The 576716-nt window shown below is 36.1% G+C and overlaps 2 protein-coding genes, 1 long non-coding RNA gene, 7 other non-coding genes and 5 pseudogenes across 12 annotated transcripts, besides 6 other annotated features; 4 read left to right on the top strand and 11 right to left on the bottom strand.

Annotated features, from left to right (window-relative positions):
- Nucleotides 6354-7335, bottom strand: YAP1P2 (YAP1 pseudogene 2; annotated as a pseudogene).
- On the top strand, nucleotides 11625-12283 carry LOC100419790 (zinc finger protein 670 pseudogene; annotated as a pseudogene).
- Nucleotides 43683-43789, bottom strand: RNU6-648P (RNA, U6 small nuclear 648, pseudogene; annotated as a pseudogene).
- Nucleotides 58600-72234, top strand: IL13RA2 (interleukin 13 receptor subunit alpha 2). The gene is made up of 10 exons (NM_000640.3): nucleotides 58600-58663; nucleotides 58914-59040; nucleotides 60395-60546; nucleotides 61642-61795; nucleotides 62327-62447; nucleotides 65388-65572; nucleotides 66550-66695; nucleotides 68140-68284; nucleotides 70901-71019; nucleotides 72110-72234. The coding sequence occupies exons 2-10, from the start codon at nucleotides 58947-58949 to the stop codon at nucleotides 72134-72136; spliced, it is 1143 nt and encodes a 380-aa protein (NP_000631.1). The 5' UTR covers nucleotides 58600-58663; nucleotides 58914-58946; the 3' UTR covers nucleotides 72137-72234.
- On the bottom strand, nucleotides 166155-492130 carry HTR2C (5-hydroxytryptamine receptor 2C). Of its 3 annotated transcripts, NM_001256760.3 has the most exons (7): nucleotides 491557-492130; nucleotides 462335-462401; nucleotides 358540-358630; nucleotides 349245-349358; nucleotides 344609-344922; nucleotides 228013-228213; nucleotides 166155-169627 (listed from the first exon to the last, which is right to left on the bottom strand). In NM_001256760.3, exons 4-7 carry the CDS (start codon nucleotides 349277-349279, stop codon nucleotides 168801-168803), a joined length of 1377 nt encoding a protein of 458 aa, NP_001243689.2. In that variant the 5' UTR covers nucleotides 349280-349358; nucleotides 358540-358630; nucleotides 462335-462401; nucleotides 491557-492130; the 3' UTR covers nucleotides 166155-168800. The 3 variants fall into 3 exon arrangements, with proteins under 3 accessions (NP_001243689.2, NP_000859.2, NP_001243690.2); NM_000868.4 differs by lacking the exon at nucleotides 358540-358630; NM_001256761.3 differs by lacking the exon at nucleotides 358540-358630 and having other exon boundaries at nucleotides 228108-228213.
- Nucleotides 168654-169853: an enhancer, noted in NCBI's record as "MED14-independent group 3 enhancer chrX:114140926-114142125 (GRCh37/hg19 assembly coordinates)". NCBI's record gives its function as "activates an origin of replication core promoter dependent on BRD2, BRD4, P300/CBP and CDK7 cofactors, and independent of MED14, by STARR-seq in HCT116 cells {active_cell/tissue: HCT116}" and the evidence as "EXISTENCE:reporter gene assay evidence [ECO:0000049][PMID:35650434]".
- Nucleotides 168667-169316: an enhancer, noted in NCBI's record as "OCT4-NANOG-H3K27ac hESC enhancer chrX:114141463-114142112 (GRCh37/hg19 assembly coordinates)". NCBI's record gives its function as "activates a minimal SCP1, AML or CMV promoter by ChIP-STARR-seq in naive and primed H9 embryonic stem cells {active_cell/tissue: H9 hESC(naive and primed)}" and the evidence as "EXISTENCE:reporter gene assay evidence [ECO:0000049][PMID:30033119]".
- Nucleotides 252652-252762, bottom strand: MIR448 (microRNA 448). Its single transcript, NR_029955.1, has one exon. It is a non-coding gene; the product is annotated as a microRNA 448 (primary transcript).
- Nucleotides 262525-358722, top strand: LOC105373313 (uncharacterized). Its single transcript, XR_001755943.2, has 5 exons — nucleotides 262525-262810; nucleotides 265361-265479; nucleotides 286706-286873; nucleotides 345440-345594; nucleotides 358629-358722. It is a non-coding gene; the product is annotated as an uncharacterized LOC105373313 (long non-coding RNA).
- On the top strand, nucleotides 299363-301626 carry HSPA8P7 (heat shock protein family A (Hsp70) member 8 pseudogene 7; annotated as a pseudogene).
- MIR1911 (microRNA 1911) lies at nucleotides 312953-313032 on the bottom strand. Its single transcript, NR_031732.1, has one exon. It is a non-coding gene; the product is annotated as a microRNA 1911 (primary transcript).
- MIR1298 (microRNA 1298) lies at nucleotides 360872-360983 on the bottom strand. The gene has a single exon (NR_031578.1). It is a non-coding gene; the product is annotated as a microRNA 1298 (primary transcript).
- Nucleotides 375190-375691: an enhancer, noted in NCBI's record as "H3K4me1 hESC enhancer chrX:113934941-113935442 (GRCh37/hg19 assembly coordinates)". NCBI's record gives its function as "activates a minimal SCP1, AML or CMV promoter by ChIP-STARR-seq in naive H9 embryonic stem cells {active_cell/tissue: H9 hESC(naive)}" and the evidence as "EXISTENCE:reporter gene assay evidence [ECO:0000049][PMID:30033119]".
- On the bottom strand, nucleotides 423493-423561 carry MIR1264 (microRNA 1264). The gene has a single exon (NR_031563.1). It is a non-coding gene; the product is annotated as a microRNA 1264 (primary transcript).
- MIR1912 (microRNA 1912) lies at nucleotides 424593-424672 on the bottom strand. The gene has a single exon (NR_031733.1). It is a non-coding gene; the product is annotated as a microRNA 1912 (primary transcript).
- Nucleotides 436697-436781, bottom strand: MIR764 (microRNA 764). The gene has a single exon (NR_031581.1). It is a non-coding gene; the product is annotated as a microRNA 764 (primary transcript).
- On the bottom strand, nucleotides 445292-445419 carry SNORA35 (small nucleolar RNA, H/ACA box 35). The gene has a single exon (NR_002993.1). It is a non-coding gene; the product is annotated as a small nucleolar RNA, H/ACA box 35 (small nucleolar RNA).
- Nucleotides 468568-469453: an enhancer, noted in NCBI's record as "OCT4-NANOG-H3K27ac hESC enhancer chrX:113841219-113842104 (GRCh37/hg19 assembly coordinates)". NCBI's record gives its function as "activates a minimal SCP1, AML or CMV promoter by ChIP-STARR-seq in naive H9 embryonic stem cells {active_cell/tissue: H9 hESC(naive)}" and the evidence as "EXISTENCE:reporter gene assay evidence [ECO:0000049][PMID:30033119]".
- Nucleotides 474578-475193: an enhancer, noted in NCBI's record as "OCT4-NANOG-H3K27ac hESC enhancer chrX:113835484-113836099 (GRCh37/hg19 assembly coordinates)". NCBI's record gives its function as "activates a minimal SCP1, AML or CMV promoter by ChIP-STARR-seq in naive and primed H9 embryonic stem cells {active_cell/tissue: H9 hESC(naive and primed)}" and the evidence as "EXISTENCE:reporter gene assay evidence [ECO:0000049][PMID:30033119]".
- RPL36AP53 (ribosomal protein L36a pseudogene 53) lies at nucleotides 486231-486626 on the bottom strand (annotated as a pseudogene).
- Nucleotides 492131-492630: an enhancer, noted in NCBI's record as "H3K4me1 hESC enhancer chrX:113818053-113818558 (GRCh37/hg19 assembly coordinates)". NCBI's record gives its function as "activates a minimal SCP1, AML or CMV promoter by ChIP-STARR-seq in naive and primed H9 embryonic stem cells {active_cell/tissue: H9 hESC(naive and primed)}" and the evidence as "EXISTENCE:reporter gene assay evidence [ECO:0000049][PMID:30033119]".

The following is a 576716-nucleotide window of genomic DNA, read 5'->3' as shown; positions in this document are numbered from 1 at the left end:
TACATATGGTGTAACCAATGGGAAACCTCTAAAGGGTACTTAAAACCGAGAAAATATTGCAACTGGGGATCTTGAGCCACTTGATTGAGCCTGCTCCCACCCTGTGGAGTGTACTTTCACTTCAGTAAACCTGTGCTTTCACTGCTTCATTCTTTCATTGCTTTGTGCATTTTGTTCAATTCTTTGATCAACATGCCAAGAATCTGGACAACTTGTAGTCAAGAACCTCCATCAGTAACAAGAACACTAGCAAAAATTGCCAAAATTAACTTTCTCATGATTCTGGAAATCAACCAAAGGTCTCCAACAATCCAAGGAACATTTATTTAATAAAAATGGCTGAATTCAGTAAGAATGCTGAGAATTATGACATGTTAGCATGCCCTATTCCCATCCTCTCCCCTACTCTGTGATAGCCTTGAAAACCAACAGCCACAGAACCATATGTATCTGTGCATATCTGCAACCTAGCAAATACAGAAGGGGGCAGAATGGGCTTGCAGCTCCCAAAAGAGTCCTAGCTCAATAATTGTCACTATTTGATCATTCTGGCAGTTCCTTGGAAAAGTCTTATTATCAGGACTGGTCTTTATTTGGTTTGATTCATGACTTGCTCAGTGAAGAAAGGCCTATCTCCAGGATATTTTCCATTAAAAAATTAGAAGCAATTATTTGACATCACAGTTTCTTGAGGCATCAGCAACAGTTGGGTTAAACAAACAGTAGGCCCCAAAACATAAAAATTTGGAGAATGAGATGTCCAAAGGTGTCTTTGAAAAGTTCTGATGTATTTCTGGAGATCTAGATGGCCATACACAAGTGGAAGACTGGGTGCATACACAAGAAAGACCTAAGAAGACCCTAGTTTCTTGCCTCTGGCTAACTTTGAAGCTCTGCATAGGCAAGCGATGAAGGATAAGGTGGAGTTCCAAACTGTCAGAGCATTGAAGGCATTCTCCAACAAATAAAAGAGCCCCGAGGGCAGACTTTTTGATTGAAGGTATTTAAGATAATCTCTGTTTAATCATTTGCTGACCACTAAACTATCTGAACAGAGACATCAGTGGCTGCTCACAATGAAGAATACAGACTCTAAAGAATTAGATCAGAGAAATCCTAAGCAAACAGTGATAACAACAAACCCTGGGTGGGTAGTGGCGGGGAGTCTGATTTCCAGAGTTGCCACATTATATAACATATCCAATTCTCAACAAGAAATTTAAAGACACACAAAGAAATGGAAAATATGGTGCATACACAGGAAAAGTAGTCATTAGACCTGAGGAAGCCCACATGTTTGATATACTATGCAAAATTTATAAACAATTATAAATGTTCACAAAACTAAAGGAAACCATGCTTCAAGAATTAAAGGAATTATGAAAATGATGTTTACAAAATAGAGAAGATCAATAAAGAGACAAAATCTATATGACAGAATCAAATAAAAATTTTGCATTCGAAATGTAGTTCATTAGGGTGCGGGGGCATAGCAGAGGGTAGAGCTCAAAAGCAGATTTGAGCTCACAGAAGAACCAGAAATCTTAAAAGTAGGACACTTGAGAGGATCTACTCAGAGGAACAGAAAGAAATGAAGAAAAAGCAGAAACCTGTGGGACACCATCAAGTGTACCAACTTACACATAATGGGACTTCCAATGAAAAAAAAAAGCAGGCCAGTAAGCACATTTTGAAGAAATAATGGCTGAAAACTTTCCAAATTTTATGAAAACCTACATACTAAGAAGTTCAATAAATGAAGTAAAATAAACTCAAATACATCTACACCAAGATAAATGATATTCAAACTTATCAAAAGACAAGAGAAATTTGAAAGATGCAAGAGAAAAATGACTGATCAGGTGCAAGAGATCCTCAATAAAAATACTAATTTCTCATCAGTAAAAAATAGAGGCCATAAGGCAGTGGGATGGCATTGAATGTGCTGAAAGGAAAAGATTCAAATAAGAATTCTGTAACAAGATTATTAAAAAATGAAGGAGAAAAAAAATGACAGAATTCATCCTAGCAGACCCACCATATAAGAAACACTAACAGGTAATCAATCTTTTAACCTGAAATGAAGGAATGATGGGCAGTAACTCGAATCTACACGAAGAGATAAAGAACATCATTATAGGTAAATATAATACTCAATGTAAATACATCTTGTTTGTAACTCTTCTTCTCCTATCTGACTTGAAAGACATCAGCATAAAGCAATATTGAGAAAACTGTTGACCGGTTTATAATGTATAAAGATGTAATGTGTATTGTGGGCGGAAAGCAACCCAGGTGCCGAAGCAAGAGACTGAAGGCACAACCCATTCCAATATAATAAAGAAAATAGTTAGAATAAGAAAAGTTATAATAGAAATAAGATATAGAGATGATCATATATGAATATTATTAATCATTAGCTGTAGTATCAATCTCTGTTTTACTATTATAATAATCTCTGTTTTATTATTATAACCGAGGAAAAACCAGGCCATACGGACTCAGGAGCTGAAGGGACATTGTGAGAAGTGACCAGAAGACAGTGGGCAAATGACATGAATAGACTAGGACTTCTGATCCAGGAATTTTACTTTTAGGTGTCACCCAAGAGAAATAAAAATATATGTCCACACAATTTTGTTCATGGATGTTTATACCAGCATTATTTATAATAGCCCAAAGTGGAAACAACCTAGATGTCCATTAACTGATGAATAAATAAGCAAAACATGGTATATCCACACAATGTAATATTATTAGGCAATGAAAAGGAATGATGAATTGACACATGCTATATCATGGGTCAACCTTGAAAACATGCTAAGAAGCCAGTCACAAAAGACCAACATTATATGATTTCATTTATATGAAATGTCCAGAATAGGTAAATCTATAGAGACAGAACATAGATTGATGGTTGCTTAGGGCTGACAGGGTTGGGGCAGGGCATGGGCTGTGCCTGCGAATGCATATGGGGTTTCTTTTTGTGATGATAAAAACATTCTAAAATTGAGAGTGTTGAAGGTTACACAGCTCTGTATACTAAAAACCATTGAGTTTTATACTTTAAAAGAGTAAATTCTATGATATGTGACTTATATCTCAATAAAACTTTTTAAAAGATTACAAAATATGGAGAAAAGCAAGACAAAAGAACTATGAAAATTGTAGGCAATAAGTGTAAATGGAGCTAAATTTCCAGTTGAAGACAAAGATTGACAGACTGAATTTAAAAATATAAGAGCTTAAAACATCCAAGTATATGCTATTTAAAAGATACACTGAAGGGTTGAATGTAAAATCCCAGTAAAGTTAGCAGATATAGTTCAACAGTAGAGAACTTATGTATTATACTATTATGGGACAAAATAGGCAATAAATATGACACATTCCTAGAAAAAGTTACCATATAATAAAAATTTCAACTCATCACATAGTTATTAAAAAGGCCAAATTTGTATGCATCTAATATCTTTGCCTTAAATAAAGCAAAATTTATAGAAACAAAAGGAAAAATTAACAAATCTATCACAAATATTTTAGCATAATTTTCTCAGTGTTCGAGTCATCAAGCAGACCAAAAAATCAGTAAGGATAAAGAAGATTTTAATAGCACAATTAACGTATATTTAAATATACTTTTAGATAGAACACTTTATCAAGCAAGTGGTAGGCCACATAGCATGGGAGTTAAGGATACTGCCAAGAGAGGGTTGAAGTGATAGACCATGCAACCTAAGTTTGATAGGGAGGTAAAGCAAAGACAAAGGATGGTTCATATGAATGAAGTAAATGGGTCTGTGAGCTATGGTTGAAGAACTGACATCTTGAGATTGATAGAGTGAGATTCCTAAAAATGTTGTCAAATTGTATAGTGGCCAAATTTATTTCAGAGATAATTAGTCATGAGTGATTACAAGGTCCAGAGTGTCACCATGGAAGTGGATTGCTGAAACGGGGTAGAAGTCATGGAAGATAAAGAGATTAAGGTACTGAAAGTTCAGAATGCTGAGTGATTCATTAACTTAGATTTGAAATACCCTAGGACTTCGGCACTGGGAATGGAAAAGAAGACAAATGAAATATATTTAATCTTCATTGAATGGAGGAACATTAGCAGTAATTGGTAGAATCTGCAACCAAAGAAGATGGGGTTAGAGCTAATTGCATGAACTGAGGTTTTCACAAAGTAGATGTGTGTTGTGGAAGCAGTAGTGTAAAATTAAAAGGATACTGATCCTATCACTTGACCCAGAGCTGAATTGAATGTGGAAGAAATAGCAGCCTCCACTTGACGGTATGGCAAGAGATGTGTTATCCAGAGATAACTCTATTTAAATTAAGGTCAGAGAAGAAAGTTAACCATCAGTGAAGGAGCACACTTTGTTAAAATGTAATGGATGTTTTAAAAGGCATGATGGAGAGTTAAGAGATTAAGCCATCAGTGGTAAATTCAGTCAGGGGAAAAGAAATAGTAGTTAAAGGAAGAATAGGCAGCTGAATGAATTTGTATCTTGGAAGGTAATCAAGGATAACAGGATATGTGTATTTAGCTGCTTGACAGTTACTTGAGAATCCTGGCCTTTCCCTGGTGAATGGCAGTGAACAATTGTAGGTGGGTTACACTTCTGAGAGGATTTGAGACATGCTGCATTCACGGGAAGGGATTATTATCTGGCTTGAATTCAAAGGCTCTGGCTGATAGCGCTAAAGATTTAGAGTAGATGTGAGATTCCCATCACCTCATTTTCATTTCATTGAGTCTTTTGAAGAGCCCAGGCCAGATATTCTGTAGAATATCTCACATTCTGGATTTATTTGAATGCTTACTTGTGATTAGCCCCAGGTGAGACTTGTCTAGCAAGATCACAAGGGCAGTGTGTATACTTCCCAAAGTATCACATATAATTTTAAGTAGGCATGTAATTTTAAGCTGTTCCACTGCTAGTGATGTCAACCTTGACCATTTGTTTAATGTGATGACCACGAGATCTGTCCATTGTGAAGCACTGTTTCTCCTTTGGACCAATCAGCTATAGAATGAGGGTTAACAGGGACACTTGATATAGACCATGGTGATACATACTTGGCAGGAATGCGAGAAAACAGGCAATAAGGCAAGACAAGTTTATACATATAACCCACATAAGATATAAATTTGTAAGAGCGATAAGAAAAGTTCTCATAAGAACATACATGAGTGAACAATTATTTCTATGTGCCTAGGGTGTGTGTGTTGGCGGGGGGGGGGCTGTGGAAATGAAGGGAAAGCTGAAGAACAAAGGTGATATTTGAGAGTTGGATCTTTAAGCATGAGTTAATAGTGGCTGAAGGTGATGAGGGCACCCAGATAGACAGAAAAAGCATTAGGAAAAAAAACAGGTCTGAAACTACATAGTTCAGCTAGGAGAAATAAATCCTGGGTACTAGTGGGTACTAGTGTATAAGATGCATGGAAATGAATGACTGCAGATGAGATTGGAAAGGTAGACTAGGTTAGGCTGTGAAAAACCTTGAACTCCATGCTAAGGAATTTAGCTATAATTCTATAAGTAGTGGACGTGAATGAGGGACTGTAAGCAAAGGAATACTCAGATTGGACTTTTAGAGAGATGTGTGGATGGCAGTGTGGCAGACAGATTAAGGGGGGAATATTGGCAAAGAGGAAATCTGAGGGACTAAGAGGTTTTTGTGAGAAATGATGAGAGCAAAGTCTAGGTCAGTGGCAGTGGGGTAAGAGAGGAAGGGACTGATATGAGAGATTTTTTTTGAGGTGAAATAAAGAAAACTTGATAAGTGGCTACATGTGGGCATTGGAGATGTCAAGACTATTCTAGGCTTTAGGACTTGAACCATATTGGTGGTGATGCCATTAGCAATGTAAGTTAGTAGGAGAAGCAGATTTGGAGTAGAGAAGATAAAGTTCTACATATATTGAATTTGAGTTGCCTAAAGGGTATCATTTCCTACTGTTGTTCCATTTGATTTTTTAAATGAAGCTCCTCCCTCTTATTTTCTTTTATATTTCTACTTGGATCACAGAGAGGAAATTGGAGTAATATGAACAACACTCACGTTTCTGGTGGACATGACAGAGAGCAAAATAGTTTAACCTAGAGATAACCAGGAATCAATCAATTATTCCTTGGGCTGCACATTGGCAGTCTTACTTTGGAATATTTGAGCAAACTTGGATTAAAACTCTAGGGAAGATCTGTTCTCAAAGGATTTCTGTACCTACTTTTAAAAAATACTATAAAGCAATGTAATTTTATTTAAATGTGCTTTCCCAAATTCATATACAAAAGATGGTAATAAAAAACATCTAAAAAGGTTTGGAGATGACCCTTTACCAAAACAAGGGTCAAGCCTTGGGTCTTGCCAAGAGATGGTCTTGTTTTCATGGTTTAGATAGTAATTTCTTCATCTTGAGTCATGGCTTGTTCCCCTACAGCAGGAAGAGGACCTGAGGCCAAGTTCATACTCTGCTGCACTGGTGGACTGGTGGGGGCTGTAATGTTCATCTGAGAGGGCATGGCCTTCCTGGGGTCCTGCCATGTTGTCTGATTGATGTGATTTAAGAAGTTTCGCTTGCCAGAAGATGTCTTCCCCATCTCCCAGCTTGCTGGCAGAGGTACATCATCAGGTATCTCCAAAGAGGACTGTTGAAGATGTTGAGCTGTGGGTGTAGCAGCTGGGCCAGACTACTCTAGTGGCAGTCCCAGGAGAAACAGCTCCTAACTGCAGAGAAGCTACAGAGAGCTGGAACATGCTGTGAAGTCAGGGCTCCTGCAGTGCCTTTGTCAGTACTGGCCTGTCCGGAGTGGGAATTGGGCTCCTGTGGCTTGAAGGAGTCAGGCAGCTTCCAGAGCCTCATGGGCATGGTCTGGGGTATGTTGGTCGTCTTAGGGTTCATGACGGCGCTCAAGAGCGCCTCCGAGTCGGTCTCCAAGTCCTCCTGGACGTGCACGATCTGGTGCCTGGTGAAGAATGCCTATGGCGCCGCCTGGGTCGCCAGGGAGGTTGGGGTGCTGGTTGCCTGGGCCTGGACGGCAGACCCTGCCCCTGGGAGGGTTGCGCAGGCAGCTGCCCTTGGCCCTTGAGGGACGGTTGAGATGGTGGCTGCTGCCCAGGATCCATAGCTTCTGCCTTCCCCCACGTGGAACCCTGACCAGGCGAGCGAGGACTCCCCCAGGACGCCCCGGCTCGACGGGCCGAGATGACGAAGGCGGCAAGGGCTTCGGGCCAGGTGGCGCTGGGTGGCTGGAGCGGCCCTCTTCTCTCTCTCAGGGCCGCTGGGTGGGTAGGGGGGTGCGCCTTGGCCCCTCATCCCCCATCCTGCGCCTCTGCCCCACGCTGGTCCCTGGCTCTACTGGTCTGTGTACCTACTTCTGATAAGCTTTATGAAGTCACTGGAGCCATTTAATTTCTCAAACAAGAATAATCACCCCAGAGGTTAACTCTTAAGGAATTGCAACAGTTAATTAGATAAAACGGTTCTTTTTCCTTAGAAGCCAAGGGTTTGTCCCACAAAGATAAATCAAGTATTTTTTTTCTTGAATTTCTTTGTTTTTCTGTCAAGCCATTTTTATTTATTATGTCCAATTCCACTGAACTCTTTAATTTCAATAGATTCTAAAAATAAATCCCCTAGAGGAGAAAAAATAATGAACAAAGAGAGAAAATAAGCCAACACCATGACATGGAGGAGCATGCACAACTGGCTATGCACTAATAAACAACATCCAATAAGACACTGGGTTCTTAAGAACATTTCCTTAATTACGGTCATGATATGTGCCTTCCAAGAATAACAGTATGTGCAGTATTTTAACATTGGTAGTAAGATCTCTATTTTATTAGAGTTTTTCAAGTCATGGCATGTAAACAAAGATGTCTGTCATATATTCCTAGGAAAGTGAAACCTTTCAGCTACAAAGTGTTTATCATTTTGAAAATATTTTAATATAAATGATAGACTTATGAAACTTTAAATGAAACCTCAAGAATTCTAGCATACTCAAAAGTTTCAAGGTATAGGTGTTTCTGTTTTTGTTTCCACTAACCCAAAGCAAGTTCTTTCTTTTGGCAACTCCACCACCAATTTCCTCTTTGTTTAATTTACTTTATTTTGTGGAATGAGCAAAGCTTGTAACTCAATCTTCCCGGATTTTTTTTTTTTTTTTAATGTTCTCTCCTTGGACTATCTCCCAGTTTCCTCTGTTCTAAAACTGGCGTAATGTAATTTTGATGCTGAATGTTATTTGGGGCCAGAAAACAAACTGAGATTGAAACTCTGATGGGAAAAAGAGAAAATGCCATAATACCTATTTGCCTGTACTTCATATTTCTCTTTCTCAAGAGACATTTGCTAGACTTATAACTTGGCTTTCTACTGTTGCATTCTTCCTCTATTTGTGCCCAGAAACTTCACACTGATTCCACATCTTTCAATCTTCTAGATCAACCCTGGATCTGATTTAGTAGTTAAAAAAATAGAGATTTGGAAAAGAAATATAAAATAGCATGAGGAAACTGCAGAAAAAGAAAAAGAGGGAACCAGAAGATCTGAACATGGACCCAATCGAATTTATGAAGCAGATAAACTCTTATCTTGGTGCCTTCTATTCCTATTCAGCCTCCTTTTCCATCCCCACCCTCCTACATTTTCACTTTCCCCCTGTTCATGCCTAGCCTGATTTCCTTCTTATAGGGCCTTGCCATTTGCTGTCTCATCAGCTGTTTCCTCTAGTAGACATATTAGTGGGCACATCTAAAAGTATTATCCCTCCCCCAGGCTTTTGCATTTTACTAAATGTCTATTGAAGACTAGAATGCTTTTGAGGCCCAAAGAATGAATTACTGATGATTTAATGGAATTTGATTCACCATTTCTATAACGGTGTTCTTTGTGTCCCTACTTCCATACCTCTCACTTTCATATCTTCTTCCCCCCAAAAAACTCATTCTGCTAGCTATCTCAGTATGACCAGGTTTTGTACTTGGTCAATTCCCAGAAGATGTTAGTACTCTCACCAGGAAAGTATGTGGTGGATAAGTGTGTGGGGGGTTGCAGGAGGGAGGACAATACCTAAATGTACACACACACACACACACACACACACACACACACACTCAAGAAGGGGCAGATTTGCAAACTTTACTGAGAGCTATAATTCCATTCTCAGAGTGATAAAGACTCTTCCAATCCATCCAAACAACAAACAATAACATAAGAACCTCTCCCACAAGAGACATTTGCTCGACCATTGCATTCAGGGAAAGAGAATTTTTATCTATTTTAGGAAACTCATCTTGTATGTATAATCACCTGATTGCTAGCTTATTCTTGAATTCTTTTACAGTGAAATATGATTATCATATCTGTGATGCAGGCTTAAAAACAAGCTTTTAAAAAGTTATACAGAATCTGTTTGGCAAGTCTCTCTCTCTCTCACGTGCATGCGCGCGCGCGTGTGTGTGTGTATTCTATTTGATTGGTTTTTCTCCATTTTTGCAGGGGAGCAGTATGTACTATAGGGGCAGATACTTCTGCCTTGTTGCTCTAGGGAACTCTAGGAGACAGCCTAGATGGCCTTCAGAAATATGAGAGGAGAGAAGGACTACATAGAGGCTTAACTCTATTTAAGGCCACCTCGGTCTTAAAGATGGACTGGGGAAAGAGAAGGAGAAAGAGGGAGAGAAAATACTAACCTTGCCAGGCCATAAGGAAATCATGTGCTTTAGTATGAAGTTCTTCTATGATCCATTTGAAAAAGAACAGTTTGAATAAATGAAACACAGATAGAGGTATAATAAATAGGATTTGTTATTATTGTCTACCAATATCTATTCTCCCCTTTGTCCTGGGCACACAGCTTAGACTACATTTCCCAGCCTGTCTTGCAGTTAGGTTAGACCATCTGACTAAATTCGCTCCAGTCAAATGGGAGCAGAAGTTACATGTGTTAATTCCAAGACTTGCCCATAGAACCTCCACAGATGCACTTCAGAACTTTATTTGACTCTCCACAGAAAGGAATGGTGAAAACCAAACCAACATTGGAAACCACATGTTGAAAGTAGAAAGGCCACCTAGTGACCTCCATATTCAGCCTGGTTGCTGTACAAACAAGAATTGACCCTCTGTTGCATTTGAACCATTACATATTTGGGTTAATTTATTATAGCAGTTTAGCCTACCCTACTGTGTTCCTTGAGAGCATGATATCCACTACCACATGCAGCACAATGCTCAGCACAGAATGGGTGCTCAATAAATAATTGTTGAATTAATGAGCTACTACACTAGCCCCTTCATGAAAGATCTCCTAAAATGTGTAATTACTATAGAATGCTAAGCTGCAAAATTCCTTCATTCACACATAATTTTATTCATTTTAAATGGTAATTGATATTTAAGTATTGAACACTTGTTTATTACAATCTTTTACAAGAAATCCTGATAAGGTAGACGATATTATCTCCATTTAACACATGAGGAAACTGAAACTCAGAGAGTTAAGGCACTTTTCCAAGGCCACACAGCTCCTACATAGGTAAGCCAGGATTCAAATTCAAACCTGTCTGACTACAAAACTCTTTCCAATACATCATGCTTCCTTAAAGATATGTTTGGTTTAATGCATTACATTTTTTGTTTAGATCTGTAATCTTGAGGATATGATTCAGAGCAAAGTGTAATCACCTGAAACCCAGTAAGTCCCTCAACAAGGTTGTCAAACTTGAGCTATGCAATCTTACTCAATTAATAGAACTATTTTATTAATCTGGTAATCAACTTATGACCTCTTACACTCTTTCTAAGTGATATTTAAATATAGAGTAAATATAGGCTGGATATGGTGGCTCATGCCTGTAATCCCAGTGCTTTGGGAAGCTGAGGTGGGAGGATCACTTGAGCCCAGGAGTTCAAAACCAGCCTGGGCAACATAATAAGGCTCCATCTCTATAAAAATAGAAAAAACCTAGCCAGGTGTAGTGGCACATGCTTGTAGTCTCAGCTACTTGGGAGGCTGAGATGGGAGGATTGCTTGAGCCTGGGAAGTCAAGGCTGCAGTGAGCCATGATGGTGCCACTACATTCCAGCTTGAGTGACAGAGTGAGACTCTGTCTCAAAATAGATAGATGATAGATGATAGATAGATAGATAGATAGATACAAATATAGATAGATAGATATAGGTATAGATATATAGAGAGAGTAAATATAGTAAAAGCTCAGCTAGAAGGCTTGCTGATTGAATTTGAGACAGCATGGTGAGATGATTTCCTGCGGAAGGATCAGAAAGCAATGGAAAATGATTTGTATTTTAGTCCTCACTTTTTTGTGATATCTTTCAAAATTCAGGAATTCGTTTTCTGATCATAGAACAAACTGATGCAATGGTGTCCAAAACTAGAGAAATATACTCTGGGTTTTTTAAATTAGACATTGGAGTTGCAAATAGAAATATAAGCGTGTCTGGGGATTTCATCTCCACTGCTTTATCTTCCCTGCTGCCAGAGGTCCCAAGTGGCTCTGTCATAGCCTCTGTTGCCCTGTGAACTGAAGGTACTGAGAGATCCATAGATAGGACATTGAGAGATACCAGAAGCTAGGAAATGGACTCAGTGGCCTTTTGAAGATGTGGCAGGAAACTCACTCAGGAGAAGTGGGCTTTGCTGGATCCTTCTCAGAAGAATCTCTACAGAGATGTGATGGAGAAAACCTCCAGGAACTTGGCTTCTGTAGGAAACAAGTAGGAAGATCAGAACATTGGAGATCAGTTCAAAAATCCTGGGAGAAATCTAAGAAGTTATATCATGGAGAGACTGTGTGAAAGTAAAGAAGGTAGTCATCATGGGGAAACCTTCAGCCAGATTCCAAATCTTAATATGAACAAGAAAAGTCCTCCCGGAGTAAAACCGTGTGAAGGTAGTATGTGTGGAAAAATTTTCATGTCATTCATCCCCTGACAGGCACATCATATGTCATACTGGACACAAACCATGAGTGTGGGGAATGTGGAGATAAGTCACATAAATGTAAACAATGTGGGAAAGCCTTAATTTCTCTCAAGACTGTTCAAAGAAATAGAGTAACACACACTTTGATTTTCTCAGTTCATTTTGTAAAACATCAGAGAACGCACACAGGAGAGAAAGCTTATAAATGTACACAATGTAGTAAAGCCTTCAGTTTCTTCAGTAGTTGTAGAATACATGAAAGAATTCACACTAGAGAAAAACCCTATGAATGTAAGCAATGTAGGAAAGCATCCCATTGTCCCAGTTTCATTTAATGATATAAAAGGGTTCACCTTCTGCACATGTATTCTGGAACTTAAAGTAAAATTTAAAAAAAAATTAGCAAGAAGACTTTGATATATAAATTTACATTTGTATAGTAACAGTAAACTTTGCCCTAAATATGTTTTGTCTTAAGATATAAGCTAATTATGACACTGCATATATGACACTGCATGTATATAATTTATAAATACAAATACTTCTACTGAGGGGATGTGTTCAAAATAAGTAAGCACAGTGGGGTATATTATCTACAAAGTTTGGAGACCTATCTTTTCTTTTTTCTTTTCTTTTTCTTTTCTTTCTTTTTTCTTGCGACAGGATCTTGCTCTGTCACCCAGGCTGGAGTACAGTGACATGAACTAAGCTCACTGCAGCTTTGATTTCCTGGGCTCAAGAGATCCTTTCACCTCAGCTTTTAGAGTAGGTAGGACTACAGGAGTAAGCCACCTCGTCTGGCTAAATTTTTTTTCTTTTTGTGGAGATGAGCTCTCGTTATGTTGCTCAGGCTAGTCTTGAACTCCTGGCCTTAACTGGTCCTCCCACCTTGACCTACCAAAGTTGTGGGATTACAGTCATGAGGCACTGTGTCTGGCCTGGAGACCTGTCTAAATACAACCCTTTATTTTATTGTATTTGCAATACATATCTATATGTCTCTTTTTTATATTAGATACTAATTTCCTTGAGGGGAGCGGAACCATGTCTTATGTTTGTACCTAAGTTATGTAGCTCTTGGTTTTGCAGTGGTAGGTGCTCAATTAATATCTGCTAAAGGGAAATACAAGTTCACAGCCAGCATTAAGGTGTTTTTACAGAGTGCTGATGGGTGCGTTTACAATCCTTTACCTAGACACAGAGTGCAGATTGGTGCATTTTTACAGAGTGCTGATTGGTGCATTTACAATCCTTTAGCTAGACATAGAGTACTGACTGGTGCGTTTACAATTCTCTACCTAGACACTGAGTGCTGATTGGTGCGTTTTTACAGAGTGCTGATTCGTGCATTTATAATCCTTTAGCTAGACACAGAGTGCTGATTGGTGTGTTTACAATCCGTTAGCTAGACACAGAGCACTGAGTGATGCGTTTTTACAGAGTGCTGACCGGTGCATTTACAATCCTTTAGCTAGACACAGAGTGCTGATTGGTGTGTTTACAATCCGTTAGCTAGACACAGAGCACTGAGTGATGCGTTTTTACAGAGTGCTGACTGGTGCATTTACAATCCTTTAGCTAGACACAGAGCGCTGATTGGTGCATTTTTACAGAGTGCTGATTGGTGTGTTTACAATCCTTTAGCTAGACACAGAATGCTGATTGGTTAGCTAGACACAGAGCACTGATTGGTGCGTTTTTACAGATTGCTGATTGGAGAATTTACAATCTTTAGCTAGACACAGAGCACTGATTGGTGCGTTTTTACGGAGCACTGATTGGTGCATTTACAATCCTTTAGCTAGACACAGAGTGCTGATTGGTGCATATACAATCCGTTAGCTAGAAACAGAGTGCTGATTGATGCGTTTTTACAGAGTGCTGACTGGTGCATTTACAATCCTTTAGCTAGACACAGAGCGCTGATTGGTGTGTTTACAATCCGTTAGCTAGACACAGAGCACTGATTCGTGCAGTTTTACAGAGCACTGATTGGTGCATTTACAATCCTTTAGCTAGACACAGAGCACTGATTGGTGTGTTTTTACAGTGTGCTGATTGGTGCATTTACAATCCTTTAGCTAGAAACAGAGCGCTGATTGGTGCGTTTTTACAGAGTGCTGATTGGTGCATTTACAATCCTTTAGCTAGACACAGAGTGCTGATTGGTACATTTACAATCCTTTAGCTAGACACAGAGTGCTGATTGGTGCATTTTTACAGAGTGTTGATTGGTCCATTTACAATACTTTAGCTAGACACAGAGTGCTGATTGGCACATTTACAATCCTTTAGCTAGACACAGAGCACTGATTGGTGCGTTTTTACAGAGTGCTGATTGGTGCCTTTACAATCCTTTAGCTGGACACAGAACACTGACTGGTGTGCTTTTACAGAGTGCTGATTGGTGCATTTACAATCCTTTAGCTAGACAGAAAAGTTCTCCAAGTCCCCACTAGACCCAGGAAGTCCAGCTGGCTTCACCTCTCAGATGGCCTTATGTAGATGTTGATGGTTGCTTAACTCATCAGGGTGGTGGTTACTGAAGGTTGGAGTGGCTGTGGCAACTTCTTAAAATAAGACAATAATGAAATTTGTCACGTCAATTGGCACTTCCTTTGCTACATTTCTCTGTAGCATGTAATGCTGTTTGATAACATTTTACCTACAGTAGAACTGTTTTCAAAATTGGAGTCAATCTTCTCAAACCCTATCACTGCTTTAGCAAATAAATTTATGTAATATTTTAAATTGTTTGTTGTCATTTCAACAATGTTCACAGCATCTTCACCAGCAGTAGATTCCATCTCAAGAAACCACTTTCTTTGCTCATTCATAAAAAGCAACTCCTCATCAGTTCAAGTTTTATCATGAGATTGCAGCAATGCAGTCATGTCTTTAGATTCCACTTCTTATTCTAGTTCACTTGGTGTTTCCACCACATCCACAGTTACTTCCTCCACTGATGTTTTGAATCCCTCAAAGTCATCCATGACAATTGGAATCAACTTCTTCCAAACTTGTATTAATGTTGATATTTTGACTTCTTCCCATGAATTGCAAATGTTCTTAACAGCATCTAGAATGCTGACTTCTTTCTAAAGGTTTTCAATTTACTTTACCCAGATCCATCAGAGAAATTGCTATCTGTGGCAACTATAGCCTTAGGAAATGTATTTCTTGCAAGTTAATATTACTCCTTGATCCGTGGACTGCAGAATGGATGTTGTGTTATTAGGCATGAAAACAACATTAATCTTGCACAGCTCCAACACAGCTCTTGGGTGACTGGGTACAGTTTAAATGAGCAGTAATATTTTGAGAGGAATCTTTTTTTGATGAGCAGTAGGTCTCAGTAGTGGACCTAAAATATTCAGTACATCATGATGTAAACAGATGTGTTGTCATCCAGGCTTTGTTGTTACATTTATAGGGCACAGGAAGAGAGGAAGAGTAGATTTCACATAATTCTTAAGGGCTCTAGGATTTTCTGCATGGGTACATGAACATTGGCTTCAACTTAGATTCAGCAGCTGCATTAATCCCTAACAAGAGATTCAGCCTGTTCTTTGAAGCTTTGAAGCCAGGCACTGAATTCTATCTGTGAGAGTCCTAGATGTAATTTTCTTCCAATAGAAGGCTGTTTTGTCTACATAAAATCTGTTGTTTAGTGTATCCACCTTCATCAGTTAACTTAGCTTGATCTTCTGCGTAACTTGCTGCAGCTGCTTCATGAGCACTTGGTGCTTCAACTTAGACTTATGTTATAGTGATGATTTCTTTCCTCCAACCTCATAAACTAACCTCTGCCAACTTCCAACTTTTCCTTTGCAGTTTTCTCACCTCTCAGACCTTATAAAATTGTAGAGAGTTAAGAGCCTTGCTCTGCATTAAGCTTTAGCTTAAAAGAATGTTGTGGCTGGATTTACTATTCTATCCAGACCACTAAAACTTTCTTCACATCAGCAATAAGGCTGTTTCTCTTTCTTATCACGTTGTGTTCACTGAAGTAGCACTTTAATTTCCTTCAATTACTTTTCTTTGGCACTCACAACCTGGCTGTTTGTCTCAAGAGGCCTAGCTTTCACCCTATCTTGATGTTCCACAAGCCTTTCTCACCGAACTTAATCATTTTAAGCTTTTGATTTAAAGTGAAAGACATACAACACTTCCTTTCACTTGAACAGTTAGAGGCCACTGTGGGATTATTAATAATAACTAATTTCAATATTACTGTGCCTTAGGGAATAAAGAGACCCAAGGTGAGGGAGATAAACAGGAGAATGGTCAGTTGGTGGAGCAGTCAGAGCACACACATTTATCCATGAAGTTTGCCGTCTTATATGACTATGGCTCATGTCACTCCAATGTAATGATGATCACAGATTAACATAACAGATACAATAATGATGAAAAAGTTTGAAATATGGCAAGAATTACCAAAGTGTGACACAGAGACAAGAAGTGAGCACATCCATTTGGAAAACTGGGGCCAATAGATTTACTTGATGCAGGGTTGCTATAAACCATTAATTTGTAAAAAATGCAATATCCGCGAAGTGCAATAAAGGAAAGTGCAGTAAAACGAGGTATGTCTGTATTGTATTCTTAAAAATTGCGGAGGGTATATTTTATGTGTCCGCACCACAAAAATTGCTATGTATGGGAGGTAGTGCATATGTTAATTAGGTCTATCTAGCCATTCCACAATGTAGAGATATTTCAAAACAACATGATGTACATGATAAGTATATATATATATTTAATTTTTCGATTAAAAAGTTAAATTATAGACTGGATGTGATGGCTCATCCCTGTAATCCCAGCATTTTGGGAGGGTGAGGCAAGAGGATCACTTGAAGTCAAGAGTTTGAGACCAGCCTGTGCAACATAGTGAGACTCTGTCTCCATGAAAATAAAATATTAGCCTGGTGTTGTGGCACACACTTTTACTCCCAGGTATTCAGGAGGCTGAGGTGGGAGAATCACTTGTGCCCAGCAGTTTGAGTTTGCAGTGAGCTATGATTGTGCAACTGCACTCTAGCATGGGTGACAGACCAAGACCCTGTCTCAAAAAACCAAGCAACAACAAAATAATACAAAAAAGAAAGAAATAGTAGGTATGCTGTTGTAGGTGGAGGGGTTGGTGCATGTTGCAATTCTGAATACGATGGCCACGATGTAGGTTTTTATCGATGAGACATTTGAGAACCAAAAGGAGTAAGTCAGGTCCTGAACCCGAATGATCTTTTAGGGCACCTTAAATCTCACTACAAAATGTCCACCTATTCTGCCTATATTTAGAGCTTGTCCCAATTGTAACCCATGTCAGCATTAAATCCAGAAGGCAACATTCCCTTCTCTTGTTGAGAATCTGATTCAGCAACTGCCAACAGAAGCCTTAGAGAGGCATTAGTTCTCATGTTATTGAGTAATATATGAGAAGACAGCTTTTGTATTGGCAATACCTTCATAAATTCCAAAAGTTCAGATTTCAAATATATAACGTATGACAATTAAACCATAAAAGGGCACCTTGAGATGTGCTGTGTAATTATCCAAAGAATATAACTTTACAAGCTAAAGTGGTCTGGAAATGAGGATGAGTATCCAGTGCTCAGCCAAAATATTTCTCTCGTGACGTAAGAATTGAGGAGCCAAGAACTGTAGCACCACTAAAGCTTTCTGGCTTCCCCCCAGGAGTCTAAACATTTATTTCCTGAGAAATACCACTTGAATCATTGGCCTCTGGACAGGATATCACAAAGCTAAAACCACATTGTCCTTATTTTCTTCTGTGAGCTGGAGCCAGGACTTTTTAACTTTTTTACTTGCATTTTTTGCACTGTGTTAATACAGCTATATTTTGGCAAATCTCAGCAGTATTGCTTAATATTATTCCGGGAGATAAAATCTTAGAGAAAGACCAGATTCTCTAGACCCCATCAAAATTCCAAACACCAAGTTTAGAGTGCAAAACATCTGAAGAGAAACTCAAATCCAGGCAGATCTTACCAGAGTCCTGAAGTATGGCATTTACCTAATCACTGGATATAAGAGATGCCCTCTGAGGAGAGTGTTAAAGGAACTGTATTTATTGACCCAGAAGAAAAGATGCGTGAGGGATAATTTAATAATTGTCTTAAAAATGTAGCCATGACTCAGATGCAAAATTAGTCAATAAATATTCTCTTTATACTTAGATGATTAAATAGACTTAAGAAAGGCCATGGGAAATTTTGGTTAGACTTAAGGAGGAATCCTGACCATGAAACCTTGAAAATGGTTTCTGAGGAAAGTTGTGGAATCTTTCCTCCAGAGAGGTTTGTAAATAGGAGAGAATCTGTCTGTCTATGATGGTTTGAGTGCAGCAGCAAGACCTAGGGATCCCAAGGTTTCTTCTGTAGGGCTAGATTTGATACATCAGCCCTTTTGGAATCTTGTTGCCCTTATATAACGCAGGGGTGCACTAGCATTATTTGCATTTAAACAAGTGGTCAAGTGATATATTTGAAAAATATATCCTCTGTAGTAAAATTATAATGTTTAGTTGTCTCCTCTCATCTCCAAACGTGATTTTAATGACAGTTTGAATAATATGCTCAGTATAATCGTTTGCTGTCTCTGTAATTATTATTTCATCAGTGATGATTAGTATTAATATTACTCATTCTTTTTTGAAAGGAGGGAAAATAGTGTGAGCTATGCCATTCCACCCAAGTCCTGTTAGGTTAAGCGTTTTGTAAAATAAAACAGTGTTTATTTGAATAATTTTCTTTTCACAGACTTCATCAGGAAGTTACCAGATTAAAAGTTCTTTTTCTCTAAGTTAATTTCTTTTTAATCCATTTTACTTTCTTTACATAAGATTTGTAGAGACAATTCACAAGAAGTGGCTGAATCTCACATATATTTGAAAAGGTAAGTTTTAATTTTCTTAAAACTTGTAACAAAATTGTATAAGATAAATATATTTGTAATAAAGCCATATATATTTTAAAGTATTTTTGAAGAGTACAGATCCTCCTCAACTTACAATATAGTTATTTCCCAATACATTTATTGTAAGTTGAAAATATCATAAGTTGAAAATGCATTTAAAATACCTAACCTACCAAACACCATAGCTCAGCGTAGCCTATCTTAAACATGCCTAGAACATTTATATTGCCGCAGATGGGCAAAATATTCACAAAGCCTATTGTATTAGGAAGTGTTGAATATGCCATGTAATTTATTGTATACTTACTGAAAATGAAAAACAGAATGATTGTACGGGTACTTGAAGTTTCTACTGAATGGGTACAGTTTCTACTAAATGCATCTCACACACCTTCAAAAAGTTGAAAAATCGTAAGTTGAACCAGTGTAAGTCAGAAACCGTCTGTAATTAGAACTGGATGTGAGTTTATGGTTCATCTGTTGAGAAAACGGAAATCCTGAGAAAAGGAAGAGTGTATACAAGAGAACAGTGGTAGTATTAGGGTACTCTAACTCACAGTCTAGAGCTCTTTACAACACACATCATTACATCTTGCTCTGTTTTGGTGGTTATTTGTCTGATGAGGTAGCATGAGTTTGTGTATGTCTATTAGAGCTAAGAATCTATTGATCCATAGAAGTGTAAGTGAGGGATGATTCAGAAGAGCAAGTCCCTTAGAGAAGAGGAACACAGGAAGGGTACCATGGCAAAGGGAGACTAATAAAGAAGATATTTTTCATGACCTTAGAGACAACATTTTCATGTTGAAACTCTTCTAGAATAAAAGGAGAGGAGGATTAGAAAGTGATATTGGTTTATCATTCATGAAAATACAAATAGTTGGTATCATGGGAATTTGCCTCATATTAAATATCATAGATGATAGTTAAGAAATTAAACGTGGCATATATTAGCCACAACAAAATCCCACCAAACCTTATTAAAAATAATGTTTACAACTATTAAGTTCTTTTCTAAAATGTCCATAGTAAGCAACATTTATGTAGCTTGGAATTAGAGAGCCTTTTTGTGTCATCAAGTATTTGGGCAACATAGCAAACAAAAATTGTCCAGCAGTGTGCAGACTGAAAACCTCATGGTAGTGTGAAAGGCCAATATCACTGATACAGTAAATGAAGGAAAAAGCAGATAACCCATATCTACACACCATTAACTACTTTGTCTTGACGTCTCAAGTTCTGTCTTTGCAAATAACTATAGGTTGCTCTCCTTCCCTTCTAACTCCTCCTCTCTCCCTTCTCTCTGTCATATTTTTCTTCCCTCTAATCCATCTTCTCTAGCCCTACCACATATGCACTGCAAGAACTTATAGATGAATAAAAATACATTTTCTGTCCTCAAGAATCTCATAGTCCAGTACAAGAGATAAAAATGTAGATAGGTAAACTATTATGAGGCAGTCTACTGAATAGACGAAAGCATTTTTCCATATGGGTCAATGGAAACCCAGGCTATGGGTTTCAGAGAGATGATGACGTCTGAGTGGAGTTTTGAATGCTAAATAGGAAGATCTCATTATCTTCTCCTTGGATTATTGAAAGTACTCCCTAACTGGACTTCTTGCCAACATGCTTGCCCTCCCAAATTTTCAGGGAGCTTCCAGTCCAAAGGCAATGAAGCATAAGAAATTCAGGGAATATTTGGAAAAAGGCAAAATGTTTGGTATGACGTTATGAAGGCATGAAGGGATCTAAGTAAAAAAGATGAGCAGAGGCTAAATCATAAGGTGGCTTGTATACCGTGAACCCTGTCTTGTAGAACTAGAAGAGCGGTTGAATGTGTTGGCAATTGGAAGATTTACCCAGTACAGTTTGCATTTTGATCTCGTGACATCTAAGCGAAGATTAGATTGAATTAGAGGAGGGTAACCATGATGTCAGGAAGCGTAGTTAAGAGTCATCATGGAAAAGGTAATGACATCTTCAGCTAGTGCAGTGGTGGGAATAGAGAGCAGTAGACAGACTCCAGAGACATTTAGGAGTTAATATTGACAGGACTTGGTATTGGATTGATTGTGGTAGGTGAGGGAAGAGAGAGAACAAGGATTATCTTATCTGGCTTGAACAACTAGATAGTGGTGCCATTCACTGAAAATATGGGACGCACAAGGAGGAACACTTCTGAGTGGGTGAGGAAGATGATGAGTTCAAGTTTGGACATGTTGAATTTGACTTGCCTATGAGACATCACGGTGGAATTTTCTACTAAGCAATTTGATATAATGGTCTGGAGCTCAGGAGAGCAGCATGTACTCTACCTTCTTTGCTTTTTCTGAATGCTTTTAGAATTCATCTTTGACAACTTAGCCCTTGATTCCATACTGGCTTGTCCCAGTCCTTTATTTTTCTTATTTTCGTGTACTTTTCAGAGGCAGACATTATACATCCATCCATACCTTTTGCGATGCCTAATTCACTTGTGGGCTGAGCGAGGACTTTGCAAAGGCTTCTGAATACTTGCATTTGGCCACCTCACAACTGAGGTCATTCAGGAAAAAGAATGACATTTTAATACTTATTAAAGGGTGCAAAGGACATTTAAATCTTTATAAATACCTCAACAAATATCGCAAATCAGATTCACATGTGTGACCAATTTTACTTGAAAGATTTGTAGGATACTTTCCATTACCCTATTCCCCTAATTTAGGTTTTCAAACTTGTAGGAAAAAGTAGAAATGACACTGCTTTCCTACACAAGCTTTCTTTAAATTCTTTATTCTATCTTGTGGGTTCCTGGGATTCTGCAACTCACTTAGGCATATGAAATCGATAAACTAGGGAAGCAATCTTGTCATTGCTATCTGATCTTTTGAGACTTACAATTAACTCTAGATGTTGTATCCCAATATAATCCCTGCTTTATTTTCTCCAAAGGAAGGACCTCTTATATATCAGCAGTGGACCTTGAAACATTTTTTTTTAATTACACTTTAAGTTTTAGGGTACATGTGCACAACGTACAGGTTAGTTACACATGTATACATGTGCCATGTTGGTGTGCTGCACCCAATAACTCGTCATTTAACATTAGGTATATCTCCAAATGCTATCCCTCCCCCCTTCCCCCACCCCACAACAGGCCCTGGTGTGTGATGTTCCCCTTCCTGTGTCCATGTGTTCTCATTGTTCAATTCCCACCTATGAATGAGAACATGCGGTGTTTGGTTTTTTGTCCTTGCGATAGTTTGCTGAGAATGATGGTTTCCAGCTTCATCCATGTCCCTACAAAGGACATGAACTCATCATTCTGTTAAGTGCTTACTGAAAATAGTTATTTTACTTGAAAAAAGATTCAAGAGGTTTAAGCACAGTTGCCAAGTAAGACAATGAGGTCTTCTTGCTTTCCCGTCTTCCTCTGTTTTGATGTTTTGTCATTATGTTTACCTTCCATTTTCTTAGAATTATTATTTCATTTATGCATGCATCCATGTGTCTATACATTCATTCTTTACACGTTACTAAAATTTTCCAGTCCTAGTCTCTGTGCCTCACAAAATACTCAAGAAAAGAATTAGTCATGTTGTGCAAAAGTGCAAAGGTAAAAGACGAATACATACATGCTTCTTCCCCACATAGCCCTCTTGAGTACTTTATATGAATATCAATGTATTTTTTAGAGAAAGTAATTCCTGCCTTAGGACCCAGGCACAATGGAGTGATACCAATATTGGGACTTGTAACCCCAGTAACATGGAAAGGGGTAAATCCTGGCAAGTTATAGACAGGTGGAGCTTTATTTTATTCACCCCTTGCCCACTCTTCTAATCAAAACTTTCCATCACCTAATTCACATGTAGGCTTACTATGTGCCATGCACATAGTAGGTGCTTTACACGTATTAATTCCTTTAATTCTTACTACAATCCTGTGGATTAAGCCCTATTATTATCCCCATTTAAAGGATGAGGAAACTGAGGCATAGAGAACTTTAGTACATTTTCCAAGGTCATACAGTCAGTAAATGATGGAACTGAGATTCAAACCCAGGCAGACTGGCTCCAGATTTATGTTCTTGGCCAATATACTACGGTATGAAACTTGTTTGATTAATTTAGTGGGTAAATCTGTATTTCTGTCAGCTACTCCGTGTCTTCTTCTAAATGTGGGCTACATCTGTTTGCTAGAGAGCAGCTCAGAACCAGGGAAGATGGTATACATCTTTGCTCTCAACATTTAAATGTAGCACCCAAAGATTAATGGAGAATCCCCCAAAAAGATCTACTGAAACTAGCACCAATAGAAAATTGGTGTAGCAATTTGGTGACACAGGAAAGAAGAAGTATTTCTTTTTTATAAAGGGGTCTTTTGAGTCCTGAGATTATAAAACTTTGAACAGCTCTCTCTTCAGGAAAACCTTTTTATTTTATTTTATTTTGCACTTTTCTATTATTATTTTTTAGAGGTGGAGTCTTGCTATGTTGCCCAGCCTGGCGTGAAACACTTGGGCTCAACCGATACTCCTGCCTCAGCCTCCTGAGTAGCTGGGACTGCATGTGTGCTCCACCATGCCCGGCCTCTTCAGGAAAATCTTCAGTTATTGTTCCATAGTTGTCATGTTAGTGCAAAATTTTAAAGTCAGTCTTCAAATTTGAATTGAAAAGGAAGAAAATGAGATATTTATAGGTAAGAAAATCTCATATTTTGATGTGGTAATGTAATGAGCCAGGCAAGGAAATATTCTAGAAAAGTATAAGAACTTTCAGATAATGAGTCTTATAAAGTGAATGAGACTGTGTAGCTTTTAAAAGCTTGGTTATTACTAATGTAGTGTTAACATTGCTGAAGCTTTGATTGTTTAAAATAGAGTAGGTTAAAAGAAAGAGTGCAGAATTTGTATGACAGGTTACCATGTCAGATAATATACTTTTGTAATTGAGAATAAAGGACAGAAAAGACTATAATCAATGAACATCATTTACTTTACCTAGTGATATTTAATAATTATTCCTATCAATAAATATTCATCTTCAGTAGTGTGTTAATTCTCTAGAAGTCATAATTTTCTAGTTTTAGAAATACCTATGCCTAAGCCTGGTACATAAATGACCACTAGGCAATCTCATTCAGGCTCAGGGCTTTAAAGTAACATTTATATATTACTAACTCCACAATTTTTTATCTCTAGTACTGAATTCCACCCTAAGCTCCAGACTCATGTAACCACTCTCTACTCTGTATCTCTACTTTAAAGTCTAATGAGCAGCTCAAACTTATCATGTCCCAAACTGAATTCTTTATTTTCACAATAAGCCTGCTTCTTCCCCAGTGTGCCTCATTTCAATAAATGTCATCACCCTTTACTTAGTTGCTTAGGCTGGAATCCTTGGCATCATTTTTGATTAACCTCTCTCTCTCATAACCCACATCCAATCCTTTAGAAAATTATACCAGCCCTACGTTCAAAAAGTATTCAGAATATGGCACTTTTTGCCATCATAGTGCAAGTCACCATCATCTCTTGACTAGACAATTTCAGGAGCTTCTTAAATCATCTCCCTGATTCCATTTCGTATCCATCCAACTTATTGTCTCTTCAGCAGCTGAGTGATCTTTAAAAAATTAGTAATACCATTCACCTCTCTGATCAAAACCTTCCAAGGCTCACCATCTCACTTAGATTAAAAGCTGAAATCTTTTAAACGGCCTATAAGGCACCATACAAACTGACCCCTCTACCTCTCTGACCTTTCTTTCTTCTACTTTCCTCCTTGCTTACTCTGCCCCAGCAACACAGGCTTCTTTGCCACAACCCACCAGTTACAGTCCCACTTCAGGACCATTGCATTTGCTATTTCTTCTGTCTGAAGCACTCACTACTCAATTATCTTCATGGGTCCTTCCTCAGCGAGGATGTTCCTGATCATCCTTTCTAAAATAGCCTTGTTCTCTCAGGCCACCAGTCTATCTAGCCTCTTACCTGATTTTTTTTTGATGGTTTATAATTACTTAACATATTTTTGCTTGTTTATTTGTTTATGGTCTCTCTCCACTACTAGAATGTAAACTCAACAAGTGTAGGAATTTGTCTATTTGTTCATTGCTATATCCCAATTACCTAGTACAGAACTCAATTAATTATTAATTCAATTAATAATTATTAATTGAATAAACGACTGACTGAATGAACGAATCACTAAATTGCAGTAACCTAGGGAGATAGTAGGTCTTAGTCTTAGGAAAGAACTAAAACATGTCTTCAAAGATACACTGCCAATCTAAAATAGTTTACAAGATCACCCCAATATTAATGTAAAAATCCAGCTCTTCTCTTTTCTGGGAATACAGCCACTTTAAAGTCAATGTTAATATGTAGTGAATATGATCCATAAAATCTGTAATTTTCTTGTAAATTAAATAAAAGGATTCATAGATGAGGTGCTTTTGAAACTCTGTTTCATAACCTATTCAAGCATTTCAAAACCTACAAGCCACTAATAAAATGACAACTTGAGAAAATTAATATTTATTTTTGGCTGGGCATGATGGCTCACGCCTGTAATCCCAGCACTTTGGGAGGCCGAGGCAGAGGGATCGCTTGAGGTCAGGAGTTAGAGACCAGCCTGGCCAACATGGTGAAACCCCATCTCTACTAAAAATACAAAAATTAGCTGGGCATGGTAGTGGGCGTCTGTAATCCCAGCTACTTGGGAGGCTGAGGCAGGAGAATCGCTTGAACCTGAGAGGTGAAGGTTGCAGTGAGCTGAGATGGCACCACTGCACTCCAGCCTGGGCGACAGAGTGAGTGAGACTCTGTCTCCAAAAAAAAAGAAAAAAAGAAAGAAAACACAAGATATACTGCCAATCTAAAATAGTTTACAAGATCACCCCAGTATTAATGTAAAAGTCTAGCTGTTCTCTTTACTGGCAATACAGCCTAGAGTCAGTGCTAATATGTAGTGAATATGATCCATAAAATCTGTGATTTTCTTCTAAATTAAAAAAAATTCATAGATGAGGTGCTTTTTAAACTCTGTTTAGTAACTTGTTTAAGCATTTTAAAACCCACATGCCACTAATAAAATGACAACTTGAGAAAATTAATATTTATTTTTGATGCTTGTTTTTCTGAAATTATGGTGTATTGTGGCTATTAGGGATTTTCTGTTGCTTGTCTACTCTCCAGCTGGGACTTAACTTCTTAATTTTATTAAGACTCAATCCAAGGACACACATGTGTACCTTCTGGTTTCCTGTTGATAGTTCATTAACAAGTTCATTATGTGTTCGTTCCTGTCTCAGCATTATCAAGAACAAACCAGGAAAGATCATGATTTTATGGCAAAATTTTATATGATTGCTTTTCTGAACTCTTTTGATTGAAGAACTGTTTATTTTATAACACATTTTAGACACTAAGGGGGACAAATAAAAAAGAATTTTTTTGTAATTGCTATTCTTGGAAAAAATACGTAGAAAAAGATATATATTTGGTAATGCTGAAGAATATCCTAGTTTGTTTTCATGCATTTATGGAGAAAGGAGTTTTTACCATGTTACATTAACTATTTTCAAATGATTCAAATAAAGATTATTTATTATTAAATGGTAGTGTGATCTAGTGAAAACTGATTCTATTATTGGCTTTGTCACTAACTAACTAAATAACCCTGATTAGGTCTTCTTTCCTTTTGAGGCCTCGATTTCCTTGTCTGTAAAAGAGGGAGTTAGACTAGAGTTCTTAGATTTGTTTCAGTCATACCAGTTTAAGGTTCTGTGAATTCGATACTTCCTGCCTTTTGAGCGTTGGAGTATCAGTTTTCATGAGAGGATAAATTAATAAATATTTTGTTACCTTGATAATTGTTGAAGCTAGATAAATGTTACATGTGATTTCATTATATTAATTTTATTTTTGTGTATGTTTGAATATTCTTACAATAGCAAATTTAGAAATATAATTGATTATTACATTTTATGATAATTTACTACATTCAAACTGATGTTGCAAAGTCTATTTTGTGTCTATAATGTTCTCTTTCATTGTCCTCTGAAATATTTATACAAAATAGCAGCCCCTTTATGTTCATTCCAGGGCGGTTTTCTTCAGTTTTTGGGTAACCGTGCCAAGGTGCAGACCAGATTGCAAATTTTCCCTGTGTACAGATTTTCAAGGTGAAGGTATTCATTAATCAGGAAACTAGCAAAAGTTTTTCACAAGCATAGTATAATTTTTACTGACTTGGTAACCCACAATGTATAATTTAAGTTGGCTTAATTATCTGTAACTAATTCTTAAATCCAGGATGATTTTTCTCCTTGACATCCTACATATTGCCAGGCCGTTTCTGGAAGAAAGTGGGGCAGACTGTTGTAGCTAAGAAAATGTCTTGATATCAAGCAATCTTGGATTCAAATGCCCGTTTCAGCCACTTCCTAAAAGTGAAATCTTGGGGAAATGATTTAACTTTTCTGAGCCTTAGTTTCCTCTTCCGTAAAATGGAAATGCCAATAGTAGTTTCTACATCATGGGGTTATTGTGAGGACTAAAGAACATGAGTAGTCATTGAACATACTGCCTGACATGCAGTTTAAATCAGCAATATCAGCCCATAACAGTTATTATTATCTTTGTCATTTGGTTATTTGCATTATTCAAATAAAATTATATGTGGAGGAAGTTTTAAAAAGTAAGGGAGGAAATATGGTTACATTTAATAAATATTTATTGAATACATGCTATATTCTAGAAAATGGATTTACAGAGGCAGGTAAGGCACACTTCTTGCCCCTAAGGAAGTCACATGCTAAGGTCAGAAACAGACATGTGAAATATTAGTCAGGACTGAACCTGATGGAGTGGCAGAGTAGGGAATTGCTGTTATGCTAGTATTTAAAGGGAAGTAAAAACAAACCAAGACACAAAAATTTCCAGCCCGTCACTGGATTTGAAACACCATCAGCATATTTTCCCTTTGGATTTTCTACATTCTTTGATTTTTGGAATCCATGAGCAAATATCTTTGGGAAGAGTAAATAATGTCAATTAACACTTTAATGGATATTTGTTTCCGTATTAATTAGGCTACAGGGCAAACTGCTATAATCAAGCAACCTCAAAATATGACAGCTCAAGCAAAAGACAAAAAGATGGGAAGATAGCACTGCTGCAGGAGGTCACTCAAGGCCTAGGGTCCTTCTACCTGGTTGATTTGCCACTTCCTAGTGTATGTTGACATTGTCAATATGGTTAAATATGGCTTCCACTATTACATCTGGGCTACAGCCTGCTGGGGGGAGGGAAAGAAGAGGAGAAATGATTTTCTTGTCAAAACATGATTCAAAGGTTGCACACATCACTTCTTGCATCTCATTGTCTAAATTTCAGTCATATTTTCATACCAAGCTGCAAAGGAATCTGGAAAATGTAGTCTCTAGACTGGAGGCCATGTACACAGCTAAAACTCATGAGTTTCTATCACTATAATAAAAGGAAAATTAGTAGACTTGACACTGGGACATAATTAGTCTCTGCTGAAGTTCATCAACAATTTTATCTTGATTAGCTTCCTAAAAGCCCTAGGCTTTTACAAAAAGGTAGGCTCTGTGAGTTTGATGCAGAAAGTGTTATAAAGAAGTGTCAACCTCAAATAATCAAAAAGGTAAAAATCTAATTTAAAGAGAGTTTATTCAAGTGCAATGTGTGAGGATGGACCTCAGAAACACCAACTCCAAGGGAATGGAGTCAACATTCTGAAGTAGGGAAGGTAAGGTTTCATTTATACAGGCAGAGACAGAGAAGTTTTTAGCAGGATTACAGCATTATTCATACAAGGCTGGTGCTTAGTTATAGCAATTTGATTGGTTATGGTCAGTGTTTCTTTTTGGAAAGGATATATTTAGCATTTTTTACAGAGAGTGTAATCATCATGGGTTTTCTGTCATCTAGTTTGAGCAAAGCAGGACACCAGAGGGGAAGTTAATCTATAACAGAGTCATTGGTTAAGAAGGCAGGAGGTTTTTGTCCCTGACATTGTTTAATTCTCTCTAGTAATTGTACAGAACAAGAACAATAAGAAAGTGAGTCAATGTATAAACTGAGAACAGAAGTTGTATCCATCTGTGACTTGAATCACAGTTACATTTCTCTCAAAGCTTATTTTTTGGGATTCCACAGTTTTCAAATTTTACTTATTTTCACAGACGGTTGACTCGTCTGGGGTATTTTCTGATACCAACAAATTCTCTAAATCTCCGATTCTCTGACAGCAACTGGGCATCCAACAATTCAATTCAATTATGACACTATCTGTAGTTAGCACAGACATGGCAGGTTAAGGGCTCAGTCCCACAAGACTGCCCCACTTCAGATGCCAGTAGCAAGTCCCAATGCTTCAGACTAACTGGCTCTTCAGTTTCAATAATTTGATAGAATGACTCACAGAACTCAGGAAAACACTACTTACTATTATCGATTTATTATAAAAAAAAATACAATTCAAAAGGTATGGGGTAGGGAGTTGTGGACCTTCCATGCACTCTTCAGACATGCCGCCCTTCCAGCACCTCAGTGTGGAAGCTCTTGGAACCCTTTGGTTTAGGTTTGTTTTTTTTAAGTGGAGGTTCCATTGTGTAGGCATGATCGATCAAATCATTGGCCATTGGTGATTGACTCAATCTCTGAAACTTCTACCATCCCTGGAGGTCAGGGGTGGGGCTGAAAGTTCCAACCCTCTAATTGAGTGGTTGGTTCCTCTGGCCACTAGCCCCTATCCTCCAAGAGTCACCTCTTTAGCATAAATTCAGGTGTGGTTGAAAGGGGCTCATTATGAATAACAGAAGGCATTCCTATTACTCGGGAAATTCCAAGGGTTTTAGGCACTCTGTTCAGATAACCCGGGACAAATGTCAAATATATATTTTATTATTCTACAACTTGGTATTATCAGGAGCCAGGGTGGTTCTCCAAACCATCTCTGCTTGAAGATACTCACCATTTTGACAGCACAGGTAGAGTTTGTTGTTCTCTCCTCTGAGCTCCCTTTGCTGCCAATGACCTCTATCATAGTGTACTGTTCTTCTCACACTGTACTGTAAATATTTCATAGTTTCTGGTTTCTATCCCTTTAATTAGAATGTGAGCTACAATGCTTGGCACATTATTGCTCTGTAACTCTTGAATGAGTGAATGCCAAACAGTCTGGCACAGCTAACCTCTGTGGTCTCTGTTCATGACTGGTGTTAATTGTTAATTCCAGTTAAGTTTCTAGGGACTAGACCCTGATATTGCTAACTGTATTTTCCAAATCTTGTGGGTTCCCTGAGAATCTCAGCTCAGGTTTCCTGCTGTTGAATCTGTGGTAGTCTAGAGGGTGAATTCAGAGTTCATAAATTAGTTTTATCAAACTAACTGGATTTGGGGGAAAGCAGGCAATCTTGATGCCCTCTATCTCACGGAGTGTGTTCTTTATAGGACACTGATGTTCTACGCAATATGCCAACTTTACCAAATAACTTTTCAAGTCAGTCTTGTGGGGATGGTTTGATTTTTAAAAAATGCCTTTAGAACCTTAGAAGTGACATTTGCATGAATGTTTAAAAACTGTTACCAAATTCAGGGAATTTTGTTTAAAACCATGTGTGTACATGTACATACACATATAAACTAAATGTCAAAGGGTTGTTTATTCTTCTTGTTTTTCCTATTTAATGCCCTTTAACCTTACCAAGGCCATTAAATACTTGAGACATTAGATACTGCCTTTGCTGATTACCTCATTTGCACAGCAGTTTAGGAATACTCATTTCCTGTTTTGATAATTAACAGAATATTTGGGATTATAAAGCTTTGCAGAATGACTTCTGCCAGTTGACCATTTTAGCTACTGAGGTATCAAACAAAACAAAACAAAACATCCCAGCAGTGGAATGACTCTACAGGAAGAGCATAAGCCTAGGTGTCAAATCTGGGTGACCTAGGTTTGATTTCTTCTGAATTTTTGACTTCTGGAAAGTAACTTAATAGCCATTTGTAAAACTAAAATAATACCCACTTGCTTATCTGAGGGGGATAATAGATAAAATAAAGTAGTATATATGTTCCTGCTGGAGAGGCTATGGAACGTCCTCGTCTAGCCTAGCTCCATTCTAGCTGCACCTATTTGTGTCAGCCTAGGAAGTCTGAGCCCTGACATGGCCCTGGCCCATTGAGAACCATTCTCTGTTAACAGGTAGAAGTCTGGAAATAGCCTAGTGTGTGCTATGCCTCTGGAATTGATTTAGGCCCCTGGGAATCTTTGTAAGCATCAGACTTTAGTTCTCACCTCTTTCTCTACCATCTGATGTTGGCTATTTAATTGACCTCAATCTGGAAGCTCAATTTTTTCCTCTGTCTCTGTTGAAATTGAGGCCCAGGCCTAAATCATTTTTCCTGGTTCTGCTGGCCCTTTTCCAGGCACTGCTGACTGCCTGCATCATTTGTATCATCTTGCTCAGTTCTTTGAAAATAATGACTTAATCTCAACTGTCCTGAAAAACTTCCCCATTCTTAGGCTTTGATGTACCTCTTCACTCCACACCCATTGGGTAACACTTACCCAGGTCTGCATCAAATTTGGTTTTACACCTTCTCTTCAATTTGGTGTAGACCATTTTGCAGCTAGAGAGGGTTTGCCCCAAGTAGTCTTGCCCATCTTCCTTTCTCTGCACCATTCAAGTTTACCCCCAAATCTTCTTTTCTTAGGCCTTGAAACATGCCTTGTATCTGGAGCAGAGATTAATGATTGCTAAGGTACAAGCATACAAGTATCAATGACAAAGAATATATTTATTCAAAGCTAAGAATATATTTATTTGTATTGATGCCAATAGAAAGCATTCAAATAGGACTTTTAGTAGATTAAAATTAATTATCTTTTTAGTGTATTTTTCTTCACACCAAGAAGCAAAGCTTACCTTATGCTTTCACTGATTAAGCTATCAAATCAAGGTGGAAGGGAATATCTAATGGACTTTAACAACCAAGGCATGGTGCATTATCGTTTCCAACTGTATTTGATTAACTAAATTTAACTTGTGGTTTGCATTTCTACAAATAAATGTACTTTACTACTCCAAGATATTATTATGCTTCTATTTCTTTGAATTCTACTTCTCCAATATCATGGTGTATAATAAGAATATCACAAAGCTGGGTTAGTGGCATTGAAAGATAAGTTATAGCATAGTGAAATATTTGCAGGAGCTAGAGGATTCAGGGGAAACAGGAAGCTTGAAGAAAACTTCCTGGAGGTTTTTTTTTTCTTTTCTTTAAATAGAAGAAGACAAATTAGTTAATTGAAAATGCAATCTCAGGAAAAAGAAAGAAGATTTTGAATCTAGATCTTCTTTTTCTTACCATCGTGTCAGCAAATTCTGATTAGAAAATTCCTCCCGTAGGCCTGATAAATAATTTCTGCTAAAAATTATTGTGAGACAGCCAAATCAGCTGACATCCGAAAAGTAAATACCAAACTCCCTAAACAATTCCCAGTTTCTTCCCACCCTCCTAACTTTAATTTAGGGGGAAACATCAGCTATGGAAATGAATAAAAAAGAAAGACATTTAGGGGTAAAAAACATCTTGGGGTAAAACATAATGCTAATAGTGGAGAGAGGATTGCACACATGGCCCACTCTTCATTCACACTCTTGCCTTTTATTTGTTTATTAACATATTTAGTGTAAAACCTATCTTTAGAATCTGAGAGAAATTATCAAGTCTGAACCTGTGTTCCAAAGCAAGGAAGATAATTTGTATCTATTGGATGGTGTAGAGATTGGATACAGCCTTAATCCATTCCCTTTTGGGAATAAATGACTGGCATCTCATCTGCTCCAGAAAAGCATCAAAAGTATTCTGGCTTCTTATGGCTTTGCGTGGTTCCTGGACATGGAGATTAAACCAGGGGCAGACAAAAACTCTTTGGAGACTTGAAGGTAAGGGACAATTTGGTGGTGGCCTGAACTTACTTAATTTTATCTGGGCTGAAATAAACTCTTGTTTGATTGTGTAAAGAATGTTTTGATAAATTTTCAATGGGAAACAAAATGTACACACAACACTTACTGAATTTTAATTGCAACACCAAGAATTTTAGAAATCAAGGGAGCTTTAGACATGACATAGTTCTATTGGCTCACTTTACACATGAAAAACTGACAATTGCTTAGGGAAAGTACAGGGACAATTTTTGTTTGGGAATAGGAGGTTAGACTAGATTACTTCTGAGATCCTATTCAATAAATTTTTGAAACTGAGGGCCAAAGAGGTTAAGGAAATTGCCCAAGGTCACAGAGCTGACTGGGAGGGAAAGCCTAGAGTAGAATCCAGGTTTCTGGATTCCTTATCTATTTATGACTCCTTTCGTACTTAAAGGTATTTGAAACTCAAAATAATAATGCCTTTGGGTAGTACACTTTGAGGAAGCAATCAAATGCTTACCTTTGGATTATCTTTTAATTCCCAAAGTGATGAGTCACATAGCTAAAACAAAAACAACAACAAAAAGAAAACACTGGCATACTAAGATGTTTTATCAGGAACTAATTAAAAGGGGAAAAAACCACTCAGATGAACTTTGTAATTTCCTCTGAATCTTTTGACAAATGTAACCTTAAATGCTGACCTATTTTGAATGCAAATTTTCTAATGACAGTTGGTATTTTTCATGGATAAAGCAAGAGCTCCTCCTACTTTTTAAAAGAAAGGCTTTAGTTCTAAGATCCTTTAAAATCCATTTAAACTAAGGAGCTGTTCATTGAGACAGACTTCAGTGGTATTACAGAATTTGGTTACAACTGGACACATTGTTCATATAGAGTAAGTATGGGACTTTAGGGGAGGAAGTTTGCAGGTAAGAGGTAAATTATTTTGAATATTTGTTTCACTTTCTTCACCTTTTCCTAATGGGATCATGAATCTTTTTTGGGCAAAAATTGATTTGATACAACAATAATCTGGGGAGTCCTGCATTTTTTTCCCACATGAAGCTAGTGGGTGCTGGATCATCAGTATGGATAGCACTATTGCTTTAATTTTTATTGTGGTTTTCTTATTAGCCTTTATTTTCTATAAAATTCATACCTCTTTAAAGCAAACCTGGTTTTTTTGGTGATGGTAAGGTAGTTGCATTTTAGAGTTAGGATGTTCTCTGAGATTAATTTCTATGTGATTTTTTTCTTTAAGTCAAAATCCTTGACTTTGCAGCAACTTTTATCTCAAGCTCACAGATAATCAGAACTTCTCTAAAATGAATGATTTCATTATCTTTGTATGATGTTTTGAATTAAGTTATAGAATATGCATGTCCTTTTATGCATGATATAATTTGTTCATATATTATGGTTTCATTATACAGTAGAGTTATTCATATAAAATTTCCAATTTTCACAGCTTTTGCTCTGAAATGAACTATCATCTTATACTTCTGATGTTTGTTTTCCTCTATAGTTAACACTTAAATAATGAACATCACTTTTACAAACTGCACCCATTTTGGATGCCTCCAGATTAGTTTTCTTCTTTAAATATGTAAGAAGATACATAAAACCAGGACATGAACACCAAGGATTAACCAGCTCTTTAAAAAACAACTTTTTAAAGAGATTGGTTCTCACTCTGTTGCCCAGGCTGGACTTGAATTCCTGGGATCAAGCAATCCTCCCTGTTTAGCCCCTCAAGTAGCTGGTACTACAAGCACACACCAGCTATTTTTGATTGAAATTTTTAAAACTCTGGAATGCTTTAGAGTGGAATTAGAATTCAATCCCAGGTCTTCCTTACTTCAAAATCTGAGCTCTTTCTCCTATTCCACACTGCTTACTAAGGTATTAGACAATAAAAGATTTCAGCTATTTTTGACTGAAATTTTAATAAATTCTATAATGTTTTAGAGAGTTTGTGACTCAAGTAAATTGCACAGAATTATTATTATCATTATTATTACTAAGTGGGGAGAGTACTAAACGAAGGACTAAGAAATCTGGTTTCCAGTTCTAGATCTCCCTTGTATAGCTGTGTGACCTTGGAATGGACACCCCACCCTCCCTATCTTACTTTCCTCATCTGTACAATGAACCAGATGTCCTGACTCTACCTAATGTCATGAAAGGCAATAAAATGTTAGAAATAACTATTTAAACAGTAGGATAAGACAAAGGAGAGGCAGAATGCCTATTTGATTGTTTTTATTTTTTTGGTGCTGAGATCTTACCTGTAAATGATTAGTTGCTGCTTCCAGGGCTTTTTTTTTTTTTTTTTTTTTTTTTTTTTTTTTTTTGAAAATCAAAGTAATGTACCATGTGTATTTTGCTACAACTTGGAGAAGTCAGGGTGGGGTGGGTTGCTTGTTCCTTTTGATATATTTTTAGTGTCTTCAAGGAATCAATAGGAGTTGGCTTCTGGATATGAGGGAAGCACTAGACAGCTAACAATTGAATTACTATGCCCACTGTGCTACAGACATTTTACATACACTATTCCATTTAATCATTTCGTAAGCCTTATGTAGGCTAGTAATATTGCCTTCGTTTTATAGATAAGAAAATTGGGATAGAGATAGCTCAAGTATTGAAACAGAAGAGTTCCCTTATGCCCCTCACAGGTCATGCCACAGGGGTCAGTTCATTGGTGTCAGGCTGCTGAAACCCCTAGGGGGAGCATGCAGACAGGCAGGTGCAGAAGTCATGGGGAGCACTTTTGGCTTCAACCCCATGGCAGCATCTAGGGGTGAGTGTTTATGATTCCTGAAGCCCAAGTGGGTGTGTGTTACAGTGTGCTCTTTCAGCTTTGCTGTCTGCCGATGGCTTGTATTAATCAGCTCAATTAGACCCTCTGCCTTACCGCAAGGACAGAGGGCTTTATTATTATTATTATTATACTTTAAGTTTTAGGGTACATGTGCACAACGTGCAGGTTAGTTACATATGTATACATGTGCCATGTTGGTGTGCTGCACCCATTAACTCGTCATTTAACATTAGCTATATCTCCTAATGCTATCCCTCCCCCCTTTCTGTATCCCGAGTTCTTGCCCAGTGTACCGGAAAAATCAGATCACACGTTGGCTTGGAGGATGAATGCAAGGTTTTATTGAGTGGTGGAGGTGGCTCTCAGTGAGATGGATGAGGAGTCAGAAGGAGGATGTAGTGGGAAGGTGGTCTTCCCCTGGATACTCCCCCAACCGCTCCTGGCCAAACTCCCCTCGGTGTCCACGTTGTTCTGCCATCACTGGTCTGCTGATGTCTGCTGGTGTCTGCTGGTGTGTTCCTCTGCTCTTCTTGATGTCCAACTGCTCGTGTCCATGTCCGCTATGGTCTCAAGTTTTTATGGGCACAGGATGGGGGACATGGTGGGCCAGAGTGGTCTTGGAAAATGCAACATTTGGGTATGAAAACAGGAGTGCCTGTTCTCGCTTAGGTCCATGGGCACAGGCTCCAGGGTGGAGCCCTTGCCAGGGACTCCATCCTTCTCTACCCAGCACTTTCCTGTCCCCCTCCCGTATCACTGTCATGCCAAGATCTATGTGGCTTTTTCCATTACTCCATGCTGCTTCTGTGGTCACTCTGAGACAATTCTGAGAAGATAAGCTCTTTAGAATTGGGTCTTCCATTGTGCCTGTGGGGTAAAAATTTATTCTGGGGAGATGAATAATGTATAGGGTCACATAGAGTAGATTGGTAGGTGCTTCCATGGTGTGATGTGGGAGGCAGTGATAGGTGAATGCCCATAAATGTTATCTTCATTGGCCTGTCATAGTTACTTTTCCTGAGATTTTTACCACTAAAGTAATGCTTTTTTGTTTGTTTAGTTTTCTTTGCCAGTGGGGAGGTTGATGGGAAAGTTTCAATTTCAACTATGCATACCCCTAGAAAGGTTCATGTATGAAAACTTTTATTGTCTAATATCTGAGTAGGCAGTGTGGAATACTAGAAAGGGATCAGAGTTTGGAGTGACGCAGACCTAGGATTGAATTTTGATCCACCACTTACCAGCTGTTTAATTTGCACATGATACTTCATCTCTCAGAGCTTCACTTTCTTCTTGAGTAAAACAAAGATAATAATGCATATGCATTGACCCTTAGCATAATAAACATAATGTGTCAATCATCTGCTGTGGATAGCTGTGGGAGAATGGGAAGAGCACTAGAATGGAAGTCAAGAGACTTGGTGTCCTATGACACCAAATATGAAGCCATATTTGTTTCATTCATTCAGGTAGATACTTATTGAGCTTCTACAATGTGTCATGCACTGTGCTAGGCACCAGGGATACATCAATGAACAATCGGAAGTCCCTGTCTTCTCATATCTTAAATTCCAGTTTCACGCTAACCTAACTATATCCATATCCTGGTCATGTAGAGAGGAATTATAGTTCTCCACATTTTAGAGATGGGAAAATAAGGGTTAAATGATACAATGATGAGCAAGATAAATATGATCCCTGACCTCACAAATATGATTGCAGTCCAATGAAATATAAATTAATCAGATAATCTCACAAATTAATATAAGATTAAAACCATGATAAGTCTCTAAAAGAAAGGTAGCCAGTTCTCTGAAAACATTTAACAGGGACTTCATCTTCTTTGAGCAGGTGACGTCTGAGCTGAGAACTGCAGAATGAATCAGTGCTAACCAGATGATCCTTCTCCATGTCCTTACTCAGATTCTGCTGGAATTCCCTTGGCTCTTTTACATCCTCTTTAGTGGCTATTACAAACTTTTTCCTCTCTTTTTAAGCCTCCAACTCAGCTATTATGCATTTATCTCAGGAGATGGGCTTGCCTGCTATTTCACACACACACACAAAAAGACATCAGGTCTGTTTGAACCACTTATCCACCCACCTTCCTGTTTTTTACACACACATTGAATTGTATCTTCACTCATGCTTTTGTCCTGTCCGAGAGGCAAAACTCGCCCTCTATCAGTCCCAGTTCAATTTGTCTGTGATTTAGAGCCCATGCTGTCCTCTTGCTTTCTCAGGGTCTCTTTTCATAATTATCCTCTTTCTTCTCTGTAGTTTTAACATTTTCCTCCCATTGAGTTCTTTTCACGACAAAAATAAAAATAAAAAGTAAATAAAAGAGACACCTTTTCTTGACCATTCCCTGTATAACCAAGTTCTGTACAACCTATATAACAAGGCTTCAATAAAAAGTGGTCCACACATATAACTGCCTTTACTAAGGTGGCTAATTACTTCTTATTTCCAAATGCAACAGACACATTTCAATTCTTGTCCTACTTTCCCAAGCCCCCAAATTTTTTGACATGTGACACACTTTGCTTTTGAATACTCTCTCTTTGAAATCTTCTGCTTCATTAGTTTCTGTGATACCACTTTCTCCTTTCCTTCCTCCTACTTTTCTGGTCACTCTGTAGTCTCATTTGTGAACTACTCTATTGCAAATTCTACGTGCAAATTCAGTGGTCCAAATATCTCTACAATCTCTCCAGTTCTATTCTCTGTTTTCAACTGATCACTAAAGCCTGTCCATTTTACCTTCTTAATATATGTTATGTGTTCCATCTTTTTTAGAGCATTACTATTTTCGTAGTGTGGGCCTTCATTATCTCTCTCCCGAAGTATTTAAAAGTCTCCTAACTTGTTGCTTCTGTCTCCTTTCTTGTCCCCCTCAGATCTGTTCTTTCAAGGGTGGCAAAAGCCCTATTCTTGCAGTTTATATGTGTTAAACTGAGCTGTCTATTGGATATATCCCTCAGGTTTAGAAATCCTTCAGTACTAACTGATAGCTCTCGGGATTAAGTCCAAAGTCATTTAATGTGGCTCAAAAAGCATGTCTATGTACATCTTATACTGCAGCCAAAGCAAACTATTTGTAGATCCCTGAATTCATTAAACTTTATCAACTCTCTGCATTTATTTAATTACCTGACCACCATTCCCAAGACCAGATTGAGTACCTGTCCTCTGTGCTTCTAAGTGCTTGCCTCTTTCCTGGAACTTACTACATTGTATTATAAGTGACATTAGTATGAATCTAGTCCGCAAATGGATATGCAAGAAAGTTCACATTTTAAAATGTTCTTATGAGCTATCCTGTAGTCAACATTCTGCCAGGAAAGTAAGATACACAATTTTAGTCAATACTCAAGCCTCCTGTTGAGTTATGCAAATATTTTGAAGCCTTAGGCTACACCAAAACACAGATGCTCCTCAAATTATGATGAGGTTATAATAAACCCATTGTATGTTGAAAATATAAGCTGAAAATGCGTTTAATACACCTAACCTACCAACATCATAGCTTAGCCTAGCCTCCCATAAACGTTCTCAGAACCCTTACATTAGCCTACAGTTCAGCAAATCATCTAACGGAAAGCCTATTTTATAATAAAGTGTTGACTATCTCATGTAACTGCATATCATTAGCCTGGGAAATGATCAAAATTCAACATACATCAAAATTGTGATGGTTTTGCACCATCATAAAGTCAAAAAATTGTAAATTGAACCATTGTAAGTTGGAGACCATCCGTATTGGGGAGGCCTTTTTGGCTATTGATCATTAATCTTCTGTCAACTCCCTGATGTACTCTCTGATACCCCATTTTGTCTCCACCTGGAATGGTCCTTTCATGTTTGCTGCTGCTGCTCCTATGCTGTGCTTGGGGGCTTGGGGGACTGGATCACTGCTGAGTTTGGGTCCCCTGTATTTCAGGCTCAGCACACTCATTGAAACTTTTCTGAGCTTTTGCCCCTGTTTTAGGCTGCTGCCATCAAATGTTGAGCTGTTCCCTATATTCCCTGCCACCACCAACTCCTATCAGACTCCTGTCTTCTTTTTGTCTAAAGCCTGTGTTCCTTTTCCATCTCTCAGTGCTCTAAAAGGAATTTCATCTGTTCTCTTGATATCCTCACTGATATGAGAGAGCATAATCTCTCCATGAGTCTGGGTTTTGGAAAAATTAAAGCCAGGAAGGCAAGTGTGGACAAGTGGCAATAGGGGAGGAGGAATTCCCTTGGGTAAGAAACAATAAACAGGCCCATTTATCTTCTAGAAACGGGATGAAAAAGAGAAAAAACAGAGCAAACCACAAATGATTGTCTCAAAATAATGTAGCCACATACTTGTCTGGTTAGAAGACTGTCCTCTTCACTAAATGGTGAGTGCCTTTTAAAATATTGCAGAATTATATTCACTTATATTTTAGCAGAGAGTACAGAGGAGACTCACAGTGCAATCTGGGGGAGAGAATAGAGAAAGCTTATAGAATGAAGTAGTACCTGAGCTAAATCTAAATGACTAGACTAGGTAAAGCAGTATTGATATCAGTGCGAAAAGACTTAGAGATAAAATAAGACGCAACTTTTCAAGACCTATAAGTAGAAGATGAGTCTAAAAGTGGAAAAGTATTGCTTGCCATGCTAAACATTTCGTATGTTGTTTTATACGACAACACAATATAGAGGCTAAAGGCACAAACTCTGAAATGGCATTGCCAGGCTTTGAATTTTGGCTCCATCACTTGATAGCTATGAGACCCCAAGGAAATCATGTAGCTTCTCTGTGTCACAGTTTCTATATTAGTAAAATGTGATAACATCAGTACCTACTTCATAATACCATAGTAAGGACTAAGTGAATTAATACAGTGAAGTGCTTAGAAAAACACTGTCACACCAGAAGCACATTGAATTGTGAGTTATTACAAATTATTCTGCAGAGCACTGGGAAACCAATGAAAAAGTTTGAACTTATTTGACTTTTTAGAAGGTCATACTAGCTACAGTGTGAGAATGACCAGAACCTGACTTATTGTAAGACGGAAAATGCATTAGGAGGTTATTGCTGTTGATTAGGCAAGAGATGGTGATGGCTAGAATCTGTCGTGGCAGTGAAAAAGGAGTGATACAGATGGACTGCAAAGATGCTTAGAATCTTTAGGATATTGTGTATGTGCATAAAATGGTGGTTGAGGATAAATGAGAGAGAGGAATCTAAGAAGACTTGTAGGTTTCTGGCTTGGGAAGTCATCCTAGAATTTGATAAAGGAAATAAAGAAAAGGAAGATCATAAGTTGTGTTGGCCGAGCGTGGTGGCTCACACCTGTAATCCCAGCACTTTGGGAGGTGCTGGCGGATCACCTGACGTCAGGAGTTTGAGACTAGCCTGGCCAACATGGTGAAACCTTGTGTCTACTAAAAATACAAAAACTAGCCAGGCATGGTGGCAGGTGTCTGCAATCCCAGCTACTCGGGAGGCTGAGGCAGGAGAATCGGTTGAACCTGGGAGATGGATGTTGCAGTGAGCCAAGATTGTGCCACTGCACTCCAGCCTCGGTGACAGAGTGAGACTCTGTCTCAAAAAAAAAGTTGTGTTAATGTTTTGGGTATTTGTAATCTTCATGGATTTCGTTTTCTCTGAAACAGAGAAAACTGAATTATATCATCCATCAGTAATTTGAAATCATGTATTGAAGGATTTTCTAGACACTTTAAGATAATCTGACTAAGCAGAAATTTAGTACTGTTCCAAGGAAGATATACTTTCTTCTCCATGCTCTTCTTTGATAAGTTTGTTAATTATATAGCTTAAAAATATTGTTGAGAAAAATCCTTTGGTGACTGATGAGTGATATTTGAGAAATGGACAGGACTTGACTATGGATTGGCTATGGTGGTGCGTAGATGTCTAGGGTAACTCTCTGGCTTCTACTGTTGAATGGATACTGCAAGAACACCTGTTTTCAAGTGGGAGATCATGATTCTGGCATTTGACATTTTGCATTTGACGTATGTTTGAGACTTCCAAGTGAAGATATTTTAAAAGCAATTAGATATACATCCCTGGAGCTAGAAGAATAGTTCACATGGGAGATTGTCTCAGTCTGTTTTGTGTTGCTATAAAGGAATACCTGAGGCTGGGTAGTTTATAGGTAAAAGAGTTTATTTGGTTCATGTTTCTGCAGGCTGTACAAGAAGCATGGTGCTGTCATCAGATTCTGGTAAGGACCTCAAGAAGATTTCAATCATGGTGGAAGGCAAAGTGGGAGCAGGTGTGTCACATGCAAGAGAGGGAAGAAGAGAGAGTGAGGAGGAACGTGCCAGGCTCTTTTTAACAATCAGATCTACATGAACTAATAATAGAGCAAGAACTGACTCATTACCAAGGGGACAGCACCAAGCCATTCATGAGGGATCTGCCAAAGACCTCTCACTAGGCCCCACTTTCAATATTGGGGATCAGATTTCAGCATGAGATTAGGAGAGGACAAATATCCAAAGTATATCAGAGTTATATGTTTGGAAGTCATTGGTATATAGAGGATAATGGAAGCTGTGGGGGCAGATAAAATTACCTAGGGAGAATATAGAATCAGAAGAGGTGAAGGCCTTGGGCCAAACCTCAAAGAACTCTGACATTTACTGTTAGGATAAGTAATGGATAAGCCTGAAAATGAAATGAAAAAGTGACCAGAGAGGTAGAAAGAAAACTGGGAAACAGGTGTCAGAAAAGCCGAGGGAAAGGTGTTTTAAGAAGGATGATGATAAACAGGTGAATGCTGCTGAAATATAAATAAGATTGGGATTAAAATATTAATTAGATTCAGTAACGTGGAGGTCATTATTTATTCTAGTGGCATCTGTTTCAGTAGAGCCATGGATTGGTGGTGAGGTGAAGGAAGAACCCAGAAGAAAATGGAGTGATGAAGAGCTAGAGGGGAAGTTTCTGGAAATTTGGCTGTGAAGAAGATGGGAGTATTGGGGCAGTAGCTGCAGACAAATATGTAGGCAAGGTAATTTGTTTCTATATTTATGGTCAGGGAGAAATGAACAGGTTTAAAAGTGAATGAGATACATTTAGCTGAGATGTGTGTATCCATACATACATCTTATGTATGTGGAAGATATATAAGAGAGATGAAAAAAATGAGTGTAACATTTTTGAAGGTGTGAGCAGTGTTAGAATTCAAAACAGACACGAAGAGCAGGAGGGAAAGGAGAGAATGTGGAAAGATTCTTGTTTCAAATCAGAAAGATGAGGGAATTTCCATCTGATGGTTTCGATTTTGTTTTTCAAAGTAAGAGGCAAGCTCATGTGCTGAGATCAGGGGAGAAGGGATGAGACGATTTAAGAGAATGGAAAAGGTTTGTAATGGTCAGTAATGGAATGAAGTTGAACAGAGACAAGCAATAGGGCTTCTGAGTAGTACTGTGGGCTTATTTAAAATGAAATGTTATGCACTTATCATGGAACTAATCTATAGTGGGACTTCTTTCATGGGCACTCACCTGCTCAGGTACAAGCACAGAAAAAATCTGAGTTTGATTCATCCAGAATTGGGATTTTGTTAGGAAGTTATAATAAAAAGGCAGAGGGACAAGTTTAGTTTGGGGAATGCAAGCCGATCTCGATTTAATAAAGAAGGGGAAAAAGCAAAATCTGGCTGATGGATTTGGTAAAAACAGACAAGTCTGTGAACTGAAATTTTTGCAAAGCTGAAAAATGATCACAGTGGCAATACTTAAATACACAAACTAGAATGAAAGAAGATTGATGGAACATCATTTAACTTCTCTGGCCTCTATTTCTACATCTGTATTTAAGCCATGGTCATAGATAGTGGAAGCCAAGAAAGTGTTTGCATGTGAAAATTTGTACGTATACTTCATTGTCTTCTGGTTGTAAGTATCAAGAAAATAAGGAGGGCTTAGGACCTCCCTAAGAGTTCCCCAACCTTTTTAAAAAATCTTTTTTTTTAATGGAATGCTTCAAGAATTTATGTGTCATCCTTGTCCAAGGGCTATGCTAATCTCATCTGTATCATCCCATTTTTAGTATATGTATTGCTAAAGTGAGAACCCCACCCTTTTCTAAGGAGTAAAGTGGGGCTAGAGGGTAAGAGGTGCTAGTCATTCTAACCCTCCATTGATGCTTTAAAATGGAAGACAAGGCCATGCTCTTTGGAATGATTCTACTCCATATAGTTCTGTTTCCCTGGCATGCTTGACTTTGCTCATCCAGCAGTGATTAATCTCAGGTTATGGAATCAGCTATCTTCTTTAACTAGCACTTTTGCGGGAAGAACAGTGTACACTGTTGATAGAAATAACATGATTCATTGAGAGAAAACTTGAATTTCAGGATATTCTGATAATAACCAAAGCATGTGGAGTGAGCTGCCAGTCATTGGAAAATGTGGAGACAGCAAAAGATTAAAGCCATGTGAGTGCACTGCCAGAACAGCATTCGGAAAACTGTGGCAACAACTCATGATGGTGGAAGAAGTGCTATGGCACCTGTGAGCAGCTCATAGCAGCAGAATCACTAGAAAGCCATAGAGGGTCCTCCAGCACTTATATCCTTTTTTTTTTGTTCTTGAGACAGAGTCTTGCTCTATCTCCCAGGCTGGAGTGCAGTGGTGCAACCTTGGCTCACTGCAACCTCACCTCCTGATTGAAGTAATTCTCCTGCCTCAGCCTCCTGAGTAGTTGGGATTACAGGCACCTGCCTGCAGAGACAGGGTTTCACCATGTTGGCTAGGCTGGTCTCGAACTTCTGACCTCAAGTGATCTGCCCGCCTAGGCCCCCTAAAGTTCTGGGATCACAGGCATGAGCCTCAGTGTCTGGCCCACTTATATCCTCTTATTTACAACATTCAGGACTTTGAAAACCTCAAAGGGGGACATTGAAGTGTTGTCATATTGTATTTTTGTCCCTGTGAAAAATGTCTACTTCAACATTTTGTGGTTGTAATATTTGCAAGTGGGGTGGCTGAGTATGGTTTATTTCCCAGGTACTTGGTCAGAGGCTTTAGCCAAAGGAAATGCTACATAAGCTAAATGTGGCCCTTCATAAGAATGCTGCAGGAGCTTCAGACTCAAAGGTTATGTGGAAAAGAGATTGTAGAAGCACATACTTCTTTGATTACCTGGAAATTTGGGGTTAAAAGGATATGAACTTTTTTTTTTTTTTTTTTGAGACAAGATCTGGCTCTATTACCCAGGCTGGAGTGTAGTGACGTGATCTCAGCTCACTGCAACCTCTGCCTCCCGGGTTCAAGCAATTCTCTCACCTCCCAAGTAGCTGGGACTACAAGCGTTCACCACCACTCCTGGCTAATTTTTGTATTTTTGTAGAGGCAGGGTTTCACCGTGTTGGCCAGGCTGGTCTCAAACTCCTGACCTCAAGTGATCTGCCCGCCTCGGCCTCCCAAAGTGCTGGGATTACAGGTGTGAGCCACTGTGGCTGGCCTAAAAGGATATGAGCTTTTAAAGTGTTTTGATATGCATTTTTCAATACTCCTCTAATTAGTTTTAGATCACAGGTTCTGCTTTAAAAAGACAGTGGTTTATGTTGCCCTCACATGACTGTCTGGTCATAAAGTACGCAGCTTTATTGCATGAGGCCAACAAGGGCCTTGGGCTACTCTCAACTTGTTCTGCCATGCCTAGGGTGTTTCCCTCATTTGTTTGATCAAAGGTGGCTCAATGCCAAGACCACATTCTAACAAGCAGGCTGGAGGAAAGGAAAAACAGGTAAGGGGAGAAAAGGTCTATTCTCTTTAAAGGCCTGACTCGAGGGACTGGAGATAACACTTCCATTTACCTCTCTTAGACCAGAACTTAATCACCTGCCACATATAGCTGAAAGGACACTCAGAACTATAGTATTTGTTTTGTGTGGCCACGTGCCCAGCTACAACTTGGGGGTTCCATTACCACTGAAGGAGGGGACAGTGAATATTAAGAGACAGCTAGTAATCTCAGCCACATCACCTCCAAAAAGGATTGCATCAATTCACATTTCGACCAGTAGTCTGAGAGAAAGCCCACACTTTATGACTATTTTTAATTTTTTTGGTCTGCCCTGTCAATAGACTTGAGGGCAGGAAACACTGTGTCTTGCTTGTTTTCATATCTGCGGCGTTGAGTACAAAATGGATCTCAGGAAATGCCTGTGAAATAAAGATCTGGATGGATGCCTGTGGCCATGTCAGCACCAATATAGCAAGCAAAGGTATAAATTAAGCACAGGTTATAAAAATAGAGACTCTAAGGAACCTTAAAAAACATTGTCTAGCCTAGGCTCAAAAGCAGTTATCAAAACAATGAGAAAGTGGGAGAAGTAAGTAAACCTACCACTTAGGATTATGAGGTGGATTTAGTCTTTAAGCCAACGAGTGTAAGGAACCAGTCGTCTTAAAGCTGGAAATTCATTTCTATGAAGGGCAATCAGTCTGCTGCAAAACAATAAAGCTCTGCCTACAGGCAACTGAACAGTGACTTTTTTTTAAAGTCATAAGCACTTTTAAAAAGTAAGCTTACAAAGTTGCAAGTTTAATCTACAAGTGACATAATGGAAAATATTATTCTGAAGCCAAAAAACTAATGAAAAATGTACTGTGAAGAGAGGATGCCCCAGGATTTTAAAAATAAGGACAGCCAGTGATGCAAAAATATATTAATTTCAACTAATGGAAAAGAGGAACATCAGTAGGAGAGAGGAAAAGAGGGAAAAAAGAAAAAAAGAAAAGTAGAAAGAAGAAAAAAAGAGGAGAGGGCCAGGAGAGAGGAGGGCATGAGGAAGAAGCAGATGGCAAGAGCCTGAAATGATGAACTAGCTGCCCTCCATGTTCTGCATTCCAAATAGCCTGCTTAGCTAAGCCAGAATAAACAGAATTTTGCCTAGAGATATGCACTTACTAAAACTCTTTGGGAATATGCACAGCTATATTGCTTGATCCCTTAGTTTCAAAGTTTTCAAAATACAATAAAGTCTATGTGTTCCTATTCTGCATTTTGAAATTAGGACTAGAACCAAAATTTCTGCCATTCCTTTGTTTTTTTTTTTTTTTTTTGAGACGGAGTCTCGCTCTGTCGCCCAGGCTGGAGTGCAGTGGCGGGATCTCGGCTCACTGCAAGCTCCGCCTCCCGGGATCACGCCATTCTCCTGCCTCAGCCTCCCAAGTAGCTGGGACTACAGGCGCCCGCCACTACGCCCGGCTAATTTTTTGTATTTTTAGTAGAGACGGGGTTTCACCGTTTTAGCCGGGATGGTCTCGATCTCCTGACCTCGTGATCTGCCCGCCTCGGCCTCCCAAAGTGCTGGGATTACAGGCGTGAGCCACCGCGCCCGGCCTCTGCCATTCCTTTGATTCAGATCTTTGGTCTGAATCATATAAGCCAAAGACTAACAACCACAATTTTAAACTGCCTTACAAAAATATATAACAGTAAGGTTTTTTTGTTTCTGATGAGTTTTGCTGCAGAAAGCAAATTTAGAAGAAAACAAATGAAACCTCAGATTGCACACAGAAAGTAGAAATGTTCTATAGTCTGGAGAAAGGGCAGGTTTTAAAAAAATAATATTGTATTAGAAATGCCAGAAGTCGGAGATAGCTTCGCAAAACTTTATGTTTTGAGATGGAGTCTCACCCTGTCACCCAGGTTGGAGTGCAATGGCGGGATCTTGGCTCACTGCAACTTCTGCCTCCCGGGTTCAAGTGATTCTCCTGCCTCAGCCTCCTGAGCACTTGGGATTACAGGCGCATGCCACCACGCCCAGATAATTTTTTTGTATCTTTAGTAGAGACGGGGTTTCACCACGTTGGCCAGGTTGGTCTCAAACTCCTGATGTCGTGATCCGCCCGCCTTGGCCTCCCAAAGTGCTGGGATTAGAGACATGAGCCACCTTGCCAGGCCGCAAAACTATTTTAGCAGATGGAAAGTATTTGTTAATGTAATCATTGGTGAAACTAAACTTTGGTAGTTTCTAAATGCCTCAGAAAAAATGCTCTGCCTTAGTATGGTACCTTTTGATAAGTACTCTGACCTGTATCCATAAAATAAGAACAGCATCATTGCTAAATAGGTGTGACAAGAATCTAAGGAAGGGCAGGATTAAGCCTTCATGTGTGATGTTCCCCATCCATGTTTTAAAGAGGGAAGAAAAGAGATTTCCTCCCAGCTATAGCTCCTTATGTTCCTTCATTTCAAACCTCTCAAAGGAGTTATTGTGAGGTTTGGAAGCCTGCAAACCTGAGTGGCCCCAACCTGGGAGACATTTTCATAGACATGATAATGGACTGGACTAATTAGAGTCATGTGTCATTTAACGACGGGGATAATTTCTGACAAATGTGTCATTAGGCCATTTCATCATTGTGCGAACACCCTAGAGCGTACTTACACAAACCTACATGGTGTAGCCTACTACACACCTAGACTATATGGTATAGCCTATTGCTCCTAGGCTATAAACCTGTACAGCATATGACTGTACTGAATACTTTAGGTAATTATAACACAATGCTAAGTATTTGTGTATCTATATCTAAAAATAGAAAAAATACAGTAAAAATTATGGTATAAAAGATTAAAAAAATGGATCCCTGTATTGGGCACTTGACATGAATGGAAGTTGCAGGACTGGAAGTTGCTGTGGGTGAGTCAGTGAGTGAGAGGTGAGTGAATGTGAAGGCCTAGGACATTACTGTATACTTCTGTGGACTTTAGAAACACTGTCCAGTTAGGCTACATTGCATTTATAAAAAATAAAGTAATTGCACTAGGACATTATGATGGCTGCAATGTCACTAGATGATAAGAATTTTTCAGCTCACCTATAATCTTAGGGGACCATTGTTGTATATGTTGTTCCTTGTTGACCAAAACATCATTATGCAGTGCATGACTGTATTAATGACTGAATGGGACTGAGTGTGCCAGTATCTTTTGATTTATATGATCATTTTGATGTAAAGAATCTGTGTTTGTAAAAGGGGAGGTGGACTGTGTTTTTGTGATTTATAAGATATATGTAGATTTGGTTTTTGGCTAGTTTCCAGGCACATAGCTCCTAAAACTCCTGGAATCTTTTAAGTGGTAAATGTCTTTTTGTATGTTAGTGAGATTACTGTTGGCTGGGGGCTCCTGGTTAGTTTCAGGATGGGGGCTGGTTGCCAGGGGAACCAACCACATGATCTCCTCACCTTCAATCTCCTCACCACCCTCATCCAGGGAAGGGAGAGGGGCTGAATGTTGAGTTGATCACCGATGACCAATGATGTAATCAATTATACCTAAATAATGAAGTCTCCATAAAAACCCAGAAGGACTGGGTTTGGGGAGCTTCTGGAGAGCTAAACATGTGGAGATACCTGGAGAAGGCATGGAAGCTCTGTGCCCTCTCTCTCATGTTTTGCTAATGCATCTCTTCCATCTGGCTGTTCATTTGTATCCTTTGTAATACCATTTACAATAAATGGGTAAAAGTAAGTAAAGTGTTTCCCTGAGTTGTGAGCTATCCTAGCAAATTAATCATACCCAGAAGTCAGAAACACAAGTCAAAACCCAGGGCTTGCTATTGGCATCTGAAATGGGGGCAGTCTTGAGGGACTAAACTCTTAACTTGAGGGATCTGACACTATCTCCTCGTAGATAGCCTTAGAATTGTCTTGAATTAGTGGAGAAGTGATTGGTTGTTGGTGAAGGAGAAATCTCCATACGTTTTGGTGACCAGAGATGAAGAATTTGTTGTATTGCCTGCATGAGAATAGAACAAACATTGTTTTTTTCCTATCCCTAATAGTTATCCACACTCACTGTGTCCAAATTTACCCTTCCATTCTTTCTTGAACTCATTTTAATCTGGGTTTTTCCCCCAACATGCCACTGACTGAATTCCCTTAGCAATATTACCAGTGATTTCCACCTTGCTTAAACCATTAGCCCATTCTCAGGCCTCATTTTACTCCACCTATCAGCAGCTTTTGACATTGTCTATCACTTTATCCTTGAAACATTTTCCCCACTTGATTTTCCTTTCACTTCTGTGGCCTCTCTTTTGTCTCCTTTGTTGGTAGCCCCTCAAAATCTATTTAGCCTTTTATATATCGAAGGTCTCAGTCACTGGCCCTCTTTTCTTTGTCTCATGTACACTCTACCTTAGGTGACGTCAATCAATCACATGGCTCTAAATGCTGTCTATATCCTGATGATTCCCAAATTTATATTTACAGCTCTGGTCTTTCCCCCTATCTCCAGAGTTGAATATCCAACTGCCTACTCATCTCCCCTTGGATATTAGTTAGTCAGCTCAAACTTAACCATCCAAAATTGAACTCTTGACCATCATCCCTAGGCCCCATAAACAATTATCCAGATGGCCATGCCAAAATAAAGCCATCATCTTCTGATACTCCACACTCAATCCACCAGTAAATTCTATCAGCACGGCTATCAACTTGGTCCAAGTCACCATCATCTCTAGGCCGGGTCATTGCTTCTACCTTTCCATTGCATACAATAGCCCTTTAAAATGTAATCTACATCATGTTGAGGTGGGAGAGTTCCCTGGCCCCTTCGCAGAACCTGCGACAGGAGGATATGGCTCTCTGGCAACAGGGGGATGTGGGAGGGGGAGCATGCAGAGGGGCAGGTGCAAGAGCCAGGATGAGTGCTTTGGGCTCTGGACCCATGGCAGTATCTTGGGGTGGGTGTCTGTGACTCTTGAAGCCCAAGTGGGCATGTGTTACAGTGCACTCTTTTAGCCTTGTCATCTGTGGATGGCTTAAGTGTTGAACAGTTCAGTGGACTTGCCTTTTTGCAAGGGCAGAGGGCCAGTGTGACAGCTTTCTGTATCTTGAGCTCTTGTCTAGCATCCAGGAAAAATCAGGTCACACACGAACTTGAAGGATGAATGCGGGGGTCTTATTGAGTGGTGGAGGTGTCTCTCTGTGGGATGGATGTGGAATTGGAAGGGGGGTGGAGTGAGAGGATCATCTTCCCCTGGCATTTGGCCATTCAGCAGCTGAACTCCTCTTTGATTGTCTCCAGCCGAACTCCTCTCGGCATTCAGACGCTCCTTCTCTTCTCTCTGCTGTGCCTTTCTGCCATTCTTCCAAGCTTCTGTTTGTCCCCTCATGGAGGCTAGGGTTTGGGGTTTATACGTGTACAGGATAAGGGGGCATGGTGGGCAAAAAGGCAACATTTTGGACGTGAAAACAGGAATGCCTATTCCCATTTAGGGCCATGGGTTTCCAGGCTTGAGGGTGGGGCCTTTGTCTGGGAAATGCCCTCTTCTACCCAGTATTTCCCTGTCTCCTGTCCATATCAAAGTCACTGCTCACAACTGTCCCGTTGCTTCCCATTTTACTAAAAATAAATAGCAAATTCATCACCATGGCCTACCCTCTCCTATATTTGTGAGATCATCTAACTTTTTCTGTTCCCTATCCTGCTGGTCTTCCTATTCCTGAAACTACTATTTCAGTGAATGTGCTATTCCTTCTACCTGAAACATTCTTTCCCTGTATCTTTACCTGGTTTATTCCCTACATCACTGAAGTCCTTGATGCTACTTTCTCAGAGAGGCATTCCCTGACTACCCTTACCTAAAATGAACCTCCCATTATTCTTTCATGTTATCCTGCTTTATTTTTCTTTATACATCTTGTGGTTATCTGATGTTTATTGTCTGTCTCCCACACCAGAAATGAGGGTAGCTACTTTGTCTTGTTCACTGCTGTATCCCCAGTACCTATAACAGTGCCTAGCATGTAGTAGACTTCCTGAAATAATTGAATAGTTAATATGTAATGTAAATATTAATATTTAATTGTTTATAACATTCTTTTCTATAACTAATAGTCCTGTATATAATATAATACCACATTTCCATGTGTTTACAGTCTATAAATAACATACTGGTAGATTACCTGGAAGGAATATAAAAATTGCTATTGTACATTTTGTATTCTATTTTTACTGAGTATTGAGTGGGTAGAGTATATCCTATTATTTACTTTTAAAGGGGTCACATGACATGAATGTTTTGGGTATTCCCTGCCTGTTTGCAAACAAGTATTTGGGAGCATCTGGGAGTACAGAGAACAGTGTTGAACAAAAGAGATTGTTTCGCTAGTTCCAGAGCAGTAGTGCCTTTCAAGGCAGTGCATTACTCTTCAGTTATGACTTCATTGGAGTAGAATGTAAGGTATATTTAGTAAGAACTATTTGACCTGTTCAAGAAATATTTACTAATTGATGACCTGGGGGATTTTATTTAAAGGGTTGCAAAAAAAAATTTTAGTGGGTTGTTTTCAAAAAGCATGTTGGTGGTTTGTTGGATAGAATTATAAACTAATAAACCTGTGATCTCAGTTCGGGGACAAATTCTGAAATTTGTAAACTGCTTCATGAATTAACACTGTAAACCTAGATGTTGCTATGGTAGCTCCAAACTGAATTGTCTAGCTTTGACAGTGTTGCAGGAAACTTGTTAGCCACATGAACTCAAGATGTCATACAGGAAAAGCATCTAAAAAAACATTATGGGGCCTGGCGCTATGGCTCAGGCCTGTAATCCCAGCACTTTGGTAGGCCGAGACAGGAAGATGACTTGAGCCCAGGAGTTTGAGACCAGCCTGGGCAATATAATGAGACCCCTGTCTCTACAAAATAAATATGAAAATAATTATGGCCTAGAATAACTACCCATGGTTTTACAAGAACTGTAGATTTATTGAACATATTTTATAAATATCAAATAATGTTAGTATGTAATCTTATCAGGGATGCAAATATAATCATGATATATAGAGCTAGATGTTAAAGTGATATTTGTTAAAAATAAGTCCTACATGTATTTCAATTCCATACAATGATTTTCATAATTCAGCATCTTCCTAAGTTCCTTGTGTATATGTATAGGACATGACTGACACAACTTTACTACTGGCAAACATGATGCATCTGTGTGATTCAAAGCCCTTTTGTGTTTCATAGTACAAAGTCATCTTCAGCATTCTTTATAAGCTACTCCACTGCAGGACATGTTATTTACTAGTTATTACCGAAATTAGATTTGATTCACCACCAGGTCATAGGCTGATTGTACTATCATTGAGCCATGTATTAATCTCAGTGTGTTATCAGGCCTCAAAACCTGGCAGGTTCCAGAGATTCTGTTTATGGTGCTGAGTCATGACTATACTCCAGAAGCTATGAACAGGCATTTATACATGTTGGATGGCCTTCCTGAAATAAGATTAGCTATCCAGGAAGCCAGTGCTCTTGAGTCACATCCTGAAACCACGGATGGATACATGGCAGATTAACCATTGAAATAGAGAATTATAGCCTAGGGATAACTTGTGTGAGAGAAAATTGCCTTTCACAGAGTGAGATTACTTGAAAGAGAGTATTATATTTTAAAAGGAGTATGACCTTTAGAATCAGATATTGGCATCTTTTATTGCTTAAATTGTATAACCTTGAGAAACCTGAGCCCCAAATGCCTCATTTGTAATATTGGAATAATAATAATAGTAGTCAGCAAAGTTTGTAAGGCTTAAGTGAGCTAATCCATTTAAGCATCTGGCACGGAGCTTGACACCTAGTAAAGGTAAAATAAACTATAACCTCTATTATTATTATTATTATTATTATTATTATTATTATTATCATTGTTTTCCGAGGTCACCTGGCAAAGCTGGTGAGAGAGCCCAAATCTCCTAGTCAATGCCTTCTCATGTAAGACTATATCAATTTATCATTTCATTTGCAAATGACATTTAAGTCTGCAATCACACTACATTTCCATTTTTCTCTCCTCAGTTTCTATTTCTCGATTTTTCAATTTTCTTTCTCCTCAAGCCCCATTCTAAAAGCTTTGGCCAGTATTTTTAGATAGCTTAAACAATGTGAATAGAAAGTATCAAATTTTATAATTGATTTTTTTTATGCAAAGGCAACAGAAATAACATGCCTATAGTTTTTATGTGTTTTTTTTAAAGAAATCATTTTAGTGACATTGCAAAAATTCCATTTATCATTTTCTAATAAATAATTGTCTTTGCAAATTGGTCACTGCCTTTACAATAAAATAAAACAAAAAACATATGGTCATTTTGGATACTGTAGAAGAATCTTTTTTTCCTTTGTCAACATAGAGAAAGAACATTTCTAAAAGACCATGTTATGTATTATTAGCCTAGCAATGTTTTTCTGTCTCTTCCTTCTTTTTCCTATCCTTTCTGTATAGATTGTATCAGCTGTGGGGCACTGTGCTAGTCATATCACTTCTCTAAGCCCCAGTTTTACTGTTTGTAAACATGCAGTACAAACCTTATACACTTACAGACCTGTTAAAAAATAAACAAATTCTTTACAAACTACAAAAAGCTAAACAAACGAAAGAAATTACTGTTATTATGGCAAAGATCAGTAAAGGCAGCATATTGGATCAACAAGGGTGGTAGAAATTGGAAATTAATAATAAGTGTCTAATTATCTACTATGAACAAGTTTATTTTGCTGAATTAATAAAGGCAAATGTGTAGGATGTGGTAAGTTATTTTCAAGTGTTGCTTAGTGGCAGTGTCCTCAGAAGCAAACCCCTCTCAAGTATATAGAGCAATTTACTATTCTTCTAGCACTTTCACATACATTATCTTATTTAATCTTCAAGACACCCCTGCCAGGCTTGTATCATTACCTCCATTTTATAGATACAAATTGAGATATAATTTACCTCTTATCACAGTGGTTGAGGCAGGAGTGAAATCCAGATTGATACTTACACCGTTGTGTCTTTTATTATAAAAAGCTCCTCGGCTATGTATCTGTTACTTTATCCAAAGAATAGTTGGTCCTGCCAGCTTTTACAGCACCTTGGTATAATTCCAAATTTGCTTTAGATGGCTTTTGGCCTCACCCATAACTTCCCCATCTTGTGGCTTGTAGAATCTGTGTCCTGGCCCTGTGACTGTTTCAGGAATACCTAACTAATATTTTCTACGTGCTTGATTATTAGGCAGGAAAGTATTAGAGATTCTAATTAATGTCTCTAAAGTAGAGAGGAGAACAAAAGAGGACCTGTGATAACTGCTTACGTTAATCTATTTCTTGAGAAACCATATGATTGGTAAGTACCTGGAATTTCTCCAATAATGCAAAGATTGCAGCCAGCTGTTAAAGTGAGAGTATTATGTTGCATGACTTTGAAGCGGTGGAGAAGCGAGGCCGAGAAGAGGCAATCACTTTAGGTTTGCCATTCCAAAGGAGATTCTCAGTGAGAAACTATCTCAAAAGTGTTGTGTAAAACTGAGTGGGTAGAAATAGAAAGCTCCCCTCCACATTGATCTTAGGCATGGAAAATACCTAGTGTAGTGATTACCATCAAGGGCTCTGGTACTAGATTGTCTAGATTTAAATCCAAGTTTCACCATTTATGGTGTGTGACTTGAGGGAAGCCATTTGACTTCTGTATGTCATAGTTTCTGGTCTTTAAAAAGTTAATCTCATAGAGTAGAGAGTAGAATAGAAGTTACCAGAGGCTGGGGAGGGAATAAGGGAGCCGGGATGGGGAAAGGTTGGTGAATGGGTACAATGTTACAGTTAGATAAGAGGAATACATTCTGATTTCTATTGCACAGTAAGGTGAGTATAGCTAACAATAATGAATTGTATTTTTCAAAAGCTAGAAGAAAGGAATTTGAATGTTTTTACCACAAAGAACTGATAAATGTTTGAGGTGATGTATATGCTAATTACCGTGATTTGATCATTACACAACGTTATCCATGTATCAAAACATTACACTGTACCCCACAAATATGTACAATCATTATGTATCAATTAAAAATTAAAGTTAAAAAGAAAATTTAAACAAATAACATAGAACTAAAAATAGTATATATGTCCAAGTCTGATTGTGAGGATTATATGAGATAATGCATATAAATTGCATAGCACAGGGCAGTGCCTGAGATGTTGAATAAATACTAGAAGGTACTATTACTATGACAGATACTATGACTGTTGCCACTTTCACTTTGTGTCTTCTGCAAGATTTAGCTGGGATAGTATCTGGCAAAAAACTTCCAAAGATGCTCAATAAATATTTATTGAATTATTACTCTGTCAGAAATGTCATAATGATAAAACTGTGTGGTGGGCTGGATGGTTTGGGTGGTGACAGTAGGTAGAGGAAGGTTGGGAGTTAGGAAGAGGCTTCTAGTAAAATAGGTGCAGGATAGATTCATTATGATAAGAACATTTATTTGCTAGTTAGTGGAAAGGGTTCAGGAGATATGGTTTTCAATCCCAGCTCTGCCACCAATAAGTTGTGTACACTTGGCTTACTTACCTTCCTCTCTGGCTGTTATTTCCTTATTTTTAAAAATGAGGAGCTAAGACCAGATGAGTGGTTATGAACTGTGGTCTGGGGGTCTGAAATATAGAAAAACAACTTTTTCAAATCTAATATGTCTGCATTTGCTTTTCTAATCTTCCCTTTGTCTTCAGGTCCCCCTGGTCCTTGTGAAAAACTCCGGTGTTCCTGGTAACCACATAGTGTATAAAGCCCCTCATTGCACTAGTGACAATCCTGTAACCCAGAAGCAAAGGAGAGAATTGTCTTTGTGTTCATTTGGGTAAGAAAGTCTTGGTTGGGCCCTAGGTGTAATTCAGCAACTCCTTTTGTGGGTTTATCCATAAGTGATGCTAGAAGCTAGTTATCCCATTTTCCACCTTTGCTTGGGTATATTGATCAGTCTGATCCATGAAATGCTATTTGATAGCCTGAGTCAGATTTCATAGCCTATAAATGGAATAGAAGCAAATGATTTTAAACTCTTTACTTAGCATTTATGCTGTACATGACATAATGCTACGAAATCTTAAAGGACAGATCGATAGGGGAGAGAGAATTTTGTTAGAATCTCTCTGAGAGCATTGTAAGGGCAGCCTGATTGCCCTTAGTCCTTAAAGGTAATATGGAAGGTTTTCTCTTTGTCAGACCTATTGCCCTGATCCCAGTAGTAACCAGTGTGTTCATCTTAATCTCTGAGGGTAGCTCTGTGGAAGATCCATAACCTTCTGTTAGCCAAATCTACCTAGTACTTACAGATGCATTAGTGGGCAGCCATTGGCTGGCAAGTAAAGAGAGAGGAATTGGGGAGAAAGAGAGATTTGTTGGGCCTCAGTGAGAGAAATGACATTCTCTCCTGATTTTATGAGGCGCAGAATTTTTAAAATAACATGGTGTTGATTCAGCTTGGTTTGCTAATTAAAGGAAGATTTAAACACTGGGGTTCCAGAGGAAAAGCGTTCATAATCCTGAGTCATGCCTGTGGGACCCAGCAGAATGGGGTGGAAGTGCACAGGACTGGGCATCATGAGATCTCTGTTCTACTTCCAGCTTTGTTACTAATTTGCTGTGTAATCTTGGGTGGGGCAAGTCTGAGTTTTACTGCCCAATTTATAAAAGAGAATTTGACTAGCCTTGTCTGTAATATACATACTGGTTCTAAAAATTTGATCCTAAGATTCTATAAAGTAGCCATTGAGGCTTACCAAAGTTACAATATTACAGATGGATCAGGTAGGGGGAAGAGGGTGGGGTGGAAGAGAGGGTCTGTCCTATTGAATTAATCTATGCACAAGAAAAGAAGGGCAGTCCCTTCTTTTCTTTTGAGTGACTTTTAATCCTTTACTTTATGTGAAATTGTTGGTTCCAGAATATAGATTCGAAGAGAAGTGTATGGAATTGGGAGTAGTAGTTTTTCCTGAAAAGCAAAGTATTTTTAATTGAGTAGCTATTTGAAGGCATGAATCCTTTAAATTTTGATCATATCCGTCAAGAACCAATATCCAAGAACAGAAAGATGACTAAATTGTATTCTATGGCAATGAAATGCTGTTTTAGTTTAAGAAAGAGATGAAAAGTTCAGATTTGCCCTTTAGAAAGGTCACTCTTGCTGTATATGGTGTGGAAAATGGATCAGAGGCAGGAAAGACTGAATAAGGAGATCCCTGCTAAGATCCTCCATTTAGGAAGTGGTAGTGGTAATGGAGAGATTAGATGGGAGAGGAGTTGAGGAAGACTCCCAGGTTTCTGGTTTGGGCAACTGGAAGGATGGCGATGCCATTTACTAATAAAGGAAACACAGGAAAAAGTGGAACAATAATGAGAGTAGATGGAAATAAAAAATTTTAATTAAAAGAAGTAATTAAAAGAAAAAAGGAGCAAAGAAGAAAGTCAATCGTCCAGCAGGGGGCGAAAGAGCTAAATAAACACTTTTTTTAAACTAAAAAAAGAAATATTTATGAGGAAACAGAGCAAAGTTTTGAACTCTCTGAGGCTTCGGTTTAGGTTCTGAGCTTTCTCAGTGGTCAAATAACTTTCTATTTTATTTTATTTTATTTTATTTATTTATTTAGAGACAGTCTCGCTCTATTGCCCAGGCTGGAGTGCAATGGTGGGATCTTGGCTCACTGCAATCTCCGCCTCCCGGGTTCAAGCCATTCTCCTGCCTCGGCCTTCCGAATAGCTGGGATTACAGGCGCCCGCCACCATGCCTGGCTAATTGTGCATTTTTAGTAGAGAAAGGATTTCACCATGTTGGCCAGGCTGTCTCAAACTCCTGACTTCAGGTGATCCACCCGCCTCAGCCTCCGAAAGTGCTGGGATTACAGGCATGAGCCACCATGCCCGGCCGAAATAACTTTCAAATACTTTTTTCTTTTTCTTTTTTCTTTTTTTCCCCTCAGAAAAGAGTATTTGACTGTGTTTTATGTGTTGCTAGGGGAGACGGTTGCTATGGAGATGGATGATATCATAACTCCATTGTGAACCAGTAAGAACACTCTCGTGAGTCTAACGGTCTTCCGGATGAAGGCTATTTGAAGTCGCCATAACCTGGTCAGAAGTGTGCCTGTCGGCGGGGAGGTGAGGAGCTACAAGGGTTTTTGCTTAGCTTTGTTTTTATTCTTGTAAGCAGGATGAGACTAGAATCCTTTCTTTCCAATTATATTGGTTCCTAACTTGATTATTTCTGTTTCCATGGTCTGAGGTGGACACAGTTTTCCCAGTTCTTGGTAGAGAAGCACACAGAGAGCTTTCCAAAGTATTTTTAATCACGTTTAGTTTGATTATTTGATGTAAGATAAAGTTAAAATGTTATATTTTTCCTTCATAGAGAGGCAATATCAAGGTTTTAAATCTCGGAGAAATGGCTTTCGTTTGCTTGGCTATCGGATGCTTATATACCTTTCTGATAAGCACAACATTTGGCTGTACTTCATCTTCAGACACCGAGATAAAAGGTAAATGGATTTTAATGGAATAGTTTTTAAATTAGGAAAAGTAAAATTAAATGGATTTTAATGGAAAATTAACTGTCTTTTTGACCTGCCTTATGGAAGTGCATAACTAACTAGTAGATGAATTGTTATTGAAACTATTTCAGGAAGTTCATGAAAAAAAGCTATGTTCTTACTAGTCACTTTCTTGTATAAGGTAACTGATGTTGACACACATTTTGTGCGATAAATGCCAAATTAAAAACACTCTCCATACCTTTTTGTATAGTCTTTTTTAACAGATTAAGTATCTGAAACCTCATTGCCTGGTACTAAACTAACTGGAACAGTTCCTTAATTACTATCCTTAGCTACTATCCTTAGCTTTTATGACAATTAGATACATTAAAAAGGTACAGAAATTTAACGTAAAATTTAAAAATAATTAGAATTATTTAATTTTTCAATTATATTATATTATTTAATATAATGTTAATGTTTTATTATTAATTAATTAAAATTATTTATAGTATATTATTATATTATATATTATATTATAATTAATATAATTAAATACATATATTTATATTATAGTGATATGTTAGTTATTATTTGTTATTATTTGTTGTTCTTATTTGTTATTGTTATTGTTAGACAGATTTTTGTAATAAAATGTTCCCATCTTAGACCAAATTCTGGCGTACATGAGCACAGAGATAAAGCCACATTGAATTTTTTGCTTCTCTAAAAATTAATACCTAGTGAGGCAAAGTCACATTTTGCATATGTGATTTCTCAAAGAAGGAACAACTATATAGCAGTAATCTAGATTTTTTTAACAGCCTTACTGAGATATAATTTACACAAAACTAACTCTTTATACAAAACTATATTCTTTAAAACTATACATGTATAGTAAAACTCTTTACTATACGTTGGTTTTTAGTATATTCACAAAGTTGTGCAACAATCACCACTATCAAAGTCCAGAATAGTTGCATCACCCGTAAAACAGCCCCTAAACCCATTAAGCAGTCACCCTGCATTGTTTCTCCCTCCAGCCCCTACCAACCACGAATCTACTTTCTCTCTCTATGAATTTGTCTATTTTGAAATTTCATAGAAATGGAACTATGTCAATATGTGGTCTTTTGTGTCTGGCTTCTTTCAGTTAGTATAATGTTCTCAAGGTTCATCCATGTTGTAGCATGAATCAGTACTTCATGTCTTTTTATGGCTGAATAATATTTGATTGTATGCATGTAGCACATTTTGTTTATCTGTTAATCAATTGGTGCACATTTGGAAGCCATCTAGATTTAGCAATATTTGTCATAAAATACAGAAAAAATAAAAGTGTTTTATTGATTTATTTCAGTTAACCCTCCTCAGGATTTTGAGATAGTGGATCCCGGATACTTAGGTTATCTCTATTTGCAATGGCAACCCCCACTGTCTCTGGATCATTTTAAGGAATGCACAGTGGAATATGAACTAAAATACCGAAACATTGGTAGTGAAACATGGAAGGTAAGTAAAGCATGCATTTGCCGTATCAGAGTGATCATCAGGTGTTACTTTGTGATTCCTGACTTTAGTGTCCGCTCCAATTCCCATATCTCAATAGTTCTAATTAGGATATAAAAAGCTTCCACACCCGCTTCTGTCTCCTATGCATCCTGCTATATCTGTTTTCACCCCATCCAGTGTTAAGATTGCCATTGGAAGAACAAGAAAAAAAACAAAAACAAAAACAAAAAACTCGGTCTCGTGCAATATGAACTTGAAGAGCAGCACTTCACTAGAAGAGCATTTCACTGTATTTTACAATTGCTTATATTCTTGGATGTGGGCCTTATACATGCTACTGACCTGTGACCTTTTCTACTGTAGGAGACAAGGCTTATTTATCTTTGTACCCTTCCCACAGAGGGTCGCAGGATTATGGTTCGTTGTATATATTGTAGTAAGAGCTCAATGAAAATGTTTTGAATTATTAACTACTTATATACTCAACAAGCATGTATATTCAAAGATTTCTGTTGTAGATGACATTCTGTTACCTCTCTAATTCAGCTAGGTAGTTTCAAGAGACAATTCAAATTGAGCATTTATTGATCAACTTTGTGCTGGGCACTCTACTAGGTATCAGGAATATATGAATAAATAATAAATGATTTTTGTCCTCCAGAAGCTCATGATTTGTCTGTATTTTTCTGGTTACTTCCAGGGTTTTAGTTTATGTATTTCTTGAAGGTTTCATATTATATTTTGAAATGTGGCATGATTTGCCAAGTAATGTGCCTATGGTATATGAAAATTATCTATTTGATTCCAAGCAGATATAGCTCAAGTTTCTGCCATAAAGTTTTTTTTCCCTTCCAAAAGTTTTTGTTTTTATTTGGAATTAGATGTTAAGATTCAAATGATCTCATAAAATGATATGACATACAGAGGTGAGCTCTGCTGGAAATGTATCTGTGGCATTGTATCAAATAGTCTCTAGGATTGTCTTAGATATTGGGAACTCTCCAGGGTATTAATGATTTATTAGTCTTATTAATATAGCTCACTATACCATGGAGGTTTCTAAGCTTGACTTTGTCTCATCTTTTTGTCAAACAGACCATCATTACTAAGAATCTACATTACAAAGATGGGTTTGATCTTAACAAGGGCATTGAAGCGAAGATACACACGCTTTTACCATGGCAATGCACAAATGGATCAGAAGTTCAAAGTTCCTGGGCAGAAACTACTTATTGGATATCACCACAAGGTTAAAACAAAGCTCTCTTTTCATATTTAATACTATCAGAACAATTCATTTGGGAATAAGTCCCTTAATCTTATGTACCAGGCTGTAGGCACAATAGATCCTGTGACAGTGTGGCACAAAATAGAATCTTTCTTGTAGTTGGTGATTAGCCTTTTAAAATTCTTTAAATCAGCAAATACCTTTGGCAAAACCTGTATATTATTTTATTGATTTAGTTCCCAGTTTTGGGGTCATATTAGTAAACATTCATGAGTATTTGCTCATCTGCTCAGAGCATCCTAGAATAATCAATTTACTACTTTTGCATATGCTTATACTAATATGAGTAAATGAGCCCTCAAATGTTTTTTGGTTTTGCATGTCCCTCTTATCGTGAAGTGATTCCCAGTAACTTCCTTTTGAAATAATCCTGTTATGTTGATTGCAAAATAAAATGGAGAGGTCATAGGAAATGAAGTAAAATTGAGAAATGATTTCACAAATGATTCATCACCAAGCCTTTCAAACATTCACAGTTGATTTGTTCCTTAGGAATTCCAGAAACTAAAGTTCAGGATATGGATTGCGTATATTACAATTGGCAATATTTACTCTGTTCTTGGAAACCTGGCATAGGTGTACTTCTTGATACCAATTACAACTTGTTTTACTGGTAAGTATTTTTATAATTAGAATTCCATATTAAAAAATGTCTACTCAAGTTAGTCGATAGTATGAGTAAACTATATTTTCACTAAGTTAAATTCATTATACTTGTCAGAGTTGTATTTATGATGATAATTGTTTACAATTATTTGAGGTTTTCAATGGGTGTAAGTGGTTTTAGGATGTAGATACTGGAAGGTATTCTATGGGTGATATAAGGAATGCAATAATTGTTTCTGTACTGGGTTAATTTTGTATCCTTTAGATAGATGAATTTAGAACTTAAACAATTTTGACATATTTTATATTCTTGTTTTTTTAAAAAATCAGTTATCTATTAAACTGAATTTTTTTCTGACTCCCTCCTTTGTTAACTGTCACTGAAGCTTTTAAACTTGGACATTGTGACTCGTGTATCTTCTTAATTTCTTAATTGTTTTAGGGTAACATGATCACCATGTTCTGATGCTCCTTTGCAAGGTTGCACATCTGTTAAGTACCTACCATCTCTACTGTAAGAGCTCTACTTTAGGCTTCCCTCATTCCACACCTGGATGATTGCCATTGCTTCCAAAATGACGGTCGCTCTGCTCCCAATCTCTCCCCTTCCAATCTCTCCCCTTTTTATTCATTCTGCACACTGTAGCCAGCTTTATCTTCCTATATTGCCATTTTCATATACCACTCTCTTGTTCAAAAACCTCCTGTGTCTACTCATTGCCCCAGGATAAAATCTAGGCTGCCATACTGTCTACTATTACCAATGTGAATGCTCCACTCAATTTAGATCCATCTCTACATTTTTTTCTCACCCGTGTTATTGCCTTTTATACCTTTGTTTGCATTACCTTCTGGAATGCCCTCTGGCTCTATCTTTCTTTCACCAATTTTTATCCATCTTTTTCAAGGCTCATCTGCTCCCCAGTTTCATTAACCTTTAACTGATCATGTCAGCTTCTGTTTTGTTTTTCTTGAGCTATTACTTTGTTTTTTTTTTTGTTTGTTTGTTTGAGACAAGAGTCTCCCTCTGTCACACAGGCTGGAGTGCAGTGGTGCCATCTCGGCTCACTGCAGCCTCCACCTCCTGGGTTCAAGCGATTCTCATGCCTCAGCCTCCCGAGCAGCTGGGATTATGGGCGTGTGCCACCACACCTGGCTAACTTTTGCATTTTTAGTAGAGATGGGGTTTCACAATGTTGCCCATGCTGGTCTCAAGCTCCTTACCTCAAGTGATCTGCCCACCTCAGCCTCCGAAAGCGCTGAGATTACAGGCGTGAGCCACTGCGCCTGGCCTTGAACTATTTTTTTTTATAGCCTGTAATTGTTTATTGTCCAGATGGCATTTAAATTTTTTCTCATATATGTGTGCTTTGTCTCCTGTTAAATTTTTAAGGGATTGGTGGGCATGAATTGTTTATTATATTTCTCTTGCCTACCTCCAAAGTACTATACCCGTAGTAGATTAGCACTAAATATTTATTACATAGCTGAAACAAGTGATAGCACTGATAAACTGATAGGTAATTATCCAAACATATGCATTTACTAAATAATGGAAAAATCAAGAGAGGACTAAGCATTACTATTGGTGAGTTCTAGTTCCAAATTATCATGGCATCTTTCTTTAGAAAATAATAATAGATAAATCATAAGCTATAAACTATTAACAATCCTGAGATCTGGGTTCTAATCCCTGCTCTAGCATCATTTAACTTGGCGGCCTTGGGCAAGTAATTTTTTCTTTTAGAATTTTTGTTTCCTCATCTGGAATTGGATAGGTAAATTTCAAAGATCTAAATTATTTGTTCATTAATTCAACAAATATTAAGCATCTTTTAAATGCCAGGCAGTGTTCTAGATAAAAAGGACAAAAGCATGAATAAGAGAAAGTCTCTGCCCTCCTGTACATTGTGGTTCATATTTGATATAATTTGATCCTCATCTTGGTGAAATAGGGAGGAATAAACATTAACATTTTAGAGATTGGAAAATAAAGCCTTCCCTGCTGACATCAAGTAAGTCTGTATGGAGTTAAGCCTGGAACTGAAGTCTCCCAAACTCTAATCAAGTGAACTAACCAAGAGACAACAATTTTGCAAACTCTCCCTAAAGTAAATAGTTGGCATAAGGTTAATTTAGTAGAGTCCAGATATGTGTACAGGCACCTTATCAGCTGCTACATTGGCCTCTTTTCAACAGGGATTTGACTGCTTTTACAGATAATGTCATGGTTTGCATTGCAAGCTATTCTTTAGGAAAATAGCAAGCATTTGTTGCTTTCGAATTTAGTAGGGAATCACTCCTAGTTCCTTTTAGCTTTATTACTGGAATAAGGTTAACTTAAAATGATATGGTAACATTTCTCATTTAATAGATGAGAAAATTAAATATTTACTTGCCAAACAACTCCTTCTTTTTCCTTTTGCCCTCCTACAGTTGGCTTTTCTGAGGTTTATCTCTTGATGTGTATTGTATACTCCAGATTTTCATTCATTTTATTAAACATAATATTTTCTAAGTCTGCTTTAAAATTTGCTTTCTTTTAAAATAACTTCCCCAGTAAAATAACTTAAAAGGCAATATCATGCAGGATTATTTGTACAAATCACAGGTTTTCTTACTAGGAATCTTATTCTTTGATTCACAAACCTTGTTGATGAATCAATATAACCTAAGTACACAAGTAAGAATCCTTGTCTTTGAGATTTTGCGAGGACTCCCAACAAATTGTAAGCTCCATGAAATCGGGGACTATGTCTGCTTTCCCTACTGTTTTTTCCCTATTGCTTATCATAGTGCCTGACATATAGTAGGTGCTTAATAAATATTGTACATTATTAAATGATTTTTAAACTGACATGGTATCCTAATATAATTGAAAATGAAGTGCCTTGATACTGGAAAAGATTGTTATTTAAACACAATTCTCACAACACTCATTTTACAGGTATGAGGGCTTGGATCATGCATTACAGTGTGTTGATTACATCAAGGCTGATGGACAAAATATAGGATGCAGATTTCCCTATTTGGAGGCATCAGACTATAAAGATTTCTATATTTGTGTTAATGGATCATCAGAGAACAAGCCTATCAGATCCAGTTATTTCACTTTTCAGCTTCAAAATATAGGTGATGTAAACCAACAAACAACTTCAAATTCATTGTTTCTAGTTTAGGCCATTTACAACCACTTGAGAGGGTGAGAGAGAGAAAAAGGGGAGGAAGGAGAGAGAGACATAGACAGAGAGAGAGACAGAGACCTATGGAAATGCAAAGACAGAAAAATGAGAGTCAGCAGAGTGTATGAGGTGGCGCTTATTAAATATTTAAGGATGAAAGATAAGAAATTTAATAAAGGTTAAAGTATCATTTTCATTTAGAACTCACAATTTTATTTTCCATCTTCAGTTTGTCTGCTATACAGTACTTTTGTCTAGTGTTAGTGATGGATTAATTATGAAGATACTTCTTCCCAGGCCTCAATAGACAAATGGCTGGATATTTATTGAGTCTATATTTTCAGTTCTAATGGTTATGAGAGTGATGGGTTCTAGAGTCTGCCAGACCTGGGTTTAAATCTTAGATCTACCATTTTTCTAGTCGTGTGACTTTGGGCAAGTTACTCTGTTTCAATTTCCTTAGTAGTAACATGAGGATAACAGAGGACCACCTGATAGGTTTATTGTGAGGCGTGAATGAGATTATTATGTAACATCCTTGGTACTTACAGTGTCTGAAATAGCATAAGCACTAAATAGGGTTATCTATTTGTAAAAGTAGTAGTATTGTTGATTGTGGTTGTTATTTCTAATGCTACAAAATGGAAAATTGTTGTAATGATTTGGGTCTTCGAACTTTTCTCTTGGATTTATATATTTGTCAGTGGGTGACTTGTCAAAAATGAGTTTCCAAAATAACCAAGTTTGTTAATAAACTCATCTTGGTTGGCAAGCAACTTTGATTTTAATACGTATCATAGGGAATATTACTGAGCCACTTGGTTTATCCCTGGAGGTTTCTGTTACCAGATGTCCCTAGCTTTGGATAAAGGCTACTGCTAAACTTCAACAATCTCCGTGTTGAAATGGTTCTCTTTTGCTTTTCAGTTAAACCTTTGCCGCCAGTCTATCTTACTTTTACTCGGGAGAGTTCATGTGAAATTAAGCTGAAATGGAGCATACCTTTGGGACCTATTCCAGCAAGGTGTTTTGATTATGAAATTGAGATCAGAGAAGATGATACTACCTTGGTGGTATGAATATTGCATTTATTTGGGAAAATCATAACTACAGCCTTTTAAATAAAATAGCAAATGTGAGAACCAAAATCAGTTGCATCCACGTGAGGGACAGAACATGACATATATCTTAGTTCAATTTCCAGAAAGCCAAATAAGCTAATGGACAAAAGTATAATGAATGATACCAATTTTAAAGTTACATAGGACCTTAGAGATTATCTAGTCACTTGTTTTCAATTTTGTGTCAATAAATTAAAGTTGGTGAAGGCTTAAGATGGATTGTGGAGAGGCCTCAAGTAAAAGCAAAACAAAATTAAAAAAAAAAACCCACAAAGACCACTTATTGAGGAACAACCATCAGGTCAAAATTACAGTATGGCAGGCTTACAAGAGAATTGCTTGTACCAGGCAAGAAGGGCTGCCTGGGGAATTAGGCAATGGTTGCAAGACTAATTACTGCCACCAGCACCAACAATGTGGTGATGCCTTTAATCACACATTGTTATATATTATTTTTCCTTATTAGTTTCCAGTTTAGAGAGTGGTAGAGAGAAGTTAGTGAGTCAGTAGTTCTAATTCATTCCTTTCATATACAGATAAGAAAACTGGTTGTTGAATTGATGTATAGATCCCAGGTATGTAAATTCACTTACAATCAAATTATGCAGCTAGAACTAGATATCAGATCTGGTTCCCAGTCCACTTAAGTCTACACTACATTATGTTGATTCCTAAGATAAGTTATGCCAAAGGAAAAGCTATTATATTGAATGAGAAAAATTCTTCAGCTCTTTGAAATGCAAAATTGAAATAATTGCTTCAGTGATTTTTTTACTCTGAGATCACCCAGCCTTGAGATAGTCTCATAACTGTAGCAATAGTTTCATACCAAGCCATGAGCACTGTTATACAGGTTTTGTTTCCTTATTCTTATTCCAAGCCCTGAGCATTGTTATGTAGGTTTTCCTTATTCTTATTAACAATCAGAATAAGGAAATAAGCATAAGGAAAAAAGAAAAAGCTATATATTAATATGTGAACTCTATAGTTTCCATAGTAATAACATTCACATGCTGGCTCTGTCTTTTGGTAACTGAGTGTATGTAGCATCTTCCAGTTCATAGAATCTGGGAAATTTGACACTAGTCCACATACTGGGTGTTATAAACACCAAGGCTACCTAGGAATTTTGCTGTCTCACACATGCTGTCCTTCACTGTAAGTGATCCATTATCACTGTAGAAATAAAATATAGATAAAGAAGGGAAGAAACAATGATTTTAAAACCCCCACTATACAGAGAGCTAATTACTGCTGGGATTATGCATCCAGTCTTTTGATGCATAGATTGCATAGATTTTATGTAATAAAACCCACTTTGAAAGGGACAGATATGGAATCTGTCTAGTTGCAACTAGATCAAATAATGGCATCTGATTTTGTCCTTGGCTTTCAGACTGCTACAGTTGAAAATGAAACATACACCTTGAAAACAACAAATGAAACCCGACAATTATGCTTTGTAGTAAGAAGCAAAGTGAATATTTATTGCTCAGATGACGGAATTTGGAGTGAGTGGAGTGATAAACAATGCTGGGAAGGTATGAGCTAAAAGGACAGTAACTAAATAATGAGCTCTTTGCTAGCAAAATTAATTTTCTTTTGGTGTATTTTGTAATTACAGAAGTGAAGGACTTTCCCATATAGTCTATGAACAGAGAGAATAAGTTAGGGAGCACTTCAATTGAATAAAGATTTATTAAAAGTCTAATATTCATTCAGTTAGGACTAGGAATATTGTTATACTTCTATTATCAAAATTCTTGTTTTTCTGTCAATATAGATAATATGCTCATTCTTTTGAGAGATTGGCAGGAACTTATTTTAATCAATATTTTCATATGCTTTCAGTATTCAAGAGAACAGAAATCTTAAAGCAAGTATAGATCAGCATACATTTGTTTCTGGGTGTCTAATACTATTCAAAAGGAATATTTTTCTAATTAAAAGGTCATGAATAGTAAAATACATATTCATTCCATTCACTTCTAACACTGATTTAAAGTGATTTGTGATAAAGTCATTTAAATTACATAGCAATATAAACTAAAAAGCCTAAAGAATGAGGTAAAATGTGATTGTGCTTCACAATGTATTAGCTTTAAGAGTAGAAATTACTAATAAATGTTCAAAATTGAAGGAAATCAACTCAGCATTGCTCTTTCAGGTACATAGATATAGATGCAGCTCTAAATAAATATACTGATGCTGATACAGACAGATACTGCCATATCTATCAATCATTCATCTCCTTTCATGTTGTTCTACTATAGTGGAATCTCTATTATCTCCCTACGAATACAGTGGTATCATTGATCCCTTTCATTCATCAAATATTTATTAAGCACCTACTATGTATCAGACTCTTTTCAAGCATTACAGATATGGCAGTAAAGAAATCTCTACCCTCAGTGAACTTACATTTTATTTCCAATTGGGTAGAGATAGGCAATAAACGAGAAGCCTAATAGATTATATAATCACTAAGGATTATGGAGAAAAAATAGCAAGACAGTGGAAAACTCAACCAAGAGCTATATGGAATCAGAAAGAAGACTTACTAGTTTTATGTTTTTCATTTTTGTTACTGTTTTAAAAAATCAGGAAACTCTAAAGTTATGTCCTGAACTATATCTCGTCATTAGTCAATGCATTGTATAAAGTGGTTATGGTGAGTTTTTAGCCATATCCTCAAAAAATATATTCTTTTCTGTATTTTACATGCAATCTTATCAATGATAGTGATGCCTAAGATTTCTCTTGCTTTGAGGGAAATCTTTTCCTTTTTTTGGTACAGAGTCTTGCTCTATCACCCAGGCTGGAGTGCAGTGGCATGATGTTGGCTCTCTGTCACCTCTGCCTCTTGGGTTCAAGCGATTCTCGTGCCTCAGCCTCCTGAGTAGCTGGGATTACGGGCATGCACCACCACGCCTGGCTAATTTCTGTATTTTTAGTAGAGACAGAGTTTCACCGTGTCGGCTAGGCTGGTCTTGAACTCCTGGCCTCAAGTGATCCGTCCACCTCGGTCTCACAAAGTGTTGAGATTACAGGCATGAGCCACTGTGCCCAGCCCTCTTCATAGAATCTTAATGACTTTGAAATTAGAAACAAGGAATTTCTTGAGTTGCATGTGGTCTCAGTTCTTTAGGACATTTCTTATTGGATGTTTCAAGTTATAGAAAAATAGGACAATAATATTTTTGGAAATAAAAGTATGTCCTCTTCAGGATTGACTCTGTATGGGGAAAGCCAGTAGAACTTCAGCAAAGGAGCTTCCTGCCTTCCCACTGTTAATTTTGCATGACAGATAACTTACATCAGTAATTTCTCTGGATTATATTCTTGTAAATCTTCTCTGAACACGTGAATTTGACTGATAATTTTCTAATAGAAAACAAGATCGTGAGGAAATAGGACAAAGAAAAAGGTGGGATCAAGAGAGCTTTGTAGATGCGTGGCTAAGATTCAAGATCTTTTATATTACTCCAAAACAAGTGAGAGGTACTAGTTTAGGGAGACCAAACTTCGTCTGCTTTTTAAGTTTGCCTAGTGATTGCTCATTTCTTGCTATGCAGAAGAACCATTAAAACTCCATCCCTAAACTAACAAAGCAAAATCAAAAAGAAAAGAAAAACCTTATCCCTCCCTTTGGTCTTTAAAATATGAGACAACTTTAAAAAGGTAACCTTAAAAGATGATTTCCATTACTCACACAGGAATTTTTATTGAAGGATACCTCTTGCTTGGTACAGTATCCTATGATCTAAGTACACGTTTGACTTACTGAGAGTTAAGAGACAGACACACAGGACATGTTTGTTTAATCACTTGGCTAATATTTTGTCATTTTTAAATGGAGAATTCACAAGGTCAAATATAAACAAACTCATATCAGGAAATAAGAATTGTGTTTGGGGAAGTTATTTTTCTAAGTGAAAATAAGACATGTCACAGTTCAGTAAAGTACTTTTCTATATAAAAATTGCACAAATGAAAGGAACGCTATACTCAAACACAATTGTGGTATTTATGCACTGGCAAATATGACAGGGGTTTCCAAGCTCAACTCAGTTCTGAAGTATTTATAAAATAATTCAGTTTCAAAAATAGTGGCAAATGTCTAACACTTCCCCTTTCCGTGTGATTTTTAATCCTAGGTGAAGACCTATCGAAGAAAACTTTGCTACGTTTCTGGCTACCATTTGGTTTCATCTTAATATTAGTTATATTTGTAACCGGTCTGCTTTTGCGTAAGCCAAACACCTACCCAAAAATGGTAAGATGTGTAACATTATGATGTTTAGCCTGAGAATAGGAGATTTTTAAAATGTTCTGCACTTAGAACTGATGGAGATACATTTTATAATTTTGCTTGTTCGCTGTGGGTGTACAATTGATTCCGTATGGATTATGATGTTATCTTCAGAAAATACAGCAATTTTTAAAAATTAAGCTTACAAGACTTCATTTTGAGGTGGATTTACTTTTGTCGAAATCAAACTTTAAACATGAAATACTATTTGGCCCTAGATTAGAGAATGGTATACGGAAAGAGTTACAAGAGAAAAGCAGGATTGGGAGAAATAGAAGAGTGAATTAAAATGATCATAGACTGAAACACATATTACCAGTGTGCCACAGGCACAAGAACACATGCAAATGATAAAGCATGGTGCCTGCCTTTGGAGCACACACTCAAGTTAAGGGAGACAGGATCCATACAAAAAAATATAACCTTTGAGATGATTTTAGATGATTGCCATTTGAGTCGTGCAGATAATGCTATAGAATTTCAGAAAACAATAGGACCACTCTGGGTTGGGGGGCTTTAAGGAGGAGTTGTAACCTGGAGAAAAATATCTTTTTGGGACAGGGTCTCATTCTGTCACTCAGGCTGGAGAGGAGTGGTGCAATCATGGTTCACTGCAGCCTTGGTATCTAGGGCTCAAGCAATCCTCCTGCCTCAGCCTCCTGGGTAGCTGGGACTACAGGCAGGCACCAACATAGCGGGACTCCATCTCTATAAAAAATTTAAACATTAGCCAGACACAATGGCTAATGTTTAGATTTTTTATAGAGATGGAGTCCCGCTATGTTGCCCAGGCTGGTCTCAAACTCCTGGGCTCAAGCAATTCCTCCCACTTTGGCCTCCCAAAGTGCTGGGATTACAGGTGCCAGCAACTGTGCCCAGCTGAGAAAAGATATCTCAATGCCATATCTTTTCAAGATAGAGAGAAAAGTGAATGTGTATAGAATGCTTCACTTTGTTTGCTGAATGCTCTTGTGCTTATTCTCTGAGTTGTTAATCTTCAGTGAAATAGTTTGTGTTATTAGAGATGACTTGTTAATAACAGAGTTCTTTCTAGATTCCAGAATTTTTCTGTGATACATGAAGACTTTCCATATCAAGAGACATGGTATTGACTCAACAGTTTCCAGTCATGGCCAAATGTTCAATATGAGTCTCAATAAACTGAATTTTTCTTGCGAATGTTGAATACGTCTTATTTTTAAATATTGTTGTATTTAAATAGGCTTTTGAGTACTCAAAGCCTCAGCTAGTAGTACATTTTCTGGATTCTATTAACAGTTTCTTTTCTCATAAATTCATAGTGAGAGTGCTGCACGTAGTTCTCCAATCAAGGTATGAGTCAGGTTTTATATTTATGATGTATTAATAAAACAATGTGACTTCACAGATTGCACTAAGCCACAGAGATATTGTCAGATCTTGGAAAATGAGATTCTAGTTTTTGTTGTTGTTTGTTTTAAACTGCACTTGGGATGAAAGTATACAGTATGAATAAAACTGTTTGGCTTTAGGCTGGGCGCAGTGGCTCATGCCTGTAATCCCAGCACTTTGGGAGGCCAAGGCAGGTGGATCACCTGAGGTCAGGAGATCGAGACCAGCCTGGCTAACATGGTGAAACCCCATTTCTACTAAAAATACAAAAAATTAGCCAGGCATGGTGGCGCGTACCTGTAATCCCAGCTACACAGAAGGCTGAGGCAGGAGAATCGCTTGAACCTGGGAGGCGGAGGTTGCAATGAGCCGAGATCATGCCATTGCATTCCAGCTTAGGCAACAAGAGTGAAACTCTGTCTCAAAAAAAAAAAAATCGTTTTGCTTTAAAAGTAACCTGTGAAAAGTATTAGGAAGCAAGAATTTTAAATACATTCATAGTCCTAAGTATATTCTTTGCATTTCATGAAGAAAAATGTGTGAAGAATGCAGTGCTTAAAAAGCTAAAAGTAGTAAGATGATTAGGAATCATATTTGAAAAAATTGGAAGTCACAAACTACACAGTAAAACTTGAGAGTTTCCCTATACTTTCTGATGGTGTGTGTTTTTGGTTCACGGACCAAAAGGTACAAACATCTGAAATTAGTAAGAAGCTTTCTAAAAGGACAATCAACCTTCAGGGTATGTCACAACCTAGGTGTCGATAATTCCTTTAAAACTTAGGGAATAATGGACTCCAATCAGGATTGTAGATTACAATCAAGAGCCAAGCTTCCGTTTGGACTAGTTTCTATTCAATACTATTCATAGTAGAGTGGCCATCACCTGGGAGCTTATTAGAACTGCTCCAACCCCGACCTACTCAGTTAGCAATTTGCATTTTAAGAACATTCCCAGATGATTCATTTGCACTTTCAATTTGAAAAACACTGATTTATAGCAGTATTTTAGAATAAAAAATGCTAAAATAATATAATGCAGAGGAGGTAAGCTCCTGGGAAGGGTAGCCACAGCTGTGCTCATCATTGCCACTGATCATCTCTAAAAGATGAAAAAAGCTAAAACTGAAGTGTAAACCACAATACCATCCTTTACTATCACTTGTAATCAATGGTAGGATGTACTGCCATTTCCCTAAGTAGACTTGTCCTTGTTAAACATTAAAACTCCTGTGATAGTGTAAATTAAGATGCAATGTGATTGGCAATTGCTGTCAAACTAGATCTTGCTAAAGTTGTTCTTAGTGAGTTGAAGGGTGTAGGGAAGGACGGAGGAATGTGATGTGGAGAGGTCAAGGTGAGGTAGAGATATGGTAGGCAACCTCATCCTGGGAGGCTGCATGCATCTTGGCAACCTACTCTTCCAATTCCCTTGTTTAGTGCATGCACAACAAGCCCTACTAATTAAAGGAATTCTGGCCTCTCTACCATAAACCTAGAAGCCCCAATCAGAATTGCCCCAACAAAATGGAATCAAGTAGCACCAAATCCGGATATAGTTGGGCCCTGCACAAAGCAGCCAGGAATGGATTTGGAGAGAGGGGTCAACTCTCACTCCCCCAGTCCACTGTTTTGGACACAACAGAGGTTCTCTGAACTGGGCGCCAGTGCATATGCACTTGAAGAAAGTGCTTTTTGTATTCACATGGTAGCCCCATCCCCACTGAAAAGGAGCCCAAACAACTTGGGCTTGCATGAAGGATGGGGCCCAACTCACCCTCCCTACACAGAATGGCAGTGGCTTGGCAATGGAAGGCAAACAAACCACAAGAGTTGTCAGACTGGAGGAGGAAGCTCTGCCCCAAGCTCATTTTGGTGATAGTGTTACAGTAGGTAGCTAGTCAGGCATGAGAAGGCAAGAGAGGGCTCCCTCTTCACCCCGCCAGAAAAGTCAGGTGACCATCAGCTGATGGTCAGGCAGTTGTTAACTGTCCCTCTAAAATAATAATTGGTCATAGCCAGCACCGGGGAAAGGCAGTCTCGCTATAGATAGGAAACACATGAAGCTGGTGATCAGCCCCTTTTGATAAGATCTTCAGGAGTTGGGCGCGTGGGCTTACACATGCACATTAAAAGCAAAATGGCAGAATTTAACTGGTATATCACGTCCAGGGGTATTCCACCAGAAAAGGATGCAAGACACCAGAAGTAAGCCAGCACAGAAAATCCTAAGTCCAAGGCCAAACAGGGCACTTGACCTCCAAGTTGGCTGCTTGGCCCTCTTCCAAGTGTGCTTTACTTTCCTTTCATTCCTGCTCTAAAGCTTTTTAATAAATGTTCATTCCTGCTCTAAAACTTGCCTCAGTCTCTTCTTCAGCCTTATGCCCTTCAGTCAAATTCTTTCTTCTGAGGAGGCAAGAATTGAGGTTGCTGCAGACCCATATGGGTTCACCACTGGTAACAGTAGCTGCCAGAGGGGTCTATCTGTGCCTCATATCCTTAGGCCAGAAGCCAAAGACAAAGTCTATTCAAACTGAAGATCATGAGCCCTGGAACAGTGGCATGATAGGAAGATCACTTTCCTGCCTGCTCAGGATGAAGAGCTGGTGCACTCCCATCTTCCTGCCCCTAAAACTGAGACCTCAGCACACCCTGACATAATCTCCCTACCACCACCACCTGCCCCACCCCCCATCAGGGCAGGTGTTTCCATTAATTAGCCTACCTGAGGAAAAGCTGGCTCTTACTCTTAAGAGCCACGTACTGGAATGAAGCCTGAAATGCACCACCAAATAACCTGCTTCCAGGAGGGCATAGTGCTAATGCACAAGGTAAGCTTCCTGAGACCTCCACACCATTATCTCCACGCCCTGCAGGAGATAGTGTTTTGGCTCATATGTTCAGTACATGGCTACAAAAAGCAGCACAGGAAAAAGAAAGGGAAGAAAAGAGACAAATTGTTTGGAAAGCTAAGCCTTCCCTCAATTAATGAGTAAAGGTTTTTGCCTTTTTAAAATTTTTTAGTTATTTTGGCTAAATGGGTGACTTACGCTGGTAACCTGGGATTTGATATCTGGCAAACTTTCCAAAATTAAGTAATAAATTATGTCTTTTTCTGACCTAATTAATCTTTTAGACATTAGGTCCCCTAAAGTCCAAAAATAACATCATTTGGTTTATTTGGTATAAAACCCATATGACTTAGTGTATGCTGTCAATGGCTATAATTGTTACGTAAAATTGTTGTATGCCACAGAAGTAACAAAAATTTCCCTGTCAATTGTGGCTTTAATAGTGGCTGTCCTAACTAAAACTGTTTGTCATCCATGGACAATTGTTGTCTTGTTTTGGGCCTCTTTAGAAGGTGGTTTTATCGCCAGCTATACAATTCTAACAGGTGTTCTTGAATGCAGGTTTCTAATCACTTTGGAGATTGTGACATTAGAATAGAGGAAAAAACTGCTGGTGGGAATGTCTCTGAGCATGCTAACGCATTATAATCAGTGTATAATGAGCAGTGAGGATAACCAGACGTTACTTTCGTCGCCATCTTGGTTTTGGCAGGTTTTGGTCAGCTTCTTTATTGCAACCTGTTTTATCCGCAAAGTCTTTGTGACCTGTATCTTGTGCTGGCCTCCTATCTCATCCTGTGACTAAGAATGCCTAACCTCCTTGGAATGCAGCCCAGTAGGTCTCAGCCCTATTTTTCCCAGTCCCTATTCAAGATGGAGTCACTCTGGTTAAAATACCTCTGACATATTTCCCCCTCCCTTTTACAAGGGAAACCTCAATCCTGAGGGTTGTAGAGGGATGAAGATCCCTCGTCTGCAACTTCTTCAGGCTGAGTAGGGGTGATGATATTTCTGCCTAACTATTAGGATCTCTTGTATTTGGGGTAGAGAGGAGCTCAGTCAGAAAGAGTCAGTATGGTGAGGGCCATTCATAAATCTGAGTTCCGACAAAAGGTGATATCTGAAAGATTAATAAGTGTTCAATGTAAGAAAACATTGAGTAAGCTTATCCTGCATTCCTACACAAAGAGTACAACAGCAATATATTTCACAACAATAAAGCAAAATAAGTAAAATTAGCCCAAGTAAAAAGGCTTTCCATGAATTGGGCAATTGTTGGAACCAAGCTGATATGGGATTGCTATCTGATTATAATACATGTCCAGGATTAGAATACTGATCTGGATTTTTACATTATCCATCCCTCTTGTTTCTTCTGAGCTGCAGAGATCACTGATTGGTTCACAAGAATAAATAGTCAAAGTTGCAGAAAAAAAACCTTAAAAACAACTGATAAGAATAGAGTCTAATACCAGGTGTACCATAGTTTTTGAACATAATTTTTTTCTCTCTCCAGTCACTGAATTTTACTAAAGACAAATCGTGATAAGACTGATTTGCTATATTATGCTTGGCCTGATTATTTGTATAAAGTGCAGCAAGAATAATTGTTTTTCATATAGGCTTCAAAAAAAATTTTTTTTGAGGCAGAATTTTGCTCTTTTTACCCAGGCTGAAGTGAAATGGCACAATCTCAGCTCACTGCAACCTCTGCCTTTCAGGTTCAAGCAATTCTCCTGCTTCAGCCTCCCAAGTAGCTGGGATTACAGTCATGTGCCAACATGCCCTGTTAATTTTGTGTTTTTAGTAGAGTCATGGTTTCACCATATTGGCCAGCCTGGTCTCTAACTCCTGACCTCAGGTGATCTGCTCACCTTGACCTCCCAAAGTGCTGGGATTATAGACATGAGCCACCATGCCCAGCCTTCATATAGGCTTTTTAAAATTGACTTTGATGGAACTTTGTTCTGTAAAAGGAATCTCAAATAAGACTTTTTTAAAGCCGAGCCCAGCCATGGGTTTTTATCCTCAAATACTTGTAAGTTGGGTAAATTCCTCTCCTCTTGAGACTGGTGCCACACCTGTGTTTCCTTTGTCCCAAGGGGGACTTTGGTGGGCTGTGCTACTCTCCCTTATGGGTGGCCCCTACCTAAAACTAGATCTCCAGGGGGACCTGCAACTCCTCAGGGAACTGTTGGTCCCCTGTGCTTGCCAGAGTCAGACTGGCTTGTGGGGCATATTTGTAGGCGATCTGGTGGTATGGTGATTCAAGGGCAGAGAATCCCGGGGCAGAGCAGTGGCCCACCATGAGTGCACAGCCAGTATGATACCTTCCATCTCAGTACAGGTCTGAGGGAAGTATGGGCGTGCTTGCATGAGCTGTCCACCCAGTTCTCTGTCTGCAGGAAGTTTCCAAATTGCCACTGACAGTGTTGTCCATGGTCACAAGGGCACAGGGGCTCTCCAACAGTTTGGTGGTCATCAGACTGTCATAGGGGTGAGGGGAGCAGAGAAGCAGCCCCACCTACCCTTTCCACGTGTCTTCAAGTTCTTTGGGGGTTGATCTCTGCCAGACTGTTGTTGCTTTCCTTTTCGGCATCGCAACTTCTTCCCATAGGCTTTCAACAGCTTGTAACACTCTTCCCTCAGCTTTATATTCTGAACTTGCCAATTCACCAGTACCTTTGATCTTCTTTCTGAGAAAAACTGGCATCCAATGCCCCTAGTCAGTCATCTTGAAAAAAAAAATACAACAAAACTAGCAGTATTTTTTAAAAGTGCCTAGGAAAAATCTCTCAGAGGAAACTTGAAAAATAAAAAGAAGTGAGACATGGAAGGAGTAGCAGGAAAAAGGTACTAATCTGAGAGCAGAGCAAATATGAGGTAACTATTGTGGGAAAATGCTGGTACTTTAGAACTAAAAATACATCAGTGTTGTTGGAGTGTTATTCATGGCAGAGAATACTGTCACGTGATTTAAAGGTAGGAATCAGGTATTGGGGGGCCTTGTATTCCATGATGAAATGTTTTAATGTTCTAAGTGGGTGATGGTTAATGCTGAGTGTCAACTTGATTGGATTGAAGGAGGCAACGTGTTGACCATGAGTGTGTCTGTGATCATGTTGCCAAAGGAGATTAACATTTGAATCAGTGAACTGGGAAAGGCAGACCTACTCTTAATCTGGGTGGGCACCATCTAATCAGCTGCCAGCATGGCCAGGATATAAGCAGGCAGGTAAATGTGAAAAAGCTAGACTGGCTTAGCCTCCCAGCCTAAATCTTTTTCCCATACTGGATGCTTCCTGCCCTCAAACATCAGACTTCAAGTTCTTCAGCTTCAGGACTCGGACTGTCTTCCCCTTGCTCCTCAGCTTGCAGATGGCCTACTGTGGGACTTTATAAGATTGTTTGAGTTTAATACTTCTTAACAAACTCCTCTTTACATATGTATATCTATCCTATTAGTTCTGTCCCTCTAGAGACTCTGACTGATACAGATTTTGGTACCAGAACTGGTTCTAGAGGAAGAGAATATTAAGAATGGAGTTCTTTCATTGGTTTTGGGATTTCTGGAGTGGGCTGCTTGACATGATTAGACCCCATAATGCTAAGGGCTCTACTTCTAATAGTATGGGGAACACTGAGAGTCTTTAGCATGAACAGTTTAGAGAGTTATGCAAAATAAGTGCATTTGACATATCTGATTCACTGCTTGTGAGAGGCAAGTTTAATGACTCTATACATAATACCTTTGACCATACGTGGAGAACCAAGGAACATAATGAAGCTGGTTGGTTGCTCCTAAGTTCAGTGGACAAAGTGATGAAAGAAAATAATTAAGTAAGGGATTATAACTCCTGGCTTCAGAAGCAGATACTGAGCCTCAAATATTCTAAGATTGCTCTGAGTGGAGTCTTATCTCCTGTAGAGAAAGAGCTGCAATTGTGGAAAATCAGACATAAACTCTTATCATGCGAGTGGCTGACCTACAATGAAAGGTGCATGCACAGCCTTGCCAGGTGTCTACTGTTAAAGTGAGGGGATTGATTGGAAAAGAATGGGACCCTGCATCTTGGAATGGGGACGTGTGGGAGGACCCTGATGAAGCTGAGGACACTGAGCTTGTAAACTCTGATGAAACTTTTTTTGCCAGAAGAAACAGCTTCCCCATCTCCAGTAGTTGTAGCATCCACTCTCCAACCCATGCTGCCATCAGCCTTTCCACCTTTGTCTGAGGAGATAATCCCTGAGCTGCCTGAGGAAATAGTGATGGCTTCCCCTGAGGCAGTTGCCAGGCAAGATAAAGTTGATTCTTGCCTGCATCAACTTTATCTTGCCCCTGTTTGCTTCTAGACCTATAACTAGACTAAACACCCCTGTTTGCTTCTAGACCTATAACTAGACTAAAGTCCCAGCAGGCCCCTAGAGGTGAGATTCAGAGTGTGACCCATGAGGCGGTGCATTACACTCAAAAATAACTGCTTGAGTTTTCTAATTTATATAAGCAGAAATCTGAAGAACAGGCATGGGAATGAATATTAAGGGTGTGGAATAATAGTGGAAGGAACACAGAGTTGGATCAGGCTGAATTTATTGATTTGGGCTTACTAAGTAAGGATTCTGCATTTAATGTTGCAGCTCGGGGAGTTAAAAAAGGTACTAATAGTTTATTTGCTTGGTTAGCTGAAATAGGGGTTAAAAGATGGCCCATTGTGAGCGAACTGGAAATGCCTGATCTACCTTCATTTAATGTAGAGGAAGGGATCAAAGGCTTATGAAGTTTGGGATGGTGGAGTGGATTAGTTATTTTAGACCTACTCATCCCAGCTGGGAAGGTCCAGAAGATACACCCTTCACCAATGTCTCGTAAAATAGGTTTGTGAGGGCAGCAAGTACATCACTGAAGAGCCCTGTAATTGCTCTTCTCTGTATGTGAGATCTAATAGTAGGAATCACAGTCACTCAACTACAAAATTTAAATACAATGGGAATAATTGGATCCTGATGTGACAGGGGTCAAGTGGTGGCACTCAACTGTCAACGGTAAGGTTGGTGTAGCTACCTTAATGGACAGCAAAGGCAAAGCAGGAATCAGAATAGTCAGACTCATGTAGAGCTCTGGCATTCACTAATTTAACACAGTGTTCGTAGAAGTGAAATTGATAGGCAGCCTACTGCATTCCTACTTAATTTATATAAGCAGAAAACTTCCAGGTTGAATGGACAAAAGAGTAATTTGAGTTATAAAAACAGACAATCATGGCCCCTCAATCAACAGAGTTCAGTCAGTTTACAGACCCAGAATCTCTTGAATGAAGGCATTTGGGAAGGAAGGATCCCGCTACACTACCGACAATTTATGCTATTAATCTTTCTCCCATCTTTCTCTGAGGAGACCTCTGGCCTTTTACCCAGGTAACTGTGCATTAGGAAAGGGAAATGATTAGACATTTCAGGGACTACTGGATACAGGCTCTGAGCTGACATTGATTCCAGGGGACCCAAAACATCACTGTGGTCCTCCAGGTAAAGTACGGGCTTATGGAGGTCAGGTAATTAATGGAGTTTTAGCTCATGTCTGACTTACATTGGGTCCAGTAGGCCCCTGGGCTTATGCTGGATTGATAGAATGGTGGAATGGCCTTTTGAAATAACACTTACAACATGAACTAGATTACAATACTTTGCACACTTAGGGTGAAGTTCTTCAGAAGGCTATGTATGCTATGAATCAGCATCCAATATATGGTACTGTTTCTCTCATAGCCAGGATTCATGGGTCCAGGAATCAAGGGGTGGAAGTAGAAGTGGCACCACCCACCATCACCCTTAGTGATCCACTAGCAAAATCTTTCCTTCCTGTTCCCACGACGTTACGTTCTGCTAGCCTAGAGGTCTTAGTTCCAGAGGGAGGAATGCGCCACAAGGAGATGCAACAATGATTCCATTAAACTGAAAGTTAAGATTGCCACCTTGACACTTTGGGATCCTCCTACCTTTAAGTCAATAGGCTAAGAAGGGAGTTACAGTGTTGGCTTGGGTGATTGACCTGGAGTAGCAAGATGAAATCAGTCTACTACTCTATAACGGAGGTAAGGAAGAGTATGCACGGAATACAGGAGATCCATTAGGGCATCTCTAAGTATTACCATGCCCTGTGATTAAAGTCAATGGGAAACTACAACAGCCCAAACCAGGCAGGACTACAAATGGCCCAGACCATTCAGGAATGAAGATTTGCATCACTCCACCAGGAAATAAACCACAACCTGCAGAGGTGCTTGCTGAAGGCAAAGGGAATACAGAATGGGTAGTAGAAGAAGGTAGTCATCAATACCAGCTATGACCACATGACCATTTTCAGGAATGAGGAATGTAATTATCATGAGTATTTCCCCCTTCTGTTGTTAAAAACATTTTTGTGCATGTATACAGTTGTACTAAAAAAATCTTCATTTTATTTCTTTTTTCCTTTATCATGTGAAATACGATTTTTTGACTTCATATCAGCATTTAAGTATTGTTAACTTTGTGTAATGGCATTTGGGTGGAGATTGATGCATTTCTGGTTGTATGAAGGATAGTTGTATTACGTTAGGCATAATTATGACCTTATTGTTGTCTTTATTTGAAAATTATGTATGATCTCAGGGGATGTGTATGGGTTCAACTTGAGGGTCAACCTGATTGAATTGAGTGCCAACTTGATTGAATTGAAGGATGCAAAGCATTGATCCTGGGTGTGTCTGTGAGCATGTTGCCAAAGGAAATTAATATTTGAGTCCATGAACTGGGAAAGGCAGACCCACCCTTAATTTGGGTGGGCACCATCTAATCAGCTATCAGTGTGGCCAGGATATAAGCAGGCAGAAAGACATGAAAGGCTAGACTGGCTTAACTTCCCAGCCTACATCTTTCTCCCATGCTGGATACCTCCTGCCCTTGAACATCGGACTTCAAGTTCTTCCACTTTGGGACATGGACTCTTTTCCTTGATCCTCAGCTTGCAGACGGCCTATTGTGGGAGTTTCATACTCCTTAGTAAACTCCTATATATATTTATATGATATATATATATATATTTCTATGATATATATGTATTTCTATGATATATATATATTTCTGTCTCTCTATATAGTTCTATATACATATACATATAGTTCTATATTGTTCTATATATATATATATATATACATAGTTCTGTCTCTCTAGACAGCCCTGACTAATACAAAATGCAACTCTTTTTTAAATAAAGATTCACAAAAATTTCCAAAATAATGCAAAAGAGGTCCTGAGCATTCTTCATCCAGTTTCCTCTAATGACAACATCCTGCATAACCATAATATAACAATAAAACAAAAAAACCCAACATTGGTACAGTCTACATAACTTATTTAGATTTCACCGGTACAGGTAATCCCCAACTTACTACAGTTGAAGTTATGATTTTTTGACTTTATGATGGTATGAAAGTGATATGTCTTCAGTATAAACCATACACTGAATTTTGAATTTTGATCTTCTCCTGGGTTAGCAATGTGCAGTATTACATTCTCTCATGATGCTGGGCAGCAGCAGAGAGCTGCAGCTCCCAGTTATCCCAGCCATGCTATCAGAAGGGTAAACAACTAATACTCTACAGGGTACTGTGTTGCCAGATAATTTTGCCCAACTGTTGGCTAATGTAAGTGTCTTGAGCATGTTTAAGGTAGGCTAGGTTAAGATGTTATGGTCGGTGGGTTAGATGCATTTTTGACTTATGATATTTTCAACTTAGGATGGGTGTATGAGGAGGTAACCCCATCATAAAACGAGGAGCATCTACATTGCATGCACTCATGTGTGTGTAATTGTATGCAGTTTTATCACATGCATAGACCACAATCAATATATCAACATATAAAACTGTTCTATCACCACATGGATCCATTGTGCTAGCTATTTATAGCCACACCTCCCCTCTCCTTTTCCCAGCTGAATCCTTATCCCCTGGCAAACCACTAATTTATTCCTCTCTTTATAATTTTATCATTTTGAGAATGTCATATAAATGAATTCACATACTATGTAACTTTTAATGTTGGCTTTTTGCATTCAGCATAATTAACCAGAGGTCCAACTAAGTTGTGTGTGTCAATAGCTTGTTCTTTTTTATTGCTGATAAATGCCATAGTATAGATGTGCTACAGTTGTTTTATCCATTTTCCCCCTAAAGAGCATCTGGACTGATTCTAGTTTTTGGTTATTATGAATAAAGCTGCTATAAATATCCATATATAGGTTTTTCAATGTAGTTTTCATTTCTCTGGGATTAATGTCCAAGAGTGCAATCGCCAGATCATATGGTAATTGCATATGTCGCTTTATAATGAACTGCCAGATTATTTTCCAGAATTCTTATATCATTTTTCATTCCTACCAGCAATGTATGGGTTATGCAGTTTCTTTGTATCCTCTCCAGAATTTGGTGTTATCACTATTTTTTATTTTAGCCATTCAAATAGGTGTGTTGTGACATGTCATTGTGGTTTCTATTTGCATTCCCGTATTGTCTAGTGATGTTGAACATCTTTTCGTGTCCTTATTGGACATCTTTAGATCTTATTTGGTTAAATGTCTTTCATTTCTGGCCTATATTTTAATTTGGTTGTTTTCTTATGGTTGACTGTTGATAGTTTTTTACTCCAGACATCATGCCTTTTTCATGTCTTGAAACTTTTTCAAGGTTTCAGACATGAACCTTTTTCATATCTGAAAAACGGTTTGCAAATATTTTCTCCCAGCATGTAGGGTGTCTTTTCCTCTTCTTCACAGGGCTTTTCATAAAGCAGAACATTTTAATTTTGATGAGGTCTAATCTATCAATTTTTCCTTTTGTAGATTATGTTTATGGTGTCATGTTTGAGAACTCCCAGCCAAGCTCTTGGTGGAGAAGATTTTCTCCTATTTTACCTTCTCAAAGTTTATAGTTTTACATTAAAATTTAAACCTATGACACATTTCGAGTGAAATTTTGCATGAAGTATGAGGTTTATTTTTGAGTTTCATATAGTTTTTTGTATATTTATTGAGGGATGGTTAGTTGGAAGTTGTCTCCTGCTAAACAGGTGGACGTTCTTGGTGCTTCTTATTGTGTAGATTGTATGCAGAACATTCCCAAAAAGGGTAAATTAGCAGAGTCAAATCCAAAAAGATTATACTTTGAGAAGCAGAAAATTTAAACCTTTTTTTCTCATCATAAAGAGAGCTACAGTCTTTTGTAGAATGCCCAAGAATATTCCAGGCTTTGGTCATCTCCATGAGCACTCTATCTTACAGTTAAGTAAAGTAGTTGGAAGAGTGAGCTGTAAGATTTAAACTGTTCTGGGAAACTTATATATAACATAGCAATTGAGGAGGAAGTTGGAAAACAGCAAAATTATGTGACTGGGAGAATTACCTAGTAAGTCAGTATTAGAGGGGACTACAAGCCAGTCCTTTACTTTAGAGCTGTATTCACTATACTATCCTACAGCAAACAAGTAAGGGCTCAGTAAATGTTCCCATAGTGTCCAGAAAGAGTTAAAACCTTTTATCTATAAAGGAAGATGTATAAGCATGAATGAAATGCTTTTCATTGATTTCCTCCACTGGTCAGAAAATTAGGCTATGCTATCTGATCATTTAAGGTACAGATAAAATTCTTGCGGTTTTAACAAAATATCTTACGTTGAACAATTGCCTGAGCTGCTGATTTTGAAGAAACTTGGTCTGCAACTCACGTTCGCTGTGGGTAATTAGAATTTGAAACTAATGAAGCAAAAAAGATGTTTAAGGCAAAATATTGCTCACAATATGATACCAGCTATTTTAGTTCATCCGGGATACTGAATAAAATCCCATGGCCTGGGTGGCTTATAAACAACAAAATTTATTTCTTACAGTTCTGGAAGCTGGGAAGTCCAAGATGAAGGTGCCAACAAGATTCAGTGTCTGGTGAGGACCATTTTCCCGGTTCATAGATGGAGACTTCTTGCTGTGTCCTCACTGGATGGAAAGGGAAAACAGTCTCCCATGGGCCTCTTTTATAAAGGCACTAATCTCATTTGTGTTTAGGCCCTCATGCCCTAACCACCAGATCATAGCACCAGCTAAGAAAGATAGCTGAAGTACACATTTGTACTTTCTCAAGTGCTAAATTAAAAGGTATTTGTAAGGTGTTTTCTGTAGCAAGTACCATTAGTTTGAAAAGTGATTTTCCAGAATCAAAAGTGCTCCACTATGTAATAATAAGTCCATGTTGAAAGAACAGGGGAGGTCACTGAAAAATTTCATGCTGCTGATGTATGTATTATTCTGTCTGAAGTTAGTTCATTCAGCTGTTGAGAACATATAGTGGTTTTTTATTTCTTCAGCTTTTATTTCAAGTTCCAAGGTACCTGTGCAGGATGTGCAGGTTTGTTGCATAGGTGAATGTGTGCTATAATGGTTTGCTGCATGGATCTACCCAACACCTAGGTATTAAGCCCAGCATGCATTAGCTATTCTTCCTGAGGCTCTCCCTTCACCTAAATCCTCCGAGGAAAGGAATTTTTAAAAAATATTTTATTATTTCAACAACTTTTGCGGTACAAGTGGTTTTTGGTTACATGCATGAATTATATAGTGGTGGAATTCTGAGGTTTTAGAGCACCCATCACCTGAGTAGTGTACATTGTACCCAATATGTAGTTTCTTACCCCACACCCTCCTCTCATCCTCCCCGCTTTGAGTCTCCAAAGTCCATTATATCACACTGTATGCCTTTGTGTCCTCATAGCTTAGCTCTCACTTATAAGTGAGAAAAATGGTATTTCGTTTTCCATTCCTCAGTTACTTCACTTAGAATAATGGCTTCTAGCTCTATCCAAGTTGCTGCAAAAGACATAACTTCATTCCTTTTTTATAGCCGAGTAGTAGTCCATGGTGTTTGATGGGCACTTAAGTTGGTTCTGTACCTTTGCAATTGTGAATTGGGCTGCAATAAACATATGTATCCATGTGTCTTTTTCATATAATGACTTTGTTTTCTTTAAGCAGATACCCAGTAGTGGGATTGCTGCATGGAATGGTAGATCTACTTTTAGTTCTTTAAGGAATCTCCATACTGTTTTCCATAGAGGTTGTACTAATTTACATTCCTACCAGCAGTGAAAAAGTCTTCCCTTTTCACCACATCCATGCCAACATCTATTGTTTTTTGACGTTTTAATTATGCCCATTCTTGCAGGAGTAAGGTGGTATCTCATTGTGGTTTTAATTTGCATTTCCCTGATGATTAGTGACGTTGAACATTTTTTTCAAATGTTTGTTGGTTGATTGTCTTCTTTTGATAAATGTCCATTCATGTCCTTTGCCCACTTTTTGATGGGATTATTTGTTTTTTTTTTCTTGCTGATTTGTTTGCGTTCCTCATAGATTCAGATACTGGTCTTTTGTTGAATGCATAGTTTGCAAATATTTTCTCACATTCTGTGGTTTGTCTCTTTACTCAAAATTATTTCTTTTGTTGTGCAGAATCTTTTTAATTTTACGAGATCCCATTTATTTATTTTTGTTTCTGTTGCCTTTGCTTTTGGGGTCTTTTGGGGTCTTAGTCAAGAATTCTTTGTCTAGGACAATGCCCAGAAGAGTTTTTGCTAGACTTTCTTCCAGAATTTGTATGGTTTCAGGTCTTGATCCATCTTGAGTTGATTTCTGTATATGTTGGGAGATAGGGATCCAGTTTCATTCTTCTACATGTGACTGGCCAATTTTCCCAGCACCATTTATTAAATATGGTGTCTTTTCTCCAATTTATGTTTTTGTATGCTTTTTCAAGGGTCAATCGGTTGTACATATTTGTCTTTACTTCTGGGTTCTCTATTCTGTTCCGTTGGTCTATGTGACTACTTTTATACCAGTTCCATCCTGCTTTGGTAATTATAACCTTGTAGTATAACTTGAAATCCAGCAATATGATGCCTCCAGATTTTTTCATTTTGCTTATGATTGCTTTGGCTATTTGGGGAGAGCATAGTGTTAATGAGGCCAAAGGCAAAGGCTGTACTCCAATATGGGCCAGTGACGTTTGCTCTCTTCCATAACAGAAACTTTCCTCCATCCCTCCTCAGTTCTCTGGCCACTATATACCACTGACCATATTATTTAACTGGATGTACCATGTAGCAATTTCCACAAAAATGAGAACAGTTTTAAGTGCAGACTAGTTTCCCCAGTTGTAAGATGGATTTTGTAGTCCATGTTAGAAAGGGGTCTTTGGATTAATAAAATACCTACATGTGCTCTGTAGAACTTTGTTCCTCCAGACATAAGTATTCCATGGAGAAAGGGTTTCTGGGATCGAACAACTTGGGAAATTCTGAGTTAAGTGAAGTTAAATTTTTTATTTTTATATTTTCATATTTATTTTTATTCATTTATTATATTTTATGTTTTTATTTTTTAACTGCAGACTTGTCAGAGCCATTATTATACTAATATGTTGTGTGACTCTCAGATTATAGAATTCAGCATTTCCAAATTTATTTGAACTACTCTTTTAGACCACAGTTAGTTACATCTCTCAAGAGACTATTCCAGGAACAAAACAATATGAGACATATGAATGGCTTGCAAGCCCTGTTCAAATGAGGTTATGTTAACCCTGAGGACTGAATGAGGTTATGTTAACCCTGAGAATATAGGCATTAAGGGGAGGCATTTGTATGTCCTGGGCACATGAAGGCTTAGATTTGTTTACTGCCTGCTTAACCAAAAATCTGTGATTCAATATGAGACTGAATGAAAAACAAGCTGTCCTTCAGATTCCCCAAGCATTAAAAAAGGTGTACAGAAGTGAGACAACAGTCAGTATATGAAACAATACAAAATATACCATTGATGATAGAGTTCATATGCCTACCTCCTCAAGTACTGACAAGCCAACAGCTTGCAGACAGAGAGCTAAATAAATAGATGGGCAGTGTGTTCTCTGCTTACCTGCCTAACAAATCTTCCCTTACCCCTGCTGTTGCTAAGTAGCCAGATCCCAGAGGTCTGTTTTGAACACTACCCCTTCCCTCCTCTCCCTTTCTCTTCATTTATGCTTCCCTTTCTTCATTTATATCCTCATCCATTCTGTTGGCTTTGGGTACCACCTCTCATTTCTGTGTCTTTGACTCAGAGCTGTAACCTGAGTCCAAACTTGCCTCACAGGTACCCCAAATTCATCCACTCCAAAATCTAAGTCCCCTCTCCTTCATACTTAAAACCTGATGCTTCTACTTCTCCTAAGAGCTGTGTGAAAGGGGTGCTTCTGGGCATATGTTGGAATGGATTGGTGCTGAGAACATGGTCTAAGTGAGAGGGTGAAAGCAATCATCTCTAGGCTCCTTTCTTGATGCTGGTTTAAAAAGAGAAGTAGTGAACTGTAAGTCCCTGACCAGGCAAAGCCTAGGGTCAGAGTTCCTGTGACTTCTTGTCTTGTGCGGTAGTTAGTTGGAGAGAAAAGCGATGAAGAATGAGAAATCTGGCTGAGATACAGACATAGTTTTGCTAACAGATGTGCACTCCTGGCAGAGGGGCTTCCGTCACTCAGCCTCTCTATTTTCCATGGATGTAAATAGATAAAGATCAAGGGAGGCAACGTTAATAGCTAGGAAGTTCTTTTATTTATTTTTGACAATACAACAGCTGTGACAAGGTGTCTATGACAAAGCAAAACCTTTGGCAAATGAGGAAAATCCCTTTATAAAGACTTCAGATTTCAAGATGTTTTGAAACACTGTATATACCCTTGAAAAGCTTTTTTTTCTCTTTCTTCTAGTTTGAGATATTTGATCATAGTTGGGATTTTGTGGCTGGTGTGGGTTTGGTGGTGTTTTATCCAAACCAAGGAACAAAATTAGGATTTATTATTATCCTGGAGACTACGATTGCAAATGGGGGAATAATACCACTTACTTCATAGAGTGTTCTTAAGTATTAAATAATCATAGTATTTAGTACTTTACTAATCACAATGTAAGAGCCCAATAAGTATTGTTTCATTTTATTTCTCTCAGAAGATGTAGAATGATGTCCTTTTCCCCAGAACACTAGATAGGGAATGGTGCCTGAGCCACTTTGCTACTTGATTACCACTGAATTGCAAATATTCAGGAAGGAAAGAGGACACAAATGTCCAGGCAAAGTGGACCTCCCTTAAAAATACAGGATCTCATTTGTTGAGTTTGTGTTTTTCTAAAAAAAATTTTATACTAAAACCTTAAGTACTTTCTTTCCACCATACTTTTAAAATTTCTTTTCTAATTTGGTCTTGAGGTCTCTCTCTTGAGAGTGTCACTCCTTAGGAGAGCCCTGATGGTGGTGAAGGAAGGTGTTGGGTTCAGGGGGTTTGTCAATTGAGAGAGAATAAGGAAGTGCAACCAAAATGCACGGCACTGAAGAAATTTATTCTTCACACATCCCAGAAAGATGAGGGGTACCTACAGGAAGCTGACAGGAAGTCCTGAGGCAGCAGTGAGTGCAACTAACGAGTGAGGAGTGAAAGAGAGTGAGAGAGAACCTGTGGGACTGGGCCTTTATTAAGGTCCTTGGGTGTAATCTAGTAGGCTTTGCTGTGGAGGTTGTGGATTGGCAAGTTTAAGGAAAACACTCATGAAAGGAGTAACTTATTTACAAGATTCTGGTGTTGACCATTAAGTCTTATTGTGGTCAACAAGTGTGAGGTATGTTGTTTGGCATTTGTGAGATGAGGAAATATTGGGTTGTATTGCAAACAACCACATGGAGACGGGGAGTTTTAACTAGGCCAAAGGTGACAGGGTACTACCGGGTTTGAAACAACCTACGTCAGGCCTAAAAATGAATGCCAAGGCAGCAACAATATTAAACAAATCTGTGACACATATCATTTTCACTGACACAGGAGAAGTGTGCTCAATGAAAGAGTCCATAAACTAAATAATAATGATCAAAATAATAACCACAGCAACAGGGAACATTTGGTTAACACTTAAATGCCACTGTGCAAATCACTTTAGATTCATTATCACATTTAATCCCACAATAACTCTGTTTAGTAGTTACTCTAATTATCCACATGTGACAGCAAAAATGTTGAGTATTATCTGTTGCTGCCCTTTAATAAACGGACCTACTAATAACTGATAGGTGCTTTGTTTGGTCAGTAGCAAACAAAGTGTGGGTATGAGAGTTTGGAAGACCCTAGACAGAGATACTTCACTCTGCCTAAGAAAGGGATAGAAAGAGAAGAATAATGATGCTGGAAGAGAGAAGTCAAAATTGGGAAGGCTAAGCATAAAAGAAGACCTACTGGCTGTGAGATGTTAGACTTGGAAAAAGACATCTAATGGAGATTTGGGGAGGAAAATGTTTTATTTTGTAAACTTATTCCATCAGGCCTCAAATCTGTGTCCTGCTTTACAGTTGGTACAGGAGAAAAAAGGAATGTTGTACATAGATAGTACCAGTATATGGATTATACCATTTCACACATAGAGAAACTGAGGGTTAGAGAGCTTAAGAAGGTCATTCGGAAAAAAGTGAAGGAGCTAAGATTTAAGATTTAAGCTATGATTTAAGCCCTGTTCTTTTTTAAAAATTTATAAATAAAAGAGGTATAATTAACTCACAGTTCTGCATGGCTGGGGAGGCCTCAGGAAACTTACAATTATGATGGATGTCGAAGGGGGAAGCAAGGTACATTTTACATGGTGGCAGGAGTTGGGGGGACCACCATACACGTTTAAACCATCAGATCTCATGAGAACTCACTCACTGTCATGAAAACAGCATGAGGGAAACTGCCCCCATAATCCAATCACCACCCACCAGGTCCCTTCCTCGACATGCGGAGATTACATTTTTTTTTAAATTTTACTTTACGTTCTGGGATACATGTGCAGAACCTGCAGGTTTGTTACATAGGTATACATGTGCTGTGGCGGTTTGCTGCACCTATCAACCCATACTATCCAAGTACCTATGCTTTTAACCATTAAGATAGATTACCTTTCTGAGTCTGTTGGCTTTAAATGTTTTTTATTAGTTTATAATCTCAGACAGTAGCTTTAATCTGAGGCCCATCATATTTTTCCTGCTCATTGCAGCGCTGCAACACGTTCTCCTTGGTCAGTGTATAGTGGATTCCTTTGTCCTTCCTCCTTTCACAGCAACTTTGGGGAAGGTACCAGAGGGTGACCTTTCATGGAATAGGCTTTGAAAGGTTTCCTTGAAGAGCATGGCTCCTGACATTCAATTGAATAGCTTAACGGGACAAAATGATCATCATAAAATAAATAATACAGTGTAAAAGCAATTTGGCAGGAGGCTAACGTTCAAACATTGTTTCCTCACTTAAAACACTTTTTAAAAAATAATTTCAACTTTTTTTTAGATTCAGGGGGTACACATAGGAGTTTGTTACATGGGTATATTACGTGATGCTGATGTTTGGGGTATGAATGATTCCGTCACCCAGGTGGTGAGCATAGTACCCACCGGTTACTTTTTCAACCCTTGCTCCCTCCCTCCCCAGTTTATTAGTCCCCAATGTCTATTGTTGCCATCTTTATGTCCATGAGTACCTAATGTTAAAACACTTTTTAAATGATTTATTTTCCCTCCTGAACAGAAAAAGTTGGAACACTTCCCACATTTTTTCTCTCCAACGTGGAAAACCATCTTGCCTCCATTCCCCTTTTGCCTCTCTCTTCTGAACTGAAATTTTCAAAGCAACTTTGTAATGACCTCAAGTACTTTAAATTCTCATTTCAGTAGAATTCCTCTCCAGGTGTATTCCGTGGGGTTATTGAGCTAACTGGACCTAGACTTATCAAGAGCTATGTGAGAGCCAATCTATGTCAAGAGTCTCTGGGAGGGAGTATCTGCTGGTGTTGGTGGTAAATCCAGTATCTGAAGATGTAGCACCTTCTGTCTTTCAAATGTTCCCAAATGAGTTACTGGAATTGGTGAGGATATGGACCAGTTAGTAGGTAGTCTGTGAAATATCATTGAGAACTCCAGTAGTTACTAGCGTATAGTTTGTTTGCCATAACACAATTTTGTGGTGAAGTGACCCATACATTCTTTTATGTAAATGAATAATCTTTGCATATTTTTAATTATAAAAGAAGTTTCAGACATTAGCCATTTGTGCCTTAAACACTCTAGTTTCTCTCTATTGGCTTTAAATAGGGTATCAGTTTAGGAGGAGAGCTAATTTTTGATTAAACAAAGGAATTCAGACTTCCCTGTTCTGGCATTTGGCAAATCATCTTAACCAACACAAACTTGTCAACAATTGGCCTTTTGTAATTGCATTCACATGAGGAAAGTGATGGAGAATTAAGTGTTATTTTTCTAATGCCCAGGCTTTATGTGTTTTTCTCTGAGTCTCTGGTACCCTTATAGTTAGCTGGGCCTTCAGGCCAGTGGGTTCAGATCTGCCTATTTGAGGCTGAGCAGGAGAGCTTCTTCCTCTTCTACTATCTCCACAGTGTTCCTCTGCCCTCAGAATGATCCTGGAAGAATAGAAAGGTACGGGGCTTCATGCTTGGTTTCCTCACATTCCAAAGACTCCAGTTGTCTCTACACTGGCCTTCATGGAAAAAAACTCCTGGAAACAGTTTTGAAAATCATTATACTCAGTTAGGATTCATGTTGTTTTCCCAAAAACTTGCTAAGGCTGGAGGACCTTCATGATTAAATGATGAGAAGAAACAATCCAAGGCAAAATAATGGTGATTTTGAGGTCACACAATCCAGTTCTCTACCCCCTTCCCTTTCTGCTCCTTCCCCAGGTCCGGAGCCAGGAGATGTAGACACAGAATGAATGTGACCTTACCTACCTCTCTCTATCACCCTCAGTTGGAATGTAGGTCAGTTATTAAGCTGCTGTCCCCTGGGCTACACTTCTACATTCCTTGTGATGCTAGACATGAAATCTACAAATCACATTTTATCTTTGCTTGCTCTCTATTAGGTTCTGATAAAAGAGAGAACTAGAGAAGGACAGTGAAATGGGACAACAGACTTGCTCCTTTCAGTTTTGCCTGCTGTTCTTGTCAACATTACTCTAGGAATGACCCTTCACTGAAGCAGCAGCAGTGGGTTCCAGTCTTCACCTTCTTTGAGTGCTCCAGAACCAGCCTCCCTGTGTCCCTTAGATGTACTCATTTGGGCAGTGTCCCCTCCTCAGAGTTCTGAGGCCCAGCTCTGCCAATCTTCTGATACCTCTGTGTTCCCCTTTTTGCTTTTTGAATTGTCCACTGCCTGTTTAACCAACTCCTTGTATTAGACTCCATGTCAAAACACCTAAAATGAATTCTATTTTTCCATGGAAGTGACTTTTATTTTTCAGTGTCTTGAAATCAGAAATAAATTGTCTGAATCGGTTAGGTTAATTATTGCATTTTTAACATTTTCAGGATTTTTAGCACTGACCCAAATCCTTGGCAACAAAAAAGGCCAAGAGGAGGCTAAAAAAGCGAGTAAAGGCCGGGTGCGGTGGCTCAGGGCTGTAATCCCAGCACTTTGGGAGGCTGAGGCAGGTGGATCACTTGAGGTCAGGGGTTTGAGACCAGCCTGGCCAACATGGTAAAACCCCATCTCTACTAAAAATACAAAAATTAGCTGGGTGTGGTAGCAGGCGCCTGTTATCCCAGCTACTCAGGAGGCTGAGGCAGGAGAATTGCTTGAACCCGGGAGGCAGAGGTTGCAGTGAGCTGAGATCATGCCACTGCACTCCAGCCTGGGCAACAGAGCGAGACTTTGTTTAAAAAAAAAAAAAAGCCAGAAAAACCTGCAAATCCCCCATTGCCTTTATTTAACTTAATCACCTGAAATTGGTCTCCGAGGAAGGGAAACACATGGAGGTCACTTGTCAGTGTGTTTTGGTCACAGCTTTTTCATCTATGTGTCTGACCTATATATGTATCAGAGGATAACAGGAGGGCTGAGATAGTGATCCCCTCACACACTCCACCCTTTTGGCTATACCCTTTTTGGCTACAAGGAGCCTCATCCATTTATCTCTTTGTGCACAAAAATATTAACAATTACTTCCTTTGTGTGCACTGACAGGAAATGATTGGGAAACACAGGTTTATTGTATTTCATACAGATTCTCATAAAACTTCTAAGTTTAATGTCCTCCAAGGTAGGTTGTGAATATTGGTCTCTCATAATGTTAGCAGGTATTACCAAGGGAAAAATTTTTGGTAGCCAAATAAATTTGGAAAGTCGTTGATTAAACATTAGACTAACCACAGGTCCTAATTTTCCCAGGACATTTCTAGTATGTGCTTATTGCCCCAATGCAATTATTAATAACATCCCCTTTGTCACTCAGAAATGGCCCAGTTTGGACAATGAATTATAGATCACCCTATCTTTGAGTCATATATCTTATGCAGCATTTCCAACACTTGTTCAAGGAACGTTTTTTTCAAGGAGTGACTTATGGGCTCCACAGACTATATTTAGAAAACATTGTCTTTGGATCTATTTGATTTCTATTACTGTAAACATCTTGAGGCAGAGTAAAGAATATTTAGTTTTCATGAGGCTCATCTTCCTGCTCCTGGTTAGGACAGGGAAGATGTAACCTTTTAATCCATAAGATCAGCCTTGGAGAGACTTTCATGACTTGGAGTCTGAAGCTGACTGAGACATTCGCAGGTAGGAAACTTGACATTGCTGCTGTAAGCTTTACAGTGCTTCTCTCTTCTTTCTGTGCTCATGGAATCAGACACTGGAATCACCACAGGAGGAAAGAGAGAAATAAAAGGGATCCTTGTGCTTCATAAAAATCCTCATTCCCTATATTTTCCTGCTGGATTCAGTACCAAGTCTTCATAGCTGCACTGATCTCAGTGTCATTCTGGATTTCCAATTCTTTGGCTCAAGGATGACTGTCAACTAATGTCTGTTAAAGTTTTAGTGGATAGAAACGTGGTTGGGCGCAGTGGCTCATGCCTGTAATCCCAGCACTTTGGGAGACCCAGGCGGGCAGATAATCTGAGGTTGGGAGTTCGAGACCAACCTGATCAACATGGAGAGATGCCATCTCTACTAAAAATACAAAATTAACCGGGTGTGGTGGCACATGCCTGTGATCCCAGCTACTCGGGAGGCTGAGGCAGGAGAATTACTTGAATCCAGGAGGCAGAGGTTGCGGTGAGCCGAGATGGCACCATTGCACTCCAGTCTGGGCAACAAGAGTAAAACTCCATCTCAAACAAAACAAAACAAAACCAAAAAAAAAAAACAAACAAAAAAAAACAAACCATGAAGCAATGGATTGAAAACTTTTTGAAAAAAGAGGAATTTTTTTTCATTTGAAATCTTAAACACTACAATAGAAAACAGATAAACCCCAAGTGGCACCATTATAAGACGAGTGGGAAAGAAGGGCATAATCCCTTCGTCTGTGATTTGGTTTGGCTGTGTCTCCACTCAAATCTCATCTTGAATTGTAGCTCCCATAATCCCTACGTGTCATGTGAGGGACCTGAAGGGAGGTCATTGAATCATAGAGGCAGGTTTTTCCTGTGCTGTTCTCATGATAGTGAATAAGTCTCATGAGATCTGATGGTTTTATAAAAGGCAGTCCCCTATACACACTCTCTTGCCTGCCACCATGTAAGACACAACTTTTCTTCTCCTTTGCCTTCTGCCATGATTGTGAGTCCTCCCCAGCCATCTGGAACTGTAAGTCCATTAAACCTCTTCTTCTTTATAACTTACCCAGTCTCGGATATATCTTTATTAGCAGCATGAGAACTGACTAATACAGTCTCCCTTCTGCAATCCCTGCCAAGCCCTCCCTTTACCATAGTCATGTTGATCCAGGCACGCAGAGCCATGGAGTTCTATAGGGAATAGCTGGAAACTACCAGTGGTTAAGCACAGCATACAGATTTAGAATCAGAGAAATCTAGATCTGAATCCTGCCTCTGCATCTTTCTACTTGTATAACCACTGGCAATTTAAATCTATTTTTTGAGCTTCAGTTTCTTCATCTGTGAAATATGAATAATGTTACCTTTTGGTAGGTCAGTTTGAAGGTTAAATGATGTGCTTATAAATTGACTGCCACAGTTTCAAGCACATACTAGGTGCTGTATAACAACTGTGTGACCATGGGCAATTTACTTAATCTTTCTAAGGGCTCATTTTCTCGTCTGTCAAATTGGAATATTAACGGTATCTAACTCATTTTGTACATGCATGAGATAATGCATGTGGTGTCTAGCACATAGAAAGTACTACATTATTCATAGTATTTTTGTTTCTTGTGTAATTATTATTAGGGATTTTATAGGAACTTGAAGATGACAAAGAATTTAAGGCACCAAAGAATGGTCCTATGACATTGGAGTCATATAGATTCCATGACAATTAAGTGGGACAGGGCCCTAGTACAGTTGGCCGCCTTCATGACAATACTTCCTTGTAAAATGAACATTCTTCAGGTAGATTGGTCATGAGGGTCACTACATTACAGTTATTGCAGGGTCTTCAAAACAGTTGTGATAATGAGCTTCTTCAATGTATGTCTTGAGGTGAAAGAGGTTGAGAAAATTTGGTGGACAATCGATTCTAAGACTGATAAGTTCAAATAAATTATGAGAGAAAATTCAAATTTTTCATTTCTTTCTTTCTTTTCTTTTTTTTTTTTTTTTTTGAGACGGAGTCTCACTCTGTTGCCCAGGCTGGAGTGCAGTGGCATGATCTCGGCTCACTGCAAACTCTGCCTCCCAGGTTCATGCCATTCTCCTGCCTCAGCCTCCCCAGTAGCTGGGACTACAGGTGTCCGCCACCATGCCTGGCTAATTTTTTGTGTTTTTAGTAGAGACGGGATTTCACCGTGTTGGCCAGGATGGTCTCGATCTCCTGACCTCGTGATCTGCCCGCCTCAGCCTCCCAAAGTGCTGGGATTACAGGCGTGAGCCACTGCGCCCGGCCAAAATTTTCATTTCTTTAGTTAGAACATTATTAACTTAAAACAGTTTTGAAACACACTGTCCCAATCTCTTGTCTTATAGAAATAACAAGTGTGAGTTTCTTTGTGAACTATTCCACCTGAAGTACTGACTCGGGTGATTCAAGTTACTACTTATGGGTCAGCTGTGCCATTTTGTTATACTGACTCTTATACCTTAACCCCTGAGTGATTTAGATTGTCATAATTCCTCTTTAGGCCCTGTTAGATTAATCGTCCCACACTCAGAACAGGGGCTACACTGGTTAAGAGAATAGAAATTAAGCCCCAGAAAAATTTGAGCACAATAGAAACTTCCTTCTGTGACAGTGTGGATTTTTCCCCTGAGCAATTTTTCTATAATGCAAATCCAATTATACAACACCCCTGCTTAAATCTTTCCACGTGTTACTATGGCTGTATTGATAAAGATCAATTTCATTGCATGAGATACAAGACGCTTCATGATCTGGCCCCTCATTAGTTCTTCACTGTGTCACTTATCTCTGAGTGCATATGCTTCTCCACCACTTCACTCTCTTGGTTCTCTCTTTCTCTCTTTCTTTACCCCATCTGTCTTTCAGCCACACTGAAATATATATGAAGGGAAGATAACTGAGCCTTATGTAAGGCTTTCTGAAGGAAAGAAAGAACAAACAGTAGTCATCCAGTCAAGTGAAAGCAGGAGTGGTTGAAAGCTCCAGACTTATAAGCTGGTTTAATACCTGAGTTGTAGTCCTGGCTCTGCCACTAAGCAGTTTGGTTGATTTAGGCATTTCACAAATCTTTCTGGGTCTTTACAATGAGAAAATCTAACTAAATTAGTATTTCTTGGAGTATATTTGAGATGCATTAATATTTTGCTAGTTGTTACTAAAAAAAGGGGTGATTGGCTACATGTGTTTGGGATGTCCTAAGTTAAACAATACTTACAGTTTTCTTTCAATCATAAAGATCCTGTAACATGTGAATGTCATCTGGAGGCCTCTAGAGGGGAAGTTAATATGATGTAGGTTTTTACACATACTTTCCATGAAAACCTCCTGATTCAGAATCTCTTGCAGGAATAGTATTCTGTTTAATGCAGCTAGGTTTTATGATCTCTAGGGGGCCTTTCCAACTTTGACATATTTTGATTCTTTCAGTGAAATTGGTTGACACACTCTGCCCCTATGTATTTTTTTTCTCATTTGTTTTTCTTTTATTTATTTATTTATTTATTATTATACTTTAAGTTTTAGGGTACATGTGCACAATGTGCAGGTTAGTTACATATGTATACATGTGCCACGCTGGTGCGCTGCACCTACCAACTCGTCATCTAGCATTAGGTATATCTCCCAATGCTATCCCTCCCCCCTCCCCCCACCCCACAACAGACCCCAGAGTGTGATGTTCCCCTTCCCGTGTCCATGTGTTCCCATTGTTCAATTCCCACCTATGAGTGAGAATATGTGGTGTTTGGTTTTTTGTTCTTGCGATAGTTTACTGAGAATGATGATTTCCAATTTCATCCATGTCCCTACAAAGGACATGAACTCATCATTTTTTATGGCTGCATAGTATTCCATGGTGTATATGTGCCACATTTTCTTAATCCAGTCTATCATTGTTGGACATTTGGGTTGGTTCCAAGTCTTTGCTATTGTGAATAATGATGCAATAAACATACGTGTGCATGTGTCTTTATAGCAGCATGATTTATAGTCCTTTGGGTATATACCCAGTAATGGGATGGCTGGGTCAAATGGTATTTCTAGTTCTAGATCCCTGAGGAATCTCCACACTGACTTCCACAATGGTTGAACTAGTTTACAGTCCCACCAACAGTGTAAAAGTGTTCCTATTTCTCCACATCTCTCCAGCACCTGTTGTTTCCTGACTTTTTAATGATTGCCATTCTAACTGGTGTGAGATGGTATCTCATAGTGGTTTTGATTTGCATTTCTCTGATGGCCAGTGATGGTGAGCATTTTTTCATGTGTTTTTTGGCTGCATAAATGTCTTCTTTTGAGAAGTGTCTGTTCATGTTCTTCGCCCACTTTTTGATGGGGTTGTTTGGTTTTTTCTTGTAAATTTGTTTGAGTTCATTATAGATTCTGGATATTAGCCCTTTGTCAGATGAGTAGGTTGTGAAAATTTTCTCCCATTTTGTAGGTTGCCTGTTCACTCTGATGGTAGTTTCTTTTGCCCCTATGTCTTATTTAGACTTTTTTCCAAAGCAGCCTTAAGTATTCTTCTCTGATTCATTGATAATTCCATTATTGACATACCCTACTTACAAAGTGACTGGTGTACCATTTTCATGATTCAGTTTCTCATGTCTTTTCAAATGACTCAATATTCTTGGAATGCAGATTTTACAGAATGGTGACCAGCTTCTACTAGTAGAGGCTTTGGGGCATTCTGTGTTTGTCATTAGTTATGCAATCTAAGGCGTTATGTTAAAAAACTTTCTGGAGAAAATACTTTGGGAAAACACCTACAGAAATATGGAAATTTTGATAACGCACATGAACTCCTCTTCCCCTAAGGCTGTGTGTTCACTTCTCTAGATTCAGATTAATTAGGTGGGGCAAACCAAAATGGAACAGGTTTCCCTGTGAAACAATGAGCCCCTTGTTACCAGAAGTGTTCTGTTTGAAGGATTACAGCTGAGCAGTTTCACTAAAGATCAAGAATGTGACAGAAGAAATTCTCACATTGGAAGGACAGTTAGACCAGATTATCTCGGGGAGGTCTCTTCCAGATCTAAGACTGGTCTGCAGTCATGTAGTCCTCTCACTCTGAATTGTAATTGCACTTTTATAATCTCTCTTCTGGAGGTTAACCTCAAGAGATCTAATTAGGAAATGAAGAAATAATACTGGGAAAGGTGTCTTATGGATTTTTTCTTTAGTTTTTAATAGAGCTTTATTTTTTTATTTAATTGTTCCCTTTGAAAGCCCAGAAGTTCAGGTCATGAAGGAATGGGATATGGGACTAAGGTTTTACAAATGCGGAAGATGACCAAGAGTGGTCAATGAAAAACATGGCTTGGATGAGGAGGATAGTGTTATAGATATGTGAATGTCACTTCACATATCTAACAAGGAGATAAAATTTGGGTAGCTGTCAGGGAAGGAAAAGCCCTTGAGTGCCAAATCAAGAGAAAAGTAAAATCTACCCCCTGCTTCCTGAAACTCTATCTTCTCTCCTGTCTTCAACTAACACATGCCAGGGTAAGGGAGAAGATAAAATTAAGAGAATATAGTCTCTATTCTCAAGTAATTGACAGTTTAGTGGAGTAAACAATCAAGTAAGCAGTTACAATCCTATGTGAAATTAAATACAATAACATTTTGGAAATAAGGAATAGATGCTTTGGGAATGCTTTCATGCTTGGTCCTTTTGTTGCTTTGTTTAAGAAATCATTCCTTATCCTAAGGTCATATAAGTATTCTTTTACTATTTCCTTCTGGCAGTTTAAAAGTTTTGTCTTTAACATTTAAGTCTTTAATTCATCTTGAATTAAATGTTGGGAATGGTGTAAGATAGGGATCCAATTTTATTTTTTTCTATATCAGTTCTTATTCAGCCATCCCTTCTTTCCCCAGTGATTTACAATGGGCTTTGCCATATATTGTTATCATATATGAATGAAATTGAATCTGGGCTTCCTATTCTGTTCCACTGATCAATTTGTTTACCTCTGCAGCAAAACCACACTGTCTTCATTTCTCTAGCTTTATAATCAGTCTTGAGATCTGGTAGGGCAAGTTTTCATACCATATCTCCCCTTCCTCCTCTTCTTCCTCCTTGTCCTTTTGTTTGTTCTTCTTCAGAAGTGCCTTGGCTATTCTTGGCCCTCTGCTGTTACATATAAATTTTGCAATCAGCTTGTCAAGTTCCTTGGAAAACTGTTGGAATTTTTATTAGAATAACATTAAATCTATATATACATTTTAGTAGAATTGATATATTGTTAATTTCAACACATTTATCCACAAACAAATGTATTTCTCCATTTATTTGGATCTTCTTCTTATTGTAATAAAGTTTTATAATTTTCTATGTAAAGATTTTTCACAACTTCATTAACTGTATTCCAATGCACTTTAATATTTTGTTGCTATTGGAATCATTTTTTAAATTATGTTTTTCTGTTTGTTGCTGGTATGGAAAATTGATTTTTACATATTGATTTTACATTCACCCCTTTGCAAAATGGTTATCATTTCTATTCATTTATATATCCTTTGCATTTTCTCTATAGATAATTCTATCTTCCATGAATGGATTAGTTAAGATAAGAGTTGTTCTTTTGACAGATACACCCATAAATCTCAGTATCTTAACGCAATAGTAGTTTGTCATTAATGTAAAGTCCAATGTGCATGTTCAGGATTTAGCCTTCCATTTGGCAACTCAAGGACAGAGTCACCTTTTGTTTTAAAGCTTTACCATCTCCTAGGCCTTTGGAGTCCTTTGTTTCCAGCTAAAAGAGTGTGCAGGAAGCACACCTACCACCTTGACCAAGATATGACACACATCACCTACATTCACCTTCTATTATTGAGAATTAGTCACGTGGCTCCACCAAATTGTAAGGGGACTGAGAAAATTCTACACTATGGGGAAAAATCATAGATTTTTGTCAGACAGCTAACTGTGTGTCATAGTGAGTACCAGCAGTAGTATTTTTCCTTTATTAACCTCATACATTTTATTTCTTTCTCTTGCTTTACTGCTTTAGCTGGTTCATGCATTACACTATTGAATGGAAGCATCAATAAGGGGTATTATTGTTGTCCTCCTGATTTTGAAGAAGTGCTTCAAACTTTTAACCATTAAGAATAATATTTATTATAGCTTTTTGGCAGATACTCTTTATCAGATTAGCGAAATTCCTATTAGTCCTCATTCGGTAAGGTTTTTATTTTTTTTTTTACTTTGAATTTTTCCAAAAGCTTTATATCTATTGAAATTGTGATATATATTATTTTTCTGTACCATTGGTTTCTGTTTGCTATTTTGTTTTTAGAATTTTTGCATCTATGATCATGGGCAAGATTTATCTATAAGTTCTTACTTATACTGTTTTATTTTAAAATCAGAAGCATAATAACACTGTGTTCCCTTCTCTTCTGGCCTGTGGAAGATTTTGAATAATATTTGAATAACCTATTCCTTGAAAGTGTGATATTACCCACCCAGAAACCATCTAAGGCTAGCATTTACTTTTGTAGGAAGAATTTAAGTTATTGTTTCAAATCTTTAATAGTGATAGGACCATTAGACTTCCTATATCATATTTAGTCAGTTTGGGTAGGTTATATTTTGTAAGTGATTAACCACTCAATGTAGAACATCAGGCTTATTGGATTAAAGTTGTTCATGCTATTGTCTTTTAAGTCTCTGCTGTTTCTATAGATATGCATGTCTTTCATTATTTTAAAACAAATTTTAAATGCTTTTAAATATTTAAACTATACTAAGATATAATTTACATGGGATAAAGATCACTTATTTAAAATGTACAATTCAATGATTTTTAGTGGATTTTCACAGTGTGCAACCATCACATAATCTAATTTTGGAACATTTTCACCACTCCAAACATAAACTTTTACCCATTAGCAATCATTTCCCTTTCTCTCTCTAACTCTTGTTCAGCCCCAGGCAACCATTAATTTATGTTCTATGCCTGTAGATTTGCCTATTATGGACATTTCAAATAAATAGTATCTTCCAGTATGTGGCCTTTTGTGTCTGGCTTCTTTCACTTAGCATAATGTTTTCAAGGTTCATCTCTGTTGTAGCATGAATCAGTACTTTATTCCTTTTTATGGCTACATAATAATCTGGCATATGGATATACTACATGCTGTTTATCCATTCATTGGTTAATGAACATTTGGGTTGTTTCTACTTTTTGTTCATTATGAATAATAATGCTGTGAACATTTATGAACAGGTTTTTGTCTGAATGCCTGTTTTCAGTTCTCTCAGTTACATACCTAAGAGTAGAATTTTTAGGTCAGATGGTAACTATTTTTGGCTTTTTGAGGAACTGCCAAATTCTTTTCCAAAGTGGCTGCACCATTTTATGTTCTCACCAGCAATGAATGAGGGTTTGAATTTCACCACTTCCTTACCAACAATTTTTGCTGTTTTCCTTTTTGATTGTAGCTATCCTAGTGGGTGTGGAGTACTATATAACTGTGTTTTTTATTTGCATTTCCCTAATGCCTAATGACATTGAACATCTCTTCAAGTGCTTGCTGCCCATTTGTATATGTTCTTTGGAGAAATGCCTCTTTGAAACCTTTGCCCATTTTTAATTGAGTTGCATATCATTTTACTGTGAAGTTGTAAGTTTTCTTTATATATTCTACTATATATCCCTAGATATATACCCAAGAGAATTGAAAATAGGTGTTCAAATGAAAATTTATAAGGTATATTATTTGCAAAAATTATCTCCCCTGTCTTTTTATTTTCTTGGTGGTGGCCTTTGAATTACAAACATCTTTAATGTTGATGAAAGCAAACTGTAATCAATCACTTATCGCTTGTAATTTTGGTGTCATATCAAGGTCATGAAGATTCACTCCAATATTTTCTTCTAAGATTTTTATAGATTTAACTCTGATGCTCATATCTATAATTGAATTTGAATTATTTTTGTGTATGTTGGTCCAATTCATCCTTTTGCATGTTGATATTCATTTGTCCTACTATCATTTGCTGACAAGGCTATGTTTTCCTTATTGAATTTTTCTGACTCCTTTGTTGAAATCAGTTGACCTGAAATTTTGTTTCTGTACTCTCAATTCTGTTCCTTGGATCTACATGCCTAACTCTGTACCAGTGCCACATTGTCTTAATTTGTGTAGGTTTGTAGTATGTTTTGAAATCAGAAAGTATGAGTCTTCCAACTTTCTTCTTCAAGTTTGCTGTTTCTTTCTTTTGCTAGCTAAATTCTGCTGTCAAGCCACTTTAATTAATTTTTCATTTCAGTTATTGTACTTTTCAACTCCTTAATTTCTATTTGGGCTTTTTATAATTTTTGTTTCATTATTGATAGTTTATATTTGGTAAAATATAATTCCAATACTTTCCTTTAGTTTTTAAAACATGATTTCCTTTAACTCTTTGATCATATTTATATAGTTGATTTATCATTTTTGTCTAGTATGTCCAATGTCTGGCTTCCTCAGGAATAGTTTCTATGATTTCTTTTTTTCCTGTGTAGAGCTTTATTTTCTTTTTTCTTTGCATGTCTCAAATGTTTTGTTCAAAATTGGACATTTTATTTAATATAATGTGTCTCCTCTAGAAATCAGATTTTTGTCCCTCCTCAGTGTTGGTTTTGTTGTTATTTTTAGTGTTGCTGCTGACTGCTTCTCAGTTACTTTACTGAGCTAAATCTGCGAAATCTATATTCTATGTTGTGCATAGTCACTGAAATCTCTGCTCACTTAGCTAGCTGACTTATAAGTTGATGAATAAAAAGAAATTTCCTTAAATACCTGGAACGAATTAGTCTCTCCATTTTCGCTGAGGGGCTGTGTGTGCATGTAGGGTCAAATTTACAACACTCGGCCAGGTAATTGACAAATCTACGTTAGCCTATACTTGTTGCGTGTGGAAAGTTTCAAGGTCAGCCAGAAAAGATAGCTTAGGGCCTTTTTAGGTCTTTCCTGAGCATGTACACATCTCTGGGTATGCACATAGCCCTGCACATGCCTGTGGTCTTCTGAATTCCCAGGAATATGTCAGAGCTTTTCAAATCTCTTATGGATATCTCATTCTTCAGTTTTTCTGTTTTAGGTTTTTGGTTAGCCTACCATTTACCCCAACTCTTTTCAACTTCCTCAGGCGGCCTCAAATTCAAACTACCTCTAAATGCTTTCATCAAACTTCCCTTGGGAAAAGACTTTTGGTGTTGGGCAAGCTCTGAGTCAGATTCTTTTAAGTTAGGCAGCAATTGGAGTATTCCAGGGAACTAACCGTCATTTAAATTAACAACACTTTTCTGGGACTGAGGCTTTGAAGGACCTCGGATTCTGTTCTTCCCCTCTGGTGGTTGCCAGGTTACTGGTTTTCACCATGATAGCTAGCTGTTAATTTTTAAGGGTATCACAGAGCTTGAGAGAGGGGAATAGGAATTCTGTAAATCAAAATATTTCTAAAGCTCACTGTTCTTATCAAAATTTCACTGTTTTTCTTGAGTAAATCTTCCTGGGATTGCTGTAAGCTTTGGTGAATTTGCAGAGTTTCGAAAATGTTGATGACCATTTTTGCCAGTTTTCTCATTGCTTTTACAGAGGGGAGAACGTTTCATGATACCACCCTGCTGGTTATGTTTATGACTATTTTCCCACATTGTGCTCTTGCATGTTTAGCCTCTTAATTGTGTCTTTGATTAATAGTTTTTTATCTTTCAAAGTATAATCACTTACTCTGAATGTTTCATTGCTGATTTAATAGTATTTAATGTCAGAATTTTATTAGTTACTTTCTATCTTCCTTGGCAGTTTTTTGTTTGGTTTCAAAAATCAACTTTCTTGAAATTTAATTTACGTATAGGAAAATGCACTCATTTCCAGCATACATTTAGATAAGTCTTGTAACTATTTTCACCCATATAAATACTATCATAATTAGGATATAGAATATTTTTATTATCCCCAAAAGTTTTCTTGTGACCCTTTCTACTTAATCTCCTTTCCGCAGTGCTGACCTTTGGCATCCCCTGATCTGTATTCTGTTACTACAGTTATGTCTTTTCCAGTGTGTCACTTTGATGGAATCATTGAGCATGTAGTATTTTGAATCTAGTCTCTTTCACTTTTCTTAGTAGTTTAGAGATTCTTCCATGTTGTTGCATGTATAAATAGTTTGTTCTTTTTTATTTTTAAGTTGTCTTCCGTTATTTAGGTACACAAAAATTTGTTTATTAATTCATTGATTACTGGACACTTGGTTTGTTTCCTGCATTTTGGCTATTATGGCTATTATGGATAAAGCTTCAATGAACATTCATATGCAATTATTTGTATGCAGATATGTTTTCATTTCTCTTAGATAAATATCTTGGAGTGGATTTTTGGGTCACATGGTAAATGTATGTTTAACTTTATAAAAACAGCCAACCTCTTTTTCAAAGTGTTTGTAACATTCAACATTCCTGCCAGCAATGCATGAGAGTTCTAGTTATTCTATATATTCACTCACACTTGGCATTATTGGATTTTTAGATTTTTCTTATTCTGATGGTTTTTTTTAATTGTGTCTCATTGTGTCTTTATTTTGCAGTTCCATTATTAGTAATGTGATTAAGGACTTTTTATGTTTATTGGCCATATTCTTTTGCAAAATACTTGTTAAAGTCTTCTGCTTAATTTTATATTGGTATATCTGTCATTTATTATTTATTGTTATGAGTTTTTTATATTATACCTTATGGATATGAATTCTTTGCTAATTATGCATTGCAAATAAATATCTTTTCTTACTGTGGCTTGCCTTTGTAGTCTCTTTGTTGTGAGCTCAATGAACAGATGTCCTTAATTTTAATGTTGTTTATCAATCATTTCCTTTTTGGTTCGTCTTTTATACGTCCTGTTTAAGAAAGCTTTTCTTACCTCAAGGACACAATATATTCAATGCTACTTCCTCTGTAAGCTTTGTTGTTTTACTATTTATATTTAGATCTACAGTCTACCTAGAATTAACTTTTATCTCCAGTAAAGACAAGGATTTTTCTGTTTCTCATGTTAAATTGATGTAGCACCACTTATTGTTAAAAAAAAAAAAAAAGTCTTCACCCACTTCTCTTCAGTGCCACCATGGGATCTATTTTGGACTTTATTCTGTTCCATTGGTCTATTTTGTTATCTTTTTGCAGTACCACAATGTCTAAATTACTATAGCTTTATGAGTTTTGATATCTGGTTGTATAAATCCTCCAGTTTTGTTCTGTTTCTTACACAAAATTGTCTGAATATTCTTGGCCCTTTGCATTCCCGTATATACTCTAGCACTGGTTTGCCAATTTCCACAAAAAACCCTGCTGATATTTGTATTGGGATTGCACTGAATATATAGATTACTTTGGGGAGGAGTCTCATAATCATAACATTGAGCCTTCCAATTCATTAACATGATATAACAGTCTAGTTATTTAGGTTTTCTTTCATTTCTTTCCCAAATGTTTTATAGGTTTCCATGTAAGATTCTTGCATATTATTCGTTAGACTTACTAGTAAGTATTTGTTAACTTTTAGTGCCATTGCAAATGATATATATTTTATATGTATTTTTTTTTTATTGAGACAGAGTATCACTCTGTCGCCCAGGCTGGAGTGCAGTGGCACTATCATGGCTCACTGTAGCCTCGACCTCCCCAGGCTCAAGTGATTCTCCCACCTCAGGTTCCTGAATAGCTGGGACTACAGACACACAACACACAGCACCATGCCTAGCTTTTTTTTTTTTTTTTTTTGAGTTGGAGTCTCGCTCTGTCTCCCAGGCTGGAGTGCAGTGGCGCGATCTCAACCCACTGCAAGCTCCGCCTCCCGGGTTCACACCATTCTCCTGCCTCTGCCTCTGCCTCTGGAATAGCTGGGACTACAGGCGCCCGCCACCACGCTCGGCTAATTACCGGGCTATTTTTTTAAAGTTTTTTGTAGAGATAGAGTCCCACTATTTTGCCCAGGCTGGTCTCGAATGCCTGGGCTCAAGTGATCAGTTCGCCTCAGCCTCCCCAAATGCTGGGATTACAGGTATGAGCCACCACACCCGGCTGCAAATAACATATATTTTAAAACTTCATCATTTGTTGTTGGCATATAGAAATGCATTGTTAAAATATTGATCTTGTGATCAGCAGTGATGTGAGGCCTAAAATTAAGGCCCCATGTTATGTATGTACTGCCTTGACTTCTGGTAAAAACCAGAAGGGTCTCTACTGGCTTAACTGCAAGTTCTCCTCCCCATTCTGCCCCCATTTTGGATAAGGATAAAGTCCTATGAATTTTTTAATCTGAAAACATCTTTTCTTCTTAACGAATATTTTTGTTATGTATAGAATTATAGTCTGGACATTTTTACTTTTAGTAATTTGAAGTTACGCCACTCTTTTTTGGTTTTCATTTTTAATTTAAGAAGTTACTTGCCATTCTTATTTTTGCTGCTTTGGTAGAAAAGAAGTCTTTTTGTAAATCTAGTTTCTTTTAAGACATTTTCCCCCCATCATTGGTTTTCAGAAGTTTTCCTGTGATGTGCCTAGGAGTCATATGTTATTATTTATCCTTCCTGAAGTTTGCAGGTCTTCTTGAATCAGTAGTTTAATACATCTCTTCAGGTTTGAAAAATTATCTGCCATTATCTCTACAGGTATTACTTTTTTCCCTTATTCTCTATTTTCTCTCCTTTTGAGACTTTAATGACATATGTATGTGATATTTTCACAACACCCCTAGTGGGAATTTAGAATTCAAAGCCACCTGATGCTAAAGTCCTCTGAACTAATTTAAATTGGGAAATGACACAGCCAGATTCTAACACTGAGAATATCACTCTACTGGTTAATGTAGAAGATGGCCAGGAAGCACAAAGTAGAGGCAGGGAATATAGTTATAAAATTGTTACCATAATCCTATTTTTGACCTTATAATGTGTTTAAGGTTTTCCTTTCTTCTCCACTTTTTAAATGTGGGTATTCCCCCAACATTCTATTTTTGGCTTTCTTATCTGTTTTTCTTAACTTTTATAGTTTCAAAAGTCATCTCTGCATAGTTGTCTATGAAATGAATGTCTCAATTCTCACTCCCTCTTCTAAGAACCAATGTTGCATTTCAAGGTGTCCATTGTGTATCTACCTACTCATCAAAACAAGGATTTTCAAAACAATACTTTTTTCTGCTTCTTATTAGTTCTGTCCTTTGATTTCCAGTTTCTGTTAATGACATCATTATACATCCAGCCACTCTAATATTTGACTCTTTCCTCTTTCCTGAGCCCAACATTCACTAAGTTACAAGACCTCTAGCATTTTTTCACACTTTATCTCCCCTACCCTTTCCTACCTTTCTATTACCAAGATCCAGTATTATCTCAGTACTGGGTCATCTCCTGGGCTTATTTTAAAAGTTTTCTAACTGATATTTCTGTATTCAGTTTCTTTCCATTCTAATATACCTAATGAAAATATTTCAGGTTAAGTTTCTTAAAGACTCGTCCTATAATGTTATTTACCTGCTCAAAACGTTCAATGGATTCCCATTACTCACTGAACAAAGTACAAGACCTCAGCCTGCTCTGCAAAGTCCTCCACAATAAGATCACAACCCAGTCTCCATATTTATCTCCCATCATGCTTCAACAGAGACATTTTGCTTCAGGCACACTGGACTAATTTTCATTCTCTATACATGTTCCATGCGTTCCTTTCTTAGTGTCTTTGGGGTTTTCAACCCTCAATCAAAAAAAGCATCTAACAGTAAATTGCATGTTCTGCAGTAGTAGAATAACAACTATTCTTTTTTTGTTCTTTGTTTTGTTTTGTTGTTTTTTGAGATGGAGTCTTGCTCTGTCGCCCAGGTTGGAGTGCGGTGGCATGATCTTGGCTCACTGCAACCTCTGCCTCCTAGGTTCGAGCGATTCTCCTGCCTCAGCCTCCCGAGTGAGTAGCTGGGCTTACAGGCATGTGCCCTATTCTTAAGAAATGCAGAATATTCTAGCCCCAAAGCAGATCACATCATGTACTCTTTTGCTCTCATGAACCAAATTGTTTATTCTTAAGTATGTCATGAATGGTGGTACTTCTTTGAAAGAGAAACCATCTAATAATGACTTGAAATGTGGCAGAGAAGTGTGACAAAGAGGAGGGGCAGTTATGCTTAGAATCACACAAATTTTTTATAATCTCCAAATAAGAAACCTTTATCCTCAGAGTTGAGGATAAAGAACTTGCAGTGAGCATTGGATTATAAGTGAATGTTCAGGCTGGTTAATAGCAAAATTGAACTGTAGCTCTCAGGCAGAATTCCTTTTATTGTGTCTTTGGTTAATAAGCTCTAGAAAAAATTCTTAAAAAGTAGGTCCAATAATGTCTTGAGCAACATGGTCATTGTTGAAATTAGGGTGTGTACTCTTAAGGTGTCTACTTTGAAAACCAGGCCTCTTTTGATTCCAAACCTATCCTGGTTCTGTTGAGCTTTGTCCTTCTCACCTAAGTGTTCTCTTTCCCCAAGCATCAACTCTAATTTATGCCCCTCAGATCTTACCATGCTTATAAGAATAATTATAGTTCCATATATTGAGCAATATGTGCCTAATATATGCAAAGCATTTAAATTATACCATGTAATATTCCCAGCGGTATCCAGAGGTAGATACTCTTATCTTTAAAATTTTTAATATAAGAAGCTCAAATCTTGAAAAATTTAAGTGACCTGCCCATGGTCACACAACATAGTAAGAGGTAGGGTTTTGTTTTAGGTTCCAAAATCTTGATCCCTAAGGCATCAGAAAGACAACACCAAGGAATGTGTTCCTATCAAACATCAGAGCTTCTACTGAAAGTCTAAAACAGAGCTTGTTTGAGCTGTCAACTTTAAATTCCTTTCTCTTGGACCTCTCCCTGATGCTCTTAGTTTTCTCAAGAGCAGGGTCCTTTTAATTGGGAAACAGCCCCAGGCCCATGATATTGCACCAGTTTCCTAAGGTTTTAAGCAAGAATCTTTAGAGAGAAATCCCTAATGAGAAAAATTCAAACGGAAACAGGAGTTTTTAATCTCACTGCTCCTCACACTGAAAATTTCACTCTGTAGCACTACTGAGTGATAATAACCTCAAGCCAATATTCTTTCTTAACTTTGGAAACTTCATGGAGTTTGTAATGTGCAGATAGTGTATCATATATTTGTGTATGCTGCTTATATTTGTCCACATCATGAGCAAACTGATTATGAAAATTGGAAGTCATAAAACAAGTAGAAATGATTTGCTAAATGGTTTGCTCCTCTTAAAAAAATCTTTATAGGGAGATAATAAATTTGTAAATGACATAAGCAGATATTTAAGGACATACAAATTAGGACTGGATGGAAGTAAAATGACATCTGAGATCCTAAGTTAATCTAAAATTATAGTGTAGAAATTCATGACGTCTTCACTAGAGAGAATGTTAGAATTCTTTCACTAACAGAATTAATTGGGGTGTGTGTGTGTGTGTGTGTGTGAGGCAGGGTCTTGCTATGTTGCACAGGCTGGCCTCAAAGCCCTGGACTTGAGCCATACTCTTGCCTCAGCCTCCTGAGGAGCTGGGACTATGGGTGCACACCACCGCACCCTGCTAACTGGTATATTTTTATATGGTGATGTCATGGTACTAGTTACTAACTCGTTGTTCCTTATCATAAGGAAAATATCTTGGGCCCTCCAAATCACTAAGCTAAAAGGAAAAGTCAATCTGGGAACTGCATAGGGCAACCCTGCCTCCCATTCTATTCATAGTCACCCCTCTGCTCACTGCTATAAATGCACATCTGATTGCCTCCTTTGAAAAGGCTAATCAGAAACTCAAAAGAATGCAACCCTTTGCCTCTCACCTACCTGTGACCTGGAAGCCCTCTCCGTGCTTTTAGTTGTCCTGTATTTCCTGACCAAACCAATGTTCATCTTACATAAGTTGATTGATGTCTCATGTTTCCCTTAAATGTATAAAACCAAGCTGTGTTCTGACCACCTTGGGCACAGGTCATCGGGATCTCCTGAGGCTGTCAGGGGTGCATATCCTCAACCTTGGCAAAATAAACTTTCTAAATTAACTGAGACCTGTCTGAAATTTTCAGGGTTCACAATTCTCACCAATCTCTGCTACCTTACAGACAAAGGCCGTCTGCTACTACCTCCTGAGGAGACTGACCTTCTAGTCTTATATTAGCCTTCACTTTCAGCATATTCCTTTTCCATTTTGGTTATGTATCTCCTTCCTAAAAAGGCAAATTCCAAGAATTACTAAATTTTTCCCCATGAAACTCTAATTAACAGGTATGCTACTTAATACATATTACATGAAATAAAAGGATTTATTTTCGGGGAAACTAAGTTTGGGAAATGTTGGATTCAAACCCTAACTCTGCTTCTTACTAATTGTATTACCTGGGTAAAATGACTTAACCTATGTGCATCTTATTTTTCTTCATCAATGAAATGAAGCTAAATATATTATCTATTTCACTGATTTCTTGAACTATTATATGAGATAATGCATGTCAGTCACTTTGTTCAGGGCCTTGCTCGTAGTTAGTATTCAATGCATGACGGCTGCTATTATTAAATTATGATCATTGTTTTATTATAAGCCAGGGCAGAGTCATTGAAGTTGAATTGTGACATTGAATTGTAACCAAGTCTGCAACCTCCTGGTGGAGCATATAGACCAGGTTTTACATGCAGTGGATCCCAAATTCTGCTCTGTGGATGGCTGCTTCAGAATCTTTGCCAACACTTTTTAAAAATATAGATGTTCAAGCTCTGTCCTTGGAGATAGTAATTTAGTACATTTTATAAACTATTTTCCTAAAACCCCATTTTAAAAATAAAACCAATTTGCAGTCAGATTTGGGAACCACTAATTTAGAAAATAATATTCATATTCCCTATCACAGCATTCAACGCTTTACATGATCTAGCTCTATCCTGCCTTTACATTCTCAGCTTTCCACTGGAGTAGTAGAGAAGACTTCTGAAATAGTTTTGTGACCCTACATGATATTTGTAAAAGAGAAGTGTTGTAATTCAAAGACAAAATATCATCCAGATACTACAAAGGGTGTCAGTACTCTGCAGCAGAAGTTTTGAACCCGAATACACACACAAAACAAATCATTTGGGGGCAATTGTTAAATATACATATTCCTGAGCTATACTCCTGGAGTTTCTGGTGGAGCAAATCTGGGATGGAGTGTAGGAATATAAACTTTTTGAAAATCTTTCTAGGTAATTTCAATACGGAGACAGGCTTGAAAGCCACAGTATATTTTTCTCTGTATCTGTATTTGTTGAGAACAGAAAGCAGAGTTTCTTCCTTTTTTATATTGTCCTAAATCAGTAGCCCACTGCTTGCACAAAGTAGGTGCTCATTTATTAATCCAAGTAAGGGAAGAGGATTGGTTGGTTCAAAATGGGAGATAAATTTTTGCTGTGCCCCCATAAAGACTATTTGTATCAGACATATTCTCTTCTGGAATAAAGGAGAAAGAAGGCAACTGACTATTCTATTCCTGACTCCCCTGTAATCATTTACAAACTCACAAGAGATATAGAAGTTTATGCTCTTTGATAGTCTCAAAATCCTAATTTAACCAACTTGGACTAGCATTATTCATTCAAAGCTATTTAACTTTTTCTTTCTGTTGTCTTTTACCTATGAAAGCAAGGCAAACAAACTATTCAGATTCAGGGTTTTAGTATTCTGGTTAACAGTGCAGGCTCTAGATTCACACTCCTTGTGTTCAAATATTTATTGGCCCTTTGCCAATTGTGTAAGCTTAGTCAGGTTACTTAACCTCTGTGTCTCAGTTTTTTCAACCATAATATGGGGGTAATATTAGTTCCTACATTATGCAATTGTTGTGAGAATAGGAGACAATAAATATAATGTACTTAAACAGTTTTTGACAAATCAAATGTTCTGACTATTTATTTGTGTATCTCCTTTTAACTAATGAATAAATTTTTTACATATATATATATACATCACATTTCCATAAAATTCTGATTCCACTATTTAAGATAAACACTTTGGTGAATAAAACAACCTCTCACATAGAAGCCACATTTTCCAAACAGTGACAGAGGGCAAGATTTGACAATGTGTTGTAGAGGAGAGGTTTCCAATGACTAGTACTTGATCATATTTTCACCTGTCTGTGAAGAGTGGCAAATATAAAATGGTATAATTGCCAATTGTCATGTCTTATGAAGCATTGCCCTTTAGATACTGATTATTTTATTCCTGCATTTTTAATATTAAATTATCTGCTTTCAGGGAATGACATAATGGCTTGAAGTATGATTTTTTAAATTCCCATACCTGGAAAAGAATTTTAAAAGTGACAAACCTATGTCAGAACCCTCAAGTTTTTTGAAATTTTACTTGTCAGTGAAATGCAATAGCTTAGGAGCATTCTGAAAATCGATGATGTGGTAAACACTCGATAATCTGGATAACTGACTAGCAGCATTATGATCACCACTATTGCGGCTGGAGTGGAACAAGATCACCTTGGTGTTCCTTGTTTGGAAGATTATTTCCTCTGAATTTCTGGGCTTGGTCTTCCAGTTGGCATTTGTATTAAATGTATTAAAGTTGTATTAAAACAATTTAATGAAAATATTAAATATTTGGTTTCAAAAGGCAAAAAAAAAAAAAAAAAAAAAAAAAAAAGAACCGCTATGCTAGCCCGGCGCGGTGGCTCACGCCTGTAATCCCAGCACTTTGGGAGGCCGAGTTGGGCGGATCACGAAGTCAGAAGATCGAGACCATCCTGGCTAACATGGTGAAACCCCGTCTCTACTAAAAAATACAAAAAATTAGCCAGGCGTGGTGGCAGGCGCCTGTAGTCCCAGCTGCTCGGGAGGGTGAGGCAGGAGAATGGCCTGAACCCAGCAGACGGAGCTTGCAGTGAGCCGAGATCGCACCGAGCCGAGATCGCACCACTGCACTCCAGCCTCGGTGACAGAGCGAGACTCCATCTCAAAAAAGAACCGCTATGCTGAGGCCTACGATCACTATGAGATTCATTTAAAGCTAAAACATCAAAGCAGAAGTTCTCATTTCTTTTGGCTATCTACCAGTGCAAAATACACATTTCTTCCAGCTGTCTTGTGAATGTGGTTTTGATTTTCAGTTGACAAGTTCACCTGAACATTAAATGTAGCAAAATACTTTGCTTGAACCTTTTGCAAGAGGCAAGATTCAGGACAATGGTGTTCGTGATCTCCTGTTGTCATTTTAGGAATTTTTATGTACTTCACCAGCAGCAAAATGATACAGTGCTTTTGGCAGTTAAACAATCAAGACATGAGAATATTAGAGGGGACTGTTGATTCGCTTGTTTAATGCTTGCATATTAATTATATCAAAAAAGGAGAGAACTTCCTGTTTTGTATTATAAGAAAAAGAAGAAACCTTCTTGTGTTATATTGAAGTATTGTATAAGGCATTTAAAATGGTTTGTAAAGATTAAAGCACTAGGAAAATGCAAAATATTATTAGATGGTACTTACATGAAATGAATACAACTTCCTCTACTGTTTGCTTCCCTCATAGTATTTTTTGGTTGTTTTTAAACTTTATTTAAATGGCATCATACAGAATTCACTGTCTTATGTTGGACTAATTTAATTATGTTTGCAAGTTCCATACATATATCTGAATATGGCTGTAGTTCATTTTTATTTTTGTATAGTATCTTATAAAAATATAAAACCTACTTTTTCTTATTTTTCCATTTAAAAATGTTTATTTTTATTTCAACTTTTATTTTAGATAGAGAGGATACATGTACAGATTTCTTATATGGGAATATTATGTGATGCTGAGGTTTGGAGTACAGACTCCATCACCAGCTACTCATAGTTTTAATATTATATGAATATAACTTTTCATGTACTAAAGACATAGGCAATATGTCGGGATACTTCCTCTAAAACACAATTGTTGTAGGGAACCCAGTTTAAAATTGTGTTTAAAATATTGGAGTTGTTGCTTCTTGGTGATAGTTTAATAAACAATATTTTTCTTTGAAATTTCTGGACTTCCCAAAAAATTCTAAGATGACTGTTATGTATATGAAATGTGAAATTATAAATTTAAAGCATAAAATGAAAGTAGATGCAAATAAAGATAGTCTAACCACTAATTTTATAGTTGGAAATGAAAATCATTACATAAACCAAGCTTGCTTTACATCTGATTTCCACTGGGTGTCAGTAATGTATGACTTTTAACACATAATCTCTAAAAGTTGTATGCTAGTTCTAAAGCTTATTTTTTGTTTGCACTTAATATTTGTTTGGAGATTCTTATTATTGAATCAATCTTTAGCTGTCTATTACTAGTCATTTTATTCTCTGGCTGATAATGTATCATAACCACCATAAAATTATAAAATGCATAATAAATGATACTTTTTGTAATTTGATGACATACAAAATTGAAGACCCAAAGAAAGTGAAAAGAATATGTAACTAAGCTGTTAGCTTAAAGGTTTGTGCTTTGTTTTGTTTTTTGTAGATTCAAGCTAACTAAGTGCTACATTAAGCAGGATTGCCTAGAAACAATTAAAGGGAGCCACTCATTGATTCAACTCTACAATTATACACTCAACACACATTGATTGAGCATTTATTGTGTGTTAGGAATTGTTCATGGGACAGTGGATAAAGTGGTGAACAAGATGGTCATTGTCTCTTCTCTCAAATTGTTCAGAATTTAGTTCGGAAGACATATAAGTAAAATCACAATTATAGGAAATGTGATATATGATATGTATTATGTAAAGGGTGGACAGTATAGTATTGGGGCTGAGTTCTCTGGCTCTGGAGTTTGGCTGTCTGTTTGGATTCCCATCCCTGGTTTTATCCATTATACGACATAAGCAAAAATACTTACTCTTTCAGTCTTAGTTTTCTCATATGTACAATGATGATAATAATAGTATCCATCTCATAGGGTTGTTTTGAAAATGCAATGAGATAATCCATTTAAAGCATTGGGCACAAATCACTCAATATATGTTAAAGAATGTTATTAATGGACCCACAGGTTGCTATAAGGGGCAGTAAGGAAAGGACATAGGAGTGAGAGTTGGTAGTCGTAGGGTTGGAACTTCCTTCCAGAGTTGATGGCATTTGCAAAAGTATAAATGCATTTTGAGAACTTAAAATTGTTTAGTATGGTGGACAAACAATCAGTGGTTAGATTTGAACGTGTCGACTTCCAGCTGAGTGTATCCATCCAGTAGACGGTTGAATATGGGTCTGTAATATAGCAGAAAGAGTTGAGCTGAAGTTTTGGAGGTCATAAGCATGTGATGGTTGAAGACATAAGTGTCAATGATGGAGAAGGAATTCATTTAAGGAGTTTCAACTCTAGAATTATATGATTAGTGTTATAGAAACATCACTCTGGTAACAGTGAGGAACATCGATTTGGAATGGGTGATACGGGCACTGCTCTGAGACCAAAGGCAAAAATACAATAGAAGTTGTCAGGTTTACGAGATTTTGACTAACATAATTTCTCTAAATAATAATGCATTGTAACATGAAAAAGTAAAGTAGTATGGGTAATTACGTACATAATCATCCAAAATATATATTAAAGATTTAGTGATATCTGGTTCAAAGTCATCATTTTAGGAAATCACACACTATTATAACCAGCAGAACACTTTTTGATGTATCTTAATATAATTTTTTCTTTGCCTTGCACCAGTCTCCCTCTTATTCTAGAAGATGCATACATGTGTCTGGTAAGATTTAGGATAGTTAGAGCAGAAATTCAAAGATATGATCAGTTAATATATTCATAATGTTCAAGAGGGATTAGAATGAGTCCCTAATGTGAGAGATTTTAGGACTGAACTTGAAGGAAATGTTTTCCTCTTGAAATCCAGGCTTTGTTGAGAGGGAGGGTTTTCTATCCTCTTATCTCTTTTCTGTACTTATTTAATATGGGAGATTTTGTTTTTCAATAGAGTAGAGCAGAGGACTTTTGGATTGTGTACAGGGACTTGACGGAGGATAAAGACAGTGATGATAGAAGGAGATATCATGATATCTGTCCCCTCTCTGGTCAGCCAATGGATTAGATCTAATGTGAGAAATATTGAGATGAAAGTTGAGGGAGCTGTTCTCATGAGACATGGTAAAACTTTATGTCTTGGCTAATGTTTAAAAAAAAAGATGATGAAACATGATGCATTAGAGCCCAGTTATGTTTAATTTAATTTATTTATTTATCCAGTCAGGGTCTTTCTCTGTTGCCCAGGATAGAGTGTAGTGGCATGATCGTGGTTCACTGCAACCTTAAACTCCTGGACTCAAGTGATCCTCTTACCTCACTCAGCCTTCCCAGTAGCTAGGACTATAGGTATATGTCACTGCATCTGGCTTTTTTTGTTTTTAATAGAGACAGGGCCGCACTATGTTGCCCACGCTGATCTCAAACTCCAGGCCTTAAATGATCCTCCCATCTTGGCCTCCCAACATGTTGGGATTACAGGCATGAGCCACTAGCCTAGCCAGAGCCCAAGTATAAGATGAGTGAAAAGAAATTTGAGAAGATTCTGTTTATCAAGGAAGAGAGGCTTTGCCTTTGATCAGTGGACTGTGGAAAATTTAAAAATTTCATCTTGATTATATTTGGACAAACATGCATTTCACTTTATGTACTACAGACCTGACAATTTCTATGAGGAAGTGAGGCAAGCTGGCCAAGTTATCAAGATGGTTTGTGAAATGAAATATTATCGGCCAGGCACGGTGGCTCACGCCTGTAATCCCTGTACTTTGGGAGGCCGAGGTGGGTAGATCACAAGGTCAGGAGTTCAAGACCAGCCTGGCCAAGATGGTGAAACTCTATCTCTACTAAAAATACAAAAATCAGCTGGGTGCAGTGGGAGGCGCCTTTAATCCCAGCCACTTGGGAGGCTGAGGCAAGAGAGAATCACTTCAACCCGGGGGGTGGAGGTTGCAGTGAGCTGAGATCATGCCTCTGCACTCCAGCATGGGCAACAGAATAGAGTGAGACTCTGTCTCAAAAAAAAAAAAAAAAGAAAAAGAAAAAGAAAAAGAAAAGAAATATTATCTAATAGCTTGGCAAATATAAGTATTTGCCAATATATAAGTATTTGCAAATATAAGTATTTGCTAATAGCTTGGCAAATATAAGTATCCCAATTTTCAATTGTCCTCCAGTCCGTGTGTGCTAGCAGTGTTTCAGGGACAGGTCTAACAGGATACACAGCTTGACACCAGCTTTGATTTTCAGAAGTTTAAGCATACCAACCATATCATGATTTGTATTAGTAGCCTTTGGGTTTTGTGGGAACATGAGGAGGGCACACAGCAATCCACTAAAAACTCATATTAGACATTTCATTTTCCAAAGACCCTTCTTGGCCAACCTGCCTATGAGATTCTGTATTCCTTAGTTCTTTACACAGTGGGAAGCTTCTGTCTCCTACCTCTCTTGGATTACATTCACCTATATCACTTTCAAATACTTTTCTCTTTGATCATACCCTAAACATCTTTGCAAAGATGTTTATCCAAAATGCTCAAATTAAAAGGGCCCCACATTTATACGGACCTGCTCGTCTTAGAAGGTCATCTAAGGGACCAATTTTTGCACTTCAGCATACACCTTGAGGATTCACCCCCAACAGCTTATCAACATATTTCTTCCAAGTAGTGAATTCTGATTTACATGTTAAGTGAATAAAATGTTTTGCTTTTATTATATTATCATTTAAATGAATCTATGATTTTAATGTATTTGTTAAAAAAATGAGCTTGAAAACTTCAGAATCAAAATGTGTTATTTCTGTTTTTGAGATGGGGGTCTCGCTCTGTTGCCCAGGCTGGAGTGCAGTGGCCAGATTACAGCTCACAGCAGTCCTGGCATTCCCAGACTCAAGTGATCCTCCCACTTCAGCCTTCTGAGTAACTAGGACTACAGGCACGTGCAACCACCTCTGGCTAATTTTTACATTTTTGTAGAGCTAGGGTTTCGCCACGTTGCTCAGGCTGGTCTTGAACTCCTGAGTTTAAGTGATCCACCAGCCTTGGCCTTCCAAAGTGCTGGGATTACATGCATGAGCCACCACACCTGGCCAAGTGTGTTGTTTAAATTTTGAATATTTAGGGGATTTCTTTTTCAGATATCCTTTTGTTATGGATTTCAAATTTAGTTCTATAGTGGTTAGAGAATATACTCCATTGTATTTCAATCTTAAAAATTAGTTCAGACACATTTTATGGCTGAACATGTAGTCTGTCACTGAAAGTTTCATGTACACTTGAAAAGGATTTAAAGTCCGCTATGGTTGTCTGAATGTTCTACAAATGTCAGTTAGGTAACTCTGGTTGTTAGTGTTGTTTAACTTGTCTATATACATACCGATTTTGTTCTACATTATTATATCAATTATAGAAAGAAAAATATTGTAATCTCCAACTGTAATTATAGATTAGTCTGTTTTTCTTTTCAGTTCTATCAGGTTTTGCTTTTGGTATTTTGAAACGCTGCTGTTAGTTGTGTACACATTTTTTACTGGTGTTCTGTCTTCCTGATAAATTGACTCCTTTATCACTATAAAATGTCTTTTTAAATCTCTGGTAATATTCTGTTTTGATGTTTCCTTTGTCTGATATTAATATAGCCTCTCCCACTTTATTATGATCACTTTTTTCATAATATATGTTTTCCATTTTGTAGCCTATACTTTTATATTTAAAGTGAATTTCTTGTATATATCATGCAGTTGAGTCTGATTTTTTAAATCCAGTTGATTTAGACTGAATGGGATTGTTGTTATGTTGGTTTAAGTCTCCCATATTGTAATTCGCCTTCTGTTTGTCTCATCTCTTTAATTTTCTATTCCTTTTGAATTAATAACTTGTTATGATTACTTTATATCATTTTTACTGGTTCCAGGAATTTAAGAAAAAGTCTGTTCAATAATTAGTTGACCACTAAGCTAGCCAAGCACAGAGTATAATGGCCACAGGTGACAAAGAATATAGACTTAATAGAATAAATTCAGGAAAGGACCTAAACACAATAGCAACAAACATTGGAGGAGAATCTGATTTCCAAACCTGACAATTTGTATTTTTCAAAATGTCCAGTTTTCAACAAAATCTTTATGACATGCACAGAGACAAGAAAGTATGCCCCAAACACAAGATTAATAAGTATTAAATAAAATAAGTCTCAGAGAAAACTCAAACATTGAATATGCTAGACAAATACTGTTTTTTTGTTTGTTTGTTTTTGTTTTTTGAGATGGAATCTCGCTCTGTTGCCCAGGCTGGAGTGCAGTGGCGTGATCTCAGCTCACTGCAAGCTCCGCCTCCCGGGTTCACGCCATTCTCCTGCCTCAGCCTCCCGTGTAGCTGGGACTACAGGTGCCCACCACCACGCCCGGCTAATTTTTTTTTTTTTTTTTTTAGTAGAGATGGGGTTTCACGTGTTAGCCAGCATGGTCTCGATCTCCTGACCTCGTGATCTGCCTGCCTTGGCCTCCCAAAGTGCTGGTATATCAGTTATTTTCTACATGTTCAAAGAACTAACAGAAACCATATCTAAAGAATGACGGAAAAAATGTGGGAGTGATGTATCACCAAATAAAGAATATTGACAAAGGGAAAATATACAAAAAAGAAATTCTGAAGTTGAAAAGTACAGTAAGTGAAATGAAAAAAAAAATACTAGAGGGACTCAACAGCAGATTTTAGGAGACAGAAAAAGTACCAGTGAACTTAAATATAAGCGTCATACATTTGTTTAATATATTTGCTTCTTGGGCATTCATTTTGGGGCCTGACATAAATTATTTGAAAACCAGTCATACTCCATCCCCTTTGCTCTAGTTAAAATTTCCCCTCCTTATGTGATTGTTTGTGATATAGCCTATTCATTCCTCATTTCACTGACACAAAACCCAACACACCCCACAGCAGCTGACCATGATAAAATCTAATGGTTGACACCAGTCATGTCAATAAGTTCCCCCCTTTTTGTGTGCTTTCTTTAAACAAACCAATCCACACTCCCTATGGGAAATCCTAAAGGATAACGCCCATGGACCTTAATAAAGGCATAGTCCCATACGTACTCTTTCTCGCTCTTTCTCCCTACCTGCTGGTTGAACTCCCTGCTGCCTCCAAATTTCCTGTCTCCTCCCACTCCCCATCAGCACCCCCAATCTCTCTGGGATCTGTAAATAATAAAATTTATCTATTTCATGTATTTTGGTTTTACCTCCTAATTCTGTCTCACCTGACTAACACACCTGAACCTAACTTTCTCCCAGTCAGGGATCACTTAGAGAGTGGTTATCTTGGCCTAAGGCCACTCTCAGCAGAGAGACATCAAGACCAAACTAGAAAGAACTACAACAATAAAAAACACATCAATAGGTCAATTGAGAGTGCTGAATCTGAGGAATAGAAAAAATGAAGAAAAATAAACACAATCTTAGAGACCTATGTGACACAATCAAGCATATTAATATATGCATAATAGGAGTCCAGAGGGCAAGGAGAGAAAAAGAGGAAGAAAGCTACTTGAAGAAATAATGGTTGAAATCTCTCCAAATTTGATGACATACAGGTATCTACCTCCTCTTTAATGCTAATAACTCTTAGCTTTGCCCTTTTGAGGCTATTTTCTAGATCTTGTAGGTATGTTTCTTTCTTTTTTATTCTTTATTCTTTTGTCCCCTCTGAGTGCATGTTTTCAAATAGCATGTCTTCAAGTTCACAAATTCTTTCTTCTGCTTGATTAATTCTGCTGCAGAAAATCTCTGATGTATTTTTCAGTTTGTTAATTGAATATTTCAGCTCGAGTTTCAGCTTGATTTTTAAAAATTATTTCTATGTCTGTCTTAAATTTCTGTGATAGGATTCTGACTTTTTTCTCTGTGTTCTCTTGAAGTTTATTGAGCTTCATCAAAACAGCTATTTTGAATTCTCTGTCTGAAAGGTCACACATCTCTGTCATTCCTGGATCAGCTACTGCTGTCTTATTTAGTTTGTTTGGTGAAGTCACATTTTCCTGGATGTTCTTGATGCTCGTAGATGTTCGTCAATGTATGGGCATTGAGGAGTTATATATTTATTCAAATATTCACATCCTGGGCTTGTTTGTACTCATCCTTGTTGAGAAGGCTTTCCAGGTATTCAAAGGGAATTGAGCCTTGTGATCTAAGTTTTTGGTCACTACACTAGAGGGTGCCCCACACTCAGTAACACTACAACTCTTGCAGACTTGTATCACCTTGGTGGGCTTGGGTAAGATCTGGGAGATTTCCCTGGTTTACCAGGCAGAGTCTCTTGTTCTCTCCCCTCATGTTCCACCAAACAGAAGGACTCTTTCTTTGTGTTGGGCTGCCTGGAATTGGGGGAAGGGTGATGCAAGCACCCCCATGGCCACCAGAGCTGTGACGCTCTAGGTCACACCTGAAGCCAGCATAGTATTGGGTCTTGCCCAAGACCCATAGTAACTACTGCCTGGCTACCACTTATGTTTATTCAAGGCCCAAGGCCTCTTTAGATAGCAGGTGGTAAATCCTGCGAGGACTGGATCTTTCTTTTCTGAGCAGCAGGTTCTGTTCTGGCTCAGGGTGGGTCCAGAAGTGCTTTCCAGGAGCTGGGGCTTAGAATTGTGGGCTTTAGGAATCTGCTTTGTGGTGTATTTCACTGTGGCTGAGCTAATACCCAAGTTACAAGACAAAATCCTCTACTTTTCCCTCTCCTTTCCATAAGCAGAAGTCTCTCCTCACCTGCACTGTCAGGAGTTAGGGTAGGAGTGATGCAAGCACTCCCTTGGTTGCCACAACTGGTGTCTAACTGGGTTGTGTGCACTCCAATTCTACTGGCTCCAAGCCCAGCACAGCACCTAGACTAACTTAAAGATTGCAGTCCTGCGGCCTGACTACCTTTCAGATTTACTCAGGACTCCAGGGTACTTTAGTCAGATGGTGGTGGAGCTAGCCAAAACTCAGATTTCTATGGTTCAAGTGGAGGATATCCCTCTAGCCAGGGCTAGTTTAAATGCTCCTTCTGTAGGTGATGGCAGAATTCTGCCTGGTGTTGTGGTCTGCTGTGACAGTGCAACACTGAATTCCAATGCAAAGCCCCACAATCACTTTGCTCTCCCTCTCCCAAGCACATGGATTCTCTCTTCGCGTGGCACTCAGAGGTGATGGGGGAGGGGTGGTGTAGCCAATGCAAGACTTTCTTTCCTACCCTCTTCAGTTCCTCTTTCCTGGATATAATATTCAAACCAGGTACTGTGATCATTCACCTGATTTTTGGTTCTTATTAAGGTGCTTTCTTGTGTAGACAGTTGTTCAATTTGGTGTTCCTGTGGAGGGATGACCACCGGAGGGATCTACTTGGCCATCTTGCTCTGCCTGCCTCCCCCGGTTCTTTTTGAAACAAATTTTCCATGTGGTTATGAGACCACTGATTGTGCACAGGTTTGTAGACAGGCATTTGAGATTCCCTGTTCTGCAGAATTTCATTTTTTTTTTTGTCTCATCTTGATACCTAAATAGCTAGGAGAGGTCTGCCAAACATACAGTTTGCTTATATTGATGTAAGATTCTTGCTGTATATAAGGCAAAACTAGGTAATTCCTTCAACACTTATGAATAGAACCTCCATCAAGCCCTGCATAATGGAATATCTGTCCACTTAGTAAAGAAATAAGTCAGTCTTCCAACTAACATCAGAAAGACACATAGAATTCAGGTCTGGAGTTGTTATAAGTGTTAGACAGAGAACCTTTTTCTGTCATTCAACCATATTATAAAATGGTAGATGAGGCTACAGAAAAAAAATGACTTATGTGGTGAGCAGGCTGTTGTAGCCAAACCAAGAAAAATAAAATACTGTTCAGTCAAGTTCCTAACCAACTTAATGCCTGTCAATAAACACTGATGAGCTATCTATGCAAACTATTCTCCAGACAAAATAAGGTTATGTGTCAAACAGCTTTGGCAAGTACCAACACATTAGGCATGGCAATCCAAATTAAGGCCTCAGGGAACTCCATCTCCAAATCAGTCACAATCATTCTTTCTTGGGAGGTGATGTTAGTCCATATTTGGGAATATAGTAATTTGGGCACCAGAGTAATTCCCCAAAGAATCTAGCCAAGAAAATAAATTCTGTAACGACATGTTATGTTATAATTATTTTTTTTCTGTTCTTTCTTTCATCCTTTTCTTCTTTCCTCAGTTTCAGTTTTTGTGTTAAAAATTCTAATGGCTCTTTATTAATTCATAATTGTTAGGGGAACTTGCCAATATAGGAATGTTGATATTTACTCCGTAGGACACTATTTTCCTGGTATTAAGAATCTCAGAAATCAAATCATTAAGTAGAACACCGATCTATAAACATGAACTAATCTATTTATGGAAAAGTTTGATGAATTCTTCATTCTGCATATTTGGGTACAGCTAGCCATTAATTATAATATTTGCCTTTATCCATGCTTTAGTCGATTGGTATAGAACTTATTTCCTTGTTTTATTCTGTATCAAAACCAGTTGTCTATCCTAGGCATCTTTGCCCTTTCCTTTCTGAGCAGGTTGAATAAATCTGAGGTGCTGGAGTATGAACAGGGAAGAAGACAGAGTACTTCTTCCCATCTCTGTGCTTTCTCTAGTATCTCTAACAATGGCCGATTCTTCTGCCTGGCTTCGTCTGCCACTAATGGTTTCCTCCTCTATGGTCCCATTCCAGCCTTGGTTCTAGGCCCTTGCAGTGGTAGCCCCAGTTTCTGGGCTCTGGTAATAATAGCTCCTTATCCTTTGTCACTCTTCCATAGGGGCAATATGGCTTCCTGTCATTTCTTATCTCTGAAGTTGCCTCACTTTTTTCTATTTGGCTTCTCAGTACATTCATCTTCTGACTAACAAAGGCCAGTATTAAATTCCCTTTGTTTGAAAGACCCAGAGTGGTCTCTTGTTCCTGGTTGGAATATGATATAGTCAGATATTTTGTCTCTTGGTTAATGCTACAAAAAATAACGAAAAATTTTTCTCTCAAGATAATTGTTAATAATGAAAATTCTGCCTAAATGGTTGTGGAAGTCATACAAAATGCCCACAAAAGTTATGATGATACATGTAGAAGTATAAATATTAAATAATTATATTAACAGAAAAATTAATAAACAACTTAAATGCTTATCAGTTGAGAAATGCTTAAATAAATTATGGCTTATTCATACCATGGAATATCGTGAGGACCTTAAAAATAATGGTATTTATTTACGTATACTGATGTGAAGAGCTTTTTACAACTTTGTGAAGAGCAATAAGCAAGAGCAGAGATCTAGCTCTCTTTTGAAACATCTATCTATATATATATGTATATGTGTGTGAATATATGTATATTTGCACATATATGGATGTGTGTGTATGGCTGTATGCATATGTACATGGAAATGTTCAAATCAAATGCCTGGTTCTTTCACTTCCAATCTGCTTCCCCTCTGTGCTCCCCATCTCAGTAAAATGCAGCAGTATTCACTCCATTATTCAAACATTAAACTCCGTTAATCTTCACTCTCTTCTCTCTCATACCTGATATTCAATCTGTCAACAAATTCACCTTGCAAAATATATTCTGAATGCAACCACTTCTCACTTCTCACCATAGTTGGACTATTACAGTGACACTTAACTGGTATCCTTGCTTTAACCTTTACTCCATTGCATTATATTCAACACAGAAACTAGAATCATGTTTTGAAAACAGTTCTTATGACCCCCACATTCAAAACCTGAAAATCCAAAGTCCCCACATGATCTTGCCACTAGTTACTTCTTTGAAATAATTATGTTGTGTGAAAGAAGCCTGAAAGAAAAAAAGAATACACAGTGCATAATTCCATTTATGGAATCATATTAATGACATATGAATGTCATAGCATGATAAAAAGTTCATTATTTTTATTGCTAGCTTTCACTCCACTGTATGGTTATGTCATACTTTGTTCATCCACCCACTTGATATACTTTTGGATTATTTTCAGGTTTTGGCTATGACAAATAAAGCTGCTATAAAAACTTGTGCACAAGTCTTTGTATGGACATATGCTTTCATTTCTCTTGGAGTGGAGTGGCTTGATCATATGGTGGACATATGTTTAACTTTTTGAGAAAATGCCAAACCGTTTTCCATAGTATTTGGATCATTTTGTATACCAATCAATAGTGTATGAGGGTTCCAATTGCTGCACAGCCTTGCCAAAACTCGGTGGGATTAGTCTTTTCAGTTTTATCCATCTGAATAGCTGTCTAGGGTCTATTGTATTGTGGTTTTAACTTTCATTACACTAGTGCCTATTTGCCATGTGTATATCTTCTTAAAATAAGGTCTGTTAAAATATTTTATCTTTTCAAAATGGAGTTATTTTCTTATTGTTAAAGTTTGAGGGTTCTTTATATATTCTGGAAACAAGTCCTCTATCAGATTTGTGATTTGCAAGTATATTTTCCCAGTCTATAGCTGGTCTTTTTTTTTTCTCTTAAGGAATGTCTTTCAAAGTGCATACGTTTTTAATTTTGATGGAGTCCAATTTGTCAGTTTGCCCTACTGCAAAACCCTATTGCAGTTATCTCGACACCCATTGCAATGGTCCTGTATAAAGTCTGCCTTACTGTGCTTTAAAAAGGGTAATCAAATCATTTTTTTCTTTAACCATGTGTCTTTTGTATTGTCTTCTGCATTGATATGGTTTGGGTGTGTCCCCACCAAAATCTCATCTTGAATTCCCATGTGTTGTGGGAGGAAGCTGTTGGGAGGTAATTGAACCATGGGGGCAGGTCTTTCCTAAACTGTTCTTGTGAGATTAAATAAGTCTCACAGGATCTGATGGCTTTATAAGGTGGAGTTTCCCTACACGAGCTCTCTTTTTTTGCCTGCTGCCATCCATGTAAGGTGTGACTTGCTCCTCCTTGTCTTCTGCCATGATTGGAAGGCCTCCCCAGCCATGTGGAACTGAAGTCCCATTAAACCTCTTTCTTTTGTAAATTGCCCAGTCTCACATATGTCTCTATTAGCAGCATGAAAAGGAACTAATATGGTAAACTGGTACCAGAAGAGTGGGCACTGCTGAAAAGATACCCAAAAATGTGGAAGCTACTTTTGAATTGGGTAACAGGCTGAGTTTAGAACAGTTTGGAGGGCTCAGAAGAAGACAGGAAAATGTGGGAAAGTTTGGAACTTCCTAGAGACTTGTTGAATGGCTTTGATCAAAATGCTGATAGTGATATGGACAATGAAATCCAGGCTGAGGTGGTCTCAGATGGAGATGAGGAACCTATCAGGAACTGGAGCAAAGGTGACTCTTGTTATGTGTTAGCAAAGAGACTGGCAGCATTTTGCCCCCACCCTAGGGATTTGTGGAACTTTGAACTTGAGAGAGATGATTTAGGGTTTCTGGTGGAAGAAATTTATAAGCAGCAAAGCATTCAAGAGGTGAGTTGGGTGCTGTTAAAGTCATTCAGTTTTAAAAGGGAAGCAGAGCATAAAAGTTTGGAAAATTTGCAGCCTGAAAATGCAATAGAAAGGAAAATCCTATATTCTGAGGAATCCACGCCAGCTGCAAAAATTTGCATAAGTTAGAGGAGTCGAATGTTAATCCCCAGGACAATGGGGAAAATGTCTCCAGGGCATGTCTTCATGGCAGTCCCTCTCATCAGAGGCCCAGAGGCCTAGGAGGAAAAAGTGGTTTTGTGGGCTGAGCCCAGGAACCCTGTGCTGTGCAGCCTAGGGACTTGGTGCCCTGCTTCCCAACGACTCCAGTTGTGGCTGAAAAGAGCCAATGTAGACCTTGGCTCTATACTGGCTTCAGAGGGTATAAGCATCAAGCCTTGGCAGCTTCCCCCTGGTGTTGAGCCTGCCAGTACACAGAAGTCAAGAACTGGGGTTTGGGAACCTCTGCCTAAATCTCAGAAGATGTATGGAAATGCCTGGAAGTACAGGCAAAAGTTTGCTGCAGGGGCAGGGTTCTCATGAAGAACCTCTGCTAGTGCAGTGCAGAAGGGAAATGTGGAATCAGAGCCCCCACACAGAGTCCCTACTGGGGCACCATCTAGTGGAGCTATGAGAAAGGGGCCAACGTCCTCCAGACCCCAGAATGGTAGTTCCACCGACACCTTGCACTAGGCACCTGAAAAGCTGCAGACATTCAATGCCAGCCTGTGAAAGCAGATGTGAGGGAGGCTATACCCTGTAAAGCCACAGGGGCAGAGCTGCCCAAGACCATGGGAATCCACCTCTTGCATCAGCGTGACCTGGATGTGAGACATGGAGTCAAAGGAGATCATTTTGGAGCTTTAAGATTTGACTGTCCCACAGGATTTTGGACTTGCATAGGGCCTGTAGCCCCTTTGTTTTGGCCAATTTCTCCCATTTGAAATGGCTGTATTTACCCAATGCCTGTACCATATTGTATCTAGGAAGTAACTAACTTGCTTTTGATTTTACAGGCTCATAGGCAGAAGGGACTTGTTTTGTCTCAGATGAGACATTGGACTATGAACTATTGAGTTAATGCTGCAATGAGTTAAGACTTTGGGGGACTGTTGGGAAGGCATGATTGGTTTTGAAATGTAAGGACATGAGATTTGGGAGGGGCCAGGGGTGGAATGATATGGTTTGGCTGTGTCCCCACCCAAATCTCATCCTGAATTCTCACATGTTGTGGGAGACACCAAGTGGGAGGTAATTGAATCATGGGGGCAGGTTTTTCTTGTGCTCTTCTGGTGATAGTGAGTAACTCTCATGAGACATGATGGCTTTATAAGGCAAAGTTTCCCTGCACAAGCTCTCTTTTTTTGACTGCAGCCATCCATGCTTGCTACAGAATTGCATTAGTAAGATACTGGAAAACCCCTAAATTTTCAGCAGAAGAAGACTATTTAAATACATTTAAGCATTTTTCGGCAAATAAGTAAGTAGCCTTGTTACCAGAAAGGGGTCTGGATCCAGACTCCAAGAAAGGGTTTTTGTATCTCTCACAAGAAAGAATTCTGGGCGAGTCCATAGAGTAAAGTGAAAACAAGTTTATTAAGAAACTAAGGGAATAAAGAATGGCTACTCCATAGGTCTGCTGGTTGCCCATTTTAGTGGTTTTGTTTTCTTATATTGCTAAACAAGGGGAGGATTATTTATGACTCCCCTTTTTAGACCATATAGGGTAACTTCCTGACATTGCCATGGCATTTGTAAACTGTCATGGCACTGGTGGGAGTGTAGCATGAGGACGATTAGAGGTCACTCTCATCGCCATCTTGCTTTTGGTGGGTTTTTGATGGCTTTTTTACTGCAACTTGTTTTTATCAGCAAGGTCTTTATGACCTGTATTTTGTACTGACCTCCTATCTCATCCTGTGACTTAGAATGCCTTAACTTACTGGGAATGCAGCTCAGTAGGTCTCAGCCTTATTTTACCCAGCCCCTATTTAAGATGGAGTTGCTCTGGTTCAAACGCCTCTGACAGCTTTGTATTTCTGGATTTTCCATAGAATGCTCTAAATTTCATATTTGAATTAAAAAGCTTTTGGAATATAAAGCTGAGTGAAAAACTCTTAAGTGCTATGTAGTATCTTTTATACATAAAAGTTACACATAGTACGGATACACATATGTATGTATATGTGTGGAAGAATTTTGTAAGGGCATATGAGAAAACTATGATGATGATAATGTCTGATATATGGGATTAAGAAGGATGGAGTTAGAAGGACCCTTCTCCCTGACTGCATATGTGAACAATAATTATTTTACCCAAAGTAAGTTTTGTTTTTATAATCACTTTCCAAAAAGTAATAAAGGGGCTTTTATTTCTGGGCAGCCTATAATATGTCACAGCAGATTAATGTTTCCACTGACCATAACTAATAGAATCTAGAAAACTATGGAAGCAATGATCCCTAATTTGATGAAATTTCAGAGAGTAAAAATCTCTATACACATGGGCAGTTTACTGGTCATCATTTTCTCACTGGGGTCATTTGCTGATTCTGAGCATGAACAAAGATTAACTGCTGGGGAAAGAGAAACAAGTAAAGCTTTTATTGGTCACATGGGGCTGGGGCAACAAAATGGTAAATTAGAGAGGCCTCAAGTACACAGAGATTGCTATATTATGAGCCCATGTGGGAAGTTAAATGGCTAAGCTAAAAGCTTCTGAAGGGAAAAGTAAAAAATCCTGCGGTCTTATGGCATTTAGGAAAAAGAGACTAGCCAGGAAGAAGGGCCTGCAAAATAAAAATAGATTAGAGCTGAAAGTCCTAGAAGGAGTGATGAATGGACACTAAGGTTCTATGGTCCTGTTTTTACCTAGAGACATTTATTATTATTAAAACTAGATTTACTAAGAGTTTACAAATGCAGATTATGGGGTTGATGTGATTCAAGGCATGCTACCCCACAATATGGCAGCTTGGCATTTGAGAAAATAATAGAAGCAGGAAGGGCACACTCACCTTTCTCTTGCCCTTGTTGGGGCTCAGAACATGCCACCCCAAAATATAGCAACTTGGTATACTAAATATTTTAAACTGAAGGAAATTGAGAAAACTGAAGCAGGAAGGCCACTCTCTCACCTTCTCTCACCTTTCTTCTCTGAAGCAAGCCATAAAGAATTCTCTGGCCTACCTAGCCAGAAAGTAGGTCATAAGACCTTCATTCCAGAAGTGTCCTGCTCTATACCTACAGACCAAGAAGAAGCTAAATAAACAGACCTTGCTGATTTCTCCTTGGTTTATTACCATTAGGTCATACCCATTTTGTCCAATCATACTTCTCCATAACTATCCATCTCTCCATCAAACCTAAGCATGAAAATACACAAGTTTACTTTTTTCTTTGAATCTTCATTTCTGAAGGCTTCCATTTCATATAAAACTAATATTAAATAAATTTGTATACTTTTCTCATATTAGTCTGTCATTTGTTATAAGGGCCTCAGACATGAACTTAACAATGGGTGAGGAAAAGAAATCTTTCCTCTTCTACAGGGACAAACAGATCAGCAGAGATTTTAGCATTCTTGTAAGGTTGGGATGACAAAACTTAAAATTTGAAGGGCTTCAAAAACATAACCATACCTTACTCAAGACATTTGTCAAATTTTCAAGTTGAGCATTTCTAAATGGCAGAACTGAATCTCCAACAATTTTTCAGGCTGAGGAGACAAAGCTCCATTAATGTTTTAGTTGAAAACAATAGATGGATATGACATAGGAATATTAGTGATATAAAATAGAATATGCCTTATAGAAACTGAAACTGAGCAAAAATCAGATCAATCCCTTATTAGATTGACATTATCACTTCCCTACTCTCATCCCACATCCCATTAGCTTAATAGATGAAAGGGAGAACCATCTATGATACAAGACAGCATCATGTGGACTTTCTATGGTCCTTTGATTAACAATGTTGGACATGCAATAAAAATTATAAGACGAGGCGGCTGGCAAGATGGTTGAATAGGAACAGCTCCAGTCTGCAGCTCCCAGTGACATCAACGCAGAGGGTGGGAGATTCCTGCATTTCTACCTGAGGTACCTGGCTCATCTCATTGGGACTGGTTAGACAGTAGGTGCAACCCATGAAGGGTGAGCAGAAGCAGGGTGGGCCATCACCTCACCTGGGAAGCCCAAGGGGTTGAGGAATTCCCTCCCCTAGCCAAGGGAAGCTCTGAGGGACTGTGCTGTGAGGAATGGTACATTCTGGCCCAGATACTACACTTTTCCCATGGTCTTTCCAACCCACAGACCAGGAGATTCACTGTGATGCCTATGCCACCAGGGCCCTGGGTTTCAAGCACAAAACCAGGCGGCCATTTGGGCAGACACCAAGCTAGCTACAGGGAGTCTCTTTTCATACCCCAGTGGCGCCTGGAACACCAGCAAGACAAGTGGTCTAGCTCAGTGGACCCCATCCCCACAGAGCCCAGCAAGCTAAGATCCACTGGCTTGAAATTCTCGCTGCCAACACAGCAGTCTGAAGTTGACCTGGGATGCTCCAGCTTGGTGGGGGGAGGGGCATCTGCCATTACTGAGGCTTGAGTAGGCTTTTTCCCCCTCACAGTATAAACAAAGCCACTGGGAAGTTCAAACTGGGTGGAGCCCACTGCAACTTGGCAAAGCCGCTTTAGCCAGACTGCCTCTCTAGAGTTCTCCTCTTTGGGCAAGGCATCTCTGAAAGAAAGGTAGCAGCTCCAGTCAGGGGCATATAGATAAAACTCTCATCTCCCTGGGACAGAGCACCTGGGGAAAGGGCAGCTGTGGTCACAGCTTCAGCAGACTTAAACATTCCTGCCTGCCACCTCTGAAGAGAGCAGTGGATCTCCCAGCACAGCACTTGAGCTCTGCTAAGGGACAGACTGCCTCCTCAAGTAGGTCCCTGAACCCAGTGCCTCCAGACTGGGAGACACCTCCCGGCATGCATCAACAGACACCTCATAGAGGAGAGCTCCAGCTGGTGGGTGCCCTTCTAGGACAAAGCTTCCAGAGGAAGGAACAGTCAGCAATCTTTGCTGTTCTGCAGCCTCTGCTGGTGATACCCAGGCAAACAGGGTCTGGAGCAGACTACCAGCAAACTCCAGCAGACCTGCAGCAGAGGGGCCTGACTGTTAGAAGGAAAAGTAACAAACAGAAAGGAATAGTATCAACATCAACAAAAAAGACATCCACACCAAAACCCCATCCAAAGGTCACCAACATCAAAGACCAAAGGTAGATAAATCCACAAAGATGGGGAGAAACCAGTGCAAAAAGGCTGAAAATTGCAAAAACCAGAATGCCTCTTCTCCTACAAAGGATCACAACTCCTCTTCAGTAAGGGAACAAAACTGGATGGAGAGTGGGTTTGACAAATTGACAGAAGTAGGCTTCAGAAGGTGGGTAATAACAAACTCCTCCAAGCTAACAGAGCATGTTATAACCCAATGTAAGGAAGCTAAGAACCTTGAAAAAAGGTTAGAGGAACTGCTAACTAGAATAACCAATTTAGAGAAAAATATAAATGACCTGATGGAGCTGAAAAACACAGCATGAAAACTTTGTGAAGCATACACAAGTATCAATAGCTGAATCAATCAAGCGGAAAAAAGGATATCAGAGATTGAAGATCAACTTAATGAAATAAAGTGAGAAGATAAGATTAGAGAAAAAAGAATGAAAAGAAATGAACAAAGCCTCCAAGAAATATGGGACTATGTGAAAAGACCAAACCTACATCTGATTGGTTTTCATGAAAGTGACAGGGAGAATGGAACTAAGTTGGAAAACACTGTTCAGTATATTATCCAGGAGAACTTCCCCAACCTAGCAAGGCAGGTCAACATTCAAATTCAGGAAATACAGAGAACACCACAAAGATACTCCTTGAGAAGAGCAACCCCAAGACACCTAATTGTCAGATTCACCAAGGTTGAAATGAAGGAAAAAAATCTTAAGGGCAGCCAGAGAGACAGGTTGGGTTACCCACAAAGGGAAGCCCATCAGACTAACAGCGGATCTCTCTGCAGAAACCCTACAAGCCAGAAGAGAGTGGGGCCCATTATTCAACAATCTTAAAGAGAAGAATTTTCAATCCAGAATTTCATATCCAGCCAAACTAAGCTTCATAAGCAAAGGAGAAATAAAATCCTTTACAGACAAGCAAATGCTGAGAGATTTTGTCACCACCAGTCCTGCCTTACAAGAGCTCCTGAAGGAAGCACTAAACATGGAAAGGAACAACCGGTACCAGCAACTGCAAAAACATACCAAATTGTAAAGACCACTGACACTATGAAAAAACCACAACAACTAATGGGCAAAATAACCAGCTAGCATCATAATGACAGGATCAAATTCAGACATAACAATATTAACCTTAAATATAAATAGGCTAAATGCCCCAAATTAAAAGACACAGATTGACAAATTGGATAAAGGGTTAAGACCCATCGGTGTGCTGTATTCAGGAGACCCATCTCACATGCAAAGACACAAATAGGCTCAAAATAAAAGGATGGAGGAATATTTACCAAGCAAATGGAAAGAAAAAAAAACCAATGGTTGCAATCCTAGTCTCTGATAAAACAGACTTTAAACCAACAAAGTTCAAAAGAGACAAAGAAGGGCATTACCTAATGGTAAAGGGATAAATGCAACAAGAAGAGCTAACTATCCTAACTATCTAAGCAAGTTCTTAGAGACCTACAAAGAGACTTAAACTCCCACAAAATGACAGTGGGAGACTTTAACACCCCACTGTCAATATTAGACAGATCAACAAGACAGACAACAAGGATATTCAGGACTTGAACTCAGCTCTGGACCAAGCATACAAATAGGCGTCTACAGAACTCTCCACTCCAAGTCAACAGAATATACATTTTTCTCAGCACCACATAGCATTTATTCTAAAACTGACCACATAATTGGAAGTAAAACACTCCTCAGCAAATGCAAAAGAATGGAAATAATAACAAATAGTCTCTCAGATTACAGTGCAATCAAATTAGAAATTAGGATTAAGAAACTCACTCAAAACCACACAGCAACATGGAAACTGAACAACCTGCTCCTGAATGACTACTGGGTAAATAATGAAATTCAGGCAGAAATAAATAAGTTCTTTGAAACCAATGAGAACAAAGACAAAATGTACCAGAATCTCTGGGACACAGCTAAAGCAGTGTTTAGAGAGACATTTGTAGCACTAAATGCCCACAACAGAAAGCAGGAAAGGTCTAAAATCGACACCCTAACATCACAATTAAAAGAACTAGAGAAGCAAGAGCAAACACATTCAAAAGCTAGCAGAAGACAAGAAATAACTAAGATCAGAGCAGAACTGAAGGAGATAGAGACATGAAAAACCCTTCAAAAAATCAATGAATCCAGGAGCAGTTTTTTGAAAAGATCAACAAAATAGATAGACCACTAGCCAGACTAATAAAGAAGAAAAGAGAGAAGAATCAAACAGGCACAATAAAAAATGATAAAGGGGATATCACCACCGACCCTACAGAAATAAAAAACTACTATCAGAGAAAACTATAAACACTAGAAAATCTAGAAGAAATGGATAAACTTCTGGACACATACACCCTCCCAAGTCTAAACCAGGAAGAAGTTGAATCCCTGAAGAGACCAATAACAAGTTCTGAAATTGAGGCAGTAATTAATAGACTACCAACTCAAAAAAGTCCAGGACCAGACAGATTCACAGCCGAATTCTACCAGAGGTACAAAGAGGGCTGGTACCATTCCTTCTGAAACTATTCCAAACAATAGAAAAAGAGGGAATCCTCCCTAACTCATTTTATAAGGCTATCATCATCCTGATACCAAAACCTGGCAGAGACACAACAAAAAAAGAAAATTTCAAGCCAATATCCCTGATGAACATCGACATGAAAATCCTCAATAAAATAGTGGCAAACTGAATCCAGCAGCACATCAAAAAGCTTACCCATCCTGATCAAGTCGGCTTCATCCCTGGGATGCAAGGCTGGTTCAACATATGGAAATCAATAAACGTAATCCGTTACATAAACAGAACCAATGACAAAACCCACATGATTATCTCAATACATGCAGAAAAGTCCTTTGACAAAATTCAACACCCTTCATGCTAAAACCTCTCAATAAACTAGGTATTGAGGGAACATAATAGAGCTGTTTATTACAAACCCACAGCCAATATCATACTGAATGGGAAAAACTGGAAGCATTCCCTTTGAAACTAGCATAAGACAAGGATGCCCTCTCTCTCCACTCCTATTCAACATATTATTGGAAGTTCTGGCCAGGGCAGTCAGGCAAGAGAAAGAAATAAAGGGTATTCAAATAGGAAGACAGGAAGTCAAATTGTCTCTGTTTGCAGATGACATGATTGTATATTTAGAAAACCCCATTGTCTCAGCCCAAAATCTCCTTAAGCTGGTAAGCAACTCCAGGAAAGTCTCAGGATACAAAATCAATGTGCAAAAATCACAAGCATTCCTATACACCAATAATAGACAAACAGAGAGCCAAACCATGAGTGAAGTCCCATTCACAATTGGTACAAAGAGAATAAAATGCCTAGGAATACAACTTACAAGGGTTGTGAAGGACCTCTTCAAGGAGAACTGCAAACCATTGCTCAAGGAAATAAGAGAGGACACAAACAAATGGAAAAACAATCCATGCTTATGGACAGGAAGAATCAAGATCGTGAAAATGGCCATACTGTCCAAAGTAATTTATAGATTCATTGCTATCCCCATCAAGCTACCACTGACTTTCTTCACTGAAGTAGAAAAATCTACTTTAGCCAGGCACGGTGGCTCACGCCTGTAATCCCAGCACTTTGGGACGCCAAGGCGGGCGGATCACGAGGTCAGGAGATTAAGACCATCCTGGCTAACATGGTGAAATCCTGTCTCAACTAAAAATACAAAAATTAGCCGGGTGTGGTGGTGGGCACCTGTAGTCCCAGCTACTCAGGAGACTGAGGCAGGAGAATGGCGTGAACCCAGGAGGAGGAGCTTGCAGTGAGCCGAGATCGTGCCATTGCACTCCAGCCTGAGCAACAGAGTGAGACTCCGTCTCAATAAAAAACGAACAAACAAACAAAAAAACTACTTTAATTTCATATGGAACCAAAAAAGAACCTGCATAGCCAAGACAATCCTAAGCAAAAAGAACAAAGCTGGAGGCTTCACCCTACCTGACTTCAATCTATGCTACAAGTCTACAGCAACCAAAACAGCATGGTACTGGTACCAAAACAGATATATAGACCAACGGAACAGAAAAGAGGCCTCAGAAATAATGCCACACAGCTACAACCATCTGATCTTTGACAAACCTGACAAAACAAGCAATGGGGAAAGGATTCCCTATGTAATAAATGGTGACGGGAAAACTGGCTAGCCATATGCTGAAAACTGAAACTGGACCCCTTCCTTACACCTTATACAAAAATTAACTCAAGATGGATTAAAGTCTTAAATGTAAGACCTAAAACCATAAAAAACCTAGAAGAAAACCTAGGCAATAACTTTCAGGACATAGGCATAGGCAAAAACTTCATGACTAAAACACTGAAAGCAATGGCAACAAAAGCCAAAATTGACAAATGGGATCTAATTAAACTAAAGAGCTTCTGCACAGCAAAAAAAAAAAAAAAAAAAAAAAAAAAAACTATCATCAGAATGAACAGGCATTCTACAGAATGGGAGAAAAATTTTGCAATCTATCCATCTGACAAAGGGCTAATATCCAGATTCTACAAAGAACTTAAACAAATTTACAAGAAAAAACCAACCCCACCAAAAAGTGGGTGAAGGATATAAACAGACATTTCTCAAAAGAAGACATGTATGCAGCCAACAAACATGAAAAAAAGCTCATCATTACTGTTCATGAGAGAAATGCAAATCAAAACCACAAGGAGATACCATCTCATGCCAGTTAGAATGTCGATTATTTTTAAAAGTCAGAAAACAATAGATGCTGGAGGGGATGTGGAGAAATAGGAACGCTTTTACACTGTTGGTGGGAGTGTAAATTAGTTCAACCATTGTGGAAGACAGTGTGGTGATTCTTGAAGGATCTAGAACCAGAAATACCATTTGACCCAGCAATCCCATTACTGGGTATGTACCCAAACGATTACAAATCATTCTACTATAAAGACATATGCACACGTATGTTTATTGTGGCACTGTTCACAATAGCAAAGACTTGGAACCAACCCAAATGCCTATCAATGATAGACTGGATAAAGAACATGTGGCACATATACATCATGGAATACTATGCAGCCATAAAAAAGGATGAGTTCATGTCCTTTGCAGGGATATGGATGAAGCTGGAAACCATCATTCTCAGCAAACTAACACAAGAACAAAAAAACAAAAACTGCATGTTCTCACTCATAAGTGGGAGTTGAACAATGACAACATATGGACACAGGGAGGGAAACATCACACTCCATGGTCTGTTGTGGGGGTGGGGGGCTGCGAGAGGGATAGCATTAGGAGAAATATCTAATGTAGACGACAGGTTGATGGGTGCAGCAAACCACCATGGCACGCATGTACCTATATAACAAATCTGCACATTCTGCACATGTATCCTAGAACTTAAAGTATAATAAAAAAAGAAAAAAAATTATGAGACATACGAAGTGGCAAGCTGATGCGGCAGATAGTCAAGATATAGAAGCTTTCTCACAGGCCATGCAGATATTGAAATGAGTGAACTAATACTTAAAAATATATGCATGAAATTTTCAATTTAATATGGACAATGACAAACAAAGACTGTATATAATTAAGTGAGCATTTTGAAACTGAAAAATATAATATCTGAAACTAATAACTCAATAGATAGGCTTAATAGCAGATTAGACATAGGAGAATTAGTTAAACAAGAGCAGGGTCAATAGAAAACAGTTAAACTGAAGAATAGGGAGAAATATAAAATGCATAAAAAATGACAGTATAAGAGATATATAGGACACGTTCATAGATCAAACATATAAGTAATTCAGGTCCAAAGAGTAGAGAAGAGATAAGACAGAAACGATATTCAGAAAGATTATAGCCGATGATATTTTTTGAAATTGATGAAAGATATAAACCTACCCATTAAGAAGCTCAGTAAACCCCAAGCAAGATAAATATGAAGAAAACCACAGCTAGACACATCATAATTTTCTGAAAACTAAAGATGAGTAAGACCTGAGAGTATTCATCACAATCAGGTCTGATCTAACACAGTTATTAAAGGGAATACTTCTGATAGAAGAAAAATGACCTCAGACTGAAATAGTAGGCATATAGGAAGAATAACTGAACAATACAATTCAGAATTTGACCTAATTACATATGGTTACTAGTTTCCAACTATTGCTGTAACAAATTAGCACAAATTTAGTGACTTAACACAAATTTATTCTCTTATAGTTATGAAGGTCAGAAGTCTGAAATGAGCCTCACTGGGCTAAGTTCAAGGTGTGTTGGTAGGCAGGATTGGTTCTTTCTGGAGGTTGTGAGGGATATGTATTAGAGTTCCTCAGAGAAACAGAACCAAATGGGGGCGCACACACACACACACACACACACACACACACGCAATTGGCTTATACAATTATGGAGGCTAAGAAATTCCAAGACCCTCAGTTGGTACACACTGGAGACCTGGGAGAGTCAATGTGTAATTCCAGTTTGAGTTCAAAGTTTTGTGAACCACGAGAACTGGTGGTGTAACTTCCAGCTCGGACCTGGCAGGCTTGTGGCCCAAGAAGAGCCAATGTTTCAGTTCAAGTATGAGGGTCAGGAACAAATGACATCAAGGCTTAAAGCAGTCAGGTAGAAGGAGTTTCCTCTTATTTAGCGTTGTTGTTCTATTCAAGTCTTCAATTGATTGGGTGATGTCCACACACATTGGTGAGGGCAATATTCTTTACTCAACCTACTGATTCAGATGCTAATCTCTGGAAACACTATCACAGACATATCCAGAATACATCTGGGCATTCTTTAGCTGAGTCAAGTAGACACATAAAATCAACCATCACAAATCCACCTCTTGTCAACTTGGCACCCATACTTATCTCCTTAAACCATACCTAATATCCAAAAAAAGATAATGAATGACAAGGTCATAATTCTGCCTAATATGATATAGCTATCCTGCATAAAACTAAAAATGCACAAACTCCTTCCCTAGGAAAGGAGGTAAAGTCCTTGAGCAATGTTTACTCTTCTTTTTGATATTTGATATGGTTTGAATCTGTGTCTCTGCCCAAATCTCATATCAAATTGTAGTCCCCATTATTGGAGGTGGGGTCTGGTGGGTGGTGATTTGATGGTGGAGGCAGATTTCCCCCTTGGTGCTGTTCTAGTGATAGTGAATGAGTTCTTGGGAGATCTGGTCATTTAACAGTGTGTGGCACCTCACCTGCCACCTGCTCCTGCCATGTAAGAAATCTGCTCCTTTATTGCTTTCCACCATGAATAAAAGCTCCGAGTTCTCCTCAGAAGATGCCACCATGCTTTCTCTACAGCCTGCACAATCGTGATCCATTAAACCTCTTTTCTTATAAATTACCCAGTCTCAGGCATTTCTTTATGGCAATGTGAGAGTGGACTAATATGGAAAACTGGTACTGGGAGTGGGGTATTGCGATAAAGATATCTGAAAATGTGGAAGAGACTTTGAAACTGGCTAATGAGTAGAGGTTGGAAGAGTGTGGAGGGATCAGAAGACAAGAAGATGAAGGAAGGTTTTGCACTTCCTAGAGACTTTTTGAATGATGGTGACCAAAATGCTGATAGTAACATGGACAGAGATGGCTAGGCTGAAGAGGTCTCACATGGAGATGAGGAACTTATTGGGAACTGATGCAAAGGTCACTTCTGTTACGTCTTAGCAAAAAGCTTGGTTGAATTCTGCCCCTGCCTTAGGAATCTGTGAAACTTTGAACTTGAGAGAAATGATTTAGGGTATCTGGAAGAAGAAATTTCTAAGCAGCAAAGTATTCAAGATGTGGCCAGGCTGCTTCTAACAAACTATGCTCATATATGTAAGCAAAGTGAAAAAAAAAAAAAAAAGAAGAAGAAACGACCTGAAACTGGAACTTATATATATTGTAAGGGAGTCAGCACCTCCTTCCAGGACTTTAAACAGTTGTCTTTGCCAGTTTGTTCTTGGATTTTCCTTGAACTTCTCAGGTTTCCAAGCCACATCCTAGCAGGGCATCCAGGAACCTTGCACTGAACCTCTCAGCCCTTTTGACTTTCTTCTGGTTATAGGTTTTGGGACTCCCATTAGGTAGAAGTCCTTTGAGCGACCCAAAATGGCCAAATGAGACATCATCCAAGTTCCTCCCTCCTTTACTGTCTCGGCTTTTTCAAGCACCCCTTTCTCCTCTCTTTTCTGCCTTTTCCTCAGTCTGTCAAGTTCTTTGGAGGAAAGAAGTTTTTGGTCAGAGGTCCTAAAACCACCAAGAGCTGGGGGCGGTGAATATGGTAAGGAGTTAGACAGTCCCAGGGCTTTTTTGAAAGGGGACTTTATGGTTATTTCCCCTACTTAGGGTGAGGGATTAAGAATTCTCAAGCCTTCAGTTTCATCCATACTTCAGTGTAAGCAGAAAAGCATATTTCAAAGCCAAATAGAAATGATTTTCTACTAAGCCTATCCTTTTTGATTCTTGGTACCCTTGGTCTCTTAATATTAATTATAGAGAATGGGCAGTGGAGTCAGTTAACATCTTTTCATCAGAAAGGAGGGTAATATTCATAACCAAAAGAGATGTAAAGGAACTATATTACTGCTTGAAATGTGAAAAGAGGAAAGGAGTGTTATTTGAACCTTTTCAATAGGAAAATTCAGAAAGTGGAATGATTCATCCACAGGCATAATTCTTTTAGGAGATTCTGTGCTCAAAGGGAAGGGAATGGTTTCTGATCCTTCTGAAGAGAAAAGAAATAGCATTTTTCTTAAACCTAACCCAGTTTCAGCATTGGAGAATACAGAACTTTTTCTTCTAGCTGATGGCATTAATATTTCTTGACAGAAAGAACCCACCCACGGCACTTTTCTGAGCCCAGCAGAAATCAGCGGAGGTTGGGCTTCACCTAGCAGGTTTGCAATTGACTTCAACATGCAGGCTTTTCATGTGTGCAATAATGCTGGAAACAGAAGCACCCAACTGATTGTACAATTACTCCTTTTGTAGAAGAGGCTAAAATCCTCCTCCTCCTTCCTTTCTCCTATATTCACTCCTCCAGGATCATAAAGCCTCCCTCTTGTTTATCTGTGTCTCTCTGTCTGATTGGTTAGATTTGGCTGCCCTTCCAAGCTAATGGTGTCAGGTGGAGAACAGAGCAACCTTCCCTCGGAAGGGGACAACTCAAGGTGCTGGTACATTTCCCTTGTTTTCTATGTTCTTCTTTCTAGTGGGTCTCATGTAGAGATAGAGATATTTTTGTTTTAGAGATTCCAAAGTATATATTTTTAGTGTAAGAAATGTACCCTCTCAACACTCCATGATGTAAATAGAACCAGGAATAAATGTGTCATTGTGATTAAAAAAAAAAAAAAAAAGAAACGACCTGAAACTGGAACTTATATTTGAAACAAAAGTGGAGCATAAAGGTTTAGAAAATTTGCAGCCTGACCGTGTGGTAGAAAAGAAAAGTGCATTTTCAGGGGAGGAATTCAAGCAGGCTGCAGAAATTCACATGACTAAAAGGAAGCTGAGTGCTAATAGCTAAGACAAGGAGGAAAAGGCCTTGAAGACATTTCAGAGAACTCTGTGGCAGCCCCTTCCATCACAGGCCTGGAGGCCTAGGAGGACAGAATGGTTTTGTTGGCCAGGCCCAGGGCCCTGCTGCCCTGTGCAGCCTTGGGTCACTGCTTCCTGCATCCCAACCACTCCAGCTCCAGCCCTTGCTCAAAGGGGCACACATATAGCTCTAGCCACTGTTTCAGAGGGTGTAAGCTGTAAACCTTGGCAGCTTCCACATGGTGTTAAGCCTGTGGGCAGGTAGAGTGCAAAAGTTGAGGCTTGAGAACCCCTGCCTAGATTTCAGAAGATGTATGGAAAAGCCTGGATGTCCAGGCAGAAGCCTGCTGCAGGGGCAGGGCCTTCATGGAAAACCTCTACTAGGGAAGTGCAGAGGGGATATGTGGGATTGGAGTCCCCACACTGAGTCCCCACTAGGACACCGCCTAGTGGAGCTGTGAGAAGACAGCCCCCATCCTCCAGACCCCAGAATGGTAGAGCCATTGACAGCTTGCACTACATGCTTGGAAAAGCTGCAGGCCCTCAATGCTAGCCCTTGAGAGCAACTGTATAGGCTGATCCCTACAAAGCCACTAAGGTGGAGCTTCCCAAGGCCTTTGGAGACTACCCCTTGTACCAGTGTGTCCTGGATGTGAGACGTGGAGTCAAAGGAGATTATTTTGGAGCTTTAAGATTAATGACTGCCCTTCTGGGTTTCAGACATGCGTGGGGGCTTGTAGTCTCTTTCTTTTGGCCAATTTCTCCCTTTTCAAATGGGAATATTGACTCAATGCCTACACTCCCATTGTATCTTGGGAATAACTAACTTGTTTTTGATTTTACAGGCCCATAGGTGGAAGGGACTAGCCTTGAATCAGATGAGGTTTTGGACTATAGACCTTTGAGGTAATGCTGAAATGAGTTAAGACTTTGGGGGACTGTTGGGAAGGCATGATTGTATTTTAAAATTTGGGAACACAAAATTTGGGAGGGACCCTGGAAGGAGTGACATGGTTTGGATCTTTGTCCTCACTGAAATCTCATGTCAAATTGTAATCCTCAGTGTTGGAGGTGGGGCCTGGTAGGTGGTCACTGGATCATGGGGATGGATTTCTCTCTTGGTGCTTTTCTAGTGGTAGTCAGTGAGTTCTTGTGAGATCTTGTCACCTCCCCACACCTTGGTCTTGCCCCTGCCATGTAAGACACCTGCTCCCACCTTGCCTTCTGCCATGAATGAAAGCTCTCTGAGGCCTCCCCAGTAGATGCTTCAATGCTTCCTGTACAGTCTGCAGGATTGTGAGATTAAACTTCTTTTATTATAAATTACCCAGTCTCAGGCATTTCTTTATAGCAATGCAAGAACAGACTAATACAATATTCTATTACTTAAATACTATGATGTAAAATAAACAACACCTAAATACTATGATACAAAGTCAATACATCTTATGTTACATGATCAGGGAATAAGAGAGGAACCAAAACAAAGATAATATATATAAATCAAAACGCACACATATACACAAATGCTCACATGTACACAAACATATTCATGTACACAAATATATTCATAATAAAATAAAAAATTTAAAACTCATTAAATTGCAGTCCTGGTTTATGTAACTCTTACTTACACCTAGTTAGAGCTAGTATTTATAACTCCCTTCTTTTACTAGTAATTCTGTATTTCCTCTGTTTTCAGTAGGCACCTCAGCTGGTCATGGTTCTTTGCCCTGTAGGGTAACCCAAAACTTCATTCCAGAAGCGTCTGGGCAATTAGTAGTCCTGCCTGGATTGGGTTGTAGTTTTCCATTGACCTTAATCACAGGACAAGTGCTATGGTTTGACTATGTCCCCCAAAATTCATGTGTTGGAAACATAATCCCCAGTGCAACAATACTGAGAGGTAAGACCTTAAAGAAGTGATTAGGTCAGAGGGCTCTGCTTTCATGAATGGATCAATTCCATTATCGTGGGAGTGGGCTTGTTATAAAAATAAATTCAGCCTTCTCTTGCTGTCTTGCTCTTGTATACTCTCTTGCAATATGATGCCTTCCTCCATATTATGATGCAGCAGGAAGGCCTTCAACTTCTATAGTTCTTTCATCTTAGACTTCTCAGCCTCCAGAACTGTAAGAAATAAACTTCTTTTCTTCATAAATTACCCAGTGTGTGGCATTGTATATAACAATACAAAATGGACTGAGACAACATGGTAATACACTCTTCCTTACCTCCATGATGGAGTAGCAGTTCCAGACACACTCTTCCTTACCTCCATGATGGAGTAGCAGTTCAATTTCCCCTTTGTAGTCAGGATCAGTCATCCCAGCCAGCACAGTGACTACCTTCTTTGCTTGCTGATTCAGAGATGAGAAGAACCCAAAGAAGTTGGGCAGTTGTCTTAACTTCCAGTTCAACTGAATCATTGTTTTGTCTCCTGGTGGGAAAATCCCTCCCTTTGAAACTAAGACCATTAGCCCAGAATATAAGGTCATGGGACCAGAAGCAAAAATTCTGCTTGTTGGTTACTAGGGGTAATAGTGAGTGGCACCACTCATTTCCACCACTTGATTCCTGTACCCATGAATTCTGGCTATGTGAGAAAAAGCATCATATATTGATTGCTGATTCAGAGTACATACAGTCTTCTGGAGAACCTGCAACATATTTCCACCTGCTTTTCCATTTTCGCACTTTTGCCTTCCATGTAAACTACATGATGCGAAAATATCCTGAGTTCATATATTTCTTATAAAAGGAAATATGTGTATTTTCTCAGTATTGGGATTATGGGGCTTTAGTTTTTTCATTATTATTACTATGTTTTGAACATCTTATAATAAATATATTACTGTTATATTAGACAATATCAAAACATTTTGCAAAAAGAATAAAAAGTACATGCCCTTATTCCATGTAAAATTTTATATTTAAACAACTAAATGTTAAACAGGGAGGCATTCTGACACATTTCTAAATGTTTCTACCATACATTTGCAAACCAAAATATGAGCTTACTACTATCAAGAAATTCTCAATAAAATGCAAAAACACTTTTTTTGTACTTCTTTTTCTCTTCTTGACACAATTGTCCTTCTATACAGAAAAAGTTACCCCAATAAAGTCAAAATAATTTATTAATATCAAAACGTTTTATCTGAGTGTAGAGTAAATGCCAGTGTTCAATAATATTTAAGTACATACACTAATTTATACTTCTTTCCTTTGCTCCAACAACAAGCTCATTCCAGGTACTGTGTTTGCATTCAGTTATACCAAGTATACTTTACGTCCTCTTTTGAATATCCGCCAGTCATGAGTGGCACAAAGTTAGAGATAACCAGTTCCGTGCATGTTTGTGTCATCTTTCCCCAATATCAGACTTTTATTGGTTTTATTTATGCTATTTCTTTCTTTCTTTCTTTCTCTTTCTCTTCTTTTCTTTTCTTTTCTTTTTTGAGATGGAACCTCATTCTGTTGCCCAGGCTGGAGTACAGTGCCATGATTTCATCTCACTGCAACCTCTGCCTCCTGGGTTCAAGTGATTCTCCTGCTTCAGCCTCCTGATTAGCTGGGATTACAGGCGCCCACCACCATGTCCGGCTATTTTTTTTTTTTTTTTGTATTTTTAGTAGAGACTGAGTTTCACCATGTTGGCCAGCCTGGTCTTGAACTCCTGACTTCAGGTGACCCACCTGCCTCGGCATTTCAAATTGCTGAGATAACAGGTGTAAGCCACCACTCCTGGACTATTGATGCTATTTCAAACACAAAATTCACAAGCTACATGTATTTCCCAAGGAGGTAGTTCCCCTCAGTACTTCCTTTCCACTTGTTAGAGCCATGGTCACACAGGCTCAAGCCACTCCACATGTCAGTTAATATTGCAAACCATACATAATAGTATACTTAATATATAAATGTTATAGATTAAACATTCCATAACAAACAAAGTAACATTTAACATTGAGAGAAAGAAGATATAGGAGAAAGGGTTAACAAACAAGTCTAGGGTACTTACAATACAATATTATTATTATTATAGGAGTCAAGGAAAACTTCCCCATTGCTCCCTGAAGGTCTGCTGAAAATTAATAAGAAAAAAGGCGTACAAATGTATTTAACTTGTACACAAGGGAGCCTTCAGAATGAAGACCCTAACCCACAATGCAGTGCAGAAGCTTATATACCATCTTGAGGTTACAGAAAGAATGGGGTCTTGGATCTTGGCAAAACAGGTTATCTAAGGTGGGAGACAAGGAATTCTGTTGAAGGGCAACAAATATTTACTAAGGAGAATGAATGAATACGGAACAGAAATAACCTGGTAAATAGTTCTCCTCGGCATTTGAATGAGTCTGAGAGACAGACATTATCTTGTGAAGGGGTCTGTTCAGGCGTGGTTACATTCTTGATCTTCTTTCCTACTATAGATAATGAGATAACAGGCAGGGGAGTAAAAAAACAATTGATCTCCTTGGTGGGTCAAATAAGGATAAAGGAACTTCAGCTAAAGGAACTTCAGAGAACAACTTTATCCTATGCTTTGGGAGAGAAGATGGTGAGGGGAGGTAAGAGGGACCTTGAGGGTTCTTCAGCATGTCAAAACACCATATTATGCAATATCACTAGAAAGTAGTCCCCAGTAGTATGCTATTCTGTTTGAGCATGGTTTGAACATAGAACAGTGTCCCTATTCATCACTTATTATTAGGTGGAAAACAAAACAGGAAGAGTGGCAACAAATGCAACTCACTTTAGTTCCATGACTTCTTTTGAGTTTTTATTATTTCTTAGATTTAGGCCAGCTCTTTATTGGCTGATTTTGTCTTAAAATAATGAAGGAAATAAAAATATTTCACCCCAAAATATATTTCTTTACTATATTTTGAGATGGCTGTTCAGAAAGCAAACAAACAGAAGTAGTCTATTAGTCCATTTTCACACTGCTATAAATAACTACCCAATACTGGATAATTCATAAAGGAAAGAGGTTTAATTGATTCACAGCTACTCTTGGCTGGAGAGGCCTCAGAAAACTTACAATCATGGCGGAAGGTGAAGGGGAAGCAAGGCACCTTCTTCACAAGGCAGCAGGAAGGCGAATGAATGCAGGAGGAACTACCAAACATTTATAAAACCATCAGATCTCGTGAGAACTTACGAACAGCATGGAGGAAACTGCCCCTATGATTCAATTACCCTCACCTGGTCTCTCCCTTGACATGTGGGGATTATGGAGATTATGGGGATTACAATTCAAGATCAGATTTTGGGCGGGGACACAGCCAAACCATATGAAGTAGCCCTGCAAAGCTCTCTTTCCTTAGGGAGATTTGTATCTATAGAGAATCTACATTGATGCAGCCAGGGTTTCTCTGAGGCCTTCCCTTGTCCAGATCTAGGAAAGATTAACTGAGAGTCTGACACCTTTAAAGGTCTGAAAGAAACATTTACCACCTATTCTCTCTGGGGGCTGCTACCTGTGAGGTTTCGTCTACATAACAAGATCGCCTTTGCTAGCCTGGCCTCCTCTTTTCTCACTCCCATGACCTGTTTTGCCACTATAGCAAGATTTACTACCAACATAACCTATTTTGCCAGAATCCAAGCCCTCATTCTTCCTGTAACCTCAAGATAGTATATAAGCTTCTGAACCTCATTGGGGGATTAGAGTAATCACTCCATGTTTCTACCCTGTGTGCATGTTAATAAATATGCCTTTTCTCCAATTAATGTGACTTTTATGAGTTGAATTTTCACCGAAACTTCAGAGGGTGAAGGGGAAGTTTTCCCTTGGCCCCTACAATAACAATGCTTGTTTATTTGTAATTTGCACACCTAAGGAGCTGCTTCTAAAAACATTTTTCCTTTGAGCAAGTCATGCATTAGTACTTCATTTATTTTTGCCGAGAACAACTACCTACAAGTAAGTGAATGTTTATTATAGTAATAAATAGGATAAAAACACTATTATTTGCTTCTTTTATGAGCATATTGAGAAACTGAGAAAAACATATTACTGGATTGGGATTCAGAGCTGATAATGAAGAAGTAAAAACAAATATAAGACAAAATTCCAGAAGTCTGTAAACTCGTGGATAAGATCTAAGTATTCATTTCTCTATTTAATGGTAAATATCTGGATTCTTAAATGATATTGGATATCACAAATTCAAGAAAACAACATTAAAATTAAATCCATCTTCACAAAAACTAATTCATCCATTTATTTTATAAATATTTACTAAGCTTCTTCCCTGTGCCAAGCTCTCTTCTGAGCACTGCAGGTACAGCAGTAAAACAGAGAAGAAGTTTCCTTGTCCTCAAGTAGCTTACATACTAGTGGGGTGGGGTATGGAGACTTGTTGGCTCCATATTCAGCTGTACTTTCCCTTATCCCCCTACAGAGGAATTAGACAATAAAATAAATTGGTAAATAATATATGTTTTATTCTACTGGTGATAAGTGCTATGGAAAAAAGAAAGTGAGGAAGAAAGATAGTGTTGTGGGTGGTGAATCCCTATGGGCCTGCAGCAACCTCAATTCTTGTCTCCTCAGAAGAAAGAATTCGATTGAGGAGGCATAAAGCAGAAGGAGAGACCAAGGCAAGTTTTAGAGTGGGAGTGAAAGTTTATTAAAAAGCTTTAGACCAGGAACAAAAGGAAAGAAAGTACACTTGGAAGAGGGCCAGGTGAACGACTTGGAAGACAAGTGCCCCATTTGACTTTTGCCTTACGGTTTTATATGCTGGCATACTTCTGGGGTCTTGCATCCCTTCTCTCCTGATTCTTTCCTTGGGGTGGGCTGTCTGCATGAACAGTGACTGTTAGCACTTGGGAGGGGAGCATGCACAGCGTGTTCACTGGAGTTGTATGCATGCTCACTTGAGGCATTATTCCCTTACCAGTGGAATGTCCCTGGAAGGTCATGTACCAGTTAAACTTTGCCATTTTGCCTCTTAATGGGCATGCTTGAGCCCACTTTCCCAACTTATTGGGAAGATAAGATCTTATTGGGAAGCTGCTAATCACCAGTTTCAGGTGTTTCTAACTGCCTTTCCGTGGCGGCTGTGACCAATTATTATTTTAGAGAAACAATGTGAAAACTGCCTGACCATCACCTGATGGTCGCCTGACATTCCTGGTGTGTTGGAGGGAGCCCTCTCCTGCCCTGCTCATGTCTGACTAGCTACCGACCCTAACAATAGGAAGTGTAGAGCTTGGTTTTATGGGGGAGGTGATGTGCAGGTTGCAATTTAAAAAACATCTGGCAAACAGTTTTCTTAGTCCATTTTATCAGATAGGCAGAAATAAAAATAAGGTCTTGCTAAAAATATATATCTTTGTTATCCATGATGCTTAATAATTCAAATTCATTATTGTACAGATTAAGGAAATTAATCAGAGCACAGCCCTTTTCCCATAGTCAAAGAATGACAGAAAATTCAGAAAAACAATAGGGGCAATTTAAAGACACATGTTATAAGTGTTTTTCCCCTGAAAGTGACTTCTCCCAATGAATTCTAAAAACATATGAAAAAAATTTATCTTTGGGGAAAGAGCTTTAAAGCAAGTAGTTTACTCTGAGTACTAAACTCTGATTTTTTTTCTACATTCAAATTCTTTCCTAAGGGGCCTGGGGAGTCATGCCTTACAAACCATAAAATGTTATTAAACAGGTCTTTTTTGAACCAGCTCAATGTGGCTTACTTTCCAGCCTGACTCTGGTATGGCTTTGCATAACAGCAGATCCCCTTATCTTAACTTCAACATTCCTTTCTGCTGACTCCAAATTTTTAGACAAAGCTTAACTCTTTCAACCAATTGCCAACTAAAGAATTCCTAAACCCACCTATGACTTGTAAGCTCCCATTTTGAGATGTCCTGCCTATTTGGGCCAAACCAATGTTTGCCTTCTATGTATTGATTTATAATTTTACCTGCAATTTCTGTGTCCCTGAAATGTATGAAACCAAACTGTAACCCAACTGGCTCGGGTGCACTTTCTCGGGACCTCTGGAGACTGTGTTTCCCCAGGCTATGATCACTCATACTGGGTCAGAATAAACCTCTTTAAATATATTGGCAGAATTTGGCTTCTCTTGTGTCAATTCCTTCACATTTCACATTCTTAGAAATCATGTTGGGAAAACAGTTTTATAGAGGAGCAGGAAGCTATCCAGAGAAGTATTTCCTCAGCACAGATGTCAGAGCTCCTATACTCTCTGTGTCTGTTCAGCCCAAAGACAGATCCAGATTTTGTGGGGCTTGAGGCATAAACAATTTGCGTGCCCCCATTTAAAAAACAGAATACAAAATTACAAATTAAAATTTGGTACACAACTAAATATTTATTTAGAACAATAAAAGAAATGACAACAAATTACAAATTTTAAAAAGCTGACATGGAAACGTCATGTAATCTAGAGCAGTTATATATCTATATTAATCTCTATGTACATTCCTATTCACAGATGAACACAGTTCTATAATACTTTTGTGCTGTACATTTTTGGCTCTGTATTTTTGAAAACCTCTTTATATGTCAATAATTTTGTAATATATTTTGCTACAGAATGTATAGAATAATAGTTTTTTATTATAATTGATAAAAATAATTTTATTAATCAAAGTTTAGACTATACCCTTTAAGCCTCACAACTCATATATATTTTGTAGTTTTATGTTTTACATTTAGATCTATGGTCCATTTTAAGTCAAGTTTTGTATAACATTTGAGATTTCAGTTGAGATTTGCTTTCTCCCTATGTATGTCCAATAGCTCTAGCACAATTTATTGAAAAAAATTCTTCAACCATTAAATCTTTCTGTGGTTTTAAATTTATTTCACTTAGTTCTTGACTTAAATTTATTTTACCAAAATATTTTTATCTTACTTAATTACTAATTATTGATGAGAACTTTATCAATATAGTACCTTAGTAGCTCTGGATATATTTTTATATTCGGCCTTGTCACCCAGTAAATCATTTTACCATAAGGATATCTTTCATCAGTTTATTGAAAATTCTCTGCTATTATCATTTTAAAAAATACTTCTATCTCATTCTGTGTATTTGTTCCTTCCGAATTTTTTTTAACTACATCTTGGAGCCAGTCAATCCATACTCTGTCTTTTCTTACCTAATTCCCATTTGTTTACTCCTCTCCACTATCTTAGGGAAATTGATAAATTGGCCAATCACTAATAGTCTTTTCATTTAAGTCTAGTCTATGGTTTATCTGCACTGTTTTTTTTTTCAGTGACTATATTTTCTATTCCTAAGATTCTACTTGGTTCTTTTACATGTCTATTTTTACTTCATATTCTCTTGTTTTTATGTTTATAAATCTTATTCCTAAATCTTCTAAAAAAATAAACACACCCATTCTATAGTTGCTTTCATACTGCTCTACTATTTGTAGATCCTTGTGTAATTTCTCCTCATTATTGATTTTCTATCTGTCTCTTGGTTATTCATGGTGTATATGTTTTATAATTTTTGCCTTCGAACTTATCATTAGAAATTTTTCTCTTCTGTGGGTGTTCTTGAAATGCTTCTCTGGTTATTTTTGTCTTGCTCTGACAGAATTCAATACTTTTTTGTTAGTCTGTCATTTCGTGGTTTCCATCCTACTCATATCACAGAAAATTTGGAAATTACACCCTCGATAACTGGCATTTCAGTATGTTGAGGAGGACATGTTTTATCTGCCTGTGGCTTGAGGTGAGCAGCTCAGTTTTGGCTGTGACCCTAGGCAAGTGAGTTTCAATATTCTGTCAGTGAGAGAGCAGACTTTTACTTAGCAACAGGATGAGAATCCAGTTCTAACTTCATTTGGTGATTGGAGATTATTTCTTCAGATAGGGATTAAAGCCCCAGTTTCTAATTCCTATATTTCATCCTAATCTCTTGATGGTATGCCTACTTTTAACTTCTGCTTCTCTCTCTTCATTCTTGAAATTCAGATGCCCCTATCTTAGGATTGCCTTGTATCAAACTGACTTTTAAAAGTCTATTTCCCATAACCATTTTGCTACCATAAGAAAGTGCTATGACCATACATAGTAATTACAGGTAGATAAGAACTAACATATACAGGGTTACATTATGAATACAGGGTCTTTTGTGAAGGTATGTGTTGAGGAATACACAAAAAGGCAGGTGTCTAAGCTTCTATAATGGCTCTGCAAAGGCTCTTCATCTCACTCAGACTGAAAGCCAATGTCTTTTCAGGTTTTGCATGATTAGGTCTTCTGTTACCTCTCTGACTTTATCTCCTCTTAGCTTCCCTCTGGCCCACTGTGTACCAGTCATACCATCTTTTTTGCTATGCTCAAACACCTCAGATGCAGTCCTCTTTTGGGGTCCTTGCTTTTCTTATATCTTCTGCTTGTAATGATGCTCCCCCAGGATATCCCCACAGATCATTCCTCACCTCCATCGAGTCTTTATTCAAATATTGCTTTCTCAGTGAGGCTTTTGCTGACCTTACAAAGAGTGTCACCCTACTTAAAATTGTACCCCTTCACCACAACCCTCTATAGTCCTCTTAAATTTTTTCATAGTACTCATGCTTATCATATAACACATTGTATAACTTAGTTAAAAATATTTCCCCTCCCAATGGGATGAAAGCTCTATGAGTCCAGGGATTTTTTGATCTGTTTGCTCACACTCTATTTCCAGTACCTAAATAAGTGCCTAGCAAATAGTAGTTGTTCAACAAATATCCCCATAATAAAATAATAAATTAATGAACTACTAGAGTAAGTCCTCATTTAATGTCATCCATAGGTTCTTGGAAATGGCAACTTTAAGTGAAATGATGTGTAAAGAAACCAGATTTACCATAGGCTAATTGATATAAACAAGAGTTAATTTCCTATGGCATGTTTCTGGTCGCAAATAAACATCACCAAACTTCTAAATAAAGATCTCAAACACTTCTAATATTAAACATCGAAATAGGCCAGGTGCGGTGGCTCACACCTGTAATCACAGCACTTTCAGAGGCTGAGGCAGGCAGATCACATGAGCCCAGGAGTTTGAGAGCAGCCTGGGCAATGGGTGAAACCCCATCTCCACAAAAAGTACAAAATTAGCTGGGTGTGGAGGCGCACACCTATAGTCCCAGTTATTCGGGAAGCTGAGGTAGGAAAATCACCTGATCCTGGGAGATTGAGGCTGCAGTGAGCCATGATTGTATCACTACACTCCAGCCTAGGTGACAGAATAAGACCCTGCCTCAAAATAAATACATAAATAAATAACATTGAAATAAATGTGAGATATACATACATCTAAAAAAGATTAATGAAATTGAGTACAATAATTACCTAATTATTCCAGTTCAGGGTCTTGAGTGGGTAGAACCTCTCCTGGAAGCTCAAGGCCTAAGGCAAGAACTGACCCTGGACAGGCTGCCATCCCATCACAGGGCACACTCACACACACATGCACTCACACTCACAATGGAACTTGAGGACATGACAATTCATATAACATGCACAGCTTTGGGATGTGGGAGGAAACTGGAGTACATGAGAAAACCCATGTAGACACAGGGAGAATGTGCAAACTCAACACAGACTGTGGTCACATGATATTGTTCGGCTCTGCGTCTCCACCCAAATCTCATCTTGAATTTTAATCCTCATGTGTCAGGGAAGGAAGTGGTGGGAAGTGATTGGATCATGGGGGTGGTTTCTGCCATGCTGTTCTCGTGATAGCGAATGAGTTTTCATGAGATCTGATAGCCTTATAAGGTGCTCTTCCCTCTTTGCTTTCTCTTCTCTCTCCTGCTGCCCTATGAAAAAGGTCCTTGCTTCCCCTTCCACCATGATTGTAAGTTTCCTGAGGCCTCCCCAGCCATGTGGAACTGTGAGTCAATTAAACCTGTTTCCTTTATAAATTACCCATTCTCAGGTATTCTTTCAGCAGTGTGAATACAAACTAATACACCTCATCTGGGAATTGATTTTTTTCTGTATCGATGTTATAAAGAAACCATGTTGAACAAAATGATGTTGTGCAAGGAACTGCTGTATTGAGTTTAAGCTACATTTGAGGTTTTTAAAAAAAGCTGACTGTACTCAGATTTGTCCTGTTAAGTATAAAATAAACACCTTGCTTAAAATACCAGGGAGTAGTTTCTAAGGGGAAATTGGTAGTCAGAGAGAGCGTTTCTAGGGCAGTTCACACCTGAAAAGTTCCCCACAAGCCCTATAGACCCCTCAGGGCACTTAGGCTCTTCAGCAGCAGGCCTGTGAATCTTAGTGGAATCAAGGGTAATGGGCTAAGCTGTGTCAAGAACACTGTTTAGATGCAGTCTCGTTGTTTATGGAGTTAAGTCAATTATGTAAACTCTGTCCAGTATGAAGCTGTGTCACCTCATAAAATATGTAGCTGCAATGTTTGTGAGAACTTGATCATTAGCATGCACTGGAGTGTTTCAGGCCTGCTGTATGATGGATCTGATTATATAACAATATGCTTGCAATATTAAGTATGAATTGTTACTTGTTTCTATCAACTTTCCTAAAGCCTCATGTGGAAGATGTTTGGACAGCTACAGAGGTTATTATCATCAATTTTTCGTTGTCAGTGAAAGTCTTAAAGTAGTTTGAAGATAATTCAGACAAACTCTTCCAGGAATTCCAATAGTTCAGTGGATAAAGGAAGTACCAAACATATGCTGTTAATCACATCAAATATGTTTTAATAATTCTATTTTGAATTGTCAACTTTGCATAATAAGAAATTAATTTATTAGTGACATAAAGAATGAGTAAAATGTAATCATTTGTGTTCAAAATTTATGACTGCGTAGTCCTAGACTTATTTTTTTTTCTTATTTCATCTCTATAACAGTATTTTAAAGTGGGTGATATTTATCGTGCTTATCTAAAAAGGTATCAATACATTTCTTATAACTGGTATAATTGTTTTTTATGATAATACAGAATATAATCAAATATATAACATTTTGTTGTGTTTTTTTCCCAATGGTATTGAAATTTGATTGACATGAATATATTTCGAATATAGTGTATTTACAAAATGTACTATTTAGTAATTTTAATTTCTGTAGTTTATTTCTTGTGGACTCTACCTGTGGTAGCTCTAATAAAAACCATATAGAACTTCTTGTGCACAATTATATCCCACATATTTAATACATTTTTCCTCCCCAATTCTTTTCAAAGGAATGTATTAGGCCATTCTTACATTGCTATAAAGAAATACCCGACACTGAGTACTTTATAAAGGAAAGAGGTTTAATTGGCTACTGGTTCTCCAGGCTATTCAGGAAGCATGATGTTGGCATCTGCTCAGCTTCTGGGGAGGCTTCAGGAAACTTACAATTATGGTGGAAGACAAAGGAGGAGCCGGCATGACACATGGCTGGAGCAGCAACATAGATAGATAGAGAGAGAGAGAGAAAGAGAGAGAGGTGCTACACACTTTTAAACAACCAAATCTCATGAGAACTCTCTCACTATCACGAGAACAGCACCAAGAGGGATGGTGCTAAACCATTCGTGAGAAACTGCCCCCATGATTCTATTACTTTCCACCAGCCTCTGCTTCCGACATTGGGGATTACAATTCAAGAGGAGATTTGGGCGGGGACTCAGATCAAAACCATATCAAGAAATATAATAATTTGTGCAAATTCTGGATAAGTGCTAGAAAGTAGGGAACATTGCCAACAGTAACCTCAAATTTCTGAAAGTTATATAAAATATGGGACCAAGTATAGGGGCATTGTTATCACCTTGATATCCCAAATATGCATAGGAAAAATCCACAAAGAAGGCAATTCCAGGGACAGGAAAACACTTGGAGGGAATTGGTTGGGAAGGATGGATGGAAAACTCAACCAGCATCAGCATACTAAGGAGTTGGCCACATCCTTCACTCTAACACTTAAAACCTTTCAGAAAACCCTTAGATAATACTGCTTAGAGGCCAAGAGTTTTTGAAAGTTGGCCATGTAGAAGTCAATCTTTCTCCCAGAAAGAGAAGGGATTTATAAACTGTGACTAGTACTCCTAAAACATAATACCAGAAGTCTCTGACCATTAGATCCCAAGAGATGACTTACACATGTTGTGACCCAAGGGCAGGAACTGGATGCATATATTAATCAGCAAAATTCTTAAATATCTTGTTGTCTAGAACTCATGTATGCATACAACTTTTTCATGGTTCTATTATAGAATAGGAAAAAATATCTGCCTTTCCGTGCCTTAAAAAGAGATGAAATGTAAAATGCAAAAATTGAATGTTCTTATTGTCCATTAATCCTGCCTCAGGAAAGGCTAAAAAAGTCAAGATCAGAAGACTTTATTCCTTCAAAGCAGTTACCAGCATATGTCTATGAAGCTTGACTTTGGGCTTGTCTTTCTCCTTATCAGTTCCTTCAATTTGGAGGACATAGGAAACTATTACAACTTCTGGGGAAATAAAGGAAAGAAACCTCACTAACAGAGATTTGAAAAGTATTGAAAGGAATATCTAATCATTAATATTCTATTAGGTAAAAAATAAAGGGAGATGTATAAAAACTCTTTGATGGCTCTGTTTCTTCGTGTTTTGAAATTTTTATCTGATTCATTTTATAAACAGTCAATGAACTAGGTGGAGCCTAACATAAAATAGGGGGCATTCCGGATTTTGGCAAGATACTCAGCTATGGGAATGCGTAATAACTAAAGTAGGACCCTTACATACAGTGGATTTTTAATGAAAACAAGTATGCCAATTAATTAGGAGGTATAGTACCATAGCCATCACACAAAGCTGAGTGGATTTTGCCTTGCACAACTACAGGATATGCCATTCACTTACACTGCCAGAGTCACACAACTTGGTGGCCCTAGGTGATGTTCCAGATAACTTAGGGCTATAACTTAGGGCTATCACAGAAAACTTAGTAAAAAGAAACCATTGAGAGTACTAGAGACTGTCCCTGTTGTGTGAATCCTTAGGGTTACAGATCCCTCCTAAATCTAGTAAAATTAAATTACATGGTACATATTTTGATATAATGTGATATATGCATCGCAGAAATGTAAAGCTCACATACTACACAATCTTTCACTAAAAATAAAAAAGGCTTATTGGAAACTAAGATAGGTACAGATGATTCAAAATTGATGCAACTTTGTAACCAGTACACTAACAAAAATAATAACAATTTTAACCAAAAGAGTAGCACATTTAAAGAGAATAAGAGGACATTGCATCCATAAAAAGGAAGCAATTTGAAATCAGAAATAATGACATTCAGATAAAAAATAAAATAAAAAATATACATTTAAAAATATACTCAATTAATAACATGTTGGATATTTCAGAATATAAAATCAGTAAATCAAAGTCTAGTTTGAGAAATTATGCCAGCACTAATAAAAAATGGGAAGTATAAATGAATATTGTGAACAAAAGGATGAGACATGAAAAAATAATACAGACCATTTGATATGGTCTGGCTCTGAATCTCCACCGAAATTGCATATTGAATTGTAATCCAAATTGTAATCCACATGTGTTGGGGGAGGGACCTCGTAGAAGGTGATTAAATCATGGAGGGAGTCCCCCCATGCTGTTCTTGTGAGAGTGAGTGAGTTCTCGTGAGATCTGATGGTTTTATAATGGGCTTTTTTCCCCTTCACTCTGCACTTCTCCTCCCTGCGGCCATGTGAAAAAGGATGTGTTTGCTTCCCTTTCCACCACGATTGTAAGTTTCCTGAGGCCTCCCCAGCCATGCTGAATTGTGAGTCAATAAACCTCTTTCCATTTCTGAAGAGGGACATCAGAATCAGGAGGTAGCCGGGTGGATTAGCTTATTCCAAAACCCCTGTAGGCTACAGTACAGCAATGGTAGTGTAAAAATGTAAAAGTATTCTGGAGAAACCAGTAGAATTGCTAAAGTCCTAGTTTTTACCTAGATAAGAGATCTAAGCTGTCCAGAAGTTCCAGTAGCAACATAGGCAGTGGTTTGCCCAGAGGTTGCCAAAATCACTGTGGTGGTATCTTCAATTCAGTATTTGTGATGGGTAATATAGAGTGTCAACTAGATTGGATTAAAGGTTGCAAAGTATGATTCCTGGGTGTGTATGTGGGGGTGTTGCCAAAGGAGATGATTGTGATGGTTAATATAGAGTATCAACTTGATTGGATTAAAGATTGCAAAGTATCGTTCCTGGGTGTGTATGTGGGGGTGTCACCAAAGGAGATGAACATTTGAGTCAGTGGACTGGGAGAGGCAGAGTTACCCTCAATCTGGGTGGGCACCATCTAATCAGCTGCCAGTATGGCTAGAATAAAGCAGTCAGGAGAAAATGGAAGAGCACTTGTTGAGTCTTCCGGCCTTCATCTTTCTCCCATGCTGGATGCTTCCTATTCTTGAACATCAGACTCCAAGTTCTTCAGTTTTTGTACTCTTGGACTTACACCAGTGGTTTGCCAGAGGCTCTCGGACCTTTGGCCACAGACTGAAGTCTGCACTGTCAGCTTCCCTACTTTTGAAGTTTTGGGACTTGGACTGATCCACCACTGGCTTTCTTGCTCTTCAGCTTACAGACAGCCTTTTGTGGGATTTCACCTTGTGATCCTGTGAGGTAATACTCCATAATAAGCTCCCCTTCACATAGGCATCAATCCTATTAGTCCTCTCCCCTCTAGAGAACCCTGACTAATACAGTACCTACTTGAATGCATTGTTCACAGAGCACCCACTCTAAGTAATGCAGACATTTATTGTAAGTGTGTAATTCAATACTTTTTAGTATATTGATAGAGTTATACTAGCATCACCACAATCCAGTTTTAGAACATTTCCATCACCCCCAAAACCTCCTCATGCCCGTTTGCTGCCAAACCTCACTCCTACTACCAGGCCCAGACATGTAGATCATGCCACAATAAAACTGTTAAAAAATAAAAAGTAACTCAAATAAAACATTATCATGTATTGCTTCCCTGTAAAATTGATTGTATTATTGTCAAAAAATAAAATATTGTAAAACTGAAAAAAGATAAAAAAGAAAAATCTCAATGCTACAGATCAAAAAGAGGAAAGGAATGAGTGTTAGCAGGCAAGTGCTTAATGATGGGGTCTGGAGATAACTGAAACTGGAGTAGGCCTACATTTTAAGGATTTACTGAGAACTGTAGAAGCTAAAATGTGTAATACCTTTTCCTCATCCATGGCCAGGTCCACGGACAATACTCCTATGACAAAAAACAGATTAACAAGTGAAAAGTACAACAGATTTTTCAATCAAAATATTACATGACATGGGAGCCTTTAGAAATGAAGACCCAAAGAACCAAGGAAAACTCTATTTTTATGCTTAAATTCAATGAAGAATGGACCATAGTGTAGAAATGTGATTGGACAAAAAGGGTATGATCTAGTGGTAACAAACTGGGAGGGACTTAGCAAGACGTATTTGTTTAGATTCTTCTTAACCTCCTTGTGTAGCATTTCTTCTTTCCTGGGTATGGGGCAGGACCCCTCTGGAATGTGGGTCTTATGGCCTACTGCTGTGGTTTGAACATGTCCCCCAAAGTTCATGTGTGAAGAATTTAATCCCCAATGCAACAGTATTGAGAAGTAGGACCTTTAACAGGAGATTAGGTCATGAGGGCTCTGCCCTCATGTATGGATGAATGCTGTTAACGTGGGACTGGGTTGGTTATCAAGGAAACAGGCTCCTGATAAATGGATGAGTTTGGCCCTCTTCCTCTCTCTCTCCCCGCCCCACCCCTCTGTCTGTCTCTCTCTCATGTGCTCTCCTGCCCTTCCATCTGTAGCCATGGGATAATGTAGCAAGAAGGCCCTTGCCAGATGCAGACCCCTCAATCTTAGATTTCTCAGCTTCCAGACTATAAGGTATAAATCTTTGTTCTTTATAAATCTCCCAGTCTCGGGTATCCTGTTATAGCAGCACAAAATGAATGAAGATACCTACTTTCAGGGGAGGTAAGTCAGAGAGTGACCTCTCTAAATTTTATGGCTTGCTTTAGGGACTAGCAGTTCTAGTTTCTATGACCTGCCTTGTGGAAGAGGAATTCTAGTTTCTATGACCTGCACTGGGGGAGAAAGGAGGGCAGAATAAGGTGAGACAGAACTTCCTGCTTCTCAGGCCCTTGCTTCTGAGCACCATAATTTGGGGTATTGTGTTCTGAGCCCCACCAGAACCCATATCCCTGACACATACAGGCCTGTACACTTCTCCTTAAAACCATACATTGATACCAAAATATTTTAGAGTCTAGGAGCAGCTTTCATGTAAGTTATTGCCTGCTCTGTAATATAATGTCCTAGTAGGTTTTGGAATTGAATCACAGTTAGAGGTAATGTTAGAATTTAGAGAAAATTGTTAGGGTTAGGGGTTGGAACCATAAAGTTAAGAGCAGAGGTAGAATTACATATAGGGACAGTTTTAAAGATAAAGTTAGGGACAGAAATAATGTTATAGATAAAGTATGAGGACATGAATACAATTAACATTGAATTGAAACTTAAAGATAGGGTTAGCTTGAGTGAACAAAATGTGCTCACTAAGTTCCCTTCTCTCTGCTAAAGATAGAGCCTCTATCAGCATTTTTTCTGGAGTAACTATAATGAGGAGAGGTTTCCCAGCAATCCAAATTGGACATGCAGTTTTATCAAGAAATTAGCATTTTTTTGTTAAGTCACTGAGTCTTTGTGATTTTTTTTAATGCAGCTTAGCCTAAGCTATGCAGATGAATTCAAAATCTAAGAATCTTAGTAAGATGCTGGATTGAGAACACATTTAGTAAGAGGATAAACCACAGAAAAAAATGTATTTCCATTCACCTCTGTGTGATTTGATTTTGGCTGAAGTGGCAGCCAACCAGGTTGTTTTATGTTATGTAGGTGGTGAATGAAGCGGCTGGCAAATAATAAGAAATACATATTTGATCTCTGCACCCAGTTTCTGACACAGAGCTCCTAAGTCCCTTGGGATTTCCTGGGTGATAGGAGTGTCTTTTGTTCTAATGAGGCAACTCTTGGTGGGCTCCTTGATTGCTTCAGGATGGAGGCTGTTAATGACCAAGCCATGATTAGAAGCTTGGGACTTTTGGCCCAACACCTATTCTTCAAGAAGTGGAGTAAAATTGGGAATTGAGTTAATAATCGATCATGCCTACATGAAGAGGCCACCATAAAAATCACTAAACTATGGGGTTTAGAGACCTTCTGGGTTGGCGAACTCATCCATTTATTGGGAGTGCAGTGCACTCTAACTCCGTGGAGACAGAAGCCCCTATACTCGGGACCATTCTCGACCCTGTCCTCTGTTCCTCTTCATCTGGCTATTCATTGGTATCCTTTCTTTTTAATAAACTGGTAAATGTAAGGAAAGTGTTTCCCTGAGTTCAGTGAGCCAGTATAGCAAATTATCAAACCTAAGGAGAGAGTTGTGGGAACCTCCAATTTGTGACCAAGTCGGACAGAAGAGTGGGTATCCTGGGCACTCAATATTTGCAACTGGCATCTGGAGTGAGGAGCAGTCTTGTGGGACTGAGCTCTTAACCCGTGGGGTCTGTGCTAACTCTGAACACTGTCAGCACTGGAGTAAATTGTAGGACACCCAACTGGTGTCTGCAGAGAAGTGGATAATTTCTTGGTGTGGAAACCCCATACATTTGGTGTCAGAAGTGGAGTGTTCTAGAAACAAGTTATAGTTGTGGTGAACCTTTTCTACTCAATTAATACATTTTTGTGGATGTTGAGATTCCCTGCCAAAGATCTTGCCTTCAGGAAAGAGGTGTTTATTCCCAGGTGCTCAGATGTTGTGAGCTGATAGCTCTCAGCTATAAGTCCTCTTTGGGAGTTGCCTTTGTTGAAGAAAGAGGCTTGGCATAAGATCACATATTTCTTTTGGGGACAGTGGAGGTGTAGAGGCCTGGCCCTCTGATAGGGTTTGGCTGTGTCCCCACCCAAAATCTCATCTTAAATTGTAATCTTAATAATCCCCATAATCCCCATGTGTCAAGGGAGAGACCAGGTGGGGTTAATTGGATCATGGAGGCAGTTTCCCCCATGCTGTTCTTATGATAGTGTGTGAATTCTCATGAGAGCTGATGGTTTTATAAGTGTTTGGTAGCTCCTACTGCTTTCATTCTTCTTTCTGCTGCCCTGTGAAGAGGTGTCTTCTGCCATGAATGTAAGTTTCCTGAGGCTTTCCCAGCCATGTGGAACTGTGAAGCAATTAAACCTCTTTTCTTTATAGATTACCCAGTCTTGGGTATTTCTTTATAGCAATATGAGAATTGGCTAATAAACACTCTCACCTCAACTTGTAATAATTCTGAAGGTTATCCTAGATTCAAAGCTCTCCATGGGGCTCTGCTAACTGTGATATCGTTTTTTGGTGTTCATTCCTCTTAATTGTCTTGCCTCTGGTATTGTAATCTTTAAGTACATGCATAATTAGTCAGGAAGAGTGGTACTTTCTGGTGTGTTTGTCTCTGTGAACCTCTTTCACAAGAATCAACTTAAGTTTCAAAGAAAAATAACATGGAGTGCTATGTTTTCCCCTCTAAAGGTGAAGGGGAAATAAGTTCTTATTGTAACTCTATCACAGCCCAACTTCTACCTCTGTCCAATCCTAATTTCTTTCTTTCTCCCATGCATAGAGGGCTCAAGATCACTTCCCAATAAACATCCTGCACACTTTTCTTCATCTGAGAATTTATATCCCAGGGGACCCAATCTATGTCTTAGAACTATTTATGTTTTGAGAATGCTATAGGTCACATAATATTTGAGAACCACTCTGATGCCACCTATTCCTGTTGATATACAAAAATATCTCTTTCTAATATAATCAGTTCTCTAGATCGGGGTCCTCAAACCCCTGGCTGAGGATGGATACTGGTCTGCGGCCTGTTAGGAACTGGGCCACACAGCAGGAGGTGAGTGGTGGGCCAGTGATCATTACTGCCTGAGCTCCTACACCTGCCAGATCAGCAGCATTAGATTCTCATAGGAGTGCAAACTCTATTGTGAACTACATATGTGTGAGATCTATGTTGCACATTCCTTATGAGAATCTCACTGATGCCTGATGATCTGAGGTGGAACAGTTTTATCCCAAAACCATCTCCCACCCTCACTTCACCATCTGTGGAAACATTGTCCTCCAAGAAACTGGTCCCTAATGCCAAAAAGGTTGGGGACTGCTGATCCAGGTGACGGATGGGTTTACATATATCTAGGGGAGAATACACAAGGAAAAATGGGCCTCAACCTTGGAAATTGCATTGGCCTAAGTGGGAGCTGGGAAACCACATGGATAAAAGAAACCTATTGCTACTTGATGGCAAGAAGCATTTTTCTTTCTCTCCTCAGACCATGAAGACCTTCTAGAGCTACAGACTGAGGCACTTCAGTGTTCTTCTGCCCTCCTCCCTTCCACTGGTAGTAGTGACTCCTAGACTGGGCCATCAAGAAATTTCAGCCTCTCTCCATTGCCTCAGTGATGGGCTCGAGTAGCCCCTAGCTTTAGCAGAATAAGATATTTCTGGCCATGGGCAGCAGTAAACCTATTGTTTCAAGTGGCATTTCAACCTTTATGTCTTGACCTACTCATAGGAACCGACCTACTCAGAGTTGCAGAGAAATGAGGTATTACTGCTTTTTTTTTCCTCAGGGAACTGACGTCATGCCAGTATTTTCTACACTCACCCAGCATCAGAAGAGCATATATGTTGAAAGAAAAGGTCAACGTATTCTGTCATCCCTGGTTCCAGGTATGGAAGAAGAGAGTTGTTTTAGTATCATGTCTCTGATGATTTTGGAGGTATCCAAAGCCAGTTGATATAAGAGATAAATTAAGGTGATCATGCCACATCTCATGACTGAAGAGCTGGGAGTTGTAAGACCTAGTTTGGCAACTGGAACAGATAACACAATTCCTTCAAATTTTTTTCTTTTCTTTTTTTGAGAGTGTCTCGCTCTGTCTCCCAGGCTGCAGTGCAGTGGCATGATCATGGCTCACTGTAGCATCTATCTCCTGGGCTCAAGCAATCGCCTCAGCCTCCCAAGTAGCTGGGACTACAGGCATGCACCACAGTGCCTGGCTAATTATTTTTTTATTTTTATTGGGGATGAGGCCTTGCTGTGTTGCCCAGACTGGTCTCAAACTCCTGAACTCAAGTGATTCTCCTACTTCAGCCTCCCAAAGTGCTGGGATTACAGGCATGAGCCACCAGCCCTGGTACTTGCAAATATTAATACTCAATGAATACATGTTGAATGTAGAGAGGCTGCTAAGTGTTGGAGACAAACCATCTACAGGACAAACATGGTCCTTTCTGTCCTTGAGGAACTTAGATTCCAGTGGGAATAAGGCAGTACTGACACCTATAACAAGGAGAGCATGTGAACCACCCTCGTCCTTGCTCAAGTAAGGAAGGCAGAACAATTTGGGAGTGTGGTTATTTTGCTCATGAGGAATTGGTGATGCTGTTGTTGATATTGTTTTTCTCAGTCACACCTCTTGTTTTTCCTCTGATGCCATAGTCTTTGAGTACATGCATCATTACTAAAAAGAAAGTGATCTTTTCTGGTTGCATTTGTCTTTGTCAACTTATTTTATAGGATACAATTTCATTTTCTATGAAAATGAAGTCAAGTGTCAAGTGGTATATGTTTCCCTCAAAAGATTCTGGGGAAAAAAGACATGTGACATATTAGCCAACATTTAATAAATTTAATAAATTAATAGGAAGTCTCATAAAACCTGTAGTGGATAACATACAGGAATTAGGAATAAGACAACACTTTGCAACCATTCACAAAAAATACCATTTGACAAAGGAGAAGAATTACAGAAAATAATATAAGGCAGTCTGTTGCACGTGTCTTACACAGATATACATATATAATAATACATCAAAATGATTTGTTTGATGGTAAATTCATCACCTTTACAATTATCACATGGACTTCTTTAAAACATTTATAAAAGTTTGTAGATTTAACATTGAAGGGTAAGATTTATATCCAAATGAGTATATTTGTTTCATACCAAACTGCACAGAACTTACGAATAGCACACAACTTGAGGATAATTACCAGGTTGGGTACTATTAAGTACTACTACTTGATGACACAAGAATCATTAACAAATGTGCTGTGAGCTATTATCATTCAACTTATTGCTAGTACTTTTGGAAATCTGTGATTTATATTTTGTTTCTTTGTAAAACATGTGCTATGAGCTTGCCCTGATAGTTCAGAAATCAGATGTTTCCAGTTTTTTCTAACACTCACACTACTTCAGATCTGAATGCATGGTCTTTTTAAGGATTGCTGAAGGATTTTCTTCAGTCCTTCTTCTATCAGCTATTCTGCCCTACATTAATACAAATCGATGGATTCATGCAACATACATGGCATACATGCAGGACACCATCTGTATGTGCAGAACTCATGCTAAATGCATGCTGTGTTTCTTCAGCCATTTTCATTTCGGTAAGAATTAAATCATCTCATTCTGCTTCATATAATTATTTTAACATGCACTTCAACAGACCTAACAGGCAAGGCAGGTAGACTTGACTTTCATGTTATATTTGGGCATGCTCAAGCAATTGACTGATGTTTGGCAGTGTTGCAAATCAAATAGAGACTGTATGAGTTTCCTCAAATACAGCAGCTCTTCCACTGCCCTTGTGGCAGACTATTGGATTTATCTATACTGTGTGTTGAGAACACAGACCAAGGGTTTTAGAAATTCAGATTTTTCATTAACCAATTTTAAGATACTGAGAGGCACATTCTCAGGTGTGTAAGTAACTGTCAAGCGTAAGAACTAGCATCATGAATTCTTCCAAAATTTATCCACAGTTGTGTGAAATGGGCACGTATGGAAATACTGTTACTAGAAACACTTGTATACTCTGCACACAGCATAGACTGAATGGCCTGACTTTAGCAATGCTTGAAAACTTTTCATGGTTTAGAAACTATTAAAATGCTACTGAATTCTTAGAGAGCAGCAGGCCCACGAATGAAATGATGGCCAACACTTATTGTAACACAACACTATATTTTAACAAAGATTTAAACTTCTGGTAAATAACTGCAGTGCAATGAAGAGCTTGCCACTTTCACAAATTAGCTGCAGCCTTTTCCTGCACTAGAGAGTTTGGAAGGATCTGAAAATGACATAAATTTTGTTTAAAATCCAAATGGAAACTCCGTGTTTCTGTAATCCCGAGTTCGGTAAAAGTGTCTTTTTAATTACTTTTTTTTTTCACATTCTAAGGGCCCAATTCTGTAGTCCTTAATCAAGTAAAACTTCCAAAGTTTCTACCATCTATACTTCCAATACAAGTTTTACTCAAAAATGGACTGCTAAATTAAGTCCTATAGACAGAGGTACCATAATTAAGAAAATATTTTAATAAGGCTCAAAATACTAATTTCACTTTGTGTGAAGCACACAAATTTCCAGGATGCTGAGATCAAAACCCAATTGATGTTGAATCCTGGGTTGGGAAATAACTCTGGGATCTCATTTCCCAGTTTAATCATAGAATTAGGAATTTACTAAGGACCAGAATGAAAACACTAATTTCAGTTTGCTTGTTGTAATAATCAGAATTTGAACACTGTCCTTAAGAAGTGAAAAGCTATTTGGTGTATTACATCTCATTATCCTTCCACTTCTGTAGTCCCGGTTAACCAGCTGCTATGTTAAAATACCACTATGTTTAGGGACAGACATTGCAGTAAATACCAACACAACATTCTGACAATGTCAAATTTTTGCCCCTATATGAACAACAAGACTAGGTTCTGCCTCTGACTCACTGACAGATGTATCAGAAAGCAGAACCTATCTTACTGTGTTTATATGTGTAGATGAGCAGAGCAAGAATGTAAAGTGTATATTTACTGTTAACCCAGAACAAATGTCCACTGAATTTGTTAATTTAGGTGTGGTTGAAATATAACCACTGTCATGTGCCTCATTCTGGTCACCTGCAAATGCCACCTGAGATGAACATGAACGTTGCCATATGCACAAAAGAAAGAGAGAAAGGAAGGAAGAAAGGAAAAAAGGAAGGAAAGAAGGGAGGGAGAGCAAAAATAAACATTTTATTCATCAAACAATCAAAATAAGTTAGTCTCCACCTATTATAAACAGTAAATATAGAACCCTAAATCTCACTAATGTAGGCATGATTGTAAAGTACAAGGTTGCAAAGCTATATGTAAAAACACTTTTTCAGACAGCAATATTTACATTAGTTAAGACCAACAGAAAAATTAAAGAAGAAAATTTTCCTACATATGTAGCTTGTACCGTAGGAAAAGACTGTGCTGTTCTTTCTCACACACTGCTAATCCTTTCGCTAACCACACTGGAGGGATTTACTGGTAACTCTAAATTCTCAACTTGCATCTCTATACCGGGCTCATTGTCACTGGCTTTCTCGATCACCGGTTCATTGGTATGCCGATAAATGTTAACATTAAGCTCCCTCCCAGACAAAGCAGTGGCGGCAACTCTTGGAATCTGCCTGACAGGAGGCTTTTTCTCTACCTTATAATTGCAACGCAAATAGTTGGAGAATGCCCTTCGGTAAATTTTGTTGAACAGAGTATACACCAGAGGATTGATTCCTGAACAAACATAGCCAATCCAAACAAACACATTCAGAAGCTTTTCCATGAGCTTTTGGTTACAGGACTTCTCACAAAGAACAGACAGAATATTGGTAATGAAAAATGGGCACCACATGATCAGAAACACAAAGAAAACAATCCCAAGGACTTTCGAAGCTTTTCTTTCATTGTTGATAGCCTGCATGGTGCCCCTAGGACGTCTCTCCTTCTTCTTTCTTCGGCGTGCGTTCTGGTCTTGGTTAGGGTTTGCAGAGTTCTCTTCCTCGGCCGTATTCCTCTTGCAGCACTTCAGGAAATCCAGACTTAGTCCAGGCGGTTCCTCGGTGTGGCCGTGCAGTAACATCAAAGCTTGTCGGCGCAGAACGTAGATGGTCAGGCAATACGTAATCACCATAATCGTCAGCGGTATGAAGAAAGCTACGAAGGACCCAATAAGAACGAAATTTGGGTCGTTGAGCACGCACGTCGTGTTGTTCACGAACACCTTTTCTTCGTCCCTCAGTCCAATCACAGGGATAGGAACTGATACACCTAAAGGAAGAAAAAGGAAGGGGGTTGTTATAGCATCTTGAAGGACTGAACAGATGTATTCAACGGCATACATTAATTTGCATTTTACGGAAGGAAATTCAGACCTGATATTTGTTGAAAGCTATTCACGGCATAATCGATAGTCACATGAAACACTAGCAGTATGGCATCAGAAAATGATGGCGTTTTTCATGTTAGGAATGCCTTCTCCCTAAATTCTGTAGAAGGCATGGAATTACCCTTATTGATATTAACTATATTAGAGACACGGTTGTGTCAAAGGGTGGATTGTGTCAGATTTGTTGGATTTCCAGTTCCAAGAATCGTCCTGGCTCAGAGAAGGCACTCGATAAATATTTGTTGAATCAATGAATAAATTCACATCTGTACTTGATGACATTAATAAAGCCAATCATTCTTTCTTTAGCATATCATTTTCCAAATTCAATAAAAATGAGACAAATACCACCTGTAATAGTAATAATAGCCTATTAGGGATGGCTGGGCTGAGTCTAACTACTATGCAGAAATAGTCAATAAGCAGAGACTGAAAAGATTCTCTTTTTAGCAAGGGTTTTTGTTTGTTTGTTTTATTTTGAGTCTCTGGGCATGAGCAATGTTTCAAAGTCAAGAGAGGGTAAAATGTAGAGTTGGGAGATATGCAGTCCTCCAGTTTCTGTGTGGAATTTTGAGCATTTTTGTTTTAAGAATACTGAGAGGTAGTACTCTAGGGAAGCACTTCCTTCAATAAATAGGCCCATAGTTAGGAAATATCAATGAGGAGGTGGGAGCAGAAGGTGATCTTGTGCCTGAGCATAAGTAAGATATCTGGAAGCTTTCAGAAATAACCACAGTAGGTCTTCAAGAGGTCCTGCATCAATACATAGAGATAAATAGATAACAGATAGAGATTGCTGTCCTGTCTTGTGTCCACAGGAAGTCGAAGCCTGGGAAGTTCAGATTGTATTTGTGGGGTTCCATTAGAGATTATTAGGAATCCTGGGCTGGTAGGTGTCTACATCATGAACTGTGAGAGGAGACAGAAATGCATTCTCAGAGATCCTTGCTGACCTTAGAGAACACACAAGCAACTGTGACAAACCTGAAACAGAAAGTCCTTACTAGTTGCTTTAACATGCCTAGTCAGGTATAGAGTGTCTGGCTGGATGATCAAGAGGGAAAAAAAACAATGAGTCAATGCTTCTTTGCTAGAGCTTGCTGAGAATGTTGACGGATGTTTAATCTCTGGGAAGATAGAAAGAAGAGAGTGTTTTGAAAGTGATCTTTAAGTCTTCTTCCTCAGACATGGAATTTCTAAAATGACTGGCCTTTTCCTAGAGTAGGAAGCCAAGTAACAGGGTGAGGAAGCCACAACAGATATGACAAGACTTCCCTGGGTATTGGTCCATGCCTACCTATAGCTCTGAACCTAGGCACACCATTCAAGAAAGTAGGAAAGACTGAAAATGAGGAGGCACTGCAAACAGTAAGTCACCTCAAGTAGTGCATGGCCAGATCCTAAAGCAGAGACCTTTGCACCTAGATGGGGTGGAATGACAATTATTAGAAGGAGAAAAGAGAAAGTGATTTTTCACCAAGTTTGATGAAATGCCTGGGAAATTTCAACAGGAATTTGGGAATATAGAGTACAGCAGAACCACACAGAATATATTTCTTAAGAGTTAAAAAAAAAAAAAAGCAGTTAAGAAAGCTGCCAGACTGTGTTGTTTAAATCTTTATGTGAAAAATCATAAACGTAAGGTAATCTCTAGACAGCACAGATCAAACATGCCCTAAAGACATCAGTGTTGGCTTAACCTTAATAACATATTTTAGTGACGGATTAGTCTGCAGAAAGTTAATATAAGATTTTTAAAAGAAGAAAGAGTTTCTTTAAAAAAATTTACAAGAGAAAATGTTAGAGGGGGAACTTATATATTAAGAGATACTTAAAAGATCTATCAAGTAATTATAATATGTGGATCTTCTTGGGATCTTGATGAAAACAAAAACATGTTAAAAATTTTCATGACACAATTAAAAATCTGAACAATGACTGGCCTTTGGATGATATTAAATAATTATTGTTCATTAATTTTTAGGTGAGGTATTGATATTGTGGTTATATAAAAAGACAGCTCTTTTATTTTTTGATATACATACTAAAACACTTACAGATGAAGTATTATGATGTTTGGAGTTATTTCAAAATAATACGGGAGGGAGAAGTGGATGAAAGTATGGATGAAACAAGACAGTCCACAGGCTGATAAATCTTGGAGCTGGATGATGAGTTCATGGGCTTTATTTTATAATTCTACCTTTGTAATCTTTGAAAGTCAACTATGAAACAGAAAGTTTAATAATTTTTTTCAATTTAAAAAAAGAGAAAAGAAGACATAGAGGTCCTTTCTGAAACAGAGTAACATCACTGTTAAGCCTCAGATTTTAAAAAGTCTCCAAAACTGATTGGCCACTGCTAATCTTGGAAGTGATTCCTTCCAGAGCAAAAAAACATTTGGATCCCTAAATAGAAACATTCAACCACCTGTTTGATAAAACTGTAGGGAAGAAGGCCATTTTCTGACAATGTGTTGATAGGAAACTCTGTTATACCTTTCCAGGTTCCTTACAGCAAAAGCAATAAAGGATGCAGGAGTGGTGTTTCCCTCTTCAATCTCCTACCTTGCCAACCACCCAGCACCTTAGATACTACAGCGTGGGGCTAGAGACTCAATCTGGGGAATTTGCTTTCACCCTGGAGGCATCATGACTGAGGCATGTACCTTCAATTTCCCACAGGAAATGCTGCATATATTCTAAGTATTCATAGACACACTTGGACGTTTCTGGGGAAGGCCTCACACACAGGCCATGAGATTGGTGGAAGTTTGTATCACTTAGAGACCAACTCCAGAGTAATGTTAGCTCGCTTCTGTTAAATGATTTATTCACTTGTCTAAGGGATTCTTGAGCCTAAAGTAGGCCTTGTCAAGGGACAGCAAGAGAGGGTAGCAAAGTCACTGTAGATAAGCTGAAGCTGTTATTGGGTAGATGAGGCCAATTTTATCCCTGGCATCTATTTGTATTATTTTTTGTGCATTGAGGAAAGGGTGATTCTAATAGCTGCCATTTATTGAGTGTATCCTATGTGCCAGGCACTGAGCCATGTATATTACTGACATTACAGATGTAGAATGTATTATCTCAATTTGGTTAAAAACTTTATAAGACAGGTATTATTTGGCAAAGTAGCTTAACCAGTTTACCAAATCTGCACTGTCATTAATTTTCTTTTGTTTTTAGAAACCATGAATGCAATCAACAAAACAAGAAGAAATTCAAGTTATTTCAAACATATGAGGAAATTATAAAAAGCAACAACAAAAGCAGCATTAATAACAATATATGTTGTACACTGTCTTATTCAATACTTTAAAAAAAAATAAAAGGTAAGTGTCAGCAGTTCTCAAAGTGTGATTCAAGGACCCTAGGGGGGTGTCTGAGACTGTTAGAAAGCTTGCTAGGTTTTCCTTTCCTAACTGTCTTTAAAACTGCATTTTCTTCATAAATTTCAACCAAAACAACATATCACAACTGTTTGAATGTGGATACATATATGAGAATCTAGCTTTCTTTCTGTCAAACAAGATATTAAAAGAGATTTTCAAAACTGTGGGCCGGGTGCAGTGGCTCACGCCTGTAATCACAGTACTTTGGAAGGCCGAGGTGGGCAGGTCACCTGAAGTCAGGAGTTCAAGACCAGCCTGGCCAACATGGTGCAACCCAGTCTCTACTAAAAATACAAAAATTAGCCAGGGATGATGGCACATGCTTGTAATCCCAGGTACTCGGGAGGCTGAGGAAGGAGAATCGCTTGAACCCAGGAGGCAGAGGTTGCAGTGAGCCGAGATCCCGCCACTGCACTCCAGCCTGGGTGACAGAACAAAATTCCATCTAAAATAAATAAATAAATAAATAAATACAATAAATTTTCAAAACTGTAAAACAATGCCTGTTTTCTCTCTGATTTGTTTTGGAGATTATAGTTTTCAAAAATATGTTTTTATGTTAACCTTAGATGGGTTTATTATTATTATTGAAAATAAAATTATTCCTAAATATTTTAAATATTTCTCAGTTTTAATTTCTAATACCATAAATATCAATAAATATAAGCCGCATAAGCAAAAACTCTTTTGGAGTCCTCGATTATTTTGAAGAGTATAAAGGGGTCCTGACACCAAAGAGCTTGAGAACTGCTGTTCTATGTTAATGCATTAAGTTATTTAAGTGCTAGAGAGTTAAGTTCAGCAAATGTGTTAAGTTTGTCTTAGCATTTTTATTTCAACCAATAGTAATTCATGCGATATTATCATGTCTGGTAAATATAAATAACAGCAATACTGGCAACAAAACACTTTAAATTCATCATTCATTTTTATAAAAATTCCGCAAGGCACATGTTATTTGATGAAGTTAACTTCAGAAAAATTAAGTAAGTTTAGCAAATATCATGAGGCAATCTTCAATATTTTTGAAATTCCTGATTTGGCCAAAGAGGAAAACTAGATATGAACTACCATTGAAAATATCAGGTGTCACTAACAATAATTCCAATAATAATAACTACCTTTTACTGAGGGCTTATTTGTCATGCACTAAGCCACATATTTCACAATTGTTATATACTTTTATATATATTTTATTCAATCCAGACAAAAAAAAATAAATTATTAGGTGGAATCACTTAACCTTTCTGAGATTAACTTCAATAACTCTGTATCATCTTCCTTAGAATTTTAGAACCAACAAAGGTAAGTTATAATTCATGTTGTGCTGCAAACCTTAGGTACTTCTTCAACTAATAAACTGTCAAATATATTTCACATGCATTATCTAATTCAGTTGTTGCAAATCTCTGAAAAGTGGTTATTATTTATTAAGGTTACTTAAACTCTGAGAGGAAGAGTGCCTTCAGTAAACATATAAGAGTCTTACTTAGCATTTTAGAATATTAAATTCATTAACATTGTTAAGTTAAAGCTTTACTGAAAATATCATATGTTACTTCTACCACTATTTTATTCAAAATATAACGTTACCACTATTATAACTACTACTGCTATTATAACTACTACTGCTGTTACAACTACTACTACTATCATTCATTAAGTGTTTATTATGAGTGCTTACTGACTCTGATACTTTGTCTGCATTACATACTTTACATGCATTATCTCATTTCAGCCTCTTAAAAGCCCATTAGTTGATGAAGTTATTTTACTGCAAAAGAGGTAAGTTCAGAGGATGTATAAATATGTTTACATTATTTCTTAAAACCTTGAATTCAAGCAACACAGATCAGTTCTCTCCAAACCATAAGGTCATATGCCAATGATTCTAAGAGGCACATTTCTTTCAGATTTTAACATCTTTGAAATTGTGATGCTTCATACAACCCATAGTGTCTTACAATCATTGTTGGCCAGAAACTAGTCATTAGATAGTTGTCATTGTCAGTACATGTGTGAAACTGGTCTGAATAACTTCTTTTGACATCTTCTGGAAAGATCAAAACTACCAGCAGCAAAATTTGCAAAATGAGTGTCAGCTACATGACAACAATTCAGTGTAAGTGAAAAGTTATGTCATTACGAACAAAGGGAAGGAGTGTTCTGAAGAAGACATCCGCAACAGTTTCAAATGCCACAGAGAGATCTAGAATTTGAAACATTTTCTCTATCTTTGAAAATGAAGAGGTCATTGGTGATTATAGAGAGAACAATTATAGTGAAGACAGGAAACAGACTGCCAAGAGATGAATAATAAATAGTGATACAAAAGAGATTAGAGAATACGTTTCCTAGAACAGCTTGATAAACATCAAAATGAAAACATAGGGAAATTATTGTTAACCTGCAGGGTTATCTGTTTCCATGGGTTATTTTGCATGGAGAGGAAATTTTTTTTCAAGGATACCTAGAAAACCATACTATTTCAGGCTGACAGGAGTTCTTGAAGTCTGGTGATGCTGCAGTCATTGTCATTCATATGGCTCCTGGCAAACCCATGTGTGTTGACAGTATCTCAGACTATCCTCCTCTGAGTCATTTTGCTCTTTATGATATGAGATAGACATCATATCTTGATTATGTGTCATCAAAGCAAGGGACAAGAAGGCTGTTGGAGCTGGCAAGGTCACCAAGTTTGACCAGAAATCTCAGAAGTTTTAGATGAATATTATCCCTAATACCTGCCACCCCAGTTTTAATCAGTGGTGGAAGAATGGTCTCAGAACTGTTTGTTTCAATTAGCCTTTTAAGTTTAATAGTAAAACTGATTAATGATGACAATGCATTGTAAAACCTTCAGAAGAAAAAGAGAATGTTTTCTGGATCCCCTTTTTTTTGCATGTGGCAGTTTTAAGTTTTTAGTTTTTAAAATCAACACTTTTTAATGGAAACGCCCTGACCAAAAATCTGTTACAGAATTTTGAAACCCATTAAAATAAAGCTTAATGCAAGAAAAAGAAAGAAATATCCAAGGGTGTCATATCAGATACCATGGAGGACAGAAGATAAAATCATCTTTAAAAAGAATAAAGTAAAAACTACAGCAACAAACGCACATCTGTCAACCCAGAATTTTATGTTCAGTGATCATATACTTCATAAATGAAGGTAAAATTAAGACTTTTTCATGTCAACTAAAGCTGAGAGAATTTGTTGCCAACAGAACTTCATTAAAAGAATGCTAAGGGGACCAAGATGGTTGATTAGAAGCAGCTACAGTCCACGGCACTCACAGAGAGGAACAAAAGGCGTGAGTGAATACAGTATCTTCAACTGAAATATCCAGGTACTCACTTTGGGACTGATCAGGGAAACAACTCAACCGATGGAGAACAAAGAAAAGCCAGGCGGGGCAACGGCCCACCTGGGAGCAACACAGAGCCAAGGGAACCCTCACGTCCAGTCAAGGGAAGCGGTGAGTGCTTGTGCGACCGTGGGAAACCATGCTCCTCCCACGGATCTTTGCAACCCACAGATCAGGAGATCCCCTTGTGAACCTATGCCACCAGGGCCTTGGGTCCAACACAGAGCTGTGTGGAGTCACAGCAAAGCAGCTGCTCAGGCACACACAGAGACCCAGGAGCTTTACATACTCTGACCCCAGGATCCCCAACAAAGGTGTCTGCAACTCAGGCAAGGCGGGAGGTCCGTACATACCACTAGGAAGGGGGCTGAATCCGGGAAGTCAAGCAGCATTGTCCTGCGGGCCCCACTTCCATGGCATCTCACAAGATAAGACCCACTGGTTTGGAATTCCAGCCAGCCACCAGCAACAGGGTGGAGCCTGCCTGAGATAGCGCATTCCTATACAGAAACAACAGGCAAGCTGAGAGCCAAAGAATGAATGAACTCCCATTCACAAGTGCCACAAAAGGAATAAAATACTTAGGAATATAGCTAATAAGGGAAGTGAAGGACCTCTTTAAGGAGAACTACAAACCACTGCTCAAAGTAATCAGAGATGACATAAACAAATGGAAAAACATTCCATGCTCATGGATAGAAAGAATCGATGCAATTAAAATGCTCATAACTGCCCAAAGTTATAGATTCTATGCTATTCCCATTAAACTATCATTGAAATTCTTCAAAGAATTAGAAGAAACTTTAAAAATTCATATGAAACCAAAAAAGAGCCCAAATAGCCAAGGCAATCCTAAGCAAAAAGAACAAAGCTGGAGGCATCACGTTACTCAACTTCAAACTATACTATTCGGCCACAGTAACCAAAACAGCATGGTACTGGTACAAAAACAGACACATAGACCAATGGAACAGAATAGAGATCTCAGAAATAAGACTGCACACCTACAACTATCTGATATTTGACAAACTTGACAAATACAAGCAATGGGGAAAGGATTTCCTATTTAATAAATTGTGCTTGGAGAACTGGCTAGCCATATGCAGAAAACTGAAACTGGACCCCTTTCTTATACCATATACAATAATCAACTCAAGATGGATTAAAGACTTAAATGTAAAACCCCAAACTAAAAATCTCAGAAGAAAACCTAGGCAATACCATTCTGAATATAGACATGGGCAAAGATTTTAAGATGAGGACACCAAAAGCAGTTGGAACAAAAGCAAAAATTGACAAATGGGTTCTAGTTAAACTAAAGAGCTTCTGCAGAGCAAAATAAACTGTCATAAGAATGAGCAGACAACCTATAAAATGGGAGAAAATCTTTGCAACCTGACAAAGGTCTAATATCCAGAGTGTACAAGGAACTTAAACAAATTTACAAGAAAAAAACAACTCCATTAAAAAGTGGGCAAAGGACATGAACAGACACTTCTTCAAAGAAGCTACTCATGTGGCCAAGAAATACATGAAAACAAGCTCAACATCGCTGATTATTAGAGAAATGCAAATCAAAACCACAATGAGATATCATCTCATGTCAGCCAGAATGGCGACTATTAAAAAGTCCAGAAACAACAGAGGGTGGTGAGGTTGTGGAGAAAAAGCAACACTTTTACACTGTTGGTGGCAGTGTAAATTAGTTTAACCACTGTGGAAGACAGTGTGGTGATTCCTTAAAGACCCAGAGGCAGAAATACCACTCAACACAGCAATCCCATTACTGGGTATATACCCAAAGGAATGTAAATTATTCTGTTATAAAGATACATGCATGTATATGTTCATTGCAGCACTATTCACAATAGCAAAGACTTGGAACCAACCCAAATGCCCATCAATGATAGATTGGATAAAGAAAATGTGGTACATATAAACCACGGAATACTATGCAGCCATAAAAAGGAATGAGATTACGTCCTTTGCAGGAATATGAATGGAGCTGGAAGCCATTATCTTCAGCAAACTAACACAGGAACAGAAAAGCAAATACCTTGTCTTCTCACTTAGAAGTGGCAGCTGAATCATGAGAACACATGGACACATAGCGAGGAACAATACACACTGGGGCCTGCCAGCCGGTGAGGACGGAGGGCATTAGGAAGAATAGCTAATGGATGCTGAGCTTAATACCTAAGTGATGGGATGATCTGTGTAGCAAACCACCATGGGACACATTTACCTATGTAAGAAACCTGCACATCCTGCACGTGTATCCCTGAACTTAAAATAAAATTTGGAAAAAAAAAAAGATTGCTAAAGGAAGTTCTTCAGGCTGTTGAAAATGATACCAGGTGGAAACTCACAACTACTGGAGGAAAGAGGAGCACCCAAAATGGTAAACATGTAAGTAAACAGACTACTTTTTATTTTTTCCTAATTTCTTAAAAGGTAAGTGAGGTTTTGAGGCACAAATGAGTTGATTTTAAAGTTGTGTCTATGACATATGTAGCAAGAGCATACATGACAATATTAACAAAAAGAACAGGCTTGAAAAATCAAATTATACATTTTAAGTTTCTTACATGTCTAAAGTCTAAAGTGGAAAATTAGTACATTATTAAAATTAAGGATGCTTATGAGATAAGATATCCGATGGCAATCCTTAAATCCACCTAGGTCAAATAAAAATACTTAAAAATATATAGATAAAAAGTCAATAAAGGAACTAAAATGCAATGCTAAAGGTATTTGGTAAGCAGAAGAGAAGGCAGGAAAAGAGAAACAGGAGAACAAAAATTAAATGAAGCAAAAAGAAAATGAATAGTAAGATATCAGACTTAAACCTAGTCATATTGATGATTACATAAAATGTAATTGATCCAAATCGTTTAGTTACGAGGCAGAGATTTTCAGATTAAGATAAAAGAGAAAGATGATCAGTTGTCTTAAAAGAGACAAACTTTAAATATGAAGACATATGTAAGTACAAAGTTAGAAATTATGGAAAATTATATATTGTATGAGTAGTTATTACAAGAAAGGTAGCATGGCTATATTATTGTCAGACAAAGTGTATTTCAAGACAAGCAATATTAGCAGAGATGAAAGTGGGTATTCACAATAATAAAAGGACAAATTCAAAAGGCATACAAATCCTAAATGTGTTTCCCCCAGTGACACAGCTTCAAAATATTTAAAGCAAAATCTACAGAACTAAGGAAGAAATGAATACATCCACAATCATCATTGGCATTTTTAACATTCCTTTCTCAGTAACTGTTTGAAAAAGAAAGTAATGATATATAAAATATAAACACTGTCAATTAGATGTGATTGACATTTACAGAACACTACACTGAATGCTTCTGAATATACCTTCTTTAAAATGTTCACATGGAATGCTTATCAAGATAAGTCATATGTTGAAGCATAAAATATCTCTCAATAATTTCTAAAGACTGCAATCTTATATAGTATGTTCTTAGCAACAGAATTAAATAAGAAATTAATGACAAATAAGATATTGATCACTCATTTCCCACATCTCATCTAAATAACTGGAAAATCAAATTACAACCATCTAAATAGCTCATGTGCCAAAAAAGAAATCACAAGAAAAATTGGAAAAACGTTTGAGAATAATTTGTTGAACACACAGCATACAAAATTTGTGGGTAGGGCAAAAGCAAAATTTAGAGGATTTTTTTTTTTTTTTGAGACAGAGTCTCACTCTGTTGCCCAGGCTGGAGTGCAATGGCATGATCTTGGCACACTGCAACCTCCACCTCCCAGGTTCAAGCGATTCTCCCTGCCTCGGCATCCCAAGTTGCTGGGATTAGAGGCACCCGCCACCACTCCTGGCTAATTTTTGTATTTTTAGTAGAGATAAGGTTTCACCATGTTGGCCAAGCTGGTCTCGAAATCCTGACCTCATGTGATCCGCCCGCCTCAGCCTCCCAAAGTGCTGGGATTACAGGCGTGAGCCACCACACCCAGCCTGGAAGAAATTTTAACACTAAATGTCAATATTCAAAAAGAAGAAAGAATGGTTAAAATTAGTAATCTAAGTTTCTGCAGTAAGAAACTTGAAAAAAAGAAGAGGAAATTACATCCTACATACAAAGAAGAAAACAGATAAATGAGGAGTAAAAATCAACAAAAGAGAAAACAGATACATGATAAAGAAACCTCACAAACCTAAAGTTGGTTCTTTGCAAAGTTTAATAAAATGGATCAATCTCTACCAAGACACATCAAGAAAAAGGAAGGAGAAAGAACACAAATTACCAGTATCAAGATAAAAGAGAGTACATCACTACATAACCTACAGATATTTTTAAAAAGAAATACTATGATCAATTATGATAAGTTGCATGATCTACTACCTCATGTATAATGTAAGAATAATATAACAGCATAAGTTCATTTACACCCCCAACATATGTCATTGTTTTCATATGATTTATTTCTAAATATGGCATAACTCCACAACACTTTGTTATAATTTTTTTCACTTGTTATTACTAGACTTTAAAAAATATAAGAAGGGATGTACACTTTCTATATGCTTCAAACATTTTATGTCCTCAGTGTGTCTTTCCTCCCTTTCTGAGATCAATGCATATTAGAGCACTTGTCAGTGTCTCACAGATTGTTGATGTTTTGTTTATTTAAAAAATAAATCTGGCTGGGCACAGTGACTCACACCTGTAATCCCAGCACTTTGGGAGCCTGAGGCGAGTGGACCACTTGAGGTCAGGAGTTCGAGTCCAGCCTGGCCAACACGGTGAAACCCCGTCTCAAATAAAAATACAAAAATTAGCCGAGCATGGTGGTGTGTGCCTGGAATACCAAGTACTCGAGGCTGAGGCATGAGAATCGCTTGAACCCAGGAGGCAGAGGTTGCAGTGAGCCGAGATCATGATACTGCACTCCAGCCTGGGTGACAGAGCAACACTCTGTCTCAAATGAATAAATAAATAAGGTAGATAAATAAATGGATAAATAAATAAATAAGGTAGATTTATTGAAATATAAATACCTTATTGAAATATAATTTACAAGCACATAAAAACACACAGATTTCAAGTATAAATTTACATGAGGTTTTACAAATGTATATATCTGTGAAATCACCATCCCAGTTGAAACATAGGACATTTTCAAGCCTGCAGAAAGTTTTCTTATCTTCTTATCTAGTAAATTTTCCCCACCCCAAAAAATGACTCTTTAGATACTTATCAGTATAGGTTTACCTGTTTTAGGACTTTACATAAATGGAATCATATAAGATCTACACTTAAATATCTGGATGCTTTTGCTCATCATAATGGTTATCACTTCACCCATATTTTTGGTTGTGTCACTAGTTTTTCTTTCTATTGTAAATATTATTCCTTTGAAGGAATTGTTGCTTATCCTTTCACCTGTTGATAAACGTTTGATATATTTTCAGTTTGGGATTATTATGAATAAAGTAGTTTTAAAAGTCGTGATAAGATTTTTTTTGTGTGTAGACATATAGTTTCGTATCATTTGGGTAAATGTAAGCAGTGGAATTGCTGGATGATAGGGTGGATGCATGTTTAACTTTCTAAGAAACTGACAAAGTACCATTTTGCAGTCCCATCCGCAATGAAAGTTTCAGTTGCCACTAATTTTTGACACCCCTTGGTAGTGTTAGTCTTTTCAATTTTAGCCATTCTAGTGGTGTGAAGCCAGTTCTCATTGTGGTTTTAAAGTTGCATTATCATCACAGTCTATGACACTGAACAATGTCTCATATACTTACTGCCATTTGGATATACTCTGTTATAAAGTGTTCAAGATTTTTCCCATTTTCAGTTGAGTTGTTTGACTTATTTTTAAGAGCTCTTTATATATTTTGCATACACGTCTTTTGTCAGATATATCTTGCCTATATTTTCTCTGAGTCTTTGGCTTGTCTTTTTTATTTCCTTAATATTGTCGTCTTTCAAAGAGCAGTTTTTAATTTTGAAGTTTGATTTGTCAACTTTTAATTTCTTAATTTATGTGTTTTGTTTCCTATTCAAAGCATATTGGCCTATGGCAAGGTTATGAAGATATTCTTTTATATTTTATCTATAATAATTTTGCTTTTAGATTTTATATTTAGATTGATGATCTGGCTTAAGGTAATTTTGTATATACTATGAGGTTGAAGTCAAGGTTAATTCTTTTATACCAATTTGTACATAAGCCTCAGAACATTTATTGAAAAAAACATTTTTCTTATTTAATTATCTTGGCACTTTTTTTGGAAAACTGATAGTTTATGTGTGAGTATATTTCTGGACTATTTTTTAAAAATTGCATTGATTTATTTCTTTATTCTTGTGCCAATAACCACTCTCTTGATTACTTTAGCTATATTGTATGTCTTGAGATCAGATAAATGCTCCTAGATTTTTTTTCAAAATTATTTTAACTCTCCTAGGTCCATTACTTTTCCTTATAAATTTTAAAATCAGGCTGGGCACAGTGGCTCACACTTGTAATCCCACACGTTGGGAGGCTGAGGCGGGTGGATCACCTGAGGTCAGGAGATCAAGACCAGCCTGGCCAACATGGTGAAACCCCGTCTCTACTAAAAATACAAAAAAAGTAGCTGGGTGTGGTGGCGGGCGCCTGTAATCCCAGCTACTTGGGAGGCTGAGGCAGGAGAATCGCTGGAACCCGGGAGTCGGAAGTTGCAGTGAACCAAGATCATGCCACTGCATTCCAGCCTGGGCAACAGAGTGAGACTCCATCTCAAAAAAAAAATAAAAATAAAAATAAAAATAAATAATAAAATCAGTTTGTCAGTTTCTGAAACTAGCCTGATGTGATTATTTTTGGATTAATATGAATCTATAGATTAATTTAGATATATTAATATATTATATTTTAATTTTTAGATTTTCAATTCAAAAACATGTAATATCATTCCATTTATTTATTCCACTTTAATTTCTCTAAGCTATGTTTATATGTATAGAGGGTTCTCATATATTTTCTAAGGGTACTATATTTTTTATGATACTATAGATACAGATTATTTAATTTTTCAATTACTTGTTGTGAGTATATGGAAATACCATCTATGTTTGTGTGTTATACGATCTGTTACTCAGAAAGCTTGCTAAATTACTTATTGATATTAGTAAATTTTTCATTTTTGTAGATTCCTTAAGTTTCACATAGACAATTATTTTATCTTCAGGTAAAAAAGTTGTGTTTTCTTTCCAGTCTTCTTTACTTTTCCTTATTTAATTTTTTGCCTTACTGTATTGCCTATGAATTAAAGTGAAACAAAATGGAAAGAAACAGAAAATTGAAATTGCTCTTCATCTACTAAGGTAACTAAATGACATTTGAAACCCCCTCCAGAAAAAGAATTCAGATGCAAATGCCTTCATTGGTGAATTCGGTCAAACATTTAAGAGAGAAATATTACCAATTTTATGTGAACAGTGTCAGATAATGGAAAAGGAGGATATATTTCTAACCAATTTTATGATTTCAGCATAACTGATACGAAAAGCTGATAAGGACTTTGCAAGATAAGTAATTTATTGAACAAAATCATTTATGTACATAGATGTACAGATCCTCAGTAATATATTAGGAATTGAAATCCATCAATATATAAAAAGTATATCATGATCAGATGGGGGTTTAATCTCTAGATTGTTCCCAAGAATGCAAGGATGTTTCAAGAATGTATACCAGTCAAAGAAATTATCCACATTAATAGGATAAATAAGAGAAAAAAGTATACTATTAGATCCTCTCAATAGAATTTAAAACATCATTTATCAAAAGTCAATATCTATTCCCGATAAAAATTCTCTGAAAACTAGGAACAAAGATACTTCCCCAGTTGATAAAAAGATATATTCTTATAAAAAAAAACAGCTATTGCCAGACTAAATTATGATACATTGAAGGATCTCTTCCTATGATCAGGACATACAGCATGAATTTATATTTAGATTTAACGATCTCTCTGTGGTTCGCTTTCTTCCTGAGTTCCCTTACTAATTTTCAATTTGTGTCTTTGATTGAATGCATTCTCCAACCTATCCTAAATCTCATTACAAATTTTGCCTCAATCCTAGGCTGATCTTTAAACTCCATAGGCACAAGGGAAAGATGGGAGGAACACACTAAAAAGAAGCAACTAGAAGTCAAGAAAACTGAAAAGAAATGTCAGCTGTTGCACAATGTGGGGGACACAGGTTTTATAGTTTGAGTCCAGAAAGTTAAATACCTACTAGATATAAAAAACAATAATCTTCACAATAAGAAACAAGCTCCAGAGTGTCAATGTATAACAATATCCAGTTTTCAATCAAAAGTTGACAAAGAAACAGAAAGTGGGAAACATAAACTGTAAAAGGGGAATTTAATATAAATAGACCATGCTTGGTCACAGATGTTTGATTTAAAGATCCAAATGTGAAAACAGGTATTTTAAAATATGTTCAATAAGTTCGAGGCAAATATGGTATTAATGACAGGAAAGACAACAATATCAATAACGAAATGACACCTATAAAAAGACCAAGTGAAAATTATAATGTTCGTAAAATTAAATTATCAAAATAGCAAAAAAAAAATTCACTTGATGGGACAATTGCAATTTCGAAGGCTAGAAGAATCAGTGAGTAGGGAATAAAATGATACAAAATATGAATTAAGCCTGAGACTTATGAGATAATACTAAGTGGCTTAATATAGGTATAATTTGGGCCCCAGACAGAAAGGAAAGAAGCAGAATAAATGTTTGAAGAAATAGTGGCCAATAACTTCACAAATTTGTGAAAAAGTTTAACCCACATTTTCATAAAGATGAATGAATTCCAAATAGAATAAACAGGAGAAATCACACCTACAAACATCACAGTCTGCTGAATTTAAAAGAGAGTAAGAATATTTAAAAAGCAGAAGTAGGAAGAGACATATTTCATATGAGGAAACAATTATATAATTATCAGCTTATCTCAAGAAACTATGAAGGACAGGACACACTCAAATATCAAATTAAAAGTGCTGAAACAAAATAACAGTCAACAAACAATTCTATATCCAGTAAGACTATCCCTCAAAATTGAAGGTGAAATGAAAATATTTGTAGATAGCAAAAAATGAATTATTGATTGCAGATATGCACTATGAGAAATGTTAGTGGAAGTCCTTCAGGCTGAAAGGAAATGACATGAGATAGTAACTCATGAAAACCAGAAATAATGAAGGGAACAAGAAATGGTAAGTGAATATGTGGTTAAGTATAATACAAGGTAAAACTCTTTTTATTTTACAAAGATGCTATTTACTGCAAAAATTACAACATTCTGTAAGTGGCTTTATAATGTAGACACATGTAATATATTTGACAACAATCCACAAATGATGGGAAGAGGTAAATGCAACTATACGTTTTCAAAGTTCCTATATTTCTTGTTCTAAGAAGTAAGTAGAGATGAACATTTAGTATAATAGGATAAGTTATAGAAGCATACCATATTTTCTAGCTCAATAATTTAAAAATAATTCAAATATATCTAAAATGCCAATAGTGGAATTGAAATTGCATACTAAGAAATTTATTTAAAACAAGAAAAAGCAGAGAGTGGCATCTGTGAAAATGTTAGAGTAAGTCCCTTCAAAAATTTGCCTCTCTATAAAAGCAACAGAAAAATTGGAAAAATAGATTCAACATCATCAGAACTATAAAAACTAACCCAAAACTTGCAGCAACATGGGAAACATTCATTCAAGATAATTGTCTCAATATCACTAAGAACCGTTCCTTTCCCATCCCGTGCTCTCCAGATCAGTGTCAGTCCTAAAAAATAACAGCTGACCCTCCTGGCACTGAGAGTAGCAAAATGGAGTTGGAGATCTCTGAAAGCCATGCACCTAAAAAATTGTCATTATTTGACTTTTCTAGTGGTGTCCTGGAAGAACCAACACAAAAGGCTTATTTCCTTTCATCTGACTTGGAGTTCAACCAGTGCTAAAAACTTCTCCCTGAGGAGCATTTCTGGAAAACATTTACTGGCAAATGTTTTAACATTCCAGCTGCCTGAGGAAATTATTTACAGTTGGGGAAAACAATAGACTAAGCAAAATGAATAAAAGGAAAAAGTGAGAAATAAAATGTCCAGAAGGGCTTTGAAAAGCTCCAACATGATTCTTCATAATCTAAAAGGACACCTGCATGTGTAGGATTGTATGCATTCCCCAAACAGTCGGATTGCTTAGGAAAGACCTGAGAGGGCCTTAAGCTCTCACTTCTGTCTGACCTTGAGGCTCTGTGCAAGTAAGGGAAGCCCATGGCAAAATGGTATACTGATTGGCTGAATGTTGAAGATGTGTCCCAACAGCAACACAGAACTCCTTAGCAACAACTGAGAGATTTATTTGTTCCAGGCAATTAAGGTAATCTCTGTCCAATTATCAGCTGGCCTCTAAGCTAATGGAGCTGAGACTTCATTGATAAAGAATATACACTCTGCAGAGTTACTTCAGGAAAGTCAGTAAACAATAACTACCACAATAAATAGTGAAAACAGCCAATCCTGAGGAATGATGAGAATCTAATTTCCAGAGTTACTACATTATAATATTTAAATTGTCCAAGTTGCAATAAAAATATATGAGAATTTCAAAGAAATATGAATGTATGGCTCTTACATAGGAAAAGAAGTAATCAGTAGAAACTGTCTCTGTGAAAACGTAGATATTTGGCTTACTGGAAAAAGACTTTAAATAAGTGATTTAAAATACGTTCAATGAACTGAAGGTAAATATGTGGTATATCCATAGAATTGAATATTATGAAGACATAAAAAAAGATGAAGTGAGGTCCACTTTTGGCATGACCACGTGAAGAACTCCACAGATTTACTTTCCACGAAAACTAGTGGAAATTATAGAAGAACAATAATTTAAACTTTCTGAAAATGGTCCTGGAGACATGCAAAATATGAAGAAACATTTGTTCAAGGAAATCTAGTAGAGCTCAGTAAGAACAGTGAGAGTCTATGGTGTTTGAACCATAACCCATTCTGTTCCTCCCCATTCCCAATGCAGGAAGATGGAAACTTCACTCAGATTGGTAGAGCTAATGCACAAGGTTCCCCTTATCCCCAGTTCCCAGTCAAGGATTTATATTCCTAGGAGAGACACAGCATCAGCATTTTTCATCCTACTACCAGCTACCTGCTGCTGAGGATAATATCTGGGTAAGTGTAGCTGAGAAGCGGGCACTCTACTTTTCTACTTGATCTCTACTCATACAGTAGAAGCTCCAGCTTGGGTATGGTGCTGCTGAAAATACTGGGTCCCGAATTGCCATTTTCCCACCTGATAAGACAGGGGTTCATGTCAAGAGAAGCAAGCCTAAAGACCTATGGCTACGGCCTAGCCCTTTCACTTAGCACTCAAATTCTAGATTGGGACTACTACTCAGAGAGAAGAACACCATTACACATCTACATATCTAGGAAAGTCAATTAACTAAAAGTTGGAAAAATACAAAGAGATCCACAGATAAACTAGTCAAAATACTGAAAGCCAAATACATGGAGAAAAATTTGGGAGCAACAAGGGTAAAGGGCCCATCACTTACAATAGAACCACAATGAAATAAACAGCTGGCTTTTATTTATTTATTTATTTATTTTTTAGAGTCTCACTCTGTCGCCCAGGCTGGAGTGCAGTGGTGTGACCTTGGCTCACTGCAACCTCTGCCTCCTGGGTTCAAGCAATTCTCCTGCCTCAGCCTCCCAAGTAGCTGGGATTACTGGCGCCCGCCAGTACACCCAGCTAATTTTTTTAGTAGACCCAGGGTTTCACCACGTTGACCAGGCTGGTCTCGAACTCCTGACATCGTGATTTGCCCACCTCGGCCTCCCAAAGTGCTGGGATTACAGGCATGAGGCACCGCGCCCGGCCAACAGCTGGCTTTTAATCAGAAACAATGGAGGGTGGAAAGTGATGGGATAGCATATTCAAAAATGCCTAATGAAGAAAAACAAAATGTCAACCAAGGATCCTATATCCAGCAAAGCTATTTTTAAAAACAAAAGCAACATAAGCACATTCCCTGAGAGAATTTTGCTAGCAGACCTGCCTTCCAAAAAATACTAAATGAAGTTCTTGAGCTGAAGGCAAGTGACCCCAGGCAATAATACCAATATAAAAATACAAAGAATATCTATAAAGAAATTTTTAATTATAGAAGACAGTATAAATGCATACATTTCTCCTTTCTTGGCTGATTTTAAAAGCAATTGTATAAAAAAGTGTACAATTGTGAAAGTTGCCATAATCAAAATGGATTCATTAATATTAATGAAACCCTGACAAATAGAGCCAGGAAAGGCCGTGAAGAGAGCGTTCTCATGTTGGTATATCTGATAACACAACTATCACAAAAGTCTGCAGAAAGCATTACAACTTCACACAAAAAAATACCTCTACAGCGTCATCTACCCAGCAACTACCTGTCTAACCTCAGACTGGCATCATTCTTGTTATTAATCTTTGTAGACAAGAATAACTATTTCAAAACAATTATGTAATCCGTCTGATTTTTTCCTTTAAAAGACTTTGTCTTTGTTCATCTAATTAAATATGCACATTTTTTACTATGGCATGCATATTCCCATTGCAATGCTGTATCCCCAAATAAACATCTTTTCTTTTAGAGAGCTTCTCTTGGTTTGTTATTTAAGTTGACATAATATATGCTTGACTATATACCTTATAGAAATGTAAACACATTTGCCAATGACAGCTAAAAAGATGTAGGTGGGGGCAAAGCTATAATGGGCTAAATAAATGATTCTACATGGTAACTTGAACCCATAGGAAAAAATCTGAAATAAGATTAATATAACAAAAGACATAAATATGAATTTGCTCCTTTCCTCTATGAAATTATTTAAAAGACATAAAATTACATAAAGTAATAATTATAATGATATATTATTGTGCTTGTAAAATGTATTGATGTGATATGTATCATATGTAATATATGATAAATAATACTTCAGAAAGGGGAAAAAGGAATAGAGTTACATAGGAGTAATGTTTCTAAATCTTAATGGAATTAAGTTAGTACATATATGAAGCTGATTCTGATAAGATATATATGGTAAGCCCTAGAGTTGCCACTAAAGAAATAACTAGAAAGAAATAATTAAATAAATTAAAATGCTACATTAGAAAATATCCACTTACTGTAAAAGCAAGCAGTAAAAGAAAAATATAAGGAAAAAAGACATGAGACATATAGAAACAAAATGTAACATGGCAGACCTAAATCAAACTATATCACCAATAACATTAAATGTGATTAGACTAAAAATGTAATCAAAATGAAGAGATAGTAAGATTGAATAAAATCATGATCCAACTAATGCTGTACACAGGAGGCACAATGTATATACAACTCTATATACAAATATATTGAAATTAAAAGATGGAAAATGAATCATGCAAAGAGCAACCACAAGAGAGCTAAAGAGGATATACTAATTAATATCTAACAAAATAGATTTCCAAACAAAAATTTACTAAAGACAAAAATTTTATAATGGTAAAGGGTCAATCCATGAGAAAGGTATAACAATTATACACATATATGTACCAATAACAGAACACCAAAATGCATGAAGTGAAAATGGAAAGAAATGAAGTGATAATTAGACAATTCAACAATAGTTGAACACATCAATACTACATTTTATGATTTTAAAGAACAAGTAGTCAAACAATCGACCAGGAAATAGATGATTTGAACAACTCTATAAATCAATTAGACCTAAAAGACATCTGTAGATCAATCTACTCAACAACAGAATATGTATTCTTTTTAAAAATATATTTGTCACATAAAATTTATTTTTCTTGCATTCTTTTTAGCTACATTGCTAATTATATGGATTTCATAAAGATTTTTACATAATTGGTGTTCAATTGACAGTAATAACCTAAATGAGTAAAATGAAAATATATTTATAAAAGTATACATTAAAACAAGCATACAATTTAAAAGTTAACATTATTTCCATATAGTTTTGAAAAATTCTTTCTTTTAAAATATTAAAAATTAAAATTAAAGTGCAAGATACCAATGTCAAAAATGAATATCCATTTTTAAATCAAACTTTTTTATATAAAGCCAAAAATTTAAATTTGGATTTTAAAAAATCTAATTACAGTTGCGTGTGGCTTAATGATGGCCACATCTTCTGAGAAATGTGTTGTTAGGTGATTTTGTTACTGTGTGAATGTCACAGAGTGTACTTACACAGATCTAGATGGTATAGTCTACTACACACCTGGACTCCTGTATAGCATGTGACTGTACTGAATACTGTAGGCAATTGTAACACAATGGTGAATATTTGTGTATCTAAACATAGAAAAGGAACAGTAAAAATACAATTATATAGTTCATGACTATTTATTTTACATAATTTTTATTATATTTATGTATATACATATTTTACTTTTAAGTTTGGGGTACATGTGCAGGTTTGTTATATAGGTAAACTCATGTCATGAGTGTTTGTTGTACACATTATTTTGTCACCCAGGTATTAAGCTTAGTACCCATTAGTTATTTTTCCTGATCTTCTCCCTTCTCCCACCCTCCCTCCTCTGGTTAGGGCCCAGTGTCTGTTACATTCTTCTAAAGTGCACCTCGCACATTCTCCAGGCTGGATTATATGCTATATCATAAAACAAACCTCGACAAACTTTAAAGGATAAAGAATATGAAGCATGTTCTCTGAACATAAAAAAATGGAAGTACAGATCAATAATAGAATGAGATCTGAGAAAATCACAAATACGTGGAAATTAAATCACATGCTCCAAATATCTAATGGAACAAATAATAAATCAAAGGAGAAATTAGAAAATACTTTTAGACAAACCTTCATACTGGTTTCCATAGTAGCTGTACTAATTTACATTCCCACCAAAAGTGTGCAAGGGTTGCCTTTTCTCCACATCCTCAGCAATACTTGTTATCTTTTGTATTTTTGGTAATAGCCATTTGAACAGGTATCAGATGTCATCTCATTGTGGTTTTAATTTGCATTTCCCTGATGATTAGTGATGTTGAGCATTTTTTTTATATGTGCCGGCCATTTGTATGTCTTCTTTTGAGAAATGTCTATTTAGATCATTTGCCCATTTTTATTTGGATTATTTGTTTCCTTACCATTGAATTGTTTGAGTTCCTTACATATTTTGAATATTAACGTATTATCAGATGTATGGTTTACAAACATTTTCTCCCATTCCATAGGTTCATTATGAGAAACAGTATGGAGGTTTTTAAAAAATTAAAAATAGGACTAATATATAATCCAGCAATCCTACTACTGCATATATATCCTAAGGAAATGAAATCAATATGTTGAAGAGACACCTGCACTCCCATGTTCATTGCAGCATTATTCACAGTAGCCAAGATATGGAATCAAACTAAATCTTCATCAGTGAATAAATGAATAAATAAACTGTGGAATATATACACAATGAAATATTACTCAGCCTTAAAAGAGAAGGAAATCCTGTCATTTGTGACAACATGAATGAATCTGGAGGCCATTATGCTACATGAATTAAGCCAAGCACAGAAAAACAAATACCGCATTATCTCATTTATATGTGAACTCTATAATTACAGTCTAACTCATAGAAGCAGAGAGTATAATAGTCGTGCCAGAGGTTAGGATGGTTTGAATAGATGCTGGTTCAAGGATACAAAATTTCAGTTAAAAAAAAGGGGAAATAGGTTCTAGGAATCTATTGATAACATGGTGACTATAGTTAATAGCAATGTATCGTATACTTGAAAATTTCTAAGAGAGTAGATTTTAAGTGTTCTCACCACAAAAAGGATATGTATGTGAGGTAATGCATATTTCCATTAGCTCGATTTAGTAATTATACAACATATACATATTTTAAAAACATGATGTACATAATTAATATATATACTTATTGGTCAATTAAAAAAGAAAAACAAGAGAAAATACTTTTAGGTGAATAAACATAAATACACAGCATACCCAAACTTACTGGATGCAACTACACAGGGCTTAGAAGTTTATCATTTTAAATGCCTGTATTAAGAAAAAAAAAGTCTCAAGTCAATAACCTGAGCTTCCATCTAAGACACTTGAAGAACAGCAAAATAAACATAAAGCAAGCTGAAGGAAGAAACTTGTAAAGATTAGAGCAGAAATTAATGAAATAGAGAATATTAAAACAATACAGAAAATTAATGAAAATAAAGCTGACTCTTGAAAAGCTCAACAAGATTGACAATCTTTTGGTTAGATTGACCAAGAGATGACAGATGATAGATAAACAGATAGATAGATGGATGGATGGATAGATAGGTAGATAGATGACAGACAGATAGATAGATGCTTAAATTATTAGGATCAAAAATGAAAGCAGGGACATTATTGCTGATCTTTCAGAAATATGGATTATAGGAATATTATTAACCATTATATGGCAATAAATGAGATAACTCAGATAAAATGGTCAAATTTTTAGAAAGGTGCAACCTACCAAAAATGACTCAAAAAAAGACAATGTGACTGGACGTATACCAAGTAAACACACTGACCACTAACCCAAAACTATGCACAATGAAAAGTTCATAACTTATGGCCATAAAGATGACTTTACCAGTGATAAAAATTTAAAGATATTAGAAGTTATATAAATATATAAAAAGTTTAAAGAAGAAATAATACCAGTTCTTCCCAAACTTTTCCAAAATATTGTAGAGAAAGAAACAGTTCTTAACTCATATTATGAGGTCAGAATTACCCTGATACCAAAATGAGATGAAGACAACACAAGAAAACTACGGATAAATATTTCTTAGGAATATGGACACAAAAACACCAACCAGAACACTAGTACACTGAATCCAGCAACATATAAAAAATTATGCACCATGATCATGTGGGCTTTGTCCTAGGTATGCAAGGTTGGTTTAGCATCTGAAAGCCAATTAAAGTAATATACCATATCAATAGAAGTAAAAAACACATGATCATCTCAATAGATACAGAAAAAACATTTTAAACATATCTACTTCCCTTTTATGATAAAAGTCACTCCTCAACATAGAAATAGAAGGAAACTCATCAACTTGGTAAAGGGCGTTTATGAAAAACCCACAGCAGACATCTTAATGATGAAAGACTCAATACTTTCCTCGTAAGATAAGGAGCAAGTCAAGAATATTCAGTCTGGCCCCTTTCATTTATCATTGTACTAGAGGTTCTACAGAGGGAAATTAAGCAACAAAAAGAAAATGCATCTAGATTGGAAAGGAAGAATTTAAAACTATCTTTGTTAGAAGATGACATGTCTTGTATATAGAAATTCTAAGGAATCCACTTAAAAAGTATTAGAACTAATAAATGAACTCAGAAAGTTTGCATGATATAAAATAAGTATACATAATTTAATTATATTTCTGTACACTTGCAATGAACAATCCAAAAATTAAATTAATAAAGTAATTCAGTTTATAATATAATTGAAAAAATAAAAGTACTTAGGGATAATTTTAACCAAAGAAATGCAAAACTTGTGTTAATATATTTAAATCTATAAAACATTGTTGAAAGAAAATAAAGAATTTAAGTAAATGGACATAAATCCTCATGCTCATGGATTAGATTTGAAATACTTAAGATGACAATACTTCCCAAAGTTACCTAAAAACTCAACAAAATTACTATCAGCATCCCAGATGACTTCTTTGTAGAAATTGTCAAGCCTATTATAAAATTCATATGAAATTGCAAAGGACTCAGAGTAGCCAGAGTAATAGTAATCTTGAGATAAAAGAGCAAAGTACGAGGACTCGCACTACCTGATTTTCAAACCAACTACAAAGCAGTGGTATTCAAGACCAGGTGGTACTGACATATATATAGACATATAGATAAATGGAATAGAATTGAGAGGCTACAAGTAAACACATGGTTTCTATGTAACTGATTTTCAACAGAGTGTCAAGACAATTCAGTGAAGGAAATAATAGTCTTTTCAACAAATGGTGCTAGGATAACTGAATACCAACATGCTAAACAATAAAATCATACCCTTATCTTGCACCATTCACAGAAAAAAAAAAACCCTCAAAATAGTTCAAAGACCTAAAAGTAAGGGGTAAGACTGTACAACTTTTAGATGAAAACATAGGACTAAATCTTCATGACTCCAGCTATGACAATGTTTTCTTGAATATGACACTAAAAGCACAAACAACAAGGTAAAATAAAGACTTTATCGAAATTAAAAAATTTTACACTGCAAATGATGCCATCAAGGACAACTAAAATAATGGGAGACAATAATTTCAAATCATTATGTGTCTTTCATCCAGAATATTTGTTACAATCCTGACAATTCAGTAGTAAGAGATAAATAACCCAATTAAAATTGGGCAAAGGATCTGAAAACACATTTCTCCAAAGAAGATATGCAGATGGCCTATATGTATGTGAAAATATGCTCAACATCATTAGCTATTAGGGAAGTGCACACCAAAACCACAATGAGATACCACTTTACACACAGTACGATGAACATAGTCATAATTATAGACAATAACAAGTATTGACAAGGATGTAAAGAAGTTGGAATCCCCCTGCATTTGGAAAACAATTTGGCAGTTACCACGTGACCCAGAAATTCTCTAGTTATATACCCAAGAGAATTAAAACAAGTATTTAAACAAAATCTTTGATTAGTGTTCATAGCAGCATTATTTGTGATAAAAAGTATTGGCTACGAGCCAAAGGTCAATCAGCAGAATGAAAAAAAATTCTGATATATTCTTACAACAGAGTATTCATTCATCATATAAAAATAATTATAGATACAGATTCTAACATGAATAAACCTTGAAAACATTATACTAACTGAATATGCCAATCACGTAAGACTACATATTACATGATTGCAACTGTATGAAATTCCAGCTATTGCCAGAGTAGGCAAATCTACAGAGACAGATAGTCAATTCGTTCTTGCTTAGGCATGGTGTTCTGGGTAAGTAGGGTGGTGATAGCTAAAGGGTATAATGTTTGTCTTGCAGTGATGAAAATGTTTTAGAATTGATGATGGTCATATTTGCATTCATCTATTAATATATTAAAAATCATTAAATTTTACACTCTAATGGGTGAGTTGTATAGTTATGTGACTTGTATCTCACTAAACAATGAAAAATAAAGAAAAAGGAAAAAGCGAATTCAATACTAGTAAATGCTACAATACAGGAAAATTGAAAACATTATAGTATTTAAAACAAGGCAGATAAAAAAGGCCACATATTGTATGATTTCATTTATAAGAAATGTCCAGAATTGGCAAATCTATAGAAATAAAGAAGTTGCTAGGAGCTGGGGAGAGGGGAAAATGGAGAATGGTTCCTAATAAATATATTTTTAAATTTTTCAGTGTCATGAAAATGTTCTGTAATGAGATAGTGTTGACAGTTGTATAATTTTGTAAATATACTAAACACTACTAATTATACACTTTATAATAATGAGCTTTATGATATATGAATTATATTACAATACAAAAAACGAAGGCAGGAAAGGAAGAACAGAGGAACAATAAAGATATAAAATAAGTAGAAAATGAGTATCAAAATTGAACACCTAAAATAAGCAAATCAACCACATTAAGTGTAAGTTAACTAACTACTCTAATGAAAAGATATTGCTTGTTTATAGTAGCACAATTCGCAATTGCAAAAATATGGAACCAGCCCAAATTCCCATTAATCAACTAGTGGATAAAGAAATTGTGGTGTATATATGTATGATGGAATACTACTCAGCCATAAAAAGGAACAAATTAATGGCATTTGCAGCGAACTGGATGGAACTGCAGACTATTTTCCTAAGTGAAGTAACTAAAAAATGGAAAACCAAACATTGTATGAGCGAAGCTATCAGGATGCAAAGGAATAAGAATGATACAATGGGCTTTGGAGACTCAGGGGAAAGGATAGGAGGCGGGTGAGGAATAAAAGACTACAAATTGGGTTCAGTGTATACTGTTTGGGTGATGGGTGCACCAAAATCTCACAAATTACCACTAAAGAACTTACTCATGTAACCAAATACCACCTGTTTCCAAAAACCTATGGAAATAAAAAATTTAAAAAATGAAAAATGTACTGTCAGATTAGATAAAAAGTTTTCATAAGAGAATCCCAATTCTAAGCTCCTCACATACAATATATTTTAATTACAAAAAACCTATAGCTAAAAATAAAAAATTAAAATATATATTACATGGAAATCATATGCATAAAATATTATAGTATGTATATTAATTTCAGACAACATTTATTTAATAATATGAATATTATTAAAGACAGAGATATTTTTAACCATAAATGGGTCAAAAGCAGAATGGTATAGTAATTAAAAATGTATATTTGCACCTACTAACAGAGCCCCAAAATACATGAAGCAAAAACTGACAGAATTGATGGAAAAAATAGATAAATTAATATATATAATTGGAGTTTTCAATACTAAACTCTAAGAAATTAATAGAATGAAGACAGAAAAGTAAAAAATATATAATAAACCTAAATAGTACTATGAACAAATTGAACGTAGTTAACATTTATACATTTTATACAATAGCAAGATACAATTCTATTCAAGTGTCGATGGCATTTTAATCAGGAAACACTGGAACATATGCTGGGATGCAAAACAATTCTAAAAAATTATGTTCTAAAAGGGATTGAAATCATATACCATCTGTTCCCTTATAACTGTGGAATTATGTCGGAAATTAATAACAAAAGATTCTGGAAATAGCCCCCATATTTTCAAGTGCAATTGGAACATTCTTCAAGAAATATCTTTGGTTTAGATATTTAAAGTATTAATAAAGTTAAAAGGATTGAAAAAATACAGTGTGTTGCAGACAAAAAGTATTTAAATGAGACATTAACACAAGATACTTGGGAAACTCCCATGTATTAGGAGTTTAAATGACACACTTTTCAGTGACTTATGGGTCAAAGAGGCAATCACAAGGGAAATTAGAAATTATCTGGAATTAAATAAAAGTCAAAAGATAATTTATCAGATTTATTGGAAGGTTGTAAAGCAGCTCAATGCAACCAAACACAATGTCGTATTCTGGATAAGATATAAAAACTAATAGTGGACATTAATGAAAAACTTTGTAAATTTTGAACAAAATTTATACTTTATAGTACTGTTTCACAATATTGATTTCCTATTATTGATAATTATACTACGGGTATACAATATGTTAACATTTAATGAAGCTGGATGAGAGATATAAAGGGACTCTGTACTATTTTATAACTCTAAGTAAGTCTAAAATTAGCTTTAAAAACTGTCACAAGAGACAAAGAAGATTATTATAAAATGATAAAGGGTTAATTTCATCAAAAGATTATAACAATGGTAAATATATATGCTCTCAACTCTGAAGCACAAATATATAAAGCAAGTATTACCAAAACTGATGGGAGAAATAGGAATACAATAATAGTATTAAATAGAAGACATCAGCACCCTACTTTCAACAGTGTATAGATCAACCAATAGAAAATCAATAAGGAAACAGTGGAATTGAAAAACACTAGAGACTAAATGCATCTAACAGAGAGATACAGAACTTTACATCCAACAATAACAGAATACACATTCTTCTCAAGTGCACATGGAACATTATCCAGGATAGAGCATTTGTTAGGTTGAAAAACAATTCTTAATGAATTTAAGAAGATTGAAATTGTATCAAATACATTTTCTGACCACAATGGTATGAAACTAAAAATTAATAACGGGAGGAAAATTTAAAAATTTACAAATATATAGAAATTAAACCACACACTCCCAAATAACCAATGGGTTAAAAAAGAAATAAAAAAGAAATTTAAAAAAATATTCAGATAAACAAAAATGGAAACACAACATACCAAAACTTATGAAATGCAGCAATAGTAGTAATAGTAGCAATAGTAGTTCTAATAGGAAGTAGAGAGTGATAAATGTCCACATTAATAAAAATAAAGACATCAAATAAATAACTCTACACCAAGGAACTAGAACAAAAAGAACAAACTAAGCTCAAAGTTAGTCAAAGAAAGGAAATAATAAAGATTAGAGCAGAAATAAATGAAATAAAGATGGGAAGACGGTTGAAAAGGTCAATGAAACAGTGTTGGATTTTTGAAAAGATAAATAAAATGGACAAACCTTTAGTTAGACTAACCAAGAGAAAGAGAGAGAAAGAACTCAAATAAATAAAATTATAAATGAAAGAGCAGACATTGCAAATGACACCACAAATATACAAAGGATCATAAAAGACTACTAGAACAATTACATGCCAACAAAGTAGATAACCTAGTAGAAATGGATACATTTCTTTAAAAACATACAACCTTTCAAGACTGAATCTTAAAGAAATAGGAAATCTGAATATACCAATAATGAGTTAGGAGATTAAACAGTAATCAGAAACCTCCCAACAAAGAGAAGCCCAAGACTACATGGTGTTACTGGTGAGTTCTGCCAAACATTTCATGAAGAACTAGCACCAAACCTTCTCAAACTTGTTCACAAAATTCAAGATGAAAGAACACTTCTAAGCTCATTTTACAAAGTCAGCATTACCCTCATATCAAAGCCAGATAACAACAAAACAAAAGAAGAAAATTGCAGGCCAATATCTTTGATGAGCATAGGTGCAAAAATCTCAAACAAACAAACAAACAAAATAGCATACTGAATTCAACAGCTCATCAAAAGTATCATACACCATGACCAAGTGTTATTTATCCCTTGGATGAAAGGATGGGTCAACATATGCAAATCAATAAATGTGATACATCACATTGACAGAATGAATGATAAAAATATGATCGATCTCAATAGATTCAGAAAAATAACATTTGACATAATTCAATATTCTTTTATGATGATAACTCTCAAGAAATTAGGTATCAAAGGAATATACCTCAATGTAATAAAGACTATATATGTCAAGCCCACAGCTAACATCATACTCAATGACAAAATGTGAAATTTTTCCTCTAAGATGAGGAACAAGACAAGGGTGCCCACTCGTGCCACTTCTATTCAACATAGAACTGGAAGTCTTAATCCAAGTAAGCAGGCAAAAAAAAAAAAAAAAAGAAAGAAAAAGAAAGAAAGAAAGAAAGAAATAACCGGCATCCAAATTGGAAAGGAAGAAGTAAAATTGTTTTTGTTTGCAGATGACATGATTTTATATAAGTAAAACCCTAAAGTATCTACTGTAAAGCTATTAAAATTAATAAATTCAGTAAAGTTTCAGGATACAAAATCAACATACAAAAATCAGTTGCATTTCTATACAGCAACAGTAAACTATCTGAAAAAATAAGTGAAGAAAAAATCCCATTCAAATTAGAATAAAAAAGAATAAAATATTTAGGAATAAATTTAACCGAGGAAGTGAAATAACTGTACACTGAAAACTATAAAACATTGACAAAAGACATTGGAGTCACAAATAAATGAAAAAAGATCCTGTGTTCACAAATTGGAAGATTTAATATTTTTAAAGTGTCAATACTACTCAAAGCAATATACAAATTTAATACAATCCCTATTAAAATTCCAGTGACATTATTCACCAAAATAAAAAAAAAAACTAATCCTACAATTTGTATGGAGCCACAAAAGACCCCAAATAGCCAGAATTAAGTGAAAAAAAAAAGTAAGAAGCAAGAGGAATCAAGATGGAGGCATCATATGTCTTTATTTCAAACTATATTATAGTAATCAAAATATTATGGTACTATTGTAAAAACAGACACATAGGCCAATGGAACAGAACAGAAAACCCAGAAATGAGTCCACATATATATAGTTAAATAGTCTTTGAGAGGGGCATAAAAAATACATAATGGGGACAGGGTTCTCTCTTCAATAAACGGTGGTGGGAAAACTGGCTATATAAATGCAGAAGAATGAAACTGTATCCTTATCATATTAACAAAACTCAAAATGAATTAAAGACTTAAATGTAAAAACTGAAACTGTAAAACTTTTGAAAAAAACATAGGGAAAACTCCTGGACATTGGTCTTGGCAATAATTTTTTAGATATAACACCAAAAGCACAGGTAACATAAATAAGCAAAAATAAACAACTGGGATGATATCAAACAGAAGTTTCTGTGCAGTAAAGAAAACAATCAACAAAATTAAAAGGCAACCTATGGCATGGAAAAAAATATTTGCAAACCATATGTTTGATAAGGAGGTGTTACATTCTGAATGTGTGTCCCACTCAAATTCACATGTTGGAATCCTAACTTCCAAAGTGATGGTATTAGGATATGGAGCCTTTGGGAAATGATTAGGCCATGAGGGCAGATCCCTCATGAATGAAATTAATGCCCTCGTAAAAGACCCCAGAGAAACCCTTACCTCTTCTACCATGTGAGGACACTGCAAGAGGGTGCAGACTATGAGAAAGTGGGCCCTTACCAGACACTGAAATCTGCCTGTACTTTGATCTTGGACTTCCTGGCTTATAGAACTATGAGAAAAAAATTTTACTTATCTATATGCTGTCCAGTTTATGATGTTTTGTTATAGCAGCCTGAACCCACAAATATAGGTATGAATATCCAAAATATAGAGGGAATTCATACAACTCACATTTTTTTTCCAGAGAAGACATACAAATGGCAGACAGGTATATGAAAAAGTGCTAAACCTTTCTAATCATTAGGAAAATGCAAATCAAAACCATAATGAGGCCGGGTGCGGTGGCTCACACCTGTAATCCCAGCACTTTGGGAGGCCGAGGTGGGCGAATCACCTGAGGTCAGGAGTTTGAGACCAGCCTGGCCAACATGTTGAAACTCTGTCTCTACTAAAAATACAAAAATTAGCCGGGCATGGTGGTGCACATCTATAATCCCAGCTACTCGGGAGGCTAAGGCAGGGGATTTGCTTGAAACAAGGAGATGGAGGTTGCAGTGAGCCGAGATCGTGCCATTGCACCCCTGTCTGGGTAACAGAACGAGACTTCGCCTCAAAAAAAAAAAATACAAAACCATATTGAGCTGTCACCTCATACCTGTTAGAATGGTTATTATTAAAAAGATGAAAGATAAAAAGTTTTGGTGAGGATGTGGAGAAAAGGAAACACTTGCACGCTTTTGATAGGAATGTAAATTAGTGTAACCATTATTGACAACAGTTTGAAGGTTCCTCAAAACTTAAAAACAGAACTACCATATGATCCAGCAATCCCACTACGGGATATATACCCAAAGAAAATAAAATCAATGTGTCAAAGAGATATTTGCACTCCCATGTTTATTGATGCACTATTTACAATAACCAAGGTATGGAATCAACCTAAGTGTCCAACAATGGATGAAGAGATAAAGAAAATATGACACACACACACACACACACAAGAGAATTATTCAGTCATTAAAAAGAAGAGAATTCTGTCATTTGTGACAACATGGATAAACCTGAGAGATATTATGGTAAATGAAATAGGTCAGACATAGGAAAAATACTGTATAATCTCACTTATTTGCGGAATCTAAGAAAGTGTAACTCACGGGAGCAGAGAGTAGAATGATGTATTTCTGGGGCTGGGGTTGGGGGTTGGGGAAATATTGGTCAAAATGTACAAATTTTTGTTATAAGATAAATCCATTCTGGGGTCTAACATACAGAATGGCAATTATAGTTAACACTTGTATACTTGAAATTTGCTAGGAGAGTAGATCTTAAGTGTTCTCATCACACATATACAAAAAAGGTAACTTTGTAAGGTGATAGACATTTTAAGTAGCTTGATTGTGGTAATCATTTCATGATCTATACATTTATCAAATCATCACAGTGTACACTTTAAATATATAAGTTTTTAAATTTGTTGCTTGCATCTTAAAGCTGGACAGAAAATAAAAAAAGAAACTCAGTGCCTTAAGAGTGAGGAATATTTTCTATCTGTAAGAAAAAACTAAAATAGTCTTTCTTCTAAACAAAGTCTGAGACAGTATTCAGGTGTTGTACTGATAAATTAACTTTTAATTAGAACAATATTTAGTACTCATGAGAAAAAGATAACATAATCAAGGGCTTTTCTAAAATAAAATCCATAATGCTGGGCATACAATTAAAAACTGTAAGATATGAAAAAACCCTAAAGCAACAACTGCTGATCAGAAGATGAAAAACTCAATAAAGGAGGCCCAGGAATGATGGACTCTTGAAAAACTGGTAAAATAAAAGAAAAATCAAAAGAAAACAAAACAAAAAACAGATAGGACAAGTGTAAAACAAATAGCAAAAGATTCGGTTTAAACCCAACCATATCAATAGTCACATTGTATAGAAAAGCTATAAATATGGGTGATAGAGATTATAAGATTGAGTAAATGAATAAGATTCAGTTATATTCTCTCTATAAGAAACCCACTTTGATTATGAAGACAAAAAGAGATTAAAGTAAAACATCATATCACTGGAGGTACACAAGTGGGAATAGTGGAATAAGGACATTGGAAAATACTCTTCTTCGTAAAAACAATGAGAACACTGGGAAATATTGCCAAAATCAACTTTTCCAAATAGTAGAAATTATTTATTCACTAATAAGAGAACCACAAAATACATGAAGCAAAACTAACATAATTGAAATGAGAAGTACACAGTTCCACAGTGATAGCTGGAGGCTTTAATACCCAGCTTTCAAGAACAGATTTAACAAACAGACAGAAAAGTAACAAAGAAATAGAAGACTTGAACAATACTATAAACCAACTAGACAGCAGAGTATACATTTTTCTCAAGTGCACCTGAAACATTTCCACATAGACCATATGTTAAGTCAAAACAATCCTCAATGATTTTAAAAGGATGAAATTATACAAAGCATGTTCTGCAACCACAATGGAAAAATAGTAGAAATCAACAACAGGAAATTTGGGAAATTTGCAATATGTGAGAATTAAGCAACACAATTCAAAATAATTAATGAGTCAGAGAAGAATCACGAGGGATTTTTGAAATATTTTGAGAAAAACAAAATAAAACCACAAGCAGAAGAAAACTTAGGGGATATAGTAAAAGCAGTGCTTAGAAGAAAAACTTGTAGCTGTAATGCCTATATTGAAAAAGAAGAAAGGTCTTTAATGAATAACCTTATCTCCCCCTTCAAAGAAAACTAGAAAATGAGCAAACTAAATCCAAAGTAAGCAAAAAGAAAGAAATAACAAAAATTAATCAGAGTGAATAAATTTGAGAATAGAAAACCAATAGAGGAAATCAATCAATAAAAGGTTTTTTGAAAGATCTTAACATTGATACCTTTAACTAGATTAGCTAGAATAAAGTGTGAAGTCACCAATTACTAATAATGTGAATAAATGGGAGGAGGAAGGGGAGCAGAAAAGATAACAATTGGGTACTGGGCTTTATATCTGGGTAATGAAATAATCTGTACAACAAACCCAAGCCCTAGTGACATGAGTTTACCTATGTAACAAACCTTCACATGTACCAATGAACCTAAAATAAAAGTTAAGGAAAAAAAAGAGGGGAAATGACAAATAAACTGTATTATAAGGGGATATTTTAAATAATTGCATGCCAAATAATTTGGAAATCTATATGAAATGGAAAAATTCCTAGAAACATGCAAGCCACCAAGACTGATTCACAAATACAAACAAAATATGAAAATACCTATAAGTAAAGAGGTTCAGTTTGTCATAAAAAAAAAAAAAAACTTTCCACTAAGTAAAGCCCAAGTTCAGATGGCACCTTTGGTGAAATTTATCGAATGTCTAAAGAAGAATTAACATCAATCATTCAAACATTCTTGCAAAAAACAGAAAAGAAGATAACATTCCTTGTCTCATTTTATGAGATCAATATTATCCTGATACAAAAAAAAAAACAGATGAAGATGTCACAAAAATCGTAAGCCACAGACAGAGTACTTTTATTGTTACTGGCACAAAAATAATCAATGAGAGAGAAAGGCCCAAGTACAATAAGAGTTAGAGACTTCAACACTCCACTTTCAGCATTGGATAGGTATTCCAGACAGAAAATCAATACAGAAACATAAGACTTAATCTGTTCTACAGACCAAATGGACCTAATAGATATTGACAGAACATTACATCCAAGAACTGCAGAATGCACATTCTTTTCCTCAGCACATAGCTCATTCTCAAGGACAGTGCATATTTTAGTTTACAAAACAAGTCTTAAAACATTCAAAAAACTAAAATAATATCAAGCATCTTTGACCACAATAGAATAAAACTAGAAATTAATAACAAGAAGAATTTTGGAAACTATACAAGTACATGAAAATTAAACAATATGCTCCTGAATGACCAGTGGGTCAATAAAAAAATTTAGAAGGAAATTGAAAAATTTCTTGAAACAAATGATAATGGAAATACAACATACCAAAACCTATGGGATACAGCAAAAACAGCAAAAAGAGGCACTTTATAGCTATAAGTACCTACATCAAAAAAGAGGAAAAACGTCAAATAAACAATCTAACAATGCATCTTAAAGAACTAAAAAAAGCAAGAGGAAACCAAACCAAACCAAACCCAAAATTAGCAGAAGAAATGAAATAATAAAGATCAGAGTAGAAATAAATGAAATTGAAATTAAAAAATAGTAAGATCAATGAAACAAAAGGTAGTTTTTTTGAAATGTTAGACAAAATTGACAAACCTTTAGCCAGACTAAGAAACAAAGAGAGGTGATCCAAATAAATAAAATCAAACATGAAAAAGAAGACATTACAACTGATAATGCAGCATTTCAAAGAATCATTAGTGGCTACTATGAGCAACTATTTGCCAATAAATTGGAAAATCTGGAAGAAATGGACAAATTCTTAGACATATGCAACCTACCAAGATTGAACCAGGAAGAAATCCAAAACCTGAACAAACCCATAAAAATAGCAAGATCAAAGCCATGATAAAAAAAAGTCTCCCAGTAAAGAAAACCCCAGGACTTGATGGCTTCACAGATAAATTCTACCAAACATTTAAAGAACTAATGCCAATCCTATTCAAACTATTCCAAAAAATAGAGGAGGGAGTACTGCCATACTCATTCTACAAGGCCAATATTATCCTGATACCAAAAAAAGACAGACACATCAAAACAATAAAACTGGCTGGGCGCGGTGGCTCACACCTGTAATCCTAGTCCTTTTGGAGGCCGAGGTGGGCAGATCCCTTAAGGTCAGGAGTTCAAGACCAGCCTGGCCAACATGGCAAAACCTCATCTCTGATACAAAAATTAGCCAGATGTGGTGGTGCATGCCTGTAGTCCAAGCTACTCAGGAGGCTGAGGCAGGAGAATCACTTAAACCTGGGAGGCAGAGGTTGCAATGAGCCAAGATCATGCCATTGCATTGCAGCCTGGGCAACAAGAGTTAAACCCCATCTCAAAAAAAATAATAATAATAATAAATAAAACTACAGGACAATAGCAAACAAAATTCAACAATACATTAGAAAGATCATTGATCATGACCAAATGGGATTCATCCCAGGATGCAAGGATGGTTCAACATATGCAAATCAATCAATGTGATACATCACATCAACAGAATGAAGAACAAAAACAATATGATCATTTGAATTGATGTTGAAATAGCATTTGATAAAATTCAGCATCACTTCATGATAAAAACCCTCAAAAACTGGGGATAGAAGGAACATACCTCAACATAATAAAAGCCATATATGACAGACCCACAGCTAATATCATACTGAATGGGGAAAAACTGAAAGTCTTTCCTCTAAGGTCTGGAACATAACAAGGATGCCCACTGTCACCACTGTTATTCAACTTAGTACTGAAAGTCCATGCTAGAGCAATCAGACAAGAGAAAGATATAAAGGACATCCAAATTGGAAAGAAATAAGTCAAATTATGCTTGTTTTCAGATGATATTATAGTATACGTGGAAAAACCTAAAGACTCCACAAGAGAACTATTAGAACTGATAAACAAATTTAGTAAAGTTGCAGAATATAAAATCAACATAGAAAAATTGGTAGCATTTCTATATGCCAACAGTGAACAATGTGAAAAAGAAATAAAAAGTAATCTCATTTAAAATAGCCACACATAGGCGATTCCTCAAAGATCTAGAACTAGAATTACCATTTGACCCAGCAATACCATTACTGGGTATATACCCAAAGGATTATAAATCATGCTACTATAAAGACACATGCACACATATGTTTATTGTGGCACTATTCACAAGAGCAAAGACTTGGAACCAACCCAAATGTCCATCAATGATAGACTGGATTAAGAAAATGTGGCACATATACACCATGGAATACTATGCAGCCATAAAAAAGGATGAGTTCACGTCCTTTGCAGGGACATGAATGAAGCTGGAAACCATCATTCTCAGCAAACTATCACAAGGACAGAAAACCAAACACCGCATGTTCTCATTCATAGGTGGGAATTGAACGATGAGATCACTTGGACAGAGGGCGGGGAACATCACTCACTGGGGCCTGTCAGGGGTTGGGGGGCTGGGGGAGGGATAGCATTAGGAGAAACACCTAATGTAAATGATGAGTTGATGGGTGCAGCAAACCAACATGGCACATGTATACCTATGTATCAAACCTGCACATTGTGCACATGTACCCTAGAATTTAAAGTATAATAAAAAAAAAATACAAAAAGTGATAACATCTGCTGAATGACAATCCAAGAAAAATGGTGCCCTCATGTATTGCTGGTGGGAATGCAAGTATCACAGCCTTTTTGGAAAGCTCTATGGCTAGAGATTTTAACTTTCCAAAATATACATACATTTTAACATGTATCATAAGATTTTGGACTGTCCCGAAGAAATAACAGCACCAGTAGATAAAGGCATATTTATGCATGAGGCATTGAATGCAAAGTTATTCCAGTGGCAAAAACCTGGAAACAAAGTGAACACCCTTTAGTAGGCAGATGGCAGGATCAATCATGGTAGCACATTCCTGCTGTGGGTTATTATTCAGCCATTAAAGACAACGAATCGGCAGTACCAGGTTAGCCTATGGATTTCTACTAGGGACAGCTGAATGGGGAGAAATGCTGTAAGGTAATATACAAGTCAATAGGAAACTGGAAAGGGACATCCACAATGTTTTTGACATGAGTCACCCTGGAAGCAAAAAGGAGGAGGGAGAGGAGAAGAAGGCAAGGAAGAAAGAAAAAAAGAAATTATTATCTAAAAATTATTTAAAATAAATAAGTTTTTCTTAAAAAATAGCCACACATAAAATATCTAAGAATTAACCAAAGAAGTGAAAAATCTCTATAATGAAAACTATAAAACACTGAAGAAAAAAACTGAAGGGGACACCAAAAAATGGAAAAATATTCCATGTTCATGGATTGGAAAAATCAATATTGTTAATATGTCCATACTACCAAAAGCAATCTACAGATTCAATTCAATCTCTATCAAAATACCAACGACATTCTTCCACAGAAATAGAAAAAAAAAATTCTAAAATTTAGATGGAACCAAAAAGACCTGGAATAGCCAAAGCTATCCTAAGCAAAAGAACTAAACTAGAGGAATCACATTGTCTGACTTCAAATTATACTACAGACCTAAGGTAAACAAAACAGCATGGTACTAGCATAAAAACAGACATACAGACCAAGGGAACAGAATACAGAGACCAGAAACGAATCTACACAGCTACAGTGAACTCATTCTTCACAAAGATACCAAGGATGTACAATGGGGAAAAGACAGTTTCTTCAATAACTGGTGCTGGGAAAACTAGATATCCATATGCAGAATAATAGAACTAGACCCCTGTCTATCACCATATTCAAAAATCAAATCAAATCGATTAAAGACTTAAATGTAAGACCTCAAAATATGAAACTATTGCAAGAAAACATTGGGGAAAATCTCCAGGACATTGGTCTGGGCAAAGATTTCTTAAGCAATGCCCAACAAGCACAAGCAACCAAAGCAAAAATGGACAAATAGGACCACATCAAGTTAAAAACCTTCCGCACAACAAAGGGTACAATCAACAAAGTGAAGAAACAACCCACAGAATGGGAGAAAATATTTGCAAACTACTCATCTGACAAGGCATTAATAAGCAGAATATATAAGGAACTGAAACAACTCTATAGGAAAAAGTCTAATAATCCAATCAAAAAATGGGCTAAATATTTGAATAGACACTTGCCAAAAGAAGACAAGCAAATGACAAACAAGCATACAAAAAAGTGCTCAACGTAATTGCTCATCAGAGAAATGGAAATCGAAAACTACAATGAGATGTCATTTCTCTCCAGTTAAAATGGCTTATATCCAAAAGTCAGGCAATAACAAATGCTGCTAAGGATGTGGAGAAAAGGGAACCCTCATAACACTGTTGGTGGGAATGTAAATTAGTACAACCACTATGGAGAATAGTTTGGAGGTTCCTCAAAAAACTAAAAATTGAGTTACCAAATGATCCAGCAATCCCACTGCCAGGTACATACCCAAAAGAAAGGAAATCAATATATCAAAGAGATATCTTCACTTCTATGTTTTTGCAGCATTGTTTTCAATATCTAAGATTTGGAAGCAACCTAAGTGTCCATCAACAGATGAATGGATAAAGAAAATGTGGTATATATACATAATGGAGTATTATTCAGCCACAAAAAAAGAATGAGATCTTGTCATTTGCAACAACATGGATGGAACTGGAGATCATTATGTGAAACGAAATAAGCCAGGCACAGAAAGACAAACATCACATGTTCTCACTTATCTGTGGGATCTAAAAATCAAAACAATTGAACCCATGGACATAGAGTAGAAAGATGGTTACCAGAGGGTGGGAAGAGTAGTTGGTGGTTGTGGGGGGAGAGATGGGGATGGTTAACGGGTACAAAAAAAAATAGAAAGAATGAATAAGGCCTACTATTGGATAGCACAATAGGGTGACTATAGTCAATAATAATTACATATTTTAAAATAACTTAAAGGGTGTAATTTGATTGTTTCTAACTCAAAGGATAAATGCTTGAGAAGACAGATATCCCAGTCCCCATTATGTGCTTATTTCACATCGCATGCCTGTTTCAAAGCATCTCATGTACCTACTGTGTACCTAAAAAAATTAAATATATATATATATAATTAAACCTTAGAAGCAAATATTACAGCTAAAAGTATAAAACTCTATGATAAAATATAGGAGAAAATCTTAGTGACCATAGGTTTGGCAAATATTTCTTAAATATGACTCAAAAGCATGAAGCATAAGAGAAAAATTCTTAATAATTTGAATTTCATGACAATTAAAAACTTTCTTCTTCCATAGAGACTATTAAGAAATTTAAGGTTAAGTCACTGACAATGAAAATATTTTAAAAAACGCACTGGGGCCAGGCGCAGTGGCTCACGCCTATAATCCCAGCACTTTGGGAGGCCGAGGAAGGCAGATCACCTGAGGTCAGGAGTTCGAGACCAGCCTGATCAATATGGTGAAATCCCGTCTCTACTAAAAACACAAAAGTTAGCCAGGCTGTTGTGGTGCATGCCTGTAATCCTAGCTACTCAGGAGGCTGAGGCAGGAGAATCGCTTGAATCTGGGAGGTGGAGGTTGCAGTAAGCTGAGACTGTACCACTGCATTCCAGCCTGGGCAACAGAGGGAGACCCTGTCTCAAAATAAATAAATAAATAAATACAATAAAAAATAAGAAATAAACACATCAAATAAAATTTTTACCAAGAATATACAAATAACAATTAAAACTCAATAATATGAAGTCAAACAATCTAATAAAAATGAGAAAAATAATCAACCAGACACTTTTACCCTAGATTATATAAAGATCAATATGCTCATAAAAAAATGCTCAATACCCTAAGTCACTGGGAAAATGCAAATTAAAACCACAAACGGTGATCTCTATACACCAACTGGAATAGCAAGAATTGTAAGCCTGACTATACCAAGAATTGGGGAGGTTGTGGAGAATCTGTAACTCTTACATACTGCTAGTGGGAATATTAAATGTTACAATCACTTTGGAAAATTATGGTAGTTTCTTAAAAAGCTAAATGTACACCTATTGTACAAGCCCTGCCATTCTACTCTTAAGTATTTATCCAAGAGAAATAAAAATATATGCCCACCTACAGAATTGTACATAAATTTCTATAACATCCAACAACTGGAAATAAACCACGTCTATAAAAAGTAGAATTTTTAGACAAATTGTATATCCATGAGTGGAATACTATGCTGCAATAAAAACAAACTATTGATACAAACAACATTGGTTAGCCTCAAATAATCATGTTAAGTGAAAGAAGCCATTTACAAAAGAGTATATCCTATATTTCATTAAATACAAACTAGAATATAGTGACAGAACACAAGTCAGCTATTGCCTAGGGACAGTGAAGTATTAGGGAGGGGAGTATTACAAATGTGCTTGAGGAAACTTTTGATGGGGATGGATGTTTTCATGATCCTGAGTCCATATAAGGGAATCCCCATTAGATTATCAGTGCATTTCTCAGCAGAAACCTTACAGGCGAGGAGAGAATGGAATGATATATTTAATGTGTTGAAAGCAAAAAAAAAAAAAAGAAAAAGAAAAAGAAAAAATAACCCCCAAAACAAAAAAGCAAACAAAACTGTCAGCCAAGCATACTCTATACAGCAATGCTGTCCTTCAGAAATGTAGAAATAAAGTCTTTCACAGACAAGCAAAAGCTGAGGGAATTTATTACCATGAAACCTGACTTACAAGAAATACTTAAGGGAGTTCTTCAAGTGGAAACAAAGGGACAGTAATTACCATCATGAATACATATGAAAGAAAGTACAAAACTCACTAGTAGAGGTAAATACAAAACTCACTGGTAGAGGTAAATACAAAACTCACTGGTAGAGGTAAATAGTCAAATCCAGGATACTTCAATACTGTATAAATTATACGCATTGCTAGTATGAAGATGAAAGTCACAATGGTCAAAAATAATGGAAGCTACACTAAGTTGTTAAGGAACTCACAATATAACAAGACAAAAGTTGTGACATCAAAAATGTAAATTGTGAGGAAGGAAGGTAAAAGCCTAGAGTGTTTGTATGTGTCAGAAGTTAAGTTGTTAGCTTAAAATAGTAGATTATAACTATATGATGTTTTATATAAGCCTCACGGTAGCCACAAAACAAAAATCTATGGCAGATATACCAATGCTAAAGAAAAAGCAATCAAATCTTAGCACTACAGAAAAGTATCAATTCATAAAGGTAAACTATAAAAGAGAAAGAAAGGAACAAAATAGCTACAAAATAACCAGAAAACAAACAAGAAAATGGCAGTAGCAAGTCCTTATCTGTCAATAATAACCTTGAATGTAAATGGATTAAATTCTCTTATCAAAAAACAGAGTGGCTGAGTGGAAAAAAAAAAAAAGAGCCAACTATGTTGCCTACAAGAAACTCACTTATGCTTTAAAGACATACACAGGCTGAAAGTGAAGGAATGGAAGACGATATTCCATGCAAATGTACCAAAAGAGGGAGCAGGTGGCTATACTTATATCTGGTAACGTAGACTTCAAGTTAAAAATTTTTGCAAGAGACAAAAAAGGACATTATTTAATGTTAAAAGAGCCAGTTCATCAGGAGGACATAACCATTGTAAATATTTATGCACCCAACATTGGAGCACATAAATACATACAAAAATTATTAATGGACATAAAAGAACAAAATGGATAGCAATACAATAATAGTAGGAGATTTTAATATCCCACTTATAACAATGAATAAAGCAACCAGATAACAAATAATAAGGAAATACTGGATTTCAATTGCACTTTTGACCAAATGGATCTAACAAACATACACAGAACTTTACATCCAACAGCAGCAGAATACACATTCCTCTCCAGTACACATGGAGCACTCTCCAGGATAGACCATATGTTAGGCTGCAAAATAAGTCTTAACAAATTTAAGAAGACTAAAATCATATCTAGTGTCATTTCAGATTACAATAACACGAAACGAGAAATCAATATTAGGAGGAATATTAGAAAATGCACAAACATGTGAAAAGCAAAGAACATGCTTCTGAACAACCAATGGGTCAAAAGGGAAACTAAAAAATATCTTGAGTCAAACAACAATAGAAACACAACATATCAAAGGGGAGTGCTCATACACTGTTGGTGGGGAGATGAAATAGTACTGCCACTATGGAAAACAGTATGGAGGTTCCTGAAAGAACTAAAAATAGAACTACCACATAATCCAGCATTCCCATTGCTGGGTACGTATCTCAAAGTAAGAAAATTAATATATATTGAAGAGATATCTGCACTCTCATGTTTATTGTAGCATTATTTATAATAGCCAACATATGAAATCTACCTAAGTGTCCATCAACAGATGAATGGAAAAAGAAAATGTGATATATACAACAATTGGAATATTATTCAGCCATAAGAAGAATGAAATCCTGTCATTTGCAGTAGCATGAGTAGACCTAGAGGTAATTATGTGAAATGAGATAAGCCAGGCATAGTAAGACAGGTTACCAGAAGCTTAGAAGGGTAGGGGAGTTGAGGGAGATGACGAGAAGTTGGTTAAGAAGTTCAAAGATACAGTTAGATAGATGGAATACATTCTAGTATTTGATAGTTCAGTTGGGAGACTATAGTTAACAATAACCTATTGTATATTTTAAAATAGCTAGATGAGAAGAATTGTAACGTCGCCAAAACAAATATAAATGTGAGGTGGTGGATATCCCAGTTACCCTGATTTGCTCATTACACATTCTACACAAGAATCAAAATGTCACAAGTATGTGACAAAATATGTACAACTATTATATATACATAAAGAAAAATATGTACAACTATTATATATACATAAAGAATTAATATTGTTAAAATGTTCATACTGCCCAAAGCAATATAGAGATTCAACACAACCCTTTTAAAAATCCCGATGCCTTCCTTATCAGAAATAGCAAAAGCAATAATAAAATTTGTATGGAATAATAAAAGACCCCAAATAGCCAAAATAATTCTGAGAACAAATGAAGTTGGAGGCATCATACTTCCTTTTTTAAGATAGTATTACAAAACTATAGTAATCAATATCGTATGGTCCAGGCAGAAATACAGACACACAGACCAGTAAAACAGAATAGAGAGCCCAGAGATAAATCCAAACACAAATTGTCAATTTGTTTTTGACAAGGGCATCAATAAAGCCCAATAGGAAAAGGATAATTTCTTAAATAAATGATGCTGTAAAAACTCTATTTCCATATGCAAAAGAATGAAATTTGACCCTTATCTGACATCATGCACAAAAATCAACTCAAAATGTATAAAAGGCCTACATACAACACTAGACACTGTAAATCTCTTAGAAGAGAACATAAAGGAAAAGCTCTTGTACATTAGGCTTGGAAATGAATTTTTGTATATCATGTCAAAAGTGCAGGCTACAAAAGCAAAAATAAATAAATGGGATTAAATCGAATTAAAAAGCTTCTAAACAGTGAAGGAAATAATCCACAAGATGAAATGGTTCCTATGAATTGAGAAAAAAATATTTGCAAACCATATATCTGTTAAAGGGTTAATATCCAAAATTTATCAATAACTTGTTCACACAATAATGGAAAAACAAATATCCTGTTTAAAAATTAGAAAAAAGACAAGAATAGACACTTCTCTGTGGAAGACATAAAAATCTCCAACAGGTATATGTAGAGGTGCGCAACATCAATTAATCATCAGGGATGCAAGTCAAAACCGTTATGAGATACCAGTTAGGATAGCTATTATAAAAAATCAAAATATAACCTGTGTTGGCAAATGCGTGGAGGAAAGGCAACACTTGTACACTGCTTGTGGGGATGTAGATTAGTACAGCCATCATGGAAAACAGTATGGAGGTTCTTCAAAATTAATATTTTAGAAATATTAGAAATAGAAATGAGATCGTCACATTGTAAAGATATGTGCTCTCCCATGCTCATTGCAGCATTATTCACAATAGCTAAGATATGGAAACAATCTAAGAATCCATGAATGAATGAATAAATAAATAAGCGGTGGCACATATGTATACACAATGGAATACTGTTCAGCCCTAAAACAGAATGAGATCATGCCATTTGCTACAACATGGATTAGCCTGGAAGACATGCTAAATGAAATAAGCCAGACACAGAAAGAAGCATTTTGTATGATCTCACTTCTATGTGGAAACTAAAGAAAAATTGAAATATACAGAGATAGAGAATAAAACAGTGGGAGTTGGGTGATGGGGAGACACAGGTCAGAGTACAAAGTAGTAGATATGTAGGCTGAACAAGTCTAGAGATCTAATGTACAACATGTGGACGATAGGTAATAAAATTATACTATGTATGGGATTCATGCTAAATGAGTGGATTGTAGCTGTTCTTGCCATACACACAAAAATAGGTAACTATATGAGATGATGAATATATTCATTTGCTTCACTATAGTAACCTTTTTACTATCTCTATGTATCTCATAACATCCTGTTGTATACCTTAAATATATATTTTTAAAGTATACGTATTGCATTTTAGAAAATGCAAGCTAGAGCATAGTGACAGAAAGCAGATCAGTGATTGTTCAGGGACAGTGAAGTATGATTGAGGGAGGGAAGTATTACAAGTGGGCATGAGGAAACTTGATGGGGATGGCTATCTTTATGATCTTGAGTGTGGTGATGTTTTCATGGGTTTATGCACATTGTAATATTTGTCAAATTATACATTTTAAAAAGTGCAGGTTATCTTACATCAAATTTACCTAAATGAATCTTTTTACAAAAGAAAGAATAATAAAGAAACAAAGAAAAAACTAACAAAAATTAATAGATGTAAACTAAAGTATATCGTTTAAGTGGTTTAAAAACTTCAACTAAAAATGAAATACTTTCAGATTATATTAAGAAATAACTATATGCTCTTTATAAGTGAATTATTTAAAAATATAAAGACAGAGCCTGTTTTAAAAATATAGAAAATGTTATGCTATGGAAACACTAACTGAAAGAAAGCTGATATATCATAAAAATTAGTTCTTAGGGCAAAAAGTATTAGGAGAGATAAAGAGGAATATTTCATAACTATAAAAGTGTCAATCCTATGGAAAGATATAATCTTATTTATTAAAGAAACCAAATAACATAACCTCAAAATTTATAGAACAAATGTTAAAAAAACTAAAAGGAGAGATAGACAAATCCATGATGATTGTCAGAGATTTTAACACAACTCTTGCAGTAACTAGAAAATACACATAGAAAAGTTACAAAACACACATTCTGTTACTACGTCTATCAACATCATAATATATATAGTCTTTTGAGGTAGACATAGAACATTTATCACTGTAAACCATATGCTGGCCAAAAGGCAATGACAATAAAAGTCAAATGATGGAAACATAAAGTGTATATACCCTGGCCACTGTGGCATTAATTACAACTCAATAAGAAAGATACCTTGAAAATTTCCTGAAGTCTGAAAATTAAACTACAAGTTTCCAAATAATCCATGGATTAAAAAAGGGAATTAGTAAATATTTTGAGCTGAAATTAAAATACACATCAACAGTTATGAGATACAGCTAAAGTAGAATTTAGAGAAAAATTTATGGATTTAAATGTGTATATTAGAAATCAAGTAAGGCCCAGAGTCACTGACTTAACTTTCTTCCTTAAGAAGTTAAAAAAGAGAAAATGAAACCCAAAGTAAGTAGAAAGAAGGAGGTAAAATTAGATGTCAATGACATAGAAAATGGACAAACAATGGAGAAAATTGATGACTCCAAAAGATAATTCTTGGAGAAGTTAAAAAAAAATTATAAACTCTTAGTAAACTAAACACAAAAAGAGAGAAAACAGAGATAACCATTCTCTGGGCGAAACAGGAAGTCACTACACATTATATAGACATTAAAAGGATGGTAATTACACCACTTGATGCCAATAAATTAGAAACCTTAGAAGAAATTCTTTGACAATTACAATTTACCAAAACTAACACACACAAAAGAAAATATTAATATTGCCATTCATGTTGAAGCAATTGAATCTATAATTAAGAACCTTTACACATATGTGCACATGCATGCACACGCACACACACACACACACACAGACACATACCACCCTGCAGGCTCAGATGGTGACAGTATCAAATGACTACATTCATTAATTCTTCCAAACATTTTAAAATAAAAAGATGCAAACTTTACACAAACATATAAGGTAGGTCAAAAGGGACAGCTTCAAACTCATTTTATGAGGCTTGCATACCCTGCTACCAAAACTAGACAAGGATACCACTAAAGAAAGTAAAATGACAAGGCAAAATCTCTCATTGGAATGGATTAAAACATCCTAACTAAAATATAAAAAATAATCCAATGATATAGAAAAAAAAAGCCCATTACAAAGTGGGATTTATTTCAAGAATGCAAGATATAATTCAAAAATGTATACAATTTACCATGCTAACAGAATAAAGGAAGAAATAAATCCTATAATCATCTCAGTGGATTCAGAAAAAAGGATTTGGAAAAGTTACACATATTTATGATAAAAAAGACACAGAAAATATAGAATAAAAGGGAATTTAATTTGATGAAAGACATTTTACAAAACTTACAAATATTATTCTTAATGTTGAAATACTGAGCAGTTTTCCACTAAAAAAAAAAGATGTCTACTACTTCCACTTGTATTAAACACTATTTTCTAAGTCCTACCAGTGCAATCAAGCAAGAACAATTAATTAAAAAAATTTTTAAGATAGAAGAAAAAGAAATACATCTGTCGTCATTCACAAGTGACACCACTAGGTACGCTGAAAATTCCAATGAATCTTTTAACAAACTCCAAGAAATGTTAAGTGAATTTAGATAGCTGGGTATAGAGTAAATGCAAAAATATCAAATGTATTTTATTTTTATATGCTAGCAGCAAGCAACTAGAAATATTTACAATAGCATCCTAGGAAATCAAGTACCTAACGATAAATCTAACAAAGATGTGCAAGACCTCTAAATTAAATAAAACATAACAGAGTATTAAAGAAGGCCTAAATAAATAGTAGATTATTTACATGTACATATGCATACGTACATGGATTGGAAGCCATAGTATTGTTAAGACAAATCCTCACTTAGCTGACTTATAGATTTAATGCAATACCAATTTTAAAACAATAGCATATTTTGTTTTGGGGGTTGACAAGCTAATTTTAGTTTTATATGAAAATGAAAAGGCCTTAGGCTAGCCCAGAAAATTTTGAAGAAGAACACAGCTGACAGACTTACTCAACTAGATTAGAAGACTTAGTATAAAGCTATAGTAATTAGGACATTGTAATACTAGTACAAGGACAGAATATTAGATCAATAGAACAGAACTTATAGCCCAGGAGAAACAACATATATAAGGTAACCTGACTTATGAGAATGACGCCATTGTAATTCGGTAGGCAAGAATAATCTTTCCAATAAATGATGCTGAGTCAACTGGATATTCACATAGGGAAAAAATTCAATCTCTAGCTCGCATCAGACGTATACATTAAGTTAAGATGGCTCCTGGACCTAAATGTGAAAGCTAAGATGATCAAACACTTAAGAAAGGAAGGAAATACAAAGACAGAGGAGGTTATCCTCTTGAATATCCTCTTGAACTCTGGATGAGAAAACTTTTCATAAACCGGATAAAAAATCACTGGCCATTAAAGAAAACGCTGACAAATTGAACTTTAAACGAGTGTAAGGTCATGCACAGATTGGGAAAAAATATTTTCACTATACATATCCGACAAAGAACTCTTATCTAGACTATACAAAAAAACACTAGAATTAAAAAATTGAAAATAGGCAAATGGTGTTAAAAATTCATCACAAAAGAGGACGTCGAAATGCTTAAAAACCATAACAAAAAGTGCCCAACATTATGAGTCAGTAGGGAATTAAAGATAAATACCAGGACTAGATGTCACTATATACTTGCCAGAACACAATTATTAGGACCAGGGTTTGGCAAACTATGGTTCATCGGCCAAATCTGGTCTGTAGTCTATTTTATATGGAACATGAGCTAAGAGTTTTTCTACAAGCTATAGATCTGCATATAATCCAGATAGAAATTAATAGAAATAATTATTCAAGAGTCATTGGTAGATAGATTTTAATTATTTCTGTGGATGATGCAAGCCAGGAAAAGTATATAAGCAATTGGAAGGAACAGAATCCTGGGGAAGAACGGGGATAAAGCAGAAAATGAAGAAAATGATTTGGAGCAGACAGAGAAATAGGAGAAAAGGAAACCAAATGAAAATTGTGTCATAGGTAGCAAAGAATCGGAGAATTATGAACAAAACATCATTGACTATATCAAATACCACAAAGGGAGCTAGCACCGGAAACTTAGTTTTTAAAGTGTGTTCCATGAACATTTATGTATCTCTGAAACCTTTTCAATAGTTTCATGAAGTCAAAAGTATTTCCATAGAAATATTAATATGTTATTTGCTATTTTCAATGTGTTTACAATTTTACTGATAATGCCAATGTAATGGTGGGTGAAACTGCTGGTGCCTTGGCATGAATCAAGCAGATGACACCAAACTGTACAAGAAGTTATTGTATTCTTTATCACTATGTACTTTTGGGGAAAGAAGCCACTATTACTTAAGAATATACTTTATGAAGTAGTAAAAAATATTAATTTTATTAAATCTCAACATGTGGGTACACATCTTCTTAACAACCTATGTAAGAAAATGAGAAGTACAGGAAGAGCGCATCTTCTGCATACTGATATAAGATGGTTGCTTTGATACCAGTACCATGCTGTTTTGGTTACTGTAGCCTTGTAGTATAGTTTGAAGTCAGGTAGTGTGATGCCTCCAGCTTTGTTCTTTTGGCTTAGGATTGACTTGGCGATGCGGGCTCTTTTTTGGTTCCATATGAACTTTAAAGTAGTTTTTTCCAATTCTGTGAAGAAAGGCATTGGTAGCTTGATGGGGATGGCATTGAATCTGTAAATTACCTTGGGCAGTATGGCCATTTTCACGATATTGATTCTTCCTACCCATGAGCATGGAATGTTCTTCCATTTGTTTGTATCCTCTTTTATTTCCTTGAGCAGTGGTTTGTAGTTCTCCTTGAAGAGGTCCTTCACATCCCTTGTAAGTTGGATTCCTAGGTATTTTATTCTCTTTGAAGCAATTGTGAATGGGAGTTCACTCATGATTTGTCTCTCTGTTTGTGTGTTGTTGGTGTATAAGAATGCTTGTGATTTTTGTACATTGATTTTGTATCCTGGACTTTGCTGAAGTTGCTTATCAGCTTAAGGAGATTTTGGGCTGAGACGATGGGGTTTTCTAGATATACAATCATGTCGTCTGCAAACAGGGACAATTTGACTTCCTCTTTTCCTAATTGAATACCCTTTATTTAAAATGTTCAATAATATGTATAGAACAGTCACTCTAACAGGACTGCCTACAGGACTGTAATTTACCTTCATCCTTTGTACCATGAAAAAGTTTCTCTTGTATGGAAAAAAATTATAAAGAATTTAAACATACCTGTTTGGAGAAAGAAAACTTAGACCTGATTTTCCAAAATATCTTCATGTTTAAAATATATGTACAGCTTTGGTAAAAAAAAAAAAAAAAAAAAAAAAAAAAAAAAAAAAAAAGATGGTTGCTTTGAGAAAAAGTACCTATGCAATTGTTAGAGTTGCAAGATTAACTAGCCATGTATTTTTTCATAGACTAACATCTTTACTTGACTGTTAGACACACTAGAGTTATTCAGACTTGGGTATTTGGCAGCTACTTTCTCAATAATGGATGACTTGAGCCTGTCAAGTTAAGCAAAAAATAGATGCTATTTGCTGCCAATGATAAAATCTGAGGTTTCAAGTGAATAATGTAATTTTTGGAAAATGTCTATTCATCTCTGGGAGATTGAACTTTCCCAATATCTTAAGATTTTTCCATTAAGGTTGATGAAGATTATCAACGTATATGATTTTTGACATTGTATAGTGAAATATACCAACATTGAGAAAATATGTGTAACTCGGTGAACCAATATTTTCTTAATGACCTATGCCTGATGTTACAATATAAATCATGGGTAAAATATCCATGTGAAGTACTGAAGTAAAGTATTCATTTGAAATATCCATTTCTAGATACATTAGTGGATTTTAATGTAACAGTATATAAAAAAGTCAGTGATTTGGTTTCTGATTGTACATTGCCACAGAACTTAAGAAACTACTACTTGCAGAGTTTTAGTGCACTGTCAAATAAGAATGACCGCAATTATCTGAACCACAGCAAATTGTTGCAATAAATTGGATGAAAAAAACAGAGATGAGAATCTAGCTATCTTCTATTAAGTCAGATGATTAAAGCACCTTGAAAAACTGTAAAACATTTCTCTAACGATTAGTGACATCGAACATTTTCTTCATATGCTTGTTAGCCATTTGTATGCCTTCTTTTGAAAAATGTTTGGTCATGTCTGTTCCCCAGTTTTTAATGGGGTTGTCTTTTGTTGTTGTTGAGTTGTTTGAGTTCCTTATAGACTCTGGATTTTAGTCCCTTGTTGGATGTATAGTTTGCAAATATTTTTTCCCATTCTGCAGGTTATCTGTTCACTCTGTGGATTATTTATTTTCTGCATAGAAGTTTTTTAGTTTAAATCCCATTTGTCTATTATTGTTTTCGTTGTTTGTGCTTTCAAGGTCTTAGTCACGAATTTTTGCCTAGGCCATTGTCCAGCAGAGTTTTTTCCTAGGTTTTCTTCTAGTGTTTTTGTAGTTTCAGATATTACATTTAAGGATTTCATCCATTTTGTGTTAATTTTTGTATATGGTGAGAGGGATGAGAAATTATTTAATGGGTACATTGTACGTTACCGAGTCATGGTTACACTAAAAGCCCAGGCTTCACCACTATACTCTATATTCATATATCAAAACTGCACTTGTACCCCCTAAATTTATAAAAGTCAAAAAAAGAAAAAACTAAAACAATGTCACTCTTCTTGTTGATTTTGTTTTGGAAAATATAGCTTTTTTTAATAGAGCTAATTATTTATGTTAACATGTAATGGATTTACTATTGTTATTTTAAATAAATGTAGACAAAAATAATTTAAAATTTCAATTTTAATTTCAAAGACATTAAATGCTGATGGATATAGCTCATATAAAGGCAAACTCTCTGGAATCCTTAATAATGTTTGAGTATACAGAGATCACTAGACCAAAAAGTTTGAAAATTCATAAATTAAACAATTAAGTAGTCACTAGTGAATGCATAGAAGACAGATTTGGTTTGTGGTAAAGCTAAAAAATTGATTCTTATGAGATACATTATAAATGTTGATAAGGAAGACATGAGAGTGACATATAGGTTTGGCAGTAAAGTTTGGAAGACAGAGTGGCCACCACCTAAATTAGTATACAGATTAGAGAAAGCATTTTTAAAATTCAGTTGTTCATTTTTTCTTAAATTAAATTATAAATTTAAGGAGATCCCTGTCAAAATATCCAGGCTTTTAGAATAGAACAAGGCAAGTTAATGTTAACGTTAATATGGAAAATTAAACTTTCAGTAATGTCTACACAAGCTCTAAAAAATGCCTAATGAATAGGGACTAACCATATCAGATAATAACATTTATGTAATAGCATTTATAATTAAAAGTGTGAAATTGGCATTTGATTAGACAGTGTAGTGGAATAAAATGTGAACTTCAGAAACATGTCCAGGCATATAAGAATATTTAATATACTATAAAGATGGCATCTCATATCACAGGACAGATGGACTTTTTAAATAAATAGCATGAGACAATGGAAGAATTAGTTTTAAGAGACTAAAATTGAATGTGTATGTCACAACGTACAAGAATAAACTCCAAATGTATCAGAGGTCTAAATGTAAAAATGAGAAAAATATGTGTGATTTATTGTCCAACCTGAGTTAGGGGAAAGAATTTGTTGCCATTACTCTCAACATAAAAAGGAAATCTGATTGACAAGATGAACTACATGAAAATAAAATAATTTTGTATGGCAAAATACCATAGCTATATCAAATAGCAAACAGAAAATATTTTCATTTATAACATGTTAAATGGTTAGTGTCTATAACTTATAAAGAGCTATTAAATTAAGAAATAAAAATGAAAAAAAATCAGAAAAAATGAGCAAAAGGACACTTAAAACTGATTTAGCAATGGCACTGAAGTGGTTTTCATACATTTAATCATATGAACTTCAGCCAAATAAAATAGATGCAAATTAAAATTACACTGAGGTAACATTTCTCACTTATGGGATTTGCAAAATCTAAAAAGTTTGAAAATAAACTTCATTAGCAAGGCTTTGGGGAAACAGAGGCTTTCTTGCATTGCTGGTGGGAATGCAAAATGGTTCAACTCCTAACTACATGTACCCTTTGATCAATCAACTCCTCCTCTAAGAATTTATTTAGAAGATAAATTCTGAATACATTTGAGCAAGAATTTATTTAAAAGTTAAACTTCCAATAATATGAAACACACACATGCACGCGCGCGCGCACACAAACACACAAGACAGACACACATGCACGCACGCACACACAAAGGACACACACACACACACACACACACACACAATTATTCTTAGTAGAATTATTGGCAACTTCCAAATGTTGGAAACAACTTACCTGATTATACACAGAAGATTGGTTAAATAAAGTATATCAACACAATCTATTATTAGTGAGTGTAAAAAATAATAGAATGAATTTAGCTTTTAATTGGAGTATTTAGGCCATTTACATGATAAAGTTGGGTGCATATCTATCATCTTACAAATTGATAGAGTGATTTCCAGGACATATTTCCAAGTAAAAGAACAAAGCAAAACAAAGTATTAATTTGTATGTAGCATTTTAACTTTTAATTTAAGAATGGAAAAATAACAATACGTGTATTTGTGTATAATCTTTTTTTTTTTTGCAAAAATAAATTCAAGAAGTATGCCCTAGAAACTAATGAATGGGTTAACCACGGAATAGAAGAGGAACTGACTCTTCTCTGAGTATTTTATTTGCCTAGTTTTGACTGTTGGAGCATCATATTAAAGTTTTACATATTAAAAAATAAAGTCAACAAGGTTGGGGAATACATGCAAAAACAAAACAAAATCCCTAAATGTGAACAATTGGTATCAGAACCACAGAGAAAAAAAATTCAAACTAATCCTAGCATTTTGAAGACAATGCTTTGACTATATGCCATTGGTGGAAAACATTCTAAAGATAAAATTGCAATGAAATTTTAAACATTGCATTTCATTTATTGGTAGTGGTATGGGTATAGAAATTCTGAAATTAATTTCTTGTATGGTAGGATATAGAAAATATAAATAATAAATATATCAATGGTTTGGGGACAAAGTTACTCACTGTGAGAAAAATGAGGAAAAATAAAGAATTGGAAAGTAGCAAGAGTCCTGTGTTCGTGAATTGGGATTAAAGGTATTGATATATAGGAGCAATGATATCCTATTAGCAATGAGCATACTGAGCTTCTGCATCCTGCTTTATAAAACCATTGCCCACTAAAAGGGTTTCTTGTAAGAAATGGCTAATTTCGGAACTGGGGCATGGAAAGTAAAAGGTGAGTCTGGCAAATGCTCAAAAGCTGATGGGATATATGAAAAGGAGTTCTTATTAGAAAAATATGAGACAATTTGAGCATCAAAATAATTAAGGGCAATAATGAATCATATATATTACACTGAATACAAAAGAATCCAGGAGTCTCCACCAACATGAACTAATAAATAACAAAGACTTGGAGGGAAAACACTTCCTTACAGTATAATACCAACAAATAAAGGCAGGAAGAATAATAAAATGAGAAAAATTATCATTGTATCACCTTAGTAATAGATAGCTTAGGGAAGAATCATCAATGGATTTGAAATCCATTAGGTCAAAGTTTATTGGGAAACAATTTCTTAATTTCCAAATATACGAAGGTTTTTCTACTATTTTGAAGTCATTTCTATTTCTTTTGAATTTCAGTCAAAGAATAAACAATTTATTCCAACCCTTTGGAATGTGTTGAGGAATTACTTTATGGTCAGTTTTGATAAATATTTCTTGTGCAATGATGGGAATATGTATTCTTCACTTGTCAGTGAGTTCAGGTTTGTTAATTGTTTTCATACAATCGCTGAGAAGGATGTGCTAAGATCTTATGCGATGATTGTAGACTTGTCTATCTGTCCCTGAAGTTCTGTCCTCTTTTACTTTATAATGTATATACTATGTATATTACATATGTATCTACATATAATTATGTACATACAAATTTATTACCTTATGTCTTCCAGATGTATTAAATCTTTCATAGTAAGTAATCTTCTTTCACTGGAGTATTTGTTTTTTGCCGAAAAGTCTATTTTGACAAATATTAATATAGCTATACAGTCTTTCTCTTGGATAGTGTTTAGATGGAGGAATTTTTTTGTTTGTTTTTATCCTTTTACTTTCTTTATGCTTTATATATGCCTCTTGTAACATATAGTTGTCTTATTTTTTTGAAAGCCTATATGACAGTCTTAGAATCCTTAGTAATTCATATAATTAGGGATATATTTGGTTTTAATTCTGCCATTCAGTATACGTTTTATATTTTTCTATCTTTTATTGACTCCTTTTGGATTTATCTTATTATTTCATTTTATCTTTTATTTGTAGAGACAAAGTGTTGCTTTCTCATCAAGGCTGAAGTGTCATAGCACGATCATAGCTCACTGCAACCTCAAGACACTTGAGTTCAAGTGATGCTCCTGCCTCAACCTTCTGAGTAGCTAGGGCTACAGGCACATGCCACCATACCCAGCTAATTTTTAATATTTTATAATAATCTTCTGTAAATTTGGAAATTCGCCATCTCTAATCTGCCACAGAGTTCTTAGGTTTTCATTTTTTAATTAATTAATTTTTTTTGTGTGTGTGACAGAGTCTCACTCTGTTGCCCAGGCTGGAGCGCAGTGGCATGATCTCAGCTCACTGCAGACTTGACCTCTGAGGGTCAAGTGATCCTCCCACCACAGCCTCCCAAGTAGCTGGGATTACAGGCGTGTGCTACCATACCTGGCTAATTTTTGTATTTTTAGTAGAGATGGGGTTTCATCATGTTGTCCAGGCTAGTCTTGAACTCCTGGCCACAAGTGATCCGCCTGCATCGGCCTCCCAAAGTGCTGGAATTACAGGTGTAAGACACTGCCTGGCCCTTAGTTTTTCATATTATGCTTAAGTTCCATATTTTCTAGGTGTTTCTCAAATCTTAATGTCATTTGTTATAGTTTGCAGTTTCTTGCTGAAGTGTTTAAGATCAGCATGTAATTTCCATGTGCACATTCCAAATGATTATTTAAAGTGTATGTCTGATAATTCAATTATCTGAAGTGTTTGTAAGTTTATTTCTGTTATCTCTTATTGTCCCATACCTGATTCATGTTGTATTGTCTCCTCATATATCTGCATATCATTGTATTTCAGTGACAGCATTTGAAAATTATTGAAAGAAATAAGTTGAAATCTAGGATTATGGGGTTTTTTTTGTTTGTTTATGCCCCAAAATTGGAAACCTGAATAATACGAAATCATCTTAATCCAATTTTAAGGCCCAAGATTTCTCTCATTTACATAGATGACTTGAACCAGGGCTGAATTCCATGTCTATGGTGATTTAATCCTGGTCGATCCTTATTCCTAGTGTCTGGTTTTTTTGTGATCCCAGAATTAAATTCAGGTTGGTTGGCCCTTGCCAGACTCTGTATTCCTACTCTAGTCCTCCATTGCTTGCGAGTCTGAAATGATCGTCTCCACCTGTCAGTCATATCTTCAGGTTTATAATGCATCATTGGCAAAAGTGAACTAGAAGTCATAATCATTTTTCTTGGGTTTTTGTCTTTTTCTGGATCTTAGCCAATAGCAATTTCTATTTCATTAGCTTCTTAGGGCTTTTAGTGTTTTATCCATGTGTTTATTTGCCTTTAGCACAAGAGTCATTGCAAATTACTCAGTCTTTCATTACTAGAAGCTGATGCAACAATATTCTGTCTGTGTATTTCCTTTGTAAGCACCATAAAAGCTGGCATCTTTTTAGATGAACTCTTTGTGATGGCTAGGGCAAAATCTGTGAACTCTTGAATTTGTAAGTCAAACTTACGTAAATTCATTTTTGTCTTTTGGGACAAGCTTCACGACTTTTTATTCAAAGGTGTCTATGCTATACACAGGCAGAACAATCTACAATAGAACAATCTTAAAACTTAAATGTATTTGATCAATAAACCCAGAGTCAAAATATTTAGATGATATTAGTGAAGATTAAATAGAAGTCTTGATCTTGTTGCACACTTTACCTCAATCTTTACAAAAACATAAATATGAAGAAAAATTATTTACACCAACTGGAAAAGGAAAAAAACATGAAAGTAAAACCCCTAAAGTCCAATTGTTTAAATTTCTTGGCTTTAATATTAGCACTGTTAAGGCATTTATGAATACCTCAAATATAAGCAATAAATGATCATTTCTTTCCCTTTAAACTGCTACAAATCTTTAAAGAAACAAATTTTTTTTTCTTTTTGTATACCCAGAATTCAAGAAGACAATTAAAACTGAGAGAAAATAGTACATTTTAGGTGTCATAGCAACAAAAATTTAGACATATTTACTTGATGATGATTTAGATTGCATTATTAATTTTTCTACTGAAAAGGATAGGAATTTAGAATAAAAATACTAAGGTTAATATTCTGGGATACATGTAACTTTTCAATATAAGATTGAAATGTTATATTTTTAAAATTTAGACTTTAATTAGACTTTATGTCTTTCTCATTTTCAAAGCATTTTAAATATTTCAAACATTTTGTATCTGTGTTGCAGAATTCATTGGCATACTAATGCATAAAATAATTTAGCAGCATAAATGGAAACTTTATATTTACATATTAATACACATTACATTCCTTTCATTATTGTTAACCTAAATATCAGATAAATAGGTTAAGAATAATTACTAAATAAAAGAACCCGATCAAACGCAAATGTTACCAGTCGACGTCTGTACGTTGTTCACAGTACATAATCCGAAAGTATTGAGCATAGCCGCTGCAATTCTTATGGCCAAAAAGTTTTATTTACCTATAGAAATTGCCCAAACAATAGCAATCTTCATGATGGCCTTAGTCCGCGAATTGAAACGGCTATGCTCAATAGGATTACGTATTGCTACATACCGATCCAGCGATATAGCGCAGAGGTGCATGATGGACGCTGTTGAAAATAAAACATCTAAAGAAATCCAGACGGGGCACAAATATCTAGGTAGTGGCCAGACATAATCTGAAAGAGAACAGAGAGAAGACAAGAACACGTCATCCAAATTGTACTGACTATAGTCTCAAATTTTAGTCTGCTTATATTTTCTCATAATCTAAACCTTTTAAAGAAAGTGAAATTTAGGAAGCATTATTTTCTATAGGGATGATGATGGTGATCATGATAATGATACCTTCAGCGTGACATATATTTTATTGAGGTAAAATTTACACAACATAAAATTAATCTCTTTAAAGTGTACAATCCAATGGCATCTAGTACATTCACAATATTGTGCAACTAGCATCTGTCTCTAGTTCAGAAACATTTCATCACTCCAAAAGGAAACTGCATACCGTTAAGCAGTTACTTCCCATTCTCCCATCAACCAGCTCCTGGCAATCTCTAATTTGCTTTTTATCTTTTTTTTTTAATTATTATTATACTTTAAGTTTTAGGGTACATGTGCACAATGTGCAGGTTAGTTACATATGTATACATGTGCTATGCTGGTGTGCTGCACCCATTAACTCGTCATTTAGCATTAGGTATATATCCTAATGCTACCCCTCCCCCCTCCCCCCACCCCACAACAGTCCCCAGAGTGTGATGTTCCCCTTCCTGTGTCCATGTGTTCTCATTGTTCAATTCCCACCTATGAGTGAGAACATGCAGTGTTTGGTTTTTTGTCCTTGCGATAGTTTACTGAGAATGATGATTTCCAATTTCATCCATGTCCCTACAAAGGACATGAACTCATCATTTTTTATGGCTGCATAGTATTCCATGGTGTATATGTGCCACATTTTCTTAATCCAGTCTATGGATTTAACTAATTTGGATATTTCATATAAATAGAATCATACAATTTGTGACTTTTTGGGTCTGGCTTCTTTCACCTAGCTAATGTTTTTGAGGTTTATCTATTTCGTAGCATGTATCAATACTTAATTCTTCTTTGTGGCTGATGCTGTTATCAATTGAGGTTTTTTTGGAAGCTGTTGTAAATAGAATTGTTTTCTTAAATTCTTTCATGGATTGTTCATCACTGTGTATAGAACTACAAATGTCCTGCAACTTTGCTGAATTCATTTATTAGAGCTATGTTTTGTGTTGACTCTTTGGGATTTTCCATATATAAGATCATGTCTTCTGCAAATAGAAATAATTTGATTTATTCTTTTCCAATTTTCCTCTGCCTTTTATTTCCTCTCTTTGCCTAATTTCTCTACATGGAATTTTCAGTACCATGATAAATAGAACTAATGAAGTTGGGCATTCTGCCTTTTTTCCCTGATCTTAGAGGAAAATCAGTCTTTCACTATTGACTGGGTTTTGTTTTTGTTTTTTATAAATGCCTGTCAAGGACATTTTCTTTTATTCCTAGTTTGTTGAACATTTTTTTATCATAAAAAAGTGATGGACTTTTGCAAATGCTTTTTCTGCATCAATTGACATAATCATGTGGTTTGCATACCTTCATTCTATTAATGTGATACATTACATTGATTAGTTTCTGTATGTTGAATCCCTCTTGCATCCCTGAGATAAATCCCATTTAGTAATGGGTATATAATATGGTGCTGAATTTAGTTTGCTAGTATTTTATTGAAGACTTTTGCATTTATATTAATAAACAATACTAATCTATAATTTTCTTGTAATGTCTTTAGCTGGCTTTGATATTAAGATAATGCCAGTCTAATAGAATATATTACAAAATGTTTCTTCATCTTCTATTTTTTAGAAGAGTTTGAGAAGAATTGGTGTTAATTTTTGAAATGTTCGGTGAAATTCAAAAGGAAAACTTCTTGTCTTGAGCTTTCATTGTTGAGAGGTATTTGATCACTGATTCAATGTAGTTACTTTTTATATGACTCTTCAGATTATTTCTCCTTGAGTCACTTTTGGTAGTATGTGTGTTTTTAGAAATTTTTACATTTCATCCAGGTTATTTAATTTACTGGTGTATAATTGTTCATTGTATTGTTTTATAATCCTTTTAATTTTTTTTGAGATAGGATCTTGCTCTGTTGTCTGGGCTAGTTTGCAGTGGTGTAATAATGGCTCACTGCAGTCTCAACCTCCTGGGCTCAAGCAATCTTCCTAACTAAGCCTCCTGAGTAGCTAGGGCCACAAACATGTGGCACCATACCTGTCTAATTTTTAAATTTTTTTTTGTAGAGATGGGTTTTCACCATGTTGCCTAGGCTGCTCTTGAACTCATAGGCTCAAGTAATCCTCCCACCTTGGCCTCCCAAGGTGCGAGGATTACAGGCATGAGATACCACACCAGGAGGATTGGCCAGCCAATCCTTTTAATTTCTGTAAGGTTAGTAGTAATACCCCCACTTTCATTTCTGATTTTTGTAATTTGTGTCTTCTCTTTTTTCCTTAGTCTGTCTATCTAAAGATTTGTCAACTTTTTTGATCTTTTCAAAAAAAGGAAAACGTTTGGTTTTATTAATTGTCCTTATATTTTTCCTATTCTTTATTTTTTATATTTCCACTAAACTTCATCATTTCAGTTATTTTGTGAGTTTGGGTTAAACTTGCTCTACTTTTCTAGTTTCTTATGGTATAAAGTTAGGTCATTAATTGAGTTCATTTTATTTTTAAATGTAGCCATTTACAGATATAAATTTCCCTCTGAGCGCAGCTTTTGATGCATCCCATAATTTTTTGGTATATTAAGTTTTTATTCTGCCATTCTCAAAATATTTTTGAATTTCATTTGTATTTTCTTCTTTCACTTATTGGTTGTTTAATATTGTTTAATTTTTGCATATTTGTAAATTTTTTAGTTTTCTTTCTGTTACTGATTTCTACTTTGAATAATAATATTTTAAATGTATTAGGATACTTTAAATAATAATAATATTTTAAATGTATTGACATTTGTTTTGTGGTAAAACTTATGGTCCATCCCAGAGAATGTTCCATGTGCACATGAGAAAAAATGTATTTATTGTTGTTATTAGATGGAATGTTCTGTATCTGTCTGTTAGAATTAGTTGTTTTATAGTGTTGTTCAAGTCCTCTATTTTCCTCATTGATTTTCTGTCTTGTTGTTCTGTCCATTATTGAAAATGGAGTATTGATATCTCCAAATATTATTATAGATCTACCTTTTTCTCCCATTAATTCTTTTATTTTTCACTTCGTATAATTGTTGGGCTCTGTTGTTAGGTACATATATGTTTATAATTGTTATATGTTCTTGATGGCTTGAAATCAATAGATGATGTTCTTCTTTTAGTTGATGTTGTTCACAACAACTATCTTTGTAAGTTCTATTTTGTCTGACAAGTTCAGCCACCTCAACTCTATTTTGGTTACTGTTTGTATGGAATATCTTTTTCCATCCTTTCACTTTCAACATACATGTGTCCTTATGTCTAAAGTGAGTCTCTTATTGAAAGCATATAATTGGATCATGTATTTTTATCCATTTTGCTAGTGTCTGCCTTTTAACTGGAAAATTTAATTCTTTCACATTTAAAGTAATTACAGTAAAGAAAAGACACTTGCACCATTTTATCTATAACATATACTATCATTTTTTTCTGTCACTGCCTTCACTTGTGATTAAGTGATTTTTTTGTGATTAACTGATTTTTTTGTAGGGATTCTCTTCTTGTCTCTTTCTCTTTGTATTATTTTAATTGTTTACTTTGGTTAACCTGGGGATTACAATTATAATCTTTCTTCCATAACAATCAAGTTTTAATTATAGATACTCAGTTTCAATACTATACAAAGATTTTGCTTCTTTACATCTTCATCCTTTTTTATGTTGCTATTGGTCATAAATTACATTTTTTATACATTTGGTGCTCATTAATATAGATTTATAATTATTGTTTTATGTATTTGCCTTTTAAAGGAAATAGAAAGTCAAAACAGGTGTAAGAAACCCATAGTACAATTCCACTGGATTTTATATTTGCTTTGTAGCTACTTTTGTTGTTTTTTATTTCTTTATATGCCTTCAAGGTACTTTTTGGCGTCCTTTCATTTCATCCTGAAGGACTCCCTTTAGCATTTTTTTTTAGGGTAGGTCCACTAGTAATTAACTCCTTCTGATTTTTTGTTTTTGTTTTTGCTCTTTTACCAGGAGTGTTTTAATTTCTCTATTTTTGAAGGATAGCTTTGCCAGATTTAGAGCATTTAGTTGACAATTTTTCTTTCAGCACTTTAAATATGTCATCTCACTGCTTCCGGCCTCCATGGTCTCTGTAGAGAAATTCACTGTTTATCTTGTTAAAGATACTTTGTATTTGATGAGATGCTTGTCTGTTGCAGCTTTTAAGATTCTCTCTTTGCCTTTCAAGAGTTTGATTATACTGCACCTTGGTTTGGATATTTTGGAGTAATTCTTGCTTAGAGTTCATTGAGCTTCCTGGATTTATAGTCATGTCTTTATTCAAAGTTGGAAAGTTTGTGGCCATTATTTCTTTAAATATTTTTTTCTGATCCTTTTAATCTCTCATGTCCCGGAAATCCCATTGTGCATATATTGGTAAACTTGATAGTGTCTCAAAGGTCCCTTAGGCATTGTTCATTTTTATTTATTATTTTCTCTTTATGCTCCTTGGACTGGATAATCACAATTGACCTGTTTTCATGTTCTCTGATTCTTTCTTCTGTCTGCTAAAGTCTGTTATTGATTCCCTCATGTGAATTTTTCATTTCAGTTATTATAATTTTTAGCTGCCATATTTCCATTGTTTTTTGTTTACAATTTTATCCCTTTAATTATATTCTCTATCCCTTGAGACATTGTTCTTCTGGTTTGCTTTAATTCTTACTCCATGGTTTCCTTCAGCTCTTTGAGTACATTTGAGACAGTTGATGTAAAGTCTTTGTCTATTAAGTCCAATGCTTGGGCTTCCTCATGATCAGTTTCTATTCTATTTTGTTTTCTGAAAATAGGTCATATTTCCTAGTTTATTTGCATGCTTTTTAATCTTGGTAAAACTTGGACATCTTAATATTACAATGTGGCAGATCTGTAAATCAGATTTTCTTCCCTTCCTGAAGTTGTTGCTACTTGTTTTGGACTGATTTTGTTTGACTGTTTAGTGATTTTTCAAAACTATTTTTATAAAGTCTGTTTTCTTTTTTCTTGGTCTTCTGTGGCAGCTAAAATCAGCATCCTGTTAGTTTGGTGGTTACCTAGCACTTTTACAGGGGTTTCTTAAATACCGGTAGGCAAAGAAAAAAAAGGAATGAATGCTTTCTTACTTTTTGCAGGTTGGGTCTGTTTGGGACCTTCCTTCAATGCTTAATGAGGTTGTTTATAACTCTGCCTCAGCCTCAACTTTATACTTCAGCAGAATCTCAGAGGCTGATGGACAGCCCGGTCACAGGTGGAAGAATAGTGTCTTTCCAGGCTTCTTCTGAGCATTCTGACATCCTTAGGCACGCCATGTGTAGCTTTTTCCATTCTCTGTTATATTTGAGTTCCTTAAAAATAAAGTTTTCTTTCCCAACGTATCTCCATTCCCAACCTCTTTCTTCCCAGGCCATTCAGCCTGTTTCTTGTTTGTGTGGTCTAGTGTTACTTGTCCTAGTCTGTTGCAAACAATGCTTGTGCCTTTTAATACTTTTGGCAAACTCCAACCAGAACATCATCTGAGCCCTGGAAATGCTCTGAGTCAGGCAAAACAAAGGAAGTTACTGTCCCAGTCCTTCAGGGGGCCATCAGAGAAGTCTAAAAAGACAAGCACATTTCTTTGAGGAAAAGATCTGTATTTCTTTGGCACTAGCAACTTGCATCAGGAGTGCAGGCTTTCATCCTCAAATTAGCTGCATATCTGGAAATGGGATATGGTAGCAGGCAGCTTAAAACCCTACAGTGCTCCCTTACTGCAAAGCAGTGGGTTTCTTCTTCATTTAGCATTACCTTGTTTGTTTTAAATTTTTGATTTGATGTTTGAGTTTCATAATAGTTGATTCTGACAACTATTTCCAGGTCATTTTCTTGCTCTTTTGGAGAGACAGAACAATAAAGTTCCTCCTCATATAAATTACTTTAACGTTACTTATTTATTCCTTAATTTACCCTATGTTAGCTATTTGTTTTCTATATGCCAAACATTTTGTTAGATACTAGAAGTAAAGATTAATAAGTGGCAGAAACTCTTGTTATTTTTACTTTTAACAGTTACCAGATGAATTACTGTTGCCATTTTCATGATAGTCTCTGGTGTGGCATTAAGTCTGACTTTGAGCTGGTGCCGAAATTAGCAGAACATTTCAAGTAAAATTTTTTTTTTTTTTTGAGACGGAGTCTCACTCTGTCACCCAGGCTGGAGTGCAGTGGCGCAATCTCCCCTCACTGCAAGCTCTGCCTTCCGGGTTCAAGCCATTCTCCTGCCTCGGCCTCCCAAGTAGCTGGGACTACAGGTGCCCACCATCGCTCCAGGCGAATTTTTTGTATTTTTAGTAGAGACAGGGTTTCACCTTGTTAGCCAGGATGGTCTCGATCTCCTGACCTCATGATCGGCCTGCCTCGGCTTCCCAAAGTGCTGGGACTACAAGCATGAGCCACTGCGCCCAGCCGCAAGTAAGTTGTTTTTAACATTGGTGTTCTTACTTGAAAACTTGAGATCTAAACTATTTTCAGTAGTGTTAAAGTTTCCATATTGGAGCATCATTAAAAGTTTAAAGTTTTTGTAATGACATTGGCATCTAGAATCTAGCAACTGAATCAGGCAAAAAACCAACTTGTAAATCTGCTGTTGGTGAATTGTTTTACGATGTGTCATATTCTAGTCTGCTGGAGTTGTTAGTGAGAATTATCTTAGATACTGGGCTCTTCTCCTATGCAACCTTAGTAGGCATGACTACCTTACAGGATAAATAAACAATTCAGAATCTTGTTTTCTTGGGGAAGTAAGGAAAAGTAAGGTGAAATGTGGCTGTTGAAATATTCTGGAAGGTTAACCAGCATCCTTCCTTTGGACATTTTTGGTTTCTTCCAGAATGGGCTGAAGGATATGTCAAGATACAGACTGATGAACTGGTGCTTCATTCTTGATAATAATGAAGCAGCGATCAAACCCCTCTACTTTTAATGTGAACATTATTGTCCATTAGTAAGAGATCTTGTATAACTCATTGTTCTTTTATAATACTCTTGTTTAGGTTGGCGACATGCTCAACCTTCACCAGTATATAACAAGTTCTTAGATGTCTATTAAAGGCAGTAAAATTGCCATTTTTTGTTTTTTCCATTATAAATGGTGCTGCTTCAATCTATATGAATTATTTATACATATTTGGATAGTAAAATTTTCTTAGATTAATCATCAGAATTTATACTTATGATGCTTGGTATTTGCTGAGCTTCATGAGTCTATAAACTTACGGCTTTCACCAAATTTGAAAATTTTTCAGTCCTTATTTTTTTGCAAATAGTTTTTGGTCCCATTTTCCCTCTCATTCTCTGGGTCTCAAATCACATGCATGTTAGAGCATTTGATATTGTTTCACAGATTCCTGAGAGTCCATTCTTTTTTTTCTCAATGTGTTTCGCTCTGATCTTAATTTCGGACGATTTCTATAGATCTATCTTCAAATGCACTGGCTTTTCTTGTCTGTCATCTCCATTATACTGTTAAACTCATCCAGGATAATTTTATATTTCATATATTATTTTTTAGCCCACAAATTGCCATTCAATTATTTTTGTTGTTTTTATTTATCTTCTGAGGTTTTCCATTTTCAATAATTATGAGCATATTTTCTTTGATGGTATTGATATAAATATAATAGCAGCAATAAAATCTTTCTCGGTGAATTTTAACATCTGGGTATTCTCAGGATAGGTCTCTTAAAAGTTGTGTGTGTGTATATATGTGTGTGTGTTAGTGTGTGTGTGAATGAGTTGTCTTTCCCTGTTTCTTCTTAAAGTAAAATATTTTAGATTGTAAACTAAACATTGTGAATGCCATGTCGTTGAGATGCTGGATTTGGTTCTTTTGCTCCAAAGAGTATTGGTGTTTTTGTTTTTGTTTTTGTTTTTCCAGCAATCAGCTTGGTTGGACTCAAACTGCAGTCTCTTTCATTTGGGCTACAGCTCAAATGTCAATTCAGTTCATTTATCATTTCTTAGGTTGCTTGTAGGATATCCCAGGCAAGCACGGTTTAAATGTCATCTAGAGATTTAGGCAGAGTTTATAGTTTCCCAGAGAAGAATTTGTGGTTCTCTCTATCTTTACCTTTTCCTAGGTGCTCCTTCACCTTCCAGTTGCAAATTCCTCAGGTTCTTCAGGCCATAAAAACTGAAGACTTTTTGTTTTGTTTTGTTTTGTTTTGTTTTGTTTTGTTTTTGAGACAGGATCTGGCTCTGTCACCCAGGCTGGTGTGCCGTGACACTATTTCAGCTCACTGCAATCTCCACCTCCCAGACTCAAACAATCGTCTTATCTCAGCCTCCTGAGTAGCTGGGACTACAGGCACCAGCCACCCTGCCTGGCTAATTTTTGTATTTTTTGTAGAGATGGGGTTTTGCCATGTTGCCCAGGTGGGTCTCTAACTCCTGGCCTCAAGTGATCCACCTGTCTTGGCTTCCCAAAGTGCTGGGATTACAGGCATAAGCCCCCACACCCAACCAAAAAAACTAAAGATTTTTTTATTGGAGTTTTAGCCACCTCTTCTGGCAGAAATTGCATCTTCCTCTTAAGCTATAAGTCTTGAAAGTTGGAAACTCAACCTCTGTTGTTTCTTTTTTCCAAGTGTTGTGATTGCCAATATCTCTGTTTTGGATTCCTGTCCAATACCTTAAGGTAGTTGTTCTTTGTGTTTTGTTCCAAGTTAGTAGCTTTTATTTGCCAAAAGGTTAACAATAGAAGTGCTTATATGGCCATACTAGAAATCAAACTACCAATTATTAGAATTCAACCAGTGCAATAAGGAAAGGAAATACATCATGAGAAGTTCTTCTAACCAAAAGTTCATTATTGTTCATCATTTTCCTATAACTCCCTCAGATTGTATCCACCATGGAAGTTGATCATGTGGAGGGTTTTTGTATTCTCCTTGACATGTTTCACTTGCAGAAATTATGTTTCCAATTGTGCTTCAAATGCACAAGTATATCCTGATTATCACTATGTGGAGAATTCTGTTGCCATAACCATTAGAACATAAGCTCCATTGGGTCAGTAATTATTGTTTATTTTTCCATTATCCATAGAGCATAGAACAATGTGTGGAATTATGTGAGCCAGCAATATTTTATACAATTAATATGTAAAAGGTTTGAAGGGAGTTGAATAGCCAAGAGGCTATAGCACACTTTCCATAGGGGAGGCCAATTCATAGTTGAGTGAAATGAAATCTTATTTTCAGGGGAAAAAATTGTGTATAGTGCTTCATAAGACATTTTTATATGTTTGTTCATTCATTCAAATGTTACATGATTTTTAATGACTCCAGCAATCACAGGTATCCCCACCAATAATAAAAAAAGGCAAAGACTGAATACAAGACATTAATCTTTCAGCTCTTCTGTTCAAAGAAAATACAAAAGGACTTTATTTTCATGAAGTAATGTAGACAATTTTTGCCTTTGAGAAAAGAATAAAAGTTCAGTATTCTGATAATTTAATTAAGATGTATGGGAATGTGGGGACAACTGTGAAGTAATCCCAAAGCTAGCACTTGGAAACAAAAAATTATAATCAATCTCTAAGTTAACATATATGAAAAGATGAATAGCCATGAAAGTTTAAAAATTCCTCAACACATTTTATAAAACAATACAGTGTCAATAGCAAAACTTGAAAAACACTAAAACAGGAGACTAGAGAAAATAGCATTCATTATTATAGATTCAAAGTTCAAAATAAAATATTAACAAATAAAGCCCAAAAAAGTACCAAAAGAATAACACATCAGAAAAAACAAGAGTTCTTCCAGGAATGCAAAGGCGATTTATCATCATGAAATCTACCAATATAATCCCTGATATTAGCATTTGTGAAGAAATTTTTGGTCTTTTAATAGATATTGAAGAGTAATTTGATTAAATACAGAAGCCATTCCTAATTAAAATTTTAATAATGAAGGGATAAAGGCAGTGCCCTTAATTTTGATAAAGATAACTTACTAAGAACCTACAACAAATATTATAAATAGCAATACAATAAATGTATTTCAATTACATTAAATTTAGAAATTGGACAAGATGCCAGTTTACCCCATTACTCATCATTATGTTATTAATTTTCACTATGATAAGAGTATAAACTAACTTGTATAACTTTGGAAAACAAGGTATAAAATGATCTCTTGTTTATCGGTGATTTTTTTTTTTTGACTGTAGGACTAGCGAATCTGAGACTCTTCTAAAAACTATGCTGGATTTACTGAGAGAATATAATAGTCTGGCTGGATACAAGATAAATATAAAATAATCTAGAGGTTTAACTAGTCCAAGAACAAGTGCCAGAGATAGAAAAAGGGAAAATAGTCTATTTGCAACAGTGACAAAATTCATTAAAAATCTTATTAAAACTTTAACAAGATAATTACAGGTCCTACATGAAAATACAATCACAAAACCTGCACACGTACTCTCTTAATTTAAAATTAGAAAGATTAAACAGCAACAACAAAATAACCACCAAATCTTATGGAAAAATATAAATCTACATCTAAAGAGATATTATATCATACTATATTCTTTGGATGGCACAATGTAGATCCAAATGTATTTACTTGTGATATCAACTATGTAAGAAAAAAATAACATCAACCATACACAGATTCTTTGAATAAATAAGGGGATTATTTCCCAACATACTTCATGAGGCCAGTATAACTTTGAAAATAAAGCTTGAAGATGTATCACAGTAAACAAATAAGGAGAAAATTATGTGAGTAAGTCAATGTAGGCACACATTTTTAAATATAACTCAACGTAGTTCAAGTTGAATAAATTTCAGCAAACTAAGATTCTAACTTTCTTAAACTAAAGTATGTCTCTCAAATATTTAATAATTAAATGTTGGAAAAAAACAAGAAAGTCTACCATCACAACATCCATTGTGCATTGTACTAGAGTTACTTATTACTGTGTTATGAAAGTAAAAATGTTCAGGACTTAAAAGGAAAAATGAAAACATGATTGTGTACATAAAAAAATTTACAGATAAATGTTGAGCATTAACGAGTTTAGAAAGGTTGTTGTATATAAAGTCAATATCTGAAAAAAATCAATCAATTTTGTTTTCATAAAACAACATACAATGATAAAATGACATGTTTTAAAAAGTTACCGAGGGGGAGGAGCCAAGATGGCCGAATAGGAACAGCTCTGGTCTACAGCTCCCAGCCTGAGCGATGCAGAAGACGGGTGATTTCTGCATTTCCATCTGAGGTACTGGGTTCATCTCACTAGGGAGTAACAGACAGTGGGCGCAGGTCAGTGGGTGCACGCACCGTGCACGAGCCGAAGCAGGGCGAGGCATTGCCTCACTTGGGAAGCGCAAGGGGTCAGGGAGTTCCCTTTCTGAGTCAAAGAAAGGGGTGACAGACACACCTGGAAAATCGGGTCACTCTCACCCGAATACTGCGCTTTTCCGACCGGCTTAAAAAACGGCGCACCACCAGATTATATCCCGCACCTGGTTTGGAGGGTCCTACGCCCACGGAGTCTCGCTGATTGCTAGCACAGCAGTCTGAGATCAAACTGCAAGGCGGCAGCGAGGCTGGGGGAGGGGCGCCCGCCATTGCCCAGGCTTGATTAGGTAAACAAAGCAGCCAGGAAGCTCGAACTGGGTGGAGCCCACCACAGCTCAAGGAGGCCTGCCTGCCTCTGTAGGCTCCACCTCCGGGGGCAGGGCACAGACAAACAAAAAGATAGCAGTAACCTCTGCAGACTTAAATGTCCCTGTCTGACAGCTTTGAAGAGAGCAGTGGTTCTCACAGCACGCAGCTGGAGATCTGAGAACGGGCAGACTGCCTCCTCAAGTGGGTCCCTGACCCCTGACCCCCGAGCAGCCTAACTGGGAGGCACCCCCCAGCAGGGGCACACTGACACCTCACACGGCAGGGTATTCCAACAGACCTGCAGCTGAGGGTCCTGTCTGTTAGAAGGAAAACTAACAGACAGAAAGGACATCCACACCAAAAACCCATCTGTACATCACCATCATCAAAGACCAAAAGTAGATAAAACCACAAAGATGGGGAAAAAACAGAACAGAAAAACTGGAAACTCTAAAAAGCAGAGCGCCTCTCCTCCTCAAAAGGAACGCAGTTCCTCACCAGCAATGGAACAAAGCTGGATAGAGAATGACTTTGATGAGCTGAGAGAAGAAGGCTTCAGACGATCAAATTACTCTGAGCTACGGGAGGACATTCAGACCAAAGGCAAACAAGTTGAAAACTTTGAAAAAAATTTAGAAGAATGTATAACTAGAATAACCAATACAGGGAAGTGCTTAAAGGAGCTGATGGAACTGAAAACCAAGGCTCGAGAACTACCTGAAGAATGCAGAAGCCTCAGGAGCCGATGCGATCAACTGGAAGAAAGGGTATCAGCAATGGAAGATGAAATGAATGAAATGAAGTGAGAAGGGAAGTTTAGAGAAAAAAGAATAAAAGGAAACCAAAAAAGCCTCCAAGAAATATGGGACTATGTGAAAAGACCAAATCTAGGTCTGATTGGTGTACCTGAAAGTGATGGGGAGAATGGAACCAAGTTGGAAAACACTCTGCAGGATATTATCCAGGAGAACTTCCCCAATCTAGCAAGGCAGGCCAACGTTCAGATTCAGGAAATACAGAGAATGCCACAAAGATACTCCTCGAGAAGAGCAACTCCAAGACACATAATTGTCAGATTCACCAAAGTTGAAATGAAGGAAAAAATGTTAAGGGCAGCCAGAGAGAAAGGTCGGGTTATCCTCAAAGGGAAGCCCATCAGACTAACAGCGGATCTCTCGGCAGAAACCCTACAAGCCAGAAGAGAGTGAGGGCCAATATTCAACATTCTTAAAGAAAAGAATTTTCAACCCAGAATTTCATATCCAGCCAAATTAAGCTTCATAAGTGAAGGAGAAATAAAATACTTTACAGACAAGCAAATGCTGAGAGATTTTGTCACCACCAGTCCTGCCCTAAAAGAGCTCCTGAAGGAAGCGCTAAACATGGAAAGGAACAACTGGTACCAGCCGCTGCAAAATCATGCCAAAATGTAAAGACCATCGAGACTAGGAAGAAACTGCATCAACTAACGAGCAAAATACCCAGCTAACATCATAATGACAGGATCAAATTCACACATAACAATATTAACTTTAAATGTAAATGGACTAAATGCTCCAATTAAAAGACACAGACTGGCAAATTGGATAAAGAGTCAAGACCCATCAGTGTGCTGTATTCAGGAAACCCATCTCACGTGCAGAGACACACATAGGCTCAAAATAAAAGGATGGAGGAAGATCTACCAAGCAAATGGAAAACAAAAAAAGAAAAGCAGGGGTTGCAATCCTAGTCTCTGATAAAACAGACTTTAAATCAACAAAGATCAGAAGAGACAAACAAGGCCATTACATAATGGTAAAGGGATCAATTTAACAAGAAGAGCTAACTATCCTAAATATATATGCACCCAATACAGGAGCACCCAGATTCATAAAGCAAGTCCTGAGTGACCTACAAAGAGACTTAGACTCCCACACATTAATAATGGGAGACTTTAACACCCCACTGTCAACATTAGACAGATCAACGAGACAGAAAGTCAACAAGGATACCCAGGAATTGAACTCAGCCTTGCATCAAGCGGACCTAATAGACATCTACAGAACTCTCCACCCCAAATCAACAGAATATACATTTTTTTCAGCACCACACCACACCTATTCCAAAATTGACCACATACTTGGAAGTAAAGCTCTCCTCAGCAAATGTAAAAGAACAGAGATTATAATAAACTATCTCTCAGACCACACTGCAATCAAACTAGAACTCAGGATTAAGAATCTCACTCAAAACCGCTCAACTACATGGAAACTGAACAACCTGCTCCTGAATGACTACTGGGTACATAACAAAATGAAGGCAGAAATAAAGATGTTCTTTGAAACCAACGAGAACAAAGACACAACATACCAGAATCTCTGGGATGCATTCAAAGCAGTATGTAGAGGGAAACTTATAGCACTAAATGCCCACAAGAGAAAGCAGGAAAGATCCAAAATTGACACCCTAACATCACAATTGAAAGAACTAGAAAAGCAAGAGCAAACACATTCAAAAGCTAGCAGAAGGCAAGAGATAACTAAAATAAGAGCAGAACTGAAGGAAATAGAGACACAAAAAACCCTTCAAAAAATTAATGAATCCAGGAGCTGGTTTTTTGAAAGGATCAACAAAATTGATAGACTGCTAGCAAGACTAATAAAGAAAAAAAGAGAGAAGAATCAAATAGACACAATAAAAAATGATAAAGGGGATATCACCACTAATCCCACCGAAATACAAACTACCATCAGAGAATACTACAAACACCTCTACGCAAATAAACTAGAAAATCTAGCAGAAATGGATAAATTCCTCGACACATACACTCTCACAAGACTAAACCAGGAAGAAGTTGAATCTCTGAACAGACCAATAACAGGATCTGAAATTGTGGCAATAATCAATAGTTTACCAACCAAAAAGAGTCCAGGACCAGATGGATTCACAGGCGAATTCTACCAGAGGTACAAGGAGGAACTGGTACCATTCCTTCTGAAATTATTCCAATCAATAGAAAAAGAGGGAATCCTCCCTAAGTCATTTTATGAGGCCAGCATCATTCTGATACCAAAGCCGGGTAGAGACACAACCAAAAAGGAGAATTTTAGACCAATATCCTTGATGAACATTGATGCAAAAATCCTCAATAAAATACTGGCAAAACGAATCCAGCAGCACATCAAAAAGCTTATCCACCATGATCAAGTGGGCTTCATCCCTGGGATGCAAGGCTGGTTCAATATATGCAAATCAATAATTGTAATCCAGCATATAAACAGAGCCAAAGACAAAAACCACATGATTATCTCAATAGATGCAGAAAAAGCCTTTGACAAAATTCAACAACCCTTCATGCTAAAAACTCTCAATAAATTAGGTATTGATGGGACGTATTTCAAAATAATAAGAGCTATCTATGACAAACCCACAGCCAATATCATACTGAATGGGCAAAAACTGGAAGCATTCCCTTTGAAAACTGGCACAAGACAGGGATGCCCTCTCTCACCACTCCTATTCAACATAGTGTTGGAAGTTCTGGCCAGGACAATTAGGCAGGAGAAAGAAATAAAGGGTATTCAATTAGGAAAAGAGGAAGTCAAATTGCCCCTGTTTGCAGACGACATGATTGTATATCTAGAAAACCCCATTGTCTCAGCCCAAAATCTCCTTAAGGTCATAAGCAACTTCAGCAAAGTCTCAGGATACAAAATCAATGTACAAAAATCACAAGCATTCTTATACACCAACAACAGACAAACAGAGAGACAAATCATGAGTGAACTCCCATTCACAATTGCTTCAAAGAGAATAAAATACCTAGGAATCCAACTTACAAGGGATGTGAAGGACCTCTTCAAGGAGAACTACAAACCACTGCTCAAGGAAATAAAAGAGGATACAAACAAATGGAAGAACATTCCATGCTCATGGGTAGGAAGAATCAATATCGTGAAAATGGCCATACTGCCCAAGGTAATTTACAGATTCAATGCCATACCCATCAAGCTACCAATGCCTTTCTTCACAGAATTGGAAAGAACTACTTTAAAGTTCATATGGAACCAAAAAAGAGCCCGCATCGCCAAGTCAATCCTAAGCCAAAAGAACAAAGCTGGAGGCATCACACTACCTGACTTCAAACTATACTACAAGGCTACAGTAACCAAAACAGCATGGTACTGGTACCAAAACAGAGATATAGATCAATGGAACAGAACAGAGCCCTCAGAAATAACGCCGCATATCTACAACTATCTGATCTTTGACAAACCTGACAAAAACAAGCAATGGGGAAAGGATTCCCTATTTAATAAATGGTGCTGGGAAAACTGGCTAGCCATATGTAGAAAGCTGAAACTGGATCCCTTCCTTACACCTTATACAAAAATCAATCCAAGATGGATTAAAGACTTAAACGTTAGACCTAAAACCATAAAAACCCTAGAAGAAAACCTAGGCATTACCATTCAGGACATAGGCATGGGCAAGGACTTCATGTCTAAAACATCAAAAGCAATGGCAACAAAAGCCAAAATTGACAAATGGGATCTAATTAAACTAAAGAGCTTCTGCACAGCAAAAGAAACTACCATCAGAGTGAACAAGCAACCTGCAAAATGGGAGAAAATTTTCGCAACCTACTCATCTGACAAAGGGCTAATATCCAGAATCTACAATAAACTCCAACAAATTTACAAGAAAAAAACAAACAACCCCATCAAAAAGTGGGCAAAGGACATGAACAGACACTTCTCAAAAGAAGACATTTATGCAGCCAAAAAACACATGAAAAAATGCTCATCATCACTGGCCATCAGAGAAATGCAAATCAAAACCACTAGGAGATACCATCTCACACCAGTTAGAATGGCAATCATTAAAAAGTCAGGAAACAACAGGTGCTGGAGAGAATGTGGAGAAATAGGAACACTTTTACACTGTTGGTGGGACTGTAAACTAGTTCAACCATTGTGGAAGTCAGTGTGGCGATTCCTCAGGGATCTAGAACTAGAAATACCATTTGACCCAGCCATCCCATTACTGGGTATATACCCAAAGAACTCTAAATCATGCTGCTATAAAGACACATGCACATGTATGTTTATTGCGGCATTATTCACAATAGCAAAGACTTGGAACCAACCCAAATGTCCAACAATGATAGACTGGATTAAGAAAATGTGGCACATATACACCATGGAATACTATGCAGCCATAAAAAATGATGAGTTCATGTCCTTTGTAGGGACATGGATGAAATTGGAAATTATCATTCTCAGTAAACTATCGCGAGAACAAAAAACCAAACACCGCATATTCTCACTCATAGGTGGGAATTGAACAATGAGATCACATGGACACAGGAAGGGGAATATCACACTCTGGGGACTGTTGTGGGGTGGGGGGGAGGGGGGAGGGATAGCATTGGGAGATATACCTAATGCTAGATGATGAGTTAGTGGGTGCAGCGCACCAGCATGGCACATGTATACATATGTAACTAACCTGCACAATGTGCACATGTACACTAAAACTTAAAGTATAATAATAAAAAAAACAAAAAACAGCACTCTCCATAAAAAAATAAAATAAAGTTTATCTCTTTAACTCTTAAAAAAAATAAAATAAAATATAAAGAAACTAAAAAAAATAAATAAATAAAAAAATAAAAAGTTACCAATTAAAAGTCTTTCAGGTCTGGCAAAACTGAAGTAAGCACATTTCATCCTATCTCTCCTATAGATTACAACTAAAACCTGTGCACATATACCCAAAACAAGTAACTGAGGTATGTGAAAAATAAATAACAGCAGACTAATTGGGCAAGACAATAAAAGTTAAACAATGACCAATAAAAGAATTATTTTCCTTTCCCTTCCCACTTCCCTTACCTCCTGGCTTAGATTTTAGTACGGCCCGAAATCTTCAAACTGTGTAGTGGATGTGCAGAAAGAAACCTCCAAGAAAAATACTGTCTTCCCAGGGGACAAGAGGACAGGCATAAAACAGAGAGATTTCTTTGCTTCACTTTTTCTATCCTGGCATAAAAGGAGGCAAGCATCGATCATTAAATTGCCCATCTATAGTGGCAACACCACTATACACCAGGAGCTCTGCAGGCAACTAAAATTTTGAAAGTTAGGCCATGTTCATGGATTGGAACATTTAATATTGTTAAAATGGCAATACTTTTCAAAGTGACCTACAGATTTAATGCAATCCCTATCAAAACCCTAATGTGTTTGTTGGCAGAAATGGAAATGCTAATCCTAAAATAAATATTTAATCTTAAGGGATCTCGAATAGCCAAAACAATCTTGAAAAGGAGAAAAAAATTTTAGGACTCAGAATTCCCAATTTCAAGATTCACTGGAAAGCTATTATAATCAAACAATGTGGTACAAGTATAAGGATAGACATAGATTAATAGAATAGGATTGAGAGGCCAGAAATAAACCTATTTATCTGCAGTCAGCTGAGTTTTACACTTGTGACAATACCTTCCAATGGAAAACAACAGTCCCTTCAACAAATAATGCTGGGAAAATTGCATGTAGATATCACGTGCAAAAGATTGAAGTTGAACCCTCACCTCACAACATACACAAAATTTAACTCAAAATGGTCCAAAGATCCAGATATAAAAACCAAAGGTACAAAACACTTAGAAAAGGACACAGGGGTAAATCTTAGTGACCTTGGATTTGGCAATGGTTTCTTAGATATGACACCAGTAGCATTAGCAGAAAAGATAGAAAAATTGGACATCATTAAATTAAAAATTTTTTCTGCATCAGAGTGCTATCAGAAGAGTGTAAAAACAGCCCACAGAATGCAAGAAAATATTTGCAAATAAAAAATGGGTAAGGAACTTGAATAGACATTTCTCCAAATGAGATATACAAATGGCCAACAAGCATATGAAAATATGCTCAGCATCATTAGTCATTAGAGAAATATAAATGAAAACCACCATGAGAAACCACTTCACTCCCACCAGGTTGACCGTAAACACAAAACCAAAAACAAAATGAGAAATGTCAAGTCTTGGTGAGGATGTGGAGAAAAAATTGGAAACCTCATACATTGTTGGTGATAAAGTGAAACGGTGCCGTCACTGTGGAAAACAGCTTGTTAGTTCCTTTAAAAGCCAAACACGGAATTACCATATGACCTAGCAATTCTATTTATAGATACTCAAGCAAGTATTTGACATGACTCTTTATAGTGGTACTTTTCACTATAGCCAAAAGGAGGAAACAACCCAAATATCTATCAACTGACAGATGAATAAACAGAATGTACTATATTCAGATAATGGAGTATTATTCAACCATAAAAAGAGTGAATTACAAATACATGGCACATTATGGTTGAACTTTGAAAGCATCATGCTAAGTGAAAGAAGCCAGATGCAAAAGATCACATATTGTATGACTTTATTTATACGAAATATTCAGAATAGGTAAATCCTTAAAGACAGATAGGAGACTAGTGTTTTCCAGAGGCTGAGGAATGGGGCAATGTAGAAAAGCTACTTAATGGATATGGAATTTTTTTGGAAGTAGTGATAAAATATCTTGGTACTGGATAGAGATGACGGTTGGACATCATTGTGAATGTACTAAATACCACAGAATTGTATACTTTTAAATGGTTAATTGTTAATTTTGTTATATGAATTTTATCTCAATAATAAAGGATCCAGATCTCAAGACATAATATTCAAAGTGTCAAAGATACAAAATGTTTTATCCAAATATACACAGAATTAGAAAAATCTCAAAAATTCTTAAGGAAAAAGAGAATCAAAGACAGCAACCCTTCGATAACGCAAATGTTGGAATTTGTAGACAAAGACTTCAAGGCAGCTACCCTAATCATGCTCAGTGAAGGAAGGCGGCCTCTCTTGAAATGAATAGAAAGGTAGGAGTTCTCAAATAATGAGTATAATTTATTAAAAAGAACCAACTGAAAGCTTGGAGCTCAAAAAATACAATATTTGAAAAAAGATCATTGAATGGACTCAATAGAAGAGTAGAGATGACAGATAAAGAGTCATGAAAACTAAAGTTAGATCCATATAAATTATATAATCTGAACAACAGTGTGAAAAAATTAAAAATAAATGAACATAGTGGGGATCTGTGGGACAATAACTATATGTTTAACATTTGTATCATTGGAATTTTATAAGGAGAGGAGAAAAATTGATGAAGAAATACTATTTGAAGAAATAATGGTCCAAAACATGCCGCATTTGGGGGGAAAAAATTTACAGATTTAAGAAGTTCTGTAAAACTCAAATGTTTAAACCAAAAAAAAAATCATACCTAGATCATCATAATCAAACTGGTCAAAATAAAAGATAAAGACAAAAACATTGAAAGTTGCATATCTTCAGATTTTGCATCAGAAACCATGAAAACCAGAAGGTAGTGTAACCACAAATTTAAAAGCCTGAAAGAAAGGAGCTATCAATTCAAAATTCCATATCCAGTGGAAATATATTTCACAAATGAATGTGAAATAAAGAGATTCTCAGGTGAAGGGAAACTAGGAACTCATTGCTCTAAAACAAGTCTCTCTAAACTAGGAGACTTGGTCTAAAAATGTTAAAGGATGTTTTTCAGGCAGAAGGAAATTACACTAAAGGAAAACACTAAAGGAAATTACACTAAAGGAAAATTACACTAAAGGAAAACATCAGGAACAAAGGAAGAACAACAGAAACGGTAAATATCTTAGAAAATATAATAATTTTTCTTAAGTCTTTAAAATACATATGATTCTCAGAAGCAAAAATTTTGTAACATTGTCTGATAAGGTTCTCAATGCATGTAGATGTAATCCATATTACAACTAAGACCAAAAAAAGGAGGATAAAGGAGCATATATGGTTTTATCTTTCACTTGATGTGATAAAATATTAAGGGTAAGAAACTTGGAAAAAATATGTATATATAGGTTGAATATTTCTAATCTGAAAACCTGAAATCCCAAATTCTCCAAAATCTAAACTTTTTGAGCACTGAGATAATGCTTAAGGGAAATACTCATTGGAGCAGTTTGGATTTTGGAATTTTGGATTAGGGATGCTGAACTGTTAACTATAATGAAAATATTCCAAAATCTAATAAAATTCAAAATCCAAAGCATTGTGGTCCCAAGAATTTTGGATAAGGGATACTTATAATATACAGGTATATTTTAATTCAGAGCATTGTCACTTAACAAACAAAAAAACTGTACAAAGAAATATAGTAAAAAAGCCAATAGATCAATAAAATTGAAATACTCAAATAAAAAGAAAAAAACATAATAAATCAGAATTAGGAAACAAAAGAATGTTTCCCATTCCTATAGGAAATAAAAGAGTGGAAAAGACAAGGGATAAATAGAAAACAAAACACGGTAGACATAAGTCCAAACAAATCAATAATTGCATTAAATCTAAATGGTATAAACACACCAATTCAAGGAAAGAGATAGCGATTTTGGATTAAAATTGAGAATAAAAATAAACAAGACACAATTATATGCTGTCTATAAGAAACTCTACAAATTTAAATTTAATAATATAGATAGTTGTACAAGCTGAGCATCCTTTATCTGAAATGCCTGGGATTAGAAGAGTCTCAGATTTTGGACATTTTGATATTTTGGAATATTTGCATATACATAATAAGACATGTTGGGGATGGAACTCAAGTCTACACGTGAAATTCATTTATTTTTTGGCCTGAAGTTAATTTTATGCAATATTGCAAATAATTTTGTGCATGAAACAAAGTTTTGATGGCATTTTGACTGTGACCAGTCACATGAGGTCAGCTGAGAAATTTTCTACTTGTGGCACCATATAGATGTTCAAAAAGCTTTGTATTTTGGCTGGTCATGGTGGCTCATGCCTGTAATCTCAGCACTTTGGGAGGCTGAGGTGGGAGGATCACTTGAACCCAGGAGACCAGCCTGGGAAACATAGGGAGATCCTGTCTCTACAAATACTTTAAAAACTTAGCCCGGCATCGTGGCATACACCTGTGGTCCCAGCTACTCAGGAGGCTGAGGCAGGAGGATCACCTGAGCCTAGGAGTTTGAGGCTGCATGATTGTGCCATGGCCCTCCAGACTGGGCAACAAAGAAAAACCCTGTCTCAAAAAAAAAAAAAAAGTTTTTGATTTTGGATTATTTCAGATTTCAGATTTTGGGACTAGAGATGCTCAACCTGTATAATAAAAGTATGGATAAAAGATATACTGTGCAAACACTAATTAAACAAATGCTAGAATTTTTATATTAATAACAGATAAAGTAAATTGCAGATCATCGGATATCACCAGAGGTAACACAGACCATTTTATAATGATAAAGGTGTCAATTCATCGAGGGAATATAACAGTCCTAAACGTTTATAATACATTTAAAATATAATAACATTTAAAATATAATAACAGGGCTTCAAAATTCATGAAGCACAACAATGGTAGAGCAGAAAGAAGAAATCAAAAGTAGAATTACAATTACACTTCAAGATTTCAACACCCCTTCCTCAGTTAATTGACAGAAAAGCATACAGAAAATTATCACTGAGGTAAAAGAACTGAACAGCATTACCAACAAACTTGACCTAATTGACATTGATAAAACATACCACCTGACAACAGGAAAGTACACATTCTTTTCAAGAACTATGGAAAATTGACCAGGAAAGACCATATTCTGGCTCATAAAATATACCTGAAGAAATTAAAATGGTTGCAATCAAACAACGTGTGTTGTCTGAGTATAACAGAATTAACCTGAAAACAAATAAAACAGATATCTTGAAAATGTTCAAATATTTGCAAATTAAATAACACAATTCTAAATAATTCATGTTTCAAAAGGAAAAGGCAAATGAAGTTAAAAAATAATTTGAAGTAAATTAAAATGAAAACAAAACGTACTAAAATTTGTCTGATGGTGCTAAAGTAGTACTCAAAGGGAATTTTCTAACGTTAATGGTTTATTTTAGAAAAGAAAACTCAAATCCATGATCTAAGCTTCCAAAATTAAAGTGCTAGGCAAAAAAGGAAAAATGAAATCCAAGTACCAGAAGAAATAAATAAATATAAAAGCAGAAATCAATAAAATTTAGGCAATACTATAATATTGAGAATTCAATGAAATAAAATGCTGCACTTTATTGGGAATAGATCAATAAAACTGATAAACCTCTCAACAGATCGACTAAGAATTAAAGGTAGAAGCCACACATTATCAATTATCAGTGATCAAAGAGGTGATATCTCTATAGACTCTACAGAAATTACATGGGTATTATACATAACAGTATGCTCATACATTTGCATGGAACTTTGGGGTCCTTGTATATGAAACCATACGTTTTTTGAACTATTCACTAAGCCCCTAATTCCAATGGAGAGTCTGTGCTGCTGAGGAAAATAAAGAGATATAAATGCTCTAAATCCCAAACCCTAAATCAGCCTGTTTTTCAGCCTAAGATTGGCCCACTTACCATCCACTGTGAAGAATGCCAAAGCCAGGATGGTTGACTAGAAACTCATCCCAGATTCGAATGCATAGCAAATCAACATTTTTTAGAACCCCAAAGTCTTTGGAGATGGCCTGTTTAACTTGACCCTAATTTAAAGTCAGTGGAAAACTCGATAGCATCCCAGGATACAACTCAAGTTTGTGCTGTTGACATAATTGATTCTCTGCCAGTAGCATCTCCTACAGATTAGTCATTTTCATATAAAGATCCATAGTGAAATTTCAGCAGTCTAAAGTGAAAATGGAAAATTATGTATAACAGCCAATTATTTATAAAGCTAAATATATTCCATTTAAATGGCTTATTTCTATTCTGAGATTATATCCTTCCTGTACCAATCCAGAAGTAGAAGGGCCGCTAGGATTGGCTGGATTTTGCATTACTTTTAATCCTGCCCTATGTTTTTAAGAGCTGGGCCCTGCTCTCGATATTTCCTATCACCTTGCTTTTGACAGAATTCCCTGGATATGATTGGATACTGCAGCTGACAGAAATTATATCTCTGAAATATTTGTAGGGACATGCCGCTAACTTTCTCCCTTTGCAATCACACCTACTTCCTTGTAACTTGATTCTTGCCTCAAAGTGTAATAGACTGTTTCTGCTCAATTTAGAATTGTTAGTTCTTCTCTGGAATACTCCTCCCAAATATCCTTCTTCTGACTTTGAGACATATTTTTTAATTTACTATCTTACCTTGACCCTCAGACTTGAAATTCTAGGCTGCTTTTCAGGATATAATCTTTGTTTTTTTCTATAATTAAGAATTAGATTCTCTCTACCTCTAGGTATTTGGCTCTGGCTAGCCTAAATAAATATGCCCAACTATTGAATCTCCCTAATTCGGTGTAGCTCTGAGAGTAGGTGGCACAATTCTGGAGGCATTATCTGTGTGGCCAGTGTTGTTGCTAATATGGTTTAATGCAGATCTACTGGCCCTGAGCTTAAAGATCCACTCACATACCCACTGCCTCTTATGAGCCAAGGTCATAGCAGTCAGTACTCTACCCTCCTCTAAATACATTTGTCAGAATGCCTTTCTAGTGATGCAGCTCTAGCATCTGTGTTTCCATGACACGCAGATTTTATTGTTCTTCAGTGAAGCAGAGTGGTGTTTCTGGTGTCTGTCATGACGAAGTGGGCTGGGAGATGGGACATCCTACATATGCAACCAGCCAGCCCCCTCTTATATGAAATAGGGATTTCCTGGCAGCACTATGCAGGATGTTCAACCTCCCGGCCCATGCGAAGATGAACTGCTGCACCATGAAGTTCCAGTTTCTGCTGAAAGGCTTGACATTGATTGATGCTTCTCTGTGTAAATGCTGTCATGAAAGCCTCTTCTGGCCTGGTGGTCTTTTCCTGATGAACTGGTTGTGATTACAAGTAGCCTAAATGATCCAAAAGCTTGTCAACCAATAACTCATCTCTTACTTGAACTTAAACCCCTTATCTCAAAAATATCATTTCCCACCAATTAAATAAAAGGAGAAAAATCTCCTGACACTTATAGGTACCAAGATATTTTCTGGGTTACAAACACTGCCCAGCTCCACTTCCAATTTAGTCAACCTGTATTACCTGCTTCTAAATCATATAAACAGACTTCTTACATGACAGTAGAGGAATTCTATGGCTGGAAGACCCCAGATGGGCTGCACACACTTTTTACCAAAGCTATCCCAGATGTATCACAATTTAGTTGCCAAAAACACAGGCCTAGAAGCATCATGAGATCCTAGGCTCTGCGGCTCTGCAATGTGACCACCACATTACAAAATAAAGAAACTTAGCTAAGGACAAATTCAATCAGCCCTGTTCATTTAGCTTAGCAAATTCTGCATTATGTACTTGCTCATCTCAAGTCTCTCAGCACCAAGAACTTTCCTATCTGCAAAATTTTGTGAGCCTACAATTTCATCAGGACCTGACACCTGAGAGGTTCAATACAATCTACAATATCTTCAAACAAACAAACAAACAAACCCTAGATTTTCTCTTCTGAGATAGTCTCACAACCCATCTTTCCTGGAATTTTTTATGTAATTTCCAATTGAGCTACCTCCTTTCAAGCTGATCTCAAAACTTTACCTATGAGTGCATGGAAAAGACTTCCATTTCTCTGTTGATATTTTCTTCAGAGTTGAATGGAAGACAACTTTATTAAATGATTCTCTATTTCTTCTATTGTATGGATCTTGAGTGGTGGAAAAGGGATAAGGACAAAGAAGCAATCATGAATTCTTGCCTAAGCAAGAATATAATAATGAGGACTTCTGCTGATTTGTACTATGTGACTCTATCCTCTCAGTAGTGGGGAAAAAGAAATGAGTAGGTAAGAGAATAAGATATAATTGTGGCTTTAACTTTATGACTCTAGATTTTCTGGTTTGGATTTTGGCTTTACTTTATCACATTAAGCATACCTTTAATCTGGTATTTTATTTACAAGAGAACAAAAGTAAAATCTCTTTGACTATGTCATTAATGTAGAGTGATTTCTAAGTCAATAGAAAAAAATATAATTTTTTAAAAGTATATTTAATCTTGCCAGGCATGTTGGCTCACGCCTATAATCCCAGCACTTTAGGAGGCCAAAGTGGGTGGATCACCTGAGGTCAGGAGTTCGAGACCAGCCTGGCCAACATGGCGAAACCCCATCTCTACTAAAAATACAAAAATTATCTAGGGGTGATGTTGCGTGCCTGTAAGCCCAGCTACTTGGGAGGCTGAGGTAGGAGTAAGCCAAAATCGTGCCACTGCACTCCAGCCTCAGAGACAGAGTGAGACTCCATCTCAAAAAAAAAAAAAAAAAAGGATATTTAGTCTTTATAATTTGTTTAGTCTTGATGACACTAGCAGGATTAACATTTGCTAACTCTCCTAGGTGCTTCAGTGATAAACAACATGGCCATGCTATCATTCTAATGTTCACTAAAAACTAAAGTAAACTGTAAAATATATTTTTGAATACTGCTTTTTATAGTAATCTTCTTAATAACTAATGACATATTCAGAAATATTAAAATGCAGATTTCTTTAAAATTAAATATACATCTAAATAATGTATGGCTTATTCATGGCCAAGTAATTAATCATTAAAAGTTGTAGGCCAGTGTTTCTAACTTTCGCTGTGACTCACTAATTTACCATGGAATTTGATGGGATACATTATTTTCTACAATATATTTTAAGCCAAAGATATAGGATATAACCTATAAAATCAATTTCCTTTTTATCTTAAAATTATATATTAATATGTACCAAACAATTATTAAAATCTAAATTTACAGCTACAGATACTAGTATGAACAATATGCTGTCAGGTACTAGGCAGATTTCTTAAAGCATCATGTAGCAATCATGCTTTTAGACCGCTCAAAGTAGCATTAGTTCAAAGAGACACCATCTACAGCTTTTAGTTAGATCACCTTACTAACTGCTGTTTGTGATCTGATAGTCTGTACGTACTCATATCTGCTTTCTCTAGTTAGTGAATTTCTTGTTTACTGTTAGTAATAATCCAAGGCTTGAAAAAACATCTCCAAGTGTACAACCAAGTGTTTGACTATGGATGCCCCCAGGATCTCCCTTCTTTCATATCATAGGTTGAAAATGATTCTTATTCACTACTTTTCATATGCCCAAGTTGCAAAACATCCCCACGTTTTACTGTGCTATGCTTTTAATTGATTCTCTATTCAAACAGTTCACTCTGCAGAATAATGATAATAGATTAAAAGTGACTGTGAAATTTTAATTAACAGAAAAGAGAAACTCCTGAGGGTTCTAAGGGGAACCAGAAAGTGATATTGATATACAACTTCACAGCTGTGTTAGGCCGTTTTCATGCTACTGCTAAAGACATACCCGAGACTGGGAAGTAAAAGAGGTTGAATTGGACTTATAGTTCCACATGGCTGGGGAGGCCTCAGAATCATGACAGGAGGCAAAAGGCCCTTCTTACATGGCAGCAGCAAGAGAAAATGAGGAAGAAGCAAAAGCGGAAACCCCTAATAAACTCATGAGATCTCATGAGACTTATTCACTATCACAAGAAAGACTGGGCCCCATGATTCAATTACCTCCCCCTGGGTCCCTCCCATAACACGTGGGAATTCTGGGAGATACAATTCAAGTTGAGATTTGGGTGGGGACACAGCCAAACCATATCAATAGCTAAACACTGTATATATAAAGCTGTGTTCTCTATATATCAGTCATGTATATATGACTGATAAATTGTGGTTTAAAATTAAATTATTGCCATTTTTTAAGATTTCCCTAAAAGTTTTTCAAATTTACTTTTTTAAACAAAGGACAGTGTGTTTCAGGGGTCCAATATTAAAGTAATGTAAACTAAAAAAAACTCCTACCCCCTTCTTCATGATGTGACTATTATACATTCCATTCCTGTATCAAAACATTTCATGTACCCCATAATATTTATTTATAATATTTTATAATATTTATATATCTACTATGTACCCCAAAGAAAACAAAGTTAAAAATTTTAAAATTTAAAAATAAAATCCTATGCCCCCCACTGAAAGAACAGACCCTCTCTTGGCAAAGGGGAACGCAGAAAATCCTTAAAACTGAGTTCCCAGCCATGACAGAATGGAAGGTCAGACACACCTTGTTACACCCCCTCCATTTTGTGGTTTGGACAGAACAACTGACCAGCATTAATGTTAAAATAGAGATTAAAAGGCTGACAGAACAGACTCTATGTGACAATAAGATATTAGATTATAAACATTATCTAAGGACATGCCAGGCAAAGGTTAAATCACACATTCCTGCACTTAAAGAATAAACTATGTTCTAACTGTCACAAGGATTTTCTTTTTCTCTAGCAGCTAAACAAGCACTGGTCTCAAAACAAGTGATATTAAAACAATTTTCAGTTCCACCAGCTGCTGACTAGGCTGATCCTCAGCCCGTGTTCCACAAGCTATAACTACAGCTCTGACTGGACAAGAGACTGATTTCATTAGCTTTCTCCAGATAAGACCACTGACTATGAACTGGTTCTGGCTGGCTTACGGAGATTGTGCACTTGTGCACCTTCATGTCCTGAAAAGACCTTTTGATATAGAGGGCCTAATTGTAATACATGTAAAAGTTAAGTCTTCATCCCAAAGTAAACATGGGTCATATGTTATATGCATGTGTATTCAATATGCATGTGTCACAACCCCTTTCATGAATATTCACAGATCATCCTGTAATCTGCTGAATATGTATGTTTAGCTAACCTGTTCATCATAAAGCACCTACCCCCACACCTCCTCCTTCCAAATGCTGTAACCCTTTATAAGAAATAAATTTTTTTCTCTCCTTTTCTAAATGTATGCATTTATTTCAGTTGACAGTAACTACTATATTTAATAACAGAAATGTCATTTTCAGAGTAGTAAATTATTCAACTTGCTAGTATGATTAGAACAATATTGAAATGGGTTTTAGGAGAACTGGAGTATTTAATAAATTTATTCTCTTTGTTATTCCAAAATAAATTTGAAGTATTTTACCCATGTAGCATTTATTTATGTATTTAATAAATATTTAGTTGTTAAAATCTACTGGGCAGAAGGAGATAATGATTCAGAAGGTAAAATTATACTTGTTCTCATGGTTTTATAATATAGTGAGGAGTATTATGTGGTCAAAATTAGTTAAATAATAAATTGGGCAAATAAATGCACATTGGAGTAGAAAAGGCATTTAAAAAATTGCAGCAATTAAGAGAAGAAAGCCAAAGCAAAATAAATAAATAAATACACACATAAAACAAAACTAACAAATAAAAACACTGCATCTTAGGCCAAACAACAGCAAACATTTTCTGTAAAGGGCCAAATAGTATCTATTTTAGTCTTTGTGGGCAATACAATCTTCATTGCAACTACTCAACTCTACTATTGCAGGATGAAATCAGCCATAGACAATCTTTAAAATAATGGATGTGGTTTTATTCTAGTATGCCTGTTTTTACCAAAGAGGCAGCCAGCAGGATTTGGCCCATGGGCTGTGGTTAGCTGACCTCTGACCTAGAGAGCTAGGAAGGGTGAAGCTGAGATGTGGTGGATGTATTGATTGATGGAGATGATTTATTCTTATGTTCAATGCTGTTGCTTGAAGTGATCAGGGATAGAGCAAATGCTATGTATATTAGGGTACAATTGAAAAAATAATCCAGGCACACAAAAGGTATCTGCTTTAGCTGCATAGAATAAGCATATTGATAAGGATAGTCATTAGCTTTCATGAAAGACATTACTATTTGAAAGAGAGAAGGCTTTAAAAAGCAATTCACTCAAACCACTAAGAAAATTTCATGAGGAACTTGAACACCTGAAGTTTAATTTCATTAGATACTGAGATCCTCTATTTTCAGTAGTAGTGAAGGTTCTCTAATCAAATAAACACAACAAACTCATATACGTGTGTCCTTCACTTTACACAAAGCCTCACTTTTCACAAAGCTCTTGATCAGGTTGTGGAAGTTCCCTTCTATTCCTAGTTTGTTGTTTTACCATGAAAGTGTATTGGATTTTCTCAAATGGTTTCTTTGGGTGTCCATTTAAGTAATCAGGTAGTTTATGTTTTTCACTCTATTAATATAGTGTATTATAATGATTTATTTTCATATGTTGAAACAACCTTGCATTTCTGAGATAACACCATTGTCACAGTGTTCAATCTTTCTTATATACTGCTGGATTCAGTTTGCTAGTAATTTGCTCAGGATTTGTTTCATCTATATTTGTAAGGGGTTTTGGTCTGTAGTTTTCTTGTGATGTCCTTGTTTGATTTTGGCATCAGGATAATATTGGCCTCATAAACAGAATTGGGAAATATTCTTCCCATTTTTGTTTTTTGGTAGTTTTTGAAGGATTGGTGTTAATGCTTCCAGGGAACTACCAGACAAGTCAAATAATGAAAATTCTCTGGAAATGAGGCTCTGAAGGAGCTGCAACCTCATTCTACCCCTTCCCTTCCCCCATCCAGTAGCTGCCAGGCTGCAGGTTTTCAACATGATTGTAGGATGTTGGTTTTTAAGGCTACCATGGCACTTGAAGGGGGAATGGGAATAGGACAAGTTAAAATGTCACGGAGATTGCTATTCTTAACAACATTCAGCCATTTTCTTAAACAAACACATTCTGGGTTGCTGCAAGCATTTAGTTAATTTTCAAAGTCCCGAAATAGTTGATTCAGAGAATTTCTGTAAATTTTCTTACTGCTTTTATGAAGGAGAGAATTTTGAAAGTACTTAGCCATTTTTGCTGATGCCTCCAATGTAAGTTTTGTGTTATGAACACATTTTATACTTCTATAATCTCACAGAGTTTAGAAATTGCATTTGTAGAAAATTCTGTACAATGAAAGCATATTACTAATTTAGAGTAATGTAGACAATGGTGGTTTTGAAAAGAATTATAAATGAGAATATGTAAATATTACATTTCTATTCATTTTCCAGTATATAGGAGGTGCATTATACACTGTCCTAAAAAAAACCTACAGACACATTTTATGATATAATATTCTAACTTATTAAAAATTGTCTCAAATATTTTATGCCAGTCTTTATCTTTTAATTTTGCTTATGTTTATGTTTGCTGCAATTATTTAATCCCAATCCACTTCACATTAACAAAAGTTATCATAGATAAACATTTTATATTTACATGCAAATCTGTCAGTCTTCTCATTTGTGTAATCATCTATTTTTTTTTAATCTTAGATGCTGGATAAATACATAGTTGGATAAATATTCTATTCTATTATTCTTGTTTTTCTTTGAATAGGTTTTAAATCGTCAACATTTTCATCTTCCCAGAATTTACTTTTATATGTGAGATGAGATGAGAAGCTGAATTTATCTAACATGTTTTCTTTTATCATTGATTTTGATGCTTCATTTATCACTCATAGTAGGACTTATTGCTGTAATTTTTTTATGCTTAATCTTCCTAATCCTATAGCCACACATTATTATAATTATACTGGTTGTTACTTTGTAATATAGTAAGGGATGGCCTTCCTATTTTCATATTTGAAATGTATTTATTATAAATATACATTGAAGTTTATTAAATGATTTTCAGCTTCTACCAGGATGAACTATAGTTTATGGTGTTTAACCTACTGCAGTACCATATTTATATATTTCATAATGTATTGAACAACCCCTAAAATCATGAGATGAATGAAACTAGCATGAGTTAACTATTTTTTTTTTCTGGGAAACTTTACATTATCTCGTTTACTCCTCACAACAACCTTATAAAGTAGTTACAGATTAAAACTAAAAAGAAACAAACAAACAAACTGAGATTTGGCAATATTAAATGCCCAAAGTGATGCGGTTGGTCATTTGGATTTGAATATCTATCTATCTATCTATCTATCTATCATCTATCTATCTACCTATCTATCTATCATCTCTCATCTTCAAAGTTATGATTCCATCCTGGTCATACAATTCGTATTATATTTCATTTGAATTTTTATATATTAGTAAGTAGGAATTTACTGTGTAGTAGAGAGACAGACATGCAAGCAAATTTCAGTACATCATTGTAAATTCTATGACAGAGGCAGTACACATGATGTTCTGGGAGTACTGTGTATGATATACTTAATTCTCTTCAAGCTTATGAGATAAGCTTTTTCAAAGCAGGCTGGAGAGGGAAGAGAGTGAAGTTTGGAGGAAGCAAGAGATTTGTCGAAAATGTCAAGGAGATCAGTAATGATGTCATAGAATGATATTTGTGAATAAAAGTGTTGAAAAGCTGGAAGGAAGAACTTTACATTGAGAAGCAGAAAACTGATCACAGAGGAGGGGCAATTCTTAATCTTTGGCAAATTCTAAGAGTAGCCATAAAAGTCATATAGTTTCTAAATTTGCCAGATGGTTTTGCTTTTAAAAATATTTATTGCTGCCTTATTTGACATACACTCTATCTATATACTATACTTTCTCCTCTGCCAATTTCTTAGGTTAATACAGATTTACAGATTTTCTCATCCTCCAGCTTCCTTAATTTATCAATAATTTAGGCACGATGGTTGGAGGTCATCAAGATATTCTTTTACCATGTCCTCATCCTGGCTTAGGAGGCAGAACTTTGGTACTGTTTCTAACTCTAGTTTCTTCAATGTAGTTTTTACAAATGCTTCAAAATTCTACCATGTATTCAGTGCTCATTAATTTCTGGTAGGACTTTAGATTTTTTTCTGTTTGGTTTTACAGGATTTGCACAAGATTTTAAGAACAGTCTCCACCACGTTTACATACTCTGTTACTTGAAGGTAATTCAAAAGAAGCAGTTTTAGTTGTGGCCTGGGGTTGGAGGAAAGGATCAAAAAGAAAGGTGTGCCTATTTGTTAGAAGTAGCAGTATCTCTTTCTAGTCATCATCCAAATAACACTTCAGCCCTTCTAAACATAATACATTGATTTTGAAAACCTATGATCAAATAGATTGAAATAAAGAGATGCTGACAAGTAAAAGCAGAGAAAAATGAAAGAGGTACAGAAAAGGCACTTTACTCAATATTCCTAGGAAAACCTGTTGAGGATGAGTAAAATTATATTTTAGCAGGGAAAAGAAATGCTTATAAAGCAGAATGCCATTTATTATATGATATACAATATACTATGTATAAAGTATTATATGTATATATACTATAATATATAATGTATTATATGTATATATACTATAATATATAATATAGTATATATGATATATGATATATACTATATGATATATACTATATAATATTATAATATATATTCTATAGTATATATCATATATACTATAGAGTATTATAATATATATTCTATAGTATATATGATATATACTATATGATATATACTATATGATATATACTATATAATATTATTATATATACTATAATATATATACTATATATTAGATGTTCTGTGAAACTTGATAGATGTTCTGTGAAACTTGGTAGATGAACACAGGTTTTCTTTCAGTAAATAATTTGAATAATGCATGGTTCCATTTTGGATCAGGACAATTTATGTTTCATTAATATTTTGATATTCTATTAATAATTCCATAACATTATAAATGTTGATTATCTAATATCACCCTATTTTCTTAGTAGTACTGAAGTCACATTTTGACTTGCTACTAACTTTCCAAACCTCCTTCCTGGTCTGATGCCCTACAAATTGTTAACACTGGATAGATGTATACAAATTATAGTTTTAGGTTCCATGACTTCACAGGAAAGTCCTTATGATGACAGCATTGCATTATTAAAGTAAATCTATAGGATTTTAATAGATTATGTTCTGTAGCTTTTAGGGAAATACAACATTGGTGATGACTTGTAAGTATTCTTACACAAATATTTCCTCATTTCATTAAGAATAAAACTTGACTAAAAAGGCATACTATATCATGAAGAATTAGGTTACTTTGAGGTCTGAGATATGCTTTCTACTCCAGCCTCATCTCCAGCTATTTTTTCCCTTTCATTTTTCTGTGCTTTTGTATACTTTTGTCTGTCTTGCCTAGAATGACATCTGTAATATACCCCTTTTTCAAACCTCCTTCCTGTACACACAGGCAAATGTCTACCCATAATTAAAGACCCAGCTGAGACAGTACTTTATCTGGGAAGCCCTTTCTAAACCTCCACACACAGAGTTAATTACTCCTTGCTATGTCTTCTCTCAGTACCTTACATATATCTGTATCCTAGCATATATATTGTATTGTAATTTTCTGTTTATATCTCCTGGTACACTGTAAACTTTATGACATTACAATCTGCCCTTGTACTCTGTAATGTACAACATAGCTTGGTTAATATAATAACATATATGTCAGTACTTACATGGTCTATGATATCACAATTCACCTGATTATTGACATAATCAGCCCCACCCAGACTCTCAACCAATGAGAGAAGACCTAGTAGTATATAAGAAGCTCTTCTCAAATGACTCTTGCCCTCTGTGGCCGGGCTGTTTAGCAGCTGGTCTCACTGCTTAGGTTCCTAAAGCCTAGCTGTTACAGCGTCCTTGCTACAGAAAGAGATCGTTGTCTGACCAGAGACAAAACTTACTTCTGTCTGGTAGCAGAGTACCTACATTTGGCTTTCCAGATCTCACCTCAGTTCCAGATTCCTCTACATTAAAATCTTCGCCTGGGTTACATCTTCTCTCAGGATTGAATATCAACACTATTGAAGACACCTCATGTGACATCACAAACAGCTTTCTTGGACTCTCCAGGTACTCCAATTTGGACTGTATCTTGGTACTTTAGACTTGTGAATTTGAATTCAACTGTCTGAGTGAGACTCCAAGATGGGAACAGGATTTGTGGTTCAACTATGTTATCCTACTCTGGAAGAAATTTATGAAGTTATTGATGGATCGCCCCCACTAAATTGTTATCAAAAATTTCCAAATCCTTATTTTTTAAGTCTGTTTTTGACATTATTTAATCATCAAGGGAAGACTTTTAAGTGTTATGCATTAATAAAGGACATTGTGAAATATATTTTGGTTGTATATAAGGATTTTATTGCGGGGGTAGATATTTATAAGTGGGGTGGCATGACTATTTTTATGAGTGCAAATAATTTAATTAGACAAAACTGTAAAGTCCTTTTCTACTTCATAAGTCTATGTTATATTTTTAAAAATTAATCGTAAATGTAAATATTAAAGGGCCACTTGTCTGGTAAATACATGCAAATGTTTATTATACTATTTTATATTTTTATTTTTACTTGACAAAATATCCACTATTTACCATAATAATTCAATTTATAAACTGGTATTACTCAGAGGAAAACTGAAAATTACTATCAGCTACTTCAATTCACTACCAGGTTATTTGGGTTTAACAAGATAGCCTTGTTTTTTTGTTTTTTTTTTTGTTTGTTTGTTTGTTTGTTTCTTTTGGGATGGAGTCTCACTCTGTCGCCCAGGCTGGAGTGCAGTGGCGCAATCTCGGGTCACTGTAACCTCCACCTCTTGGGTTCAAGCAATTCTCCTGCCTCAGCATCACAAGTAGCTGGGATTACAGGGCTCACCACCACGCCCGGCTAATTTTCGTAGTTTTAGTAGAGATGGGGTTTCACCATGTTGGCCAGGCTGGTCTCGAACTCCTGACCTCAAGTGATCCACCCACCTCGGCCTCCCAAAGTCCTGGGATTATAGGTGTAAGCCACCGAGCCCGGCCCAAGATAGCCTTTTCATTATTCTGCTTAAACATTCTTGCTCTGTCTGAACTACTGGAGGGTGTCTTCATGGAATATAGCCTGGTTTTCATAATGTTCGTTTGTTAAGTTTATAACCCATGTAGAGGGTGGGGAAAAAGTTGGGGGTAACCACAGAGTTTTGGGATGGCTGCCACTCTATATAATGCTTTCTTTCTACTGAAAAACAATTTAGGTAGGTAGATAATCACTCATAGAATAGTAAGGGAGCAGAAGAGAAGGTAGCAAGATTAAAAATGGGAGCTGAACAATAAGATTACATGGACACAGGGAGGGAAAAACACACACTGGGTCCTGTTGTGGGGGGTGGGTAGGGGGAGAGAGAGCTTTAGGAAAAATAGCTAAAACATGCTGGGCTTAATACCTAGGTGATGGGTTGATAGGTGCAGCAAACCACCATGGCAGATGTTTACCTATGTAACAAACCTGCACATCCTGCACATGTACCCCAGAACTTAAAAATAAAAATTTTAAAAAATCTCAAAAATTATGGCTGCATAGCACAGTAGGAAAAACGTGACACTAGGAAGAAACAGTTATTTTACCATGAGGAACCCTGAATGTTTAGGAGATGAACTGGTGGTTGTTAATGGATGACTAATGAAAGCACATGCTGGGAACAGATAGTAGCTCATCAGAAGGCAATAGTTTCCCACGAAGAATTTTCCTGCAATAACTTGCCCCCTATCTTCTTTTCAGACTATGCATTTAGATACACACTCACACAAAACATTTACTCTTGGTAGGCAAGCTGCAGATTTAATATGGTAACATGTTTATCAGCGAATTAAATCTTTGTAACGAGTGCATGCAATGGGAACATATTGGCTTGACCCCTGTCTTTTCACTAAGGCAGACATTGCCAGGAATAATAGAAGAAGAAATGCCATGTAAAGGTAACAGAGGGAATATGTAAGGGTTTCCCTGATAGGAATATTCCACATATGTGACATCTATATGTTCTTTGAACATTATACTGTATTACTATTGCCATTGGAGTATGTAGATCTCTTTTGTTATACGAAGACTTTACAGCATTCTATAAACATTAGCATGTTAATCTTCCAAAAAAACGTATTGGGTGGGGTCTGAGGGAAACCATGAAAAAAAAAAAAAGACTGGCCTTTGGGCCCTTTCTTTACTTCAAACCTCTTTCTCCCATTAATAGTGCTTATATTTTAATTAGGCACTTTGAATTAAAGTTAAATGACTATTATTGGGACTATAAAGAGTGACAGGTGATAGCAAGACATTTTGCCTGATGCGGGAAAGACAACTTTAGCAGTGCCCCCCAAATCACACCAGCTCAGAGGCTTTCTTGGAACTTCAAGAACTCCAAGCCTTCAAAGAACACAACTGGCCATTCAATGACATAATTAGCCTTACTATATCATTTTTGGCCATTTTATTGGTGTACATTTATGTAATGAAATATAAAATATATAAACTGGTTTTAAAAATCAGAAACTATACATTTTAGGTGGACTATCACTATCATTTAATCACTTTGGTGTGAGGGGTACAAATTTTTCTAAAGCTTTTTTATTTGCTTCAGGGAGGTGGAGCAAGATGGCTGAATAGAAGCCTCCAGCAATTGTCCCCCACTCACAGGAACACCAAATTGAACAACTATCCACACACAAAAAAAAGCACCTTCATACAAAGAAAAATCAGGTGAGCGATCACAGTACCTGGTTTTAACATTGTATTAAGGAAAGAGGCACTGGAGAGGGTAGGAAAGACAGTCTTGAATTGCCTACACCACCACCACTGCCCCATCCTCTGGCAGTGGTCACATGGTGCAGAGAAAGAATCTGTATGCTTGTTGGAGGGAGAATGCAGTGACTGTGGGACTTTGCATTGGAACTCAGTGCTGGTAAGCAACATGGGGCAGAAATCAGCCAGCGCCCACTGAGAGAGCATTTAGATGAGCCCTAGCTAGAGGCAAATTGTCCATCCCAGTGGTCAGAACCTGAGTTCTGTCTGGCAAGCCCCACCACCATGGGCAAAAGTGCCCCCCGGGTCCTAAATAAACTTGAAAGGCAGTCTAGGCTATGAGGCAAGTCCTGGTGCTGTGCTGGGCTTGGAGCCAGTGCACTTGGGGTGCATGAGACCTAGTGAGATATCAGCTGGCGTGGCCAAGGGAATGTTTGCATCACCCCTCCCCTAATCCCTGACACCATAGCTCACAGCTCTGGGAGAGACTCCTTCCCTCAGCTTGAGGAGAGAAAAGGGGAGAGGATTGAGGACTTTGTCCTGCAATCTGGATACCAGCTCCACCACAGTAGAATAGGATACCAGGCAGAGTCCTGATGCCCTCATTCCAGGTTTTAGTTTTGGATAACATTTCTTAACACACCTAGGCCAGAAGAGAACCCACTGCCTTGAAGGGCAGGACCAAGTCCTGGAAGAACTCATCACCTCCTGACTAAAGAACCTTTTGTCCCTGAATAATCAGCAGTGGTAGCCGAGCAGAATTTGCCATGGGCCTTGGGTGAGACTCAGAGCCCTGCTGGCTTCAGATGTGACCCAGCACATTCCCAGCTGTGATGGTCATGGAGAGAGACTCTTTCTGATTGAGGAAAGGAGAGGGAACAGTAAAGGGGATTTTGTCTTGTAGCTTGGGTAACAGCTTGGTGACAGTAGGGCAGAGCACCAAGTGGGCTCTTGGGGTCCCCGGTTCCAGGCCTTGGTTCTTGGACAGCATTTCTGGACCTTCCTTGAGCCAGAGTGGAGCCCACTGGCCTGAATGAAAAGGCACTGGATTGGGAGGCTGAGGTGGGCAGATCACCTGAGGTTAGGAGTTCGAGACCAGCCTGGCCAACACAGTGAAACCCTGTCTCTACTAAAAACACAAAAATTAGCCAGGCGTGGTGGCGGGCGCCTGTAAGCCCGGCTACTCGGGAGGCTGAGGCAGGAGAATCGCTTGAACCCAGGAGGCAGAGGTTGCAGTGACCCGAGATCGCGCCACTGCACTCCAGCCTGGGTGACAAGATCGAAACTCTGTCAAAAAAAAAACAACAAAAAAAAGGCACTGGACTGGCAGCATTTACCATAAGCTGACTGAAGAGCCCCATGGGCCTTGAGTGATTGCTAGGGGTAGCCAGGCAGTACTCGTCACGTGCATGGGGTGGTGGCGGCCATGGGAAGTGATTCCTCTGCTGGATGAAAGGGAAGGGAAGAATGGGAAGAACTTTGTCCCGTAGCTTGGGTGTCAGCTCAGCTGCAATAGACTAGAGCACCAGGTAGATTCCTAAGGTAACCGACTCCAGACCCTGGCTCCCAGACAGCAACTCCAGGCCTGCCCAGGGCCAAGGAAACTCACCACCCTGAAGGGAAGGACACAGGCCTGGCTGGATTTGTCATCAAATAATTGTGGAGCCCTTGGGCCTTGAGCAAACATAGACAGTAGCCAGGCAGTGGTCATTGCAGGACCTGGGCAGACCCATTTCTGTGTTGGCCTCAGGTCTGACCTAGTACAGTCCCAGTGGTGGTGGCCACAGGTTGGGAGAAAATATTTTCAAACTACCCATCTGACAAGGCATTAATAAGCAGAATGTATAAGGAGCTCAAAAAACTCTATAGGAAAAATCTAGTAAAATAATCGAACAATGCGCAAAAGATTTGAATAGATACTTCTCCAAAGAAGACACATGAATGGCAAACAGTCATACAAAAAGGGGCTCACTATCATTGATCATCAGAAAAATGCAAATCAAAACTACAGTAAGGTATCATCTCACCCCGGTTAAAATGCCTTACATCTAAAAGACAGGCAATAACAAACACTGGCGAGGATGTGGAGAAAACGGAAGCCTGGTACACTGTTGGTGGAAATGTAAATGAATATAACCACTATGGGAACAATTTGGAAGTTCCTCCAAAAGCTAAAAATTGAGCTACCATATGATCCAGCAATCCCACTGCTGAGTAGATACCCAAAATAAGGGAAATCAGTATATCGAAGAGATATCTGCACTCCCATATTTGTTGCAACACTGTTCACAACAGGTAAGACTTGGAAGTAACCTAAGTGTCAATCAGCAGATGAATGAAGAAAGAAAATGTACACATACACAATGGAGTATATTCAGCCATAAAAAAAAGAGATCCTGCCATTTGCAACAACATGGATGGAACTGGGGGTAATTGTGTTACGCAAAATAAGCCTTGCACAGAAAGACAAACTTCACATGTTCTCGCTTATAAATGGGAGCTAAAAAAATTAAAACAATTGAACTCATGGAGATAGGGTAAAATGACAGTTACCAGAGGCTGGGAAGGGTAGTGGGTTTGGGGGAGGGGAGAGAGAAGTGGGGATGTTTAATAGTTTCAATAATATAGTTAGGAAGAATGAGTAAGATCTAGTATTTGACAGCACAACAGGGTGACTATAGTCAACAATAATTTATATTGTACATTTAAAAATAACTAAGAATGGGGCGGGCGCGGTGGCTCACGCCTGTAATCCCAGCACTTTGGGAGGCCGAGGCGGGTGGATCATGAGGTCAAGAGATCGAGACCATCCTGGCCAACATGGTGAAACCCCGTCTCTACTAAAAATACAAAAATTAGCTGGGCGTGGTGGTATGCGCCTGTAGTCCCAGCTACTGGGGAGGCTGAGGCAGGAGAATCGCATGAACTCTGGAGGCAGAGGTTGCAGTGAGCCAAGATCGCACTACTGCACTCCAGCTTGGTGATAGAGTGAGACTCCGTCTCAAAAAAAAAAAATGAATAAATAAAAAATAACTAAGAATGTAATTGGATTGTTTGTAACACAAAGAAAGGATACATATTTAAGGTAATGGATACCCCATTTACCTAGATGTGATTATTAGCCATTGTATGTCTGTATCAAAATATCTTATGTACCATATATATATATGGTATATATATATATGGTGTATATATATGGTATATATATGATGTATATATATGGTATATATATATGGCGTATATATATGGTATATATATGGCGTATATATATGGTATAGATATGGCGTATATATATGGTATAGATATGGCGTATATATATGGTATAGATATATGGTGTATATATATGGTATAGATACATGGTGTATATATATGGTATAGATATATGGTGTATATACATGGTATATATATGGTGTATATATACATGGTATATATATGGTGTATATATACATGGTATATATATGGTGTATATATACATGGTATATATATGGTGTATATATATATGGTGTATATATACATGGTGTATATATGGGGTATATATATGGTGTATATATGGTATATATATGGTGTATATATGGTATATATATACATGGTGTATATATGGGGTATATATATGGTGTATATATGGTATATATATGGTGTATATATGGTATATATATGGTGTATATGGTATATATGGTATATATGTGATATATATGGTATATATATGTGGTATATATATGGTATATATGGTATATACATATGGTATATATGGTATATACATATGGTATATATATGGTATATACATATGGTGTGTGTATATATGGTATATATATGGTGTATATACATGGTATATATACGGTATATATATGGTGTATATATGTGGTGTATATATATACAGTATATATATGGTGTATATATATGGTATATATATGGTGTGTATATATATGGTGTGTATATATATGGTGTATATATATGGTGTGTATATATATGGTGTATATATCTATATGGTGTGTATATATGGTGTATATATGTGGTGTATATATAGTATATATAGTGTATATATATGGTATATATAGTGTATATATGGTATATATATGGTGTATATATGGTGTATATATGATATATATGATATATATGATATATATGATGTATATGGTATATATGGTATATATACGGTATATATATGGTGTATATATGTGGTGTATATATGGTGTATATATATGGTGTATATATATACAGTATATATATATGGTGTATATATATACAGTATATATATATGGTGTATATATATACAGTATATATATATGGTGTATATATATACAGTATATATATATGGTGTGTATATATACGGTATATATATGGTGTGTATATATATGGTGTATATATATGGTGTATATATGTAGTGTATATATATGGTGTGTATCTATATGGTGTGTATATATATGGTGTATATATGTGGTGTATATATATGGTATATATATGGTATATATATGGTATATAGAGTGTATATATATGGTATATATATGGTGTATATATAGGGTGTATATATGTATACATATGGTGTATATATAGGGTGTATATATGTATACATATGGTGCATATATGGTATATATGGTGTATATATGTGGTATATATATGGTGTATATATGGTGTATATATGGTATGCATATGGTATATATGGTATATATATGGTGTATAGATATGGTATATATAGTATATATATGGTGTATATATATGGTGTATATATATGGTATATATATGGTGTATATATATATGGTATATATATGGTGTATATATATATGGTATATATATGATGTATATATATGGTATACATATGGTGTATATATATGGTATATATATGGTATATATATGGTATATATGGTATATATATGGTATATATATGGTGTATATACATGGTATATATATGGTGTATATACATGGTATAGATATGGTGTATATATAGGTGTATATATGGTGTATATATGGTGTATATATGGTATATATATGGTATATATATGGTGTATATATATGGTATATATATGGTGTATATATATGGTATATATATGGTGTATATATATGGTATATATATGGTATATATATGATGTGTATATATATGGTATATATATGGTGTATATATATGGTGTGTATCTATATGGTGTGTATATATATACACCATATACCATATATATATGGTGCATATATATATCTACAAACCTACAATGTACCCACCAAAATTTAAAATTTAAAAGAAATAAAATCTTGCTTCACAATTAAAATTGAAGTCAGGAAATGGCAAAAAAAAAAAAAAAGGGGTGGAGACAGGTGCAGAGTTGTAATAATGGATTGACTTTGGCACTCTATCACAAGAGAAGGGCCTCAGTTCTGGTGAAGGAAGAAAAAAGGTTAGCCAAGGAATGAAGGTGTATGTCTACAGCCTGAGAAACAGATTGGTCATATGTCAAAGTTTGAGAATCAGGCACGCAGAAACAAAAGCAAAAAGGGCAAGAAAAAATGGCTACAGAGTAAAATAGAACAATCATGGCACCCCATGGGAAACACCAGCATAAACATAATAGCAAAAAAGCTTCATTTAATCCATTTGTACCTATGGCAGAGCCTAGTTTCTGTTCTGCTTCTTTCCTGCAGATTAAATGAACTATTTGGCTATATACCTAACTCTCAACTTTTATATTTCGTTCCCAGGACAATGACCGGTTTCCTTTTTCTTTGACATACTTTTTCACCAAAGATAAGCCTTCCTCTTGGCATAAAAAATCTTCATAACACTTGAAGGGAAAGTCTGGAAAAAGCCTGTGGCCTGGATTTTAGATCTAGGTGTCATCAACAAATGGTAGCATAAAAAATGAAAGTGGTTGTATTGCCTAGGGAAAGAATGTAGAGGAAGCAGACACCAGACCAAGGACTTCAATAGTTTTTGAATTGTTTTCTGCTTGAAATTTATGTCCCTGTAACAAGTCCCTGGAAATACTAGCTGAAGGTGTTAAATGGACCACTAACACAGGATGCTATGGGGCAAAAGACTAGCTTACTTGCCACTTAAGATCACTGATAATTGTTCAGCATTCTACAGTCTTCTGGTGTAAGCATTCATTTGAAATGTTTTTAATAATGTTGTTTAATCCTTCTTAAAAAGTAGATAACAGTATCTTACTCCAGAATCCATATACTAAAGCTGAAGGGTTTTTAATTTTTATTTTATTTCTTTTGATCACTTTAAAGTCTCTTGGCTATTGCAACATTTTGCAGAAACAAAGTAATCATATGCAATTTTAGCATTACATCATCTTGGAGAGAACTATTTCTTAATGATTTTCATTCTTGTCATCTCAACAACCTTATGAGAAATAGAAGCATATTATTATTAGATTAAGAAACTTATTGTTCAGCCACATTTAGCTGTTAGTTCGGCATTGTACAGCCTCTACTATAATGTGATACAGTGGAATAAGTGTGGACTTTGAGACTAGAAAAACCTAAGTTTGAGACAGAATATCAGTAGCTTAGGTGTAACCACCTCCACAAATCCTTTCTTGGAACTGTCCCCTCGTTCATGAGTTATTTTCCTTTTATATTCACAAGAAACTCTGGCATAGATCCAGCTTTACAATTATCCCACCTTCTATTAAAATGATTAGCTACCATGTCAGTTTCCTCAATTACAACTCCTTAAAACGAAGGAGCATTTGTTTACTATTATATCTCCAGCACTCAACACACAGCTCAGCACAATTTAGGTGTTCCTTTAAATATTTGAAAAGGCAGGTGAATAAGCAATATTTAAGTGGCTTGATTTATTTTTCTTAAAGGAAGAGTGAAAATAGAGGAATTATAATATTTTTTTCAGCTATGTGGACAAAAAGAATCTAAGCCATTCAGGACATAGGCATGGGCAAGGACTTCATGTCTAAAACACCAAAAGCAATGGAAACAAAAGACAAAATTGACAAATGGGATCTAATTAAACTGAAGAGCTTCTGCACAGCAAAAGAAACTACCATCAGAGTGAACAGGCAACCTACAGAATGGGAGAAAATTTTCACAACCTACTCATCTGACAAAGGGCTAATATCCAGAATCTACAATGAACTCAAACAAATTTACAAGAAAAAAACAAACAACCCCATCAAAAAGTGGGCAAAGGACATGAACAGACACTTCTCAAAAGAAGACCTTTATGCAGCCAAAAAACACATGAAAAAATGCTCACCATCACTGGCCATCAGAGAAATGCAAATCAAAACCACAATGAGATACCATTTCACACCAGTTAGAATGGCAATCATTAAAAAGTCAGGAAACAACAGGTGCTGGAGAGGATGTGGAGAAATAGGAACGCTTTTACACTGTTGGTGGAACTGTAAACTAGTTCAACCATTGTGGAAGTCAGTGTGGCGATTCCTCAGGGATCTAGAACTAGAAATGCCATTTGACCCAGCCATCCCATTACTGGGTATATACCCAAAGGACTATAAATCATGCTGCTATAAAGACACACGCACACGTATGTTTATTGCGGCATTATTCACAATAGCAAAGACTTGGGACCAACCCAAATGTCCAACAATGATAGACTGGATTAAGAAAATGTGGCACATATACGCCATGGAATACTATGCAGCCATAAAAAATGATGAGTTCATGTCCTTTGTAGGGACATGGATGAAATTGGAAATCATCATTCTCAGTAAACTATCACAAGAACAAAAAACCAAACACCGCATATTCTCACTCATAGGTGGGAATTGAACAATGAGAACACATGGACACAGGAAGGGGAACATCACACTCTGGGGACTGTTGTGGGGTGGGGGGAGGGGGGAGGGATAGCATTGGGAGATATACCTAATGCTAGATGACGAGTTAGTGGGTGCAACTCACCAGCATGGCACATGAATACATATGTAACTAACCTGCACATTGTGCACATGTACCCTAAAACTTAAAGTATAATAATAAGAAAGAAAGAAAGAAAGAAAGAAAGAAAGAAAGAAAGAAAGAAAGAAAGAAAGAATCTAAGCATAGCATGGCAATAAAATCAGGCCAGAAAATATAAAGCTAAAGGCATCATCATGAGCAAAATTTCATTAAGTCTTAATTATCATCATGGGCTTCATAACAGCTTGTGTTTGGTTGGGTTGTCAGAGGAGTTTCTAGCAATTAATTTAGCTCTCTGGAAATACTGAACCATATTTCTGAGAAAAAATTGTAAAACTCTGTGGCACATTCTAAGATGGCTACATTTTGGATTTAAGTAGTTTATAATTTTAATATGAGTGCCAGGAAATGGCACAGAAATTCAGTGCAAAAGCTCCTGCTCTCATCTATGATTTCCCATCATAGTATCTAACAGTATCATTAGATTGAACTTTGCAGCTAGCTTCCAGAGGCCCCTATCTGTTAAGTAAAAGAGATAGATAAGAAAGTTCATGATCTTGTATTTGGAACTTCATGCAATTAAAATCACATATGAATACACCATAGCCAGTGCTAAATGGCTCCCATAATTCTATTACAAAATCCCTGTTGCTGATTCCAAAATTACGGTGCCTCAATTTAAATTAATTTATTAGGCAGATCTCTTGAAAAAATGATGCAAGAAATTTCATAAATGGACCTTTTTGAAGTGGGGGAGAATTCTTTGTTGCCCCTGTATCTCATTGCACTACTACTTTCATCAGAGACTGTTTCTTTGTGGTTTTGAAAATGTAACCAAATTAATATTTAAATTAAATCATTCAAATTAAAATGATTTAATTAAACCATTTGATTAAAAGTTTGAATCAAATAAGATCTAGTATTTGATAGCACAGCAGGGTGACTACAGTCAATAATAATTTATCATACATTTTTAAATAACTAAAGGATTATAATTAGATTGTATCACAAAGAAAGCATAAATGCTTGAGGTGATGGATACCCCATTCACCCTGTTGTGATTATTATGCATTGTACTCTTGTATCAAAAGATCTCATGTACACCCCATAAACGAACACATCTACCATGTACCCACAAATATTAAAAATATTTTTTAAAGACTGAATCAATTAAAGTTATTCAATTGAATACCTTTATAATATGTGTATTCAAACCAGGCTTTCCTGACAAGGAAGTTATTTGATAGAATTTGTCAGATTGGTTACAGCTGTCCCCAAATGCTCAAATTCTATTAAGGAGCCAGTGTTTATTTTCTAAGATCTAACTCACAAAATTAAAAAAATCTATGTAAAGTACACCACGTTAATAGGCAGGCAGATACATCCCCAATAGTCAGAGTCATGCACGAAAATTACTCCTGATTGGAGTTTATTTTACCACATCAGGATACCACATCTATCTATAGCAACTAATGAATGATGTTGCATTTCTTTCTATCCTTAGATTCCAGGTAAATTAGTGCTTACATTTTCTTGGATACACTGATGATGGATGAACCTTGGGAGAACATGTACAATTCTGAGTGGAACCTCTTCCATGTGATCTAGACAAGTATTTTTAAATGCTTACGGGTTAATACTGTATGCTTAAGCAACATAGAAAAGCCAGAGGAAAAATATTAACATCAGAAATAACATTTGAGGAAAAAAATCCTGAATTAGGCCTTGGTAGCTATGTGAATATACAGGTCTGCTTCTCCCCACTCCCAATAAAGACGGCCAAATGCTCTCCATTTCCTATTAATGGGCTCTCTAAGTTCTTTCACTGCTGCCTTATATTCCCTACTGCTTCATAGACTGTCTTGAGTTCTTCTGACTAAGCATTATTGGCTGACACGCATGCGCAGAGAGACTATTGAGTCATATCTTATTGTGAAATGTGAGTTGCTTCTGTGAGAAGACAGCTAAATAAATTGCTAAAGAAACTTGTTCCTATGGGATAAGTCAGTATATATTATATGATCACCAATACTGTGAGTTGATTTCTAAGCCAGATTGGTCTTTGTCTTTATTGCAAAGGCGAGGACCACACTGTAAAGATTCTGCTAGTAATATCTATTTTTACGTAAATGTTGCAGTGACACATGGAGCTATTTCAGCTTATTACCAGCTACTGATGTCTGAGATGCTCTTTGGCATAATATATGAGAAAAATAAGGACAGCCAAGAAAAAATATATATGGCTAGCCAAAGAAGTGCCAATGAATTAAATGCTAATGCTTACATTCTCCATCAATCTGAAGTGTGGCCAAGGTCAGTCTGATGCCACGAGTTACTTCCGGGGCATAAATGTCCTTCAGATAGGATGATGATTTGAGAAGGCTTGAGAAAATGTATAAAAGATGGATGTGGGTAAAAGATAAATGCCTTCAGTCTTCCTCTACTTGAATCCAGTATTCCCACAAAATGTATTTTTCTAAAATAGAAATCATATTATTTCTGTTATAGCTTCAAAAAGTTTTAACAGGAAAAATATGGTGTTCTATGGTCCAAACAATAATCTCCAAATTTACTTTAATTTCAGTTGAAATTCAAAGCATATTATAATTTAACATCTACCCACCTTTTCCAGCTTCCTCTGACATTGACTCAAAGGGCTAGGTTCCCTGATGACATCACACTCTTACATTTTCATTAATTCCTATGTCATTCCCACTGTCTATAAAATCAAGCCTTATCTCCTCTTTTCTGCCTCTCAAAAACCCAGTTACATTTTAAGACCCTACTCAAAAGTCACCTTTTTTGGGAAACATCTAGAACAGTGCCTCACACATAGTGGGCCCTAAATGAATATCAGTTAAATTAATAAATGAACAAATTAATGAATCAGACTTCTGAACTGATATATTCCTCTTAGAAGTTTGTGTATACCTCTAGTTTAGCATTTATCAAATATTATCATAGTGGAATATGTACATATATATAAACATACAAATAAGACAAATTATATGATTTGTATACAAATAGACAAATTATAATTATATGATTCCTTGAAAACACTGACGTGGACTTATTCACTTTTATTTTCTAGAACCTAGAAAATTCTGTAATTCAAAGTAAGTGTCTTACTTAGTACTAACTTCTTGAATGAATACATCTACTGCTGAATTCAAGTCTATACTACTGGTTATTCCTTTTTAGTTAATGAATTATTTATAGTATATATTTAAGATATTGAAAAAGGCTTATTTTTCTGCCCATTGTGGTAAGAATGCATATGTACTAAAATTTTTGAAATATCCCTAAAAATACCTTTTTTTTGTAATTAAAGTAATTCTTTTTTTTTTCCAGAGAGGAGGGATTTCGAGTGACCTTTGGACTTATGGTTCATGCTAACTCTTTGTAACTCACAAGGGGTGAAACAAGTAATGATAACAAATGCCAAAGGGTTCACAATGCTGAGATTTATCTTACTGTTATTTTATAATTTTGAGCAGCATTTGGTTTTAGTGGGTTGTGGCAGAAATTGTTTCTCTACAGAATATTATCTTAAGAGAACATATTGAACATAAAGTTAAAAGTTTTCCATCCCTTGAAATTCACTAGTGGTAACTTTGAACTTCAAGAAAATGTCATTTGAGTTTGATAATGTCTCAATAAAGCCTCTCTCTGATGACTAATTCTTAGTCATCTCTCCCTTCTCTTACTTCATATGGCACTTATTATAGCTTTGTCACTTGATCTAGACTACTCTGCATTGCTTTTTATTTTTTTTTCTGGAAACATCAAGGTTAGGAATCATGTGTTATGGTTCTGTGTCACTCGTACCTGGGGCACCTAAGTGTACATATATATGTGTGTGTGTGCGCTCTGGGCTGTTTAACCTTATGGAAATAACTTTATCAAAATACTTTATTCAGTAATTAGCTACTTAATTAACAGGAGATGTTTCCTAATGTTTTAGGAGTCAAGGATTTAGACATATAAGGTAGATTTGTGTAGAATGAGAAAGCTTTTTATTCAGTGCTAAGATAATGTGTTGTCTTTACTATGACCTGCAATAACATATTATGGTTAAGTAGTATTTTTATGTGATAACTAACATAACATTTTTAACATTGCAGAGAAAACATAATGGGTTTTCACTTAACTAAATTTAAAGACTATGAGCCCTGTTTGAAATTTCTCTTTGTGTAGGCAACCTACTTCTGGCCTGAAACATCAGTCAAATCCCGTTAAGTTATGCAGCCTTCTGCTAACATCCACACTTTAAAAATTATTACATGCAACTGAACACTTTAGACATTAAAGCATGAATGTTTAAAGCATGCTAAAATACATACATCCTAGGGAAAATCAATAATTACATGATTTTCTGACATTAATACCCCAAACACTGTGAATTTATCAGATTAATAAGTTCTTGGCATAACCAAGGCCAGGTATTCTTGAGAAGCCCTAAGTGCCTAGGGTTCTCTTGATTGTAAAGGACTGTGGTCTGGTTCAGTGGACAAACCCTGGATATGGACTCCACTCCTGGCTTTCATAATACTTAGCTCTGTGTCATTAGAACAATCAATTCACCTCACTAAGCCTTGGTTTCCAGATCTGCAAAATGAAGGAACAGAGCGCTTTGAATTTTAAGGTCTCTTCTAGTTCTAAGACTCTGAGTATAAACTAGTAATTGTCTTCCTAATTATCTGAGGAATATAGAGCTGTCCAAATCATTCTTATAGGCTCAATGAGATTAACAGGGCAATGTTAATACTAATACTACTAATCTACAGCAAGATTTATATTTATACTTGTTTGAAACCACATGAAGTAAGCAAATGTTCTTACCAAAATTTGTGATTTCCGAAGACCTCTATTTTACCACATGCACGCCAGAACATCTGGTGTAGGTAATAACTACAAAATTAATTTTACTCTTGTTTCCCAGTCAGACATTGCCTGTTCCCTAATTGCTGATCGTTCAGTCCTCAAATCCCAGGAATTATTCTTTTTCATATATACTGTTCTTGGCTACAGCCAGGTACTCCATTTATGAGAACAGACTTCATTCCAGTCTGACTAAGGTTATTTCAGTCACCCACTGTCTGCCTTGGCAAACTTTTCTTTAGCTTGATTAAATACTTGTTGCCAACTTCCCAAGTGAGAACACTTATGGAACAATGTGCTCCTTTATAGACACTAACCCTATTTAACCCTGATTGCACAACAAGGAATTTTTCCTTTAATTACTTTAAGGCCAGGAAGTAAAATCTGAAGGCCACTTCTGTGCCCATGGATGTTTAGTTTATATACACTGTGGCATAGGTTAGAAATTCAAGACACAGTGTTGACCAATCAGTGAAACTGAACTCTTAATAATTAGAAAACCCTATATTAAATGGTATTCACAAGAATTTACCTCAGGACAAATACAGGTAGATTGGAGTAAAGAAATCCACAACTTGGCAGAAAGAATGTCTCTACAGGCATCAAAATTCAAGATATAGAGAGACAAAAATATTACCAAATAGATTTCAGGTGACAACATATTGGTCTTACCAGAACAGGATACTATTTTAAAAAAATGTTGCTTGACTAAAGGCTTATAAGATGCAAGAAGCTATGGCCAGGAAATAAGGTGATAATGAAAGTAAGCTAAAGGAAGTCAACTAACTTTGGCTTATGCATTAATAAGAATGTCTTCTTTCAAGACAAATTACTGCATCACAACCTTTTTCCAGCTGCAGATTTGCAAAAACAGATGTTTGGAGCCAATTTCAATGAAACTAACCTTACCAGCATGAATTATTTTAGGGATATCTCACATTTATCCAAGGAGTATTTCTCACGACAGTGGACATTCTCCTTAACAATTTAATTTATGCTGTTATTAGATGAGAGTCACATTTTCTTGGAATATGCATCTGCATGACCAGATACAACTAACTAAAGACTTATCCTCAGTGAGGTGACGGGGGCATTCTATCCTCAGATAACAGTAGCTTTTGCCCTTGTACGTGATCACTGGGTAGTGGAAAGTGAGGCACAGAAGGTACTGAGTCAAGAAGATCAGGTCTTAGGAAGACAAAGAGAAGAGAGATCTGTTGTCTGAATGGGAGCCCTTTGACATCACAAGGAGCCAAATGAAAGAAAACAATTGTATTTATATCTGAGAAATTTATTAGATGGCCCTGTGGTGTGGAGCATGTGGTGCCTGCTATTCATAACTAAATGCAGTTTGCCTCCTCTGCAGTTTATAGATGTTTTAGAAGGTGAGGTTCAGATAAGTTTAAGAACTGATTAAAGTAATATAGACATTAAGTAACAGGAATTAGGATCAGAATCCATGCATATCCATCTCCAAAGTGTCAAATGCAGATCCTTTCAGCGACCTCTGCTGCATTTAACAGCCTTACCTGTCCAAAACGGAATTCACACTGCCAGGTTATGTGCTACAGAGATTATACATGTAAAATACCCAATCCTGAGCTTCTGCAAATTTATTTTTAGTTTTTATTTGTCCTGAGTTGTTTGAATCAGACTTTACAGACACTTCTACAAATCCAAGAAGTTTTCTGCGGTTTTCCTATACCCAACACTTAATCTTTATGTGAATTAGAATTTCAAAAGTGGCAATAATTAGCAAATCACACCTCTAGCATTCATTGCATCTCTCAGATGTTTGCAGCTACTTAGGCCATTCCCGAAAATTCTCTCTTTGTAAATAAGTATCCTAAGATCTTGGCAGGAAGGTATCCAAGTTTATCTCTATATCTATATATGCTATATATCTTAAGAAGAAAACTCAAGGGAAAACAACAGCAACAACATTAGCTCTAAGGTATTATGTTCCTTCAATCCCAACACCCAGTATTCTTAGCTGAGAAACAACAGCTCTCTGTCAGCACAACAAATATGAGAAAAATCCTTCCAGTCTGGAACATAGATCTTTGATTTGTGGTGAGTTGGTCTGTTTGACGTAGATCCAGGATAGCCTCTTACATTTCAAAGAAATGTGGCTAAACTCACGCTACATGACTTCAAACTATACTACAAGGCTACAGTCACCAAAACAGCATGGTACTGGTACCAAAACAGAGATATAGACCAATGGAACAGAACAGAGCCCTCAGAAATAATGCCACATATTTACAACTATCTGATCTTTGATAAACCTGACAAAAACAAGAAATGGGGAAAGGATTCCTTATTTAATAAATGGTGCTGGGAAAACTGGCTAGCCATATGTAGAAAGCTGAAACTGGATCCCTTCCTTACACCTTATACAAAAATTAATTCAAGATAGATTAAAGACTTAAATGTTAGACCTAAAACCATAGAAACCCTAGAAGAAAACCTAGGTAATACCATTCAGGACATAGGCATGGGCAAGGACTTCATGTCTAAAACACCAAAAGCAATGGCAACAAAAGCCAAAATTGACAAATGGGATCTAATTAAACTAAAGAGCTTCTGCACAGCAAAAGAAACTACCATCAGAGTGAACAGGCAACCTACAGAATGGGAGAAAATTTTTGCAACCTGCTCATCTGACAAAGGGCTAATATCCAGAATCTACAAATTTACAAGAAAAAAACAAACAACCCCATCAAAAAGTGGGCAAAGGATATGAACAGACACTTCACAAAAGAAGACATTTATGCAGCCAAAAGACACATGAAAAAATGCTCATCATCACTGGCCATCAGAGAAATGCAAATCAAAACCACAATGAGATACCATTTCACACCAGTTAGAATGGCAATCATTAAAAAGTCAGGAAACAACAGGTGCTGGAGAGGATGTGGAGAAATAGGAACACTTTTACACTGTTGGTGGGACTGTAAACTAGTTCAACCATTGTGGAAGTCAGTGTGGCGATTCCTCAGGGATCCAGAACTAGAAATACCATTTGACCCAGCCATCCCATTACTGGGTATATACCCAAAGGACTATAAATCATGCTGCTATAAAGACACATGCACACGTTTGTTTATTGTGGCACTATTCACAATAGCAAAGACTTGGAACCAACCTAAATGTCCAACAATGATAGACTGGATTAAGAAAATGTGGCACATATACACCATGGAATACTATGCAGCCATAAAAAATGATGAGTTCATGTCCTTCGTAGGGACATGGATGAAACTGGAAACCATCATTCTGAGCAAAGTATTGCAAGGACAGAAAACCAAACACTGCATGTTCTCACTCATAGGTGGGAATTGAACAACGAGAACACATGGACACAGGAAGGAGAATATCACACACCAGGGACTGTTGTGGGGTGGGGGGAGGGGGGAGGGATAGCATTAGGAGATATACCTAATGCTAAATGATGAGTTAATGGGTGCAGCACAACAACATGGCACATGTATACATATGTAACTAACCTGCATGTTGTGCACATGTACCCTAAAACTTAAAGTATAATAATAATAAAATAAAAAAAGACATGTGGCTAAACTCAGCAGTAAATTGAAGAAGAACACATCCTTAGAATATTACCAGATTGTATTCTGCTGCTTAAAAGAGGTAGCCATAAATTAGCAAAAACAAGCATAATAGGTGTTTATTATTGCCTGCCTTTTACACAAGCAACAAAGAACACATCTAGAAATAAGGTGCAGGCATTTTGGTTATATAATTTTGGGGTTTGAAATATTAGTGAGTCTTCCTTAAGCTTTTGCTATTTTCATGTTATTTTCTGATTGAGGCAGGAAACAGTAAAGCATAGACTTTTAAAGTTGTCACAAACACTAATCAAATACTAAAATCACTGATCATGATCAAGTGATCTTGTACAGGCATCACTAACAAAACACTGTACATACTTCTCTCTCTCTCTCTGATACTCGCTATTCTCACCATTTTATTTTTTTTCATAGCACTCACTAACATCTAACTTACTCTATACTGACTCCTTTATTTTATTTATTGTCTCTCTTCTCCCATGAATATAAGCTTTATGTCTGTTTATATTCACCACTCTAGCTGCAATGATTAGAAGAGTGTATAATACAAAGTAGTAAGTGCTTAATATATATTGGCTGAATTAATGGATGGATGGATGGATGGATGAATAAATAAAAAAAAAAGCCTAAGGTGTTGTTTACTGATTTTTCTGTGTTTATGCATTATTCAATAATAGAGCCAGATCTAGATACCAGATCTCCTGACTTTCAATCCCGTACTCCCTATGAATGAAAGAGAAAGATAAGTATGAAAATCCATAATAATCTCCCATTAAAGGAGGGTGGGAATAGGATAATACAGCTAATAAATGTAATGAAAAGATTATTCTTTGAGGACTATTTGATTTGAAAACTATTTGAAGACTATTAATTGATCTAGGAACATTTCCTATGAAAAGTTAATTGTCCTATGTCCAAGAAACAAAAAGAAGACAGTGATGCATAGCTTCAAATAACTGAAAGTATAGAGATTAGATCAGTAACACGTCAATGTCCTCCAAGGAGCCTCACTCTTAAATAATTTTTTTTAAAGATGGTGCAAAATCTCACTCTGTCTTCTAGACTGGCTGAGATAAATATATTAATGTATGGGATCATGATGAAAACAATAACAAGATGATCTTTAGAAAAGTATTATATGTCTGTAGGCATGGGCAAAAATTTTATGATGAATTCACCAAAAGCAACTGCAACAAAAGCAAAAATTGAAAAATGGGATCCAATTAAACTAAAGAGCTCCTGCACAGCACACACACACAAATCCTATCATCAGACTGAACACGCCACCTACAGAATGGGAGAAAATTTCTGCAATCTACCCATCTGACATATGTCTAATATCTAGCATTTAAAAGGAACTTAAATGAACAAGTGAAAAACAAACAACCCCATCAAAAATGGGGCAAAGGATATGAACAGACACTTCTCAAAAGAAGATATTTATGCAGACAACAAACATATGAATAAAAGCTCAACATCACTGATCATTAGAGGAATGCAAATCAAAACCGCAATGAGATACCATCTCACACCAGTCAGAATAGTGATGATTAAAAAGTTAAGAAACAGTAGATGCTGGTGAGGTTGTGGAGAAATAGGAATGCTTTTACACTGTTGGTGGGAATGAAATTAGTTCAACCATTGTGGAAGATAGTGTGGCAATTCCTCAAGGATCTAGAACCAGAAATACCATTTGACCCAGCAATTCCACTACTGGGTATACCCAAGGGAATATAAATCATTCTATTATAAAAATACATGCACACGTATGTTTATTGCAGCACTATTCACAATACCAAAGACATGAGATCAACCCAAATGCCCATCAATGATTGAGTGGATAAAGAAAATGTGGTACATATATACCATGGAATACTATGCAGCCAAAAAAAGGAATGAGATCATGTCCTTTGCAGGGACATGGATGAAGCTGGAAGTCATCATCCTCAGCAAACTAACACAGGAACAGAAAACCAAACACCTCGTTTTCACTCATAAGTGGGAGCTGAACAACGAGAACACATGGCCACAGTGAAGGGAACAACACACACTAGGGTCTGTTGGTGTGGGTGAGGGGAGGGAGAACATCAGGACAAATAGCTGATGCATGTGGTGCTTAATACCTAGGTGACAGGTTGATAGGTGCAGCAAACTACCATGACACACATTTACCTATGTAACAAACTTGCACGTTCTGCACATGTATCCAGAACTTAAAGTAAAATAAAAAAATTAAAATAAAAATAAAACCAAAAATGGAAAAGTATTATTTGTCTGGACAATAATGGATAGACCTTGGGGCTTAGTAGTAGAATTTGTCTTTCTAAAAGAAAGATCACACGGAACAGTGAGTTTTGAATGCTGATCCAAAAATCAAGAAATTCTGATGCACATGGTCATGTTCTAAGAATTGTGACTACAATGAATGAAAATGGCCATCTAAAGATCACGCATCAAGTTTACGTATGGGAAATACGGACTAGTAAACTCAAATTTACCAAATTCCTTAGCCATTTTATAATTATTTAATTAAAACATTAGATAATAGTTCTTTTTGTGTGTGTGCGTGTGTGTGTGTGTGTCTGTGTGTTTATTGTCTGTGGTTCTCTACAAGATTTCAATTTCCTTTAAGGTAAGTACTATGCTTTTTGTTTATCACTGTAAACCCAGCACCTAGTATATATACTCAGTATCTGAATGAATGAATGAATGAATGAACTTCTGATCTCTAATTGGCAAATATTGAAGAAAATTTGGCTCAAGCTATTCCATTTTCCTGCTTATAGTTTTGAATTAAATAGTTATAAACTTGGGAGTGGGAGGAAATTTTCCAGTGTTTTCTGAGAAGAGAGGAAGAATTCACTTCTTTCTTCTACCCCATACCCTCCCTCTCCCTCATACCAATGCAATGGATTATCTCTTCTTAAAGTAATAATAGTTTCATTTCCTGTGGATTAAAGACCGACTAAGAAAATTTGCATAGACTGCTTTGTCAATTTTGATGTGTTGGTGTACATGTTTTATGTAAGTATGCATTCCTATACTCATTTATATGTTTGTATCTGAATATTCATAAGCACATTCAGATTAACGTACCAGAACATGATAAATGTGTTGGTCCATTTAATTTTTCTGCAAATCTTATGATCAATTCTATAATATGATTGAATTATTATTATGTATTATGTAAGCCCATTTATGGGTTTGGTTGATGCGCTCATGGCGCTATTAATTGGCATGGTCAGAAAGCCATATTTATTCAGAATTTAAAAGGATCTTGGCAATTTCTTTTCTTTGATACTGCTAGAAGAATATATGAAACATTTTGTTTGCTTTTCTTTTTTTTTTTTGGAGACAGGGTCTCCCCTGGCCGCCCAGGCTGGAATGCAGTGATGTGATTTCAGCTCATTGCAACCTCTCATTTGCTTATTTTAAAAATTCCAAATGTTCCAGTGATGAACTAAATAATCTTGAGCGTAAAGAATAGTTATATTTTTTCCATAATAAAACTTGTGAATAAGAAGAAATGGGCAAAATACTCTTTTTTGTGATTAAATCTTCATGTAATTCATTAAGTGCAGATGAAACAAAATGTCATAATCTATTTAATATATTGTTGGAAGTTAAGCAGTGCTATTTTCTAAATGAGAGAAAGAAAAGGGGTATTCATTTTCTACGCTATGCCTCTAATAGACATGTACATTGGTTTAAGTGCTTATTTTTAAACTTCTAAAATTAATTTTTACAAATAGAATGAAAGTCTATTTATCTATCAAACATCCTATTACAATGAATTCCCATAAAGTAGAAAATTATTTTTGCTGTAATGAGGTGGGTCAACTTCAATATTACCTAACCTAAGTGGTTAATTGGCTGGGATTAGGAATCTTTTTGATTTTGTAAAACATTTCACTGTAATGGTATTTTTAAACTTTATTTCCTTCAAACATATGCATATAACAGGGAAGAAATTGCATTTAAAACTCATTATAAATGCAATAAAATGAGTAGGAGTAAGGATTTGGAAGGACATAGAACTGAATATTCACATTTAAACTATTGTGGAACTTCTTGAATACCATAAGGTTTTTGATTATCCTGAAAAAGAAGAGTGGGATGGGATCTTGTCCCTAGAGATCTGTAAAAAGAGGACAGACATCTAACTCCATGTACCATACAGATATTTTTAGGTTCTAATATGACTGAATAACAAAAACAATGCAATAATATCTCTCACAAACTACTCAACCACTTATAGTCTATCTCAGAATAAACAATTTATTTTATGCAAAATGTAACCAAAATATAAACGCTTAGAAGTGCAAACCTAACTCAGCATATTGTTCAAAAGACACTTTAAGTACCTGCACATAAATATAAAAACTTGATAGGAAATAAAACAAAATTCTTAGAATGCTAAACATATTATTTTACAATAATAGTAGGCAATACTTACATGTTGCTTACTATGTGCCAGGCACTGTTACAGGTGCTTTGTCCTCATACACGATTCCTTATATCCCATACCTAAGGTGCCTTAGTCCGCATATCAAGTGAGGCACATACTATGATCATCCCCATTTTAAAGATGAGGAATCATGAGTTTATGAGAGTCCTTGGATAAGACACAAACTTCTTATCCTTCTTATCAATATTGACCTTAGTTGTGGGTATGCTAGCAATAATTCCTTTTGTGACCTCTATGGTCTCTATGTTCTAAGCTCAAAGCCCTTTTTTTTTAATTTTCAGAGGTCGTTAACATTTTTTTAAATCTTAACAATCAAGATCACTTCTAATTATTGTTAATTAGTTAATTATTTTCTTTCTTTCTGAGAAAGGCCTGGAACAGATCAGCCTCCCTGCAGGAATCAACTGAGAAAGAATTAATGACACTTTCGAAAGCTTTAAATTCCAATGAGAAATTGAAGCCCTGGGAATATCTGCCTCAACATTTTATAGGGTGTATGCCTGCAGTCAGTGAGAAGCACGAGGATATTCCGTTCCTTGTAAGTGTAAAGTATGATAAAACATTAATCTTAAATCTCTTACATAGTAACAAAACAAGACCTACACTAAAATATTTGGCATTCTGTGGCACAGCTAAAATCTCAAGTAGTCTTCTTTTTAAATTATCACAAAAGGGTAATTAAACTGTTGCAAATTCTTTCCTATAGAATTATCCCTGCGCCAAAAGTGTGAAGCAAATAATTTTCTTCTTGAGATAATGTCACTAAGGAGGAGGCCTCAGCTTTCTTGAGAACTGTAATTTTTCGAATAGTTCTTTCAGTTTACTTTGAAAAGACTGACATTAATAAAGTCATTTCATGCCAAACTTAAGTTAAAGTAGGAAGATGAAAATTTGAATATGAGATATATTGACAATATTTTCCAAAAATATCCCACTGGGCATGGTGCCTCATGCCTGTAATCCCAACACTTTGGGAGGCTGACACAGGCAGATTGCTTGACCCTGTGAGTTTGAGACCAGCCTGAGCAACATGGCAAAACCCCATCTCTACAAAAAATACAAAAATTAGCTCGGCATGGTGGCATATGCCTGTAGTCCCAGCTACCCAGGAGTCTGAGGTGGGAGGATCACTTGAACCCTGGGAAATTGAGGCTGCAGTGAGCCGTGATTATGCCATAGCACTCCATCTTGGACAACAGAGCAAGATACTGTCTGAAAAAAATGTCCCTGACTTTGCTTGTATCTATACCTCATTTCATCTGAATTGGGAAGATTATATTCATTAAGGGTAAAAATGTTATTAGAATCCATACTCATGGGGCCAGGTGAGGTGGCTCACCCCTGTAATCCCATCACTTTGGGAGGCCGAGGCAGGTGGATCACTTGAGGTCAGGAGTTCGAGACCAGCCTGGCCAACATAGTGAAATCCCATCTCGACTAAAAATACAAAAAATTTAGCTGGGCAGCTGATGGACACCTCTAATCCCAGCTACCTGGGAGGCTGAGGCAGGAGAATTGCTTGAACCCGGGAAGCAGAGGTTGCAGTGAGTCGAGAAGGCGCCATTGCACTCCAGCCTGGGCAACAAGGATGAAACTCCATCTCAAAAAATAAAAATAAAAAAGAATCCATACTCATGAACTCATGAAGGGTAAAAACGTTATTAGAACCCAAACTGTATATGGTTAGTCTAAATCTGTAGTTGGTCCGGAGATAGAAGAGAGGAAATGCAGGGGTAGGAACAGGAAATTACTTAGTTTTCTCTTAGTTTAATTAATACTATTGGGTAAAAAAACAACAACAGGACTTATCCCTGAACTTTAACAGGATTTTCTCATTCTTCAAACCCTTATCTGAACTCAAAATGTATCAAAAAATTAATTTCCCCATTATTCCAGGGAATTTTTTTAGGATTTCTTTTTTTTTTTTTTTTTTTGAGACAGAGTCTCGCTCTGTTGCCCAGGCTGGAGTGCAGTGGCACCATCTTGGCCCACTGCAAGCTCTGCCTCCCGGGTTCACGCCATTCTCTTGCCTCAGCCTCCCGAGTAGCTGGGACTACAGGCGCCTGCCACCACGCCTGGCTAATTTTTTGTATTTTTAGTAGAGATGGGGTTTCACCGTGTTAGCCAGGATGGTCTCGATCTCCTGACCTCGTGATCCGCCTGCCTCGGCCTCCCACAGTGCTGGGATTACAGGCGTGAGCCACCGCGCCTGGCCTATTTTGAAGACTTCTAATTTAGTTTTGATGTCTTTATTTCTGCATGAAAAGAAAACCCTGGCTTTCAACCATTAGAACCATTTAGGGCAAAACTGAATGGCCGTTTTATATTTTTCCTTTTCTAAGCTATTTAATTCAATCTCCTGTATTCAAGATGAGGTCTCTCGAGCATTTATAAACTTTCAGTTCATTTTTTCCATACCCAACAGATTTCTGACTTGTGAAATCATAAATATTTTCTGGAACCCAATTTTTCGTGACCTGCTTTTCATACTCCTCTGTGTTCTACTGCCTTCTTAAAACCTTAAAATACAGTTCTGGTAGATATTTTTCTGCATGAAAATTGATGCAATGTGTTATTGCATGCAAACTGATGCAATGTGTACTACAACAATTGGCTTCTGTAACATCTTGGAAGGCTCTTTCAATTTTATTGGTGGATTTGTGTTGTATATAGTCCTCTGGGGAACCAGGCCCAAGGACAGATGGCTCCTTCTTATTCAGGATATAATGCGGTCCAGAAAAAGATTCGTCTGGGTCTTTGAATTTGGAAAGACTCTCTGTTGCCCAAAAGTGGGTGACTAGTACAAATGCATGCCAAAGACTATATTTCTTGGCAGATGTCGAAAATTGTAATTGCTTTCACTTCAGTCGCCTGTGTTTTGTGCCACAGCCACTTAATAAAATGAAAACCAGGAGAAAGAATCAACCAGAATACTTAGCAATGATGGCTTTTAGGGGAAAAAAGCAAAAAACAAAACAAAACAAAACAAAAAACACCCAAAAACAAAAACAAAAAAACAAAAATCCCACCTTTTTTTAAACTAATAAAACACAACTTAGAAACTGAGACCCCTAAGGAGAAGTAGGCTGTTACACTGGACTATGTGATTTCAGGCCAATTGGGCTCAGAACTTTTAAACTATTAGTCTGAGTCATATCAAATTGCTAATATTCAACTCCCTAACCTTCAAAAATATCAATTTCATATACCTCAACCTAATTTTATTCCTTTCCACCCATAACAAATTCATGAGAGGCAGCAGAGTGTAATATAATAGCTAAAGGTTTGGTGTTAGATTGCTTGCAGCCACAATTAAGTGGTTACCTCTGTCACTTAATTATTGTGATTTGGGGTAAACATTTGCATTTCTTTGCACCTCAGCTTCTTCACCTGCACAATACTTGATTGTATTACTAAAGGCATAAATTTCAGTATTTTTTGCTGCTGCTTTTACAATGTAGAAGTTGTTTCAGCTTGGGATAATTACTAGCAATACTGCTACAAATAATTCTTTTATATGGATCTTGGTGCTCATGTGTAACCCTTTCTGTAGGCTATACACCTAAGCATGGAATTTCTGGATCATGGGGTTCACACTTTTCTACTGCTATATAATGCTAAATTGCTTTTTAGTATAGTTTGTATCAATTTACATTTCCACAAGAAGTATATAAGAGTTCCTATGGCTCCATATGCCTGCCAACATAAGTATTGTCACACTTTTAATTTTTGCCAGTCTGGTGACTACTAACTGGCATTTAATTGCGATTTTAATTTCCCTGATTACTAAGTTTGAGCATCTTTACAAATATTAATTGTCCACTTGCATTTCTTTTGTGAAGTGCCCCTTGAAATCCTTTGTCCTTTTCTCAAATTGCATTGTTTGCTATTTTCTTATTAATTTATCAATGTTTTTTATATGCTCTGGTTACTACTCTTATTCTGGGTACTTGTATTACAAATATGTTTGCCACCTCTGTGGCTTGTTTTTTGACCCTGCCAGGTGTCATACAGTTTTTGAATTTTCCCCATCTTTTATTGAAGTATAATTTCCATAAAAATTCACTGCAGGGTGTTTTCTGATGAACCAAAGTTCTGTATTTTAATGTAGTCAGATTTATTGCTTCTTTAAATTGCTGCTTTCTGAAATCCTTCATTTACTGCAAGATCATGTAAATATTCTCCTATATCATTTTCTGAAATCCTCATAGTTTTGTACTTTATATTTAGGTCTATAATGCAACTCTAATTTATTTGGGGTATAGTATGAGGGAGTGGCCTGATTTTTTTTCCATATTGATACCCTGTGTTTCCAGAGCCACTTATGGAAAAGTCCATTCTCTCCATATCAATCTGCAAATCTAATCTGTTAAAGCTGTAAATACACTAATTGATTTTCTAATGTTAAATCAACTTTGCATTCCTAAGATAAACCTAATGTGGTAATAATGTATTTTTCTTTTCATAAGTCGCTTCCTTCAATTTTCTAATTTTTTGAGACCAATTTTCTAATTCTTTAAGGATTTTTTGCATGTATGTTGATAACTGAGCTACTCTTGTATTTTTTTCTCACTAATATCAAGGTTATTCTATATTCATAAAATTGGGAGTGACATTTTGCTTTCATTTCTTTGTAATGCTTTATATAAGATTGGACATTTTTGGTTCCTTAATGTTTTGTGGAACTCTCCAGCCACATAAAGCCATCTACTTCTGGAATTGCCATAGTGGAAAGAAATTTGGTTCTTTTAATGATTATAAAAGCATTAACATTTTCTGTGACCCATTAAGTCAGTGTTCTCAGTTGAATAGTGTCCCTTCAAATTCATGTCCATCTAGAACCTCAAAATGTGACCTTATTGGTAAATACAGTCTTTGCAGATATAATTACTTAAGATAAGTCATATTGGATTATGTTGGGCTCAAAATCCAATATGACTAGTCTCCTTATAAGAAGAAGGTGGCCAGGCGTGGTGGCTCACGCCTGTAATCCCAGCACTTTGGGAGGCCGAGGCGGGCGGATCACGAGTTCAGGAGATCGAGATCATCCTGGCTAACGCGGTGAAACCCCGTCTCTACTAAAAATACAAAAAATTAGCCGGGCGCGGTGGCGGGCGCCTGTAGTCCCAGATACTCGGGAGGCTGAGGTAGGAGAATGGCGTGAACCCGGGAGGCGGAGCTTGCAGTGAGCTGAGATCGCGCCACTGCACTCCACCCTGGGCGACAGAGCGAGAAAAAAAAAAAGGAAGGCAACTTAAGCAAGCAGGAGATGTACAAGAAGAAGGCCATGTGAAGACGGAGGCAGAGACTGAAGTAATGCATCTGCAAGCCAAGGACCGTCAAGGATTGCCGGCAACTACCACAAGCTAGGATGATTTTTCCTTTAGACACTCCAGAAAGAACCAACCTAGATTTTGGACTTTTGGCCTCCAGACTGTGAGAGAATACATTTCTGTTGTTTTAAGCCACGAATGTGTGGTAATTTCCTTGGAAAGACCTCACAAGCTACGACTGCCAGTATTGTCAAGTTATGTTTGTCTAGATATTTGTACATATTTCTAACTTTTCAATTTTGGGCATAAAATCATTTATAATATCCTTTTGTTATGTTAATTTATGTAGCATTTTCAGTGATATCCTTTTGTTTCAATTCCTGATATTCACTGTTTTTGCCTTCTCTTTCTTTTTTTTTTCTCTATTAATCAATCTAGTCAGTGGTTTGTCTGTCTTTTTTTTTTTTTCAGAGAACCAATGTTTGGTTTGATTTGATACAGTTTTGTTTTTATTTAATTAATTTCTGCTCATGTCTTTATCATTGTCTCCATTCTATTTTCCTTAGGTTTAATTTAGTCTGCAATTCCTAATTTTTGAGGGTATGCTTTGCTCATTAATTTTCAGCCTTATTCTTGACAATGTATGCATTTAAGCCTGATAATTTTGCTTTAAACACTGCTTTAGATTCATCTGGCAAGTTTTGATATCTAGTATTTTGTTATAGTTCAGTTTTTTAAATTTTTCTAATTTTCAATATGATTTTTGATTCATGGATTATTTCAAAATGTTTAGTAATTTCCAAATACTTGCTAATTTTCTAGTTGTCATTTTATATATGATTTTAACTTATATGTTTACGGTCAGAGAACAGTGTTTGTATGAATTAAATTTCATTAATTTTATTGAAACTTTCTCAGTGGCCTAGTAAATAGTCAACTTTTGTCAATGTTCCCTGTATGCATGAAAATAATTTGTATTCTACATTTGGGTGCAGAATATTATATAGTCATTTCACTTTTGTCAGTCATGTTTTTCAAATATTTTATAAACTTAGATTTTTTTTCCAGCTTGTTCTATCAATTAGTGAAATTATCTATTTGTTTTCATATTCCTGTCAGTTTTTACTTTATATATTTGGTAATCATGCTATTGCATAAATACACGTTTCAAATTGCTGTATCTTCCTGATGAATAGAACTTTGTATAACTATGAAGTTAACAGCTACGTCTCCAGTAATGTTCTTTTACTCTCTTAGCTATTTTATCTATTTCAGTAGCTATACCATCTTTCTTTCAGTTACTAATTATATGGTGTATTTTGCTGTCTTTTTAATGTCAAAATTTCTGTATCCTATGCTTTAAACGTATTTATAATAGATGGTGTAGATTTAGATTTCATTTTTATTTTGTCTTATTTCATTTTGTCTTGTTATTATGTTTATTTTATTTTGTTATTTTAACCCAGTCTGAAAACTTTTTCCTGAAATTTTAGACCATTTACATTTAATGTAAATACTGATATCATTGGGTTTATAGCTACTCTTTTATTTAATGCAGTCTACTTATTCTGCTAATTTTTTGTTTCCTTTCCTTTCTTACCCTTTTTATATTAATCCTTTTTTAACATCTCAGTTTTTCTGTCTGCCTCTCTTTCAAAGTTGTACACATTTTTCCTTTTCTTTTACTGGTTATTTTATAAATTAAATTAATGTGTGTTTGTGTGTGTGTGTGTTTCATAAAGTCTGAAGTTAATAAGTGTCTTTCCTCTTGGACAATACAATGAATTTAGAACATTTAAATTCAACTTTGAATTATGTTATTCTTGCCTTGTATTTTATCTTCTTAAAATATGTACTCACTTACGACACTATTTTGACACCTTTTTTTTTTATACAGGGTCTCACTCTGTCACCCAAGCTGGAGTGCGTTGGTGCAATCACAGCTCACTACATCCTTGATCTTGTGGGGTCAAGCAATCCTCCCACATCAGCTTCCCAAGTAGTTGGGACCACAGGTGTGCATCACCATGCCCAGCTAATCTTTTAATTTTTTTGTGGAGACAGGGTCTTCCTATGTTGCCCAGGCTAGTCTCAAACTCTTGGGCTAAGGCATTCCTCCCACGTTGGCCTCCCAAAGTGTTGGGATTTCAGACATGAGCCACCATGCCCACCCAGAATATTATTAATTTTGTTTTATAAGTCAATATTTCATTAGAATTATTCACACATTCATCATTTACTTGGCTCTTCATTCTTTTTTGCTCCTCAGACCTTCTATCTAGATTCACTTTCCTTTTTACTGAAATACTTCCTTTTCAAATTCCTGAAACAGGAATTACTGGTTAGAAAGTTCCTCTGTTTTCATCTGTATTTATTTTACACCCATGCTTGTATAACTTCACTAAATACAGAATTTTAACTTGGCAGTTATTTTCATTTAACATATTGAATATATTATTTTGGCTTTTTTTTTTTTTTTTGGAGAAGTCAGCTATTAGTTTAATAGTTCCCTTTGAGTAATATGCATTTTTGTCAGACTGCTTTTGTGATTTAATTTTGTCTTTGGTTATCTGCAGTTCCACTGTGACATATCTAGGTGTAGATTTATTTTTATCTGTTTTGCTTGGGTAATCATTGGTCTTCTTAAGTCTTTGATGTCTTTGATTATCTCCAGAAAATTCTAACTATATTGTTTCCAAATACTGCCTCTAACCCAATCTCTTTCTCTGTTCCTATTCAATCCCAATTAGACATTTGGTTACTTCTCACTGTATGTTACTTTTTTTTTTTTTTAGACGGCGGGGTTGACTGGGATGTGGTGGCTCACGCTTGTAATCTCAGCACTTTCAGAGGCTGAGGCGGGAGGATCACTTGAGCTCAGGAGTTTAAGACCAGCCTGGGCAACATAGCGAGATACTATCTCTACAAAAAATTTAAAAATTAACTGGGTGTGGTGGTATACACTCATAGTCCCAGCTACTCAGGAGGCTGGGGCAGGAGGATTACTTGAGCCGAGGACATCAAGGCTGCAGTGGGCTGTGATCACGCCACTGCACTCCAAAGTGGGCGAAAGAGTGAGATTTTGTCTCAAAAAAAAAAGAGAGAGAGAGAGAGATTGGGGTCTTGCTCTGCCATCCAGGCTAGAGTGCAGAAATGCAATCAGAGCTCACTGTAACCTTGAACTCCTGGGCTGAACGGATCCTCCCACTTCAGCCTCTCAAGTAGGTAGGACTACAGGCACACACCACCACACCAGGCTAATTTTTTTATTTTTTAATTTTTTTGTAGAGTCAGCGTCTTGTTATGTTATCCGGGCTGGTCACAAAATCGTAGCCTCAAGTGATCCTCCCACCTCAGCCTTCCAACATGCTGAGAATACAAGTATGAGCCACTGAACCCAGCCTATGTTACATATTTCTTAACCTCTCTTATGTTTTCAACATCTCCCTCTCTTTTGCATTTTTGACACTTTCTTCTGATAATTTTCTGTTTATGAATTCTCTCTTCAGCTTTGCCTAAACTGCTCTTAATTTACTCTACAAATTACTATAAAAATGGCCTGGATTATCTGAAAAAGAACAAAGTGGATCTTCTAAAAATTAAAAGCAGAACAACAGATGTTGTTGTTCCCTGTAGAAATTTTTCATCTTATAGTTTTTTTCTTTATTGATAGCAATAATGTCTGATGATACAATGCCTGAAGTTTTTCAGGTATATTTATTATATTTGTTGTTTTTCTGCCTCTTACCAGTGGTACTTTGAACTTGTGCGTGCCTAATTGTTGCTGTTTCCCAAGGAGCTACTTATTCTCTTTGGAAAATTATTTTTAGAATGGGGTTGCTTTTCAGAGAATATTTGCATTTGCTTCTTTGAGACCTTTAGGGGCATACATTCCAAAATTATTATCAACAAAATTTATAGCTTGAGATTTCTGGACAACCCAGTTGATATGAATCTGGATGACAAATCACTGTGAGTTCTGGCTTGTGGTTTAAAATGATCAGGGACAGGTTTACTCCTCCCCTCAATTCTAAGGCACCTTTTCTTGCAGACCCTAAGGGTGAGGTTGTGGTTCATGTTTACCTCTGTTTTATCCTTATACTTATGGTATAGCTCTTTAGGGTGTCAGCTTAAAGGAGGATAACCTTCTATTTGAATCCTTGTCTGCATACTTAAAAATTCCCTTGTTAAGCAAATTTCCACAAGACAATAGCTGCTCAGTCCTGAGCTGCCCACATCTGGGTTCCATCCTTCATATAGATTTTACTCTCTAATTCCTTACTCTCATGTGAGCTCTTTGATACTTTCATACATGCATACATACCTATGTGTGTGAGTGTATATACATACACGCAGTTGTTTCCCGGTATTCATGAGGGATTGGTTCCAGGACACCCGTAGATACCAAAATCTGCAAATGCTTTAGTCCCTTACATAAAATAACATAATATTTGCATATAACTGATGCACGTCCTCTTGTATACTTTAAATCATCTCTAGATTACTTATAATACCTAATACAATGTAAATCTTATGTGAATACTTGTTATATTGTATTGTTTTTATTTGTATTATTTTTTATCATTGTTTTGTTAGTTTCGTTGTTTTTAAAATATTTTTGATCTATGGTTGGTTGAACTTCCAGATGCAAAAGGCTGACAGTATATACACACATATACACATATGCACACACACACACACACACATATACATATACATCCAATATACTTGTTTGATAGTGTTACCTCCAAAAACCTAGTCTATCATCTTACATAGAGCAGAATTCATTCATAAACTTACAAAGTATCTTCTTGTACCCAATGTCTCCAATCCTCCTACAAATAAGTTGACATGCAACAAAAGATAACAAGAATCTGAGCTGAAGAGATGTTGTAATCCAAGTATAGGCTTGTTGTTTGAGATAGCTGCTAGTACCTGACTACGAAAATATCCCTGTGGCCTTCCAGAGTACTGGCAATGTTGAGTCTGAATGTGCTCAAGACCCTAATGTCCATGTGAAAGAGTTACCCTGCTTGAGTTGGAAGGATTTTTACTTAGAATAAAAAGCTGCATTGGAGGTGCAGCTTTTGTCATTAAAAGTAACTGCAAAAACTGCAATGACTTTTGCACCAACCTATATGGAAAACATCAGTACTGTTAACAGGTACACTCTGAAAGACACAAGAGAAAACATATTCTGTGGTTGTAATGGTTGTAGGTAAGGGGGAAAGAAGTCTTCTTTTAGTACCTGTTCTGCCACATACTATCTGTAATTTCAAAATCTAGTTTTCCTGTCTAAAATTTGAGAAAATTGCCTATTTTATTCACTTTACAAGGTTGTTCAGAGATATATTCAAAAGATATTATGAATATGTCAAATATTTAAGATATCAGCTGCAGCCTCCCCCCAAGATGACAAACTTTAACTGCCTGCGCTTCCACTGTCCTGATATCTACTGTACTGAGCTAAATTCAGGTCTAGACAATTAAAGAAAATTAAAAAATGATGTTGCACCAAGTGGCAATTTGATGTTTTGCCAAATATCTTCTAAAATGGAATCCTGGGGAGCCTAGTCAGTCTATAATTAAGAACATAAGATTTATATACGGAACTTTTAATTCTGTTTAATCACTTGGCCCTATATATATTTATTCTTCATTTCTTTTGTTTATGAAGAGTTCAAAAAGATAGTAAAGAGAATTAAAATGGGAACTGGACTACTAGCCAGGAACTTAATGTTTTCTATTGCTGACTTGGAATAGCAAATTTTCCTGGCCCAATAGCACAGCCCTCCATCTGTGTCCTGAAGGTCAGACATTATCTCTTACAGATGAGGCTTTATCTAGATAGCTCTGTTTCTATAATATAATGGCAGACGTAAACTTTTTTTTTACATGAAAAATGGGAAATGAATTGTGTATAATCATTTCTGTCTTCACTAAGACATATATGTAGCATACAAAAACACTAATCCAATACTGTACTGTGGTCTGGAAGGCACTTCCATTTGTAAGCTGACTTATGTGATATTGCAGTTTTTGCCTGTTTTTTTTTGGAAAAGGCTGATTTTCTCCTTTTTTTCCTCATTGCTTTATCTCATCCTACTGTATTACCACTCAACTAGGACAGATTCTCAGAAGTTTCTACCATGTGAACTTCAATATAATTTGCCTGATCACTTCTAAAATAATGTTCTAATAAAATCAATTCCTAAGAATAATTTTGTTAATAATTAAAATATCACATGTACTAAAATCCAGATACTTTATGAGCTTAACCTCTAACCCTCAATACCATGCTATTTCCCTGCTAATGTGGGTGAGAAAATGTTTATTTAGAAATAAGAGGTCATTTAAAAAGGTGAGATTGTAGGGATTTAAACTTATGTTCATGTGATACCAAAACTCAAGTTCTACTTCACTACAACACCTCGGAAAATACCATTGAGTTAATGGTATTTTATGTTTATTGACAGATGAACTGACATGGCACTTCCAGTACATTCTACTTTCATTATTAAAAAATATCTTCAGAGAAAGAAAGATACTAACTCGTACAATGACAGCACTTTATTTTCTGCCAAACATTTTCTGTTATGTAAATATAGGCATTATGCATTTCTACAGGAATTCATTCTGTCTCTTAAAGAATGTAACAAAACCACTATTTGCCTCAGGATTTTCGTTGGAACTGAACATTTCAGCTTTCCATTAGCTACCATTAGTCAGAGTCACTGAATTTGGACAATACTAATTTAAAAACCTCTCCACCCTGTAATCCCAGCACTTTGGGAGGCCGAGGCAGGTGGATCACCTGAGGTCAGGAGTTTGACACCAGCCTGGCCAACACAGGGAAACCCTGTCTCTACTAAAAATACAAAAATTAGCCAGGTGTGGTGGTGCGTGCCTGTAATCCCAGCTACTCGGGAGGCTGCGGAAGGGGAATCGCTTGAACCCAGGAGGCGGAGTTTGCAGTGAGCCAAGATTGTGTCACTGCACTCCAGCCTGGGTGACAGAGCAAAACTCTGTCTTAATAAATGAATAAATAAATACCAATAGAAAATTCTCCACAAGTTATTCAAAGCTGATGTTGAAAATTAGATATTTTATCTAGTCACACCAAGTTAGAAAATTCTACACTATATAACCCTTTTAAATTATTTAAATATATTTCTAAAAGTGAAGCATTTTCTTGGAGGCTAGGGCCCTGGTACACATCTCTGTATTCCATAATGCCAAGTGCAATGCTTAACACAGAATGGGCATTCAATAATATTTGGTGGCCTGAAATTTTGACACATTATCCCAGAAAGTGCCTTCAAAGGTCATTTTCCTCTTAGACCTTATGAACTGTTCAGACTAAAGCATGTCTTAGAACATAAATATAAAACTAACTGGACTAGAAGTAGATGAAATATAAATGCAGAAAAGGGCAGTCAGGAAAATCTTCAGAAAAAGTATGGAAATAGATCAACTTTTTAGTACCTAATCACAATACTTCTTAATTGTCATTACTAAGTACTACAGGGAGCCCTTGTAAGGGCATTAGTACATTTATTGGTCATTTTATTCATTGTCATTTTACTTACGCTTTGGTGCTGTTTTAATTCAGCAGATGATAGTTGAGGTAATATGTTTGTCAGCATATCAGTGAGTTTTTAATCATAGTGTTTTTGACATCATTTTTTTGTTCCATAGTATTTGCTATGAAATTTTAAATTACATCTATTTTCCCTTTCAAGAAGTAAATATAGCTCATTGAATGCGCCCGCAGTTCTGGAGGTTTCTGTGTCTTTCTTTGTAGTCAGAGCCGGCCCTACACGCCAGCAACCATGTCGAAGGGACCTGCAGTTGGTATTGATCTTGACACTGCATACTCTTGTGTGGGTGTTTTCCAGCATGGAAAAGTAGAGATAATTACCAATGATCAGGGAAACTGAACCACTCCAAGCTATGTCACCTTTATGAACACTGAATGATTGATTGGTGATGCCGCAAAGAATCAAGCTGCAATGAACCCCACCAACACGGTTTTTGATGCCAAACATCTGATTGGATGCAGATTTGATGATGCTGTTGTCTAGTCTGATATGAAGCATTGGCCCTTCATGATGGTGAATGATACTGACAGGCCCAAGGTCCAAGTAGAATACAAGGGAGAGACCAAAATCTTCTATCCAGAGGAGGTGTCCTCTATGGTCCTGACAAAGATGAAGGAAATTGCAGAAGCCTACCTTGGGAAGACTGTTACCAATGCTGTGGTCACAGTGCCAGCTTACTTTAATAACTCTCAGCATCAGGCTACCAAAGATGCTGGAACTATTGCTGGTCTCAATGTACTTAGAATTATCAATGAGCCAAGTGCTGCTGATATTGCTTACGGCTTAGACAAAAAGGTTGGAGCTGAAAGAAATGTGTTTATCTTTGACCTGAGAGGTGGCACTTTTGATGTGTCAATCCTCATTATTCAGGATGGAATCTTTGAGGTCAAATCTGGAGACATCCACTTGGGTGAAGAAGACTTTGACAACCGAATTGTCAGCCATTTTATTGCTGAGTTCAAGCATAAGTATAAGAAAGACATCAGTGAGAAGAAGAGAGCTATAAGACGCCTCTGTACTGCTTGTGAACACACTAAGCATACTCTCTCTTCCAGGACCCAGGCCAGTATTGAGGTCGATTCTCTCTAAGAATGAATTGACTTCTGTACATCCATTGCCTGTGCCCAATTTAAAGAACTGAATGCTGACCTGTTCCATGGCACCCTTGGCCCTGTATAAAAAGCCATTCGAGATGTCAAACTAGACAAGTCACAGATTCATGATATTGTCTCTATTGGTGGTTATACTCATATCCCCAAGATTCAGAAGCTTCTCCAAGACATCTTCAATAGAAAAGAACTGAATAAGAGCATCAACCTTGATGAAGCTGTTGCTTATGGTGCAGCTGTCCAGGCAGCCATCCTATCTGGAGACAAATCTGAAAACGTTCAAGATTTGCTGCTCTTGGATGTCAATCCTCTTTCCTTTGGTATTGAACTTGCTGGTGGAGTCATGACTGTCCTCCTGTCCTCATCAAGCATAGTACTACCATTCCTACCAAGCAGACAGAGACCTTCTGACAGCCTATCTATTCTGACAACCAGCCTGGTGTGCTGATTCAGGTTTATGAAGGTGAGTGTGCTATGACCAAGGATGACAACCTGCTTGACAAGTTTGAACTCACAGGCATACCTTCTGCACCCCATGGTGTTCCTCAGATTGAAGTCACTTTTGACATTGATGCCAATGGCATCCTCAATGTCTCTGCTGTGGACAAGAGTGTAGGAAAAGAGAACACGATTACTACCACTAATGACAAGCACCGTTTGAGCAAGGAAGACATGAACATATGGTCCGGTAAGCTGAGAAGTACAAAGCTGAAGATAAGAGGCAGAGGGACAAAGTGTCATCCAAGAATTCACTTGAGTCCTATGCATTCCACATGAAAGCAACAGTCAAAGATGAGAAGCTTCAAGGTAAGATTAATGGTGAGGACAAACAGAAGATTCTGGACAAGTTTAATGAAGTTATCAAATGGCTGGATAAGAATCAGGCTGCTAAGAAGGAAGAATTTGAACATCAGCAGACAGAGCTGGAGAAAGTCTGCAATCTCATCATTAGCAAGCGGTACCAGAGTGCAGGAGGCATGCCTGGAGGAATGCCTGGGGGATTCCCTGGTGGTGGAGCTCCTCCCTCTAGTGGTGCTTCCTCAAGGCCCATCACTGAAGAGGTTGATTAAGCCAACATAAATATAGATGTAGCATTGTTCCACACATTTAAAACATTGAAGGACCTAAATTTGTAGCAAATTCTGTGGCAGTGTTTAAAAGTTCAGCTGCTGTAGTAAGTTACTAGGAATTCTCAATACTTGAATATGCAACATGTGCACAGGGGAGGGAAATAACATTGCACTTTATAAGCACTGTACTGTAAGTGGAAAATGCAATGTCTTAAATAAAACTATTTAAAATTGGCACAAAAATATATAGTTTAACACTGCGTTAAGAATATATCTCTAAAAGTTACAGAGATATAAGCACTTACATTTTGTATAAATTATTAGTAGCAAAATGCAATCCTGAAGGTGTAACTACAATAAAATTGGGTTTCTCTATTTCCCTTCAAAGTTGGGTTGACGTTATGACTATATATAATAAGTATGAAAACAATCGTCTATGTGGTAATTTGGGAGCTGGGAAAATATCCCATTTACTTTATTATAGTAATTTAAATTGCACCATTGTGAGCCCTATTCTTACCAATTGACTAGGGAGACATGTACCTCCTCTGAACTTCTTAACCACCTATTATTTATTTGATGCATTCCATCATTAGCACATAACCTCATGTTGTTCATTATTTTTTACATAAATTTCTGCCTCCAACCAACACACACAAACACACATATGCATACACATAATTATATTATAAACTCCCTCATAAGCAGGGATTGGGACTAATATATTATGACATCCCACTGTGTTTTGTTCAGTGCTGACAAAGAGCAGATACTCAATAAGTGTCTTTATATTGATTGTGGTTTGACCCACGGGTTATAATAATTTAACAATGACTTTTGTTTTCTTTGATCTTTGTTAGAACATCTCTATCCTAGTGGCTTCTGGGTTCATAATAACTGCTTAAAGTGTTAAAGATGATGGAGTTTGGACACAGGGTGGGATGGGATGGGAAGCCTCTGTGTAAAATAAAGATTTTAATTTCATTTAGATATCTGTTTCAGAAGGGGTTTAGAAACCAAAGCTAAGTGCACAAAGTGAAAGGCATTTTGGAAATTATGTGGTTTATTTAATCAGTTTCTAAAGGAACTTGTTTAATTCTAGTTCCTGAATAGATTCTGTGGTTGCAGTTGTTTTATTTGCTGACTAAAATATGTAATACAAAAAATATGCAATTGTAATTTTTGGAATAAATGCATCATATTGTTCAGCATAAGTGATCTCCAAAATATCTGCTCAATATCCCAAAGTGCACTGACAAACAACTGTTATTCTTGATAAAAGGTATGATTCCATGGTATCTGAAAAATTGTCTGTTTGTAGATTATTTAAGAGTCTGTATTCTAATTTAACCAAGATTACTTTAAAATTTAACTTTTGGAAAACTGACGCATAAAATGTATTTGGCTATTCCAAATCACAATACGCTATTTTGCTTTAACTCCCATAGTTATTTTTTCATATAGTTTCACTTATGAAACTGGCTCTTACTACAAAAATGAAGTATACCTTGTTGCAGTAATATTGCTTTATTTTGAGATTTGAGTGGGAGGAAAGGGTAATATTTCTATCTTATTAATACTGTGTTTACCAGTTTTTAATTCTGATTTAAGATTCTTTCCATAAAACAAGTTATAATGGGAAAGGGGGAAAGAAGTTCTTGTGTACCTGATTTTCAGGGTGAGGAAAGCAAAAATGTTAAGCTCAGTTACTAAAAACAGTTTTTACTTATTGCATATACCTGCTTAAGAAAGGTCTTAGAAAAATCATACTTTGGAGACAAAATCAAGTTTAGAGACATCTAACCCAGTCCTCTCATTTCACAAATCAAAGGAGGCTCAAAGAAGCCATGTGGCTGAACCTGGATCACACAGTTACTGGAAAAGCTGGAAATTGAAGCTAGGACTTCAGTACTCTACCATCCCGTAGTTTTAACCAACTGAAGGAAAATGTAAAAATGCAGAATGGTGAAATAGTTCACAAGAAAGAGTAATCCACCAAGAGTCTGGCATCCCAAAGTAAATCCAAGTTACATTATTGATGATTTGCTTAATAATATTATATCCCTACCAACTCTCCTCATTGACCTTGTCCCTTTCTAAATTTATTCTTTTCCCAGTTTCAGCTTTTGCTTCATCTCTTGGGCCCTAGGCTAACCTGGAATTACTAGCCTTTGTTGGACAAGACATGAATAGGGCTGTTTCTTAAGCCAGAAAGTATAGTGATTTCCCTTGATCCCATAAACATGTACAAGTCTCCCCAACAATTGAAGTACTTCTTTGACTTTTTGTCTCCCTCTGAAAAATGTTTCCTCTCCTAAAGGTCAGAATCAAGGCCCCCCCACCACGCCCCGCCCCGCCACCACACATACACAAAAATCTAGTTTCATAAAAAACAAATGCAAAATGTGAACCTTGTTGGAAACCTAATTTAAATAAAGCAACTCATTTATATCCTAATTTGAGTCATTTGTTAAAAGTGAATACAGATTAGGTAGTAGATGATATGAAATAATCATTTTAACTTTATGCAGTAAAATCATTTTATGCTATTATGTTTAAAATGTCATTATAATTCAAGGTGTATAAAGAAGTACTTATGAGAACAGAACTTACAGAATGGCAACCTTGGTGAATTCTTTCTCTCACAAAAGCTATAAAAATACTTGCAAAACTACAAAAATCAACTGTTTTAGAATCTTGGAAATTAACCAAAGGTATAGATTTGGCTTAAAAGATATTCATTTAAAAACAGTCTACTGAACTTCAGTTAGAACAGTGGGATCTATGTTGTTTTCACTTGGGGCTACTTTCATTCCCCTCTCACCACAGTAACAGAGCACAGTAACCAGCCAGTTGAGTGGGGACTGATTTGTTTTGGAGCTTCATGTAAAGCCCCATCCTTAGAACACTTTCAATATTTCAACAATATTTACAATAATTCCTTTGAAACACATTATTCCCAGGTAATTGGGCTATTTGTCCTGACTCTGAGTTCAGTTCTTCAGAAAAAGCTTTATCTCCAGAGTTTTGAAAACAATAACATGAGCTGGATTTAATAACATTGCAGTTGCCTAAGCCTGTGAACTCAGTTGTAACAAACAAGAAGTTGGCTAAAAATGTAAAAGGAATACATCGGTAATGGCAAAAGGACCAACATAAGGGATTCTAAAATGCTCCAGCATATTTCAGGAAATCTAAAAGGCTGCACAAATGTGTATGTCTGTACACATGCCCAAGAAAACTCAGAGAGGACCAACAACTCATCTCTAGCTACCTTTGATGCTGGACTCGAGCAGGAAGTAAAAGCTAATATTGACTTGTAAATTCTCTGAAATTTGAAGGTGTGACCTCCCACAAAAATCTCCTTGGAACAGGGTAAAAGAAAAACTGGCTCATAGCATTTAACAGAATATTCTGAACAATCATTAGCTGACTACAAACAATGCTGATTCAGGGGCAACTCTTAAGAAGGATTAAAAATAAAAACAAATATCAAAGAAAAATGCTACCAGAGAAAATAGCAGCCACATATTGCAAGGAATACAGAATCTATAGAAGTATTCTAGGAAAGTAACTGAGGCAAGCAGCAATGAGGACAAAATCTCATAAACAACAATAAACACTAGAGGTTGGAGTAGATCTGATTTCAAAGTTACTACAATATATTATTTAAAATGTCCGAGTTTCAACAAGAAATTGTAAGACATACAAATAAACAGGGAAGTATGCCAGGCATGGTGGTTCACGCCTGTAATCCCAGCACTTTGGGAGGCCAATGTGGGTGGATCACTTGAGGTCAGGAGTTCGAGACCAGCCTGACCAACATGGTGAAACCTCGTCTCTATTAAAAATACAAACAATAGCCGGGTGTCGTGGCAGGCACTTGTAATCTCAGCTGCTCAGTAGGCTGAGGCATGACAATCACTTGAACCTGGGAGGCGGAGGTTGCAGTGAGCTGAGGTCATGCCACTGCACTCCAGCCTGGGCAACAGAATGAGACCCTACCTCAAAAAAAAAAAAAAAAGGAAGAAAGAAAGAAAAGAGAAAAGAAACAGGAAAGTATGGCATAAAGGCAGGAATTAAAGAAGTCAATAGAAAGTGTACAGAGGGGGCCTAGATGTTGGACTTATCAGACAAGGAGTTTAAATCAGCTATATAAATATGTTTAAAGAACTAAAGAAGACTATCTTTAAAGAATTAAAGAAAACTATGATGATAATGCTCACTAAATAGAGAAAATCAGTAAAGATATACAAATTAATTTAATATTTAAAAGAACAAAAATTCCGAAGTTGAAAAGTACAATAACTGAAATGGTAAATTCATTAGATAGGCTTAATAGAACATTTCAGGAGGCAGAAGAAAGAAACAATAAACTTGAAGATAAACTTGAAGATAAGTCAAAAGAGATTATCCCATCTGAAGAACAGAGAGAATAAAGGAAAATGAACAGAGCCTCAAAGGCCTGTGAGACACCATCAAATTATGCATAATGGGAGTCCAGAAGGATAGGTTAGAAAGATACAGAAAAGATATTTGAAAAAACAATGGCTGAAATTTTCCCAAATTTGATAGAAGACACTAATTTACACATCAAAAAGCTCAATGAACACCAATTAGGATAAACTCAGGGATACAAACCTAGATACTTCATAGTCAAATAGTTGAAAGGCAATGACAAAGAGCAAATTCTGGAAGAAGCAAGAGATAAATGACTCAATATATACAAAGGGACCCAAATAAGATTAACAGTTGACTTCATCAGAAGCTGTGAGAGCCAGAAAGCATTGGGATGACATATTTGAAGGGCTGATAGAAAAATACTGTCTACCAAGAATTCTATTTCCAGTAAAACTATTTCTTAAAAAAATGAAAGAGAAAGATGTTTCAAAATAAAAAAATAGATAGAAGTTGTAGTCAGCATACCTAACCTATATCTACCAAAGGGAATCTTTCAACTGAAATGAAAAGGTAGATGGTAACTTGAATCCACATGAATGAAAACTCTTTTCTCTTTCCAAATGGTTTAAAAGACAACTCCATGAAAAAAAACACAAAACTATTTTGATGCATTATAATGTATAAAAATGTAATTTGCATGACAATGATATCACAAAGAAGGGGGAAGAAATGGAAGTATATTGGAGCAATATGTCTACATACTATTGAAGTTTAATGTTAATCTTAACAAGATTGTTTCAAATTAAGATGCATATTATATATGGAGTGACTGAAAATGGGATAATGAAATTCTACTGTAATTAAATAAAGTTGATGGTTGCCTAACATTGTGAATATGCTAAAAATCACTGAATTGTACACTTTAAAGGGTGAATTTTATGGTATAAGATTTATATCTCAATTTTAAAAAGGAATAAAAATTAAAAGATGTATATTGTAAGCCCCAGAGCAAACACTAATACTATTTTTAAGTAAATAAAATAAAATAAAAACATAGTGAAAAAAATCCAAAAAGGAATTTAATGAATAATAATAACTACCTTTCCTAATTTTGTTATGCTTAACTGCTTGGCATCTAGCTGGAATCCAATATACTGTACCTATATGTATTATTAGCCTTATTTTTGTTATTGTTATTGTATTCATAGCATAAAATCATTTCCTCAAGGCCACAGCTTTGCTGTAGTAGTCATTGAATAAATAATAGCAATAGGTAAGAAAGTAAGGTGAGTCTAGGTTTAACTTTGCTGTTTCACTACTTTTTTATTTACAATTTTATTTTTCCTATTAACTATCACCTTTGTGTACTGTTAAATTAACTGCTTTTTTTTCAAATAGTTTTAACACATGTCTGAAAAAAACTGCAAGGGAACATGAGGTAAAGCTAGAAGTGTCATATGATGGCACTTGCAATCTCTTGTAAGATCTTTTGTTTACTTCAAAGTGTAAATTGGACAGCTCTTAATTACATTGTTAGAATAGTTTACACCAGAATTAAGTACAGTCTTAGATTCACTGCAGTTGCCATCTTTTGTTTAGTCATTTACATAAGTAATTAAATAGAGCTTACAAATTATGTGTAAACAATATTATGAGTCACTGAAAATGAAACTTTTAGTTGAATAACCCAGAGTAAAAGCCAATTGAGTAACTTGTCATAGTAATACACGCTAAAAAGTTTATTTATGAAACACTGGTCTTCAAAAATTGCCTTAATATTTTTCAATGAAATAAGTTTGGGGAAATGGTCATTTAATTTTCATATTCCACTTAAATAACAAGAAGCTTACCTTACTCCATTGTATTTAAACTGAGAAAATATATATTTATGTTATGTTATATTATATTACATTATATTTGAACCAATATACTACTTCTAGAACATTTGTTTTGGTACACGTGAAAATACATAATTTACATTTTTATATGCATAATATCTTTTTGTTTGTAAATAGGGGTTTGGTTTAATGTAATACTAAAAATAATGATAACCTTAAAATTGTATAGTAAGTTAAAATTTACTAAATATTTTCACATTCAGCTTTTAATATTCACAAATACCTGTGAAGCAGATGCTAAGTGAGATACTGTAGGTTAAAATACTTATCAAGATAGATGCACAGTAAAAGTCATTTATAAAAGAGAATCTAGTTTGTAGAGATAACCAGTGACTTACCAAAATCAAAATACTAATATAACATTACTTAAGAGTCATTTGATCAAAAAGACTTAGTTAAAAAAGAGTATTTCTTAGCCAGAATTAATGCTAAAGGCTATAAACTATCAAATTTAAATATGTATATGATTAACTTATCAATGTTTAGCTTTTATGTAATTTTCTATTGAGCAATTTCCTTTTTATTAGTAACCAAACAAATTATACTATAATGTTTAGTGGAAATAATTTGTCATCTTTATTTTTTACTCCAGTTGCCCTTCAACAGAACACTGAGGTTGATTACAACGGTTTATATGTGCCACTCACTGGTGAAATTCATGTATACACAGAGTTTGTAATCAGGTTTATGAGGAATTCAAAATTAGACACTTCATTTTCTTCCATCACAAGAAACACTTCAAACAACAGGGAATTTACTTTTCATTATATATTTCATTTATTTATTTTATATATATTTTAAATATATTTGATTTATATATATATTTCATTATATATATTTTATATACCTTCTATTTTGAATATATTTTCATACAAAATTAAATACATAAAAGTTAGCTTCAGCTATTAGTTTAATAGAACATATTCAGCTTTGTCCTTTGTACTTGCTCTTAAAATAGTAAATCCAGAAACTTTTTCCTCCCTATCAATATAAAGGAGATATTAAGCTAAGATGGGGTTAAAGTAAAATATGGGGTATAAGATAGGGTTAAAGTAAAATAGAAAATGAATAAGTGCTTAATGAATATCAAATGCCTCTAAATTAATTCCCCTTTAAAGTTTTGTTCTACAGAATTTTGAGGAGAAAATAGGTTTTTTCTTAGCCAGTGCAAGCTTTTGGGTTCCAAGAATGAATATGATCTAGAATAAGGAAACCTCTTGCTCTGCAGAAGACAGCCTGTTCTAATTATCCCATGTATACTCTAAGTACGAACTCAGAATACTCTTTCTGCTTTATTCTAAATAGGGCAAAAAACCACATTTGTCATGATCTTATCAATTACATAAAAAACAGCAATATAAAATCTTCAGTGGCTTGGCTAATTTGCAATTGTACATGCTCCCATAAAAACTCTTATATATCCCATAACATGTTACTACAGAATAAAAACAGAAATAAACAGGATGAAAATAAAAATTCTGTCTCCAATATCTGTGTTACTAAATATTTCTCAGTAAAAAGAACTCCATTAGAAAATCAATTTCATTCAAACTTGATTGTCTTGTTGATGCTCTTCCTTTAAAAGAAACAATGGCATTGGGTCATGGGAAAACTTAATTCATTAAGTTTACTTTGGGGACTTAATGTTATATGAGCATTGAGTAAGCAGCTTGTCTTTACTACATTTTGAATGCAGAATAACTAGATGGCAAAGATTTTAGATTTTTGATAGGTTTTATTTGAAATACAAAACAAACTTCAGCACACAAGGAATATGGAAATTTGACTAAAGAGGAAAAGAAAGAAACTAACTTTTAATGATTAGCCCAATGATCCTTTTACTACACAGTTCAAGCACTCTGTTAGGAGTACATACAGAAAAATGCGAACAATTAAGATCCATAGTTGTAATATATTCTATTCAGCATATGAAAGACAACTTTCAAGATAGAGTTACTGCCCTTTAAGATAAAAGCTAAGTAGGCTATTCTTATTCATCGCATAATGTTTAAGAGTGAGGATTATGGATATATAGTCCATTCATTCTAAGCAAGTTTTCTTTTATGTTCACTTAGATGGCAACAAGGATAAAATGTCTTCTGAGTATTAAAATAATGTATAATTAATGACTAGGTTTTTCATCTATGATCTCTTGCTGGGACTAACCAAACTGATTATAAAGATCATAGGAACATAAAAGCACATATGAAATTAACACTATTGTATGAAATAGAAGTTCTTATTTTCATCTCCCTATCATTGACAAAAGCACTAAACTTCTAACTTCATAATGATACTTTCAGATTTTGAGTAACTTGTTCAAAGTGGCATAACTAGGTATCTTAATTATAGAATCTTAAGACATAAAAGACAACCTCAAAAAAAATCTAGTTCAAGCTCTTATTCCAGGCACAAATTCTTTGCATAACCACTAGTGATGGCTGGTGGTGTCCTCTCTTTGAAAGACAGAGCTTTTATTGAACCCTAAGCTGATTCTTTCCGTATCTTTTACCATTTATCTTGCTTTTGTCTTTGGAAGCGTATGAGTATGAAAATCCTTCAAGTCTTTGAAGATATATCATGACCCCTCCCATTTCTCCTTAATTCCATTTCTAATTGCATGATAGCAGAGGCATTGCAATCTGGGCCTTCAAACTGTCTTAGGCAGGTGTTAATAGAGTCTGAACTGAACTGAAATAAAATTATTTTGAGTAAAGCTATAGTTCTAAAACAGTGTGTATCAGCTAGGACCATGTACAGTACTAATAAGTACACAATAACTATTAACTATTAGTATTATGGTAGGGCTTGGAGAAATTACCCTTAAATATACAAAAGACTATTTCCTTAGTTATGTTACTCTGTGTCTCTAGAGCCATATCAAGACATCAAGCAAGAATCAATATTTGTTGTTGTTGTTGTTGTTGTTTTTCAGGAACATAGTATGTTCAACATTTCCATGGGTTGGTGGCAGAAATAGCACTCTGGCTAGCTGGGAGAATGGGACCTTTAATACCAGTGATGTGAGGATGGATATTAGCCTTTTGTGGCCCTAAAATGAGGTAAAATTGTATACCTCAATTTCCCTCATCTGTAAAGTGGGAAAAATACTTATATGTTGGTTGTGTGGATTGAATAAGATAAATGGACAGAGTAAGTGTTCAATTAAAGTTAGCTATTATAGTACTTGTTATAATAGCTTCCTTCACCACCATCATTCAACCCAGTTAAAAGGCTCTTGGCATAGACATACAGGCTTTGAGGGAAAAGTTCATGAAGTAAGGACTGAGAACTTAGCTCTCTAGGAATTGGCACATTAGCAGACAATATAAAAATCACTGAAAGTTTCCAAGGCTGGGCATGGTGGCTCATGATTGTATTCTCAGCATTTTGTTAACCTGAGGTGGGTAGATTGTTGTAGCCCAGGAGTTCACAACTAGCCTGGGTAACACAGTGAAACTCTGTCAAAAGAAAGGAAAGAAAAAAAAAGAAAGAAAGAAAAAAGAAAGAAAGAAAGAGAGAGAGAAGGACGGAAGGGATGAATGGAGGGAAGGAAGAAAGGAAGGAAGAAAGATAGAAGGAAGGAAGGAAGGAAGGAAGGAAAAGAAAGAAAGAAAGAAAGAAAGAAAGAAAGAAAGAAAGAAAGAAAGAAAGAAAGAAAGATTGATTCCATGAAGGAGTGAGATTTAAGAAGAAAAAGGAAAATGAGGAGAATCTTCAAATCACCAGAACTGGACACTACAGAGGGAATTCTAATCTTTCTTGAGAAGACAGAGGATGTCTCCTCTTAAGGAAGAAAACGTAGGAGGTGCGTCCCATTGTTGGCAGTAGAATACTGATAGCATTTAAACTTTTGGTGCATTGTTTTCTTTATGTATTAAATAGGGATAGTACATGTATAATACTTGGAACAATGTCTGGCCCTGAGCAAAAACTCAAGTGTTGGCCGTTGTTATTTAGCTTTGACAGTGCTGCCTATCTGCCTGTAGTGAAATTATTTTTGCAACCAGAACTGGAATGTTAACTACAATTACATTATTTATTTATTTTGTGCATTTATTGGGGAATTAAACCAGTAATTAATATGTAAAAGTTGTACATTTCTTTTACTTTTTTTTTTTTTTTTTTGAGATGGAGTTTCACTCTTGTTGCCCTCAGGCTGGAGTGCAATGGTGCGATCTCGGCTCATCGCAACCTCCACCTCCTGGGTTCAAGAGATTCTCCTGCCTCAGCCTCCTGAGTAGCTGGGATTACAGGCATGCGCCACCACACCCAGCTAGTTTTGTACTTTTAGTAAAGACAGGGTTTCTTCATGTTGGTCAGGCTGGTCTCGAACTCCCAACCTCAGGTGATCTGCCCGCCTCGGCCTCCCAAAGGGTTGGGGTTACAGGCATGAGCCACCGCACCCAGCCAAAGTTGTACATTTCTAAGGAGGATAGAAGAGAGAAACAGCAAAGGATAACCAGAGGTAGAAGACTCTAGATATAAGAACAAAAATCAGGACCTCTGGACTGTATTCTTCCACATATGTCATTATAATTTAAATATACTGATACCATTATTCTTTTTGTATTTAGAATGGAAACTTACCCGGTAAAGAAATTTTTTTCTCTAGGATAAAGATCCCGCAGTGAAGTGATTAAGGATATTGTTAAAGGGAAAAGTGATATTGGGAGAAGACATTTCAAACCCAAAGTAATGATTCACAGGTGAAGATATGTGGGCCTGGGAATTTCCAAGAATATCACCTCATGAACTGATTTGCAAAGAGGAAGGAGGCCTTCATCTATCCATTAAAAAGAAAAAGACCAGATATAGGAGTAGATGCTAGGTATATACAAGTACACAAGGCTGACAAGTTACCTGCTAAGCTTTTCAGAGGGATGTTTTTTGGGTGAATGCCTGAGGACAGGAATTAAGGCATCAGTGTATAGACTCAAGATCAGCCCTGTGGAATATGTAAGCCCTGTGGATGATAACCATAAGTAACAAAGAAAGATAAAACAGAGATAGCTGTTTTACAGAGGGACTTTGTGAAGGGGACAGGGACAAGTATTGCTTTTTCAATGTTTAGATAACAAAATGTGCCACAGTTATAAAGGGGCATTTTCCTAATTTATGCAAGGAACACAGCTAAGTACAATGAATACTGACGCAAATGCAGCACACCTGGTATCTTGAGGGTTTGTAGATTTGGCAGCCCCGGGTGACAGCACTCTGGAGAAGTAACCAGCATTCTCATGGAAGGCACCGGTGGCGAAATGGCAAAGCGTCAGCGGAGACCACAATGCCTGGTGGGAGACTGTGGATGCCCAACAGACATGGCGGTACTCAGCAGATGCCGAGCAAATGATGATGGATACCCAGTGGCAGATGATGGATGCCCAGTGGGAGATGATGAATGCCAAATGGGAGATGATGGATGCCCAGTGGTAGATGATGAATGCCCAGCAGATACTATGAATGATGACGGGTGATGGTGGATACATGTGTGCTCCATGAAAGCCCAGAATAATTGCAGCAGTGCATGATGAAAATTGATTTGCTCATGATCACACGAGAGAACCACTGGTGACTTCTAGAAGTACTTAGGGGAAAATGAGTGTACTTTTTCTAGAGGGCTAGAGGACCTTTGTTAGCACAGGGGTGAATGTGGAGTATCAACATGAAAGCTATTTCTTCTGTGCTCACAGCTGTGATGCCCATCACAAATGTAAACACTTTTAGGGACCAGGTAGGTAATATCAGTGGGTAGGACAGCTGGGTATAAGAAGATGGGGAGTGGTAGAAAAGATAGCAAAGTTGGAACTCACTCTTAAAATGTATTCAAATGATAAAGTTTAAAAATTGTTGGCTAGGCCAAAACAAAATTTATCTGCAGGCAAAATTCAGCCAAAGAGCCACTATAACAATATGTTCCAATACCCTAGGGCTTAATATGCCATCTATCTAGGGATATGGTACCACCTTTATACACACAAGAAAATTGTTTCACTTTGAGAATGACCTCTAGTTATACAAATTTTGGAGGTATTAATATATATGAGAAGATTGTCTTCTGCTATTCATTAACCAATTCGAAGAAATCAGGGAGATTTTATTTATTGCATGTTTATTTTCATAAACTGTATATGTTTTGAGAACATTTAGGACAACTTGGACTCCAGTGAGTAACTTTTGATGGAATCCTTGAAAATCCCCAGGGATGACAGTGGAAAATATGATGGATCTACACTTTCTAGATCCATTCCCAAACCCTCTTTCCCAAATATAGTTCTGGTCTAGGTTTGACAATATCTATCTTTTACAAAAAGGCATAAATCTCTAGCAAAAGGGGGTTTGGATTTAAGGCATTCTTCAAAATAAATGAAGACAAAATTACAAAATCCAGAAAGATTTATAAGCATATATTCCATTTTAATGGAATAATTAAATTTCAAAGATAATTCACTGTCATGCATATATATCTAGAAAACCATGTATATATACACATATATGTGTACAAATAGTATATATACTATATATATGTGTATATATAGTATATATACACGTATATATACACATATATGTATATATACACGTATATATACACATATATGTATATATACACGTATATATACACATATATGTATATATACACATATATATATATATAGAGAGAGAGAGATAGAGAGTAATCTTTTGGGGGGAGGGTGCCTTATTTATCAGTTCTATGTTTTAATGTAGTTATTCATTAAAGGAGCATTCTAAGTGACATATAACATGAAGCAATGACTACAAACAAGGACTTTGGAGTTTTATAGGCCTGTGCTTAATAATCAGTTGTGTTACTGAAAAGTTCTAAGGTCTTGGACACATTACTTATCTCTTCTATACATTACTTTCCTTTATTTAAAATATGAAAAAATAGATAATACACATTTCTTTGAAAGGGTTTGGAAGAGTTAAATGAGTTAACGCATGTGAAATTTTTTGCAGAATGCCTGGGGTTATAGTATATTCTCAGTTAATGATAATTATTTTTAATGTAAAGATGAAATGGGTTGATTGTTGTCTAGGGCTTTACAAAGTTACTAGTCAACAATTTTAGTTCTCTCCCTTCCAGTTCTCAAATCCTTCCAAATTCCAATTAACATACTTAACCGGTTGGTTAGTTCCTTTTTACATAGATAATCTTATATTTTGATAAAAAACAACCCTTTTATAACTTCCACAGGAATTTTAGCTACCAGACTTATTTCTGATCCACAGGTTTTTTGACTCAGGTGAACAGAAAACCAAGCCTAATACATTTGCATTCTCAAGGGATTCAAATTATTTAGGTAGTTATTACTACTAGCCCTAACTTAGAAAGATAAGCAAAAAACTATAAAGAATTTTAAATATCTTAAAATTATATTGATGTTTACTTGCTTTAGTTCATTAAAATGGCTGTAATTACATTATGTAATTTGCAATTTCTGAAAGCACTTCCTCTAATTAAGAAAAAAAATGCTACTAAAATGGAGAATGCATTTCCATAACAAAGTAACCTAAAATCTACTTCTGGCACAGATGTTTGATTGCATGGGTTGCATGCTAGTAATGAAGTGAGAAACCTATGTCTCCCACATCCTCTGTATGTCTAGTTTGGTTGAAGTGTTGCAAATGAATTATAAATATGTTGTTGTCTGAAAAGAAATCATGGCTGTTAGAAAGAGGATGTGGGCCAGATGTGGTAACTCATGCCTGTAATTCCAGCAGTTTGGGAGGCCGAGGTGGGAGGATTGCTTGAGCCCAGGACTTAGAGACCAGCCTGGGCAACAGAGTGAGACCCTATCTCTACAAATAAATAATAAAAAAAAATTAGCAGAGCATGGTGTCACATGCCTGTTGTCCCAACTACTTGGGAGGCTGAGGCAGGAGGATAGCCTGAGCCCAGGAGGTCAAGGCAGCAGTGAGCTGTGATTGTGCCACCACACTCTAGCCTGGGTGACAGAGTAAGAATCTGTCTCAAAAAAGAAAAAAATAAAAGATGTGGGGTTGTGTATTTCCATTGTGGTAAATTAAATAACACATATGAAAGCATCATGAGTGCTCCATAGCAGATATTTTATGATAATGTCTAGATAGAGAATCAGAAGTTCAAGAATTGACTCCGTGTACTTGTAAAAATTAATCCAATTGCTTTGAAAAAGAAATTACTTTCATCTGGTAGCCTCAAATATTGGTAGGCAAAAATTACCCAAAAAGAAGGCTATAGAAACTTTCTGGAGGACCCTTCCTTTGTGGAACAACCATTTCAAAACCATATAGAAATGTATAATAATAATAATAAATTGTAGTTTAATCCTGCAAAGCTACATAGATGGGCAAGTATGTGACTTAAATAGTTAACATTTCTTTTTGCCTCTTGCTTTTTGCTTATTACTGGAAAGGATATTTTCCCAGTTGCTTCCCTCTCCTTACTCCGAATATATCTGTGTCTTATGAATGACTGCCAATTTCCAAAGTGAGGGTGCCATCCAGATCTTTGTTACTGTCTTGCCTCTACTTTTCCAGCTAGATAGTAAACTCCTTGAAGGCATGTCTGTTTTCTGTTCCTGCTGTATCATATCATTTAATATGGCACCTAATCTATGAATCTGAGTTGATGGTAATGTGGTGGGTTGAGTAGAGCCATGGAGTGGGAATAAAGTGGTAATTTCCAATGTTCAGTAAGTGTATGGGGAAGTTGTTACTCCACGAAGTGTGAGAAAGAGAGATCAGACCCTAGAGCAAGCAAGGTACCAGAGAGCATGGCTCCATTCCACTCATCAATGAGTTTGTACAAAGCACTTAAAATCCAAAAAAACAACTCAAGGAGTTGAGATTGACGAATTGGGGCCCCGTGGAAAGTTAAAGATGATGTAAATATTTGGAAACTTGGTAAAGAAAATTGAGGACAAGGATTATTTTAAACTTACAAGGTCTATATTTAGGTTACATTTTTAAGCCAAATTTTCATTTAATATTTTTATAGATGCAATTTATATGCCAAAGCAGTTAAGTTTTAAACATATAACCTTAATATTTATATATACTCGTGTTTTAATTTTAAATAAGCCTGGGGTAGATTGAGTCTAAACCTTACAATGTGTTACTAGCAGAGCGACCACAAAATTAGAAGGAATAAATGAAGATCTAGTAAACTAGGCAGCCTGATGTCTCCTCTGAGCACAAAGATACTCATGATAGTAAGTTACCAGACCAATCAAATGGAAGCTGCTGAAAAGGAGGATGGTTGAGATGGAAGATACACTTATTTTTCAAGGAGAGGAAAAGATAGGAATCAAGACAGCTGATCTGAAAAGTTTGACATGCAACTAGAGAAGCCCTAGGAATATAAAAGAGGAAATTTAATTTGAACTGTAGGCATGAGGAAGCTGTGAGCTGATTTGTTCCAATTTAGTCATGGTAAATATATGTAAACCTGAACATGAGTATTTTTTATTCCTACTATTGAAAAATGCAGGGTGTAATTTATGTGAAAATAAATTCTTTTTGTGCAAGAACATGGGAGAAAACTGCCACTGTTATGTAAATGATAAAAAATTGTAATCTGGGTTCTTTAATAGGGTTCTGTACACCTAAGGTTAAAATATCTGTATCAGGCAAAACAAAAGTGGGGGGATATATTTCAAAAAGAAGATTTAATAATTATTTTGCACATTGTGATGGAATTTTTAACATGGGGGAATAACTCCAAATGTCTGTGCCTGGATGTAATTCTTACCTCTGTATCAGTACTGATTTTGATTTAAATGTGTTCTTTTTTCACCATTGGTGATTTGCTTGTTAATGAAGCATTAATTTGTTTAGTAATATTTGTGCTTCTTCTGTTTTGTTTAGGGTGGCTGGCATAGAAGTCTTATATAACTTGAAAACCTCAGAAAAAACCATATATTTTTGAAAGGCCTAATAGATAACAAAACATCTTTTCTTTTTTAGAGACAGGTTCTCATTCTGTTGCCCAGGCTGGAGTGCAGTGGCATGATCATAGGTCACTGCAGCCTGAATTCCCAGGCTCAACCCATCCTCCCACCTCAGCCTCCTAAGTAGCTGGGACTACTGGCATGCCACTATGCTTGGCTATTTTTTTGGTTTTTTTTGTAGAGATAGAGGTCTAACTATGTTGCCCAGGCTGTTCCCAAATTTTGGTCTCAAATGGTTCTCCTGTCTCGGCCTCCCAAACCTCTGAGATTGCAGGCATGAGCCACCATGCCCAGCCAGATAACAAACACCTTTAAGTTTGACATTCATCATTATTGTAAACTTTTATTTCCTTTTAAGACTTAAATATTGGTGTTTAAAAATGAAAATAAACTGAAATGACATATTGTCTTTTCCAATGAACAAAATAAATGTGATAATATTCAATTTGTACATTGATTTGAATAAACTGGTGTATAATTTCATGATGTGAGTGTGGTCATTATTAAAACTTAGAGTAGCAAATCTGCAGGAAAAAGAGGCATAGGATTACATGGTATGTGGCTGGGCAAAGGCTTATTATTTCTGTGTGTGTGTGTGTGTTTGTGTGTATGTGTGTTCATGTTTTTTAAGGTTTTATTCCTCCTAACCTTACAAGGTGGAGAACACACATCTACCTCTTTACAGGTATCTTAGCAGGCTGGCAAGAAGTAGAGAGGGCAAGGGCAATTGGTTTCCTAATATGCATTAATAGAAATATTTAGGCTAGGTATTGTTTTTGTTAAACAATAAAATGATGATTGCAAATTGAAATTGTAGAATATAACAATTCTGTTAGCAAAATTTGAACTAAACACATTTGAACTATTTAATACCTACATATTGGTGACTTTAAGCAGACGAGGAAAAAAATTATGTTGGTGAATACAAACCTTCAGAGATTTTAGTTTTTATTGGGTGGCTTTTTGGAGCACTATCACTATAGAATTTCAAGTTGAGTTCATAGGCACAGAGTGTCTAGTTTACCTGAACGATTTGGGTACTTGTTTGGCTGCAGTAGAATTTACAAAAGAAAGATAAAGACTTGGCCTTATACATTTTGGAGTTCTCCTGTTTTTGTTTGTTTGTTTTGTTTTGTTTTTGTTTGTTTGTTTCATTATGTTTTTGAAGATTATGAAGTTGTGGCTAAACTGGTGACAAAAAAATTACAATTCTATTGAAAATATGTGAGATGTGATTGAAATATAAATTTGGAGTTGGTGGTACTGTGACAGTCTATGGACTATTATTTAGAGAAAATAGGGTTTTCTTTTCACAATTTAATTGAAAACTGAGTTAATCCATAATAGAATGATGACAAGGACCATTAACTCCAGTTGTTTTTTAAATTTTTATAACCTTAGTTATAAACATTGTCCTCATTGAAGGATGTAATTTCTAAAATAGTAGCAATTTGTATATAGATATCTATTTTCTGCTGCCAACATTTAAATAATATATTACACATATATGTATTATTATACATTTTTATATTTTCTATGTATTATTCCTCACTAGAGAGATCAAGGTCTCCTGAGAGATGGAAGTTCCAGGTCTTAGTATGAAATGAGTCTGGATTGCTTCACAACTTATATATGCCTTATATATACATTTTTTAATTAAAATTTTTATTTAAAGATAAGTGTAGATTGACATGCAGTTAGTTGCAATAAATTATGCCGAGAGATCACATGTGCCCTTTTCTCAGTTTGCTGCAATGGTAACATCTTGCAAAATTATAATAAAATAGCACAACCAAGATATTGACATTGATATAGCCAAGATGGCAGAACATTAACATCACCATTTGGATTTATCCTGTTGGCCTTTTATAACCACACCCACTTTCCTTCTCTGCTCCCCATCCTTAAACCCTGAAAAGCATTAATCTGGTCTCTATTTCTATAATTTTGTCATAGAAATATTTATAAATGGAAGCATACAGCATGTCATGTTTTGGGATTGGCACTTTTCACTTAGCGTAATTCTCTGGAGAATCATCTTGATTGTTGCAAGAATCAATAGTTCATTCCTTTTTATTGCTGCGTGGTATTCCATGGTATGGAGGTACCACAGCTTGTTCACCTGTTAAATGTTGTTTCCAGTTTGGGGCTATTAAGAATCAAGTTGCTATAAACATCAGTGGACAGGTTTTTGTGTAAATATAAATCTTCATTTCTCTGGGATAAAAGCCCAGGAGTGCAACTGCTGGATTGCATGTTAGTTGTTTGTTTAGGTTTGTAATAAACTGCCAAAGTGTTTTCCAAAGCTACTGTCCCATTTTACATTCCCACCAGCAATGTATGAGTGATCCAGTTTCTCCACATCCTTGGCATTTAGTTTTGTCACTATTTTTTATTCTAGCCATTCTGATAGATATGGAGTAGTATCTCATTGTGATTTGGGGGGGGTTGTTTTGTATGGTTTTTTGAGATAAGGTCTTGCTCTGTTGCCCAGGTTGGAGTGTAGTGATTTGATCCCTTCACTGTAATCTTAAACTCGTGGACTCAAGCAATCCTCCTGCCTCAGCCTCCCAAGTAGTTGGGGCTACAGGCACACACCCCCACATTCAGCTATTTTTTTTTAAGTTTTGTAGACATAGGATCTTGCAATGTTGCCCAGGCTGTCCTCAAACTCCTGGTCTCATGCTATCCTCTTAAAGTTTTGGGATTTACAAAACTTCATTGTGGTTTAAATTTGCATTTCCTTAATGTCTAATAACTCATGTCAAACATCTTTTATATTCTGTACAATGAAATGTGTTTTTTGGTCTTTTGCTCATTATCTAAATAAAATTTAGTTTTTTCCTGTTGAAATTTGAGAATTATTTATATGTTCTATATACCAGTTGTAGTAGGGTGAAAAATGACCCCCCAAAAAATAGCCAAGTCCAAATGCCTGGAACCTTTGAATGTTACCTCATATGGCAATAAAAAGGAGTCTTTGCAGAGGTAGTTAAGGATCTTAAGATGAAGAGATTATTCTGGATGATGTAGGTGGGCCCTGAATACAAACACTTGTATCCTCAGAGAAGGGGAGCAGAGATAGATTTCAAAAAGATGAGAAGAAGGCAATGTGATTGCAGAGGCAGAGAAGGGAGTGATGTGGCCATAAGCCAAGGAATGCCAGTAGTCACCAGAATCTAAAACTCCCAAAGAAAGGATATTCTCCTAGAATCTCTGGAGGGAGGGAGCATGACCTTGCAGACAAGTTGATTTCAGTTTAATAGTACTGATTTCAGACTTTTGACCTCCAGGACTGGGAGACAATAAATTTCCGTGTTTTTTTTTTTTTTTTTTAGATGAAGTCTCGCTCTTGTCCCCCAGGCTGGAGTGCAATGGTGCGATCTCAGCTCACTGCAACCTCCACCTCCTGAATTCAAGCAATTCTCCTGCCTCAGCCTCCCAAGTAACTGGGATTACAGGCGCCTGCCACCACACCTGGCTGATTTTTGTATTTTTAGTAGAGACGGGGCTTCACCATGTTGGCCAGGCTGGACTCGAACTCCTGACCTCAGGTGATCCACCCGCCTTGGCCTCCCAAAGTGCAGGGATTATAGGCATGAGCCACCGTGCCCGGCCACTTCCGTGGTTTTAAGCCACCAAGTTTGTGGAATTTTTTTACAGCAGACATAGGAAACTAATACATTCTTCTTTTGTTGGATGTATCATTTACAAATATTTCTCTCACCCTGTAGATGGTTTTCCAATTCCTTTAAAGGGCTCTTTTGCAGAGCAAAAGTTTTTCATTTTGATAAAGTCCAATTTACACATTTTTACATTTTATGGATTGGGCTTTTGCTGTCAAATCTAAGAACTACCCCAAGCCCTAGATTCTGAAAATTTTGTGTTTTTTTTTTCTAAAAGTTTTATAGTTTTACATTGTACATTTAAGTCTATGGTCTGTTTTAATTTTTGTATAGGTATCAAGTTAGATCAAAGTTCATTTGTTTTTACCTATGGAGGACCATTTTCTTTGGCACCATTTGTTCCTCTATTGAATTACTTTTGCACCTTTGTCAAAAATCAATTGGACATATTTATGTGGGTATATTTCTGAATTCTTTGTTCTGTTCCATTGATCTATGTGTCCCTTCCTCTGCAAATATGATATTATCTTGATTACTGCAGCTGTCTTGTAATCCTTAATATCAGGTACAGTGATTCCTCTTAATGCATTCTTTTTCAAGGTTATTTTAGTTCTTCAAGGACCTACCTGTGTCTTTCTATATAAATTTTAAAACAAGCTTGATCATGTCTTAAAATCCTTTTTGGAGTTTTGGTAGGAATTGCATTAAATAAATTTGAGAAGTGTTGTGAGCTGAATTGTGTCCCCCTAAAATTCATATGTTGAAGTCCTAACCCCAGTACCTCAGAATGTGGCTGTAGTTAGAGGTAGTGCCTTTAGAGAGGTAATTAAGTTAAAATGAGGTTATTAGGGTGGGCCCTAATCCAATATGACTAGTATCCTTTAAGAAGAAGAAAAGTGGACACAGTACTGAGGGAAGACCATGTGTAAGTCACAAGAAGAACATGGCCATCTACAAAGCCAAGGAGAAAGACCTTAGAAGAAAGCAATCCTACCGACATTTTGACCTCTGACTTCTAGCCTCCAAAACTGTGATAAAATAACTCTGTTGTTTAAGCCACCCAGTAAGTGGTAGTTTGTTATGGCAGCTCTAACAAACTAATAGAGGAAGAACTGATATCTTTACTATGTTGACTCTTCCAATCCATGAACAGGGTATGCCTCTTGATTTATTTAGGTCTTTGATTTCATGCATCAACATTTTGTAATGTTAACTATAAATTCCGCACATATTTTATTATGTTTAGACCTGAGTATTTTAAGTGATAGTAAATAATATTGAATTTTATTTTGAGTTTCCATATGATCATTGTTAATATAAAAATGTCATTGACTTCTGTGCATTGATTTTATACCCTTGTGACTTTGTTGAACTCATTAATTCTAGGAGTTTCTTTGTAGGTTCTTTGAGATGTTCTACAAAAACAATTACATCATGTGCATATGGGAACTGTTTTACTTCTTTCTTTCTAATATATATGCCTCTTTTTGCCTTATTGCAATGGCTACTCAACAAAGGAAGACAAATGTATTAGTTTCCTATGACTGCTGTAAGAAATTACCACAAACTTGGTGACTTAAAACAACTTTCAGTCCTATGTTGTATAACAGTGGTGAACATTGATATCCTTGCCTTATTCTTAATCTTAGGGGGAATGCATTGTCTTGTGCCCAGGACTGTTTCCACTGCTATTGGGAGATGGGCCCACCCTGTCACTGGATATGAGTCTTTTTCTAAGTTCCTGCTTTGGTTTCTTTGGTTTTTGTCTACAACTGTTGGTGATCCTGAGTTACAGGCCTCTCCAGTACCCAGAGAGGGTACTGGAGATAAAAAAAAACCACAGGGAAGTCACTAGAGTGTCATTCTTCAAGTATTGAGTTCCCCAGCCAGTTCATCTTCTTTGCATTTTCAGAGTGTTTTTTATAAATGTCTATCAAATTATTTATAAGGGTATTTGGTTGTATTTAGAGGAGATCAGCAGGGAAAAGTGAGTCTACTCCATCTTGTCCTGAATCATGTATTTTTAATAGTTATCAAATATTACATAATAATACAAGTTTTTTTTTTAGATGAGCCTAGAAGATCTAATTGCTACTATGGAACTTAGAAATATTTTGAAACAATTTCTTGGGTTCCGAAAATTGACTGTGGATGAAGCCGACTAGCAATTCAACTGGGAGTGACAAAAAGAAGGGGTGCTAGGCTGGTAACAGAGGATGGGAACATCTGTGGTTGCGTTCTGTTGGGAGAGAAATAGGGTGATATTGTGACTTCAGTGGTAGCTAACTAAATGCAACATTATAATGCCCCTTGGGAATTTTGCCAATCTGTATGCAAAAATGGAGCTTTGTCAGCTACTCTGTGTTTATGTACAGAGCTATGTCAGCTACTCTTTGTTTATGATAGTCTTCGGTGAATTGCACTAATCAATTAGTTATTGATCATGAGCCTTAAAATTCTGGTACAGTGGACCAGAAGGCATGCGCTTTTCTTTTGAGAGAATCAAAAGGTACCTGGAGAACATTTACTAGGTGGCTTGGAAGGGGATCTGAAGATATTCTAAGAATAGCAAGAAAAAATAATAATGCTGTAAGTAAAAATGCAGCTTATTGCATAAGAGATACTGAGATTTTCACAAATTACATAATACATTTTCAAATATATTTGAATATTTTTCTGATTTGTGCATGCCTTTGTTGTACTAAAATAAACATGTGCTGTCTAAGGTATTAAATCCAAAAATTACTGATTTAAGTGCTTTATTTCATTCTAACTTATTCATTGTCTAAATATCTAAAGTCTGAGAGTTTCTGTATCATTATATTAAAAAGTGTCTGAACTTTAATAAATTTAATGGTGTATGCTCACTTGCATTAGCAATTTGAAGATGCTGTTATATATCTGATATGTCTGCTCCCAGGTATCAGTTTGCATCTCTTAAGTTTAACGGTCTTAGTCTTTTTGAAATTAGTTCCGTTTTATAGTTGTTATTTCCTTTTTGTTTTTGTTTTCTATTTTAATGAAAAGTAGAGCCCAGGTAAGAATCTTACCATAGCAGATCTTTCCAGAAATTTGGAGTGAGTAGGAATTTGAAGGGTGAAGAAAATTACAGCAAGAAAATATTTTCAAACTAGAGATCAGAGGTCATTGTGGAAATACATGACTGCAAAAAAGTTATATATTTATGGAAGCAAGAGTAATCATTTTGAAGCATACTGTGAACTAAGTACCTTAATGACACCCAAAGGCCTAATTATTTTTAAATAATCATTTTGAAGCATATTATGAAGTAAGTACTCAAATGACACCAAATGAACAGTTGAGGCACTGATCCAATTCACAAAATTACCTTCATTTCTGCCAATTTTGAAGCATTTCTTTAAACAGCATACTTACCTTCTTGGTATTCTAGGGAACAATTTGAGTTTTAATTTTCCTCTAATCAAGTTTACATGTCCCTCATTCTCCCCCAAAATCTTCTCCTGCCTTTTAAATGTAAACTATGAGTGTTGAAATGCTATAATGACAAATAAAAATATGTGTTATAATCAGCTAGATCTAGGTTCCAATTCTGACTTTGCTGTCTAGTAGTCTAATCATGTGACCCTGGGCAAGTTATTGCCTAAATGAGAAATAAGTAAGCTGCATGAAGGCAAAAATTTGTTTTGTGCACCAGACACAGAACCTAGATGTGTGCTTGGTATACTGTAGGTGCTCAATAAATAATTGCCAAATGAATGATCTTCACTTTTCATGTCTATAATGTTATGTTTTTGTGAGAATTTAAAATAACCTTGAGCCAGGAGTCTGAGACCAGCCTGGGCAACATAGCAAAACCCCATCTCCACAAAAATAAAAATAAAATAAAATACAATGATAACAACTGCTAAGCTCTTGACATGTTAATGCACTCAAATTCTAATGAAACCTTGCTCTTCAAAATTTAACCAGTCTCACCATCTCTGTGAAGTCTTCCTGAACTATCTTTACCCAACTCTAGTCCAATAATTTCATACATCTTCAGTCTCACTACCTCCCCCTTTTATGTGTATGAACTTACTATCTGATTAAAACTGGACACGTTGGTGTTTTTATTGTGTCTGCTACCTTTCTTTGTAGGTATTTACTTAGGTTTAGTTTCTTTGACAAAGAGGGAAATATCTTCTTTGTTATCTATTGCAGTGTTTAAAAACATTGGTTCAAAAGCCACAGAGCCTCAGTTTAAAATTCCTACTCTACAATATACGAATTATGTGTCCTTCTGTGAATTACCAAATAGACCTCTTCCTCTATTCTATTGTATGTAAACTACAGATGACAACAGAATCTAACTCATATGGTTTGCGAGAATTAAATGATGAAATACATGTAAAGTGCTTAAAACAGTGCCTGGCACGTAAGGAATAACAACTGTTAGCTATGATTATTGTCATTTCCTGCAAAGCTACATACGAATAATTATACACAACTTTCTTAAAGACTTGCCTCTAGACAGTGTTGACAGCTGAATAATATATCTTTATGTAACTGATTTATTTACAAAGATTAGAGATATATATCTAATTTCTTCAAAGTAATAGAAGACAGAACAGATTAAATGTGATACCTCAAATACACATACAATGACAGGATAACAGGATGGGAAAAGAAAGCCGGAAAAAAATTATTTGAACAATGACAGTTAGAGGTTCAGTGTTTTCAAGTAGAATTTAGCAGAAGCAAAACTCTTTATCATCTTTTTTTTCAAGAGTTCATTGTTAGTTGAAATGCAATGATGGGGTAGAATGATAATTCACGTTTCAGTGCCTCTGAAGGTACCGTTTAAGTTAGCCATTTCTTGAGGTAGTTGCACTTACACACAGATGCGTCAACTCAGACAAAAACATGCCAATCGGCCACAAGGAAAATGGGTGTGATCTGAGCTCCTAAACCAATAAGAATGTTTAAAAGTTCAAGTCTTCATGATCACCTAACTTCAGCCTTAAAGTCTGTTATCTGTATAGGAATTGAATGAGCTCATATTTATAACCTAGCTTTAATCTGCAAATAGCTCTACGAATGAAAACATATATATTGAAATATCATGTAATGGTAAGGGGCAATTTGAGGTTGCTTTCGGTTTATAATGAAAATAGATTTAGACTAGCAATGATTTTTTATTTTTTTCCTTAAAGATATATGATTACTATCCTTTTGGTTAATTACTACAAATGCTTTTTTTGTTTTTGTTTTTTTGTTGTTTTTGTTTTTTAACAGTGTCTTACTCTGTCACTCAGGTTGTAATGAGATTAATTCCTGCATATCTTTTAGATCCCCACTTAGATGTCACTTCCTCTGGGAAGCTTTCTGACACTAAATTGACCACCTTTTTTGATCCTACAATTCTCTTTCATCCTATTTGCCATATTTCAGGGTAACTGTCTGCTTTTGAGCCTCTCTACTGTAAGACTCCTAAGTACTGTTTTTTTTTTTCTTTTTTTTTTTTTTTTTTTTTTTGAGACATGGACTTGCTCTGTCAACCAGGCTGGAGTGCAGTGGTGTGACCTCGGCTCACTGCATCCTCAACTTCCTGGGCTCTGGACTCAAGCCATCCTCCCACCTCAGCCTCCAAGTAGCTGGGACTACAGGCACACACCACCATGCCCAGCTAATTTTGTATTTTTTATAGAGACAGGGTTTTGCCATGCTGCCCAGGCTGGTCTCAAACTCCTGGGCTCAAGCGATCCTCCTGCCTCCGCATTCCAAGGTGCTGGGATTGCAGGTGTGAGGCACCACACTCAGCAAGTGGTTTGTTGTTGTTGTTGTTTTGTGTGGTTTTTTTTTGACATTTTATTGTCTATTTATTTGATAGCTACATATCTTCCTTGGTGAAGTGTCTGTTCAAATAACTTCTTATTTTTAATTAGCCATTTTTCTTATTTTGAGTTTTGAGAGTTCTTTATCTATTCAGGATACAAATCGTTTACTGAATATGTTACTGCTGAATATTCTTTATCAATCTGTGGCTTTTCTTCATTGGCTCAATCCTGTTGTTCAAAGAGCAAAAGCTTTTAATTTTGATGAAGTCCAATTTACCCATTCTTTTTATGGCTTGTGGTTTTTGACATCATAGGTAAGAGCTCTTGGCCTAACCCAATATCATTAAAGATTTTCTTCTGTTTTCTTCCAGAAGTTTAGTAGTTTTGCATTTTAAATTTAGCTCTATATTCCATTTTGAGTTTATTTTTGTAGAAGGTGTAAAATATGAATTCAGGTTTTTTTTCTGAATGTGGATTTCCAACATTTGTTGAAAAGACTATTCTTTCTCCATTGAAATGCCTTTTAGTAAAAATATTAATTGATTATATTTGTTGATTTCTGGATCCTCTATTTATGTCCATTCATATATGCACTTTTCTTTCCAACAATACCATTCTTCTTGATTACTGTAGCTTGACAGTAAGTCCTAAATTCCAGTATTATGAGTTCTCCAATTGTGCTGTTTTTCAAAACTGTTTCAGCTATTGTAGTTCTTTTGCCTTTCTGCATAAATTTTAGGATCAGCTTTTTGATTAAAAAAACCTGCTGAGAGTTTTGGTTGCAATTGTGTTGAATCTACAGATCATTTGGGGGCAAACTGACATCTTAATAATATTGATTCTTCTTCTAATCCATAATCAGGATATATCTCTCCATTTATTTGGGTCTTTAATTTATTTCATCAGTATTTTGAAGTTTGCAGCATACAGCTCCTGCACATAATTTGGTAGATTTACATTTATAATTTTATGATTTTTTATGATATTATAAATGGTACTCTTTGAAACTTTGACTTCCAATTTCCACCACTACTATATAGAAACACAATTTATTTGTGCATATGGGCTTTGCATCCTAAGAGCTTGCTAAACTCACTTAATAATTATTTTAGTTATCTGTGAATGCATAGCAAATTATCCCCCAAATTAGTAGCTTATAAAAACATTCATTATTTCACAGTTTCTGTGAATCAGGCATTGGGTCACAGCATATCCTCTTCTTCAGCATGTTTCATAGGCTGCAATCAAGGTGTCAGCCAGGTTGCAGCCACCTTAAGGCTCATCTGGAGAAAAATCCACTTCTATGTTCACTCATGCAGCTCATATAATTTGCTGGCTTTTGGATTGAAGGCCTGGGACCCACATTGGATGTGGGAGGCTTCTCTCAATTCCTTGCCATGTGGGCCTCTCTATAGGACAGTTTACAACATGGCAGCTTGCTTCATCAGAACAAGAAAGTGAATGAGCAAGAGAGAATGCCAGCAAGAGAGAAAGTGCAAGCAAGATGGAAGTCACAGTCTTTTATAACGTAATCTCAGAAGTAGCATCCAATCACTTCTGCTCTATTCTCACACCAAAAGGGAGGGGATCATTGTGGCAGGGACTATTGGGGGCCATTTCAGAAGCAGGCTACTGTATTATTTCTAGGAGCGTCTTTGTAGATCCCTTGGGATTTTCTGTGTAGACAATTATGTCATCTTCAAACCAAAACAGTTCTGTTCTTTTCTTTCCAGTGTGCATTTCATTAATTTTTCTTATGTTACTACACTGGCTAGGACCTGCAGTATGATGTTGAATAAGAGTGGTGAAAGTGGATATCCTGATCTTATTCTTGAACTTCAGGTGAAGTCATTCAATCTTTCACCATAAAGTACAACGTCTGCTTAAGGATAATTGTAGATCCCCTTTATCAAGTTGAGGAACTTCCCTTCCATTCTGAGTTTTCTGGGTGAATTTTAATCTTTATTTTTTCTTTTTGAGACAGGGTCTCGTTCTGTCATCCAGGCTGAAGTGCAGTGGCACAATCATGGCTCACTACAGCCTCAACCTCCTTGGGTTCAGGTGATCCTTCCATCTCAGCCTCTGGATCAGATGGGGTTACAGGCACTCACCACCATGCCTGGCTAATTTTCTTTTTTTCTTTCTCTCTCTCTCTTTCTTTTTTTTTGAGACGGAGTCTCGCTCTGTCGCCCAGGCTGGAGTGCAGTGGCTCGATCTCGGCTCACTGCAAGCTCCCCCTCCCGGGTTCACACCATTCTCCTGCCTCAGCCTCCCAAGTAGCTGGGACTACAGGCGCCCGCCACCATGCCCGGCTAATTTTTTGTATTTTTAGTAGAGACGGAGTTTCACCGTGTTAGCCTGGATGGTCTCAATCTCCTCACCTCGTGATCCACCTGCCTCAGCCTCCCAACGTGCTGGGATTACAGGTGGGAGCCACCGTGCCCGGCCTCTCTTTTTTTTTTTAGAGTTGAGGTTTCCCCTGGTTGCCCAGGCTGGTCTCAAACTCCTGTGCTCAAGTGATCCTCCCACCTCAGCCTCCCAGATTGCTGGGATTACAGGCCTGAGCCACTGAGCCTAATTGATCGTTTTTATCTTGGAGTTCATTTTTGCCAAATGTCTTTTCTGTATCAACTAATCCAAAATTGAGATGATCATATGGTTATTATATTCTTTAGTCTATTGAGATGATCAATTAATCAACATTAATTGATTTTTTAATGTTGGGCCCGCTATATCAGAATGTATTATCCCTTTTATATATTGCTGAACTAAATTTGTTAATATATCTTGATTATTTTTGCATCTATATTAATGAAGCAATTGATCCCTAATTTTCTTGATTATAAGGTCTCCGGTTTTATTATCAGGGTAATCCTGGTCTCATAACATGATATAAATGTATTCTTTTGCTTCTATTTTCTGGGAGAGGTTGTATAGAATTCTTATTTTTTTCTTCCCGAAATGTACAGTAGAATTTGCCAGTGAAGCTATCCAGGCATGGAGATTTTTAGAAGCTTTTAAATTTTTTCTAATTTTTAATTTTTAATTGCTGTAGGTACATAGTGTGTATATATTTACAGGGTACCTGAGATGTTTAGATATAGGTATACAATGCATAATAATCACATCATGAAGAATGGGATATCTGTCCCCTCAAGCATTTATGCATTGACTTACAAACAATCCAATTATACTCTTTAAGTTATTTTAAAATGTACAATTAAGTTTTTATTGACTATAGTCACACTGTTGTGCTATCAAACACTAAGTCTTATCCATTCTTTCTAGCCATTTTTTGTTCTCATTAACCTTTCCCACTACCACCCATCCCCCCCCACTACCCTTCCCAGCTTCTGGTAACCGTCCTTCTACTCTCTATCTCAATGGGTTCAATTGTTTTGATTTTTAGATTTCACAAATAAGTGAGAACATCTGACGTTTGTCTTCCTGTGTCTGGATTATTTCACTTAACATAATGACCCCCAGTTCCATTCATGTTGTTGAAAATTACTGAATCTTCTCCTTTTTTATGGCTAAATAGTACTCCATTGTGTACAAGTACTACCTTTTCTTTATCCATTCATCTGTTGGTGGACATTTAGGTTGCTTCCAAACCTTGGCTATTGTGAACAGTGCTGCAGCAAACATGGGAGTACAGATAACTCTTTACATGCTGATTTCCTTTCTTTTGTGTATATTCCCAGCAGTGGGATTGCTAGATCATATAGCAGCTCAATTTTTAGTTTATCGAGGAACCTCCAAACTGTTCCCCATACTAATGGAGTTGTACTAATTTACATTCCCACCAACGGTATACAGGGGTTCCCTTTTCTCCACATCCTCACCAGCATTTGTTATTGCCTGTCTTTTGGACACAAGTCATTTTAACTGGGGCGAGATTGTAGTTTAATTTGTAGTTTTGATTTGCTTGTCTCTGATGATCAGTGATGTTGAGCACCTTCTCATATGCCTGTTTAATGTCTATTCAAATATTTAGCCCATTTTTTATTGGATTATTAGACTTTTTTCTATGGAGTTGTTTGAGCTCCTTATATATTCTGGCTATTAATGCCTTGTCAGATAGGTAGTTTGCAAACATTTTTCTCCCCTTCTGTGGGTCTTCTCTTCACTGAAGGCTTTTAACGAGAGTTAAGCTATTTAAACAGTTTAACCATTTTTTCATATGCAATCTTTGGGAGTTTATATGTTTAAGAGAATTGGTTCATTTCATATAAGTTGTTGAATTGATAGAAATAATTTTTTAATGTCTACAGGTTTTGCAGTGATTCTACTTCTTTAATAACTGATACTGGTAATTTGAGTTTTCTCTCTTTTTAAATTGATTGTCTTCCTGGCAGTTTGTCAATTTCATTACTTTTGTAAAAGAATGAGCTTTGGGGGGCTGAGTGCGGTGGCTCAAGCCTGTAATCCCAGCACTTTCGGAGGCTGAGGCGGGCGGATCACGAGGTCAGGAGATCGAGACCATCCTGGCTAACACGGTGAAACTCCGTCTCTACTAAAAATACAAAAAATTAGCCGGGCATTAGGGCCGGCGCCTGTAGTCCCGGCTACTCGGGAGGCTGAGGCAGAAGAATGGCGTGAACCTGGGAGGCAGAGCTTGCAGTGAGCCGAGATCAAGCCATTGCACTCCAGCCTGGGCGACAAAGCGTGACTCCGTCAAAAAAAAAAAAAAAAGAATGAGCTTTGGAACACACTGGTTTTCCTCTACAGTTCTCCTATTTTTAATCTTAATAATTTGTGCTCTGAACTTTCTTATTTTCTTTCTTCTGCTTGCACTGGGTTTAATTTGCTCTTCATTTCTAGTTTCTAAGAGTAGAGGTTTAGATTACTGATTTGAGACCGTCCTTACTTTCTAAAATAAGTAATTAATGCCATAAATCTTCCTCTAAGCACTACTTTAGCTACATCTTACAATTTTTAACAACAGCTTTACTGGATACAATTGACAAACATAAACTATATATATTTAAAATGTACAATGTGATGTTTTGACATATATATGTATATTTGTGAAATTATCACTACTATCTAGATAATCAACATATCCACTGCACCTCAACTTCTCTTCTTCCCATTTAATAACCCTTTTCATCTGCACCACCCCACTCATGATTGTCCCCAGCAATCACTGCTGTTCTTTCTGCCACTGTAGATTAGTTTGCAGTTTCTAAAATTCTATATAAATGGACACGTAGTATGTACTCTTTCTGTGTGGCTTCTTTAACTCAACTTAATTATTTTAGGATTCTTCCATGTCATTATGTGTATCAATAGTTCATTACTTTTTATTGCCAGTGTTGGCAATTTGATTATAATGTGTCTGGGCATGGTTTTCCTTGAGTTTATCCTGTTCGAGGTTTGCTGAATTTCTTGAATCTCTAAATTTTTCTTTCACCAAATTGGGGCAATCATTGCCCATTTTTGTTCAAATTTTCTTTCTGCACCAACCCGTCTTTTTCTCCTCTCCCTTTGGGACTCTAATGGCACAAATTTTCTGTAATTTGGCTGAATCCCACAGGTTCTTGAGGCATTGTTCATTTTTCCTCAGTGTTTCTATTCTTTGGTTTGAATAATTTCTATCGATTCATCTTCAAATTGACTCTTTCCTCTGTCATCTCTACTTTGTTATTAAGCCTATGCTATATATTTTTTAAATTTAGATATTGTATTTTTCTGTCCTAAAATTTTCAATTTTTAATAATTTATTTTTCCTTTGAGAGCATCCATATTTCCATTAATTTCTATTCATTACTACATAGAGTATTGTAACAGTAGCTGCTTTACAATGGTTGAACTAGTTTACAGTCCCACCAACAGGAAGTCAGTGTGGCGATTCCTCAGGGATCTAGAACTAGAAATACCATTTGACCCAGCCATCCCATTACTGGGTATATACCCAAAGGACTATAAATCATGCTGCTATAAAGACACATGCACACGTATGTTTATTGCGGCACTATTCACAATAGCAAAGACTTGGAACCAACCCAAATGTCCAACAATGATAGACTGGATTAAGAAAATGTGGCACATATACACCATGGAATACTATGCAGCCATAAAAAATGATGAGTTCATGTCCTTTGTAGGGACATGGATGAAATTGGAAACCATCATTCTCAGTAAACTATCGCAAGAACAAAAAACCAAACACCGCATATTCTCACTCATAGGTGGGAATTGAACAATGAGATCACATGGACACAGGAAGGGGAATATCACACTCTGGGGACTGTGGTGGGGTCGGGGGAGGGGGGAGGGATAGCATTGGGAGATATACCTAATGCTAGATGACACGTTAGTGGGTGCAGCGCACCAGCATGGCACATGTATACAAATGTAACTAACCTGCACAATGTGCACATGTACCCTAAAACTTAGAGTATAATAAAAAAAAAAAAAATTAAAAAAAAAAAAAACAGTAGCTGCTTTAGAAGCTTTGGCTGACAGTTGCAACATCTTGGTAATTTGAGGTTGGTATCTGTTAGTCTTTTTTCTGGATATATTTTATGTCAAGCAATTTTAAATTGTATCCTGGATATTCTGAGTTTTATATTTTGTAGATTTTAGATCTTGTTAAAATCTGCTTGAGAATGCTGATTTTGTTTACTTGTTTGATTTAGTAGGCATTGAAAACCCAGTTAAATTCAGACTTAGAGTTCAGTCTTGCCTCTGTGGTGAGTGGATTCAATGTATTTTGTTTTCATAACCTTGGCTACGCTGCTTTGAGTCTGTCCCACACACATGTCATTCAGGGCATGGTCTCTGACTTGGATGGATGTTTAAATACATTAAATTTTCTAAAGCTTTTCTATGCTTCTTGAAGTCTGTCCTGTTTACTTAAAGCTCAGCATTAAGACTGGCACTTTTTCAGGTTTAAACGCAGAATTAAGAAAACCTTTTACCAGCTGTCTACTCTATGGGGTTCCCTTTCATGCTTTCTGGTCCACAAAGTCCTCTTTTTCTGGTCTGCTGGCCAGAAAGAAAAGGTTTCTTCAAAATTTTAGTGCTCATACTATCAAAGCTCTCTGACTAGAGTCTTCTCCAGACAAAGCCAGGAGACAAAAAAGGGAGGGAAAACTGTATTTCCCCTACATTAGGGAGACCATAGAGACTCCTTTTGTCAGTTACTCTGGCTGGAAAGATTGGGTTTCCATAAGGATTAAACCACTCCTGGGCTACCACCATGCAGCTAAGTGACTGAGTCCTGCCTGGGGCAAAGCTACTAGAGAAAAGAGAGGAAAAAAAAAGGGAACCTCATTCCCATATAGGTTACTTCTCTAAGTTTTGATTTCCCTTTCAATCTGTTTTTGTTTATTTTTCTGAGTCCTCAGGTAGTTGCTTTTGAATTTTTTTACAGAGTTATTGATTGAATACAAAAGAAGAGATAGTTTTTAGTGGGCTTACTCTATTTTTGTTGTCATCAGAACTCTTATTTAAACTTAATGTTTGAATGTTCCCACATTTGGTCAGTGGGGGCTCTGTTAAGCTGGCTCCTGTGGGTTTTTTTTTTTTTTAATGTTTCCATTATTCTATGTTCACTTCCTTACTTTTCAGCTGAAAAGGTGTTCCAATCTCATATTTTTTTTTTTTTTTTTTTTTTTTTAGACGGAGTCGTCTTGCTCTGTCGCCCAAGCTGGAGTGCAGTGGTGCAATCTCAGCTCTTGGCTCACTGCAACCTCCGCCTCTCGGGTTCAAGCAATTCTGCCTCAGTCTCCTGAGTAGCTGGGACTACAGGCGTGTGTCACCACGCCTGGCTAATTTTTATATTTTTAATAGAGATGGGGTTTCACCATATTGGCCTGGCTGGTCTCTATCTCCTGACCTCGTGATCTGCCTGCTTCAGCCTCCCAAAGTGCTGGGATTACAGGCATGAGCCACCGTGCCCGGCCCTCCCAATCTCATGCTGTAATTTTTCTGTCCCATTCCTGAAATTGACTATTTCCCCAAGGAGTTTCTGTTTCTGTTTTCGCTCATTGCTACGCATGTGACACTGCTGCTAGGCCCTCTTAGTGGACAGACTAGGACATAATTCAAAGTATACATATAAATATTATGTTATCTCTCTAGCTAGCTAGCTAGCTAACTATCACCTACTACCACTATGAATTTACACGGATATCATGAATATTAGTCCAATGATGTAGAGTTCATTATTTCCTTCCCCCTTTCGAATTTTTAACTACCTTATGCAACAGTGAGAAATCTGGCTTCTATTGTCTTTGGTATACCTACACACTTATACAATCTCAGAGTACACTAACAATATTGGTGGTGTTATACAATCACTATTGCATAACACCAATAAAAAGCAAACCTACTATTTAGAGTTTATTTATATTTAGACAGAATGTATATTGTACAAATATTGTGTATTAAAGTTATTTGGGTCAGATTTTTTTGTACTTCAGTGTGGTTATGTTATTAGTTTCAAATAGAATTAAGTTATTTGGATTCTGTTTATAATCTGTATCAGGTAATAAAGAAATTCCTTATTTTAAAAAATAAATCCCATTTTGTGGATAGTCTGTAATATATTTAATTAATCTCTCTCTATATAGAACTTAGATTGTTTAGAATATTTTGCAATTACAAATAATGCTTATATGAATAATCTCACACATATATATGTTGCTATTAACACACGTTTATCATCCAGTGAACACTTTAGATGTTAGTTTTCTGAGTTAAAACATAATTACTTATGTAGTTTTTTTCAGTGTTGTCAGATTTTCCTCCAAAATGGTTTGTAGCAATTGACATTCCCACCAGCAATATACGAGAGTGCTGATGTCCCCATAGCCTTGCCACAGTGCAATTCAAGCTTGTCATATTTTGCCAATCTGATAGGTTAAAAAATGGTATCATGGTGTCATTTATTTTGCATTTTCCTTCTAATGATTGAGATTAAACATATTTTCATGTATTTAAGGACCATATATATATATATAAATGTGTATATATATAATTCAAATATTCACACATGTTTATATATATATTTAAAATATATATTTTTGAGAGAGAGAGAGAGGGTTTGGCTGTCACCCAGGCTGGAGTGTAGTGGCATGAAAATGGCTTACTGTAGCCTCAGCCTCCAGGGCTCAAGCCATCCTCCCATCTCAGCCTCCCAAGTAGCTGAGACTACAGGTGCCCGCCACCACCCTTGGCTAATTTTGTTGTTGTTGTTGGAGAGACTGGGGTTTCACTATGTTGCCCAGACTGTTCTCAAACTCCTGGGCTCAAGTGATCCACCTGCCTCAGCCTCCCAAAGTGCTGGGATTATAGGTGTGAGCTGCCGCACCTGGCCTATAAAATATATTTAAAAAATCCAAATTGCCTACTCACATCTTTAGTTCATTTCTTCTATTGAGTGCTGGATTTCTACTTCAGTTATAAAGAATTGTTTATGTATTAGAGATATTAGCCCTTTGCAATATATTTTGCAACTATTTTCTATGAGTTTGTTTTTGAAGTTTGCTTTTGGTGTTTGGCATGTATTATTGTTATTATTATTATTGTTGTTATGCCAATGATATCAATCATTTGTCTTTTAGGGGTGTTTTTAATTTTTCCTAACAATAGATTTTGCATATTTTCTCCTTAATGTATTCTCTTTTCCTTGCTATTTTAAATGGAGGTTTCTCCAACTGGTTATTTGGGTATATTAATTCTATAGACCTTTCCATGCTAATGTTACATCCTGCTATCTCACTGAATATCTTATTTTTTAATAGTTTTATCCTGATTTTCTTATGAAGTGTGAGATACACTGGAAAAAGAGATGGTTATACTTGTTCAGTTTTTATAACTCTAATTAATTTATCTTATCTAACTGCATTGACTAATATCTACAGCAAAATGTTAAGTGGAAATGGAAACATAAGGCATGCTCATATTTTTCCTGATCTTAGGACAAGTGCTTTTATTGTTTTCCTATGAACTAAGATGCCAGCTGTCTGACAAAGTTATTTATATTTTATCACAGTAAAAAAGTAATATCAATTTCTATATTCTTGAGGGATTTTTATCAAAAAAGCTATAAATTTTGGCAAATGTTTATTCACTCAGTATCTTTAGAGATAAATCATATACTTTTAAATTAATATTTTTATGTTAATGTTATAAATATAATAATGTATTAATATAATTATCAATATTCATTATATTTTAGCTTTAATTTTTAATATGTGCTTATTAGTAATAATGTTAATGTCATATGTTAATATATTTTAGGAAAATATTTCCCTATATTGAGCCAACATAGTGTTACTAGAATAATAGTGTGACCACCCAGTTGGTCATGGTGTGTGTATATATACATATATTTTCTACTTTAAGTTCTGGGATACATGCGAAGAATGTGCAGGTTTGTTACATAGGTATACATGTCCTGTGGTGGTTTCCTGCACCCATCAACCCATCATCCAGGTTTTAAGCCCTGCATGCATTAGGTTTTGTCTTAATGCTCTCCCTCCCATTGCCCCCTCTATGCCCCAACAGGCCCCGGTGTGTGATGTTCCCCTCCCTGTGTCCATGTGTTCTCATTGTTCAACTCCCACTTATGAGTGAGAACATGTGGTGTTTGGTTTTCTGTTCCTGTGTTACTAGTAACACAATGTTACTAGAATAGTAATAATAGTGTGACCACCCAGTTGGTCGTGGTGTATTCTTTTTTAATGTGGAGTTGGATTCTTTTTTATTTCAGTTTTCTTAAGTTATAATTGACAATTAAAATTAGTATACATTTATGGTGTATATTGTGATATTTTGACATATCTATGCGTTGTGAAATGATTAGATCAAGCTAATTAACATATCCACCACCTAACATACATTTTTTTGAGACTGGAACATTTAGGACCTACTGTTAACAATTTCAAGCATGCAATACAATATTATTAAGCATTGTCATTATACTGTACAATAATAGGTCTCCAGAATTTATTCACCATGTCTAACTGAAACTGTACTCTTTGACAACAATTCCTATCTCCCTTCCCCACCCCATATCACCCCAGCCTCTGGAAGACACTGTTCTACTCTCTGCTTCTACAACTTTGAGTTTTTTCAATTCACATGACATTGGATTCTGTGTGCTAAGATTTTATAAAGTATTTTTGCATTAATAGTCATAAGTGACATTGGTCTATAGCATCCTTTCTTCATACTGTCTTTACCTGGTTTATGTATCAAAGTTATTCTCACTTCATATAAACCTTAGGAAGTTTCACTTTGTTTTCAATGCTCTGAAACAATTTTTGAAGCATTATAACTAGAAGAGCCCAGTGAAACTATTTGAGTCCGGAGGGATTTTTGTGCAAGTTTCCTTGATAACTATTTCTTCTACTGAAATTGGTCTGTTTCCTTTTACATCTCATGGGGTCAATTTTGTTAACCTGGATTCCTCTGATAAATTATCTATTTTTTATGTTTTCCATTGATTTGCATGTAAATCTACAAGGTAATCTTGTGATTTACAAAATTTATTTTTTTCTATGATTATATGCCCTCTCATATTATATTTGATATATTTATGCTCTATTCCTTTTTCCTTGTTAAAACTAGCTAGCAATTTTCTATTTTGTGAAAAATCTTTTAAAAAGTCAGGAGTGCCCTGGCGCGCTGGCTCACGCCTGTAATCATAGCACTTTGGGAGACTGAGGCGGGCGGATCACTTGAGGTCAGGAGTGGCCTGGCCAACATTGTGAAACCCCGTCTCTACCAAAAACATAAAAAATTAGCCGAGTGTGGCGGTGCACGTGTGTAATCCCAGCTACGCAGGAGGCTGAGGTGGGAGAATCACTCGAACCCAGGAGGCGAAAGTTGCAGTGAGCCGAGATCGTACCACTGCACTCCAGCCTAGGTGACAGAGCGAGACCCCATCTCAAAAAAAAAAAAAAAGAAAAGAAAAGAAAAAAAAAGCCAGGAGTTTAATTTCTTGATTAGGTATACTGTCCTTTTATTCTCTACTGTTCTCTACCCAGTCAATTACTGCTCTTATCTTTATTATTTTTTTTTTCTGCTTTGTGCTTTCTTTTGTTCTCTTTTTTGGTCCTTTTTCAAGATTATTTAATGGAAATTTATTCATATACTTTGGTTTTTTACTAATAAATGTAATTGGAGTTGTGAATGTTCCTCTGTTCACTCCTTTATGTGTATCCTATAGATTTTGATAAAGCAGTGTTTATGCTATCATATTTTAAAATAAATTTGGTAATTTCTGTTTGCATTCTTCTTTTCACCCAAGAGCTGTTTAAAATTTATGGTTCCAAGATGATATTAAAGCTTTTGTTGTTAGTACTTTCTAGTATTATTACATTGTTATCAAAAAGAACTTTTTATAAAATTTCTACTTTAACCTTTTCTTGTGACCTAATATATGATTAAATTTTGCGTACTTCATGTGCACTTAAGAAGCTATACTTTCTACGATAAGAGTGTAAAGTTCAATATACATTCATAAGATATATATTCTTTGTTTTTGGTCCAGTCTTTCTTGTACTGAGTACAGTATATTAAAATCTCCCATATTAGAATGCACCCATAAATGTATTCTTCCACCGTTTTTAGATTTTCCTTTATAAAAGTCATTTCTGTGTTATTGGATGCAGAGATATTCTTAACTGCCATTTCTTTGTCTTTAATTGTGGCTTTCTTTTATCATTAATAAGCATCTTTCTTTTTTAGTCTTACCATTTTTTTACTTCAAATTTCTTTTGTCAGATATCAAGATCGCAATTTCTGCTTTATTGTTACCATTTGCTTGGTATACTTTCACCTACCCCTTTATTTTTAGCGCTTACTAATCCCTGGGTTGTAAGGGTTACTTTTGTATATGGAATATACTTGGGTCTTTCTTCATATGCCTAATTAAAAATCTTTTATGTTTAATAGAGTGATAGCTTCTTCATTCGAGTTTATGATTATTACTTACTGATATGTTTGATTTTAACTCTGTCATATTATATCATCATATAATGTTAAGTGCATTATGTTTTCTTTTCTCTTTTTTTTTTTTGAAATAGAGTCTCGCTCTGCCGCCCAGGCTGGAGTGCAGTGGCGCGATCTCGGCTCACTGCAAGCTCCGCCTCCCAGGTTCACACCGTTCTCCTGCCTCAACCTCCCGAGTAGCTGGGACCACAGGTGCCCACCACCACACCTGGCTATTTTTTTTGTATTTTTAGTAGAGACGGTGTTTCACCATGTTAACCAGGATGGTCTGGATCTCCTGACCTCGTGATCTGCCCACCTCGGCCTCCCAAAGTGCTGATTACAGGCGTGAGCCACCACGCCCAGCCTTATTTTCTTCTATTTCTTCCTCTATTTGACTGATTTTGGCTCTTCTACTAATTACATTTCCTTTGGTGTTTAAGAACGTGTGTATTTTTGTTCTAGTGGTTAACTTTATATTTATAACATGCTTAATGACCCTAGACCCATGTTTTCTTATTCTATTACTTTCTGATTTGCCAGTTTTTTATGGTTATAATTTAATTCTTATCATTCGTTTATAGAAGAATCAACGAAATGATTCTACTCTCCTCTTCCCCTTCCTCTTTCTCTTCCTAATTTTTGGTTGCATTGTTTCCAGATTGTTAGAACAGATAAAACATAATATATATTATATGACATGGTATTTTTCTGCTCTTAAAATACCATTTCTTTTATTTTAGCTCTAAAGTTAAATATATTAAATGTTTATCATCAGTCTTTTTGATGAAACTTTCCCAGTCATCCCTTTGTTAGATGAATCCCATCCACTATTTTATTTTGCTTTATTTTGTAATTTTATTTTATTCTATTTTATTTTATTTGAGATGGAATCTCCCTCTGTCGCCCAAGCTGGATTGCAGTGGCTCAATCTTGGCTAACTACAACCTCCGCCTCCTGGGTTCAAGCGATTCTCCTGCCTCAGTCTCCCAAGGAACTGAGATTACGGGCAGGCAGCACCATACCCAGATAATTTTTTTGTATTTTTAGTAGATACTGGGTCTCTACTAAAGAAATCCGGTTGGCCAGGCTGGTCTCGAACTCTTGACCACAAGTGATCCGCCCGCCTAGGCCTCCCAAAGTGCTGAGATTAAAGGCATGAGCCACCACACCTGACCTCCACTATTTTATTTTTTAAAAGGGCTTGTGGTACATAATTCCCTGAATTTTAAAAGACTTAAACTTTTTATAGCCTTAATGGACAACTTGTCTAGACATAGAATCATATTTCCAAACCATTTTGTGTATTTAAAAATATTTTTAAATTTATGGCATCTATTATATAGAGTAAAATTCACCTTTTTAAAACTGTATACTAGAATTTATAGCTCTTCAAATTTATATATATATATTTGTATAACCATCACCACAATCAAGATATAAAACAGTTTCATAATAACAAAATAAATGGCTTTTTGAAGTCATCTTCCCACTTTCAGCCATTGAAACTATTGATCTGTTTTCTGTCTGTATAGATTTGTCTTTCAAAGAATGTCCTATAAATGGTTGTGTTTTGATAGTATTGTTTCACTATTGCTTTGTTTTGTCTTTTTTTTTTTTTTTTTTTTTTTTTTTTACATGTAAGGCAGTCTAACACTCTTGCTCTTGTAAATTTTTCCCTCTTTTTGCTTTGGAAACCCCGAGGATTTTTTCTTTATATTGAAAAATCCAGTGTCTCAGATTTATCTCAGAGTTCATTGTTTCAGGTCAATTTTCTAGCACTGGGTTGAACCTATCAATATGTAGAGTCAGACTCTCTTTCATATCTGGAAGACATTATTGGATTATAGTTTTAAATATTAATTCTGTTTTCCTATTTGTTCCTTTTCAAGGGTTCTCATACATACATTTAATCATTTTTGCTGATATTCTATTTCAACCACACTCTAACATATTTTACTTCTTTCTTCGTCTCATCTTCATTCTCTTTGGTAATCTGTTTTTCTTCTATACTCCTTATTAAGCTTCATATGAATCAATTCTTCGTTGGGTGCTTTTTATGTTCATTCCTGATATGATGTATTTTTCTTCTATTTTATTTGTCCTGAATTCAGTTAATTTTCCTTCATGCTGTCCTATTTTTTTGACCATTTCTATTCTTAGTTATTAGATTACTACTTCAAAGTACATTTTTTAATACCTTAACATGCTTGTTTGCAGATTTTTTTTGAAGTGTTTTGCTAGCATATTCTTCGGCTTGATCATTCTTTATTGGAGGGAATGTTCATCAAATGCCTTCTTTCTATTCTCATATTCTGATTTTTTTCTATAGTAGCTTGGTATAGATGAAGATTGGTTGCATCTCAGAATTTCTATGAACATGACTGACAGTTTGTAGGTAGCTTCCAAAATTCCAAGCTCAAGAGCATCCTCTTTTCTTTGTGTATCAAAGTATGGTTTCTTTACTGGAGGGCCTTTGGGGGACAGTGGGAGACAGTAGAGGGAGGGGTGATGGGTCCTAATATTTTGACATTTTCTGTACTGTAAGATGATAAATTTCCCCCTCTTGCTTCTTTTTCCTTTCACTGTGCTTTTTTTTTTTCAAGTCACCTCTTGCTTCCTTTTTTACCTTTTTCCACCTCCAAAGAGTTAATTTTCCAAGGCTGCTTTCTTGAGTCTTATGCATACTTTTCAGTACCTTATCTGAAAGCTGACCTTCTAGAGAAACTTTTCAGTATTTTCGTACTTGGGGTAGACTTACTTGCTTGTGGTGGTTTTTTTTTTAAATTTTTTTATGGAGTATTGCTCTGTCGCCCAAGCTAGAGTGCAGTGTTGTGATCTCGAGTTGCTGCAACCTCTGCCTCCCAGGTTCAAGCAATTCTCCTGCCTCAGCCTCCCGAGTAGTTGGGATTACAGGCGCCCACCACCACGCCCGGCTAATTTTTTTGTATTTTCAGCAGAGACTGGGTTTCACCCTGTTAGCCAGGCTGGTTTCAAGCTCCTGACCTCAAGTGATCCGCCAGCCTGGGCCTCCCAAAGTGCTAGGATTACAGGCGTGAGTAACCGCGCCCGGCCACCTGTGGTGGTTTTAGATCAATCTTAGGCTTCCTAATAGCTTTCCTCTAGTTTATTTCATGCTATCTTTCCTGGACTACTCTTCTTCTACGCAACAGCATGGGGTAGAAGTCTAATAGATAGTTCAATGTTATTTCCCATTTGTTTTCCTACTTACAGGTAATTTGAAATTTGAATGTTCTCCACACTTAATGGTGGTATTGTGCAGTTTTATTTGTTTTTTATATTGTTCTTTGTTTATTTGGGCAGGGGAATAGATATGTTAAGAGACTTGGATTTATGCTAATATCATTATTTGGCCACTCACATTTTTTTAAAGGGAGAAGCTGGCGAAACAGACACCACAGAACACAGTATACCTTCTAAATCATAGTTTCACTTCATTCCAGTAATCTTTTCTTAATTTTGGAGCAATAGAGTGGTAAAATGCCCACTGAGCAGATAAAATACTAGTGCTTTAAGGCTAATGCATCATTGAAACTCGATGAAGAATATGAAAAGCATATATTCTGAGAACACTTTATAAAATGCCTATTAAGATAATCTACTGTTGCCATAGGTATAGAACAGGCTACTTAATTTTTACATTACATGAGAGATTATTTTCTAGATGCATTTATTTTCTTTTAGGATTCGACAACTAGATACACTTTCAATATTATTTCTTCTAGTCTAATTCCATTATACACTCCAGGCAACTGGAAGTCTATTTTACTCCTTTGTGAGATAAGCATATTAGCAATTAAATTCAAACTGGGCTCTCCAACTTCCTAGTAAAGATACTTTGTAGAGTTGTATAAACTATTTGATTGTTCATCATAAATATTAGCTAGAAACAAAACCTTAGGTTAAAATGAACAGAATGAAGGGATGGAAGAAAATCAAAAGAAAAATTAAAAACCTCTTTAAAATCAATATATTGAAACTTTCAATGCCTGAATTTTTAAAGTGATGATATGAACTTACACTTATATACTTAGTAATTAATTTTGCTATCTCTTGTCTCTTTGTAATAACACAAATTATAGACTCCATGAACAAGAAGAATAGCTATTATTGAGTGCCTGTTTTGTGTCAACCACTTAGTTTGGCAGCTTTAAAAAAGGATTTCTTAAAATATATTTATTAAAGAGGATGAGCCGGTTTTTCCTTCTTTGTATCAGAGATGGTAGTAGGTATGTGTACTGCCCAGAACACAGGGGTTGAAAGATGTTTCTGTTAATGTCTCATTCAGTACATTGTAAGGCAACTAACTGTTCATTCATTGTTTACAAAGACACTAAGCAAGAGAGCATCTATGTATGATTTTAATATATATAAAATGTATGTTTTGCTTTTGGAAGACTGTTACTGATTTGTTTAATAAATATGATACATACATCCAACTCCTTCTGTCACACGATTTGCTTTTTTCTTTTTCCAAATGTTACAAGTAAAATAATTAACTTTATGAGTGTTTACTATGACACAAATTTATGACATTATACGAGATTGAAAAGTGAATAAAATTGTACTTACCATAAAGGATTGCCAGGAGAGACAGGGGCATGACAAGTAGTCCCACTAGCATATCAGCAATGGCTAGGGACATTAAGAAGTAATTGGTGGCATTGTGCAGTTTCTTTTCCATGCTTACTGCCATGATCACAAGGATGTTGCCACCTATTGTCATGATTATTATGATGACGATTGAAAGTGCTGGCCAGTTTTGTACCCCGTCTGGGAATTTGAAGCGTCCACCATCGGAGGTATTGAAAATGTCAGTTACTATAGCTGCTACTGGGCTCACAGAAATATCAGATTGCCAAACCAATAGGCCAATTAGGTGCACACTGAAAATTAAGAAAAAAAAAAACAATCAGGTACATATTATATTACTTATACACAATACGTTGCTCATGCAAAACAACTGCTTCTTCATGGATCATTGTCATCATTATCATCATCAGCATCATTGTCATCATCATTATTTCTACTCTCTTAATTAATCTCAGTATTTCTTCTTTCTCTCCAAAAATCACCAACTTTTATTGAGTGATTATTATGAGTTAGGCACTTAGTTTGCTGAAACATATATGTATAATCTCATTTGATCTTATTAAACAACCTCATGATGTCAGTTCTAATTTATATCCATCACGTAGATGAGAAGACTGAGTAAAGTTCAGAAAGGGTAAGTAACTTTTTCAAGCCTAAACAGCCAGTAAGTGGCGGGGCCAGGGTCCATACTCAGGTCCCACTGATTTCAAAGTCTATGTTTTAAACTTTTACTGCGATCTGAAACCACAGTACTGCTTGATTTGCTGTAATAGTCTATTCTTTATATTTTTAAAATACTGATTCCTTTAGATATGTTCTGAGACAGCTGATAACAGAATGAAGGGGGATTTTCTTAAAGCATCCATGACCCTAACAAGGAAACTGGAAGTTGCATTCTATTGATCCAAGGCTAAGAAGGAATTAAGTTGCCATCAGATCAAATTCCGGCAAAGCGTCTGGAAGAGGTACAGTGGGTTTTGACAAGAATACCCTTTCATTTCTTTTCAGAAGTTTTTCTACCTTCTCACATTTGCAAAGTGCCATTATGCTGGTTCAATTGTTTCTTAACGTTTTGTGCTATAAACTTTCCTTCTACCTGCCACTCTCCACATTTCTGTCTTGTCTTATATTTTGTGGGCCTTGTTCTAGGCTAGATAATGATTTGTGGTGATGATTAATGCCTATGGATTTGTTACTTTTCATGCACTGGAACTAAATCTCTTAAGTCATTTAAGTACATTAGAAATGTACATTTCTCATGATGGTCCTTTGGTAGATTCTACCAGTAGGAATTTCAGGCCAGGTGGCAGGCTATTGCCAGAGATGGATGTGGTTGTCATTTGCACATTCTAAATTAATATCCCCCTATGGCGACATGAGATTTATTCGAGTTATGTACATAAGTATTCTCTCAAAGTGTAAGCTCCTAAAATGTCTAATAAAGCTACACATTTTTTCCTTCATAAAATAGACAAGACAGCCAAGCATGTTCAATATTTCCTGCTTAAAACTAAGAAATATTACCTGTGAATGAGTGATTTATGTTTATTCCATGTGTAGTAATAGTTATTTAATTAATGTTAAACAGCAACATGAGGATACATTTCCTATATGTAGTGGTTGTTCAACCTTGATATTATTTATAGAGGAGAAAATTGCCTCTGGTTGCACAATATATGCTACATAATTTTCTATGCAAGATAGTTGAAGGATGATTCTTTCTGAAATTAGGGAGATGGAACACATGACATAACATTCAGAGTCTATGTGTTCTCCATATTATGTATTTTTATGTCATTATCCCAGTCACTTGTTCTTTGAACTGAAGATAGTATCTCCAGGCAGGGATAATATATGTGTGATTTAATGGACTCATTGCTGACTACCATTATCAGAGAAATCGTAATTCTTATCAAATGATGAGAAGTAATCAGTAAATTCTTCCAAATGTATTATTTTCCCAAAACATAAAAAATAGGCAAAAATAATACAGGATTCCAAAATCTATGTCATAATTAATCTGTGATTAATATGAGTAAAAATTAGTGAAATAAAGGACCAAATAAACAGAAGCAAGTTATTCGCTCTCAGCTTTGATTACTCTGTCACTGTATTTATTGAATGTGGCATGTGGCCAATGTCCTGGCTATCTGACTTCAGTAATTTTTGACCAGTCACTTAACCTATCAGAACATCAACTTCATCTGTACAAGAACAATCTCCATCATATGGTTGTTGTGAAAATTAAATGATATATGTCAAACTTTAATACCTGTGTCATAAGAGGCCTTCAGTAAATGCTGGAGGTACCTTCTGTCTGCTTTGTAGTTAAACAAAAGCATTTTATGTTTGCTATATCCCAACTCATGTATTTCAAAATTTGCCAGGATAATTTAAGTCTTGATTTTATTTTGAGACGACGTCTATGTGTGAAGAACTGGACTCAAAAAAGTAATCTTAAATCCAGCACGTTTTCCAGAGTCCTTTCTGGCCTAGCTGATAAAAAACTTGTCCTGCTGGCATTTTAAAAAACAATGTTCTGTTTTAAATTAGCTGAAGATCATCTCAAGTAGTCCCACAAGAATTTATCTCAAATACTAAACTGCGTCTTCAGTTGTTGATTGCAGAATGACAAATACATTTATCCTTAAACCTATAGAATAAGGTCCTAGGGGAATATGCAGTCTGCCTCAAATGTTCTAAGTAAATTGTGAAAACATCGAAATTCATTCATATGTCTCTAAAAATGGTAGAGGGGTACAGGACAAATTATATATAACAGAAACATATACGAAGAAAATTATGTCAAATTATGAATTTTATAATTTGAGTATCTTTGAGTTTGGACTGTTTCAAGTAGTTATCTAGCCTATCCCTACTGGTCAGAAAATTTTTTTTTAATAAAAGAATCTGTAAGACAAATACTGAATTATTGAAGGAAGGAGTCTTGTCAGATGTAAACATATCTGTTGTGAATTACAAAATAAGGTAATGGTGTTAGGATAAATCTTGATAAAGTATTTACTTCACTTTCCTGGTTTCAATTAAATTCAGTTTAATAAATTTTTATTGAGCACTACTTATAGACAAGATTTTATGATTTTTATTAAAGTTTAATCCTTTATTCTTCAGTTTTGTAATGAAGAATTGTCTGTATTATAATTAAATCTAATTTTTAATACTTAACATGCTCAGTGAAATTATAAAGTCCTTTTACAAAAGAGGAGTAATTTAGGTCTTGCTCTTAAAGTTTATCCTAATTGTTTTTAAGCTCATAGGAATCTCATAAAATATGTATACAAAAGTCATAATTTCTCTCTGAAATGCATATAATTTACTCATTGCTACTAAAGTTTTAATGAAAACATAACTTTACATTCTTAGTATATAAACAAAATGATAATTTAATTTAAAAAGTTGAATATATTTAAAATCTACTGAGTTTTTCTATGACCTAGGACATTGTTAGAAGACAGGAATTCTTCCTTGTTTCTCTCAATAGAATTTAAAACAATTGTATATGAATTCTTTAATTAATTTCATAGCAGAATAATTTGGTGCCCTTTACGGCAGTCCTACACTTTGGTATATGGGCCAATGGCTATATACTAAGTTGGCACAGGCCCATGGAGCAGGAACACTTGTCCTTTCATTTTCCCATACCCAACTCTTCTTTTCCCTTCTTTATCACTGTCCTTCACTCTTTTCTTTCCCAGTTGTCTGCTCTAGTTCTCTTGGACTCTTCCATACTTGAAACTATCATCACAACAATGACACTCAAGATGGGCCACAGTGATGCACACTGCAGAGGATCCAATGTTGCTGAACTTTATATCTCCACCACATTGTAAACTTTTTCCTGGGTGAGCTCTTTTACAAGAATCATAAAGGAGACTACCTAGGAGCAAGGAGATTTGGGGTTTCTCAACTATACCAATCAGAGTTTACATTGCTTTGGATCATTTTTTTCTATGCTTCGTTCCTCAAAAAGCAGGTTCGGAAGAAACCAACATTTTTCTATGTAAAAAGAAGGTATACCTGGATTAGATCAAATTTAGAATTGCTTATTATTTGAATCTCCTGTATCTTTACCTACACCCTTTATGTTGTATATTATTGGCTGCAACTGGGTCACTGCATCAATACTTCTGAGGATGACATTGGTTTTTCCCATCCAGCTACATCGCCAAGCCCTATCCCCTAACTTCCAACCTTTTCTTTTCCTACCTCAACTATTCTTCACAAAACCAGAGGCATTTCATTCTCTTAACTGTTCAGTTCATGCAAGAAGGAAAAGGACAGAAATTTTTCCTTTCTAAGTTTTACCCATGGAAAAAGTAGCCATGAACATTGAGATTATTTGAATTTAGGGCATTATCACCATATTACTTGTTTAAGTATATGAGCTCAAGTGCTTAATTAGAGTCCAAATTTTTTTTTCCATTAATTATTTTTGAATAGGAAACACCCATAATATTAGTCTTTTGGGAAGCAAGCCATTTATGCAGATTTAGGCAAATATAGCTGATCATATAGAAGCATTTTTTTAACATGTTGAGCAAGCTACCAAGCAAAGTTATCTTTTTACTAAAATAATAAGTAGTAACATCCTTACAGGAATGAATGCACCGCATTCCTCAGGTTCACCATGATTGCTTCAGTCTTAAGCAACCAAAGTTTAAAATTGAGAAGACGAAATTAACAGGCTAGGTTCATCATATCATCCTTTCTGGGGAGAGAAAAAGAAGAAAGAGAAAATTAGTTAAACATCGAAATAACTTGCATAGTAACCAATTAAATAAACTTAAATGCACTTAATGGTGATAAGAAACAGTTATTAATTCAGCAAACAGGTAAGCATGTTATACTGTGTAAGTGATAAAATATGGCAAAGAGAGCAGATTTTTCAATTATTTATCATCGCAGTTTTTAAAAATTTTCTGTATATGTTTTATTTATACATGGTTTATACCAAATTTCCCCCTCTTGGAGTAGACATGGCTTCAAATCAATGTTTTGAAAAAGAAATTAAGAATATATTCTTCAAAAACTTCTCAAGATGGCCGAAGAGGAACAGCTCCGGTCTACAGCTCCCAGCGTGAGCGACGCAGAAGAAGGGTGATTTCTGCATTTCCACCTGAGATACCGGCTTCATCTCACTAGGGAGTGCCAGACAGTGGGCGCAGGTCAGTGGGTGCACGCACCGTGCGCGAGCCGAAGCAGGGCGAGGCATTGCCTCACTTGGGAAGTGCAAGGGGTCAGGGAGTTCCCTTTCCTAGTCAAACAAAGGGGTGACAGACGGCACCTGGAAAATCGGGTCACTCCCACCCCAATACTGCGCTTTTCCAACAGGCTTAAAAAACGGCGCACCAGGAGATTATATCCTGCACCTGGTTCCGAGGGTCCTATGCCCACGGAGTCTCACTGATTGCTAGCACAGCAGTCTGAGATCAAACTGCAAGGTGGCAGTGAGGCTGGGGGAGGGGCGCCCGCCATTGCCCAGGCTTGCTTAGGTAAACAAAGCAGCCCGGAAGCTCGAACTGGGTGGAACCCACCACAGCTCAAGGAGGCCTGCCTGCCTCTGTAGGCTCCACCTCTGGGGGCAGGGCACAGACAAACAAAAAGACAGCAGTAACCTCTGCAGACTTAAATGTCCCTGTCTGACAGCATTGAAGATAGCAGTGGTTCTCCCAGCATGCAGCTGGAGATCTGAGAACGGGCAGACTGCCTCCTCAAGTGGGTTCCTGACCCCTGACCCCTGAGCAGCCTAACTGGGAGGCACCCCCTAGCAGGGGCAGACTGACACCTCACACGGCCGGGTACTCCAAAAGACCTGCAGCTGAGGGTCCTGTCTGTTAGAAGGAAAACTAACAAACAGAAAGGACATCCACACCAAAAACCCATCTGTACATCACCATCATCAAAGACCAAAAGTAGATAAAACCACAAAGATGGGAAAAAACAGAGTAGAAAAACTGGAAACTCTAAAATGCAGAGCGCCTCTCCTCCTCCAAAGGAACGCAGTTCCTCACCAGCAATGGAAGAAAGCTGGATGGAGAATGACTTTGACGAGCTGAGAGAAGAAGGCTCCAGACGATCAAATTACTCTGAGCTACGGGAGGAAATTCAAACCAAAGGCAAAGAAGATGAAAACTTTGAAAAAAATTTAGAAGAATGTATAACTAGAATAACCAATACAGAGAAGTCCTTAAAGGAGCTGATGGAGCTGAAAGCCAAGGCTCAAGAACTACGTGAAGAATGCAGAAGCCTCAGGAGCCGATGCGATCAACTGGAAGAAAGGGTATCAGTGATGGAAGATGAAATGAATGAAATGAAGCGAGAAGGGAAGTTTAGAGAAAAAAGAATAAAAAGAAACCAACAAAGCCTCCAAGAAATATGGGACTATGTGAAAAGACCAAATCTACCTCTGATTGGTGTACCTGAAAGTGACAGGGAGAATGGAACCAAGTTGGAAAACACTCTGCAGGATATTATCCAGGAGAACTTCCCCAATCTAGCAAGGCAGGCCAACATTCAGATTCAGGAAATACAGAGAACGCCACAAAGATACTCCTCGAGAAGAGCAACTCTAAGACACACACTTGTCAGATTCACCAAAGTTGAAATGAAGGAAAAAATGTTAAAGGCAGCCAGAGAGAAAGGTCGGGTTACTCTCAAAGGGAAGCCCATCAAACTAACAGCTGATCTCTCGGCAGAAACTCCACAAGCCAGAAGAGAATGGGGACCAATATTCAACATTCTTAAAGAAAGGAATTTTCAACCCAGAATTTCATATCCAGCCAAATTAAGCTTCATAAGTGAAGGACAAATAAAATACTTTACAGGCAAGCAAATGCTGAGAGACTTTGTCACCATCAGGCCTGCCCTAAAAGAGCTCCTGAAGGAAGGGCTAAACATGGAAAGGAACAAGTGGTACCAGCCATTGCAAAATCATGCCAAATTGTAAAGACCATCAAGACTAGGAAGAAACTGCATCAACTAATGAGCAAAATAACCAGCTAACATCATAATGATGGGATCAAATTCACACATAACAATATTAACTTTAAATGTAAATGGACTAAATGCTCCAATTAAAAGACACAGACTGGCAAATTGGATAAAGAGTCAAGACCCATCAGTGTGTTGCATTCAGGAAACCCATCTCACGTGCAGAGACACACATAGGCTCAAAATAAAAGGATGGAGGAAGATCTACCAGGCAAATGGAAAACGAAAAAGGCAGGGGTTGCAATCCGAGTCTCTGATAAAACAGACTTTAAACCAACAAAGATCAAAAGAGACAAAGAAGGCCATTACTTAATGGTAAAGGGATCAATTCAACAAGAAGAGCTAACTATCCTAAATATATATGCACCCGATACAGGAGCACCCAGATTCATAAAGCAAGTCTTGAGTGACCTACAAAGAGACTTAGACTCCCACACAATAATAATGGAGGACTTTAACACCCCACTGTCAACATTAGACATATCAACGAGACAGAAAGTCAACAAGGATACCCAGGAATTGAACTCAGCTCTGCACCAAGAGGACCTAATAGACATCTACAGAACTCTCCACCCCAAATCAACAGAATATACATTTTTTTCAGCACCACACCACACCTATTCCAAAATTGACCACATACTTGGAAGTAAAGCTCTCCTCAGCAAATGTAAAAGAACAGAGATTATAACAAACTATCTCTCAGACCACAGTGCAATCAAACTAGAACTCAGGATTAAGAATCTCACTCAAAACCGCTCAACTACATGGAAACTGAACAACCTGCTCCTGAATGACTACTGGGTACATAAGGAAATGAAGGCAGACATAAAGATGTTCTTTGAAACCAATGAGAGCAAAGACACAACATACCAGAATCTCTGGGACGCATTCAAAGCAGTGTGTAGAGGGAAATTTATAGCACTAAGTGCCCACAAGAGAAAGCAGGAAAGATCCAAAATTGACACCCTAACATCACAATTAAAAGAACTAGAAAAGCAAGAGCAAACACATTCAAAAGCTAGCAGAAGGCAAGAAATAACTTAAATCAGAGCAGAACTGAAGGAAATAGAGACACAAAAAACCCTTCAAAAAATTATTGAATCCGGGAGCTGGTTTTTTGAAAGGATCAACAAAATTGATAGACCACTAGCAAGACTAATAAAGAAAAAAAGAGAGAAGAATCAAATAGACGCAATAAAAAATGACAAAGGGGATATTACCACTGATCCCACAGAAATACAAACTACCATCAGAGAATACTACAAACACCTCTATGCAAATAAACTAGAAAATCTAGAAGAAATGGATAAATTCCTCGACACATACACTCTCCCAAGACTAAACCAGGAAGAAGTTGAATCTCTGAATAGACCAATAACAGCCTCTGAAATTGTGGCAATAATCAATAGCTTACCAAGCAAAAAGAGTCCAGGACCAGATGGATTCACAGCCAAATTCTACCAGAGGTACAAGGAGGAACTGGTACCATTCCTTCTGAAACTATTCCAATCAATAGAAAAAGAGGGAATCCTCCCTAACTCATTTGATGAGGCCAGCATCATCCTGATACCAAAGCTGGGCAGAGACACAACCAAAAAAGAGAATTTTAGACCGATATCCTTGATGAACATTGATGCAAAAATCCTCAATAAAATACTGGCAAACCAAATCCAGCAGCACATCAAAAAGCTTATCCACCATGATCAAGTGGGCTTCATCCCTGGGATGCAAGGCTGGTTCAATATACACAAATCAATAAATGTAATCCAGCATATAAACAGAACCAAAGACAAAAACCACATGATTATCTCAATAGATGCAGAAAAGGCCTTTGACAAAATTCAACAATCCTTCATGCTAAAAACTCACAATAAATTAGGTATTGATGGGATGTATCTCAAAATAATAAGAGCTATCTATGACAAACCCACAGCCAATATCATACTGAATGGGCAAAAACTGGAAGCATTCCCTTTGAAAACTGGCACAAGACAGGGATGCCCTCTCTCACCACTCCTATTCAACATAGTGTTGGAAGTGCTGGCCAGGGCGATCAGGCAGGAGAAGGAAATAAAGGGTATTCAATTAGGAAAAGAGGACGTCAAATTGTCCCTGTTTGCAGATGACATGATTGTATATTTAGAAAACCCCATTGTCTCAGCCCCAAATCTCCTTAAGCTGATAAGCAACTTCAGCAAAGTCTCAGGATACAAAATCAATGTGCAAAAATCACAAGCATTCTTATACACCAATAACAGACAGAGAGCCAAATCATAAGTGAACTCCCATTCACAACTGCTTCAAAGAGAATAAAATACCTAGGAATCCAACTTACAAGGGATGTGAAGGACCTCTTCAAGGAGAACTACAAATCACTGCTCAAAGAAATAAAAGAGGATACAAACAAATGGAAGAACATTCTATGCTCATAGGTAGGAAGAATCAATATCGTGAAAATGGCCATACTGCCCAAGGTAATTTACAGATTCAATGCCATCCCCATCAAGCTACCAAGGACTTTCTTCACAATATTGGAAAAAAATACTTTAAAGTTCATATGGAACCAAAAAAGAGCCTGCATCGCCAAGTCAATCCTAAGCCAAAAGAACAAAGCTGGAGGCATCACACTACCTGACTTCAAACTATACTACAAGGCTACAGTAACCAAAACAGCATGGTACTGGTACCAAAACAGAGATATAGATCAATGGAACAGAACAGAGCCCTCAGAAATAACGCCGCATACCTACAACTATCTGATCTTTGACAAACCTGAGAAAAATAAGAAATGGGGAAAGGATTCCCTATTTAATAAACGGTGCTGGGAAAACTGGCTAGCCATATGTAGAAAGCTGAAACTGGATCCCTTCCTTACACCTTATACAAAAATCAATTCAAGATGGATTAAAGATTTAAACATTAGACCTAAAACCATAAAAACCCTAGAAGAAAACCTAGGCATTACCATTCAGCACATAGGCATGGGCAAGGACTTCATGTCCAAAACACCAAAAGCAATGGCAACAAAAGACAAAATTGACAAATGGGATCTAATTAAACTAAAGAGCTTCTGCACAGCAAAAGAAACTACCATCAGAGTGAACAGGCAACCTACAAAATGGGAGAAAATTTTCGCAACCTACTCATCTGACAAAGGGCTAATATCCAGAATCTACAATGAACTTAAACAAATTTACAAGAAAAAAACAAACAACCCCATCAAAAAGTGGGCGAAGGACATGAACAGACACTTCTCAAAAGAAGACATTTATGCAGCCAAAAAACACATGAAAAAATGCTCATCATCACTGGCCATCAGAGAAATGCAAATCAAAACCACAATGAGATACCATCTCACACCAGTTAGAATGGCAATCATTAAAAAGTCAGGAAACAACAGGTGCTGGAGAGGATGTGGAGAAATAGGAACACTTTTACACTGTTGGTGGGACTGTAAACTAGTTCAACCATTGTGGAAGTCAGTGTGGCGATTCCTCAGGGATCTAGAACTGGAAATACCATTTGACCCAGCCATCCCATTACTGGGTATATACCCAAATGACTATAAATCATGCTGCTATAAAGACACACGCACACGTATGTTTATTGCGGCATTATTCACAATAGCAAAGACTTGGAACCAACCCAAATGTCCAACAATGATAGACTGGACTAAGAAAATGTGGCACATATACACCATGGAATACTATGCAGCCATAAAAAATGATGAGTTCATGTCCTTTGTAGGGACATGGATGAAATTGGAAATCATCATTCTCAGTAAACTATCGCAAGAACAAAAAACCAAACACCGCATATTCTCACTCATAGGTGGGAATTGAACAATGAGATCACATGGACACAGGAAGGGGAATATCACACTCTGGGGACTGTGGTGGGGTCGGGGGAGGGGGGAGGGATAGCATTGGGAGATATACCTAATGCTCGATGACGAGTTAGTGGGTGCAGCACACCAGCATGGCACATGTATACATATGTAACTAACCTGCACAATGTGCACATGTACCCTAAAACTTAAAGTATAATTAAAAAAAAAAAGAAAAAGAAATATGATCCTGAAAATCTGTCTTGATAAGCTTTCTTTAGTGTGCTTCTAGCTCCTTCTAGAAATTTGGAAGTAAAATTTAACCAGAAGAAATCACATCTCCCTGTGTTTTCCATCTCATTTAATAGCACTATCCTTGTCACTCAAGATACATAGTTAATATTTTCTCCCTTCTTCATCCCTTAGCTCTCATTTATCAGTTCTATCAGTGCTACCTACACAAAAATCAATCTCCAAATCATCCCCTTACTACCGTAATACATAAAATATGGCCTTCCAATATCTAGGAACTCAAAATATTCTGTGTGAGAGAGAGAGAGCTATATCACCCTGACCATTAGTCAGGCCAATACTGTCCCATAAATTTTACCAGACAACACAGACATCTCTTTCTCTGGGAGGTCTGAAAATAAGTGACAGAAAAAATGGTAAGGGAAACCAAAAGGTCCCATCCTGCTTCTTAGCCCTCAATAAGTATCAAACTTTTTCCTTTTTCCTTATGCTAAAAGTATTAAAATGATTTTCAATATTTATTTTTATGTATCCAAATATTAGTATAATTTTTAAAGGTTCAAAGATAGAGTGAAATATGCTGTGCTCCAATAGAGTATAACAAAACAAGCTGATACAATAATCATCTCATGAAGCACTTTATTAGCCACATTTTTAGCTATGGATGAATTCCATTACTGTTACTCAAAATATTATATTCCTTTAAAAATTAGCCAGCTTCCTTATGCTTTTTTACATGTATATTCCTGAGAAATATAAGCAGAAAAATTAAACATCAAATATTTATTTTTCTAAGTTCCAATTTTATTGAGAAGAATGAGTAATAATCACAAAAAATATTATGTATATAGATTTCCAATTTATTAACAAAAATGACTTGTAGGCAAAATCATGTCTCCTCATGCTGTTAAAATTTGCATGAACACTGAGTAGACATGATAGAAAATACCTGTGAACTGGTGGTAAGAGTTTCGGAACATGGTGTGATGGGAATAAATTATATGAATTATGTAACATAAATTATGTTATCTTACATGTTTCCCCAAATGGCCAGGCCACTGTGATGATGATATTTTGCAATAAGAAATGTTCTGTGAGTAATTCTACTAAAAGGGAAGGTGATGCAAAACTTCTTGTCTTGGATAAGATCAATCAATAACAGAAACTGAAAAACATAGCGAAACAACTCTAATGAAACTTTCTGATATGCATATATGGAACTTTCTGATCTGTGTAATGGAACTTTTAAAGTTGCATGAACACAAAAGAATGCTTATAAATTCAAGTTTTCAAATTTGTGAAGGATTGTGTTTTGTAAAATTTTTTTAAAATCACTTGTGAGATAATTGACGGAATAATTGACTAATTTTTAATGAGATTTTATAATATTTGCCTTGAAAGTAGGTTTGATAATTTAATAAGTGTTATAATTTATAATTATAATTATATTATTAATATTATTATATTATTTTATTTATTTATTTTATATTATTATTATATATTATATTATTATATTATATATATTAAATATTAATATTAATATTAATATAATTTATATTATATTATATATATAATTATATAAAATTAATATAATTTATAATTACAACCAACTTATATAACATTTGTGTGTTTCTGTGTTACTTTGTGTAGTCATACATATTTATAATTTCGTGTCCAGAAAAAGATTGATTAACTTAAAACCAATTAGCTGTCTCAAGTATGAAGAGAAAATCACAGATTAAATCATAGAAATAAGATCAGGATCACTAGTCACTAAATACACACTCAGACCAATCTCTCAATCCTTTCTACAGTGTAAATCACAGATCTTTTCATGCCTTCTCTAAAGCACTGTAAAATCTTCAGACATCAATAACAGTAACTACAGTTGCTAAGACAAATGGGGGAGAAACATTAGTTTTCACATAATTTTCAATAGTACAATTTTACACAAGATATTGCAGAATAACCTCAACTAATGTGAAAATTTAATTAAGTATGAATCCATACCATGAGTATTATATTTAATTCATGCCTATGAAATCTATGCTTATATGGCTATATGCCATGTGTCATACAGCATATGTCATCCAAAATAGTGTGAACACTCCAAAACAACTGAACCAAAATCGAATCTCCACTGGAAATTTGGAAATAAATTGCAAACTATCAGAATCCGTATCACTCACAGAAATACTTAAAAGTCATCATCAATAATCACCTTGGAAGCAAAAATAATTTTAAAAAATAAGTTAAAAACTATGGGACAGAGCAAGACGCCATCTCTGCAAAAAAAATCAGCCCCATGTGATGGTGCGGGCCTGTAGTCCCAGCTACTGTGGGGTGGGCTTGGGGACTGAGGTGGGAGGATGGCTTGAGGTCAGCAGGTGGCAGCAGCAGTGAGCCGTGATCGCACCACTGCACTTCAGTCTGGGTGACACAGTGAGACCCTGTCTCAAAAAATATTAACAAAATCAAAGAAAACAAAAAACTGTGGGGTACAAAGGCTGGCACGAACAAGGCTTTTTAAAGGTGTTGTATTAATACTAAAGGCAAATTTTTGAGCAGAAGAGCCATATAGATGTACTTTCCATGTAACATCCACAATCCTTGGCCAAGTCCTGGGTACAAAGTAATTGGCTGATTGATGGGAAGGTAGGAGATTTAAGGTGTGAAGTCAAAAGATACTATCTAAGAATAAAGGAAGAGCTGTGGTTTTGCCCAAATTGTGCTTGGAGAGGATAGAAGCTTGCAACTTTATTGAAAACGCTTGCCTTGCAACTTCTAAAGCTAACCATTTATAATTCATTTTTACCATTACCTTTTCCACCCTTTGGCACTGAAGAAAGATTGGTCGTGTTTCAATCACGTTTTCTGCTCTCACACTACTTTTTATTCTTTTTTTCCCAGACCTGGTTGAAGATAATATTGATGAGTCTTAAAAAAAAATGCCAGCATTTCTACTCATGTTTTAACAAAAATTGGAGAGTCTAGATTCACCCATGAAAAGGTATAGTTTACACTAGATTTCTGGAAATTCCGTTAGCACATTATAATGATGCAGCATATTTTCTATCAAACTGAAAGACTAAATTTCACACTAAATTTTTTTAAATTGTAGAATAGACCATGTGCGATGGCTCACGCCTATAATCCCAGCACTTTGGGAGGCCGGAGTGGGTGGATTGCTTGAGCTCAGGAGTTCAAGACCAGCCTGGACAAAATGGCAAAACCCCATGTCTACAAAAAATACAAAAAATTAGCCAGATGTGGTGGCGTGTGCCTCTGGTCCTAGCTACTTGAGAGGCTGAGGTGGGAGGATCCCTTGAACTCAGGTGGTCGAGGCTGCAGTGAGCCCTGATCACATCATTCTACTCCAGCTAGGGCAACAGACCCTGTCTCAAAAAAAAAAGAAATTGTAGAATATAGTCAACTAGATCACTTCTGTCTCACTTTTTATAACAAAGCATTTAAAAATTGAATAAATAATAATACATATAGAAGTTTGATTTTTATCAATTTTCAGTGTTCAGAAATTATGACTCATAATTCAAATATTATCCCTCTAGTTATTATACCCAGTGAGCTTTTAGCAGATGTCTAAATCAAAAATGAATTAGCCATAAATGTTCAGATTAGTCCTGGGAAGATTATATTAATGTGGCACAGATTTACAATAATTTTGGGGGAGCTCATTTAATTCAAAAATTATCCTTAGGACTAATGAATATTGTAGGAAGTTTTCCTTTCAACTTCAAATGTACTCTAGCGATTTTCTAATAAATCATACATTTGTCATACTAAAAACTCACCTTTGCTAATTATAGTCAAATCAGATAATTTTTATTATTTTGATAGAAAGTTTTTCAGTTATTATCATCAATGAAATTAAAGACTACTCTTCCACCAGTGATTATTCAATTTGAATGCAAGTCTAGGCTCATTACTTTTATTCCCTCTCCTCCAAGATAATGTTAAGTGGTTATTTAAATAGATTTACCTGTTCCTCCTATGCTTGGAATTCAAATGGAAAAAAAAATTTTTTTCTCCTCATTTGTATTTACTAAATACCTCTGCTTGTGTTTGACATGTTCCATGAGCGTGATTATTGTTAAATTATGTGCGAATTCACACAACAGTTAACTCAAAATCTACAGCATATAAAATTATGTTTTTCACAGCTAGACCTATTCCATTTACATAAAATAATACTTTAAAAACATACACTTCCCAATTGATAGACTTAAAGTAGCTATTGCAAATCACTCTATGATGGTAGTAACAGACATGGAGAGAATTTGCCTTAGTGGGCAGAATGCCCAGCAATTTGAAACTGCTTTCTCCATAGGTGGTAGCAGAACTATCTGGGAATTATCTCAGTGTTAGTATGCACATAGCACAACAAACTGAAGGTTTTCAAAGAGCAGAGCTAATGGAGCAAACCATATGCTAAATATCTGTGTTGGAGACCAACTCCAACCGATCTGCAGGACCAAAAGCTGTATAATAGTAGTTTCATATATTCAAATATTTATCGATTGCTTATTACATGCCAGGCACTATGCCAGATGCTGGGCATGTAGTAGTAAACAAGGTAAACCAGGCCCCTGCTCCAATGGAGCTTACATTCTAGCTGGAGATACAGAAAATAAACATTTAAACAAAGATGTAGGATAATTTCAAATCGTGATAATTGCTATGAATAAAATGAAATTGCATCATGAGATAAAGAGTGATTGGGGTAAATACATTAGATGGATCCATGTACATAGCCATAGCTTGAGGTTAGATATCTTTTAAATATTGTAATATACAAATAATATTTGCCAGCATTTGCCAGCTACTCTCCATCACAGTATAAAATAGTTATTTTATACCGGTGAGTTAAGTACACGACAAGTGTCACTGATGGGAGCAGATCAAAATTTTCTGTTAATTTGATTTTAATTTTGCAAGCTAGAAAAACAAATCCTCTTTATCTTTTGTCAAGACACTTAAAAATCAATTTAGTTGCATACTAAAATACATTCCCACTTACATTTACAATGGTGTCTCTTCACCCACAAGCAATTCCTACTTCCCATTTCATTAGATTAAGAGATCACAAACTTTTCACTTTATAACAGGCTCTTCTGGTTGTGGAGGGTTCCAGCTGAGTCATGAAAAGTGAAAAGTTCAGTCAGTTGCCCAGATGTATTTATTGCCAAATAACACAGGGTACTTGGATACATCTGGACAGCCGAATGAACTCTTAACTCCTCGTCTCTCCAACAGCTCTTCCTTCTCGGCTTCAAGACATCCTATATAAAGGGGAAAGAAACAAACAAAAAGCTACTTCAAAGTTGAAGGGTCAGTTTCTGGTTTTGCTGTCTCATCTGGAAAAAAGAAGTGACTTCTGCTATTGTTTTATAACTTATTGATATAAAATGTATACAACTCATAAAATGTAGAAATAGCTAGAAGTACCAGATGAATCTTGTTAAATTCAAATATGTCATGAATACAGAAAACTGAGACAACAAAAATTAATTTGCATAATGAATAATTTATATAATGTATAATTCATTCTAGTATCATTCAACACCCTAGCCGTTAAATATGTGTGATTAGCATAAAGGACATTAGGCTGGGCAGTAGGAGACATGAGTTCTAGTCTTGACTCTTACCACTTCTTGATGTGTCACTCAAACTTTTTGAGCCTCACTGTTTTCATCCATGACACAGAAGTTGCAATAGAGGACCTCTATCCCTTTTTGCTCTGAAATGCTGTGAATTGGGTTTTCTTGCTAAATTGTTGACATTATTCTACGCTGTTTTACAAACAAGATACTTCTAAATAGCTGAGTTTGGTTACAATTAAATCTTACTTGTTATTGCTAATTAAATATAAAACATAGCATTCACCTGACAAAGCCTTTTGTTTGAAAGGAATGCGAAAGTGACTTTTAACTTGAGTATTCTCATAACTCAGTCTACACATCCCACAAATTAATATGTAGGTATTCTGTACCATGCCTTTATCTACTTCCTTAAATGAATCCTTAAATACATTTCTCATTCTTAAAGAGTTAGGAGACCACACAGACTCATAAAAATTTTAAACAAAATTGTTTATTGGTGATTTTATTTTAAAAAATCTTCTGCCTAGAATATTTTACAGAAAAGTGAAGTATAAGAAGTAATGGCCAGTTTTGTAGCTATCTAAAGCTTGGCTTCTACTTTAGTGGTTTAATTCTCAGGTAGAATCTGTTTATGGTTTTGTGTACTCTTCTACCATTTTGTTTATTTATGGAGAAAAATAGTACTTCAGTTTGACAACTTTGAAAATAGTGTTTCCTGTCCCAGTTCTACAAACGTTATATCAGATGGTGTCAATATTTAGCGAAACTGATATGCCTATTTTATAACTCCCCTCAGTGTAATTAAAGCTAAAATATCAGACCACAAATGACATGTAATATATTTTCACTTTTTAAATTTTCTAATTAGATTTGTGGAGAATTCTTCAACTTACCCTCTCAGAGTACCTCCTGTACAACTCAATTTATAAAATAAAACCTGTCAGAAAATTCGAACTAACAAATCTTCAAATCCTTTTGCTCATGACTCTGTGTGTGTATGTGTGTGTCTGTGTATACGTGTGTATGCATGTGTTTTGAGAGTGAGGAATGAAAAGAAAGGTGCTACAACTACACACATTTTATTATAACCACCATCCAAAGCACCATCATTTCATAATCATTTCATAATAATTCAAAGCCCTTTGAATGTTTGAATATTTTCCTTCACGTTTTTCAAGAGGGAGAAGTAACTTACCTAATATAAAAAATCTATGAACTATTGATCACTGAAATTTTGGATAAAATAACCCATTTATGAAACATCAGATGCTTCATACAACATCTGTTTTTACTTCTCACTGAAAGATTCTATATATAGAATTCAGTCACGATCATTCCACTCACTTGAGTGCCATGGAGACAGTTTCTATCACACAGACTTGTTCTATAATATAGACCAATTGTAGCAATTTTGCTAAAATATCAACATGTTGTTCTACAGTTTTATCCAGTCTTAAAGTACATTTTAAAAAGAAAAAAATGAGATGTTTCTGAGACTATAAATAAAATTTGAATATGGACTGGGGTATTAAATTAAGGAATTATTCCTAAAATTTTGGGGGGTGGTAATTGCATCATGGTTTTGCAGTAATATAGCCACAATTTTAGAAATAGATACTGAAGCAATGTGAAATGATTTTAAATAATTCAACGAAGAGAATGGGAAAGAGAAAGGGATAGATTGGTTGCAAAATTTTAATAATTATTGAATCTGGATGATGGTGTTATGGAGGATCACTGTACTGTTGTCTCTATGACTGTTTATGTTTGAAAGGTTTTTAAAATAATTTATAACTACAAATGAGATATGCTTTTAGATTACATAGCATGAAAAATATAAAGTTTTGTCAAAGATAGAAGACTTCATTATTTTATACTCAATCCAGTTTTTATTTTTAGCATTTTATACATCACCAGTCCAGTTTTTAAAAACAAACAAACAAAAACATTATTCTAATTATCTCCTAAAATAATGATGATGTCTTTTCCATAGCAAAAAATTAGTCTTTCTTGATCATATAAAATGGTACAGACATCTTTCGTCTTTGATGACTTTCTCTCCAGTGGATGTTATGATAATACATTTTGAGAACAATGGTCTTTGGGTAAACCACATTTCCAATAACAATTTATTAAAGTCTTTGGATCAGTACCATCCCTTCCACTTAACAACAGCTGACGACAACATGAGCTCTCTCATCTAAGCTCTCCCTGGGGAGGTGCAATGATGATGATTCACTAAATATAGGCCATACCTCTAATTTGGCAAAGGTCTTAAATATCTTTCAGGACAACAATATGATTATTCAGAGAAAGGCAACTGACTGTAAATAAAGTTTTCTGACAGCTGCAGATATAATACGCATATTATGGTATTTAAATTTGTTATGAGTTTCTCTGTAAATTCAAAATTAGTTCCATCCTTCATGACTGGGTATAATTTTTCAAGATCAGGGACTAAATAGGTTGAAAAGTTGCATTGATTAAAGTATTCATTTCTCATTGGAAATCTCTGTTTGCTCAGGAAATTTATGAAAGACAGTGTATTTGGTGCAAATCACCACTGAGGTATGGTGTGACACCTTTGCCTTTCAGGTAATTTTACAGACCTTTTATGTTATGCAGTGAAATATGTTAAAGAGAATATTTTATTCTTTTCTCTCATTCCAGGGATTCTATATTTCATGAGATCACAGAAATGACATCTAAATAATAATGCTTTACTTTTCAAAACTGCATATGATGCTGACTAAATTATGCATTTGCTTAAGAAAAAGAGATTATATGCATCATCATGAACATTTGTTCTTAAGTAGTAAATCATAGGCAGCGTTGCTTCTTCTATTGCTACATTTTAAAAACTGTCACAAAGAGCCATTATTTTCTTTTGTTAATAACAATTGATATGCTTCTTTTATTGATATAAAGAATTGATACAAATCTTCTTTTATAAATAACAATTTCTAGGTTAAAGTTATAGGACCCTATTTTCTTAAATGCAGGTATTGTGTTTATGAAACAAAATCCACAAACAGTTAATGTCCACCTACTTTGTTCCAGGCACAGTGATAAAAGTTAGTTTTACCTCATGTTAACAGAAATGCATATTACAGAAAAAGAAATAGTGAAGTTCAAAGAGGTTAAGCTATTTTTTCTGATAAATGGCAGGATTCAGATTCTGAAAGCATGCTTAAGTGATTTTTAAAAAACACATTTAGGAAGGCAGTATTAGCAAAGAGTTTATGTTTTCATCAAGGTATTGTTCACTTATTCAATGCATTTATTTAATGCCAAGTATGTGCTTGGTAATGTTCTATATACTAGGGATATATGAGTGAATAAGGCAAAGAGCTCTGCCCATGTAGAGGTTACATTCTTGTTCTCTCCATTAATTATCAATTTTTTCTTAAGTAAGAATTTATGGTAAAATAAATTAGTATAATGTCTAAATGTTTTCAAGATTTTATTCATCTGTTCTATAAGTAAAAGAATGAAAGATATGCGAGCTGCTTTTGGCAAACTATCTCAATCTTTAAGGTTACTGCCTAACATATTTGTGATTATATATTCATTACTATTCTCTATTCATACTTAATTTTTCTACAATCTGCTGATATTGGGGCACTGAAACAAAATCATTGTTATTGTATCATGAAAGATTCCTCAAGTTTTAAAGTCTTATTTTAAATTACTAAAATATTTTGGTCCAAATTAAAACCATCTGTATAGGCAAGCAACTAAGAAAATGAAAGCCAAAGATAGAAGAATTGGCAATATAATGCCTCCATAGATAATCTAGCCAATCATATTATATTGCCTATACTTTAGGTAGGTTTGAAAAATTCTACAGGTTTCATAAAACACTTGCTACTCAGAGAAAGCCAGAAATTTTTCTAAATGGTCTTTACAGGTAACTTGCCAAAAATTGGGAAGTTGCTCTCATGAATCAAGTATCCAGCTCATGCCAATATTTGTGGAAACGTAGTCATTAGCCTCCCACACACCTTTTGGCCTGATACCTTGCATTCTGGCAGTAGAGAAGCTATTAGCAGAGGACTTCATAAAGTTCATGTCACTAAATCTGTCATTGTGATATACCCTGGGAAGTACTACTGTCTAAGCCACCATCTGTTGCCCTAAGATAAATAGAAAAGGGAATAAAAAACTCCTCTCAGTTGAGTCATTCCTGTGGAAATGGCTCAACAAGAAAAACTATTAAAAACAGATACATAATAATTGTTTCCATTTGCTGATTTATTATTATACACCAAGTGATGTGAGAAACACTCTATTTTTCTCATTTAATCTTTACTATGAAAACAATGCAATGCCAGATTAAAAGATAAAATGAGATGTTGAATTACCACATAGAACTAATAAGTTACAGAGCAAGATTTAATTTTAGATGTGTTGCACTCCAATATCTACATTTTTTCACTCCTCATCACTATCTCTTATTGTGGTTCTTTTATTTTTATAAGAAACTATAAATTTTTCCACATTAAACATTGTACCTGTCAATCTCTATGTCTAATAAGCATACTCTCATGAGCAGTATTGAAAGAGGGTACTTGAAGACCATCCAAGTTTCTGTTGCTTTGTGTAGTTTTGTTGTTTAGAGACGGGGTTGCACTATGTTGCCTCGGTTGGTATGGAACTCCTGGGCTCAAGCTATTCTCCCATCTCAGCTTCCTGAGGAGCTGGGACCACAGGCACATGCCACCGTGCAAAGTTCTAACTTTCTGTTTTAATAGTTAAGGAATCTGATCCAGAAGAGATAAATGACTTATTCAACGTCCTAATGTTAATTTTTGTCAGTGCCAAGATAAGAAGCCAGTCTCCTGCTTCTTTTCCAGTCCTTTGATTCTGAGCCTTACTGATAGCAAAAAGCCCGAAGAGTCACGGATGATCAGTGTCTCACTAGTTTATGCATAACTGTTAGGACAATTGTCTCATTGCCTCTCTTTAAGTGAAAGAAAATGAAGGAAATGTCATAGACTACAAAATTAAATGCAGTAGAAAGCTACTTTGGAATGCATTTCTGAACACTTGGCTCTGCAAATATTCAAAGAAGGAACTCAGGCAGAAAGGCAGGCATGAAGAAAGGAACAAATGAAGGAGAAGAGGAATAAGAAAAGGAAGGAAGGAAGAAGAGAACAGAAGGAAGAAAGGCAAAGAAATCGTTGTCCTAAAATCTGTATTAATTCCTAGATGTCTGGAAGCCCTGCATGGTTATGTAATGTCTGCTGTTACAAGGACAAATTCTGGCAGGAATATGCTGGCAGGACTACTCTCAAACATAAGTTGTTTATGCAAAACTCTGTTAAATCTCACAGTTGCTTTCTTGATCATTTAATTTACTCACAACAATAGCAGTGGAACAAAGTGATTTTTAAATACAATTAACACTTCCATGACTAGAGGAAAAATTTAAAGATGGCAATTTTGTTCTGTAGAAAAACATACCAATTTTTTATTCAAACAAGTAGTACAGAGATAATCCCATCAACCAATATTCCTAGATCATTATTTTACTATAGTTTGTGAATTTCACATAATTTACAAAATTCTGGACAGAATAATAATCGACTAGGGAGGTTTCAAATAGCAATCTTGATATCTGACAAAATAAATTTGAAGTTAAAAAAATAAGAGTGAAAAAGAAAGACGCTTTTTAATGATAAAAGAAAGCCACAATTAACAACAAAGAAATAGCAGTTAAGAGTATCTCTGCATCCAATAACAGAAATGACTTTTATAAAGGAAAATCTAAAAAAGGTGGAAGAATACATTTATGGGTGCACCCTAATAATAGGAGATAGCTTTTAGCTGTGGCTTACTATGATCAACCTAAGTGATTCACAAGATAGCACTGCCTTTGATATTGCTATCACTGTTTAATTGTATTAGTTGTTTTGAAAGCAATGACTTTTTTGAAGCAATAATGTATTCAACTATCATTTAAGATTTGCCAAAGAATGCCTTTTCTCTCTAAGCCATATAGTTAAGTAACCAGAGAAAGTCTTTGGTCCATTAAATATGAAGCTGAATAATAATAAAACTTAAAAAAAATGTAGTATCTCCCTCTGTCACCCAAGCTGGAGTGCAGTGGCATGATCATAGCTCACTGTAACCTCGAATTCTTGGGCTCAAGCAATTCTCCCGCCTCAGCCTACCTAGTAGGTAGGACTAAAGGCATGAATCACTATTCCTGGTTGATTTAAAAAAAATTTTTTTTAGCTACAGAGTCTTGTTATGTTGCCTAGGCTGGTCTTGAACTCCTGGCCTCAAGCAAGCCTCCCATCTTGGCCTCCCAAAGTAGGGCTGAGATTTACAGGTATCACCCACCACACCAGGCCAATGCTAAAACTTTTGAGTCAGGAAACCAACTCTATGTCTCTAAACCTTCAGGTTAAAATGCATACAGTAATGGAATAAGTTGACTTTAATTGTCATTAATGGAAGACACATGTATGCTGCATTTGAAGGAGCATAGAACTTTGGGTTCCAAAGACAGAAAATTAAGTCCAACTTTCACTTCTTAGCTATGATATTTGGGTAACTTATTTAATCTTTCTGTGCCTTTGTTTAATCTGATATGTGGCCAAAAATTTGATAGTATGTGAAATTGCTCTTAAAAATCTAAATGATTAGCAAATGATAAAATAAAGGGGTATGTTGATTTCATGAGTAAGTGAATTTTATAAAATTAGCCAATAGAATTATGTGATTATTTTGAGATTATGTTCAGAGTGACATGATTGGTAATGAAAATAGTTAACATTGATTACTTTCCTAATATGCAACTCTGATAATATATGTTTTTAACAAAACAACTCTCAGCAAAAATTTATTTTAACTGGATTTTTTACTTTGGCTTCATTAAAGAGTGGGAGACAAACCAAGTTAAAACGGTTATAATACATTTTTCTAAATAGTATTACCTTGAAATACTATTACATAGTATTTAGGCAAAGTTTTTTTTGCCTATTTACTATTATATAGTAAATAGGCAAAGTTGAAATCAGAAGGACTGAATAGACTGTATTTGCACTGGACTAAAACTGAAATGGTAGAGTTTCCATGATATTCAAATGAGAAAGACTGACAATCACTCTGAGAATTTACAAGAACAGGGAAAGAAAAAAGTCACTTACTTAAGTCATAAATTGCAATATGGAATAAATGGCCTGTAAAAGGAGAAATTATTTCTTATAGTGAAGAAATAGTTGCAGGTTCAGCATAAGTACACTCTCTAGTCACCTTCATCTTTAAAAGAAGCTGAATTGTAGCACCATCCTCAGCTAAAATCTGCAGCTTTTGGCAAATCAGTCAAGAAAAAAGTAGGAAGGCTTTTAAAGTGATGTTTACATCTTTAGGTTTTATAGTCTCATTTAAATAATGAACTTGTAATACATATTTATAAACATGGTTTTTAAAATTGTTTTTATTTTATTTATTTATTTATTTATTTTTGAGAAAGGCTGGAGTGCCATGGCACCATCAAAGCTCTCTGCAGTCTTGATCTCCTGGGCTCAAGCCATCCTCTCACCTCTTTCTCTCAAGTAGCTGGGACTACAGGCATGTGTCACCATGCCCAGCCTGATTTAATCTAAGTGTCTGCAACGATATTTTGAATAGAAATGCCTTTAAGAAGTTCCTATCATTTTACCATTTTCTAAGCAGACAAATAGTATGCACTTAAATTAGTTCTTCAATTTTTTTACTTAAAGTTATAAGAATAATTTGTTTTTAGAATTTTGTTCTCAGTTGATGTTAAGATGGCTGGCTTGTAGTCATTGACAGATTATAATTGCTCTTTATATGCAATAGTAATTGAAATTTTTTGTTTTGGTTCATTATTTTTAATAAACTATAGGAAAAAATCTGGACAAACCTTACAATCTTAAATTTTCTTAAGTAATTTATCAAATTATTACCATGTAGTATTTTCACTTTATAAAATTATGTCATTTATATGTAATTGTTGGTTACTACTTTTTTCTTGACTGGATTACCAAAAGCAATAGATTTTAGCTCAACATGGTGCTATGATCCAACCCATTATAAAAAGAGAATGAAGCCAGCTGCAGATTGTATTTATGCAAATCTATTTTTATAGACCATACTTTTTTCATTCTTTTTTATTATTTTTATTTGATTATTATTATACTTTAAGTTTTAGGGTACATGTGTACAATGTGTAGGTTAGTTACATATGTATACATGTGCCATGCTGGTGTGCTGCACCCATTAACTCGTCATTTAGCATTAGGTATATCTACTAATGCTATCCCTCCCCCCTCCCCCCACCCCACCACAGTCCCCAGAGTGTGATGTTCCCCTTCCTGTGTCCATGTGTGTTCTCATTGTTCAATTCCCAACTATGAGTGAGAACATGCGGTGTTTGGTTTTTTTTCCTTGCAATAGTTTACCGAGAATGATGATTTCCAATTTCATCCATGTCCCTACAAAGGACATGAACTCATCATTTTTTATGGCTGCATAGTATTCCATGGTGTATATGTGCCACATTTTCTTAATCCAGTCTATCATTGTTGGACATTTGGGTTGGTTCCAAGTCTTTGCTATTGTGAATAGTGCTGCAATAAACATACGTGTGCATGTGTCTTTATAGCAGCATGATTTATAGTCCTTTGGGTATATACCCAGTAATGGGATGGCTGGGTCAAATGGTATTTCTAGTTCCAGATCCCTGAGGAATCGCCACACTGACTTCCACAATGGTTGAACTAGTTTACAGTCCCACCAACAGTGTAAAAGTGTTCCTATTTCTCCACATCCTCTCCAGCACCTGTTGTTTCCTGACTTTTTAATGATTGCCATTCTAACTGGTGTGAGATGGTATCTCATTGTGGTTTTGATTTGCATTTCTCTGATGGCCAGTGATGGTGAGCATTTTTTCATGTGTTTTTTGGCTGCATAAATGTCTTCTTTTGAGAAGTGTCTGTTCATGTCCTTCGCCCACTTTTTGATGGGGTTGTTTGTTTTTTCTTGTAAATTTGTTTGAGTTCATTGTAGATTCTGGATATTAGCCCTTTGTCAGATGAGTAGGTTGCGAACATTTTCTCCCATTCTGTAGGTTCCCTGTTCACTCTGATGGTAGTTTCTTTTGCTGTGCAGAAGCTCTTTAGTTTAATTAGATCCCATTTGTCAATTTTGTCTTTTGTTTCCATTGCTTTTGGTGTTTTAGACATGAAGTCCTTGCCCATGCCTATGTGCTGAATGGTAATGCCTAGGTTTTCTTCTAGGGTTTTTATGGTTTTAGGTCTAACCTTTAAGTCTTTAATCCATCTTGAATTAATTTTTGTATAAGGTGTAAGGAAGAGATCCAGTTTCAGCTTTCTACATATGGCTAGCCAGTTTTCCCAGCACCATTTATTAAATAGGGAATCCTTTCCCCATTGCTTGTTTTTCTCAGGTTTGTCAAAGATCAGATAGTTGTAGATATGAGGCGTTATTTCTGAGGGCTCTGTTCTGTTCCATTGATCTATATCTCTGTTTTGGTGCCAGTACCATGTTGTTTTGGTTACTGTAGCCTTGTAGTATAGTTTGAAGTCAGGTAGTGTGATGCCTCCAGCTTTGTTCTTTTGGTTTAGGATTGACTTGGCAATGCGGGCTCTTTTTTGGTTCCATATGAACTTTAAAGTATTTTTTTCCAATATTGTGAAGAAAGTCCTTGGTAGCTTGATGGGGATGGCATTGAATCTGTAAATTACCTTGGGCAGTATGGCCATTTTCACGATATTGATTCTTCCTACCCATGAGCATGGAATGTTCTTCCATTTGTTTGTATCCTCTTTTATTTCCTTGAGCAGTGGTTTGTAGTTCTCCTTGAAGAGGTCCTTCACATCCCTTATAAGTTGGATTCCTAGGTATTTTATTCTCTTTGAAGCAATTGTGAATGGGAGTTCACTCATGATTTGGCTCTCCGTTTGTCTGTTATTGGTGTATAAGAATGCTTGTGATTTTTGCACATTGATTTTGTATCCTGAGACTTTGCTGAAGTTGCTTATCAGCTTAAGGAGATTTGGGGCTGAGACAATGGGGTTTTCTAAATATACAATCATGTCATCTGCAAACAGGGACAATTTGACGTCCTCTTTTCCTAATTGAATACCCTTTATTTCCTTCTCCTGCCTGATTGCCTGGCCAGCACTTCCAACACTATGTTGAATAGGAGTGGAGAGAGAGGGCATCCCTGTCTTGTGCCAGTTTTCAAAGGGAATGCTTCCAGTTTTTGCCCATTCAGTATGATATTGGCTGTGGGTTTGTCATAGATAGCTCTTACTATTTTGAGATACATCCCATCAGTACTAATTTATTGAGAGTTTTTAGCATGAAGGTTGTTGAATTTTGTCAAAGGCCTTTTCTGCATCTATTGAGATAATCATGTGGTTTTTGACTTTGGTTCCGTTTATATGCTGGATTACATTTATTGATTTGTGTATATTGAACCAGCCTTGCATCCCAGGGATGAAGCCCACTTGATCATGGTGGATAAGCTTTTTGATGTGCTGCTGGATTCAGTTTGCCAGTATTTTATTGAGGATTTTTGCATCAATGTTCATCAAGGATATCGGTCTAAAATTCTCTTTTTTGGTTGTGTCTCTGCCCAGCTTTGGTATCAGGATGATGCTGGCGTCATCAAATGAGTTTGGGAGGATTCCCTCTTTTTCTATTGATTGGAATAGTTTCAGAATGAATGGTACCAGTTCCTCCTTGTACCTCCAGTAGAATTCAGCTGTGAATCCATCTGGTCCTGGACTCTTTTTGCTTGATAAGCTATTGATTATTGCCACAATTTCAGAGGCTGTTATTGGTCTATTCAGAGATTCAATTTCTTCCTGGTTTATTCTTGGGAGGGTGTATGTGTCGAGGAATTTATCCATTTCTTCTAGATTTTCTAGTTTATTTGCGTAGAGGTGTTTGTAGTATTCTCTGATGGTAGTTTGTATTTCTGTGGGATCAGTGGTGATATCCCCTTTATCATTTTTTATTGCGTCTATTTGATTCTTCTCTTTTCTTCTTTATTAGTCTTGCTAGCGGTCTATCAATTTTGTTGATCCTTTCAAAAAACCAGCTCCCGGATTCAATAATTTTTTGAAGGGTTTTTTGTGTCTCTATTTCCTTCAGTTCTGCTCTGATTTAAGTTATTTCTTGCCTTCTGCTAGCTTTTGAATGTGTTTGCTCTTGCTTTTCTAGTTCTTTTAATTGTGATGTTAGGGTGTCAAGTTTGGATCTTTCCTGCTTTCTCTTGTGGGCATTTAGTGCTATAAATTTCCTTCTACTCACTGCTTTGAAAGCGTCCCAGAGATTCTGGTATGTTGTGTCTTTGCTCTCATTGGTTTCAAAGAACATCTTTATGTCTGCCTTCATTTCCTTATGTACCCAGTAGTCATTCAGGAGCAGGTTGTTCAGTTTCCATGTAGTTGAGTGGTTTTGAGTGAGTTTCTTAATCCTGAGTTCTGGTTTGATTGCACTGTGGTCTGAGAGACAGTTTGTTATAATTTCTGTTCTTTTACATTTGCTGAGGAGAGCTTTACTTCCAAGTATGTGGTCAATTTTGGAATAGGTGTGGTGTGGTGCTGAAAAAAATGTATATTCTGTTGATTTGGGGTGGAGAGTTCTGTAGATGTCTATTAGGTCCTCTTGGTGCAGAGCTGAGTTCAATTCCTGGGTATCCTTGTTAACTTTCTGTCTTGTTGATCTGTCTAATGTTGACAGTGGGGTGTTAAAGTCTCCCATTATTATTGTGTGGGAGTCTAAGTCTCTTTGTAGGTCACTCAGGACTTGCTTTATGAATCCGGGTGCTCCTGTATTGGGTGCATATATATTTAGGATAGTTAGCTCTTCTTGTTGAACTGATCCCTTTACCGTTATGTAATGGCCTTCTTTGTCTCTTTTTATCTTTGTTGGTTTAAAGTCTGTTTTATCAGAGACTAGGATTGCAACCCCTGCCTCTTTGGTTTTCCATTTGCTTGGTAGATCTTCCTCCGTCCCTTTATTGTGAGCCTATGTGTGTCTCTGCACGTGAGATGGGTTTCCTGAATACAGCACACTGATGGGTCTTGACTCTTTATCCAATTTGCCAGTCTGTGTCTTTTAATTGGAGCATTTAGTCCATTTACATTTAAAGTTAATATTGTTATGTGTGAATTTGATCCCATCATTATGATGTTAGCTGGTTATTTTGCTCATTAGTTGATGCAGTTTCTTCCTAGCCTCGATGGTCTTTAGAATTTGGCATGATTTTGCAGCGGCTGGTACCGGTTGTTCCTTTCCATGTTTAGTGCTTCCTCCAGGAGCTCTTTTAGGGCAGGCCTGGTGGTGACAAAATCTCTCAGCATTTGCTTGTCTGTAAAAGATTTTATTTCTCCTTCACTTATGAAGCTTAGTTTGGCTGGATAGGAAATTCTGGGTTGAAAATTCTTTTCTTTAAGAATGTTGAATATTGGCCCCCACTCTCTTCTGGCTTGTAGAGTTTCTGCTGAGAGATCAGCTGTTAGTCTGATGGGCTTCCCTTTGTGGGTAACCCGACCTTTCTCTCTGGCTGCCCTTAACATTTTTTCCTTCATTTCAACTTTGGTGAATCTGACAATTATGTGTCTTGGAGTTGCTTTTCTCGAGGAGTATCTTTGTGGCATTCTCTGTATTTCCTGAATCTGAATGTTGGCCTGCCTTGCTAGATTGGGGAAGTTCTCCTGGATAATATCCTGCAGAGTGTTTTCCAACTTGGTTCCATTCTCCCCATCACTTTCAGGTACACCAATCAGACGTAGATTTGGTCTTTTCACATAGTCCCATATTTCTTGGAGGCTTTGTTCGTTTCTCTTTATTCTTTTTTCTCTAAACTTCCCTTCTCACTTCATTTCATTCATTTCATCTTCCATCACTGATACCCTTTCTTCCAGTTGATTGCATCGGCTCCTGAGGCTTCTGCATTCTTCACGTAGTTCTTGAGCCTTGGCTTTCAGCTCCATCAGCTCCTTTAAGGACTTCTCTGTATTGGTTATTCTAGTTATACATTCGTCTAAATTTTTTTCAAAGTTTTTAACTTCTTTGCTTTGGTTTGAATTTCCTCCTGTAGCTCGGAGTAGTTTGATCGTCTGAAGCCTTCTTCTCTCAACTCGTCAAGGTCATTCTCCGTCCAGCTTTGTTCCGTTGCTGGTGAGGAACTGCGTTCCTTTGGATGAGGAGAGGTGCTCTGCTTTTTAGAGTTTCCAGTTTTTCTGCTCTGTTTTTTCCCATCTTTGTGGTTTTATCTACTTTTGGTCTTTGATGATGGTGATGTACAGATGGGTTTTTGGTGTGGATGTCCTTTCTGTCTGTTAGTTTTCCTTCTAACAGACAGGACCCTCAGCTGCAGGTCTGTTGGAGTTTGCTGGAGGTCCACTCCAGACCCTGTTTGCCTGGTTATCAGCAGCAGTGGCTGCAGAACAGCAGGTTTTTGTGAACCGTGAATGCTGCTGTCTGATTGTTCCTCTGGAAGTTTTGTCTCAGAGGAGTACCCGGCCATGTGAGGTGTCAGTCTGCCCCTACTTGGGGGTGCCTCCCAGTTAGGCTGTTCGGGGGTCAGGTGTCAGGGACCCACTTGAGGAGGCAGTCTGCCCGTTCTCAGATCTCCAGCTGCGTGCTGGGAGAACCACTGCTCTCTCCAAAACTGTCAGACAGTGACATTTAAGTCTGCAGAGGTTACTGCTGTCTTTTTGTTTGTCTGTGCCCTGCCCCCAGGGGTGGAGCCTACAGAGTCAGGCAGGCCTCCTTGAGCTGTGGTGGGTTCCACCCAGTTCGAGCTTCCCGGCTGCTTTGTTTACCTAAGCAAGCCTGGGCAATGGCGGTCGCCCCTCCCCCAGCCTCGCTGCCACCTTGCAGTTTTATCTCAGACTGCTGTCCTAGCAATCAGCAAGACTCCGTGGGCGTAGGACCCTCCGAGCCAGGTGCGGGATATAATCTCCTGGTGCGCTGTTTTTTAAGCCCGTCGGAAAAGCGCAGTATTGGGGTGGGAGTGACCCGATTTTCCAGGTGCCGTCTGTCACCCCTTTCTTTGACTAGGAAAAGGAACTCCCTGACCCCTTGGGCTTCCCGAGTGAGGCAATGCCTCGCCGTGCTTCGGCTCGCGCACAGTGCGCTGCACCCACTGTCCTGCGCCCATTGTCTGGCACTCCCTAGTGAGATTAACCTGATACCTCAGATGGAAATGAGGAAATCACCTGTCTTCTGCGTTGCTCAGGCTGGGAGCTGTAGACTGGAGCTGTTCCTATTTGGCCATCTTGGTTGCCAGACCTTTTTTCATTCTTAAGTCTTGAAATGAACATAAAATAATCAAATACCTGGGTCATTTTTACTTTTAAGTTCAGAAAAATCAGGGAAGTAGATGTGGGTAAAATGAGCATGTCCAATTCATTTAAAGCCATTATATTGATTCAGATCCCATCAGCAAAACATCCTTGAGGCTTCTCTTTCTGCAGGGTAGTTATTATTCAATAAAATAACAATAATAAAATGAAGAGCCAGTGAATTAGGGAAGGTGCATTATCTCCATCAAACTTTAGAACATGATATAATGATTTTTTAATGGAGGTCATACATTTTGTAAGTTAAATTAATATTTTTATTAAGATAGGTGGAATTATGTGCCTTCACATCTATTCATAATGATTTTGAGTGGTATGTGAGCCCTATTTACAGTTAGGCATCATTCATATTCTACTTTAAGGGATAACTCAATGCTTCATTACACTAATTATGTTATTACAGAAGAAAAAGAACATGAATGAGTACAAAATCACCTGCCAATACAAACTGCTAGAATGAAATGAAGAGATCTATTTATTACGCTCATATTTTCTTTCAAATCTATACACTAATGCCATCCTTGCCAAAAATTTATAACTTAATCAAAAGAAATGCAATAGGCTAATATCTGTGGTAGCAACTTTTGATGTTAATGAGTAAACTGGCAGTCATATAAAATCATATGATCATAAGAAATACAGATGCAAGAAAGAACACATTGCCTAGCAGCTTGATATTTCTTCTCCTCTTCCATAAAAATTATAGCTATGGAAAGGTTTTTCAAAATCAACATTATCATTGTGAAGTTGTGGAGGTAGACTTTCAAAGTATAACTATGTGTGGTTGCTTTCCATTGAAGTGGCAGTAACATGAATGCCCATTAGCCATAGCACTCTCTGAGGAAAAGCTCACATGAACCTACAGGTTAGCAAGGTCTCTAACAAAATACACTTAATGAGGAATAAAGAAAATAATTCATGCTGATATTCATCATTAATTTATTGAATAAACCTTAACTGAGGGCCTTCCGTGTGTCAGGCATTGTGCTAGGTGCTGGTGACATGGTATTAGGCAAAATTGACACAATCCTTTTTGTATGAAGCATAAAGGCCTTATAGAAATAATTACACCAATTCCATATTGTTGGAGGTTATGATCAGTGCTAAGAAGGGAAGGGGCAGGAAGCTATGGAAAGTTTAATTTTGATTGGTTGGTCAAATGTGGTTTCTTCAAGAAGTTAACAATTAACTGGAACCTGAAAGATTCATGCTGTGCCAATTTTTCATTAGGCTACAGCGTTATTGGAAAAAAGAGCTGTGTTTCAGTCTCAAGTTTGGTAGATGCAAAGCTATAGTTGTGTGATGAGTATATTAAAAAGTCATAGCTTAAAGCAAAATATCTATAAAAATATTTCTAAAAGAAAATTTGGAGGACATTAAACAAACTATACCACATTAATATTTGTTTTATTGTTGAACAATCACAAGAATTGTGACTGGGGCAGAATTCTAATACTATATATAGAGACTCCCCTCTGTGGCCACTTTTAATTTCAGGCAACACAGATTTTAAAGCTGCCGTCGAGTGACTATCACAATAACTACTATTAGTGATCATTTATACTGGTGAACATTGTGGTGGGTTTTACACAGAATAAAATGCTCCTACCTGGATGGAAAAAGCTATGTGAGTACCAATTGAATTCCTAAGCCTCTTTTTTCGCATTGAAACTAAATTTAAGTGCACATGACAAAGACACTAATGTGAAAAGGAGAATGGGATGAATTAGTATTAAAAAGAACATATAACTCACTTCAGATGTTATCTTAATCCCAATTTTGATAGTTCAGTTTTGTAGAACATCAAAATTACAAATGGGTTTCCAAAAAGTGAAACAAAAGTGACTGCCTTTTCCAATCTGGTTAAAACAAAACAAAATGCATTAGTAGGTTTGGTCATAAATTTTTTAAGTTAAATTAATATTTTCCTTTAATGAAATACAAGACATTTGAAAATAACATTTATTGCACAAAGTAAAAATAAGTACTCTTTGGTGAAACATTTCTCTGTGTGTGTGCGTGTTTGTGTGTGTGTGTGTTTGTGTGTGTGTGTGTGTGTTTGTGCCTGTGTTCTGGATTGCACAGAACAACGCATTTCAATGCTATGGATAGCAGTCAAAAAAATTGAAGGGTACTGGAAGTCTTTCCATGATAACGGAACTTTTTCTACCATGCTAACCCAAGTTCTCTTACCTGTAAATATGAGATATCACTCCTGTGAGCATGTTGGCTTATATGGTGGCAAAAAGACTTATCCAAGTGGAGTTATTCTCATCCTATTAACATTTTAAAAGCAGATAATGTTCTCTGGCTTATAAGTGAAAGGGGTGTCCAAGTGAAGCATGAAAAAGCTTCTACATGCAGTCGCTGGCTTTGACCATGGAAAGGGCCTCGTTAGAAGAAATGTGGGTTGCCTGTAGGAGCAGAGCATGGCCCCTGGCTGATAGCCAGCAAGGAAGCAGGGACCTCAGTCCTACAACCCTAAAGAACTGAGTCCGCTATTGACTTGAATTAGCATGAAAGCAGATTTTTTCCAGAGCCTCTAGATAAGAGCTGGGCCCAGCTGGCACCTAGACTTCATCCTTGTGAGACATTAAACAGAGAACCCAGATGAGGTCCCTGGACTTCTGACTTACAGAACAGTGAGCTAACAAATGGGTATTGTTTTAAGCTACTAGGTTTTTTTGGCAATTTGTTACACAGCAGTAGAAAACTAATACTGTTAGTCAATACAGTTAATGTAAGAGGTACAAGAAGAAGTAATGAGGATGATAGCTTAAGCAAAAAGTACAGTCTCAGCCAAATGATTCGTAGAGAACAGGGGTGAAGAACAGAAGAATTGCAGGATGTAGCAGGTGAAAGCCTGGCCTTTTTGTTAGGTAAAACTGTTTCTTCCCTATCAAAGAGAATGGATTTGAGGAAATGTCTACATTTTATTTATTTTTTTCTCATATTCTCCTAAATAAATACGGAAGATTCAGGCTTAGAATTTTCTAAAGTTATGTTCTGAAGGACAAAGAAGTTTGGGAAAGAATCAGAAGTTGCACTTCACCACAATCCATCTTAATAGAAAAACTTTATTGGATTTGAACAAGTCTGAATAGAAATTGAATTAAATTTATGCCAAAAAAGCGGAAGATACTTTGTTTGGATTAATATGAACTAATAAGTCAAGTGATCAAATCAATGCATTGCTAGATTGGTGGCACAAGAGAAAAAGGAAACATTGGAAAGCTCTGCTTGCATAATATACACAATCAATCAAAACACTGATGGATCAAAAGCAGATAAATGGGAAATTTATTCCATAATGTACAGATTGAAATTCCTCTGAGACTTTGGCTAACAAATATTACCTACTTAAGGAAAGCTTCTCAGAAATTAAAACCCAGAGCTGTCAGATCATGGAAAGGAAATTTCTGAATAGGCTGTAATTGTTATTGAAACACTGAGGCAATTAAAATCTTAAATTCGAGAAAAGGCAAAGAGCTGATGGCTTCCCAGGAGAAAGCTATAAAACTTTAAGTATCTCCTGTGCTCTAAACTGTTCAAAGGACTGGCAGGATTATTATGTTTTTAAATCCTTTCCCTGCAGTGTAACCTCACAGAAATCCATTAATAAGCAACTACTATGAGCATTATTTTCTTTGCTTTAAGATTTATGCGATAAAGAGGTAAATGCTAGGCCCACAGAGAATTAATAATAGAAAAAAAATAGAAGAAAGATGAGCAATAAGTATCATTAACATCGTATAGTTTGATCAAAGATTATCAAATTCTTTTCCCTCCTGTTGCCCTGTAAATCCTTAATAGAGTCCAGCAAACAATGAAAATAAAACGACTTTCAACTCGATAAATGAAAAAAGAAAAAAAAAAACCTGTTATCTGTGTACTTTAATTCAGCTTTGCTCCTACTTCTATTACTGTCCATCTTTGTGGAGTTTTTTGACTGAAGAAAAACATTGTTTCTAGAGTTTCTAATCTTATTTTCTACACTCAAATATTACACGTAACTGCTACACTTAATTTCGTGATTTTAAGTAGCACATATAAGACTTCCCTTTGTTCTTCCACATATTCTTTTTCGTTTCTCGGTAAATTTGAAGCATCATCTCAGTACATGCTATTGATTATATACAGATTTTGTTTGCAAGTAGAGGTGGAAGGAAGAAGGTAAAACAGATATAGGCATAGCCTAAAAGTCACTATATTGCCAAAGATGAAGGGTGACGTGACTGTTGTAGTTAATAAAAGATACCAGTGAATCAAACTTTACTGCAGCCTTTGGAGGATAGATATAAGTTCATTTTTTCCTGGTATGCTTAATGTATGGTCTTGCTTGAAGTCAGAGAAAAGTACCGATGCCTATATAATGCTGTTCAATAATATATAAAGCATGCTCATTTATAGGACTTTGAGGAATTGACTAATATATTGAAAGCATGCTACTTGAACAAAACTGTCTCATTAGTGACATTCATTTGTTTCCTAGTGTGATTATGTGATTCCTGTTGTTAATGAAAAAGAAATCTTGCTAAATCCAATCTTAAATTATACTTAAATAGGGACAATGACATTAAGCCTCACTGCAACTCATCATCATTATTATAATTGTGCATTTATATAGCATTTCATATTTGCAATGTGCAGGATAAATGACCCCATAATAACTCTCCTACTGAGTTTGGAGGGTCAGGGTGAGCATATAACTGTATTGTTCAATTAACTGAGTGAAAAGCTCACAAAACCTCATAGGAATTATTTGCTCACTGTAGCTACTATTTGCACAGTGTTGGTGGTTCCCAGCTAGTGTTTACTACTGAATGGGAAAATATTTAAATTATTGTTTATAAAATTCTGCTATTAAAAAATTCATGGCTCTTCAAAAGATTTCAGTGAATAAATATCATGGTGCTAGGAATTATATAATACAATATGTTTAAATAATTTTTTTGTGTTTATTAAAATGAACTTGTAAGGATAAAGGAAGACAATCATGATGACATTGAAGATAAATTTGAAACAGAGCCTTATAACAGAGGGTCGATTATTTAGTAAAAGCAGATATTTAGCTTAAGAAAGCCAAAGAGCATTCTTCCTATTTGTTGTTTCTTGTCTCTACTCATGCACAACCAAACATATTTTAAACCTTCCAATCCTAGTCTTAGCTAAAAAGTCTGAATCTATAGTATCAAAAACAAAACAAGAAAACCCAACGCTATGTTTTTGTTCCCATATCATACAATCATTGGGATATCTTCTGTTTCGAGGTTCATTTTAGGGTCTCTAACAAAATGAAAGAATCATATCTATTTAAAATTTCTTCATCAAATAATACTTATTGTTCTTAAAAGCATACCAAATTTCTACAAGCCTTAATAAGTTAGGTAATCGGTTTGCGTGACAAATTTCCCTAAGGGGATGAGTCTGTAGTCACCACATTCTTATTTTTAAAAGGCCAGAAATTATAATCTTGCTTGTCATGAGAAAGCCTAAAGGGAGGCAAATTGTCAATAACTCTTGCCCCTTGATTTTAAAGTTTCAATGGTAAACTGTGAAAATAGCTGAAAATATTAAAATAAAAAATAAAGCTTTTCTACTTCTTTGCAACCCTCCAATATCAAAATATAGCAGTGATTTTTAGATTATTGGTTAGAAATACAGAGGACATTGTGCTACTAGTGAGGTTTGAAATAGATTGTTGTGCCCAGGCATGGTGGCTCACGCCTGTAATCCCAGCACTTTGGGAGGCTGAGGTGGGCCAGATCACCTGAGGTCAGGAGCTCGAGACCAGCCTGGCCAACATGACGAAGCCCCATCTCTACTAAAAATACAAAAATTAGCCCATCATGGTGGCGGGAGCCTGTAATCCCAGCTACTCTACTCAGGAGGCTGAGGCAGGAGAATCGTTTGAACCTGGAGGCGGAGGTTGCAGTAAGCCGAGATTGTACCTCTGCACTCCAGCCCGGGCAAAAAGAATGAGACTCTGTCTAAATCTGTGTGTGTATATATATATATATATATATATATATATATATATATATATATATATATATATATATATTTAGTTGAGGAATAGAATGAACAGAGTTTGGAATACATATAATCCATGGTTTCATAACGCACAAGTAGATGGAATGTATTTTGGGTGTTCGAAATATTAATTGTAATAACAAAATAAAAAAGAAATTCTATGTAAAATACCTGAATTTCACCATGTGAAAATTACTAATAAATGGAAGCCATGAAAAAATTTATGGAATAAAATTTATTCTTCCTCATGCTTTCAAGAGTGAAGGAAAATAAACAGTTTCATTAATTATCTTACTTTTTTCCTTTAGATGAGCAATATTATTTTCCCAGGGAAAAGCTAAGTGGGGCAATTCTAAAATCTGAGGCAGTTCCAAAGATATTAATTGTTTATACCTTAAAACTGTCAGGAAAAACATAGTAAAGTTTGATAATTACTATCATGTTTGACACTAAATGATACTTTTTCTAGAGTTTTGTTTGGTCATGCCATTATTTGTCTATTTTTTCATAGGTAGAGAGACTTCAGCCATAAGGCATTGCAAACTACCCAAAAGAACAATGTGCTTCCATTATGTTTTCTCTCTTCTCATTGTTCCATTTATTTTTCTACGTATCTCCACATTAGATCATAATCCCTGTTCTTCCCATGACGTTCATTTTGTGGCTATCATTTGTGTCGGGTGACTGTACTTTCTTTTCTAAACTTCTCCTTCACTACAACTGAAATATTTATGCTCTAGGTCAGTGGTTCTCAACCAGGGGTGATTTTATCCCTGAGGAGATATTTGAAGATGTCTGGAGTCATTAATGCCGTTCATAATTGGAAAATTGTGGCTACTGGCATCTAGTGGGTGAATGTCAGAAATGCTGCAAAACAACCTGCAGTGCACAGGACAACCCTCCACAACAAAGAAACATTTGGCCCAAAATGTCAATAGTGCCAAGGATGAGAAACCCTGGTCTAGCTATACCTTGTCCATGACTTAATCTCTTTTTATTTATCATAACTCTTTACTGAGGTGTCTATATCCAATTATGTAAGTTTCACATAGATCTTTGTAATCTACTTCCTATTATCTTTTAAAAGACAGGAAGTCCTGGGATGTTCTACACAGAGCTCTTATACTGGTCATCTGAAGCTATTTTATAATCCTTGATATGGAGTAATATGGAGACACTTCTTTTCTCTCCATACTTCCCTTATCCTTCTTCCGTATCTCTTTCCTCTGTCCATTCTTTGCATTTTCCTTTCTCTATCCCTTCCTTTATTGCTCTATCTTACCTAACAAACATAAAAAACTGAAACATGCTGTTTTTGTTTGACATATATATTGAAATATTTATATGCTTGATATTAAACAGTTACTTGAGGGAATATTGTATTATTTATCTGTAATAACATAAAAAAACTGGTTGCTATCTACTATGCTATCCTTGACAGAAAGAAGTCATCTCTCCTATCTCTGAACTCCTTTCAGCTGTTTCACGTGGTTTCATTCCCAAGCTTCTTTTCATACTCTTCCTTGTATTATACTGCTTTTATGCTCCAAAGTCCTCATACAGTGCTTTGTACATAGTAGGCACTCAAGAAATACTTGTTGAATAAACTTTCTGTGAGCCATTGGCTTTCAAAGAAAAAAAGCAAGCTGTGTATTTTGAGATGGAAATGGGCTAACGTTTGGTATGTTAATTCATTTTTTCAAATTTATCTTGTAGGCAGCATTTCTGCTGATTATCTTCTTTAGTCACAATACTTATTCTTATAATACCTATATTGCTGAGCACTTAAAAAGTTATTTTAACATGAGAGAAAAGTTTTACCAAAAGTTTATAGTATATTCAAATCACCCCATACAGTAATAGATCTCAAAAGTAGTGGCAAAAAAAAATGTAAAGAATATATATATTCAGATACTGACTTGGTTCATGATGCTGAAGTCACATGCCTCTAGTTAATAAATGTATACATAAAAAAGATCTTACAATGAATACTTAAATCTTCTAATTATATGTTATAAGGTAAAGCTACTTAATTACATAAAGCTATTTATTTTTTAAAAAAGAAAAAGTTAAGCATAAATATCCTCTTGGAAATGTTCACAAGAACTGGCATTGTCCATGTCGTTGACTGTAGAACTCACTAATTGTCTTATATTAGGCAATAAATTACTTGAAGTCTTATTATGAAATGAGTGGGCAGGAATAAGTATTTCTGAAATGCTTTACTTTCTTTTTGGCTGGAAAGTGATAATGTTCAGTAATGATATCTGGTGACTATTAAAATTATATTCTTCTTGAAGTAAAACATATAACCTGAAACATCACATTTTAGAGATGAGCAAAATGCTTTTTCTGGGATTGTCTAATAGTCAAACTAAATACTTCTGAAGTATAAAAATTCTTCTGAAGAGAAAAATTGATAGTCACTTCTCCTGAGAGGAATACTTTCTCTATGAAAATGAAGATAAAAATTTAGGAGAAATGTAATATTTATTTTTTAGGAAAGATTCAGAATCTTCCCTTAGCAGGAAAATAAAGCCTGAAAATAGTTTGGCTGTGGTATTTTCTCTCCTAAGGTTTCAAAAATTCCAAGCTAGTAGTAATTGTATCAAGAAGATATATAGACGTTATTTTTTTTCTAAGAAGCAGTGGCCATCTGGGATGAACACATTTTATGAAGAAATCTATTCATTTGTATAAATATACTTGTAATTTGTATTAAACATTCAAAGACACCAAATATAATTGATCAAGTGAATCCGAACTATGTCTCTAACTATCAGCGTAGATATTTGTCAGTAAATTCCCTAAGACAGGACCTGGCAAAAAGTAGGAGTTCAGTAAATATCTATTGAATGAAGAAACTATTGAGTAGTTAAGACATTGTAGAGAATATACACAGAATTAAGATAGCATGTATGGTAGAGAATATAATCAAAAAGAAAATTCAAATAATTGTTTAAAAACTTGCTTTGTCAAAGATAGAGAGTCAACAAAAAAGCAAGTGTTATATGATAAACAGGTAAACTTTGGTTTCATACAGAAATCCTTTCTAAATTGCATCTCTCATTAGTCTGTAACAGAGCAAAATAAGCTTGACTTCTATGATAAGTGGGCTTCATCACTAATATTGTTCTGTAACCTCTAACACTTAGCATCGGGCAGTTGATAATGTGATTTTCATTTTACCCTAGTCCTGTATATGCCCATTTCTAGCTCACAAACACTTGTTTGCCATTGACTTCTGTATAATTAGTATTTCACTACTAAGAAAAATTCTCAAGGGAACCAAAGAAGCAAGTAATCTAGTATTCATTTTAAAGAAAAGTCCTGTCTTTCTCACTGTATGACTTTGTTCTACAAGACACTCAATCATTTTTACCTTCAATTGCTTCTTCTATAAAATGGAATTAGTAAGAGTTGAGGATTTTTATAAGGATTGAGAATGATAAAAATTAAGATAATTATTATAATCAATATGATTGTGATGCTAAAGTAAAAGTATTGATATCCATGGAAGGAATATATGTTTAATGACCCAACTCTTTCTCATCCATAAATAGGATGCGATGCAGTGTCAAAAAAGGAATCAACCTAGGGTATAAGTCATATGTTTTCCATGACACGATAAATGTATTAAATCAGTCTCAAATTTTTTCTAGTATTGTCTTTAAATGAATCAAGCAAAACATTGCATGCTTATTGTTTTTAATCCGTATTGAGTTCTATTTTTATAACATTCATCTCAAGCTGATACTCAACTAATATAAAGGAGAGCACCTGCCCTATTATCCCAGAATCAATGATTTTCTATTTAGTTACTAATTTGCTCATTATGGTATAAAGAAATCCTTTATGGTTCATCTATTTTTTTGTGAGCTACTTCCTAAAATGCAGGCTTTCAGTTAAAATTTCTTCATTGTATTCTATTTTCTATGTACAATTTTATTGTTAGAGTTGAATGAAAAATGAGAGAAGAAAATGATACTGAAAAAGAAACATCTTGAAGGGTATAGAGGCAGATGAAAAACAGTCAAATATCAAAATAATGTAGTGTTAGTTTTAGTTTCTTTTCAAAAGTATTCTGGAGAAGAAAAGAAACAATAAAAGGAAAACTATCACATATTAAATGAAAGGTACTGTGCTAGGAAGAACTTCTGCATGTTAGCATATTTAATTCTTGCCCCCTACTTGGAGAGGAGGAAATGGCTGGGTTGCAAGCTGGAAGTTCTTAACCAGATATACATCTGCATCTCCCAAAAGTCAAGAACTGTCACTATCATCGTTATTGCTCTGAGGATAAAGGCTGACTTTCTGGGGTGCTGCTCAGATGTGTTGACCAAAATAATTCCTCACTCAGGAAACAGACTTTTCAAATTAGTGATAGACGTGACAGATGCTTTAGTTGGAGATGCTGCTGAAAGTTTCAGCATTGCTGTTCCTATTATTTGAATTGAAAAAATGAAGTGTGTCTCCAGAGCTGTCAAATTGATACCTTTTATAAATAATGAGTTCAAAAAAATGAGTTATGAATTATCTCACAAATGACAGCCAATGATCCCAGCAATAACTGCAAACTTAATTTCACTTTAAAAAGTACTGCATCACAAACCAAATTTAATCTACCATATTATAGTTCTACTTTAACTATTAAGTTACTGACTTAGGAACATTAAATGTTGTATTAAAATTATAATAAATGTTAGTTTATAGTTTACCATCTTTACATTGATTGGTTATAATGAGTCATTTCACTACTACAAATCCTATACTCACTTTCATTTGGAGGAAGTGATGCTGTCTTTGAAGTCACACAGAAATGGTTGTCTGGCATATGAAAAAAAATGCTTAACATCACCAATTATCAGGGAAATGCAAATCAAAACCACAATGCGATACCATCTTACTCTTGTAAGAATGGTCAGAGTTAAAACATAAAAAAAAAATAGATGTTGGTGTGGATGTGGTGAAAAGGGAACACTTTTACACTGTCAGTGGAAGTGTAAACTAGTACGACCACTATGGAAAACAGTACGGAGATTCCTTAAAGAACTGAAAGTAGAACTACTATTTGATCCAGCAATTCCACTACTGGGTATCTATGCAGAGGAAAATAAGTCATTATATGAATAAGACACTTGCACACACATGTTTATAGCAGCACAATTTGCAATTGCAAAAATATGGAAGCAGCCTAAATGCCCATCAAGCAATGAGTGGATAAAGAAAATGTGATATATATATATATATATATATACGCATACATACCATGGAATACTACTCAGCCATAAAAAGGAATGAAATAATGGCATTCACAGCAACCTAGATGAAGTTGGAGACCATTATTCTAAGTGAAGTAACTCAGGAATGGAAAACCAAACATTGTATGTTCTCACTTATAAGTGAGAGCTAAGGTATGAGGATGCAAAAGTCATAAGGATGATATAATGGACTCTGGGGACTCGAGGGGAAGGGTTACAGGGGCACGAGGAATAAAAGTCTACACATTGAGTGCAACATACACTGCTTGGGTGATGGGTGCATCAAAATCTCAGAAATCACCAGTAAAGAACTTATCTATGTAACTAAAAACCACCTGTACCCAGAAAATGTTGAAATAATAATAATAAAAGAAATGGTGGTCTGGAACACCACAGCTATGCAAATTTTCTCAGTTTTCTCTTTAATGCTAGGCCCTGGCCAGCCAAATTGTACTAACTCTGTTCAGTCTGATTTGTTAAACAAAACGCCTATTTACTTACTAGCTTATAGAAAGAAAATGTAAGCAGATGTACAGACTCAATTCGCATCTACATTTCTATGACTAGGAATAAAAATCTGTTAAAATTAGAATTCACCTTATCAACCATTAAGAAATGAATGATAAAATAGTTTTCTAATCCCAGGTAGCAAAAGTACTACATGTATAATTCAGCTGAACCAAGTGAACTACTTATTAAACCTGACAAATTATAAGACGATTTTTAAATTATGTCATGGTTGCTTATGTATGTTTATCATTAATAAAAATTCATTTTTCTACATAGTGGTGTGCGCTGTAGGACAATTGCTACAGCATTGGAGTAGCACTTGTTCCCAGATGCATGTGAATTTCTTTTCTTTTCTTTTCTTTTTTTTTTTTTTTGAGATGGAGTCTCATTCTGTCACCCAGGCTGGAGTGCAGTGGCATGATCTCGGCTCACTGCAACCCCTGCCTCCCAGGTTCAAGCGATTCTATTGCCTCAGCCTCGCTAGTAGCTGGGATTACAGGCAGGTGCCACCACACTCGGCTAATTTTTGTATTTTTAGTAGAGACAGGGTTTCACCATGTTGGCCAGACTGGTCTCAAACTCCTGACCTCAGGTGATCAACCTGCCTCAGCCTCCCAAAGTGCTAGGATTATAGGCATGAGCCACCGTGCTCGGCCGTGAATGTCAATTCCAGGTTTGTTTTTTGTCTTTAAAAAAGTGCCATGCTTTATGAAGCAAATGGAAATTCCTCTGAGACGTTGGATAACAAATATTACCTACTTAAGGAAAGTTTCAACATTTATGACCGTTTTAATATTTATAACCATTCTACAGAAAACTTTAATGAAGATCAGGAGCATAGTAGAAAAGGAAAACGCTTGAGACATTAAAAGTTGCCCAAGAATGGAGCTGATATTTATAAAAGAAGGCAGACAAAATAAATTGTGTATTAAGAGACCGTTGGTTAAGAGTCTCAACTGCACTTTACATTTATCTATGAATTACCTATCTCATTATTTATTTGATTAAAAAACAGTAATATTTTTAAAACTTACATTATTCAGAAATTATACTTGTAAACTTTATAGATCATATTAAGCTGGTCTCAAAATTAGACAAACAAGTCAACTGTTAATTTTTATTGCAATATAATCTTAATTAATCTTAATAACAATACAAAATTCATAATAAAATAAAAACAAATTTTAGGCATTTATCCGTTCTTTGATAAAAGAATTACAAATATTTTTAAAGACTAGATATGACACACGTGAAATTTTAAGCAATGTACCAGTAAACGATGGAGTACAGGATACCTTGAGATGATGTTGAAAGACTTTCAAATTCTCAAATCAATGAAAGTACATAAAATGTGTAAAACACGAATACATTTTTAAGTAATGCATAATGCACAGGATGTATTGTGAAAGTGCAAATATAACCAGCACTAGACCAAATTGTTTTCTAAACAGTGTAAACTTGTTTTTCATCTGTATTTCCCACTTCGTATCTTGCTACACATGCTAAGTAACTGTTCTGCATAGCATTTTCCAAAGCAAGTTTTAAAGCCTTATTGGAAGAAAATATAGCTGGGGTAAATGACAGGAATAATCTTTTAAATTTATAAAATCTCTTCTAAACGTCAGTGTAATTAAGTCAGTGTCATGAACTCAACTATTACTGTAATTTTCAAAATGATGTTCCCATCATTGACTTTACACACAAATTTTATTTAACCTAAGGAAAGCACTGGCTAAAGAAGCTACATTGAATATTAAAATAATTTAAAATTTTTCTCACTCTTCTTTCAAAATAGAAACAAATTGAAATTCATGAGTCTTTGTATTATTTAATTTATTTTGTTCTTATCTGAAACGTTATAAAATTTTGCTATTTTTATTTAAGGTGAGGATATGTAAAATAAAATTGCATAAAAGTTATATAATGTATTTTACAGTTATATCCATTGATGTGTGCCATAAGTATTTTGTAACCTGTTTTTAAATGTTATTTAAAAAAATTTTTTAAATAAAATATATAAATATACTGTGTGGAAGTAATATGGGTAAAATTTCCTTTCCTTTCTAGCCTTGCCTACTTTCTAAATTAAACAAAAGATTTAAAATTGTAGACTGTTTAAAGAGTTTACATTTTTAAATGATTCATAACATTTTATTTTGATTAAAAATAACAACCTTGCCCACCTTGATAGACCTAAGGCCCTCTCAGAAATAAGTCTCTAAAACATTCTAACATTGGACCTTCAGCCTCACTAAAGATGAATAATTCTAGCAATAAATTGTCAAAGTTACCACTAAAAGCAAGAGTAATAGTACTATCTGATAGGGGGAATAATAGTTCCAAAATGTGTATGTGCTCAGTAACATCAAATTGCATACATTCTTTGTGTCTCTATTTGTCTGTGAAGAAGAGCTCTGGGGGATGTTGACCCAGTGGGGAATTATTTCTGGAACATGCCATGAAGTGGGGTAGCTAAAAATTATTCCTTCAGCTGAAGAATTTTCATATTATAATCTGGTAAAAAGTTTTAGATAACAAAGTTATTTTTATAAAAGATTCATTTTAATCATGTCTGGGAACAATAAAATATTGAAAGTGGTGAATGCTAATAGGGAAGAGCTGTCATGAAAGTTACCCAAATGATCTCAATTTATATTGTTGCTTTGAAAAGGATTTGTTCTATATCAACTGCCCTTCAGAGTATGAGGTTGTAATTATGATCATAAGATGATCAGGCCAATTTCCCTAATGATGAAAGCTTCACTGAAAAAGGGGAAATTAAATATAATCATTTTCTATTATAATATCAGGTAGCAAAATCACTACCACTACCTGTGCACATCAGCTAATTTGAGTAATAACATTTTTAACACGGATAAAGTACTGGCTAGGTAGAAATAGTTAATCCAATCCTCATTTTTTGCCTCTGCAAAATAGAACAATTGGATTAGACTCTTTTTTGTTCTAAAGTGCTATGACTTTATGATAATCCACTGCTATGACTCTATGATAATCCACTGCTATAACCTGCTTTAGATAAACGTATGGCACCTGGCAGACATCTGACACTTAGGCAATCCAGAGATTGACAATCCCTCTGGTGGCGGGTTACTGTCTAATTTCAGGTTTATATGTTAGTCAAAGATTCAACTTTCTGAAAGGTGTATCAGCACATGTAAACATACACAGTAATAAAACACACTATGCCAGTTCCAGTTCCAGTAGGAAGTTAGCACTTCACTAATGAATTCAGAAGTCATCTAATCGGTCCAATGAAGTGTTAGCAATGAAAAGAGATAGTTTTACTGACAGTCTCCATACCACTGAAGGTGTGAAACAAGAATATTCTATTAATATCTTGCTTATAAGCTGTGTAGTCAAGATAATTAAGCATTGTTCTTGTGGAATGAGAAGATTTAATTAGTCTGGGACATTTAGAAACTATTAATAAAAGTCTAAATATTACTCAATCTTACAGCTGCTAACTGGTTCACTAATACATTATAGTGGAATTTATTAATGATATAAATTAATGGTGTTTATGGTATAAATGTTATAAATTAATAAAATATTTTTAAACATGATGATAACCTTTAGAAAACAAATATCCATCAAATTTGAAGGTCACTAAAATGTCATGACTGCAGTATACAAATTGTATTACTGCTCTTGTTTCCCTTTCAGTGCATCAAACTACATCTCATTATTAATTGAAAGATTTTAGCCTTTTGATCTATTGATGTATTTATATAAACTTCTTACCTGTCTAGACTTCAAGAAAAAGGCTTTTCATGGCAGAGATTTTTGATAAAAACAGCTATTATAAATTAAACTTTTAAAATAGTAAACCATTTATATCATGGTTATTTTTTAAGTATCTTGTTTTAGTCCTTTTCCTGTAAAGACCTATTTTTAATGTACTATAATGAGGAGAAATACAATCCTCCCACTACCATTCTCATTTTCTTAGATTTGGTATTTTTGCAAAAAAGCTGCAATACTTTATATGCCAAAAAAGTTTTTGCACTTATTCTTAGAGTGTTTGTAAAGAGTCTCATAAAAGTAGAAATTATCTGCCTATTTTTCCTTAGAAAAATATCTCCCCCTTTCAAGAAATAGTCAAGAGAACCAGGGTAACTACTAAATAAAAGTAACCTAAAAAATTTAAGGCTGTGAAATAAGAGAGGTATTTTTTATTATTACATACCTGGCTTCTAAGAAGAAAATAAAGCACATTCCAAAGCATACTTTTACTTTATGAAGAACATTTAATTTCAGAATAGGCAATGCCTCTTTTAAAATAAGTATAAGCTTTAGACTTTTTTCCAGCTATGTTTAACTCTTGGCCAAAAGTTCTAAGAGCAATATCTTTACTTGAGATTAGTTAATAATTTCTATTGAATTCTTTAGTCTCGGTCAGCTAACCATTTTAGAAAATGTGACAAGCAAACAAACATGATAGAAAACATAATAGGACACTTCAGGAAAGTTCTAAGATAAAACTGATGAAAAAATATAAAAATACTAAATTAATACATAATAACAACTGAGTAGCTTGTGAAATCTATTGATACAGTTTATCTCAAAGGGCTCTCAATATAAAGCTCTTCGCTTATGTTATTAAAATAGAATTTATGAATTTATATTAATTAAATATACTTTCACTGCTGGCAAGGGTCATTTTTTTTCAGGGAAAGATATGTGCCTTAGCAATTGTATGAACTTGTACAGAGAATATTTTTATTTCAAAAGATATTTCTCAAAACAAATTTTTAAGTGTAAAAAAGATAATTCTCAGAAGTCAAGCATTTTGAACAGAGAGTCATTCTTTTACTAGGTCGCATTGTCTGAAATTCCTAAATGATTCTTCTTTTTTTGTTTTGTTTTGTTTTTGCTTTTTTGAGATGGAATCTCACTCTGTCACATGGCTGGAGTGCAGTGGCACCATCTTGACTCACAGCAACCTCTGCCTCCAGGGTTCAAGCGATTCTTGTGCCTCAGCCTCCCAAGGAGCTGAGGTCCTGAGTAGCTGGGATCACAGGCCACCACACCTGGCTAATTTTTATGTTTTTAGTAGAGACAGGGTTTCACCATGTTGACCAGGCTGGTCTCAAACTCCTAAGCTCAAGTGATCCGCCCGCCTTGGCCTCCCAAAATGCTGGGATTACAGGTGTGAGCCACTGTGCCTGGCCAGCTTGTTCTTCTTTACCAATACCTAAGTTTTATGGATGATGAGTCCCTTTATCCCTCTCCCCCGATACCAGGATGAAACTTCAGCTTACATTTACTAGGGATAGAGAATGCAAGGAAAAAAAAAAAGATTTAAAAGTCTCAATATGGCATTCAGGTACATCTGTGTATGAATGTGTTTGTTTTGTATGACTAGATGATATAATGCTATAAATGAATAGCAGTTTCAGGATAAGTTATGTCTATCCTCAATCTATTATATTCATCATTTATTTTTCAACGAGTGTTGTAAAGAACCTCAAAGAGCAATCATTTATCTTTTGGGTATGTAACAACCACTGATGGATTAAAAATAGTTAAAAACAGTCTACGTTTCCAAAGCTTAAGTGTTTCATTAGGCTTCCAAGAGTGACACAGAGTTGTCATCTCCATCATGGTTGGTCTGATCATATTACGATCATAGTTACAACCTCATATTTTGGTATCTGATCAGTAAGATATGCTTGCCTGGTATTATCAATATGGGTACCTATTTTCCAATTTGGCAGAAAGGGAATCTTCTAGATACAGTTGAATAATGTTAAATTGATAGATATCTTCGAATGAAGTGAACAAAGGCAAATTGCTCCTTTTCAAGTAGTTATATGCATTACACTGTTCCACCTCTTAAAAGAAAAGCCTAAAGAGAAATGTAAGATGAAGCCTATTATATACCAGTATTTTATAGAGTTTCAGAATCACCAAGAAAAGGTATTAGGGATGGAGGGAAGGAAAGGCGGAGGGTGAGCAGGAGACAGACCTTATCTCTAAATGAACTACAGATTTCTTTCTCTTTTCCTGGGTAAACAAAAGAAATAAGATTTATTTCTATGAAGAATGTCAGGAGCCCTACTGTAAAACTTAAACAGCAGAAAGCTCATGAAATAGACTTTTAAAGAGAAAGAAAAATAAATTGTATTTCCAAGGCAATCTTATTTTTCTGAACTTTGAAATCCTAAAAAGAGCAGCATATTAAAAAATATAAAAAGCACATTTACATATGGAAATATGTAGAAATTTGAATTTTAATGTGTTGCCGCCCACCAATTATAGATAATAAGTAGTCCAGTTTTAGAAGATTCAGTTTCTAATGAAAATAGTATTACTCATTTTAAAATATATATAAAAAGTTATTGTTGTCAGAAGATGGCAAATTTTAATCACCAATTTAATCTCAATTGTAGCATTTTAAAGATATGCATTTATCTTTCTTCCATTAATGCTTTAAATATGTTTCTTTGTGGTTCTGGGTATTCCTTTCTTGTTCCATTTATTAAAAAAGAAAATTGTCAGCCTGTTAAAGAAATTTCCTAATGTTTAAATCCTTTTCTCTGAATGCAAGGTAATTATATCTTAATGGCATGTATACATTTTAAATAATTGAATTTTATAGGTGGCAAAACTTATTTAAAAATAAGTCTTAGTTTAAAATTGTTCAGCTACTCAAGATGAAAAATATCCTCCTGGAAATTAAAATAAGGAATCCATGTGTTCCTTATCTCATTTTTATTGAATGCATTTTATTTGTTTCTTCTTCTGTGACACTGCTGGCCATACAACTGTGTATCTGAAGGCTCATGTTTATGGAAAGGGGAACGTAGTTATTAGAAAGCACACAGGCAGAGAGGAACACGTTTTGACAATAGAAAACTCTAATATATTTCCTAACACATTACAAAAACACTAAGGTTAGTCTTTTTCAGCATAAGTTCACATCGTAGAAAGAAGAGGACTGACTACCAAGATTTGGTAATCTAGAGATTAGATTACCAGAATACCTGACATTTTGCAAAAGAGTGTTTTTCACATTAATCTGAGAGACAAAAGACAAACCAGAGAAAACATTATTGAAAGAGGAACATTATTTCATCTCTTTGGAGCTAGAGGTTAAAAAACCCAACTGCAAATTGTAACTTGAGTCTTCTTTATCCTTTTGTTTCTTGCAGTGTTACTCATTGCTAAAACTTGCTCTGCCACTAGTTGATCTAGGATAAGTCGTTCTCTTGAAGCATCAATTGTTTCATCTTTAAAATAGAGGTAACATCTATTTCAAAGAGTTGTGGGAAACATATAAAATACAGCAAGTAAAAGTACATAATACCTAGTAGGAACTCAAAAGATGTTAATTATAATAATTATTAAGCCTGGCAAAGATCAAGGAGGTGATTTAACAATGCTATATAAGTGTAAATAGTAATCTTACCCAGAATAAAATGACCAACTGTCCTCAATTTCCACTAAGGGAATGGAATATGGAAGAGGATAAAATTTGGGTACAATATATTTAACTTTGATATAAGAAAGGAAGATGCTGAAATGTATTAAATATTGAAATAAGATTCCGGATGAAGCATAAGGCTGGTAATCAGACAAAATGAGCTTTCCATGTTGCTGTCAACAATGTTAACAAGTATAATATGTTACATTCCCTTCCAGCATCTAAATTACTTAAATGTCTAATATGTGCACCATGTTCTGCATGGCAGTATTTTATCCCTAGAAGGCAATGACAGGCTTTTTCTGTGGAAAGTGTTAGGTTTGAAGTAGCAAAATTTTGAAACAAATAGGATAAAGGGACATATAATTTAAAAAAAATTAACATTAAATGTTGCTTTAAATAAAGTCTCTACACAAGCCTTTTTGTATTGAAGGAGTTAAGAATATGCCACCCTAAAATATGCCATTCTGGAATATTGACTATTCTGAGTTAAAGACACTTGAAGAAAAGCAGATACAAGAAGATCATCCAAACTTCATTCTGTTTCTTAGAAACAAGAGATGAAATCCCCATGTGAAAGATATCTTCCTTATACTAGAAGGAAAGTTTCATTCTTACCATCAAGGATGAGAAGGTGAGACCAAGAAAAATCTGTACAAACACACTATGTCAGACTAACCCTTATTTCCTGCCCACATCTCCACCCAAACAAGTCCCATAGCCCTAGAACTTTTGCCTTGTCACATTTTCACAGCTTATTACTTTTTGTCCAATTCAGCATATAGGTGTTCAGCTCTAATGATGTCTTTGGGTCTTCATTTTCTTAAGTCTCCTGTGTTATGTAGTTTGTATTAAATACACTTGTATGCTTTTCTCCTGTTGTTCTGTCTTATGTCAATTTAATTATCAGGCTCCGCCGGAAAAACACCCTAGAAGTGTAGAGGCTAAGTTTTTCCTTCTCTATGGTATACATTACTCACTTAATAAATTGCTTTTAATTGCCACAGAATTTAACCTACCAACTAATGTTTTGCATAATTTCATTTATTTTTCATTCTTGGCAAGATAACTAAGAAACTTCATGGGTATTAGAAGTGGCTTTAGGACCTGGTAATTAACTATTGTCTATTCAAAGATGAAACAATTTCCTTTCTGTTATTTTGGTCATCTAATTCTGTTTATTTTCTCTACAGTTCCAAATTTAAGTAAACAAATTGTAACAAAAAATGCCCAATAGTAAAATCAAGTGAAGTAGGTATAGTTTGTAATATGCAGATATAAATCAGTATAATCCAATTCAAAAGTTATGAATTTAGTATGAGTTACACATTAGTAACCAAGAAAACATTATTCTAGAACTTAAATTATACTGATTTGGAGAAGACATCATATCCTTCAGGAGGCTCAGTGTGGCATGATGGGAAAAGCACTGAGCTAGAAGTGAAGACCTAGATTCTATTTTTGTGAACCTGGGCAAGACTCTATCTTTTTAACATGTAATTTCCTCTTCTGTTTACATCTCTTATGTATTATTGCAAGCTATTAGGTTTAGTAATAGAGTTGTGAGTATGAAATGGCTTATTTCATGGAGTTTACATTCCAGTTGAGTGTGATTTTCTCACTGGATTATCTCCAAGGTCATCTTCGCTTTTAAAAATCTGTCACACTGGGCAAGGTGCAGTGGCTCACATTTGTAATTCCAGCACTTTGGGAGGCCGAGACGGGCAGATGACTTGAGTCCGGGAATTCAAGACCAGCCTGGCCAACATGGTGAAACCCCATCTCTACTAAAAATACAACAATTAGCCAGGCATGGTAGAGCGTGCCTGTGAGCCCAGCTACTTAGGAGGCTGAGGCGAGAGAATCACTTGAACCTGGGAGGTGGAGGTTTCAGTGAGCCGAAATCACACCACTGAACTCAGGACTGGGCAGCAGAGCAAGACTCTGTCTCTAATAATAATAATAAATAAATTTAAAAAATAAAAATCTGTGATATTAAGGTTCTTTAAGACTGCCAAGGATAAGCCAGCACTGTGTGTAGAAAAAGCAAAGTATATAACAACCCCCTATTAAGTATGGAATAAGAAAAATAGGAAAATAATCAGGCCCCTGCCCACAGGAGGGGCTTAATTCATAATTGTTCACATAATCATCTCTTAGACTCTTAAATTCTTAGAAACTAAAAATCTAGCTGTGTTTCCAAGGTGTGGCTTAGTAAGTTTGTGTTTCCAACATTTTACTTTTCTGCTTTGTATTTTTACTTTATTTATTTTTAACTTTTTTCTTGAGGAAACTCTTGAGGAAGCCCAGGAGGATGTCTTGTTTGTGGGGGAACAGAACCCTGTTAATTGTCTGATTACTGGGCAGCAAGAATATTTTATTAGTGAAATTCTTACCTTTTCTAACTATGTAGTTACATAATAAAAATGGAACTCTTAAGGCTAACAGTTTCAAAGCAATCCGTGAGAAACTGAATGGGGGGTGGGAGATGAAAATTCCTATATCTTCTGAAATGTTGTTACCTAGACCTAAATGTATAATGTCCTTAAAATCTATGATACTTTACAAAGCACTTTCACATTCATTATCTCATTTGAGCCTCACAAGATTATGATTACCAGAATGTGAAACAGGCAGGGAAGAGCAATGTAAACACTATCTTTCATGTTAAATAATTACTCATGAGGCTCTATTCATTCCCCAGAATGGTCTGCCTACTAATCGCCAATCTGCCACTGCATCACTAGAGCTTAGTTTTCTCTCTCTTATCTCGACCCTCACTGCCAAATCAACACCAGCATTGTGTAGTTTCGCCTATTACTTTTTTTCCAATTTCAATTAGGAACATGGAAGTAAGAATATAGGTGGGAAGGTTGACAGGATTTGAAGGGGGTTAGTTTGACCTTTTTAATTTAGGTCTGTTTCACATCAATCTTTCTAAACGTGTGTGTGTGTGTGTGTGTGTGTGTGTGTGTGTCAGACAGAGAGGGAAAGAGAAACACCAAATACACAGTCTCAAGATATTTTCTCATGCACATAACTGTCTGATCAATGTTTAATATTTACTACATGTGCAGAGAAAGAATCATTCTGCCCATACTTTATTCACACAGGATCTATTTACCTTGAATTATGCTGGGGTCCAAAAATAATTCAAAGCACAGGAAAGAGGAGAGAAGAATGGCCAGACCTTCTGATTCAAAAGTAATTTTATATTATAAAATGTCGTTGTTTCAAAGCAGTACTGAACGATCTTATCTATCACGAAAGCTCGAGAAAATAGAAAAAAAAAAGAGTGCTTTAGGACATCTATTCTTTTAGCCACGGCATTAGAGGATCATTTTGATGATCTGGTAAGCCATAGAAGGGAAAAGTGGTGACATTAAAAATGGACACAGTAATATTTCCTTTTTTCCTAACCTTGGGTACACGGGACTGAGCTCTCTTATGTTCTATTTGAGTAGGCAGAAAACAATTGCAAGAAGCTTAGTCTGTTTGTAATTATCATCCTTTCCTCCTTTATTGACAATACTCAAGATTGTTTACATACATTAAAGGCCAGTGTGATCTATTGTTAATGAGGAATTACCTTCTGAGCTTTTTAATTTTGAAAATTATCAAGTCTTATGTTGTTTCAAAATATAAGGCCTTATTTTGTCATTAAGAAACTGGTGACAAAAAATGGCATTTTTATTTTTGTTTAGTATACTGTTTCATTGTACCGTGGTTAAAATTCTAGTAAGTGCTTCATCATTTTATAGGGTTGAACATTTTCTTGTAGTTAACTGAGGTTTGTCCTCTAAAAAGAAGAAAAAAAAAACTAATATTTCATTGAGACATAGTTTTTCCAGATAATTTAAGAGTTGAATCATCAAACTGTCTGAATCTGTCTCTTCCTTTTATCTAGGCCCTCATCAACTTTCATCTAGATTATTCCAATAGTCTCGCCATATTTTTCCTTGCTTCCAGACTCTTACCCATTTCAGTTCTTCTCAAAATTGCCACCATAGTTTATTTCCCGTATGAGATAAAATCATGTTGTCAATCAGCTCAGGAAATCTATATTGACCACACAGTAAAACCCAAACTCTTTAGATCTTAAACAAAATTTCCACAACCTACTTCTCATTTCCCCCTTCAACACGGGCCCTGCAAGTACACAACAAGCACATATGCCAACACATCTAACACAAACCATATTATGTTTCTTGAACATGTTAAACACTTTTATGCCTCTATGCCTTTATTAATACAGAAAGGAAATCAAATACAATTGCTCAGGATTTGAATTCAATTAAGGAGTCCCATCACTGAACTGAAGGAGGATTTCAAGTAAGCAAATCTTGCTTTCCTTCTATCCCTTGAATTTCACACACACCCACTCAGGCCACCTGTTATCCGAATAGTTTTTGGCTCAATGCAAATAATTCCAGAGTGGTCTTTTGATGGTTTTCTAAAGATTTAACAAATTGTGCAGAGCATATTCATTCTGATCTAAAGGCAAAAAGCACAAAAACAAAAGAGTGTCATAGAGCAATAATAACAAATTATGTGAGCCTTTTTTTGACACATGATATCCCACATTCCAACTTAAACACTCTCATGAGTACTTCTGTCAATAATTAATAAATTCGTATGAAATAAAATATGTGTATTACAATTCAAAATGTGTTACTCTTGCAGATTACAATGAATTCTTCCTTTCCAAATGGATTTTTTAATGTGCATAAAAATGGAAACACTTTGCAGCTCAAATGATTGTTTTGTTTTCCTCTTCAAAAGTTAGTCCTTTTTTTTTTACCTCAGAAAGCTGAAGTGGAACACATTTCTGTTTTCAGCATGGAATAATGGTTATGGATAATTGAGGTAATTATATCACAAGATTAAAGATAATTCTGAATGTTGGAGAGGGAGTCTATTTGCTTAGGCATTTTGCTAGATTAGTCAATTTCATTTATTGTGGTTTTTTTCTATATGCATTAGGAAGCTACAGACAAAACTTATGATTGCAGGCAGATGATTTTCAGGGTTCTTATTTACCTACACAATATGAGATATGGTTATCAAAAAGTCTTAAAGGCTGAGCGCGGTGGCTCACACCTGTAATCCCAGCACTTTGGGAGGCCAAGGTGGGTGGATCACCTGAGGTCAGGAGTTCGAAACCAGCCTGGCCAACATGGTAAAACCTCGTCTCTACTAAAAATACAAAAATTAGCTGGTTGTGGTGGCAGGCGCCTATAATCCCAACTACTTGGGGGGCCGAGGCAGGAGAATCACTTGAACCCAGGAGGCGGAGGTTGCAGTGAGCCGACATCGTGCCATCTCACTCCAGCCTGGAGGACAAGAGCAAGATTTCGTCTCAAAAAAAAAAAGAAAAAAGAAAAAAGAAACGAAAAGTCTTAAAAACTTAGAAAATCTTTCAACATAATAATATTTTATGTTCTTTGGCAACTGCCATTACTTTGAATTTTTGTTTAATGAAACAAGATGTCAGGGCTTCAGCTATTTCTTTCTGGCACATTGGGAAGCTACAGCAACTATTTTAGGTCATCACATATTGTATGATGAGTCATTATTTCAGTGTACTACAACAAAGCTCCGGGAAATAAAAAGAGTAATGTAAATGCCAAAGGTGCCTAATTTGGAAATGTCAAGGCGAGAACATAAAATAAACTTTCAACAAGCTAATGTTAGATTAAGTACAACACATTAAGAAAAAATTAGACTCCACCATTCCAAAGTCCCTTTCTACCCTGTGGATATAGATTAGTAACTTCTTTGGTATCCCCTGGAATTCTTCCATAGATGAAAATGACAGATTAGATCATTGACTAAAAACCTGAATGGAAGACTTCTGCATTTTAGAAGGATGTACTACTATAAGAGTTGAAATTAAAAGTAAAAAGGGCTTAATCAAATCTCTTTTTGCCATGCTGTTCCAATTAACCAAGTTGGATTGTGTTGGGTTTTATTGTCTATTTTTATAAGAAGGAATATTTTTGCACTTCTACCATATGCATACCACCCTCTGACCTGGCTCATTGAAGATGTATTAAATAATGTAGAACATTTGCTGCTGAGTATGACAGTTGTCTTATAATTATGCCACTAGATTTTTAATAATACATCTATGTTGAAGAAAATGTTAATGTAATATTTACAGATATTTTAGTTTGCTTGTTTTGTAGACACAATGTAGAAGCAAAAGGTAGCAACTGGCCCAGTGCCTGAGACATTTAGCTCTAATCATATTAACTATACTTCCGTATTTCTTCGAAGTTTAGATAAATATGATTTTGGAATTGTGAACACATGATGTGAAACTATGAATTGAATTTAAGATTCATCAACTTCCTAGACCATAATAATGAATACAGTATCAAGAAAACTATCTGGAGACAGTATAGAGTTTAGAGGCAGAAAACATGGATTCTAAAACTGCCTCTGCTTTTAATACATCTTAGGGAAGACACTCAACCATAACTTACATACCCATCTATTGAGTGACTATAATACCTGTCTTATGTACTTGAAGGGATTATTGGGAGGCTTAAATGAAATAATAGATGTTATAATTTTTTAAGACACTATGCAATATAAAGTATCTCATCATGCTATGCATTTTGACTTAAGGGCATTGATTGGCCCTGATTACGTATCATAATTATAATGTTTCAAAGTTTCATATTTACAATTTGGGAGGATATGAGCAGAAATACAAAAATAAACATCTGAAGTAGAGAAGCAGATAGGAAAAGGGGCGCCAGAAGACACATTTCTCCTTTATATCCTGACTACTGCAGATTTAGAAAAAAAATAAATTCTTGAAAACAATTCACTCTTTCAAAGTCACTACTATAAGGTCAGAAGTTTCCCTAAAGTTTGTTGTTAACATAAGCAATGGTAGCTATAGAATGTTTCAAATCCTAACATTTAGCCTGTTAATTGTTGCTATAGAAACAGACCTTCAGACACTACATAGAATGAACCATATGTCATTCACTTTTTTTCCTAAAGATTTTCTCAGGAGAATATCCTAGAAAACTAGACTATGAAATAGGTGGAAAGATATGTCACGAAGCTCTCTGCTGGGCTGTGATTACTGAGTCTGGACGTTTAATCAACAAACACATTTGTTCATGAGTTAAAAGGTGCCCCTGCATTGCCTTGAGGCATGGTCTTTGGAAAAACACAACTGCTGAGAACACAGCCATTCTCTTCTCTACTCTCCATAACAAGCTATAAGTTCAAAGGTTCATCAAGCACAGCCTTGAAACAGACAGTGTCTGATGTGCTTTCTTATTAGAATATATTATGATATTATATATTATTAATGTATTTTCAGAAATTTACAGACTGAAGATTTTAGTTATAGAAGTAGAATTTTGAGTTTCAGTCTATAGCAAAAAAAGTTTCCACAATGTTTTAAAATATCACTTAATTGCATTGCTCATAAATAACATACATGTTCATTGTACAAAGTTTGAAAAATGAAAAAAAATAGTTTTAAAAAGTTCCAGGTGATGCTAACCCCCATATATAACTACTGTCAATCTCATACATATTTTCACATACCTGAAATCAAATACATAATTTTGTGTCCATGTTTTTCTACTTAGTCTTGAGGATTTTCATTTAAAATAAAACCTCATTACCATATGATGCCAGATCTACTGTAATAAGAACAGTAGGATTTAAGAATATCAAATGCCAAATAATATAAGCCTTTTTTCTTTTCTGATTTTATTGGAATCCCCTCCCTTGGAGATGAAGATCCCGAGAAGAGAGAGTAGCAAAGAGGGTTTTCTGAAAGTTTATAGGGAAGGAAAGGTTGAATCATAATGACCTTAGATTTCTTAATCTCTTACTGAAAATCTAGGTTAGTTTAGCTTAATATCATATACATCTAATTTATTAATTCACATTCTTACCATCAAATCCATTGAAGATAATCATAAAAAATGAATGTAATAACTTGGTGAAATAATTTGCTTCTTACTGGTTTTTGTTTCCTGGAATTAATTAAAGTTCATTCCAAACTAAAGTTAACTTTTAGATAATTCAGGTCCCAAAAGTGAGACAGAGTGTATTACTGCTTTCGGCCAACTATAATTGTTTGACAATCTTAAGAGTTATCATATAGCTTTCAAGTTTGTCTATTTGACAACTGAGAAGCAGCCTTTGCCCTGAAAAAAATTGGCTGATTAATGAAGAATCATAGAATGTTAAGGTCCAGCTACACATGGGGAAGATGAGATTTAACTAAATCCTGTTGATCTTGAGGGTGCAATTAGATGAGCCTCCAGATCCACATTAGTCTTAGTTATAGCTAAATTAAGATAACTGCACTTCATAGCTGTGCTGTTTTAACAATAAAAAAGTAGGAAACATTGACTAAACAACTCAGTTATGAACAGCATATTGTAACATAATCTAATAATCTCAATATCTGCATATTAACATATAAGTAAATATGGCTGCTGTATTTTCCAAAGTTATATTTGAAACTCTACAGAATGTATACATGCCTTAATTTGAAGTCTTAATTGGTTGTGTGCATGTGTACAAGTGAATATTTTTAATGGAGAATTAGCTATAGCTATTTTACAGCTAGGTATATAATTACACTATTCCATTTAACTCTCATATCAAAGGTAAGGAATACCCATTTTATAGGTAAAGAATATTCCATTTTACAGGGAAACTAAGTAAATTGCCCAAGTCTTATAGATAGCATACCCCTTTAAAAAATAATTTAGCTTAAGTAAATGTTTACATATGATTTTATTTAATCCAGGAGTGATATTGAAATATTTATATGATTTTATCTAAGTGGTGTGAAATACGATTTTTTTTTTGAGACTCAGTCTCATTGTCACCCAGGCTGGAGTGCAGGGGTGCGATCATAGCTCACTGCCACTTTTAACTCCTGGGCTCAAGCGACTCTTCTACCTCAGCCTCCAGAGTCACTGGGACTACAGGCATGTTTCACCATACCCATGTAATTTTTAATTTACCTTTTTAGCAGAGATGAGGTTAAAATATGATTATACACCACATTTCAGATAAACTTTAATTTTATAGTCCAAGTTACTCTACTTTTCAGATTTAGCACTTCTCTCTTATAAAGGCAAATGCTCAGGATCTGCTATTCTTCTTGTTTATATTTATTTGCTTGTATCTAGCAGAAGCCCAACGGTTTCTGATACATATTAATATAAATAGTAGTGACCTTTTTCATTTCCATGATTGAGAAAGAAGGAGAAGACAAATGTTTGGGTACTGTTATTATTCATTTTTCTATGAACAGGCTCTATGACAAGTGCATATTAGACTCATGCTCAAGTATGTTGCGAGTGAATACAACTATTGCTATTTTTAAAGAAAATATTATAAGGTATTTGAATATTTAATTTTACTTTCCAATGAACTTCTGACTATGAATAATGCTAATGCCTCAGCCTATTACTGTGAATACCAATTTCTTAAAAATAATAGTCCACATCAATAATGTGAATGATTACAGTATAATAATGCTAATGGTAAAAGAAATATTCTGCAAGTTTTATAGTATTTTAAAACATTTATACATTAAGGAACATTACATATTTTCGAAGCCATCACAGATCAACTTAACAATTGAAATAAACACCATGTTGTTATACAAGTCAATCTCAGTGGAAATGTAAAAATAATTGAATTAAACGTTAAAGCAAATGTCAAACCCAAATCTTGTAGCAACGTGTTACAAATCCAAATCTTGTGAGTTTTTCAATCTATTGATTAAAAACTGCAACTTATCAGTAACATAGCAAAATGCTCATTTCAATATTTGTCATTGAGATTAATAATAATTTTCACGTAATCTGGAGATCAGGCATCTGGGATCTGAAAACAAGGCATATAACTATATTTCTATTTAATTGCTTTTGCCATTTTAATTCAATATTCATTTAAATTTATCTAAAACTGCTGAAATTTATTTGTAAAGAGTCATCCATAATTTTGGTAGAAAAAACATTTTGGGATGTTTTCCTTCTGTTCTGTGTTTACCAATGGTCATACATGAAAATTTGAATGTTAATCTGTTTGATTTCTCCCTCAATGTGTTAAGAACTGTAAAGAAATTGTTTTACAAAATGGAAACACATTAGATATATATTAATTAAAATTATTGATCCAAAATGTTTCACAAATCAAATAAATGACATAAGTGTGATGATGAGTCCAGTTCATGATTTCCATGCCTATTCATAAAACCAAGAATAGATAATTCAGTGACAATAGCCAGTAACTTAAATACGAATGAACTTTAAGTCTATTCTTTATTCAGGTCTTTTCTTCAGCTAAACTCGTACATTAATTATAAAACACTACTATAGTTAAAATTAAAAAAAATTTGCTCTTGAATATTTTTTATTCGGGCAAACTGCCTAAAGGCAAACACATGGCTAACTCGTGATAATAGTCTATGGGTTTGCATATAGAGGATATTAATAATCTATCTGTCAAAAATTTATACATTTAATGATAAATTTAATATATTGCATAAATTTGAGTTTTGGTAAATACATCTTCATTATAAACATTGAACTTACACTATCAGATTAGCAAAACCATAAAAAGTGTGTTGCTACATGCTAGGCTTGCCTAAAAATATCAATTCATTTTTAATTGCTTATTTCAGGATAAGAATGCATTTTGCATTTGGCCAAATGTCAATATAATGGTTACATAGTTAATAAAGACCAAATACATAAAAGACGATTTTCTGAGGACAAAAATAGAAAACTTTATGCAGTAAATTGCTAAAGGAGTTGCCTCAGAATTGCTTTTTTTTTTTTTTTTTTTTTGAGACAGAGTATCACTCTGTTGCTCAAGCTGTAGTACAGTGGCGCGATCTAGGTTCATTGCAACCTCTGCCTCCCACGTTCAAGTAATTCTCCTGCCTCAGCCTCCCAAGTAGCTGGGATTACAGGCACCTGCCACCACACCCAGCTAATTTTTTTGTATTTTTAGTAGAGACGAGGTTTCACCATGTTGGCCAGGCTGATTTTGAACTCCTGACTTTGGATGATCCACCTGCCTCGGCCTCCCAAAGTGCTGGGATTACAGGCGTGAGCCACTGAGCCCGGCCAAGTAAGCCCTTGCCCAGCTAATTTCTGTATTTTTGTAGAGACAGGGTTTCACCATGTTGGCCAGGCTGGTCTCAAACTCCTCACTTCAAGTGAACCTCCCGCCTTGGCCTCCCAAAGTGCTAGGATTATAGAGGTGTGAACCACCACGTCTGGCAGCATTGCTACTTTTAAGCTGTGTGATCTGAGGCCAATTATTTAACTTCTCTATGATTGTTTTCTCATCTTTTAAATGAGGTTATGAACAAAACTTATTGTAAATAGTTGTTGTATGGAGACAGTGAAAAATGCATACAATACTCTTAGAATAATGCTGGATACATAATGTCTAATGAATGTTAGCTGTTGTAAGTATAAAACACCCCTAGTTTATTGTGTAAAAGTACTCTTTTAACTTAGTGCTTAAAAGATAGAAGTGAGAGACGGAGTCTCGCTGTGTCGCCAGGCTGGAGTGCAGTGGCGCGATCTCGGCTCACTGCAACCTCGGACTCCCTGGTCCAAGTGATTTTCCTGCCTCAGCCTCCTGAGTAGTTGGGATTACAGGCACGTGCCACCACTCTTAATGGTAATAAGCTTAATTTGTTCAACAACCTGGTTCACTGGCTTGCCTGATGATTATTATGCTCAATTAAATGATTCCCAATTCATATGATCATCACAATTCTAAGTAATAGACGAAGGGGGCTCAGTAAGAGTTTGGGTACTGTTATATAAATCAAAAGGGAATTAGGCTTTATGAAGTTTTTCTTCTCCAATGAAAAAGCTCTAATGTACCAATCTGCTCATCGAATTAAAGTAATACTTCACATTCTGAGAAAACTTTAACTTATTACCAGCGAATTATTGTGTGTATATGGTTCTTAGATTAATTGGTAAGATAAAAGCCAGCCTATGATTGCTATCCTTTTTTCAGTTTCTATGACATATTACTTACTACATGAACTTTAGAAAAGAACCTGTTGATAGAAAATGCAATGAAAAAGACTAATTAGTCCTATTCTCCCCTGTATAAAAAAAAAACTGACACAAGTGTAGAACATATATCATAGACAGTATTGTATAACACATGTACCTTTACTTTTGACCTCTGTAAATCATTTGAAAGAAAGTATCTATTCCTGCCTTGGTATGTCAACAGTGCCACCACCCTACAAAAGTCACTTATTTCAAAAATAATCTTAACTATATACACATGTTATATATATTACATTGTATATATTATATTATTTACATACGCACACATTTTAGTTGAAGTAGAAGTTAATTTTTGGCCCTAAGTATCTAACACTTACTTGAAATACCTAATAATCCCAAGGAAAAACTGTGGCTATATAATCTCTCTTCCATTTTGTGCTTTAGATCCTCCAAAGCAGGAGGGTTATGTAAGAGCATGTTTATGAAATATTACAGGTAAAAAAAATAATTCTTGGTTCCCATTTTGGTAACACCAGATTTAAAGAATATGCAAGAGGATAATATATGGAGTAGAGTTTACTTATTGGGGCACATACTGTAATACCTATTTTTACTTCCCCATCTATGCTTTTTCAGGTTCTACACCCACTTATCTTGAATTTATACCTAGCCATAAATACAATTTTAAAAATAATTATAGAATTTTGGAGCTTTGGAGGATGGCTTCCCTCACAGCATCTCTAAGAGCTAAATAAAAATTTTAAAACAAAAATGTGTGGGTGATGCACAAATGTAGATCAGAATATTTGTCCTATTGAATTGGGATGATTAGTCATTAATTTCAAATATTCTTAAGACATGTTCTTAAAGTGCCCTCAAGCCTATTGTGTAAAGCTCTTACTGAAATAGTTTCAAGCTAAAAGGAGAACAGATCAGGCATCTATGCTAGGAGGATAAACTCATAAATAGTCTCACTTTAGAAACAATATAGTCTACAAAGGAAGACGTGCTAAGAAAGAAAAAGTGGCAGGACTTGTCATTGAGAGTCTATTATACCCAAACACTTCCATTTTTTACTTGGCTTAGTAAATCAAAGGTATATTTGTGTTGTAGATACATACATATATTGTCCTTCAATATCAATGAAACAGATTTTTTTGTATGTACTTTCTCTTCCAAGACATGGGCAGATACAGGTGATAATTTTTACCATGTTTAGAGGAAAGTAATTTTTACCATACATAAGAAGAAAGTATGTAAGTGGATTTTGTTAAAATAACTTTAATGCAAGCATTAAATGAGTCTGTAGATTTCTAGAAATGTTTAAATAGTTAATAAATATATCATTGCCTTTCAGTAAAGGTCATGTTTCTGGCTCATAATCAGGACACACATTCTTACTTCTTCTATAACTGCCTTGGATTTGTGAAACACGTTTGGAAGAGGGTCTGTGCACAATCTGGGCTCACAGGAAAAACTAGTTGAGTACAATTTAGTTCCTTGGCTTCCTAGAAATCATTTTACATGTTACTTCAATGTCACCCAGTTCCACATCTTCCATTCTACCTTCCATAGCCTCAACATGTCATAAATCGCTTAAACATTCTCATACACTTCCAAAGTTCAGCAAATTAGTACTTTTGTCATTTATTTTAGGCTTCTCAAAATATAGTCAGTACATATTTTGTAAGACACTGGTAGCGAAGAGTAAGCTTTGAGTGTTGAGTTGATCAACAGCAAAGATACAATAAGCTAATGATAATTAAATTGTTTATGTCAGATTACAAGTACGTAATGTATCTAGTACCCAATACTAAAAAACAAACAAAAACACGTAACTATAGAAACCCTCTTTTCGAAAATTTATTTAAGTCCTGTTTTTGATGTCTCAGGGAAACAATAAGACAGAAACCAAGCATCCTGTTACAGAGAATAAAATTAGAGCTCTGCATAAATAATTAATTTTTATTGTTTTTCTCTAAGGTATTTTTTGTTAAAAAAACAACTGATACTATAAAAAATAGTTTTTAAGATTAGCCTATAATCTAGTACTTAAATTTGTTGCTTATAGGTTTGAATATAGTAAGGTCCTTAGAATGTGATATTATGTTTCCCTCATTTTGATAGTGCCCAGAGTTCCCTTAAAATTCAAGAAGCAAACAAATGATTAAGAGGTCAATGATTCTGATAATTCATAGACTACAGGATGTTAAAAAATATAGTAGAAAATGAATATAATGCAAGGTTGTTTGTAAGGCAGTTCTGTTACCTATGTCACTGCTACAGTTGCTAAGTAATTTTTTAACTAAAAATAAAATTAAAAGATTATTCAAGACAAGCATAGGGAAGTAACTTACAGTACATTTCCTGAGATTTCCCTATTGAATTTAAAGATCCAATATTGCTATTTATTGAATTTAAAATATTTTTAATTTTCAAAACATCTTAAAAGTGACTATACAATGGATTATACCTAAAAGAAAAAAGTCATATGTATGAATTAGGGAAGATCTAATATAAATGGCCTTAAAAATCAAGTCAAGAAAGAAAAAAAAGTGAGTGTTCAACTACTTACATAAATAACCAAACACAAAGCTCATTATCTTGAATCTTCTCAATGTTATTACAAAATCTAAAATGTAACTTTTGCTCAGAACTCAAGTTCTCTATTCATTGTACATAATATGGCACCTTGACAACATTAATATGACAAAATTAGATAATCATAAAGAAAAATAAGATAATTAAGTTTTAGAAAGAAAGGTTGTTCTCATAGTTTTTTAAAACTGTATCTTAAATACTCAGGTTGATTTTCAATTCAGTTTTTCTAGAAAATTATTTTTGTGACGATTGCACCTTATTATTTTTCACAACATTCCTCAAAACTATCCCTGAAGGTTGGTTAGCTGTATTTATTCCATTTCATACAGACAGTTGAAGCAAAGAAATCAAGCTCAGAACATAGTTGACTTCAAAATTTACAATTGTAGTTTATGTTTGCAATCTTTTTAGCAGCTAATATGTTGCTTTCTCTACTATCACTGTGGATCTTTCTTCAGCAGCACGAAGTGAGAAGGCACATCTTTTCATAAACAGGTTCTGGTTCTAGATATAATTTGGTTGCAAATGATAAAGATGGAAGAGAGGCAGTATCATATCAGAGAGATAAAAAATAAATTTTAAGAAGAAAAACCTCTCTTAAAGAGATAATAATGGAGAAAGTGGGCTTTAATTTCCTACAAGGGTATACCTGCGAAAAAGAAGACATATCAGCAACTAACCAAATACAGTTGATCCTTGAATAACATGGGTTTGAACTGCTCAAGTCCACTTATGCACAGATTTTGTTTCAGAAAAAGTTACACCAAGTGTTCCTGCCTCCCCTTCCACTTCCTCCACTGTTTCTACCTCTGCCACCCCTGAGACAGCGAGACCAACTCCTTCTCTTCCTCCTCCTCCTCAGCCCACTCAATGAAAAGATGATGAGAATGAAGACCTTTATGACGATCCACTTCCACTTAATGAATAGCAAATATATTTTCTTTTCCTTATGATTTTCTTAATAACATTTTCTTTTCCCTAGCTTACTTTATTGTAAGAATCCAGTACATAATACATATAACATAGAAAACATTTGTTAATCAACTGTTTATAATATCAGTAACTCTTCACAATAGGCTATTAGTAGTTAAGGTTTTGTGATGTCAAAAGTTATATGCAGATTTTCAACTGCACAGGGTTCATTACCCTGAACACCCACGTTGTTCAAGGGCCAACTGTATTTAAATTATAACTCTGTTAAACAAAAATTATGCCAGTCCATTGTTTTGGATTTAGCTACTACAGTTGGCCCTAAAGAGCAGATCGAACAAAAATGGAGGCAATCATGCCAAAGGCCAAATAATCAAATTGAAACTCTAAGGAAGCAGACAGATCCTGAAACAGATCAGTTTTTCCTGAAAACAGGATACTTCCAATCCTACCTGAGTCAGTGTAATAAGGAGGTCTCCTCTGCTTAAACCCTTACCAAAAAAAAGTAACCTGAAGCAAGCTGACGTTAACCAATCAGTTTTTTTTCTATTGTTCTGTTACCTTGTACCCCCTTATGAAACTCACTGTTCTGCCATTGCACAGTGGGAGTGCTTGTTCTATTTGCGATACATGAATGAGAAGGAAAGTCAATTAGATCTAGAACTAAATTAGTTATAATTCTGTCTTTTGATATCTCAAACAAGCTGTTAAAAAATTAACCAAAAATTTACATGAACATCAACAGTATGAAACTGAGTAATTTTGACATTGTCGAAAATTCCACCTTAAGTTACAGAACAGCTTGAAGCACTTGGATAAAGTGATTCTGCTGGTGGGAATGTTAATTAGTTCAGTCATTGTGGAAGACAGTGTGGCAATTCCTCAAAGGCCTAGGGACAGAAATCCCCTTTGGCCCAGCAATCCCATTACTGGGTATATACCCAAATGAATACAGATTGTTCTATTATAAAGACACATGCACACATATGTCTGCTGTAGCACTATCCATAATAGCAAAGACATGGAATCAACATAAATGCCCGTCAATGATAGACTAGATAAAGCAAATGTGGTACATAGACACCATGGAATACTATGAAGCCATAAAAAGGAATGAGATCATGTTCTTGGCAGGGACATGGATGGAGCTTGAAGCCGTTATCCTCAGCAAACTAATGCAGATACAGAAAACCAAAACACTGCATGTTCTCACTTATAAGTGGGAGCTGAAAGATGAGAACACATGGACACATGGGTGGAAACAACACACACTGGAGTCTGGAGGTGGGGAAGGAGGAGGGAAAGCATCAGGAAGAATAGCTAGTGCATGCTGGGCTTAATACCTAGGTGATGGGTTGATCTATGCGGCAAACCACCATAGCACATATTTGCATATGTAACAAACTTGCAAATCCTGCACATGTACCCTAGAGCTTAAAAATAAAAGTTGAAGAAAAAAACAATAAAATGAGGTGATTTTCACAACCAGTGGCAGCCATAGTGATTGTGGTAGGAGAATAAAAGCTTTACTGCTGAATCTTAAAACTTTGCACGGGTATATGTCAGATGGAAAAAGAGACACCTAGTATAGTCCTCACTGATACCATGATTTGCTGGGACTTTCACCAGATGCAAAGCACTGGTCTTTTCCAAATAATCTTCTGAGCCTTCACTCCTGTCAGTCTTCTTCACAAACTAAACTATTTAGTGGAAATGATCCTGTCAGTCTTCTTCACAAACTAAACTATTTAGTGGAAATGATCTAGTCAGAATTATTCCTGCTGGTTACTATTAACACATTACGAGATTGCCTGCACTGCCCTCACCCCCGCAGTCTAGTCTATTTCCTCTTCTTGCTGAGACAAAGATCCTACCTATACTTTCAGTTCAAGAGACAAAAATGCATAAAAGGTAAGTGGATTTACTACCTCTGGAGAAAGGGCAACCTGGTAAATAAATAATTAAAAGCAAACATAGAGTTGGAAATGCATTTCCCTCACTTAGTGGGGGCTAAATTTGGAAAACAGCCCTGCTGTTTCAGAGCTCTTAGCATCATATAAAATCAATCCACCAAAAACAAAAGTAAAACAAAAACCTTTATAGGGAGATAAAAATAATTTTTATCAAGTGTGTATTTGGTTTTTGTTTGTTTGAAAGCTTTTTAATTTTTTACTTTGCAAGAATAAATGCCAGTTAGTTATGATTTCCTTCTTGGCATATTTTTGCTCAAAGCTTCATAAGTCATGTGACTATAATCCTATATAGAGATTTTTAACATTTAAGTTTTAATATTTTAATTTATTTCATTTTTCATTTAAAAATCCAGGTCAATGCATATTTCCTATCATACCATCCTGCTTATTATCCCCTCTCCTCAATGAAACAGTGCTGAACATGTTGCTGGAACGAATACACTAAGTATTTCATTAGGTTCTATAGGCAATTGTTGACTACTGATTAAGAATCAGTACAGTTCTAGGTACTATGGGAGATACAAACAAACAAAAAAAAAGAGGTAATAGTTGATGAAGGAGAGCTTACAATCTAATTGGGAAGGTGAGACCTACGGCACTTCAAGAACTAAGTTGGGTTCTTTGGAATAGATTCCATCAAGCAAATCCATGATTAGCACGTTACTTATAAAAATACACCTGTTTACAATAATACACCTAAATACACCTATTTCTTTCTCTGTTATACAGCATTGAGTACTCTGTCAATGGATTTAGCCACTCTTCTAAAACTTGGGACATTTACATTAGACATCATGATTTTCTGTTACTTACACAAGTACTTTAAAATCAAGGGCAATACTATTGTATACATTTTATTTTAGGATTATTTTTCCCCTTACTCTATGTTTCCTCATTTATTTACAACATGAAATAGATATATTGTCTGATTCACTGATAATTTCAAAATGAATAAGAAGCCATCTCCTGGCAAGATTAGCATTGTTTATAACACTACATGAATTATTATCAGTGAAAGGAGAAGTTATTGGTCCCTTTAATGCATAATGGATTCTGCATGTGTCTGCACAGTCATTTAGAAAAAAAGTATATTTCATTGTATTGTAAAACCCTTGGGATATATTATATGTGCAAATACCTAGAGGATATTTTCAAATAATTTATTCATCTTAAGGCTTGATTATATTTCAAGTCCTAAATCAAGGGAACAATTTCTTTTTCTGTGTTTGTGATCTGCATCTTGGTGTGTGTGTGTTGGTAGGTAAACAGAGAAACACAACATACTGTAGAACTAAATTACTTCAAATAGATTTAAAGTTGTGAATGTATTTGCATATGAAAGAAATTAACTGAAGTTTAGAGGAGTTTACTGAATTTTATAGTTTCTTCCAGTAAAAGAAACACCATGTAATTTTATAATAATAATATCATTATAAAAAAATTAAGTGAAATATTCAGTAACCCTATACCTGTATAAACATTCTCTTATAAGTGTGAAATTAAGAAGTATTACATGAAGTACTTAAGCGATTGGTTATTTAAAAAAGGCAGCCTTTTCATTTTGTATTCCTACCGAATATTGAAAAACTCTGCCATTATTTTACTTCAGCATTTGTTTTAGCCCCAAATAAAAAGACAATTGCCAATAGAGAGCAATCAACGTAGAATGAAATAACATATTGACTGTGTAATACATACAAATGTATTGCACATGTTTAAAGACTTTGAAATGGCTAACCAGTTGGCAGCAAGATTCTATTTGAAAGGGCTAACAAGTAGAATAATATAGCTTTGGAAGTTAATTTGCAAATTAAACCTTAAAATAGTGGGACCTAGGAAACGTAAGACTTGCTTGTTATGTGTGTTTTCATGGCAGATTTAAATGAAAGTCAAGAACAAAACCACAGTTGGGTATTACACAGTAGTGGTCCCTGAAATGCTCAAGGATTTGAGATCTCTGGACGCCAAAAGGAGGTCAGAATGCAGATGGATAGGTGCCAAAATAATTATTTATAGATTTCCAGGCCAGGCACGGTGGCTCAGGGCTGTAATCCCAGCACTTTGGGAGGCTGACGCAGGTGGATCACTTGAGGTCAGGAGTTTGAGACCAGCCTGGCCAACATGGTGAAACCCCATCTCTACTAAAAATACGAAAATTAGCCAGGTGTCATTACTAGCTGACATTCTGGAGTAAAAATAAATTTTACCTCATAACATATATACAATCATTTCCCTTAAAACGTGTTCCTTTTTGGAATGGTTTATTGGATATTATAGTTTTTTTTTTTACAAATTCATTCATAGTGTTCAAACTAATTAGCAAAACAATTATTGTGTATTTACGTGGCCTCAGCCTCCCGAGTAGCTGGGACTAGAGGCGCCCACCACCACGGCGGTATTTTTAGTAGAGACGGGGTTTCACTGTGTTAGCCAGGATGGTCTCGATCTCCTGACCTTGTGATCCACCCTTCTCGGCCTCCCAAAGTGCTGGGATTACAGGCGTGGGCCACCGCGCCCGGCCAACTTTTCCACTCAAACCAGATAATGCATCACTCTACTTCCGAAGGCAAGAAACATACTTCCAGGGTCACTTTAAAAATAGATGCTTGCTTGGGCCTGTGGCCAAAGTTAGGGAGACATGAGTTAGCCTGGAAGCTTAGGGGAGGGGAATACTTATTTGACTATTAACTTCTAATAACTAACAAGATCCATCCTAAATGAACCATATTTGCAGAGATATCTCAATCAATACATGAGTGTATAAATAATCTTAAATAGAATACACAACTTTGGGGTTTACAAAATTATCTAAAAGAGACTTGCTACCGGTTTAGAGGCCACAAACGTTCAAAATATAATATAGCACCATTCACTATAATTTGGTAACATTAATGACTTCTTAAGGTATTAAGTATTTGACAGTATACCTTATTCACTGATACATGTAATTTCAAACACATAGAAATCCTAAAAAGGGCATTGTACTTCAAATCTATTATAAGGATTCTCAGTGTGCAATATTAAAGGTTAAGTTTAAAATAAAGTAAAATGTAGTAATAGTAATTTAAAAATCATGTGCAATTTTATGCACAAAATGAATTAGTAAAATATGGATTGGAAAGTCACAAAGAAATACAACTCAATGGAAATAATACCATTTAGAGATAATCGTGTAAACGCAAATTTTCTATGGATGCAAATGGTTGTGTTGTGTTCTAATTAGCAATTTTGGAGAAGTAAAAATGAAAACAGATAATGGACTTGTAATAAAGTCAATAAACAGTCCATGGTGGAGTAGAATACATTTATTGCTGGATGCATAGGAAAGACTTTTTCAAGATTCTTGTTTCTCCTAATAATGAATTGACAGGGAAATAAAAATGTTTTATGTTTGGAAGACAGGAATGAGTAAGAGAATCTGTAAGTTAAAAATTCCAGAGTTACAAACTCAGCCTTGATTTGCTTTAAACAAATCATGAATAATAATTTGAATCTTAGAAGATAAAACTATATGTTCCTATTCTTCAAGCTGACATACTGGTTATTATGATCTCACTGTATATCTGTGGCGTTAAAGATACCGACATGTGGTTAAAAAGTCCATTAAATAGATACACCGATTTTACTACATGTGTAAATTCACTTCTTATCTATATAACATCCAAATTCATCATATCACTTGATAAAGCCTGTGTCATGGAAGGTGCAGACAGTATTTCTGCCTTTTTGTTTGTTTGCTTATTTACTTCTTATTTTAAAATAATTTTGGACTTAGAGAAAAATTGTAAAAATGGTGGAGAGTACCTGTACACTCTTCACTCAGTTCCCCAAGTATCTTATATAATCATAAACAAATGATCAAAATGAGGAAATTATCATTGGAAGATAACTATCAACTAAACTATAAACCTCACTTGAATTTCATCAGTTTTTTTTCTAGTCCAGTATTCATTCCAGGATCCTATATTATATTTCTAGTCAATATATTACAATATATTGACTATATTGTATTTAGTTGTTGTTTCTCCTGAATGTTGACTATATTGTATATAGCTGTCCTATATTGTAGTTAGTTGTTGTTTCTCCTTAATCTCTTCCAACGTTTGACAGTTTGGCAGCCTTACCTTGTATTTCATAACCTTGATTTTTTAATGAGTACTGGCCAATTATTTTGTATAATGTTTCAGTTTGGGTTTGTCTGATGATTAGACTGAAGTTATTCTTTTTTGCAGGGGCAAGAATACTACAGAAGTGATGCTGTGTTCTTCTCAATGCATTATATGATGGTGAGGAGATGGGATGAGCATAAAAACTGTCACTGTTATAACCTTGATTACTTGGTTAAAGTGAAGTCTGCTGATTATTCTTCTATGATGCTACATTAGCCTCTTTGTAATTGATATGGTTTGTCTGTATCCCTACCCAAATCTCATCTTGAATTGTAGTTCCCATAATCCCTGTGTTGTGGGAGGGATCCGGTGGGAGGTAACTGAATCATAGGGGTAGTTACCCCCATGTTGCTGTTCTCGTGATAGTGAGTGAGTTCTCACAAGATCTGATAGTTTTTTAAGGGGCTTTTCCCCTTTTCGCTCTGCACTTCTCTCTCCTGCCAGCACGTGAAGAAGGACATGTTTGCTTCCCTTTCCACCATGATTGTAAGTTTCCTGAGGCCTCCCCAGCCATGTGGAACTGAGTCAATTAAACCTCTCTCCTTTATAAATTACCCAGTCTTGGGTTTGTCTTTATTAGCAGCATGAGAACAAACTAATACAGTAACCAAATAGATAACTTGAGGGAGATATTTTGAAACTATGTTAATACCCTGTTTATCCTAAAACTTTTGCCCCCCTTATTTTAGCACATATTAGTGGACTTGGCCTGAAACAACAATGGTTACTGTGTGTTTGCCTGATGATGATTTTGTATTTCCCTAATTGTGTCCACATTTATAAACTGGAATTTTTCTGTATGGCAGAGTTATCCCTCCTCTCCCCCCTTTATCTGCTGATTCAATTATTTATATTTCTGTAGAGTTGTGGATATTTCCACTTCAAGATTTCATAGCTTATCATATTTACTATGGGAGAGTACAAGGTAGACATTTTCATACCTTAATGCTTCACCATTTATGCCATACCACAAGAGATAAAATAGAAACCCTCCAATATTCCTGATAATCTTCATCGATCCACCCACCATTCCATGAGCACATACTAAAATTCTACTTTGGCTATCTGGTGATAGAGACAGAACTCAGCAATTTCCTGTATATTTCCAAACTAAAAGATAAAAACAATTTTAGTTTGGATTTCATACTTCTATATATTCTCTTGACTTGTTCCTTTAGCATTTTATATTTCACAGGTTAATTAATTGTATCAGTCATTTAGGATTAGAAACTGTCATTGCTATCCTTGTTAGAAGGGAATATGATAATTCATAAATATTCAAGATGAAAGATTATCTTTTGCAATAATAAAAGTGATCAATTCTGGAATTTTATTTGTTGTACTTGTTTAAAAGTATTTATTAACAAGAGCAAATGTAGATAAAAATTAAAATAAGTTAAATTAAATGTAAAATCTAATGCAAGGATCATGGAGAAACCAAAACAAACAAACAAACAAAAAAAAATTGTTTTACTCTTCCTCTAAAAATAAAATTACTATTTACAGAAATGCTATTATATTGTAACAAAGAAATTTTAAGCCTGGGCATCTTGTTTTTTTATTCTAGATAGATTAGGTCTTCATGACATGACTGACTGCCTCCCAAACCATAAATTAATTGACCGAGATTAATAGTTTTACAGAAGACACAGAAAAACAACAACAACAAAATATTGGCTTGTTCTTCAGGAGTTATAGTTACTAATAATCTATTTCCATCATGGAAGTTGTGAACCTTAAAAAAATGAGAATAATACATATGTAACTAACCTGCACGTTGTGCACAAGTACCCTAAAACTTAAAGCATAATAAAAAATATATATAAAAAAATGAGAATAAAAAGATAATTACCTCTCTTGAAGAATTTGATTAGGTGGGCCATGAAGTATAGGAACAAATTCACAGCTGCCCTAGACAAACTGTATCTTAAGGGAGGTAGACTTACCACATTAAAACAGATTTCTTCTATTCATTGCAATCGGTTACTTCTTAATAACACTAAATGTTTTCCATATTACACGCAGGTGATAAATATTTACTTTTCAGGGTGTATTGTTGAATTTGCATGAATTATTTATAAAGAGGAAAATTTTCATACATATTATTATTGTGGGTTCCATGTATGCAACCAAATAGAAAAGTAGTCACCTTCTGAAGGCAATTCAAGCAATTAAAAATATTAAGTAGTTAAGATAAATACCCTAAAATATCAATGACCTTTAAAAACATAAAATGTCACATGTCTAAATATTTGCTGGGAGACAATTTTTTCTTGTTCCATTTCATCATTATTTTGGAAAGAAAGAGCAATCGGGTTATGGAAAATGTATGAAAATATTTATATTTTACACTAATATCATGAAAATCAAGAAATGTGTCAAGATAAAGCAACTAGCTAAATTATGTTGAAGTGGCATGCTTTTACATTTCATTGAGCTGCACTTCTTTATTTGCAAGATTGTTTTATAATCACAACTAGAAAAGTTGTTTTTGAAGATAAGACTGCTTCCCACTGTAAACATTATTTATTACTCTGTTATATAATATTTATTTCTAAGATAAATTATACATTTGCTTTGCCAAGTTAGACATGATGCAAGCATATTTAATATTTTTAGTTTTTTTTTCACATATGTCCTTTTCTAGGTCAATATGTCTTTTGGCTAAGATTGAAGTGAAATGAAATCTTCAGTGTTAACATTCATGTTATAGGATCTGATACAAATTGGCTACATTTAAAAGTGATTTCAGAAAAATTCATTCATCTTCCATGAGAAGGTTTCTGTGTAAAGTCTATGATAATCGATGGCAAATTCAGACATAAACTACTTTTATATTTGACAATTTTTGCACAAAATAAAACCTATTCCAGAAAAAAAAATTACCTGAGACTTGAGTTTACCTTAGTAAGCTCTTTCTAAGCAATACTGCATTTAAAAAGACTCTCTGTCTCTCTGGATTAAAAACTCTCTATTTCTGTTTCTCACTCCATTTCTCCTTCCTTTTTAGACTATAGAGAGTTATAGGTAAAGCAAAAGCAGAACCTGACTCCTTGAAAGCAGGACTTTTATTGCATTAAGAAACAAATTGATATATTCATTCATTTGTAACCAACTTTGTGTGAAGTATTGTACTGAGAGTTAAAAAATAAATTAAAAATTGGATGGATGGGTGATTAAATGAGCATTCTTTTTCTTCATGTTGAAGCAATACTCTAAGAAAAATATAAGTGCAGACAGCACAAAAAGAAGTTGGAAGATTACATTAATCTTTCCATCTCTAATTTCCCTAGTTATATAATTAGTAGTGAGACAATAAATCATCTAAGCCAACAAAGTGAACACAATAAAATGATAGGTGATTCTGTGATACAAGAAGTTCAGAAAAGGTAATAGAGGTCAGAAAGAAATCTGTGAGCCATCAATTAATTGACAATGGTCCCCAGTTTTACAGAAGGCACCAAAAGAAAAGAACAAACTATTGGCTTGTATATACAGTAGCAGAAATCAATCCAGTGGATGAAACAATAAGATAATTAATTTTCTTGTACAAACTGACCTAAATGAAGGTAAGTTGGCTGAAATTACCATGCAAGCAAAAATTAAATGCATATTTGAAATGATAATGGAAATATGAAGAAAGCCAGGATGGGAATAATCAAAATAAATGTGCCATGATTCAGCAAGTCATTCTTGTAAACTTAATTAACAGGTAAAATCAGAAGGGTAGAGTTTTACACAAAACTCAAGAAGGTATAATATGTTCCGAAGGAATCCAATCAAGCCAATGGAATTTAAGAGGTAGAAAAGAATTCTACAGTGTGTAGCCCCACCAGCCCCTAAAAGGCAGATATAGATATATCTCATCCAGAGTTGTAGGAAGACAAGTCATTTACTAACATTTTGGGCTGATACATGAGGTAGCTGTAAAATTATTTTCATAAAATATAGTAAAAAAATACACTTAAATGGCATGTGCCAAAAATACACAAGAACTTGAGGAACAACAAAAAGTAATTGACAACTTTAAAATGAACATATCTAGCAAAAGAATATTAACATAGTGCATTAGCCATACTCCAATATGGGCTGAAAACACATTGTAGGAGTATTATTAGGAATAGATAATAAGGTAATCACTACAACATATCAGCACATTTTGACTAATAGATTAGACAGGTGGTTTACCAGACCATTTAAAACAGAAATAGTGCCATGGTAACTTGGTCTGATCCCAGTTTCTCAGTTCTATGAACAACCTAAAGCACACAACTCAAATTAACTGTCATGTTTGTTACTTAACCTAAATACATCACCCTCTTAGAAAAATCTTCAGCATTGTCACCTAAATTCCATTCAGCCTTCTGATTCTTAGTCTCCAGGAAGTCTACTAGTAAGCATCTGATTCCTAATCATACCTTATTCTTTACTTGGCAGGTTTGTGAAAACTGCCTCTTCATTCTTGGTATGGCTTTTTTTTTTTTTCTTTTCTACCCCACCTCTAGTCCTGGTAATGTGTTTTGTAGTTTCATTTAGTACTAAACATTAAGTAGCCAGTATAACCAAATGATAAATTTTTACTGTATATCTCACTTAGATACTAAATGTTTAAATAATTTGCATTTCAACCTCCTTGGGAAGGACATGTATAGGCAGGAGAAATACAATACTGACATCACCTCCTCTAGGAAGCTTTCCCTGACTGACTCCTCTACCTTCTAGCTGGGTTCGGAGAACTTTCATGTGTTCACAATGTATCCTGAGCTCATTCTTGCTATAGCACTTCAACACAGTATATTAATTGTCTGCTCTATTGCCTACTTCTCCCAATAAAATGTTATCTCTTTGAAGGGAGGGATTGTGTCTTATTCATTGCTGTATCTGCAGCTCCTAGTACAGAACCAAGTATTAGGGTACAACTTTAGTTAATGAATAAAAGAACAATGTGGGGTAAAGTTTCAGTGCCAGTAAAAAAAAAAGAAAAACAGCCAACCAATAAAAAATTATTCTACAATTATGGCAATTGAAAGGACACTGGTGATGGTTACGTAAGCTTTAACTCTTCAAAATATATCATTAAATATGCATACCAAAGCTTTTGATTTGAATTTGTTTTTAGAAATTTCATGAATTACACACTTCTAACTGATGATAATAATCACCATTACTAGGTAGGTACCATGAGTTTTTAGCGAAAAAATTATATATATGATATATATGTTATATATATATGAGTATATATACATATATACACATATACACACATACATCTATTATTTTATTGTTTTTTAAGTTAAGGGGTTTTGGAATCTCATGAGGAATTAGTTACAGTAACTAATAAGCAAAGAGCAGAAAACAGTATAATTTTCATAAATCAATTTTTAAAAATTTTATTCACATCTTCATTTATCATAAGTTGGATCAATAGACTTTCTAATCCATTTTACTGTCTTCAGATAGACAAGATATTATTAGTCTCGTATTATATCTAAAGGCTCAGGAAGGTTAATTCACTGGCTCAAGATTACACACCTAATAAGTGCTGAAGGAGTATGAGACAGACAAGGTTCTGCAGCGTAGTAGCAGAAATATTGCAAAAGAGTGAATAAAATAAAAGCTGACCACATTTTATTTTAGTATGCACTATGTACATTCAGAAGTCAGATTAATCTTCCTATACTGATTTTCTTAGATTAGTATATTTAAATGGGCTGACTTTTCCAAAGCGGGTGGCTATTACTTTATTCAGCAAACATTTATATGGATTCCAATTCAACCCTATAGAAAGTGTTTGTAGCTAGATATAGAATGGTGAACAAAGCCTGCATAATCCTTGTACACTTAATAAAGAAGAAAGATGAACAAGGAGAAACAGGAGGGAGAGGAGGGAAAATAGGAGGAGAATGCACATAATAAGGTTCTGTCTGATAAATGGCAAAGTCAGTAAGAAGCAAGTTGCATGAAAAGGGGATGAGAAAACTAGCTTAGAGTCAAAGTGATCTGCATATCACTTACAAGACAGGCATAAATATTTTGGGTGGGACAATCAGTTTGCTTTTCTCCTAACACTCTCCCTAACCTGATGAAATTAACTTTTCCTGATACCAACTACTCCTCACAAAGATGTCCTAGGAGGAAATAGAAAGAAATATGCTAAGATCTTTGATCTTCTCAGGAAGAAAAAGGTTAAAAATAAATAAACTATTATTTGACATATTTAATAGGAATTTTTAAATTAGACATAACTGAAGTTATTTTCATTATTTAAATTAATTTTTAATAACTTAGGCTAGAAATTTAACCCAAAGAATAAAATGATGGGCAGAGTAATTACTGAAACATTTTGGATACGCTGCCTATAAATTATATAACGTAGTAAAGAAAAAAAAAGCTAAGTGACAAAGAGGCTTGCAGGAACCTAGACTATTTCATATTATATCAATGTAATGTGCAAATGAAGTTAAGAATGGATGATTATAACAAGATTTATTGATGATATAATTCTTGTTTTAGTTTATTGACTGTCTTATAATAATGATTTAATAATATTTATATATTCGCTCAAATTTCTACAATAAATACTTTTGTGCACTTGATTCTTACTAAATCCCAAGCTCAAGTCCTCTTTTCTCCCCAAAAGTTTCCCAGATGAGAAATAATCTGGCCTTCCTCTAACCTTTTCCAATTCTTTAATTCTTATCACAGACTTTCAGATATGGCGATCACTTGTGCATTCTCCTTATATTTCTTCTCTCCCATACTAGATCATAAGGTCTGTCTGGGTCGTAGGATTGTATCCTCCACATAACAGGTGCTCAAATAAGACTTGTTGGTTTATTTATTCTTTCAACAAATACTTATTGAGGACCTGCTATATGCCAGGCATGGAGAAACACAATGTGTTGAATATGTTATGATATTTTCTTTAAAACTATTAGACCATAATTTTCAGTTTGATAATATTTCAGAAAATGCCGCAATATTTCTAATCAGCATGTATTAAAATGTTTCTTTCTATATAAATCCATTTCCCACCTCTATTCCATTTATATTCTCACTTAAGTGAACTTCTGTTATTTTTCTTCCACTTATAACATTTCTTATTCATGTTTTGGACTAGGCCTCTTAACAAGTACTTCTAAATATTTGGCTATTAGGTGACTAAGTTTAGTTTTGGTTCCTGATACAAGCAAGGAGACGCAAAAAATAAAAATAAATTTTCTAATTATAAGGAATATAGTCAGGACTGCATCAAGTACATTTTATACTTGGAATTATATGCAGAGATCACGCAGCTTTCCAACCAAACAAAATCATTCTAACAGTCTAGGAAATTTTTTTTCCTATTTCAAATCAAAGACATATGATCTACTTAGAATTGTTGAAGTAACAGATTCTCATTATAAAAGAAAACACCTGGAAATTATGTGAAATTTTAAATAAATGGGTTAAAGAAACATCCAGTTAGCTGATCACAAGATGATATGTTCACTGATATCATCATGAGGTAAAATTATACTATGGAGATTTCAATTATCATCTGTAAATAGCATCTGATGTGTCATCAAAAGAAATTTCAACATGATGAAAGATCATAATAATGTTCTTCCAAATGTATTTTTATAGTTCTATTAAAAGAATGCTTCTAACTGCTACTGAAAGCTAACTTTGACTATTCATGTGAAATTTCAGTAAATTTTTAATGTAAATAAAAGAGGAATAAAAAATGTATTATAATAGAAGCAACATGCAAATTTAAGTTGTGAGTTTAAAATTTCAGTTGTGGAATAGAATTTGGAAGCATAGTTAGTAAACAGCTGAAAATGGAGAGTTAAAAAAATCTACATGAAGTACAAAATTACTCTTTAAGAATTCATGTTTTACCCTTCTGGCTGTCTTTCAATCTCTATTATGTTCACACTGCATGCTCTGGGTATTGAATAATACTATACACAGCCCATGCAATGAGCACATCCTAGAGCCAAGTCCAGTTGTGATAGAAGGCTCAAAGGGTGGTATCATTTGATCAAATTTTAAATGTTAAGTAAATTTGAAATGATTAATTTTGAAAGTCAAAAACTTAGCCAAAAGATTATAGGATTTTAAAGCTTGAAGAGACAATATCTAAGTAGTCTCTTACCCTCTAGCCATACCCTCTACCCTCTTCCAAACCATACCAGACAGATGAATATCTATTCAAAAGGAATTCCAAATTTATCTGGGAACAACTGGGATAACTTATCAGAATTTATAATCCCTAATATTAAACATCTTTGTTCATCACATCCAAATTAAATTATTTGCTTTGAAGACTAAACCAAAAGTAGTGTCATGGAAAAAATATTGGCCTTAGAACTGAGAAAACATAAATAATAACTTATAACTATCTGTCTTTGAACAAGTCAGTTAAATTCCCCTAGCCTCCGTTTCTATGCCTGTAAAACAGGGATAATCATAAATGTAGATATCATGTAAAATACTAACGGAGTTCATACATGCAAAAGTGTTCTGTAAACTGCAAGAAGTGAGCAAATATAATGGATTATTATTCTGGGGTAGTTAATACTGCAACCCATGTCACCATTTTCTCCTCTTCATAGGTTTTATTTTCTAATCTTTTCATCATCTTACTGTGTCTTTGAAATCTTTCCAAGAGCCTCTACCTCACTGTTCAATTCGACAGCCCTGACTAGATTTAAGATTCAATAGAGCAGCTGGATGGTAGCTATTTTGATTACTTATTATTCTTACTTCAATAGAAAGCAAACTGAACAAGACAGATGAGGAACTGTCTACAAGGGAGTTTACAATATGGGGCAGAAAGAGGGAGATAATAAAGAAGAGAACAAATAAAGAAGAAAATTGTATACAGTAATAATGCTGTGAAAGATAAAACAGATCAACACAAGAAATGGGAGTGAGTAGTTTGGATGGCATGATCAGGATGGAACTCTTCCAAGCAGTCACATATGACATGAGACTTGAAGAATGAGGATGATCTAGTCATTTGAAGAAATGGAAAACTAGTGTTCCAGAGAGAACACCAAGTACAAATGACTTTAAGGTGAGTGTGAACCACTGTGACAAAATGATTTCTAAAGACTGAGATTAGGGAGAAAACCCTAGGACCATATTATTAACATGTTGTATGCAATGATAAGGAGTTTAGATAGAAAGGCATTGAACAGTCTTAAGCATGGAATGATGTGTTAAAATCAACTAAACAACTAATATTCAGAATGATTTCTGAATCCTCTTAATACATTAAACTGGGGCCTCTTTTACCATCTATATGATCTGCAAATTGGACTTGGGAATTTTCCTTTCATCTGTTTAGTAAACATTAATTTTCATTCATATGGTACTTTGCAATAAAGTAATGACTTAGACATTAAATGTAGTCAAATTAGAGATTTATGCTATCCACTTTGTGTTCATTCTCCAGATCTGTCAAAATAGACAGAAACGTCAAGCTCATGCTATTTCTGTTTCATAGGAAGTCAGGCAAAATTCTGTATACGGATGAAACTATGTTTCCTACTCCTCACCTGTTGTTCAGTTAGAAATGACTGAATGGTGATGCTACACAAATCTTCAAAACCAGAGAAAAGGCCGGGCACGGTGGCTCACACCTGTAATTCCAGCACTTTCGGAGGCCAAGGCAGGCGGATCACTTGAGGTCAGGAGTTCGTTACCAGCCTGGCCAACATGGTGAAACCCCATCTCTACTAAAAATACAAAATTAGCCAGTCGTGGTGATGCGTGCCTGTAATCCCAGCTACTCAGGAGTCTGAGCCAGGAGAATTGCTTGAACCTGGGAGGCAGAGGTTGCAGAGAGCCGAGATCACGCCACTTCACTCCAGCCTGGGCGACAGAGCAAGACTCCATCAAAAAATTAAAAAACAAACAAACAACAACAACAAAAATAAATAAAAATAAAAATAACACAGAAAAGATGAAAGATTACCTTTGCTCTGTGACCACAAGAATTTCTTATGTTCCTATGGCTAAAAGCCTTGCTGGTGTCCCCCAATTCAGAAGACACAAAGCATTCTTCAGAGAAAACTGCATTAACAGTGTTTACAGTAGGATAAACACTGTGTTTCTTTGTACTGAAAGAAAGCCTGCTGTACCATATTGTATTGGGAATTATCAAAATAATTAATCATCAAGAAAAAAGCACAAAAATAAAAACTACTGTTTGTATTAACAGCCAAGAGGCAAATGTAACAAAATCTGCTCCCAACTATTAATATCTTCTGAATAACATTTAAATAGTATTGAGAAAAGCTGAATTTGACAAATAAAAATATAGAATCCTCCCAAGTGCTTGAAAAGTGTATTAGACACTATAGATTTAGTACTATAATTGTCATGATCATATGTGGAAAATACTTAAAACATGAAATAATTGGGGGCAAAAGGGAGAAAATAAAGCCTGAATCTAAATTTATGTACTGCTGTTCTCTTGGAGCCAAGATCTGTTGACGTTAAAGTATCCGTATGTAGCGTACAGTAGGCAATCAATAAATTATCACAAAAGTAAACTTTTGGTACATGTTAGTTTCCATACTCCAATACAGAAAAGGGGGATTTTGAAATATTTGTTAAGGGACAGACTTCTAAAATTTTCCTGAGCTAATATAGCACTCATGTCTCTGAACATTTGCCTAAAGCTAAAAATGACATATATTGAGATATACGGGAGTAAACTATTTAAAGTACTAGAGCCTAACACAGACTAAGCAATAATGATGATGACACCAACAATCTGTCAATTTGCATAACTTTCTTTTTTGAGACAAGGTCTCACTCTGTTGCCAGGTTGGAGCGCAGTGGCACAATCATGGCTCACTGCGGCCTCAACCTGTTGGGCTCAAGCAGTCCTCCTACCTCAGCTTCCTGAGTAGCTGGGATTAAAGGGACATGCCACCATGCCTGGCTAATTTTTGTATTGTTTGTGGAGATGGGGTTTCATTATGTTGCCTAGGCTGGTCTTAAACACCTGGGCTCAAGCAATCTTCCCTCCTCGGCCTCCCAAAGTGCTGGGATTACAGAGGTGAGTCACGGTGCCTGGACCTGTATAACTTTTAATGGAAAAAGGAAGTTTCTAGAAGACCGTAGTAGTACAATAATGATGGAGACCAGGACGTGTTATTCCAAAACATGGCACCTTGACATTTAAGAAAACAGCAGAAGCAGGAAGGTCATTCTCACTTTCCCCTCACCCTTCTCCTCTGAAGCAAGTCATAAGATCTTCATTTGAGAACTGCACTCCCTATACCCAAAAGAAAGGAACATTCTTACCTCTGAAAATACAGAGTCACAGAGGGGAATCTGAACAAATAGGCCTTGTTAAGTTCCCTCAAGTTTTATTACATTAGATCATACTTTTTTATCCAATCATACTTCTCCACTACTATCCACTTTTGCACCAAACCTAGCACTAAAAATAAAAAGGTTTACTTATTTATTTGGGTCTTCGTTTCTTTATGATGTTTCCCATGTTATTTTAAACTTATATTAAATAAATTTGTATGCTTTTCTCTTATTAATCTGTCTTTTCTTACAGGGAGTACAGCCATTAACACAGGATGGGTGATGATATTTCTGCTCCCCTATAATAGCAATAGCAAAATACAGACTGTACTGTTTCCACACATCTCTGTTTTGGCACATGCTATGTCCTCTGCCTGCAATGTCTCTGACCTCTTTTTATGCTTGGCCATCTCATAGTCATTACACAGAGTCCTGCTAGATATCATGCTCTCTGTGAAGCCTGCACTGATAGTGCCAACCATTTCTTCCTCTAGCTTACTTGTATACCTCATGCTTATTTCTAACATTACATTCATACGATTTTGTTTTAATTATTTGTCTGCACATCTCTCTCCTCTACAAGGCTAGGAGCAATTAATTAACAAATATTACAACATTCTTTTTTGGGTTCCTAACACCTGCCACAGTGTCTGGCCCACAGTAGGCATATAGTAAACAGAGAAGTGAACAGTGCTAAGCAAACTACCTATACATATTTGAAGTTGAGGAAAATTAAAAGGGTGATTTTAAAATTGGATGTAAAGACCATTTTTCATGCTGGAAAATGTAAATCAAAGCATGTTGTCAAATTATTTTTTAAGTTTTATTTTTAATTGACAAATAATAATTGTATGCATTTATGGGATACAATGTGATGTTTTGATACTTGTATACATTGTGGAATGATCATATCAGGCTAATTAGTATAGCCAGAACCTCAAATACTTATCATTTTTTTGTAGGGAGAACATTTAAAATCCATTCTTTTAGCTATTTTGAAATATACATTACATTATTATTAACTATAGTCCTCATGCTGTGCAATAAGATTCTTAGAACCCATTCCTCCTAGGTGAAACTTTTTACTCTTCGACCAACAACTGTTCTTTCCCCGTTCACCTTCCTCCCCACTCAGGCCTCTGGGAACCACCATTATACTCTCTATTTCTATGAGTTTGACTTGTTCAGGTTCCACATATAAGTGAGATCATGCAGTAATGAAATGGGCAAATGACCTGTATAGATAGTTCTCAAAAGAAGACATATGAATGGCCAACAGATATATGAAAAAAAATGTTCATCATCTCTAATCACCAGAGAAATGCGAATTAATGTGTAATGAAATTATACCCTTATCTTTCACATCAAATACAAAAATCAACTTAAAGGCGATTAAAGACTTGCATGTAAGACTTGAAACTGTAAAACTACTGGAAGAAAACATATGGGAAAAGTCTCAGCAATGATTTTTTAGATATGACCCCAAAAGCACAGGCAACAAAAGCAAAAATAGACAAATGAGATTGCATCAAACTAAAAAGTTTCTGCACATTAACAGAGTGAAGAGACACCCCACAGAGTGGGAGAAAATATTTGCATAGACATTTCTCAAAAGAAGAAATACAAATGGCCAAAAGGGTTATGAAAAAATGTTCCTCACGAATCATCAAGGAAATGCAATTAAAAGCAGAGTGAAATATTACCTCACAACTGTTAGCAACATATATATCTTAGAAAATTTGTACTTCTGGATAAAAAGACAGAGGTATTTTCCTTTTAAGGAAAAATAATGTTGTGATTTTTAACAATTTAAAATTTATTCTATGGATTAGGAAAAAATTGTAAGGTTAATTTATATTTATCATAGGTCTGAACCTAAAATTAAAGACAATTTAGCCTTTATTAACAGATCTGTGGTATGCACTAAAAATAGAATGATCAGCCATATGGTCAAATCACAGATGTCTCTAAGAATATCACAAAAATCTAAATATGCTTTAAATAATTTTAATAACCTAGATGATTTTACCTAATTTCAAATGATATTTGTCAATAAATTAAACCTTTAAAGTATTTATCTGAATTGATATAAAACTTTAATTAATCTACTCAATATTTACTCCCATAATGGTTTTAAGATATACTGTAGCTAATCTGAAAACATAAATAATGTGCATAAATTCTTTTAAGTTCAAGTACAAAAATCCTTAGACCTTTTGATTGCACATAGAAAAGAGGCAATCTCATCTCTTATGGTGCATAATATTCACAAATCTAATTTTCTCTTTTCCGGTTTTCCATTTTATTCATAATCATCCATCAACCTTCCTAGATTTCTTATATTTTAACAACTTTTTAATGCTTGTTTCAGAATAATGATCCTATCTAATGATTGATAAAGATCATTCAGAAAAGGTCCATATCTTATCTTTTTTCATAAAAATGTCTTTTTCTTATTTATTGCCCTGAACTTGCATAAATCACCACAATCTTTTGCATTTTTATCAACTTGCCTTTTGCATTCTTATACTAAACACACAGTGCATGTACCTACTTTCAATTATGTTGCTCATAGTTGCCTGATTTTAATTAATTATCCAAGATTCCCCTTAAACTCTAAATTCTTAAATTCTCCCTTTAACTTTATCCTTTATGCTTCTGGAAATCAGTTTTCAACTGGGGCAGTTTGCTTCCCTAATTTTTTGTCATTTACTCATTTTTTTTATTATTACGTTCTCCCTCTCTCTCCTTCTTCCACTTCCCCCATCAATCACTCCCTCCTCTACCCAGGGAAACTGATGTCTGTGTTTCAGGCATGTCCACTACATTTTCTCATATTCCTTAATTCCTCCTGCATAAATCTATCTTTTCATGCTGTTTTCTTGAGGCACTTTTTTTTCCTTATGTGAGCCTTAATATAGCAATTTTCTTCTATATTTTACATTCCTGTCACAACTTGATACTTATACATCTTTTTCAATGTTACGTATTTTTTTTAGCTTCCTTATACTTCATTCTCTCTCTTTTGTAGCTAAGTGGCTTTATAGTACTCAGTAGAATAGGGATTACTGCCATCAGCTCAGAAATTCTGTCTGCCCCCTGCCCTCAAACAATAGAGGTATGAAATGCTGCCTTTTCTTGTGTTTTGGATTGTTTTCATGTGTCTTTTCCTTCCAGTTGCCCATAATCCCTTCCTGAAAAATGTTATATTCCTTTCTCTCCACCTGCTTTTTATAGAGAATGCACTTTGGTGATTTTTTGAGCCCTCATTCTCTGTTGACTCATCTTTTCATTGTATGTCTGGGCAATACCCTGACATCCTCAGCCACTTACATCATGACATGGACAAACCATAATTAAGAAACTCAGCATTAAGAACTAAGAACTTAATTACTATGCTCTCACTTTTCATTTATTTTCCACAGTATGATACCACCAATCATTAATACTTTCAATTTTGAGAAAATAATTACCTCAAAATAATTGCCTCTAGCAGTACTTAGTTTATTAGCAGAGGCATGTAATACTCAACAGAGGCTCAAGCACCAAAACGTTCAGATCCCATAAGTAGGTGATATGCCAACTCGATAAACCATAAAGAGGTAAGACCAATCTAATTTTTAAGAATAAGATTATAATTTTATTTAAGTATGAGGAGAAAAAATTAAAAGGGAACAATGCAATGGTTCTAGTAATCCCATGATGTGAACCTCCGAGGCTCATAAAGCTCATTAAATAATTTCCCATGCACTTACAATATGACTAAAAAAAGTATAGTTACATAGAACTTCTCAGAAATATATATATATATATATATATATATATATATATATATATATATATTTATTTATTTATTTATTTTAGATGGAGTCTCCCTTACTCTGCCACCCAGGCTGCAGTGGAGCAATCTCTACTCATTGCAACCTCCACCTCCCCAGCTCAAGCGATTCTCCTGCCTCAGCCTCCTGAGTAGCTAGGATTACAGGTGTGCGCCACCATGCCAGACTAATTTTGTTTGTATTTTTAGTAGAAATGGGGTTTCACCATGTTGGCCAGGCTGGTCTCGAACTCCTGACCTCAAGTGACCCGCCTGCCTCCGCCTCCCAAAGAGCTGGGATTACAAGCATGAGCCACCGTGCGCAGCCCTTCTCAGAAATGTATCTAATCCTAAAACAAGGCAAACTCACACTTATCTACCAGTAGCTACATCAATCTTTGAACACTCTATTTACTTAGGCAAACACACAAGTTCCCAAATTGTTCCACTAACTGCACTTAGAATTCACATTTATAGTGAAGGGAATAAAATGACCAAAAACACTGGCTGAAGAACTTAAATCTAAAATATGTCTTCTTTATACCTTATACAGCAGTTATTTCGCAGTTGGTAGTTTGAGGGATTGTTTTTTCTCTACAAGACTAAAAACTAAGAGAAACTTTTTGTTTCTACTACTTTCAGCAGTAAATTGCCTGAAATTAAGCCAGCCCAAGAACATGTAATTAATAACTGTCAGCCCATGCAAGGAGCTCTGTGTTCTAATTAACTTGTGCTTTGATAATTTCCTAGCAAAGTACTTTCACACTGAGAGCTTAATCCTGTTAAAACGGATTAATTTGGATTTTCCAGACAGGACACAAAGTCAAAGCTCAAAGACTCTTTCCCACCCTGTTACTATCCCCATACTGCCCAGGTTAAATCATCCAATTTAACTGTGGTTCATATTTTCACTTGAAAAAAAGCCAACATAGTCATAAATAGTATGTGAAGGCTGATAAAGCTTTATGGCAATAAGAAGTTTGCATTAAAAACACTAACATATATATTAAAGAAGACAAAATAAAGATTACAAAGTAATCAATATTGCTACTCCCATTTCCCCTAAGACACAAATCAATAACCTAGATTTCATGGCTCTTGCAAACAATAAGACATATATTATGTTGGTGCAAAAAAAAAAAGTAATGGCAAAGACAGCAATTACTTTTGCACCAACCTAATATATTTTGAATGCTCTGTAATCTGCAAAGACTCATTTATCTAGGAACTTCACTTACATAGAATGAAAGTGTGAACCCCCAAAACAGCAAAAATAATCTGATATCACAAAGTTCACATTTAATTCACTAATAATACCATTGTTTCTCCTTTTTAAAAATCATGTCTCCTATTTTCAAGTTATTTTTGTAGAAAATTGATTCTATTGTGCAAAATTCATTGTTGAATTTTTTTCTTGATTTACTCATCAATAACACCAATATGCAAAATGTTGGAAGATAATTATAAAATCATTGGGGGCTAAAGCTTATTGTTAACAAGAAAACAATTATGTGTGTCAGTTGTAAACTGAAAATTCATAATCAGTCCAAGAAATCTTTCTATAAAAAAACTAATTTGTTAAAAACTAATTTCTATAAAAAATTACAATCCACTGCCCTAAATTACAAGATCACACATTTTTCTAAACAAACTCAGAAGCTAGAAAAATGTTATCATTCAGGTACAGCAGCCCTACAAACAAAACAAAAGCCAAGCAACAACACCTAAAGCCTAAGTAAATACATCAAAAAATGAATAAAAACATAAATAAATGTCTCACTTATTAATCTGACTGGCATCTACCCGTGTTACATATAAGATACTAACTTGTATATTCCTAAGCTTCAAAATAAAATATTTGCTTAAGTTTTTTAAACTTTCTATATGATGGTATCACATAGTATTAATTAAACACTCAAAGTTTTAATTTATGGCAATTCCCTCCTCTTAGATTGCATATTTTTTCATATAAGGCACAGTAATAGGAATTAAGCTATGAAGATGTAGCCTTGATATTTCCAAAAATGTATAAAAATTAATGTACTTTATTTTATTACTGCCTGAATGAAGACCACATCCTGATAAAATGGCATAACAAAATACCATTTGATCTAGCAATCCCATTATTGGGTATATACCCAAAGAAATATAAATCATTCTGTTATCAAGATACATGCTTACGTATGTTCACTGTAGCATTATTCACAATAGCAAAGACATGGAATCAACCCAAATGCCCATCAATGATAGACTGGATAAAGAAAATGTGGTACATATACACCATGGAATACTGTGCAGCCATAAAAAGGAACAAGATCATGTTCTTTGCAGAGGCATGGATGGAGCTGGAAGCCATTATCTTCAGCAAAGTAACACGGGAACAGAAAATGAAACACCACATGTTCTCGCTTGTAAGTGGGAGCTGAACAGTGAGAAAACGTGGACACAGGGAGGGGAACAACACACACTGGGGCTTTTTGCCGGGGAGTGGGGGTAAGGGGAGGGAGAGCATCAAGATGAAATGCTAATGCGTGCTGGGCTTAATACCTAGGTGATGGGGTGATAGGTGCAGCAAAACACCATGGCACACGTGTACCTATGTAACAAACCTGCACATCCTGCACGTGTACCCTGGAACTTAAAATAAAATAAAATGGCATAACATCTTTTCTCGATGATATTTTTCATTATTATCTGTTGGGAAATGTAGTCATACTTCTCTGCTCTTGAGAGCAATTTGAATTTTAATGAGGAAAAAAGTAAAATGTTGAAAGCAAGTGTTGAAAGAAAATCAACTTATCCCTTGTTGATCTTATATGGATGACCACTTGAACCTAGCCAAGTCTGGAAAGACATAGATTTTTTTTTTACTTTGAAAACTAATCAAATCATAAAAGAAAACCCTCACTATGAGAGCTAGTCAGAAATCCATGTTCAGTATTTCACAGAACTGTTTCTCCACTTTTAAATGAGAATATACTAATCAATGTCACCATATCAGAAGAGCTTCTAACAGAGTACAGGGGTAAATGATTTCATGTTCTAAAATATAAGGACTATGCAAAAGCAGAAAACAGTTTTAAGAGAAAATATATGCATCTATTCGTGAATTTTATATGTCAACAGAATCCAGTGGCATCTGCTAAAGCAGAAAATCTACTACGAATAAACATTTTATTCAAGTTTAAGAAACAAGGAGAAGCAGGAGGATGGCTTGAGACAGGGAGTTCGAGGTTATAGTGAGCTGCGATTGTGCTACTACACTTCAGCCTGGTGTAGACACTGATGAAATACACAGATGAAAGAAAGAAAAGAAAAGAAAAGAAAAGAAAAAAAGAAAGAAAGAAAGAAAGAAAGGAAGAAAGAAAGAAAGGAGAAGGAAAGAGAGAAAGAAAGAAGGAAAGAAAGAAAAAAGAAAGAAAAAGGGAGGGAGGGAAAGAAAGAAAGAAGGAGGGAGGGGGAGGGAAAGAATGAAGGAAGGAAGGACAGGAAGGAAGGAAGGAAAAGAAAGAAAGAAAGAAAGAGAACGAAACAAGGAGAAACAGCGCAATAAAATAGATGTTGTATCACAAATCCATAAGATAGAAAGGTCCTACTTTTGAAATAAGGTCAAGAAATCTCTATTCCCCAGACTGTAAGCTACTTGAATGCACAGAATCTGCTTTTGTCTTCATTACACTTAGCATAGTGCCCTGTATTTAGTAAGTCTTCAAAAGATGTTTGTGCCATTGCAAAAATGAATGTCAATAATTTTAAAAATATGCCCAATTTGTTACCAAAAGAGCCAACCATTAAACATTTACTGTCAAGCTTCATTGTGGTATGTCATAGCTTGAAAACACTCTGTAACACACACCTTTTGTGTACTATGAGATTTGAGTCTTATAAGATCAAAATGTGGATAAATCTCTACCTGCAGTGTGGCAAATGATAAGATGTGATTGGCAAAGTCTTTAATGTTCAACTTCCCAATGGCCCAGCCGTGTACTTTATTCTAACTAGCATTCCGTGTCATATAAGAAGCCTCCCTTATTTCTAATCATTAATCACTCTTAAAGATATATGTGTTTCATTGTTTTCATTTAAAGTGAATGTAAAATACATTTAAGTAGAGATGTAGAGACTGACAATATCCAATTCTACTTTTTATGGTTCGAGGATTCGTTATCATCAGTCAATTGAAGAAAATACTACTTCCAGTATTAGACTGCTAAAATGATTATCATTAAAGATAAATAGATTATGAATGGAAAATACCTTTCATATATTAAGTATTATATAAATATGTGTCGAACAAAAAATGTATGAAAATTTATATTTCAATGATGATTATATTTACTTTGTAATTACTATTATTTCACTATTATAGTATAGCACAATTTCTTCAAATGTCAATTTTGAAAGTTATAAAGTTCTATAAAGCAATCTTACTTCCTGGCTTAACCTTAACCTGTAATATACTTCAAACTCAAGGACAGAAAGATTGTAAAATACAGTAATAATATATTAATCTTCTTACATCTATTCATACTTTTACAAAAATTTTCCAGGCAGCATTACACAAGGTTAAATACAAAGTTAAAAATCAAGAATCTCAGTCCCTTTACCGCTGTTTATTTTTGCCAATGGAGTATATATTTTATCACTGCAACATTATAATCTGTGAACAACACATGGCTTAAACATTATGTTGTGTTGTTTAGAAGAAATGGCCTGAGAAAAGTAGCTTGCATTTCAAAATCTTTAAATTTCAAAACATTACCACTGTGTTCTACCTTGAGGAGTTTAAAATTTCACAGTCCCACTGATCTGAGAGTCCTCAATGCATTGATTACAACCAGCGGGTCCATCTTCTATCCCAACGAAATTAATCATGGTAACAGTTGCCACTATGGCCTCCTCCCTGCATTTTCCAAGCATGGAGGAGGACAAGTGAGCACCTGCCTCCTAGATTTTAGATTGAAAATATCACCCGAACACACCAGGATTCTTTATACTATGGCAGAGTATAACCTTCTGAAAAAGGCCAAGAGTCTCCTAATGAGCACATCCATACATTGATCATGATGTTTTCCTTTAAAAACCAAGTTCCTCCAAGAATTTGTAAATGGAATTTAGCAATATTTACAATTTACTCATCAATAAATGGCATTTGAAATATTTATTTCACATTGTTTTGTCACATAGTTTAAAAATTTGATCAAAATATTTATAGAACTACTTTTTGTAATAGGAGAAGCCCTTTTTCTTTTAATAATAAAAATAATGTGCCAAGTAAAATATTCATTTATGAAACTGCTCAAGCAAAAGTAAAACCAGAAATATTCGAGATCATTAAGGTTATCCATTCTTCTTGTAGAATATTACTGAAACCTACAAAAGTATTACAAGACACATGCACATGTATGTTTATTGCGGCATTATTCACAATAACAGACTTGGAACCAATCCAAATGTCCAACAATGATAGACTGGATTAAGAAAATGTGGCACATATACACCATGGAATACTATGCAGCCATAAAAAATGATGAGTTCATGTCCTTTGTAGGGACATGGATGAAATTGGAAATCATCATTCTCAGTAAACTATCACAAGAACAAAAAACCAAACACTGCATGTTCTCACTCATAGGTGGGAATTGAACAATGAGAACACATGGACACAGGAAGGGGAATATCACACTCTGGGGACTGTGGTGGGGTGGGGGGAGGGGGGAGGGATAGCATTGGGAGATATACCTAATGCTAGATGACGAGCTAGTGGGTGCAGTGCACCAGCATGTCACATGTATACATATGTAACTAACCTGCACAATGTGCACATGTACCCTAAAACTTAAAGTATAATAATAAAAGAAAAAAATAATAAATAAATAAATAAATAAACGTATTACATAATGGTCAAAAACATATTACAAATTATCACTTTAAGAAGGTTTAAAATTGTACAAGGATTCCATTTACAACATATTTGATCTATATGCTTGCTAACCTAAAGATCTTGGTTATATAACATCTCATACCTCTGCATTTCAAAGATGGACAGTGACAGACATTGTTAAATTCCTGTTTGAAGGTATTAAAAATGACAGACTTTGTTTCTAAATTATGAATTTCCACATTATATTGAACTCTCGGGCTATTTTGTTGCTCGCTCTCAATTTGTGTTTACTACATTGTTTGGGGCATGAGTAGGTTTTCACTAGCTCATCTGAGAGGAAACTCCCTGTTTCTGAAATTCTTTAAGTAGGTTTGTTTGGAAAAATCAGCGAAGCATTCTGTTTAACCTGAGTCATTTCTTTCTACATTAAGCAAAGTTGCCTAGTAGTTAGGCAAAGAGCCCAGTCAGTTACCCTGAACCACAATGGATGCAGATCTATTTTCTTATTATTTCTGTCCCTGAAAAGTTTCATAGCTCCTCAGGGAAAAAAGACATACCCACCATCTTGTAGGTCTCAATTAAGCTTCCTTTCTTTTAGGTTTACACTCACTCTCCCTTAGCGAATTTTGCTTTTTTTTCAATTGCAAAAAACGAAGCCTTCCCATTGCCTGTTTAAAACCCAGTTTGCCTTGCTCAATGTCATGGCTTTTCAGGTTTTCTAAGACTGGTTACTCACTCTGCACGTCAGTGTGAGTTTGCATTTTAATTTTCCTTCCTGCACCTGATCCTTTACAATGACTCTGTAAGGTGTCAATAATCTCTGAAAGTTCTGGGATGAGGCACAGAATTTGGATCATGCTCTTATTTTGCCACAGTGGTAATTAAACACTAACACATACCGACACACATACACGATGAGTAGAGGTTTACGTTGTGTTTGCTTCTAGACCCTGAAATAATTGAGCTCATTTTCAAAATAAATAATCTACTTTCAAATTTGGTCTTTATTTTACACATACACTTAGTCAGAGATGTCTGCAGCTTAATATTTCAGCACATTGTCAAGCAATTCCATATGCTTTTTTCTTTTCCTCTTCCTACTTCTCCTTGTTTAGTCAGAAGTTTTCAAAGTTTTGAGTGCTTTATAGATTGAGGGTGTAGAATATTCTAATATGACTGGCAGAATAAAACAAAGACTGATTTATATTTCTCATGCAGTATATTTGAAAAGACAGATTCCCAACCATTTGCTTACAACTCTATTTCCAGCTCCTATTGGTTAGTTTTCAGTTGTTCATATCTCTGATTTAACACTTTTAAAAGTGCCTCTGTATATTTACAGGCTTAAACCTACAAGATTATGTATTTCTGAAAAAAAAATACACTTAAAAAATGTCAACAGATCTATGTGGAAAGCTAGTAGAAATTTCTTAACACTTAAAATTCACTTATTTTTTTAAAAAATTAGTAAACGGTACTGACTATGAATATTTTCCTGAAAGGACTTCAGTTTCCCTGCCAATCCCTAACCACACCAAAAGTGAGAGGAAACCCCTGGTAACAACGTTTACAACGTGTTCTGTGTGTAAAAGTGCAATCTGGAGAAAATAAATACCCTCACGATTATTTGCTTTCCTTGTAGCACTCATTTATGATCAAACATTTATTATAACTCCTATTTTTTCCTACTTTTAGTTTTCATTCAACTTGTCTTGATAAAGTCTTGAGTTCTCTCCATTTAATTCCCTACTGCTAGCTTCATGACCATCAATATCAATGTGAAAATCATACATTAGTCAGAGGTAGACTCCACCTGGCTTTAACTATATCCTGTAGAGGCACACACAATATCTGTCTCTGACTTCTGACAAGTGACAAAGATAAAAGAATGAGCTATCAACTTAAACATGATCTGCATTTGATCTTGTATTTTGCATATACTATATATTAAGAAGGCTCCAGAGTTAATTATGGATAAATATACAGCTACATTTATCATGCCACAATTTTCAAGTACAGAATGAATATTTGAGAAGTAAAAATAATTTTCTCTTGCTCATCAGATTCCTTTTAGGCTAGATCTATCCTCAACTTATCCAGTTAGTGGAAGGGAGCATCAGTGTGTATTATCAAAAGTGATGTATAATCCATACTGATGTTTTAGGGTTACTTTTCCAACTCCCTTCAAAATAGGAAAACCTGCACTGGGAAGTGGGCCTGTAGCCTTGAATCAGCTGGATTCACAGAAGACAACTCAGCTTCTTTGAGTTGCTAGAGTTCCTTGCTGTTCAGTACCATAACTCCACTCCAGGGAGCATGACCTTTCCTGTTAGGTGATTAGCACTGGGAATAAGAGCAAGATTCTTTAGATCGGGGAGGTAGGGCAAATGGGAAACTGGTTTCATTTGCAAGCAGGGACAAAAAAAAAAAAAAAAACCATTGCACAGCATTCATGCTTCCCAGCTGAGTTGGCTGCAGCCTCAGTTACCTGTTAACATAACAGCTATATTCACAGTCTGAAAATACACAAAGCCAGCTTTTCCTGGCAGTCACTTATCACTCTAGGGTTGCATTACCATCACAGGGAATGAAAACATGGTTCTAATCCAATTAGGAAACAAAGGGTACTTGCAAGAAAAAAGTTTCAATTCAACTTAATGCAACAAATATTTGTTGGTTTGGGAACATTTACCTGCAAGAAATATTCTTCTTTGACATAGAAGCACGTGATTCTAAACTGGCTACAACAATATCATTGGAGGTATTGGTGACAAAAGTGATTACCATAAAAATTAAAGCAGGAAAGGAACTTGAAAAATCATTTACATAGTCCTTAGTGGAGTGTCTTGCACAAAGTAATCTCATCATAAAAAAACTGATGAATGGATGAATCCAGTTCAATCCCTCATTTTACAAATCAAGAAACTAAAGTCAAAATGAAGAAGTAATTTTCTCAATGATACAAAGTTAGCCAGTGGAAGAGCAGGACAAGAGACCAGAATTTCTGAGTCCTTACCTATTATTCTTATTAACATACTCTTCTTTATATTCAGTCATTTCCACTGTTGATTGATCCGCTGTAGACCATATTCGTCTTCATCCCCATAACTATGTGACTTCATGCCCACAATGTCTTTTAGTACAGCAACTCCATTAAACTAGCCTTAACCATTCTAATCCATATCCTTATATCTCTTCTCTGAATTTTTAGTGTTTACTGGCTATACCAAAAATTGAAGCTTTTAATAAAAAACACATTTGGCAAGAATTTTATGTATATATCTTGCATCATTAATAAGTTTTGTATGCTTCTTCAGGTAAGGGACATTTGTTTATAGTTCTTTATATATATCAGCATGTAACACGCAGGTTTACCTTGGTGCATCAGAATGAGTATATAATTTAGCATCCAGATTGGACACTTTTGAGAGTTAAAAATTATATTTAATACATGTGCAATAAGCATAAACTGTGACTGTCCTAGGAAAAGTAGAATATATAGTCACCCTAATAGTTGTTGATTTGTTCAACATTTGTTAAATTAGAATTGATCATTGCTGATTGTACAGTTGTCCAACTATGGGATATTGTTTCAATTTACAGATTACACTGAATGAAATTATTTCTAAAGCAGTAATCACTGAAAAATAATGATAAGTTGCAGAATTCTATTTAGTTACTGATTTTTTTTTTAAGATGGGGTCTCACTCTGTCACTCAGGCTGGAATGCAGTAATGTGATCTCGGCTCACCGCAACCTCTACCTCATCGGGCTCAAGGGATCCTCCCACCTCAGCCTCCCTAGTAGTTGGGACAACAGGCATGTGCCACCGTGCCCTTCTAATTTTTTGTAGTTTTGGTAGAGACAAGGTTTTGCCATATTGCCCAGGCTGGTCTCAAACTCCTGAGCTCAAGTGATCTGCCCACCTCGGCCTCCTGAAGTGCTGGGATTACAGGTGTAAGCCACCATGGCTGGCCACAATTTACAGACCACAGTGAATGAAATAATTTCTAAAGTAATAATCACTGAAAAATCATGATAAGTTGCAGAATTCTATTTACTGAATTCTTATATGTAAGTATAATTTGTTTAAAAGTTATTAATATTTCTGCAAATTTTCACTTATTGTCTTGTTTTTTAAAGCTGTAAGGATAAAGTTAACTGAAAAATGTTTGTTGCTCCAGTTTTAATCATTTTAGCATTGAAAATATGGTGGAGAGTAAAAAAATTAGCCTTGTTTCTAATTCCTTCCTGATGGTAAAATATGAAGTATGATGGCTTTCTACATGGGGTGAGGGGGGCATGCTGTTAGAACGTATAGATAAAAAGGCCCACATTTGTAATTTAAAAGTAGATTTAAATTTAAACTCTCTATTTAAGAGTATGAAGACACACATCAAGATTATTTAAATTTCTATTGAGATAAGTAATGGAGGAAGTAGTAAGGGAAACAAGTACCTTCTATTATAGATTCATACACAACTAATAAATTTATAGAACTAATGACTAATAGCTAAAATTTTATAGCATTTACCTACCATCTCTCTCTCTCTCTCTATATATATATATATACACATGCATATATATTTAACGTACTTTTTTACTACCTCTCCAAAATGTAAGATCACTAGGTGTTTAAAACAATAGTTTTATCTGCTTAGAATACATACATGCACACACACACACATATATATGTGTACATTCACACATATATGTGTATATATATATAGAGAGAGAGAATGATGCCTTTGAACATATTAATAAAACACATCTTTACATTGATTTCTGTTAAGAAATAATCAAATAAATTTTGATACAATTTTCATGATATCAAAAGAATATATATTTTTATGTTCAGATATTTAACAAATGTTCAGACATCCCAGACAGAATAGTCCATAGATACAATTTATTAATATTGCTAAATTAGAGGTTTAATGATAAAAATACCCAGCAGCAGAATGAATTTGAAGCATTTGAACAATGGCAGTTACACCATCTGCTCCAGATAGAAATTTGCTATCTTGACAGTAACAAAGAACAAATAGGCAGTGCAGATACATCAAGCTGGCAAGAGGGTAAATGCAGCAAGGAAAGAAGCATTTTTTAGACAAATTGCTTTTCCTGTTGAATACTACATTCTATCCTAAATAATACTTCATTCAACTACAGGCAGATGTTTGTGTCAAAGAGAATTCATAGTCTTTATCACAAAAAGTGTTTTATATTATTAGAAAATCTAAATAATCATAATTTTCCATCCTCAAATTTCCAAATAAAATTAAAGTACACTAGCAGGAAAAAGAAGCAAAAATAATTACAAGGGAAACAAAATAGCATGCTTCCCTTAGGAAAAATGCTGAGAAAAAGACATAATGTTGACAGATTCTGACCTATCCACATGGACCTCTAAGATGAGCCCCAAGACTATATTATTTGAAGAAATTAAGTTTTAAAAATCAATTTAAAAGACTTCCTTCTCACATCTTATTATCAGTGGGATATTTGTGTTTATGGGTAAGGGATGAAGATATATTGAAATAGCATTCATTCTGTGTTAAAATAATAAAGAGAAAATAATAAAACTATCATTATAGACATTCATTTGCAAGGTTATTAGGTCACGTGAGCACCCTACCTTGACATGTTTCTAAGAAAGAAGGTATTTATTTTTCTAAATAATAATATTTATTAGAATTTAATAAATTCTAAGGAGGCCTCCTCTAAGGAGGCCAGTCTCTGGAACATCAAGACAAGGAGGTTTATATAAAGGCACGGGCCAATTTCTACTCCCATTCCATATCACCCACATACTTGATGTTCACATTCCTTTTATTCTTGGTTCAATAGCATTGATAAAGATTATAGTTGAAAGAATTATAATGTTTAAAATATATACCAAACTATGGCATAAAGAACTCATTATATTAATCCTTGCCAATTGTCAGGAAAGATGTGTCATCTTTTTTACTGGGTTTTACATATCAATCAGTAAGTATTTATTGAGATATATATTTTTAACTGATACATTTTGTCTCAATTGTCTGAAAATAGTAAGATTGTAAATGAAATGCAGATTGTGTACATTCTTTTGCTACCTGATCTGATCTGATTTATGATCAGAACATAAATATGACCTTGGGTTAATGAGGGCCATGTCCTTTTTGTGGGAGTCCCCCCTCAATACATTTCCTAGGAAGGCAAGTTTACCATCCATAATTTTAACACAAGAATAGTATGAGGTGAGGTCTTCCTTCAAAATAATTATTTTTTACTTACCTTATCCTGGATTCAAACTAATCTTTTCTAAATTTTAAATGAGTTTTCATCCTGTATTTTATCACGTAAAACAGTACCTTGTTTTATACAGTGCTAAAACTATGACATTCAATCTTCTAAAGCTTGCCTCCAGTTTTGGTTACAAAAATTGATGGCTGACTTCATAGATAACTTACATTAATTTATCCAGCAATAGTTATTTATTTAGCTTCTACTTTATGAAAGGCACTGGGATAGGTGCTGCAGTAAGTACTAAGATTTATGAGAAGATAGACCTTTCAAAGGGTTTACCAATTAGTTAATAAGCTAACAAGGTGAATGAACAGAATAAATGAAAAATTGATCATCGTCAAATTATGTGGTAGAGAGAGAGAGATTAGTGGGGACTTGAGTATTTGAAGGTGTCATGATGGACAAAAAGGGGGCCAGGAATGAGCCTTGAATGTAGTTCTAACTTATAAGAAAGAACTGGAAAGGGAATTCTATCAGCACTAGGTCTAAGCTGACTGTTTATATACAGAGAATGAAGAGGCTGGGGAAGCCTAGCTTGTCAGGAAGCTAGTAGAAATGTGGGGCAAATACATGGGTGCCATCATCTATAAGATAATTATAATCTCATTTTCATCACATCAAAAGGAGAAAACCACTTATCTCTCTGTCTTACTAACACTTAATGAGCAAATTGCCCAGAAATTTAAATGGATTTATCTTGTCATGTAATCACCATGACAATCGTAGATCATTCCAGTAGTGTCAACCTTATTTTATGGACTAGGACACTGAGTCTAAGAGGGGTTAATGTAAATTGCTAAAAGCTTCACAGCTAGTAATGATTATGATAATGTAATAGCGAGGATAATATTTACTGAGTATCTTCTATTAACCTGGTACGGACATAGTCACTTTTTTTTTTTTTTTTCTTTGAGACGGAGTCTCGCTCTGTCACCAGGCTGGGGCAGTGGCGCGATCTCGGCTCACTGCAACCTCCACCTCCCAGGTTCAAGGGATTCTCTGGCCTCAGCCTCCCGAGTAGCTGGGACTACATGTGTGCGCCACCATGCCCAGCTGATTTTTTTTGTATTTTTAGTAGAGACGGGTTTCGCCACGTTGGCCAGCATGGCCTTGATCTCTTGACCTTGTGATCTGCCTGCCTCGGCCTCCCAAAGTGCTGGGATTACAGGAGTGAGCCACCGCGCCCGGCCAGACATAGTCACGCTTTTCTAGTAATAGCAGTTACTGAGCTGCCTGGATCTGTCTCTCCACTCTCTCACTTTTTTTAGGCAGGTCATAGGACCCAGGAGATATGTACCCAGCTGCATGCAGGAGTAGCCCACGGTGTGACTCTCCCAGCTTTGAGAGGGATTTGCTTTTGCACCGCTTGATGCCCAGTTGGTCAAGATGGAGCCCAATGGGTCACTTGGCAGTGCTGTAGACAGCAGAGCTGGGGTTGGGGCCCCATGCTCTGTATAGAAGAACAAGCTTAAAGGAGGGAGTGGGTAGGTGACCAGAAACATCTCAGAACCCATTGCTTCATTCACTCAACATGGTGACTGCAAACGTAGGTCAACTTCCAGTGAAGAAAATGTGAGTTTAGAATCAGGCAGATCTGGGCTCAGAATCCCAGCACTGTCACTGACTAGCTGTGGGACTTTGGTAAACTCACTCAAGTTCTTGTAGCCTCTGTTTTCATATATATTAAATGGAATCAGTAATAACTACTTCATTGACTGCTGTGAGAATTGGAAGAAATAACTTGCAAAGAGTCTAGTCCACTACCTGACATTAGTTGTTAAACATTTAATAATTAATAGCTATTGTCATAACTAAAAATCTCCCCACTCACCAATACCAACTCTCTTTTTTATTTTTTCAAATTACCATTTGTGCGGGATCTGGTAAAAAAATGTTGGAATTTTTTTTAGTTAATAATTCTACAATTTTCTATTCTTCTTATAATTTCCCCTTACAAAAGAAAAGTTGCTTTAGATCCAACTATTTTATGTTGGCATATATGTTGAATGACTATTTTAAATTGCCTAATATTTCCTGACAACAAATTTGTAGATCACTATCCTTGAATTGTTTGAAGGACAATGATACATCTTTCCTGTGCCTCTGGAAGGAACTCACATTCTCTCAAATGTACAAAACAGAAAACTATCCATTTGATGTACCTCTTTTTTTTTTCTCTTGGTTATCGCTGAAAATCTGCCACCTCAAGCAGCCATTGGCAAATAATCGTTACCTTTTTCTTCATTGTTTGCTTCATTAAGTCAGCAAATATTCATAGATAAAATTTTATGAACCAAGCACTACTCTAATTAATAGTGTTCCCACCAAAACAAGTGCCTTTCTCTATACCCCCTTGACTTTTGTCCTAGCCTGGTATGCTGCCTTACCAAATGATGCTGCTTAGGTGCTCAGCCATCCTTGAATTCTAGGAATAATCTGGCCTCTAGTGCACAGAACTGGATTAATTATAACCCTTGGTGTATGAATCACCATTGTCATGTCTCCACATATGGCTCTATAGATATAATTAATTAATTAAAAATTAAAACAAAACATCATATACAGATTGTGAATGTTCGATTTTAAGAGATAATGCCAACTTTTTCCAAGTAATTTTACAAATTTATATTTCTGCTAGCAATGTGTAAGAGATCCAGTTGGTTCACGTTCCCACAAATGCTTGGTTCTTACAATAGGTATAAAATGTCCCATTACTTTCTTGCCTGTCCTCCCTGTATGGGGAAGTTTCATGTACAAAGTTGAGGTTTGGAACTTTTCTCAGACATTTGAAGTAGAATGGAATCAAATACCAGAAACTTCTCAGCAAAATGAGAACTACAAGTGATATCCTAGTCCCTTCTTGGCTAACGGCTTTTAAAAAATGAAGAGGAGGAAAACAATTTAAAAGTAAGCATTACCCACTTTAGGAGTCGGGGAAGAAAGTGTACTCCAGATATTAAAGGGCACAGGCTTTTCTGTGACTCATAAATGGGCATATTTTCTCCCCTAAAATTCTAGAATAATAGCAAATTGAAGGGAAAGATACAAATTAACCCGTTTCTGTTTTTCCAATGGAGACCCGTTTCTAAACTGTTGGGTAACCAGAGTATAGATACTCTCTTAAATGCACAGATCATTTCACAGATATAAATATAAAAAGATGGAAAAATAACATGTGACTAGTTGTTTATTAATTGTGGGTTTTAATAGTTTACATTGGGCCATTCACTTATGAAGGTGTGGTTCCATCTAATTCATCATTCCGAAAAATACATGTTCATTATTTGACAGTTTTGAAAAGCAGTTGTAGTACCCAAAATAATTGTTTTATATGTAAGTATGATATCAACAGCCTTAATCCTAAATTCTTATATTGCTCTCAGTGTGCATACACGTCAAAATGCATCTTTGTAGTACAGATAATTCACCTACAGAAATTCCGCCAAAGTTTTTATTTTATTGGTGGCTGTTATTCTATCACTACCTTTGGTGATGTGCTACTGTTCTAATTATGCCTAACCATGTTCCAATAAAATTACGTACTTGCCAACTACTAGTTGCAACAAATACTGGTCAATGTGTTTGTTTATTTGGAGGACTGAAATTTAAGAGGAGCATTTCTAAACAAATAAGAGTTCCTTAATATAAGGATATTGGCCAGGCGCGGTGGCTCACGCCTGTAATCCCAGCACTTTGGGAGGCTGAGGTGGGCAGATCACCTGAGGTCAGGAGTTCAAGACCAGCCTGGCCAACATGGCGAAACCCTGTCTCTACCAAAAATGCAAAAAAAAAAAAAAAAAAAAAAAAATTAGCCTGGCATGGTGGTGCACGCCTGTAGTCCCAGCTACTCGGGAGCCTGAGGCACAAGAATCACTTGAACCCGGGCAGCAGAAGTTGCAGTGAGCCAAGATCGTGCCACTGCACTCCAGCCTGGGCGACAGAGTGAGACTCCATCTCAATTAAAAGATAGATAGATAGATAGATACAGATATCAAGATAAAAGACTCCTGCCTTTGTTAGGCATAAAATAGATACTATTTAAATACTGCTTTTAAAAAAGAGAGCAAATTCACATTACTTAAATATTTCCATCAAATTTTACATATACCAAGCATTAGAGAAACATTTCTGCTGAAAAGTTAACTACTAGCTACATGCAATCTTGATATTATAGGTCATGTCTAATTGATTCAGACTAGTGAACTAAAATTGTTTTCAGGATCCACTAGGCATTCCAGTTTTGGTCTTCATTCTTCAAGCCTGTGAGGATGAGCTACTGGGCACTGCACTCTTTAGAAAGCAGATTTATAAGCTTTACTTTCTGATCCTATGATCTAATGATAAGGTACTCTATCATGGTCAATGCAGATTTTTTTCTCAAGATAACTATTCAACAGAAAAACAAAATGTCTCTCTTTTGCTTGCTTTTACTATATCCTTGTGAAAAAATTATTTGATCCAGCAGCAAATATTTATGGAGCACCTACCATGTGCAAGGGCCTGCATGGGGCATAAAAAGGAGACTGTGCAATGATATGAAAGAGATAATGACAGAAAATGATTATACAATTCATCCCAGTTGATAAGAGCACTTCCTTAAGGATCTTCTGCTGAAATGCAGGCTTCATTAATTCCTCACCTCTTTGTACATGTATAAACCTTATTGCTTAGAGCACACTGTTCTTTTTCTTTATTTTATGTTAATTAATCTTATCGCACCAATAAGATTTTAAGTGAAGGTCAGATATCTTGGCCAATACTTTTCTGCAACCCCAGTAATTCCTGGCATAGTGCTGATCACATAATAGTTCTCCATCATTACCTTAGTTAATTAATCTAATATTTAAGAATATATTTTCCAGATACCTTAGTCCACTCATTCTTTATTATAACCCTCATAGGCACAAGTAGAAGAAGGGGAAAAAGATGAAATTCATTGTATCAACATCAACTACTAGTTCTGGACTCTTCTATCAGTCTATGGTTTACAGCAAATTATGTGAAAACTTATGAATAATTTAGGGCAATGAACAACATTCTTTCCTTGTGACAAGAGTATTTTGATATGTTAATTGAAGTGTTTTGCCTTTTAAAAACTAGCTTACATCTTTTTTGGTTCTAATGCCCACTTAATGCATTACCTATTAATATGAAGAGTCAAAAAAAAATCTTGGATTTATATAATTTTCCCAAAAAATAAATTTAGAACGTTATGTTCTGTAGGCCATGATATCATAACGTTTAATGAAGTCAGAGACACTGAATCTGTATTCTGCCAACTACTACTATTCAAATTGCCTCTGACCTTCCACTTAAGGCTTTATAGAGGCTTGCTATCCTTCTCTTGCTCTAATTCAGTGAACATCTCTTCTCACAGCTATAACTCTGCCATAAGGAATCTCAATCAGTGAATTATGGAACACGAATAAAAATTATTTTTAAATGACAGAATTCACTAGAAACTGAAAACAAATCATATGAATTCCTTCTATTTCATTTGCTTTAGTGCCCCCTTTAGGAATATAAATCAATTCTCTAAACCTATGAATATTGAGAAGGGATGAACTCAAGTCAACTTTTCCTAAAAGGTTGTCTAGATAGTAGATAGAACATTAAATAGATTATCAGTTTTTAAAGTTGTGAGTTGGAAAAGCTTTCACTACATTGGAGTCTTAAGCTCTTGAAAACATGGCATAACTCTGTAGCCACCTGGTGGCAAGGGATGTTTGTTACAGGTATAATAATTAGCACAAAGCATCAAAACTATGAGACAAAGATGAGAGTTCCAGTTCCATATTTCTTTCTTTTTTTCTTTTTTTTTTTTTGTGACAGGGTCTCCTTCTGTTGCCCAGGCTAGAGTACAGTGGCCCAATCACAACCCACTGCAGCCTCAACCTCCTGGGCTCAAGCAATCCTCCCACCTCAGCCACCTGAGTAGCTGGGACTACAGACATGTGCCACCATGCCTGGCTAATTTTTTATTATTTTTTTTTTTTTTTGCAGAGATGGGGTTTTGACATGTTGCCTAGGCTGGCCAGTCCCATATGTCTAAGCACTTAACAGGAGTTTCTCTTTAGAAGAGCTACCGTAAATATCAAAACCACCAAATCGGCATCTGCCTCTTACCATATCCTTGGTTATCCATTTTTGGTTCTAATGCACACTTAATGCCTATTAATATGAAGAATCAAAAATAATGATCTTGGATTTACATAACATTCCCCCAAAATAAACTTAGAACTTTATGTTCTCTGGTTCATGATATCATAACATTTAATGAAGGTAGAGCTGCTGGAAGTTGCTGTCACTTACCTATTCCAGCTGATCTCCTATTACTGAGTACAACCCAGTAAGGCCACAGACCATCAGCCCTGCCTCATTCAACACTCATTGGTTTCCAAGCTTTTCATGAAACTCCCCTACTCCAACACACACTTTGAGATACTCTTTCTCTTTCCCCCTTCAAATTCTAAATTCTATTCTGTCTTCAATGTTGAGCTCAAAAGCCACTTCTCACTTTCTGTCTTAATCCATTTGTGTTGTTATAAAGGAATATCTGAGGCTGGGTGATTTATTTTAAAAAGGGGTTCATTTGGCTTACAGTTCTGCAGGCTGTATAAGAAGCATGGTGCCAGCATCTGTATCTGGTGAAGGCCTCGGGCTGCTTCCACTCATGGTGGAAGGTGAAGGGGAGCTGGCATGTGCAAAGATCACATGGTGAGAGAGGAAGCAAAAGAGAGAGGGAGAAAGATGCCAGGATCTTTTTAATAACCAGCTCTCATGGTGTCTAACAGAGCAAGAGCTCACTCATTACCATGAAGACAGCACCAAGCCATTCATGAGGGATTTTACCTCATGACCCAACTCCTCCCATTAGGCCCCATTCTCAACATTGGGGATTAAATTTCAACATGAGATTTGGAGGGTCAAACACCCAAACTATAAGTAGAGAATATTTTAGAAAAGCCCAGGCTGTACAAGAAGCATAGTGCCAGCATCTGCTTCTGGTGAGGGCCTCAGGGTGCTTCCAATCATGGCAGAATACTAAGGGGAGCTGGTTTGTGCAAAAGAGAAGGTGCGGGGAGGGAGGTGACAGGCTCTTTTGAACAACCAGCTGTCATGGAAATTAACAGAGCAGGAACTCATTTATTATGGTGAAGGTGGCACCAACTATTGAAATTTGGAGGTTTTATGTAAACTATATCCAAATATCTTTTTAAATATCCAGGGGCATGCCACTAAATAGCTGAAATTATCAATATGCACTGTTTTATAGAGCCTTATTTAGCACCCTCCATTACAATGCATGCTAATCTTGCCCTTTCTTCATTTTTTTTCCCCTAATTTGACATCAGGGCTTTCTTTCCCCGAGCTAGCTTTTCAATTATAAGCTCTCAAATAAACATTTTCCCAAAGAATTACTCTTTTTAATAATATACATTCTAGCTGTGCCTTTATTTGACAAATTTGGAGAAGACTCTAAACTATCAGGAGTTCTTTCTTAACATGCTAGAGATGCTTGGTCATTTTTTTTTCCTTTTGGAATCAGAGGTTGCTGTTAGTCAATAACATAAAGATCAGGTTGTAAACTGAAATTTTATCTTATGCTTTAAAGGCACAAGGAGTGCCAGAAATCATCAAAATGAATTTTAAATGAAGAGAAGCATTATGAAGGAAACAATATAAGGAAGCTGAGCTGCATTTAAATGTTAGCACATCAAGTAGCAAAATCAATTTCAAATATAATTTTAACTTGTAAAGTGTAATAAAGATTAATTCATTTGTGCTTTTATATCTAGGAGAATATGATGTGTTTTGTCAAAATGAATTTGCAGAGATAAGTACATATCCAATTTTAGGGAAGCATTCTTTGTGGAAATCTAAAGATATAAAAATAATAAGTAATAATGGAAAGAGTTGTTCATTTACTCTTTCATCTGATATTTATTTAACACATTTATTGAGCGCTTATGCTCTACCAGTAAACATTGCTTCAACTATTAAAAGACAACTTTTGGGGCTGGGTGGGGTAGGTCACGCCCATAATCCTAGCACTTTGGGAGGCTGAGGCGGGCGGATCACATGAGTCCAGGAGTTCAAGACCAGCCTACCCTGTCTCTACTGAAAATACAAAAAACTTAGCCAGGTGTGGTGGTGCATGCTTGTCATCCCAGCTACTCAGGAGGCTGAGGCACGAGAATCGCTTGAACCTGGGAGGCAGAGGTTGCAGTGACCTGAGATCATGCCACTGTACTCCAGCCTGGGCAACAGAGCAAGACTCTGTCTCAAAAAAAAAAAAAAAAAAAACAACAACAAAAAAAGAGACAACTTGTAGACTAAGACACCAATGGTTTAGACTATTTCAATTGCATTATAAATAATACTATTTTGCTAAATACACAAACAGTATAAAATATCTATTTAAGTTCTTAGGGAGACAAATTATAGGAAGAGAGGAAAAGGAAATAGCATATGAAATAGAAAAAACTAAGAAACTTTGATGTGTATGCTGAATATTTCAGCCATAAACTCTCTTAACCTCCTGATCACAGGCACTTGAAAAAAGTCATTTTCTAGTCAAACATTGTTTTCTGAAGATAAACATCAAGTTCATTATCCAGGGGCATGCCACTAAATAGCTGAAAGCATCAATATACACTGTCTTATATAGCCTCATCTAAAAATAAAAAACATCCTTCAAGAGAAAATTTATACGGTTTTAACATTGACTAAGTGGCTTCTGTATGCCAGAAACTTTAAGTGGGCTGTTTCATTTAATCATTCTGGCAAACTTATTTTGTGTTGACTTTCATGTTATGGTTAAGGTAAGTAAGGCTTGGAGGAGTTAAGTAAACGTCAGTTATAATAATGACAATACTAGCAAGAAAACAATAGTTAACATTTGTTTAACATCTGGTATGTGTTAGGTACTTAATATTACCAGATTGACACAATAGAAACCTATAGGACTCAGGGGACTGTGGATAACTCGCTTAAGCCCCTAGGCCTCATATGTTAAATATAGGTAATAATAACCAGTCATTGGAATGTTGTGAAAATTAAAGGACATAGTTTGTACACTGTCCAATAGTGCCTGGCATGGAGCAGATGCTCAATACATGATAGTTTATAACCATATTTAATATCTCTCTTGTTTGGTGGGAAACCTGATCACAGGTCCTTTGAATTTTTTTTTAAACCCTATTAAGTTTACTATGTCTATATTTGCTACCCTTTCTAACTTCTATTAATAAAACCTTACTGCCTTTCCTCTCATGGTTAGCCAGTATTTAAAAATTACCTAAAATGCTGTGACCAAAACTTGTAGGTAATTGTTTCTGATTTGAACAAAGCCAAAGACAAATCTTTCCTGTACGTCTGGAAGATGGAAGATTAACTAGCATTCCCTTATTGTGGAAAAGCGGAAATTCTCCCTTTGCTCTGCTTCCCACTTTTTACCAGGGGTTATAGGTAAGCCACATCTACTGGCAGATGTATTGCCTATTTTGGAGGAGATCTGGATAAATAAAGTAGGCTTCCAAGCCTCTCTTTCCTCATCTGTTAAATGGTAGTAAAATTCAGCATTTATTGGATGATGAGATTTTTTATTAGTCATGCTTTTTGTAGAGTAGTTACTCAGCAAATCTTAACTCCACTATTCCAATGAAACATACCTCCAAAACAACTGGACAGCATCCTGTGGGGAAATGGGTGAGAACGAGATGGGAAATAGAAAAATAATTGGGAGAAGAGAGTTTCCAAAAGCACTGGATTTTGTTAATTTTCTACTTGATATCCCATTTTTCATAATTTCCAGCTCTGGTTTTTTTTTGTAGTATTTCATTATCTCACTTCACTGCCACCTCCAGAGAACTAATAGAAACATCTTTTATAAAACCCATATGCTCATTTTACCCCTCAGCGTGTATTCCTACTCTGTAGCTTATCAGCAAAGTCAGTCAGACACTGAGGCATCTGGGGAGACCATTTTTCAAATCTTCAATCCTCAGTTCTTAGCTTCCCTTTTTAATCTGCTGTGTGCTCTGTAGCAATGGAAAAATGGCTTGACAGGCTTGCTCTGTCCGGCTATGTGATACATATTTCCCATTTCATCAATAAATTTGCAAGCCCTGATCATTTGTATAAAGCATCCACAAAGCTTTCATTTGAGAACATTTTGTAGTCACTTTCAAAGAGCCTTGGCCTTTCAAGTGCAGTTTTTCCTGGTTTCCTCAGTCATTTCTATACTTTCTCCCTCCCAGTAGTCCAGTTCTCTCTTGACTTGAAGTTCTAAGATGTAGAACTTAATAGCATCCCCCACTGCTCATTCTGGATGCTCACCTGACATCACTACTCATTAAGGTTTAAAACTATTTAGACATGCATTTAAGGGACCCCCCTTTCATTGAGCCTTCTCAACCTAGACGGGCTTGTTCTTCTCAGGCCACAATCCATTGCTTTCAGTTCAGAGAACATACTAATGCTGTTGCTGGCTTACATCTTTGTCTTTCACTTTCTCCTACTTGTCTGTCCAGGAAAAGCCTTCCTTCTTCAAGTCCTAGCTCAACTGTAATCCTTTCTACAAAGCCTATCCTGTCACACTCTACCTCCCCTCCAGCCTCTACAACAGTTATCGATCGGCATCTTATACCATAGCAGGGTGGTTGGCAACAACAGACTGTTTTTGTATGGCCTACAAGCTAAGAATGATGTATTTGTTTTTATACGATTGAAAAAATACAAAAAGATAAATAATATGTCATGATATGGGAAAATTGTAGGAAATTCAAATTTCAGTGTTCATAAAATTTCATTGGAACCCAGCCCCACTCACTCATTCATATGTTGTCTGTGGCTGACTTCAAGCTACAATGGCAGAGCTGAGTAGTTGCAACAGAGCCTACATGGTTCCCATATCCAAAATATTTATCATCTAGCTCTTTTCAAAAGTTTCTCATCCCCTGATTCATTACCTTGTGACTCCAAGTGTAGTCCATGGAAATCTGGGAGCTGGTTAGAAATGCAGACTCTCAGGCCGGGTGCCATAGCTCATGCCTGTAATTCCAACACTTTGGAAGGCTGAGACAGGTGGAACACTTGAGGTCCGGAGTTTGAGACCATCCTTGCCAACATGGTGAAACCTCGTCTCTACTAAAAATACAAAAATTAGCCAGGCATGGTGGCGCACGCCTGTAGTCCCAGCTACATGGGAGGTTGAGGCAGGAGAATCACCTGAACCCGGGAGACAGAGTTTGCAGTGAGGCCAAGATCGTGCCACTGCACTCCAACCTGGGCTACAGAGCAAGACTCCTCTGCCAAAAAAAGAAAAAAAAAATGCAGAACTCAGATTCCTCCCCAGACTGACTGCACTAGTCTAGCACTCATCATGCTGTCTTAAAATCATCAATCTTTTAGCAGATGAAAAACAGGAAACATGACCAGGATAATAAAATGTATGAATTATGGTAGATATATGGAATTTAATGCAAATTTGGGTCATTGCAAAATAGCCGAGTGCAATTCCGTGTAATACATATAAAGTATAATGTAATATTACAGCAGAAATAAGAAAGCTTAGCCAGGAAAGTATATGAACTAAGCATTATATCACTTAGCAAGGTATTCATTTAGTAACACCATATTTCAATTATGTTCATATATATTCAATATATATATTCCATATAGTCATATATTCAGGCAATATATTCATACTGTATTACATGTATGCATAAATATATAGTGTGAAATGTAAGCCGTATTGGCAATAATCTTAAAACTTTATAAATTATGCTATAACTCATTTGACATACATTTGAGTTTGCTTATTTAATAAAGCATAGCAGTGATATGATTTGATTATCTGCTATCTTAAAATGTGAATGTGAACCTCGTGCTGCATGAAACAGGGCAAGTGAAACTTATTCAAAATTTTTGCTGGACTGTTCAATAATGCAAATATGGTGTTAGGCATATATAAGTTTCACCTGCTTGTATAGATAACATTACATTTAAAATCATAGCAGTACTTTTACTGCTGTCAGTTATGAGTTGACAGCTCACATATACAACCCTTTGTTGAGGTCTTAGTTACTGAGACTTCTCATTTTTCACCAGGCTGCAATATTTACAGCTGCCACTTGGGGGAAGGTAGAAAAATATCCTCTGCAATCGAACAGTCACAGACCAACCATCACCAAAAATTATATAAATGACTTTTTCATAAATAATACCTATTTGTTTATTCAGTTATCCAGTCAACAAATATTTATTAAATCATTGGTATATCCTTAGCAGTGTGTTAGATGCTAAGAATACAATATTGAGCGAAAGCAAATACTGTTCCTGATCTCATGGAGTTAATTAACATCTAGTGGAGGAGACAGGAATCCTCAAGGAATCACAAAAACAAATGTATAATTATCAACTGTAATAATTGCTATGATGAAGGTACATGATGTTATCTATTAGGGTATATAACAGAATTCTCACCTTGTGTTAGGGGGTATGGTGGGCAGGAAGTCTTCCCTGATCCCAGAAAAAAAAATGCCTTTAAGCTCGTGTTTTGATGGCTTATATAGGAGTTAAATGGTGTACTGGTGATGTAAGTATTAGGAGAGATGGGGAATGCAAGGTAGTATTCACAACAGAAGGCACAATTTCTGGCAAGGCCCTGTGATCAGAGAGAGCATGTGCTCAAGGAACTGAAAGTAGATCAGTGGGGCCCAACTATTCATGAGGGGGGTGAGGGAATATATGATGCTGAAGAGGAACCAGATCAGGTTGTCTTTTATAAACCATGATAAAGATTTTGGTATTTTCCTAGGAGCAATAAGAATTGGGAGAACGGATTTGGGAGTGCAAATGCGTAATTGGGAGAACTAGTTAGAAGGTTATTCTAGTACTAAAGAGATGATGGAAATCCAAACTGGTATGATGTTTGTAGAAATGGAGTGAAGATATTTAGGAATTAAAACCGACTGGAGTTGACTGGAGTTAGTAATAAATTCATTACGGGGGATAAGGGAGAGTAAGCCATTCAAGGATGACGCAGTTTCTTGTTAATCCAGTTATCTGAATAACAGTGCAATTCCCCGTGATGCTAAGAAACTTGCAACACATTGAGAGTATTTTCTTACACAATTAAAACCCTAGGAAGTCACTGAGAATACTTTATGGAAGCAAAAATAAATATATAGAGATTAATTTATGTATACATCTAATGGATATACCACACATATATGATTTGGTTTTCATATTTTAATAGTATCTTCATTATTACTTTAGTATTAGTTTATTAGCATCTCTAAAGGCTTGTTATGAGAGAACTAAGTGGACAACTGTACTTAGATCTACACAGTGGCAATCTCTGAAAGGAATTGTTAGAAATTTTATGTGCACAATGTACTACTTGTCTGGGCCATATGTTTAATTTGCTGGAGGAAAAAATCATTTTTAAATAAGAGCAAAATGCAATTGAAACATGATGTAATATGCAAATAGTCACTTCACACAGCATATAAAAGCTTCCACACAATTAAAATGTCTGTATTTTATTTGAAAGAACTATGTTACGTTTAGAGTCATATGTACTAAAGGCTAAGACTAATACACATTTTCAAATAGCGAAATAAAAATCAATATTCTTGTGTCATAAACTCTTTAAGCATAATATCCTCTTATAAGACATGTATTAATTTACTTGGTACAGTTACTTAAGTTATACCTATATTTTATATTTAAGAAGATATTAATGTTTTGAAAATGTATAATTTAAAAAGTCAATCCGATTTTTGAAAGACATATGTTGAAAACCAGAAAACATACATATAAAATTATTTTACTGTTATTATCTAATATGGATGAACATGTAACTTTGAAACCACCTTGATAACCATTTGGCTACTTTCCTTTCCAAAACGAGGTAACTTTCACTTATTTCACAAAAGTTGCAGTATCTTAGAAAGGATGCATGCTAAACTATGTTGTTAGTCTTGTTGAATTTTGGCACAGACTATTGAGTGAAAAATATGTGTGGCAGATAGTTTTAACAGTTATCAGTTGGCTAAGTTAGATTATTAATTACGATAATCAGTTCTTTAAGTACTTAGTTAATTCCATGTGTTTTGACTTCAACTGATAATTATAAAGGATCATTTAAATTTTTGATTAACAAAAGCAAAAACTGCACAGAATGTGGAAATATCTTATAAAGTTCAGGTTTTCCTGTGCTTTAAATGTGTATGTTCATTTACTAAAATGCATTCCTGATTGAGTACCTCTCTTCTAGAAATGCTGTTATTTTGTCATAATATTGATAGTTATTATTAAACTAATTATTGAATATATTATTGAATGTATATTATGTGCAAGACTTCATGTTAGTTCCTGTAAGTGATATAAAATACATGTGCTATATATAGAACAAATTATTGTTACTTAACACACTCAATTCTCTGCTCCTTTCATAAATTATTTTTTAATTTTTAGTTTTTGTGGGTACATAGCAGGTGTATATATTTACAGAATATGTTTGACTTGTTGATACAGGCATTTGATTATATATTATTTACATCAATCAAATGAAGAGCTAGTGAGTAGTAAAATATATTTCATTTTTAAATCAAAGATGTGAAATTAAAATATTTGTGAATAAAACAGATAACTACAACAAACTGCAAAGTGAAATGATGGAATTGTCTATCAATGTAAGCAACATTTGCTATTTGTTATGGTCTATTTCTGTATTTCTGTTTTTCTTTCTTTTTTTTCTTTTTGAGACAGGATCTTGCTTTGTCACCCAAGGTGGAATGTAGTGGTGTGATCACAGCTCACTGCAGCCTTGACTTCCTGGGCTCAAGCAATTCTCCCACTTCAGCCTCCTGAATAGCTAGAACTACAGGTTTGCACCATCATGCCTGGCTAATTTTTAAATTTTTTGTAGAGATGGGAGTCTCACTATATTGCCCAGACTGGTCATGAACTCCTGGGCTCAAGTGATCCTCTCACCTTGACTTTTCAAACTGCTGGGATTACAGGCATGAGCCACCATGCCCAGCCTATTTATGTTTTTCTTGAAGTAATTTGGTAACCTAGAGTAAAGAACTTTGCAATAGATAACTCAGTTCTGTATCAGAGAACTCATATTGAAAACAGATTCTGTTAATTGAACTTGCATTTATTTATAGTAACACAAGACCACATAATTGAAAGATAAAAATTCCTAAATTGTTAATATAAGTGTCAAGAGAGTGACGATTATAAATCATGTTTTGACAATGTAGAACCAATGTATGCATACTATTTCCTCATTACATTAACCTTTTCTGTGAATAACTTGAAATGTTGATGCGGTTTTACAGAAAAAAATAATGTTTACCTTTGATACTTACTGATATCACAAACCTTATACAACTCAGGAGGAGCACAGTTGTCCAACTGATTATTTTCACAGGAGACATTGAATACATTACCTAAATTGTTACTTTGACTGTGATATAAATATATACATACATCTATAGCACAGTAGAATAGGTAGCATAAGTAAGGCTTTACGGAAGGTATTACTAAGTTCAAATGATAGTGGAGACAAATTTCTTTTTAAGATTTATTGAATTATATAGCTTAAAATGCTGGGCGCGGTGGCTTATGCCTGTAATTCCAACAATTTGGGAGGCCGAGGCTGTTGGATCACTTGAGGTCAGGAGATCAAGACCAGCCTGACCAACATGGTGAAACCCTGTCTCTACTAAAAATACAAAAATTAGGTGGGTGTGGTGGTGGGCACCTGTAATCCCAGCTACCCAAGAGGCTGAGGCAGGAGAATTGCTTGAACCCGGCAGGCAGAGGTTGCAGTGAGTCAAGATCATGCCACTGCACTCCAGCCTGGGCAACAGAGCGAGACTTCATCTCAAAAATGAATAAATAAATAAAAATAAAAATAAAATAGCCATAGAAATCACCAAGGACCCAGAGATTAAAAAAAAAACAACCCAAAGAATATCAGGCTGTAGATGTATACACATTACAATAAAACTCTTGGTACTCTTCTATTTACAGTAAGAATTAATATATTTAACAACACCAACATTATTTACCATAAATAATCAAGCTCCAACCTTCTATAATAAATATATTGTACATATCTTTTTCATGTCACTGATATACCCTGACAAAGGCAGCCTTACAGAGAAGTGAAGTAGGCAAAGGCCTTACATACCTACATGATGAGATTTGAGGCATATTTTCCCCTTCAGCTCATCAAGGGATTCAGTTATAGGAACCACATGTTAAACCATGCCTCCCTCTAGATGGGGTAGGACTTGTAAGATATTGCCACATTATGATGAATTTGTATATCAAATCTTCTCTAATTAATACCTAGATAAGAGCAAAGTGTCAACAGGTGTGTGTACAAAGAGGGGTGCACAGGCCTGGGAGAGAAGCAAGGAGTACTCACTATGGAGTTGTGAATATTTGGCACATAGAGGTCGAAAAACAACATGGTAAGGACAGAATAGCATTGAAAGGAAGACAGTAAAGATGAAATTGGCGAACTTCACATTCTAGTAAGGCTGACCTTGGTCTTTACTACCAGGCGAGGCTTACCATGCCAATGATATATGTGAGATAGTCTTGTGTGAACATTGTTTGAAGCCTGAGAGTAGAAACTTACCTGCATGTCCAGGTTAACCTATTTCACCAACGCATTGAAAACATCTGCAAGCAAACTTGAATCTTCACAAACAGAATGAGTGATTTCCTGTGTGCTTTCAGGACTGCTGTGGGGGTTCTTCAAAATTTTACATTTTATACTTTTTGAACGTCCCTTATGAAATTTTTTTTTATTTTTTCCCCTCTGGAAAGCTGTTGATAGCATCAAGAACTCTTTTCAATATGTATTAAAGAAAGTTACCTTTGCCATCATCTTAAATGGTGAGTAGTTGAATAAAACAGAACAATTGGCTATTCTGAAAAAGGGTACATTTTAATGCAGCCATTTTGATGCAACTGTCTTGATGTCAAATCACTGTTTTCTTATTTCTTTTATTTTTGATCATTATTAACATGTGCAGCAGACATTCCCAACCTTATTCCATCCCTATCCTCTTTCGAATTTTGATAGACTTCGACTTTTCACTTCTTTAATCTAATGCGTATATATTAATGTTATACTAAAAATTTCTGTTAAAATTTTACTGTCAAAAATGATTTAGTCTATACCATCGTATCAGTTCTTCCTCCAAAACTATCATTCTAAAAACATTTTGTGGTATTAAATATTTGTATGATTATGAGAACAATCAGAAATTTAATTGAGAATTCCCCATGCAGTCTGGAGTCGAAAATAAGGAATCCAATTTAAATTCACCTTGTTTAACTTGTAATATATTTACCCAATCAAATAATCATGCTCTAGACATCTATAGAATGTAGAGTGTTCCATTATCTGGATCTGCGTTTTTCAGCATTTATAAATGATACTCCCTTTTGAGAAACAAAATTCTCCTCTCCCTGCCTCTCCTGCTGAGATTTTTAAGTGCATCCATTGAGAGTATTTTGAAGAGCTAGCTATGTTTTCTAAAATTTATCATAGAAAACAACAGCTAGATTTCCTACACCCCAATCATGGATATAAGAGTTTGTTACTGAAAGCAGGCTGGGCTAGGTGGTTCACGCCTGTAATCCCAGCACTTTGGGAGGTCGAGGTGGGCGGATCACCTGAGGTCAGGAGTTCGAGACCAGCTTGGCCAACATGGTGAAACCCTGTCTCTACTAAAAATACAAAAATTAGCCTGGTGTGGTGGCATGCACCTGTAATCCTAGCTACCCAGAGGCTGAGGCAGGAGAATCACTTGACCCCAGGAGGCGGAGGTTGCAGTGAGCCAAGATTGCACCACTGCACTCCAGCCTGGGCAACAGAATGAGACTCCATCTCAAGAAAACAAAACAAAACAAAAAAACAAAAAAAAAACAAGAGTTTGTCATTGAAGAAGAAAATTGAACTTCGCTAACCTAATTGTCCCAATTTATACTATCATACTTTATACTTATTTACTATAAATCTGCGGTGGTGGTTAACAGTTCGGTAAGGGGTCTGCATCACACATTACTTAGTAATAAAATAAGCCGAGTTTTTTTTTTTCAGGTTGCATTAAAATGCTGTTTACCAATTACATAATATTCTTTTTCAAACATGTTAGGCCCTTAATGGCATATGTTTTACTAGTTCAGGGGTAGGTCTACACTAGCAAAATAATAGGAATCACCTTGATATAATAGTTGAATATTATTTCAAAATAAGAGTCTTGAGGCACGCTTATGTGTATACTTACAGTTGTTTTTGAAGGATGGCGTCAGTTGGCCTATGTTATAGATGCTCGCGGGTGTTAGCTGATAACCCTAAAAGCAAACATTGAGAAAAATGCAGTAAGAACTCCATAAGTAAGGTGCCACACAGAGTAGGTATACCATTCACATATAATGAATGGCTGAAAAGTAGTAAGGCTGATACCTATAAGCTTCAGAAGAAAGAAGTCTCATTTATATAAAATGAATTTAAAACAGCAAAATATTAGTACAGCAGGTATGTAAGAGGCGTTTGAACCAGAGCAACTCCATCGTGAATAGAGGCTGGGTAAAATGAGGCTGAGACCTATTGGGCTGCATTCCCAGACAGTTGAGGCATTCTAAGTCACAGGATGAGATAGGAGGTCAGCACAAGATACAGATCATGAAGACCTTGTTAATAAAACAGGTTGCAGTACAGAACCCAGCTAAAACCCACCAAAACCAAGATGGCCATGAGAGTGACCTCTGGTCGTCCTCACTGCTACACTCTCACCAGCGCCATGACAGTTTACAAATGCCATGGCAACATCAGGAAGTAACCTTACATGGTCTAAAAAGGGGAAGCATGAATAATCCACCCCTTGTTTTACATATCATCAGTAAATAACCATAAAAATGGGCAACCAGGGCAGGGCGCAGTGGCTCATGCCTGTAATCCCAGCACTTTGGGAGGCCGAGGTGGGCGGATCACTTGAGGTCAGGGGTTCAAGACGAGCCTGGCCAACATGATCAAACCCCGTCTCTACTAAAAAATACAAAAATTAGCCTGGCATGATGGTGGGCACCTGTAATTCCAGCTGCTCAGGAGGCTGAGGCAGGGAGAATTGCTTGAACCCGGGAGGCGGAAGTTGCAGTGAGCCGAGATCGGCCGCTGCACTCCAGCCTGGGTGACAGAGCAAGACTCTGTCTCAAAAAAAAAATAAAATAAAATAAAATAAAATAAAAAACAATCAGCAGCCCTCAGGGCTGCTCTATGAAGTAGCCATTCTTTTATTCCTTTACTTTCCTGATAACCTTGCTTTCACTTTACAGACTTGCCCTGAATTATTTCTTGTGCAAGATCCAAGAACCCTCTCTTGGGGTCTGGATCCGGACCCCATTCCTATAGCAGGTAAGTCAGTGTTCGTCCTTCTGCTAAAGAGGAAATTAAATATTAGTTAAGAATTCTAAATGAATCAGCAAAATTCTAAGTCAAATGTCAAGTTGAAACATTTCACATAGAACAATTACAGAGCAAGAGTAAATAGTATTTCATCCACAGATACTAAAACAATATTAGACGCTGGAAGAGGAAACAACATTTGAAAATCACCATTTCTGTATCAATTATTGTAAGAGCATCAGTTGCCAATATTTATTCTGGAATGCAAAAACAAGACTGAAATAAATATTAGCCAGCTATATTTTTGCAGTAGGACAAATAAATTTGGTGCAAGGACATTAATATTTGACATGTTTTAAACATCAAAAATTTCCCCAAACACATAAAGCATGATCAAAAAAAGTTTTAAATGCAGGGATTATTTTTAAAAATATAAAGCTAACTCTTGCACTCAGCCTAGTAAGTAAAATTGAGTGATGTAAAGATCATCAAAGTTATGAGAAATACATAGGAAATGTTAATTATTATATTGAGGACAAGATCTTTTGTTAGCTCATAAATTTATCAACATAAATTAACATATTTGAAGTATAATATAAAATATTCAATAAATGTTATAGCCGCATTTAAATAATTTAATGTGACTACCCCTTACATCATGCAAGATACAATGTACTACACCAACAAATTATATTTTTCATTCCTTATGAAAGTAAAAAATAGTTCTAACTTCAAATGAGTGAAAAATAACTTGGATTAAAACTTTGGGCCAGGCACGGTGGCTCACACCTGTAATCCCAGCACTTTGGGAGGCCAAGGCAGGAGGATCACGAGGTCAGGAGATCGAGACCATCCTGGCTAACACGGTGAAACCCAGTCTCTACTAAAAATACAAAAAAATAGCCGGGCGTGGTGGCGGGCGCCTATAGTCTCAGCTACTCGGGAGGCTGAGGCAGGAGAATGACGTGAACCCGGGAGGCGGAGTTTGCAGTGAGCCGAGATCGCGCCACTGCACTCCAGCCTGGGCGACAGAGCGAGACTCCGTCTCAAAAAAAGAAAAAAACTAAAAAAAACCACAACTTTGCTGTTTTAATCTACACTTCAGAAAATACATTTAGTATTTATAAATTTGAACCAACATTTTTTGTCTCTTTTACAGCACAGATTTATTGAAATGACTATGCAAGAACACATGATCACATTAACCTTCAATTTTCATGAAAAAGTAGGAGACTTATAGTAAATAAAAATAATTTCCTGGGAAAAAGGAAGATAAAATGATTCTACGTAATACGTACAAAATTAATAGCAATCTTGGAGCAATGATGAGACTCCATGCTTGGTGAAGAAGCTGGTGGCCAAGTTATTATTCTATACAACAAGAATTATACATCGCATCGCAGAAACGCATGAGATCATCTCAATACACATTAATGACCTGTTATGCCCGTCGAAGCTCCCACTTAACTTCACCTAACTGTTCAAGTACCCTGGGAGGGAATGAAAATGTTGTGGACCAAGAACTGCTAAGAACAGAATTACAGCCCCCTAGTGGCGAATTGTGACTATTGCAGACAGAACAATGTGTGCTATGATTGTAATTATGCCATTTATTCACGAAGAATTTATTTTTGCGTTTTTTTTCCCCCTTAGGGGAAGATTGAGATATTTAACACTAAAACATTACTGCTCCGTCATTAAAAATTATCCAATCAGATATTCTTTAAAAAAATTTCTCCAAGACCTATCAACTGAGAGTGTTTTCTGAGGTCTCTAACGTTTTAGTGTCGATTTCTAAAATTTTAATTAATTTTGCAAAAATATGAAGTACTTTGAGTGAAGTCAAATTTTTTTCTCTTGAGGCTCACTTGCTTCTTCCCTTCCTCCTGATCACGACATTCTTTATATTAACATTTTGCATCTATCATACACTCTCCTTTCCAATTTTTTTCCTCTCAGCTAATTATACATAAATTTGAGATACATTTTATGATTAACGCTCTGTCATTTCAAGTTTCTCTCCATCCTACCAAAGTATTATTTTTTAAATTTCCACAGTGACTGATTTTTTTCCCTTTGTAGGCGAGTGACTCTAGATAGAAAACATAGATGTGCCTGACCATAACCTTGCCGTACATATTAATCCAAACACCATGCCATTCCATTCTACAAAAATTGTGCACAGAATATTTTTAAATTTCGCATGTGCAATTCTATTACCTCTGACACTATTTATAACTGATTTATGAGGTGACATTAAGTGTGATTTTGTGATTATTCAAGACAGACTTTAACCTACTTTTCCTACAAAAATTATTGCTATTTTGTTTTCAGCCCACCCTGAGAAAAGATAATATAAAATAGTAGCTTCAATTCAAAATGATGCTTTAAAAGTCATAAGAACCCTGTGAAGATTTAATAGATAAGGTTGCTGCCTTATTTCTCCTTCAGTTGAAATAATATGGAAAAAGTAGGCATTTAAAGTGGAATGTCTATCAAAGAAATGCCCACATTACCGTGCATTAAAATGCCAGTAGTCAGTCCTGAGCAGGATGAGGAAATGCAGTCATTACAAAGAGCTTAATGCACTCTTTTCGATATTCATGGATATTCATGCTCATTTAAAAAGAAGGAGGTTGTCTTCCATTCAGTATTAAAGCAGGACCACAGAGGGACTGAATGGTACCCTTTACTGCCTACTTTGACTTTTTAAGGAATCCACCTTAATGAGTATAATTTACATATACTAATATGTGCATATTTTAAATGTAGAGTTTGACCACTTTTGATGAATGTTTACACCCGTGTAATTGCCACTGTGATGAAAACATAAAACAATTCCATCCTCCTGCTTCTTTGTAGTCACCACCTTCCAAGCTCCAGGCAACTACTTTTTGACTTCTATCACTGTAGATTATTTTTGCCAGTTCTGGAAGTTTATGTAAATGGAACCATACAGTATGCTCTGCTCGTTTTCTATATCTTCCACCCTTTCTTTGTTCAAAACGATATTTTCATCTTTCACTGAGTCTTATTTATAGACTATTTAAAGCATACATACATATCCCCTTGCCTCATCCTCTTTATTTATTTAAATTTTCTTAACTTTCCCTTCAAGTTATCATGTATTATTTAAAACTTCAATCTTTGTCTAACACGATACTGTCCTTTAAACTCACTGTGTCATGTCAAATAGAGTAATGGAGTGGATGCTTGGAACAATGGTCAGAAGTCCAACCGAACGTGGTCAACCAAAAGAGTAATTACAACAGAAAAAAACCATAGGAGAAATCTTTTAAATACAAAATGGTGCATCGCCCATCACTTCACATTTAGCACAATGCAGATAACGAAAACGATTATATTCTAGTGTGTAAAGAGCATATATATTTCAGAAAAATATTAAAATATGTATTTGAGGATGTAATTAATAGGATCTATTTTCTTATTTTATTAGGTATTATGAAATGTATTGTTTAATGGGAAGTATATTAAATAATACATATCAGATTTATTGTTTTAATGGGAAGCATATTAAATACTAATAAAAAAATCAGATTTTATGTAGAAAGCCCCAGTTTCTATATTCCGATTTTATTTACTGTTTTTTTATTAGTGATGTTAGTGGCCAAAATACATACCAACCAAAGTTCCTACTAATGTGTTATGCCACACCACTGTTGCAAGAGAAGTATTCAGAGCTAATTAGAATGACAGGCAATTTTATTTCATAAAAATCCTCTGAATAAGTGTAATTTTAAAGACGTGTCTTGCATATTAGAGATTTAGAAAAGAAACAGATGGCACACTTCAATCAATTGCTTCTTATGACATTCAACTGCAAATACCACGTACACAAAAGTTTTTTTGAGGTAAATGCCTCTTCTCTGGAAAGGATAGTTTTGTTTGACAAATCTTGATTGGACAGAATGGAAAAAAAATGAAAGAAATGGACTAGAAATTTAACCTTCCTGAGTTTGAAACTTAGTTTTTCTGAATCAATTTATTGTTAAGAGGAGTACTTGGAGGATGACTTCCTTTTTATTTATTTTGCCATACTAAAATAAAATTGAATAGCAAAAGTAAGGATGACAGAAGCTCAGAGACAAAATTTTATTACTTTCATTTCAGAAGTGTGAAAAAATTAAGAACTTAGCCAAATAAATCAAGACCCTATTGCCTAAATCTAACAACAAATTTTATTTTGTTTGCCAACCCTTCTTAATCTCAAACAACTTCTCTGACATTCCCAGCAAGTACATCCCTTAAAAGTTTGCAGGTTCTCAGAATAAGCAAATCTACAGAGATAAAAAGGATTACTGGTTGCCTAGTGCTGGGGGTTGAAGAAGTATGTGGAGTGATTGTAAATGGGTATAGGATTACTTTGGGGGGTGATGGAAATATTCTAAATTGTGATGATGATTATACAACTCTGAGTATACTAAAAACCACTGAATTCTACACATTAAAATAGGCAAATTGGATAGTATGTGAATTACAGGTCAATAAAACTGTTAAAAGTGATTCGGAGTTAAAGCCATTACTTCGAAGGAAAAAGCAGATCTTAAAAATATAGATTTTTAAATGTGAGAACACAGGATCAAATTAAACCTCAATTTTAATGAAACAGTAGGGGAGTTATGAAAAAGTCCCCTTTGCAAGAGGGACTGACTGTATTGTTATAAAATCCATTGGGGGAATACATTACTTTTACATAATAAAAGTGTAAACATTTTATACATGTAAGATTCATGAAAGGCTAGATTTTGTTTTTTTTGAGGTGGAGTTTCTTTCTGTTGCCCAGGTTGGAGTGCAGTGGTATCATCTTGGCTCATTGCAGCCTCCACCTCCCGGTTCCAGCAATTCTCCTGCCTCAGCCTCCTGAGTAGCTGGGATTACAGGCACGCACCACCATGCCCAGCTAATTTATTTTTAGTAGAAATGGGGTTTCACCAAGTTGGCCAGGCTGGTCTTGAACTCCTGATCTCAGGTGATCCACCCACCTTGGCCTCCCAAAGGGCTGGGATTATAGATGTGAGCCACTGCACCTGGCCTCAGATTTTAATTTAAAAATAATCCTAAAACCTGATGCTCTGCATGTGTATGAAAAATGTATTAACATTTTATAGTGATATGGAAGGGTGGAGCAGGACATCAAAAAAAATTAAAGATATGACAAATGTGCCAAACAACTGAAGCACTATGAAATATTAAAAAATTGAATAAGATACATTCAAAGATCAATTTTTATCTTGACCCTTTCTCACATCAGCAAATAATCAATGCTTGTGTATAATCAGAATGATGCATACTCTTCCATTGAGGATGACTCTTTTTCATCATTGATCTTAACGTTGTACCATAGGTCCTAGTGACTTCTTTGGTGAGGAAAATGTCAAGTCTTTAAGTATCCAATAAATGGCCAAGAAGAAGAAACTCCACACCTTCTTTATCATGGTCAAACATTGTGTTTGATATTTCATTTTAACTTCTCTACTCACAGTTGATATTAATTAAAAGTTGTCAGGCCTCTGAGCCCAAGCCAAGCCATTGCATCCCCTGTGACTTGCACGTATATGCCCAGATGGCCTGAAGTAACTGAAGAATCACAAAAGAAGTGAATATGCCCTGCCCCACCTTAACTGATGACATTCCACCACAAAAGAAGTGTAAATGGCCGGTCCTTGCCTTAAGTGATAACATTACCTTGTGAAAGTCCTTTTCCTGGATCATCCTGGCTCAAAAGCACCCCCACTGAGCACCTTGCGACCCCCACTCCTGCCCGCCAGAGAACAAACCCCCTTTGACTGTAATTTTCCTTTACCTACCCAAATCCTATAAAACGGCCCCACCCTCATCTCCCTTCACTGACTCTCTTTTCGGACTCAGCCCACTTGCACCCAGGTGAAATAACAGCCATGTTGCTCACACGAAGCCTGTTTAGTGGTCTCTTCACACGGACACACATGAAATTTGGTGCTGTGACTTGGATCGGGGTACCTCCCTTGGGAGATCAATCCCCTGTCCTCCTGCTCTTTGCTCCGTGAGAAAGATCCACCTATGACCTCATGTCCTCAGACCGACCAGCCCAAGGAACATCTCACCAATTTTAAATCAGGTAAACGGCCTCTTCTTACTCTCTTCTCCAACCTCTCTCACTGTCCATCAACCACTTTCTCCTTTCCACTCTTCAATCTCTCCCTTCTCTTAATTTCAATTCCTTTCATTTTCTGGGAGAGACAAAGGAGACATGTTTTATCCGTGGACCCAAAACTCCGGCGCCGGTCACGGACTGGGAAGGCAGCCTTCCCTTGGTGTTTAATCGTTGCAGGGACGCCTCTCTGATTATACACCCACGTTTCAAGGGTGTCAGACCACGCAGGGACGCCTGCCTTGATCCTTCACCTTAAGCGGCAAGTCCCGCTTTTCTGGGGAAGGGGCAAGTAGCTCAACCCCTTCTCTCCTTGTCTCTACCCCTTCTCTGCTTTTCTGGGAGAGGGGCAAGTACCCCTCAAGCCCTTCTCCTTCACCCTTAGCGGCAAGTCCCGCTTTTCTGGGAGAGGGTTAAGTACCCCAACCCCTTCTCCTTCACCCTTAGTGGCAAGTCCCGCTTTTCTATGGGGCAAGAACCCCCAATCCCTTACTTCCATGCCCCAACCTCTTATCTCTGCACCCCAATCCCTTATTTCTGTGCCCCAACCTCTTATCTCTGTGCCCCAATCCCTTATTTCTGCACCCTGACCTCTTATCACTGTGCCCCAATCCCTTATTTCTGCACCCCAACCTCGTATCTCTGTGCCCCAGTCCCTTATTTCCGTGCCCCAACCTCTTATTTCTCTGCGCCCCAATCCCTTATTTCTGCCCCCCAACCTCTTATCTCTGTGCCCCAACCCCTTTTCCCACTTTTCTGGAAGGTAAGAACCCCTGAACCCCTTTCCTCCATTTCTCTACTCTCTTTTCTCTAGGCTTGCTTCCTTCACTATGGGCAACCTTCCACCCTCCATTCCTCCTTCTACTCCCTTGGCCTGTGTTCTCAAAAACTTAAAACCTCTTCAACTCACACCTGACCTAAAACCTAAATGCCTTATTTTCTTCTGCAATGCCGCTTCACCCCAATACCAACTCGACAGTAGTTCCAAATAGCCAGAAAATGGCACTTTGAATTTTTCCATCCTGCAAAATCTAAATAATTCTTGTCATAAAATAGGCAAATGGTCTGAGGTGCCTGACGTCCAGGCATTCTTTTACACGTCAGTCCCTTCCTAGTCTCTGTGCCCAGTGCAACTCGTCCCAAATCTTCCTTCTTTCCCTCCCGCCTGTCCCCTCAGTACCAACCCCAAGCATTGCTGAGTCTGTCTAATCTTCCTTTTCTACAGACCCATCTGACCTCTCCCTTCCTCCCCAGGCTGCTCCTCGCCATGCCGAGCTAGGTCCCAATTCTTCCTCAGCCTCTGCTCCTCCACCCTATAATCTTTTTATCACCTCCCCTCCTCACACCTGGTCCGGCTTACAGTTTCGTTCCATGACTAGCCCTCCCCCTCCTGCCCAGCAATTTACTCTTAAAAAGGTGGCTGGAGCTAAAGGCATAGTCAAGGTTAATGCTCCTTTTTCTTTATCCCAAATCAGATAGCGTTTAGGCTCTTTTTCATCAAATATAAAAATCCAGCCCAGTTCATGACTTGTTTGGCAGCAACCCTGAGACGCTTTACAGCCCTAGACCCTAAAAGGTCAAAAGGCCATCTTATTCTCAAAGTACATTTTATTACCCAATCTGCTCCTGACATTAAATAAAACTCCAAAAATTAAATTCCGGCCCTCAAACCCCACAACAGGATTTAATTAACCTCGCCTTCAAGGTGTACAATAATAGAAAAAAGTTGCAATTCCTTGCCTCCACTCTGAGACAAACCCCAGCCACATCTCCAGCACACAAGAACTTCCAAACGCCTGAACCGCAGCGGCCAGGCATTCCTCCAGAACCTCCTCCCACAGGAGCTTGCTACACGTGCCAGAAATCTGACCACCAGGCCAAGGAATGCCCGCAGCCCAGGATTCCTCCTAAGCCGTGTCCCATCTGTGTGGGACCCCACTGAAAATCGGACTGTTTAACTCACCTGGCAGCCATTCCCAGAGCCCCTGGAACTCTGGCCCAAGGCTCTCTGACTGACTCCTTCCCAGATCTTCTCGGATTAGCGGCTGAAGACTGACACTGCCCGATCGCCTCGGAAGCCCCCTAGACCATCACAGATGCCGAGCTTCGGGTAACTCTCACAGTGGAAGGTAAGTGATTACCTTCTTAATCAATACGGAGGCTACCCACTCCACATTACCTTCTTTTCAAGGGCCTGTTTCCCTTGCCTCCATAACTGTTGTGGGTATTGACGGCCAGGCTTCTAAACCTCTTAAAACTCCCCAACTCTGGTGCCAACTTAGACAATACCCTTTTAAACACTCCTTTTTAGTTATCCCCACCTGCCCAGTTCCCTTATTAGGCTGAGACACTTTAACTAAATTACCTGCTTCCCTGACTATTCCTGGACTACAGCTAAATCTCATTGCCGCCCTTCTTCCCAATCCAAAGCCTCCTTTGCGTCCTCCTCTTGTATCCCCCCACCTTAACCCACAAGTATAAGATACCTCTACTCCCTCCTTGGCGACCGATCATGCACCCCTTACCATCTCATTAAAACCTAATCACTCTTACCCCACTCAACGCCAATATCCCATCCCGCAGCACGCCTTAAAAAGATTAAAGCCTGTTATCACTCGCCTGCTACAGCATGGCCTTTTAAAGCCTATAAACTCTCCTTACAATTCCCCCATTTTACCTGTCCTAAAACCAGACAAGCCTTACAAGTTAGTTCAGGATCTGCGCCTTATCAACCAAATTGTTTTGCCTATCCACCCCTTGGTGCCAAACCCATATACTCTCCTATCTTCAATACCTGCCTCTACAACCCATTATTCTGTTCTGGATCTCAAACATGCTTTCTTTACTATTCCTTTGCACCCTTCATCCCAGCCTCTCTTCACTTTCACTTAGACTGACTCTGACACCCATCAAGCTCAGCAAATTACCTAGGCTGTACTGCCGCAAAGCTTCACAGACAGCCCCCATTACTTCAATCAAGCCCAAATTTCTTCCTCATCTGTTACCTATCTCGGCATAATTCTCATAAAAACACACGTGCTCCCTCTGCCAATCGTGTCCGAATGATCTCTCAAACCCCAGCACCTTCTACAAAACAACAACTCCTTTCCTTCCTAGGCATGGTTCGAGTGGTCAGAATTCTTACACAAGAGCCAGGACCACACCCTGTAGCCTTTCTGTCCAAACAACTTGACCTTACTGTTTTAGCCTAGCCCTCATGTCTGCATGCAGCGGCTGCTGCTGCTGCTTTAATACTTTTAGAGGCCCTCAAAATCACAAACTATGTCAAATCTCTCTCTACAGTTCTCATAACTTCCAAAATCTATTTTCTTCCTCATACCTGACGCATATACTTTCTGCTTCCCGGCTCCTTCAGCTATACTCACTCTTTGTTGAGTCTCCCACAATTACCATTGTTCCTGGCCCAGACTTCAATCCGGCCTCCCACATTATTCCTGATACCACACCTGACCCCCATGACTGTATCTCTCTGATCCACCTGACATTCACCCCATTTCCCCAAATTTCCTTCTTTCCTGTTCCTCACCCTGATCACGCTTGATTTATTGATGGCGGTTCCACCAGGCCTAATCGCCACACACCAGCAAAGGCAGGTTATGCTATAGTACAAGCCACTAGCCCGCCTCTTAGAACCTCTCATTTCCTTTCCATCGAGGAAATCTATCCTCAAGGAAATAACTTCTCAGTGTTCCATCTGCTATTCTACTACTCCTCAGGGATTATTCAGGCCCCCTGCCTTCCCTACACATCAAGCTCGAGGATTTGCCCCACCCAGGACTGGCAAATTAGCTTTACTCAACAAGCCCTGAGTCAGATAACTAAAATACCTCTTAGTCTAGGTAGATACTTTCACTGAATAAGTAAAGGCCTTTCCTACAGGGTCTGGGAAGGCCACCACAGTCATTTCTTCCCTTCTGTCAGACATAATTCCTCAGTTTAGCTTTCCCACCTCAATACAGTCTGATAACAGATGAGTTTTATTAGTCAAATCAGCCAAGCAGTTTTTCGGGCTCTTAGTATTCAGTGAAACCTTTATATCCCTTATGGTCCTCCGTCTTCAAGAAAAGTAGAATGGACTAAAGGTCTTTTAAAAACACACCTCACCAAGCTCAGCCACCAACTTAAAAAGGACTGGACAATACTTTTACCACTTTCCCTTCTCAGAATTCAGGCCTGTCCTCGGAATGCTACAGGGTACAGCCCATTTAAGCTCCTGTATAGACGCTCCTTTTTATTAGGCCCCAGTCTCATTCCAGACACCAGACCAACTTAGACTGTGCCCCCCCAAAAAAAAACTTGTCATCCCTACTATCTTCTGTCTAGTCATACTCCTATTCACCGTTCTCAACTACTCATACATGCCCTGCTCTTGTTTACACTGCCGGTTTACACTGTTTCTCGAAGCCATCACAGCTGATATCTCCTGGTGCTATCCCCAAACTGCCACTCTTAACTCTTGAAGTAAATAAATAATCTTTGCTGGCAGGACTATGCCAAATCTCCTTAAGCACTCTCTAATCAGATATCCTGAGTTGTCCCAATTCTTAGACCTTTTATACCTGTTTTTCTCCTTCTGTTATTCCATTTAGTTTTTCAATTCATCCAAAACCATATCCAGGCCATCACCAATCATTCTATACGACAAATGTTTCTTCTAACATCCCCACAATATCACCCCTTACCACAAGACCTCCCTTCAGCTTAATCCCTCCCACTCTAGGTTCCCACGCCGCCCCTAATCCTGCTTGAAGCAGCCCTGAGAAACATCGCCCATTCTCTCTCTCCATACCACCCCCCCAAAATTTTCGCCGCCCCAACACTTCAACACTATTTTGTTTTATTTTTCTTATTAATATAAGAAGGCAGGAATGTCAGGCCTCTGAGCCCAAGCCAAGCCATCGCATCCCCTGTGACTTGCATGTATACATCCAGATGGCCTGAAGTAACTGAAGAATCACAAAAGAAGTGAAAATGCCCTACCCCACCTTAACTGATGACATTCCACCACAAAAGAAGTGTAAACGGCCGGTCCTTGCCTTAAGTGATAACATTACCTTGTGAAAGTCCTTTTCCTGGCTCATCCTGGCTCAAAAAGCACCCCCACTGAGCACCTTGCGACCCCCACTCCTGCCCGCCAGAGAACAAACCCCCTTTGACTGTAATTTTCCTTTACCTACCCAAATCCTATAAAACAGCCCCACCCTCATCTCCCTTCACTGACTCTCTTTTCGGACTCAGCCCACCTGCACCCAGGTGAAATAAACAGCCATGTTGCTCACACAAAGCCTGTTTGGTGGTCTCTTCACAGGGACGCACATGAAAAAAGTTATCTGGGGCAATTCTGTACCTTGATTTGCAAGCCTATCTCTTCCTCTCAACTGTCTTCTTGCTTAAATTGTACCAGCATATAGACCACTGGTGATTTTCCTAAAAAAAAAGAAAGAGTTTAAAAGCTAATGAATTCAGAAATGAGTAAAAAACTAGTGACAGTTTCTGGATATTCTATAGGTTTTGCTCTGAATAGTATTTGGAAACTGATTCTTAAAATACTCTTAGATAGCAGGTAGATGTGTTTGGTATGCTTTATTTTTATTTAAAAATCAAGTCATAATATTTACTAAACTTGAAATGACAAGTTTCACTGTAAAAATTAAAGAAAACAATTCAATACAAAATATATTGTCGATCTGAAGTTGTATGATGGAAGAAAACATTTTAAAGAATACATAAAATGGATCTTTAAAATTGGATCTTACATATACTTTGCATTTAAAATGCAAGTGCCATGTTTAGATTTGAACTCGTTAAATTATGAAAATATATTACTATTATATATGAAATTAGATTAAAATAGAATCACTTATTATGCTACAAAAGTATAAAGACAGTAGTAATTTCATGGAATATGCAGTCAAAATGTTTCCTGTGTTATTATAACTGCCTTTTATTTCCCAGTAAATGTGATTCTTAAGGTGATATTTTAAAATATTTTTAATATTTTTTAAATATTGTGATTCACCTTTTATTTTCCTATTTCATTACCAATTATTATTATTAGATAGCATTTTGCATACTTTTTCCATCTTTATTACTATTAGTAAATAGCTATCCTTCACCTCTAAAAACAAACTGAGATATTTGAAAATACACACATTCCTGATTTGTAGAAGGCGATATATGATTGATGTCTCCTGACTTGTCTTCCATTTAGTTCCTTGAAAACATTGTAAATGAAAAATGATTAAGTAAATGTTATACTGAGAGCATGTTGTTGTGCATGAGTATTTGGCATATTTTTAAACCTTAAGGCTGTTAATCAAGGTACTATGGAAAAAGAGCACACAACCTTTGTAATTAGACAGATATGGGTTTGAATCTTGGCTCAACGCCTTATTAGCTGTGTGTTTGGGCACATGACTTAACCTGTCTCTGTTTCCATTTCCTTTTTCTTACAGTTGTTGTGAGAATGACATGAGATAATATATGTACTTTGCAACACGCACTGAGTAGGATATGGTTAGGGCTCAATATTTGTTGATTCCTTTCCCTTTCTCTTTCCTTTTCATTAGAAGTGTCCGTGATTTCTTTCTTGGACTTCCTCCTATCTCCGAGATTCTGCTCTATATTTACTAGATGGAATGGTATATATAAATAACAACTTCAGTAATACTATAGTTTAAACATTACTGACATAAGTTTGAGTAAATAGAAAATTCAAACTACCTATCAAAATATACATTCAGGATTGCTGTGGGCTATGTACTTTCCTTCTCATCACCATTCCTTTGTGCACACCTCAGTGAAAGTTAACTATTTAAAATGTGATTGTAACATATGTGAATGTTTCAATTTAATTTCAAATCAATACAATATATGCAAGGCACACATGCAAATGAATCATGGAAAAATAATCACAGAGGTAAGCAGATTTCAATCTATGAAATGCATGTTTTTTTTATCTTTTAGATCATGCCATTGAGCTTGTTTGATTGTTCATGTTATGATTTCATCTTTCACATAGTCTGTAGTTCACAGAGACATTGTCCTTAAAAACCACATGAAGGTCACTGGTTTCCTTATAAAAATGACATAATGTATTAAAGCTGGAATTCTGTAGCTAGTGACTCATGCTTGCATTTGTACATTTTAAGAGATGTAATTTATAGAAAGGAAGCATCCAGTCTTGAGCTCTTTCAGACTTCGATTGCTCAAATAAATTAAGAAATAAAGGCTATCATAAATAAGAGCACATGGCCTGTTAACTGGTCAGTCATCTAATTTAAACTTCAAAAAATACTCTTATTTGTCTTTACATGTTTCTCTCTCATTGTGAAACATACGGATATTATATAACACACACACATATACATCTTCTACCTATATGTTAGTAAGAACAAGTCATAATTTTGAAAGTATTCACATACTTGTATTAACTTTCTAATTTTTGAAGCCAAAAATGCAAATGTACTTCCTGTTCATTTTGAATTTATTAAGCATGACATGATTCTCAAGGACAGTATGATGTAGTCAAATTTTTAAAGGCTTTCATTTAATATGCTACATAGGCTTCAAGAGGCAGTGAACCATGGTGGAAAAGAACCTGATTTCAGAGTTAGGAAATTTAAGTTCTCTCTGCAGTTTTGCCAATAATTAGCTGTATGACCTGAAGCAAATCAAGAACCCTCTCTAAGTCTTAATTTGTTCATCTTTAATAATATATAATCATTTAATAATAACAGGCAATATTGAGTCACTTACAAATGTGATCAGTATGCTTTAGTTCTACTTGCTTTATTAGAGTGCTCAGTATTTAATGTGTTATTATTTTCATAACGTTATCCATGCATTTAGGAATTATAAAGTACTTTGCTGGTATTCCTAAAAATAATCTCATAAAATGGATGACTTTTTGGCATTGAGAACTAACAGTCATATGGTATTTGGACTATTAATTTTAACTGAAAGTCTATCTACAGCTCATTACTTACTTGTAACTTAAACCAAGGTATAATTCAGGTTTCTAAGGGCTTGCTGATAGCAAGTAATTCATATGACTCCTAACTATATAAGGGACCTTACATATTTCTATTGGCATCATTCAAATAATCTAATACATTGCTAAACACACAAAAGGCACTCAACTCCTGTTTGCTGATTTACTTATCTTTATTAAGTTAAGGGAATAAAAGCAACAGGACTGAATATGAATGACTCCAGACTCATGGAGGCTTTTTCTGTTGTTAAACAAAAGTCTTATCCATCCGAAAATCTCTGTGAGTCAGTCAAAAAGAGGTTTGGCCACTCTATGTTTAGGTGATAGTGAAAATGGCACCCAAAAGGGTTGATCCAAATTTACACTTCCTCTCTGGGCTTTGGGGTAAAGAGGTTTTTGTATCAATATTTTCATCCCATGCAATCTCTTTTCTATCTACTGTGCTCTTACAATCTTCTCTGAATTTAACAGTAACCTTTGCTGCCAAATCCTTTGTGTAGAGCTCATATATTTGATCTCCAGCTACTGACTAGACTTCAAACTACTAAAGATCAGAATTAAGTATTGTTTCCTCTTCTGGGAAGCCCTGAAGTACTCAGTCAAATGTCTTGCCCAGAGCAGAATCTTAACAATTATTGAATGTAACAATGTCTAAAGTTGGGGAAAACCTGAGAAAAGTTTCATCATTAATATTCCCAGGTAAATATCAATCTTAAATATTACCCAAAACTTTAAATAATAAATGCTTTATTTTTGGACTTCCATTCTTTTCTTTTCTCTCTACAACCTTCTCTTTTTTGTACAATTTTGAAATTTAGCTAAACTAGTGTAGCATGGATTGTTCGAAATTCTATCTCCAGAGATCCAGTATCACATTTTCATTTCTCCAGAGAACATCTGATGGTGCATGTCTCACCACTGTTTTAAACATATTCAGATTAGAGGTGACTCTCACCCCCACTAACTAGTTCCTAATTTACCTCTTCTCATACCGTGAAACATGAATATCCTATGGCCCTTTGGAATATTGTCCTTCTGTGTCAATTCAAACCCTACTTGTCCTCAAGCTCCAATTCATTTCCTCTCTATGCCAATAAAATTCCTTTAGTTGTTTCTTTTCCTTCATTTTTATGTGGTACACAATTTAGTCCTTCACTATATAATGTCTTCATTTTTGTTGCATGCCAATACAGTTTATCTTCCCAAATAGAAGATAAATTTCTCAATGGTAGGAACCGTAAAATGTTTGCTAAATCCTCCCTTGACAGTTTTGTGACTCTAAGAACAAGTGTTATATTCTCTAACATGTGTTTTTTACAATGTCGGGTATAATTTAGCTTCAAAAAATATTGCTTTGCTTTTTTTTTTTTTTTTTTTTTTGGAGATGAAATCTTGCTCTGTCACCCAGGCTGGAGTGCAATGGCACGATCTCGGCTCACTGCAACCTCTGCCTTCTGGGTTCAAGTGATTCTCCTGCCTCAGCCTCCCAAATAGCTGGGATTACAGGCACACACAACCACGCCGGGATAATTTTTGTATTTTTAGTAAAGATGGGGTTTCGCCATGTAGGCCAGGCTGGTCTCGAACTCCTGGCCTCATGTGATCTGCCCACCTTGGCCTCCCAAAGTGCTGGAATTACAGGAGTGAGCCACCATGGCCGACACAAAAAATATTTCTTAAATGATGATGATGATGTGATAGAAATCTACACGATTACTCAGACAGATCAAGAGCAGGCTGGAGTACCACAAGTTAAGATCTGACTGAGGACAAAAGTTTGAATAATTCTTTTGAAATTATTTTATAGCAACACAAATTGTACAGCTTTAGATTCATTAAAGATAGTGATAAGGTATCTAGATATATTTTCCAGGGGAAAGTAATTGGAAATCAAAATGGAACACTGATAAAAGTCATGAACAAGCTATAAATAACTTTTCTTTTTCTTCTTCCTGCCATTTGGGATCACCCCCCAAAGACTCAAAGGAGTTCTGAATACAAATAGAGGAAACTGAATACTCCTCAAAAAATAAATGTTCTAGTACAGGGGCAAAATGATCATATGAAATATAATTAAAGGCATCTAGATGAATGTTTGTCCAGAATTTGTTTTCTTTTGTAACCCTTTATAAGGTAATAGCCTATATCCAATTCAATCTAAAAATATAATAAAGGAATAAGACAATTTCTAATCATGAAGCTAAACCATAAACTCAGCATTTACGTTATTGATATTCAGCAAGATATTAATGAACTCCCATTTAAAATTCTCCACTGAAAGCTAACTTTGGGATAATATTATTCAATTATTTCATCAATTTTTATACTAATTAAAATTTTCTCTTAAAAATTGTTTTTCTAATACTTGTATTTAAAGCAAACATTGCTACCTTATCCACATGCACAGTATATTTTAAATGTTTAAATCCAGGGTATGCAATGTTAAATTGTTTATCAGTGCTTCTGTATTTTAAAAATATGCCATGTGTGTGGGTAAGGTAGAAATGTTTTCTTTAAATACAAGTATTGGAAAATGATTATTTTTAAATGCAGAAGGTACCCTCTGTTATCTGGGTTCTGGCTATTACAGGAAATGTGAAAGGGATAGGGCTAATAGTCATGAAAGTAAGAGAGAAGTCATAATAAGTTGAAGCACTCTTTTGAAAAATTTGAAGCAGAACTCAATCAAGGCTTGATTTATTTTAAGGAAACTTTGTTTGGCTAAAGTGCAACCAGATAGCTAGACTTCCAATATATTCTGCAGAAAATGATTTGGGATTTTTTTTTTGTGTTTTAATCTGTCATATTGCTCATTAGTCAGTCTATTGTTATTTAAATCTTGACCACATGCAAATGAATGTCTGATTCTTTGTAGAAAACCAAGTATTTATCATGCTTTTTAAACATCTGGGAGTAACATGACTCTCTCTATATATATATACAAATATACATACACATATCTATATCTATAACTTCCTAATTGTATCATTTATTTCTAAGCATCTGAAGTTCTCTGGAACTAAATATCCATGACATGAAGAGAGGGGAAAGTACTGGAAATAGAATGAAATTTTAGGGCCGAGCATGGTGGTTCGTGCTTGCAATCCCAGCACTTTGGGAGGCAGAGGCGGGATGATTGAGACCAGGAGTGCGAGACCAGCCTGGGCAACATAACAAGACCCTCATTTCTACAAAACAACAACAACAACAACAACAACCTGGGCACGGTGACACACACCTACAGTTCCAGCTACTCGAGAGGCTGAGGTGAGAGAATCGCTTGAGCCCAGGAGTTCGGGGTTGCAGTGAGCTATGATCGCATGACTGCACTCCAGCCTGAGTGACAGAGTGAGACCCTGTCTCAAAAAAATAAAAAGAATGGAATTCTGAATAAGAACTCATGGGTTTGTTTGAATCTGGCTGTAGAATTAATTGTGTGACTTTACATAAGTAATTTAACCTTTCTTACCCTTCGTTTTCTCATTTGTGTAATCAATGTAGTAATACTGGCCCTAACTAAGTCGAAGTTATGTTGAAAATCAAATGAAGGGATATATGAGAAAAATATATACAATCTCTAAAATATCTACAAAGAAAATTTGTATTATGGTGTAAAAAGTAGATATATTAATAATAAGGATATTCTGTGACTGTATTATTAAACCCTTTCAGCTATATGTTGCCTTCGTTAGAAAATAAGATAAAAAATTAGGGAGGAGAAAACAGGAAACAGAATATAAGAATTGCTCTTAGGCTGAAAAAATTTACAATAGGAAATGAAGAAAATTTTAAAAATACTTGATAGAAAATATAAAAAGAGTTAAGAGAGAATGGAAAGTAGATATTGGGATGAATCTCAAAAAAACATATCTGCATTAGCGAATCTGTAGTAAGATCAAGAAATTTGGAGTTGTCTACATGTTATTTGTAATCTCTCTTTCTGAAGCCTTTAGAGCTATAGGAATTAAAATAATGAAAACTTTTGAACTAGAAAGTATAAGTATCTCCAATGTTCTTTACTATGGGTAAAAGAATTATCTATGTTCAAAGGTTGACAATATGAATAACTGGAATTGTTTACATTTGTGAATTGCTTACATGTCAAAATGCCTTTTGCCAAAGCATTTTGATCCATTTAACCTTTACTTCTTTTTCAATTTCTATATATGTATTAAACATTTTAATATTGAAAACTGTTTTACACCCATCTCTCTTCTCCCCAAAAGTAAAATATCTATTATGGTATGATTCACCGTTCAAGATGTCTAGAAATCTTCTAGAAACCCTATTGAGAAAAAAACAATGCTAATTATTTTTAGTAACATTTCTAAATCCTAAGGAAGTTCATTTTTTTATATATTAGATTAACTATAAGATATGGCTTAATCGTTTCTGAAAATGCAGGAGAGTGTTATCTGTCCTATCAAATAGTTAAGTAACTTCTTTTGTGTAGAGTTTGTAGCTGCACAGTTTAATTTATTATAAATCACCTAAAATGAATGTTACTTATTATTAATAGCCAAAGATATCTTAAATTTACTTTAAATAACAAAAGACAAAAAGAAGACATGTCTTCAATCACTCAGAAATCTTTAAGACATGAATCATTTCAAATGTAGGGCACTGGAGTGAATGGAAAATGACAAGTTAGAGACCTGAAGTGAATATTGACTTGAGATTTTATAAGAATTACTTAAGTAGCTGAAGAGTCATAACCATTAATCTTCTGGGGCATAAAATCAACTACCTGAGTATTATTATTTGAAGTGGATTTTCAGAATTAGAAACTGTTGATATTTTCTTAAAGTTGTAGCATTTGAAATTATCTCAGTAACCATCCAGTCTGATTTTCTCTTTTGGCGGAGGAGGACATAGAGGCTTATAACAGACTAGAACTTAGGTTCTAGTTAACTCCAAATTTGCACTATAAATACCTTTCCCACAGTGCTTGTGTCTTTTTGTATATTAATTATTCAGCAAATATATGTTGAGAGAAGCCACAATATGTAATGATATATGCAAACGGTAGCTGGGGAGTATAAACATGAATAAATTATAATCTTTGTTCCATGTGAATTTATAATCCAGTAGGAAAGATAAGACTCAAATTTAAAAGTGACGTGATGCATGTAAAACCTTTAACACCAGGCCTGCCTCTAAAGTATAAGTTAAAAACCAAGTAATAAAAATAAAATGCGATAGAAGCCAGGTGCAGTGGCATGCACCTGTGGTCCCAGCTAATCAGGAGGCTGAGGCAGTAGGTTCGCTTGAGCCCAGGAGTTCAAGGTCAGCTTTGGCAACATAGCAAGACTCCATATCTAAGGAAAAAACAATGTAATACAATGTGCTAAGTGCCATGTAAGAGGTGCAAACAATTATGTCTATTTTCTTAAAATTTAAAATGGAAATTCTGGTGTTCTTAAGTATGTGAGTGTAACCTAGATGACTTTTTAAAATATGGCCAGTAGTCTTTTTACACTGCACACACAAAATTATAACACATTTGCATTCTAAGCATTGCTTCTTGGCTTTATAGTCTGTATGATATCCTTCTTCCTCACCCCCTCCAATCAAACCGTACATCTTTCTCTGAATTAAGCATGAGGATTTGTCTGCAGTCATTTCCTAATGTTCCCTGTTAGCTGAAGCTCATCACTTCATAACCCACTTTAGAGTCCCTGGGTTTCATTCTGATATTCAGCAGCTACTTTGGTAGCTGACAACTTTTAGCCTTATCTATGCTCTGCCCAGGAATTGGGTAGCATTATTTGGTGCCATTGTAAAGAGAGTGGGAGATGTGCAGAGTTCAAACATGAGATAGGGAGTTGTCTGAAATGAGCTTTCAATTACTAACCCTAAGAGTCTATAATCACAATGGAATTTAAAAGGTGGCACATTTGAACAACATTTTTCAGAAATAATTCTGAAGCTGTATTAATGGACTGAAATGGGGAATAATTAAGAAAAGTTATCCACGAATGAATCCAAGGTAGGAAGGACAAGCATTATTTCAATTATCATAAGAAATTAAAGAAATCTGGGAGAAGGGATAGAGTGTTTTTTTAATAATTTCTCACTCTATAAGTGTTGTGATAAATGTATTCTGTATTATACTAGAGAAACAAATGAACTTTTATTTGATCTTGTTGCTTCATTCTCAATCAAGAGACTCAGAATATCCACTATGTTTGTACAAATTTGGCTGCCTTTCTGAAAATGGCACTTACCCAAAGTAAAGTATAAATCTATGGTAAAAATTCAAATTACTTTATAACAATGTATTATCTTCTCAGCATTCAAATGTTTTTCACTTTTAAATTCTGAATTAGGTTGGTGCAAAAGTAATTGCGGTGAAAACCACAATGGTGAAAACTACAATTACTTTTGAACCAACCTAATAAAATTTGTGGGAGTTTTCTCCATGTTCTCTTCCCCATTTTATATATTATACAATTTGTGACTCTATATTTGTAACCTTAGGGAAGTCAGTCATATAACCTCAGTGGTTTCTGTATTCTGTATCTGTTTATAACAAAGAGGTTAGTTTGAAGGATCCTTACAGAAAGATTACCTAGTATAAGGCTCTCATTTTGGAGTTGTGGAAACTGAGGCCTGAGTTAAGCAAATGACTGGACCATTTTTTTCTTCATTCATCCTGAGTGAGAGAGTAGGAAAGAGAGAAATCAATGTTGCCTATACCATAAATTGCAAAACTACATTATTACATTGAATTGCCTTTACTGTCTAACAGTACTTATTTGTTTCCTTAGGGAAGTATTGTAGAATATGTTTTTCACCTCATTAGCATCCAACAAAGTGTTAAATGTACATTAAGCCCTCAACTGAAATTCTCTTGCTGAATTTCAACTAAGCCATTGCTGAAATTCCATAATTCTTACAGGCTTTTCTTTATTCATCTTCATCTTACAGTTCACTAATTTGGCAGATAAATATGGACAGTGAATTTTATAGATTTACTTACGTGAAATTTAGGAAATTGGCTGAGGTTTGGTAGTAGAAGCAGGAAAATTTGACACAGACAGTTACCCAGTGAGAGGTGGGTAATAATCCTCCAAACTAAAGAATCTGCCCTTGCTAACTTAAATAATACTTTGGAGAGCAAGTCATTGTATCAATGAATAGTCATTTGGGCGCATAATTCTACCATACAAGTTCTTTTCCATTTACATAGTGATTTTAAAAATAGATATAGAGGTATGATGAAATGACTAAATAAATAAATCTATTGAGAAACCAGCTCATTTCTGCTTTTTCAAAATGAAGTTTCAAAAAATATTTGTTGGAGAGACACCAGATCTTCCTTGTTTTACTTCCTTCAAGAATGAAGTAATCAACTTCTTTCTGAATCTATTTTAGACTAACATTACATTTAAAACTAAAAGATACAGGCCTATTAGACCTCTGGGAGTCATTGACCAACCAAAAATGCTAGAACAATCTACCCACAAGCCACAAAGCATTAAATTAACTGTTTAATTAAGATAAAAAAAACTAATAGATTCATGACGTGATCACTCAGAGCAATTCATTAATACTAATGTCTGATTTCCTTTAACAGTATAAAAAGGAAGGAAATAAAGCTCTTATTTACAAGTTTATTTGCTGCAAAGGCATTTAGGAATTGCTATTTTAAAAAGAAAACTTGCGCTTCTTTCTGAGCCATCAACCCATACCGCAAAATGGGTGCAGAACTCAGTTTGCTAATAAAAAGAGAATTCTATAGCCATGCATGTGGTCAATGAAATGGTCTCTCTCTCATATATGTATATATAATGGTGTATTTCACTGTGAAATGGAAAATAAAACAGTGTGGTAGGGCTAAGCTTTAGCTAAACTAATTTAAGAAGATTTATAATATTTTTATTGCCCTAAAATATGTTCAGAGAAATTACCTGAAATCATTTCAGGGGAAACTGTTATTCTGTTAGATGCCTTGAATTCTTGAATATTATTGTGCAGATGTGCTAAAAATTCTATTTTAGCTCTTCCTTCATCTTCTTTCACCTTTACTTTAACCATTGGAATACAATACAATCAATCAAGATATGTTAACTGATTACCTACTATGGGCAAGGCACTTATCATATATGTGGGCTAGTCAACAAAAGCTTCCTGCAAGAGGTGGGGCTTGAAACGGACCTTGAAGATCAGACAGAATATAGATACATTTGGGAGAGAAAGCTACATACCACAGTACTGGACTTCTCCAATCTTTCTAGCAATAAATTCTTTTTTAATCACGGATCAGGTTTTTTGTCAATTTAAAATGGAAGTAAGAAATGGAAGTAATTGGTTTGGTTTTTGAATTTTTAAAAACCTACTTTTAAAAAGACTTTAATCATATTTAGAATTTTTCCAAGTATGGTCTTTCTACCCTGAAATAACTTTAGTCTAAGTATTGTACTCAGATATGGTTTTTCTACCTGGGCTCAGATCAGTAAACTAAAAAACTGGCAGTTACTTTTTATAGCACCTATTTTCCAAGTCATAGCTATCAAATTACTTTTCCTGACTCTAGTATGAAAAGGAAATACATGGCAAATGGGATCAGACAAGACTTGAAACCTTCCTGATATATGATAAATAATTTTTAACACAAACTCAAGATTTTATTGTCTTCATAATAAAACAAAAGATGACACTTAGAAATGGATCACTTGGACCTTTCTCTTCTTATCTCTTCCCAGTTCAAAATGCTTGCATCTTTTAATGGCAGCATTCTCTTAGATTTGCAGTTGGGATCAGTGCACTCAAGCCTTAGCACAATATTCTTTGTAGTTTTAGCTTTTTTCCGAAAAATTGGCTTAGTCTGCCCACCATATTCACTGCGCTGCCTGTCATAATGCTGCTTTCCCTGGGCATACAGAGAATCTTTGCCCTTCTTGTACTGTGTCGTTTTGTGGGGTTGGTGCTAGCCACACTTCTTTAAGTCTTGTGAGTTTTAGGAACATTCACCATGTTTTCGGGAGCACTATCGGTACGGAAAGAGATAAACGATTTTTACTGATCCTTCTGTCAGTCGGTCTTAGACCTTCAGAGCTTCTATTTTACTGCTTGAATTTCAAGTAGGCAATATTATATAAATGACAAATATGAATGGCCTTTGTTGTGGTGTTACATGTAGTAGAAACCTGTGGGTCCAACTCACAGTAGTAACATCTGCCTGTCCAGTCATCTCTACATACAATAGCATTATTTCCCTGACTTCATTTCTGTCTTTGTATTATCTCTGTAACTCCCCTGAGCTTCACTCAGCTTCTTGTCCCTCAGTCTCTCAGCATTAACAGTACATTCTCATTTGCTCTACTTCTTTATTGGTAGGTGAATCTCTAGATGAAATGTTGCATGTCTGTCTCATTGCCTTGCCAAGCAGCATATCGAGGATTAATGGACATTGTCCATTAATATCCTCACATTTACATGCAAATTTGTTCTGTTAAAAGACTAGTTGTTACAGTATGAAAGAAAAATTAGCCAATTTCTAAACAGAGGCAATAGTTTGTTGTTTAACACCACGGCCTCTGGAATAAAACTGCCTGGTTTCAAGCTTGGTTTTGTTCATTCAGTTTGAACAGATTAACCTCTTTGTATGCCTCAGTTTCCCTAACTGCAAACTGGATAATAGTAGTACCTTCTCATGGGGTAGTCATCAGGCTTGTATGGTTATATACCTGTAAACCTCTTAGAACTGTGTAGTGCATGGTAAATGTCAATAAATAGTGGCCACTGTTACCATCTTTTATACCTCTCCTCTTAAGAATAATTACTTGCTAATTTGGGCAAGTCTTACTACTTTGATTACAGGAAGCTATAATTGAAGAGTATTCAGTGAGTCTTGATTACTGAGATAAAATGGGAGATACGTAAGTTTAAAATACACTTGCAAAAGATTTGAACACTGACATTTATTCGTAAGCGTTTACTGATTAGTTTAAAGAAGACATCATGTTTTATGAAAAAGTAAAGGAAATCCTAGCCAATTCATTCATTGCTATCCTTGTCTAGATATTAGTTGACATTATCTTTGGTTTCAGTGGTGTTCAGTTTTCACTTTTTATTTTTACATTGAGCTCAACCCCACACCTTGCCATTAACGCTAATTCAACTCTGAATTTAAATACCCATATATGGTGGCTGTTGCACTGGACAATGCAGTTCTAAAGGCTTTCTAATAGCTTTCAATAAATTTATGCATAGTTCTTAATAGGTAATAATAACAGTATGTTACCCAAAGGTGTACTTGTATTTAAAGGAGACAGTGACTAAGATGAAAGAGGGAAATTCCTGAATGTAGAATTTCAAGTTATATGGAAAACCATGAAGGCTACTAATTTAGGGACCAGAAGGCCTTTCGAGTGCTTCTCAAATTAGACCATGTAAGTGGTCATCTATGCATAAGGTTAACCATAATTAAGAAGAATGACTGTTTCAAATGCCAGCTATATGTACAATGCTATAATACGCAACTATTTTAGGAAACTGCAGATGACACTGTCTTAGCCACAGCTGAGAAGAGGAATGAATAGCGAGGTTGAAGTAGAGATGCCAGGTAGGAGACAAAAACAGAATTAAAATTCCATCTTGTGTATATCTTATTTGAAATCCTGATTTCACTATGTCGTTTGTGCATTAAAATGTCAGAAGTGATTAGCAAAGAGTTGTTGCAGGTGAGCATTAGTATTAAATCTGCTAATGACTTGCCAAATGATGATGCAGCTTAACCACTTGGTTGTTTTCAATGTTGTTTGTCTAGAATGGAGATGACTAGACTGTCTTGCAGCAATGTTCTCAGTATATGAAAAAGCCTTCTTAAAATGTCTTGAAGAATGGCAGTGTTGGAGAGATCCATAACTTGAGCACACATTAGACTGGAGATTGATGATTTCTTTTTGAGGTTCAACAGTACAATATGTAGATGAAATGACATAGGTAGCCTAGAATGCTAACAAATAAATAATAAATGTTGCTTAGTGCAATAATTTAAAATTTTCAAAGTGCTTAATACCCATCTGTTTCACAACAATCAGGTGGGGTTATATATGATACTGACATAAAATATCACAATAATATATTATTAACTTCAATTTATGATGAAGTTTTCCTAGTTTGCTCATGGCTACCAGGCAGCTAGAGGAACATAATTTAGCAGTTCTTCCACTAGACAATACTAAGCTGTATCAGATGCTTTACTAAAATAATCTCAGTACACGTACATCATCCTTTTGTGAGGTATTCCATTGCTATGAAAGTGAGGTGGTAAGATGCTCCTTAATAATACTGGACAAATAGTCTGGAGCTTCAGGAGCCATTAAAACCTGGGAATTAATTTATCTTTCAGCAGGCTCAGCAAACTGCAACCTCCTTCAATCTCAGGCCTTGAACAATTTAATAAGAATAGCTGAGGATATTTAATGTTGGTTACTATAATCTCTCCCCCAAATTTTGTTTTAATTTTTGTGTTTCCCTTAGCTGGAGAGGGATGACGTTTCCTTGAAGGAAATACATGGAACAGTAAAATTATTGAGGCTTGACTCAATTATAATGTTGGATGAATCTATTAGAATGTTAGGCTTTTTAGATTTTACTTTTATTGCTCTTCCCAAGTAGACTTGGAAGCACAAATAAATATTTCTTATTCTCTTGCCTTAAATTAACTTTTGAGAATACCTTGAAAAATTGAGGGGAAAAATCTAATGGCACCGATAAAATGGAGGATAATAATATCTCCGTCATTCATAGACTTGCTATGAAGACTATATGAAATAATATATATTTTATGTATATATATGTAATAGTCCTGGATCCACGTCTGGCATCCAGGAGGTTCCCAGAAATATCAGTTCTCACCTCTTTTCTGATGAATTCATACTGCACAAAAGCCTGTTACATTATCTGAAAAAGTCATCACTGTCATCCATGACACCTCTAGATGGAGATAAACCCCTCAAGAAAGCATAGAAAGGGTTAATAACCCTCTCTAGATAATGCAGATAGAAAAACACCGTCATTTTTGCTAAAGCACCCCAAATCCTACCTTGACATTGCAATCAACAAGCCTTATCCACCTTCCGAATTTCAGGACTTGCGTTGGGCTTGTTGCTGTAGATGATAGACGCTATTAGGAAAGAAATCATGTTGATGAAACAAATATTTTCTTCCCTCCCCAGGAGGATCAGGAGAATTTATTTAAGGAATGAAAAATATAATTAAATATTCTATAACCTACCTCCCCAAAATATGGACAAAATTATTTATTTCCCCCCACCTGTGGGGTGGAATGGGGGGGCATTGTAGATGATTCCCAAACAGCCAGGTGCTAAGGAGATTATACTCTTCAGAACAGACAATATTCAGTATGATTTCAGTACTGCAAAAGAGATGCAATGATCACGGTAGATATCATTTTCTGTGGGGCATGTCAGTTGGCCTTTGTCATTGTCTCTACACATATGTAGCCAACTACACAGTAACACCTTGTTTCTATTGCACTCATATTTTGATTGTCAGAATGGCTGATATGTACGTAAACTTCTTCATGAAAAATTTAAACTCTGGAGCCCAGATATCTTTTTTCATTACCGTGTATGTGAGGTCGCAATTGTCTGCAAACTGGGGAGCTCAGAGGTTACTCAGTGCGCCGCATTTCCTCACCCCCCGCCCCCCAAATCATCTTAGCTCAACCATATATGAGCGTCCCTCGGTTAGCCTGCCTAAAAGGTATGAGGTAAGGGGCATATGCACTTAGTGGCTCAGCAATCAGAGGCTTCCTTGGATGGGACTTATACTGGTAATATTAATGAAGAAGCTGCGCGGTACTGGCAGTGATTCCAGACCAAATCTTTTAACTGCCGAATGTCACTCGCTGAATTATGAGTTGGGGAGCTCTGTTGCTTAAAATACAGGGTTCTCAAACACAATGCAAGTGTTTGTCACCTCAAGTCGCATACTACCCAACAGGAAGCAAAAGGCAAAGGGCATGGCGCAGAAAAGAAACAGACACACAGACACGTTTTGCAATGACGAACTTTATGTGACATCAGGAACGGCAACCTGTTCTCATGTTTAGCAATTCCGAGGAACGCTGTAAAGACTGCTTGTCAGGTAAAACTGAGTACAGGAATAAGAGGCAGCGCTGGAGACTTTTTCGCAATCCTTTTCAAAATATAGAACAGTAACCAAATGACTTAGATAAGCTAATTAATTATTTAAAAAAAGGTTCACTGGATGCCTTTATCCTCTCCTCTTAAGCTTACGTGATCACCAGCAGCGCTGTTCAAATTCAGCTAACAGCTGTTAGACCAAACACAGATCCGCAGTGTGTTATCTCCCCAGAGTTACGGATGTTCGCTGAGACCCGCCAGAAAAATTAGGGTCGCTTTTCAATGAGAACATAATAAAGGATCCTTGGTTCCCCCTCTGCACACACTGTCCCAAACCTTGCGCCCCCTCCCACTTGCCTGCTGTCGGATTTCTTAAAATTGTAGTCGGTCCTGCAACTCAGTTGCATCTTCCGCAGCCCGACCCTCTACTCAGCGACATTGCGTTCAGTTTCCCTCCTTTCTCTCCTCCCACTCCTCACTTCTTGAGACCCCACCCCCGCCTTCCGTTTCTGTCTCGGCTTCCCCCGCGCCAGGTTCTCTAGACCCCCGCCTCCGCCCAGCGTCTTCATCTCGAGCCCCCGCTCCCAATCCCCTTAGAGACTTCTATGCTCCTTCCGTGGAACCTAAGCTCCTCTCTTCTTCCAGAGACTCAGTCTCCTCGCGATTTGCGCGTTCAGAGTCCCTCCCCCCAACCTCCGCTAGGGCCAGTGCGGTCCTGCAGGCTGCAGCCATCCGGGACCTGTCCCCGCTCCCCACCCCATCCCCCGCCTAAATCGTTGGGGTCTCGGCTAGCAATGCCGCCCGGGGCTCCAACTTACCACTAGCGTCCGGGAGGAAGACCAGGCAGCGGTCGCCGCGGCGGCAGCTAGACGAGAAACGGACTCGGCTGCAATCGCCCAGCGGAGCCCGCGGCAGTCGGTGCGCTGAGCTGCGCTGCGCTGCGCGCCGCAACCTCGCGCCTCGGCGGAGGGAGAGGAATGGAGGGAGCTCGGCGCGATAGGAAGCGCCGGCGAGTCGACCTCCTTTGGGTGACCGTGCGCCCCCCGGCTAGGTTTGGCTCTTTTCGCTCCGCTATCTTACTCTAGCTTAGTAACTGACCACCTCCAGCATCTCTGCACTAATCGCGTCTTCTTTCTTCTTCGTTGGCCCCTAACTAACTACACTACTCTAAACGGACGAAGGCCATCACACGAGCGCCACGACGATCGCGACGACTCCGACGACAACGATGTACAGACAGAAGAAGAGTTCATATGCAATCGGCAGGTAAGGGGCAAGGCAGGCCAATGGAGCAGCCAAGGCTAGCAATCTAGCCGCTCCAAAGGCAGTATCGGGAAGATCGGTGCATCTGAGGAAGGAAGCGTCCTCGGCAAGCACCAGAGCGCCTACCTCGCGCGGGTGAATCTGCACCACGCTCTTGGGCCAAAAGCGGGATGAGGGGAGGAGCCAAGAGCAGCCAATCAGCACTCAGCATTACGTGGCCCCCGGGCCTGTTTGGACCGGTCTCTTAGTGCATCTGGAGCCTGCTGGCAGGGGGCGCGAGACCCCATGGTGGAGATGGGGGTGGGGGTGATGATTAATCTGATTCACAAGGCCTAGAGAGTAGGGGGAACCAGGATCAGCCATGGCACCGGATAGAGAGAGAGGGAAGGCTTTCTCAAGAATGTACCCTCAAAGATTCATAGCATACCCCTCCCCAAACACACACACACACACACACACACACCCCTGTACATTTCATTTCAACAAACAGCATTCTCAAGTCTTGCAAATTTCATCAAGCTTTGAAACTCCCTTCAAGGGTCTCTGTTCCGACTCTTGCCCATTCCTCCAACAGTAGCAACTGAGGCACTCACAGGGTCAAACATTTGGTGAGTGCGCAAAGGCCACAATCCTGTTATAAGGCCCACTTCCCCATCCTTGTCTCCCCATCCTTTCCCTAACCCCAAAGGAGAAAGAAAAGCTCTTGGCCTTCGAGCCCCGGGAAGGCACAGTTTAGTTCCTTTCTTGACCCCACAGGCCTCATTAGAAAGACACCTTGAGGGCAGCTCTTACGGGTTTCCAAGGGGGTGAACATATCTCTCTGGCACAGGGCCTTGGGCCCACAGCCAGTCGGTTGCCCAGTCGTTGTGGGGGAGGGAGGGGTGCTGTCAATGCAAGGTCAAGGCAGCAAGAGGTGAACCACAAAGGCTCTCTTTTGGCAACTGCTGGGATGCCGAGCTGCAACCGGTCAGGCAGAGCTCTAACCGGTCAGGCAGAGCTCTTTTTCACAGGCTCCCAGGCGCAACCGGGCAGGTGCCTGCGGTGTCCTGGCGGCAGCGCAGAGAAGGGTGAACGGGGCCCCCTTGGCTCAGAGGCACCAAAACCAAGCTGAGTAATGGAGATGATCCCACGGAGAATGGGGACAGAAGCAGATCTCTCCTAAGAGGGAACGAAGGGGCGAGCGGGGGTGGTGGTCTCGGGTCGCGGCCGAGGTTTCTCGGCCCTGTACCGAGGACCGGGGTGGGAAAAGTGGAGATTGGCTCCCCGCCTGTCGGAGGTAGCTGGACCGAAGCAAAAGATCGAGCCTCCGGTTTGGCTACTTAGGACCGGACGGCAGCGCAGCGAGTGTATAGAAGAGGCTACAGAGAGGCCGTACAGAGAGAGGCTTGGAGGACCTAACCCGGCAGAACGCAAAAGGGGTGGGAGCTGCCGGCTATTCTGAAGGCCGAAGTTTGCCTCAGTAGCCCCAAAAGTTAGAGATGGAGAAGGAAGTGGAAGCAATGATAAGGGTCAGGCCCCTTCCTTATTCTGGATGCCCTAGGAACAGTCATTTCTCTCTGTGCCTCTGTTTCCATATTTGTGAAAGGAGCTGTCCAGTCTATTCCAAAAGGGGCATTTTGGGAATCCTCTGATTCCCTCCATCGCCACTGAATTCAGGCTTTGAAATTTAATTTGGCAGTGAACATACTGTCGGCACCCAAGTTCTGTTTCGAAAAGCAAAAACCCATCGCAGTTTTCTTGAAGCATCTGTTGAATGCTGCTGTATGATGCCGCACAGGTGGCTGCGACAGCGCTGCCAAGTCCACCGACTGCACAACGCTCGCATCTTTAGAAATGCTTTGGTAGCGAACAGTAATTTATAAATATGGAAGAGAAAACGTATGTCTTCTCTTTAAATAATTAAGCACTCATCTTTAAAAACTCCCCAAGTGTCCCCTTACTCTATGAATGTGGAATGCTTAGTCTTGCCTTTTCTGGCGGGACTCGTATTTATTTTGTCAGAGGCTGAGACATTTATATTACTTCAAAAAATGTAAATATAAATCCCTGTGATATTTTTGCTAAGCCAAAATGGATCTGCCGAGCAGCGAGTGGAAGTTAGCATCCGCCAAAACCTGTTCTCGCTCCCCGGCTCCCGGGGGAACCGGCTTGGAGAAATTGACCATGATAATAGCAATTATGAGGATGAGGATGATGGTAATAATAGTTTTTATTATTATATATTTCGCTCTAAAGGCTGTTCTCTCCTTCTCCTTGTGAAAGGCAAAAGTGCCGAGAGCGACCAGGGGTGAAACCCACGTGGTCGTTGGGAAGGTTCCCGCAGCAGCAGAGAGAAAGTTTGCTAGCCACGCGGCTTGCTGAAGCACGTCTGGGCTTCGGAGGTCGGGTAGAAACAAGCAGGCACGTTAGCCTTTGAGCGGCGCTCGCCGAGCGGCCCAGAGCCTGTAAGACTGAGCCGGAGCGGTCCGCGGCGAGGCTCGGGGTACCGGGTTCCGCCGGGACCGAAGGCTCTGCTTTCTTGGCATTTGCGGCGCGTACTGCCTCTTCAGGTTCTCTAGGCTGCGGCTCGGCAGAGCGCTGCAAGGTCCGACGGACTTTGGAGATTTTGGCAACACCAGACCAGAGAATTTAGTGTAAGGAGAAATTTAGGGCGCACTTTAGGACTGGGGAAGCAAACTCAAAACAAGCACATGCTGGCGCTTTCTGTCGCTCTGTCATTGCCAGAGAGGTTTTCTGGAACCCCTGCCTAACGAGGCCTGGGGAGTCAGCCCAGGGTTTTCACTGCTTTCCTTTCCGTTCCTCAGGTGTATGGAAATTGTCCCTGGAAAGAGGAGTTATTTACAGTGAATTCCTCAGGTTTGATTAAAATCCCCAGTGCCCCCCGGAACACGGTTTCCAAATATTTCCCGGTTTCTAAGGCTGTGGACTTGTTTTTACAACTTTCGAACCGGGGCGATTTCCTCCTACTACAAATACATATGTTTCCAAAACTACTGATTTAGAAATTCGGGAAAGAATTAAAGAAGATTGTTACTACGTAGGAAAAAGTTCCTCATCATTTGAAACTTTGGGAACTTTTTAAAAAAATAAACTGACTAGAAAGTTTACTTCTCTACTCATTATTATTTCCCCCTCTTGACCAGAGAGCCCTATTTTAACACACCTAAAGGATGACAGACAGGTTTAAAAAATGAGTGACAGGATTCTAGCAAAATTCTCGAAGGCAGGTATTTTCACAGATCAAAAGAAGCTACACAAGAATTCTACCGGGAGTTTTTTTTTTTTTCTTATTTACCACCGGACATAAATGCAAGGAATTTTGATAATACTTCTACCCATATTTTTTCAGTTTTAAAGCAAATTATCATAGCCAGATATGTTTTTGGTAGTAATACAATTGTATCAAATTATATTTTCAGCATTCGCTATTACTACTTAATCGTAAAAACCCAGCATCAGATCCATAATGTCCATCGTTGAGGCATGCCACACCTAGAAATAAACTTTTATGACATCGAACACAATTGACTTTTCCCTTACTGTGCCTCAAACATGGTCATAGACTTAGAAAAAAATCTTAGACATAGATAGCTTATTATACACAGTCTTTTTAAAGTTGGTAGGATTATTTTTAATAAAAAAATAACGCAGTAGAACTCTGTGTGCTGTGTAGGAAGGCAGGGGGCAGTCTCTGATCGTGTCAGTCTCTGTAAGTGAAACTTCTGTTTGGAAAGATCTTCTGTTTTAGAGAAAAACAACAATCAACACTGGTTCTCTGACGCTCTCATTGAAGAGAAGAGAAAAATACTGGAAGCCTTTTGGGAGGGGGAGTTGGAAGTTCCCATTGAAGGGAAGAGAAAAAGACTGGAAGCCTTTTGGGAGGGGGAGTTGGAAGTTCCCATCACATATTTCTGCCACGTCTAAGGAAAAAAAAAGGTATATCACAATTAAAAATCTGTGCTTATTTCTTTTATGCAAAAAACCGTATTTAATTAATTTTATCTAACATCCTTCTAGTAATACAATATGTATTTTGTGTAGTTTCCAGTAACCAAGTATATGTTTGAAAAAATAGCAACATGCATGCAAGTTTGAATAGGGATTGGGAATGGAATCTTGTAGCCTCAAAAAGGAGAAAGAGCTAGGAGCTACTTTGACATCAGTTCTGTAGGGAAATATGTGTTGTCTTGGAGCGCATTCGTGTTATGACGAATGCATTTTGTATTATAGGCATGCATTTCACTCTTCCAGTTTAGGATAACAAAGATGGCAATTAGGACCTTTTATTTAAATTAAACTGAGATTGAAAGTCCAGGACTACAGTGATTTCTTGTTCATTCTTAGCTCAAGACTACTGGTCGCTGAAGCCCAGTAGTCTTGCTACCCATATATCTTACTCTGACTCTTTCAGACCATTATGATTTCTACTTCCCATTTCTGTAATAATTAGAGCTATAACCATGCAACCAAACATTTCCTTGTTTCGGAGTTATGTCTAAAGTAAAGTAATGGGCTTGGTTTCTCTGGTCTGTAAATCAATATCATTACATTATTTCAAATGAGTCGCAACATCACTCATTGCTACCGAATCCCTTCTTTTCTTTTTGTAAGAACTATTCCCTCAACCAAATTATAAGGATCTCAGGAGGAAGCATTTAACCATAAGCTTCTCTTCTCCTTTTTTCCACAACTATCCTAATACTTCGCACAAAGAATATAAGCAACAATGATAACTACCATTGTTGTTATGCAAGAGGTTAAGATGAATGGTCAAGAAGGGCTGGACTTCTAAAACTCGAATTTTTCAATGACCTGAATACAAATGTAAAAGATGTTTTACCAAATTGGCCCTTCATGCAAAAAGATCATGACAGTTTGAACCGACCAAGATGAAACTTAATAGTAATAAATAGTAATAAATGTGAGATGCTCAATTTGAGTATCAAACTTCTCTGCACAAATTTAGGTCACCGAAGCTGGGAACATTTGGTGAAAAAATACTTATTGATTTTAGTTGACATCAAGATCAACAAGCCTTCAGTGTGATCTGGTTGCTGGGAAACATAATTTTATATTGAGCTTTTGCAACTTTCATAAAAAGAGTCAAAATGCAGTTGGGCTATATACGGTATTTTCAGGCACATACTTTAAGAATGAAGATTGGAATTCATTTATCAGAATGATGGGAATTCATTCACAAGAATGTTCAGATCAGTAGAGTGCTGGAATCATGTTAGATGGGTTTGTATCATCTGGAAGACATGACTCTTGGGTTACATGCTAGCTGACTTCAAATATTCAAGGGATTTTCTTAAGGAAAGTGGATTTAATTTATTTCCCAAGTTTGTTATTCATGTCTTATTTGTATCTGTTACCTCAGTGTCTTGCACAATGTCTGACACAAACTAAGCATTCAATAAATATTTGTGAACTGAATGAAACTATAAACATTAAACTCTGAAGAGAATAAAACTGAATTTAATGAATCCACAGTTTCTGGCTCTAGAGGAGGATTTTATAGCATTCAGAACTATCCAAAGATGGCATAAGTTGTTTCAGGAGGTAGTTAGTTCTCCACTCTTGAGATGTTCAATGCTACAGAGGTTAATCTCTTGGTGGGGATGTTACAAAGGAGAACTATGTGTGAGGAAAGAGAAGAACACGTGGCTAATGAATGACATTTAAAGCTCTTTCCAATCCAAAATCTTGCACAATGAATAAATGCTATCTTAATCTAATTTTATGACATAAATAGATATTGAACTTTCTTAAAAACAGAGACAAAAAAAGTTATGTACTGCAGACTGGCCATATAGATTCAGCTTTGTCATAAGAAAGAAGCAGCCTCCTACCAAGTCACAAGACACTTTTGTTGAGCCTGTTGCACTTGATAGCTACTGACTTCGGTGGAAAATAATCTCTGGGAAGCTTATTATCATGTTAGTATACTATCACTCTTTACAAGTCTAGAATGCTACAGATGGTCCCCGACTTACGAAGATTAGACTTACAGTTTTCTGACATTAAGATGATGCGAAAGTGATACGTATTCAGTATGCTTCTTAACAATTTTCCTTTTTCCTCACCAACAAATTTGAAGGCCAAGTCTCTACACATTTCAAAGGCTGAAACAACAAAAGTTCATTTAAGATGATGTTTTAAAAACAAGTGATAGCAAATTCCCTGTCATCAAAAACTAAAGAAAAATAATATGGTAAATAAACATTTTCTTACCATATATACACATTTTATTTATAGACAAGTATAGAAATCTTTCATTTTCTCCAAGTGGAGCTTAATTTGAAGCAAAAGCCAATATAGTAATGACTAGATGCCTATTGTCATCTAATGGCAGCCCTGCAGTAGAAGTACCTGAGTAAAAGTTTATTTTCTGGCCTTTTGATTTTTGAATCAAAATTATTTTTACTGTTTATGCATCTTCTAGTCATTAGTAGGAAAATGATAGTAAACTTTTAATAGGTGATCTTGTAAGGGAGAGTAATGAATTCTTACTTGGTGATAGAGCAAAGCTGTGGGGCAAGATTTGCCAGAGAACACAACTTTGTTGGTCTTCCAATTTGACCAGCATTCTTCATCTACCAAGATAAGATTCAAAAATAAGCCTTTATCCTTTAGAGTGTCATACTCAATAATCAAGAAAAGCACTGATAAATCAGGGACTAGATAGTTTAGTCTATCATTGTTAATTTTGTCTATGCATTTTTTATTTCATTATGACCTCAAAAAAACCTTATTGTCAATATAACTTGGCTGAACTTCCAAAGATACAAGGACAGAGGTGAAAAAATGTAGAGAAGTACCTCTCATATTCTTTCAAGCCAAGCCACACAGTGGGAGCAGTATTACTATCGTCTGGTTTGATTACAAAGTATAATGGTTGAGTTATATCAGTAGTCCTGATATTTTGAGAGTTTTTAATTTTTTTAAAGTCTGTGATATCAAGTAATGTGGTATTCAGAACATTACAGTAAAACATACATCTAAAAATGGTTTGCCTTTCAAAGACTAGACATTTCAGTGACGCTATGATTCGTCAAAATATTTCTTAACATCTCTTTTGAAATTGCCTTCAGAATATGCCACATTGTTTTCAATTTTTGGCAAAAGTCTATGTCATTGAGAATTGTGTCTGGTGATTAACATTTTATGATCCGAATATTTTGTTGAATCAAGTGAAAGCACATGACCTTAAAACCCTCTGGAGGAACAACCAAAACAAAAACCAGTGTCTTGCTTATGTCATTCTTGACAGTGACAATTTACCCTGGAGTAGGTGAGAGTTTTCTTCCATTTGTTCTATCCTCTTATGTGTCTGCTCTAGTAGAAACTCAAAATGTAAGTTTGCCTGGAAGCTTGTGCACAACAAAGATAATATTTAAGGCAATATTTCAAAAACTGAAGCGAGAAAAATAGTATTTCCATGGAAGTACATGTCACCAATCTGGCTATTAACTGTATTAATATAGTAAAAGTAGAATGAGTATAGTCTCCCTCACTCTCTTCCAGAAGAATGGAAGGATTAATGATCTAAGTTAGAACTTCTGAACTCAGCATTCAATTACATGCTGTGTAATCTGTATTATTTATAACTTCACAGTGTAACCATGGCTAGAAATCTTTTAAATTTGAAGGTTCAAAAAATTATGTTGGTGCATATGGTTTGGAAATTTGTAGAAGAACCAATAATATGTATATAATCTTTCACAAAGCTGATCAATAAATTTATTTAAGAAAGCTTTGCTCTAGGAAGAAATGAACACCAGGTGATTTAGCGACCAAATTCCAAATTAGTACACAAATTAACCTATGGTTTTGATCTTGAATATGTCGGTTCATCTGTTGGCTGCATTTAGAACAGAAAAGAGGCTTAAAGTACGATATTGGATTTATTAAAGAGGCATTTTGTCTGAAAAAGTGACCTCTATGTTATTGCAGATAGTGTGCCGCAATTCAATCATCTCTATCCTTAAGATTTTTTAAGTGCGTGACTTCTTACTTTGCTGCAATCTAAACTCTGACTGCTTATCTAAGAAAGCTAAAATATACACCATGTGGTACAAAAAATGATGACTACAGAGACAGTTTGATCAGATACCAGATTAAAATGCAAATCAAAGTAGACCAACCCCTGTTGTAGATGAAATGCAACCCATTACTTTTTTAAAGAACCATGAATTTTAAAAGTTATTAAAATTAAGAATACTACATTATCAAATAACTTTTCCTTATGTTTTCTGACAATTGTACTGATGACTACTAGTGTAGACCTTAGCTTTCCTGGCTTCGTAATGTTTCTTGCTAAACTAGGAATTGAATTGTGAAATATTTCAGAAGTGCAATAATTCTTGGTAATAAAAAATATTTACTAGAGTCCTCTCATCATTTAATAAAAGAAAGTTTTATGACATTTTATTTTTTAAAAAAGAGCTTTATTGAGTTATGATACATATACATTAACCTGCATATATTTAATGTATACAAGCCGATCAATTTGGACATCTGCATACACCTGTGAAATCATCACCACAATCAAGGTAATAGACATCTCTATCACCTCCAACAGTTTCCTTGTTTCCCTTTGTTTGTTTTTCTTTTGTGTGTGTGTGGGGGGGAGTGGGGGGGTAAGAACACTTAACATGAGATCTACCTTCTTAACAAATTTTAAGTGCATATGCAGTACTGTTGACTGTACACACTATGCTGTACAGCAGATCTCTAGGACTAATTTATTTCGCATAACAGAAACTTTATACCATTAAACAACTCCCCACTTGTTCTAATCTCTCTTTCAATGAGTTTGACTATTTTAGATATGTCATGTAGGTGAAATCATGCAGACTTTGTTCTTCTATAACTTAATTATTTCACTTAATATAATGTCCTTCAGGTTCATCCTTGTTGCTGCAAATGGCAGGATTTCCTTCTTCTTTTTTAAGGCAGAGTAATACTTCATTGTATGAATACTTTATCTATTCATCTGTCTATGGACATTTGGGTTGTTTCCATAACTTGGCTATCATGAATAGTACTACAGTGAACATGGTAATGCAGATATCTCTTTGACATACCTATTTCAATTCCTTTGGATACGTTTACCAAAGTAAAACTGCTGGATTATATGGCAGTTCTAGTTTTATGTTTTTGAGGAACTTACATACTGTTTTCTATAGTAGTTGCACCATTTTTACATTCTCAACAATGTAGAAGGGTTGCAGTTTCTCCACATCCTCAATAACACATCTTTTTTATTATAGTAGCCATTCTAACTGATGTGAGATGATACCTCATTGTTATTTTGATTTACATTTCCCTGATGATTAGCAATGTTGAATATATTTTCATAGATTTTTTGGCCACTTGTGTGTCTTCTTTGGAAAAATGCCTATTCAAGTTTTGTTGCCTGTTTTTATATTGAGTTGGTTTCTTTTTTCTATTGACTTATAGGAGTTCCTAAATATTTTGGATGTTAATAAAGACATCTTTCCATTTATGTTTAAAAATAAACATATGTTTATTTTTACATATGTTTCCCCTTTATGTAGGTTGCCTTTTCATTCTATTGATTGTTTCCTTTGCTGTGCATGAGCTGTTTAGTTTGATGTAATCCCACTTATCTATTTTGGCTTTTGTCGTTTGTGCCTTTGGTGTTGTATCCAAGAAATCAATGCCAAGACAGGTGTCAAGAAGCTTTTCCTTTATGTTTTCCTCTAGAAGTTCTAGTTTCTGGACTGACATTTAAGTCTTTATTCCATTTTGAGTTTATTTTTGTATATGGTATAAGATAAGGGTCCAATTTCATTCTTCTTCATGCAGATATACAATTTTACCAACACCATTTGCTGAAGAGGCTATCTTTTCCCTGTTGTGTACTTTTCGAACCTTTGTCAAAGGCAGTTGACCATATGTGTGTGAATTTCATTCTGGGCTTTGTATTCTATTCCATTGGTCTATATGTGTCTTTATGCCTGTGCCATACTGTTTTAATTACCATGACTTTGTAATCTATTTTCAAACCAGGAAATGTGATACCTCCAACTATGTTTTTCCTTCTCGAGATTGCTTTGGCTATTGCTCTTTTGTCATTGCATCTGAATTTTAGGATGGTGTTTTCTATTTCTGTAAAACATACTTTGGGGATTTGGATTGGAATAACAATCTGTAGATTGTTTGTGGTAGTATAGCTATTTTAATAATGTTAAGCCTTCTAATCCATGAACACAAGATATCTTTCCATTTATGTTTATCTTCTTTAATTTCTTTCAGCAAAGTTTTGTGATTTTCAGTGTATGTCTTTCATCACTTTAGTTATGTTAATTTATAAGAATTTTATTCCTTTTTATTTCATTTACTGTAAATGAAATTGTCTTCTTAATCTCCTTTTCAGATAGATAGTTTATTGCTAGTGTGTAGAAACACAACTGATTTTTCTATGTTGATTTTGTATACTGTGATGTTACTGAATTTGTTTTTTTAGTTTTTCTGTGGAGTCTTTAGAATTTTCTACATAAAATGTTATTTGCAAACAGATAATTTTACTTCTGCCTTTCCGATTTAAATACGCTTTTAACCTTTTTCTTGGCTAATCCCTCTAAGATTTCCAGTACTATGTTGAATAGAAGTGCTGAGAGTGAACATCCTTATCTAGTTTCTATCATAGAGGAAAAGCTTTCAGTTTTTCACAGTTGAGTATGATGCTAGCTATGGGCTTTTCATTTATGGCCTTTATTAAATTCCTTCTATACCTACTTGTTTTTGAGAGTTTTTATCAGTAAAGCATGTTCAGTTTTGTCAAATGCTTTTTCTTAATCTATTGAGATGATCATGTGATTTTTATCCTTCATTTTGTTAGTGTGATATAACACATGGATAACTTCATGTATATTGAATTATCCTTGCATCCAAGGAATAAATCCCACTTGGTTGTGATGTATCATCCTTTTAATGTGCTGTTTAATTTGGGTTGCTAGTATTTTGTTCATAATTTTTGCATCTGTTTTCATCAGGGTCTTTGGCCTGTGGTTTTCTTTTTTTTATTAGTGTCTTTACCTGATGTTTGCATCAGGGTAGTCCTGGCCTCATAAAATTGGTTTGAAATTGTTTCCCATTTTTCAATATTTTAGAAGAGTTTAAGAAAGATTGGTGTTAATTCTTCCTTAAATATTTGGTAGAATTCACCAGTGAAAGCATCAGTTCCTGGGCATTTCTTTGTTGGGAGAGTTTTTGATTTCTGATTCAGTCTCCTAATTTTTTTTTTTCTTTGAGACAGAGTTTCACTCTTGTTGCCCAGGCTGGAGTGCAATGGCGCGACCTCAGCTCACCACAACCTCCACCCCCCAGGTTCAAGCGATTCTCCTGCCTCAGCCTCCCGAATAGCTGGGATTACAGGCATGCACCACCACGCCCAGCTAATTTTGTATTTTTAGTAGAGACAGGGTTTCTCCATGTTGGTCAGGCTGGTCTTGAACTCCCGACCTCAGGTGATCCACCCGCCTTGGCCTCCCAAAGTGTTGGGATTACAGGCGTGATTGTTTTGCTTTTGAGACATGGTTTCACGCCAGTTGCTCAGGCTGGAATGCAATGGCATGATCTCAGCTCACTGCAACCTCCGCATGCCAGGCTCAAATGATTCTCCCACTTCAGCTTCATAAGTAGCTGAGACTCCAGGTGCATGCCACCATGGCCAGCTAATTTTTGCACTTTTTGTAGATACCGAGTTTCACCATATTGCCCAGGCTGGGCTAGAACTCCTGAACTCAAGTCATCCGCCAGCCTCCGCCTCCTAAAGTGTTGGGATTACAGGTGTGAGCCACTGTGCCTGGCCCCAGACTCCTAATTTGTTATTATCTGTTCAAGTTTTCTGTTTTTTCATGATTCAGTTTTAGTAGATTGGGTGTTTATAGGAATTTATCAATTTCTTCTAGGTTTTCAGATTTGTTGGTGTGTAATTGTTCATAATTGTCTCTTATGATCCTTTTTATTTCTATATCATCAGTTGTAGTTTTTCCTCTTTAATATCTGATTTTATTGGTATGGATTCTCTATCTCTGTAAGTCTAGTTCAGAGTTTGCCAATTTTATCTTTTTTAAAAAAAACGTAGTTTAGTTGACTTTTTTTCTACTGTCTCTTTTGTTTATCTTCTCTAATTTTTGTTAATTCTTCCTTTTTCTAACTTTGGATTTAAAAACTTTGTTTTTCTAGCTATTTGAGGTATAAAGTTAAGTTGTTTGAAATTTTTTATTATAGTCATTAATTACTATAAACTTCCATCTTACTACTGACTTTGCTACATCTCATAGGTTTTGATAGTTTATATTTGTTTTTGTTTGTTTGAAGTATTTTCTTTCCTTTTTTCTTTCTTTTTTTTTTTTTTAAATGTAGAGACAAGTCAGGCTGTCTTGACGTTGGCCTGGCTGGCCTTGAACTCCTGGCCTCAAGTGATCTGCCCGCCTTGGCCTCCCAAAGTCCTGGGATTACAGGTGTGAGCCACTGTGCCCAGCCCCAGTTTCAAAGTATTTTCTAATTTTCCTTTTGATTCCTTCTTTGACACAATGGTGGTTCAAGAGTGTTTTAATTTCCGCCTATTTTTACATTTTCCAAGTTTTGTTTTTTCTTTTTGAAGATGATTTAACTTTCAAGTTGGGGCTATTAGACTTGACAACTTTCTCTTGAGCAGAGTCTATTAATTGATGTGTAAGTGTCTTGTTTACTCTTCATCTACAGCTATTTATAGAGTTATAGGTCCCTCTATCTTTTGAAATCAACATTACATGAGTAACAGCAACAATTTCTCATTTGTGTTCCAACCACTAGTGCATAAAACGTACAATTACTTTTCCAAAATGTAATATTGGACCCTATTGGAAAAAAGTACTTTTAATACATTGCAGTCAACCCGGATGACAACTTAAGCTTCCATTATGTTTTTATTCAAAGAGGCTAATAAATTCTGGCACAGTGGGAGGACTGAATTTAATTAGGGCCTTTCTTAGATGAATTTGAAATTCATTAAGTTTCTTGTTTTCCTTAACATGGATAACACCTATAAGACTTAGTGAGAGTTCTCAGCTACAGAATATTTACCAGAAAATAATTATAGAACATGTATACGGAAGTTTTCCCAACAAAGACTCTAAAAACTTGGTATTCTTGATATCTCCCATGATAAATCCTCTATCTAGTAACCAGGCCAGAAGTCAAAAGCTAATCAGATTTGAAGGTAAATCAACCACATGTTAAGCATAAGAAACTTCAGATGATTCACTCTAGTAATTTAAGAGAAGAAAAGGCTGAATTTCCATATCTACATAATGCTAATTGCATTTAAACACTTCTAAGAAGGCGTAGAAAACTTCAATACTTTTGCCATATTTTCAAGTTAGAAAATGTAGGACTGTTAATATATCCTTAATTTTAGATTGATTCCAGGATGTGTAAATTGCAATTTAAATTTGAAATGGCTTCTCTTGATGTGGTCTTCAATTTATCATTCCCTACTTTCTTTTTTAGACTTTATGGCCTCTACTCTTAAACTTAATGGCCCCTACTTCTACATTGTCCTTTGAAAGTGATTTATGCATATTGTGTTTGTTTGTTTGTTTTTTCTAGCTTCAGATTTGAACTTAGAAAGAAGAAGATAAGCAATAAAAGCTCTGTAGACCATCTTGGGCAATGTTAATTGATTCTTTGTTAATAAAACTTTGACTCATTATAGTTGGTCATTTCCTCCTATTTCTCCTCTCCTCTGCAATCCCCATGCCTTCCAAATGATGACAGAAAAGTAAGGCCAGGCGAAACAGCTGGTGTTTTTGTTTTATATAATTTGTTAGATACTAACAATTAGACCTAGATCATTTGTAATTCAGCTAGATTTTACTTAAGATGAATGTCAGTGTGGAAAATATATTTAATATGCTTGAAAGATTTGTTGAAATTATCCTATATCTTTAAATTTACAAAACACAGGTGACAAATTTTTTCTCTCAGGGTACTCAAATGAGATTTTTTTCTATGACTCTCAAAGCTGACTTCCATTTTTTTTTTTTTTTTTTTTTTTGAAACAGGGTCTCACTGTGACACCCAGACTGGAGTGCAGTGGCACAATCACAGTGCACTACAGCCTGGACTTCCATGGCTCAAGTGATCCTCCTGCCTCAACCCCCCAAGTAGCTGGGACCACAGGCACGTGCCACCATGCCCAGCTATTTTTAAAATGTTTTATAGAGATAGGGTCTCAGTATGTTACCCAGGCTGATCTTGAACTCCTGAGCTCAAGCAATCCACCTGCCTTGGCCTCCCACAGTGCTGGGATTACAGGCATGAGTCACTGTGCCACAGCCCTTTGATTTTTTTTTTTTTTTTTTTTTTGAGACGGAGTCTCACTCTGTCGCCCAGGCTGGAGTGCAGTGGCGCAATCTCTGCTCACTGCAACCTCCGTCTCCTGGGTTCAAGAGATTCTCCTGCCTCAGCCTCCTGAATAACTGGGACTACAGGCATGCACCACCACACCCGACTAATTTTTGTATTTTTAGTATAGACAGGGTTTCACCATGTTGGCCAGGCTGGTCTCAAACTCCTGACCTCCTGTGATCCACCCTCCTCAGCTTCCCAAAGTGTTGAGTTTACAGGCATGAGCCACTGCGACCGGCCAGGCCTTTAGTTTTCAGTTTCAGCTTTATTGAAATATTATTCACAAATCATAAAATCCACCCCCTTTAAAGTGTATAATTCAGTGGTTTTTAACATATTTGCAGAGTTGTACAACTATCACCACCATCCAATTTTCGTTTCTTTTTTTTTTTTTTTTTTTTTGAGACGGAGTCTTACTCTGTCACCCAGGCTGTAATGCAGTGGCATGATCTCAGCTCACTGCAGCCACCGCCTCCCAGGTTCCAGTGATTCTCCTGCCTCAGCCTCCTGAGTAGCTGGGATTATAGGCACGTGCCACCACGCCTGGCTAATTTTTGTATTTTTAGTAGAGACCGGGTTTCACTATGTTGGCTAGGCTGGTTTTGAACTCCTGACCTCAGGTGATCTGCCTGCTTTGGCCTCCCAAAGTACTAGGATTATAAGTGTGAGCCACTGCGCCCGGCCTCCAATTTTGGTTTCTAAATTTTAAAATGCAACTTATATTAATTACTTTGTGGCAATCATTTCACAATGTATGCATATATCAAAATATCATGTTGTACCCCTTGAATATATATGGTTTTTATTTGCTAATTGTACCTCAATAAAGCTGAAAAATTTAATTTAACTTTAAATTTGAACTAAATTAAAAATTCAAGATAAACAACTAAAATGTAATACATCTTATAGGAGACATGAATTTTAGAAGCTTTCATAAAGATAACAGCTTATTTTAGTAATAGTTACCTCTTTGTTTTACTCATGGTCATCTTAAAATATTGAGCAATAATTAACAACATCATATTTCTTAAATTAACTATCAAACCTAGAGAGACAGATTAAGGTTCTAGATTAAAATTTAGTTCAACCTTTAAGAATATTTAATTATTGCAGAACTTATCCTTTGGTGCATAGAAATATAATGTGTATTGGATAATGAATAGGAATTTGGCATATTCAGTAGCTTTAATGCTCTGTCAAATATAGTTTTTGATGATCTGTTGCTTTAATCAATAGCTGTATATAGTCCTACCCTATCTGTTGTCATCTCTGTTTCCTCTGGAATAACGCTGAGCTAATTTCATCATAACAGCTTGGTAGGTAGAACAGAAGCAGTAGACTTAAGATGCCAATCTTTAACGTGTCACAGATTTTAAGGGCAGTTTGAAAAGGGGTTCAAAGATGCTGTTAGTCATTACTCCTTTCATAATAGTACATGTTGTGAGCTATGGTAGTTTGCTCTCTCCTTTTTGTTTTCTTTTTGTGAGACAGGGTCTCGCTCTGTCACCCAGGCTGCCAGGCTGGATTACAGTGAAACAATTTAAGCTCACCCCCATCCTAGGCTCAAGCGATCCTCCCACCGCAGCTTCCTGAGTAGCTGAGACTTCAGGTACACACCACCATCTCCAGCTAATTTTTAAGTTTTTTATGGAGACGGGGTTTCACCACGTTGCCCAGGCTGGCCTCGAACTCCTATCCTCAAGCGATCCACCCACCTTGGCTTCCCAAAGTGCTGGGATTACAGGAGTGAGCCACTGCACCTCGCCTTGGTCACTTCCAAGAGTGATTTAGAATTCAAAAGTCTTTTTCTTAGTTGACATGCAGAAGATTCTCTGAAGGAAAGAATATTGGCAGATGCACATGGATGTGCTACTAAAACATTGCATTAGTAGTGAGATATTTGTATATGGGTTGGTGTGGGAGTACTTCAGATGTGTGATCATGTACTCAAGAATACTGCAGTCAGAAAGGAACAGTGGAAAATGTAGTACCAAATAAGCAACAAAACTAAGCCACTTAGGAGACTGTAGGCTTTATGAAATACAATGAAGCTATAATAATTATTATAATAATTTAGTATTATGTGCTAGGCATTTTGCATGCATTATAACATTTAGATATCACATGACTCTACAAGGTAGACATTGGTATTCTCCTTTTATGGATGAGGAAACCAAAGATTAGAGTTCGTGACCCAACTAAGATCACCAAGGCAGTACGTTGGATTATAAACCCAGGTCTATCATACTCAAGTATCATACTCCAGTATTGGCATTCTTAGATACATTTAAGCAATTTACTTGATAGAGGACATTCAGTAAAGTCATGTAATAATCTAGAGGTATTTGCCATGGTCATGTGTTTCTTTGTTGTTGTTGTTTTGGCTTTGTTTATGTGCCCCTCTACTTCCCATATCCCACATACTTAGGAGATAATAAGTTTATATAGCAAATAAGTTCATCCATGTAATATTTTTTATATTTGTAGTATATGTATTTGTCTTCCATGTGGCCTTTTGTTTGATGGGGCATTTTCAAAAGAAACATTTTTCCTTCATTCACTACTGTATGGCCTATTTGCAACACCATAAACATCACTAAAATTTAAAAATAAACAATACTACAACGTTTGAAATGGGTCAGCCATAAGATTTACGTTCCTTGTATATTCCCTTTGGACTTTTTAAGTAGGTAAGAGGTTGGAAGTGGCCAACTTTAGTGAACAATGACCGTAGTGCTGTATTTTCTTAGGAAAAAACACTGCTGGATAGGTTTAGAAGATGGGAAATATTTTTACTCAAACTCAATTAGTCAGGGTCAGCAAGAGGGAATAAATGACATCAAAGTCAAGAAATTATTTTTCTTCTTCATTGCTATCTTCCTTTATTACCCATCCTTGAAATTAGTGGATGTTAGGATAAGTAAGCACAAGTAGAGATGGCTTTCAGGACTGCAAAAATCTATCATATTTACCCTTTGGAATTGTGTAAAATGATTATAACTTATTAATATTTTATTTAGAATGCACATAAACTAGCATAAATACATTTTATAGATGAATACAATACTGTAGATTCTAAAGACTGTGGTTGGCTAATAGAGCAATGAGGAATGTAAATAGTGATTTATTTTCATTTTTTATGGCAACACATTATATATAAGATCTGTATGTGTACAAATTACTTTCAGATAGTTTGTCCAAAAATATTATGCTTAACCACTTTGTGATTCGTAGAATATAAATTCTATGACAGTGCTTTGAGACATAAATTGTTGAAAATTATTTTTTGTTGTTGTTGAGATGGAGTTTCTCTGTCTGTCGCCCAGGCTGGAGTGCAGTGGCACAATCTCAGCTCACTGCAGCCTCTGCCTCCCAGGTTTCAGCAATTCTCCTGCCTCCGCCTCTGGAGTAGCTGGGATTTCAGGTGCCCACCAACATGTCTGGCTAATTTTTTGTATTTTTAGTAAAGAACAGGTTTCACCATGTTGGCCAGGCTGGTCTCGAACTCCTAACCTCAAGTGATCTGGCCTCTTTGGCCTTCAAAAGTGCTGGGATCACAGGCATGAACTATCCCACCTGGCCAAAAATTCTTTAAACTCTTTTATCACACTTCCATGCAATTGCAGAAATATAATGATGAATCTAGTTTATATTTTCCTGCTTTAAATTCATAAATATTTCCAAGCTCATAATTCAGTTAATATCTAAACTCTACATTCAACAACTTTAAATTTGCTAATTTTTCCATTAGCATTAGACAGCAGTTCTCAATTTCCACTAAGATAAGGTCAGAAAGAAGGAACTACACTTACAGCATGAAAGATATAGGCTGAGGTTAGCCAAACCTTCCTATCAGTTTAGGGAGATGCTAGGACATGTTCTCAAGGGAGTTGTTCGTCATCTATCCCAGAGATTTTAATGAAAGCAATTGTGTTTCTGGGAATGCATTAGGTGAAATTTTCAATTCAAAACAAAAAGAAGATTATGATAATTTCTAAAGTTTTTTTAAGCACTGTAATTCTACGCACATTTTATTATAATAAATATCTTGCTTAATTGTAGTATGTCATCATCAGAAGTAGGAGATGTATTTCAGGACAGCAAATGCATTAAACTGTACAGCTATTTGAAGATACCAATGCCGGGTAATTAAAAAGCCACTTTGAGGAAGGAATGTTAAACTCTAGGTCTATAATTCCAACTTCCTACTGAACACTTCTACTAAAATATATGCATGTTTTACAGGTACCTCAAAACCACAAAAAGTATTTCAAAAGCAAAATTATGTATAATATTCTCAAATTGGTTGTTCATCTTTAGTTGATGCTTCTTCCACCTACTCAATTGCCTAAGAGAGAAAGATGAATCATACATGGCATCATCGCATCATGCTTTTCCACATTCTCATCCGAAATTTCAATTGTTTTATAATTTTTTTTTTTTTTTTGAGACAGAGTCTTTCTGTTGCCCAGATTGGAGTGCAGTGGTGCGATCTTGGCTCACTGCTACCTTCACCTCCCGTGTTCAAGCAATTCTCCTGCCTCAGCCTCCCGAGCAGCTGGGATTACAGGCACCCGCCACCACGCCCGGCTAATTTTTGTATTTTTAGTAGAGACAGGGTTTCACCATGTTGGCCAGGCTGGTCTTGAACTCTTGACCTCAAGTAATCCACCTGCCTTGGCCTCCCAAAGTGCTGGGATTACAGGCATGAGCTACCGCACCTTTATCTCAGAACCTGATCAAATAAATCCCTTTCTCTTCATCTCCAATGCTGTTGCTCTACTTCAGCTACATGTTCTCCTTCACCTGGCATATTACATCTTTAGTGTCCAAGCACTTCTTCTTGCTTCCAGTCCCACCTCTTCAAGTTACTTCTCCACATTGCTTCTAAAGTGACCTTTCAAATGGTTACTGCTTAAAATCTGACTGTGTGTCGGTTAAGTTTTGAATGTGTTTCCCAAAGTACATGTGCTGGAAACTTAATCTCCAATGCAACAGTATTGAGACATGAGACCTTTAAGAGGTGATTAGATCATGAGTACTCGGCCTTCATAAATGGATGAATGTCATTACTGTTGAAGTGAGTTTGTTTTGGAGAGATTGGGTTTGTTATAAAAGTGAGTTTGGCCCTCTCTTGCCTATATGATGTTTTCTACCATATTATGACCAACAAGAAGGCTGTCATCAGAGGCAGCCCCTCAGTCTTGGACTTCCTAGCCTCTAGAATTGTAAGCCAAATAAGTTTTTGTTCATTAGAAATTACCCAGTGTCAGATATTCTGTTACAGCAGCACAAAACAGATTAAGTCAAGGTCCCACTTACATGTGTAGGGTAAAGTTTAAAATCCTAATTATGAGTTTTTTAAAAATCTTTTTTTTGAAGTCTTTTATTTATTTAATTTAACATTTAAATAAGTTCAGGGGTAAATGTGCAGGTTTGTTATATAGGTAAACTTGTGTCATGGGGTTTGTTGTACATATTATTTCATCACCCAGGTATTAATCCTATTACTCATTAGTTATTTTTCCTGATCCTCTCCCTCATCCCACCCTCCACCCTGTGATAGGCCCCAGTGTGTGTTGTTTCCCTCTATGTGCCCACGTGTTCTCATCATTTAGCTCCCACTTTAAGTGAGAACATGCTGGTATTTGATTTTCTGTTGTAAATTTGTTGTAACTTGTTGTAATGAGGCTGTTTGTTTTTCTGTGTAAATTTAAGTTCCTTGTAGATGCTGGATATTAGACCTATGTCAGATGCATAGTTTGCAAATATTTTCTCCCATTCTGTAGGTTGTCTGTTGACTCTGTTGATAGTTTCCTTTGCTGTGCAGAAGCTCTTTAGTTTAATTAGACCTCATTCGTCCATTTTTGCTTTTGTTGCAACTGCTTTTGGCATCTTTGTCATGAAATCTGTGCCCGTTCCTATGTCCAGAATGGTATTGCCTAGGTTGTCTTCCAGGGTTTTTATAGTTTTAGGTTCTACATTTAAGTCTTTAATCCATCTTGAGTTGATTTTTGTTTATGGTATAAGCTAAGGCTCCAGTTTCAAACTTCTGCATATGGCTAGCCAGTTATCCCAGCACTGTTTATTTAATCGGGAATCCTTTCCCTATTGCTTGAAAAAATCTCTTATTGATCTGACCTTTGACTATATCTCTTGCCTCATCTACTGCTTCTCCATATGTACTCTCCAAATTCACTTACACTGTAAAAACAACTCATGTTCTTTCACGTGTTGTGATTGTTTGTAACCTGTTTCTTCTGTCTGAAACTGTCTTCTCTTTCTGTGTACCTAATTATCTTCAAGTATAACCTCTGTTGTAACACCTTTCCTTCTTTCTTTCTTTCTTTCTTTCTTTCTTTTTTTTTTTTTTTTTTTTTTTAGACAGAGTCTCCCTCTGTCGCCCAGGCTGGAGTGCAGTGGCGCGATCTCTGCTCACTGCAAGCTCCGCCTCCCGGGTTCACGTCATTCTCCTGCCTCAGCCTCCGGAGTAGCTGGGACTACAGGCGCCGCCACCACGCCCGGCTAATTTTTTGTATTTTTAGTAGAGACAGGGTTACTACTAAAAGTAGCAGTAGTACTAAAAGTAGAGACCGTGTTAGCCAGGATGGTCTTGATCTCCTGACCTCGTGATCTGCCCGCCTTAGCCTCCAAAAGTGCTGGGATTGCAGGCTTGAGCCACCGCGCCCGGCCTGTAACACCTTTCTTCACTCTTGTTTTCTATGCTCATACAGTCCCTTGGTAACTGCCTCTGTTGTAGAACATACTGCATAACATTGCTATCATCACTTGTCTTTCTCACTACACTGAGCTGCATGGGTGCATAGTGATGTCAATGGTTATTTTTGTATCTTCAGCGTCTGCAAAGATCTAGAACATAGTTGGGGTTAAATATGTTCATTAACATTATTATTGATCAAGTAGAATTTGTCTAAGAGTTGGAGGGGGCTGAGCTTCATGTCCTCTGGGATTCATATGATTCCTTGGCTTTCTTTCAGTTTCATGTTAATATTTACCTCTTTAAAATGGTCACCTTAAAGAATAAATTGACTGAATTGTAGCAATAATGATAGACATAAAGCTGTAAATCAGGCTAAATTCTCCCAGGCAGTACTTGGCTCTGGTTTTATCCATGAATAACTGAAGACTACTCAGTCTCCAGCAAACTGAGCACTGGATTTTCCTGAAAGAACTTGTCAAAAATTACTAAATTAAAAACATTTTTGGGATATTTGAAGACAGAAAATTAAAGTTTCTTAAGTCTATGCAGATGAGTACATTCTTCACTTCAGAAGTCAATGTTTAAATCTAAGCTTAATGTAATTAAATGTCATTCATCTGTTGACCAATGGCTCAAAAAGAAATTAATCTGTAAAAGTCAAATTTTACCAAGTAAGAATAATGATCAAATTGCCAAGTGATTCATGTCATGTAGTAATTTTGCAAGCTACTTATGCTCACTTTCATGAAATACATTTGTTTTCCATTTTTATGTGGTAAAATACACATAAAGGAAAATTCACCATCTTACCCATTTTTAAGTGTACATTCCAATGGTATTAAATATTAATACATTCATAACGTTATGCAACCATCCCCAATATTCATCTCCATAACTTTTTTCATCTTGTAAAACTGAAATCCTTACCCATTAAACAGTAACTTCCTATCCCCGCCTCCTCCTAGCCTCTGGCAACCACCATTCTGCTTTCCGTCTTTATGATTTTGGCTACCCTACTACCTCATATATGTGGAATTATATAATATTTATCTTTTTGTGATTGGCTTGTTTCCTGTAGCGTAATGTCCTCAAGATTCATCCATGTTGTGGTATATGTTAGAATTTCCTTCCCTTTTCAGGCTATGCAATATTCCATTTTATATATACCCAACATTTGCTTATCCATTTATCTGATGATGGATGCTTAGGTCGCTTTCATGTTTTAGCTTTTGTGAACAAGGCTGCTATAAACCTGAGGGTACAGATATCACTTTCAGACTCTGCTTTCAATTCTTTTGGGTATATACCCAGAAGTGGAATTGCTAGATCATATGGTAATTTTTTTAAATCATTGGGGAATTGTCATACTGTTTTCCACAGCAGTTGTCTGCAGTTGGGTAGAGCATTCTGTAAATGTTTACGAGATCTAGTTGAGTTATTGTGCTTTTTAAGTCCTCTGTTTCCTTACTCATTTTTAATTGATTTATTCATTATTGAGAGTAAGTTATTCAAATTTCCAACCATTACTGTAGAACTATTTCTTTTTTCAATTCTGTCATTTTATTAGTTTATATATTTTGATGGTCTTTTATTAGGTGTGTAAATGTTTATAATTGCTATACCTTCTTGCTGTATTGAACCTTTTATTAATACATAATATTCTTCTTTGTCTGTTGTAAGCTTTTTAAATTTAAAACCTACTTGGTATGATATTAATATAGTAACCCTGCTTTCTCTTGATTATTGTTTTTATGGACTACATTTTTCCATTCTTTCACAACTGAAGTTGTGAAATTTTCACGATTTGAGTCTATTTGTGTCTTTGGATCTAAAGTGAATCTCTTATAGATCATATATAGTTGGATTATGATTTTTGATTTTTTGTCCATTCTGCCATCTCTGTCTTTTGATTGGAGAGTTTAATTCATTTACACTTAAAGTAACTACTGATAAGAATGTAGTTGCTTTTGACCTTTTCCTATTTTTTTCTACATGCTTTCTAGCTTTACTGTTCCTGATTTTTTGCATTACTGTCCTCTTTTGTGTTTAGTTGAGTTTTTGCAGTATTTAAATATCTTTCTCATTTCCTTTTGTGTACATTATATAGGTATTTTTATTTGTGATTACCATGGGGCTTTCACTTAACATCCTAGAGTTGTAACAGACTAATTTTAATTTATGCTACCTTAATTTCAACAACATACAAAAACTCTGCTTCTTTACAGTTCTGTCTCCACCTCTTTCAGTAGTTGAAGTTAAGAATTATATATCTATACATGTGTGCTCCCCAAACATGAACTAATAATTAATTTAAATGCATTGTTTCATTAAATTATATAGAAAATAAATTGTGAAGTTACAAACCAAAGTTACAATGATTTTAACTTTTCAACTAATTGTTTTTAATGTATAATCTCTTAAATCATGTAGAAAACAAAAGGTGAAGTGACAAACCACTGTTATAACAACACTAGCTTTTATAGTTGCTCATGTATTTTACTTTATTGAGATCTTTGTTTATACATCTTTGAGCTACTCTTTCGTGGTTTTTTTTGTTTTGTTTTGTTTTGTTTTGTTTTTTCATTTCACCCTGTAGGACTCCCTCTCAAGCATTACTTTCAGGACAGGTCTAGTGGTAGCAAACTTGCTCATTTTTTATCTGGGAATGCCTTAATTTTTCCCTCGCTCTTCAAAGACAGTTTTGCCTCGTGTAGGATTCTTTGCTGACAATTTTTTGTTTTGTTTTGCTTTGCTTTTAGTAATTTGATTATATCAACTAATTGCCTTCTGGACTCCAAAGTTTCTGATGAAAATCTGCTAATAATTTTATTAAGGATCCCTTGTATATGATGAATTACTTTTTTCATGGGCTACTTTCAAATTTTTCTCTGTCTTTCAAAAGTTTGATTATAATATGTCTCAGTGCAAGTCTCTTCGAGTCATTTTACTTGGAGTTTTTTTTTGTTTTTTTTGAGACGGAGTCTCACTCTTTAGCCCAGGCCGGACTGCAGTGGCGCTATCTCGGCTCACTGCAGGCTGTGCCTCCCGGGTTCACACCATTCTCCTGCCTCAGCCTCCCAAGTAGCCGGGACTACAGGCACCCGCCACCACGCCTGGCTAATTTTTTGTATTTTTAGTAGAGACTGGGTTTCACCATGTTAGCCAGGATGGTCTCGATCTCCTGACCTCGTGATCTGCCCGCCTCGGCCTCCCAAAGTGCTGGGATTACAGGTGTGAGCCACCCCGCCCGGCCTTACTTGGAGTTTTTTGAGCTTCTTGGATGTTTATCTGTATGTCTTTCATCATATTTGGGAAGTTTTCCACCATTATATCTTCAAATACTATCTTTTCCCATTTCTCTCTCTCTTCTTCTGAGATTCCTATGATAAGTTGGTCTGCTTGATGGTATCCCACTGGTTCCTTAGACTCTGTTCACTTTTCTTCAATCTTTTTTCTTTCAGTTCCTCAGTCTTTATAATTTTTATTGTCCTATCATCAAGTGTGCTGAATCTTTTTTTCTGCCTGCTGAATACCATCTTTGAATTCATCTAGCAAATTTTTCATTTCAGTAATGCATTTTTCAGCTCCAGAATTCCTTTTTGACTTCTTTTTAGGTTTTCTCTTTTTTTTTTTAATACTTTAAGTTTTAGGGTACATGTGCACAATGTGCAGGTTAGTTACATATGTATACATGTGCCATGCTGGTGTGCTGCACCCACTAACTCATCATCTAGCATTAGGTATATCTCCCAATGCTATCCCTCCCCCCTCCCCCCCACCCCACAACAGTCCCCAGAGTGTGATGTTCCCCTTCCTGTGTCCATGTGTTCTCATTGTTCAATTCCCACCTATGAGTGAGAATATGCGGTGTTTGGTTTTTTGTTCTTGTGATAGTTTACTGAGAATGACAAATTTACAAGAAAAAAACAAACAACCCCATCAAAAAGTGGGTGAAGGACATGAACAGACACTTCTCAAAAGAAGACATTTATGCAGCCAAAAAACACATGAAAAAATGCTCACCATCACTGGCCATCAGAGAAATGCAAATCAAAACCACAATGAGATACCATCTCACACCAGTTAGAATGGTGATCATTAAAAAGTCAGGAAACAACAGGTGCTGGAGAGGATGTGGAGAAATAGGAACACTTTTACACTGTTGGTGGGACTGTAAACTAGTTCAACCATTGTGGAAGTCAGTGTGGCGATTCCTCAGGGATCTGGAACTAGAAATACCATTTGACCCAGCCATCCCATTACTGGGTATATACCCAAAGGACTATAAATCATGCTGCTATAAAGACACATGCACAAGTATGTTTATTGCAGCACTATTCACAATAGCAAAGACTTGGAACCAACCCAAATGTCCAACAATGATAGACTGGATTAAGAAAATGTGGCACATACACACCATGGAATACTATGCAGCCATAAAAAATGATGAGTTCATGTCCTTTGTAGGGACATGGATGAAATTGGAAGGTTTTCTATCTCTTTATTGACATTTCCGTTTTGTTCATACATAATTTCCTTGAATTTCTTCACACCTTATTTTAGTTCTCTGAACATCTTTAGGATAGTTGTTTTAAAGTGTTTGTCTAGTAAATCTGTCATCAGGTCTTTTTCAGGGACAGTTTTTGTTGATTGATTGATTTTTTCCTCTGAAAGGGCCATACTTTTCTGCTTCTTTGTATGCCTTGTGATTGTTTGCTGAAAACTGGACATTTGAATATAATAATATAGTAACTCTGGAAATCATATTGTCTCCCTCCCTTGAGTTTTCTGTTTTTGTTATTGTTTTTATTGTCTTTTTAATCATTGTAGGCTGTGTTGGTGTCAAGGATCAGCTTGATGTGTAAATTTCAGGTCTTCTTAGATCTATTCTGAGTCTCACTCTTTCCCTGAACATGCACAGTCACTTTCTAATTTTCCCTGCATATGCAATGTTTTATTGTCTGCCTCCCAAAAGGGAAAAAAGATTAAAATGAAGGGAGTCAAAAAAGATTACTGGCCCTTTAAATACTCTGGAAGTCACTTCAGCCAGAGAGGGAGGGGCTTGCAACAATGGGGAAAGGGCAACAATGGCTCCTCTCCTCTTTGTACCTATTTGATCAAAAGCAGCAATCAGCGGTCAGAGCCCAGATCCATGATATGTGGAGGACAGGGTCCTTTTTCCACATCCAGGTTCCTACAAGACAGGTTGTTTCAGGAACATGTGCACAGCCGCCTCCCATGGGGTTGGAGGCAGGGGATATGTAGCTAAACCACTCTGTAAAGAGCTGAAATTGACCAAAATTACCCACAGTTTAGCATCCAAGCCTTCCTTTCAAGTTGCAATCCTATGATAGACTCTACAGTTTCAAAATAGTTACATTAGATTCTGCCAGTGCAATTGTGTAGGTGGAGACAGATTGCTGCTGCTTCCTGCACCATCATCTTCCCAGAATCACCCTCCTCATAAAGTGCATTTTTATTTTGACACTGGGAAGGGATTGCAAAATTTCTATAATTTAATAAACCATATGGGATTATTTGGGCCTTTTCATAGCAATCCTGTAGGTAGTCCTATAAACTTTCCTTTTTCAAAACAGCAATCAAGTGATATTACTCTTACTGAATCATTGCATCTCTGATGCATTGGCTTTCAGTCTCTGCTAGTCACGGCCACTGTTGAATTACTGGTTATTTCAGAGAGCAGTCTGTTCGTTGGTTTATACTTTTGATGTTTAAAGGATGTTTCTCACACTGAGCTGACATTTATTTTGGATTCATCCTCTAGAGCTTCACAGAGTCAGTACATTCCTTTTCCTATATGGTAGTTGAGTTACTGGAAAACGGATATCAAGTGTATCCTAAGTTTCTTTTCCTCAGCTTAAACATTGTGGGGTGCCCAGCTACCTCACAGTGTTTGTTGCCTGCCTCTGGAAATACCTGTTTTTAAAATATGGTGCCGAGAATTGCATGTCATACTGCAGATGTGGTCTATCTTGTGGTGGGACTATTGCGACTCATAATCATATTTTATGTATGTGACCAAAGCCTAATTCCAGATTAATAGTTGGTAATTATGTGAATTTCTCAGAAGCAATATCTGAATGCAACTTGATTTATGTATGGAAATGTAGGTCACTTTCACTCAGTTTCTATTTCAAGCTCTTTTACACTTTCTTATAGAAGTTTTCCTTAAATCTGAAACTAATTAATTTCCACTGTTGCAAGTTCTGACTGCTTTAATCTGCTTCATTTTAGATGAACCTTCCCTCCCCACTTTACCAGTGTTTAACATATTTTAAAATAGTTTTTGAAGTTTTCCTGCTGAGTTAGCACCTTGTAGAAACTTTACCATTATGGTATCAACAACCTGTAAAGCAGTAAAGAAGTAAAGAAGCTTAAGATAAGAAGAAAAGGATTTAAATGTCCAGTAACAGCTAGCAAATAGCTGCCACATAAAAAGCATTATCAGGAGAAGAGAATTTTGCTTTCTTAATTAAGAATAGAGCAAAAGGAGACTCTTAGTTAGAAAAAAATTGTATTGAAGCAGTTTGTTAGGTAGAAATATGTTCTTAATTGAATAATTAATTTTTGAAAATGTAATGCCTATGTTTGCATCCAGTACAGAAAGTATGCTATGAATCTCTGTACTCCCTATATTATTTCAATTTTAACAATAAAGTTTCTGGCAAAATTCTATCCATGAAACATGTCCTACTGGTTAACAGGGATATTGTTTGATATGAAAATCTGAACTGATTAGAAAAAAAGTAGCCCGATGTTTTATGCTTTACACACACAAAAAAACTTATTACATACTTTTTCTTCGTTTTTTTAAAGTGCAAAATAAAAAAGATAAGCTACTACACTTTTAGTTGCATATTCATTACCCAAAGCAAGGAAAACCAGCATGAGATTTCTATTCATTCAAGAAAAATCTGTTTATATTGACTTTTTTAAAAGCTCCATTTAGACTCTGGATAAATTTTTCTAAATCCCAAGGATATGGAAGACAGAAAAGGCAGATTTGCTGCTGATTGAACATATCTTTGTAAAAATTTCAGTAATGCAAATATTTAAAAAGTAATATCTACTTTTTATTGAAGTATGTTATTAAAAATGTCTTGCCCTATGTGTAACTTGCCTTGTGCCTTTTATATTGTACTTTGAATTTTTCAAGTTCATTAACACATCAGTGAGAAACTTAATTTAAAGACTACATTTTTCACACAGCACTTTTCATTATTTTCCTGGCAGTTTTGAAGTGAAACATGAACTTTAGTAATGCTAAAATATAAAAACATGGCACTTTTTTTCCAGGACATTATTGGAGGAGTTTTATCCTTCTTTTTCTTTAATTGACATGTGACAGATATGTTTATCACAGGCATTTTATACTACATTGGAAAATTGAACCTGTGGGAGTGACAGATCATTTTGAGAATGTGTAACTTTAATTGTTACTTCTTTTGCCTCTAGGTGTGAAGACCTCATTAGATAATGGTGGTGCTTTTTGTGACATTTCAATCTTCTGTCAATGTTTCTATGATAATCTCGCATTAAATAATTCAGGTTTATTAACTGCAGACATTTAGTGTAAGTTAAAGCTTCTCATAAAAGAAAGCTCTTGAAATTACATTTCACCTCATTGAAAATGGGGTTTCATTGTGTTGATCTTTCCCCAAAATGTTTATGAGGTTTACTTCACCTATTCGCAAGAATAAAACATTTTCTGTTAAATTCCTCTGTAACAATAAATGTGGTCCTGATTTTCTTATTGTTTTATAAGATTGTGGGTACCTTGCTTATCATTAAATGAAGACTAGTAAATTAAGACTACATATACAAGCCAAAAAAAAAAACCCTTTAGGCACACAGATTGGAAATGGATGTTGTTTATTTTTTTTTCAGTCACTCCATTTTCTTTTTACCACTTCTCTGAATTCTCCATCCCTCCATAAAACACACACATTAAAATGTCTGTGTTTATGGCGATTCTCAAATCTGGAAAATCTGGAAGTGTTTTCATTTCTAGATTCTACTTTCTCTAGGTAATGAGCATTTTTCATAGAACAGATGAATATACTGCTAATAATTTTTAAATGTTTAAATGGTCCAGCTCAATTTTTAAAGGGGACTGTTAAACACAAACAATTATTAGTACTAAGTAATTTTCATACAGTAAAATATAATAATTTTAGAGAAGTAGATTCTGGATAGCTAAGAGAATAATTTTTGTTTTAACAAAACTTAACACAAATTAATAGTAAATTAAACTGAATTTTCTGTTCTCTTTCAGAAGAAGGAATTTAAATAAAGGAAAAGATCTACTGAATATTTTGGGGTTAATTAATATTCAATTGAACATTAACATCAATTCTAAACTCAGCTTTTACCTACAAAGTCAGAGCAGAGAGCTAGATCTTACACTGAATGATTTCTGAATGTTTGGTGTAATGAGATAGTAGGTGTGGGCTGAGATTCTTTATAGAGATCAGAGAAGCCTAAAGAGGCAACCTGAAAAATGGGTATTAGTTTCCAGCAGATAGAGAAGGGAGGCATTCCAATGTGGTATAGTGGTATAAACAGGGGCTAACTGACAAAGACACAAAGATACAAGTAGAATATGGGTTTGGCGGGAGCAAAGGAATAGAGCAAGGAGCAGCTAGCTATTTAGGCACTAAAATCAGATTGTGCTCCAGAAAAATTAATCTCGTAGCACTGTATATGATGATCTAGGGGTGAAGAGTGAATAGAGATGAATCAGCCCAATTTGAATACTCTCTATTTCTTCTGGCAACACGTGACAATGTCCAGGAATTCAGTTATTAGAAGCAATGGCAATTTAGGGCCAGGCATAGTGGCTCATGCCTATAATTCTAGCACTTTGGGAGGCCGAGGCGGGAGGATCGCTTGTCATCAGTAGTTTGAAACCAGCCTGGCCAACATGGTGAAACCCCATCTCTACTAAAAATACAAAAATTAGCTGGGCGTGGTGGCAGACGCCTGTAATCCCAGCTACTTGGGAGGCTGAGGCAGGAGAACTGCTTGAACCCGGGAGGCAGGGGTTGCAGTGAGCTGAGATCATGCCACTGCACTGCGGCCTGGGCAACAAAGCAAGATTCCATCAAAAAAAACCCAAAAAAACAAAAAAACTAGAAGCAATGGAAATGTAAAGGATGGCATGGTATTATGACTTGAAAACTGGTTCTAGAAACCAAGGGAGAAAAACAAAGACAGGCAGTATTTGAAATCTGAGTTACTGTGTACGATGCTTTTGAGAGGTTGCATGATATAGTTTAGCTGTCTGAGTTCAACCTCTTCCTGCTTCAGCATCCTCAACTGTAAAGTGCAGTTTATGGTAGAGTCTGCCTTATGAAGTCCTTGTGAAGATTAATTGAGTTAATATGTATTATGTTTCTGGAAGGCAATCTTGGTGTAGAAGGTGTGAACGGCAAAATTAATGAATCACTGACAGAAATCAAAAAGTCTTGCAAGACCCTCTACTCTGTGTCTGATAAGTGGGAATGTAAACCAGCATATTTCAGAAAGCCTCACAGCTATAAGAACCACATGAAAAATGTTTTATTCAGTTGCCTATTAATCACAAATTAATTCAGAAGGCCCTATTTTCTTAGCATTCCAATAAAATTAAGTTACTTGACTTGATCCATAAATCATATTTCTGTTACATCATCAGACTGAGGAGTAGCTGTATGTGTACCTGCAGCTAACCTTTATGAGTGAAGGACACCTAGAAAAAAACAATTCCAAGGCAATGTGCCATGTTCTGAATCAGGCTTGGCATATATGACTCTAGGAAGGCAATTTTCTTCAGTTTATGTGAGGCCTGTTGATATTATTGCAGTTTATTTGCCTGTAGAGTAAATTTACATTGCCAAAAGATAAGTTTGACACTTTCATTTGTACCGACACAGCCAGTGAATATATAATTTTTTTGTTCTGCATCACCTAGTCTCCTTGATGCAAAGTCGCTCAGAAAAGGAGATTTTTTTTCTCAATCAATTTTATATCTGAAAACAAACATCCACTGTGCCAGTGGGAGTTTTCCTCACTCACAACAGATTTATACCCGCTAGGTTTTCACAATGTGGCATGTTTTGCAAGGAAGTTGGTATAAATTAAGAAAAAATTCGGGGCTGCCCAAATAGCCATGTCTTCCAGTCTGGATAACTGAATGACTGTTGCTGAAGATTTTGATCCTTCCACACGTCAACAATTCATTGCACACATAAAGACAAAAAAGTACATAGAATAACTTTTTATGAAAAATTTGGATTGAGACCAGTTTTCTATAGTAGTGTTACAACTTGAAATTTTTGCTTTCTCCTCTCCTGCTTCCATATGTTAAAAGGAGTTTTGGAAAATACTGGGTCCAAGATAGGCTTTCAAAACCGGAATCATTTAGAAAAAACTGAGCTACATATGAATGTACAATATGGTGAAGGCAATAAGAGGAACCAACAGTGTCTCCTGAATTATATAATCCTCAGTACTCCAGCTATTTCATGTAAAGCTTTGTCCTATATACATTTTACTCTCTTATCACATCAGGGAGTCTTTTTCAGTATTTTATGATGGATAAATGTCAATCGAAAGTGTATTAGAAAGCTCAACATATCCATCCAAAAGCATACACATATTACTTGCCAAGCTCTGAGTAATAAGTAGTGACAGCCATCGTGGTGAATTAAATGTATTCTAGGAGACTACTACTTGGGATAGGACACTCCCTGAAAGGCCAAGACGTGCTAGTTTTTCCATTTCAGACTACATCCTCCCTCAACTTTGCTTTATTTATGAAAGCAATTATGCAGGCTACTGCATTAAATAAAACCCAATGTATTCCTATAGATATAGGGGTTTTGTGGTGGTGTTAATTACTGCCATCATAAAGAAACATTTTACTTACAATTTTAATGTATTCAATTTTTATAGGAAAGCTATTTAATTAATGGGAGTGCTTTAGAAATGCTCTATTATATATTACCGGTTTGCTAAGATGACTTAAAAGGAACTTCTTTTAAGGCACTCTGACAACTTCCATTACAGCATCCATGCCGTTCTATCTCTACCATCCATACAGCAGTCATGGTAGAGACAGAATGACTGACTATGGGACATCACCATGTAACTATGCACATGGAGCTTCCCGTCATTAAAAAATGATAGCTGATCCACCAAGACATGAAATTAGTTATGTGCTCCAGTCCTCCATCATCAAATAAAAGTGAAATATGTAGGATCACTCTCAAATTAGCCCTTTAGTCACAAATAATTTGCAAGAACATGTTGCTTACATCCCAATAGCACGTACTCCTCTTAGCTGCCACTTCTTCTTCAGCGTACTTCTATAGCTTCATGAGGAGATCACCATGATCATTTGGCTTAGGAGAAGAAAATCCAAGTTTGATTTACGCAAGGTTCTGCACAGTATGCTATCACAAGGCAGATGTGAACAATTTTCACATGACAACTTTACTCAGGGAGAATGGGAAAGGAAGTCCTTCAAGAGGGCAGAACTCTAAGCATGTATCTGGAGGTCCAGTTTGCCTGGAGGGCAAATGGCCTGAAGAATGTAACCACACTAATTCGTGGACAACAGGTATTGTCCATGCTCAGGGACTTGACAGGAACAAGTTTCAAGGACTAAAGACAAGACATTTGAGGAAGAGAAATTTGAATGGAACTCTTAGAATGGTATTAAATGTGCAGATATTTGTTCTTGTGTGAATTCTCACCAAAAGGCATTTACTGCAGAGGAGGCTTTCAATAATCAGGTAAACAATATGACCCATGTAGTGGATGTTGGTCAGTTTCTAACCCCAGTCACTCTATGGGTTATTTAAAATGCCTCATGAGAAAAATGATCTTAGTAGCAGAGATGGAGTTTATGGATGTGCTCAGTTACGTAGACTTTCACTTTCCAACACAATTTTGCTTATCATCACCGTTGAGTCCCAAGGCAACCAATAGCAGTGACTAATCCTGAGCCCCCTCCACATCTTGGAGACTCTGTCAGCTATTTATCATCATGGTGGGGAGGGGTTGTGGACGAGAGTTGTCTTCATTGGAATAGAAACATAATTCAGATGTGGATTTTCCTTCATTGCTTGCTATGCTTCTGCCAGCATCACTTTCTATGAATTTATGCATAACTTAGTCACTACCATGATTTACCATACAGCATTGCTTCTGAATGAGGAATGAATTTATGGTAAAGACATGTATACCAATGGGCTGACAGTCCCAGGATCCCTTCTTTATATTCTGTCCCTCAGAAGATTATTCTCAAATCTCTGTTTTTGGTCTCCACTAAGAATTTTCACACCCACTTTGCAATTTCTTATCTTCATGTTTTGGTTCGTGCAGTTCCATCTGCCTTTATTGTCTTTATTTCTTGTCAAAGTTCCTGTATCTTCTGAGGCTAACTCCAAGCACCAAACTTGCTCCTTTGAGCCTCTTTGGAACTTTGTCCCTGTCTCTCTATTGGTACTTAATTTAATCAACATTTTGTTGTAGTCATTTGCATACTTGTCTTATTACCTTACTATTAAGGTTGGTGCAAAAGTCATTGCGGTTTTTGCCATTACTTTTTTTTTTTTTTTTGAGACGGAGTCTCGCTCTGTCTCCCAGGCTGGTGCAGTGGCCTGATCTCGGCTCACTGCAAGCTCCGCCTCCCGGGTTCACGCCATTCTCCCGCCTCAGCCTCCTGAGTAGGTGGGACTACAGGCGCCCACCACCACACCCGGCTAATTTTGTTTTTGTATTTTTAGTAGAGACGGGCTTTCACCGTGTTAGTCAGAATGATCTCGATCTCCTGACCTCGTGATCTGCCCTCCTCGGCCTCCCAAAGTGCTGGGATTACAGGCATGAGCCACCGCGCCCAGCTGCCATTACTTTCAATGGCTAAAACCGCAATGACTTTTGCACTAGCCTAATAGATTGAGAGTATCACATAGGCAGGAGCTACATCTTACTTTTTCTTAGAGCTACGGTGAATCCTTGTACACAGTAGTTCTCAATGAATGCTTATTAAACTGAATTATGTTTAACAACATATAGCTTTGTGGCTGGGCACGGTGGCTCATGTCTGTTATCCCAACACTTTGATAGGCCGAGGCAGGCGGATCGCTTGAGGTCAGGAGTTTGAAATCAGCCTGGCCAACATGGCGAAACCCTGTCTTTACTAAAAATACAAAAATTAACCAGGGATGGTGGAGGGCGCCTGTAATCCCAGCTACTAGGGAAACTGAAACATGAGAATCGCTTGAACTCAGGAGGAGATTGCAGTGAGCCAAGATGGAGCCACTGCACTCCAGCCTGGGTGACAGAGCGAGACTCTTGTCTCAAACAAAACAAAATACAAATAGCTTTGTAGTAATTCGTAGATAAGGAAGAAGTAACAAAAACAACAAGATATTACCTTAGTGTAAAATTCATCTCGACCATGTTTATTGTATATATATAAAATAATATGGAAAAGAAGTAGTCATCCTTTCTTGATTTTGTCAACCAAAAGTTATGGAAAGGCCTGAAAAAGTGGTAAAAGAAGCCTTTCTCTTCTAAAGTGACTAAGATTCCCTATATGAAGGAGAAAATATGTGCAGAAGTCATTTGAGAACAAATAGTTTCAAACTACAGAGAATGCTATGGAGTTGAAAGGACAAATTTTATTTTAAAATTTGGGTCAAAATTTCTGATGTGTGGATATCCAGAAAACATATTTCTATTCCGTTGTTCATGTGAGAGGTTTGTTACTGTAGTTGAATAGGTTCTGTACAAGGTCTATTTTTCAGCAATATTAGAGAAAGGAGTATTTTTATTTGTGTTCTTATTCTCTACAGGCAGAAAATGAGGATGTGATAGAGAATAAATGAACTCTCTTACTGTCCTGGCCATTGATTTCTGCTATCTTAATCACTTATTTTTGTGAACCACCATGGTTTAAGTGAAAATAAATAACATTTTAAAATGTTTTATTCTTGAATAGAATGCAAGCATAAAGTAGAAAGCTTTGAATATCAGAACTTGGTCAACAAAACCACTTAAGCTGGTACATACACACCATGGAGTACTATGCAGCTATAAAAAGGAATGAGACCACGTGCTTTGCAGTGACATGGATGGAGTTGGAAGCCATTATCCTCAGCAAACTAACACAGGAACAGAAAACCAAACACCACATGTTCTCACTTATAAGTGGGAGCTGAATGATGAGAACACATAAACATGGGGAAGGGAACAACACACACTGGGGCCTGTCGGGGGGAAGGGAGAGAAAGAGCATCAGGATAAACAGCTAATGCATGTGGAGCTTAATAGCTAGGTGATGGGTTTATAGGTGCAGCAAACCACCATGGCACATATTTACCTATGTAACAAACCTGCTTGTCCTGCACGTGTATCCAGGAGCTTAAAATTAAATTTAAAAAAACACTTAAGCTGTCTACACAGTATACTCATGAGTAGTATGCATTGCAGTAGTGCCTTTCTTCAAATATATCAAAACTCACTAGTGATACTTTGCTTTCTAGAATAACTGTAAGCAAATTGATTCAGTCACATTGAACTTCCCCCAAGCAAGATACAGCTTTAGCTTAGTAGAAGGTGGATCCTCTCTAAAAATATAAGCAAGAATATTGGATATTATCTTTTGAATGGGACAAAATGAATGGTATTCAATTTTATCATAAACTCATTTTAGCTGAATGGCCTGTGGAAGAACATGCATAAAGTTAAGAAGTTCAAGGAGTTGGTGAGGCATTAGATTTGCTTAATGAAGTCCACTGTTTCCATGAGAATTATAAAACAGAAAACCAAGATCTAAGGGTGATCACCCATATTTAAGATTTATATTATTTTCTCAATCGAGAATTTTATTTGGGCAGGAGGTCAGAAAAGTAATTATTCAATGTAAATTTGCTACCCAGCTGCAAAGAGAGGCACAGTTTTAAGGCAGGAATTCAACTTTTTTGGCCCCTCAGCCAGGTTGGTTAGTGGATGATTTGCACTGCTCCTACTATTCATAGATTGACTGGCACAAATGCACATTTCATTAGCTGGGATTATCCATTAATACCTATTGAATTAACTGGTAAATAATTGCTGCTATTTATTGGTTAAGGTAAAGGTATTCTTCTGGAAAATTTGTATGTGTCTTTTTGGATATCAAATTAGGACATATAACTTTGAACCAGGTACTCATTTGAGAGATACTGTAGAGCAAGCTGAGATTTAAATCACTACCCTAAAAGTTATCTTGGAATTTACCATTAATTTTTTATAAGACTTACTTCTTTTGGCCATAATGCTTCATCTTTATCATGAATGCCTAGGGTGAACTTTTCTCATGCATATGGTGCAATGAATGGAATGAAGATTTAAACCAATTATTTGGATGACGCATGACTACAAAATATGTTTTAAGGAAAAATAGGGTGTGCAGAAATATCTGTATTTATTATCCATATTATTGGCCTAGACAACTTGTATATCCTGAGATAGTGGCTTGGGTTTCCACATTGACAGGTCATAAAATTATCTGTAGCTATTCAACTTACTGTTTATATCATAGGACTAATAAAATGTCATCAAGGTTTTGATTTCTACATAGTCTCTAGCATTATTCCTCATCACCATCATCAAATGTTGATTAAAGCCTTATAACTAGGTTTGAAGATACTAGGTAAAATACATAGTCTTCATCCTTTAGCAACATAGTTATGGAGAAAAGATATATGCATAAAACTGTAACAACCATTAGCAGTATAAAAAATTGCCAATCAAGTGATGTAAATAAGAGCTATTGTAGTCCTAGACTCCAGGTTCACTTGAAACTCTGGCCACCTCCCTTAAAAGGAAGTAACAAAGACAATTGAGCAAAAGATTTTGGAGATAAATACAAATATTTTGCTGCTTTTAGAAAAGAGTTGAAAGGGTGTGCACAGTGAGCCACTAGTGTTTTCTTTGTATCTTAGTATCTGAAAGAAATATTATTAGGTGGCATCATGGAATGTGCAACTTCTCTTTATTAAATTCCTCAACTTTAAAAATAAACTGCACTTTGTCATTTATTCTTTATTCTAATCTTTTAAAAAGTGTATTTTCTTCCCTTCATCTGTTTTCATTGTGATTGATTTTTATGCTTCTGGTGCTTTATATAGTTTCCTTGATAAGTTTGATACAAAGCTTCATGATTTGTTTTCACAGTTTGTCCTCATTTTCTTGCAATTGCTTGACACTTAAAACGCTGTTGGACTGCTTCACTGTAAATTTTGTCACCTTATGCTTTAAACTTTTCTCAATGTTTTAGAAATTACAATCCACATTTTCTGGAGAAGACATGCAACCTCATCTTTGGAGCTTCTGGGGAAAGCAGAACCTGAGTCCCTTGTCACAGGTTCTTCTGTAAAGGACCTAGATCAACCCAAGTCCCTTGAGCTTTTCACTGCCTTTCCCCGCTTTGTAGCTTAGAATGTAAATTGGCTTTTCTTGTCCACATCTCCAAACTCCCCTCAGTCTCTGCCCGTCCCTCCCTCTGTCAGAGATTCCCAGATACATATTTGATTTTTACTGACACTTTGTGATTGATTCCATGAAAATTTAATGACTTTTCATGCCCAGAGTGCTTGTTAGATTATTTCTCCATTAGGATATGATGTCTCTGACATAGAAACATGTCACTAGAACAGAGTGAATTTAGACAAAATGTTACAGTAGTAAAATAAAAAATAAGTTAAAATTTTGAAGTGACTTCTCAACACCCAAATTGGTTGTTAGTTTGACACCAAAATGGCATATTTACTCCCAATAAGAGATCTAGTTCACATTTTGGGTTGTTATAGTTCAACAAATGTTTGTGTGTTTGTCAAAAAAGCATTGATTCTAAAACAAACAAACAAACAAACAAACAAAAACATATGCACTATCAACTCACTAGGTGCACGGAGCCAATTAAAATGACTTTTACAAGTAGTTGTAATATGCATGCCTATTATTTTTACACGTGAGTAGAAGAATGAGAATATGAAATTTTAGCTAAGTTGAAACAGGACTTATGGATGGAAAAATAGTGGTGGTTTGAGAATGAGTTGGGAAAGGAGTTAAAGTAGCGTATGGTTATTGGGTAATCAGAATTAAACTTTTTAATCAAAGCTATTTCATCAGAATTAAAACTTATGATTAAATACTTCTTAGATATTTTTGAAGTGTTCCATCATTGCCTCAGATAAAAAGAATAAGGAGTCGAGTAGCGTATTCAAAATTTTATCAGAATTTAGTAAATAATAATACGAAGCTAGCAGCATCAGTGGCAGGGGTAGCAGCAAATATTTTGTTACCTGACATCCATGCTGTGTGCTGAGACTCTCATTCTTAACATTAGCTACAATTTTTGCCTGGGATACCCTTGATGACACTAATGACAAAGTAGCTGTTTAAAAAGTAACATGGCTCTAGTACTTCTGAAATCATAAATTTAAAATAATTCCTCTAAATAATATTATAATTATCTCTGCTAAATTGTCATGTTCTAACTATGAAGGTATAAAGGCAATAGTGGTGACGTGATGGGGGAGATGCATAGAACCAAGCAAAAATGAGGATGAATAAGCAAAATAAATTTTATAGAAACGGGAGGAAAAATGCATTATTAATCCTATAACTGTATATCTTAGAAATTTTATCTAAATTTTTAGAACATGTAAATATATTTAAACTCTTTAGTAGTCTGTGTATGATACAGATCAGAAAGATTTTAATGATTTTAAGGTACTCTACATGTTTCTCAGCATTTATTCTTTCTTGATTCTGTCCATTTTGTCTATTCCATTCTGTCCTTGGACAGTGTTTTTATTTCTCCTTTAAAAAATAGCTTTACTAAGATATAATTCTCATACCATGTAATTCATCTTTTAAAATTATACAATTCCGTGTGTGTGTGTTTTTATTTTAATGAAACGGAAGATACTACCTCTGATGCCACAGAAACACAAAAGATCATTCAGGGCTACTATGAATACCTTTACACTCACAAACTAGAAAACCCAGAGGAGATGGATAAATTCCTGGAAATATACAACCCTCCTAGATTAAACCAAAAAGAAATAAAAACTCAGAACAGACCAATAACAAGCAGCAATATTGAAATGGTAATTTTAAAAATTGCCAACAGGAAAAAGTCCAGGACCAGAATGATTCACAGCTGAATGCTAGCAGACATTCAAAGAAGAATTGGTACCAATCCTACGGAAATTATGCCAAAAGATAGAGAAGAAGGAAACCCTCCCTAAATCATTCTGTGAAGCCAGTGCCACCCTAATACCAAAACCAGGAAAAGACATAATGATAAAAGAAAACTATAGACTAATATCCCTGATGAAAATAGCTGCCGAAATCCTCAACAAAATACTAGCTAACCGAGTTCAACAGCATATCAAAAACATAATCCACCATGATCAATTACATTTCATACCAGGGATGCAGGGTTGGTTTAACATGTGCAAGTCAATAAATGTGATATGTCACGTAAACAGAATTAAAAACAAAAATCATATGATCATCTCAATAGACACAGAAAAAGCATTTGACAAAATCCAACATCCCTTTTTGATTAAAACCCTCAGCAAAAACAGCAAAGAAGAGATATACCTTAAGGAAATAAAAGCCATCTATGACAAAACCATAGCCAACATTATACTGAATGGGGAAAAATTGAAAGCATTCCCCCTAATAACTGGAACAAGAAAAGGATGCCCACTTTCACCACTTCTATTCAACATACTACTGGAAGTTTAAGCCTGAGTAGTCAGACAAGAGAAAGAAATGAAGGGCACCCACATTCTAACTGGTGTGAGATGGTATCTCATTGTGGTTTTGATTTGCATTTCTCTGATGGCCAGTGATGATGAGCATTTTTTCATGTGTTTTTTGGCTGCATAAATGTCTTCTTTTGAGAAGTGTCTGTTCATATCCTTCGCCCACTTTTTGATGGGGTTGTTCGTGGGTGGTCTGTTAATTCTGCTGATTATTTCTTTTGCTGTGCAGAAGATTTTTAGTTTAATTAAGTCCTGTCTATCTACATTTGTTTTTGTTGCATTTGTTTTTGGGTTCTTGGTCATGAACTCTTTGCCTAAGCCAATGTCTAGAAGAGTTTTTCCAATGTCATCTTCTAGAGTTTATATGGTTTAAGGTCTTAGATTTAAGTCTTTGATCCATCTTGAGTTGATTTTTGTATAAGGTGAGAGATGAGGATCCAGTTTCATTCTTCTACATGTGGCTTTCCAATTATCCCAGCACCATTTTTTGAATAGGGTGTCATTTCCTCACTTTATGTTTTTGTTTGCTTTGTCGAAGAACTGTTGGCTGGAAGTATTTGGCTTTATTTCTGGGTTCTCTATTCAGTTCCATTGGTCTATATGTCTACTTTTATACTAGTACCCTGCTGTTTTGGTGACTATACCCTTGTAGTATAGTTTGAAGTTGGGTAATGTGATGCCCCCAGACTTGTTCTTTTTGCTTAGTCTTCCTTTGGCTATGTGGACTCTTTTTTGGTTCCATAGAATGGCGATAATTAAAAAGTCAGGAAACAACAGGTGCTGGAGAGGATGTGGAGAAATAGGAACACTTTTACACTGTTGGTGGGACTGTAAACTAGTTCAACCATTGTGGAAGTCGGTGTGGTGATTCCTCAGGGATCTAGAACTAGAAATACCATTTGACCCAGCCATCCCATTACTGGGTATATACCCAAAGGATTATAAATCATGCTGCTATAAAGACACATGCACACGTCTGTTTACTGCGACACTATTCACAATAGCAAAGACTTGGAACCAACCCAAATGTCCAACAACGATAGACTGGATTAAGAAAATGTGGCACATATACACCATGGAATACTATGCAGCCATAAAAATGATGAGTTCATGTCCTTTGTAGGGATATGGATGAAGCTGGAAACCATCATTCTCAGCAAACTATCGCAAGAACAAAAAACCAAACACTGCATGTTCTCACTCATAGGTGGGAACTGAACAATGAGAACACATGGACACAGGAAGGGGAACATCACACACCAGGGACTGTTGTGGGGTGGGGGGAGGGGGGAGGGATAGCATTAGGAGATATACCTAATGCTAAATGACGAGTTAATGGGTGCAGCACACCAACATGGCACATGTATACATATGTAACAAACCTGCACATTGTGCACATGTACCCTGAAACTTAAAGTATAATAATAATAAAATTAAAAAAAATAAAAAATAATAGATGTTGGCATGGATGTGGTGAAAAGGAAACACTTTTTCACTGCTGGTGGGAATGTAAACTAGTACAACAACTATGGAAAACAGTGTGGAGATTCCTTAAAGAACTAAAAGTAGATCTACCATTTGATCCAGCAATCCCACTACTGGGTATCTACCCAAAGAAAAAGAAGTCATTATATGAAAAAGACACTTGCACACGAATGTTTATAGCAGCACAATTTGCAATTGCAAAAATATAGAACCAGTCCAAATGCCCATCGATTAACAAGTGGATAAAGAAAATGTTATATATATATATATATATATATATATATATATATATATATATACCATGAAATTCTACTCAGCCATAGAAAGGAGTGAAATAATGCCATTTGCAGTAACCTGGAAGGAGTTAGAGACCATTACTCTAAGTGAAGTAACTTGGGAATGGAAAACTAAACATTGTATTGACTCACTTGTAAGTGGGAGCTAAGCTATGAGGAGGCAAAGACATAAGAGTGATACGATGGACTTTGGGGACTCAAGGGAGAAGGGTGGGAGGGGGATGAGGGATAAAAGACTACACACTGGGTACAGTGTACACTGTTTGGGTGATGGGTGCACCAAAATATCAAAAATCACCACTATAGAACTTATCCATGTAACCAACCACCATCTGTTCCTTAAAAACCTATTGAAATAAAAAATTAAAAATAAACGTTGTTGTCAGATTAAAAAGAAACAATGTTGCTTTTTAAAACATATTCAGAGTCGTGCAATCATCAGTACAATTGGTTTTAGAATCTTTTCATTACTGCAAATAGGATCCCCCATATCTTTCAGTTATCACCCCTCATTTCCCTCATTCCCCTTCCCAGACAACAATTAATATAGTTTCTGTCTATATTTGACTATTCTGGACATTTCCTATAAATGGAAATGTATAATATGTTGTCATTTGTGATGTTTTCTTTTACTTAATATACTGTTTTTCAAGTGTATCCATGTTGTAGCATGTATCAGGACACCATTCCTTCTTATGACCAAATAAAATTGATTGTGTGAATATACTATATTTTGTTTATTCGTTCAACATTTGATGGACTTTTTGGGGGGTACTTTTTGGCTATTATGAATAATGTTGCTATGAGCATTTGTATACAAGTTTATGTATGAAAATATGTTTTCATTTCCCTTGGGTATATACCTAGGAGTGGAATTGTTGGGATATGTCATAACTTTGTTTAATCTTTTGAAGAATGGCCAGACTGTTTTCTAAAGTGGAAGCATCTTCCACTTCTCGTTAGCGGCATATTAACTTTTTAATTTTTCCACGTTCTCTCCAATACTCGTTATTTTTTGTTTTTAAAAATTATCGCTATCTTGGTATGCGGGAAGGGTATCTCATTGTGGTTTTGGTTTGCATTACCCTAATTAATAATAATGAGCATCTTTTCATGTGCTTATTAGCCTTTGGATGACCTTATATGACCTTTGGATAAATGTCTATTAAGTTTCTTGGCCCTTTTTAAATTTGATTACTTGTCTTTTAATTGTTGAATTGAAATAATTATCCATATATTCTGGATACTAGACACTTATGAGACAAATGATTTTTATTCCTTATTCCATTCAGTGGGTGATGTTTCACTTTCTTGATGGTATTCTTTGAAGCACAGATGTTTTTAATTTGGATAATGTTCAATTCTTCTATTTTTTATTGTGTTGCTTGTGCTTTTAATGTCATAACTAAGAAAACACTTCCTAATTTAAGGTGATTTACACCTAAGTATGTAAATTATAGGTAAAACTGTAAATCGTTGGTAAAATTGGTAAAATCAATTTTACCAATTTTGATTTTACCAATTTTACCATAGGTGTAAATCATTGGTAAAACACCTATGTAAAATAATTACATAGTATTTGGCCAGGTGCAGTGGCTCACGCCTGTAATCCCAGCACTTTGGGAGGCCGAGGCAGGTGGATAACCTGAGATCAGGAGCTCGACAACGGCCTGGCCAACATGGTGAAACCCTGTCTCTACTAAAAATATAAAAAAATTAGCCAGGCGTGGTGGCGCATGTCTGTAATCCAAGCTACTGGGGAGGCCGAGGCAGGAGAATTGCTTGAACTGGGGAGCAGAAGTTGTAGTGAGCCGAGATCATGCCACTGCACTTGAGCCTGGGCGACAGTATGAGATGCTATCTCAAAAAAAAAAAAATTACATAGTATTTATGTAACTACACCTGACTTACACCACTAAGGATTTGAATCATTGGTAAAATCATTACCAATGATTTTCACCTATGATTTCTTCTAAGATATTTATGATTTTAGCCCTTACACTTTGGTCTTTGATTTATTTTGAGTTTACCTTTTTTTTTTTTTTTTTTGAGAGGGAGAGGATCTGGCTCTGTGGCTCAGGCTGGCAAGCAGTGGCGCAATCTCTGCTCACTGCAACCTCCACCTCCTGGGCTCATGCAACCCTCCCGCCTCAGTCTCCTGGGTAGCTGGAATTACAGGCACACCCCACCATACCCGGCTAATTTTCATATTTTTCTTTTGGTAGAGACAGCGTTTTGCCATGTTGCCCAGGCCAGTATCTTTATCCTTAGTAACATTTTAAATTTTATTTTGACTGATTATTAATATCAGTTACTGCAGCTTCCTTATGGCTAATATTTGAATGATTTATCTTTTTTCCCTCCTTATTTTCAAACTATTTATGTTTTTGAAAATAAAGTATATCTTCTCTAGACAGAATATTTTTGCATTTCCTTTTAATCCAGTCTGGCAGTCTCTGCCTTTTAATTGAATTGTTTAATATATTCACATTAAATGTTATTAATGATGTAATTGGATTTTTTTACCTTTTATTTTACATTTTACTTTTTGTTTTTTATATGCCTTATGATTTTTCTCTCTTCTTCTTTTATTTACATTAAGTGAATATATTCTAATGTAATATTTTAATTATTTTAATCATGTTAAATATGTATTTTTGAGATAGTTGCTTAGTGGTTGCCCTAGGGCTTATGATACAACCTTAAAATAATCTACTTCAGAATCATACAAACTTAATTACAGTGAGATAGAGACTTTACTGTATCTAGCTGTCTTTTTTGTATTATTATTAATACACATATGTAACTATGTTATAAACTGAATATAATCTTGTCATTATCACTTTATATGATGATTTTACATCCTTTAAGAAAGCCGAGAAGAAGTAATAAATATATATTTATGGATTGTTATATAAATTTTTTGTTTAGAGATGGGTTCTTGCTATGTTGCCTGGGTTTAACTCAAAATCCTGGGCTCAAGCAATCCTTCTACTTCAGCCTCCCAAGTAGCTGGGAATACAGTTGCATACCACTGCACCCAACTTAATATTTTATTGTAAATATATCACATCTTTAATATTATATGGCCAAAAGTATACTTATATGCATATTTAACACAATTGCTTTTATAGTAATTAAGAAAAGAAAGGACAAGGAATGTACAATTATAAAGTCATTTATACTTCTCTGTTTTTTTTGTAAGGACTTAAATTACATTCTGAGATCTCTTGCTTTCAGCTTGAATAATGTACTTTAGTATTTCTTGTAGGACAGGTCAAATAGTAACAAATTCAGTTTTTGTTTTTCTGGTAATAGCTTTATTTCTCTTCATATTTGAAAGATACTTTTTATTGAAAGCCTTTGTCTGTTAAATCCTAAATTCAAGCCCTGATATAGGATGTTTCCTGCTTTTTTTTTTTCCTTTGTATGGGTCTTACATTCTTGTCTCTTTGCATGTCTTGTAATTTTTTTGTTGACAACTGGCTATTTGAGGTAATGTAGTATGCCAAATATGGATTCTGATTCTCCTCCCTCCTTTCAGGGAATTATTTTTGCTGTTGTTTGCTTGTTTTTTAATTTAATTACTTGAATAGATTATTGTAATGGTGCCTATTGCCTTTTTATATGAAGTCTTTGTTATCACTCCTCAGAGGGCAGACCCTTTGGCATGCACACAGTCATCATGGTATGACTGGTTTTAGCCCTGTTTCTTTCACTGATTTTTATTTTCCACAGTCGGCCTTGTTTGGTATCACACACAGCTGTTAGCTTGCACTAATTCCCAGCAAATTTCTCTATTGTTGTTCACGTTGTCCTGTGGTATACATTTTTCTACAGTCTGATCACATTAACGTTAGGCAGAAGTAGTTTTGGCAGTTTGTTCTGACATCAGAGGGGCTCTTTCTAGTTGTCTCTTTCCATATCTTTCTCTGGTGAACTAGCCGGCCTATAGTTTAGCTTGTTGCTTTTAACTAAAAGGAGCTATTATTTTTTTTTTAGAATGCCCTAAGGCCTCAACTTCCCCACACTCTTTTCAAATAGTCAGCTCTTTGCGGGAGAGTTTTGGAGTTCTCCTCTTATTGATTCTTCTTCTTCTGCACAAAATCGCTGAGCCACTTATCCAGTTACTGTCTAGAGTGGTAGTCTCTTGTTTTCTTGACTTTCTTCAGTTACTGTAAAACCTCTGTCCTTCTAGCAAGATGGCAATTGGGAAACCAAAATTTCTTAGTCTTGTTTCTGGAAGCTGGGGAGAAAGGGAGACCCAGATCTCTTGGCTTCACTCTGTAGGAATTTAGCCTCTGCAACATAGATTTGGAGAGGGTGAGAAATGTTAGTAACCAGCCCCTCCTGATGAGGTACCCTATTCTTTAACTGGAACTGAAGAGAGAAACAAGACCATCTTCTTAGTCACACAAGCCCAGATTTGAACTTCTGTTAAGCTGAGGTAATGATGGGAGAGGGAGCAGTTCACAATTCAAATGCAACACACTCTTACTGTTATTACCAAGTTTTAGGGGATTTTCCTGAATAACCGTTTCTTTATTTGCTGTACGCCCTTGGGACAATTTCCAGAGACTTTAAATGGTTGTGTGTGTGTTTAATAGATTTTACCAGTTACGCTTGTTTCACTGAGGAATGGATCTGTAGTACTCCTTACACTGCCGTATCAGAAATTTATAATCTCATTTGATTATAAATTTATCTTAAAGAATCTGTCATCTGGTTGTCATATATCTAAAACTGCACACTTATATGTCTAATATTTATCACTATAGAAAAGATACATGGATATAGAAAGTCTGTTATAACTGTTTTTTATATCATAAGCATTTTACATTTGACATTAGCAACATGGTCTTATTTTTCACAGAATTTTTGTTGCCTAGCATTATTCTTTTTCCTTTAACTTTTAGATTGTTATTGTGTCATATTTTGATTTGCCAATCACATTCATCAATTAGGAAAAAATTTGTATAGAAGCACAAGAAATTAATAATATGCCAAAGTCAGTTTTACCAATTATCTCAGTGGAAGAGATTAAAATAATATGTATAGTTCTAAGGCATGGCAAATATAATGTTTTAACTTATTAATATAATTAAATGCATTATTTAGCTAATGAAACAGAAAAAAGATCCCCTACATTCTGTAAAACAGGTAAAATAGCAATTGGGCTGAGGGCATTTGCACAAAGCTTTTTTAAAAAAAGTATTTAAACTTCTATAATCTACAATCCAGACTTTTTGTGATACAGGCTGAACTTCCAGGGAGCGCATACTTAAATTCCAGCTCTTTCACTTACTTATTGAATACTCTTGGGTTTTCTCACCTCTCTGTGCCATGGTTTCCTCAGCTGCTAATGAGAATAAATAATAACTGTCCTTCCTTATAAGGTTGTTGCAGGGGCATGATGAAATAATGCAAATGAAACCTCTTATAAAGTGATATGCAAATATTAGGGACCATTGCAATATTTCTGTGTGGAATATCATAGTGACTTAGACTATGTCCCTATACAAAAAGTACTTTATTATATAAACTCTGCACAGAACAAAATACATGGTATTATGTTTCAATACAGAATAGCTCTTATAATATAAATCTAATTTTGTTTTAAAAATTTACAAAAACTTAAGTCAGTAGCGTGAAGGCACAAAAAAATGGCAGGTTACTTTAATTATAGCAGTTATTGGTTACAGACTGCCCGAGAGAGAGAGAGAGGGAGAGAAGCAAATTAAAATGTTTAATATGTCTGGTCCACCACAGATATTTTTCTCTTTACCCTCTGCTTAAAAAAATTCTAAGGAAAGCAAGAGTATTGTTCTCACTCTTTTTCTTTTATATTTCTAATTTTGGACTTCTAAGTTTTCTGACTAGCCATAGGATATAATCTTTCAATATTTGTAATTTACGTTTAAGCAATGTTACATTTATTACCCATAAATTAGTTTCTGATTTTTATTAACACAAATATTTTTAAAAAGGAAAAAAGCCTATTTAAGAACTTCATTTGTCCCTTCAACTGAAAAACGAACATCTATTCTTTGCCTTTAAGACTCTTGTATATTTTATATGTTTTTCATATACAGTAGAAAATAAGCTTATAAGAAACTAAACATAAATTAAAATATACCAATGTACATTAGAAATAAAAATAAAGTTAGTATTTATTTATGTGAAATTAAACTTTCTTTTATCCAAGGCTTAGAAATGAATGTCTTAAACTTGAAATTCGGCAAGATACCAATGTTGACAGGATTTTATTGACACATTAAAAACAGTGTTAAAATTATAATCTAGAGTAGTCTGATTTTACTAATAAGCTATAATACCACTCTCTGTTTCTCTTCATTATTTTCTTTTATAAACTAAACTGAACTTCCACAAGTTTTTATGTAGACTCCAGCGTTTGTTATAAGTTATCGCAGAGATTTCTCAGAAGATTACAATATAAACAATACACATACATACACGTGTATATTGATAGCTGTTGTGGTGGTGATAGGGGGGTGTTTAATATCCTATTTTCCATCTCACCTAGGTTTGAAAATGACACAGTATTAACTCCTTCCTTACAATATGCTTTTATCTAGAAATAAAAATATATGTTGTATGGAATTTAAGAGGATGAGAAATTGTTATTTAATCAAAGTTTTCAACAAGGAAGCCAAGAAAAGGGATGTAAACCATTTGATGAAGAGAAAAAAGCCTAATAAAAAGGCAGAAATTATTTTTACAGTAAAATGATTGAACTGGATCCTCAGAATAAGGTAAATCAAATAAAGAGATCCTTAGAAATCTGTTGGTTTCAGAATATAAAGATGCAATTGCCTACATTAAGCTTAAATTTAAGTCATACACGACTAAAATATCTTGTGATATTTGAGATACTTGATACATTTTCCTGAAGTAGTTTATATTGGTATAAAAAGGAACTTAGGTTTGAATTTATCTTTTAAAAATTGCTAACAATGTGGCCTTGTGCAAAAGAGTTAACCACTCTGATATATAATTTCATTATCTTTAAAATGGGAATAACAAAACCTACATCAAGGATTGTTGGGAAGAATCAAAGGAATGATAAAACTGTTTTGTAAACTGTTGGCTGCTATTCAAATGTTATTTTATGTAATAATTTTCAAACTATGGGGAGATTATAATAATGGCAACATTTTGTGACATATTCTAGGACAATATATATTGTGGCAAAGTCCTTTTAATAATAGTATGCCTATTTTGTGTTTGCTATTAGACAGGCAACATCAAAAATGAAGATTAAACAATATGTGTCTTAGCTAAAATCAGGCAAAATAGCATAATTGAGTCAATATGCAGACAAGACATGAGTTACTTATTAAGGATGAGCTGTGTATGTCAGGAAGGATTTTATATGGGATTTACCTGTATTCTTTGGCCACTTTTTTAGGAGTACTTTATAATATCAGTGAAATTATAACGTAAGTAATGTACAGAAAGGACCCTAATAGAGATTTACTGCTTTGGACACATTATAAATGGGCATCAGAAATAAACTATTTGCAGAGATAAAAAAGAATAAGGTCCAGTTAAATAATGCATGTATTAATAGAGTTAATGCTTGGCAAAAATGATAAGCCTCTCTGCATGGTAAGTCTACTTGGAACTTGGAATATTAAAGTTATTACTCCAGATGTCAACAGAAACAAAACTGAGAAATTTTTTTTAATATTAAGTAGTGGGTTTTTTTTTTGTTTGTTGAAATGAAAAAAAAAAGACAGTGTATATTAGTATTGTGTAAAAGAAAACTAATCCATATGTAATTAGTTTAAGTCCTGTAAAATTTGCTCATCAAAGGATCTTTGTATAGTTAGCGAAGTAGGAAGGGAAAAGTAAAGCCTGGGAAGGTGAGGTACTTGCTCAAGATCATACAGCTACCTTGTGCCAGGTCTGGAAGTAGGACTTTCCAGGCACTTTCCTTCTGGTCCACTATCCTTTTCATTATTGTATAGTATCTTAATTATCTAGATAAAATAAAAGAAAAACACATAATGTATCAGTTATTGTAAGTGTCTGTAATATATACATGCCCTTTCAAATGTTTTATTAGGAAATGAAGAGTTGCTTTATTCATTTGTTTCTGAAATAATGAATCTCGTGATCCTTAGATCCTCATCCAATTTGATAGCCACTAGGTACATGTAGCTATTAAAATGATAATTGAAATTAACTAAAAATTATAAATTTCTCAATGGCACTGGCTGTATTTCAAGTGCTTAATAGTAACATGTAGCTCATGGTTGTTGTATTGGGCAGCACAGACATAGAACATTCCACATAGAACATTCCAATCATTGCAGAAAGTTCTATTGGACAGTGTGGCTGTAGATGCTCTGTCAGGGGGATAGAGAAGGGGCCAGCAAGGCTGGCTTGATCCAAGTGATCACTGCTACTGCTACCACTACCATTATTGTATTATAGTTCTTAAAAACCACTATATATCATTATTTCCAATTCTTTTAAAAATTTGTAATGCTTATCTATTGATAACATATAAATATATTTTAAAGTTGAGAACAATTAAACAACCGTTTAGTGTAAAACAGCTATCATAAAGCTAAAATTCAAATGCAGGTGTCTATCTGGTCAGATGTTTCAAAGTCTTGGTTTCCTTATGTTTAAATTGGAATAATAATATTACTATCTCATGCAAATGTGGTGAGGATTAAATAGATTTAATGTAATAATGTAAGTCTTGTGCTTGGTATCAAAATGAGTAGTTAATAATGGCAGCAATGGCTAATGACTTGTAATAGTAAGATGTAACCCCTTTTCTAGGATTTTAAACTATGAGTTAAAATGCCTTAACCCAAAATAATAATTATAACATAGCCAAATTTTTGTTGCATTTTACTCTTTGCATGAAAATAATTACATAAGATATTGTCTTTTAATTCTAACAACAGATAAGGAAATTTAGTGTTTAGAGAGATTACATAATTTGCATGTGACTCAGGAGTTGTAAATATGAACCTAAATCCAGTTCTTGTGAAGCCTAGTTATACTTTCATAATACTGTGCTAATGGTAGGATTTTAGGCAGTATTTAAAGCAACTAAAGAAATAAAGGTTGGTGCAAACTTAATGGTGGCCCTTGCCATTAAAAGTAATGGCAAAATGTCATTAAATTAGTTTTAATGGCAAAGACCGTCATTACGTTTGCATCAACCTAATAGTTTTGTTCTGAATGTGTAAGGCTAAACTTTGAATCAGCCACTGTTTGCTTATGTTATGTGGTTTGGATACGCATAGAAAAATGGAATCTGTCAAGTTCAGGACTCCTGATGCTCAATTGTGATAAGAAAACCAGATTCAAATTCTTATATAATAAATGTTTAATTTTTACTTTTTCTCCAACAAAATAAATGCTTTCCAGAAATACCTTCTATGTAAAGGAGAAGCATAATTTATTCACTATTATTATTTGAAAGGTCATTTTATACATGCAAAATCCCAAGTTGTTCTTTGCCACCTGACACATTTTGATTCTCCATAGATTTATCCCTGTCTTCATTTACTAAATTAAAAAAGACAAACCCACGGTTTATGTAACATTTCAAATATGATCAGAGGAAATTGTCGGCCTTGTTTGTAGCAACCAATGCAGTCATATCAACTTAACTAAGAAGGATTATTTCTGATTAGAGGCCTAAAAGAGAATATTTAATGTCATAGCTCAAACTAGCTAAAAAAAAAAAAAAGAAAGGATATACTGCTTTGTTAAAAGCCATAACAGGCCTTTGAGAACTACAAATGAAACTCCTTTCATAAATCACCCACTGCAGTTGGTGCCAGCACTTAGCTCAGTATTTGACTTCCTTTTCTTGTGAGTCACAAGCCTGTATTATCAACTTCTAAACATATACAGGGGAACACTGATGAGAGTTACTCCCAGGATTACCATCACATACAAGGGGATTCTGATAACTTTAATTAAAAGATATTGAACTTCTTTCAAACTTTTATATCAATGAATAGCATGAAGTAATTGCAGACTGATATTGAAAACTATGTGAAGGTATTGGAAGGTTCTGTAATACTAAGCTTCGAACATAAGTTAAGGCTGACTGTAAACACAATTTACTTGGCAGCATTTCATTGAAAGATAATTTGGATCTGTGGCTGCCAACCCACACTGAGGGATTCCGGAGACAAAACAGAACACTCATACATACACACACACACACACACTCTCTCTCTCTCACACACACACACACACACACACACACAAACACACATACACATTCTCTCTCTCCCCCCCCACACACAGACAACACACACACACACACACACACACACACACACACTTCACAGACACCTTGTCAGAAACAGTGCCAAAGCTGTTTCAAACAAATGGAAATATAGAGCTTGGGAAAAATGGAAAAATGAAAACTGTGGTTAGAAAACTAGAGTTGCTTTTAAAAATATATCTACATATTATACTTCTACCAGCTAATTTTTAGTAAGAACAACAGCAATCCCTGAATCTATATTGATTTTGAGCTGTCTATATTAATTATTCATAAGGCTAGTTTTCCATTTCTCCTCCCTGCCTATAACTCTGGCTTGAGTTGCTATGACTTCTTTGGGTGACTGTTTTTTTCCTGCCTGCCAATATTTTGCTATCTGAATCAAGCTATATATTTCAAAACATTAGTGACAAGTTCAGAGGGAACACTCCAGGACATTTCTGTTTTCAATATATCTCTTCTCATTTTCACCTATGTTGGCCTTAAGTATAATAATCCCAAGTACGATTTAAAAAATCAAGATTCTCTGAGCTCAGTTGATAATATTTGCAACAAGGGTTAATCCACAATTACCAGAATCTGAATTTATATGATTTTTTTTCCAACATAAAGTCAACATTTCCTAACAAAATTGTTTTATCTGGGCAATCTAATTTTCTCATTATTGTTTCTTCACATGGGGAAAAAACAAAATATTTCAGAACATAAGCATGACTTGGCCTATTGACAATCATACCAGGTAAAATTTTTGAGACATTTCTCTTAAAATAGCGTACATTTTATGAAATAATATCCACATTTACAGGTTGATTATCAAAATCTCTTTAAAACTGTAAATATTTCCTCCAAAATAATTCTTTGCCATCATACAGGTCTGATGCTTTTGAAATTACAGTCAGGGCATGGTCTAAAATAACTATGACACACTTAACAATTTAGAAACAGTACAGTTTAGATTTTTCTTGCAGTGGTATTGGATTCAGATAATATGCTACCCCTAGATAAAGTAAAGCCTTAGACAATCTGATTTACGAACGGTAGTTATTTTTGTTCACTGGAAGGGAAATTGTTATCTACCATAAGCATTCATTCATGTGAGCCACCAAAAGTAAGCAATTCCATAGAAATCACATTTGGATAACATACTTGGAAAGTGTAACATGTAAGATACCAGCATCCTATGGGATCAAACTTACATATACTTGAAATATTAAGGAAAAATATGATTACCTTGTATTTCATGGTAATGTATACTATATAATATGAACTAATTTTCTAAACTGATTTTTAAAAAACCCAAGAACTTTGGTTTAGTTTTCCATTACCAAAGAAAAATAGTAAATGACTTGAAACAGAATTATAAATTCATAAATATTCCACATATATATCGGAATTATAAAATTCATTCTTTTAAGTTATTGGTCCATGAGTGTGATCAAGAGTAATGAGAGTCTGTGTGTGTTCATATGCATGTGTGTGTGTGTGTGTGACAGAGAGAGACAGAGAGAGAAGTAAAAAGAGAGACAGAGTGAGATGGAGATGGAGAAAAGAGAGAAAAGAGAGAGCCTGCTGCTGTTCTTTTTCTTTAACAGTAAAACATTCGTGTACTCTGGCTATTTTATGTAGCCAACTTTTCCACATATATAAGAAAATGAAAACACAATCTGTTCAGTTCCTAGGACCAATTTTTCCCAGACCTTTGACTTTTTTTCTCAGACTTTTGGTAATTACTGTAACCATTCGGTTCATAACCACGTGTAAAATGGAAACAGCAATGAGGTGTATGACACTGAAATTAAAAACAAACAGACAAACAGAAAACCTTTAAAAGTATCCCTTAAATGCAAATAAGTAACTGCTTAAAAATAATGATGATTTTGGCAGTATCCATGGCACTGTTTTCTTTTGCATATTTCAAAATGAGTCACAGGTAGCTTAAATTCATTATTCTACAAAGTGTAATTTAGACCACACAATATATGCAAGCAAAAGAAAAGTTTTTCTCCTTTAAATTAATTTTGTTTGTAGCATATGTTTTTATTTTGTGCCAGGCTAGAAATGAATAGAGACACAATTTGTTCTGCTACCACAAAATCTTGGACATGGTTATGTCAAAATCAATCTAATTGTGGGATCCACTAAATTTTGATGCTATTTTATCTAGCATATTAAGTGAAAGAGTTAGATAAATGCCATGCCAATGAGTTCCTAAAATCAACAATCTAATTTCAAAGCACTATTTTGCAGGAAATCTCTCTTTGCTATTAAATTCTGGTTTATTAGAAATGAATGAACATGTCCATCATTATCCAATTGACATTTCCAATTGCAAGGTTGTATCTATTCAGTTACACTAAGACTCTTCTGAGAACTTCTGGCCCCTAGAGCAGTCACGTGTATGCATCTGTTAGGCTTTCTTCCTTCTCCAATTATAGTATTCTATCAGTGAAATTACCATCAATACTATGCACAACACGGGTGTTTGTGAGAACATATCCTCCACCCCCGCCCCAGTAAGAAGGTCCAGGAGAAGGTGTACTGAAGGTCAACTACTAGTCATAGGCTGCTATTATCAATAGAACAAAAAAAAAAAAGCCCAATTTTAAAAGGCTGCAATTGGGAACACCTGGGAATATTGAATTCTCTGTACTGTTTGCCTAGCGGGGCGTGGTAGTGCTCTCTGCCAATTTATATAATTATTTAAAAAATTGGCATTACCTTTTTCTTCCTTAGCCAAAAATGCTGTTAAATACATTCCATTTGAATAATTTTGGCCCTCTCACAGCTAGTCAACCTTGCTGCCTGCTTTTCCTGTGAGTGGTACTGTTAATTGACTTTCTTAACCTTCTATTATCCAAAATGAAGTGTAGGACTGACCTGTTAGCATTTCAAAAATCAGCATGGGTGGTACACAGCCTTTCCTATAGGAAGAATTTGTGGTTTGCCAATTAATCAACATAAACTCACAATTCAATCTGCAAAAATGTTTAAAGCACAGACAAAATGGAGTTCCTTGGGTTTGTACAAACTCTCCCCCACTAATTTCTATAGATTAATTTTTAATGCTTTCTGATTAATCATATTTCAAGCTTATACAATTCAATCAATATGCCTTGAATCTTTGTAGTAAATGACATATGCATCTTTTTGAAAGAAGTAATTATACTTTCAGAAAATAGTTTCCATTATTCTTCCATTGCCAGGCAATATACTGCTATCATTAATAACAATTACTCAAGCAAATGGGCTATACTTGTAACTTTTTGACAGCAATGCAAGTATCAAAAATCTGTAGGAATCTAGGAATCAACAGACTTAACTCACTGGCTACATACTTTGGTCACATAAATTGGTGGCTGCATACTTTGGTCACATAAATTGGTGGCTGCATACTTTGGGCACATAAATCGATGTCAGTGGGCTTCAGCTTCCCCAATTGTCTAACTCGGACTGTTATCAATAACAAATGCTGTATGTTAACTTTTTTAAAACTTCACCATGGATCGACAAAATGTTAATTCATACACTAGCATTTGAGAATAACTATAATTTCAAAGGTCTTGCTATAGGTACAATTATATCTTATTATATTATATTAGAATAAGTTAGATCCAGTTAGATATAAAAACATACATAAACTAAAAAGTCAACATCTACTTGCATATTCATTAGTTGAGTGTAGAATTGTCTTATGATCTAATCTTGTTTCTTTTCTTTCTATTTCTCTTGTCTAATCTCTTCTTGTACTTTAACTTTCCTCATTGGAACCTGACTAAAATAGTCACAAAAAATTTTAACCATATATATGAGTTACTATTATAATTCATTCAAGGATAAGAAATGTATTTAGCTCTATAAGAGATACAAATTCAGAAATTCAGAGAATCATCCAAAGGTGAATTTTTCCTAATGGACATGAAGTAGTTATCTCAATCAATACTCAACTCTATTTTTTTACTTACTTCTTTGATACAGGCTCACCTTGTTTAGAGCATTTCCAAAAAAATCATTTCCAACTGAATAGGACAATGTGATATAATGTCAGAAGTTAAGGATCTTAGAGATTGGAATAAATTAACAGCAAAGTCAATGAAATGCCTATTATTTCAAACCATTACAGCCAAAACCAAATAAATTGAGATTTAAGTGGAAAAGAGGGAGAAAATTCTTTAATCTTATATTCTCAGGAAATGAATTTACCAGGACTAACCATGTTTGGGATTTAGCATTTAAAACCATTTTAATAAACTGGAGTTTTCAATTAAGAGCAATGGAGATTCCAGATTCCAAAGATATAAATTCCACTTAGTGAAGCCAAAAATGTTTTAAGCATCTCTTGGGAAGTAATAATCCTCTTTCACATGTGGCAATAACAAGATGCTTTTGCAGATTATCTCCTAAAATCTTGAAGGCATAAATTCAGATTGACGGGTGAATTAGACTCTAAAATATGCTATGGTTAGAAAAATGATTACTTTGATCACAGTTTAGGGGTTACAATTTTTTTAAATTAAAAAATTAATTTACAACCAACCCAGAGATATTCAAACACTCTTTTAAATGAGTAGAAAAACTCCGCAAATCTCTTTGATGGGCTTTAATATACTGTAGGTGTTCAATAAAAAAATTTTGGCAATAACTCTTTAGGCCTTAGGATGGTTTAATAAGTGACATCTGCTTTTTTTTCTATTGTGGTAAAAAAAAAAAACCACACAGCATGAGCTCTACCCTCAACAAATGTTTAAGTGTGCAGTACAGTATTGTTAACTGTCAGCACAGTATTGTACAGCAGACCACTAAAACGTTTTTGTTTTCTATGACTAAAATTCTATACCATTAAACAGCAGTTTTCCATTTCTCCCTTCCCCTAGTCCCTGGAAGGCCATTCTACTTTCTGTTTTTGTTGTTTTATGGTTTTTTTTTTTTTTTTTTTTTTTTTTTTGCTTCTATGAGTTTGATTAAATTAGATGCCTCATAAAAGTGGAATCGTGGTATTTGTCCTTCTGTGATTGGTTTATTTCATGTAGGATGATGTCTTCAAGGTCCATCCATGTTGCAGCATGTAACAGAGCTTCCTTCTTTTTAAAGGCTGAATAATATTTCATTGTATGTATATGCCACATTGACTTTTTTTTTTTTGTCTTTTTGAGATGGAGTTTTACTCTCGTTGCTCAGGCTGGAGTGCAATGGTGCGATCTCAGCTCACTGCAACCTCCGCCTACCAGGTTCAAGCGATTCTCCTGTCTCAGCCTCCCAAGTAGCTGGGATTACAGGCATGTGCCACCACGCCAGGCTAATTTTGTATTTTTAGTAGAGACGGGGTTTCTCCATGTTGGTCAGGCTGGTCTCGAACTCTTGACGTCAGGTGATCCGTCCGCCTTGGCCTCCCAAAGTGCTGGGATTTACAGTCGTGAGCCACTGTGCCCAGCCCACATTGGCTTTATACATTCATTGATGAACATAAGATGCTTCCATATCTTAGCTATTGTAACTAGCGCTACAAAGAACATGAAAGTGCAAATATTTCTTCAAGATACTAATGTTAATTCTTTTGGATCTATATGCAAAAGTGCAATCACTGGAATATATAGAAGTTCTATTTTCAGTATTTTGAAGAACCTTTATGCTGTTTGCCATATAAGCTGCACAATTTTACATTCTCATCACTAGGGTTTCAATTTTCTCCACACTCTCACTAGCACTTGTTATTTTCTGTTGTTTTGATAGTGGTCATCCTAGCAAGTGCGAGGTGTTACATCATTGTGGCTTTGATTTGTGTATCTCTGATGATAAATGATGTTCAGCATCTTTTCATATACCTGTTGGCCATTACATATGTCTTCTTTTGAGAAATGTCTGTTAAAGTCCTTTGCCCATTTTAACACTAGGCTGTTTTATTGCTATTAAGTTGTAGGAGTTCCTTATATAATTTGGATATTAACCCCTTACTAGATACACGCTTTGCAAATATTTTCTTCCATTTCATAGGTTGTCTTTTCACTCTTTTAATTATACCCTTGGCTATCAAGAAGCTTTTTAGTTTGATGTAGTCCCAACTTACCTATTTTTGCTTTTGTTGCTTGTGATTCTGGGGTCACATCCAAGAAATCATTGCCAAGACCAGTGCTGTGGAGCTTTTCCTCTATGTTTTCTTATTTTATTTTTATTTTTGAGACAGAGTGTCACTCTGTCTCCCAGACTGAAGTGCAGTGGCACGATCACAGCTCAATGCAGCCTTGACCTCTCCAGACTCAGGTGATCTCCCACCTCAACCTCCCAAGTAGCTGAGACTATAGCCATGCACCACCATGCCCAGCTAATTTTTTCTATATATATATATTTTTTTTTTTAAATTGAGGCAGGATTTTGCCATGTTGCCCAAGCTGGTCTCAATCTCCTGGGCTCAAGCAACCTGCCCACCTCAGCCTTTCAAATTGTTGAGATTACAGGCATGAGTCAGTTCACCATTTTACTGTGCTTGGCCATCCCGTATGTTTTCTTCTAGGAGTTTTACAGTTTCAGGTCTTACATGTAATTCTGTTTTTTTTAAGTTCTGGGGTACATATGCAGGATGTGCAAGTTTGTTACATAGGTAAACGCGTGCCATGGTGATTTGTGGCACCTACCAACCCATCACCTAGGTATTAAGCCCAATATGCATTAGCTCTTTTCCCTAATGCTCTCCTCTCCCCCACCCTCCCCAACAGGCCCCAGTAAGTATTGTTCCCCTCCCTGTGTGCATGTGTTCTCATTGTTCAGCTCCCGCTTAAAAGTGAGAACAAGGGGTCTTTGGTTTTCTGTTCCTGTGTTAGTTTGCTGAGGATAATGGCTTCCAGCTTCATCTATGTCCCTGCAAAGGACGTGATCTCGTTCCTTCTTATGGATGCATAGTATTCCATGGTGTCTATGTACCACCTTTTCTTTATCTAGTCTATCATTGATGGGCATTTCGGTTGATTACATGTCTTTGCGATTGTGAATAGTGCTGCAATGAACATACACATGCATGTATCTTTATAATAGAATGATTTATATTCCTTTGCGTATATACCCAGTAGTGGGATTGCTGGGTCAAATGGTATTTCCAGTTCTAAATCTTTGAGGAATTGCCACATTGTCTTCCACAATGGTTGAAGTAATTTACATTCCCACCAACAGTGTACAAGCATTCCTATTTCTCTGCAACCTCATCAGCATGTGTTTTTTCTTGACTTTTTAATAATCGTCATTCTGACTGGCGTGAGATGGTATCTCTTTGTGGTTTATTATTATTATTATTATTATTTTATTATTATTATACTTTAAGTGTTAGGGTACATGTGCACAACATGCAGATTTGTTACATATGCATACATGTGCCATGTTTGTTTGCTGCACCCATTAACTTGCCATTTAGCATTAGGTATATCTCCTAATGCTATCCCTCCCCCCTCCCCCCACCCCACAACAGAACAGTGTGTTATGTTCCCCTTCCTGTGTCCATGTGTTCTCATTGTTCAATTCCCACCTATGAGTGAGAACATGTGGTGTTTGGTTTTTTGTCCTTGCAATAGTTTGCTGAGAATGATGGTTTCCAGCTTCATCCATGTCCCTACAAGGGACATGAACTCATCATTTTTTATGGCTGCATAGTATTCCATGGTGTATATGTGCCACATTTTCTTAATGCAGTCTATCATTGTTGGATATTTGGGTTGGTTCCAAGTCCTTCCTATTGTGAATAGTGCCACAATAAACATATGCATGCATGTGTCTTTATAGCAGCATGATTTATAGTCCTTTGGGTATATACCCAGTAATGGGATGGCTGGGTCAAATGGTATTTCTAGTTCTACATCCCTAAGGAATCACCACACCGACTTCCACAATGGTTGAACTAGTTTACAGTCCCACCAACAGTGTAAAAGTGTTCCTATTTCTCCACATCCTCTCCAGCACCTGTTTTTTCCTGACTTTTTAATGATCACCATTCTAACTGGTGTGAGATGGTATCTCGTTGTGGTTTTGATTTGCATTTCTCTGATGGCCAGTGATGATGAGCATTTTTTCATGTGTTTTTTGGCTGCATAAATGTCTTCTTTTGAGAAGTGTCTGTTCATGTCCTTCGCCCACTTTTTGATGGGGTTGTTTGTTTTTTTCTTGTAAATTTGTTTGAGTTCATTGTAGATTCTGGATATTAGCCCTTTGTCAGATGAGTAGGTTGCAAAAATGTTCTCCCATTCTGTAGGTTGCCTGTTCACTCTGATGGTAGTTTCTTTTGCTGTGCAGAAGCTCTTTAGTTTAATTAGATCCCATTTGTCAATTTTGGCTTTTGTTGCCATTGATTTTGGTGTTTTAGACATGAAGTACTTGCCCATGCCTATGTCCTGAATGGCATTGCCTAGGTTTTCTTCTAGGGTTTTTATGGTTTTAGGTCTAACAAGTAAGTCTTTAATCCATCTTGAATTAATTTTTCTATAAGGTGTAAGGAAGGGATCCAGTTTCAGCTTTCTGCATATGGCTAGCCAGTTTTCCCAGCACCATTTATTAAATAGGGAATCCTTTCCCCATTGCTTGTTTTTCTCACGTTTGTCAAAGATCAGATGGTTGTAGATATGCGGCATTATTTCTGAGGGCTCTGTTCTGTTCCATTGATCTATATCTCTGTTTTGGTACCAGTACCATGCTGTTTTGGTTACTGTAGCCTTGTAGTATAGTTTGAAGTCAGGTAGCATGATGCCTCCAGCTTTGTTCTTTGGCTTAGGATTGACTTGGCAACGCAGGCTCTTTTTTGGTTCCATATGAACTTTAAAGTAGTTTTTTCCAATTCTGTGAAGAAAGTCATTGGTAGCTTGATGGGGATGGCATTGAATCTATAAATTACCTTGGACAGTATGGCCATTTTCACGATATTAATTCTTCCTACCCATGAGCATGGAATGTCCTTCCATTTGTTTGTATCCTCTTTTATTTCATTGAGCAGTGGTTTGTAGTTCTCCTTGAAGAGGTCCTTCAATCCCTTGTAAGTTGCATCCCTAGGTATTTTATTCTCTTTGAAGCAATTGTGAATGGGAGTTCACTCATGATTTGGCTCTCTGTTTGTCTATTATTGGTGTATAAGAATGCTTGTGATTTTTGCACATCAATTTTGTATCCTGACACTTTGCGGAAGTTGCTTATCAGCCTGAGGAGATTTTGGGCTGAGACAGTGGGGTTTTCTAGATATACAATCATGTCATCTGCAAACAGGGACAATTTGACTTCCTCTTTTCCTAATTTAATGCCCTTTATTTCCTTCTCCTGCCTGATTGCCCTGGCCAGAACTTCCAACACTAAGTTGAATAGGAGTGATGAGAGAGGGCATCCCTGTCTTGTGCCAGTTTTCAAAGGGAATGCTTCCAGTTTTTGTCCATTCAGTATGATATTGGCTGTGGGTTTGTCATAGATAGCTCTTATTATTTTGAGATACGTCCCATCAATACCTAATTTATTGGGAGTTTTTAGCATGAAGGGTTGTTGAATTTTGTCAAAGGCCTTTTCTGCATCTATTGAGATAATCATGTGGTTTTTGTCTTTGGTTCCGTTTATATGCTGGATTACATTTATTGATTTTCGTGTGTTGAGCCAGCCTTGCATCCCAGGGATGAAGCCCACTTGATCATGGTGGATAAGCTTTTTGATGTGCTGCTGGATTCGGTTTGCCAGTATTTTATTGAGGATTTTTGCATCAATGTTCATCAAGGGTATTGGTCTAAAATTCTCTTTTTTTGTTTTGTCTCTGCCCGGCTTTGGTATCAGGATGATGCTGGCCTCATAAAATGAGTTAGGGAGGATTCCCTCTTTTTCTATTGATTGGAATAGTTTCAGAAGGAATGGTACCAGCTCCTCCTTGTACCTCTGGTAGAATTCGACTGTGAATACATCTGGTCCTGGACTTTTTTTGGTTGGTAAGCTATTAATTATTGCCTCAATTTCAGAGCCTGTTATTGGTCTATTCAGAGATTCAACTTCTTCCTGGTTTAGTCTTGGGAGAGTTTATGTGTTGAGGAATTTATCCATTTCTTCTAGATTTTCTAGTTTATTTGCATAGAGGTGTTTGTAGTATTCTCTGATGGTAGTCTGTATTTCTGTGGGATCGGTGGTGATAGCCCCTTTGTCATTTTTTATTGCGTCTATTTGATTCTTCTCTCTTTTCTTCATTAGTCTTGCTAGCGGTCTATCAATTTTGTTGATCTTTTCAAAAAACCAGCTCCTGGATTCATTGATTTTTTGAAGGGATTTTTGTGTCTCTATTTCCTTCAGTTCTGCTCTGATCTTAGTTATTCCTTGCCTTCTGCTAGCTTTTGAATGTGTTTGCTCTTGCTTCTCTAGTTCTTTTAATTGTGATGTTAGGGTGTCCATTTTAGATCTTTCCTGCTTTCTCTTGTGGGCATTTAGTGCTATAAATTTCCCTCTACACACTGCTTGAATGTGTCCCAGAGATTCTGGTATGTTGTGTCTTTGTTCTCATTGGTTTCAAAGAACATCTTTATTTCTGCCTTCATTTCCTTATGTACCCAGTAGTCATTCAGGAGCAGGTTGTTCAGTTTCCATGTAGTTGAGCGGTTTTGAGTGAGTTTCTTAATCCTGAGTTCTAGTTTGATCGCACTGTGGTCTGAGAGACGAGACAGTTTGTTATAATTTCTGTTCTTTTACATTTGCTGAGGAGAGCTTTACTTCCAACTATGTTGTCAATTTTGGAATAAGTGTGGTGTGGTGCTGAAAAGAATGTATATTCTGTTGATTTGGGGTGGAGAGTTCTGTAGATGTCTATTAGGTCCGCTTGGTGCAGAGCTGAGTTCAATTCCTGGATATCCTTGTTAACTTTCCGTCTCATTGATCTGTCTAATGTTGACAGTGGGGTGTTAAAATCTCCCATCATTATTGTGTGGAAGTCTACGTCTCTTTGTAGGTCACCAATCTGGGTGCTCCTGTATTGGGTGCTTATATATTTAGGATAGTTAGCTCTTCTTGTTGAATTGATCCCTTTACCATTATGTAATGGCCTTCTTTGTCTCTTTTGATCTTTGTTGGTTTAAAGTCTGTTTTATCAGAGACTAGGATTGCAACCCCTACCTTTTTATGTTTTCCATTTGCTTGGCAGATCTTCCTCCATCCCTTTATTTTGAGCCTATGTGTGTCTCTGCACGTGAGGTGGGTTTCCTGAATACAGCACACTGATGGGTCTTGACTCTTTATCCAATTTGCGAGTCTGTGTCTTTTAATTGGAGCATTTAGCCCATTTAAAAGATTAACTTCTTTAGATTCTACATATGAGTGAGATTATGCAGTATTTGTCTTCCTGTGCCTATCTCTCCCTTTAGATCTTTCATTATTTGCTTTATATATTTAGAAGCTCTGATATTGGGTACATACACATTTACAATTGTTATATCCCCTTGATGAATTGACCTCTTTATCATTATGTAATTACTTTCTTTGTCTCTGTTTGCATTTTTTCACTTAAAGTCTATTTTGTCTGGTATAAGTATAGCTACCTCTGCTCTCTCTAGATTTCTATTTGTATGGAATATCTTTCTCTTTCCCTTCATATTTAGTATATATGTGTCATTGAAAGTGAAATGAATCTCTTGTAGGCAGTATAGACTTGGGTGTTAGTTTTTTTAAATCTTTTCAGCTACTTCATGTCTTTTGACTGAAGAATATAATCCATTTACATTCAAGTTAATTATTGATAGGTAAGGACTTACTTCTGGCATTTAATTCTTTTCTGGCTATTTTGTAGATTCTTGTTTCTTCCTCTCTTGCTGTCTTCCTTTGCGGTTTTACGATTTTCTGTAGTAGTATATTTTTATTCCTTTCTTTCCATCTTTTGTGTATCTACAATAGGTCCTTGCTTTGTGATAACCATGAAACTTACATAAAACATTTTTTTTTACTCAAAGCAGGCTATTTTAAGCTTATAACAACTAACTTTGATTGCATAAAAACTACATTGTTACTCCCCTTTCATCATTTTATGTTTTTGCTGCCACACTTTAAGTCATTGTATAAAGTGTATTCCTTAATAAATTATTGTACTTATAGTTGCTTTTAATAGATTTGTCTTTTCACCTCCATACTGGAGATACAATTGATTGGTAGAGCATAATAATAGTACTAGAATATTCTAAGTTTTGCTATGTGCTTACTTTTGGCAGTGATTTTTACACTTTTATGTTACTAATTAGCATACTTTTCTTTCAACTTAAAAAGCTACCTATAGCATTTTTTCTAAGACAGATCTAGTGGTGATGAACTCCCTCAGCTTTTGTTTGTCTTGGAAAGTCGTTATTTCACTTTTATTTTTGAATGGCAGCTTTTCCAGGTAAAGTACACTTGGTTGTCAGTTTTTTTCTTTTTCTTTCAGCACTTTAAGTAAATCATCCCAGTCTCTTCTGGCCTGCCAGATTTCTGCTGAGAAATCTGCTGATAGCCATATTGAGTCTCCCTTGTATGTAGTATGCTTCTTTTCTCTTGCTTCTTTGAATTATTTGTCTTTAACATTTGTTAATTTCATAATAATTTGTGTTGGTAAACTCTTCTTTGTTCTGAATTTGATTGGAGACCTCCAAACTTTGTGTACCTGAATGTATCTTTTCTTAGATTTAAGAAGGTTTCAACCATTGTTTCTTTAAATAATTTTTCTATTCTTTTCTTTTTGTCTTCTGCTTCTATAATTCCTAGTATGCGAAAATTGGCTCTCTTTATGTTGTTCCATAGATCTCATGGGCTTTCTTCATTCTTTTTTATTTTTTTCTTCTATGAATGATTTCAAATGAAGTTCACTAATCCTTTTTCTACTTGATCTAGTCTCCTGTTGAAGCTTGCTGTTGCATTTTTTTAAGTTTAGTCATTGTATTCTTCAGCCTCAAAACTTTTATTTTGTAATTTTTTCAATCTCTGTTTAGCTTTTTATTTTTTTCTTTTATTGTTTTTCTGACTACATTACTTTTTTAATCTGTATTATCTTATAATTTTCTAAACTTCTTTAGAATAATTATTTTGAATTCTTTGTCAGGCAATTTGTGTATTCCCAAATCTTTAGAATCAGTTACTAAAAGTTTATTGTGCTTTTTGGTGGTGTCATGTTTTCCTGATTCTTCATGATCCTTGTATTTTTATGCAAATGTCTGTGAATATGAAGAAGCAGTCGCTTCTTCCAGACTTTGTGGACTGACTCTGGTTAGGAAAGACCTTCACCTGAGAAGTAGTGGAGGAGAGACATACTGGGGAATGCTGTGGTACTGTTTCTACTTGTGTGAGGCACCAAGTATGGGTGTGCACAGTGGCTCCAGTTCTGGGGGTGGGGCACTGAGTTTTGTCAACTTCAGCAACTGGGGTCTCTGATGTTAGTACCTGCATGGACCTTGGTCGTAGGAGCTGTGGGAGGGCTGCAGAGGTTGGGAGGTTTGTTAGGGGGGTTATCAGCTATGTTTCTTTGCCTAGTGATAGGGGCCAGGTCTAGTTACAGTGGAAGCCAGAGCCAGTTGCGTGCACATGCTTCACTCCAGTAGTCATCTGTAGGCACATACATAGCAGCAGAAGCCAGCTATAGGCTCGCATATGGTGATGAAGACTGAGGTCAAAGGCAGGGGTTGGGCCTGACTATGGGTGCAAATATGACATCGGGGGCTGTCAGCTTGCACGTACACCATTACAGAGGCCATCTGGGCTGGTGACAGGGGTTAGGCTGTTTGCATGCGTATGGGCAGCTCCAGAGTTAAACTAAAAGTGTGTGTGCACGTACAGTTGTGGGAGCCAGGGCTGGAAGCATACAGTAGCCTTTATGGAGATTCTCTTAGGTTCTGGAATATATGTTTATGTCTTTTGTTAAATTTGGGAGGTTCTCAGCTTTTACTGATTTTTTTTTCAGTTCTCACCCTTTATCTTCTTCTTACTTGATACTATTGACACAATCTCAAATATCAGTGATAATGACACATAATGTAGCATCTTTTTAAGCCTCCGTATATACCACACAGTTAACTGGAAAATGCCTTGAGGGAAACATTTACTAAGAATGCATGGATCGCCTTAATGTGTTTTTATTCTCTCTAGAATGTTACCCCTCAAGTTTTAGCTTTTTATGTTTCTCTGAGGCCTGAACATAGCTGTTTATATTTTTATGCCTCCCTCATAGTGCCTCTTGGTTAGTACGATATTAGCTACTCTAACAAGAAGAAGCCACTTCAAATGGATTAAGAAAAATAATGTTCTGGGAACTTCTAAAAGTCCTTTGTTTAGTTGTTTGGCTTGTTCTTGTTTGAGTAGCTTAAAAAGCTGGTGGCAAAAAGATTAAATGAAGCAACCATTTTATTTACCATGAAAGATATATAGGACAGGGGGATATGCTTTACTCATTCCTGTATCACAAACATAATTTTTTCCATAGATTGTGGCTTAATGAATATTTGTGGCATCAATGCATGAATAAATGAGAAAACTGGCAAGTATTTTCATTTACTAAGTAGCCTGAGGGAAATCAGGCTGAGAGTTGTTAATGGAATAATATGTATCCTGAAATTTTCATGAATTCTAAATTAGTTAACTGCTAAATATTTTGTAATGGAAAATGATGTAACTAAATGAGCCCTAGACTGGGAGCCAGATATCTCGGATTTTTTCTCCGTAACCTTAGAAAGATTACTTGACCTTTTTTGAAGGAAGGTATTGGACAGCAAAACCTCAAAACTCTAACTTTCTATTATATTATGGGTCTCATTACAGTAATGAGAAGGGAATTACCATTACTGAAGAGCCATGGTGACAATAGGTATATAAATATAAGGGTAGGGACTTTTTATTCTTTTTGTTCATTCTCAAGGATGATATAGGATGAGGTGAGTAGTGATTATAAGGCATACCTGTCATATAGAGATAGACATTGTATATATGCAATTTTAACCCAATAACTACTCTGAATATCCACAGTGTGTTCTAGTTTGCAGGAAATATATAGTATTTATGGTTAAGGATTGAAGAACTCAGTTTTAAGGGAAAAAATGAAGAAAAGGGAATATTGCATTTTAACAATATTTTATTTACCTTTGGGCTATTTGCTTTACCTGGGGACTGAAAGAAAGATACGTACCTAGGATTGGAGGTAGAACGGAGAATAACGTGTCCCAGGGCACCAGGTGGGAATGATATTTAACATTAGTAGGGAGGAAGAGTCAAAGTTATGCTTTACTAGTTTCTAAATTTTAGCAATAAGTGGGTCCATTAGTGGAGCATATATTTGGTGATAAATGAGCTAAACTTTTTTTTAATAATTACAACAGCAGTTCTGGATGCACTAAAATATAAACCACTCTTGTTCCAGTCTGAAACATAAATAGGGCCAAGGTACCTCTAAACTAGTGGGACATATTCTTTCAACATGGAGGAAACTTTCTTAACTCTTCAGTATTCCTAGTGATGTGCTGCTTCTGAGACAACCAAGATATGGTTCTATCGCTTTGGCCCAAAGTATATCATCAATTTGAAATGTAATTGAATTTCTGTCATGCTGTTCTATCTGTGAGGATTAGATAGTTTAAAACATAAAAATCAATGTGCTGTAACTGAAGTTAGGAAAACGTGACACCATCAGCAGTAAGACACAAAGATAGGATTTAGTAAATACCTGCCTGTCCTTGATTTCTCCCAGGAATGGCAGAGCCTAAACTTTGGCAAATATACCAGGAATTTTAATGGAATCACCTTTGTTGAAGTTATGTTTTATCAAGCAGATATAATCTGCATCTTGGGCTTTGGTGCTGGGCGTGTACTAGAGAGTTCTTGACTGCCTAAGAAATTTTACTCAACAGGTTAAGTCAGCTTAGTACAAAAGCCTTCTTTTTTATTTTATTCTTGTCCTGGGCCTGGTTGTTTAATTCCTTTAAGCAACAGCACTGAAGAGGAAAATGTCAAGCATTTCATTTTTCTGTTCATTTGTGAGCGCTAGCAAAAACATAATCAATATGAAACAAAATATGGTTTACTATTTTTTTAGATAAAGAGAAGAAAATTAAGTTTTTCTTTAATGAACACAAATAAACAAAGCTGCATTAAAAATAGTAAAACTTTTCTGTGCCTTCCAATCTTCCTGTACCCAGGGCCCCAGTATTTGCAAATTTGATTTTATTCCTTTTCTAGGTGCTCACAAAATTGGTATTTACTTATTCAAATTTGCAACCTTTGAACTGCTTAAGTTGACAATTTATTTTCTTATGTTAGTCCTTAGGACAAAGAAAATTATCTCTGCTTTGTGTTATTCTCTTACATGGACTTACCCACTTTAAAACAAAAAAAAAAAAAGAAAAGAAAAGAAAAAAATAAGAAAAAGCCAAAGAAAACAAAAAACTGTTATTCTCACTGTGCCAAGACTAGTTACAGAGATTTGTCTTATTTTTTCTTAAACTTCTGAGCCTTGGTTTAAACTATTACAAGCCCAATCCTGTATTTTTTGTCGATTCCTGTGTAATAAATTATCCCAAAGCTTAGAACTTAAAACAGTGAATGTTTATTAGATTGCTTTCTGTGGGCCAGGAATCTGAGCGTAGCTTAGCTGGGCACCTTTGGCTCAGTGTCTCTTGGAAGGCTGTAATCCAGGTGTTGGCCAGGCTGCAGTCATCTCATGGCTCAACTGAGAGCAGATCTGCTTCAAGTTCACTTCTGTAGCTGTTAGCAGGCTTTAGGGACTCACTGAGTATTGTCTGCAGATATAAGTTTCTTGCTGTGTGGGCCTTCTCACAATAAAAAGGTAACTTTTCCTAGAGCAAGGTTTTTGAAAGAGAGAGACAGAGAAGCAAGAGTGGGCATCTCCAGGGTGGAAACCACAGTGGTTCTGCAGCCTAATCTTGGAAGTGATATACCATCACATCTGCCATATTCTATTAAATAGAAGCAAGCCAATAAGTCCTGCCCACACTTAAGGGGAAGGTATAACATGACAGCATGAGTACCAGAAGGTGGGGATCGGTGAGGGCCATGTTAGAGAATGCTTGTCACAATTACCCTCCATCAAAATCACTCACCTTTCTATCCATGGCCTTTACAAATGCTACAATGCTCATCTTGGACTTCTCTTTCTCTTTGAAGCCTTCTTCAGCTTTATGGAGTATTATTTTTATCTCCTCAGAGTGCTAATAGAACACATGCTTAGTATTTATCTAGATATTAAGCATGTATTACTGGAATTACAGATATTCTCTCAGATATCGCTGCCTCATCATCTTACTCAGAGTATACATTCCTGGCAAGGAGACCACATCTCAAGTTCATCTTGGATCACTCTACCTCAATGTTTGGATCAATGCTTTTCACTTAGCTGACATTCAGTGAGTACCTGTTTCTGTGGCTAAGTCCTTTAAAAAATGCCACAGGTACCTGAGAAGAACACTGAACTGGAATTGAACCATTTCTAAAGTGTTACTAATGTAGCACTCCGGAACTCTTCCAATAAATCCATAGAGCAGTGAGTACTCATCTCAGTACAATGAACACCATCTATGCTAGAGGAGCCAGCAATTTTAAAGAAGATATCTGAGCTTCTCAGAAACCGCTCTGTAATATCTGTCACTTAAAATTCTGGGCACTTTAACAGTTCTAAGTTCTGGCAAAACAGCACAGAGGAGATGTAGAAGATGTATTTTTTCTCAAAAAGAGGCTCCGACCTAAATTCAGACCATCCTGACTGTAAGCTTGTGAGCTTCCAAACACTTAGAGACATTCAAGGTTTAGAGCATTCACTCTTGAAAGTTAGGGTGTTCACACAAGTCAAAAATGAAAACCACTAAAGTGGCTTCTTCTGGAAGATTCTGATCTTTCAATGTCTGTGCTTTGTAGCATCAAATGGCTTTGGGGTCCTGAAATTAATATCCATTCTTTATAGATAACCACCTCTCTCCAAATCCTTTTGTTTCCTTTTGTGCTGAATGTACTGCTTTTTCATCCAAATAAACTTGTTCAGAATTTTGAAGTTGGACGGTTTGAAAAACAGACGTAAGGTTATGGAGTTAGCTGGAAGGAAAGAGGTGATCCAAGAAGGCCTCTACCTCACCTACACACACTTATACACATACACTTATAGCAAACATTGTTGGCATCTGAGAAAATGACATTTTTCATATTCTCCTACAAAAACCTTTGACTTAGCAACCAGAGTAAAGAAAGCAATATTAATTCACTTTTAGACTATAAAATAATAGAGGTTGGAAACCCAGAGGGGTGAGAGGGTGGGGAGGCAGTAGGGGATGAGAAATTACTTAATAGGTACAATGTACACTATTCAGGTAATGGTTTCACTAAAAACCCAGGCTTCACCACTACGCAATATATCCATATAACAAAACTGCATGTCTACCCCTTAAATTTACATTAAAAAAAAACAGAAAAAAATCAAACTATCACATGTACCCTTAAATATATACAATAATTATGGATCAATAAAAAATAAATAAAAAGAGTAGGGTAAAAGTGAACATGCCTTAGGATAGGCTCATTCCTAGTGAATAGTATAGAATGATATTTCTCCAAAAGGTCTGTGGGAATAGGAATAATGGGAAGAGAGAAGATCTCCTTGACATCTAGGTCTGATAGACTCCAAGACAAAGTGTAATTAATCATGTGTAGAATATTGCTTAAACTTCAGTCAAATGGTTGCTTTCCTCTAATATCTTGGGTGGCCTGCTTCACTTCTGGTGAAGACTTTTTTTTCTATGCTAGGAGGCAGAAGGACCAGGAATCCTAGGTTACAAAGTTCTTCAAAAAAATCTCTGCAACTAGGTATTGATTAAACTAAGAGGGCTAACAAATTTAAAAATATGAACAACTGTAAATCATTTTCAACTACACACCTGACTAAGTAACACTCCACGTGACAATGTAGAAAGACAATTTTTGTGATAGAAAATAGATCATTATACATTGTTTCTATAAAGCATTTCTGCTTTTCAAGTTGCATTCATGTATTTATCTCATTTTACCCATGAAATTTTTGTTGTTGAAAGAATAAATGGAAAAAATTCAGGTTTATTTATATAATAATGAATGTATGTATCTCAAGCAGAGTTCATTTTAAGTAATATGGAGAAATATATACAAATAAAGAATAATTGAGTATGCTCTGTAGGGAAGATGAGTTAAAATCTGCAGAGCAAAACCTGCTGCTTTTTATAAAAAAATAACTAATCTCCTTGCCTCCAGTTTCTTACCATTGTAATAATTTCAGTACACTAAACTGCACCTGCAGGGTAGGCCTCAGTTTCCCACCACTCATCTTCTATTTACCCAGTTCCCTCTACCTTCTCCATTTTTTGCCAGATATAAAAACTTTCAAGATCCAGTTCAAATACCTTTTTCATAAAGTTCTTAACCACCTTACTAGTTGAAAGCAATGACTTCCTTGTATTTCCAAAGCATTTTATTTCTACTTGTCTCATGATATTTATCATTTATTCTGTACTAGAAATGCATTACATATGTATATATGCATATGTATATCTGTATTATATATGTGCATACATATATATTCCTCTACTATATTCTGCTAAGTAATCTTCTCTGAAGGGTCTTCTTTTTCCTCTATAATGTATGCAATTATGCAGTAGACTTTTAAGAAGGATTTTCAGATTAGAATGTTCAAGCATACAGATGATACAAATGATAGTGCCTTATATTTTTTTAAAAGTTGTATTTTCTTAGAATTACCAGATCACATACTGTCAAAACATAATATTCTCAAATTTATAGAGTGTTAGGGTTTGGAGATCAAGCTCTCTTATTTCCCAAATGTAGAACCTCGAGTCTTGAAAGGAGAGGTCATTGGCTTAGGGTCACAAAACTAGTTGGTAAAAACCCCAGGGTAGAACTCTGGGATGCTGACGCTGAAGTCAGTGCTATCACATCAGCCTGCACTGCCTCTCTCAGAAGTTGAGATGGATCTCAGGTGACTCTTCCAACAGACTCTATTAAATTATATTCATGTACTACTTACCTTTTTCATTTTTATTCAGTTCTTTGACAGAGTCACAGTTGATGCAAGAAAAGGCTTCGTAGCAAAATTGTAGTATTGATATTCACTGCTACTAAAAGCTACAGACTGTAATATCTATTACTGGAGAAATTAATCAAATGGGAATGGATGATGTGCTGAAGAAATTTGTACCTTAATCCATGGATTAACTTTTGTCATGTTTATGTAGATGATTTTAAACAAGTCTAAAATCTATGAAATCTTTTTTTAACTATTGCACACTAGAGTAAAAGGGGTTATACAGGATCTGAAGTACAACAAACAGATATATTGATTGATCAGATTTTTTTGCTTTGATAATGTTGCACGGGATGAATTGGATGTCACAAAACTTATTGCCCTATGCAGAGGAGGACTTTACCAAATTATGCAATTTTGACTATGGTAATGGGTTTATAAGAACCCACAGATACCTGAATCCATTGCAGAATTGCCCAATGTGCCCAAGTACTGAAAACTCATTAAATGGATGTACATCTGCTCAGAACCAAAACACATTGTTGCTAAGTATCGTTCAAACTTTTATTTTTATAATTTAATAAGTCTTTTACACTACATTACACAATTGGGGAATGGCAGGAGAACATTGAACAGAGATGGCAAAAACACATTGAAAGAATATGAATAATTAGAAATAAGTGAATTATCAAGATTGGCTTCTTGAGAGCCTTCAAAATGTGTCATATGTATAAGCCAACATTATCTTTTGAAAGAAAGAGATATACATACTTTACTCCATATCTTCTTTATTGATCTTTTGTGATTTCATTTCACAAACTCAGTGTCTTTTTTTTTTTAATCTTTTCTACAAGTAATCAGCTAAGTTCTGAAATTAGCCATGATTCTTTAGCTAACTCTCTCCAGATTTCATTAACAATATGGATTTCTTTACCCTAGTAGAGATCACTAACTATTCCTGGGTCCACCTTTTACTTGGGAAACACCAAGACCTTTTACCCTTTATATTCTGTGTTTGCCCTTTTTGGGCTTTTCTTCATAGAATCTGTGTCCAGTTTTTTGACATTCTTTGGCACTTATTCCTAAATCTCTGGCTAAGTTGGTGTTTTTCAGAATATATAATATTTGGAATACTTCATTCATCATTGTACCACAATGCAGAGAATTTCTAGAAATTAAATTATCTATGGAAATATGACTAGAGTGTCTCAAAATTTTCAGAATTTCCAACCATTCTGGAGGAATCACTAACCCCAAATGCAGAGATCATGTTGTCTTATTAAAGCAATAGAGGATTCCGGCTGGGTGTGGTGGCTCATGCCTGTGATCCCAGCACTTTGGGAGGCCGAGGAGGGCAGATAACTTGAGCTCAGGATTTCGAGATCAGCCTGGGCAACATGGCGAAATCCTGTCTCTACCAAAAATACAAAAAATTAGCCGGGTGTGGTGGCTCACGCCTGTGGTCCCAACTACTCGAGAGGCTGAGGTTGGAGAGTTGCTTTAGTCCCAAGAAGCAGAGGTTACAGTGAGCCAAGATTGCACCACTGCACTCCAGCCTGGGTAACAGAATGAGACTCCTTGAACAAAAAAAAAAAAAAAAAAAAAAAAAAAAAAAGAGAGAGGATTCACATCTCGATAAATGTTCTTAGCAAAGTGCACAAACTTCATTAAGATAAAATTATGCATTTCTCTACTTTAGTATTTGAAATAGGATTCAGTTGAATTTGGCTCTGGAATGAAAATGTCACATTGGCATTTTCACTATGAGTAACCTTTTATTGCCTTATTCCCCCTATATTGTTCGTAGGTTTACCTCCTTAGAATAGCTAATTTAGCTAACCCTCTCAGTGTGATGGGGTGGCAGATTTCCTGAGCCTCTGAAAAAGAATAAGATCTGAGTGATTCAGAGTGGCTTAAACCTGGGACCCTACATAATCTTAGCAACATAGAGACTGTGCTTTCAAGGCAGTGTGCTCTTTAAGGAATAAGTTCCAGTGTAGCTTATTTTGTTGTGAATTTAATATTAAACTAATTATGAAGTTTATGAATAGACATAATCATTTGTTCTTTATTATGATGAATGCAGAAAGATGGCTAGAATTTTGCTAATTGGAGACTTGGTAGGAAGGATGATACAAGAGGTTGGGAAAACAAGTTATGCAGAGTTGGAACTGATATGGTATATACAAGAAACAGGGAGGAGATTGCACTTTACAAGGAACATTCTTCTAAAATTTTTTTTTTGTCTAGTTTGTTCTTGATTTTGCACAAGACTCATTGGCTGTACAATAAAGCCTAATAAATGATTAATTTTAAAACCCTCTGGATTTTAGAAATCAAATGTTTTGCTTAGTTCATTAAAACTGTGTCTTTTTATTATGGAAAAGTTTAACCAAACACAGAAATAGAATAATTTATTAATCCCTCAGGTACTCATTGTACTGACTGAGCAATCATTAGCTCATGGTACACCTTGTTTCTTCTCTCACCCGTTCCCTACCATCTCATATTCTGAAGCAAATCATAGATATTATATCTTTATATCAATAAATGTTTCAGCATGGATCCCTAAAGATAAAAGCTTTTTTAATCATCAAAAGAAGGCAATTATCACAATTAAACATTTTAAATAACCCCTTAATATAATCAAATGTCTAATCGGTGTTCGAATTGTCACATGCCACTGACATAAATTTATTTTTGTTTTAGAGTTTGTTTGAATCCATGTGCAAATAAAGCTCACAAAATGGTATTGAAAAAATGTCTCTTAAGACTTAAAAAAATTATGTATTTTATTTTGAGGTAATTGGTAGATACATGTGGTTTCTACAATTCAGAGAGATCCTGTGTATCCTTTATCCAGTTTTTTCCACTAGTAATATCTTACAAAGTGCTAGTATAATATCACAGCCAGAATATTGACATTAATACAATTAAGATACGGAACGTTTCCATCACCACAGGATCCCACTTGTTGTACTTTTATAGCCACACCCACTTACTCTCTCACCTCCAACTCCTAATTAACCCTGACAACTACAAATCTGTCCTACATTTATATAGTTTTGTCCTTTCAAGAATGCATGCTATAAAAATTGAATCACACAGTGAGTAAGCGTTTGGGATTGGCTCTTTTGTTTACTCAGCGAAAATTTTTTGAGATTCATCCAAGATGCTGACTGTATCAATAGTTCATTCATTTCTATTATTCTGTAGTATGTATTCCAAAATGTGGATGTAAAAGAGTTTGTTTATTCATTCACCAATTGAAAGACATCTGAGTTATTTCCAGTTTTTGGCTATTGTGAATAAAACTACTATAAATATTTATAAATACAGATTTCTGTGTGAACATAAGTTTTCATTTCTCTGGGATAAATGCCCAGGAGTGCATTTTCTGGGTCATATAGTAGTTGCATGTTTTGTTTTTTGAGAAACTGTCAAACTATTTTCCAGAGTAGCTGTACCATTTTACATTCCTACCAACAGATGGGTCCAATTTTTTCACATCCTCACCAGCATTTGGTATTTTCACTATTTTTATTTTAGCTATTCTGATAGCCATGTAGTGCTATCTCATGGTGGTCTCAATTTGCACTTTCCTAATGGCTATATTGATGTTCATGTGCTTATGTACCATCTGTATATACTTTCTGGAAAAATGTATGTACATCTTTTATCCTTTTCCTTACTGTATATTTTTTAAACTATTGAATTTTCAGACATTTTATATGTTTGAAATACTAGTCTTTTGTTGGCTATGTCATTTACGAATGTTTTTTATTTCCAATTTTTTAGTTTTTTTCATCTTTACATCTTTTTAAAAACAAACATTTTGAATCTTCATGAAATGTAATTTATCAAGCTTCCCTTTGATGGATCATACATTTGGTGTCAAGTCCAAGAAATTTATGCGTGGTCCTCAGTCCTCAGTATTTTCATATATATATATATATATATATGAATATGTATATACACACATATATATATAATTTTATAGTTTCTATTTTACCTTTTAGTCTGTGATCAATTTTTAGTTAATTTTTGTATAAAGAGTGAATGGTAGGCCAAAGTTAACATTATTTGTTCTGTTTATTATGACTTTATTATTTTTGTCTAAGATATATTTATTTCTTGAAACTTTCATGTTCTAAAATAATTTTGAGTGTCTTCTTTCGTGGTATATTTATTGAGATATAATTCACACACTATAAAATTCACCCTTTTAAAGTGAACAATACAGTAGCTTTTAGTAAACTGACAAAAATGTTCTACCATGACCACTATTAATTCCAGAAAATTTTCATCATTCCAAAAAAAAAAACCCACCCTGTCCCTTTTAGTAGTCATTTCTATTCATCCTTCCTCCCAGCCTCTGGAAATAACTAATCTTCTTTAAGTCTCTGCTTATTTGCCTATTTTAGATACTTCATATTAATAGATACTTACAATGTATGACCTTTTGTGTATGACTCCTTACAATTAGCATAATGTTTTCAAGGTTTAACCAAATTGTATAAGTATAAGCACTTCTTCATTCCTTTGTATGATGGAATAATATTCGGTTTTGTGGCTATAGTACATTTTGTTTATACTTTCATCAGTTGATGGACATTTGAGTCGTTTTAACTTGTTGACTATTATGAATAATGCTGCTATGAATATTTATGTACCAGTTTTTGTATAGACATACATTTTTAATTCTTTTGTGTTTATAACAGAGTGGAACTCCATGTTTAACTTACTGAGGAAGTGTCAAACTATTTTCTAAAGCATCTGCATCATTCTACGTCCCCACTACCACTACAGGAAGGGTCTATTTTCTCCATATTCTCTCTAATGCTTGCTGATTTCTTTATTTTGGGGGGATGTGAAGTAGTATTTCATTGCGGTTTTGATTTGTATTTCCCTAGGGAATCAAGTCCTTATTAACCACTTGTGTATGTTTTTTGAAGAGATGTTTATTCGCATCCTTTGTCCTTTTTTTTTTTTTTTCTGAGACGGAGTCTCTCTGTCGCCCAGGTTGGAGTGCAGTGGCAGAATCTCAGCTCACTGCAAGCTCCGCCTTCCGGGTCATGCCATTCTCCAACCTCAGCCTCCTGAGTAGCTGGGACTACAAGCGCCCGCCACCAAGCCTGGCTAATTTTTTGTATTTTTAGTAGAGACGGGGTTTCACTGTGTTCGCCAGGATGGTCTCGATCTCCTGACCTCGTGATCCGCCCGCCTTGGCCTCCCAAAGTGCTGGATTACAGGTGTGAGCCACCGTGCCCGGCCCATCCTTTGTCCATTTTTAAGTTGCATTAGTTATATATTAATTTTGGGGTTATAAGTTATTCGTATATTCTGCATATGAATTCTTTATAATAAATATGATTTGCAAATATTCTTTCCCATTCTGTTGGTAGTCTTTTCCATTTATTGATAATGTCCTTTGAAGCACAGAAATGTTTAATTTTGATGAAACCTTATGTATGTTTTATTTTGTTGCTTATATTTTTGATGTCATTTCTAAGATATCATTTACTAATTGAAGATTACAAAGGTTTATGCCTATATTTTTTATGAGAGTTTGATGGTTTTAGCCTTACATTAAGGTCTTTGATTTTATAGTTTCCATTTTTGTTAACATTTTGTGATAATTTTTGTATATGGTGTGAAGTTGGGGACCAATTTAATTTATTTGCCCGTTGATATGCAGTTATTCCAGCACCACTTGTTGAAAACACCATTTTTCCCTGTTGAATAGTTTTGACATCTTTGTCAAGAATCAATTGACCATAAATGTCAGATTTTATTTCCTAACTTTCAACTCTAATCCATTGATATATATGCCTATTTTAATGCCAGCACCAGAGTCTTGATTGCTGTAGCTTTGTAGAAAGTTCTGAAATCCAAAAGCATGTAAAAGAACACTGTTCTTTTACAAGATTATTTTGACTATTTGGGGTCATTTACATTTCCATATGAATTTTAAGATAACCTTATCAATTTCTGCAATTAAGACAGCTAGAATTTTGACAGGGATTGCATTGAATCTGTAGTTCAATTTGAGTGATATTGCTATCTTAACAATATTAAGATTTCCAAGCTATGGACAAAACTATGGACAGCAGATATCTACTTTTTAACAGCTTTATTGAGGTGAATTGTTATACAAAGTTGTACATATTTAATGTATACAATTTGACAGGTTTGTACATATCTATACACCCATGAAACCATCCCCACAATCACAGTAATAAATGTATCCATCATCTACAAAAGTTTACTTTTGCTCCCATCCCCTTTTTGGTAGTAAGAACACAACTTGAAATCTACCCTCTTAGTAAATTTTAAGTGTGCAATAAATACAGGCATTATGTTGTACAGCAGATATCTAGAACTCATTCATCTTGAATAATTGAAACTTTATACCCTTTGAACTACAACTCCCTGTTTTCCCCTCCCCCTGACCCTGATAACCATCATTATTCTCATGCACGTATGAATTTGACTATTTCTGATACCTCTTATGAGTGGGATCATGCAGTATTTGTCCGTGTGACTGACTTATTTCACCTAGTATAATGTTCTTCAGGTTCATCCATATTGTTGCATAAGGTAGGATTTCCTTTTGTAAGACTGACTGACAAATACTCCATTGTGCGTATGTATGTATATATATTATATATACATATATATCTCATTTATTGTTTATCTGTTTATCCATCAGTATACATTTAGTTCGTATGCATATTTTGGCTAATGTGAATAATATTTCACAGTGGTTTCAATTTTTCATTTCCTGATCATCAGTGATGTTGAGCTTCTTTTCATGTACCAGTTGGCCATTTGTATGTCTTCTTTGGAAAAATGTCTTTTCAAATTTTTTGCCCATTTTAATGAGGGTTATTTGTTGTTTTTTTTTTCTCTTTTTTTGCTATTGAGTTGTAAAAGTTCCTTTTTTTTTTATATTAGCCCCTTATCAGATATATGCTTTGCAGATATTTTCTCCCATTGCATAGGTTGTCTTTTCAACTCTGATGATTTTTTTTTTTTTGGCTATATAGAAACTTTTTAGTTTGATGTAGTCCCAAGTGTCTATTTTTGCTACTATTGCCTATCCTTTTGGTGTCATATCCAAGAAATCATTGCCAAGACCAATGTCAAGATATCGTTCTCCTACCTTTTCTTTTGAGACTTTTATAATTTCAGGTCTTAAGTTTAAGTTTTTAATATATTTTAACCACATTTTGTGTATATTGTAAGATAAAGGTTCAATTTCATTCTTTTGCAGTTATGCAGTTATATATCTAGTTTTTCCAGCATGATTTGTTGAAGACATTATCCTTTTCACATTGTGTATTCATGGAATTCTTGTTGACTATCAGTTGACTGTATATGCATGGACTCATTTCTGGGCTCTTTATTCTCTTCCATTGGTGTAACTGTCTGTGTTTACGCTGTTCCCACAATTTTTCAACTACTGTGGCTTTGTAATATATTTTCAAATCAGGAAGTGTGATGACTCCAGCTTTGCTCTTCTTTCTCAATATTGTTATGGCTATTCAGGGTCCTTTGTTGTTCTTTATGTATTTTAGGATTGTTTTTACCATTTTTGTAAAATATCCAGTTGGAGTTTTGATGGGGATGGCATTGAATCTGTAGATCACTTTGGGTAGTGTGGACCTTTTAACAATATTAGCTCTTCCAGTTTATGAATACAGGATGTTTTTCCAGTTATTTGTGTCTTTAAGTTTTTTCAGAAATGATTTGTAATTTTCAGTGTACAAGTCTTTCCCTTTTTGGTTAAGTTTATTCTTAAGTATTTTATTCTTTTTGACATTATGGTTAATAAGATTGTCTTTTTAATTTCCTTTTCTGAGAATTCTTTGTTGGTTTATAAAAATGGAACTGATTTTTATATGTTTATTTTATACCCTGCAACTTTACCGAATATGTTTATTAGTTCAACAGTTTTATTGCAGAGGTTTTAGAGTTTTCTACACATAAGAACATATAATCTGTAAAACAGAGATAACTTTACTTCTTCTTTCCTGATTTGGGTGCTTTTTATTTCCTTTTCTTGGCCAATTACTTTGGCTAGGAATGTCAGTACTATGTTGTATAGAAGTGGCCATTCTTGTCTAGTTTCTGATCTTAGAGAAAAACCATTCAGTTTTTCACCACTGAATACAATGTTAGTTGTGGGCTTTTCATATATTATTTCATATATTATTTCCATATTAGCTGTGGGCCTTTGATAGGTTGAGATAAATTCTTTCCGTGCATAGTTTGTTGGGAGTTTTTATTATAAAGTGGTGCTGAATTTTGTCAAATGCCTTTCTTGAATCTGTCAAGATGATCATGTGGCTTTTATTCTTCATTCTGTTAATGTAATGTGTTGTGTTGATTGATTTGCCTGTGTTGAGCCATCCTTGCATCCCAGGGATAAGTCACATTGGATTACAGTGTATGATTCTTTACAGGTATTGTTGAATTTGGTTTTCTAGTATTTTGTTGAGGATTTTTGTACCAATGTTCATCAGGGATTTGGGCCTGTAATTTTCTCTTCTTGTAGTGTCCTTGTCCAATTTTGGTATTGAGGTAATGCTGGCCTCTTAAAATGAGTTTGAAAGTGTTTTCTCCTCTTCAGTTTTTTGGAGGAGTTCAAAAAGGACTGACATTAATTCTTTAAATGTTTGGTAGAATTCACTAGTGAGGCCGTCTGATCCAGGCCTTTTCTTTTAGAGAGGTTTCTGATTACTGATTCAGTTTCTTTACTTATTATTGATCTGTTCAGATTTTTCATTTCTTTAAAATTCAATCTTGGTAGGTTGTATGTTTCTAGGAAGTATCCACTTATTCTAAGTTTTCTAATTTGTGTATAGTTCACAGTAATTTCTTATTATCCTTTTTATTTCTGTGATATCAATTGTAATGCCTCCTCTTTTATTTTCAATTTTATTTATTTGAATCATATCACTTTTTTAGTCTTATTAAAGGTTTGTCATTTTTTTCATCTGTTCAAAAAACCAACTTTTAGTTTAATCAATTTTTTTCCTAGCTTTTCTATTCTCTATTTTATTTATTTCTGCTCTAATCTTTTTTTCCCTCTTATTCTGCTAATTTTAGATTTAGTTTTCTTTCCTCTAGTTTCTTGAGGTATAAAGTTAGATTGTTAATTTGAGGTCTATTTTTTTTTTCAGTTTAGGCCTTAATCAGTATAAACTTCCCTCTTAGCTCTGCTTTTGCTGCATCCCGTAAGTGTTGATATGTTGTGTTTTCATTTTCGTACGTCTCAAGATATTTTCTGATTTCCCTTTTATTTGTTCTTCAACCCACTGGTTTCTCAAGAGTGTGTTGTTTAGTTTCCATATATTTGTGAATTTTCCCTTTTTTCTAGGGGAGATTCAGCTGGTTTTTCTTTTGTTTTTTTTATATATATAGTTTTTGAATTTTAAACTATCACAACACCTTCTGATCTTATGAAGGACACTTTGCCTTTATAACGTATGTGAATAAGAGTGCACAAAAATCCCTCCCAATTTTAATGCCTGTTTTCAAATTTTCCCATCATACTTTCTAGTGAGAACCTATAAAGTTTGGGAGTTCTGCTTTCAGGTCTGTCATATGCTCTTTTGCTTGCCTCTACATTTTTCTGCAGTGATACCATGTGGGCCTTGCAGCTGTTGGTAGTCTGTTTCTAGCAACTCATTTTTAGGTATTTACTGAAAAGTTTTTCACCTAATTTTGTGGTGGACAGTATTCATGAGTTTTAAGTTTTTTCATCCTATTTGCTTTGGCACCGACACTATTTTCATATATTTCCAGAGATTAAGGTTTAATGCTTTTACCTGTACTTTACTATAGCTCTACTGGATTACATTGTTTCTTCTTCTCTTGCAGATTTTTTTTTTTCTTGATTGACTCTTGCAAAGAAATTGTTGTTATGACAGTAGAAAAATGGATTCCTTGTTTACATGTTTTTTAAAGTTTATATTCTAGAATATTGGGTGTCAAAATGTTTTGACTTTTACTGAATATCACATATACATATATGGGGTATGTGTGTACGTGTGTGTGAAACAAAAAAAATTCATGCTGGTGATGACACAAAAACACATAATTGATCAAGATTTATAATTTGGAAACTTTTTTAGAAAGTATGCTAAAGGAAAATGTGGAAAAGAATGTAAATCTTGCTAAACTTCTTGTGGAGAGATGACTTTTCTATGTGGATTAGTTAATTAAGCAGTAAAAACCTAGTAGTGATATCTTATTGGAAGAGAAAGAACCAAATCCCCGGAGTGGGGAAAATGATCCCTTATTAGAAAAAACAATAATAATCATCATATGGAAAGTGAACCACAGCTATCTCACCACTGGATTTTGGTAAGCTATAAGAAGCAAAAGACAGTTTCTACATTGGGTAAATAAACAAAGGATAATTACTTTTTCCCCCCAACTTTATTGAAGTATTATTGACAAACAAAAATTTTATATATTCAAAGTGTACAGCATTTGTTGTATGCATACATTGTTTACTGATTACTACACTGCATTAATTAACACATCCATCACCACACACTTACTGTGTGTGTGTTTGTGTGTGTGTGTGTGTGTTTAGGACATTTAAGATTATACCCGCTTAGTAGATTTCAAGAAAACTATACAGTACTATTAACTATAGTCACCATGCTGTACATTAGAGGAGAGTTACTTAAATATAAGAAAAGAGTTAAGCTCCAGTTAGCAGAAGAGAAAGCCTATGGTAGACAAAGACTTCTGTGAAGAGCAGAAGAAATATATGCTTTCAATAATTCAAAAAGATGCAATAAGGTATGCAGAAGTAGAGTTTTGTCATAGAAAAGTCAGTGTGAAATCAAGATGTCTTCTTCGCTAGTTTAGAAATAGGGCTAGTGTTACATTTAAGCAGTAAATGCTGGCAATTAAAATATTTTGGAAATGTGACTTCTGCATATATATTTGCTTTTCTTTTAAAATACTCGAAATCCTTATCTATCAAATTGGACAAATTAAGAAACATGTAAGTAACCAACAAAAGAACAATTAAATTGCTTATCATTGGTGAGCAAGAATCTGTTACTTTTTATTATAAGCCCTTTATTTGTGAGCAAATTTATTAAGTACTTTGAGAAAATATTTTTAAAATAAAAATACAATTAATTATTAAAACTGTATACCATTTTCTAGCATAAAATTATTAGAGTTTAATTTATTATTAGGCTTCAGTTAATATAGCCCTATTTCAATAAAAAATGAGACTCTGGAAAGATATAATTTCTTTGATTTGTTACCTACCACTTGAAATTTTCTATGTAAGCCATATGATTACTGCCACCCACATGCCATCTGGTGGCACTTATCCAGATGGCACAGAGGAAGTAATAAGCCTCTAAAATTTTGCCCTATAAATCCAAAGCAAGAATGTCCTAATAAACAGCTTCAGGTTGTTGAATAACGATGCTGTCTTTTAAAAGCATTTTAATCATAGCTAATTAAACAACAACAAAAACCTTCACTTCTACTTAGTATTGTTAGATTAAAATTTTGGGTCTTATAGCAAAACGACTAGATTACATGCAGACGAGATTCACTCTGTCAACATCAATTCCTATTTTTGGTGGGTCTCCAACACATAAGACAATATTGTTATGTCGTATCTTGTTAGTCATAAAGTTGCTGCAGAAACTTGACTCTGTTTTATGTAAACTCTTAGAACAGTAGTTCTGAGCTTTGGTTGTATAATAGAACACCTGAGGTGCTATGAAAAATCCTGATGACAGACTCCACTTTGAATGAATTATATAAAACTCTCTAGGGGTGTGACTAAGGCATCTGAATTTTTAAGGCTTTCCAGATGTTGACAATGTTCAGCTAAGTTTGAAAAACACTGTCCAAGAAGATTGTGTTTATTTAACCTAAAAATGTATACCTGTGGTGATAAAGTACTTTGAAGAATTTTAAGTATATGAAAGACATATTGGAAATAACTAAGTCGTAATTTTGAGAATTGAAACAAAGAAAGATGATAAGGCTTATATACTTTGGCGCTGTATTGAGATATAAAGCAAGGTTAAAACCAAACATTTTATGTGGGTTAGATCTAATCATATTTTTAAAACAATATTAGCTATCCAGTCCTAAAATCCAATATATAGCCAAAAGGATATAAATGATATTAGCTATTTAATACAAATGGGAGAAATGAACCTCTCTTATAGAAAGAATGACTTTCCTAAGGACATAATAGAAGTTCTTAAATTGAGGCCGGGCAGGGTGGCTCATGCCTGTAATCCCAGCACTTTGGGAGGCCGAGGTGGGTGGATCACCTGAGGTCAGGGGTTCGAGACCAGCCTGGTCAACATGGTGAAACCCTGTCTCTACTAAAAATACAAAAATTAGCCAAGTGTGGTGGTGGGCGCCTGTAATCACAGCTGCTCAGGAGGCTGAGACAGGAGAATCGCTTGAACCCGGGAGGCAGAGGTTGCAGTGAGCAGAGATCGTGCTATTGCACTCTGGGCTGGGCAATAAGAGCGAAATTCTGTCTCAAAAAAAAATAAATAAATAAAAATAAAAAAGCTCTTAAATTGAGTGCAAGAAGACTTTTTTTTAACACACAGGAAAATAAACATCGTAGGGGAAAAAACAGATTATACATAT

The sequence above is a fragment of the Homo sapiens genome, chromosome X, assembly GCF_000001405.40.
Source record: "Homo sapiens chromosome X, GRCh38.p14 Primary Assembly".
In the NCBI taxonomy this organism is placed as follows: Eukaryota; Metazoa; Chordata; class Mammalia; order Primates; family Hominidae; genus Homo; species Homo sapiens.
Note: the sequence above shows the minus strand (reverse complement) of the source record. Positions and strands in the feature narration are given on the sequence as shown.

What these genes read in the sequence shown, in the direction of transcription:
- IL13RA2 (NM_000640.3), top strand. Translation starts at nt 58,947, where the DNA reads ATGGCTTTCGTTTGCTTGGCTATCGGATGCTTATATACCTTTCTGATA. An exon ending in TTTTCAGCTTCAAAATATAG is followed by an intron (nt 65,573 to 66,549) that starts GTGATGTAAACC and finishes TTTGCTTTTCAG; the next exon opens with TTAAACCTTTGCCGCCAGTC. An exon ending in TGATAAACAATGCTGGGAAG is followed by an intron (nt 68,285 to 70,900) that starts GTATGAGCTAAA and finishes TTTTAATCCTAG; the next exon opens with GTGAAGACCTATCGAAGAAA.
- HTR2C (NM_001256760.3), bottom strand. Translation starts at nt 349,279, where the DNA reads ATGGTGAACCTGAGGAATGCGGTGCATTCATTCCT. An exon ending in AATGCGGTGCATTCATTCCT is followed by an intron (nt 344,923 to 349,244) that starts GTAAGGATGTTA and finishes CTTAATTTTCAG; the next exon opens with TGTGCACCTAATTGGCCTAT. An exon ending in TGTTTGGGCAATTTCTATAG is followed by an intron (nt 169,628 to 228,012) that starts GTAAATAAAACT and finishes TTCTTCCTTTAG; the next exon opens with GTGTATCAGTTCCTATCCCT.